General features: G+C 48.0%; 2 protein-coding genes across 2 annotated transcripts; one reads left to right on the top strand and one right to left on the bottom strand.

Moving 5' to 3' along the window:
• Positions 1–90,837: 90,837 nt before the first annotated feature.
• RTF1 (RTF1 homolog, Paf1/RNA polymerase II complex component) lies at positions 90,838–462,028 on the bottom strand. The gene is made up of 18 exons (XM_078659620.1): positions 461,849–462,028; positions 412,809–412,925; positions 406,741–406,897; positions 405,889–406,093; positions 404,944–405,058; positions 401,849–401,960; positions 399,554–399,692; positions 398,098–398,278; positions 397,595–397,677; positions 383,222–383,309; positions 307,916–308,023; positions 275,730–275,807; positions 263,619–263,740; positions 235,178–235,235; positions 186,625–186,702; positions 186,329–186,424; positions 134,532–134,643; positions 90,838–92,328 (listed from the first exon to the last, which is right to left on the bottom strand). Exons 1-18 carry the CDS (start codon positions 461,924–461,926, stop codon positions 92,222–92,224), a joined length of 2,034 nt encoding a protein of 677 aa, XP_078515746.1. The 5' UTR covers positions 461,927–462,028; the 3' UTR covers positions 90,838–92,221.
• A 37,076-nt stretch (positions 462,029–499,104) lies between these two features.
• NDUFAF1 (NADH:ubiquinone oxidoreductase complex assembly factor 1) lies at positions 499,105–575,036 on the top strand. Its single transcript, XM_078659619.1, has 5 exons — positions 499,105–499,232; positions 507,709–508,329; positions 559,076–559,261; positions 567,397–567,471; positions 574,826–575,036. The coding sequence occupies exons 2-5, from the start codon at positions 507,817–507,819 to the stop codon at positions 574,967–574,969; spliced, it is 918 nt and encodes a 305-aa protein (XP_078515745.1). The 5' UTR covers positions 499,105–499,232; positions 507,709–507,816; the 3' UTR covers positions 574,970–575,036.
• The last annotated feature ends 1,680 nt before the right edge of the window (positions 575,037–576,716 follow it).

Here is a 576,716-nt window from a genome sequence, read left to right as displayed (position 1 = left end):
GGCAGGACCGGCAGGGGTTGGAGACGTCATTTCTCATTTTGGGCCAAAAAAAGTGAGTCACCAGGCGGTGGTAGGTCTTGTCTTGCCCCAGGTGCCCAGCCTGGGGGACATCATGGGCCAGGTTCAACAGGAAGTCTCTGAAGTGGAGGGGCACCACCAGCACTCGCCCGGCCCCCAGTTCTGCGATTCTCTGCTCGCTGTACAAGAGATCATTGTCCCAATAAACCCAGTGGGCCCCGGTGGTGTCTCCTTGGCCCTGGGCGAGCGCTTGCTGTCGCAATCCCTCGAGGGAGGGGCAGGTCTTTTGCTCCCGCCGGAATTGTTCTTGGGTGGGCCCCCCTTCTTGACGCCACTGAGCCAGGTCGGGAAGCTCGGGGGGCTGTGTGGACCCCTCTGTGGTGGGGTCCGGGTGGTCGGTCTGGAGGAAGTCCTCTTCTGGAGCGATCGAGGGCGGAGGTGCTGCCCATTCGGGTTCTTCTGGTCCAGGGATGGTGCGGGTGGCCATGGACCGGGTGGTCACGCACGCCCAGTCCGGGAGACCCAACATCCCCAGATGCTCTCTTCTTTCAACAGCCGCCCACGGGGAGCTCTCAAGATCGTTCCCCAGGAGGCAGTCCACGGGGGCATCGTCGCGGACAGTTACTTTCAGCATGCCGGACACTCCTCCCCATTCGAAGGGGACGCAGGCCATCCGACACAGGCTCTCCGAGTTATCTGCCGATCGGACGGGGCAAAGCACGTTTGGCAGGATTTGTTCTGGGGTCACCAGGTGACAACGGACGGCCGTCACACTGGCCCCGGTGTCACGCAGGGCCTCGGCCTTGCGCCCATTTATGCTCACCCATTGGCTGTACTTCCGAGTGTTGGCGGGCAGGGGAGTCCGCGGGACCATGTCTCTTCCTCCTAGGCATGCCAGGGTCATGGCGGCGGGTTCCCACTCGAACTGCTCCGACTCGTAGGCCTCAGAGTCTTCGGAGACTTGTTCTTCTCCTAGGGCGGCGGCCGCCACCTGGCGGGGCCCGGGAACCTGGTTCTTCGGGCAGGTCGGGTCACTGGCATAGTGGCCGACTCGCTGGCATCGATGACACGTCACGTTGGCTCGGAACCCCGGGCGCATCGGGGGGTTTCCCCGGCCCGCTGGGGGCGGGGTGGCGTTAGCGGGAGCGGCTGGGACCGCGTCTCTGCCCCGGCCCTGTCCTCCACCTCCTCCCCGGGGGCGATGATGACCGTGGTTGGTTCTGTTCTGCTCGTTCGGCCCACTCCGGGCCACTCGGGTGCTCTCCCACCGGTCAGCCTCGGTGGCGAGCTGCCGTGGGTCAGTCAATTTACTGTCAAGGAGGTGCTGCCTGAGCTCGACGAAGCAGTTGTTGGAGAGGTGCTCCCACACAATGAGATTGAAGAGTTGTTCGTAAGTGGTTACGTTGTTACCCTTGATCCATCCCTCGAAGGCCCGGCTGAAATAGTTCACGTATTCCAACCACGTTGTACCTGGGATCCGGGTGCAGTTGCGGAACCTCTGGCGGTACATTTCGGGCGTAAGCCCATATCGACTGAGGAGGGCGGCCTTCATGTGGTCATAGGACGTCATTTGATGGTCCGGAAGCTGCAGCAGGGCATCACGGCCCTCATTGACGAATCTCCCCCATAGACCGGCTCCCCAGTCACTTCGAGCGACCCGGTGGGCAGTCATGGCGATCTCATAGGCCTTGAACCACTGCTGTATGTCGTCGTTCCGGTGATATTCTCGGACCACATCCTTGGGGATGTGGACCTTCTGCTCGGTAGTACCCGGGGAGCGCGGTGGCTCGGGCACCCCTAGGTTTTTGTTCAGTTTGCGTATTTCTATCTCCGCTAGTTTGCACTCGTGCTCGTATGCCAGTCTTTTTTTCTTCGAGATCCCTCTGTCTCTGTTTTTCCTCTCGCTCTTCTCTGAGCCGTAAGTGTTCTAGGTTTATTTTTTGTTCCGCCAGCTTCAATTCTCCGTCTAATTTGAGTCGTGCCAAGTCTAACTCGTGTAATCTATTTTTTTCCCGCTCCTGGATCTCTTCTCGGGAGGGGCCTGTTCTCCGTTCTTCCGTCAGGGTGGTGTTGACTTCCGGGGCTACGGGGTCCCGGGGGGTTGCGGTATTCGTCTCTGTCCAGGCCTCTAGGGCGTTTTTGAAGTCTTCTTTTGTGCTTAGCCCGGTGGTAGCAATGCCTAAGTCCATGCAAAATTGTTTGAGCTCTCGGTGGTTGTATTCTTCCAGCCTTTCCATCTGGAACTTCTCTGCCGATCCGTTCTCTTTGGTCGTCATTGTGGTTTTAGTCTAGGGTGAGTTCCTGTCTGTACGGTACGCGTTGGTTCGGATCGCGCCGCTGGCCACCAATGTTAGACGGGGACCTGGAGGGTCGGCCGAGCACAAGGGAGAGGCCTCCAGTGAGGACCGTCTCTAACGATCGCACAGACAGGTAACTTCCCCCCCACAGATGGACACCACACGAAGATCAGGTCAACACCTTTTATAGGCAATTCTTGGAGTAGGGTGGTACGATACAAGGCGATCAGGACACGATGATCCTCTCAATTCTAGTCTCTAGTAGGGGAAGGGGGTAGCGGGACAGTCTTGGTACCCACAGGTACTGAGGAGTAATGGTGGTAGCTCACAATCCTCGAGCTCGGTGTTCGGAGGGGTCAGACCGCGGCAGCGCCAGCAGGTCCCGAAGAGGTCGTAGGTGGCAACGGGCCGCGGCAGCGCCAGCAGGTCCCAACGAGGATGAAGGTTACGACGGGCCGCGGCAGCGCCAGCAGGTCCCGAAGAGGTCGTAGGTGGCAACGGGCCGCGGCAGCGCCAGCAGGTCCCAACGAGGATGAAGGTTACGACGGGCCGCGGCAGCGCCAGCAGGTCCCACGAGAATGAAGGTTGCAGAGGGCCGCGGCAGCGCCAGCAGGCAGGACAATAGTTCACAAGGCAGGGCTGTGGCAGCGCCAGCAGTCCGTCAAGGATGAGTTCGTCGCGGTGTCTCTCGACTCCAGGATACAACTGCCTTCCTGTCCTGGCGCTCTTTGATGTCCGGACCCTCGCTCTTGGAGGTCGGGAGGTCTGGGATGAGGGAGTCCAGACACCCAGCAGGGGGGTGGAGCCAGCGCCCGAGGAGGCTGGGGGTGATCGGCACCTGGCGGGGGAGAGCCATCGACACTTCTTACTCCCATTGACCTGCCAAGTGGTCCGTTCACCTCCTGGGTGGATGGTGGTGCCGGGATGTCGGGGCCTGGCCAGGCCCAGGGTCGGGGTCGGGGTCGGGCTGAGGCCGCACGGCCGCGTGGTGCCGTGTGCAAGATGGCAGCTGGGCCGGGCAATGGTGCTGACGGTGGCCCGGGCCCGTGACACAGGGACATCCGGGAGCAGGCGTCCCATGGGGGACGGGTTGCGGGTTTGTTCTGTGGGTAGTACCTGGAAGGCCGGGACCCGGGCCCTGTCCTGCGGGGAGGGAGCGAGCCCTTCATGGGGCCTGTCCAACAACTCCCTATGCACTTTCCACTCTCCACTCCCTATGCACTCTACACTCTCCACTCCCTATGCACTCTCCACTCTCCACTCCCTATGCACTCTCCACTCCCGCACTCTCCACTCTCCACTCTCCACTCTCCACTCCCTATGCACTCTCCACTCCCTATGCACTCTCCACTCTTCACTCCCTATGCACTCTCCACTCCCTATGCACTCTCCACTCTCCACTCCCTATGCACTCCCTATGCACTCTCCACTCTCTATGCACTCTCCACTCTCCACTCCCTATGCACTCTCCACTCCCTATGCACTCTCCACTCCCTATGCACTCTCCATTCTTCACTCCCTATGCACTCTCCACTCCCTATGCACTCTCCACTCCCTATGCACTCTCCACTCCCTATGCACTCCCTATGCACTCTCCACTCTCCACTCCCTATGCACTCTCCACTCTCCACTCCCTATGCACTCTCCACTCCCTATGCACTCTCCACTCCCTATGCACTCTCCACTCCCTATGCACTCACCACTCCCTATGCACTCCCCACTCCCTATGCACTCTCCACTCTGCACTCCCTATGCACTCTCCACTCTGCACTCTCTATGCACTCTCCACTCTGCACTCCCTATGCACTCTCCACTCCCTATGCACTCTCCACTCCCTATGCACTCTCCACTCTCCACTCCCTATGCACTCTCCACTCTCCACTCCCTATGCACTCTCCACTCTCCACTCCTTATGCACTCTCCACTCTGCACTCCCTATGCACTCTGCACTCCCTATGCACTCTCCACTCCCTATGCACTCTCCACTCCCTATGCACTCTCCACTCCCTATGCACTCTCCACTCCCTATGCACTCTCCACTCTCCACTCCCTATGCACTCTCCACTCTCCACTCCCTATGCACTCTGCACTGCCTATGCACTCTCCACTCTGCACTCCCTATGCACGCTGCACTCCCTATGCACTCCCTATGCACTTTCCACTCTCCACTCCCTATGCACTCTACACTCTCCACTCCCTATGCACTCTCCACTCCCTATGCACTCTCCACTCCCTATGCACTCTCCACTCCCTATGCACTCTCCACTCTCCACTCCCTATGCACTCTGCACTCCCTATGCACTCTCCACTTCCTCTGCACTCTCCACTCTCCATGCACTCTCCACTCTCCACTCCCTATGCACTCTCCACTCTCCACTCTGCACTCCCTATGCACTCTCCACTCTGCACTCCCTATGCACTATGCACTCTCCACTCCCTCTGCACTCTCCACTCCCTCTGCACTCTCCACTCTCCACTCCCTCTGTACTCTCCACTCTCCACTCCCTCTGCACTCTCCACTCCCTCTGCACTCTCCACTCTCTCTGCACTCTGCACTCTCCACTCTCCACTCCCTCTGCACTCAAAAGAGGACTAGGTACACGAGCCTACAATGGGTTAAGGTTACGTCTGTTAACAGTATTCACCCGAAACACAAATTAACTCCATGTAGAATTACAGATGAATGGTGGGCACAAATTCTTTAATAAAATGCAAATGAAACACGGGGAAAACATATACGAATCAATTCAAATGTAAACTCAAATAATCTTAACCAAGCCGACCCGATTTTATGCAGTGCATTACGTTACGGGAATGGAGGCTGAAAGCAACTCACCTGGACTTCGGTCGGCCGCGGAATGGCCAAAACAAACCTCGACGAGCAAAAAAAATAAACCCCGCCCACGGCCGCGATGATGACATCGCAGAGGCGGAGAGCGAAAAAATCTCGGGAACGCCCACGAATCTGGTCCGGCCATGACGGACAGATCTCTGTTCCAATGGCTAGCCTCCATTTATGGAGCTAGCCAATGGAACAGAGGGCGGGACTAAGCAGTACACTGTAGAGACATAAGATTTCTCCTGGGGGCGGAGCTAAAGCTCCATGCCCCTATGCACTCTGCACACCCTATGCACTCTGCACTCCATATGCACTCCCTATGCACTATGCACTTTCCACTCTCCACTCCCTATGCACTCTGCACTCCCTATGCACTCTACACTCTGCACTCCCTATGCACTCTACACTCCCTATGCACTCTACACTCCCTATGCACTCTCCACTCTCCACTCCCTATGCACTCTCCACTCTCTATGCACTCTGCACTCCCTATGCACTCTCCACTCTGCACTCCCTATGCACTCTCCACTCCCGATGCACTCTCCACTCTCCACTCCCTATGCACTCTCCACTCTGCACTCCCTATGCACTCTGCCCTCCCCACTCTGCACTCCCTATGCACTCTGCACTCCCCACTACGCACTCCCTATGCACTCTCCACTCTGCACTCCCTATGCACTCTGGACTCCCTATGCACTCTGCACTCCCTATGCACTCTCCACTCTCCACTCCCTATGCACTCGCCACTCCCTATGCACTCTCCACTCCCTATGCACTCTCCACTCTCCACTCCCTATGCACTCCCTATGCACTCTCCACTCTCCACTCCCTATGCACTCCCTATGCACTCTCCACTCTCCACTCCCTACTCTCCACTCCCTATGCACTCTCCACCCCCTATGCACTCTCCACTCCCTATGCACTCTCCACTCCCTATGCACTCCCTATGCACTCTCCACTCTGCACTCCCTATGCACTCTCCACTCTGCACTCCCAATGCACGCTCCACTCTGCACTCCCTATGCACTCTCCACTCTCCACTCCCTATGCACTCTCCACTCTGCACTCCCTATGCACTCTCCACTCTCTATGCACTCTCCACTCCCTATGCACTCTCCACTCCCTATGCACTCTCCACTCCCTATGCACTCTCCACTCCCTATGCACTCCCTATGCACTTTCCACTCTGCACTCCCTATGCACTCTCCACTCTGCACTCCCTATGCACTCTCCACTCTGCACTCCCTATGCACTCTCCACTCCCTATGCACTCTCCACTCCCTATGCACTTTCCACTCTCCACTCCCTATGCACTCTGCACTCCCTATGCACTCTCCACTCTGCACTCCCTATGCACTCTCCACTCCCTATGCACTCTCCACTCAATATGCACTCTCCACTCTCCACTCCCTATGCACTCTCCACTCTCTATGCACTCTCCACTCTCCACTCCCTATGCACTCTCCACTCTCCACTCCCTATGCACTCTCCACTCCCTCTGCACTCCCCACTCCCTATGCACTCTCCACTCCCTATGCACTCTCCACTCTCCACTCCCTATGCACTCTCCACTCCCTATGCACTCTCCACTCCCTATGCACTCTCCACTCCCTATGCACTCTCCACTCCCTATGCACTCTCCATGCACTCTGCACTCCCTATGCACTCTCCACTCTGCACTCTCTATGCACTCTGCACTCTCTATGCACTCTCCACTCCCTATGCACTCTCCACTCTCTATGCACTCTCCACTCCCTATGCACTCTCCACTCCCTATGCACTCTCCACTCCCTATGCACTCTCCACTCCCTATGCACTCTCCACTCCCTATGCACTCTCCACTCTCCACTCCCTATGCACTCTCCACTCTCCACTCCCTATGCACTCTCCACTTTCCACTCCCTATGCACTCTCCACTCCCTATGCACTCTCCACTCTCCACTCCCTATGCACTCTCCACTCCCTATGCACTCTCCACTCCCTATGCACTCCCTATGCACTCTCCACTCTCCACTCCCTATGCACTCTCCACTCTCCACTCCCTATGCACTCTCCACTCCCTATGCACTCTCCACTCCCTATGCACTCTCCACTCCCTATGCACTCTCCACTCCCTATGCACTCTCCACTCTGCACTCCCTATGCACTCTGCACTCCCTATGCACTCTCCACTCTGCACTCTCTATGCACTCTCCACTCCCTATGCACTCTCCACTCTCCACTCCCTATGCACTCGCCACTCCCTATGCACTCTCCGCACCCTATGCACTCTCCACTCTCCACTCCCTATGCACTCTCCACTCCCTATGCACTCTCCACTCCTTATGCACTCTCCACTCTGCACTCCCTATGCACTCTCCACTACCTATGCACTCTCCACTCCCTATGCACTCCCTATGCACTCTCCACTCTGCACTCCCTATGCACTCTCCACTCCCTATGCACTCTCCACTCTGCACTCCCTATGCACGCTGCACTCCCTATGCACTCCCTATGCACTCCCTATGCACTTTCCACTCTCCACTCCCTATGCACTCTACACTCTCCACTCCCTATGCACTCTCCACTCTCCACTCCCTATGCACTCTCCACTCTCCACTCCCGCACTCTCCACTCTCTACTCCCTATGCACTCTCCACTCTCCACTCCCTATGCACTCTCCACTCCCTATGCACTCTCCACTCTTCACTCCCTATGCACTCTCCACTCCCTATGCACTCCCTATGCACTCTCCACTCTCTATGCACTCTCCACTCCCTATGCACTCTCCATTCTCCACTCCCTATGCACTCTCCACTCTCCACTCCCTATGCACTCTCCACTCCCTATGCACTCCCTATGCACTCTCCACTCCCTATGCACTCTCCACTCTCCACTCCCTATGCACTCTCCACTCCCTATGCACTCTCCACTCCCTATGCACTCTCCACTCCCTATGCACTCTCCACTCCCTATGCACTCTGCACTCCCTATGCACTCTGCACTCTGCACTCCCTATGCACTCTCCACTCTGCACTCTCTATGCACTCTCCACTCTGCACTCCCTATGCACTCTCCACTCCCTATGCACTCTCCACTCCCTATGCACTCTCCACTCTCCACTCCCTATGCACTCTCCACTCTCCACTCCCTATGCACTCTCCACTCTCCACTCCCTATGCACTCTCCACTCTCCACTCCTTATGCACTCTCCACTCTGCACTCCCTATGCACTCTCCACTCCCTATGCACTCTCCACTCCCTATGCACTCTCCACTCCCTATGCACTCTCCACTCCCTATGCACTCTCCACTCCCTATGCACTCTCCACTCTCCACTCCCTATGCACTCTCCACTCTGCACTCCCTATGCACTCTGCACTGCCTATGCACTCTCCACTCTGCACTCCCTATGCACGCTGCACTCCCTATGCACTCTCTATGCACTCCCTATGCACTTTCCACTCTCCACTCCCTATGCACTCTACACTCTCCACTCCCTATGCACTCTCCACTCTCCACTCCCTATGCACTCTCCACTCCCTATGCACTCTCCACTCCCTATGCACTCTCCACTCTCCACTCCCTATGCACTCTGCACTCTCCACTCCCTATGCACTCTGCACTCCCTATGCACTCTCCACTTCCTCTGCACTCTCCACTCTCCACTCCCTATGCACTCTCCACTCTCCACTCCCTATGCACTCTCCACTCTCCACTCTGCACTCCCTATGCACTCTCCACTTGCACTCCCTATGCACTCTCCACTCTGCACTCCCTATGCACTCTCCACTCTCCACTCCCTCTGCACTCTCCACTCTCCACTCCCTCTGTACTCTCCACTCTCCACTCCCTCTGCACTCTCCACTCTCCACTCCCTCTGCACTCTCCACTCTCCACTCCCTCTGCACTCAAAAGAGGACTAGGTACACGAGCCTACAATGGGTTAAGGTTACGTCTGTTAACAGTATTCACCCGAAACACAAATTAACTCCATGTAGAATTACAGATGAATGGTGGGCACAAATTCTTTAATAAAATGCAAATGAAACACGGGGAAAACATATACGAATCAATTCAAATGTAAACTCAAATAATCTTAACCAAGCAGACCCGATTTTATGCAGTGCATTACGTTACGGGAATGGAGGCTGAAAGCAACTCACCTGGACTTCGGTCGGCCGCGGAATGGCCAAAACAAACCTCGACGAGCAAAAAAAATAAACCCCGCCCACGGCCGCGATGATGACATCGCAGAGGCGGAGAGCGAAAAAATCTCGGGAACGCCCACGAATCTGGTCCGGCCATGACGGACAGATCTCTGTTCCAATGGCTAGCCTCCATTTATGGAGCTAGCCAATGGAACAGAGGGCGGGACTAAGCAGTACACTGTACAGACATAAGATTTCTCCTGGGGGCGGAGCTAAAGCTCCAGATGCCGTCTGAGATTTCTGCAGTCTTACCACGATATTGTACAGCTTCAGCTTAAAAATACTTTCCCACAGAGAAATAGGTTCTTATGAGTGCTCAGAAAGGTCGACCTTGGCTAGTCTCTTCTCCAAGTAAAAAGGAATTGTGTGGGTTAGCCTAAGTCTTGCAAGCAGTCGAAATAGAGTACTAAAGTATTTCCCAGGAATACAATATCTTGCAGAATTCAATCCAGAAAGTAGAGATATTTTAAAAACTAAAATTCTGGATACATACTAGTCCTCATCTTAAAAACATGTGCTTCTATGAAGAACTTCAGCAGTACACATATAGAAGTAATGTAACCGAAAAAACAGAAGAAAGATATGGAGTACTTGGAAGTGATGGTTGTTTGGTCAGACAACAAAAGAAAAGTAGAGTTTAAAATATGGTCATGATACTCATGGTAAACAGAAAACTGCATTCAATGAAACAAGGTAGACAAATCTGAAATTTTGTTTTTCAAATGAAATATATTTAGCCTTCCTAATAAGAAGGGTGACATCAAAGAAAACAACCATCGAACAGTTATTCGTCATGCGGGTGCTATACCCGTGACTCTTCAGGGCTGGGTAAAAGATAAAAATATATGGTACAATGTGGAAAAATACACATGACAGTGAATCACTACAAGGTGATTTGCGCAGGAAAACACCTCTCATGAGTGAAAACCCTATATGGTGGAAGGTGAAATGAAAAAACATAGTAATGGTGACATCACACAAGTTAAAGGTAGAAACATAGTGAAGAAAACTAGACTCTGATTGAAAAACCGTGAACATATCAAAAGGGGGAGCTCATATTAAAAGGGGGAGCTCATATTGAGATATCATCAGCAGATGCAGTCATGTTAGATGTTCTTTTCTGAAATAAAAGTATATTGCGTAAGTTAAAGATAAAATCCAAAATGTGTGGTGACGCATGAGTGAAGTCAACTGGCAAGAAACGCAGTCAGACAAATTTAAACAATGATTGGGAAAATCAAGATGGGGTGTATACAAGCGTAAATGGTCAAAACGAAAACCCTTTTGATTCAACACTAGGACAGTTAAAAAAAAGAAAGGTATCATCAAGAAATAGTGCCAGATCTATAATCTCGTTGATTAAACAACTGCAGTCCCAGTTATGCTAAGCGGAATTTCACATGTGGTGTAAACATTAAGGGAAGTGCCAGAGAAGTTCAAATCATTAATATTTGTATATGCAGTTCGTACAATCACGCACCACTAAACCGACCAAAACAGTGGTAAACATAATAACGACATATCCCCCATTCCAAGAATAAACGTTAAACTCCATTTGTGGTAATCGAAACCCAGATTGGGGAAAGGAGAGTGAAATAGGATGGAAGAAAAAATGGAAAAGAGTGCCTGGTAATGCGGCGCTGTAGGGAAAATGGTACCTTTTAGTGGTCAAATAGTCATGGGTTCTGTGGGGGGGGAAGAAACACACAGGGTGGAGGGAGTTAATCAGGGAACTGGGGCAAGAGATTCTCCGAATGCTCAAAATGCCCTGACGTGTGGACTACTCACCGATATGCCGGTGATATTTCCGACCCGGCAGGCACGGGTTGTAGGAAATGGTATCCTGGTATGGTTATGACTCCAAGTGAAGGAGAATGTTAAGACGGTTGGGTACAGCCGTCTCTAAGCACATCTGAGGAAAAACACTGCAAGGGATTAAGTCCCTGGGAATGCGGGTAGTAAAATCAAGCAACTAGAAGCCGAGGGCCATGTCACAGGGGATGGGCTTACCTGTGAAGTGGTGCTTCAGCAACGACCGGTGGTTTCTTGTGTTTCTATCAGAGAACCCGTGTGAGTGTTACTCCCACTATTTAATGGCAGCGGGAGCGGGAAGTGTCTAGCGAGCTGTAATTGAAAACTAGACCGCTAACCTAGGGTTGTTGGATGGCGGAAGTGTGTCGATGGTGCGCGGGTATTGGAAACTGAAAAGGGAATGGTTGGTGCGTCTACAGCGTCAACCTAGTGTGGGTGCATGGAAGTGAGTCAGTAATGAGCTAAATGAGCGTAACTAGGATACTAGGGCGGGCATAGTGGCCACAGTAAAGAAGCCAATATCACGGCGTCCCTTAAGGCAAAAGAGAGAATGGGGTGACTGCTACGTACTGCGTCATCCCACAGGGAAAATTTAGTGAAAAAGAGTGTAAATAGGAAAAAGGAGTTGTTAGAGACCCATGTAAAACACAATGTGTATATACCAAATTAAATGTTAATACAAATATCACTAATCCATCTGTACATGCTTACCGCTACCAGCCCAGGCGGCAATCTTCCTGCACACTCAGAAACCCTACACAGAACCCTCAGTTTACTTCAACTATTCGATAAGTCTCTGACATACCAGTAATGGATAGAGACAAGGAGGCTTCTGAATAATTCGATAATCTGGCTAAAGGTATCCGCACAACAACTCCCTCTAAGAGTGCAATCCATCTAAAGAAAGAAAGCTTGAAAGAAAAGTTAATTAAACTTGAAAGACGGAAGAAAACCGAGAGCTCACATTGGTGGGACGGTGCCACGCTTAAGCAGTACATTCGTTTGAACAGGGTCCCAAGGGGACTCCGATCACAAATTTTCCCCACATTCGATGATCTCGATGATGATTTATTTGGCAGGTGGGAAGAAACACTTACCAACAACTCTACCACACTGATACACATATTAATAGAGAACGCGGAACGTAAAGTCAACACGCTACAAACAGAAATCATTACTCTGGAGAAAGAAATCCAAGCACTAGATCTCAAAGAGGCTACAGAAAAAAACTATGTAATACTGAACAAAATTCTCCCAAAACACCAAAACGACATAAAAGAACGCAAAACGAGACAACTTAAACGTGACGAAGCGGACTACAGAGAAGGCCGAGTATTCACCTTCGCACAGAAATATGACAAATTGGTACAGAATAACCAACGTATAGACAAAACTGCCAAAGCAGACAGTGCCTCTATCTCCTCGAGCTCAACATCATCAGTAGTATTTCTACTAGTCAATCAATCAATCAATCAATCAATCAATGCATTTATAAAGCGCACTACTCACCCGGAGGGTCTCAAGGCGCTTGGGGGGGGGGGGTCCGCTACTGCTCGAACAGCCAGGTCTCTTGAGTGAGAGTGACGTAGAGAAGAAGGGGGTGCTGTTCAAGAGTACTTTCCCCACCAGTCAAATTTTTTACAGGGAAATTCAGACTATACGACGGGAAAACCGTACACAACAGAGGGTGAACCCAACAGACGCAAAACCCGCCGAGGGAAGAGAGACGGCCAAGGAAGAATACAAAAAGAAGTTGAGATCGGGAGATGGGAAGAAACTTTATTCACAAGTAAAGAAGCCCAAGTGGTAAATCTCTCTTCGAAATCCTTAATGACTGACATGATTTCTCTCTTGAGTAAAGGTCTGAGCTTCCACCCACATGAACAGGCTGACTCATGCAGAGCTAGAATCGACCTCTTTAAATACATTAGGGGCCTCAATCTGAAGAAGTTTTTTTCTGGGGCAGCCAGAAATATCGATGCATTAATGACCATTCATGATGAGAATCCCTTAAACTCTACAAGCATTAATGATCTCAAGGTCACACACCTTCTTTTATCTTTAGCTGATTGTAACAATCCCACTAACACCTTGGAAGATTTCCGTAGACATCGACACACACCAGACTATAGCGAGTGGACTTAAAATGAAGTCAAAGTGGACACCCACCCTACCGGGCGGAAATTCTGTGGACACTTTTTATAACCTAGTCCTTGAGGACATAGATAGGCATGACAACAAATTGAGGAACACCAAGAGAAGAGGTAGAGATAACCTGTCTAGGAATGAACGTCTGGCTCTGAACACCCTATGTACTGACACTAATATCATTATAAGGGAGTCTGACAAGGGTGGGAATATGGCAGTCATGGACAGATCTGACTACCACAATGAGATCCACACGGAACTCCAAGACACCACCTGTTATGAGCTACTCAACCACAACCCTATGGGGCCCCTTACTACTCTTATCAATAAACATCTGACGGAATGGCAAGATCAAGGCATCCTTGACGAAGATGAGACCCTATACTTGAAAGTATCAAGACCCACATTCCATTGGCTATACACCCTCCCCAAAATCCATAAGCAAGCCGACTTCCTACCAGACAGACCCATAGTGTCCGGGATGGGTGGGCCAACGGAAAAAGTTTTACAATACGTGGACCTTTTTTTTAACCCAATGGTCCAAAATCTTCACTCCTTCATACAAGACACAAAACACATCTTGAGTGTCTTGGCTGACATACAGTGGCAACCAGGCATGGTCATGGCCGCCTTAGATGTGGTATCGTTATATACATCGATCAAACCTGACATGGGTCTACAAGCAGTCACCAAGTATTTACACAATAGACCCCCGACACTATGGCAACACACCAACATGTTACTTTCAATGATGAACATCATCCTAAATAACAATGTGTTCATGTATGACAAACAGTGGTACAGAAACAAAGGGGTGGGCCATGGGATCCAAATTCTCACCATCTTTAGCTAATCAGTATATGGGTTCTCTTGAATCAGAATGAATTTGGGGTACCAAGGGATCCGAATGGATGGATCATATCATCTACTGGGGAGGTACATCGATGACTGCCTCCTCCTTTGGTCTGGCACCCAAGACAGTCTCAAAAAATGTTGTGATCACCTTAACAGTAATGATATGGATATGAAGTTTACATGTGAATCCTGCACCACCAGTGTGAGCTTCCTTGACGTCGAATTGTACATCAAAGATAACTGCTTACATAGTCGCCTACACCGCAAAGAAAGCTTGTGTAATGCTGTCTTACATGCCACAAGCTCCCATCCACCTCACCAGACAAACAACATCCCTTATGGTGACTTTGTCCGAGCCAGGCGCAATTGCAGTGAAGATTCAGATTTCCATAAGTGTATTAGGGACATGGAGATGAGGTTCGCCAATAGAGGCTACGAACCACACACCATAAGAAAGGCCTCTTTGCGAGTCAACCGACTAGACAGAGGTACTACACTGAAGAAGAAACAGCCTAAAACACAGAAAACACAACCTGTCAGAATGATTATGGATTACAACGAAATAAGCTTCATAATGGAAAAAAGTCTCAAAAAACACTGGAACATACTTCTGGGTGACAGGACTCAAGGATGCGATAGGCCCGAAACCCCAAATCACATACAGGTAGGGTAGAAACCTGAAAAATTGACTGAGCCCAACAGCACCACGGACGACCAAGATCACTATGTGGCTAACGCCAATCTCCAAAGGTTTCTTCAAGTGTGGATGCTGTGGGGCCTGTAAATGGGCCCACCATGGTGCCAAGAACTTCTACGGCTACAAGAAGAAGAAATATGACATCCATTATAAGATTACGTGCAACACCAAATATGTCACCTATGTGATAGAATGTACCTGCAAGAGTCAGTATGTAGGCAGCACTATTCGACCACTCAAAGAGCGCATCACTGAATAAGCAAGAGCCATCCACCGGCAAGATGCACGCTACCTCATGGCCCTTCATGTTGCATCCTGCCCCACACAGGGTGCGCACAAAATATTCCAGTTCTTTGGAATAGATGTAACGGAGGCCAACATAAGAGGTGGTAATCGAGAACTCAGGCTCAGACGCCAAGAAGCAAGCTGGATTATGCGTCTACAATCTTTTCGATACGGCCAGAACTCTGATCACGAGCTGCAATACTTACTTGGAACCTGATAAACTCCGGTGTTTCTTCCAAAAACATGACTCAATGGGACTAACCCTGGTCAACCTTTCATCGTGATCTGAGATGTACATCGTGTCCCTTTCTGGCATTTCGCCCCCTCTACAAAGTAATCACCCTTGAGTAGAACTAGTTGTTTGTTGCTTGACTTTACCCTATCTTTGTATGTAGTTCTCCTCTGACCAGTTAAGACAGACTTATACTGCAATATGGTTACCAATATAACATTTGTTTGAGGATTTCACCTTATTGTAAGAATGTTTTTTTATACAATGATGACAAAGGACCTCATCTGTGGTTCCAATGCATGATGTGTAAATGCATACCAATAATTACCTGCCTAATAATGGTACTGATGATCTGCACAATATGAATAAGCATGTACAGATGGATTTGTAATATTTGTATTAACATTTCATTTTGTATATACATATTACATGGGTCTCTAACAACTCCTTTATCCTATGTACGCTCTTTTACACTAACTTTTCCCTATGGGATGACACAGTACGTATCAGTCACCCCATTTTCTCTTTTGCCTTAAGGGACACCCTGATATTGGCTCCTTTACTGTGGGCACTATGCCCACCCTAGTATCCTAGTTACGCTCATTTCGCTCATTACTGACTCACTTCCATGCACCCACACTAGGTTGACTCTGTAGATGCACCAACAATTCCCTTTTCAGTTTCCAGTACCCGCGCACCATCAACACGCTTCCGCCATCCAACAACCCTAGGTTAGCGGTCTAGTTTTCAATTACAGCTCGCTAGACACTTCCCGCTCCCACTGCAATTAAATAGTGGGAGCAACACTCACACAGGTTCTCCGATAGAAACACAAGAAACCACCGGTCCTTGCTGAAGCTCCATTTCACAGGTAAGCCCGTCCCCTGTGACATGGCCCATGGCTTCCAGTTACTTGATTTTACTGTCCGCATTCCCAGTGACTTAATCCCTTGCCGTGTTTTTCCTCAGATGTGCGTAGAGACGGCTGTACCCGACCGGCTTAACATTCTCCTTCACTTGGAGTCATAACCATATCAGGATACCATTTCCTACAACCCGTGCCGGCCCGGTCGGAAATATCACTGGCATTTCGGTGAGTAGTCCGCATGTCAGGGCATTTTGAGCATTCGGAGCATCTCTTGCCCAGTTCCCTGATTAACTCCCACCACCCTGCGTGTTTCTTTTTCCCCCCCCACAGAAATCATGACTATTTGACCACTCAAAGGTACCATTTTCCCCACAGCACCGCATTACCAGCTTCCATTTTTTCTTCCATCGTATTTCACTCTCCTTTCCCCAATCTGGGTTTCGATTACCACAAATGGAGTTTGTTAACATTTATTCTTAGAATGGGGGATATGTCGGTATTATGTTTACCACTGTTTTGGTCGGTTTAGTGGTGCGTGATTGTACGAACGGCATATACAAATATTAATGATTTGAACTTCTCTGGTACTTGCCCTAATGTTTACACCACATGTGAAATTTCGCTTAGCATAACTGGGACTGCAGTTGTTTCATCAACGAGATTATAGATCTGGCACTATTTCATGATGATACCTTTCTTTTTTTTAACTGTCCGAGTGTTGAATCAAAAGCGTTTTCGTTTTGTAAACAATTAAGTTCAAGAATTTCCTGCTTCAAACGTTCAATATTTTTCTAAAACAAATGTCCATTTCCTTACAGCATAGCATGACCATTTACGCTTGTATACATCCCATCTTGATTTTCCCAATCATTGTTTAAATTTGTCTGACTGCGTTTCTTGCCAGTTGACTTCAATCACGCGTCACCACACATTTTGGAATTTATCTTTAACTTAAGCAATATACTTTTATTTCAGAAAAGAACATCCAACATGACTGCATCTGCTGATGATATCTCAATATGAGCTCCCCCTTTTGATATGTTCTCGGTTTTTCAATCAGAGTCTAGTTTTCTTCACTATGTTTCTATCTTTAACTTGTGTGATGTCACCATCACTATGTTTTTTCATTTCGCCTTCCACCATATAGGATTTTCACTCACAAGAGGTGTTTTCCTGCACAAATCACCTTGTAGCCATTCAATGTCATGTGTATTTTTCCACACTGTACCATATCTTTTTATCTTTCACCCCCAGCCATGAAGAGTCACGGGTATAGCTCCCGCATGACAAAACACATGTAGGCTGGTTGTTTGCTTTAATGTCACCCTTCCTATTAGGAAGGCTAAATATATTTAATTTGAAAAACGTTTCAGATTTGTCTACCTTGTTTCATTGAATGCAGTTGTCTGTTTACCATAATTATCATAACCATATTTTAAACTTTACGTGTGTACGGGACTTTTGTTCTAATCATTGAGTGAGCCCTTGTCACTCCCTACAGAGGTTTTAGGGTCTCCTCTGCCCTGTAGCACGGTCATATTGTAAATACTTTCATCAATCACTTACCGCTACCAGCCCAGGCACCAATCTTCCTGCACACTCGGAAACCCTACACAGAACCCTCAACAAAAGAAATGTAATTAACCACTGAAAGCTTAGTTGCCAAACCCCAGAGAGATTTTCTACTTGCCAATTTTGCAGTTGCTCAAGCCATATGCGTGCAGAATCAGAATTACTTGGACACTATGACTGTTACAAAAACTCTTTCAACCTGTGAAAGAGACCATTGAGTGCTCAGTCTTTCCAACCTACCTGCAAATGTTGAAAGATGATATCATGCAGGAAGAAACCATTGCTACTGAGCTAGCCAAGGAGAGTTCACAAAGCAACAACGATTCTGCACCAGCGAGTTAGGAATCAATTATTTCAAAACGAAGCAGCTACAGCTATGAATAAGGTGAAGACTGCAATGCAACAAGCCAGAGAGGAAATTGTGGATTTCGAACACTAAGTAGAACAACTGAACAATGAGCAAACTACATTTACAATGATGTTAAAGGTAAAATAGAGCATGGATTTCTCCACGAGAGGACACAGTTTGATGTTTTTCGTACAAACCAATATTACTATACATTAGTGGTCAAGCTGGCAGTAGAAAGTCTCCTAATTAAAGTTCTGAATGGTTATCTACTGCAGAAACTAATCTGACATGGATTAGCTGCACAGAACATTAAGGGAATTACTTTACATCACCTACTAATCCTACCAGTTGAACATGTTAATAAATTGAAATATCAAAAACTATCTGGGGAAGCTTGCCATGAGGTATCAAGAGTATTGAAGAAACTGAAGCTTTTATTCATTGATAAGGGCAGCACGGACCAACTTAATGCCTGTTTTCATATACTTGAGAATGCAGCAGATTTTAAGAACAAACTATGATGTAATCTTAGGAGGAAAGCATTTCATTGTATTTGGTGACCTACTGCAACTCACTCCTGTAAAGGGACAACCTGCTTTCAAAACGTGTGCATAATGAAACAAGAAATTCTCTGGGCAGTATTAGCAATGTAATGTAATGCAATGTAAATATTTGGTTACACTTTGAATACAAGGAACTAGTGAAAAATATGCATCAAGCATCTGATGTAAATTATACTGATGGACATTAGAATAGGAGTTCTAACAAAAGTGGATAAACCTGCTTTAGAAAATCATCTTATCAAAAAGCTTTCCATCGAATAACACAGGCAACTTAACTAATGCACAATTTCTTTGAAGAAGGTGGTGAGTGGGCAGTGGCAGAGCCCTCTAACTGCTGGTGCATCGCGCTTTACAAACATAACCTGCTGGGATTTTTAATATTTCTTATGTGCACTGCTGCTACTTGTATTTTACTTTAAAACTTACTTTGGGGCTTTTTATCGTGCAGATCCTCCTGCTGATTTTATCAGTGCTGGGGCCTTTTTGTTTTTTCATGTGCCTGTGGCCTGGGCTCAATCTTTCCTCCTTCCCGCCCCGACGCGGTGATTAGCACCGTTGCGCGGAGGGCGAGGAAGGGAGAGCCAGGCACTGCTGGTGGGCCGGTGGGACGGTTAACGGTTTAGTGGTTAACTATAGCAGGGATAAAAGACGCATGCATAGGCGGCCGCACAGCGGACGTGCGAAGTGGACGCGCCGCCGGCGCGACGAAGGAGCGTCAAAGGCAAGCCGGTCTGTGCCCGTCCGTGGCCGTACGGGGAACGGGCCAGAATTCCTGGCCGTCCAGTGGTAAAATTTAATTTAACACGGTAGAATTACACGCTATGCGCCCCCTTATAGCCAGCTTGTGTAGACATAGCATGACGGTCAGCCAAGACGGAGGTTGCAGTCACTGTTCTTTTAAGTGTAATGCTGAGAGAGAGATGCAGGCAGGGAGTTCAGGACTGAACTGTGGTCTGCTGAATTGTAGATCTCTCAGCCAGCATAAACTTGAAATCTTTGACCTGCTCTCTGATGGGAAGTTCGATCTATTGTTTCTCACTGAGACGTGGTTGGACTCCGATTCTGAGCCACAAATCCTAGAGGCACTACCCTCTGGTTATATGTTAACTAGGATTGACAGGGTGACAGGTAGAGGTAGAGGAGGGATAGCTATTATTTTGAAACACCCTCTCCATAGTTTCCTTGAACCTATCACTATTGTTGAAAGTGAAGTGGGCTCTTTCACGATTAAGGTTAGTCCTAACCTTACGGTGAAGGGGCTCTAGGTTTATAGACCACCTGGCACACAAATACGGTTTTCACCCAGTTTGCTGAAGGGTATTACACATCTGGCCCTACGACATGATAAACTCTTACTGCTAGGCGATCTGAATCTCCATTTGGACGATCCCTTGAATAGGGGGGCTGCTGACTTATGTCAGGAACTATTGATGCTCCATTTAAGTTTGAAATCATACGCTCCTACCCATCAGCACAGCCATCTACTTGATCCCGTGTTCGCTAATTTGGAGGATATAGGAGTAGCTACCCCCCTCCCTGTCCCATGGTCAGTCCATTTCCTGGTTCCCTTTGTGGTGAAGGTCCCAGAGTCTAGAGTCCAGGAAAAACCTGTGTTGAACCACCCTTGTCGAAAATGGGCAGGTTTCTCATGGGATAAATTTAACAGAGCTCTGGCTCTGGGTGGGCTCCCGGGGTGCACAAATATTGAAAACACCTGCTATAATTTAGAGAGGCACATAACAGAAGCACTAGACAGTACGGCCCGCTGTTGCCTAATAAGATTCCGGGTAGGGCACATAAATCAGCACCTTGGTATAATATTGCTTTGCGTTTGGCTAAAGCAGAGTGTAAACGCCTTGAGAGGTGATGGAGAAAGGGATTTTTAAGTCGGGACAGATTGGAGTACCTTGAAAAATGGAAAAAATATCTTGGGCTTATCAGACGGGCCAAGACCACACACTACCAGGATAGAATTGGGGCAGCGGGAAATTTGTACGAAAGAACTATTTAAAATCTATAAGGAGATCTGCTCCCTTGCAGCTTCTGCCGCGCCAACGGCGGGCTCAGCTGAGTGATGCAACCGTATTGCGGACTTTTTCTCAGAGAAAGTGGAAAAAATCTATTCCTCTTTTCCTGAGACTGTAAAGACGGGCCCGGAGTTTGTGGAACAGGTAGGTGGAGCTGGGGAAGGAATGAGGCTGGATAGTATCACCATCCCCTCCCCCCCACCGAGTTGCTCAGCAGAATTTGTCTGAGCATCAAGTCTGGCTCGCCCAGAGATCCTGCCTCACCTAAAGTGTTGGGTGAGAGTATTGCCATTCTTGAGCCCTATAGCACAAGTTACTTACCTTCGGTAACGATATATCTGTAAGAAACAGTAGTTAGTATTAGATTCCTTACCTTAAAATATATCCCCAGGTGTCAGACTGGATCCGGTAAATTTTGCGTAGCAGTACCCCTGCGCGTCGGTAGGCGTCGTCTGGGGCTCCGCATCCGTCGTCGTTGGCGCCGGGATGTCTTCGCCGGAGTACTTAGACGCCGCCCTTGCGCGCTGACGTCAGTTCTTATACACAGCTTTTCCGCGCCAGAAACGCAGAGCCATGATAAAAACCAACACTGGTGCCATGAAAACTAGAGCCCTGGGGATGACCTTAACCCTAGATATCAGTTCGCAGAACAGGGAGGATGGGTTGGGCGGTAAGGAATCTAATACTAACTACTGTTTCTTACAGATATATCGTTACCGAAGGTAAGTAACTTGTGCATCTGAAAGAAACAGGTTAGTATTAGATTCCTTACCTTAGAATAGATACCCCAGCAATACCAACCCCGGTGGTGGGTCTGCGAACCAATGATCACACCAGAAAGTCCTGGAGAATGGAACGTCCGAAAAAGCCATCTCTCCAGACTTGGCTGTCCAGGCTGTAGTGTCTTGTGAACGTGTGCAGCAAGGCCCACGTAGCTGCCTGACAGATGTCCTGCAAGGGGACTCCCTGACCCAGGGCAGTAGTAGCCGCCGTGGCCCAAGTGGAATGGGCACGTAGCCCCACAGGAGGCTCCTTTTTAGCCAGAGAGTAACAAGCCTTGATGCACAAGACGACCCATCGAGAAAGGGTCCGTTTGTGCACCGCCCGTCCCTTCCTAGCGCCCACGTAACCAACAAAGAGTTGGTCACCCACACGGAACTGGCGTGTGTGATCCAGATAATATGAGAGTGCATGTTTTGGGTCCAGACGGTGGAGCCTCTCTTCCTATTGCAAGGGATGCGGAGGCGGAAAGAAGGTGGGCAAAGTGATGGACTGCCCGATGTGGAAGGCTGTGACTACCTTGGGCAGGAAAGAGGGTCCTGTCCGCAACACACACAAGAAAGGGAGGTTGAGAAGAAAGAGCCTGGAGCTCACTCACTCTCCTGGCAGAGGTGATGGCAACCAGGAATGCAGTCTTAAGAGTAAGGAGACGAAGAGGACAGTTATGAAGTGGCTCGAAGGGAGCGCACTTCAGATAAGTCAGAACAAGGTTCAAATCCCACTGAGGCATCACGAAAGGAACAGGAGGAAACATATGAGTGATGCCCTTCAGAAACCTATTTACAACCGGGTACTTGAACAAAGAAGGCTGATCAGGGACCCTTAAGAAGGTGAAAATGGCAGAGAGGTAGCCCTTTAGAGTGCCCAGAGCAGAGCCCTTCTGGGCAAGAGAAAGAAGAGGAGAACCTCTGAAAGAGGGGCAGAAAGAGGATCCACAGCCTTTGCTGTGCACCATGCCACAAATTTGTTCCACCTGCAGGCGTATACCGATTTTGTGGCGGGACACCTGGCTGCCAGAATCACATTACAGACTTCAGGAGGCAGGTCAAATGGCCTCAACTGCCGCCGCTCAATCTCCACGCATGTAAGTGGAGACTGGACAGGTTTGGTGGAGTATCGTCCCATGCTGCTGACAGAAGGTCCTCCTGAAGAGGCAGACGAATCGGGGGATCGACTGACATGCTGAGTAGCTCGGGATATCAGCATCTTCGTACCCAGTCCGGAGCCACAAGGATGACTTGGGCCCAGTCGCGCCTGATCTTCTTCAGCACTCTGGGCAGAAGTGGTATAGACAGAAAGGCGTACAACAGCCCGCAACTCCACTCGCGACGAAAAGCGTCTCCGAGTGAGTGCCGCCTTGGAAATTACAACGCGCAGAACCGATGACCATGCGCGTTGTCTTCCGTGGCAAATTGATCTAACCAAGGCTCTCCCCACTGCTGAAAGAGGCCTTGCGCCACGTCAGAGTTCAGATGCCATTTGTGATCCATCATGCACCGACGGCTGAGTTCGTCCGCCCTGGCGTTCAGGGAACCTGCCAGATGTTGAACCACCAGGGTTACACCCTGATGTTCCAGCCACTGCCAGAGGTGCAGAGCCTCCTGGTAAAAAGTCCACGACCCCACACCGCCCTGTTTGTTGCAGTACCACATGACAGTGGTGTTGTCCGTGAACACCTGCACTACACTCCCCCGGACAGAGGGGAGGAATGCCTTCAGTGCAAGCCGGATCGCCCGCAGCTCCAGACGGTTGATGTGGAGCCGGGACTCCGCCGGAGACCAGAGGCATCTGTTCTCCGCCTCTCCCATGTGGCCCCCCCAGCCCTGGAGGGACACGTCCGTCACAACTACGTGCTCCGGGTGGGGGAGGGAGAGGGATCTGCCGCTGACCCAATCGTGGTCCATGATCCACCACTGCAACTGTCTTGCAGTGCCCTCCGAGATCAAGATATGGTCGGACAAGTTGCCCTGATGCTGGGCCCACTGAAACTTCAGGTCCCACTGCAGAGCCCGCATCAGCCAAATGGCGTGATGCACCAGAAGGATGCAGGAGGCCATCAGCCCCAGAAGCCGCAGCGTCAACCTGACCAAGGCTCGGGATAAAGGCTGAAAGATCGGAATTAGAGCCTGAATATTCCAAACCGGCTGTTCGGGAGGATAAACCCGAAACTGCGCCGAGTCTAGAACCGTTCCGATGAAGAGGAGCTTCTGAGAGGGACACAGGTGCGACTTCGGCACATTGATGGAGAACCCTAGCAGGTGCAGGAGGTCGGCCATAGTCTGGAGGTGGCTGACGACTGTCTGGGGCGAGCCTGCCTTCAACAACCAGTCGTCGAGGTAAGGGAAGACTGAAACCCCTAACCTGCGCAGATGAGCTGCGACCACCACCATCACTTTCGTGAACACCCGTCGGGCACTGCTAAGGCCGAAGGGGAGCACGGTAAACTGAAAGTGCTCGTGGCCTACCGTGAACCGCAGGTAGCGCCGGTGGGCCGGCAGGACGGGGATGTGGAAATAGGCGTCCTGCAAGTCCAGCGCTACAATCCAGTCTCTCGGGTCTAGGGCAGCTAAGACCTGTGCCAAAGTTAGCATCTTGAACTTCTCCTTCCGGAGCAAGCCGTTGATGTTCCGGAGGTCCAAGATAGAGCGTAGGCCCCCTTTGCCCTTCTTGGGAACCAGAAAGTAGTGGGAGTAACAACCACACCATACTTCTGGCCCAAGAACACGCTCGATGGCCCCCTTGGCCAAGAGGGCCATAACTTCCTCTTGCAGAAGTTGCAAGTGATCCCTCGACACGCGGTGGTACTGTGGTGGCATGGCTGGAGGGGTCGCTTCGAAGGGGAGGGAGTAGCCCCTTCGGACGATTTGCAGCACCCACCTGTCCGATGTGATGGAGCGCCAGTGGAGGAGGTGATGGCGAACCCTGCCCCCCACTGGCGTCAAATGGGCCTGAAAGCTTGGACTAGGAAGGCTTTGAGGTGGATGCTGCGGGGAAGGATGTGGACTGGCCACGCCGTTGTACCCTGCTACCGCCACAACGGTAACCACGTCCGCCACCGCGCTGAATGTTAGTCTGCGGCCCATGGCTGGCAGGACGTGTAGGAGCACCTCTTCCGTGGCCACGAAAGGAGCGCTGGGCAGAAGATTGCTGGTGCGGGCCGACAGGCCAAAAGGATTTGGCCGTAGCCCTTAAAGCGTTCCAGCGCATGATCTGCCTTGCCACCGAAGAGGTGGCTGCCATCGAACGGCATGTCCATAAGGGTGTTTTGGACATCGGCCGAAAAGTTGTCGGCCCTCAGCCAGGCGTGGCGGCGAACCACCACAGACGTGGAAATCGCTCTTCCTAGTGAGTCTGTGGTATCCCGTCCACATCTGATAGTACCGCGCTGCGTCCCTTCCCTCGGCAAGGGCTTGAGCGAGCTTCGCCCGGGCTCCCTCCGGACACTCAGGCAGCACGGCCGCAACCGTATCCCACAGAGAGTGGGTGTAATGGCTCAAGAGGCACGCAGTGTTGACTGACCACAACCCCAAACTAAGGGAGGAGAACATCTTCTTTCCGAACTGTTCATACCTCTTGGATTCCCAATCTGGTGGTGCCGTCGGGAATGCGGATTGGGAGGTAGAGGCCTGGATAACCAGACTCTCAGGGGTAGGGTGGGTGGACAAGAAACTAGGGTCACCCGGGGCTGGGCAGCGGCGCCTAGCGACTTTCCTATCTACAGGAGGACCTGTAGTGGGCCTGGACCAAGTGCCCAACAGGACGTCTGTGAGAGCCTCATTAAACGGCAGTAGAGGCTCTGGGGAACTTACCTGCGGTTTAAGGACCTCTGTGAGGATGTTCGAACTCACTGTTGCGACGGGGAGCTCAAGAGCCAAGGCCTTGGCTGCCCTCATCAGCACCACACTATAAGCTGCCCCCTCCTCCGTAGCCACGGGATGAGGGGAGACAAAACCAGTGTCTGGGGAGGTATCTAGGCCACTGGCTTCTCCTAGTTCCTGTTTCCAGTCCTCATATGACTGGCACTCACGTGCCAGGGGGTACTCAGACCCCCCCCAGTCTCCCTCGTCGTCCATGTCCTGAAATTCAGGGATAAAGGATGGACCCAGATCCTCGAAGAATTCCTCTTTGGCTGGTGCCGAATGCGGCATCGAGCGACGCCGCTCCGACGCCGGTTCCAGACCGAGGGTTGGACCAGGGACTGCGTAGTCCGAGGACGGCGCCGGGGGTGACACCCTAGGGGTTCACGCCGGTAGGGTCGTAAGGTCGACCAGCGGCGACCCAGATCCGGAACCGGATCCAGTGGGCCGTGCGGCATCGGGACCGAAGTCGCCGACAGCGTTGGGGCCGAAACACCTGACGGCGCTGGAACTGAAGCACCCGGCCCGCTTGGGCACCCAGTCGGGTCCGCTGGGCCCGAAGGCGCCGCGAACCCCGACGGAGGAGAGACCAACCTCATGGCCATGAGGAAGGCGTCCATCACCTCCGGCGTCCCGTTCTGCCCAGGGACCGGCGGGTATGGAGCAGGCCGCGACGCCTGCGATTCCGGCGGAGCCGCGTGGGCAGTGTCACCCGAACCCCCGGCCGCGTTGCGCGAGCGTCAGGGGGGGTCAGAAGAGCGTTGTCGCCTCTGTGACGTCTTGTGCCTCTTACATGAGGACTTGGAGCCCGACGAGTGGTGTCGACTCGCCGAGCTGTGATGACTCCGGCGCCGCGACCGGTCCCTCGACCTCTTTTCGGACCGGGACCTCGAGCGACATGGGGCCGACTGCCGGAGCTCGAGGCGCTTACGGGACCGCTCCTGTCTAGCCTTTGACGTCAAGGCCCGGCAGTCGGGGCACGACTTGTCATTGTGGTCGGGCCCCAGGCAATGTAGGCACCGGCGGTGGGGGTCGGTAACCGACATCAGTCGGTTGCAGTCGGCACAGGGCTTGAACCCGGGCATACCCACCGGCACCGATGGAGTCGCACGACTCGAAACGGATCCAACAAGGATCGAAAAAGCTTAGTCAAAAAGTGACTAAAGGGTACCACTTTCTCCTGACCTGCGCTTGCTGGCGCGGGAAAAAAAAAAAAAGAACTGGCATCAGCGCACGAGGGCGGCGTCTAAGTACTCCGGCGACATCATCCCCGCGCCAACTACACAGACGACGCACGCGGAGCCGCAGACGACGCCTACCGAGGCGCAGGGGTACTGCTACGCAAAATTTTCCGGATCCAGTCTGACGTCTGGGGATATTCTAAGGTAACGAATCTAATACTAACCTGTTTCTTTCAGATTAAGGCATCTCCTGGAGGTATCTTTTAGAACGCATACGGTGCCTGGTAGTTGGAAAAATGCAATTGTTCTTCCACTACAGAAGAAACCGAATATCAGCCCTGTCAAACTTGAAAATTTACGACTCATCTCGCTGCTGCCTTACTTGGCTAAAGTGGCAGAGAAGATTGTAAACCAACAGCTCATGGCTCATGTTGAGAAATCCAGCCTTCTGCACCCCTCTCAATCAGGCTTCCGTGCTTTACATTCTACTGAGTCCGCTCTACTCCTAGCCACAGAAACCATTAGACAAGGAGCAGATGCTGGGCCCTGGTCCTTCTGGAACTGAGCGCCGCATTTGATACTGTAGCTCATTACACCTTGCTGCAGTGTCTGAATAAGAGCGGTGTCTCAGGCCCGGCTCTAAAATGGTTGCAATCGTTTCTGGCAGGGCGTAGTTTTCAAGTTAGACAAGGTGCCTACTATTCCAAAGCCATCAAATTGGAACAGGGTGTGCCACAGGGTTCGGCCCGAGTCCTACGCGGTTTAATCTATATGAAACCCCTTTGGCGGAGATAGCGGAGGGCTTTGGAATCAGGGTCGTATCATACGCCGATGACACCCAACTGGTGGTCTCCCTATCACAGGCACCGGATTCGGCAGCTTCCAATTTCAGGGCATGCATGCAGGAGCTTGCCTCCTGGATGGCTAATAACTGCCTGAAACTTAATGGAAATAAACCAGAGGTGCTTGTGGTAGGAGATGTTCCGCCAGTATGGTCGTCGGCATGGTGGCCTTCGAACCTGGGCCCCACTCCTATACCATGCACCCAGGTGAAGAACCTGGGTGTATGGCTGGACTCCAATCCCTCGTATGATCATACTAGATGTGTAGTGGGTACGTGCTTTGGAGTCCTTAAAAGCCTACGGAAAACTATGGATCTCCTCCCTACAGATGCCAGGAAGATTCTGGTGCATGCCCTCGTGACATCTCGCCTAGATTATGGCAACATACTCTATCTGGGTGCCACGGCTAAATGTTTAAACAGACTCCAGGTTTTGCAGAATGCAGCCGCACGGCTGGTCCTTATGCAACCTAGGAGGGCTACCTCCAAAACAGCCTTGAACACCCTGCACTGGCTTCCAGTAAGGAAGAGAGTGTTGTTTAAGGCACTCTGTATATGCCATCGCATCATCCAGGGCACTGGTCCTTCCTATCGGAGGAACCTTCTTATTTGCTATGTGCCCGCACGCCTCCTTAGATCGAGGGGGACTGGCTTATTGCTGGTCCCTAAGGTTAAGAAGGCCAGGATGGGAGGCAGGTCCTTCCGGCTTCTGGCTGCTCAGAGCTGGAATAAACTCCCGATAAGACTCCGGATGGAACCATCCGAGATGAAGTTTAGGAAGGATCTTAAAACTCATCTGTTTTCATGCTAATAACGTTGTATTGATGTAGGCCGGTGTTTCCCGGCTCTGCTTCCTCCTTTTACCTCTGCAAAAGACACAGTTGATGGACAGAATGTAGAACAATGTCATACATTCACCCCAGTACAAGGATCTGGGCCTAAATCCATCGTTTTTTTGCACTCCACACCACCCTGGGTTAGACACTGGCTATATGCAAATCAGCTCTGACCCTGTGCCTCATGGGAACAGTCCAGTCCGAACTACCAAGCCATGTCTTTCCCAGACCGGAATCAAGCATCCAAGGACCGGTTTCTGGCTATCAGCCTTCATTCAGCCTGGATAGCTTGACTCCAGTGGTGTGGCGAGCCTGGGACTCACGTCTGAGCATACCCAGCCCACTCGGGGTGAAAATTGCAAAAAACACAGTTGATGGACAGAATGTAGAACAATGTCATACATTCACCCCAGTACAAGGATCTGGGCCTAAATCCATCGTTTTTTTGCACTCCACACCACCCTGGGTTAGACACTGGCTATATGCAAATCAGCTCTGACCCTGTGCCTCATGGGAACAGTCCAGTCCGAACTACCAAGCCATGTCTTTCCCAGACCGGAATCAAGCATCCAAGGACCGGTTTCTGGCTATCAGCCTTCATTCAGCCTGGATAGCTTGACTCCAGTGGTGTGGAGAGCCTGGGACTCACGTCTGAGCACACCCAGCCCACTCGGGGTGAAAATTGCAAAAAACACAGTTGATGGACAGAATGTAGAACAATGTCATACATTCACCCCAGTACAAGGATCTGGGCCTAAATCCATCGTTTTTTTGCACTCCACACCACCCTGGGTTAGACACTGGCTATATGCAAATCAGCTCTGACCCTGTGCCTCATGGGAACAGTCCAGTCCGAACTACCAAGCCATGTCTTTCCCAGACCGGAATCAAGCATCCAAGGACCGGTTTCTGGCTATCAGCCTTCATTCAGCCTGGATAGCTTGACTCCAGTGGTGTGGAGAGCCTGGGACTCACGTCTGAGCATACCCATCCCACTCGGGGTGAAAATTGCAAAAAACACAGTTGATGGACAGAATGTAGAACAATGTCATACATTCACCCCAGTACAAGGATCTGGGCCTAAATCCATCGTTGTTTTGCACTCCACACCACCCTGGGTTAGACACTGGCTATATGCAAATCAGCTCTGACCCTGTGCCTCATGGGAACAGTCCAGTCCGAACTACCAAGCCATGTCTTTCACAGACCGAAATCAAGCATCCAAGGACCGGTTTCTGGCTATCAGCCTTCATTCAGCCTGGATAGCTTGACTCCAGTGGTGTGGAGAGCCTGGGACTCACGTCTGAGCATACCCAGCCCACTCGGGGTGAAAATTGCAAAAAACACAGTTGATGGACAGAATGTAGAACAATGTCATACATTCACCCCAGTACAAGGATCTGGGCCTAAATCCATCGTTTTTTTGCACTCCACACCACCCTGGGTTAGACACTGGTTATATGCAAATCAGCTCTGACCCTGTGCCTCATGGGAACAGTCCAGTCCGAACTACCAAGCCATGTCTTTCCCAGACCGGAATCAAGCATCCAAGGACCGGTTTCTGGCTATCAGCCTTCATTCAGCCTGGATAGCTTGACTCCAGTGGTGTGGAGAGCCTGGGACTCACGTCTAAGCATACCCAGCCCACTCGGGGTGAAAATTGCAAAAAACACAGTTGATGGACAGAATGTAGAACAATGTCATACATTCACCCCAGTACAAGGATCTGGGCCTAAATCCATCGTTTTTTTGCACTCCACACCACCTTGGGTTAGACACTGGCTATATGCAAATCAGCTCTGACCCTGTGCCTCATGGGAACAGTCCAGTCCGAACTACCAAGCCATGTCTTTCCCAGACCGGAATCAAGCATCCAAGGACCGGTTTCTGGCTATCAGCCTTCATTCAGCCTGGATAGCTGGACTCCAGTGGTGTGGAGAGCCTGGGACTCACGTCTGAGCATACCCAACCCACTCGGGGTGAAAATTGCAAAAAACACAGTTGATGGACAGAATGTAGAACAATGTCATACATTCACCCCAGTACAAGGATCTGGGCCTAAATCCATCGTTTTTTTGCACTCCACACCACCCTGGGTTAGACACTGGCTATATGCAAATCAACTCTGACCCTGTGCCTCATGGGAACAGTCCAGTCCGAACTACCAAGCCATGTCTTTCCCAGACCGGAATCAAGCATCCAAGGACCGGTTTCAGGCTATCAGCCTTCATTCAGCCTGGATAGCTTGACTCCAGTGGTGTGGAGAGCCTGGGACTCACGTCTGAGCATACCCAGCCCACTCGGGGTGAAAATTGCAAAAAACACAGTTGATTGACAGAATGTAGAACAATGTCATACATTCACCCCAGTACAAGGATCTGGGCCTAAATCCATCGTTTTTTTGCACTCCACACCACCCTGGGTTAGACACTGGCTATATGCAAATCAGCTCTGACCCTGTGCCTCATGGGAACAGTCCAGTCCGAACTACCAAGCCATGTCTTTCCCAGACCGGAATCAAGCATCCAAGGACCGGTTTTTGGCTATCAGCCTTCATTCAGCCTGGATAGCTTGACTCCAGTGGTGTGGAGAGCCTGGGACTCACGTCTGAGCATACCCAGCCCACTCGGGGTGAAAATTGCAAAAAACACAGTTGATGGACAGAATGTAGAACAATGTCATACATTCACCCCAGTACAAGGATCTGGGCCTAAATCCATCGTTTTTTGCACTCCACACCACCCTGGGTTAGACACTGGCTATATGCAAATCAGCTCTGACCCTGTGCCTCATGGGAACAGTCCAGTCCGAACTACCAAGCCATGTCTTTCCCAGACCGGAATCAAGCATCCAAGGACCGGTTTCAGGCTATCAGCCTTCATTCAGCCTGGATAGCTTGACTCCAGTGGTGTGGAGAGCCTGGGACTCACGTCTGAGCATACCCAGCCCACTCGGGGTGAAAATTGCAAAAAACACAGTTGATGGACAGAATGTAGAACAATGTCATACATTCACCCCAGTACAAGGATCTGGGCCTAAATCCATCGTTTTTTTGCACTCCACACCACCCTGGGTTAGACACTGGCTATATGCAAATCAGCTCTGACCCTGTGCCTCATGGGAACAGTCCAGTCCGAACTACCAAGCCATGTCTTTCCCAGACCGGAATCAAGCATCCAAGGACCGGTTTTTGGCTATCAGCCTTCATTCAGCCTGGATAGCTTGACTCCAGTGGTGTGGAGAGCCTGGGACTCACGTCTGAGCATACCCAGCCCACTCGGGGTGAAAATTGCAAAAAACACAGTTGATGGACAGAATGTAGAACAATGTCATACATTCACCCCAGTACAAGGATCTGGGCCTAAATCCATCGTTTTTTGCACTCCACACCACCCTGGGTTAGACACTGGCTATATGCAAATCAGCTCTGACCCTGTGCCTCATGGGAACAGTCCAGTCCGAACTACCAAGCCATGTCTTTCCCAGACCGGAATCAAGCATCCAAGGACCGGTTTCTGGCTATCAGCCTTCATTCAGCCTGGATAGCTTGACTCCAGTGGTGTGGAGAGCCTGGGACTCACGTCTGAGCATACCCAGCCCACTCGGGGTGAAAATTGCAAAAAACACAGTTGATGGACAGAATGTAGAACAATGTCATACATTCACCCCAGTACAAGGATCTGGGCCTAAATCCATCGTTTTTTTGCACTCCACACCACCCTGGGTTAGACACTGGCTATATGCAAATCAGCTCTGACCCTGTGCCTCATGGGAACAGTCCAGTCCGAACTACCAAGCCATGTCTTTCCCAGACCGGAATCAAGCATCTAAGGACCGGTTTCTGGCTATCAGCCTTCATTCAGCCTGGATAGCTTGACTCCAGTGGTGTGGAGAGCCTGGGACTCACGTCTGAGCATACCCAGCCCACTCGGGGTGAAAATTGCAAAAAACACAGTTGATGGACAGAATGTAGAACAATGTCATACATTCACCCCAGTACAAGGATCTGGGCCTAAATCCATCGTTTTTTTGCACTCCACACCACCCTGGGATAGACACTGGCTATATGCAAATCAGCTCCGACCCTGTGCCTCATGGGAACAGTCCAGTCCGAACTACCAAGCCATGTCTTTCCCAGACCGGAATCAAGCATCCAAGGACCGGTTTCTGGCTATCAGCCTTCATTCAGCCTGGATAGCTTGACTCCAGTGGTGTGGAGAGCCTGGGACTCACGTCTGAGCATACCCAGCCCACTCGGGGTGAAAATTGCAAAAAACACAGTTGATGGACAGAATGTAGAACAATGTCATACATTCACCCCAGTACAAGGATCTGGGCCTAAATCCATCGTTTTTTTGCACTCCACACCACCCTGGGTTAGACACTGACTATATGCAAATCAGCTCTGACCCTGTGCCTCATGGGAACAGTCCAGTCCGAACTACCAAGCCATGTCTTTCACAGACCGGAATCAAGCATCCAAGGACCCGTTTCTGGCTATCAGCCTTCATTCAGCCTGGATAGCTTGACTCCAGTGGTGTGAAGAGCCTGGGACTCACGTCTGAGCATACCCAGCCCACTCGGGGTGAAAATTGCAAAAAACACAGTTGATGGACAGAATGTAGAACAATGTCATACATTCACCCCAGTACAAGGATATGGGCCTAAATCCATCGTTTTTTTGCACTCCACACCACCCTGGGTTAGACACTGGCTATATGCAAATCAGCTCTGACCCTGTGCCTCATGGGAACAGTCCAGTCCGAACTACCAAGCCATGTCTTTCCCAGACCGGAATCAAGCATCCAAGGACCGGTTTCTGGCTATCAGCCTTCATTCAGCCTGGATAGCTTGACTCCAGTGGTGTGGAGAGCCTGGGACTCACGTCTGAGCATACCCAGCCCACTCTGGGTGAAAATTGCAAAAAACACAGTTGATGGACAGAATGTAGAACAATGTCATACATTCACCCCAGTACAAGGATCTGGGCCTAAATCCATCGTTTTTTTGCACTCCACACCACCCTGGGTTAGACACTGGCTATATGCAAATCAGCTCTCACCCTGTGCCTCATGGGAACAGTCCAGTCCGAACTACCAAGCCATGTCTTTCCCAGACCGGAATCAAGCATCCAAGGACCGGTTTCTGGCTATCAGCCTTCATTCAGCCTGGATAGCTTGACTCCAGTGGTGTGGAGAGCCTGGGACTCACGTCTGAGCATACCCAACCCACTCGGGGTGAAAATTGCAAAAAACACAGTTGATGGACAGAATGTAGAACAATGTCATACATTCACCCCAGTACAAGGATCTGGGCCTAAATCCATCGTTTTTTTGCACTCCACACCACCCTGGGTTAGACACTGGCTATATGCAAATCAGCTCTGACCCTGTGCCTCATGGGAACAGTCCAGTCCGAACTACCAAGCCATGTCTTTCCCAGACCGGAATCAAGCATCCAAGGACCGGTTTCTGGCTATCAGCCTTCATTCAGCCTGGATAGCTTGACTCCAGTGGTGTGGAGAGCCTGGGACTCACGTCTGAGCATACCCATCCCACTCGGGGTGAAAATTGCAAAAAACACAGTTGATGGACAGAATGTAGAACAATGTCATACATTCACCCCAGTACAAGGATCTGGGCCTAAATCCATCGTTGTTTTGCACTCCACACCACCCTGGGTTAGACACTGGCTATATGCAAATCAGCTCTGACCCTGTGCCTCATGGGAACAGTCCAGTCCGAACTACCAAGCCATGTCTTTCACAGACCGAAATCAAGCATCCAAGGACCGGTTTCTGGCTATCAGCCTTCATTCAGCCTGGATAGCTTGACTCCAGTGGTGTGGAGAGCCTGGGACTCACGTCTGAGCATACCCAGCCCACTCGGGGTGAAAATTGCAAAAAACACAGTTGATGGACAGAATGTAGAACAATGTCATACATTCACCCCAGTACAAGGATCTGGGCCTAAATCCATCGTTTTTTTGCACTCCACACCACCCTGGGTTAGACACTGGTTATATGCAAATCAGCTCTGACCCTGTGCCTCATGGGAACAGTCCAGTCCGAACTACCAAGCCATGTCTTTCCCAGACCGGAATCAAGCATCCAAGGACCGGTTTCTGGCTATCAGCCTTCATTCAGCCTGGATAGCTTGACTCCAGTGGTGTGGAGAGCCTGGGACTCACGTCTAAGCATACCCAGCCCACTCGGGGTGAAAATTGCAAAAAACACAGTTGATGGACAGAATGTAGAACAATGTCATACATTCACCCCAGTACAAGGATCTGGGCCTAAATCCATCGTTTTTTTGCACTCCACACCACCTTGGGTTAGACACTGGCTATATGCAAATCAGCTCTGACCCTGTGCCTCATGGGAACAGTCCAGTCCGAACTACCAAGCCATGTCTTTCCCAGACCGGAATCAAGCATCCAAGGACCGGTTTTTGGCTATCAGCCTTCATTCAGCCTGGATAGCTTGACTCCAGTGGTGTGGAGAGCCTGGGACTCACGTCTGAGCATACCCAGCCCACTCGGGGTGAAAATTGCAAAAAACACAGTTGATGGACAGAATGTAGAACAATGTCATACATTCACCCCAGTACAAGGATCTGGGCCTAAATCCATCGTTTTTTGCACTCCACACCACCCTGGGTTAGACACTGGCTATATGCAAATCAGCTCTGACCCTGTGCCTCATGGGAACAGTCCAGTCCGAACTACCAAGCCATGTCTTTCCCAGACCGGAATCAAGCATCCAAGGACCGGTTTCTGGCTATCAGCCTTCATTCAGCCTGGATAGCTTGACTCCAGTGGTGTGGAGAGCCTGGGACTCACGTCTGAGCATACCCAGCCCACTCGGGGTGAAAATTGCAAAAAACACAGTTGATGGACAGAATGTAGAACAATGTCATACATTCACCCCAGTACAAGGATCTGGGCCTAAATCCATCGTTTTTTTGCACTCCACACCACCCTGGGTTAGACACTGGCTATATGCAAATCAGCTCTGACCCTGTGCCTCATGGGAACAGTCCAGTCCGAACTACCAAGCCATGTCTTTCCCAGACCGGAATCAAGCATCTAAGGACCGGTTTCTGGCTATCAGCCTTCATTCAGCCTGGATAGCTTGACTCCAGTGGTGTGGAGAGCCTGGGACTCACGTCTGAGCATACCCAGCCCACTCGGGGTGAAAATTGCAAAAAACACAGTTGATGGACAGAATGTAGAACAATGTCATACATTCACCCCAGTACAAGGATCTGGGCCTAAATCCATCGTTTTTTTGCACTCCACACCACCCTGGGTTAGACACTGACTATATGCAAATCAGCTCTGACCCTGTGCCTCATGGGAACAGTCCAGTCCGAACTACCAAGCCATGTCTTTCACAGACCAGAATCAAGCATCCAAGGACCCGTTTCTGGCTATCAGCCTTCATTCAGCCTGGATAGCTTGACTCCAGTGGTGTGAAGAGCCTGGGACTCACGTCTGAGCATACCCAGCCCACTCGGGGTGAAAATTGCAAAAAACACAGTTGATGGACAGAATGTAGAACAATGTCATACATTCACCCCAGTACAAGGATATGGGCCTAAATCCATCGTTTTTTTGCACTCCACACCACCCTGGGTTAGACACTGGCTATATGCAAATCAGCTCTGACCCTGTGCCTCATGGGAACAGTCCAGTCCGAACTACCAAGCCATGTCTTTCCCAGACCGGAATCAAGCATCCAAGGACCGGTTTCTGGCTATCAGCCTTCATTCAGCCTGGATAGCTTGACTCCAGTGGTGTGGAGAGCCTGGGACTCACGTCTGAGCATACCCAGCCCACTCTGGGTGAAAATTGCAAAAAACACAGTTGATGGACAGAATGTAGAACAATGTCATACATTCACCCCAGTACAAGGATCTGGGCCTAAATCCATCGTTTTTTTGCACTCCACACCACCCTGGGTTAGACACTGGCTATATGCAAATCAGCTCTCACCCTGTGCCTCATGGGAACAGTCCAGTCCGAACTACCAAGCCATGTCTTTCCCAGACCGGAATCAAGCATCCAAGGACCGGTTTCTGGCTATCAGCCTTCATTCAGCCTGGATAGCTTGACTCCAGTGGTGTGGAGAGCCTGGGACTCACGTCTGAGCATACCCAACCCACTCGGGGTGAAAATTGCAAAAAACACAGTTGATGGACAGAATGTAGAACAATGTCATACATTCACCCCAGTACAAGGATCTGGGCCTAAATCCATCGTTTTTTTGCACTCCACACCACCCTGGGTTAGACACTGGCTATATGCAAATCAGCTCTGACCCTGTGCCTCATGGGAACAGTCCAGTCCGAACTACCAAGCCATGTCTTTCCCAGACCGGAATCAAGCATCCAAGGACCGGTTTCTGGCTATCAGCCTTCATTCAGCCTGGATAGCTTGACTCCAGTGGTGTGGAGAGCCTGGGACTCACGTCTGAGCATACCCATCCCACTCGGGGTGAAAATTGCAAAAAACACAGTTGATGGACAGAATGTAGAACAATGTCATACATTCACCCCAGTACAAGGATCTGGGCCTAAATCCATCGTTGTTTTGCACTCCACACCACCCTGGGTTAGACACTGGCTATATGCAAATCAGCTCTGACCCTGTGCCTCATGGGAACAGTCCAGTCCGAACTACCAAGCCATGTCTTTCACAGACCGAAATCAAGCATCCAAGGACCGGTTTCTGGCTATCAGCCTTCATTCAGCCTGGATAGCTTGACTCCAGTGGTGTGGAGAGCCTGGGACTCACGTATGAGCATACCCAGCCCACTCGGGGTGAAAATTGCAAAAAACACAGTTGATGGACAGAATGTAGAACAATGTCATACATTCACCCCAGTACAAGGATCTGGGCCTAAATCCATCGTTTTTTTGCACTCCACACCACCCTGGGTTAGACACTGGTTATATGCAAATCAGCTCTGACCCTGTGCCTCATGGGAACAGTCCAGTCCGAACTACCAAGCCATGTCTTTCCCAGACCGGAATCAAGCATCCAAGGACCGGTTTCTGTCTATCAGCCTTCATTCAGCCTGGATAGCTTGACTCCAGTGGTGTGGAGAGCCTGGGACTCACGTCTGAGCATACCCAGCCCACTCGGGGTGAAAATTGCAAAAAACACAGTTGATGGACAGAATGTAGAACAATGTCATACATTCACCCCAGTACAAGGATCTGGGCCTAAATCCATCGTTTTTTTGCACTCCACACCACCCTGGGTTAGACACTGGCTATATGCAAATCAGCTCTGACCCTGTGCCTCATGGGAACAGTCCAGTCCGAACTACCAAGCCATGTCTTTCCCAGACCGGAATCAAGCATCCAAGGACCGGTTTTTGGCTATCAGCCTTCATTCAGCCTGGATAGCTTGACTCCAGTGGTGTGGAGAGCCTGGGACTCACGTCTGAGCATACCCAGCCCACTCGGGGTGAAAATTGCAAAAAACACAGTTGATGGACAGAATGTAGAACAATGTCATACATTCACCCCAGTACAAGGATCTGGGCCTAAATCCATCGTTTTTTGCACTCCACACCACCCTGGGTTAGACACTGGCTATATGCAAATCAGCTCTGACCCTGTGCCTCATGGGAACAGTCCAGTCCGAACTACCAAGCCATGTCTTTCCCAGACCGGAATCAAGCATCCAAGGACCGGTTTCTGGCTATCAGCCTTCATTCAGCCTGGATAGCTTGACTCCAGTGGTGTGGAGAGCCTGGGACTCACGTCTGAGCATACCCAGCCCACTCGGGGTGAAAATTGCAAAAAACACAGTTGATGGACAGAATGTAGAACAATGTCATACATTCACCCCAGTACAAGGATCTGGGCCTAAATCCATCGTTTTTTTGCACTCCACACCACCCTGGGTTAGACACTGGCTATATGCAAATCAGCTCTGACCCTGTGCCTCATGGGAACAGTCCAGTCCGAACTACCAAGCCATGTCTTTCCCAGACCGGAATCAAGCATCCAAGGACCGGTTTCTGGCTATCAGCCTTCATTCAGCCTGGATAGCTTGACTCCAGTGGTGTGGAGAGCCTGGGACTCACGTCTGAGCATACCCAGCCCACTCGGGGTGAAAATTGCAAAAAACACAGTTGATGGACAGAATGTAGAACAATGTCATACATTCACCCCAGTACAAGGATCTGGGCCTAAATCCATCGTTTTTTTGCACTCCACACCACCCTGGGATAGACACTGGCTATATGCAAATCAGCTCTGACCCTGTGCCTCATGGGAACAGTCCAGTCCGAACTACCAAGCCATGTCTTTCCCAGACCGGAATCAAGCATCCAAGGACCGGTTTCTGGCTATCAGCCTTCATTCAGCCTGGATAGCTTGACTCCAGTGGTGTGGAGAGCCTGGGACTCACGTCTGAGCATACCCAGCCCACTCGGGGTGAAAATTGCAAAAAACACAGTTGATGGACAGAATGTAGAACAATGTCATACATTCACCCCAGTACAAGGATCTGGGCCTAAATCCATCGTTTTTTTGCACTCCACACCACCCTGGGTTAGACACTGACTATATGCAAATCAGCTCTGACCCTGTGCCTCATGGGAACAGTCCAGTCCGAACTACCAAGCCATGTCTTTCACAGACCGGAATCAAGCATCCAAGGACCCGTTTCTGGCTATCAGCCTTCATTCAGCCTGGATAGCTTGACTCCAGTGGTGTGAAGAGCCTGGGACTCACGTCTGAGCATACCCAGCCCACTCGGGGTGAAAATTGCAAAAAACACAGTTGATGGACAGAATGTAGAACAATGTCATACATTCACCCCAGTACAAGGATATGGGCCTAAATCCATCGTTTTTTTGCACTCCACACCACCCTGGGTTAGACACTGGCTATATGCAAATCAGCTCTGACCCTGTGCCTCATGGGAACAGTCCAGTCCGAACTACCAAGCCATGTCTTTCCCAGACCGGAATCAAGCATCCAAGGACCGGTTTCTGGCCATCAGCCTTCATTCAGCCTGGATAGCTTGACTCCAGTGGTGTGGAGAGCCTGGGACTCACGTCTGAGCATACCCAGCCCACTCGGGGTGAAAATTGCAAAAAACACAGTTGATGGACAGAATGTAGAACAATGTCATACATTCACCCCAGTACAAGGATCTGGGCCTAAATCCATCGTTTTTTTGCACTCCACACCACCCTGGGTTAGACACTGGCTATATGCAAATCAGCTCTCACCCTGTGCCTCATGGGAACAGTCCAGTCCGAACTACCAAGCCATGTCTTTCCCAGACCGGAATCAAGCATCCAAGGACCGGTTTCTGGCTATCAGCCTTCATTCAGCCTGGATAGCTTGACTCCAGTGGTGTGGAGAGCCTGGGACTCACGTCTGAGCATACCCAACCCACTCGGGGTGAAAATTGCAAAAAACACAGTTGATGGACAGAATGTAGAACAATGTCATACATTCACCCCAGTACAAGGATCTGGGCCTAAATCCATAGTTTTTTTGCACTCCACACCACCCTGGGTTAGACACTGGCTATATGCAAATCAGCTCTGACCCTGTGCCTCATGGGAACAGTCCAGTCCGAACTACCAAGCCATGTCTTTCCCAGACCGGAATCAAGCATCCAAGGACCGGTTTCTGGCTATCAGCCTTCATTCAGCCTGGATAGCTTGACTCCAGTGGTGTGGAGAGCCTGGGACTCACGTCTGAGCATACCCAGCCCACTCGGGGTGAAAATTGCAAAAAACACAGTTGATGGACAGAATGTAGAACAATGTCATACATTCACCCCAGTACAAGGATCTGGGCCTAAATCCATCGTTTTTTTGCACTCCACACCACCCTGGGTTAGACACTGGCTATATGCAAATCAGCTCTGACCCTGTGCCTCATGGGAACAGTCCATTCCGAACTACCAAGCCATGTCTTTCCCAGACCGGAATCAAGTATCCAAGGACCGGTTTCTGGCTATCAGCCTTCATTCAGCCTGGATAGCTTGACTCCAGTGGTGTGGAGAGCCTGGGACTCACATCTGAGCATACCCAGCCCACTCGGGGTGAAAATTGCAAAAAACACAGTTGATGGACAGAATGTAGAACAATGTCATACATTCACCCCAGTACAAGGATCTGGGCCTAAATCCATCGTTTTTTTGCACTCCACACCACCCTGGGTTAGACACTGGCTATATGCAAATCAGCTCTGACCATGTGCCTCATGGGAACAGTCCAGTCCGAACTACCAAGCCATGTCTTTCCCAGACCGGAATCAAGCATCCAAGGACCGGTTTCTGGCTATCAGCCTTCATTCAGCCTGGATAGCTTGACTCCAGTGGTGTGGAGAGCCTGGGACTCATTTATTTATTTATTTATTTAAGCTTTTACCGCGCACAGCTACCCACAGTGGGTTTCCCGGCGCCAGGGACAGACTGTAGAAGAAAGGACAAGGCAGCACCTGACTTGAGGCCGCGATCAACAATTAACTGTGCTTAAACAGAAGGGTCTTCAAAGCCTTACGGAAATGGAGTAGGTTGGTCTCTGACTTTAGTGCTAGTGGGAGGGAGTTCCAGTACTTCGGGCCTAAAACAGAAAAGGAGCGACCTCCCATTCTTGCCAACTTAAATCTTGGCACTGTGAAATTACCAGTGTCCGAGGACCTTAGTGGGCGCGAGGGTATGTAAGGTGTTACCAACCCTTGGATATAAGTTGGAGCGCTACCCTGCCTGGCCTTGAACATATAACAGAGTGCCTTGAATTTAACACGTTCGGGAACGCTCAGCCAATGGAGGTCATGCAACGCGCCAGCAGCTGAAGTGCGTCTAGGGACGTTCTTCAACAAGCGCGCAGCCGCATTTTGTACGACCTGAAGCACATGTATGATGGCTTTATCTGCGCCCAGGTAAAGAATATTGCCATAGTCCAGGCGTGATGTTACAAGTGCCTGGACTACGGTTCTGCGAGAGGAGAGGGGAAGCATCCACAGAATCTTATGAAGCCACCGCAGCGTTGAGAAGCAGATGGCTGCAACCTTAGTGGCCTGTTGCTTCATGGTTAGCCTGTCGTCAATGATGACGCCCAGGTTACGAACTGCAGTGGATGGCATGGGCGCATTGCCAAGTTCAGTGGGCCAATGATGGGGGCCCCAAAGATGTTTGTTCCGACCCAGAATGACCACCTCTGTCTTCTCCCCATTCAGCTTGAGACAATTTCTCCGCATCCAGTCGGCCACAAGAATGAGGCCAGACTTGAGTGCGGAGGTGTTATTCTCGTCTCTCCCTGATAGGGAGAAGACAATCTGGGTGTCATCTGCATAGGAGAACAGGGTTAGCCCAGCCTGTTCAACTATGGACGCCAAGGGTTTAACATAAATATTAAATAATAAAGGGCTAAGGATTGAGCCTTGGGGAACGCCTCGGGTAGATGGACAAATGGTGGAAGCTGCTTTCGGGGAGAACACTTGAAAAGTTCGGTCACTAAGGAACGACACTACCCAGGCCAAAGCCTGGCCTGTCACACCTAGGGATTTCAGAGAGTCAATAAGGATGGAATGCGACACGGTGTCGAAGGCTGCGCTCAAATCCAGCAGGATGAGCGCCATGGTGTTACCCTGGTCGACACCGTGCCTAAGACTCTCTGTTACCCCCAGGAGGGCTGTCTCAGTTGAGTGTCGTGGCCGAAAGCCCGACTGCGAGGGATGGAGAAAGGCAGTGTTTTCGACCAGTTTGGAAAGCTGAGAATTGATATGTCTCTCCAATATCTTTGAGAAGATAGGCAGCAATGATATAGGGCGAAAATTAGCAGAGTTGGAGGGATCTGCGCCCACTTTTTTCAATAAAGGTACAACCATGGCGTGTTTCCAAGGTTGGGGGACATGGGCCTCGCTCAAAGAAGCGTTTAGTAGTCCAATGATGATTGGGTGTGTGAGGGGGTCTAATTGTTTGAGTATTTTGGCTGGAAGAGCATCCCGTGGGGAGCCCGATCGCACACTATTTAAGCAGAAGACAAAGGAAATAGCATCTAAAGGCTGCCAGGTAGTGATTACTGCATCAATGGCGGTATCTACCGGTTCTAAGACCATATTAGTGGCATTAGAAGTAGTCTCTGGGAGTGAGGTGAAATGGTCATAGATGAGATCAACTTTCTTTATAAAATAATCTGCCAAGGATTGACACTGAGCGGCATCCAGTGCCGGGGGGGATGGAGAGGAGTTGGCACAGGTCAGTTTTTTAACAACGGAGAAAAGCACCTTAGGGATATTTCGTGCATCAGTCACAGTTTTTTTAGTATAGTCTGCTTTAGCAGTTTTACAGCTATTGTGGTACTTTTTCAAGGCTTCTTTATAGATGATTTTACGTGAAGGGGAATAGCCTTGTCTCCATTTGCGCTCCAATGTCTTACATTGTGAGCGGAGGCATTTAAGTTGTTCTGAGTACCACGGAGCCGGGGGATGATGTAAGGAAGCGGACTTCGATGTCATCGGTAACGCCGAGTTAACAGCGTTAGTTAGCCAGAGTTCAGTGGCACAATTGAGTGCAGCGACTGGTAGTTCATGTCTGAGCATACCCAGCCCACTCGGGGTGAAAATTGCAAAAAACACAGTTGATGGACAGAATGTAGAACAATGTCATACATTCACCCCAGTACAAGGATCTGGGCCTAAATCCATCGTATTTTTGCACTCCACACCACCCTGGGTTAGACACTGGCTATATGCAAATCAGCTCTGACCCTGTGCCTCATGGGAACAGTCCAGTCCGAACTACCAAGCCATGTCTTTCCCAGACCGGAATCAAGCATCCAAGGACCGGTTTCTGGCTATCAGCCTTCATTCAGCCTGGATAGCTTGACTCCAGTGGTGTGGAGAGCCCGGGACTCACGTCTGAGCATACCCAGCCCACTCGGGGTGAAAATTGCAAAAAAACACAGTTGATGGACAGAATGTAGAACAATGTCATACATTCACCCCAGTACAAGGATCTGGGCCTAAATCCATCGTTTTTTTGCACTCCACACCACCCTGGGTTAGACACTGGCTGTTCTCATGAGGCACAGGGTCAGAGCTGATTTGTATATAGCCAGTGTCTAACCCAGGGTGGTGTGGAGTGCAAAAAAACGATGGATTTAGGCCCAGATCTTTGTACTGGGGTGAATGTATGACATTGTTCTACATTCTGTCCATCAACTGTGTTTTTTGCAATTTTCACCCCGAGTGGGCAGGGTATGCTCAGACGTGAGTCCCAGGCTCTCCACACCACTGGAGTCAAGCTATCGAGGCTGATGAAGGCTGATAGCCAGAAAGCGGTCCTTGGATGCTTGATTCCGGTCTGGGAAAGACATGGCTTGGTAGTTCGGACTGGACTGTTCTCATGAGGCACAGGGTCAGAGCTGATTTGCATATAGCCAGTGTCTAACCCAGGGTGGTGTGGAGTGCAAAAAAACGATGGATTTAGGCCCAGATCTGTGTACTGGGGTGAATGTATGACATTGTTCTACATTCTGTCCATCAACTGTGTTTTTTGCAATTCACCCCGAGTGGGCTGGGTATGCTCAGACGTGAGTCCCAGGCTCTCCACACCACTGGAGTCAAGCTATCCAGGCTGATGAAGGCTGATAGCCAGAAACCGGTCCTTGGATGCTTGATTCCGGTCTGGGAAAGACATGGCTTGATAGTTCGGACTGGACTGTTCTCATGAGGCACAGGGTCAGAGCTGATTTGCATATAGCCAGTGTCTAACCCAGGGTGGTGTGGAGTGCAAAAAAATGATGGATTTAGGCCCAGATCTTTGTACTGGGGTGAATGTATGACATTGTTCTACATTCTGTCCATCAACTGTGTTTTTTGCAATTTTCACCCCGAGTGGGCTGGGTATGCTCAGACGTGAGTCCCAGGGTCTCCACACCACTGGAGTCAAGCTATCCAGGCTGATAGCCAGAAACCGGTCCTTGGATGCTTGATTCCGGTCTGGGAAAGACATGGCTTGGTAGTTCGGACTGGACTGTTCTCATGAGGCACAGGGTCAGAGCTGATTTGCATATAGCCAGTGTCTAACCCAGGGTGGTGTGGAGTGCAAAAAAACGATGGATTTAGGCCCAGATCTTTGTACTGGGGTGAATGTATGACATTGTTCTACATTCTGTCCATCAACTGTGTTTTTTGCAATTTTCACCCCGAGTGGGCTGGGTATGCTCAGACGTGAGTCCCAGGCTCTCCACACCACTGGAGTCAAGCTATCCAGGCTGATGAAGGCTGATAGCCAGAAACCGGTCCTTGGATGCTTGATTCCGGTCTGGGAAAGACATGGCTTGGTAGTTCGGACTGGACTGTTCTCATGAGGCACAGGGTCAGAGCTGATTTGCATATAGCCAGTGTCTAACCCAGGGTGGTGTGGAGTGCAAAAAAACGATGGATTTAGGCCCAGATCTGTGTACTGGGGTGAATGTATGACATTGTTCTACATTCTGTCCATCAACTGTGTTTTTTGCAATATTCACCCCGAGTGGGCTGGGTATGCTCAGACGTGAGTCCCAGGCTCTCCACACCACTGGAGTCAAGCTATCCAGGCTGATGAAGGCTGATAGCCAGAAAGCGGTCCTTGGATGCTTGATTCCGATCTGGGAAAGACATGGCTTGGTAGTTCGGACTGGACTGTTCTCATGAGGCACAGGGTCAGAGCTGATTTGCATATAGCCAGTGTCTAACCCAGGGTGGTGTGGAGTGCAAAAAAACGATGGATTTAGGCCCAGATCTTTGTACTGGGGTGAATGTATGACATTGTTCTACATTCTGTCCATCAACTGTGTTTTTTGCAATTTTCACCCCGAGTGGGCTGGGTATGCTCAGACGTGAGTCCCAGGCTCTCCACACCACTGGAGTCAAGCTAGCCAGGCTGATGAAGGCTGATAGCCAGAAACCGGTCTTTGGATGCTCTATTCCGGTCTGGGAAAGACATGGCATGGTAGTTCGGACTGGACTGTTCTCATGAGGCACAGGGTCAGAGCTGATTTGCATATAGCCAGTGTCTAACCCAGGGTGGTGTGGAGTGCAAAAAAACGATGGATTTAGGCCCAGATCTTTGTACTGGGGTGAATGTATGACATTGTTCTACATTCTGTCCATCAACTGTGTTTTTTGCAATTTTCACCCCGAGTGGGCTGGGTATGCTCAGACGTGAGTCCCAGGCTCTCCACACCACTGGAGTCAAGCTATCCAGGCTGATGAAGGCTGATAGCCAGAAACCGGTCCTTGGATGCTTGATTCCGGTCTGGGAAAGACATGGCTTGGTAGTTCGGACTGGACTGTTCTCATGAGGCACAGGGTCAGAGCTGATTTGCATATAGCCAGTGTCTAACCCAGGGTGGTGTGGAGTGCAAAAAAACGATGGATTTAGGCCCAGATCTTTGTACTGGGGTGAATGTATGACATTGTTCTACATTCTGTCCATCAACTGTGTTTTTTGCAATTCACCCGAGTGGGCTGGGTATGCTCAGACGTGAGTCCCAGGCTCTCCACACCACTGGAGTCAAGCTATCCAGGCTGATAGCCAGAAACCGGTCCTTGGATGCTTGATTCCGGTCTGGGAAAGACATGGCTTGGTAGTTCGGACTGGACTGTTCTCATGAGGCACAGGGTCAGAGCTGATTTGCATATAGCCAGTGTCTAACCCAGGGTGGTGTGGAGTGCAAAAAAACGATGGATTTAGGCCCAGATCTTTGTACTGGGGTGAATGTATGACATTGTTCTACATTCTGTCCATCAACTGTGTTTTTTGCAATTTTCACCCCGAGTGGGCTGGGTATGCTCAGACGTGAGTCCCAGGCTCTCCACACCACTGGAGTCAAGCTATCCAGGCTGATGAAGGCTGATAGCCAGAGACCGGTCCTTGGATGCTTGATTCCGGTCTGGGAAAGACATGGCTTGGTAGTTCGGACTGGACTGTTCTCATGAGGCACAGGGTCAGAGCTGATTTGCATATAGCCAGTGTCTAACCCAGGGTGGTGTGGAGTGCAAAAAAACGATGGATTTAGGCCCAGATCTTTGTACTGGGGTGAATGTATGACATTGTTCTACATTCTGTCCATCAACTGTGTTTTTTGCAATCCTCCTCTTACCTCAGCACTAGGAAACGCCGGTTGGCGGAACACCAGGCGCTTTATAAATTCTTTTATTATTATAAGGTCTATTGTTTGTTTAATGCCAACACTTCAAGAGTGCTCCAACTTTAATGAACAAGTATGACAACTGGAGAAAGAAGAATTTTGGAAATTACAGCTATTGATAAAATGGAACGTCAGGGAGCCACAAGCAGAATTTGAAGCTTTGGAAATGTTGGTCTCTAAAAAACTGCAGGATTAAAAAAAGATTTTGTGTGTCAGCAAAAGTTGCCCAAAAATTTAGATGTAGAGGAAGGGTTAGTAAATGGTGCAATAGGCAAAGTTATTGATTTATTAATTTTGTTTAATTTCCCAAACAGTGATGAGGTTGAATACTTCGCTATAAAATGTGATCAGATTGATGACGTGCAGCAGATAGGCCGTTGTGCTGTACGTTTTTTGCTAGTGAAAGACTTACATGTGCACCGTGAGAAGTTCCCACTGTCTCCGGCTTATGCTGTAATGGTCTATAAATCAAAAGGTTTAAAAGTAGATGCAGGTTTTGTTAATATTGGCAGTACTATATTTAAGTAAGGGCTGTCATATGTAGCATTGTCACGAGTTAGAACATTGTCTGGTTGTTTTTTTAATTGTTTTTGTTGAAAAGAAGGTTAGTGTTGATGCAAGCTGTGTAAGAGAATACAATCAGTTAAGAAGTGTATAAGCTCCTCATTTAGGACAACAAAAACCAGATAAGAGATTGTGTTCTGCACTGTATCACTTGCTCCAGCATTTTTTTGACTGACTGACTGACTGACTGACAGAATGCTGATGCATTCTGCTTCAGGTATTCAACATCTTTTAGATATATGTAACAGATCAGTACTCTCAACAGTCAACAAGATGCATAAGAATTTATAACGGTTGTTTGGGGTTTTAGAACAAGAAAATGTAAATATTGATGATTTATTTGTATTGACATACACATGGAACCACAACTGTGAAGATTGTGATTCCTCTACCACTCAAATTCTGAGTGTTTCCTCTATTTAACACTACCAGATTCCAAAACTTTGCATTTTGACAAATTGTTGAAGAATGCTAACCAAAATATGTCCTGCCCAAACTGCATATCAGATTTTACTTCTACATTTATCCTAAGAAGAACTGGGAAATACCTTACAGTAATGCTACAACGATGCAGAGCAGATGGTTCCAACATGGAAACTCCAATTACTAACTTCAGAACTGGACAAATGTCAATTTCGGGTAGAAGTTTAACTACTTCGGCTATCATCTTTCGTGAAGGAATTAATACAATCTCTGAGCACTACGCTATCTATTTAAAGAGTGAAACTGGATAGACGGAACATAATGACATCAACCTTAAATTCATACCAAAACTGCCTTTCAAATTAGCAAACTTTAATCTTTTTCCTCAACCAAAGTTCTAAGGAGGAATTGTGGATTTAAAAAAATGGTGTACAGTGTTTCTTCTACATTAGTCATCAGTCTTTTAGACATTATTTGGCCTACATGGGTAATGTCTTTATAATCTTCTACAAAATTCATCAGTTGTTTAATGTTCCACAAAGGATTTAATATCACATCTAAATACTACCGTGTAATTGAAGTCAGAAACTGAATAGACATAATACATTTACAGCAGCTTTAAATTCAAAGTAATAACTGTCTTTGTAACTATAAAATTACCCCTTTTGTTTCTTCAACCAAACTTCTATGTATTTGTGGAATTAAAACTACACTATGGGATGTTGTCTATATGGATAACTATTATTTAAAACTTTTTTGGCCTACCAGGGGAGACGTTTTCAGAAGGATCTCTAAAACTGATCAGTACTTTGTATTTATTTGTAATATTGTACCAGATATAATGCTTTAGGAAATATTTGTAACTTAGGTTTTTTTATATTACTGATTTAAGCGTAGAAAAATCAATTAATTAAAGCATTGTAGTGAGTGCAATGCATAGCTTCACTTAATTATAGTGTTGTACTATGCATGTATGGTTCGTTTTTTACAATCCATTCTTTTTTCCCAGCTGTTCGAAGATGATGCTTCATACAGACCACTGTTCATGGTCATGAAGTATTAAAGCTGAGAACAGCAAAAAAGGGAAAATTATATTTTCACTATGTTGTAATCAAATGTTACAGTACAAGTTATGTATGTTGATGTGATTCTACAATAATGTTAATCAAATACTAACATATCTTTATGTTCTTTTTCCATACCAGGTGCTGTTGAACCTCATTGGATGTCTCAAAACATTGATTGATTGTGGGTTTCTAAAGCGCATTGCTCCAACCATTGACATTTTGCTTACACATAACCATGGAAAGTTTTTTTAATAGCAAAGTGCTGAAGTGTAAAATTCCAGACATTTACACAGCCACACATTCACCCATTCAGATACTCACACACCTGTTCACTCTCCAATACAGCCACTCAGTCACTCATACAGCTACTCTCATACCCATTAACATCAGTACAGCCACTCACACCCACTCAATTACCCAGACACCTACTTACACACCCACTCAATAATCCATAGTGAAAGTCAGCCACCCTCTGTCATTCAGAGAAGCACTGACACCCATTCACTCATCCATGGAGCTAGACACCCACTCAGTCATCCATACAGCCAATCACTCATTTAGTCATCCATATAACTACTAACACTCACCTACACAACCACTCACACGCCCGCTCACCAACCCATACATCCACTCACACTAGGAGCCACTGACCCATAGTCACTCACAGTAATCCTGTCATTTATACGACCACACACACACATACTCACTGATCCAGTCACTGACACTAGCTCACTCACCCATACAGCCATTTATACACACACTCACTTACTCATACAAACACTCACACATCCATTTACTCACTTATACAACCATTACTACTAGCAGTCACTCACCCATACACCTACTCTCACACATGTATTCACCTATTCAGCCACTCTCAAACCCACCCACTCACTCAGATAGCCACTCTGACACCCTCTCTCACACACCCATTCACTCACCCATACAGCTGCTCATACAGGCACTAACTTACCCATACATCTACTACCACTACCACTCACTCTCCCATATAGCCACTCATACACCCATTCACATACTCATACAGTCATTGATAAAAACAAGTCACTGAGTCATACAGCTACTAACAGACACACACTCATACATACAGCCAATAACACAGCTACTCACTTGCCCATACAGCCACTTAACTCACCATTACAGGAAATCAAACAACCATCTCTTGCATAGAGCCACTCACACAGCTACTTACATACCCATTCACTCACACGCAACAACTAACATAACTACCTATACAGCAAGTCACAGTCACTTACAAAACCATTCACTCAACCACACATTCACTCCTAGAGCCACCCACTCCTATATGGCCACTCATTCAAGCAAACAGCCACTGACACAGACACTAACTGATCCATACAGCCACTCACAAAGGCACGGATTCCACATACAGCTACTGATACAGCCGCTCTCACATATAGCCACTCACACACCCATTCACTCACCCACACAACCACTAACATAACTAGTCATTCGCCTATACAGCAAGTCAGTCTCTCACTCACACACAGTCACTGACACACCAACGTACTCACCCATAAAGCCACACACACATCCAGTCACTGACACAGCAACTCACTCATTTATACAGCTAACTCACACTCTCACTCACACAGCAAATCATTCACTCAAAGCTACTTACACACCCATTCACACACAGGCACTTCTACAGGCACTCACTTACCTACAGAGCCACTCACATAACCATTCACTCACCCACATGGCCACTCACCTAATCAGTCACTCACCCGTACAGTTCCTACCATAACCATTCACTCACCAATACAACCACTCACTTTCCATAAAGCCAGACACAATGAGTCACTCCCCTCTATAGCCACTTACACAGGTAATCATTCACCCATACAGTCACTCATACAACCACTCACTCAACCATATGTCAACTCAGAAATGCTCATTCTCCTACATGGCTACTCACAAAGCCACTCACTCAGGCAAACAGCCACTCACATAGGCACTAACTGATCCATACAGCCACTCACACAGGCACTCGGTCACCCCTGCAGCCAAGAATACACTCAGCCGTACACTTATACAACCACTCCTGTTTATATATGGACAGACATATACTTTTTCATTTTAACAATGAAAGAAGGTTCTGACAAGAAAACGTTTCTATTTTCTAGAACTGGTTTGTACATTTTTGTTTTCTAACATTTTGCATTTTTTTGGAGTAATTTTAATAAACAAAATGTCAACAAGGGGCAGAAAAAGTGGAAGAAACAGCACAAAAATAGTACAAAAGTAGGAGAAATTAAAGAAATTAACGTGTGTTGATTTGCAGCTTCAATGATGGCGTTAATGAACAAGTTACTTACCTTCGGTAACGATATATCTGTAAGAAACAGTAGTTAGTATTAGATTCTTTACCTTAGAATATCCCCAGGCGTCAGTCTGGATCCGGAAACTTTTGCGTAGCAGTACCCCTGCGCGTCGGTAGGCGTCGTCTGCAGGCGTCCCCTGCGGCTCCGCGTCCGTCGTCGGCGTCGTGCGCCGTGATGACGTCGCTGGAGTATATAGACGCCACCTCCGCGCGCTGACGTCAGATCTTTGCACACAGCTTTTCCGCGCCAGAACACGCAGAGCCATGTGAGAACTAACACTGGTGCCATTTGAAACTAGGGCCCTGAAAGGGATGTCCTTAACCCTAGGTATCAGTTCGCAGAACGGGGAGGATGGGTGGGGCGGTAAGGAATCTAATACTAACTACTGTTTCTTACAGATATATCGTTACCGAAGGTAAGTAACTTGTTCATCTGAAAGAAACAGGTTAGTATTAGATTCCTTACCTTAGAATAGATACCCCAGCAATACCAACCCCGGTGGTGGGTCTGCGAACCAATACAAACCTACACCAGAAAGTCCTGGAGGACCGAACGGCCAAAGAAGCCATCCCTCCGGACTTGACTGTCCAGGCAGTAGTGCCTCGCAAAGGTGTGCAGCGAGTCCCACGTAGCCGCCTGGCAAATGTCCTGCAAAGGGACTCCCCGGCCCAGGGCAGTAGTAGCCGCCGTGGCCCGAGTGGAATGGGCCCTCAGCCCAACAGGAGGCTCCTTCCGAGCCAAAGAGTAGCATGCTTTGATGCACAGGACGACCCACCGAGAGATGGTTCGTTTCTGTACCGCCCTTCCCTTCTTCTCACCCACGTAGCCAACAAACAGTTGGTCATCCACCCGGAACTGGCGTGTGCGATCCATATAAAATGGAAGCGCACGTTTTGGGTCCAGACGATGGAGCCGCTCTTCATCCTTTGAAGGATGCGGAGGCGGGAAGAAGGAGGGTAAGGTGATGGACTGCCCGATGTGAAAAGCAGAAACTACTTTGGGCAGGAAAGAAGGCCTAGTCCTAAGAACCACCTTGTCAGGATGGACGGACAAGAAAGGAGGTTTAACAGAAAGAGCCTGGAGCTCACTCACTCTCCTGGCAGAGGTGATGGCAACCAGGAAGGCCGTCTTAAGAGTGAGAAGACGGAGAGGACAGGAATGAAGCGGCTCAAAGGGAGCACACATCAAGAATGTCAGAACCAGATTCAAGTCCCACTGAGGCATCACGAACGGAACAGGTGGATACATGTGCGTGATGCCTTTCAAGAATCTCATAACGATAGGGGACTTGAATAAAGATGGCTGATCAGGTAGCCTTAAGAAGGCGGAAAGGGCAGAAAGGTAGCCCTTGATAGTGCCCAGAGCAGAGCCCTGCTGGGCAAGAGAAAGAAGGAAGAGGAGAACCTCGGAAAGAGGGGCAGAAAGGGGATCCACAGCCTTTGCTGTGCACCATGCCACAAATCTGTTCCACCGGCAGGCGTATACCGACTTTGTGGAGGGACGCCTGGCTGCCAGAATCACATCACAGACTTCAGGAGGCAAGTCGAATGGCCTCAACTGTCGCCGCTCAATCTCCACGCATGGAGGTGGAGGCTGGACAGGTTCGGGTGGAGGACCGTCCCCTGCTGCTGCGACAGAAGGTCCTCCTGAAGGGGCAGGCGGATCGAGGGACCGACTGACATGCTGAGTAGCTCGGGATACCAGTATCTTCGAGCCCAGTCCAGAGCCACAAGGATAACTTGGGCCCGGTCGCGCCTGATCTTCTTCAGCACTCTGGGCAGAAGTGGTATAGGCGGAAAGGCGTACAACAGACCGCAACTCCACTCGCGCCGAAAGGCGTCGCCGAGCGAGTGCCGTCTTGGAAACTCCAACGCGCAGAACTGATGACATTGCGCGTTCTCTTCTGTGGCGAATAGATCTAACCAAGGCTCTCCCCATTGCTGAAAGAGGCCGTTCGCCACGTCCGAGTTCAGACGCCATTCGTGATCCACCGAGCACCGACGGCTGAGTTCGTCCGCCCTGGCGTTCAGAGAACCTGCCAGGTGTTGAACCGTCAGAGTCACGCCCTGACGTTCCAGCCATTGCCAGAGGCGCAGAGCCTCCTGGCAAAGGGTCCACGACCCCACCCCGCCTTGTTTGTTGCAGTACCACATGGCGGTGGTGTTGTCCGTGAACACCTGCACTACACTCCCGTTGACAAAGGGGAGGAACGCCTTCAGTGCTAGGCGAATCGCCCGCAGCTCCAACAGGTTGATATGGAGCCGGGACTCCGCCGGAGACCAGATGCCTCTGATCTCCGCCTCTCCCAAGTGGCCACCCCAGCCCTGGAGGGACGCGTCCGTCACAACTACGTGCTCCGGTTGGGGAAGGGAGAGGGATCTGCCTCTGACCCAATCGCGGTCCGTAAGCCACCACTGCAACTGTCTCGCAGTGCCCTCCGAGATCAGGACATGGTCGGATAGGTTGTCCTGATGCTGGGCCCACTGAAACTTCAGGTCCCACTGCAGAGCCCGCATCCGCCACCTGGCGTGATGCACCAGTAGGATGCAGGAGGCCATCAGCCCCAGAAGCCGTAGCGTCAACCTGACCGAAACCCGGGATAATGGCTGAAAGATGGGAATCAGAGCCTGAATATCCCGGACCCGCCGTTCCGGAGGATAAACCCGAAACTGCGCCGAGTCGAGAACCGCTCCGATGAAAAGGAGCTTTTGAGAGGGACACAGGTGTGATTTCGGCACATTGATGGAAAACCCCAGCTCGTGCAGGAGGTCTGCCGTCATCTGAAGGTGGTGGACGACTGTTTGGGGCGGACCCGCCTTCAACAACCAGTCATCGAGGTAGGGGAAGACTGAAACCCCTAACCGGCGCAGATGAGCTGCGACCACCGCCATCACTTTCGTGAACACCCGTGGGGCGCTGGTAAGGCCGAATGGGAGCACGATAAACTGAAAGTGCTCCTGGCCTACCGTGAACCGCAGGTAACGCCGGTGGGCCGGCAGGACGGGGATGTGAAAATACGTATCCTGCAAGTCCAACGCTACCATCCAGTCTTGTGGGTCTAGAGCAGCCAAGACCTGAGCCAAAGTCAACATCTTGAACTTCTCCTTCCGGAGGAAGCCGTTGACGTCCCTTAGGTCCAAGATAGGACGGAGGCCTCCTTTGTCCTTCTTGGGCACCAGAAAGTAGTGGGAGTAGCAACCACACCCTACTTCTGGCCCAGGAACGCGCTCGATGGCCCCCTTGGCCAAGAGGGCCGTAACTTCCTCCTGCAGAAGTGTCAAGTGGTCCCCCGACACACGGTGGTTCTGCGGTGGCATGGCTGGAGGAGTGGACTCGAAGGGGAGGGAGTAGCCCCTTCGGATGAGCTGCAGCACCCACCTGTCCAATGTAATCGCGCGCCAGCGGGAGTGGTGATGGCGAACCCTGCCACCCACTGGCGTCACGTGAGCCCGAAAGCTCGGACTAGGAAGATTTGGAGGCTGCTGCGGGGGGAGGTGTGGACTGACCTCGCCGCTGCCCTCTACCGCCACCACGGCGGAAACCACGGCCGCCACCGCGCTGGGGAGCGTTCTGCGGCGCGTGGCTGGCAGCACGTGTGGGACCGCCCCTCCCTTGGCCACGAAAGGGGCGAAACGAACCCGTTTGCTGGCGCTGGGTCGAAAGACCCAAGGACGTGGCCGTGACCCTGGAGTCCTTGAAGCGCTCAAGCGCGTTGTCCGCCTTGTCACCGAACAGGCGACTGCCATCAAATGGCATGTCCATGAGGGCAGTTTGGACGTCCGGCGAGAAGTTGGCGGATCTCAGCCAAGCATGGCGACGAATCGCCACCGTCGTGGACATAGCCCGTCCCAGCGAGTCGGTCGTGTCAAGACCACACCTGATCGAATACCTCGCCGCGTCCCGGCCTTCAACCAAGGCCTGGTTGAGCTTGTCCCGCACCTCCTGCGGGCATTGCGGCAAACACTCCGCGACCGTATCCCACAGGGAGTGGGTGTAGCGGCCCAAGAGGCACGCGGTATTGCAAGACCGCAGGCCAGCGCTCAAAGACGAAAAGACCTTTTTGCCAAATTGGTCATATCGCTTCGATTCCCGATCGGGCGGGGCCGACGGGAATGCGGACTGTGAAGTGGAGGCCTGGATCACCAGACTCTCCGGGGAGGGATGGGTGGAGAGGAAGGCAGGGTCGTCCGAACACGGACGGTGACGCCTGGCGACGTTCCGGTCAACCGGTGCACCGGAAGCGGGCCTGGACCAGGTGCCCAAAAGGACATCCGTCAGGGCCTCATTAAATGGCAGCAGAGGCTCCTGAGGGCATGACTGCGGTTTAAACACTTCGGTGAGAATGTTAGGTTTGACCTTAGCGACGGGGAGCTCAAGGCGCAAGGCCTTGGCAGCCCTCATCAGGACCACCGAATAGGCAGCCCCCGCCTCCGACGCCACAGGGGAAGGCGAGACAAACCCAGGGTTGGGCGACTCGTCCAGACCACTGGCATCACCTAAATCACCTACCCAGTCCACGTCATACTGGCAGGCTCGTGATAAAGGGTCCTCAGACCCCTCCCAACCCTCTCCATACTCGTCCTCATCGCCGTAATCCAGGTCGACGATATAGACCGGCTCCTCGGAGCCAATGGGGCCCAACGGCGCCGGACTCGGCGTCGGACGATGCCGGTCCGACTCCGCGTCAGGAGTCAGAGGGAATGGGGGTGGCGCCGCGCGGCGCCGGGGACCCGACGCCGGCCGGAACCGACAGCGGAGCCGCGGAGGCGGCACCACGGGTTGGCCCAATGGAATCGGCGCCGGAGAGGCCGGAGGACCAGCCGGCGACGACCCTGAGGGGCCCAGCGGCGCCGGGAACGGAGCCGCCGGCGGCGTCGGGGCAGGAGCACCCGAACCGCTCGGGCCCCCAGACGGGACCGACGGGCCCGAAGGCGCCGTAGGCCCCGCCGGAGGAGACATCGCCCTCATAGCCATGAGGAACTCCTCAATCTCCTCGCGCGACGCGCCTTCCCCAGGGACCGACGGGTATGGGGCAGACGGCGTCGGCGACCCACGCGGGGGTGGGGCCACCCGAACCCCCGGCCGCATCACGCGGGCGTCGGGGGGAGTCGGGGGTACGATGACGATGCCCCGACTTCTTGTGACGCTTACCTGACGAACCGGAGGAATGACGGCGACTCCCGGAGCGCTCATGGCGGCTCCGCGATCGCTCCCTCGACCTCTCCCTCGACCTCCGACCGGACCGGGACCGCTCTCGACGCGGGGCCGACACTCGGAGTTCGAGCAGCTTGCGGGACCGCTCCCGTCTAGCTTTACTAGTCAAGGCCCGGCAGTCGACGCAGGACTCCACGTCGTGGTCCGCGCCCAGACACCGGAGGCAGAGTCGATGGTGGTCGGTGACCGACATCAGGCGGTCGCACCCGTCGCAACTCTTGAAACCGGGCATCCTACCGGCACCGTAGAAAGATTTAGAATTATCAAAAAACTTGGTCAAAAGACCGGAGTACTGCTCTTCGGATCTGCGCTAACTGGCGCGGAAAAAAGAAGAACTGACGTCAGCGCGCGGAGGCGGCGTCTATATACTCCAGCGACGTCATCACGGCGCACGACGCCGACGGACGCGGAGCCGCAGGGGACGCCTACCGACGCGCAGGGGTACTGCTACGCAAAAGTTTCCGGATCCAGACTGACGCCTGGGGATATTCTACGGTAAGGAATCTAATACTAACCTGTTTCTTTCAGATGTTAAAGATATTTATAGAGCGCACTGTTGCCCAAGGGCGTCCTGGTGCTATAAAAGATGATCCCCTGTAGTCACATTAGGATGCCTGGACTTTATGTGTTGAACAGCCAGGTTTTTAAGGCCTTTCTAAAAGCGAGCAACTGCTCACTAGCTGTGAGAATACAATCAAGGCAATAAGTGCTAACACAGGTTAACTTGGGGGCAATTTGAGAACGATGTGTTTCAACCTCACTGGGCACTCTCTACTCAAAGACAGATGGTACAGTGAAAGATAAATATACAAGAAGGTAGCAGTGTTCCCAAGATTGGGACAAGACCGCACATCAACAAATAGAAAAACAAGTATCTTGAAATTAGGTAAATGGCGTACAATATAAGCAATTGCTGCAAGTACAGCGGGGTGCTAAATTAGCTGTGGGCACTTACTACCAAAAAGTGCCATAAGTAGATTGAAAACAATCCACTGGAAAATTAATAAAAAGATCAGCTAGTAAAGCACGCCCATAGATAGTATTATAGAGTCCCAATCACAAAAAATACAGTTATTTAAGGACAAATGTTAGATATGCAATTGTTATAGAAATCTTTATCTCAAAAACAAAATGTCCAGAAAAATTCCAGAAGATAAGATGAACAGTCCACGCCGCTTCAATGGATGTTGTTGTTTTTATTGTTCTTCCAATACTTGACAAATCATACACAGCCAACACGTGTTTCGTCTGTATCAAATAAGTACAATGACTTTCTAAAGGCTGTAAACAAAGACAATATATATGTATAAATACACTGATGTCATATAATGATGTTTCCATCTAATAAGGAAGTGTATTACACATCTTTTGTTAAAAACAACCAATATTCTATTATTTAGTGAAAAGGCTGCACAGAAGAAAAAAAGAAGTGCTAAGATCTAGTTCCTTGTGCAAAACAGTAAAACACCATCCCCAAGAAATTTAGTTTAGAACAAAACATTGGTAGAGATGACGTTGCCCGAAGAAGTCAAGTTAGAGAAGTGCAAATAAGTTACAAGAAGTGCGCAATTACAAAACTAGCAAAGAAAAATATATATAGTGATAGAGCCAAAGAAATGAAAGAGAAATAGAGCAAAAACGTGAACAAACAGATGGAGTATAAGTAATATTAACTCAACTCTTCAAGTGCACAATATGCCAATTGCTAGTCACATACACAATTGCAGAAGTGCAACCCAATACAAGAGAAATATGCAAAAGATGGTGAAAAATATTACCCATCTTGAACAATATTTTTATACGTGTTGTCAATAAACCGTTGGGTATAAGTAAGGAAACATCTCCGCAATAAAAATGATCCACAAAGTATAAGTGATCATCAGGGTAATCTATTGAAAAGAACAGGAAGTGAGCAAGGATTCTGAAAAATAACCTGATTAGGACTACAAATAAACAGGATGGTGGTTCTCATCCTCAAGTACAGTAACAAAATCCTTAACCAGAAAAATTAACTGGACCAAATCTGACCCTGGACCCTGATACAAAAAAACTTTATTATAAATTCACTCGATACAGATATGGATCCAGATACTAAGATGTCAACGGGGGCTTCAGTCTCGCATTCTCCATAAATGCATTGAGACTGATTAAAATTAATGACTTTAGTATCTTATCATTGTCCATAAATAGAATATTATATTCCATTAAAATCAAGATGTATTGTGAACTCGCAATGTTTATAGAATGCGAACACCATGTATATTGTCTATACTAAAGTACATGCTCCACAATTAGTGCGACTCTATAAAACATCCGTGACCTATGAAATTGGGAAAGAAAATTATATCACGAACTGTCAGATCCACATATAAGAGACCCTAGATCATTGTCCTCAAGTGTATATATAAAGACGATATAAGAAACAAAAAGAATGGCCAAAATCTCTCAATCTCCGGCCAATAACCACGTGGGTAGAAAACACTATGGCCACCCTAGATGCAAGGATATATATGTCCTTATCTAAAAATTGTAAATCAAAAATGGAAAGCGTCTACACATTAATATTAGCACGCCTCCGAGAGTATTAAGAATAATTAGCCTCCGGTGCTCAGAATTGCTTGCCCATTGATGAGTAAATAAGAGGTACTCACCATATCACAAAAAAAAACTGTGCCTGGCATCCAATACACCTCATTGGGGATTTCTGGTATTGAATTTAAGTAAAATGTAGGCAGCTAATAAGACACATAAACGTAGAAGTTCAGGTTTAAGTGCCAAAAAATAAGCTATTGATCATAATGTATTCGTATATGAAATTAGAAAAATATATTTTAATCACCAACCTTACAAAATTCTAATGTTTCAGATATCGATGATAGGTCACAATGTAGTAAACAATCCCCCCATTCTCGAGTGTCGTCCTATTAAAACAAACAAGGGGGGAACCTGAATAAAACATAGCCCTAATTACACCACAGTAAAAGCCACCATATCTCATATAATAAACCCTTCCCTCCTTACCGTATGGGTTAGTAAATTTGAAATAGAAGGTCCCCGCACATGATAACGCCAAAAGCCGACCATTGTAAACAACTCCAGTACGCCGTCAAAGAAATAGGCGGCGTGATTGCAAAACTCAACGAACGTCACGGTAACACGTGATCGCAAAGAAGTTGACTGAGCTAAAAAGTACTGCTGGCCCAGACGCCATCTTCGTGTATGTAAACAGTAACGATTTATATATACAGAAATCTAAATCTATTCCCAAGTCGGGAATATAAAGCCAGACTGACGATAATGTGAATCGTTATCCCTGACTAAAATGAATAAATAGTATTAAAAAGTGAAAAAGAAAACAAAAATGAGCGAACAGTTAATCAATATGTCGTTACAACAAAACCTAATACGAGACCAAGCCAACGCTTATCACGTTCAGTATATTATGAACCCACAAGAAGCAATAAGATAAAATAGACAGTAGATGTGCAAATGGCATGATAGAGTGGTTAAGTAATATACCACTGTAGCTACTCATAAATCAATTATGAAAATCTTAAACATTTTCGTATCCTGGTTTCTTGACACAAATGATCATGATGTGAAAGGCACGACATTCTTCATGCAATCATAATTTTTTAACATAGATGCAAACAGTATGGACAATAGAAAGATTCTCTAATAATCTTAACAGTACGAGACATATCTGGCAAAAATACTAGTCCTCATGATTCAAATCATTATCAATATTAAAATACCGATCCACTACACAATATGTACAGCAGTTCTCCCAATTTAAGATGCATGATGCTTCATTTTAACAGTTCCTACATATTGATATTTAGGACAATCCATCAAATAGTGTGTGATGTGATCAATCTTTTAGAAACACATGCATTTCTCTGTCTGTGTTCTGCCCCTGATCAACAGACCTGTTTGATGAGCCACTTCGACTCCAATTTTCTCAGAGCTAAGACTTTATTGCATCCCCGAGGGTCATCAAGAACTTTGTCTATACCATGAAATTTGATCTGCAACAATTCAGACAGATAATGTTGTAGTGTACTGCTAGCGGGTAGTTAACATTGTTATTACGAATTGCTCTAATATGTTCTTGAATGCGATCATTAAGGGGTCTTATTGTGCTACCCACATAGATACGATTACACTGGCATACAGTACAATATACAACATATTTGGTGTTACAGTTGATAAAATATTTAATAGTGTGTGATTGGCCAGTATTGTAACTAAAGCTTGTGATTTTATTATGTGCAAATTGGCACACATTACACATACAACATTTATAGAAACCTTTAGCCCTGTCTTTGCCTGAGGGGATTGCCGCTACTCTGCCACAAGTGCCCAGACGCCAGCGCCGCCGCTGCCCGGGACTCTGATTCCCAGCAGCCCCAGCGGCAGGTGGCGAGCGCGACGCGACGTGCACCCCAACCACGAGGGCAGTAAGCGCCAGGAGGCCATATAGCCAGCACAGGGCCCGGGTGGAGCGGGAGCCCTGTCTTTTCCTGAGGGGATTGCCGCTACTCTGCCACAAGTGCCCAGACGCCAGCACCAGCGCCACCGCTGCCCCGGGACTCAGATTCCCAGCAGCCCCAGCGGCGGGCGGCGAGCGTGACGCTCACACCAACCATGAGGGCAGTTAGCGCCAGGAGGCGTATATAGCCAGACAGGGTCCCCGCGTCGCGTGACGTGCCGGGAAAAGCCCAGGCTAAGGGCGGGCCCGTTTGAGCCCGTTCGAGGATGGTAGAGGACGGGACGGGGCCCCCACCTAACATTTACAGCTAAAGGTCAGTGCAAGTTTAATCACCTTGTGGGTCAATAGTAGGCACTTTGGACCACTTTCTTACAAGAGCATCTTCCATTCTAGCCCACGAAATTGAGCTGACAGAAAAGAGACTATCATTGGGCATTGCATTTGATAAACGATCATCCATGGGAAGTCTGGCCCAGGTACGGTCCCCTAACCCCCAACAAGTCATTGACTCTATCATGCCAGGTAGCATTGGTGAGGGCGAGGGGAATCAATTCTTGCATCCTGCTGGATGCTTGCCTTGTCCTCCCGCAAGCGAAGATGCTTCATTGGGCACCATAAATGCACCTAATCCTCATAACATGCATTCCGGATCGCTGTCATTAAGTGTCAAGACTCGATCCGCCTATAGTTCTCAATCAGGACTAGCTCAATCGGCGGTAGGCTCAACTTCAACTTCCACTTTAACTTCAAAAAGGAAGCGTGAGGGTGCCCACGCGAAAGGAAGAAAAGCAAAAATCCAGAAAGCAAATATAGCAGATGAGAGCGTGACACCAATAGCTTCCCATAGTCCTGCTATATGTCAGCCTACTAGTGAAGTGATTACATTGTCATCGAGTCCTGGCGATGTGCTACCTGCTGAGCTGGGATTGGACTTCTGGACCAAATTGGAATTCATTTTTAAAAAAACGTGTCTCCTCATTTATGACAGACTCCACATTATAGAAAACAGACTTGCGTGCCTCGAACTATCGTTCGCTTCGGCTCAGGCACGGGATGGAAATCAGGTCAAAGGGGCAACTGACAAACAAATGAGCTTGATAGGGCATACTAATAAAGTTGTTCACCCCACTGTCCCGCTGATCGCGAATAATATAGTTGATATCACCGCTCCTGCTGTGACATCGTACATTTCCCCTCCATTTTCTTCCAGTAATCTAGTAGTGTGTAACCAAACCGAGCTGAGTGGAAGGGCAGAGACAGGGGAGGGTAGCAGGATAGTAACACACCAATCCCAAGCGAATGCTAATATCCCTCGTGCCCCATTAACAAAAAGTTTACAGAGTATAGATCGCCCCCCTGAATCTATTCCATATGTGGTGGTCCTTGCGGGGGTTCCTTCTTTGTGCCAGGATAAAAGGGAGGTGTATATGGAGTTAAAGAATACATGTATCCACTGGCTTAACCTCAACCGGCCATTTTCCACCATGGTATCTGCTAAAATTTTGTTTGCTAGACGTGTAGATTGGGTGGGGCCACGTAAAAAGTCTATTAAGGGAGACTGTGTAATTATTAATTTTAGGGACAGAAGGGCTGCTGAATACATCTGTAAATGGGCCCCGGTAAGCTCGGTCACGCTAATACATTCCCTACCCCTAACTTATTTCTACCCATCAACATTTATTGCCCCCAGAAATATGCCATCAGATGGGGGGGTTACAGAACTGGAGTAATACAGGGGGAATAAGGATGTCCAATAGATATGACATGTTGTCTGGTTTGGAAAATTGCGATTGACGATCACCCGAATACAGACAGAGGGCAAATTCAGTAGTGCCTGAGGATGGCAAACTAGTAAGGAGAACGAATTCATCTGCTAGTGAGGTTTGCCTCCATGCTGGGGCACTAGTTACCCAGCCCAACGGTATCCAAACAAATGTAGAGAAAATAATTTTGGATCATTTGGGTTGTGTGTTATTATTAAACCAACCACCGGGAGAAATACATTTGTCCCTACCTCCTGGGCCAAGCAAAAATAGGCGATCTTATTAATCTGGATGGGCGGATAATGCTGGTGGATCGCCCAGTAAAACTGTCCTACGCCAATGGTATCTTGGAATATAGTGGGTTTGGGATCCAAATTAACCTCGCCCGACTGGTCTGATTTTATCGAAAAATTTGACATCTGCCTCTTCCAAGAGACATGGTCGGTGGACCCTGTTTTTCGGCTGGGTTATCTTAATTATCATGTCCCTGCGGTAAAGAAGGACAGGGGTCGCCGATAGGAGGGCTAGTGATCTGGGCTAGGCAGGCTTTAAGCTGCAATATACATCAACTTCCTGTATCGAATAATGATATTCTCGTAGTAAGACTTAGTTTTCCCTCAGGTAAAAGCATAGATATTTTTAATATCTATGCAAGAGGCCACCCAGGGGGAAAAAGTCAGAGGTAATATCAACATTAGAAGATTATTTAGAGGCCATGCCTAGCAACATTCTGTCACTTGTAGCGGGAGATTTTAATACAACGTTTGAACTGTTAGGGCACGAAGATCAGAGCCTTACAGAGGAGGAAGACTCTAGGTGTGGTATCCCCTATCTTGAATTGGCACCCATAAAAAAATGGACTGAGGTGGCTATTCAAATGAAGGGGTTATGTATGGGGAAACAATAAAGGGCTGCCAATGGCCGAACACCATCTGATAGGCACGGTGCTAGGACATACGATAATGGCCACAGGTCTACTTGTATATTTGCTTGTTCATATAAAATGGTGGCATGGTCTTATGGACATGGCAGTAATGGGTCGAATAGAAAGTGATCACAACCCCCTTAACTCTTCATTTAATTTGTTTACAGATGAAGTTGTCTATCACAAAGAGGAGCTCAGAGGGAAAAGAAAGAACAGGTTGCCCTCCACTCAAAAACCATCAACAATCAATAAACCCTGTCCTTTGGGCGTAAGTAATGTCAGTATATCTTGTTACAGACCAGTCACATGTTCATGATCTCTGTTGCACTCACTCCCCTATCCACTAACTTTTCTTCGGGGGTATTTACTGCAATACGTCCGATATTCTTTAGAAAGTTAAAAAGAAAACATATTGGCCAACAACTCTTGACAGTCGCCTAGAACAACAACACAAGATGTCTGAGACCTTAATCCATACAGAGCATCCACCACATAAGATTGAAAGCAGACAGATTTCTGCAAAAAAAATTTGTAGAGAACAGAGTGACACCTCACGAAAACACCACCCTCAGGGCAACTGGCAAGTACTCACCAGACTGGGCCCCTTTCTCATCACTGGTCGTCATTCAGTTCAAAAGAAAGGAAAAGTGTGTCCAAACAAAAACCAAGAAGTGAAAAAGAATGTGGTAGCAGAACCAATAAATCTGCTTGTGACAAACAGATGTGATTAAAATCAACAGGCACACCTCTTCGCAATTTTATTCCTAGATATTAGGCGTGGACTGTTGAATTAAAAAGGCTGGTAGCTACCATCGCATACCATTACCTATCGCCAACATGTTTCTCTGCCTCAATGTTTTCGGCAGATTCGTCAGGGCTACACACCTTGTTGCCACCCCACTGTTGGACACTCTGTTCTATGTCGACCTCTGGCAACCCGCTTCACTTATACCAGCTGCCTAGAGCATAGCATAGAATAATAGTCCGGGAGTGAGTTTCTCTTGCTATAGTCACAGCCAATGCGATTGTAATCATCAATCGTGTGCTTTCCACCGGAGCGCGTCGTCTCCTTCTCCTTCTATTGGAAGAACAATAAAAACAACAACATCCTTTGAAGCGGCGTGGACTGTTCATCTTATCTTCTGGAATTTTTCTGGACATTTTGTTTTTGAGATAAAGCATTCTATAACAATTGCATATCTAACATTTGTCCTTAACTAACAATATTTTTTGTGATTGGGACTCTATAATACTATCTATGGGTGTGCTGTACTAGCTGATGTTTTTATGAGGTACAGTGAAAGATGTTGACGGACCCTTTCTTTCTCCTTGTGCACCCACTTCAAACTGTTGGAATGATAAGTTTACAAACAGTACAACACAAGAACAGAGAAATGGAGGGGGACTTCCTTTGAAGATTAATGAAAAATCTCTCCAATGAAATCTTTGTTTCGTGGTCACATGTTCTATACAGATACCGACATCATTGCGACTACCGACAGTTGCAAAAATGGTAAATACATGTTAAAAGTGGCTTACTTTCAAAATTATTACAAATAAAGTTCAAACAGTGTATTAGTAAGCAGGGATTGTCAGATTGTTTAAAATGTGTGGATATGTGTTTTTAACTTTTTGAAAAACACGCGGTCTGTGCGGATTTTCTGCGAAACTGGGAAATTTGTATCGCTATATTTCGTGGCGATCCAAAAATATATATTTTTTTAAAACACAGTAAATAATGCATTAATCAAATGACAAGTAGTGACACAGAGAAATAATAATATAAGTCATCTAATATACTGGTGTATTATATGATATGTGGTACAGTTTTCCACAATGACAGAATAGTAACTATTTTCCCAGTACAAAGTAGAGTACACAAGTTCCCAAAAACTGTAGACTCTTAAAAATTATTTGACATAAGGTAACCCCACTCACAGCCCTACAGTCAACCACCCACTCACAAACCCACACGGGGATTCATACACCCACTCATAGTGGGTATATGAGTACCTGCGTCAAAAAACGATGCAATCACTCACAAACTCACTGAGAGATTCACACACTCACTCAGACTTATGCATCCACTCACTCCCACTGAGACATGCACCCCTCTCACAGACATGCACCCCTCTCACTGACATGCACCCCTCTCACAGACCCACTCAGAGTTATGCACCCACTCAAAGATCCAGAGACACTAATGCACCTATTCACAAATCCACTCATGAACCCACTTACTCACACACCCATACACTGACTGACTTAGACACTTACACACAGTCACTGATACACTCACTCTCCCGCACCCACTCACAGATGCACTCTCATGCACCCACTCACATATCCACTCAGAATACTGATGCACTCTGTAACAGACCCACTGAGTCACACACCCATTCACAAATCCACTCAGACATTTATGCACCTACTTGTACACCTACTCAATCACACAGTCATACACCCACTCACACACACACCCAGTCAAGCGCATACAGCCACTCACAGGCCCACTCAGACACACCCACTGAGAGCCTAATGTAGTCACTCACACACACTCAAACGTTACAGGTGAGAGTTGGAAATTAGAATATCTGAGAAATTCAGTGAAAAAAACAAAGGTTACTGAAACGTTATAGTTGGGAAATAGAATTTAAAAAACTGTAGAATTCACTGAATAACCCAAAGGTTATAGGTACATTATAGTTAGGCTCATATTTCATTTATACAAAGCTATAGAAATTCAGCAGTTCTAGTTACCTTGGCTAACTATACCGTACGCCCTCGCAATGCACTGCTTATGACCTCACATATTACATCACTTATGGCATGGTCAGTGACATCACTGGTGACATCAGCCACAGAACCACAAACCAACTCAGACACTCACTCAAACCCACTCACACACCCATAAACCCACTCACACACCCATACAACCACTTGTTCATCCATAGAGCCACTCACACACCCACTCACGCATACAGCTACTCATACAATCAGTCACTTACCCATAAAGCCACTCATACAGCCATCCACTCAGCCACCCACTCACCAATAACGCTACTGACCTCGTTATTCACCTATGCAGCCAGTCACACAACCACTCACTCACCCATAAAGCCTCAACAGACCCACTCACTCACTCATACAACCACTCACTCACACCCACCACCCATTTACATATGCATTCACACATCCATACAACCACTCACACAGACACTCAATCACCCATACAGTCAATCTCAAACACTCACTCTTCCACGGCTACTCACACACCAACTCACTTAACCAAATACTCACTGAAACAGCCACTCATTCACCGATATAGACACGTACCCACCCAATCGCTCACAGATAAGGCCATTCAGACACCCAGTCACTCACACACAGTCACTGGAACATCCACTCTCACCCATCCATCCATATAGCCACTCACTGACCAACACAGCCACTAAGTCACTGACACTGCAACCAACACACTCACAAATACACCCATACAGCCACTCACACACCTGTACAGTCACTCTCTCGCACACACACACGGATACACACAGCGACTCACAAACTATGTTAAAAAAAAAGGGATAACTCATTAGTAGGGCACAAAGTATACTATGTCAACTTTGTGGTACTTTAGTATATATGTTTAGCATACAAAAACTTTTAGAGTTTTAGTTAGCTCAGGTAACTATAACTGATGAATTTCTCTGGTTTTGTAAGAGTTAAATGGTTTTGCACGAGTGAAATGTGAGCCCAACTAGAATGTCCCTGTAACCATTGGTTATATATATATATATATATATATATATATATATATATATATATATATATATATATATATACACACACCCACATACGTGCACTTATTGACAAAAAAACTTTGTGGTACTGCATTTTTCCCAATATTGTATGAATGTAAAAGTTGAATAATATCTTATTAGGTTGGCCATTACCAAGTGGAATTTTTGTGAAGTGATTTAAATAACCCTGTCCTCTTGGGTTTAGGGGTACTCTAGTTTATTTGCTTAGATTGAAGCCACATTGTGCCTACAAGGACGTAAGAGTTCAGTCTATTAGCTGTTTGAAAAATGCCATTTATTTGCTGGGTAAGAGTGGCAAAGATTATTAAAGAATGTCTTAATAAGCCTTGTTTTAAGTCAAGTAATGGCTGGCTAGCATAAATTAAATGTTTCCATTTTGCAAATGTATACAGTATAAGTTATTTTGTTATTTGATAAGATTTTCTGATCAATTATCTATCTTAAACATGAAAAGCACCTGTAAACACCCCTTCTGCCTCCAATGGCCTACCTTATCACATGGTCCAAAGGACCAGATATCAGGCTTACAAGAGTCTGTAGCTTACGAGATACATCATTCACAATGATGGAGTGTGAAAGGTTTGTCAGTTTAGTAACACTATATGAGCTAGGTAAAACGTGACCTTTTTCTATTAACTTCTCACTTGTAGTTATGATAATTATATTTTAAGTTTTCACTGTTATCTTCTTTAATATAATTCTAGCTCTAGGTTTCACTTTTCTTAAAGCTCATCAGAGAAATACAGCAATATCACGTCCACCAATCGGTGTACAGCTCAGTTAAATAGCAAATGTAGGAATACTTTTACAAGAGTCCCCCACTCCCAGTGTCCCTTGAGCTTTTTTGTCATTTTTTTCATAGCATATTCTTCTGTTGCTATTATGAGCTACGAAGTGGCCCTGGCTCTCTTCTCGTTTCTCTATTACAAACATAAAAATATCTTTATAGCTCTTTGAAACCTATTAAAAAGACATCCATGACTAGGTCTACTTACAAGAAAACTTTGGGAAAAACAGGTGACTCAAGTGTTTAAAATAAACAAGCATTGGTAATGCATCTGTTTCGCCCATGTAATAAAAAAATAAAAAGTTGTTTTCATCAATCACCATCCGGGAGAAGGAAAGAGCTCCCGGACAGATAATACGGGAGTGGAGAGGATGGGGCACAGTGACCAGATCTGTTTACTCGAGAGCTGTGGATCCCAGTTCGAGTCTCCGTGGTGCTGCGCAACATCCTGTGATTCTATGCAAATCACTTAATCTCTTCGCGTGATACACTGTCATATAAATGTGCTGCAATAGTAAAAAGCGAAGCTTTATGAAAATATAGTTCCACCAAAGCGGATGTTAACAGTATTTCGTTGGCGGGAAATTGATAAGAGAAGCAGACGAGGAACAAGCATTGGTAAACGCAGGAAAATATGTTACAGCAAACTGAAATGGGCGAAGGTAAGTGGCACGCATAGGAACTACTGAGAAGCCAGGAAAAAAAGGAAGCAGGATGCAAGACCCTTTTAAGTTCATAAAAAAACCAATAGATTTCTCAAGCACAAAGCAAGTACTGTCCAGGCGAAACCTAAAACGGATGGATACATTCTACAAGCATTGGTTTAGAACACAGCAGCACCATTCTGCACCAGATGTCAAATGATTTAGGTCATCGCTGAACCAAGATACTACTCCTCACCCATAATCCCCAAAGAACATGGGAAAGCCATAGGATACATTTAACAAAACAACACAATGTAACACAAGTAATCTTGCTATCACCTTCAATAGTATCACTTTTTAAAATTCCCAGTTTTCGCTATATAAATGTATATCTATATATATATATATATATATATATATATATAGAGAGAGAGAGAGAGCGAGATCTATATATATATATGAACTATAGTTACTTACCTGTAAACTGTGGTTCTCCAGTATTGGTGTCTTTCATAGATTCACATGCTTGAATATCCCCCGTCGTCGAAGTGGGAGTCCCACGGTACATAAAATAGCAGTCATATATGCATGTATACATGAAAAATATAACTAATAAAAATATACATACATATAGTGCAGTAAATTGTAAATTCTAAAAGTACCATAGAACATAATAGGCCCATTGAAAAGCCTAAGGGAGAACTCACTTTAGTAGCATATCTGAGTCATTATGTGTTGGATCACATTCCAGCCAATCAGGCTGTAGCCTCCTCTAGAACCTTCTCCTCAGAAGCCCAAGTCCTCAGATTTTCGTAGCACAGAGTAAGTAAAAGTGCCTGAGGAGAAAGAGAGCCTCTGAGGGGAGGATGGGAGGGTCGCATGTGAATCTATGAAAGACACCAATACTGGAGAACCACAGTTTACAGGTAAGTAACTATAGTTCTTCTCCAGTATTAGGGGTGTCTTTCATAGATTCACATGCTTGAATAGAGTAGAAAGCAGTAAAAACATCACAGGAGTCATAAAGGTAATACATCAAGCAAAGAAGGTAAATATATATATATATATGGTAATATGCACTAAATACCAAAACAAAATTATGAAAAAACCTTTATGACTGGAGGCGGGTAGCAACAGAGGCTCACCTTTACTGGAAAAGATTCCGCAGCACCGCTTGACCCACTGCCGCATCCGCGGCGTCTGTTGATTGCAGGCAGTAGTGCTTAGTAAAAGTATGGCTGCTCGACCAAGTAGCAGCTCTGCAGATCTGGCGTAAGGGTACCCCCGCAAAAAGGGCAGCCGAAGTAGACACTGCTCTAGTTGAATGAGCTCGAACAGGAGCAGGAAGGGGCTTTCCAGCCCGTTGGTGGCAGAAGGATATGGTAGAGGAGATCCACCTGGTTATAGTCTGCTTGGTAACAGGTTGTCCTTTGCAAGTTGGACCATATGCCACAAACAATTGATCCGATTTTCTGATAGGTGCAGTTCGTTGAATGTAGAATTTGAGACAACGTTTCAAATCTAATGAATGCAATGACCGCTCAGCTGGAGTTTGCGGAGCAGGAAAGAAAGTCTTCAGAATTACAGGTTCGTTGAGATGAAAGTCACTGGGAACCTTCGGGATGAACTTAGGATTAGTTCGTAATGTCACGGCCTCGTTGGAGAATTTTAGGAAAGGAGGCTGTATGGTAAACGCCTGGATGTCACTGACACGTCTTGAGGACGTTAAGGCGAGTAAGAGAGCAACTTTCCACGTGAGAAATTTAAGAGTTGCCGAGTGAATAGGTTCAAATGGTGGTAGAAGTAGTTGAGATAAGACCAAATTCAAGCGCCAGGCAGGCGGAGGGCGACGGATAGGTGGAAACATCCTAAAAAGGCCCTTGTAAAATTGTTTAATGATCCTTGAAGAACATAAAGATGTGGAACCATCATGGCGGAAACGGGAAATCGCCGCCAGAAACACTTTAAGAGTTGAGTGGGACAGACCTGATTTTGCCAGGGATAAAAAGAAAGGTAAAATTTGTTCAGGTTTTGCAGTCATTGGGTCCAAATCCTTGGTGCGGCACCAGACACAGAAACGTTTCCACTTGAGTTGGTACGTTTTTATGGTGGAGGGTGCGCGAGCCCGCGCGAACACCTCCCTGCAGTCCTTGTCAATAGTTAAACGTGCAAATTCATTGTACTCAGGTTCCAGGCATGGAGTTGAAGGTATGCTGGATCCGGATGACAAATTAGTCCCTGCTGCATCGTGAGGAGGTGCGGCAGAGGATGGAGTGGCAACGGATCGGACTGCGAGAAGAGGAGCAGGTCCGTGAACCATGGACGTCTCGGCCACTTGGGTGCGATCAGGATGATGCGACAAGGTTGGAACCTCATCCTGTGTAACAATCGAGGGATCAGAGGAAGTGGAGGGAAAGCATAGATGAAATCGTTCGACCAATCGATCGAAAATGCATTCCCGCTCGACTCTCTGTGGGGATGCCGACTTGCAAAGCGTGGGCATTTCTTGTTGACAGCAGTCGCGAAAAGATCCATCCGTGGCTGGCCCCACCGCCGGAATATGTACTCGACCGTGGGCTGATTGAGTTCCCACTCGTGATTGTCTGATGATGCTCGGCTGAGAGAATCCGCCAGAACATTGGCCACACCTGGCACGTGAATGGCTGTGAGATGAATTTGACGTTGAATCGCCCAATCCCATATTTCTTGTGCTAGTTGAGAAAGTGGAAGAGACCTCGTGCCGCCCTGCTTGTTGAGGTAGTGCATGCTGGTGGTGTTGTCCGTCCTCACCAGCAAAGTGTGTCCCCGCACTAACCTCTGGAAAGATTTGAGGGCTAAGAAAACCGCCAAGAGTTCCAGACGATTGATGTGCCAAGTTCGTTGTATTGCCGTCCACTTCCCTTTCACAGACATGCCGTCGAGATGCGCTCCCCAGCCTTCGAGAGACGCGTCTGTCGTAAGCGTCAGAGTTGGGGGTTCGTCCTGGAATGAACGGCCCGCAGATATGTGTGGAGGGTGAGCCCACCATTCCAGCGCATTCTGTATGCGAGGTGTTAAAAGGACCTTGTCCTCGAAGGACCCCGACACCTGTTTCCACTGCCTGTCCAGTTCCTCCTGGAGAGTCCTCATGTGCAATCTGCAATTTGGAATGAGGTGGATGCACGAGGAGGCCATGCCAAGGAATGATTTGAACATTCGGACAGAAACGGACAGTTTTGATTGGAGGGAGCGCACCATCATTAACATGCGGTCCTGTCTTTCCTGGGAAACGAACACTTTTCCCTGCCGAGAATCTAGCAAGGCTCCGAGAAAATTTCTCCGTTGCGATGGTTGAAAGTGTGACTTCTGGCAATTGATTGACAGCCCCAAGGCGTGGAAAAGGGAGACGCAAACTTGAGTGTGCTGCTCCGTCTGGTGAAAAGTGCTTGCCTTGATGAGGCAGTCGTCCAGGTATGGGTAAAATTGAATACCTTGGAGACGTAGGAAGGCAGCTACGGGGGCCAAGATTTTGGTAAAAACCCTTGGTGCTGAGCGGAGGCCGAATGGCAGGACTTTGAAATGGAAGTGTAGCTGCCCGACCGTGAAGCGGAGATACTTCCTGTGTCTGGGGTGGATTGGCACATGGAAGTAAGCGTCCTGAAGGTCGATTGTGGAATAGAACTCGCTTGGATTGAGAAAATTCAGAATTTGGATCAGAGTCAACATCTGAAAAGTTTTTGAAATTAGAAATTTGTTTAGAGCTCGTAGATCCAATATTGGACGCCATTCCCCCGACTTCTTCTTGACTAAGAAAAAGCGGGAATAGAACCCCTTGCCGCGTTGACCTTGCGGCACTAGTTCGATGGCTCCTTTTTTGATCATTAAGTTCACCTGGGCCAGAAGGTCCTTGAAATGAGGGGGTGGTGGCCCCGAAGGTGGATGAGTGGGTGGAAATTTTGTGAATTCCAGGGTATGTCCTTTGGATATAACGTCCAGGACCCATTGGTCGGAGGTGATTGTGGACCATTTGTAAAAGTATTTCGAGATGCGACCTCCAAGATGTACGGTCGGCAAAAGGAAGGGTCTGAGGCAGTCACTGCTTTTTGGTGTTTGATCCACCTCTATAAGTGGATTTCCTTTGGTAAGGCCTGGAGGTGGATTGTCGAGTTTGAGATTGATAGGCACCCCGCTGTCTGTTATCGTTGTAGGTGTTGAATGAACGATATTGACTTGAGCCACGAAAAGTAGAGGAGCCTCCGCCTCTACCCAGTGCACCCCGAAAAGGCCGTTTCTTGTATTGTAGGCTCGCCAAGGATTTCGCAGTGTCAGTGTCCTTTTTTATCGCCTCAAGGGCATCATCCACATGTTTGCCAAACAATAATTCTCCGTCATACGGTAAATCTAGGACTCTTGCCTGAACTTCAGGACGGAAAGTGGTAGAGCGCAGCCAGCCTTGACGCCTCAAAACTGCAGCCCCCGCCAATTGTCGAAATCCCGTGGAGGAAATATCGAGTGCACAATCAATGATTTCGGAAGAAATCAACTCCCCCTCGTGAATAATCGCCTGTGCTTCTGTCCGGATTGCCTCAGGCAGCTGAGGAATCAATGCAGCAATCTCGGACCACATCTGGCGGTCATAACGGCCCAGTATAGCCAGAGTGTTTGCCGCCCTCACTGTAGTAGCCGCCATGGTCGTGAATTTCTTTCCTATGGAATCCAATTTGCGGCCTTCCTGATCAGGAGGAGACGTGAGTGGCGTTGCAGGATTGCGCGATCTTTTTTGTGCAGCCTGAGTAATTACCGAATCTGCCTTCGGTTGAGACACCAAGCAGGCCGGAGAAGACGCCGGTGCTTTGTATTTCCTGTCCAATCTGGGTAAGACCGCAGGAACAGAATTGGGACGTTCCATCAATTTAAGGCCTTCCTTCCAAATATATTCCACGATTGGTATAGTGTGGGATTGCCTTTGTGAGATGTCTTTAAAGTCATATAGAAAGCAGTCACTTTCATGCTGTTGTTGTTCGACTTTGAGATGAAACCGTTTTGTAGCCCGGATCATCAAATTGTGGAAATGTGCCATGTCCACTGGGGGCGAATGTAGAGGCGAGGTGGGCGGAGTGGAAGGTGTTTGAGCCCTATAATTGTCCCACTCAGCCATGTCGGCGTCATTGTCGTCGTCATCTGTGTTGTGAGGATCCGGATCCTCGTCGCCAGTGTCAGGGCGTGCACCATCCGGTGAAGCCGGTGAAACTGGTGTAGGTGCCTGAGGGAGTTGCGGTTGAGGCTGCGGAGGAGGCAGTGGTGCTGGAGAAGCAGGAGTAGAAGAAGGAAACCTGCGGTTATAATCATCCAGCATGTGCTGAAGGTTCATCACCAAGGACAGAGGTATCTGGGTAATAGGCTCTGAAGGCACCGGTTCGGACGTATCAACAGGAAACAAGTCAGTCCCATCTTCGACATTGTCCACCACATCACCCTCGTCACTATATTCCTGGCACTTAATGTTCAAATCCGAAGGACTTGTTGCCTGTGTAAATAATCCTTCCACTTCCGAATCGTTTCCGGATTCTTCCTCACCAGACTGGAATAATTTGTCTGGAAGACGAGCGCCACTCCTCACAGGACTCAGTTGGATGAGTGGTATGGTCCGCAAAGAAGAAGCAGTAACCACTGTGTAGATGGAGGCCGTTTTTGGTAGAGGTTGGTGCGACGCCAACGAGCCCATTGGCGTAAATGCGGCACCGTCAGCAACACCCTGAGGCGGGTGCATTGTCGAAAACGAGGCCATCGGCGTCGACTTGGACGGAATTTTCTTCGTCGAAGAGGATTCCTTGTCCGTCGACGGGCCCGTCGACGGAAGCGGGGCTTTATTCGTCGACGAGAGTGGAACTTTGGCCGTCGACGACGAAGGCGTCGACGGTGTGAGAGTCGTCGACGAGGCCGTCGACGAGGTAGTGCTGGTCGACGGAGGCGTCGTCAACGGGGTGCTGGGTGGAGGCTTGGTCTTCGTCGACGATGTATGCGCCGACGATGGATGCGTCGACGGCTTCGTCGTCGACGGGGCGCTGAGTGGAGGCTTGGTGTTCGTCGACGGTGTATGCGTCGACGATGGATGCGTCGACGGTTTCGTCGTCGACGGTCTATCCTTGACGGTCGTCGACGAGATCTTCACCACTGAAGAGATGGGTCTCACCTTCGAGGTCGCCGTCGACGAGGTGGTCGTCGTCGACGTAGCGCCGGTGGACATGGAACATGTCGTCGTCGACGTGGAGGTGGTAGAAATGGATTTCGTCGACGCTGAAGACGTCGACGGGCGCGTCGACGAGCCCGTCGACGAGCCAAAACCAGATTTCTTACTGGTAGGTAAGGCTTTGGGCGCAGACGTCAGAGAACCAGGTCCCGTAGACGTGCCCTGAAGCGAATCCTGTGGGGAGACAATCCTAGAGGGATCCAACAGTCTACTCTTCTTGAGAAAAGGAGAAGGAACCTCAGTCTCAGCCCCACGCTTCTGAGAGGACTTTGAAGTAAAAGATGACAGGCTCTCTACATCAGAAACCACAGACTCCGAAGTCTTCAACTTCTGTAGCCACAGAAGGAGACGGGCCTCTCTATCTCTCAGAGTCTTAGGAGGGAAAGTGCGACAGTACTTACAGTTTTTCACCTCATGGTCTGGGTAGAGACAGTAAATGCATTTACTGTGTGGATCCTCGTGGAAAAGGCGCAGTTTACCACATGAAGGGCAGGCTTTAAACAGGGATTTCTTGTTTGAAGACATTTTCTTGAAGAAAAAACAGGTAAAGTTGAAGAAAACTGAGCAGAGCTCAGGGAGACTCCCTTCACACGACGTGCGGTAGAAAATCTGAGGACTTGGGCTTCTGAGGAGAAGGTTCTAGAGGAGGCTACAGCCTGATTGGCTGGAATGTGATCCAACACATAATGACTCAGATATGCTACTAAAGTGAGTTCTCCCTTAGGCTTTTCAATGGGCCTATTATGTTCTATGGTACTTTTAGAATTTACAATTTACTGCACTATATGTATGTATATTTTTATTAGTTATATTTTTCATGTATACATGCATATATGACTGCTATTTTATGTACCGTGGGACTCCCACTTCGACGACGGGGGATATTCAAGCATGTGAATCTATGAAAGACACCCCTAATACTGGAGAAATATATATATACACATACATACATACATACATACATACACACACATTAGATGAGTATATATTCACTGAAAAAAACAATGGTTAAATAAACATAGTTCGGCTTGGTAATAGCTTAATTTACATTAAAACAATTCACTGACAACAAATGTTAGTGACTATATACTTATGTGAAAATGTCAGTTTAAATGTAAAATCGTAAACTAAAAAAACAAAAACACTGAAATTCACCATTACTGATGTAACTAACTCCTACCCTCGCCACATACTGTTCACAACTTCACATATTACATCGCTCATGACATGTTGTAGGACATCACTTATAATATCACTGATGACAACTGAAATTATAACTGTCCACGGTGGGGGCACACATTATAGTTTCTTCAGATAACTAACTTGTGAATTTTAATGGGGCGTTTTTTGTTTTAGTTTTTAGTTTAAAAGAATAAGTTACTTAGCTTTGGTAATGCTCTTCCTGGTAGAGACTATCTAGACACAGATTTCTCACCTTTTCAATATTCCCAAGGCTTTAGACTGGATCTAGAAACTTTTCAGCAGTACATCAGCGCACCGAAATGGGGTGACCTGCAGCTCTGTTCTGATGCCGTTTCACTCCAGAAATGAAGTGCATGGCCTATATAGACACATCTCCAGTGAGATGTCAGTTGCTTTCGGCGCCCCCAGACGTAGCTGCCCTAAAGCAAATTGGTAGGGAGTGTGCAGATACCTAGACTTGAGATCTGAGTAATGGATAGAGTTCAATCACAGAATGGGGAGGATGGGAGGGTTGGAGAGGAATCTGCGGCTCAACAGTCTCTACAAGAAAGATCATTAATGAATGTATGTAACTTGCTCTTCTGATAGAACTTCTAAACACTGATTCCTCACCTTTAGAAAAAATACCAAAGCAATACCTATTCAGAGTTGAGTAGGTGAATGGATTAAACCCAAAAACTCCTGCAGGACCAAATGGGCAAATGCTCTAGCCAGCGAACCAGACTGTCCAAGCAATATAGCTTTGTGAACGTGTGGACGCCCACATAGCCAATGTGTCTGATACGACCTTCCCGTTCCAATTCAGTGGTCGCAGTTTTTGCCCAAGTACAATTATCACACAGACCTTCCACAGGCTGTTTCTTTTGTAACTGCAGAGTCCGATCCAGCAGCACATAGTTCTCTTCTGTACTACCTTGCAGGTTTGCTCCAAAACAAAGAGCTGATCCTCCACTCAGTGGTTTTTCGTACGATCTGTGTAGCAGCTCAGCGATTTCTTAGGGTTCAAATGATGAAGTCACTCCTACTCAGAGTGGTGAGGAGTAGCACACAATGCCAGCAGGATGATGGGTTGCCCAACGTAGACCGGCGTCAAAACTTTCGCCAGGAAGCCTGCCCGTGTACGTAGAACCAGTTTGGGAAGAAGAAAGTGTAAAGTGGATTGACAAAAGGACAGCTGTGAAGCAGCTCAAACTGAGTGCAGGTAAGTCTGGACTAGATTAAGATCTCATTGGGGTATAACTAAAGGAGAAGGGGAGACAAATGTTGCAGCCTTTAAAAAAATAATCACAACATTGTTGACTTTAATAACGAGGACTGATCTGGAAATCATTGAAGGTCGAAATATAACTTAACTGTACACTAAGCAAAGTCTTGTCAGGCAAGAGACCGAACAAACACCAGAACATCAGATAACTTAGTCTAAAGACGTTTGGAAGATGTGGCGGTAAGCTGGATGGCACACAGTCCTTGGCCACAGGGGCGGGTGGGCTCCATGGCCAATACAGAAAAAAACTGTTGCGGTTAGCGAGGTGGGGTAGAAAGGCCCATAGAGCAAGTAGTCGTCCTGCTCTCCTTAAAACGCTTGACGGACAAATCAGCTTTACAGCGCACAGGAAAGTCCCATCTAAGGGCATGTCCATCAGGGAGAACTGGACACCACTGGAGAAGCCAGTTGAGTGTACCCATGCATGATGACGAATGTCAACGTTGGTGCCTATGACCCACCCGATAGAATCAGTAGTGTCCAAGTCAAAACGAATCGTGAACTTAGCAGCATCACAACCATCTTGAATTGTGAGGGAGTGCACTGGGCTACGGTGTTCAGGCACTCTAGGAGGGACTTGTGCCACAGAATCCCAAAGGGCGGCATGTGAGTAATGCCCAAACAGCTTGGGTTAACAGATCAAAGGGTCAAACTCGTGGAAGAAACTATATGTTCGCCAAATGTTTCCACTCACTTACATTCCCTATCAGAGAAGTGGTGGGAACTGTGCAGGAATTCAGTGGCATCTCCTCCGCTAAGGCAGAGAAGCATCACCCTGCTGCTTTATGCAGAGTAAAAAAAGAAAAAAGAAAATAACTTATTATTGCACTCCCTAAGTGTGCATGAGTGATTGGCCAACAGTCATGAACACATTGCATGATCTCCATGCAGGCAGCATCACAGCCTGCATGGAGAACATGCCCACCCCTCCAGCCCCTGGCTGGTCATGGCGCTCAGACCAATCACAACACTAGATTGGAGAGTTGTGATATGCTGCGGGTATACCGTGGGAGCCCTGGTGCTTACTGTTGCCCCCAAGAAGCCAGGAAAAGGATACAGGAGAAGTGGCAGCAGCAGGCCAGTCGGCCGTCCAGTAAGTGATTTTATTTTTCCGTAATCAATCAATCAGGAAATTTGTATAGCGCGCTACTCACCCGGAGGGTCTCAAGGCGCTTGGGGGAGAGGGGTCCGCTACTGCTCGAACAGCCAGGTCTTGAGTTGCTTCCTGAAGGAGAGGTGGTCCTGGGTGAGACGGCGGTGGATGGGGAGGAAGTTCCAGGTCTTGGCTGCTAGGTAGGAGAAGGATCTTCCTCCCATGGTGGCTCTTCGAATGCGTGGAACGACGGCGAGGGCGTGGCTAGTCGATCGTAGCTGGCGGGTGGGAGTGTAGAATGTCAGGCGTTTGTTGAGGTACCTGGGGCCTGAGTCGTGGAGGGCCTTGTGTGCGTGGATGAGAAGACGGAACGTGATTCTCTTGCTGACGGGGAGCCAGTGCAGGTCTCTCAGGTGTCCGGAGATGTGGCTGTGTCGGGGGATGTCCAGGATGAGTCGTGCGGAGGCGTTCGAGTCTTTTCTGCAGTTTGGTTGTGGTTCCAGTGTTGAGGGTGTTTCCGTAGTCCAGTCGGCTGGTGATGAGTGCCTGGGTGACCGTCTTCCTGGTTTCGGTGGGGATCCATCGGAAGATCTTTCGGAGCATGCGTAGGATGTTGAAACACGATGATGAGACGGCGTTGACCTGTCTGGTCATCGAGAGGGAGGAGTCCAGGATGAAGCCCAGGTTGCGTGCGTGGTCCGTTGGTTTGGGTGCGCTGCCCAGGGCAGGGGGCCACCAGGAGTCATCCCAGGCAGAGGGTGATGATCCAAGGATGAGGACTTCCGTCTTGTCCGAGTTCAGTTTCAGGCGGCTGTTCCTCATCCACTCGGCTACGTTTTTCATCCCTTCGTGTAGGTTGGTTCTGGCGGTGGCTGGGTTGTTTGTGAGGGAGAGGATCAGCTGGGTGGCGTAGGAGATGATGTTGAGGTTGTGTTGGCGTGCGATGGCTGCGAGGGGGCTCATGTAGACGTTAAAGAGGGTGGGGATGAGTGATGATCCTTGTCGTACGCCGCAGATGACTTCGGTGGCCTCGGATCTGAACGGGGGGAGGCGGACTCACTGGGTTCTTCCGGCGAGGAACAAGATGATCCACTCCAGTGCCTTCTCTTGGATTCCGATGTTGCTGAGGCGTTGTACTAGGGTGCGGTGGCAGACAGTATCGAACGCTGCGGTGAGGTCCAGGAGGATGAGGGCCGCTGTTTCCCCGTTGTCGAGCAGGGTTTGGATGTCGTCAGTGGCTGCGATGAGGGCGGTCTCGGTGCTGTGGTTGGCTCGGAAGCCGGACTGTGAGTGGTCGAGGGATCCGTTCGTCTCGAGGAAGGCGGCAAGCTGTTTGTTGACGGTCTTCTCGATGACTTTGGCAGGAAACGGTAGGAGCGAGATGGGGCGGTAGTTCTGGAGGTCGGTGGGGTCTGCTGATGGTTTCTTCAGGAGGGCACTGAGTTCGGCATGCTTCCAGCTCTCCAGGAAGGTGGCGGTGTTGAAGGAGCAGTTGATGATGTCCCGGAGTTGGGGTAATAACTATGTGCCAGAAGCTAGCTCTTGAGAGGCCACCATTTTACCTGAAGCATTGAGAAGCTTTGATTCATCCTCTGGGGTTGGAGCATCTCCAGTAGTTTGGGAGTTTGCCCTTTTATGTGCATTGGAAACTACCAACGAGTCTAATGGTAACTGTCCTCTTATGTACACTGGATCAGATGGTGCAGGATTATATTTTTTTGTCCACCCTAGGGGTAAGGAAACGCGCCCTGACTGGATCCTTAACTAGGTCATCTACATGCCTGATCAGTCCCTTTAGCATGGGTAACATATGTAGATTTCTGTGTACTGTTGGTCTCAAAGAGGAAATCGTCTTCAAGGGATTCCTTGAGGAGCTGCACCCCATGGTAAATGGCAGCCCTGCCTAGTAACTCGATATAACCTACACTGTCGTCTGGCGGAGAGGGTCTAGTAGGATATATGTTAGGGTCATTATCCATGGGCGAGTCAGTGTTGTAGTAGTCAGTCGTCTGTAGGTCCCGGTTGGCCATCATCATTATCATTTTCATCATCCCCATCCCCTTGGTTTTCAGGTATATGTGGTGGTGAGTGCTCAGGTGAAGTTGGCATAGGTAGAGACTGAGGAGAAGGGGGTGATGGAAGAGGAGGAAGAGAAGGGGAAGGGTTAGTTTCAACAGTTCTCTTCTTTAATGGAATGTGATATTCCTCTTCAGTATCAGCCCTCTCTAAGGTCACCTTAGTGGTAATATGTCCAGTTTTAGGATGTATGTAAAGCACCATCAGTTTTGGGTCCGGTTTGTCGAGCGGATCGTATAAACAGTGCTTTTTTTGTGATTTTGGGGTATCCGTCTGTTTCAGCGCCGAAGGTTTTGGTGCCGGCGCCTTAGGGGTTGATGTCTTCGTATCTGAAGTGTTTTTTGGTGCAGAGTGGTGAGGTGAGGTTCCGGACTTGGGCTTCGATCCCGAAGGCTTTGGCTCGGTGCCCGACTTGGAGTTGGGCTTCTCGGAGCTGAAAGGCTTTTTGGAGGGTTTTCGTGCCGAGCCTAAAGGTGGGGCGTCGGAAGCCTGATCTCGGTGCCGACCAGGGCCTAAGGGTGCGGGTTGGTCCGGAGCCTTCTTTTTAACTGGTTGACTTGCGAGTCGGACGAAGAAGGGACTGTACATACTGTACATACAGTACGTTGTCCATGCGGGATGTCCTGATCCTGGTCGGAGCCCTCCTCCAAAACGGTGATCGGATCCTGCTCTTCCTTGGGCCAGATAGCATTGCTGGCTTCTTCTGATTCAAGTCCGAAGAGGTCCGGAATGGAGCCTGTGTATTGGCTCTGCATGTCGAGCCAGATGGTCACGAAGCGTCTCCTTGGAGTGGAACGCCTTACACACGTCGCAGTCCTGTTCTTGGTGTTCTCGTGAGAAATACACACTTTGTGTGAGTCAGTGCGCAGATATTTCCCGTGGCACCAACAGCAGTATTTAAATGGAGTCTGTTCCATCGACTGCCAGTCGAATGGAGGTGGTTAGGCCCCGACGGCGTACCATGAGTTTTCTGATCGAAAGAGGGTTCTTTCGAAACAAACACAATAAGCGAAGAATGGAATACGCACGGAGAGAAACCGTAGGATCAGTGTCGAACCGGAGTGCAGCGAGTAACATCCGAACCCGATGGCGAAAAAAAATATCTGACGATGGGGTTGATGACCATGCGCACTATCACCGAAAGGAGGAGTCACCTACCTCGTGACTTGCAAAACTTCTTCAAAGAAAAACAAAGTGCAAACAGCCAGGCCCAACACTAGATGGCGATCTATGCATAAACATGTGATCTACAGCTCACATGCCTCGAACATAGATTTCTCTGTGGCTGGTCGAGGGAGAGAATCGGGGCCACTAGCCTCCTATAAGTCCTCGTACCAATTATTTTGGTAGGGCTGAGCAAAACAATCAACCGGTTCACAGTCATTTTCAGATTGAGTTCCAAAAAGGCAATGGAGAAAGTTGTCAAGCCTTCAGCAATCCAAGTGGGGAAAGTAGTGCCCTTAGGTACGACCTCGTACCAGCATCAGAGAGGACAATTGGAGCTGCTTCTTCAGGCGAAGTCAGCAACAGATTTTATGTACCGAGGGCTGGTGTGGATTGGCGTGCCAGCAGGGGAGTCTAAACAAAAGCCGGAGGCAAGAATAGTGTGGAGGGTCCAGGGAGAACATGCCTGTGGTATTCCAGGCAGAAGGCCTCTTGGTTCTTTGGGGCCCAAAACTGCGACAAAGCCACAGATCCGGAGCATGGCTGTATGGAACTCTCTAATCTGTACTGGGTGGCTAGATGCACAAGTTACTACTTGTGTAACAATATATCTGTAAGAGACATTAGTTAGTGATAGATTCCTTACCTTAGAATATCCCCTTGCGCGTCGGTAGGCGTAGTCTGCGGCTCCGCGTCCGTCGTCGGCGTCGTGATGACGTCGTCGGAGTACTTAGACGCCGCCTCCACGTGCTGACATCAGTTCTTAGACACAGCTTTTCCGCGCCAGAAGCGGCGAGCCATGTTAAAAACCAACACTGGTGCCATTGAAACTAGGGCCCTGAAAGGGGATGACCTTAACCCTAGATATCGGTTCGCAGAACGGGGAGGATGGGTGGGTCGGTAAGGAATCCATCACTAACTAATGTCTCTTACAGATATATCGTTACACAAGTAGTAACTTGTGCATCTGAAAGAGACACGTTAGTGATAGATTCCTTACCTTAGAATAGATACCCCAGCAATACCAACCCCGGTGGTGGGTCTGCGAACCAATAATCACACCAGAAAGTCCTGGAGGACGGAACGGCCAAAGAAGCCATCCCTCCGGACTGGACTGTCCAGGCAGTAGTGTCTTGCAAACGTGTGCAGCGAGGCCCACGTAGCTGCCTGGCAAATGTCCTGCAAGGGCACTCCCCGGCCCAGGGCAGTTGTAGTCGCCGTGGCCCGGGTGGAATGAGCCCGCAATCCAACTGGGAGCTCCTTTTTAGCCAAGGAGTAACATGCCTGGATACACAAGATGATCCACCGCGAGATGGTCAGCTTGTGTACCGCTTTTCCCTTCTTAGCGCCCACGTAACCAACAAAGAGTTGGTCATCCACCCGGAACTGGCGTGTGCGATCCAAATAGAATGAAAGCGCACGTTTTGGGTCCAGACGGTGGAGCCGCTCTTCCTCTTTAGAGGGATGCGGTGGCGGAAAGAAGGTGGGCAAGGTGATAGACTGCCCCATATGGAAGGCCGTGACAACCTTGGGCAGGAAAGATGGCTTAGTACGCAACACAACCTTGTCCGGATGGACAGAAAGGAAAGGGGGTGTAAAGGAAAGAGCCTGGAGCTCACTCACTCTCCTGGCAGAGGTGATGGCAACCAGGAAAGCAGTCTTCAAAGTAAGAAGACGGAGAGGACAGTTGTGAAGTGGCTCAAAGGGAGCGCACATCAGAAACGTAAGAACAAGGTTCAAGTCCCACAGAGGCATCCCAAACGGAACAGGAGGGAACGTGTGTGTGATGCCCTTCCGAAAGCGATTTACAATAGGGAACTTGAACAAAGAAGGCTGATCTGTCATGTATTCCTATAGGTTCTGAATCGATCCCCCTATTCCTGACCCTATTCTAGTTAAACAAACCAACAAGTTAACTAGCAGTCAGCCCATGAGGCAGAAAACCCCCATCATGCAGATACCGTTATCTGACGCAGTCACACTACGGCACAGGAACGTGTTATCTGATTAGGTCATAACGCTTGCGATCTAATTAGACAAGCGATATTCCTCCAGCCCCTGATAAGGCATACGGAGTTCTCATAACAAATCAAACCTATGACAACCTGGGCAAAACCCTGCGGCCATTGTTTTGATTTCACCGAGAACTTCAGTAAAAGAATGTGCTAACGAGCAAGTCGTATGACATCCTTATTGACGTATCTATGTCCATCCTTACGTCAATCTCGGCACCTTAAAGGTATAAATATTACCGATCTTGCCCTATGCAAACACACGCGTGGTGACGAGACGGAGCAGCCATACTTGCCGAAGCCAAGAGCAGAGCAGACCCCGCTGGCAGCAGCCCCGCCTTCCTGACGCGCTGAGAGACGCGCTGCTTTCTCCTGCCGAGAATCCAGCACCGGCGTTTCTGGGTAGCCCTCGCAGGCAGCCTGGAATATCGAGACCAGAGAAAGAGATACCATTCCTCATTCATCCTAACTTCCAGGTACAGAACTGAATAACCCCTCACAGAGAATTCTTTAGTTATTCACTTGGCAAAAACAAACTTAACTTAAACTGTAACTTTCTATTCCCGCCCACGTATTAGGCTTAGGTCAGGTACACGGGGTAGGCGTATTTAGAAACACCAGTTGAGTACGTTTAGTCAAATGTATATGTGTATGTAATATATTTTATTCATTTTAAAACATCTTATGGCTTAGAAACCATATCAATGTTTTTACAGTATTATTTTATACTATTGCTTTTAATGTATGCACTTTACTTAGCTATAAGTATTGCAATAATATCGATCCATTTCTCTTGTATGAGAAAAGAGACTGATCAATAAAAAACACCTTTTTATTGAACACGCCCGTCTCTTCCTTTTCTCTACATTCTGATGAGACTAAGAATGCACGTACTGACTGAGTAAAATAAATTGCCTTTTGTTCACACGACTCTCGAGATTTACTCTTGATTAGGGGAGAGCAAAGTTGTCATGTTCTATGGTTGTCAGAAACTAAATCCCTTCTTGTCTAATCAGGGAAGTTAGGTCCTCCTTGAACATTCGAGAAAGTTTCTAGTGAACTCTGAGCTAAGCTGGCAAACCAAAAACTTTAAGTCTAGTATCGACAGTAGTAGACCTAGTTAACGTCTGGCCTAGGCCTTTACTGCTGTAGGTATTATTCCAATGCGCAGAGCCTATTGGGATGATAGGAACTACACTACAGATCAGGCAGCCTTAGAAAGGCTGAAAGGGCAGAAAGGTAGCCCTTGATAGTGCCCAGAGCAGAGCTCTGCTGGGCAAGAGAAAGAAGGAAGAGAAGAACCTCAGAAAGAGGGGCAGCAAGAGGATCCACAGCCTTTGCTGAGCACCATGCCACAAATCTGTTCCACCTGCAGGCGTATACCTACTTTGTGGAGGGACGCCTGGCTGCCAGAATGACATTACAGACTTCAGGAGGCAAGTAAAATGGCCTCAACTGTCGCTGCCAATCTCCAAGCATGGAGGTGGAGACTGGACAGGTTCGGGTGGAGGACCGTCCCATGCGGCTGCGACAGAAGGTCCTCCTGAAGAGGCAGACGAACCGGGGGAACGACTGACATACTGAGTAGCTCTGGATACCAGTACCTTCGTGCCCAGTCCGGAGCCACAAGGATGACTTGTGCCCGGTCGCGCTTGATCTTCTTCAGCACTCTGGGCAGAAGTGGTATAGGCAGAAAGGCGTACAACAGACCGCAACTCCACACGCGACGAAAAGCGTCGCCGAGCGAGTGCCGCCTTGGAAATTCCAACGCGCAGAACTGATGACATTGCGCGTTCTCTTCGGTGGCGAATAGATCTAACCAAGGCTCTCCCCATCGCTGAAAGAGGCCTTGCGCCACGTCCGAGTTCAGACGCCATTCGTGATCCATCATGCACCGACGGCTGAGTTTGTCCGCCCTGGCGTTCAGAGAACCTGCCAGGTGTTGAACCACCAGGGTCACGCCCTGATGTTCCTGACACTGCCAGAGGCGCAGAGCCTCCTGGCAAAGGGTCCACGACCCCATCCCGCCCTGTTTGTTGCAGTACCACATGGCAGTGGTGTTGTCCGTGAACACCTGCACTACACTCCCCCGGACAGAGGGGAGGAATGCCTTCAGTGCTAGACGAATCGCCCGCAGCTCCAAAAGGTTGATATGGAGCTGGGACTCCGCCGGAGACCAGGGGCCTCTGATCTCCGCCTCTCCCATGTGGCCTCCCCAGCCCTGGAGGGACGCGTCCGTCACAACTACGTGCTCCGGTTGGGGAAGGGAGAGAGATCTGCCGCTGACCCAATCACGGTCCGTGAGCCACCACTGCAGCTGTCTCGCAGTGCCCTCCGAGATCCGGACATGGTCGGAAAGGTTGCCCTGATGCAGGGCCCACTGAAACTTCAGGTCCCACTGCAGAGCCCGCATCCGCCACCGGGCGTGATGCACCAGAAGGATGCAGGAGGCCATCAGCCCCAGAAGCCGCAGCGTCAACCTGACCGAGACCCGTGATAAAGGCAGAAATAGTGGAATCAGAGCCTGAATATCCCGGACCCGCTGTTCGGGAGGATAAACCCGAAACTGCGCCGAGTCGAGAACCGCTCCGATGAAGAGGAGCTTCTTAGAGGGGCATAGGTGTGACTTCGGCACATTGATGGAGAACCCCAGCTGATGCAAGAGGTCTGCCGTCGTCTGGAGGTGGCTGACGACTGTCTGGGGCGAGCCCGCCTTCAACAACCAGTCGTCGAGGTAGGGGAACACTGAAATCCCTAACCTGCGCAGATGAGCTGCGACCACCGCCATCACCTTTGTGAACACCCGTGCGGCGCTGGTAAGGCCGAAGGGGCGCACGGTAAACGGAAAGTGCTCGTGGCCAACCGTGAACCGCAGGTAGCGCCGGCAGGACGGGGATGTTGAAATAAGCGTCCTGCAAGTCCAACGCTACAATCCAGTCTTCTGGGTCCAGGGCAGCGAGGACCTGAGCCATTTTGAACTTCTCCTTCCGGAGGAAGCCGTTGACGTTCCGGAGGTCCAAGATAGGGCGTAGGCCCCCTTTGCCCTTCTTGGGTACCAGAAAGTAGTGGGAGTAACAACCACACCCTACTTCTGGCCCAGGAACGCGCTTGATGGCCCCCTTGGCCAAGAGGGCCGTAACTTCCTCCTGCAGAAGTCGCAAATGATCCCAGATACTCGGTGGTATTGCGGTGGCATGGCTAGAGGGGTCGTGTCGAAGGGGAGGGAGTAGCCCCTTCGGACGATTTGCAGCACCCACCAGTCCAAAGTGACAGTGCGCCAGTGGAGGATGTGATGGCGAACCCTGCCCCCCCACTGGCGACACAAGGGCCTGAAAGCACGGACTAGGAGGGCATTGAGGCGGATGCCATGGGGGAAGGTGTGGACTGACCTCGCCGTTGTCCCCGACCGCCACCACGGCTGTTTCCACGGCCGCCACCCCGTTGGGTATTACCTTGCGGCGCGTGGCTGGCAGCATGTGTGGGTACACCCCTTCCGTGGCCACGAAAGGAGTGAAAGGCAGCCGATTGCTGGCACGGGGCCGAGAGGCCCAAGGACTTGGCCGTAGCCCTGGAGTCCTTAAAGCGCTCAAGCGCATGGTCTGCCTTGTCGCCAAACAGGCGACGGTCATCAAACGGCATGTCCATGAGTGTATTCTGGACATCAGCTGAGAAGTTGGCGGATCTCAACCAGGGGTGGCGACGAATCGACACCGTCGTTGCCATCGCTCTACCCAGTGAATCAGTGGTATCCAGCCCACACCGAATAGAATAACGTGCCGCATCTCGGCCTTCCACAAGGGCTTGGCCGAGTTTAGCCCGTACCTCCAACGGGCATTCTGGCAGCACGTCCGCGACCGTATCCCACAGGGAGTGGGTGTAGTGGCCAAGGAGGCATGCGGTGTTGGAAGACCGCAGTCCCAAACTGAGGGAAGAGAATACCTTCTTGTCGTATTGCTCATACCTCTTGGATTCCCTGTCAGGCGGAGCCGACGGGAATGCAGTCTGGGAATTGGAGGCCTGGATCACCAGGCTCTCAGGGGTGGGGTGGGTGGACAGGAAACAAGGGTGGCCCAGGGCCGGGCGATGGCGTCTGGCCACGTTCTTATCTACAGGCGAACCTGTAGCGGACCTGGACCAAGTGCCCAAAAGAACGTCGGTCAAGGCCTCATTACATGGCAGCAGAGGCTCGGCCGAGCTTGACTGCAGTTTAAGGACCTCAGTGAGGAGGTTAGTCCTCACGGCCGCGACGGGGAGCTCAAGGCCCAAGGCTTTGGCCGCCCGCGTCAGCACCACACTATAGGTTGCCCCCTCCTCCGTAGCCACGGTAGGGGGGGGAGACAAAGCCAGTGTCTGGTGATGTGTCCAGACCACTGGCACCTGTCCAGTCCTCTTGTGACTGACACTCCCGTGTCAGAGGGTCCTCAGACCCCTCCCAATCCCCCTCATCACCCATCTCCTGGTATTCAGGGGTGTCAAATGATGGGGCCGGCTCATGAAAGATAAACGTCTGAAGCGGCGCCGGAGCCGGGTCGAGGGAGGCCTCAGGGACGGCGCCGCCCGAAGACGGCGCCGGGGGCGACACCTGAGGGGTCAGCGCCGGGGAGGTCGTTAGGTCCACCGGTGGCGACCCGGATCCGGAACCAGTGGGGACCTGCGGCGCCGGGCCCGAAGGCGCCGGCGGCGCCGAGGACGAGGCACTCGACGGCGTCGTGGCCGGAGCCCCCGACCCGCTAGGGCCCCCAGGCGGGTCCGCTGGGCCCAAAGGCGTCGCGGAGCCCGCCGGGGGAGTGAGGGACCTCATGGCCATGAAGAACCGCTCGATCTCCTCCCGCGTCGCGCGCGGCCCAGGGACGGGAGGGTATGGGGCCAGGCACGGCGCCTGCGACTCCGACGGAGCCGCGTGGGCGCTGTTACCTGAACTCCCGGCCGTGTCAAGCAAGCGTCGGAAGAGCGATGACGTCTCTTCGACTTCTTATGCTTACCTGACGACTTCGACCCAGAGGAGTGATGTCAACTCCCGGAGCTATGATGGCTCCGCTCCCGGTCCCTCGACCTCCGCCCGGACCGGGACCTCTCTCGGCGCGGGACCGACTGCCGGAGTTCGAGTCGCTTGCGGGAACGCTCTCGCCTAGCTTTCGAAGTCAGGGCCCGGCAGTCAGAACAGGTCTTGTCGTCGTGGTCGACGCCGAGACAGTGGAGACACCGACGGTGAGGATCGGTGACCGACATCAGCCGGTCGCAATCCTCACAAGGCTTAAAACCGGGCATCCCTACCGGCACCGTTTCGGAGTCGAAGACTCGAAAAAGAACGATCAAAAGAGATCAAAAAGTTTAGTAAAAAAAAGACTAAGGTACCACTTTTTCCGGATCTGCGCTGCTGGCGCGGAAAAAAGAAGAACTGACGTCAGCACGCGGAGGCGGCGTCTAAGTACTCCGACGACGTCATCACGGCCTACGATGCCGACGGACGCGGAGCCGCAGACGACGCCTACCGACGCGCAAGGCTACTGCTACGCAAAAATTTCCGGATCCAGTCTGACGCCTGGGGATATTCTAAGGTAAGGAATCTATCACTAACGTGTCTCTTTCAGATTCCCAGAATACTTGGGTTGTGCTTGAACCAGCTGTAAAGCCATCTTCTGGAGCAAAAACAAGATAGGTGGTGCCGCCCCTGCTTCTGTTTAGGCGAATGATAGTGGCACGAGAGAGCAGAACTCTTCTTTGACTTCTTGTGTTTCCTATGTTTAATTGAGAACTTGGAGCGCAACGAAGAGCGACCTCTGGAGCAGCTGTTGGTTCTGGGAACAGGACCTTGGATACAGAGCAGGTCTTGGAATGATCTAAACGTGGAGTCTTCTAATGCTTGGCAACGTAAACCTTTGCCTTGGGTTCCCTGAGTTGTGGCTCGACCTAGGCACAACAGGCAAACCTAATGGGGACCGGTCACATAGATTTGATTTCAATAGTCACTACAGGGTTTGAACCCTCTTGTTGTAAGTGAGACATTTGGTGAAAATATAGAAGAAAATATCTCAGAGATAAGCTTGGGATGGATGTCCGGTGGCTTGGAAAGAAAGGAACGGACGTCAGCATGAAGGAGTGACACCTATATAAGCCCCTGTATGTCATTTACGGAGAAGATCAGAGTCAGTGCCGAGCCGCAGGGCTCCACCTTCCAGGGGGCACAGAGGTACTGCTGAAAATTTTTCTGATCTCATCTGACGCCTGGGGAATATTCAAAAGGTGAGGAATCTGCAGCTGAAATCTCTACCAGAATGCTACGTAAAAACTCACATTTTCACCTAACTATAATATCACTAACCATTTTCTTTTCGATATAAGCATACATCCACACACAAATACATATGTATGCCTGGGTTTGTTAGCATGTGACAAACAAAATACTATGATTACGACAGTGGTTTACAACTGTCTGAATAAAATTCTATAGCTTGAAGATATATTATAATCGACAGACTGCCAGTGGTAGAGTTTTGGAGCAAATCCTAGGTTGGGAGCAGCAGAGTGATGCAAAACAAAGTCAGTGCTCAACATTCAAGTAAAACCTGAATTTGAGTTGGTCAACTTCGTGCCGCACTGGCAACACAGAAGAGACCGGCGATGCTCAGTCACTAGTGGTATTTGCAGTTTGTTGTAGCAAGAACCCTGTTGGTCGGGTCATAGCCTTTATTTTTCCACTTTTCTCTTGAGATTCCGAATAAACATTGGGGAATCCTAAAGCACAATCTAGGGAGAATGTCTTCTTTTGGTGGAACATCCCACTTGTTCACACCTGTTTTTAACTTTTGACACCATGATATCTCTTTAATAAACTTATTTCTAATATCCTGGTAGTCAATTTTAAACTACATTCCTTTTTCCTCACATTTGTTTTTTCACTGCAAACTCAGAAGCTCACCACAAAGCATATACTATATGGTATTATCTGTCACTGGTGGTTTATGACCAAGGCAACACACGATCACATGAGGTAGGTTGCCTGAGTGTAGATCAATCTCTACATAAATCCCAGATGATGAAGCTCTGCCATTGGGTGGGCTGATGGGATTCATTTTATGTTTTTCCTGACACATTCAGATTCACCACAGACGTTTTTTGCTCATATGGTATTGCACTGATAGACTAGTAGTATCCCTTTTGTTGTGATATATTGTAAGTGGGGGTTCGATACTACTTTGTCTTAAAAAACTTTCCCCTAAGACCCTTGTTTAAAAGTTGTTTTTTTGTTGGAACATCCTACGTGTCACAAAAAGCCTCTTTCTGAGAAATGGAGCAAATGCCTTCACACTTTCTACTGATTTATTAAGCCATATAAAGCATGAAATAGAACATTAAAGTGCCCTTATTATCAGACTAGTAAAGTTCAAGTGATGTAGAATGTGCACAATACTTAATTTTGGAGTGTCCAGGCACCTTAACAAGTTTGTAACTGATCTAATTTTACCAACAGTAGCAAGGCTAGACTTGCTTGAACTCGCAGGAGAATCAAACTTGACATTCAAAACCTCATATCTTGCCAAAGGTGTTCAAAATCGTTGTGCTAGCTTTTATAAAGTACGGTCCATATTTAGAATCCCACTACAGAAAAACTGTGCTCTGATCAGTGGGAACAGCACACTGTATATTTCTTGCTCTAACAATTTACAGTTAAGTGTTTCAAAGCTTACCAGTGCCTGATGTTAAATTCTAAGCACACATTAACCTAGAAGTGATAAAGAGGTAGATCCATCAGCACACCTTGTGAAAAGCAGCAGTAAGTTTGAGCGCTGGTGCTACGACTGAGAAGATGACCAAGGAAGTGTGGCTGGCTAAGACAAAACTAGTGGTACACATCACATCAGCTTTACAATCTGTCTGCATTATCTGTTCAAACTATAATGTTAAAAGCAAGGACTAGGTGTGCAATTGCACATAAGGAAATATAAAATCACAGCTAAATCCAGCAACTACCCATAAATTAAGAAGAATCCAATTTAATGAGTTTCTTCCTTGCAGCTTCGGATGCCCAAGTATACAGCTGATAATATGAAACGGCCAAAAGAACAATGACAGACTGATACAAATGGTACTGCAGTTAAAAAATAATTAAAACAAAAATAAATTGGAACAAAAACAACCTCCCCTCCCAAGCTCCAGAAGAAAATACTCTTCCTTGAAACAACAGTTTCTGGAAAATGTCCATCCACCAAAACGAGAAGGAAAAAGTGCAGATGACCTTGTATTGCCTCCATCGATAGGTCATTTTAGCTTCTCCATGTCATACCTTTAAAAGTATAAAATAATATGTCCACCACAAGGTGCTGGTGCCATGGCTCTGATCACTAGAGCAATCTGAACTCCAGGTTAACACTGAGCACTTAGAGCTGGAACCAACTACCTGTGTAACGCAGGAGAAAGAATGCAAAAAAAAACTGGGCTGTGATGAAAAATTAGCACATATCTATGTTCATGGGGGCGGTCATGGGTTGCATGGAGAAAAGGGTGGGGGGAGGATTTCTATACAGTAAATAGTCACATGGGGTTTATGTTACAAGTGACGGCGAGTTGTGAAGAGTCTCTTTCCAGCTCCACTGCTGCTCCAGCCCAGGGAGGGCAAAGGGAACGATGGGGCAAAGAGGAGGCAGGACACAATTGTGCATGCAGGGTCAGAAGCAGCACACTGGGTTCGCTCAAATCAGTCCTCGTCTTTTCTTGTAGTCTTCCAAGTTCAGTGACCTCCGAGGAGCGCCGTCCTTTGACTGTGGTGCTTTGGAGGATATGGACAGGGATTTGGATTCTAACGAGACAAAAAGAGACAACAAATTTACACATCTGCTAACAATCTATGCTTGAATACTTTCAATATGAAAATGTACCATGTTTTTGGTGACCCTACCAGCTTGCCCGCTAACACCACCATTAAGAACACAAATAATTTACCTGGAACTAGTTTTGTGCTACAAATACCTTCAATATTACTGGAAATGGGACAGCAGAGTGAAAGACAAGTACTAATGTGCCTGTTTCTTTTGGTTTGTCACGATAACTAGAAAAAAATGTTAACGGGCGAAGTCTGAAAACAGTGCTAAAAAGAGTTTTTTTTAATGAGAATAAGTCCAAGGCAGGGGGTTTATATGTTTTTTTTTTTTTTTAAACTGTGTTCTTTTAAAAACTTCTATAACAAGCATTTACAATGCAATGGTCTCGGCATTATTAAAGGTAGAGCTATTGGCATTGCTCATGACTTTTTCTTTTCTTTTTTAACATAAATAAATGGTATTGTCATTTACAATGGCAATAGGTGAGCATTAGAGAGTAGTAGAGAGTATTCGCGGACACAGAGCCACACACGCACACAGAGCACCACACACACACACGCAGAGCCCCACACACACACACAGAGCCCCACACACACACACAGAGCCCCACACACACACAGAGCCCCACACACACACAGAGCCCCACACACACACAGAGCCCCACACACACACAGAGCCCCACACACACACAGAGCCCCACACACACACACAGAGCCCCACACACACACACAGAGCCCCACACACACACAGAGCCCCACACACACACAGAGCCCCACACACACACAGAGCCCCACACACACACAGAGCCCCACACACACACAGAGCCCCACACACACACAGAGCCCCACACACACAGAGCCCCCCCCACACACACACACAGAGCCCCCCCCACACACACACACAGAGCCCCCCCCACACACACACACAGAGCCCCACACACACACACACACACAGAGCCCCACACACAGAGCCACACACACACACACAGAGCCACACACACACACACAGAGCCCCCCACACACACACACAGAGCCCCCCACACACACACACACAGCCCCACACACACACACACAGAGCCCCACACACACACACACAGAGCCCCCCCCACACACACACACAGAGCCCCACACACACACACACAGAGCCCCACACACACACACAGAGCCCCCCACACACACACAGAGCCCCCCACACACACACACAGAGCCCCCCACACACACACACAGAGCCCCACACACACACAGAGCCCCCCACACACACACACAGAGCCCCCCACACACACACAGAGCCCCCCACACACACACACACACAGAGCCCCACACACACACACACACACAGAGCCCCACACACACACACACACACAGAGCCCCACACACACACACACACACAGAGCCCCACACACACACACACAGGGGGCCACACACACACAGGGGGCCACACACACACAGGGGGCCACACACACACAGGGGGCCACACACACACAGGGGGCCACACACACACAGGGGGCCACACACACACAGGGGGCCACACACACACAGGGGGCCACACACACACAGGGGGCCACACACACACAGGGGGCCACACACACACACAGGGGGCCACACACACACACAGGGGGCCACACACACACACAGGGGGCCACACACACACACAGGGGGCCACACACACACACAGGGGGCCCCACACACACACAGGGGGCCCCACACACACACAGGGGGCCCCACACACACACAGGGGGCCCCACACACACACAGGGGGCCCCACACACACACAGGGGGCCCCACACACACACAGGGGGCCCCACACACACACAGGGGGCCACACACACACAGGGGGCTACACACACACACACACACAGGGGGCTACACACACACACACACAGGGGGCTACACACACACACACACACAGGGAGCCACACACACACACACACAGGGAGCCACACACACACACACACAGGGGGCCCCACACACACACAGGGGGCCCCACACACACACAGGGGGCCACACACACAGGGGGCCACACACACACACAGGGGGCTACACACACACACACACAGGGGGCTACACACACACACACACACAGGGAGCCACACACACACACACACACACAGGGAGCCACACACACACACACACACAGGGAGCCACACACACACACACACACAGGGAGCCACACACACACAGGGAGCCACACACACACACACACACACACAGAGCCACACACACACACACACACACAGAGCCACACACACACACACACACACAGAGCCACACACACACACAGCCACACACACACACACACAGAGCCACACACACAGAGCCACACACACACACAGAGCCACACACACACAGCCACACACACACACACACACACACACACACAGAGCCACACACATACAGAGCCACACACACACAGAGCCACACACACACAGAGCCACACACACACACACAGAGCCACACACACACACACAGAGCCACACACACACACACAGAGCCACACACACACACACAGAGCCACACACACACACACAGAGCCACATACACACACAGAGCCACATACACACACAGAGCCACATACACACACAGAGCCACATACACACACAGAGCCACATACACACAGAGCCACATACACACAGAGCCACATACACACAGAGCCACATACACACAGAGCCACATACATACAGAGCCACATACACACAGAGCCACACACACAGAGCCCCACACACACAGCCACACATACACACACAGAGCCCCCCACACACACACAGAGCCCCACACACACACACAGAGCCCCACACACACACACAGAGCCCCACACACACAGAGCCCCACACACACAGAGCCCCACACACACAGAGCCCCACACACACAGAGCCCCACACACACAGAGCCCCACACACACAGAGCCCCACACACACACACACAGAGCCCCACACACACACACACACACAGAGCCCCACACACACACACACACAGAGCCCCACACACACAGAGCCCCACACACACACAGAGCCAAACACACACACACACAGAGCCAAACACACACACAGAGCCAAACACACACACACACAGAGCCAAACACACACACAGAGCCACACACACACACACACATACAGAGCCACACACACACTCTTACTCAAAATAGATCAATCAGCGAAGAAGCACAGCACCTGCAAACATACACAAACCAAACCCGCAAAACAAAAACACATCATTTCCTCAACTCCAAGTAACACGCATTAACAATCGAACAATTAAACGAACACAATACCCACTAAACAGGAACGGCTACGAGTATTGTGTGGCAACACTGGAGGTCCGTCGGAGCCATAAGACTGACGACGCCTAAATAGTGTCACCCAAACACCTACTCAGACAACCTGCGCCGTGCAATAGAAGCCGAGGAAAGACTACCGACTCAGCAGCTCCGCTAATGTCAGGACAATGAAAGGGGAATGACACTGCTGCAAAGTACATTTCAACCGAACTAAGCAGGATGCTGAAGTGAACATTCCATCTTTCCACCTGCATTTTGAAGTACGTGCACCCCCACCCCCGGTTCAGCCCCCCGCCAATCTACAGTAATGTTCAGACGGGCACATTATTTTTAATCTGAACTCTCAAACGGTCAGCAGGGGATTACTGATTAAAATGGTCTCCCTCGCACTGCACGTAAATAATGGAGGTTTTATGTGTGCAGCCTGGCACACAGTCTCCCCGCGGCGACGCCGGGATTCTGTTTGTACATGTGGAAAAAAGTACTGAACAACGTTTCTCTAACCCTTACTGAAAAAAAAGAAAGAAACTGTATAACATCTGCCCCCTTTATATTATTATTATTATCATTATGTATAATATTATTATTAATAATAATAATAATAATAATAATAATAATGATCACAAGCAACGAGGGGGGTGAGGAGCTCACGCAAACAAGCTGGGAGGGGGGTGAGGAGCTCACACACACAAGCAACAAGGGGGGGAGGGGGGGGAGGAGCTCACGCATGCAGAAGCCATGAGGGAGAAGGGGGGTGAGGAGCTCACGCACACACAAGCAACGAGGGGGGAGAGGGGGGTGAGGAGCTCACGCACACACAAGCAACGAGGGGGGAGAGGGGGGTGAGGAGCTCACGCACACACAAGCAACGAGGGGGGTGAGGAGCTCACACACACAAGCAACGAGGGGGTGAGGAGCTCACACACACAAGCAACGAGGGGGTGAGGAGCTCACACACACAAGCAACGAGGGGGTGAGGAGCTCACACACACAAGCAACGAGGGGGTGAGGAGCTCACACACACACAAGCAACGAGGGGGTGAGGAGCTCACGCACACACAAGCAACGAGGGGGTGAGGAGCTCACGCACACAAGCAACGAGGGGGGTGAGGAGCTCACGCACACAAGCAACGAGGGGGTGAGGAGCTCACGCACACAAGCAACGAAGGGGGAGGGGGTGAGGAGCTCACGCACACAAGCAACGAGGGGGTGAGGAGCTCACGCACACACAAGCAACGAGGGGGGAGAGGAGCTCATGCACACACAAGCAACGAGGGGGGAGAGGGGGGTGAGGAGCTCACGCACACACAAGCAACGAGGGGGGTTAGGGGGGTGAGGAGCTCAGGCACACACAAGCAACGAGGTGGGAGAGGGGGGTGAGGAGCTCACGCACACACAAGCAACGAGGGGAGAGAGGGGGGTGAGGAGCTCACACACACAATCAACGAGGGGGTGAGGAGCTTACACACACAAGCAACGAGGGGGGTGAGGAGCTCACGCACACAAGCAACGAGGGGGGAGAGGAGCTCACGCACACACAAGCAACAAGGGGGGAGAGGAGCTCACGCACACACAAGCAACAAGGGGGTGAGGAGCTCACGCACACACAAGCAACGAGGGGGGTTAGGGGGGTGAGGAGCTCAGGCACACACAAGCAACGAGGGGGGAGAGGAGGTGAGGAGCTCACGCACACACAAGCAACGAGGGGGGTGAGGAGCTCACGCACGCAGAAGCCACGAGGGAGAAGGGGGGTGAGGAGCTCACGCACGCAGAAGCCACGAGGGAGAAGGGGGGTGAGGAGCTCACGCACACACAAGCAACGAGGGGGGTGAGGAGCTCACGCACACAAGCAACGAGGGGGGAGTGGGGGGTGAGGAGCTCACGCACACAAGCAACGAGGGGGGAGTGGGGGGTGAGGAGCTCACGCACACACAAGCAACGAGGGGGGTGAGAAGCTCACACACACAAGCAACGAGGGGGTGAGGAGCTCACACACACAAGCAACGAGGGGGTGAGGAGCTTACACACACAAGCAACGAGGGGAGAGGGGGGTGAGGAGCTCACGCACACAAGCAACGAGGGGGGAGGGGGGTGAGGAGCTCACGCACACAAGCAACGAGGGGGGAGGGGGGTGAGGAGCTCACGCACACAAGCAACGAGGGGGTGAGGAGCTCATGCACACAAGCAACGAGGGGAGGGGGTGAGGAGCTCACGCACACAAGCAACGAGGGTGAGGGGGTGAGGAGCTCACACACACAAGCAACGAGGGGGGAGGGGGCTGAGGAGCTCACGCACGCAGAAGCCACGAGGGAGAAGGGAAGTGAGGAGCTCACGCACACACAAGCAATGGGGGGGGTGAGGAGCTCACGCACACACAAGCAACGAGGGGAAGAGGGGGGTGAGGAGCTCATGCACACACAAGCAACGAGGGGGGAGAGGGGGGTGAGGAGCTCATGCACACAAGCAACGAGGGGGAGGGGGGTGAGGAGCTCACGCACACAAGCAACGACGGGGAGGGGGGTGAGGAGCTAATGCACACAAGCAACGAGGGGGAGGGGGGTGAGGAGCTCACGCACACAAGCAACGAGGGTGAGGGGGTGAGGAGCTCACACACAAGCAACGAGGGGGGAGGGGGCTGAGGAGCTCATGCACACACAAGCAACGAGGGGGGGAGCTCACACACAAGCAACGAGGGGGAGAGGGGGGTGAGGAGCTCACGCACACACAAGCAACGAGGGGGGAGAGGGGGGTGAGGAGCTCATGCACACAAGCAACGAGGGGGAGGGGGGTGAGGAGCTCACGCACACAAGCAACGACGGGGGAGGGGGGTGAGGAGCTCATGCACACAAGCAATGAGGGGGAGGGGGTGAGGAGCTCACGCACAAGCAACGAGGGTGAGGGGGTGAGGAGCTCACACACACAAGCAACGAGGGGGGAGGGGGCTGAGGAGCTCACGCACACACAAGCAACGAAGGGGGGGGAGCTCACACACACACAAGCAACGAGGGGGGTGAGGAGCTCACACACACACAAGCAACGAGGGGGGTGAGGAGCTCACGCACACAAGCAACGAGGGGGGTGAGGAGCTCACGCACACACAAGCAACGAGGGGGGGGGAGGGAGGTGAGGAGCTCACGCTTGAATGGATAGTAGCTCCCAGATTGTCCCTATAGGAAAAAACAATTTTATCCAAAATATGGCGAACTAAATGTGGTGGCAAAGGGGGAGCAGCATGCTTGCTAAGGGAAAGGAACCTGTGAGCACCGAGACGGATAACCCAGGAGAGCACAGCAGTGAAAGAAAGACGTGACCCACCTCTGACAAGAATCCTCCGACAGTAGTCCGGGTCGCCAGCTTTACTGTTCCTGCAGTCTTCCGAGGGGCCGGAGGCGGGGAAAGCCCCTTGCTGCTGCTGCTCCTTGGCGAACGGATGGCGGATCACCCCGCAAATGGACACCTGTGTCGCGGCTGGCCCCCCACCAATCAAGCGAGGAGCACTCAGAAGTGATTGGCCCTGGCTGTGGGGAAGGGCGCACAATCAGGACGGCGAGGGCCCGGGCGTAGGGTGGGACATTACACTTTCTTCCAGTGGTGCGGGGCCCAGTGGAAAGGAACCTGTGAGCACCGAGATGCCGAAATGCACCGGGGCGAAGCACACTTTTACCACACGGGTTGCATGACTCTGCGGGGCACTGTGCAAACAAAACTGTGAATAGTCAGTCCAGGATAACCGGACTTTGCAGGTCCCGGTGCACAACGTCAACCTGCCATTAACCCTCGGTAGCCGGATTCCACAGGTGTACACCTGTAACGTTACCGGACTCTGCAGGGACGTGTCCATCTCTCATCCTTAGGCTGTCGTACTCTATAGGATGTCGGTGCTGTGCTGCCTGTGCATGCATACCTTGACGCCGCGGACTCTGCAGGGACCGTCACTGGATTCCACCGTTCACCCTGGGGTTGTCGGACTGCCTAGGAGGCCGCTGCACTTCTTAACCCCTGTGCTGCCGGACTCTGCAGGTGCCATGAACAGCTTTAACCCACAGGCTGCCGGTACCTTCCTTTAACCCACAGGCTCTATATGCAACGCTTGTAGCAGACACTAATTATTTGGCTCTTGGAGTTAGAAAGGAGGCGTTAATAAAATAGCGTAGCGCTACCAGACGAGACCAAACCATTATTTGTGGTGGAATAACATTTTCAATATAATCTGGTGGACTCTGCATATTCGCTTTTAAACATGTCTGTACTTTCATTGAGTTTGAGAGCATTCTTGCATCAGTGTGTGTGAACATCATAAAACAACACGATCATTCAGTAACCGAATACGCTGCATAATTTCCCCCCACTTAGTTTAGTGAAACCTACGCACGTTTTGGTCCAAACGTAACTCTGCTGGCCAGTCCTCTATGGAAGACGCTTTAAGAGGCGCGTGACCGTTGGGAGCGTGTTGTCTAAAACATGACGCGTGGCCGTTATTCACACAAGCTTGAGGTGCTGGTAACACGCAGTTGCACACCAACCTACCTTTTCATTTGGACGTTATTTATAAATGTTTGAAAGGACATATTTTTTTCTTGTGCGTGTTAAGTGACAAATCACTCCCACATCAATTAATGGAATTTAATGAACCGGTGCTGATTACACGATTTAAGCTTAAAGGACCATCGACAGCTTGCTCCTCGAGCCTTCACAGGCCTCACTGGCGCATTCGCCTTATTATCATGCACCTACCTACACACACAGCCTCCGCTCCGTCCCTCCCTCCTCTGCACCTCGGTCGCCCCCCCTTTTCCATTTCAGCCGAGATGTACGACCGAATAATTCCTGCAAGAAAATTAGAAAGTGGATGTGCAGGAATATTATGCACGGCCGGGCATCATCGACATTAAGCGGTGGGAATGTGATTACCAGCAAACTGCTTGTGACAGGGGAATGAGATGGCTGTCAAACACAATGACATGGCGCGAGGCTCGGGAGGCGCGCGGGGTAATGAAGCAGCCGGCCGGCCGCGCGCGGAGACAGGCGGCCGCAGAACACAGCAGCCATGATAAAATTATTCATTTACTTAAGAAATACAAGCATTTGCAATGCAATAGGTCTCGCAGTTGTTAGAGTTTGAGCCATTGCCATTGTAAATGGCAATGCCTTTTATTTATGTGTTGGTTTATAAAACGTAAATAAAAGGCATTGCCAATGCCAATGGCTCAAACACTAACAACGGCGAGACCTATTGCATTGCAAATGCTTGTTGTCATAAATGCTATGACGGTAGTTTTTGCTAAAAAACGGACACAGACCCTCTTGTTTTATGAAACACTGCGAAGCTCATACAGGGACTGCCACTAGGAGTTCTTGCAGTGTCTGTGGACTTACATTACAAACAACCTGCCCCTTGAAATAAGAGATCCGACCAGAGTGTGATAACGTCAAATATAGAAGGATGAGTGTCGCACTTCATATCCATGCACGCGGGAAAGATGTTTTCTGTTCCACTTATTAACGAGGCTTATTTGCAGCTGAACTATGACTCGAACGGAATTCCTTTCAAAAGCCACACCGCCGCCATTTTTTTCAAAAGTACCTGACAGTGAAGCCATAGGAGCAGGAGCCAGTATGGTCGCGTGGAAGGGAGAGAACTGCGGAAACAGAAACAACAAGCCGTGAGCGTGCACGTCCCGAAACCGGAAGTTCGGGAGCGTCACGGCTGTCTCGCGGTGGCTGCAGAAGTCAGGAGGGGCGACTGAGGACGTCCATGCGGTGAGTGGGGCTTAGTTGTAGGGGGGGGCGGGTGTGTGTGTGTGTATGTATGTGTATGTGTGTGTATGTGCATGTGCGTGTCTGTGTCTGTGTGTGTGTGTGTTCAGGGGGCTGCGTGCGTGATTGAGAGAGGCGCTGTGTGAATGTGGAACAGACAGGAGATGTGCACGCGCCGGGAGGCTGGGCATGCGCGTCCACGATGTTAAATCTACGCGCGTCCCCAGAACTGTCTCCCTTGAGACCGAACTCAACTGCAATAGGTCTCGATGCCGAGACCTAAAAAGGGGAGCTATAAAGCCTTCGTTTTAGAAGCTCTGTGGGCGTGAAACATGAAATAGTCTCAAGAAAAGTAACTTTAAAAGTTGCGCATTTTGTTGTTATTTTGTGTAGGAATTCAAAGGAATGCTCTGCAAGAACACCAAAATAATCTTCACATACTCCATTTGCTCCCCAGATTACTCACTTTTTAAATCTAATTTGAACATCCCCAGGAGCCAGACTGGATTTGGAAATTTTGCATTAGCTCTGCACTAGTAGGTGGCCCTATGCTCCACGTCAGTATACGGTACAACCCCATATGTGATATCACCAAGGCCTTATAACACCATCTGGCCCTCTGATTTCAGTACTTCATCCATTTTTCTTAGCCTTGGAGGCAGAGTTGAGGTTAATATCAATTAAACAGTGGACATGAAGTGCTGCAATTTTATATGGAACCTTATTTAGGTGGCAATGTTGACCATCCCTCAGAATGGGGAGGTGTTTGGGATCGTGAGGAATCTGCCGATAGATAAGAGTATCCACCAGAAGGAAAAGGTTATCCTTTAAGAATCTGTTTGTGGCATGCAGTGCTGTGGATTCACAGGCTTTGCATACTCCTGCCTTCTAGTATTGGGCTTGCACATGAGCAGTTGTTTTCCTTCAAACATGTCTTCCAGTCACGAGGTATAGTGACTCCACCTATTGCTGGTAATGCACATGGGCATCAGCTCCTTTCTACAATGTTTATTTTCCCAAACGGAGGGTGAGGATGTAGTTAGAGTAAAGAGATGCAAAAGAAGATGACCATGCGAAGAAAGGAGGAAAGTTATCTGCAACATCAAAAGGCTTCTGGGACGAGGGTGGACACGTGAATCTATGATGCTACATGCCACGAACGAACAAGCTGCTCACCTTTGGCAACGCCTCATCTGGTAGAGACACAGCCACAGATGTCTTACCTTAGAACTAACTGGAAAATGTTCTGTGAGCAGTACCCCTGCGTGCCGGTAGAGGCAGTTGTTTGACTCCACATGGCGGCGTCGACAATATCCACGCCGTGACTATATAGGCCAAAAACGAGCTCACAGACACATTTTCTTTGCACGCCAGGAGCAAGAGCCACAAAGAATACGGACCACTGGTGTGGAAAACTAGGGCCCTGAAAAGGGTAAAGCCTGGTCCCAAGAACTCCATTTGTGGGGATCCATTTCACCTTCAATAAACCAACCACGCACCACCGCACCCAACAGCTACCTCGCCGCTGCTGGAGCAAAGTCACCGAAGACCAGCTGATCACCACACTCGCCCAAAACCCACCCACCAACCCAACCAACCAGACACCGCAGCCCACAACCTCAGACAGTGGATCGACAACTGCACCAACACCCTCGCCCCACTCAAGAAACCCTCCAACAACCACGCCATCAAGAGAGCCACCTGGTTCACCGACGAGCTGCAGACCTCCAAACGCGCATGCCGGAAACTGGAGAAGATATGGCTCCACGAACGCACTCCAGACAACCACACAGCCCACAAGGACGCCACCCGCAGACATAACCACCTCATCAGATTAGCCAAGAGATCCCCCTTCCAAGACCGCCTGGATAACAACGCACATGACAGCAAAGAGCTTTTCAGCAAACTGTAAAGGAATTCTCCAACCCCAGCGCCAACGACATACCGCCCTCACAAGAACTAGCCACTCACTGGCCATCTTCTTCCACCGCAAGATTGCTGACATCCATGACAGCTTCAACACCATGACCGCCCCGCCTACGCCAGACCCCACCTCCCCTTTGAACACCACCAGCGCCAACCGCCTGACCTCCTGGTCCAACGTAAACAACGACGAGACACGCAAGTTCATGAACTCCATCCACTCAGGATCTCTGTCAGACCCGTGCCCACACCACTTATTCAACAAAGCAGACGCTGCCATCGCACCCCAACTACGGAAGGTCATTAACATCTCCTTCGAAACAGCGACATTCCCGGAAAGCTAGAAACATGCCAAAATCAACGCCCTCCTCAAGAAGCCCAAGGCGGACCCCAAGGACCGCAAGAACTTCAGGCCCATCTCCCTGCTCCCGTTCCCAGCGAAGGTCATCGAGAAAATCGTCAAAATGCAACTGGCCCGCCACCTGGAAGACAACAACATCTTGGACCTGTCACAGTCCGGGTTCAGACGAAACCACAGCACCGAGTCAGCCCTCCTCGCCGCCACAGACGACATCAGGCGCCAACTAGACAACGGCGAAACATCAGTCCTCATCCTCCTGGACCTGTCAGCCGCCTTTGACACGGTTTGCCATCGCACTCTAAAGACACGCCTCCTAGAAGCCGGAATCCAAGAGAAGGCCCTTGACTGGACCACGTCCTTCTCCGGCAGAACCCAGAGCGTCCGCCTCCCGCCCTTCCGATCAGATTCCACCGACATCATCTGCGGCGTCCCCCAGGGCTCATCCCTCAGCCAGACGCTGTTCAACGTCTACATCGCCCCCCTCGCACAAGTGGCCCGCCAACACGACCTCAATATCATCTCCTACTCTGACGACACCCAGCTCATCCTCTCCCTCACCAAGGACCCGCACACTGCCAAATCCAACCTCCACGAGGGAATGAAGGCCGTCGCCGACTGGATGAGGAACAGCAGTCTGAAGCTGAACTCGGACAAGACGGAGGTCCTCATCCTCGGACCCACCCCCCTCAGCCTGGGATGACTCCTGGTGGCCGACCACACTGGGAACAGCGCCGACACCCACCGACCATGCACGCAACCTAGGATTCATCCTCGACTCCTCCCTCTCCATGTCCAAACAGGTCAATGCCATCTTCTCCTCCTGCTACAACACCCTCCGCATGCACCGCAGGATCTACAAGTGGATCCCGACCGAAACAAGAACGGTGACACAGGCCCTCATCAGCAGCAGACTGGACTACGGCAACGCACTCTACGCAGGAATCCCAGACAAACACCTACGATGACTACAACGCATCCAAAACGCCTCCCCCCGACTGATAGTCAACGTCCCCCGCCGTAGCCACATCACCCCCCACCTGAGAGACCTACACTGGCTCCCCGTTGACAAGAGGATCACATTCAAGCTCCTCACCCACGCACACAAAGCACTCCACAGCGCCGGACCAGCCTACCTGAACAGCAGACTCCACTTCTACACACCCACCCGCCAGCCACGCCCTCACCGCTGTTCCCCGCATTCAACGAACAACCTCCGGCGGCAGCTCCTTCTCCTACCTCGCCGCCAAGACCTGGAACACCCTTCCTACCCACCTACTGCAGACCCAAGACCTAGTCACCTTCAGAAGACTCCTCAAGACATGACTCTTCGAGCAGTAGCGGCACCCCCTCCCCTCAGCGCCTTCAGACCCTCACGGGTAAGTAGCGCGTTTTACAAGTACTCTGATTGATTGATTGGTGGGTTGATAAGGAATCTGCGGCTAGACAGAGCCTCTACCAGATAAGACATTAACAAAGGTAAGAAACTTGTAGATGTATTGTCTGTAGATTGATTTTTTGGGTTATCGCCCAATGTCAGATTTCCTGTGCACGTTTGCTTAGGGGAAAGAACCTTGTTCCACCCTGTTTCTTCAGGTAGAACGTAGTAGTTGTATTGTCTGTTTGCATTAAGATGGTTTTCCCGGGGGCGTGGCCAAGATGGCGGGGTAGACGGACGTGTTTGCCAGAGCTCCCGACCCCGACTAAGGCCCTGAGCCCTACCTGCAGCTGAATTCTCCCCCCCGGAGCGGCGCTGTGCGGTTGAGTGAGCGGGAGAGTCGGTGGCTGCTTGACCATCGCAGCCTGGCCCGGTACAGCGCGCACTCGCTGGGTTTGGAGTGTTGCGCGGCAGACCGGAGCGGACCTGAGCCGGAGAGGCGCCATCGTCCCAGCGGTGCTGTGGACTGCGAGACGCCGAGTAACGGAGACTTGCCTGGACGGGGTGAGGCGAGGCTGCTTTGTGCAGGCGGACCGTGGTCGGGGTCCCGATCATACCTGCCCGGCACTGTGAGGTGGAGCTTCCGCCCTTCCCCGGCGGCCCAAGATGGCGACGGGCTGAGGCCGGGACTTCTCTCCCCGAACCTGCGAGAGGACCAGCACCCAGGCGGCGTGAGCGGAGCGGGGACTGCTGATTCCGCCGTCAGGTTGGTGCATTCGGAGGAGACCCGGGCGGATTGACAGCAGCGAGGACCCCTTGGCTGGCGGCTGGTGCACTCCCTGCCCCGGGACGTTGGCTCAGCCGGGGTGGGAGCTACGCGACTGCCCGGCTTTGCGGCCTTCTCCGGGCAGCGCGGTGAGCCGGAGGTAGCGGTCTTTGGAGCTCCGCCCCATGTGAACGCTGGTGGTGGCGGGAAGGTTGCTTCATCTTTGCGGGCAGGCAGCCCCGCGACCCCCCAGCCCCGGTCTGCTTCAGTGAGACCCTGCCAGGGAGGCCCGTACCTGCCCGGGCCACATTGCAGATGTGGGTGCAGAGGCTCTCCCCGCCCCTGCCACCTTGAGAAACGGCAGGGATCCAGGTGGCGGCCCCTGCCTGCAGGAGCGAGGACTGGGGCTTAGCTTGTGGAGGAGCGGGAGCCGCCTCGAGGAGCTGAAATAGTGCGCTGACGGGAGTCGGGCTGTTGGGGAGCGGCCCTTGACCACGGATCCCGAGGCCCTTAACGCAGCTCTGGGGCCCGAGTGCCGCGGCCCGCCCCGGCGACACGGCGCCGTAAGAGCCTTTGGAGTAGTTAACATCCCATTTTGAACTGAGGAGCGTTACTGGACTACGGTGGACTACGGTCTTCGAGGGACTCGACGCCGGGCCCAGGCTGGAAGCGGACCCCTGGAGCGGTGAGGAACGGTGAGGAGCGGAGGGGTGACGGGCAAGCTAATCGGTGGGGGACCTGCACCATGACCACTCAGAGGGGTGGTAAGCGGAACGATCGCACGTTGCCAGAGATGCTCGGCAGACCCCAGACCAAAGGAGATAAGGCCGCCTCTCCCCCTGGAGCTGCTGGGACCTCACAGTCGGATATGGCGGCGGAACCCCCGGTCACTAGATCCTTTTTGGAATCCCTATTTGGCACGCTGCGGGAGGACTTCCAAGCATTGAAACAGGAAGTGGCGGGCGAGGTGAGAGAGCTCCGCAGGGAGGTGGACGGACTGGGCGAGAGGGTGGCTACAGTAGAGGGTTCCACCCACAGGCAGGATGAGGAGATTACCTTACTACAGCAGGAAGTGCTGACCCTCCGAGAACAACACTTGGACCTCCAACTGCATAACGAGGATTTGGAGAATAGGTCAAGAAGAAACAACATACGGGTCCGGGGTGTGCCGTCCTCAGAGGAGAACCCGAATATAGTCACATACCTGCAGGAACTCTTTCGGTCAGTCCTTGGTGAAGGGGATGATTTCCCCATCAGAATCGACAGAGCGCACAGGGTGGGGCCAGTTAGACGGGCTAATGGCCCTCCGCCGGACATTCTAGCGTTCCTCCCGGACTTCCCACTGAAAGAGAAGATAATGGTGGAGGCACGGAAAACACGGTCACTCACCTTTCGCGATCACCCTGTGGCGCTGTTTCAAGATCTGTCCACGCTCACGCTTCAGAGACGTAAGGCGTTTAAGATTGTAACGGACTTCCTCAGACAGCACGATACGCCCTACTCCTGGGGTCACCCCTTCCGTATAATTTTCACATGGCGTGGAGAGACTCACCAATTGCGATCCCTACAAGATACTTGCGAAATCCTGGGCATCACTGCGGAGGAGGAAAGGTCCCAAACGCCGAGGAGGCGCCGCACAGCTGACGATGGATGGCAACGAGTGTCACGCAGGAGGACGACGGGGGTGTCACGAAGGCCGGGTTCTCCGACTATCAGAGCGGCGAGAGAAGATGCTATCCAGACAGCCTCTGAAGAACTTGGAGGCACAGTGGTGGCGGCACTGACCGCTTGAATGTGCTCCGGGGGGAGTTCACCATGGCAACGCTTCAATTGCTGGCTCGGGGTGAGGGGTGGGGGCGACGGATTGAACACGTGTGGCTGAACGTCCACTAAGGTAACATTCCACGGACTGGTCCGTCTGGGACACTTTCAGGTAGTTATGGGACAGTTGGGGTGTGAATTGAAGGGTGGGGGAGGGAGACTGGGGTCATTGGGATGGCGGGGAGTTGAAGAAGTTTGGGTGTTGGGTGGGGGTGAGTTGGGGTGTTGGGGGCTTGGGGCCACTCTGTCCGGCGCTCTAGGGGCATACACACATACCTGTTCTGACTCATGTGCGCCATTACTTACACTCTCTCGGTTCCAAGCAGTCGATACATTGCGCAAAGGGGAGGGCTCGGACATCTCATGGCGACGCTGAAGGTGGTAACCCTTAATGTTAAGGGGTTGAATAATCCTACGAAGCGAAGAGCGATCCTATCGCTGCTTGAAGGCTCTCAAGCGGACATCTGTCTGCTTCAGGAGACCCACTTACTGGCTGCGGACTGTCACAGATTAAGGTCCCGACACTTCCCCACGCAATTCTTTTCTTCCAACACGACTAAAACAGCCGGGGTAGCTATCCTGTTCTCCAAGTCCTTCCGGGGGGAGGTGTTGCATAAACTCGTGGAACAGAAGGGTCGACTTCTGGCCTATCGCCTCAAATTGGGGTCCCACTTGTTCACGGTGGGGACGATTTACGGCCCGAACGAACGGCAAGACGGGTTCATGCGCACCGCCCTTGATGACATTACCGCTTCTCCAGACAGGAATGTCATTCTGGGAGGGGACATTAACATGGTCTTTGATTCCTCCGCGGACAGATCTGCGCAGCGGCGTCCCCAGGCTGGTGAGTTGTCTCCGGCGCTTAAGGCCCAGCTGGTAGATTTGGACATGCACGATCTCTGGCGGAGCCTACACCCGGCGACAGAGATTTTTCTTACTACTCGCATGCACACAAGACATACGCCAGATTGGACCACTTGCTAGTTACGGGGCCTGTCCGCGCCATGGCCACGGCCTCGGAAATAGGGGTTATCAGTCTCTCCGACCACGCGCCGGTCTCGGGGACTTTCCAGCTCCGGTTGGATACTGCGAAGCGCGGGGTTTGGCGGTTGCGGGACACACTCCTTCACAGGAAAACGGTGGTGCAGCGGATCGCAGGCTCGGTTCAAGACTTTCAGCTGCATAACTCTAACTCGGATACCTCACTCTCAACTCAGTGGGGAGCCCTTAAGGCGGTGCTGCGGGGAGAATTCATTGCAGTTTCGGCTGCGGACAATAAGGATAGAGCGCTAAAACGGGACGAGCTCACCCAGAAGGTACGGGAACTGGAACAGGTTCACCGCCGGACTGGGGCTCCGAGAATTTGGAGGCAGCTCAAAGCCGCCAGGAAACTCTTGTCCTCTTTGGATTTAGATAGAGCGGAGTACGCTGCGTTGAGAACGAAACACGCCTATTACACGGGGGGGGACCGGTGTGGCCGTTTACTGGCGGCTAAACTTAGAGCGGTACACCAATGCCGTAGGGTGAAGGAGCTACGGGATACGACCGGGGAGCTGCTCGCAGATGACGCTGCCGTGGCAGACGTCTTCCGTCGGTTTTACGCTGACCTATACGCTGCAGATGACACTCGGATTGCGGAGCCAGAGGCTTACTTGGATTCGGTGCCCCTTCCGTCCTTGACCCCGGACCAAGCTGTCTATTTGGAAAGGGAGATACGGATTGAAGAAGTGATTGCGGCAATTTCCAAGCTTAAACATGGAAAGGCCCCGGGCCCGGATGGGTACACGGCCCTTTTCTATAAAACGTTTTGCTCGCTGCTCGCCCCTATTTTAACTAAGCTGTATAACTCCTTCTCGGACCCAGGGGCTATTCCGCCAGATCTCTTGCAGGCAACAGTGTCGGTGATACCCAAGCCAGGGAAGGATAGGACCCAATGCGGCTCGTATAGGCCGATCTCTCTTTTGAATATAGATTTGAAACTTTATACGGGGATCTTAGCAGCGCGGCTTGCGCGATACCTCCCTGGCTTGATTGAACCGGACCAGGCTGGCTTCGTGCCAGGCAGGCAGACAGTTGACAACACGAAGAGACTGGTGCACGTTTTGGAAAAAGCTACGCGTATTCCGGGGGAGAGGATGTTGCTTTCGGTCGATGCCGAGAAAGCATTTGACCGTGTACACTGGCCCTACCTTGAGGCTGTGATGGCACGGTTAGGGATGGGGGAGAAGTTTCGTAACATGGTGTTTAATTGTTATAAGTTTCCGTCCGCGGTGGTGCGGGTGAATGGCTGCAGTTCGGGGCGCTTTGACATTGCGCGAGGTACGAGACAAGGGTGCCCTCTATCCCCTCTCCTCTTCGCGCTCTATATGGAGCCCTTCGCTCAGAGAGTGCGACAGAATCCGGATGTGACGGGCATTAGGATGGGGGGTTACTCCCACGCGATCAGCCTTTATGCCGACGATGTGATTTTCGCGCTAGAGAACCCAGGGCGGTCATTACCAGCTAGCATGACCGAACTCGAAGCTTTTGAGAGAGTGGCGGGCTTTAAGATGAATGTAGCGAAATCCACTGCATTAGATGTCTCCCTTCGACCCGCGACTAAGCGCAAGCTGCAGGGGCTTTTCCCCCTCCGTTGGTCGCGGGACCAGGTGCAATACTTGGGGATCGCGCTGGCCCCCACGTTGCAAGCGACGATCACCATCAACTACGAGGCGATGTATACGAAAGTCAAGGAAGAAATGGGGAGGTGGAACAAGGGGACCATTTCTTGGCTGGGGCGAGTGGCAGCTGTCAAGATGACGGTCTTACCACAAATTTTATACCTGTTTCGCGCTCTGCCCCTACAGCCCCCCAAGGGGTGGCTTCAACGGATGCAGACAGAAGTGTCCCGATTTGTGTGGCAGGGCCGCGCCCCCCGAATGCGCCGCGCACTTACTACTCTGGCTCCGGAATCGGGCGGATTGGGGGTCCCGGACTTGCGCAAATACTTCCAGGCGTCTCAATTGAGATACCTGGTGGAGTGGAGCAGGTTGGAATCCGACAAGCATTGGCTTTTTCAGGATCAGGCTGTAGCCGGGCGCCCGCTGCAAGACGTACCATTTCTCCGCCGATCGCACCGTCCCCCGAATCTCTATGCCTCTTTCATCACACGGGTCCCGTTAAGGGTGTGGGACGCCACCAATCGTCTCTTTGACTTCACCACTTTCCCCTCCCCTTTCACACCTATAGTGAACAATCCCGACTTCACGCCGGGGACAGAACCTGGGGGCTTTTCGCGCTGGAGGGAGAAGGGTTGTAAGGCACTATACCACATGTACACGACTGACGGGATTGTCCCCTTCCAAAGCTTGAAAGACGAATTCCAGTTGGACGAAACGGACCGCATGAGATACTGGCAGGTTCGGCACTGGGCCCTTCACCCGCAGGTTAGGGGATCGGCGGACAGGGAACTGTTGCCGTATGAAAAATGGTTAGTGACACGCACCTCAGACACGAAACTGATCTCCGATCTATATAAGATGCTGCAGCGTCCGCCTTCACATTTCCATTTCCCCGGGAGGGAAAGGTGGCACAGGGAATTGGGGAGGACTCTTAGTCATAAGGAATGGGAACACATATCATACCGAGCGCGGCACTCAGCTTACCATGTGGGCCTCACGGAAACGTTTACCAAGGTCTCTACTTATTGGTACCGCACTCCGGAGAGGTTACACGAGATGAACCGGCTGATTGATGATAGGTGCTGGCGCGACTGTGGGCAGAAAGGCACTCTAACTCATATCCTGTGGGACTGTCCAATTATACAGGCATACTGGTCAGAGATCCTTGATGAGATTGATGTGTGCTTTGGGATTGAACTGCCCAGATTTCCTGCTTATACCCTGCTAGGCCTCCCTAACAGATTAATGTATCCTTTAAAATCCCGACGGGGGAGGCAGATAGCGATAATGTTGGGTTCAGCAGTTCAGAACATTTTAATACACTGGCGCACACCCATTGTTCCTTCCTTGACAGGGTGGCTACATAGGCTGTGGCATGTTCTGGGGATGGAAAAGCTCTCTCACGTTAGCTGGGGAGGTGGATGGCTTTGAGGAGTTGTGGCAGCCTTTTCATGCACTACTGTCCACGGAATTCAAGGAAATAACATGCCCTAGATACCTGAGGCTCATGAGGCTTACACCACCGTTGTGAAGAACTGTTGGCGTGGGTTGAAGGGTAGTGCTAGCGGGTGGTGCTGAGGAGTGGGTGAGTGCTAGAGTCTACACCAAGGCTTTGGTTTTACATGACGCCGGACGGAGTGGGGGGAGGGACTGTGGGGGGTGGGTTTGTTGGTTAATGGGGGGGTGGATTGGTTTGGGTATGGCTTTTAGGCCTTTGTTTCCTGCATGTTGCATAATGTTGGGTCGGGTGCTGGACGGCCCCAGAGGCCGGGACATTTGAACTGCATTCCAGAGATGCCTCTGGCACGAGCACTGACCCTTTGTATGATTGTCTACCTCTACCACTGTACCTCTCTAATAAAAATACTTTAAACATAAGATGGTTTTCCCCTGAATAAGTTTCTGGAATGCTTTGAGTGCCAGAAAAACGGTTTTCATCTCCAAAAAATTGATATTTTTTGTGGAGTCCTGTTCACTCCACTGACCATGAACTTTCAGTTGGTTGAAACGTGCACCTCACCCGTTGAGGGAGGCATCCATGGTGACTGTCACAGATGGAGTTGGGTCTCTCCTGTGCTATGTTGTTGGATGCCCACCATTGTATCTCTGCTTGCACCCTTTGTGTAACAACCACTAGATCCTCCCAACTCCCTGTGGCTTGTGACCAGCTGTTGGTGAGCCCTTCTTGAAACTGGCGCATGTGTAGGCGAGCGTGAGGGATGAGTGGGAAGCATGATACCATCATGCCCATTAGTTTAATTACTTTCCTCACTGTCAGAGACTGACCCCTCTGGTAGACAGCTGTTTCATGATGGATAGCTTGTATTCTGGCTTGTGTGGGATAAACTTTGGTGTTTGCTGTGTTCAGTCTTGCTCCCAGGAAGGTTTTTCTTTTTTTGGTGTTGTAGAAGATTTCTTGTGGTTTATTGAGAAACCCAGGATTTGAAGTGTTTGAATTGTTTTTTTAACATGATCGTGACATGTTTGCTTTGTGCGTCCCCTTATTAGCCAGTTGTATAAGTAGGGGTAGACATGGATTTGCTGTCTTCTCGGGTGTGCTGCCACTGCGGCTAGACACTTTGTGAACATGCTGCAGATTTTATGCCGAACAGGAGTGCCTCGAATTGGTAGTGTGTCCGTTATGTAGGAATCTTAGGTACTTTCTGTGCCTTTTGTTCATAGAGATATGCAAGTAGGCATCCTTGAGATCTATTGTTGCCAAGTTTTATTTATTTAAGGAGTTTTATATAGCGCAGGACAGACCAGAGGGTATTGGAGCGCTTTACAACAGTAATAATGCAGGACTTCCAAAATAAGGCGTAGGTATAAATATTGGTTCATAAAGTCCCGTCGTGTGGTGCGACAAATGAGGCATGGCAAGTAATCTCCCTTTTGAATCTGTGGGATTATTTCTTGAAGGGTACACATTTTGAAGTGTTGTGTTAGTATGAACGTGTTTATGTATCTTAAGTCCATGATTGGTCTTAGGGTCTGGTCCTGATTGGGTACTAGGAAGTATGGAGAATAGTTTCCTTTGTACCACTCATGTTGGTACCTTTTCTATTGCCTGTTTTTGGTATAGTTCTTTGATTTCTGCGTTGAGCAGCGTCTGTTCTGATCTGGTTAATTTTCTTGTTTTGGGAGTATTTGCAGGTGGTGTCTTTGTGAGCTCTATGCAATATCTGTATTGTACCAAATATAATATCCAATTGACTGTTGTGATCCTTTTCCGTTGTCTGTGGAGAAAGGATATTCTCCCCCCCCACCCACTGGTGTTTTGGTCCTTCTCCGTGATAATGTCAGTTATACCGGTTTCCTCTTCCTCTAGAGGATTGGCCTCTTCCTCTGCCATTCCCTCTTCCTCGAAAGGACTGCTTCTGCTGTTGTTGCCAACCTTGGTAGCTAGATTGTTGACCCATCTGTTGGTTTGGGTGCTGTCCCTGAGATTGTAGAGGCATCTGCTGTCCTTGACTAAAGCTTCCTCTACCTGTGTTTTGTCTGTTAGAGAGCCCTCCTCTTTTAAAAGAACCTCTTTGCTGTAGGGCACCCATTGCCCTTGCTGTTTCATTGTCTTTTTTAAATTTGCTGAAGGGATTCATCCACTTCCTTGCCAAACAGAGCTTCTCTGTTGAATGGTATGTTGATAATTGATGTCTGAACTTGTTTTAAGCCAGCAATTCTGAGCCAGGCATGCCTTCTGAGGATGGTTCCTGTGCACATTTGCCTGTTTGCCTCCTTCCTATGGGGCCATGTGTGTAGGCTGCTACTTCAGCCAAGTGCACTTTTAACGAGGTGTGCGTCAGTTCGCTGTCTAGCAGATGGGTGAGATACCGGATCACTATAGTGTTCTTAGTTCTTCTGAGGAGCTGCACCTTGTCTTTGCACGACATGACGTATCTAAACCATTTTGCTGTGTAGCATGTCCTTGTGCTTGGCAGTCTCGCTTGCTTTAGAACGCCCATTGAACATTTTGAGAGATTTAAGTGTCCAAACTCTATGTCTGTAGTAGCCAGGCAACTAGAGTTAGGCTGTCTACTTCTGGCTGAAAGACCTTGCCTCCCTGGAAGGGGGGGTTGCCGTGTTTTCTGGCAAACTTTTTTACATTTCCCTGGTCCATCTCCATCAGGTCTTTATAGCTGTGGAGCAATGAGGATCATTGTCATCTGCGACTAGTTGCACTTGCTTATCACTAACGCTCTGAGGGGAATTGGTGGAAAAGTGTACGCAAATTTCCCTGACCATCAACTGTGTGTCTTTTGTAGTCTGTCAATACGGCATTCCCTTGGGAGAGGCTGTATGGGTGTCTGGGTGTGAAGTCTCAGCATTTTGGGTTTTCTTGGGTTACAAATAGGTCGTTCTCTGGTGTGCGCCACTGCTGGAAGATCTTTTGGAGCACTGTGCCATTTAGTTCCCATTAGAGTGATACAGATGCTGGTCTGCTTAGTCTGTCTGGCTCTCCTCTTCCTACACCCAGCAATTGTATTGTTATCAGGTCTATTCCTCTCTAAATGGCCCATCTCCAAATCTCTTTGGCTAGTTTTGACAGCACCAGATCTTTTCCCTACTTGTTTGTTCACATTCAACGCTGTGGTTGTGTTGTCCATCTAAATATCCACTGTTTACCAGTTATAAGTGTCTTAAAGGCTTTAAGGGCCAGTAAAATGGTCTTTAGTTCGGGAACACTGCTGTGCTGGATCTCTTCTTCCGCTCTCCATATTCCTCTGAATCTTAACTCTGCAATGCATGCTCCCTAGGCCATGTGGGATGTAATCGTGGTGATGGTCACTGTCGGGTTGGTTGTATGAAGGTCCTGCCCACAGTGATGTTGTCTTCGTTCCACCATGTCAACACCTCCTGTATTTTTTGTGTTACAGCTACTAAATCTTCTCAACTCTCAGCCACCATTGACCACTGGTGTTGGATCAACTCTTGCAGTGGATTCATGTGTAGCTTTGCATGGGGGATCAGCGGAATGCATGAGGCAGTCATGGCCATCATCTTTACCGCAGTTCACTGTCAGAGACTGACCCTTGTGGTATCTGCGAGTCGGTATGTTTTTGACTGAATACTCTGGAAGTTAGGAAAGGCTCTCGCCATCACTGTGTTGATTTTTGCTCACATGAAGATCTTTTCTCTCTGGCATTGTTGAGGATTTTTGAAGGTTGATTGTGAAACCTAGTCTGTGGATAGTGTCCATAACAGTCCTAGTGTCCTTTTTGCACTTTACAAAGGAGTTTGACTTGATTAGCCAATACTCTCGGTATAGGTCCAGATGTATTCCCTTTCATCTTAGGTAGGCTGCGACTGTCGCTAGACATTTTGTGAATACTATGGGTGTTGATTTGATTCCAAAAGGAGCACCCTCAATTGGTAGTGTGTGTCTTGTCAACTAAGAACCGGAGGTATTTTTTGTGTTTATGGTTCATGGGGATGTGCAAATAAGCATCTATTCGGTCTTGGTCTGTCAGTTCCTTTTCCCGCAGTTGCGGGATCCCCTCTTAGAGTGTAGTAATTTTGAACTTTTGTATCTTTATGAACTTATTTAAGATGATAGTCCAGTACTTGTCTTAGATACTTGTCCGGTTTTGGGACGAGAAAGTATGCAGAGTATTTTTGTTTACTGATTACTGCTGCAGGGATCCTCTCCATTACCCTCTGTAGTAGTTCCTGAACTTTGCTATGCAGGCAGTGCCTTTCTTCCTCTTGATGTAGACGTTTCTTTGGTTTTACTTCAGGTGACATCATTACCAGTTATATGCAGTAACCATGTTGATGATGTTTAGGATCCATGGTCGGTCGTGGTGAATTGAATCATTTGGTGGAGTAGCTTGCTCCTCTGGAAAGTTGCCCCCTTCCTCTGGCTCTGCCCTGAAAGGGCTGTCCTCATTGTGCTGGGAATTACCACTGCTGTTGAACACGTTGGTGTTAAGCTGGCCACTGGAAGGATGGCTGGGTGGGGCTCGCCTTGAAAGTTCCTCACCTTGGGTGCCCATGGAACTGCAATACCCCATGGTCTTTACAGTGTCATTATCCTTCTTAATTTGCTACAGTGTGTGGTCGACAGTGGATTCAAAAAGGGTGACTCTGGTCGACAGTGGATTAAAAAAGGGTGACTCTTCAGAAGGCTGTGTTTATTTTGTTTTCTATTTTTTTTCCTATTTATAATTTTAAAAAAAATCCATGTCAAACAGGATACGGACATCACATCACTAGGCATAATTGCTGCAATTCATATTTGAAATACACATAGCCCCTTGCATGAAAATGATTAACCTCACAGGGAAACTAGTACCGCTATAAGTTTTAGCACCCACATGTCTGTCGCTGTTAAAAGAACTAAAAACAAAAGCAGTCACGGAGAAAACCTCAACCTTACCCTCCCATCCACTAATACCCCCCACCCACTTTAGCATCCCCAACCTGCCAAAGCCTTCCCGAATCCCCTAAAACAATTCCCAAGTGTGATATCCACGGAGAAACCAGTTGCGGGGAACACCTATAAGGGGGCACTGGAGCACCGTAACCCTCCTAGTGAAAACAGGAGGTGGCTAAGCCAGTGTCATAGTATCCGTTCGCTTACTTGGGACCGCCCTTTGCAATTACCCAATCCTTAGCTCAAAGTAAACATTTCCAACACAATAGTAGAGATAACATTTTAATAGTGCATTTCAATTGCATTCCTAAGTGAGAACGCTGTGGTAGTGTGGTCTGCGAGCAGTAATCCAATACTGGTCTCCCCCTTTGGAGTCACTATCGTCAGCTATGCTGACGACACACAACTGGTGGTGACACTTTCCCACCCCAAGCTAGAGCCCTCTAATCTCCACGATTGCCTCTCCAACGTACATCAGTGGATGAGTAACTCCGCCTTGAAATTAAACGGCTCCAAAACGGAGATCCTGCTATTAGGACATGACACCACTAACCTCCCCTCCAACATCTGGCCCATCTGTATGGGTGATCCCCCCACCCCTAAGACGGAGGTCAAGAGTCTCGGAGTGTGGCTGGAGACTGATCTCACCTTCAGGACACAGGCAAGAAAGACGGCCGGCATATGCTACGGACTACTTAGATCTTGTAGGAAGGTAATCCCTCTACTGCCTTTCCAGTCGCGTCTCTTGCTGATCCAAGGCCTTATTTTATCTAGGCTGGACTACAGCAATGCTATATACCTAGGTTCTCCAGAATCCACTCTCCAGACTTTGCAAAAAGCACAAAATGCCGCCGCCCGACTTCTAACGAACACCCCGGCCAGAACATCTGCTAAGCCTGCACTAAGGAAGCTGCACTGGCTCCCTATCAGGGAAAGGGTCACTTTCAAGGCCCTATGTCTGGCCCACAAGGTACTCCATAACACCGGCCCCCCAATACTAAACAACTGGATTACCCCCTATAAACCCACAAGAGCGCTTCGCTCGGAGCATGGAAACTTCATCACGATCCCCAAGGTGAAGAAGGCACGTATAGGTGGCCGCCGCTTCTCGGTCAACACAGGAAAAAAATGGAACGCACTCCCCTTGAGCCTCAGAGCAGAACCAAATCTCCTGCGGTTCAGGAAAGCTCTAAAAACCCTACTTTTCCCCTGAGCCGTCATCTTTCCCGACTATTCCCCCCTGCGAGTTAGAGGTTCAGCGCTGGGATACCCTCGTGGTGACTACGCGCTCTATAAAATTATAAAATAAAAAAAATAAATACAGCAGGACCCCATCAAACAAGTTTAACACCTCACTTGCAGATGGTGCTTTCTATCCTTCATCTGTAAATTCGCTACTTCCTTCGGCACCAGTTCCCGCGGCAGCGGATGTAGGGCTGCTGCGTCTTGTCATTCTTTTAGCAAAGGTCATCGTTGCCTTCGAGCAAGTGAAAATCTTGTTTTTCCCTTTGTCCTCGATGCGCAGTCTTGCGGGGTACAGCATAGCATATGGAATTTTTGCTGCGATGAGGAGCTTCTTGACCGGTCGATACTCTTTCCAAGCCTCTTGAACCGCCAGGGTGAAATCAGGATAAAAGGCGAGATTGTTCCTCTGATGCGTGATGGTTCCCTTCTCCCGTGCTAGCCAGAGGTCTGTGTCCCGATCTCTATAATTCAATAGGCGGGCAATGATAGGGCACGGAGGGGCACCCGGAGGTGGGCGAGCTGCCAAAGAGCGATGTGCTCGTTCCACTATCAGGACCGGTGAAAGCTGTCCTGCTCCAAAAAGTTCTCGAAGCAGATTCTTAACAAACGTTTCCAATCTTCCAGTATTTGTGGATTCACGCAGGCCTGTAATGCGCACATTGTTGAGACGTGAGCTTGCTTCCAAATCTTCATTGCGGGCTTGGATGATTACCAGGACCTTCTCCACAGACGCCGCTTTATCCGTAACTCGCTGTAGACCATCCTCCGCATCGGATATGCGGGTCTCTGCCTCTCCCAGTCGCTGCGCATGCTTGTCCAACTTCGCTGACATGTGGTCCATACGTAAATTCAGATGGTCAATCTTACCATCTATGGTCTGAAGACTTGCCTGCACTGCCAGGAGCGTTTCGTCAATGTTAGAGAGTTGAGTGGCTGAAGCGTCCGCCTCAGAGTCAGAAGATGTATGCCGAGGAGCCCGGTTGGACTTTCGTGGCTCGAACGGGAGGAGCGGCTGACCGTGTTCAGATTTACCCATGATGATGACACAGCCAGTCGTGGTCGGAGCAAAGCCCAGACAGCAAAATAAAACGGAAAGTAAGACTCTCACTGTCAGCTGATAGGACACCGGGACCAAGCAATAAGGAGAAGGAAAAGCTGCGCAGATTGCTTAAAACCGCGCCCACCAGCGTGCCCCTAGATCTCCAACAGCGGCGCCACAGTAAAGATAGTGTAACAGGTGGTACAGCAGAAGTAGTGTTGGCCTGCACATAGCCAAAGGAATGACCCACGCTGCCCAATGGAGGGAGCACGTAGACACCGGAGTCCAACAGCTCAATGAGAGGGCTAATTTCACTTGGTCGGAAAGCCAGGGATGCAAAGTCACATCGACCGCTGACTTACTGATATTGGTCTCACTGCCGCACTAAATACCATTTTCAAAAGTCAAGGGGAGAGAGAGAAGCACTGCAAACCAGGAATATCACTGCTCAACCCAAGCTGCTTTACAGAGGCGCAAATTTTTCCTCAGGTCCATTTAAAGGCGTCACAACTCGACTCTCGGTCTTCACATCGGTTGGGAAGCAGTAAAAGCACCAGGGCATAAGGAACATGCTACTTACCAGTATGCATCTGGTCTTGGCATGTAGAGTTGCAGATTTCTACTCTTTGCATTAGATCGCCACCTGGTGTTGGGCTCGGATGACTGATGTTGTCGTCTTGGAAGAAGGCTTTGTAGTCACGAGATAGGTGATTCCTCCCTTGGCGATAGTGCGCATGGGCATCAGCTCCATCCTTAGATTGTTTTTCGCCATGATGGAGTTGGTAGAAAGAAAGAAAAGATGTCCATGCGTGTATATCTAAGATAAAACTGGAACAGATACAGATCCCGGGGAGGCGGGAGGATGTGTAGAAATCTGCAGCTCTACATGCCAAGAACAGATGCATACTGGTAAGTAGCATTTTCCGTTCGAGGCATATGAGCTGCAGAATCTACACTTTGCATCGATTGTGCAGCAGTGTCTCCCTTAACGGTGGTCACCTGTATCCGTTGCAGTAGTTTGAAAGAGTTTTGAGGACAGCTTGGCCTACTGTAGCTTGCTGCTTGGCTTGCACATCAACACAATAGTGTTCAGTGAAGGTGTGTGTTGTAGACCATGTTGCTGCCTTGCAGATGTCTTCTAGGGGAATGTTCCCTAAGAAAGCCATGGAGGCTCCTAGTTTGCGTGTGGAGTGTGCTCTAGGAGGAACTGTTAATGTGCGTTTTGCCTTGTGATAGCATATTTGTATACATTTAACAATCCACCTTGCAATTCCTGATTTAGAAATGGGGTTGCCTTAATGTGGTGGAGAGAAAGCTACAAATAGTTGCTTTGTTTTGCGAAAGGATTTGGTCCTATCGATGTAATAGAGAAGAGCTCTTTTGACATCTAGTGTGTGTAGAGCTCTCTCTGTTACAGAGTCTGGGTTTTGAAAAAACACTGGTAACTCTACAGATTGGTTTAGATGAAAAGGAGTAATTACTTTAGGAAGGAATTTAGGATTAGTCCTTAGAACCATTTTGTTACGGTGTAATTGTAAGAATGGTTCTTGTATAGTGAAAGCTTGAATCTCACTAACTCTCCTAAGAGAGGTAATAGCAATGAGGAAAGCTGTTTCCATGTGAGAAATTTCAGTTCACATTTGTGTAAAGGTTCAAAAGGGGGTCCCATAAGCCTGGTAAGAACGATATTTAGGGCGGTAACCTAGGATGAATAATTCTTTTTAATCCTTCCATAAAAGCTTTTATTGCTGGTACCCTAAAAAACGACATATGTTGTCTGTTTTGTAGATATGCCGCAATGGCTGCAAGATGTAAGCGTATAGAATGGAGAAGGTAACAGATAATATTTCGGATGGAAGCGTCTAAAGGATCAATTTTATTATTAGTGCAGTAAATGGCAAATCTTTTCTATTTAGCAGCATAGCAAGCTCTAGTAGTAGGTCTTCTGGCTTCTTTAATGATACTCATACAGTCTGGTGGCAGGTTAAGTTAACCAAACTCTAAGACTTCAGGAGCCAGATTGCCAGATTCAGTAGACTTGGATCTGGATGCCCGATGTTTCCATGGTTCTGCGTTGGCATGGATGTTGTCAGAGATAGTTTTTAGTGTGGAACTAGAGAGAGTTCTAGCAGTGTGGTGAACCACGGTTGGCGTGCCCATGTGGGAGCTACCAGGATCAGTTTTAGAGACTGTTGTCTGAGCTTGCGTGCCACTAGTGGTATTAATGGGATTGGCGGAAAAGCGCCCACAAATTTGCCTGACCAGTTTATCCATATCGCATTGCCCTTGGACAACGGGTGTGGAAACCTGGCGGCGAAGGTTGGGCAATTTGCGTTTTTGTGTGTGGCAAACAAGTCTATGTCTGGATGACCCCACTTGAGAAAGAATGGTTGAAGAACTTGCAGATGTAGTTCCCATTCGTGAATCTGTTGTGTCTGCCGACTTAACAAATCGGCTACCTGATTGTGAACTCCTGGAAGGTGTTCTGCAAGCAGATATATCTTTTGAGGAAAGGCCCATCTCCAAATGTTTTGTGCGAGCTGGGACAGCTGCAGGGAATGTGTGCCTCCTTGTTTTTGTATGTAGTACATGGCTGTCATGTTGTCGGTCCGGATTAAGACAGCTTTGTTTCGTATGTGCACTTGGAGGGACTTGAGTGCTAGGAAAATTGCCAGCAACTCTAGGTGATTGATGTGAAGCACCTTTTGTTGAGCGGTCCATCTTCCCTGAGTTGTGTGGTGGAGCAGATGTGCTCCCCATCCTGTCAGGGATGCGCCTGTTGTCAGTACTATCTGTGGAACTGGCTCGAGGAATGGCCGCCCTTTGGACAAGTTTTTGGTGTTCCACCACTGCAAAGAGCGATGTGTGCGGCTGTCCACCAACACCAGGTTTGTTAGTTGTCCTTGTGCCCGATTCCACTGATGTGCTAGACATTACTGCAATGGGGTAATTTGCAGTCTTGCATATGGTACAATAAAAATGCAATATGCCATCATGCCTATTAATTGCATGAACACTCTGGCTGGGAGAGAGTGTTGGTTTTGAAACCTTGTAACGAAGGCTTGAATGCTCTGTATCCTGGCTGGACTGGGATAAGCTAGAGCCGTATTGGTGTTTATGGTAGCCCCTAGGTATTGATGTACATGAGAGGGCTGGAGATGTGACTTGGTGAAGTTGATTGTAAACCCCAAGTTGTGCAGTGTTTGAAATGTGTGTTGGACACACTGATTGAATGACTTGGCTTTTATGAGCCAATCGTCTAAGTATGGGAAGACGTGGATAGGTTGTCTTCCGAGATGTGCTGCTGCTACTGCTAGGCATTTTGTAAACACTTGTGGCGCAGTTGTGACCACGAATGGAAGGACTTTGAACTGATAGTGTTGTCCTTCTAGTACAGATACTTCCTGTGAGAAGGATGTATGGGAATGTGGAAGAAGGCGTCCTTGAGGTCTAGTGTGGTTAGGAAATCGTTGTGTTGCAACAATGGGAACACTTGTTGTAAAGTGATCATGTGAACATGATCTGAGTGTATATACAGATTGAGATGTTTTAGGTCTAGAATTGGTCTTAGTGTTCCGTCCTTTTTGGGTATCAGGAAATAGAGTGAGTAAAACCCTGTTCCTCGATGTTCTAACGGAACTAGCTCTATTGCATCTTTATGCAGCAATGAGAGAACCTCTTGTTGGAGCAGCGTTAGATGTTCTGTGGACATTGTGAAGCTGTCTGGGTGGTATATGTGGAGGGGTAGCTGTAAGCTCTAGGCAGTAACCATACTGGATAACTTGTTCTACCCACTTGTCTGTTGAGATGTGTTAGACGGGGACCCTGAGGGTCGGCCGGATACTGAGGGAGAGATCCCCGAGTGGGACCGTCTCCTGCGATCGTACAGACAAGTTACCTCCCTCCCCACAAACAGGCACCACACCAAGTCGAGTTCAATGCTTTATATAAGGTTCTTAAGGCAAGGATATCAGCGATACAGGATATCTCGGACCCGGGGGTCCTCTCACTTCTAGTCTCTGTAGGGAAAAAGGGGGTAGCGGGACAGTCTTGGTACCGGATCGGTACAGGTAGTGGTAAGAGGCGAGCTCACAATCCTCGAGCTGGAGTGTCTGTGGATCGGGCCGCGGCAGCGCCAGCAGGCCAAGATGATAGTCTCCCTAGGTAGGGAGCCGCGGCAGCGCCAGCAGGCCAAGTCGATGGTTTCACGAGGCAGAGGGCCGCGGCAGCGCCAGCAGGCCAAGTCGATGGTTTCACGAGGCAGGGGGCCGCGGCAGCGCCAGCAGGCCAAGACGATGGTTTCACGAGGCAGAGGGCCGCGGCAGCGCCAGCAGGCCAAGACGATGGTTTCACGAGGCAGAGGGCCGCGGCAGCGCCAGCAGGCCAAGACGATGGTTTCACGAGGCAGAGGGCCGCGGCAGCGCCAGCAGGCCAGTCACAGAGGAGTTCTTCTCGGGTCTCTCGACTCCAGGATACAACTGGTTTCCTGGTCTGGTCCGGCCCCAGTTATAGGTCTGGTCCCCTTTGATGTCCGGACCCTCGCGCCTGGGGGGGCCGGGAGGTCCGGGATGAGGGAGTCCAGACACCCAGCAGGGGGGTGGAGCCAGCGCCCAGGCGGCCGGGGGTGATCGACACCTGGCGGAGGAGAGCCGTTGACGATTCCTTTCTCCCATTGACTCGCCAAGTGGTCACTCTGCCTCCCGGGGGGAGGTTGGTGCCTCGATGTCGGGCCCGGCCGGGCCCAGGGTGAGGGTCGAGTTGAGGCCACGCGGCCTCGTGCTGTAGTGGCCCAAGATGGCGGCTGGGCCGAGGCCGTGGTGTGGATGGTGACCCGGGCCAGCTGGGTTCGGAGCTGGTGTCTTGTGGGTGAGGAATTGCAGTGTACTTCGGGTGGTCGTCGGGGACTCTGGCTGGGGATGCCGGGGGAGCCAGGGTCCAGGTCCCATTGCGGGGAGGGGGCAGCCCGACCATGCGGCCTGTCCAACATGCGTCCCCCCCAGCTGAAGGCGGGGAGAGTCAGCCATCTTCCTGGGGACTCTCCTCGCTGAGGCGGAAAAAGCGTGACAGGCCGTCGGCGTTGGCGTGGTCCTGGCCTGGACGATGTTCCACCGTGAAGTCCATCCCCTGCAGGGAGATGGACCAGCGCAGCAGCTTCGGGTTCTCCCCCCGCATTTGCATCAGCCATTGCAGGGGTCGGTGGTCTGTTTGCACCCGGAAGTGGGTGCCGAAGAGGTATGGCCGGAGCTTCTTGAGTGCCCAGACTACGGCGAAGGCCTCCCTCTCAATGGTGCTCCAGCGCTGTTCTCGGGGCAATAGGCGTCTGCTGATGAAGACCACTGGCTGGTCGATCCCTTCGGCGTTGAGTTGGGAGAGGACGGCCCCCACACCATGATCGGAGGCGTCCGTCTGCACAATGAATTCCCGGCTGTAGTCGGGAGCCTGGAGAGCACGGGGGCCGTGCACATGGCGGTCTTTAGCTTTTCGAAGGCCGATTGGCAGTCCGGGGTCCAGTTGACGGTTTTGGGGCTCTTTTTGGAGGTGAGCTCCGTGAGGGGCCCCACGATGCTGCCATAGTCCTTCATGAACCGCCGGTAGTATCCGGTGAGCCCCAGGAAGGCCCGGACCTCTGTTTGGGTCGTAGGGGGTCGCCAGGCCTGGATGGCAGCAATCTTGAGTTGGAGAGGGGCCACCAGCCCGCTTCCCACTTGGTGTCCTAGGTAGGTCACGGACCCTTGGCCCACCTGGCACTTGCTGGCTTTGATGGTGAGCCCGGCTTGCTGGAGGGCGTGTAGAACCTCCCGCAGGTGGCGGAGGTGGTCGGTCCACTGGTGGCTGTACACAGCAATGTCGTCCAGGTAGGCGGCGCTGAAGCCTTCCAGGCCCGCCAGTACCTGGTTTACCAGCCGTTGGAACGTTGCCGGGGCGTTTTTCATGCCGAAGGGCATGACTTTAAAGTGGTAGTGCCCGTCTGGGGTAGAGAAGGCGGATCGTTCTTGGGCCCTAGGGGTGAGGCCGATCTGCCAGTAGCCCGCTGTTAGGTCGAAGATGCTCAGGTAGCGGGCGGCCCCCATCCGGTCAATTAGCTCGTCTGCCCGGGGGATGGGATGAGCGTCGGTCCGGGTAACTGCATTCAGCCCCCGATAGTCCACGCAGAACCGGAGCTCAGGGGCAACGCCCGGGGCAGCTGCCTTGGGAACTAGGACGACTGGGCTCGCCCAGGGACTGTCTGAGGGTTCGATCACTCCTAGGGTCAGCATTTTGGACACCTCGGTCTGGATGCAGGCTCGTACCCGGTCTGGTACGCGGTACGCTCGGTGTCGAATAGGAGGGCTGTCCCCGGTGTCCACATCGTGGAGGCACCAGGGGGTGACTCCGGGGGTGAGGGAGAACAGGGAGGCGAACTGCCTCAGGAGCGTTTGGCAGTCTTGGTGTTGCTCCGGGGACAGGGCCTCGGAGAGCTGGACCCCTTCCACTGAGCCATCCTGCTCGAGGGCCCTCAGTAAGTCCGGAAGGGGTTCAGAGTCTTCTTCTGTCCCATTATCGGTAGCCATCAGGAGGCTGAGTTCGGATCGCACAAAATGGGGTTTGAGCCTGTTGGCATGGAGGACCCGTAGGGGGTTCCGGGCAGTCTCCATGTCGATTAAATAGGTGACGGGCCCCTTGCGTTCGATTACCTTGAAGGGCCCGGACCATCTGTCTTGGAGTGCACAGGGCTCAACCGGGGACATCACCCAGACCTGTTGTCCAGGTTCGAACTCAATGGAGGACGTGTGCTGATCGTACCACCTCTTCATGTCCTCCTGACTGGCCTCGAGGTTGGCTTTGGCGGCGTCTCGGAACCGCCGGGTCTGGTTGCGGAGAGCCAGGAGATACCTGTAGATGTCCGGGGGAGTTTTCTGGGGAGGCTGCTCCCAACCTTCCTTGACTAGGCTGAGGGGGCCCCGGACGGGGTGCCCGTACAGGAGTTCAAAGGGGCTGAAGCCGAGGGACTTCTGCGGGACCTCCCGATAGGCAAACAGGAGGCAGGGAAGTAGCACGTCCCACTGGCGTCAAAGGGGTTCTTCTAGACCCATAATCATCCCCTTGAGGGTGCGGTTGAATCTCTCGACCAGTCCGTTTCCTTGCGGGTGATAGGGGGTCGTGAATTTGTAGGTGACCCCGCATTGTTGCCAGAGGGACTTCATATATCTGGAGATAAAGTTCGTGCCCCTGTCACTGACGACCTCCCGGGGGAACCCCACCCGGGAGAAGATCCCCATCAGGGCCCGGCCCACCACGGGGGCCGTCACGGTCCGAAGAGGGATGGCCTCGGGATAGCGGGTGGCGTGGTCTACAAGGACCAGGATGAACCGGTGTCCTTGGGCTGTTCGAGGGTCGAGGGGCCCCACAATGTCTATTCCCACTCGTTCAAACGGGGTGGTGACGACAGGAAAGGGTTGTAACGGTGCTTTGATTTTTCGGCCACTTTTTCCGCTGGCCTGGCAGGTGGGGCAGGCCTTGCAGTGGTTGGTGACATCCTTCCGCATGTGGGGCCAGAAAAAATGGGTCACCAGGCGGTCGTAGGTTTTATCCTGCCCCAGGTGTCCGGCAAGGGGGACATCGTGGGCTAAGTTCAGGAGGAAGTCTCGGAAGCGAAGGGGCACCACCAGCACCCGACTGGCCCCTAGTTCTGCAACTTTCTGCTCGCTGTAGAGCAGGTCTTGGTCCCAGTAGATCCAGTGGGCCCCCGAGGTATCCCCGGTGCTCTGGGCCAGGGCTTGCTGCCGGAGTCCTACGAGAGAGGGACAGGTTTTCTGTTCGGCCCGGAATTGTTCCTGCGTGGGGCCTCCCTCCTGCCGCCATTGTGCCAGGTCAGGGACGTCCCGAAGCTGGTCGGATCCTTCTTCGGTTTGGGTCAATGGACTGGCTTCTGGGGCGGCCTCCTCGGGGATGAGCGCGGGAGGAGGTTCTGGCCACTCGGGCTCTTCTGGGCTGGGGACCGCGCGGGCGGTCATGGACCTGGTCGTGACGCAGACCCATTCGGGGAGGCCGAGCATCCCCAGGTGCTCCCTCCGTTCGACAGCTGCCCAGGGAGAGCTTTCAAGGTCGTTTCCTAGGAGGCAGTCCACGGGGGCATCATCGCGGACAGTTACTTTTAACATCCCTGTTACTCCTCCCCACTCGAAGGGGACGCAGGCCATGTGGCATAGGCTTTCGGAATTGTCGGCTGATCGGACAGGGCAAAGAATGTTCGGCAAGATTTGGTCTGGAGTGACGAGGTGGCGTCGGACCGCCGTTACACTGGCCCCGGTGTCGCGGAGGGCTTCCGCCCGGCGGCCATTAATGTTGACCCATTGACCGTACTTCTGGGTGTTGGCGGGAAGGGGGGCCCGCGGAATCATGTCTCTCTCCCCTAAGCAGACCAGTGCCATGGCGGCGGGTGCCCATTCAGAGGGATCGGTCTCGTACTCTTCCTGGTCTTCCGGGATTAGTTCTTCCCCTAGGGCTGCCGCTGCAACTTGGCGGGGGGTAGTGTTCGGATTCTTTGGGCAATTGGGATCACTGGCGTAGTGGCCGGGTCGCTGGCACCTGTGGCACGTAATGTTGGCCCGGAAACCGGCCCGGACGGCAGGGCTTCCTCGGCCAACCGGGGTCGAGGGGTTTCTGGGGGGTGACGAGGGGCCGGGGTCTCTCCCCCGACCCTGACTTCCTCCTCCCCCTCGGGGGCGATACGGTCTGGATAATTCGCTGGGTGCGTTCCGGCCAACTCGGGTGCTTTCCCACCGGTCGGCTTCGACGGCGAGTTGTCGAGGGTCGGTTAGCTTACTGTCCAGGAGGTGTTGCCGGAGCTCCACGAAGCAGTTGTTCGACAGGTGCTCCCATACGATAAGGTCAAAGAGTTGTTCGTAGGTGGTTACTTTGTTGCCCTTGATCCACCCCTCGAAGGCTCGGCTAAAAAAGTTCACGTACTCCACCCAAGTTGTACCCGGAATCCGTTTGCAGTCGCGGAACCGTTGGCGGTACATCTCCGGTGTGAGCCCGTATCGAGTGAGGAGGGCGGCCTTCATGTGGTCGTAGGAGGTCATCAGCTGGTCCGGGAGTTGTAGCAGGGCGTCCCGCCCTTCGTTGACAAACCTCCCCCATAATCCGGCTCCCCAATCGCTTCGGGGAATCCGGTGGGAGGTCATTGCCACCTCATAGGCTTTAAACCACTGCTGTATATCATCGTTCTTGTGGTATTCCCGGATGACATCTTTGGGGATGTGAACCTTGGGTTCGGTCGAGGCAGACGGGGTCGGTCGTTCGGGGAGCCCGAGGTCTTTATTCTGTTTCTGGACCTCCAGTGTTTTGAGATTGCGCTCATGTTCGTACTCTAGTTTCTTTTCCTCTAGCTCTCTCTGTCTTTGCTTGTCTTCTCGCTCTTCCCTGAGCCGTAAGTGTTCCAGGGTTATTTTTTGTTCTGCCAGCTTGAGTTCTCCATCCAAGCGGAGTCGGGCTAGTTCTAATTCGTGGAGTCTGGTTTTTTCTCTTTCTCGGATCTCTTCCAGGGAGAGACCCGCTCTTTCTTTAGTTGGTGCGGGGCTCGTCTCGGTTGTTTGTGTTCGGGGTACGGCCGTACCCGTTTCCGCCCAGGCTTCTAGGGCTCGTTTGAAGTCTTCCTTCGTACTCAGACCCGTGGTTGGGAGACCAAGTTCCATGCAATATTGCTTCAGTTCTCGGTGGTTGTAATCTTCCAATTTTTCCATCTGGAATTTCTCCGTTGTTCCGCTCTCTGTTGTCATGGTGGTCGTGTGTCGTGGGTCGGGTGACTTTCTGTACGATTTTGCGTAGGTTCGGATCCCGTCGCTGGCCACCAATGTTAGACGGGGACCCTGAGGGTCGGCCGGATACTGAGGGAGAGATCCCCGAGTGGGACCGTCTCCTGCGATCGTACAGACAAGTTACCTCCCTCCCCACAAACAGGCACCACACCAAGTCGAGTTCAATGCTTTATATAAGGTTCTTAAGGCAAGGATATCAGCGATACAGGATATCTCGGACCCGGGGGTCCTCTCACTTCTAGTCTCTGTAGGGAAAAAGGGGGTAGCGGGACAGTCTTGGTACCGGATCGGTACAGGTAGTGGTAAGAGGCGAGCTCACAATCCTCGAGCTGGAGTGTCTGTGGATCGGGCCGCGGCAGCGCCAGCAGGCCAAGATGATAGTCTCCCTAGGTAGGGGGCCGCGGCAGCGCCAGCAGGCCAAGTCGATGGTTTCACGAGGCAGAGGGCCGCGGCAGCGCCAGCAGGCCAAGTCGATGGTTTCACGAGGCAGGGGGCCGCGGCAGCGCCAGCAGGCCAAGACGATGGTTTCACGAGGCAGAGGGCCGCGGCAGCGCCAGCAGGCCAAGACGATGGTTTCACGAGGCAGAGGGCCGCGGCAGCGCCAGCAGGCCAAGACGATGGTTTCACGAGGCAGAGGGCCGCGGCAGCGCCAGCAGGCCAGTCACAGAGGAGTTCTTCTCGGGTCTCTCGACTCCAGGATACAACTGGTTTCCTGGTCTGGTCCGGCCCCAGTTATAGGTCTGGTCCCCTTTGATGTCCGGACCCTCGCGCCTGGGGGGGCCGGGAGGTCCGGGATGAGGGAGTCCAGACACCCAGCAGGGGGGTGGAGCCAGCGCCCAGGCGGCCGGGGGTGATCGACACCTGGCGGAGGAGAGCCGTTGACGATTCCTTTCTCCCATTGACTCGCCAAGTGGTCACTCTGCCTCCCGGGGGGAGGTTGGTGCCTCGATGTCGGGCCCGGCCGGGCCCAGGGTGAGGGTCGAGTTGAGGCCACGCGGCCTCGTGCTGTAGTGGCCCAAGATGGCGGCTGGGCCGAGGCCGTGGTGTGGATGGTGACCCGGGCCAGCTGGGTTCGGAGCTGGTGTCTTGTGGGTGAGGAATTGCAGTGTACTTCGGGTGGTCGTCGGGGACTCTGGCTGGGGATGCCGGGGGAGCCAGGGTCCAGGTCCCATTGCGGGGAGGGGGCAGCCCGACCATGCGGCCTGTCCAACAAGATGGAATCCCAGACAGGTAGGAACTGTGTTAGTCTGCCCCCTACAGGAGTGGAATGTTGTTGGGGGAGCCGAAGGAAGTCACTGTTTTGTGTTGGGAGAGGTTTGATTATTGTTGTTTCCTCGACCTCTTCCTTTGTTGTTGTTGCCTCTGTAGCCCCCTCCAAAGTATCCTTTATTAGAGGACGTTTGTCTATTTGTTTTAAAGGAAGCTGAATGGTCTGCTCCAGCTTGTTTGGAGCCTCCTCTGTAGAAGGAGCGACGAAAGGAGCCTCTTGCTTGGGCGGACTGCAGAGCTCCCATAGACTTGTCTGTGCCAGTGTCTTTTTTCATTTTTTCCAGTGCTGTGTCTACTTCTGGACCAAACAATTGTTGTAGGTTGAATGGTTGATTTAAGATAGTAGTTTGCACCTCTTGCTTAAATCCTGAAATGCCTAGCCACGCGTGACATCTAAGGAGGACACTGGTGTTTATTGCTCTGCATACAGTGCCTGCTACATCTAGTGCACATTTAATGGAGGCATTTGATATAAGCTTACCCTCTTGTAGGAGGTCATCTGCTTGTGCATTATACTGGTCAGGTAGATGTTGTAAGAGCTTCTCTAGCTAATCATAGTGAGCCCTGTGGTATCTTGCGAGGAGGGCCTGTGTGTTAGCGATGCGCCATGTATTGCTAGCTTGGGCAGCTATTCTTTTTCCTGAAGCATCTATGATCTTTGATTCTTAATAAGGAGGTGGTGTTTCACCTGATGTTTGGAAATGTGCTCTTTTCCTAGCGTTTGAAACTACTAAGGAGTCTACAGGTAGCTGTCCTTTAAGGTAGGCAGGATCTCCAGAAGCTGCTCTGTACCGGCCCTCAGTTTCGTGGACTTGGAAGGCTCGGAAGCAGGCTTTGTTTGTTTCGGCATTAAGGGTATTGGCCTCGGAGTGGAAACTGTTTTCAGGGTATCGGAAACCGGCTTTGTTGTTTTCGGAGCCGCTTTGTCTCTCGGAGTCGACAGTTTCGGAGTGTCTTTGGGAACCGGGACCTTTATGTTTCGGTGCCGAGGGAGCAGGTGGTATCGGCACATCCGGTTTGCTCGGTATGGAGTTACCGGAAGGCTTCATTATTTTCTTCGGAGCCGGGCTCGATGGCGGGGCTTTCAAAGTGTTTTTTCGGTCTCGACTGGGCCCCGCAGTCGAAGTATTGACCTTTACCTTCGATTTTGGTGTTTGGGGTGGGGTAGGGGCAGTGGTACTCACGCGTTGACCTGAAGGTATGGAGTCATCTGCCTCGGATACGATCTAGAGATCATCGGTATCTTCCTCCGGGACACATGGACCTTTGTCGAAGATATCCACTGGTTACGGCGCTGATCTCTGCATGTCGCGCAGACGGTCCCTCCGATCCCGAATGGTCTTTTTCGATCGAAAGGATGCACAGGCTGTGCAACTGGATTCGTCAAGCTGTGGCGATAGGCACAGGTTACAGACCTCGTGATGGTCACTGTGTGGAAATTTTGCTCCACACTCGGGGTATCTTTTGAATGACATCCTTTCCATGAGGTGTAGGCCTCACGGCGTGGGTAGGCTCAAAGGCCCGCGTCGACGACCGGAATCGAGCTGACGAAGTCTAGTCGATGTTTATTGGTATCGAAAGTTGTTTGGTGAAGTTTGAAGAAATGTTTACGCGTCAAAGTACTTGAAGAGTAGATTTCGAACAGGAGGGGAAAAGTTTCATCCGAACCCAGTGGCGGAAAAAAACAATCTAAGGATGGAGCCGATGCCCATGCGCACTATCGTCCAAGGAAGGAGTCGCCTATCTTGTGACTACAAAAACTTCTTCCAAGACAACAACAACATGCAATCATCCGAGCCCAACACCAGGTGGCGATCTAATGCAAAGTGTAGAATCTACAGCTCATATGGTTCGAACATCGCTATTTTCTCCTGTCAGCCAGTGTCACCGCCGTTCACAATGGAATCACCCGCAGGCACATGCATGTAGCAGTCGCAGGCAGACAGCAAGAGGTCTCCTGTGCACGGGCGGCACACTTCTGCACTAGCGAGGTGAGGCCGCCACCCTCGCACCAGTGATGCACCGGGACCCCTGCAGATAGGGTCTAGTCAGTCCCCGGCGGCCCCAGACCGCAGCTGCGAACGCCGGAGGGTAGAATGGCACCCCACGCACCCGCAGGCTGCGAGGTTGGCAAGCCAAGGGCGACTCACTCCCACAATCCGACTCCTCACAGCGGCAGGAGCGTACCGTCCCTCAGCTCGCGTCCCGCAGCACCACCTGGCCAGGATCTAACAGCGCCGCGCCCCCCACAACAAGCGCAGCGCAGCTCCAGCGCCCACCGCGGCCCACACCAGTACCCACCACCAAGGCTGGTCACAGCTCACCATGTTGCCGCCGCAGGCCCGGGACCTCGCCAGCCGCCGATATGTTGTAAAGTCCACTCAGGCGTCCGCAGCTTCTTGTAATGTTGTGCCACACAGATTCCCATGCGTTTATTTCACCTGTTAGCTCATCCGCTCTCACAAGCGAGAGCGGATGTGCAGGATAATTAACAGATTATGGGCTTAGCCAGCGGAGCTGCTCTACAGAGCGGCCATCTTGCCTGTCCACCCTCTAGCGCCCCCCGAGAAGGCTGTATTTATGATGTGCACCTGAACTTAATTTCTAAATCCAGACACCAGCAGCGAGGTGTGTCGCCTCATAGATGTTCCAGTTACCTACTGGCTGTATTTGTCGCACTCAGTCGATTTCAGGCATGTGTTGGCTATTGCTTTGCCTTCTTGTATCAATGCAGCTCCCTTCTTTTGATACTGCTCAGGGAGATGTTTTAGGAGTTCTCCAACCTCCTAGCCATTTAGGTGCACGTCGGGCATCCTCCACTGTATCGCAGCCACCCTTTTCAGTTTATTGGCCAACGATCTCCACTCTCTTGCTTTATTTCTCTAGAGGGGGTCTGGTGGATGTTGGGACATTCACCCTCTTTCCTGCCATGGCCACAATGATGGAATCCTCCACTGCCTTGCTCTCGGTCCAGACAGGATATTATGAGGACTGTTTATATTTCTTCATAATCACTATTACCATCTTGCAAGATGCTGGCTCCCTAAAGGCTTTCCTCCCTTGGCAGCATGGGGAGGTATGGGTTTTTGCTCTGGGATGTTAGTGTTTCTAGGAGGAAACAAGCTTGTGTCCTCGCTTTCTCGAACTGTACCCCCGTACTTCTCTACCACCCTCTTCACTACAGCGTTATACATCCTGACGTTGTCAGGTGGCATAGGTCTCGAGGTGTATATGTGTCAAAAGCCTCTTCTACTGAGACTGTTTCGAGGTCCTGCCACTGTTACTTACCGCTCTCTGCGTCCTGAAAATTCCCGAGTTCCTACGTATTCTCCTCCTAGAGGAACATCTGCCTTCTCTTCTAGTGGTTCGGGAGTAGTTGGTGTCTTGAGCTCGCCCTGCTAGTCTTTCTGCCTGCTCTTTAGCCTTGGTGACCTCAAGGTGATTTTGAATTCCTTCACAGAAGCCTCAAAATTCTTCTACTGTGCTATTTTGGCTTAGAGCTTCCTCTTCTTTCTCTTGATTTTGAGGGCCAGCTCCTTAGCATCAAGAGGCTTCGACACCCTTTTCTTCAACTCGATGGCCCTCTCCTTCTCTCTCACGCCTTTCGATGTCAAAGGCTTCTCTGAGGGGCAACCTCCATAGGTGTCCATCTCTCTGGACCCATGGGGTGTTTCTTTGCATTTCGACTTTTCTTCAGTCACCAAATGCTTTGACACCAAGGCAGTGTTAGATGGCTTCGAATCCATAGTCCTCAGCTCGGCCCAAGAAGGTTTCATCTATGGCACCGGTTGTTTTCGATGTTCCCCATCCCTGGGTTTCTTTGTCGGCTGTTTTGCCTAGACTTTGCCAATCTCTTCCACCTCAAGGTCAGGTCATTCTGTCTGGGCCACTTCTGCCTCCTCAGCGTGGTCCTCGTCATCACTAGACAGGCAGAGGTCCCCAAGTAATTGGCTGCCTTCATCTCCCTGGTTCTCTGGTGTTCATGCCACTGCCTCTCTCTCTCGCTCTCTCTCAAGGTTTTAGGTCTAATCTTGCAGTACGCTTCACAACTCCTTGTGACGTGGTCCTCCGGTAGGCAGAGGTTACAGCCCTGTGACTTTTCAGTGGTACGTGGAGCAGAATCTAAATGGAGCGTCCTCCATTTCCATGTGTGGCTTTCTCACCCTTTCCATGCATTCTCCAACTGCGTGTTCGATGAATTAAGTGGTCTATAGCTTTCTGTTCATGCTTCAATGATCCGACGTACCAATGTCCCCACTCAAAAAGAATAATCATATTTCCAGATCACAGCTTTGTGTAGTCCCATAAACTTGAACAGGAAAGTGAAACATAACTGGTTAATCTTCTGAGACTAACAAACTAATTTTGAAAGAACATTTCTGGTCCTAAACACTAGAAGGCACAATAGTGCATAGCTCTACAATGGGTTCACAGTGCGAAATATGATAATAGTTATCTATGAAATCTGAGCTAACAGGTGCTCCCTCCCCATACCACTTGAATAGCAGTCATAACTCACCTGAGCTGGGAACTTGCAAGTCTATTTTTACATCAAAGTCGTGCACTTTAAAAAGGTCCTCTGAGAGGTCACTATTGGATTTAGAATTCAAATCTTTATCCTTGCCTGGACCCTGAAAATGAGAAAAATACTGTCAGTGGAGTTGTGAAAATGCCCGACATCAGTCTACCTAGGATAGAAACTAAGGTAAAGGTAACCTTCACTGTGACTCTTTAACTCCTACTCTATAGGACCTCCTTATTTAACATTTCAGTAGGCCATCACATATTAGCAGGGACAGAAATTACTCTTTAGAGGGGTAGTCGTGATAAATCTGGGAATAGGACAGTATATGGACTCAGATTAAGGAAGGCACTTTAAAGTTAACTATCCTACACTACAATCCCCTTTGTATCTATTCTTCAACAAGTTCTGGTAATAGCAATAGGTCTGGCTTTTAAATGTAGGTGCCTCCTAAGTCAGCGACAGGATTCAGAGTTCAATAAATCATCATACGAGCACACATTCACTAATTTGAGCACATATTCATCCACCCACTAATTTTTGCACTCAACCATTTGAGCAACCACAAGATGCTCTCACAAACTTAACGATTAATGCAAGATAAATTAAAAGACTAAAAGTGGAAAAAACAAACATGGGCCCACCTAAATAAGGCAAGCAGGATTTGCAATAATAAATAACATTAAACAAAGAGGCAAGTGGCCGTTTTACAATTGTATTGTATATGGTGTTTAATTGTTTTGCTGTCCCAGCATGGCAGTCACAATTAAAACCAATAGGTTAGTGATCTTGGAATAGTAAAGCAGTGAAACTATAAACAATACCATTCTATGATGGTGGCCAGAGCTAAAAGCTGTGGCCTTGAAGGATGCAGTGCACTGCATGTGGAAGTAAATGGCAAGCTGTAGGAAAGTGTCCTTTTTTGACATGGTCACCCCCACCTTTTGTCTGGTATGTGATGTGATTTTCACTAGAAGTGCGCTGGGCTCCTATTAATCAGGTCCACAGTGCCAGATCTCTTTGCCAAAACTGTGCAAGTGTACCCCAAATGGCAATGCCTTTAGCACCCTCTGTAAGTCTCAAGTAAATGGTACCTGTTACCTAGAGCCTTAGGTATGTGCTACCCTAAGGGACCCCCTCATCTCAGTCATGCAGACCGACATTGCAGGCAAAAGTGAAAACACGAGGTGAGACACAGCCCGTGTGGCATGCCTGCAGACAGTGCATGCAGTATAAGAAAGTCACAGTATAGGTAAGTCACCCCTACAGCAGGCCTTACAGCCCCAAGTCAGGGTGCACTATCCTACAATGTGTGGGTTAACCCATGAGCCCCTGTGCTGGTCAGTTCCATTTACTGCCAGTGTAAGTGATCAGGGAAGCCATTTTCAAATGTGCAGGACACTGGTAAAATGAGTTCCCCAGCTACATAATAACTTCACTGAGACCTACCAACTACTGGAGTGCTCACGGACTGGTCTTAGCCAGCCTGCTACCATAGACTAGTTTCTGACCCCAAGGTGTGAGAGCCTTTGGTCTCAGGAGGTCAGGAACAAAGCGTGGAGGGCGTGTACGACTCTGCAGCTCTACATGCCAAGAACAGATGCATACTGGTAAGTAGCATTTTCCGTTCGAGGCAAATGAGCTGCAGAGTGTACACTTAGCAACGATTGTGCAGCAGTGTCTCCCCTAGCGGTGGTCGCTTGTATCCGTTGCAGTATTTTGAAACAGTGTACTAAGGACAGCTTGGCCCACTGCAGCTTGCTGTTTGGCCTGCACATCAACACAATAGTGTTTAGTGAAGGTGTGTAGTGTAGACCATGTTGCTGCCTTGCATATGTCCTCTAGTGGTATATTTCCTAAGAAAGCCATAGAGGCTCCTAGTTTGCGAGTGGAGTGCGCTCTAGGAGGAACTGTTAGTGTACGTTTAGTTTTTTGATAGCATATTTGTATACACTTTACAATCCACCTGGTGATCCCCCCTTTAGAGATGGGGTTGCCTTTGTGTGGGGGAGAGAAAGATACAAATAATTGTTTTGTCTTTCTAAAGGATTTAGTCCCATCTGTGTAGTATAACAGGGCTCTTCTAACATCTAAGGTGTGTAAAGCCCTTTCTGCAACAGAGAATGAGTTTTGGAAAAACACATTTAGCTCTACAGATTGGTTAAGATGAAAAGGCGTGATAACCTTTGGCAGAAATTTTGGATTAGGCCTAAGAACCACCTTATTAGGATGTATTTGAAAAAATGGTTCTTGTATTGTGAATGCTTGTATTTCACTAACTCTTCTGAGAGAGGTGATGGCAACAAGGAAAGCAGTTTTCCATGTTAGGAATTGCAATTCACACTTGTGTAAAGGCTCGAAAGGGGGGTCCCATGAGTCTTGTAAGGACAATGTTCAGGTTCCATACCAGAGCAGGTGGTAACCTAGGTGGGATTATTCGTTTTAATCCTTCCATGAATGCTTTGTTTGCAGGTACTCTGAAGAGAGATAGATGTTGCCTATTCTGTAAATAGGCTGCAATTGCTGCCAGATGCAGGCGTATGGAAGAATAAGCTAAATTGGACCTTTGTAGTTGTAAAAGGTAACAAATGATATTTTGGATGGAAGCATCCAGTGGATCAATGTGATTATTGTTACAATATATTGCAAATCATTTCCACTTAGTGGCATAACACGCTCTGGTAGTGGGTTTTCTAGCTTCTTTAATGATGTTCATACAGTCTGGTGGTAGGTTTAAGTAACCAAACTCCAAGACTTCAGGAGCCAGATCGCCAAATTCAGTTGGCTTGGTTCTGGGTGTCTTATTTCTCCATGGTTCTGAGTTAACAGGGAGGGTGTGAGCTGTAACTTACTTATGTGGAACCAGTGAGAGATCTAGTAGTGTGGTGAACCACGGCTGTCGTGCCCATGTGGGAGTTACTAGTATTAGTTTGGGAGACTGTTGTCTGAGTTTGCGCACTACTAGTGGAATGAGTGGGAGAGGCGGAAAAGCGTACGCAAATCTGCCTGACCAGTTCATCCATATCGCATTCCCTTCCGACCGTGGGTGTGGAAACCTGGCGGCGAAGGTTGTGCATTTTGCATTTTCGTGGGTGGCAAACATCTATCTGTGGATGCCCCCACATTTGGAAGAATGGTTGAAGAACTTGTGGGTGTATTTCCCATTCATGAATCTGTTGTGACTGTCAACTCAACAGATCTGCTATCTGATTGTGAATTCCTGGAAGGTGTTCTGCTGTCAGGTGTTTGTTTTGAGGAATGGCGCTTCTCCAAATGTTCTGCGCGAGCTGGGACAGTTGCAGAGAGTGTGTCCCCCCCTGTTCTTGTATATAGTACATGGCGGTCATATTGTCCGTCCGGATTAAGACACCTTTGTTTTGTACTTGCAATTGAAACTTTTGAGTGCTAGGAAAATTGCTAGCAGCTCTAGATGGTTGATATGGAACAGTCTTTGTTGGTTGTTCCATTGGCCTTGTGTGGTATAGTGTAAGAGATGGGCTCCCCATCCTGTGAGGGATGAGTCTGTTGTGAGCACTATCTGTGGAACAGGCTCTAGGAACGGCCGTCCTCTTGTCAAGTTTTTGGTGTTCCACCATTGCAGAGAGCGATATGTACGGCTGTCTACCAACACCAGGTCTGTGAGCTGACCTTGGAGCCTGATTCCACTGTTGTGCTAGACATTCTTGTAATGGGCGCATTTGCAATTTTGCATGTGGAACTATGAAGATGCAAGATGCCATCATGCCTATTAGTCTCATGAACACTCTGGCTTGGAGAGACTGCTGGTGTTGAAAGATGGAGACTAAGGTCTGAATGCTCTGTATCCTGGCTGGACTGGGATACGCTAGAGCTGTAAATGTGTCTATGGTAGCTCCTAGATACTGAGGCACATGCGAAGGCTGCAGGTGCGACTTGGTGTAGTTTACTGTGAACCCCAAGTTGTGCAATGTTTGAATTGTTTGATTTGTGTGTTGGACACATTGACTGAATGATTTTGCTTTTATGAGCCAATCGTCGAGATAAGGGAAGACCTGCATCTGTTGTCTTCTGAGATGTGCCGCTACTACTGCTAAGCACTTTGTGAACACTCGTGGTGCTGTTGTGACCCCGAATGGAAGGACTTTGAACTGATAGTGCGGTCCTTGTCTGACAAACCTTTAATACTTCCTGTGAGCAGGATGTATAGGAATGTGAAAGTAGGCATCCTTTAGGTCTAGTGTTGAAAGAAAATCGCCTTGTTGTAGTTGTGGGAGTACTTGTTGCAGAGTGATCATGTGAAAATGATCTGATTGTATGTCATGGTTGAGGGGCCTGAGGCCGAGAATTGGCCGTAGTGTACAGTCCTTCTTGGGGATTAGAAAGTACAGGGAGTAAACTCCTGTTCCCTGTTCTTCTAAAGGAACTAATTGAATAGCATCCTTTTGTAGAAGCGCTAGAACTTCCTGTTGAAGCAGAGTCAAATGGTCTGTAGACATTGGACGCTGCCTGGGTGGTAGGTTTGGGGGGGTTGCTGTGAGTTCTAGGCAGTAGCCATGTTGGATAATCTGTCTCACCCACCTGTCTGTTGTGATGGAATTCCAGACAGGTAGGAACTGTGATAATCTGCCCCCCACAGGAGTGGAATGCTGTAGGGGAAGCAGAGGAAAGTCACTATTTGGGAGTGGAAGAGGAGCGGTTGTTGTTACCTCTACCTCTTCCCTTATTATTATTGCCCCTGTATCCTCCTCTAAAGTAGCCTTTGTTAGAGAAGGTAGGTGTGTGTTTTGAAAGATGATGTTGTATCTGCATTGGTTTGCTTAGAGACTCCTCTATAAAAGGAGCGGCGTAAAGAATTTCTAGTCTGTGTGGATTGTAATGCTCCCATAGACTTAGCTGTGTCTGTCTTTTTTCATTTTTTCTAGTGTAGTGTCTACTTCCGGCCCAAACAATTGGTTTTGATTGAAGGGCGGGTTCAAGATGGTAGTCTGCACCTCCGTCTTAAACCCTGAAATGCGTAACCACGCATGTCGTCTGAGTATAACACTAGTATTGACTGCTCTGGATGCTGTATCAGCTACATCTATTGCACATTTAATTGAGGCATTGGATATTAATTTGCCTTCTTGTATGAGCTCTGTTGCCTGATCTTTGTATTGATCTGGGAGGTGCTCTAACAGTTTTTCTAATTGATCGTAGTGAGCCCTGTCATAGCGTGAGAGCAGGGCTTGTGTATTTGCTATGCGCCATATATTTGTAGCTTGTGCAGCAATCCATTTACCGGACGCATAAATAACCTTGGATTCTTTGTCAGGAGGGGGCGTGTCACCAGAAGTCTGGGAATTAGCTCTTTTCCGTGCATTGGACACTACTAGGAGTCTAGTGGCAGATGTCCCTTAATATAGACTGGATCAGATGGTGCTGGTCTATATTCATTTTCTATTCTTGGATTTAACACTCTACAACGCACAGGGTCTTTAAATATTTCCGGAGCATGTTCTCCTTTGATCATGGGTAGTATTTGTGTAGACCTTTGTGACTGCTCAAATGTATCTAATAAAAAATCCTCCTCAATGGCATCAGAGTGCATTGTAACCCCGTGGTAAAGGGCAGCTCTATTTGAGAGGTGATTAAACCCAATGCTATCTTCTGGAGGGGAAGGTTTCGTTGGGTAGGACTGAGGATCAGGAATGTCAGGCACATTATTTGCTGGGTACTCATATATATCTTCATCTGTAGCATATGTATCTGGGTTGATACCTTCATCTACAGGGTATGTGTGTGGGTCTGGTGTGTCATCCCCCCCACCTATATCATACTCATCATCAGTGTGGTGTGATGATGCAGGAGATTGAACAGGAGAAACTCTTGGTGAAAAGTAAGGAGGGATAGATGAGGAAGAAGATAAAGGAGAGGAAGGGTGTATTGGCGAAGTTGCACAATCCTTCTTTTTGGCAGGAACCACAGGTAGAAGTTGTGTGTCTGCTGGTCTCTTTTTGTGAGGAATAGCTTCCACATGTCCAGTTTTGGGGTTGATATAGACCTTCTTTTGTTTAGGATCTGGTCTAAACAGTTCTTCTTCCTCTACAACCTTCTTCGGTGTCGATTTTTACGGTGCCGATAGGGGTTGTTTTGTCTTTTTTGCTGTAGGAGGCGTTACAAAGTCCCGTGGCAAATATTTCAGTGCCGCAGGTGGTTTTGGCTTGGCAGGCTTGTTAGAGTGTTTAGGTGCCTCTGAATCAGGCCTTGGAGTCTTTGGTACCGAGGTTGGAGTTTTTGGAGTGGAAGCAGGTCTCGTTGGCTTTGAGATGTCAGACGATGGCTTTCCATCCTTATTCTTGGTACTGGAAGGTTTCGGAGCCGGAGCTTTTTGCGGATCTGGTACAGTTTTTGGCTTCGGCACCGGTGCATCTTTAGGTTTGGGTGCCGAAGGATCTTTGTCTTTGGGCACCGAAGGGTGTTTTGGCTTCGGTGTCGAAGAATCCTTCGGTGTCAAAGGATGTGTGTGCTTCGGTGCCGATGGAAGAGGTGTAATTGGCACATGTGGCTTGGTCGGTGCCGAGGCACCGGAAGGCGTAGTCGTTTTCCTCGGAGCCGAGCCCGAAGGCGGGACGTCCGAGGGGATATTTCGGTCTCGACTGGGCCCCATGGGCGGAGTGCTGACCGTTGCCTTTGGCTTGGGCAGTGTCTGTCGTGCAGGGGCAAGACTACTCACGGGTTGACGGGATGGAATAGAGTCATCTGAGTCCTCTGCCTCTGATATGATCTGAGGATCAGGCGAGTCTCCCTCGGCGGCGAGTGGAGCCTCGTCCTCGGAGATGTTTTCTTCGAAGATCTCCTCCTCGAAGATGGCCTCCAGTGCTGGGGCCGTTCTCCTCATCTCGTGTCGACGTGCCCTCCGATCCCGAATGGTCTTCTTCGATCGGAAGGATGCACAAGCTGTGCAGGTCGACTCGTCGTGTTCCGGTGATAGACAGAGGTTGCAGACCTCGTGATGGTCGTTATGAGGGAATTTTGCTCGACATACCGGGCATCTCTTGAATGTAGTTCTGTCCATGAGGCGTAGGCCGTACGGCGCCGATAGGCCCAATGGCACGCATCGACGCACCGGAATGTAGCTGATGGTGTCGAAAGTAGTCTATTCGATGTCGATATTGTTTGTATAAAGTTTTTACGCTTCGAAGTTGCTGGAAAAGTTTTTCTAGCCGAAGCGGAGAACTTACATCCCAGTGGCGAAAAAAAACAATCTGAGGTTGGAGTAGATGACCATGCACAGTATTGTCCAAGGGAGGAGTCACCTATCTCGTGACTACAAAGACTTCTTCCAAGAAGACAACAACCTGCAATCATCCGAGCCCAACACCAGGTGGCGATCTAATGCTAAGTGTACACTCTGCAGCTCATATGCCTCGAACACAAAATGTCAGTCTGCCATCTTTGTGATGGCAAACTTAGGAACTCTGGGACAGGGTTATGTCAACTTCCCACAGGAAGTGGTCATAAAAGGGGTGTAGTGGTCCCAAGAGTACTGTGCCCATTGGCTACTACCCCCACACTACCCATAGACACCAAAATCTAGTATTACGGAGAGTCCCTGGCATCAGGAGAATCGGATCCGACAGACCAAAGCCATAAAGACCGAAGAGTTGCAAAAAGCAAGAACTGACTTGGCACCAACCCTGCCAGCCTGTCTGCTGTTTCCAACAATTGTACCAATGTCCATTCACCATGCAAGTTGCTGTGCCTCCAAAAGCATTGGAGGGCTACCAGCACTTCTGCCAAGACTCAGAAAATCCTGTGTAACAGCGGAGCCGCTCTGCCACACCTTGCAGGTAGATAGGAACGAACTGTGAGGGCACCAGACCACGTAAACGCCACTGTACACATCGCGTAAAGCCTTAGTTGAAGTGCGCCCACGGTGCCACCATGGTCCCCAAGCCCTCCAGAGAAGAAGCCAACCTTGGGTTTGCCAAAAGGGTACCCCTCAAAGCCACCTGCAGCCTCTTTATGACACCCGCCCGAGTCCTCCTGGTGACAAAAACCCAATGCCTAAGGACACGTTTGCACTCACCACCCATGGAACAGAGGACCAAGGGTGTCCCCAAGCATCGTGAGGCCTGAGGCCCCCCTTCCCCCAGTTGGTTCAGCCGGACTGATCCCCGTAGACTAATATTGGGCACCTGTTGCAGCATTGCACCTCTTAACCAGACCGCCCCAGTGCCGCCTGGTGTGACCTCTTGGTGCTACCTTGGACATTGCCCCATACATGCTTAAAATCCAGGAGACTGGTCTTGTAAGTTGCTGTACTCTACCTGTGAGAAAGTGTATTTTTGCATGGTTGGCCCACACTTTTTGCTTGGTTTTGATGTGGTTTCAAATGTAGTGCACAGGGTCCCTGTCAATCAGATCCCCGCTGCCAGTGCTGCTGCCCTAAAAACAAATCCCCAATTGGCACTTCTGCCGCATGTAAGTCCCTAGTAAATGAGATCCTGAGTACCTAAGGCCTGGGAGCTAAAGATGGTCCCCTGTGAACCCCCACACTGGGGACATGCCACTGTTATTGCATGCTTCTGTGAGGGGAAAAAACAAAGTCGACATGGCACCCTGCCTGGGTGCATGCCAGCTAGCATTGTCTGATGGTATCGATAAGTCACTCCTCTAGCAGGCCTCACAGCCCTAAAGCAGGGTGCACAAAACCACAGGTGAGGGCATATATGCCACTACAATTTGGGGTCCATTCCTTAATATTGTATGTGCCAGTGAAACCATAGAGAGTACATGGTCTGGAAACTCGACAGCTCAAATTCCACAGCGCCATGATGGCTCCACTGAACACAGAAGTGTTTGGTACCAAACTACTCCTCTCAATAAATATACACTGATGTCAATGTGTGATGTATTGCACTATGTACCCAGAGGGCACCTCAGAGGTGCCACCTGAAAACCTGCCAACCCTAGTGTGGTTTCTGACCAGCTGTAGGTAGCCAACCAGAACCAGACATGCTTCTGGACCCTTGGGTTGGGGGCCATGCTCTCTGGGACCAGAAACAATGTACATCCTGGGTAGGAGTGTCACACCTCCTACCCCCATGATGGGCCAGTGCTCAGAGAGGGAAGCTTCAAAGGTCTGCACCTTTGTAATGCTGCCGCCAGCCTCTGCTGCTAGCAACAAATGGCAGCCCCTGGTTTATACCCCCACTTTGGCCGGGAATACCGATGGGAAAACTTAGTAGAATAGATGTGCCCACATCTGCCACCCTTCCACTAAGGAGGGGGATGTGTGGTGAAGCACATCTTTCAGTCCCTTATTGCAGAGCGGAGGGGGGGGTCGGGGGAGGACGGAGGGCTTAAATCTGGGCTAGGTCTATCCCTCCCCACACAGGAGGGTGGCATAATAGAGGGTGTAGTCACCCGGTAATGTAATTGGTCACACCTGCTACTCCCCTAAATCACTCCTGAATCTAGTATTTACGTGGCTTCCCCAGACCTAGGAACTAGATCTGCAACAACCTAAGAAGCAAGAAGACAACACTGCAGAGAAGACTGAAGACGACGACTACCTTGGCCCGCAGCCCTACCAGTCGGTCTCCAGCTTCTGTGAGCCTGCAGCCGGTCTTGCAGCCAGCGACCTCTGAAAATCCTGGAGGACTTCTGCCTTCAAAAAAGACTCCAATATCCTGTGGACTGCGGACCTGTCAAAGTAGATACAAGCTCCAAGGACCCTTGATCAAGGCCTATCCAGGTCTCCTGCCCAATCTGCACCAGACACCAGAGGCCTGAGTGAGTGACTCACCAGTGCAGTGAAGTCTCCCCGGCAATCCTGACCACATGTCCAGCACTGGCTGACCTCTATGATGGCGCGTGCAGCGTGAATCCAGAGGCTTCAACCCTGGCCCCGACTAGCTCCAGTAAGAAGACTCCGATGTCGAAAGGCACCCCTGCACCCAAAGCCCCTGGGCCTTGGAGAGCTGAACAGACAGCGCCGCTACGACCCCCTACTTCTCTACTTACCTCTGCTTTTATTGGTCTACCTGCAACCTCCAGTGCCACGCCTGCATTCTCTTTGTCGAAAGAAGAATCTCCACTGAAAAGCATTAGGTGCCCGACGTCGAAATTGCACCCTGCCGCCCCCGTGCCACATGTGGTGTATGTTTGGTGCTGCTTTGTGCCTACCCATGCTGGTCCTATCACCCAAAGCTTGGCCCCTGCAACCGATCAACTTACCTGCAAGTAGCGTGACGCCAGGCACCTCCAGTCTCCATTGAAAAGCATGGGGCCAAACTCCATTTGTGACCTCTGCACCCAGCCACCCCTGTGCCGCTAGTGGTGCAGTTTTAGTACCCACCTGACCCTTGGCCCTTGCTGACTTTTGGTTTTGAAGACAGAGATTGTAAGTGCCTTACTTATCTGTTTAACTGCAAAATTATCTTCCCAAAGGATAACATTGAACTGTGCTGAAATGTTTCCAGGTGTCGATTTTTTAAAGTGAAAAGAATTTTTTTAATTAAAAATATACTTAGCTTATTGCAAAGTTCTTGGTCTTAAAGTACATACTATAATTTTCAAAAATTGGCTGGATCTCCTTCTTGAGTTGTGTGTCCATTACTGATCACTTTTTTGCACTAAATTTCTTACAGTCCTCTGTGTTAGGCCTAAGGCTGCTCGCCCAAACTACCACAGATAGAGCACTTTGGGTTTTACATGGAGCCCTGTACACTTTTGGGGAACTGTAGAAAGCTGGCACTGTATACACTATACCGAAGTGAGGTATAGTGTGGACAGAGTCCAGTTGAACCCCAAAGGTAGGCACAGGTCAAGTTAGATAGCACCTTACTCTCAATTTGTGGTAGTGTGGTCGAGCAGTAAGGCTTTATCAGAGGACAGTGTTAAGCATTTGTTGTACACACTCAATCAGCAAATTATTTCACACACTCCAAGACAGAACTTCAGACCAATGGTTTTTGTATAAAAATATTCTTTTAGTAATTTTATTTCCTAGAATCAAGCAAGCCTGGCACAGGTAAGTGATGAGTACTTTGCAGTAAATATACTGATTGTAACACAGTTTGATTGCAAATGTAAATGTACTTTGATTTGATTACAGTAGTGTTACTGATAACGCAATGCTTTTCAGAATATAGTACATACACTTGGTATAGGATTTTGAGTAAAATTGCAGGTAAGTTACTTTTGCGATTGCTTTTCTTACATAGTGTAGTATACCTGGATACTACACTGGGTCATTTCCTGTAAACAGGTAACTAAAAAGGTTTTTGTTTGCTAGTACAATTTTAAAGAATTTCTTTAGGTTTTCAAACTCCACACGTAAAAACTTTTCCAAGAAAAACAGCCAATGTTATCCTATGGAGGAAAGGATAATGTTACTTACCCGGTAAGCATCTGAACTTGGCATGTAGAGCTGTAGATTCACATGTTGTGCATACTCCTGCCATCTAGTGTTGGGTCCGGATATTTGCACTTTGTTTTTCTTCAAAGAAGTCTTTTCCAGTCACGAGGTAGGTGACTCCTCCTTTCGGTGGTAGTGCACATGGGCATCGACTCCATTGTTAAGATTGTTTTCCCGCAGAGGGTGAGAATGGAGTAATAGTAAAGAATAGAGATGTCCATGCGTATGTATGTAAACTAAAGAGAGAACTGCAGCAGCTACAGGTACCCGGGGAGGTGGGCGGGTACATGTGAATCGACAGCTCTAAATGCCAAGAACAGATGCTTACTGGGTAAGTAACATTATCCGTTCGAGGCATGTGAGCTGTAGATCACATGCTGTGCATAGACTATATATAGCAGTATCCTCCCAGAGCAGTGGCTATCCTGTAGCTGTTGCAGTTGCCTGAAATGCAGCAGTCAAGCATGCCGCTGATATTTCTGACCTCATCCTGAATAAAAACCTAGACCTAGCATTACTTACAGAATCTTGGCTCAATGAATACTCTTCCCCATGCCTGGCCTTATTAGTCCCTCCCAACTACAACATCGCCTGACTGGACAGACATTCCAACAGAAAAGGAGGAGGCATGGCCTGCATCTACCGATCCTCCCTTCTTGTCACAGAACTCTTGGCGGACTCCACTGACTCATGCGAATACCTCACACTCTCCATTTGTAACAACTCATTACACCTTTGCAACTTGCACATTTTTACCACCCTCCAGGTTCTAATAATTCTTTCACCGATCACCTCTTGGAAATAATCACAACTAAGATTTCCTCCAATGCCACAGACATTTTCCTGCTCTCTGACAACCCACTCAAAAGGGGCCATCGTTGACTATATCATTTCCAAGGAATCCTCTGTCAAACTTATCTCCATAGACCCATGTGACTGATCTGACCACTACTCCATCTCCTTCATTTTACCCGGGTCCCACAAGACAAAGACACCGCAACCAGTGATTCCAAAACTGAGCTGGCAGAGGCTGGCACACCCCCTTTCGTCACTTATGGTTTCCCGCCTGTCTACCCACCAGAGTGGGAGTCAGAACTGGTGGGGGCCAGATGCCAAGTACAGCAATTGGCCTGGGGAAGCTCTAAGTGAGGAAAGGGGGTGTGCCAGCCTCTGCCAACCCCACCCCTCAGGTGGGAGAGGCGAGGTGAAGCATAACTCCAGGCACCCTCCACCTTGCGAATGGGGAGCCCTGCCCAATCAGAGATAGGCTCCTGCCCCCCTCCCACAGAAGATCAAGATAGGGGGAGTATTCACCCCAGGACAGGGACCCATTGAGCCCTTCCCCTACCTGTAACGCCCCATATCTAGTATTTAGGGGCACCCTGAACATTCCTTCCTCAGATCCCGAATTGAAACAAGAAGAACAAGAAACAAGAAGACCTGCCGTGCAGCTGCTAACAAGAGGACAACACTAACGGACTTGGCTCCTGCTAAACTCCGGCGTCTCCTGCGGACAGCAACCTCGAAAACCCCTGCCTTGATCATCTAAAAGACTGAGACTCCCATGAGGGGTGGTTCTGCTCAAACAGCAACGCCCCTGGTGCCAGCCAGGAACCGCAAATCCAGCACATCTGCTCCCGCCAAGCCCGGCCTGTGCTTGAGTGGACAAAGACCACAAGGACGTCACCCTGGCGACTTTAACCTGGAATCCAGTGCCCAAAGACCCTCCTGGACTATCCCGACGACGCCTGCAGCCTCACAACCAGGGACCCGTCTAACCGCGACGAGCTGAGGGTAAGATTTCCCGACACCAAAAGACACCCCTGCCCTCAGCGCCACACAGCCCCCTGTGCCCAACAACTCCTGTGTGTCTACCTATCCTCCAAGATCCCAACTTACCTCTTGAAGTGGTGGTTGCACCTGAAGAATCTCCGTCCCCGAGCCTGCAGCCTGTGTTCAATTTCTAAGTCTCCCCTTGAATATCATTGAGCGCCCAACGGCTCAAAAGCACCCTGCACCCAGCCGCCCGAGTGCCGCTGGAAGTGCAGCAACTACTCTACTCTACTTCACCACTTGCCCTGTGTAAGTGACCAGGAGCTCAGCTCACACAGCCGTGTGGCCTGCCTGCTAGCAGCCACCAACCGAAGGCCCCCATCCTCCATAGGATAACATTGGGCCTACTCTCTCTGCACACGGCTGCCCCTGTACCGCTGAGGGTGTCACAACTGTACCTACCTGACCCTGGGAGACCCCGGAGTCTATGCCCAGAACCGTAACTCTGCCAATCGGGTACTTACCCAAAAGCCGATAACTCACTTTTCTTCCAGAGGGTAACTTTAACTGGTTTCACTCAGAATTTCTTCTAAGTGTGGAGTTTTGAAACTTTAAAATATTAATCTAAAATCAGACTAACAAATTCAGATTTACTCACCTGTTATCAAGAGAGAACCCAGTGCTGTATCTTTCAGCCCAGCACTGAACCTGAAAAGTAATTACAACCGTGCTTACTGTTAACTCAATTTTCCTTCATAGGAAACCATTGTCTGGTTTTCACCAGAAAATCTTCTAAGTGTCCAATTTCCAAACTTACAGATATTCCTTAAAAATCGCCTGTATGACATAATCGAATTCTTTCAATTGTTTACAGGGGATGCGCCAGTGCTGGATCCAGGATCAAACACTGAGTAAGAAAAAGTAACAATAACACTTCTTACCTGCTAATTAAATTTCCTCCCATAGGATAACATTGGTGATTCTATGTGAAAAAGTTTCGAAGTGTCAACTTTGAAAATACAATAATGTTCAATAAAAATCACTACTGTAACCAAAACGCTTTTACTCAATTGTTTACAGGAGATGTCCCAGGACTGAATCTAGGATCCAGTCCTGTGGTTAGAAAAGTAATCCATAAAGTAACTAATTGCATTTAACTAGAAATTCCCATTGAGCTCAATGTCACATTGTGTTTGAAATTGTGTTGCCTATTGCAACAACTGTAACTATTGTACTCAAAAGTCTATTGCCGATTTGAAAAGTATTTAACTAAAGTAACTCATTCTGAGAAAGTATATTTTGATACCTTGTTGGTTCTAAAAATAAAAGGAAACTGCTACTTACCAGTATGCATCTGTTCTTGGCATGTAGAGCTGCAGAGTTCTACACTTTGCATTAGATCGCCACCCGGTGTTGGGCTTGGATGATTGCATGTTGTCGTCGTCTTGGAAGAAGTTTTTTGTAGTCACGAGATAGGGGACTACTCCCTTGGACGATAGTGCACATGGGCATCGGCTCCATCCTTAGATTGTTTTTCGCCATGATGGGAAATGATGGAGTTAGTAGAAAGAAAGAAGGGATGTCCATGTGTATATCAAATTAAGATTAAACTGGAACAGACATAGGTCCCGGGGAGGTGGGAGGGCGTGTAGAACTCTGCAGCTCTACATGCCAAGAACAGATGCATACTGGTAAGTAGCATTTTCCGTTCGAGGCATATGAGCTGAAGATTCTACACTTTGCATTGATTGTGCAGCAGTGTCTCCCCTAGCGGTGGTCACCTGTATCAGTTGTAGTAGTTTGAAAGAGTTTTTAGGACAGCTTGGCCTACTGCAGCTTGCTGCTTGGCTTGACATCAACACAGTAGTGTTCAGTGAAGGTGTGTGTTGTAGACCATGTTGCTGCCTTGCATATGTCTTCTAGGGGAATGTTCCCTAAGAAAGCCATGGAGGCTCCTGGTTTGCGTGTGGAGTGCGCTCTAGGAGGAACTGTTAATGTACGTTATGCTTTTTGATAGCATATTTGTATACAATTTACAATCCACCTTGCAATTCCAGCTTTAGAGATGGGGTTGCCTTTATGTGGTGGAGAGAAAGCTACAAACAGTTGCTTTGTTTTGCGAAAGGATTTGGTCCTATCTATATAATAGAGAGGAGCTCCTTTAACGTCTAGGGTGTGTAGAGCTCTTTCTGCTACAGAGTCTGGGTTTTGGAAAAACACCGGTAACTCTACAGATTGGTTTAAATGACTTTTGGAAGGAATTTAGGATTTGTTCTGAGAACCACTTTATTACGGTGTAATTGTAAAAAAGGTTCTTGTATAGTCAAAGCTTGAATCTCACTTGGACTGCTATGGCAGATACTCCGGATATGCTATAAACTGGCACAAGTCCATCCTTTTTGCTCCCAAAGGAAACACGAGTGCGGAGCCTCTCCCAGACAGGTTGGTGGTGTCTGCGGAGGGCTTCCAGTATCTGGGAATATTCATTACGCTGGACAGGCAACTGTCGCGTCACAGAAATGTTGAAAGAATACTCGTGAACTCCGTCTCGGACATGGACCGCTGGCGCCAGCTCCCTTTAACACTACTGGGCAGAGCGGCAATGTATAAGATGGTAATCTTACCTAAATTTTTATACGCCCTGCAAAATGAATATTATTTAATCCCGGATGGCCTCCTCCGTAGAATACACACTGACCTTCGTTCTTTTGTGTGGCTGGGTAAGCAGCCGAGGATAGCGCTGACCACCCTCCAACGCCATCAATACAGTGGTGGGATCTCGCTCCCGAACCTTGAGGCCTACTATTGGGCGGAGCACCTGTCCCCCATTAATGACTGGCTACACGCCCCGGCGGACCACCCCACGTATGCGCTGGAACGTTCAAGACTTTCCCCGTACAATCTGCTCTCATATTTATACGGCAGACCTACGAAGAGGTCCCTGCTCCCGGCCACGAGCGTCACACTCCGAGCCTGGAGAGTGGCCACGAGACGCACGGGATGGGATAGGAAGCCCACCCGACAGACCCCACTGGCACTGCGCATGGCTCACCGAGCTGCATAAACTCACAGGCTTTAGGCAGTGGGATGATATTGGGATCTCCACAGTGGGAGACGTCGTCGCCAGGGGGGGAACTGAAATCCTTCGAGACCCTGAGGGCAGAATATGGGCTCCATCGCTCGCAGTTTTTTAAATACATTCGACTGCGGCATGCATGGAGGGCACAGGCATTGAATCTAGAGGGCCTCCCTGAATATGCGCCGCTGGAAGGCAGACTACTACAGGAGCAGATACCATGCAAGGCCGTGTCGCTCACATATAAAACACTCACAAACAACATGTTGGGAGATCTAGCGAAGCTCAGGGGCACTTGGGAGCAGGAAGTAGGTACGCTTGAAGATATTGATTGGGACCTCGTCCTAATGCACCCGAGGGAGGTGGCTATTAAATCCCGTCTCCGCCTTATCCAATACAACGTGCTCCACAGAACATACTTTGATAGAGTAAGATTATTTAGAATGGGAAAAACATCAGATGATAGATGCCTGCGGTGCCACCAGGAGGGAGGGGATTTCTTCCACGTACTATGGGCGTGTGCTCGAATACAATCCTACTGGACACTCATCTTTACTGAACTACGAGAAGTCCTGTCTGTACCGCTTACACAAGACCCCAAACTGGCCATCTTGGGCATGACTAATGATGTTGACCTTCCCCGCCCCCTACTGGTGTTCCTGACACTGGTCCTGGTGGTAGCGAAACGGGATGTTGCAAAATACTGGGGGGCTGAGACCGTCCCCACGATGGAAGAGTGGAGAAGAGGGTTAGACTTGTATATGGCGGCCGAGCGCGTGACTTATAACTCCAGAGGCTGCCCGAAAAAGTTTAAATGGGTCTGGTCACGGTGGAGACAATTCCATGGGTTGGATGGTGGGCTGGGGGTGGGAGGCCCGTGACTGAGCCCCAGGTCAGGGGAGGGGGCAAGGTGGAGGTACACGTTTGGAGTACAACTCGATGCAACAGACACGCAATGATGATTGAAATGTCCTTGTACCACCTGTTTACTAGATGCGGGAGAGAGGGATGGGGGTGGCGGGAATGTATAATGCCACTACCATGACTGTAATGTTAAGTTTTGACCTTGGGGATGTGTTGCCGAATTTTCAACCACAGAAGTGCTTATTGGGGGTGGGGGGGGAGTAACAACTGAAAAAAAAGCAGATACCTAGACGACTACCGTGGATACCCCCTATGATACGGTGAGGATACAACGAGAACGACTCAAGGATGTTGTCGTACTGACTTCTGGGTTACACACCGCAGAGACACTGGGGATCCCGCGAACTGCATTGTCATATGTAACACTGCCTTATTTGATTTAAAATGCTAATGTTATTCTTCTGTCTGAGTATCTGCAATAAAAAATATTTAATAAAAAAAAAAAAAAAAGCTTGAATCTCACTAACTACTAAAAGATGTAATAGCTACTTGAAAAGCTATTTTCCATGTGAGGAATTGTAGTTCACATGTGTGTAGAGGTTCCAAAGGTGGTCTCATGAGCCTTGTATGAACAATGTTTAGGTTCCACACTGGAGAGGGTGGTAACCTGGGAGGAAGGATTCTTTTTAATCCTTCCATAAATGCTTTAATAGCAGACACTTTAAATAAAGACAGATGTTGTCTATTTTGTAAATATGCTGCAATTGCTGCCAGATGTAGGCGTATAGATAAATATGCCAAGTTACATCATTGTAAATGTAGAAGGTAGCAAATGATATTTTGGATGGAAGCATCTAAGGGATCAATTTGGTTATTGTTGCAGTACATGGTAAATCTTTTCCATTTAGCAGCATAGCAAGCTCTAGTAGTAGGACTCCTGGCTTCTTTAATGATATTCATACAGTCTGGTGGTAGGTTAAGCTAACCAAACTCGAGGACCTCAGGAGCCAGATCGCCAGATTCAGTTGGCTTGGGTCTGGATGTCTGATGTCTCCATGGTTCTGCGTTAGCAGGGATGGTGTCAGATGTAGTTTTTGGTGTGGAACTAGGGATAGTTCTAGCAGTGTTGTATACCACGGTTGGCGTGCCCATGTGGGAGCTACTAAAAACAGTTTGAGCGACTGTTGTCGTAGCTTGCGCACTATTAGTGGTATTAGTGGTAGTGGCGGAAAAGCAGACGCAAATCTGCCTGACCAGTTCATCCATATCGCTTTGCCCTTGGACAGCGGGTGTGGAAACCTGGTGGCGAAGGTAGGGCATTTTGCGTTTTCGTGTGTGGCGAACAGATCTATGTCTGGATGACCCCACTTGTGAAAGAATGGTAGAAGAACTTGCGGATGTAGTTACCATTCGTGAATTTGTTGTGTCTGTCGACTTAACAGATTGCTATCTGATTGTGAACCCTTGGAAGGTGTTCTGCTAACAGATATATGTTTTGAGAATGGCCCATCTCCAAATGTTCTGTGCAAGTTGGGACAGCTGTAGAGAGTGTGTCCCCCCCTGTTTTTGTGTATAGTACATGGCTGTCATGTTGTCCGTCCGGATTAAGACAGCTTTGTTTTGTACTTGGAAAGTTTTGAGCGCTAAGAATATTGCTAGCAGCTCTTGGTTGTTGATATGGAATGATCTTTGTTGAATGGTCCATTGCCCTTGAGTTGTATGATGTAGGAGATGGGCTTCCCATCCTATGAGAGATGAGTCTGCTGTAAGTACTATTTGTGGAACAGGTTCGAGGAACGGCCGCACTTTTGTTAAGTTTTTGGTGTTCCACCACTGCAGAGAGCGATGTGTTGGGCTGCCCACCAACACCAGGTCTGTTAGTTGTCCTTGAGCCTGATTCCACTGTTGTGCTAGACATTCCTGTAACGGACGCATTTGCAGCCTTGCATATGGTACAATAAAGATGCAAGATGCCATCATGCCTATTAGCCTCATGAACACTCTGGCTGGGAGAGAGTTATTATTTATTTATTTTATTTTAAGGTTTTATAGAGCGCGAACTTGACCTGTGAGGGTATCAGAGCGCTTTACACAGTTACATGGTAAACAAAGCAACAAAGCAAGATAACAAAGCAACATAAACTCAAGTGCAGAAATATACAGAGTTTGGAGAGGGAAAGGGTAGCTGGGGAGCATAGTGTGAGAAGTTGGCCTGATATGCAGTGCTCACTATTCTAGTGATCACTATGTATCATTCCAAACGACCCTTATTGATGATTGGTTGTAAGTCAACCTGATAGACCAGCTATCCTAGTAGCATGGACAAGAGCAGTCTTTAGGCTAAACCCTAGAGGGCGTGTTAAGCCAGCTGTTTTACCATCACATTTACCCCTTGAACACCAAGTGAAAGGACACCACCCAAGTTGTTATGAAAAATAAAGTATATTTATTTATAACAAGACTACCCTGAACTCTTTATGAGTCAGGGAGCTCAGCACAATACAAAACTCTTAAGAAAATACTGAAAGTTGCACAATTTACACAAATGCCAGAGGGGCACGAAAAACCATATACTACAAAAGTGGAATGCGAATTACTAGCAGGTAAGTAACTATTCTCAGAGGCTTTGGGATCGCTAGGACTAGACTACTGAACCTTTAGATTACGAGCAGGAGGCCTAGGGAGATCGGGTGCAGAGTGTGCACTCTCACGCGGGATGCGGAACAAAGTCTATGGAGGCTAGTAAATGCAAAGTTAGTGTTATCGGACGAATCCGACTAGGTAGAGCTGAAACGAAAAAGGATCTGGACACTTAGATAGTTAAGCTATGCTGGAGCACCGAAATGCTTAGGTTACCTAGCCCAGGGGCTGCGGCTGCATAGGTCTGAAAAGACGTCGGGAATCCTCGTTGCAGTCTATGGAGCCTGAAAGAAGAAGTTGCTGGCAGGCGACCAGTGAAGATGTTCGATGTGATCCAAGCCTGGATCGATGAAGATGGAGACCTGTAAGCAGAGGGGACCAAGTCCTGAATCACTAGTCAGTGATTAGGTGGGCACCAGGATGGCACCGGGCGAAGTCACCTCGACCAGGTGAGTGGGCGACGCTGGGCTCTGCAGTCTCTCAGACCAGGAGGCGTTGTCGGCGACCAGGATGGAGGTGCGAGCTGTCCCACAGTGGTATCTGCTGTCGACGTCGCTGGACCCAGGATTGGGGCAACAACTCTTGGCAAATGCAAGCCCACGCTGTGGACTCAAAATGGCGTCTGGAGTGGACCAGGAGGGTCCGGGGTGCTATTCTGTTTGAGGGGAGCAAGGGCCAGTCTGGAGCAACCAGACCAGCGGTGTTGTCGTCGAGGTTCGTCGTCAGAAGGGCCACTAGCCAACGGGCAAGTGTCCTGGACAACGCGGTGAGCAGCAAAGAGCAGAAGGGCCCCACGCAGATCTCGTGGATGCTGGAGGGCTGGACTTCGGTGCTGGAGCTGCTCAGGGTTGGGGCTTCTCAAACCCCAAAGCACTCACTCAAGGATCCCTCGGAGGTCATGCTGGGCAAGCGTCGTGCAGTCTTGAAGATGGCCGGTCCCTCAAGGTCTCGTCACACCCACGAATCTCAGCTGGGCTGATGATGCAGGTAGAGGTCAGAGGTGCCAGGGAAGTCGGTTCTCGTCGAGCTGGGCAGTCTTGATCCGGAGGAGAGACTTACAGCAGACCGCGATGCTTGGTTGGTGCCTGCTGCTGCAGGGTGACTACTCCTTAGTCACAAGGGAGAAATCTTAGGAAGAGTCTTGAGTTCCTTTCGTGGAAAGTAGTTTCGGGATTCAAAGATGATCTAATTTGGAAGGGGGCCTGCTCCTACCTTTATCCTGAGAAAAGGGGCTGGCACGCGACTAAGTCCTGCCCTATGGGTGGGACTAGGAGGGGGGTGGTTACACCCCTCTCCTTTGTCCGGTCTCTCCCCAGCTCAGGGGCTGGTGTGCCCCAGGAACTGGTTTGAGCCGGCATATGCACAGTGAGCACCGGGGTGCCACTTGCAGTCACCTTCCTCTATATCCCTGCCTACCTGGGATACACAAAACCCTGTCTGGGATGGTGCTGGCACCGCCCCTGACAGGAAACCCTTTGTCCAAGCACTCCTCGCTGGAAGGACTCCCAGCAGCAGGAGGTCAGACTTGTGTCTCTGTGGCAGCATCCATTTTGTGGAGCTGAGGCTATGTCCAACTTTAATCGGGGTTACAGGCTACCAACATGTCTTCTCCCTCTAGAGGGGTGGAATGCTACCCCCGTCGCCAGAACTGGCGAGGGGGTAGTATTCCAAAGCGTATGACGCCTTACACGACATGTTTAGATATTGTCAGTCCAAAGTTACCATAACCGCGAGGATTATAAGGCACTTAAAAGTATATGGTCTGACGCTATCATGGAAACGGCTAGGGGGTAGATCCCGAAAGCCGCAGACAGGCTCAGCTCATGCCAGAGCACCATCTCACACGATTCCAAGCACTCTGCCTTCAGGATTGTTAAGGCCTGCCATAGGAGTGACTGATAGGAGATCTGTGTGCCCATTTTAGGTTTAGATATAGGTATACTATATCTATAGCAAAGGGTGATTACACCACCTTGCCCCAGCTGTCAAGCAGCCAGTTGTGTCTGTTAAGTTAGTCAGCCCAGGGGTGGCATAATACATGCTGCAGCCCCTGGGAGACTTCTGGGTGCACCTCTGCCCTGGGTACAGGGACTTGGAGAGGGCCCAGTGCCAATCCAGTACCTGGGTACAATATGGAATAGAGAGAACAGCTAGGCTGTGGGTCTGATTAGCAGGCCCACAGCCAGGGAAAGTCGTAAACCAATGAAGCAAAAAGCAAAAATCTGGGTGATCATAGGATTGCAGACCCTACTCTCCTACACATAGGATACAGTTATAGTTGTCCAAGTAAAAGCAGAAACAAAAGCCACACAATTACATATCCGGGCGAGTTGGTAGGCAGCGGAGGAGGCAATAGTTATGTATTCGATAGGCACACTGTGGTAGGTGCAAGCAGGTCATTGGCCTAAAAATGTGCCCAAGTAAGGTTTTGGTCTCCTTCTTGAAACGTGATAGAGAAGGAATTTATCGGATGTCAGGCGGGAGAGAGTTCCAGATTATTTGTGCTGCTCCGGAGAATGTCCTATTGTAGGTTCTTTTTTTCTAAAAGTGAGCAGGTTTGAGCAAGAAGTTTCGAGCGGACCAGGAGTTCCTAGTTCCTCCAGACATCACCAGTTTCTGTGCCAGATAGGCAGGGGAGTTTGTGTAGAGGGCCTTGTGAGTGATGCAAGCAATTTACAGTTATATTCTGGCATCCATAGGGAGCCAGTTTAGTGCTTTCAGATGTGGAGAAATGTGGTCAAATTTCCTGGTGCCTGTGAGTAATCTTGTGGCCGCATTGAGGCAGGCTTTTAGAGGAGCCAGAGAGATTTTGGGCAAACCAGTGAGGATGGAACACCCATATTCCAGTCTCGATATGACTAGTGCCTGGACTGCCATTTTTCAGTCTAGAGCATCTATGAAGGGTTTTAACTTCCACAAGTAGCTCAGGTGGAATCTGGCTGATTTAGCCATTGAGTTGATGTGGTCGCGCATGATCAAGTTACTGTCGAGGAGTATGCCCAGGGATTTGGCAGAGTTCACAATGATCGGCAGGCAATTTAAGGCTGTGATGGCTTTGATCCAAGTCTCGATCTCAGGGTTGGCTTTGGAGGGGGAGATCAGGAGGAATTCGGTTTTCTTTGCATTAAGTTTCAGTTGGTTAGCGGCAAGCCACTGGACAGTTAGTTTCAGGGTCTCGTTCAAGGTAATGATCTCCTCAAGTGATGAAATATTGATGTATATTCGGGTGTCGTCCGCATACATGTGGTAGGAGATGATGGCGGTACGGAGAACTTCAGTGAGTGGCTCTAAATAAAGGTTAAAGAGGGTGGGTGATAAGGTTGAGCCTTGGGGGACACCTACTGTGACTGGGGTGGGAGCTGAAAGTTTGCCATTTATGAGGAATCTTTGAGATCGGTTATGAAGGAAGGACCTAAACCATTCTAGGACAACACCATCGAGCCCCATCCTGAGATTAAGACGTTCGAGTAGGTTATCATGGTTGACCGTATTGAAGGCGGAGGATAGATCGGGGAGGATTAGAAGGCAGGTTTTGCCTTGGTCAAGGGCTTGGAGAGCATCATCCACGATGTGGAGCATAGTGGTTTCCGTGCTGTGCCCCAGTCTGAAGCCAGATTGAAGGTTGTCCAATAGGTGGAAGTTATTGATGTGCTGACTTAGTTGCTGTTGGACACATTTTTATAACTTTAGCTAACAGAGGGATATTGGAAATAGGTCTGAAGTAGTCAGGGGAAGCTGGGTCCAGCGATGGCTTTTTTAGGATAGGAAGGACTTGACCGGCTTTCAAGGGGTCCAGGATAGAGCCCTGTTGAAGTGAGGCGTTGATTATTGTGATCCAGCAGGGAATAATGGCTTGGGTGACCGCGGTGAGGCAGTTAGATGGTAGAGGGTCATTAAAGTGGTTATTGGGGTTCAAGGTAGATTTTGGAGATGGAGTCTTCGTCGTAGTATTCGAAGTCAGTCCAGTGAGCTTGGTTTTTAGGTGGGGCCAGTATGGGTAGTGCAGAGAAGGGGGGGAGGTCAGGGAGGGGATTAGAGTAATCAGCGGTATTGAGTTCAGTTTCAAGTGCCTTGGTTTTATCAGTAAAGAAAGAGGAGAATTCCTCCGAGGAAATTAGTGATTTAGGGGATTCTTTCTGAGATTTAGCCAGTTTATTAGATTGGTGTGCGATCAGCTCAAAGAGCTTGCGGGGTCTGTTTCTGGCAATCCCCAATTCGGATATGAAGTATTCTTTTTTTGAGTTCAGGATGTGTTTGTTGCAAGAGTTTCTTGCCTGGCCGAGAAGTTTGAGGTGCTCAGCAGAGGGGTGCTGTCTCCAGATTCTTTCAGCTTGTCTTAGGGTTCTCCTTTCCATGTTGAGGGAATCAGAGAACCAGGGGTTTGTCTTTGATTTGCGACCTTTTTAGTTTTAGAGGGGCCAGGATGTTCGATATGGATGCTGAGTAATGATCATTGGGGTCACTGACCGCAGTAGTATGCGAGAGGGGGGGGCGAGATCGGAATTGCAGCGTGCTTCCAATTTGATACGGTCAAGGTTTTTAGTATTTCTGATCCAGCGCTTGGGGATCACCGATTGCGGAGTCTTTGACTTGCGGGTCCCTGGAAGGACGACGGAGATAGTGTGGTGGTCGGACCAGTCGAATGGGTATATGGAGACTGCGGATTCTTTAGAGATGATCCAGTCCAGGGTGGCCCCTTTTGAGTGAGTAGGCAGCGATCCTTTCTTAGCGCCCACGTAACCAACAAAGAGTTGGTCATCCACCCGGAACTGGCGTGTGCGATCCAGATAGTAAGAGCGCACGTTTTGGGTCCAGACAGTGGAGCCTCTCTTCCTCTTTCGAGGGATGCGGAGGCGGAAAGAAGGTGGGCAAGGTGATGGACTGCCCAATGTGGAAGGCTGTGACTACCTTGGGCAGGAAAGAGGGCCTTATCCGCAACACAACCTTGTCCGGATGGACAGAAAGGAAAGGAGGTTTGGAAGAAAGAGCCTGGAGCTCACTCACTCTCCTGGCAGAGGTGATGGCAACCAGGAAAGCAGTCTTCAGAGTAAGGCGGAGAGGACAGTTATGAGGTGGCTCAAAGAGAATGCACATCAGATAAGTAAGTACAAGGTTCAAATACCACTGAGGCATCACGAAAGGAACAGGAGGGAACATGTGTGGGATGCCCTTCAAAAACCTATTTACAATAGGGGACTTGAACAAAGATGGCTGATCAGGTAGCCTTAAGAAGGCGGAAAGGGCAGAAAGGTAGCCCTTGATAGTGCCCAGAGCAGAGCCCTGCTGGGCCAGAGAAAGAAGGAAGAGGAGAACCTCAGAAAGGGGGGCAGAGAGTGGATCCACAGCCTTTGCTGTGCACCATACCACAAATCTGTTCCACCTCCAGGCGTATACAGACTTTGTGGAGGGACGCCTGGCTGCCAGAATGACATTACAGACTTCAGGAGGCAAGTCAAATGGCCTCAACTGTCGCCGCTCAATCTCCAAGGTTGGAGGTAGAGACTGGGCAGGTTCGGGTGGAGGACCGTCCCCTGCTGCTGCGACAGAAGGTCCTCCTGAAGAGGCAGACGAATCGGGGGATCGACAGACATGCTGAGTAGCTCTGGATACCAAAATCTTCGTGCCCAGTCCGGAGCCACAAGGATAACCTGGGCCCGGTCGCACCTGATCTTCTTCAGCACTCTGGGCAGAAGTGGTATAGGCGGAAAGGCGTACAATAGACCGCAACTCCACTCGCGAAGAAAAGCGTCTCTGAGCGAGTGCCGCCTTGAAAACTCCAACGCGCAGAACTGATGACATTGCGCGTTCTCTTCTGTGGCGAATAGATCTAACCAAGGCTCTCCCCACTGCTGAAAGAGGCCTTGCGCCACGTCCGAGTTCAGACGCCATTCGTGCTCCATCATGCACCGACGGCAGAGTTCGTCCGCCCTGGCGTTCAGATAACCTGCCAGGTGTTGAACCACCAGGGTCACGCCCTGATGTTCCAGCCACTGCCAGAGGCGCAGAGCCTCCTGGCAGAGGGTCCACGACCACACCCCGCCCTGTTTGTTACAGTACCACATGGCGTGGTGTTGTCCGTGAACACCTGCACTACACTCCCCCCGACAGAGGGGAGGAATGCCTTCAGTGCAAGTCGGATCGCCCGCAGCTCCAGAAGGTTGATGTAGAGCTGGGATTCCGCCGGAGACCAGAGGCCTCAGATCTCCGCCTCTCCCATGTGGCCCCCCCAGCCCTGGAGGGACCCGTCCCTCACAACTACGTGCTCCGGTTGGGGTAGGGAGAGGGATCTGCCACTGACCCAATCGCGGTCCGTGAGCCACCACTGCAACTGTCTTGCAGTGCCCCCCGAGATCAAGACATGGTAAGACAAGTTGCCCTGATGCTGGGCCCACTGAAACTTCAGGTCCCACTGCAGAGCCCGCATCCGCCACCGGGCGTGATGCACCAGAACGATGCAGGAGGCCATCAGCCCCAGAAGCCGCAGCGTCAACCTGACCGAGACTCGGGATAAAGGCTGAAAGATCGGAATCAGAGCCTGAATATCCCAAACCCGCTGTTCGGGAGGATAAACCCGAAACTGTGCCGAGTCTAGAACCGCTCCGATGAAGAGAAGCTTCTGAGAGGGACACAGGTGTGGCTTCGGCACATTGATGGAGAACCCCAGCAGGTGCAGGAGGTCGGCCGTAGTCCGGAGGTGGCCGACGACTGTCTGGGGCGAGCCCGCCTTCAACAACCAGTCGTCGAGGTAGGGGAAGACTTAAACCCTTAACCTGCGCAGATGAGCTGCGACCACCGCCATCACTTTCATGAACAGCCGTGGGGGGGCGCTTGTAAGGCCGAAGGGGAGCACGGTAAACTGAAAGTGCTCGTGGCATACCGTGAACCGCAGGTAACGCCGGTGGGCCGGCAGGACGGGGATGTGGAAATAGGCATCCTGCAAGTCCAACGCTACCATCCAGTCTCCTGGGTCTAGGGCAGCTAAGACCTGAGCCAAAGTCAGCATCCTGAACTTCTCCTTCCGGAGGAAGCCGTTGACGTTCCGTAGGTCCAAGATAGGGCGTAGGCCCCCTTTGCCCTTCTTGGGAACCAGAAAGTAGTGGGAGTAACAACCACACCCTACTTCTGGCCCAGGAACGCGCTCGATGGCCCCCTTGGCCAAGAGGGCAGTAACTTCCTCTTGCAGAAGTTGCAAGTGATCCCCCGACACGCGGTGGTATTGCGGTGGCATGGCTGGAGGGGTCGCCTTGAAGGGGAGGGAGTAGCCCCTTCGGACGATTTGCAGCACCCACATGTCTGACGTGACAGTGCGCCAGTGGAAGAGGTGATGGCGAACCCTGCCCCCCACTGGCGTCACATGGGCCTGAAAGCTAGGAGGGTTTTGAGGCAGGTGCTGCAGGGGACGGTGTGGACTGGCCTCGCCGTTGTCCCCCACCGCAGCCACGGCTGTTTCCACGGCCGCCACCGCGCTGTGTAGTAGCCGGCGGTGCGTGGTTGGCAGCACGTGTGGGAGCGCCCCTTCCGTGGCCCCGAAAGGAGCGAAAGGCACCCGTTTGCTGGCGTGGGGCCAAGAGGCGCAAGGACTTGGCGGTGGCCCTGGAGTCCTTAAAACGCTCAAAAGCATGGTCTGCCTTGTCGCCAAAGAGGCGACGGCCATCAAACAGCATGTCCAGAAGGGTGGCCTGGACATCAGCCGAAAAGTTGGCGGTCCTCAACCAGGCATGGCGCCGAACCGCCACCGTCGTTGCCATCGCTCTGCCCAGTGAGTCTGTGGTATCCAGCCCACACCGGATGGAATAGCGTGCTGCATCTCAACCCTCCGCAAGGGCTTGGGCAAGTTTAGTCTGGGCCTCCTCCGGACATTGTGGCAGCACGTCCGCGACCATGTCCCACAGAGTGTGGGTGTAGCGGCCCAAGAGGCATGCGGTATTGACTGACCGCAGTCCCAAACTCAGGGACGAGGAGACCTTCTTACCGAATTGCTCGTACCTCTTGGATTCCCCATCGGGCGGAGCCGTGGGGAATGCAGTCAGGGAAGTAGAGGCCTGGATGACCAGGCTCTCGGGGGTGGGGTGGGTGGACAAGAAGCAAGGGTCGCCCGGAGCAGGGCGGTAGCGTCTGGCCACGTTACTATCTACAGGCTGACCTGTAGCGGGCTTTGACCAAGTGCCCAAAAGAACGTCACACAAGGCCTCATTAAACGGCAGCAGAGGCTCAGCCGAGCTTGTCTGCGGTTTAAGGACCTCAGTGAGGAGGTTAGTCCTCACGGCCGCGACGGGGAGCTCTAGGCCCAATGCCTTGGCTGCCCGAGTCAACACTACACTGTAGGCAGCCCCCTCCTCCGTAGCCACGGTTGGAGGGGAGACAAAACCAGTGTATGGCGAAGTGTCCAGTCCACTGACATCCCCAAGCACATATGTCCAGTCCTGTTGAGACTGGCACTCGTGTGCCAGAGGATCCACAGACCCCTCCCAATCTCCCTCGTCACCCATCACCTGAAATTCAGGTTCAACGGATGGGGACGGTTCGTGGAAGTAAAAGTCTCCATACGATGTTGAGAGCGCCGGAACCGAATCAAGGGCAGGATCGGGGACGGCATCGCCCGTAGGTGGCTCCGGGGGCGACACCCTAGGGGCCGGCGTGGTGAGGTCGACCGGCGACGACCCGGAACCGGATCCAGTGAGGGCCTGCGGCGCCAGGACCGAAGTCGCCGGCGGCGCCTGGGCCGAAGCACCAGACTGTGCGGAGCCAAAGCACCCGACCCGCTAGGCCATCCAGCCGGGACCGCCGGGCCCGAAGGTGCCACGGAGCCCAGCGGAGGAGGGAGAGACCTCATGGCCATGAGGTACTGCTCAATCTCCTCTGGCGTCGCATCGTGCCCAGGGACCGGAAGGTATGGGGCAGGTTGCGATGCCCACGACTCCGTCGGAGCCGCGTGGGTGGTGTCACCCGAACCCCCGGCAGCGTCGGGGTGGGTCGGAAGAACGATGACGCCTTTCCGACCTCTCATGCCTCTTACCTGAGGACCTGGATCCTGAAGACCGATGCCGACTCTCGAAGCTATGAGGGCTTCGACCCTGCGACCGGTCCCTCGACCTCCTGCAGGACCCGGACCTTGAACGGCACGGGCCGACTGCCGGAGCTCAAGCCGCTTGCGGGACCGCTCCCACCGAGCCTTAGACATCAGGGCCCGGCAGTCGGAGCAGGTTCGATCGTCGTGGTCGAGGCCTAGACACTGAAGACACCGGCGATGGGGGTCGGTAACCGACATCAGTCGGCTGCACTTGGAGCAGGGTTTGATCCCGGGCATCCCTACCGGCACCGTAGGAGTCGAGCGACTCGAGAAAAACAGATCAAAAGATCAAAAAGGTTTAGTCAAAAAGTGACTAAGGGGTAGAGCTTCTCCGGATCTGCGCTAGAAGGCGCGGAAAAAAGAAGAACTGACATCAGCGCGCGAGGGCGGCGTCCAAGTACTCCGGCAACGTCATTCCGGCGCTAACGACGCCGACGACGGACGCGGAGCCGCGGACGACGCCTACCGACGCGCAGGGGTATTGCTACGCAAAAGTTTCCGGATCCAGTCTGACGACTAGGGATATTCTAAGGTAAGGAATCGATCACTAACGTGTCTCTTTCAGATTCTTGCGGGCAGGGGGTGTCTTGGGCAGGGTCATGGTCTTGGAGGATAGCTAGGATTTCTTCCCCCGTGAGGTCCGAGTGAGGAGGTGGCCGAGGTAGAGTTGTAAGTGATTGCAAGAGGTCTGGATTCTACCTCAGATAGGAGGCAGGGATGTTTGCTCGTGCGACGACGTCTCATAGGTAGCGGAAGAGGGTGCATGAGAAGGTCGGGGAACTTAGGTTGGGAGGATTGAGGTGACATCAGGTTGTAGAGGGCGATCTTAGGGGGGGGGATTGGGGTAATTTGAGGTTGGCGAGGGAGAGCTCGGCGAGGCTAAGCAGGATGGATCTATGGATGCTTTGGGTTAAATTTGTCGCTCTGGAGTGCAGAGTTTCGAGATCCGTAACGACTGGGGGTGATGGAGTGGTGGGGTGCGGGGGTTCGGGAGCAGTGTCTGTAGCACATGGAGGTGACAGAGGAGAAGGGTTTACTTGAGTCGATTGGGGTATCTTGGGAAGAGTTACCAGATCGCGGTAATGGAAGATGGTTGGCGGGGAGGTGAGCAGAGGTCTGGGGGCGACTCTGTTGGAGGGGTTAGAGTGCGAGCTGTCGAGGTTAGGTTGATCCGTACGAGGGTCAGGTTGGAGCTGAGGTCAGTGTTTTTGGGGGAGAGCCAGCTTCGCGGTTAGTGGGTGGCGTCAGATGGGGTGGGATCAGTGGTGTAGGGGAGGATCTCTGGCCAGGGTCTGTGGAAATGGTGGGGGGTAGGATGAACAGTGATGGAAGCCGTGGATGGTGGGGGTAGGCGGGTTGATAGGCAAAGTAGACTGGTAGGACGTAGGGCCTATGGTGCGGGAGTTGGATACCTTATCAGAGTTGTGTACATGATTTCTAAGCAGCGAGAAAAGATCGGCAAATTTATTGAGGTTATTGGGTGAGGCTTGGATCAAAATGATGCCATTTTTGTAGAGGGTAATGGTAATGTCAGCTCGGCGCGTGGAGGAGGGGGCAATTGAGATTTTGGTGCCATATAAAATGTTTCTCGATGAGCGAACGTTAAGGAGGTGAATTAGGGCTGTGCGCCAGGCTGCGATTCTTTTGGAGTAGAAGATGAGGTCATTTATGCAAGTACCACTGTCCGAGTTGTATCACAAGTCGGTTACCAGCATCTCCGGGTGGCTTTTTAAGGTGGCGTGCTTGAAAGATTTAGCCGCGGTTTTGGAGAGGTGGGGGGTGTAGACCAAGGTAATGTGGTTTTCCCCGGTCCAAGTCAAGGTGGGAAGTGTCATGTTGATTTGGGGAGGGGCAAAAGAGTAAGTTAAAGGGTAGAGGGATGGCAGTAGCGGTCGCTATTTTGGAGACAGACGAGGGGTTTACAAGTTGAGCCAGAAAAGGAATTCAGAGGGTCGAAATGCACTTTTATATTAGTGCAATTGTAACATAACCTCACTAGGGGATTCATCAGCAGGGGCGGAGGGGGGAAGCTAGAGAGAAGGTAGAATAGGTAGGTGCAAGTAATCCTAGGACCAGAGAGAATCTCGAGGGCAGAAATGCACTTTTAAATTAGTGCAATTGTAACGCAGCTTCACTGTGGGTGAGGAATCATCGGAGGAGGGGAGAAGCTAGGGGATAGGAAGGAGCAAGTATTCTTAGGGCAGAGAGAAGTCAAAAGGCAGAAATACACTTAAATTAGTTAAAATGCACTTTTAAATTAGTGCACTTGTAGCGCAGCCTCACTGGGGGTGAGGATACATAAGTGGGGGCAGAGGGGAGAAGCTAGAGAATAGATAGAGGCAGAGCGCTGCCATTTTAGGTTGGGAGCCCAGCTCCAGGGTTAGCAGTTTGGCCGGGAGGGGGGCGGAGGGGGAGGGTGGGGGAGGACAGGCTTAAGGATAGATAGGGGGCGCCGCCATTTTAGATTGGGGAAAACAGATTGGTAAAGGTGTGTCTCGAGGCATAATGTAGTTCTCGGGAGCCTCCTGAGTGGGATGTGAGCCTCAGTAGGTAAGCGGTGCGCTAAAGTCAAGTCTGGGGGCCGCAGTTTGGGGTGAGAGCCCGCCTTCGCCAGCGCTGGGAAATAAATGAGGACAAACTCGAGAGACTGCCCTCCTCTTCCCAGTACGGGAGGACGCCACTCACTGTGTGTGCAATCATCGGGGTCAATTATCGGTGGTAGAAGTCTGTGCTCCAGGCGTAGTGGCGACGCTGCAGCCGAGTCTGTAGGTGCCGGCGAGACCGGCGTTGCAAAATGGCGCTGGGGAAAGGGCAGTGTCGCCGGAGTCTGTCCTCCGGGTCGGTCGCAGCAGACTTTCTGCAAGAGCCGGGGGTCCTTCGAGGCAGGGAGGATCCGCCCTCTCGCCGATCGGTCGACAGTCCTCAGTCAGGACTCCCAGGACACGAAGCGACCAGGGCGTGAAGGGGCCCGCAGACCAGCTCACCCGGCTAGGGGTCGGCCCCACGAGAGCCCTCAACAAGGCTGGTCAACAAGGCTCCGGTCGGGCTCTGCCTCAGAAGAGCTGCGGCCTGGTCCGATGAGCGGCTGCTACGGGACACAGGCTTCAGGAGGCTCAGATGATGTAGGGGGGTAGGGGTAGAGCGGTCCGTGTGACATGATCAGGCACGAATCAAGGCTGCCAAGGCACTCCGCGTTCTCAGAAAATCAGGCTCCAGGAGGCTCGGAGGTCGGAGACCCGAATGTGCTCGTCCCACAGACCCCTAGACCGAAGTCTCAAGGCTACGTTTCAGTGCTCCAGTGTGGCGATCGTTTGCACATAAAACAGGCTCCAGAAGGCTCGGATCTCACAGACCGGAGTGTGCTCGTCCCACAGACCCCGAGACCGATGTCTCATGGATCCGTTCTGTCGATCGTTGGTACAGCCACAGATGGGGACTGTTTCGTCACCACAACCAGGACATGATGCCAGGCCCGGGATGGTCTAGCAAGCTCGGGCTCCGTGTCCACCTTAGCCAGTAGCCCGGGGTCCAAGGTAGTCTCGGGGAATAGTCGTAGTGTTGAGAGTTTTCAGGCAGGATATCTGCTAATAACTCTATTTTGCAATGCTTGTCTGGGATATTAATGTTGCCACCGTTATCCTTTTTTAATGGTGGTGGGTAGCAGGGTGGATGGGGGGCATAACCAGGGATTTTCACCAGAAAAGTGATCCCAAGCCCCGGAGCTTCTTCCGATTGCTCCTCCTAGGCGGCCATCTTTGCAGTCGTCCCCTTTGTAACTAAGGCTTGAATGCTCTGTATCCTTGCTGGACTGGGATATGCTAGAGCTGTAGACGTGTTTATTGTAGCCCCTAAATATTGATGTACATGAGAGGGCTGTAGGTGCGACTTGGTGTAGTCGATTGTGAACCCTAAGTCGTGCAATGTTTGAATTGTCTGAGATGTGTGTTGGACACACTGATTGAATGACTTGGCTTTTATGAGCCAATCGTCTAGATATGGGAAGACATGTATATGTGGTCTTCTGAGATGTGCTGCTACTACTGCTAGGCACTTTGTGAACACTCTTGGTGCAGTTGTTTCCCCGAATGGAAGGACTTTGAATTGATAATGCTGTCCTTCCAGTGCAAACCTCAGATACTTCCTGTGAGAAGGATGTATAGGAATGTGGAAGTAGGCGTCCTTTAGATCTAGTGTTGTAAGGAAGTCGCCTTGTTGCAGCAATAGGAGCACTTGTTGTAAAGTGATCATATGAAAATGATCTGAGTGTATATAGTGATTGAGGGGCCTGAGGTCGAGAATTGATCTTAGTGTCCCGTCCTTTTTGGGTATTAGAAAATACAGCGAGTAAACCCTTGTTCCTTGATGTTGTAAAGGAACTATTTCTATTGCGTCCTTTTAAAGAAGTGATAGGACTTCTTGTTTGAGCAGTGTAAGATGTTCTGCAGACACTGGATGCTGCCTGGGTGGTATGTGTGCAGTAGGTAGGAACTGTGTTAGTCTGCCCCCCACAGGAGTGGAGTGCTGTTGGGGGAACAGAGGGAAGTCACTGTTTTGTGGTGAAAGAGGTTCGATTATTGTTGTTACCTCGACCTCTTCCTTTATTGTTGCTGCCTCTATAGCCTCCTCTAAAATATCCTTTACTGTAGGATGTCTGTGTATTGGATTTGAAGGAAGCTGTATTGTCTGCTCCAGTCTGTTTGGAGCCTCCTCTATAAAAGGAGCGAAGAAAGGAGCCTCTAGCTTTTGTGGATTGCAAAGCTCACATAGATTTGGCTGTATCGGTGTCTTTCTTCATTTTCTCAAGTGCTGTGTCTACCTCTGGTCCAAACAATTGATGTTGGTTGAATAGCTCATTTAAGATGGTAGTTTGCACTTCCTGCTTAAATCCTGAAATGCGTAGCCACGCATGCCTTCTAAGTAGGACACTAGTGTTTACAGCACTATATGCAGTGTCTGCTACATCAAGTGCGCACTTGATTGAGGCATTTGAAATTAACTTGCCTTCTTGTATAAGAACTTTTGCCTGCGCCTTATATTGGTCAGGTAGATGTTGTAGTAGTGTCTCTAACTGATCATAGTGAGCCCGGTCATATCTTGCACGGAGGGCTTGTGTGTTGGCTATATGCCATGTATTGCTAGCTTGTGCAGCTATCCTTTTGCCTGAAGCATCTATCACCTTAGATTCTTTATCAGGGGGTGGTGCTTCACCTGCTCTTTTTCCAGCATTTGACACAACTAGGGAATCTAAGGTCAGCTGTCCTTTAATGTAGGCAGGATCCACAGGAGCACGCCTGTACTTTTTCTCAATTCTAGGGTTTAGAATCCTAGCACGTACAGGATCTTTAAATACTTCTGGAGCATGTTTGATGACCCCTTTAATCATAGGCAGAATTTGAACAGACCTTTGTCATTGTTCAAATGTATCTAATAAGAAGTCTTCTTCTGCCTCATCTGAATGCAAGGTGACCCCATGATAGATGGTAGCCCTATTCAGTAAGTGCCCGAAACTAATATTGTCTTCTGGGGGTGAAGGTTTTGATGGATATGAATGTGGGCCAGGAATATCTGGCGCATCTTGTGGGTTTGGGTACTCCCAATCTGGATCATCAATAGGGTAGGGAAAAGGCTCATCTGGGTCTACCCCTCCCCCATGCTATACTCATCATCATTTGGAGGCGTATGTGGTGAAGAATGAGGAGGAGAGTTTACTGGAGAATTTTGAGGTGAAATGTTAAGAGGAACAGGAGATGAATGAGAAGGAGGTATAGGAGAAGAAGGGTGCATAGGAGATGTGGCAGAGTCCTTCTTCTTGACAGGCACTGCAGGTGTAGGTGCAGTGTCTGACTTCCTCTTCCTGTGTGGTGTAGTGGATACATGACCGGTCTTTGGGTCAATGTGGGTCTTCTTTTGTAGAGGATCAGGTTGGAAAAGGTCTTCTCCTTGCGGAACCTTTGCCGGCGCGATTGTTTCGGTTTCGGGCGTGGTTGCTGCTTGTCTTTAGCCTTAGGAGTTGTTACTGTGTCATTTGGCTTAGATTTCGTCACCAAAAGGTATTGTTTTCGGAGTCGTAGGCTTATTCGCGGGCTGGAGCGCATCGGAATCAGGCCTTGTAGGTTTTGGTACCGAAGATATTGGCTTCGGAGTAGAAGCTGGTTTCGTCGGCCTCGAGGCGTCAGACGTTGGCATCAGTTTTGCCTTTAGAAGGCGACGGTTTCGGAGCCGAGACTTCTTTTGGTTTCGGTGCCGAGGGAGCTGGTGGGATCGGCACATGCGGCTTGCTCGGTAAGGAGCTACCAGAAGGCTTGACAGGGCTCAAAAAATGTACTCGCCCGCTCGCAAATGCGAGTCAATTTCTTTCAGGGCGAGAGTTTTCAGGCCTACTTGACCGGCGTGGCGAGTGAGCTTTGTCGCTGTGCTAAAGCGCAGTGCCGGTAGAAGGCTCTAGAGGGCAGCTGGGTGAAACGTTCAGGAGCTGCTGTGACAACCTGTGGAAAAAAGCAAAGGTGTTGATTGGCTGATTGCAACTAGGCCTCAGCAGACGATCCCGCGTTGCAATCAGCCAATCAGATGGTAGCTAATCTCCGCAGAGTAAAGTTTACACGCTTCTCATTGGCTGATTACAATGAGCCGCAGCAGGATATACTGCCTGAGAAGCGTGTAAACTGCCTTTGCCAACCCCTGTATCCAATTCACTTGACCGGAGGCAGGCCATGAACGACACTGGTGCCCTAGCGAAGCAGCAGTTTTCCTCCTGCACCTTGGGTGTTCAACCATGATCCTGGGAGCCCTGCGAGTGGAGCTCTGCCTGGGAGGACGGCTCGATCTCTCTGCGGGGGACCCTACGGTAGGTGCGCTTGGATGGGAACACCAGGGGCCCTTCCTCTGATTGTTGAGGAGAGTGGCTCTGAAGGGGATTGACACAAAGCGGGGGCTATTGTCATGCTTGTTATTGTTTCAGACTTCAAGTCTTCTATCCTGGAAAAGCACAAATGTACCGGCAACGTAAATAAACCTAGTTGACTAGAAATGAGGCATTAAACAATTATAATTAACGTGTGCGATCACATTAGCACTGCGAACTGCCTGTGATCAGAGGGTTGATAGTGCTCAGAGAACCACAGCTAGATGAGGCACATGAGAAAGGTTTGAGATTTCAAAACTGCAAAGCATTCATGACATCTAATAGAGGGCGGCACAGGCGGCCAGAGGGCACTCACTGCTCGTGCCTCGTCCAATGTTAGCTCGCGAGGTCCCAACGGTGCCCATCAAGGCGCCAGATGTCAGCGCAGGAAATGTTGTGTTTTCTCACAGCTTAGAAGTTGGATTACCCAGCTCTACAAGGGGGGTGCAGAGGGTAAACAGCGCCCCAGGTTTCCCTTTGTTATTTTATTTACAAAAATATTTAGCTGCATAATACGATCTATAGTAAGGAAGGAGTGAATGGGTGGGTTGGCAAAGATAAAAGTGGTATACATATAAGGAGGCTGGAGAAAAGTGGACATGAAGGAAAATATATGTCCACTCCAAATTGTACAACCAATCACGTTAAACGCATATCTTTTTATTTCCCTGGTGATTTGCAATTAACTGTATATGAAGCACGCACGGCCGTTCACAAGGAGGACCTGGCTGGCGCCGACTTCTTTAAGTTGAAAGGCCAGGCTGTGGAGCCTACCAGGAAGTGAAACAGATGTATGGACAGGTTATAATCATAATCTATGGTGTGAAATCGCACTGAAAGGCTTCACCGTCGCTTGACAGACAGGTCCCTACGTCAGCAACATGGAAAGGAGAGTGATGGAAAATGACTAGAGTAGGTCACAAGCAAGCAGGGCAGTATTGTTTATGTGGCCCTACTTGTGCTTACACAGCATGCCTGGTCTGATAGCTGGGACATAAAATACAATTGCAAGACCCCGTAAAAATGTTCCAGTCATACAGTTACTTCTGTCCCAAGCCATCTGTCCTTTCCTAGGCTGTGCTCTAGTATGTTTAAGGTACAGCAACGTACAGAGTACTGGGAAGAGTGTTTATCCGGGGCCGTACTCTAATATGTTTAAGGTACAGCGGTGTACCCAGTACTACTAAGAGTTTTTTTTTCAGATTTATATAGCGCCTACTCGACCTGAAGGTATTGCAGTGCTTTACATGAGCACCAGTTACGTTACACAAGGACACCAGAGCCGTACTCTAGTATGTTTAAGGTACAGCGGTGAACCTGAGTTCTGCTAAGAGTATTCATCCAGGGCCAAGCTCTAGTATGTGTAATGTACAGGAGTGTACCAGAGTACTGCGAAGAGTGTTTATCTGAGGCAGCGCTCTAGTATGTTTAAGGTTCAGTTGTGTACCCGAGTACTGCTGAGAGTGTTTATCGAAGGCCGTGCTCGTAACTTTCAAAACATTGCAGTGAGAATAGTAATGGGGCTAAAAAAATTGATCATGTCTTACTGGTCATAGATCAATTGCGCTGCAAATGTTTTGAATAAAATTTGTATTTATCCAATTTGAGGGTCGAGCAGAAAATTCTAGTCACTAGACCTGCAGGTCAAGTACGATTTTTAAGATTTGTTGAGCCCTGCTTGAGTATTTTCTTCGGAGCCGGGCTCGATGGCGGGGCTTTCGAAGTGTTGTTTTGGTCGCGACTAGGCCCTGGAGGCGGAGTGTTGACCTTTGCCTTCGATTTGGGTGCTGGGTATGGGGCAGGGACAGTAGTCCTCACGCGCTGACCTGATGGTATGGAGTCATTGGAGTCGTCTGCCCCGGATACGATTTGGAGATCGTCTGAATCTTCTTCGGGGGCGAGCGGAACTTCTTCGTTGGAGATATCCACCGGTTCCGGAGCCGATCTCTGCATGTCGTGTCGACGGGCCCTCCGATCTCGAATGGTCTTTTTGGATCGAAAGGATGCACAGGCTGTACAGCTGGATTAGTCGTGTTCTGGCGATAAGCACAGTTTACAGACCTTGTGAGGGCCACTGTGTGGAAACTTTGCTCCACACCCGGGGCATCTTTTGAATGGCGTCCTTTCCATGAGGTGTAGGCCTCACGGTGTGGATAGGCCCAATGGCCCGCGCCGACGACCGTAATCAAGCTTATGGAGCCGAGTTGACGTTTATCGATATCGAAAGTAGTTTGGTGAAGTTTGAATACGTTTTTACGCGTCAAAGTACTTGAAAAGTAGATTTCAAACCGGAGCGGAAAACTTTCATCCGAACCCAGTGGCGGGAAAAAAACAATCTAAGGATGGAGCCGCTGCTCATGCGCACTATCGTCCAAGGGAGGAATCACCTATCTCGTGACTACAAAAGACTTCTTACAAGATGACAACAAAATGCAATCATCCGAGCCCAACACCAGGTGGCGATCTAATGCAAAGTGTAGAATCTGCAGCTCATATGCCTCGAACCTATATTTTTATATACAAAACAATTGGCCTAGAGTTCAGTTCTTGAGTGTGTGAGACCATTTGCTGAATGAGTGTGTACAACAAATGCTTTAGACTGTCCTCTGATACTGCCTTACTGCTCGACCAAGCTACCATTTTAGAGAGTAAGGTTATATCTAACTTTAGCCTCTGCCAAACCTCTGTGGACTCTGTGCACTCTGTACCTTACTTTGGTCCAGTATATACAGAGCACTTTCTTACATTGTTGGCAGCGGTGGGATAGCCACGCAGGCAGGACACTGGGAGTTGGTTAGGTTACAGGGGGCATCTCGAAGATACCCTCTGTAGAGCATTTTACATTGAATCCCACACTGGCATCAGTGTGGGTTTAATGTGCAGAGAAGTTTGATACCAAACTTCTCTGTCTTCAGTGTAGCCATTATGGTGCTGTGGAGTTCGTAATGACAACCTCCCAGCACCATATACTCTTAATGGCATCACTGCACTTAGTGTCCAGGAATGGTCCTGGGTACTGTAGGGACACAGGGCTTATGCACCTGTGCCCACACCACTGGCATAATGCACCCAGCTAGAGGGTGACTGAGGTATGCCAGAGCAGTGTGGGCATTGGCACACAGGGATGTGTGTCATGTCGACTCTTTGTTTAGTTCTGTACCAAGACACTCAGCCTGCAAAGGCAGTGTGTGTGTGTGTCAGGGTCAAGGGCCCCTAAGGGCGGCACCATACGTGCTGCAGCCTTTAGGGGGTCTTGCCCTGGTCACAGTGCTACGGGTACCTGTGGTAGCATTTACCACGGGTTGTCCTATGGCCAAAGATGCCAATTTGGTTTTGGGGAAAGAGCACAGGCCCTGGGGGCCTGATTCGCAGGGACCCAGGGCACATCAAGTCAAAGTGCATCAGAAGAACAAGTTACTTACCTTCGGTAACACTTTTTCTGGTAGATACAATATCTGCCTGTGGATTCCTCACCTTGTGAATATCCCCTTGCGTCAGCAACATTCGGAAATTCTTTTCGTAGCCTCGCGCCGACGTGGATTCGGACGTCATAGAGACACGACATCGCTCGCGACTCCGCTGACGTCACCGACGCCTATAATAGGCCCACGCCGGCGTGATGACATCAGTTCCGCCCTTTTTTCCGTGCCTTCGAGGCACACGGACGGACCAATGACAGTAGACATATACACAGTATACACAGTACAATATCAAGGTAACACACACAGTGTGAAGCAAATGCAATAAAACATCTGAAATAAACAACTCCTTGACAATAAAATAAATACATTACAGAAACTCTGGAGTAGAAGAGTGGACAACGGGGAGGCGGGTGGGTCAGTGAGGAATCCACAGGCAGATATTGTATCTACCAGAAAAAGCGTTACCGAAGGTAAGTAACTTGTTCTTCTGATAGATACATCTGCCGTGTGGATTCCTCACCTTGTGAATAGAGTCCCACAGCAGTCCCGACTCCCAGAGGAGGGTGTCCACTCTTCTAAACCAGGAAATCCTGGAGGACAGAGCGCGCAAAGTGGCCGTCCCTCCTCACCTCGGAATCCAAGCAGTAATGCTTCGCGAAAGTGTGGAGGGAAGACCAAGTTGCCGCCCTACAAATATCCTCTACAGGAACACCTCTAGCCAAAGCTGAGGTTGAAGACTTAGCCCTTGTAGAATGAGCCCTTATACCCTCTGGAGGTTCCTTACCCGCCAAAGAGTAGCAGACCTTTATACAGAGAACGATCCATCTTGATAACGTTATTTTATGGACCGCTCTTCCTCTTTTGCAGCCAGCAAACCCAATGAAGAGCTGGTCATCCACACGACAGTCTTTAATTCTGTCCAAGTAAAAAGACACCGCCCTCTTGGGGTCCAGACGGTGTAACCTCTCCTCCTCCTTGGAAGGGTGTGGGGGAGGATAAAAGGTAGGGAGGGTAATGGATTGACCAAGGTGGAAAGGACTAACCACCTTTGGAAGAAAAGCAGGCCTGGTCCTAAGAACCATTCGATCAGCATGAATGGTCAAGAATGGGGACTTGGAACTAAGAGCTTGAAGCTCACTTACCCTCCTTGCAGAGGTTATTGCAACGAGGAAGACTGTCTTAAGAGTCAAAAGCCTCATAGGACATTTGTGAAGAGGCTCAAAAGGAGCACCCATCAAAAAGGTCAAAACAAGATTTAAGTCCCACTGAGGCACAATAAAAGGAACAGGAGGGAACTTATTTGTGAGACCCTTTAAAAACCTTAAAACTACAGGAGATTTGAAAAGAGATGGCTGATCAGGCAAACAGAGAAAAGCCGACAGCGCAGAGAGATAGCCCTTAACCGTGGCAACAGCAAGCCCTTGCTGCGCCAGAGAAAGGGCAAACTGGAGAACATCAGACAAATGGGCTCTCAAAGGGTCTATAGATTTTCCTCCACACCAAGCGACACATTTCGACCATCTATAAGAATAGATGGACTTAGTGGAGTCACGCCTGGCTGACAAGATGACATCCACCACGTCAGGCGGGAGAGAAAAGGAATTCAGGTTGCCCCGTTCAATCTCCAGGCATGAAGGTGTAATGTCTGGAGGTGGGGGTGTAGAACCTGCCCCTCCATCTGAGAGAGGAGATCTGCCCTGAGAGGGAGATGGAGCAGCGGGTGAGAGGAGAGGTGGAGAAGATCTGTATACCACACCCTTCTTGGCCAGTCCGGGCGACCAATATGATTTGGACCCGTTCTTGGCGAATCTTCCTCAGAACCCGAGGAATCAAAGGTATGGGAGGAAACGCGTAAAGGAGTTGATTTCTCCAACTCAACTGAAACGCGTCCCCCAAGGCTCCTTGCATCGGATACTGGAGACTGCAGAATGACAGGCAGTGAGCACTCTCGCGAGTGGCGAACAGGTCCACCCGAGGAGTCCCCCACGTCCGAAAGACGTGACGAACCACCTCCGGGTGAAGCCTCCACTCGTGGTCGGCCGAAAACTGCCGACTGAGATTGTCTGCACGCACGTTCAGAACTCCGGCCAGATGATTTGCCATCAGACAAATCTGATGGTCCTGAACCCAGGACCAGAGACGCAGAGCCTCTCTGCAGAGACACTGCGACCCCACTCCTCCCTGTTTGTTGATGTACCACATCGCGGTCGTGTTGTCCGTCAGGACCTGGACCGAACGACCGCGAAAGGAAGGGAGGAAAGCCTTGAGCGCCAAACGTATCGCCGCAATTCTAGAAGGTTGATGTGAAGTAACCTTTCCTCTGGAGACCAAAGACCCTTGACCGCCAGATCCCCCAGATGAGCACCCCACCCTAGAGTGGATGCACCCGTTATCACTGTGGCCACCGGAGGAGGCAACTGAAAAGGCTTCCCCTGAGACAGGTTGCCTTCCACGCCCCACCAAGACAGATCCGCCACAGCTTCTCTGGAGATCCTCACTGACTCCCTGAGATCCCAGTTGTGTTGATACCACTGCCTGCAGAGGCACCACTGGAGCGCCCTCACGGGCCAGCGTGCATGGTTGACCAACAGAATGCATGAAGCCATCAGACTGAGCAGGCGAAGGACCTTCAGGACTGGAACGACCGCTCCATTGTAAAATAAAGGAATCATTTCCTGCATGTCGCGAATCCTTTGAGGAGGAGGGAATGCGCGACACACAGTTGTGTCCAGTACAGCACCTATGAACAGGTTGCACTGGGAGGGCACCAGGTGAGACTTGGGTACATTTATCGAAAAACCCAATCTGTACAACAACTGGGTTGTCTCTCGCAGATGATGGAGCACTCTCTCCGACGACTCTGCTTTGATCAGCCAGTCGTCCAAATAAGGGAATACTGGAATCCCTGACCTTCTGAGATACGCCGCCACCACTGCCATCACCTTGGTGAAGACTCGAGGTGCAGTAGTAAGCCCAAAAGGAAGGACCGCAAACTGATAGTGCTGCGACCCCACCGTAAAACGGAGATACTTCCTGTGCGACTTCAGGATTGGGATGTGAAAGTACGCATCCTGCAAGTCGAGTGGCACCATCCAGTCTTCTTCTAGCAGCGCTTGAAGAACCTGAGCAAGGGTGAGCATCTTGAATTTCTCCTGTTTCAGATAGAGATTCAAGATCCTGAGATCCAGGATTGGACAAAGTCTGCCATCCTTCTTGGGTATCAGGAAATACCGGGAGTAGCATCCCTGACCCCTTTCCTGCTCTGGAACCACCTCTATTGCACCCTTTCTTAAAAGAGTCTGCACTTCCTCCTGCAGAAGTAACAGATGTTCCTCGGTGCAAAAACCTTGGCAAGGCAGGTGATTGGGAGGGAATTCCCAAAAGGGAAGGGCATACCCATTCTCTACAAGATTGAGAACCCAAAGATCTGATGTAACAGATTCCCAATCTTGTAGAAAATGGGTAAGCCGACCCCCCACCGGACCCACATGATCCTGAATGGTGGATCTAGGACTGCTTTTCTGAGGCAGGGGGGTTGGAGGAAGTGGAGGAGGAAGAGGCCTGACGTCCACGAGGACGTGCTCTTTGCTTTCCCCTGTATGACCTGTACATGGAATTTTGCTGCTGCTGCTGTTGTTGCTGCTGCTGCTGACCTTGTCGGTAATTCCGAAAGGAAGAGCGACCAAAACCCCTGAATCTCCTGTTGGTCGAAGAGCTCCTTATTTGAAGACCTAAAGATTTAGCAGTTGCTCTACTGTTTTTAAATCTCTCAAGGGCTGCATCAGCCTTCTTCCCAAAGAGGCCAGACCCATCAAAAGGAAGATCCAATAAAGTCGCTTGTACATCCGCTGAAAAGTCTGAGGATTTCAGCCAAGCTGATCTTCTAGTGGCGACAGCAGTGCCCATGATACGCGCCACAGAGTCTGCAGTGTCAAGACCACTTTGTATAACTTGGCGAGCCGCTGCTTGTGCATCTGAGATCACCTCCTCAAAATCCTTCCTGTTGGCATCAGGAACCTTAGGAGTTAGAACACGCAAAGAATCCATAAGGGCATGCACGTATCTCCCCATCAAACAAGTGGCATTAGTCGACTTCAATGCCATGCTTGCAGAGGAGAAGGTCTTTTTAGCAACCTGATCTTGTTTCTTTGCTTCCTTTTCACAAGGAACCTGGGGAAAGGCACTTACATTCTTCTTAGAGCAAGCTGCTTGAATGACTAGGCTCTCTGGTGAAGGATGAGAAGTCAAAAAAGCAGGGTCTTCAGGTGCAACCCTGTACCTTCTTGCCACGCTCTTGGAAACTGCAGGAGCTGACAGTGGTTTCTTCCACACTTCCAAAATGGGCTCTGTCAAGGCGTCATTAAATGGAAGCAATGGTTCTACTACAGAACTAGGAGAATGTAAAACCTCAGTCAGAAGATAGGATTTAAATTCCACTGTAGGTAAAGTTAACTGAAGAAGATCTGCCGCCTTCCTCATAACCATATGGTAAGGTTGGACATCTTTAGAAGGTGTATCAGAGCCTGAAGGCAATTCCCATTCCGGGGAGAAATCCAGGCTACTAGCATCAGCCAGTTCATCAAAACTATCTTCATCCAATTCACCTTCTTCCATATCAGGATGAGATTCTATATACCTTTGCTCTTCCAAAAGGCGTTGGGCCTCCCTTCTTGACCTCTCCTTCACACGCCTCGCAGCCGGATCCACCAACGGCTCCGACGGAGTCGGGATCGACGTCGGTATCGAATCCAAAGGTTTAGCCGGATGCTCTCGAGGTCGCTCTGGAGCGGGTGACGTCGGAACCGCCGTCGACGGCCTTGGTGGAGCCGGAAATTGCTAAGGCGGCGTCGGGGCTGGCATATAAGGCATAAATGGAGCAGGAGGATAGGAGTGAGGGACTCCTAGATTGAAAGCCAGTGGACCCATGGGACCCAAAGGTGCGCCAGAGGGGTACCATGCCCTTGAAAAGACACCATACATAGCATTAAGAAACGCTGATGGATCTTGGCCTGGGGTTGGAAATGGTGGTTGGAAACCCTCAGGCCGGTCTTGTGGAGGAATCGGATTCGGCTCTTCGGCAGGCGCGGAATCCACATCCACTTGAACCTCTTCCTCATCTCGGGTAGCGGACGGCGCCGGAGACGGATTCGAAGCCGGCGTCGGTGATTGAACACGCGACTCCGAAGGTGAGGCCTCACCTTCCGGTTCAGAGACATCCAGAGTAACCACCTTAGAACGTACCTTCTTAGGTGACCTCTATCTCGAGTCCGACTCCTTACCGGAACGACGTCGGGATTCATGTCTCCTCTTCTTATGTTTCTTCTTCGACTTCGAAGTATGATCCGAAGTGGACCTCGAAGATGACTCCTCTCGAGATCTAGACCTCGACTTCGACCTCGATCTTGCCTTTCGAGAACGAGACCTCGATGATTTTCCTTTACCAGCTTTCAATTTTGCCACCAGGAGTTTGGCCTCTCTTTCCCTCAGTGCTTTCGGGTTCATCTTTCGACAAGAGGAACAACTATCGACGTCGTGGTCGGAGCTTAAGCACCAGATGCAGTCATCGTGCGGGTCAGTAATAGACATCATTTTCCCACATTTCCTGCAGGGCTTGAAGCCGGTCTTCTTCGTCGACATCGTCGAAGAGACAGGATACAAAGAAGCAGAAAATAGAAACAAAAAGGTAACAAAGTACCAGTTGGCTACTGAGATTCCCGATAACCGTTAGCGTCGACGACGCGGAAAAAAGGGAACTGATGTCATCACGCCGGGGTGGGCCTATTATAGGCGTTGGTGACGTCAGCGGAGTCGCGAGCGATGTCGTGTCTCTATGACGTCCGAATCCACGTCGGCGCGAGGCTACGAAAAGAATTTCCGAATGTTGCTGACGCAAGGGGATATTCACAAGGTGAGGAATCCACACGGCAGATGTATCTATCAGAAATCTACCACAAAGGGGGGGGGGTGTTTACTGCAACAGAAACCCACTTCTTCACAGGACACAACCAGGGAGTCCAATGGTAATAGCCCCTTACATATACTGGGTCAGATGGTGCTAGCTTGTATTTCTTATCTACTCTAGGGGTAAGAATACGAGCCATGACGGTCATTGAAGATGTCATCTACATGCCTGATCATCCCTTTGAGCATAGGTAGTGTGTGTGATGACTTTTGTGTGCTGCTAAGGGTTTCAAAGATGAACTCCTCTTCTAATGATTCTTTGTGCAGCTTCACCCCATGGTAGTTGGCAGCTCTACCTAGTAATTCAATGTAGCCTACACTGTCGTCCCCTGGAGAGGGCTTGGTAGGGTACAAGTTGGGATCATTGCCTGTTGGGAAATTAGTGTTGTAGTTGTCCCATGGGTCTGTATGTACTTGCTGATAATCTTCATCCCCATCCCCAGGGTCATCCCATCATCCTGGTTGTCAGTTGTATGTGGTGGTGAATGCTCAGGTGAAATTGGTTAAAAATGAGGGGAAGGTGGTGATGGGAGAGGAGGAGGGGAAGGGTTAGTTCCAACATTTCCCTTCTTCAAAGGAATGTGATATTCCTCTTCTGTATCAGTCTATCTTTTTAAAGTCACTTTAGTGGTGATGTGTCTAGTCTTTGGATGAATGCACAACACCTTCTGTTTCGGGTCCAGTTTGACGATCGGAGCATCGAAAATGTGCTTTTCAGGTGATTTCGGTGCCAAATGTTTTGGTGCCGGAGTCTTAGACTTTGGTGTCTTCGGATCAGAAGTGTGTTTCGGTGCCAAATGGTGTGGGTCGGAGCCTGACTTATGTTTCCACCCCGAAGGTTTCGGCTCTGAGCTCAATTTGGAGTGAGGCTTTTCAAAGCCAAAAGGCTTTTTTGTAGGCTTCGGTACCACAGCCAGAAGGCGGGGCATCAGAAGCGTGGTCTCGGTGCCGACCGGTGCCCGAACGCTCAGGTTGGACCGGAGCCTTCTTTTTGTGTTGAGGTGGATCATGGGATGAGGGAGTGTTAGACCTGGTACCATTGGTGCGAGTCTCCCTTCCATTTTTCGCTGTTGTCTCCTCCGTTTTTGATATGTTTTTGCTGGTTTATATGCTTTGGGCACTGTGCCACTGCTATTCAGTGCCACAGTGGAAGTGCTCCCTATTGTAAACTGTTGTAATGGATGAGTGACTCCATGATGGGCTTATTTGATTTACTGGTCAGACACTAGTACAACAGTGCACCATGTGTGCCCAGGGCCTGTAGATCAAATGCTGCTAGTGGGCTTGCAGCACTGATTGTGCCACCCACAGAAGCAGCTTGTAACGTGTGTCTCAGGCCTGCCATTGCAGACCTTGTGTGCAGCCTAGTACTGCCACGTCGACTTGGTAAGTGCACCCACTTACCAGTCCCTAAACCTCCCCTTTTCTACATGTTAGCCACCCCTAAGGTAGGCCGAAGGGTAGGGTGCATTGTAAGTAAAAGGTAGGACATGCCCTGGTGTGTGTGTGGCATGTCCTGATGGTGAATTACAGCCTATTTCGTTTTTCACTATTACAAGGTTACCTGTCCCCATAGGCCAGAATGGGCTGTTTGAGTGTAACTGCCCAGGGAACATGGTTAAAAAAAAAAAAAATAGTATGCCTGAATGTTAAAATACATCTTTTAGTGAAGGTGGTTTTTACATTCTGTGTTTGAAAAGGATTTACTAGTATAAATATTGAGGCCTAGTCCCCAAGACTTTAGATCACTTCTGGGAATCAAGACGAACCTTTGCCAAGGAGAGAAACCAAAAGAAGCTGAATGATTTGACTGCTACTGTTCCAGTGTGCTATTTTCTGGCGTTGGCCTGCAGTGGTTGCTTATTTGCCAAGGAAAGGAAGAGGAACTTTTATTAAACTTTCATCATCTTGAAGAAGACTCCAAGGGCTTGAATTGTGCTTGCCTCCTGCTGAAGTCTCAGGGATACAAGACTTCACCACCAGCTCCCCCCTGAATTTCCTTGCTGGAAATTATGTCTGTAGAAGCCTGCGTATTGTTGGGAGCTGGAAGTGCGACACAACAAGAAATAGCGCGTCGCAGCTGTTGCAGTCGCAACACCGGAGAAGCGTGTCGCCTCCCCGAAGCAAGAAACCGAAACATCGTCCACCCTGCAAACCTTTTGTTTATCTTGCGTTATGCATCCAAAGGTACTTTGTGAGAAACGTGTCACATTTACCATCATCTTTGAACTAAGCTATTTTTACCATCTAAAAGTCATTCTTAGGTCTCGCCTAGCGACGCAGTGCGAAAGCGCCGTCGCTAGCGAGATCTATTGTTATCGACTTGCTTTAGAAGGGAGACAGGACACGTGCACACGCAGAAAGGACTGTAATTGTGAACGCCCCCGTGAACGTGTATCACGGAGTTAGCTCAACTTGCAGGACAGAAGATCTGCACGTGTACAGCTGGCGAGGCGTTAATGCGACCTGCTTTGTTGTTCAACAACACCCAGGAGAGGAAATAGGCGGGCGTCCCACTGGCACCATGTTAATAGATAAAAAGATTGAATCACCCCTGCGGCGTCCCGCCGGCAGGGCGTTTGATCAATCTCCCCCCCCCCCCCCCTTCGTGCAAACTCCGGTAACGGGTTGCAGCCGGTTACCTTAGGATGGGAAGGAGGCTCTGCGTTCAACGCGCTGATCTCCGGTGAAGCCGCTTTCGCTGATGGGACAAGCCTCGGCCTCAGGTTCAGCTCCTTTCCTCGATGGCGAGTTTCCTAGACGGCCGATGTGCACGCTCACGGCGTGTCTATCAGCTTGCCCCGGACAGCATTTGGAATGGCGCACAGCGTGTCTTTGAGCGGGCGCCCGGACAACCGAGGTGCACGCTCACGGCGTTATCCTTCGCTTGTTGGAACCGGGAGGGTGCAGGGCCTCTTCGATGCGGTCAGGTACTTGTTATAGGGGTGTGAACCTTCTGTGTTCGTTTAGTGCTTGGTTTCGGTCTGCTGTGTTCGTTCCTTCACACCCTACCTCCATTGTTAGGAAGCGTTGTACCACTGCTGTGGCCCTCCTGAAGCAGCACCAGCCACATAGTTCCATTCATCTCTGCTTCATAGTTGCATGTGGTAATACTCCATCCCCACATTTGTCTTCGGCTCTAATCTTGTAGCCCTCTTCGTGGTTCAGATAGACAAAGTGGGTGTTTCGAACCCAGCAGGTTTCCCTACTCTTGGTATAGCAGTTGCTGCTCCACATTCCTAATCCATGCTGGCTACCTATTCAGTGTGCGGCTCATTGTTCATTCTTCCTTCGACTGCCACTGCTTCACATTCTACCTCTGGGGCAAACACCCGGGTTACCCCAATGGCGGCCCACCACCTAATACAGGCTTCTATTGGTCTCGTGTCCTTTTGAATCCACTGCTGTATTGTCTTCGACGTGCAGTGTCATTGGGTTTTCCTTTTCTGCAACTAATATTGCTTCTTTGTTAGCAAAAATATATTCACGTTGATGACGCTTTGTCCCCACGGTGGGTGAATACACTACCGGGCATCAATGGTTTGTTTAAATGTCCGGATGCTTGTTGATGCAGCCAACTGTCCAGAAGCTCAGGAAAACGCATATTGCTCCATCGGCTGTTAGCTACACCCCCTCAGTGACCCCGTAATTCCAATTAACCTTCAAGGGAAGCTGGGGAGACTTGCTGATCCTAGGCGTATGTTATTTTTTGTTAATTTGTTTTGCAGTGTTACACAGTGCAAACCAGACCCAATGTGTGCCAAAGTACTTTACATTTGCACTGATTGTGTACAAATAAAATGTAGGTTTTGTTACATAGGATATTTTTGTGGGGTTTCACTAAGGGTAAGAACAATTACAAGTATCATGGAAGGAATTTAAAGAAGAGAAACCTGTGGGCCTGGGTGGTAAACATCTACCTGCATTGCCAAATGATTGTGGAAGAGTGAGGGCCTCTACACATATAGTAATGAAGGGGGATACTTTTCCAATCCCCTGGAGCCACAGTCAGATGTCAGTGTTGCATCAAATAAGTTATAAAAGTTCAAACAAGGTGATCATACTTCTCCTTCAGAAATGACTTTGTATAAGGTGCAAACTCAAAAAGTCCAGTAAACAATTCACACAAGACAAGCATTGGCAATGTAATAGGTCCCGCATTCGCGAGATTTTGAGCTATTGGCATTGTAAATGACAATGCCTTTTATTTATGGGTTTAAAAAAACAGCAATTATAAAAGGCATTTTCATTTACAATACCCATAGGTGAAAGTGAAATGCGACACCTAGTGCATTGCATATATGCATTTTAGATAGACATTGTTTAGAAAATACTTTTATGCAACACTTTAACAAAATCTTTTCATTCTTTTAAATAGTTACACAGGTAAACACACCAATAGTTATATTATCATATTTACAGTAAATACATTACTATTCACAAAGCAAAAAACTATCTTTTCCAAGGCGAGACCTACTGCATTGCAAATGCTTATTCTAATACTGTATTGTGGATTTTTGTCGTTTAGGTCTTGTGTTAAGTCTATATAAAGAATACTTATTTTTATAAAAACCGGTGTGGTGTCCATCTGTAGTGTTTTCACCGTGTTACTGTATGTGTTCACAACCTAATCTGTTTTAGGGTAAGTATTTGGTAGTGGGAGTTGAGGTTCTGGGGGTAGACTCGGGGGTCCCTCAGGGTCAGCAATGCACTCTTGTTACACCCTCAGCGGCACTAGGGAGGCTGGGTGCAGGGTGCTGTTTCGACGCTAGGTGCCCTGTTTGCAATGGGGAACCTCCAGTTTGCAAAGACACAGCATGCACGGAATGAAGGTCTTCTGGGTGCGACCACCACTTCGAGAGGTAAGTTGGGATCTTGGGGGTTGGTTAGGCACCGTCGGTTTAGCCACCCATGGACGTGGGGCGTCGAGTGCAAGGGTGCCTTTTAGGGTCAGATCTTCTTACCAGTTCCTTTAGGCTGCAGGTGCCGGCTAGAGGTTTGAGGCCGGTCAGGGGATCGCCGGATCTCAGGTCAGGATCACCGGTAAGACCTCCTCGTGGTGTTTGCCCACTCGAAAGTGGGCCATGGACGGCGGGTGCAGAGTGGCGCTGATTCGCAGTGTTCGACCGGAGCCAGAGGTTGGAAATTAACAAATCTGGTGTTCACAGGAGACACAGTCTTTGTGGTTGATGGCAGGCAGGTCCTCCGGGGTTTTTGAGGTTGCTGGCTGCAGGACACTGGGATTTCGCAGGTGCGAGGTGGAGACAGGCCGGAAGGGCTGGGCCAATCAGTGTGGATCTTCCTTGTTAGCTTCGGCACAGCTGTTCGGTCCTTTTCTTATAGTTTCTTCTGGTCTGAGGAAGCAAGGTTCAGGGGTAACCTAAATACTAGACTTAGGGGCGTTACAGGTAGGTTAAAGGTTGGGACCAATGGGTCCCTTCCCTGGGGTGGGTATACCCCCTATTATGCCACCCTCCAGTGAGAGGGGGGTCATAAGCCTTTCCCTGGTTGGTTGAGTCTCCCCATCTGCAAGATGGCGGGACAAAGTTGTGCTTCATCCTTGCCTCTCCCGCCTGAAGGGTGGAGTTGGTAGAGGTGGTCACACTCTCCCTCACTTGTTTTTCCCGACGGTTCTCCCACCCACAATGTGGGGTCACAACCAGTGGGGACCAGTTGCTGAAAGCAGCAAGTGGCCTGGGGAAGTTCACAAAGGCGGCAAGCCTTTGAAGTTTCCCCTTCATGGATCCTGCCAATCCTGGGGGAGGAGGCTTGGCACATCGGTCCAGGATGTGCATTGTTTCAGGCCCCAGAGAGCACCAGGCTCTCAACCCATGGGTCTAGTAACCTGTCTGGTGGTGGCAGCTGAAAGCAGCCACCCAGCCTGGACACTAGTGGTAGGTTAGCTTTCAGGGAGCACCTTAAGATGCCCTCTGTATGCATTTTTCATTAAATGCCACACTGGCATCAGTGTGGGTTTATTGTGCTGAGAAGTTTGATACCAAACATGTCAGTTTTCAGTGTAGCCATTATGGTGCTGTGGAGTTCGCAATGACAAACTCCCAGCACCATATACTCTTAATGGCAGCACTGCACTTACAATGTCTAAGAATGAACTTAGAAACTGTAGGGGAACATCACTCATGCACCTGTACCCTCACCACTGGTATAGTGCACCCAGCTAGAGGGGTGACTGCTATATGACAGGGCAGTGGGTTGTAGGCAAGGCACACAGGGATTGTGCCATGTCGACTCTTCACTTAGTTCTGCACCAAAACACGCAGCCTGCAAAGGCAGTGTGTGAGTGTGAAGGTACAGGACCTCTAAGGGTGACACAATAAGTACTGCAGCCCTTAGAGGCCTTCTCTGGTCACAGTGCTCTGGGTACCTCTGGTACCATTTACCGGGGGCTAACTTGTGGTCTGAGATGCCAATGGGTTTAGGCTTTAATGCAGTTTTAGGGGAAAAAACATAGGCCTTGGGTACCTGGTTAGCAGGTGCCCAAGTCACACTCAGTCAAAGCACGTCACAAATTCAGCAAAAAGTGAGGGCAACCATGCAGAAAGAGGCACTTTCCCACATAAACCATTTCATAGTGCCAGATATCGCTGGAAAAATGAGCCTTACAATGGGTAGTTCGCACTGAAAGTGAAATGTTATTAATTTACGGATCATATCACTGCATTACAATAAAAAAAAACTCGTACCAGGCCTTTGTCTTTTAAAGTTTCCGTCGCTCCAACAAACCCGTACTTGGCATTGATCGAAGCCCTGATGGCAGCCTGAACACCAGGATCCCTAGACTGCAGAGGAAAAAATAATCTTACTTATCTTGCACATCACTGGCCATGGGCATACTGAATATTTACAAGGAGTGACATTTTTACTTCTGTTTGCTTATTGCTCCAAGGCAAACCAAAATAAATCAACACTACACCAGCATCTACCCTCACCCCATGCCCCGTTTAGTCGTACATTTATAAAATGCTGATGCAAAACATACATTGGAGACCATGGTCGGTTTACACTGCCGTCGAGTAAAAGGATCCATTTGTTGGTGCTTCATGCTCTTACTCTCTTCCTGCAAAATAATAAGACAGTTCAGTAACCAATGAAAAAAAAGTACATTTGTTCTTGCAGCTTTCAAACAGTCTCTTTCAGCGCTCTTCTCTCCGTCTTATAATCCTGAACTAAAAGTTCAATCAAGGGCTTTCAGTTCAAGGTACCCAATTTTGTCTCTTCTATCCTACTACCCACAAACAAACAAGAGGGACAAGATTAATTAAAAGATGTCAATGCAACAAGCGTGCTTATTCTTAACATAACAGCAATACATATTTGCCCTTCCAATCTTTAATTACTTTGCAATAAACCAATTTGAAGGCATCACTATTCAAGATGTTCATTCAGATCTCTGGCAAGTGGTGAACTGCCCATGGAACTGTTGCCTGATCAAGAAACGGTATGCAGTCTTTTTCCCAATAGATGTAACCATGCAAGTAAATACTACAGAGGCCTTTTTTGGTACTTCACCACGTGGTACTTTACAACACAGCCATTTTTTTTAAATGTCACAATTCTATCATAAAAAGGCAATTTAATGGTTATGGAATGGGTAAGGGTACAGGGTGGCAACTGTTTTAAAGGGATTCCTAGTTTTTAGAGGAGGGTAAGTGTGCGGGATAGGCAGTGTTTTTTAGGCTTCAGTGATGATTAAAGGTACTAAGGATTTTTTAGGGTTCAGAGATGGGTCATTTGTAGTAATATTTTAAAGGTGGGTGACAGTACAGAGTAGTAAGGGTTTGTAGGGTTCAGAGTGGATAAGGCTATGGATAATAAGGGTTTTGAAAGAGCTCAGAGATGGGAAAGTGTATGAGGTAGAAAGGGGATTAAGGTGTTTTAGGGGCTAGGTAAGGTAACAGGTAGTAAAGGAAAATGTGTTTCAGTCGTTTTTCTTCAAAGAAAGTTCTAGCTACGAGATGTTGTATGACCCCTCCTCTGGACTTTAATTGCACAAGAGCACAGACTCCATGTTAGATTGCTTTCCGCAAAGCTGGTGAGAGGCTGAATGGAGTGTGAACAAAAGATGAGATACCTTATTGCAATGTATGGTGCAGGAAAGTGTATTATAGAAATCTGAATCATTAAATGCGCATCTCAGGAGGAGGGTGAGAGACCTATGCCCTAGACATGAACTTAATGGCTCCCCCCGATACAGATATATATTATTTGTGAAGAAATTTCTCTAATTTGTAGTAGTCTTGTCGACAGTGAAGTGGTAGACAGGTGTCCCATCGAGAGAGATATATGAGAGAGATCTATTTATGAGGTATCTCACTGATGGGGATGTCGTAGACTTCGGCTCCATCAACAGTGACTTTGTCAGTGATGTGTCATCAGCGGTGTTGCCTTCGGTCTTACAAATGCTTCAGTTTTTGCTTCTGTCTACATTTTCTTTGTCATTTCAGTTGTTGTGACTGAAGGCTTTCATGCTGATTTCTCCATTGAGGGTTACATAGATTTTTCCTTTGTCGACAGTTTTGATGAGGTGTAAACCCTCGTCAAAGATAAACGTTTTGCTGCAGGCGAGAGGAAGGGATATGGCCATGAGGCTTGTAGTGTAGTTCCTATATTCCCAATAGGCTCTGCGCATTGGAATAATATATCCTATAATTAGACGTAGGACTGAGGTCGACTAGGTCTCTATCGAATATACTAGACTTAATTGTGTGTGCCAGCTAGCTCAGAGGTCACTAGAAACTCTCGAATTCACAAGAAGGGATTAGTCTCAGACAACCGCATAAACATGACAACTTTGTTTACCCAAGATAAACAATATCTTCAGAGTTGTGGAAACAATAGATAGATATTTGCGTGACTTTCCGAGCTTCATTGTAAGCAGCGTATATACCGGCGAATATGAAACGTTTATGACGTGGATTACAAGGTCCCATTAAGAATTCTCGTAAATCAATGCCATCTTTAAACAAAGATAAGTGTTGTTTGATTTCTGTAAGTGTGGATTTTTGTAGCCATTCAAGGCAGTTTTCCTACACTGTAAGTTGTTATTATCCCTGGAGGTTATCTTTGGATATATCTTGGATCTGGCAGAGTTACTGTGAACCCTTGTGTCTTGTTCAGGAATCTATCTTGACAGTTATTCGTGTCTATGGGCCAGATTAACCATTTTTTCCATTCAGGATTTGTTCTGTTCTGTTGTAAAAAAGGCAGCAGATAGATATTGGATAGATATTTCACTCAGTCAATCGTGCATGCTTCGTTTCACTAGAGGTGCAGAGAAAGTAGAAAGACGGGCGTTTTCAATAAAAGGTTTTATTGAACAGTCTTCTTTCTCAAGCATAAGAAATGAATGAACTGCTACAATCGTAACAGTTTGTAAAATATAATGCATACAGTATAAAGAGTAGAATAAAATAATACTGTAAGAGCATTGTATGGTTCCTAAACTATAGAAAAATACATACATAAATATTTATACCTTGATGGTGCCAACTTTGACGTACAGTTGGACATAATAACGTCATCAAAGAGTCTCAGTTCTTTGAATACTCCATGAGTTCTTGGACAAATCCATACTCAAGCAAGGGGAAGTCCCTGACTGCTGAAGGCAGGTTTTTCCAAGAAATCGTTGTGGATTTTCGGAACTAGTGGAAGTAGCCCTGCCGTATTTGGACTGCATGAGCTATGCCTAAATATGGTTATGATTTCTATGCCTATATAAGGATATGGGGATTTATACCTATATAAGGGCATGAATCGGGAAACTTACAATAGGGTCCTAAAATAATACATAACAGGCTCAGGACACTGAGTTCTTGATCTTTTTAGAGATGATGGTTCTAGTTTTTTGGCTTAGAGATGATGGTTCTAGTTTTTTGGCTTTTTTAAAGGTATGAAGTACTTCAAGAAACCTACTTCAATGTTTACATTTTTTTTGTTTTGCTTTTTTTTATTAGATGGGTTTTCTTCACTTGTCTCTGAAACCGGTACAAGTGAAGAAAACCCATCTAATAAAACAAGCATTTGCAATGCAGTAGGTCTTGCATTAGGAAAGTTTGAGCTATTGGTATTGTAAATGACATATTTTATTTATGTTTTGGTTTTGAAAGTAGCGAAATTAATAGCTTTGTTATTTACAATGCCAATAGTTTTAACTTTCGCAAATGTGACACCTATAGCATTTGTAATGCAGTATGTGTTGTATTTACGTGACTTAGATGTATTTATATTACAAATAACAAAGGCTTTTAATTTTTTTAATTAGTACTTAAATAAAAGTTATTGTAATTTATAATGGCAATAGCTTTAACTTTTGTAAATAACTTTTGTGAAGATTATGTTCAGTGTATTTTATTGTCACGAAAATCCAAGAACAGAAGTGAAATATTAACATCTTTTTGTGACATTTGTAATAAAGCTTGAAACATTGAGAGAACGCATTTGAACCAGTTGTTGTTGAATGGTTGCACAGATTGATGCTGTGGTGGCGCTAAGTGATGTTCTGGTGGGGATGAGTGATGCTGTTGTGTTCAGTAATGCTGTAGTAGCGCATAGTGATGTTGTGGTGCCCCTGAGTGATGCTGTGGTGATGCGATAGATAGAGTGAGTTGCGATAGATAGAGTGAGGGCTATAGATAGATAGATAGTTGTGTGTTGTGTGTGTGGTTGTGTGTGTGTGTGGTTGTGTGTGTGTGTGGTTGTGTGTGTGTGTGTCGTGTGCGTGTCATGTGTGTGTGTGGTTGTGTGTGTGTGTGGAGTTGTGTGTGGTTGTGTGTGCTGTGTTCGGGTTGTGTGTGTTGTGTTTGGGGTTGTGTGTTGTTGTGTGGTTGAGTGTGGTTGTGTGTGTGTGTGTGTGTGTGTGTGTGGTTGTGTGTGTGTGGTTGTGTGTGGTTGTGTGTGTGTGGTTGTGTGTGTGTGGTTGTGTGTGTGCGTGTGGTGCGTGTGGTGCGTGTGGTGTGTGCGTGTGGGTGCGTGTGGTGTGTGCGCGTGTGGTTGTGTGTGTGGTGGGTGTGTGTGGGGTTTTATGTGTGTGGTTGTGTGTGTGGGGGTGTTGTGTGTGTGGGGTTGTGTGTGTGTTTGGTTGTGTGTGTGCGTTGGCTCAGCGAGACCTAAAAAAGTAGACACTACATGTAAATCGTTTTTTCCGTTTTTCAATCCGAGATAAAAAATCCAAACTCCAATTCGTGGGGTAATGTTTGCTGGGGGAAAACAGAGTACCCTTTCCTCCCTGAAAAAAATGACAAATGGTAGGATTCCATCGTTCGATACAGTTTCGAAGCACAGCACCAGAACAAGCAGCAATATCGAGAGGTGGTGGGGGCAGGGCGAAGGGTTAAGGGGTAGGGAGAGACGGTACAGGCTGGGCAGGCTGCGATGGGCTGGTGGGAGGAGAAATGCGAGTGAGTCACAGCCTGGCGGCCGTGAAAAGTGAAGTGAATAATTAGGGGAGGAGAAATGCCAGAGGCCGGCCGAGTGCACGCTGGGGGAGCCTTTGAAGTCATGCGAGGCTTAGACAACAAGGCAGGAGGCAGGCAGAAGGCTTGGGGATGTGCTCGTGCATGAGCAATACAAAATAGTAATACACCAAAAAGTAGCTGAACAAAACAAAATGCCCATGACAGAACACACAATGAGTACACTAACAACATAAAACATAACAATGGAGTGGAGTGAGATCTGTGCGTGGAATTCGGGGAAGCCCCCACTTGAGATTGTAACACAGCCCTGTGCGGTTTCCATGTTTGCAGTACATTTCCAGCAATGAAGGACTCTGTATAAACGCTGCGTGTTTGGCTGCTGCTGTTTAGCCACGCCCATGTCCCGCCAGCCTCTAAGGTGCCGACCGGGAGAGGATATGGCGCATGGGCCTGAGCTTCCGGCTTTGGAATTGGGAAGCTGCGTTTGGAAACTCCATTGAACGTCCTGTTATTCTGCGCAAGTCACTTGCTCTCCCCGTGCCTACAAAAATGAACGTGTCCTTGTGTGATGTAACTGTTGCTGTATAAACCAGAAGGAGAGGCGGGGAGGAGGTAGCAGGAAGACCGGAGGCCAGAGCGAGGCCTGGGTAGGCGCGTGACTCATGCATTAATTGGATGGCTGGGCTCGGTCTGCGTCCCCTGCAGCATGCACGAGGGAAGGAAGGCTGGCACTGGCAACCTGTTGGCTCATGTAAGCTCACAAAACACACGCATTACGAGCTCGTGGAAAGGGAAGTGACGCATTAATATAGCGAGTAACAATAGGGGGAAAGGAGAGTTAAAAGAGAGGCGAAGAGAATGTGGAAGAGGGGAAGTGAGTAAACCAGAAGGAGAGGCGGGGAGCAGGTAGCAGGAAGACCGGAGGCCAGAGCGAGGCCTGGGTAGGCGCGTGACTCATGCATTAATTGGATGGCTGGGCTCGGTCTGCGTCCGCTGCAGCGTGCACGAGGGAAGGAAGGCTGGCACTGGCAACCTGTCGGCTCATGTAAGCTCACAAAACACACGCATTACGAGCTCGTGAAAAGGGAAGTGACGCATTAATATAGTGAGTAACAATCGGGGAAAAGGAGAGAATAAACACAGAGCGTAAGTGAGCGAAAGGAGAGGAAGACGGGGTAAACACTGAAGTGTAAAGGCGAGGGGGGCATGAAAAGGAAGAGGATGACACGTGGCTCGGGTCTGATGCAATTATGCGAGGCAGCCTGGTTGGGGAGTGCAGGCGGGGGGGGGGGGGCAGCCTGTGGGAGGCTGATGCCTTTGATGTGAGACCAGGGGGGAGTAGAAATGCGAGTGAATAATTAGGGGAGGAGATTTGGCAGAGGCCGGCCGAGCACACGCTGGGGAAGCCTGTGGGAGGGAGGCTGATGCCTTTCATGTGGGGAAATGCGCGTGCTTGTGGTCACGTGATTCTTGTGAACTGTTAGAAATCCTGGGTGAGAAAGTGGGGCACACGGACAACTTGTATTATATTTAAATAATAGCACACAAGTAATGGAGTCAGTGTCATGAGTAATGTGTTTTGAGACCGAATAGCATGCATGAGAGGGAGTGGGGGTGGTGGAATGGAAGAACGTGCAGCTGAGTGCGAGAGGCTGTGCTCTGCGTGTTTGCGCGCACAAAAAGAAAAAGACATTTATCCAAAAGCATGCCAGAAGCATGAAACTTGTAGGATATATTTAGATGCAATGACGGAAACATCAATGACAACTTGTATTATATTAAAAGAATAGCATGCAAGTCGTGACTTATGATGTGACTGAAGATGCGCCTTTGTTTCGTCCCCCTTAAGGTCAGATTTGCATTTCACAGGGGATGTCTGCCAACAGATAAGAATCTTTATGGCTCAGCTTAAAGCACTCCAGTATCCTGGTGTGCTTTAAGCGGAGTGAAGCAATGGTGTCTACATGGGCTGGGGGGGAGTAGAAATGCGAGTCACGGCCTGCGGCCGTGAAAGGCGAGTTATGGCCTGCGGCCGTGAAATGGGAGTCACGGCCTGCGGCCGTGAAAAGTGAAGTGAATAATTAGGGGAAGAGAACTGGCAGAGGCTGGCCAAGTGCACGCTGGGGAAGCCTGTGGGAGGGAGGCTGATGCCTTTCATGTGGGGAAATGCGCGTGCTTGTGGTCACGTGATTCTCGTGAACTGTTGGAAATCCGCTTTTTGAGAGCCTTTTGAGAGCCTTGGTTTAGCGGTGGTTTAGCAGCATTAGACTCGCATATTCATTCCTGCGGAATGGAATAGGCGAGACCTAAAAAAGCAAAACAAAAAAATGTAAACATTGACCCACAAGTGGGCTCAATTTAAAGAAAAACTTCTTTGAAACCGGTACAAGTTTTTCTTTAAATTGAGCCCACTTGTGGGTCTTTTTAGATGAATCAGAATCTTGATCTGAGGCAGTTGCCCCTTTTGATGTTGCAGGCAAATTAACAGCTGGCCTGTCTCGTTTAAAAGTTTAGATGAGAGTTTTCTGCATATATTGTCGTCTTTTGGGAGGGTTGAAAACAGTAAATACAGCAGCTATGAAGGTCGATCAATCTAGGCTCTTTTTTGGTAGAATCAGAAGTTCTGAAATATCCTAGGATATGAAGTGTTCAGAAACCCTCAATAAATTGTGTCTCTTAAGTCTGAAAGTATTCTGAAAATTAACTTGACTTAGGAGATGTGAGAAGAGCTCAAGGGAACCTCCAACACATGACTGTGGTAAATATCTGAATGATGGTGGCCTCTCAGGGTGTGGTCGTCAATCTGGTTACCCCGGATTGGATGGAGTTTGGTTCTTTTAAAAAGTATGTGTATAGGTTAATAAGCAACAGTAGTGACAGCTTAGGGACTATGTTTAACATGGTACTGCTATTAAAATGATACAGTCAAACACCCAGCTCAACAGAGGGTGATGATTCAAGAATGTCAATCGATGAAAAGAGTAGCATTTTCCATTCATAGCATGTGTGGCTGTAGATACACATTTAGCAGACTGAATAGCAGTATTCTCCCAGGTGCTGTGGTTAGCGCATGGATGACGCAAATGTGTAAAAACATGTTTTTCGCACTACTGCCTGACCAACTAAATCTTGTTGGCAGGCTAATATGTCCACACAATAGTGCTTAGTGAATGGGGACGTTGCAGAGGAAGGTAACAGTAGACCTTTTTCACAAGTAGAATACGTCCTACAGAGAGCATCTTGTATTATTTTTGTTTTTTAGGTTTCGCCTATTATCATTCGCTTGCGAATGTAATAGGCGAAAATTCAAGTGCTCAATCGACTAGTGAAACCACTGCGGTTTCTTCACAGTGCATGTGAGTCACAGCGGGTCACGTGACCACACAAGCACGCGCATCTCCCTAATCCGCCTGCCGCCTGTTACACTTCTCCTCCCCTCGCTTGCATTCCCGCCCCCCCCCCCCCCAACCAGGCTCTCCCGCCCCCCCCCCACCAGGCTCTCCCGCCCCCATCCGGCTTCCCTCCGGCCATTTGGCAGTATTGCGAGGCCAGCTGACATCTCCCCAATCCGCCTGCCGCACTTCTCCTCCCCTCGCTTGCATTCCCGCCCCCCCCCCACCAGGCTCTGGACTTTCGCCTCTTGCCGCGTAATCTTCGGTCACAGGGTTGCATCGGTAAATGGTTGGAGGTAGATGTATCTGTTGTATATGGGTCACAGTTTTCTATTTTATGTAAGGTAGCTGGTTATTAATGCTTTTGTAGATCATCTCCGGGAAGTGAGACACTTGCATTGACTCGTGACGCAGATAAGTAGAATGGTCAAAACAAAACAGCAGTGCGTTTGAAAGAAAAAGTGGACTAGAGTAACCGAACCATTTCCTGTCTGTAAGAGCCATATCGGTATTTTACAGCGTGGCGGACAAAATATTCAGAGATTCGTGAACCGGGAAATCAAACCTAAAACCAACCTTTTACATATATAAATGGCGTGCAGTAAACATGCACCGTACCCAAATTTATAGTTAAAAACTGAACAAATAGCTGTATTAGTTTGTCAGCATTTTTTTTTGTCTGCATCAAAAATAATGAACTTGATTAAGGACTGTTTTAAAACAACAAACGTACTAGGTTTTGTTTTACATCTTTTAAAGCAAATGATGAATCCGCAGCATTGCGAGGCCAGCTGACATCTCCCTAATCCGCCAGCCACACTTCTCCTCCCCTCGCTTGCATTCCCGCCCCCCCCCAGGCTCTCCCGCCCCCTCCGGCTTCCCTCCGGCCATTTGGCAGCATTGCGAGGCCAGCTGAAGAAACAAGCACTGGCGTTGCCAATAGGTTTCGCATTTGGAAAGTTGGAGCTATTGGTTTTGTAAATGACATTTTATATTTATATATCGTTATTGGCATTGTCAATAACAATATATAAATATAAAATGTCATTTACAAAACCAATAGCTCCAACTTTCCAAATGCGAAACCTATTGGCAACGCCAGTGCTTGTTGCTATAAGGTAGAGAGTTTGGATGCACTTGATAATTCAATCTGGCTATGCCTGCTTTGGATATGGTCTGTCCTCTAGGAGATTTAGCAAATGAAACCAATAGTTGGTCTGATTTGCAGAAACGTTTGGTCCTACCAATTTAATACACAAGGAACCTTTTAACATCAAGAGTGTGTAAGGTCCTTTCTGACTGACTGAAGCTATGGAAAGAATACTGAAAGTTCAATAGTTTAAGAAAAGCGGATACCAACTTTGGAAGAAATGTGGGACTGGTCCAGAAAACGACCCTATCTTTTGTTGGGACGCTCCCGGGCAGCCATGCGCTTTATAAATCCTTTTACATTACATACATTTTGTACCCTTATGAAAGGCTCCCAGGTAGTAGGGGCTGGTAGCTGGCTAATACGCCTCAGGTAGGTAATGGCGATAAGCAAGGCTACCTTCTAAGACAGGAAATAAAGAGGGCATGAGTGTAAGGGTTAAAAAGGTAGGCCGTTAGTCTGGTAAGAATTATGTTGAGATTCCATACAGGAGGGGCTCAAGTGGATATTTTAGTCCCAACATAAATGCTTTAATCAATGGAACACTAAACAATGATGTATGCTGTAAGTTTTGCAAGTAGGTTGCAACAAAATGCAAATGGATGTGTATGCTATGCAAGACGCTATCATGCCCATCATTTTCCCTACCGTCCTCATTGTCAGAGCTTGCCCCTTGCGGTAATTCTGTGTCTCCTTCAGGATAGCAAAGGTCCTCTTTGTGCTTGGGAACACCTTGCCCTGTAAGGTGTTGATCTCTGCTCCAAAGAAGACTTTCACCTGCTCCGGTTCTGTGGAGGATTTTCCCCAGTGGATGGAGAACCCCAATCTTGACAGTTTGAATCGCTGTATGAGTGTTCTCTTTGCAGGCGTCGTATGAATTTGCCTTTACCAGCCAGTAGTCGAGATACGGGTATACGTGTATCCCCTGTCTCCTCAAGTGTGCCGCCACTGCTGCCAGGCATTTTGTGAACACCCTTGGTGCTGATTTTAGTCCGAAAGCTAGCACTGTGAACTGTTAGTGTATAGCCTTGAACACAAACGTTAGTGTTTGTGATTTCTGTTCAATGGTATGTGCAGGTATGCATCTTTTACATCTATTGTTGTCATGTAATCCCATTGTTGTATCTGGGGAATTACTTCTTGCAGAGCTCTCATTTTGAATTTTGCTTTCTTATGTACTTGTTCAGGTACCTTAAGTCCAGGATAGGACGCAGCGTCTCGTCCACCTTTGGCACGAGAAAGTAAGTGGAGTAGATCCCCCTTCCCTCTCTGCTGTTCTGGTACCCTTTCTATGGCTCGTTTGTCTAGAAGTTCCTTTGTTCCTGTGGTAATCCCCCTCCACTCATGGAGGAAGTCCTTCATTCTGCCTCCTACTGGTGTTGCATCTTAGATGAACTGAGAAACTTTTTGTTGTTTTGGTTTGTGACACACCTTGTTGATGTTTGCTGAGTGAGCGTTGAAGTTTTTGTGAAGTCACTTGGAGACGGGGCTGTTGGCCTCCTTTGGGCTTGTTACTACGTTCTCTTGTGCGTCCACGAAAGGACTAGGCACTAGGTTGGTATTGCCATGTCTGCTGCTGCTGACCCTGCTGTTGACCCTGGTTTCCCCCGTGGAAGCCTTGGTTGAAGGATTGTTACGATGTAGGTGGTTGGTTGTTACCCCTGCCTGCTGGTCTCCTTTGCGGTACTCCCAGTCTCATCTCCTGAATTGCAGGGCTCCCATGGACCTTGCAGTCTCGTTCGCCTTCTTCAGTTGGTTAAACTTTTCGTCGACTGTGCTGCCGAACAGTTGTTCCCAATTAAAGGGTGTCTTGAGGATGTTGCTTTGTACTTCGGCTTTGAAGCCTGGGATACGGAGCCAGGCATGCCTTCTCTCCGTCACCCCTATCATCATTTGTCTACTTGATGCTTCCACTGCGTCTAGAGCAGATTTCAAACATGTATTTGCCATGTTCTTCCCCTCCTCTACCAGGTGTCTGGCCCTCTTCTGGTATTGGTCTGGTAGGTGCTTGAGTAGTTCTCCAACCTCCTCCCAGTGCTGATGCGCATGACTATTGATGAGGGTATTGGAGTTGGCGATACACCACTGTATTGCTGCACTTCTTTCCATCTTTCTCCCTATGAGGTCCATCCTCTTGCTTTCCTGGTCAGGAGGTGGTCCTGTATTTGTGGGGATGTTGGCTCTCTTTCTGGCTGTGGCTGTGATGATGGAGTCTGGTGGCACTGATCGCCTGATGTACATGGGGTCCTGTGAGGAGTGTTTGTATTTTTTCTCACACCTTGGGGTGACAGACCTGCATATCGCCGGTTCCATGAACGCCTCCCTTCCCAGGTACAGCACACTAGGAAGCATTGGCAAGAATTGGCTCCTTGTTTGTGTTGGCAAAAGTGTTTCCAGCAGGAAACATTCCTGTGATTTTTCCTCCTCCAGCTTCACCTTGTATGTCTCCTACGCTCTCATTATGACTTGGTTGTACATTCCAATGTCGTCTGGCGGCGAAGGACTCGAAGGGTTGGACTCTACGCCCTCTTGTGGTGATACGGCATCGAGGTCCAGCCACTGTACCTCTTGAGACTCCGAAATCGTCGAGGCATGGTACGATTCTTCTTCTTCCTAGCTGTAGTAATACAGGTCCTCTGCCACCTGCTCCTCGGTGGGTTCTGGAGTGTTCGGCGGCTGGAGTTCCCCCTCGTCGCCCATGGCTTCGACCTCGAGCACGAGTATTGATGGGATCATGTACCGGCTCATTTTGTCGCCAAAATCCTTGTTTCTCTGGAAAATACTCGCCATTTCTGCCTCGAGACTTCTCCTTTTCCTGTCCATCTCGGACGCTTGTTCTGCGTCAAGATTCTCCATCCTCCGTTTCGTGGTCGTGTACGATGTCGCGCTTGTGGGCTTGGACGATGGGCCTTGTTTTAGTGCCTCCTGCCTCGATGTCGAGAGTTCTTTTTCTGGAACCGCTTTCGACGCCCTTGCCTTTTCTAGGCTTTTCGCCGGCTGGGAGTCCTTAGCCAAGGACCCACTGGGCTGTTCCTCTTTGGGTGCAGCTGCTAGCGGAGAGGACTTCAACAGCAGTGCCCCTTTGTGGGAGGATTTGGACTCACTCCTTCGAGTATCCGCCGAGGGTCTAGGGGTCGACGACTCTTCCTTCCTTCCTCTTTTCCATCTCGACGTCCGTCGAGTCTTGTGGCCCTTTGGCGATGTTGTCCTCTTCTCCACTGGAGAGGCCCAAGTTTCGGAGGGACGGAGGTGCTCCTTGCCCTGCATGGCGTGCTTTGCCATTCGCTGCCTCTCTCTCTCACCTTAAGTGTCTTAGGCGTGAAAAACGCGCAGGCGTTGCAGTCCTCGCTTCAATGGTCGAGCGGAAGGCAGAGGTTGCAGACTGGATGCTGGTCCTTCCGCGCGTACTTGTGTCTGCAGTTATCTCAAAATTTGAACGGAATCTTGTTCATTATGGTGCTCAGGGGGCCCCCTGTGTGAGCATCGCAAGTCGAAGGTATGGTTCTTATTCTTCGACGTCCCGGCTAGTTGAATGGTCCCCCGAGCACTGGAAGTCGATTTCCTGGTGATTTTTATAGATTTTCCAGTGATTCTGCCTAAGTTCTGGAGCTCCTTCGTTGACGATCCAGACCCAACGGCGGAAAAAAGAATCTGAAGATTGCGATCACAGGAGGGAGCTGCCGCCGGAAGCGCGCCAATGTCACAGAGGACACCAAATGGTGGTACGGACGCCCAACCTACCTGGGCCGAGAAAAAAAAAAAAGAAGAAATACGACAATTTCGGACCCAACCACAAGATGGTGGAATAATGCACAGCATAGTGAATCCAGAAAGATTTAAGCACAATTAAGGTGCTTGTGGGGCTATCTCAGCCCCCCGAGCACCGAAAAACATGGGAGGGGTATAGTTGGAAAGGGCAGAATCTCCCCTTTCCAATGGCACCCTTCCTTAGTGGATCCCTGCTTAGGGATCACCCAAGTAGGGTGATCGCCCAAGTAGGGTGATACCCAAGCAGGGATCCACCCACTAGCCACGAGGGAGGGGTGCAGCCCCTTGGGCAAGGGTCTTTACTCCCACATTCAATTTTGCCAGACAGCCTTACTGACCCCATTGGGGAGCAGTAAGCCCCCAATCTGCCCCCTCCGTCCCCAGGGCAGAAAGCACCCTAGATGCCAAGGATTTTTTTATAGGCCAGGGGTGTGTAAGAAACTGGCTCTATATATACTGCACCAAAGGGAGGTACAGTGTGTATAGAGTCCAAGGGGCTCCAGAAGTTTGGCAGAGGCTAAACTTAGATAGAACCTTACTCTCTAAAGTGGTAGCTTGGTCGAGCAGTAAGGCAGTATCAGAAGACAGTGTAAAGCATTTGATGTACACACTCAGTCAGCAAATGGTCTCACACACTCAGAAACTGAACTCTAGGCCAATTGTTTTGTATAAAAAAAATATACAGTTTTATTTCTAGAACCAAGCAAGCCTGGTGTAGATAAGCATAAAAATACTTTTCAGAAGTAAATTACTTGTATGAACACAGTTCAAAATAGCAGTGTAACTTGTACTGGTTTTGGTTTCAGTTTTAAGAAAGCAGTTTGCAACACATTGCAGGTATAGTATAGTACATTCAATTGAATGGGCTTTTTAAGAAGAAATGCAGTTAATTACTTTTCAGATTACTTTTGCTAACAGGGCTGGGTCCTAGATTCAGCCCTGGGACATTTCCTGAAAACAGGTGAGTAAATGCGTTTTGGTTAAAGGTACGATTTTTAAGGAATATTATTGTATTTCAAAAGTTGAAACTTTCGCAGGGAATCACCAATGTTATCCTATGGGAGGAAATTCACTTAGCAGGTGTAGGAGAGTGGGGTCTGCAATCCTATGGTCACCCCAGATTTTTGCTTTTTGCTTCACTGGTTTACGACTTTCCCTGGCTGTGGGTCTGCTAATCAGACCCACAGCCTAGCTGTTCTCTCTCTAAATTGACATCCATGTACTTTAGATGCATTTACCAATTGGTATTGGGACCCCCTTATCAGCCCCTGTACAGTGTACCTTAGGTACCCAGGGCATAGGTGAACCCAAGGCCTACCAGGGGCTGAAGCATGTATCATGCCACCCCTGGCTGGCCATCTAAACAGACACAACTGGCTGGTAAGACAGCTGGGGCAAGGTGGTGTAATCACCCTTTGCTGTAGATATAGTATACCTATATCTAACCCCAAAATGGACACATATATTCCCATCAGTCACTCCTATGGCAGGCATTATCAATCCTGAAGGCAGAGTGCTTGGAATTTTGTGAGATGGTGCTCTAGCATGAGCTGAGCCTGTCTGCAGCTTGCGGAACCAAGTCCTTATAGCTGTTCCATGATAATGCTATACCATATACTCTTAAGTGCATTATAATCCTCGCGGTTATTGCTAACTTTGGTATAGCATTATCAAAACATGTCGAGTAAGGTGTCATACGAATTGGAATACTACCCCCTCGCCAGTTCTGGCGAAGGGGGTAGCATTCCACCCTTTTAGAGGGACACGACATGTATGTAACTGTGAACCCCGGTTAAAGTTAACTCGAGCCACAGCATCACAAAATGGATGCTGCCACCACAGACACAAGTCTGACCTCCTGCTGCTGGGAGTCCTTCCAGCAAGGGAGGCCTGGACAAAGGTTTTCCTGCCTTGAGAGGTGCTAGCACCCCCCCAGACAGGATTTTGTGTATTGAGGTAGGGAGGCCTGAAAGGAATGAGACATGCCTGGGGCACACAAGTTGTCCCTGTGCATACACCGGTTCAAACCAGTTGCTGGGGCACTCCAGCCCCAGCTCTGGCGCGAAACCGGACAAAGGATAGGGGGTGTAACCACCCCACTTCCTGGTCCCACCCATAGGAGGGACCTAGTCATAGTACAGCCCCCTTTAGTAGGATAAAGGTAGGAGCTGGTCCCATTCCAAGTTAGATTATCCTGAACAACTTTACAAGAAAAAACTCTGGACTTCGACGTTCTGCTCCACAGAAGACTGAAGAATCTCCCTTGTGGGCAAGGAGTGTCCACCCTGCAACTGCAGGCACCATCAAGCGTCCTAGCGGTCCACTTTGTCGTCCTTCCTGCCGAATCCAGACTTCAGAGCCCGACGAGACCCGGACTCCCAGACCTCTCCGACCTCTCCCCACATCTGCAGCACAGCGGAGACCCGTGGGTGCGACGAGACACGTGGGACCGGCCATCTTGAAGAGACTGCACTTCGCTTCCAGCACGACTTCTGAGGCATCCTCGAGTAAGTGCTTTGGGGATTGAGAAGCCCCAGCCACGAGCAGCTCCTGCACCAAAGACCAGCCCTCCAGCATCCATGGGATCTGCGTGGGGCCCTTTTGCTTGATTGCTGCTCGACGCGTTGTCTGGTCACTTGCCAGCTGGCTAGTGACCTCCTAGACGATGATCCACGAAATCTACACTGCTGGTCTGGTTGCTCCAGACTGGCCCTTGCTCCCTTCCAAAAGAGGAGCAACCTGGACCCTCCTGGTCCACTCATGGGTTGCCTTTGCCAAGGCCTGTTTACTCCAAATCCGGATCCGACACCGCCGACAGCGTGAGCCTGCGTGGGACAGCTCGTGCCTCCATCCTGGTCGTCGAAGACACCTCCTGGACCACGTGGCTGCAGAGACAAGCGTCCACTCTTCACCTGATCGCGACGACAGCATCTGGTTCCACACCGGTCACTGGCTAGTGACTTTGAACAATGTCCCCTCTGCTTTCAGGTCCTCTTCTTCCTCGATCCACCCTTGGATCGCACCGGATATCTTCCTCCTGGTCGCCTGCAGCATCTTTCTTCAAGGCTCCATTGACTTCAACGCGGAAACCCGACACACTTTCACACCTATGCACCCGCAGCCCGTGGGTGAGGTAATAGGAGCATTTCGGTGCTCATAGGTAGATTGACTCTCCTAGTGTCCAGGTATCCAGTCGTAAATAGTAGGAACTGTCTGTTACTTACCTTTTCGTAATTTGTTCTGCCCATTGACTTTGTTCCGCATCTCGCGTGTGAGTTCACACTCTGCACACGCGTCCCGTGGGCCTCCTGATACTTACCTAAGGTTAGGGTAGGGTAGTCCCAGCAAACCTACAGCCTCTGGGCATCTTCATTTCTAAATCGTTCTACTTATACCATTTACTTAGTATATGGTTTGCCGTACCCCTAGGGCACCATTGTAATTTTGTGCAACTTATCGTATTTTTTGTTAGAGATTGTCATGTGCTTAGCCCTCTGATCTCATAAAGAGTTCAGAGGTGTTTGTTATTAATAAATATATTGTTTATTTTTATAACAACCTGTGTGTTGTCCTTTCATCTGGTATTCAAGGGGTTATATGTGGTAAAACAGCTGGCTTCACATGCCAAAAGAGTTTAGTCTAAGACTGCTTTGTCCATGCTACCATTAGGATAGCTGGTCTATAAGGTTGACTTACAACCAATACCCATTAGGGTTGTTTGGACTGATACAAGGTGATCACTAGAACTAGTGAGCATCATATATCAGGCCAACTTCTCACATTGGTGTGCAGCGGTTGGGTTTGAGCTTGCTGTTGTTTTTACCAAATATAATCTTGAAATATCATTTGAAAGATTACATAAGGTACCATAGGTACATATAACAAGCTTAGAAATACTCTGAGTTCTACTGAACCAGCTGTTGTAGTAGAAAGGGCCTAGCACACCCGGACTACAACTCTTAGCAAGGGATCAGTAGGAAAACCCATAGTGTAGGTAAGTGCACCACTTACACCTCACGAGAAAGCATGTCTACCACAGGAGAGATCTCAGTGGCTCCCCTTGTGGTTAGTGACCCTCCACAGGTCCTTTCCAGATATGCAGCCCTCAGTCTCCAGGAGATGAGACAATTGTGTACCTCCAGGAAACTGAAACAGGGTTCTAACCCTACCACTCCTTTTCTGTTAGGTCTCTTAGAGACATATGATGCTAGAACGGCTTCTAACACAGGCCCCTCTAATGCAGATGGGAGCATGCCCCCCTTAGAAGGTGATCCAGACTCTAACCTCCCTGAAACAGAATGTAGATAGTAGGGAAGAAGGGGATGTATCTGAGGATGAGGCAGAAAATGGCCAACCTTTAGTCAGCAGACTTACAAGGGCCAACTTAGACCTACATAGGGAAGGAACTGGGGGAGCCCCAGGGCCATCCACAAGCAGGCCTAACTTTGGGATTAGAAGAGATAGGTCTCACTCTAGGGACTCCAATAGATCGGTTCACTCCCATGCCTCTCATGCATCTGCTCAGAGGAGGATGACTTCCCCTCAGAGGAGAGAGCATGAAGCAAAGATGAAGGAAGTTAATCTGAGGATCCAAAGGGAAGAACTTGCCCTTGCCAAAGAGAAACTTGCTTTTGCCAGAGAGCAACAATTGAGTGGGGTAGCACCCACTGGTGGCAGCAATATCCCTAGGGATAAAGACAGGAGTTTTGATAATAGACACCTGAGTAAAATAGTGCCCTCCTATAAAACAGGAGATGATATCCACAAATGGATAACTGCTCTGGAGAGGGCCTGCAAAGTACAGCAGGTACCCCAGAGTCAGTGGGCAGCAATAGTGTGGCTCTCCTTTGAAGGTAAAGGTAGAGATAAGCTCCTCACTGTTAGAGATGAGGATGCTAATGCTTACGAAGTCCTGAAAACTGCACTGATTGATGGGTTTGGCTTAACAACTGAACAGTACAGGTTGATGTTCAGAGACACCCAGAAAACTCAGGCTCAGGATTGGACCGACTTTGTTGATTGTGCCACTAAGGCTTTAGAAGGCTGGATACTGGGTAGTAAAGTTACTGATTACACAGGATTGTACAATCTTATTATGAGAGAACAAATCTTAAATAATTGTCAGAACCAGTTGTTGCATCAGCACCTGATTGACTCAGATCTGAGCTCTCCCCAAGAATTGGGAAAGAAGGCAGACAGATGGGTCAGAACCAGGGTCAAGCAGCAGAACCAGAACCAGGGTGGTGGCCAAAAGAAAGCAGACCAAAAGGGTAGTAATCAGAATCCACAAAATGACCAGAAGTCTTCAACAGGGCCCCAACAATCCAAGGTGGGTGGGACCCAGAACTCCCAAAAGAAGAAGACTGATGTTCCAAAGAAACCATGGTGCCAATACTGTAAAAGTAAAACTCACTGGTTTAGTGAGTGCACCAAGAAAGGCCAAGCTCCTGCCACTACTGTCCCCAAGACACCTGCACCCCCTAGTACAGTTAGTAGTGGTAGTGAACCCCCCCCCCCCAAGGCTATAGTAGGATTAACCCTGGGAACTGAGGTGGGTTCTGACTTAGTCAGAATACCTACTCAGGCTATTCTTGTTTGTACTGGGGACATGGACATGACCCCTACTGTAAGTCCTAGTACTCTGCACAAATACAGGCAAACGCCTTTAATCAATGGAAAAATGGCTCAGGCCTACAGGGACACATGTGCCAGTGTCACTATGGTGACACCAGCCTTTGTGGACCCTGATCAGATCATGCTAGGTTCAGACTACCTAGGCTCCAATGCTAGCAACGTCACTACCAATCACAGTATGGCAGTTGTTAACTTCTCCTGGGGAGGGGTAACTGGCCTCAAAAGGGTTGTAGTTAGTTCAGACCTCCCAGTTGATTGTCTCTTGGGCAATGATTTGGAATCCTCACTGTGGTCAGATGTGGAGTACAGGACTCATGTAGAAATGTTAGGTCTATCCTCACATGACCTTGCTGTGACCAGGTCACAGGCCAATAAATGCCCAGCTGAACAAGTGCTGGATCCTGGAAGAATGGACCAGACACTACCCAAGAGGAAGAGCAGTAGGGTTAAGGCAGAGCCTTCCCCCTGCCTCAGGTTGAGGATTTATTTATTTATTTATTTTAGAGGTTTTATATAGCTCTGGCTGGACCCGGGGGTACCAGAGCGCTTTACATTTTAGAGACAAGAAAGGTCAATAAGACAGGGGACATACATAGCATCAATGTATATAGACAACATATAAGTCTCCGCCTGACAGATTTCAAAATGATAAATATGGGAAATAAGCACAACAAAATGTGTAAGATATGATAAATCAAAAATATCAAAAGGCACAAATTGAAAAAAAAAAGAGCCGGAAAATTGCAGTCAGGATAGGGAGGTTAGTGGTCCGTTAGGTTGGTAAGGAAGTGAAGCGGGAGGGGCAGAAGTGGGGGGGGGGGTTGGAGGGGATGCGGGCTGAGGGTGGACAAGGGAAGGGGGGGAGCAAGGAGGAGTGAAGGTGGTAAACAGGGAGGGGGAAGTGACGAGGAGCCTTCTCGTCGCTCTGAGCGCGCAGCGATCGCGCGCAGGGGTGCGCCTAAGGACGCGCCTAAGACAAGCCAAAGAGAAGCCCGTCTGCGCCCGTCCGCGACCGAACGGGGCCAGGGGCTATGGCACTACCATCTGCTGTCCATGGTTGTCATGCTACTTTTCCGGTAAGCTACACTGCACGAGAACTAATAGGCTTACGGATGCCCTCCCAGCCGGGATGTTCAGGGGAGGTGGGAACCCCTCCGGAGGGCCCTTTCTCTTGTAAAAAAAATGCCACTTTCAGGCATTATGTGATAGGAAATCGGATGATTTACAGCATGTGTCCACTAGAGAGCTGGGACCAAACACGCGACTAGGCTGCAAGAACCTATTATGTAACATTCGATCGTTATCTAAATACTACCCTGAAGTCTGGGAGTTAATCTCCTCACGCAAGCCAGACCTATGTTTTCTCACCGAAACTTGGTTAAAACCCCACTCAGTTCCAGCAATTACACTAGGGATCCCGGATGGCTACAAGATACAAAGACTAGACCGCCCAGTTAAAACTGGGGGAGGTATAGCCATTGTCTATAGAAGCGATCATTCCATCTCAATTCTAGAAGAATGTAGTATCTCCGAGTTAGAATTGATGATTTGAAGATCAATATGCCAAATAAAGCAGGTCGTAAAGGAGCTTTAGTCTATCGCCCCCCCCCCCCGGCCCCTGCGCACATTTCTCCATTTCTCTGTTGGAGGCATTGGCTGCACATAGATCCTGGTAGTGAATTCCTACTCCTTGGAGATTTTAACGTCCACAGTGAGTTGAAGGAGTGTGGTGATGCAGAGTCATTATTGACTGATCTTGCATTACTTGGCCTTACACAGAAAAATATAGGTCCAACACATCAGGCAGGGCATACCCTGGACCTTATCCTTTCGAATACTCCAAACATCAACTGCTTTCCTCCCACTCCGGTAAAATGGACAGATCATTTTATCATGGAATTCAATACACTAAATCTAGGTAAACCGCCCCCTCAACTTGTAGCATTGCCCAATAGACGGAGACAATGGCATAAGGTGACCCCTGAAGTTTTTCAGGAGAAGTTTGTTGAGCCCTCTCTCAATTCTACAGAGAGAGTTGAAACGGCGTTGGCCAAATATGATCAAGCTATTCGCACAGCGGTAGATATTATTGCCCCTATGAAAGTGTTTAATCCACGTCCTGCACACAAACAGGAAGTGTGATTTTCGGAACATCTACGCTCCCTAAAACAGGCTGCCAGAAAGCTGGAAAAGGTCTGGAGAACATCACACAGAGTGGATGGCAGGAATGACTATTGGTCAGCTCTTACTCTCTATCACAAGGCTATCCGGATCGCACGCAAGAATCACATTGCGTCCCTTCTTTCGGCCGCAGGTAATGCTCCCAGGGCACTATACCAAATTCTCCAATCCTTTGTGAAACCAGTGGCCTGTGAGAGTGTTGAACTTTCCTCACAACAGTTATGCGACGAAATATCGCAATTCTTCACAACTAAGATAGACAAGATCTATGATACCATCATTAATGCCAACCGGTCTTCTATAGGAGATTTACCATCTCCACTAGTCGAAGAAGAAACATGCTCAGCCACTCTCAGTGCATTCCCTCCTATTTCTCTGGAAGAGGTGCAATGCCTGGTGAGTCAAACCAAGAGTGGCAGTCCTTCGGACTCTATTCCAGCTAGAACGTGCCAGTGGTGGCTAAGACACTGGGCACAGGGATTCAATGCCTGGTGAATCTAACACTGACCGAAGGCCGAGTGCCCATGGCATGGAAAAAGGCATCGGTAACACCTATTAGGAAGAATACTACAATCCCTTGGACGGATTTGTCTAATCTCAGACCGATATCCCTACTTCCATTCAAGGGAAAGCTCACTGAAAGACATGTAAACAAGCACCTTTCGAGCTATATCGAACAGACCGGCAGTCTAGACCACTCGCAATTTGGCTTTAGGCCGAAGCATAGTACTGAGTCGGCACTACTGTCAGTAACGGATGATCTACACATGTACCAGGACAGGGGTCATTCGGTAGTCCTGGTACTGCTAGGTTTGTCGGCAGCGTTCAACACTATATCCCATAATATTCTGCTCGAACGGCTTACTAAGATCGGTCTTGTGAGTACAGCATTGGCCTGGTTAAGAAGTTTCCTATCTAACCGGACTCAATCGGTTAGTATGGGTACATTTCGTTCGGTGGAAACTGAGATTACCAAGGGGGTGCCACAGGGCTCCTGTTTGAGCCCAACTCTTTTCAACATCTATGTGGCCCCCCCTGGCTAAAATCTTGAGAGAGTTCGGTTTCATCCCAGTATCATAGGCGGATAATACCCAGCTCCTGTTTCCTTTTAAAACTCTCACCGACGAGGTGAAAACATCTTTTTTCAATGGCATGAAGGCGGTAGCAAATTAGATGACATCTAACTGCCTACAATGCAACGTAGGTAAAACGGAGGATGTGCTCTTTGGGGAAGCAAAGATCCTGTGGACACCAGACTGGTGGCCGCAAGACCATGGCCCGGTCCCAGACCCTAAATTGGTTGTGAAAAATGTAGGAGTGCGCTTGGATCGTGAACTCTCTTTTAAGCAGCATTGTAACATCACTGTGGGTTCCTGCTTCCATGTCATCGGCTTGTTGCGAAAGGTCTTTCCCCTGCTACCGAACTTCACCAGGAAAACCTTGGTGCAAGCTCTGATACTTAGTCGTTTCGACTATTGTAATGGCCTCCTGTTATCAGCCAATGATGGAGTACTAGACAAACTCCAGATGATTCAAAATACTGCTGCCAGGCTGGTATTAAATGCCCCCCCTAGGACACCGTCTAAACTTCTCTTGGAGAAATTGTATTGGCTCAGTCCGTAACAGGGTAAAATGTAAGACCTGCTGTTTAATTCACAAGAGCCTAAATGGACTAGGGCCATCGCACTGGAAAGATAAATTCATTCCATACAACCCGGTTCGGTCCCTAAGGTCCAGTAACCAGCTTCTCCTGAGAGTGCCAGCTGTGAGAAAGGCCAGACAGGGTGGCAAGGCCTTATCTGTAGTTGGTCCTACTTTATGGAACAAGCTTCCCCTTGATCTGAGGCAATGTTCTGAACATCTGAGCTTCAGAAAGAAGCTCAAAACATTCTTGTTTCAGAACTAATTTGCTATCCATTGACTGCTTGACCATGCTTCTGGTGTTTTTGGGCGCAGAGATACTCCGGAAGAAGTCAATTCAAGCGCGTTATAAACCCGCAAATAAATAAATAAAAAGGGCGAGTAAGGCTAAAAAAAAAATGGAGGGCGAATGCATCAAGGGTCGGACAGATGTAGCCAGTGGAGGAGAACAGATATGGATTAGGGTCCCCAGTATTTATTGAGGAGATGTAGTTTGAGTTCTTTTTTGAAACTAGAGTAGGAAGGGTTGCAGCGAAGGTCAGTTGGAAGGGCATTCCAAATGCAAGGAGCGTTGCCGGAAAAGGATCGAAACTGGGTGGTTTTCTTTTTTAGAAGGGGGGAATAAGAAGGAGGGTGTTAGTACTTCTCAAGGAACGGGAGCAACCGGCTTTAGTGAGTTTGCTAGGTAGGTCGGTGTATTCTGATGGAGAATTTTGTGTGTAATGCAGGCTGTTTTGTAAGTGCTTCTACCTTCAATGGGGAGCCATTTAAGGGTTTTTAGGGCAGGGGATATGTGGTTGAATCGCTTGCAGTCTGAGGTAAGCCTAGCTGCAAGGTTAAGCACAGATTTAAGAGGTGCTAGGTGGATCTTGGGAATTCCGGTGAGAATGGCATTGCCATAGTCGATGCGTGAAAGAACAAGGGATTAGACTGCTAGTTTGAAATCGATACGGATGAAGGGCTTGATTTTCTTAAGGTGGCGGAGAGTGAAGAGGGCTCCTTTGGCAGAATTATTGATGTGTACCTTGAGGGTTAGGAGGTTGTCAAGGGAGATCCCTAGTGATTTGACTGAGGAGGACAAAGATAAGGAGCAGTTGAGGGCGTTAAGGTCAGAGATCCAATTCTGAACGGGGAGCTGGTTATTTTTAGGGGAAAAAAGAATAATTTCAGTTTTTTTAGGGTTGAGTTTGAGGTGGTTACTGTGGAACCAGGATTGAATCTTGATGAGTGTTGTTGAGGTGAAGGATGTCAGCATGAGTTTTAATCTTATAATAGAGTTGGGTGTCGTCAGCATAGAGATGGTAGTTGATCCCGGCTTGTTTAAGAAGGAGTGTGAGGGGTTCCATGAAAAGGTTAAAGAGAGTGGGAGAGAGGATGGATCCATGCGGAACTCCTAAGGAGATGGAGGTAGGGTAAGATAGGCAATTTTGGATTTTGATTTGTTGAGAGCGGTGTTGTAGGTATGAGACGAACCATTTGTGTGTCGTACCATTCAGGCCAAACCGATCTCCAAGAACATTTAGTAGAGCAGAGTGGTTAACAGTATCAAACGCTGCAGAGAGATCAAGGAGGATCAGCAGGCTAGATCCACCATTGTCGAGTGAGTGGTGGATGTCATCAACAATGTTTAGCATGGCGGTTTCAGTGCTGCATCCTTTCCTAAAGCCAGATTGGAAGGGGTCTAGTAAGTTAAAGTGTTCAATGTGTCTATCTTGTTGGAGAAGGACACATTTTTCCAGGGCTTTAGAAAGAAGGGGAAGGTTGGAGATGGGACGAAGGTTATTGAGGTCGTTTGGGTCTGCCAAAGGGTTTTTGATAATGGGGGTGATTTGGCCTAGTTGCAATGAAGTGGGGACACAGCCGGTGGCAAGGGAGCTGTTGATAATAGAGGTCCAGGAAGGGGTGATGATGTGTTTGGGGTTTTGGGCAAGTTTGGAGGGGAGAGGGTCTGGGAGGAAGGCTTGAGTTTGGAAATGATGTTAAAGACGTCTCTTTCAGTGACTGGCTGGAAGTTAAGCCACGTGGCATTATTTTTTAGTAAGAGTTAGGATGATTGGAGTCCAGGAAATTGGAGGGCAAGGAGGGGTGAGGGAGATAAGAGTTTTGATGGGCAGTAGTGGGCGTAGGGGGTGTTATGTTGGAGGGTGGGATATTAAGAGAGATGTTCGGATTGGTGGGAGGGATCACAGTAGAGAGGAAGGATTGTTCAATTAGTTTGATTTTGTCTGAAAAAAGCGAGCTATTTCTTCACATCTAGTCGTTGAGGCCAGTGGGACGGGGGAGCGGAAGCAGTCCACTCCCCCTGTCCCACTGGCCTCGACGACTAGATGTGAAGAAATAGCTCTCTTTTTTTCAGACCAAATCAAACTAATTGAACAATCCTTCCTCTCTACTGTGATCCCTCCCACCAATCCGAACATCTCTCTTAATATCCCACCCTCCAACATAACTCCCCCTACCCAATGAGCCCAGGAGGAACGGTCCTAGAAGAGCTTGAACCTGAACAGGTTGAGTTTCTTGGGACAGGAGGACCTTCCAGGGCAGACTTGAGACAGGCACAGTTAGACTGTTCCTCCCTTGAACCCCTCAGACAGCAGGCTGCTGCTGAGGCTGCGGGGAATACTACAGGTGCCCACATGGTATACTGGGATGAAGGACTCCTATACTCTGGGGCAAGAGACCCCAAGCCTGGTGCTACCAGGAGGCTGGTCATCCCCTTGTCTCTTAGAGGTTTCCTTCTCACCTTAGCCCATGAAATCCCCCTTGCAGGACACTTAGGCCAAAACAAGACTTGGAACATGCTTGCCCCTCTTTTTCACTGGCCTCACATGTCTGAAGACATCAAAGAGTTTTGTCGCTCATGTGTCACCTGTCAAGCCAGTGGCAAATCAGGTGGCACAACAAAGGCCCCCCTTATACCACTACCTGTGGTGGGGGTGCCCTTTGAGAGAGTGGGGATAGACATTGTTGGACCAATGGACCCCCCAACAGCATCTGGGCACAGATTTATACTGGTGGTAGTGGATCATGCCACCAGGTATCCTGAAGCTATTCCCCTTAGGACCACTACAGCTCCTGTTGTGGCCAGGGCCCTGCTTGGAGTTTTCTCCAGAGTGGGGTTTCCTAAGGAGGTTGTCTCTGACAGAGGTGCAAACTTCATGTTAGGATACTTGACTGCAATGTGGAAGGAGTGTGGTGTAAATTACAAATTTACCACACCCTATCACCCACAGTGCAATGGGCTTGTGGAGAGATTCAACAAGACCCTTAAAGGGATGATAAAAGGGTTACCTGAAAAGCTTAGGCGAAGATGGGACATCCTTTTACCCTGCCTCCTGTTTGTTTACAGAGAGGTCCCGCAGAAGGGGGTTGGCTACAGCCCTTTTGAGCTTCTGTTTGGGCATCCTGTAAGAGGACCCCTATGTCTTGTAAAGGAAGGATGGGAGTTACCTCTCAAAAAGCCTAACCTTGACATAGTGGACTATGTACTTGGTCTCCGCTCCAGGATGGCAGAGTACATGGAGAAGGCATCCAAAAACCTTGAGGCCAGCCAAGAACTTCAAAAAGCTTGGCATGACCAAAAGGCTGTCCTGACTGTTTATCATGCAGGACAGAAGGTATGGGTGTTGGAGCCAGTGGCCCGGGCAGCTCTCCAAGACAAATGGTCTGGACCCCATACCATCATTGAGCAAAAGGGAGAGGTCACCTACCTGGTGGACCTTGGAACTCCCAGGATGCTTCATGTTAAAAGGCTCAAGGCATTTGTCGCCAGGGAGGACATGGGCTTGCTCATGGCCACAGTTGAGGGACAGGAGGAAGAGAGTGACCCTCTCTCAGACCTGCTCACTCAGAACCCTGATGATGGGTCAGTTGATGGTGTGGTCTTTTCTGACAGTCTCTCTGAGCATCAACAAAAGGATTGCAAACAGGTTCTTCAATCCTTTAGACAAATGTTCTCACTGACACCCAGTCAGACAAACTGGTGCACCCATGAGGTGGACACTGGTGACAGTCTGCCTGTCAAGAGTAAAATCTACAGGCAACCTGACCACGTCAGGGACTGCATGAAGAAAGAAGTACAAAAGATGTTGGAATTGGGAGTCATTGAACCCTCAGAGAGCCCTTGGGCTAGTCCTGTAGTTCTAGTGCCAAAACCTCACACCCAGGATGGTAAGAGAGAGATAAGGTTTTGTGTAGACTACAGGGTTCTCAATGCTGTCACTAAGACAGATGCCCTTCCAATCCAGGGCAGAGGAACTCATAGATAAGTTGGCTTCTGCCACCTTCTTGAGTACATTTGACTGAACAACTGGTTATTGGCAGATCAGGTTATCGGGGGATGCCAAGGCCAAAACAGCATTTTCTACCCCAGGAGGTCATTACCAATTTGTGGTGATGCCCTTTGGTTTGAAAAATGCACCTGCCACTTTTCAAAGGTTGGTGAACCAAGTTCTCACTGGGTTGGATGACTTTTGTGCAGCATATCTAGATGATATTGCTGTCTTTAGCTCCACCTGGGAGGATCACCCTATCCACCGGAGGACGTTTTTGGAGGCCCTGCAGAAAGCAGGCCTCACTATCAAGGCCACCAAGTGCCAGATAGGGCAGAGTCAGGTTGTGTACCTGGGCCACCTTGTAGGTGGAGGCCAGGTTCAATTCTTGGAGAGCAAGATACAGGCCATAAAGGACTGGGTTCCTCCAACCACCCAGACACAGGTCAGAGCTTTCTTGGGCCTGTCTGGTTACTATAGGAAGTTTGTCAAAAATTATGGGTCCATTGTGACACCACTTAATGATTTGACAAGCAGGAAAATGCCAAGAAAAGTTCAGTTGACAGCTAGCTGCCAGAAGGCATTCGATGACCTGAAGCAGGCCATGTGTACGGCAACTATTCTCAAGAGTCCTGACTACTCCAAAACCTTCATTGTCCAAACAGATGCATCTGAGTTGGGTGTGGGAGCTGTTCTATCTCAACTGAATATTGATGGTCATGACCAGCCCATTGCTTTTATAAGTAGAAGGCTGACCCCTAGAGAGAAACGTTGGTCAGCTATTGAGAGGGAGGCCTTTGCTGTGGTTTGGGCCCTGAAGAAGTTGAGGCCATACTTGTTTGGAACTCACTTCAAGATTCAGACCGACCATAAGCCCCTCTTGTGGATAAATCAAATGAATGGTGAAATCACCAAACTTCTTAGGTGGTCCATTTCCCTACAGGGGATGGACTTTAAAGTGGAGCACAGACCAGGGACTGACCATGGCAATGCAGATGGTCTCTCCAGGTATTTCCACTTAGAACAGGAATACTCATGTGGTCAAGGTTAGTTTAATATCCCTAAGTTTGGGGGGGTTATGCAGGAGAGTGGGGTCTGCAATCCTATGGTCACCCCAGATTTTTGCTTTTTGCTTCACTGGTTTACGACTTTCCCTGGCTGTGGGTCTGCTAATCAGACCCACAGCCTAGCAGTTCTCTCTCTAAATTGACATCCATGTACTTTAGGTGCATTTACCAATTGGTATTGGGACCCCTTATCAGCCCCTGTACAGCGTACCTTAGGTACCCAGGGCATAGGTGAACCCAAGGCCTACCAGGGGCTGAAGCATGTATTATGCCACCCCTGGCTGGCCATCTAAACAGACACAACTGGCTAGTAAGACAGCTGGGGCAAGGTGGTGTAATCACCCTTTGCTGTAGATCTAGTATACCTATATCTAACCCCAAAATGGACACATATATTCCCATCAGTCACTCCTATGGCAGGCCTTATCAATCCTGAAGGCAGAGTGCTTGGAATTATGTGAGATGGTGCTCTAGCATGAGCTGAGCCTGTCTGCAGCTTGCGGAACCAAGTCCTTATAGCTGTTCCATGATAATGCTATACCATATACTCTTAAGTGCATTATAATCCTCGCGGTTATTGCTAACTTTGGTATAGCATTATCAAAAAATGTCGAGTAAGGTGTCATACGAATTGGAATACTACCCCCTCGCCAGTTCTGGTGACGGGGGTAGCATTCCACCCTTTTAGAGGGACACAACATGTATGTAACTGTGAACCCCGGTTAAAGTTAACTCGAGCCTCCGCATCACAAAATGGATGCTGCCACCACAGACACAAGTCTGACCTCCTGCTGCTGGGAGTCCTTCCAGCGAGGGAGGCCTGGACAAAGTGTTTCCTGCCTTGGGAGGTGCTAGCACCCCCCCAGACAGGATTTTATGTATTGAGGTAGGGAGCCCTGAAAGGAATGAGACATGCCTGGGGCACACAAGGTGTTCCTGTGCATACACCTGTTCAAACCAGTTGCTGGGGCACTCCAGCCCCAGCTCTGGCGCGAAACAGGACAAAGGATAGGGGGTGTAACCACCCCCCTTCCTGGTCCCACCCATAGGAGGGACCTAGTCATAGTACAGCCCCCTTTAGTAGGATAAAGGTAGGAGCTGGTCCCATTCCAAGTTAGATTATCCTGAACAACTTTACAAGAAGAAACTCTGGACTTCGACGTTCTCCTCCACGGAAGACTGAAGAATCTCCCTTGTGGGCAAGGAGTGTCCACCCTGCAACTGCAGGCACCATCAAGCGTCCTAGCGGTCCACTTTGTCGTCCTTCCTGCTGGATCCAGACTTCAGAGCCCGACGAGACCCGGACTCCCAGACCTCCCCGGACTCCCAGACCTCTCCGACCTCTACCCACATCTGCAGCACAGCTGAGACCCGTGGGTGCGACTAGACACGTGGGACCGGCCATCTTGAAGAGACTGCACTTCGCTTCCAGCACGACTTCTGAGGCATCCTCGAGTAACTGCTTTGGGGATTGAGAAGCCCCAGCCCCGAGCAGCTCCTGCACCAAAGACCAGCCCTCCAGCATCCACGAGATCTGCGTGGGGCCCTTTTTCTGGATTGCTGCTCGACGCGTTGTCTGGTCACTTGCCAGCTGGCTAGTGACCTCCTAGACGACGATCCACGAAATCTACACTGCTGGTCTGGTTGCTCCAGACTGGCCCTTGCTCCCTTCCAAAAGAGGAGCACCCTGGAACCTCCTGGTCCACTCCAGACGCCGTTTCCACTCACTGCGTGGATTGCCTTTGCCAAGGCCTGTTGACTCCAAATCCGGATCCGACACCGCCGACAGCGAGAGCCTGCGTGGGACAGCTCGTGCCTCCATCCTGGTCGTCGAAGACACCTCCTGGACCACGTGGCTGCAGAGACAAGCGTCCACTCTTCACCTGATCGCGACGACAGCATCTGGTTCCCTCCTGGTTCCACACCGGTCACTGGCTAGTGACTTTGAACACTGTCCCCTCTGCTTTCAGGTCCTCTTCTTCCTCGATCCACCCTTGGATCGCACCGGATATCTTCCTCCTGGTCGCCTGCAGCATCTTTCTTCAAGGCTCCATTGACTTCAACGCGGAAACCCGACACACTTTCACACCTATGCACCCGCAGCCCGTGGGTGAGGTAACGAGAGCAGTTCGGTGCTCATAGGTAGATTGACTCTCCTAGTGTCCAGGTATCCAGTCGTTTTAGTCGTAAATAGTAGGAACTGTCTGTTACTTACCTTTTCGTAATTTGTTCTGCCCATTGACTTTGTTCCGCATCTCGCGTGTGAGTTCACACTCTGCACACGCGTCCCGTGGGCCTCCTGATACTTACCTAAGGTTAGGGTAGGGTAGTCCCAGCGAAACCTACAGTCTCTGGGCATCTTCATTTTCTAAATCGTTCTACTTACACCATTTACTTAGTATATGGTTTGCCGTGCCCCTAGGGCACCATTGTAATTTTGTGCAACTTATCGTATTTTTCCTAAGAGATTGTCATGTGCTTAGCCCTCTGATCTCATAAAGAGTTCAGAGGCGTTTGTTATTAATAAATATATTGTTTATTTTTATAACAACCTGTGTGGTGTCCTTTCATCTGGTATTCAAGGGGTTATATGTGGTAAAACAGCTGGCTTCACATGCCAAAAGAGTTTAGCCTAAGACTGCTTTGTCCATGCTACCATTAGGATAGCTGGTCTATAAGGTTGACTTACAACCAATCACCATAAGGGTTGTTTGGACTGATACAAGGTGATCACTAGAACTAGTGAGCATCATATATCAGGCCAACTTCTCACAGCAGGTAAGTTAGGTTATCGTTCTTTTTTCTTACTCCGTGCTGGATCCTGGATTCAGCACTGGGACATTTCCTGAAAACAGTTGAGAAAATGCGTTTTGGTTAATCGGCTGATTTTAAAGAAATATTTGCAGTATTCAAAAGTAGACACCTAGAAAAATTTTGGGAGAAAAAGTGTCAATGGTATCCTATGATGAAAAATGAGTTATCGGTTTCGAGGTAAGTAATCGGTCTTTTGAGTTAGGGTTCTGGGGTTAGACTCAGGGGTCTCCCAGGGTCAGTGATGCACTGTTGCACCCTCACCGCAACCAGGCGACCGGGTGCAGAGTGTTGAGGACCACTGTTCCCAATAAGCCGCGCGGCCACGCACTTCACAACCCCCGAGCGCGCAGTGCCATGTGTGGAGCGCGCACAGAGGGCACATTCCACAAGAGTATTCGCGCCGCCACCGCTTTTAAAAGGCGCGCGGCGCGAAAAACGGTCATTTCCAAATTGAGGAGGAAAGTGTTTTGATGTGCCCATTTGCATGTGCTTCTTCTATTGCCCTGAAGCGCACGCACCGTTTGATGTCATGTTTTATTAGTACCGCGAGGCTGCGGGGGAGATTGTCTGCCTCTATTTAGGTATCCATGTGAATTGCAGCCCCTTCACGAGCGGCGATTAACATGGACATTTAAACAAAAGCACTCAATCTCCCCCGCAGCCTCGCTTTACTATCAGAACAATACAGCAAGTTTCAAAACACAGCGTGTGTTTTTTAGGCTAATCTGCCTTGTTCGCAGACTTGCTGTATTGGTTTGGTAGTAAAGCGAGGCTGTGTGCAGATTGAGTGCTTGTATTTAAATATCCATGTTAAGCGCAGCTCGTGAAAGGGCTGCGATTAACATGGATATTTAAAAACAAGCATATATCTCCCTGCAGCCTCACTTTTTTTTTTTTGTGAAATATTAAGTAAAGAGCACATTTTTCAGTCTGCTGCATCTGTGGGTGGGGCACCTAATTTTTGGTGGTGAGGGCAGCCTTATTATTTGTTGGCAAAAAAATATTGATTGCCTGTCCATCAACATTTCTGGTACAGCGATATTTCTACAGAAAGCCACAAGCAGCCCCAGTATACTTTTATTATAGTGGGCCCCAACCTGGCCATGCCATGTCTAGTTCTCGGGGTAACAGATCCACTTGCTCAAGAGAGACCATCTGTCCCTGCAAGAGGTAATTTCTCCACCACTTTTATCACTCATCTTAAGCACTTCGTTCTCTTCCAGAACATATTTCATCTTTAACAATGGCGGCGGCTCCTTTCTTTTCTTATGCACAGCTCACCAAACGCTTTAAAAAAAAAGCAAAATCATGTCTTTTTAAGCAGCGTGGCGGTAACTGTAATAATGCCCTCTTGTCGTTGGTAGGAGGGCAGCTAAGGTTTGCATTTCCTAGAGATAAACCTATGATTTATGAGGCCTCTGTACTGGGCTGGAAGGCCATTTTATGGTGGTTTCTATCCCATGCAGGAAGCTTCCCCATGTGGAGGCCCCATGTGTGTGTGTGGAGATGATAAGGAGTTTTACAATCTTCACAACCCTTCGTGAGAGCCACTCCAATGTGGGGTACATATGGACTGCGTGGAATTTGCTTTGTGCCCACATGTTTAAGGGCCGTGCAACAACAAAAACTTGTGTTGCCTCCTGAGTGAATGTTTCTTATACCTACATGTTTGATGCCTAGGGAATAAAACACCTCCGCATGGCTGAACATTGTTAAAGCAATCCCTAAAACTCTATTTTAACCAATAACATCAAGGCAATATTTTATTGCAATTGATAAATGTTAAGGCCATTGTGTTCCCTGGCCTAAGCCTTTCGTGATGTTTGAAAAGTGAGGAACATTTGGGAAACAAGTAAACATCGCAAACAAACGGGTTTCAAATGCAGCTATAAAAAGCCTTTAAGTTTGTTCACAAAGAAATGAAGCAGAATACGAACTGTGTAACAGCACATTGCAGTAAGCTTAGGCATGCTGATATTTACAAAAGTTTAATACGCTGCTGATTTTTACCCCAAAACTAAAAGCTTAAATAAAAGATCATTCTCTTGCTAGTGTTAAGTGTTGTGAAGGCTAATGTGCGTCTGCAGCATAAACCTTTAGTAATGTTTGAAAAGTAAGGAAAGCTTAGGAACAAGTTAAATTCCCCAAGAAAATGCAGCAGTATTTCAAATGCAGCTACAGAAAACCTCTAAGTGCATTTCCAAAGCATTATAAAGGCTAATACGAAGTAACAGCACCTTGCAGTAAGCATAGACCTGCTAGACATGTTTTGTGCGCTCATGCAGGGAGCAGGTCACACGTGTTCCAGCTCCTATAATATAGACACATTTTGCAATTAAAAAAAATGCTCAAAAACACAAGCACCGCAAACAGCAGCTGCTGGTGTTCTGATAATTTGTGGTGCTTCCATGTGCTCACACTAACTTTTTGCCACGTATGCTTAGATGCTTAGTAATTACACAATGAACAAGTTACTTACCTTCGGTAACGATATATCTGTAAGAAACAGTAGTTAGTATTAGATTCCTTACCTTAGAATATCCCCAGGCGTCAGTCTGGATCCGGAAACTTTTGCGTAGCAGTACCCCTGCGCGTCGGTAGGCGTCGTCTGCAGGCGTCCCCTGCGGCTCCGCGTCGTCGGCGTCGTGCGCCGTGATGACGTCGCTGGAGTATATAGACGCCGCCTCCGCGCGCTGACGTCAGTTCTTTGCACACAGCTTTTCCGCGCCAGAACACGCAGAGCCATGTGAGAACTAACACTGGTGCCATTTGAAACTAGGGCCCTGAAAGGGATGTCCTTAACCCTAGGTATCAGTTCGCAGAACGGGGAGGATGGGTGGGGCGGTAAGGAATCTAATACTAACTACTGTTTCTTACAGATATATCGTTACCGAAGGTAAGTAACTTGTTCATCTGAAAGAAACAGGTTAGTATTAGATTCCTTACCTTAGAATAGATACCCCAGCAATACCAACCCCGGTGGTGGGTCTGCGAACCAATACAACCTACACCAGAAAGTCCTGGAGGACCGAACGGCCAAAGAAGCCATCCCTCCGGACTTGACTGTCCAGGCAGTAGTGCCTCGCAAAGGTGTGCAGCGAGGCCCACGTAGCCGCCTGGCAAATGTCCTGCAAAGGGACTCCCCGGCCCAGGGCAGTAGTAGCCGCCGTAGCCCGAGTGGAATGGGCCCTCAGCCCAACAGGAGGCTCCTTCCGAGCCAAAGAGTAGCATGCTTTGATGCACAGGACGACCCACCGAGAGATGGTTCGTTTCTGTACCGCCCTTCCCTTCTTCTCACCCACGTAGCCAACAAACAGTTGGTCATCCACCCGGAACTGGCGTGTGCGATCCATGTAGAATGAAAGCGCACGTTTTGGGTCCAGACGATGGAGCCGCTCTTCATCCTTTGAAGGATGCGGAGGCGGGAAGAAGGAGGGCAAGGTGATGGACTGCCCAATGTGAAAAGCAGAGACTACCTTGGGCAGGAAAGAAGGTCTAGTCCTAAGAACCACCTTGTCAGGATGAACAGACAAGAAAGGAGGTTTAACAGAAAGGGCCTGGAGCTCACTCACTCTCCTGGCAGAGGTGATGGCAACCAGGAAGGCCGTCTTTAAAGTGAGAAGACGGAGAGGACAGGAATGAAGAGGCTCAAAGGGAGCACACATCAGGAAAGTCAGAACCAGGTTCAAGTCCCACTGAGGCATCACGAACGGAGCAGGTGGATACATGTGCGTGATGCCTTTTAAGAATCGTAATACAATAGGGGACTTGAATAAAGATGGCTGATCAGGTAGCCTTAAGAAGGCGGAAAGGGCAGAAAGATAGCCCTTGATAGTGCCCAGAGCAGAGCCCTGCTGGGCAAGGGAAAGAAGGAAGAGGAGAACCTCAGACAGAGGGGCAGAAAGGGGGTCCACAGCCTTTGCTGTGCACCATGCCACAAATCTGTTCCACCGGCAGGCGTATACCGACTTTGTGGAGGGACGCCTGGCTGCCAGAATAACATCACAGACTTCAGGAGGCAAGTCAAATGGCCTCAACTGTCGCCGCTCAATCTCCAAGCATGGAGGTGGAGACTGGACAGGTTCGGGTGGAGGACCGTCCCCTGCTGCTGCGACAGAAGGTCCTCCTGAAGGGGCAGGCGGATCGAGGGACCGACTGTCATGCTGAGTAGCTCGGGATACCAGTACCTTCGAGCCCAGTCCGGAGCCACAAGGATAACTTGGGCCCGGTCGCGCCTGATCTTCTTCAGCACTCTGGGCAGAAGTGGTATAGGCGGAAAGACGTACAACAGACCGCAACTCCACTCGCGCCGAAAGGCGTCGCCGAGCGAGTGCCGTCTTGGAAACTCCAACGCGCAGAACTGATGACATTGCGCGTTCTCTTCTGTGGCGAATAGATCTAACCAAGGCTCTCCCCATTGCTGAAAGAGGCCTCTCGCCACGTCCGAGTTCAGACTCCATTCGTGATCCACCGAGCACCGACGGCTGAGTTCGTCCGCCCTGGCGTTCAGAGAACCTGCCAGGTGTTGAACCGTCAGAGTCACGCCCTGACGTTCCAGCCATTGCCAGAGACGCAGAGCCTCCTGGCAAAGGGTCCACGACCCCACACCGCCCTGTTTGTTGCAGTACCACATGGCGGTGGTGTTGTCCGTGAACACCTGCACTACACTCCCGTTGACAAAGGGGAGGAATGCCTTCAGTGCTAGGCGAATCGCCCGCAGCTCCAACATGTTGATATGGAGCCGGGACTCCGCCGGAGACCAGATGCCTCTGATCTCCGCCTCTCCCAAGTGGCCACCCCAGCCCTGGAGGGACGCGTCCGTCACAACCACGTGCTCCGGTTGGGGAAGGGAGAGGGATCTGCCTCTGACCCAATCGCGGTCCGTAAGCCACCACTGCAACTGTCTCGCAGTGCCCTCCGAGATCAGGACATGGTCGGATAGGTTGCCCTGATGCTGGGCCCACTGAAACTTCAGGTCCCACTGCAGAGCCCGCATCCGCCACCTGGCGTGATGCACCAGTAGGATGCAGGAGGCCATCAGCCCCAGAAGCCGCAGCGTCAACCTGACCGAAACCCGGGATAACGGCTGAAAGATGGGAATCAGAGCCTGAATATCCCGGACCCGCCGTTCCGGGGGATAAAACCGAAACTGCGCCGAGTCGAGAACCGCTCCGATGAAAAGGAGCTTTTGAGAGGGACACAGGTGTGATTTCGGCACATTGATGGAAAACCCCAGCTCGTGCAGGAGGTCTGCCGTCGTCTGAAGGTGGTGGACGACTGTCTGGGGCGAGCCCGCCTTCAACAACCAGTCGTCGAGGTAGGGGAAGACTGAAACCCCTAACCGGCGCAGATGAGCTGCGACCACCGCCATCACTTTCGTGAACACCCGTGGGGCGCTGGTAAGGCCGAATGGGAGCACGATAAACTGAAAGTGCTCGTGGCCTACCGTGAACCGCAGGTAACGCCGGTGGGCCGGCAGGACGGGGATGTGAAAATACGCATCCTGCAAGTCCAACGCTACCATCCAGTCTTGTGGGTCTAGAGCAGCCAAGACCTGAGCCAAAGTCAACATCTTGAACTTCTCCTTCCGGAGGAAGCCGTTGACGTTCCGCAGGTCCAAGATAGGACGCAGGCCTCCCTTGTCCTTCTTGGGTACCAGAAAGTAGTGGGAGTAGCAACCACACCCTACTTCTGGCCCAGGAACGCGCTCGATGGCCCCCTTGGCCAAGAGGGCCGTAACTTCCTCCTGCAGAAGTGTCAAGTGGTCCCCCGACACACGGTGGTTCTGCGGTGGCATGGCTGGAGGAGTGGACTCGAAGGGGAGGGCATAGCCCCTTCGAACGAGCTGCAGCACCCACCTGTCCGATGTTATCGCGCGCCAGCGGGAGTGGTGATGGCGAACCCTGCCACCCACTGGCGTCACGTGAGCCCGAAAGCTCGGACTAGGAAGGCTTGGATGCAGCAGCGGAGGGAGGCGTGGACTGACCACGCCGCTGGCCTCTACCGCCACCACGGCGGAAACCACGGCCGCCACCGCGCTGGGGAGCGTTCTGCGGCGCGTGGCTGGCAGCACGTGTGGGACCGCCCCTCCATTGGCCACTAAAGGGGCGAAACGAACCCGTCTGCTGGCGCTGGGTCGAAAGACCCAAGGACTTGGCCGTAACCCTGGAGTCCTTGAAGCGCTCCAGCGCGTGGTCCGCTTTGTCACCAAACAGGCAACTGCCATCAAATGGCATGTCCATGAGTGTATTTTGGACGTCTGGCGAAAAGTTGGCAGATCTCAGCCAAGCATGGCGACGAATCGCCACCGTCGTGGACATGGCCCGTCCCAGGGAGTCGGTCGTGTCCAGACCACAACGGATCGAGTACCGCGCCGCATCCCGGCCTTCAACCAAGGCCCGGGTGAGCTTGTCCCGCACTTCCTGGGGGCATTGCGGCAAACACTCTTCGACCGTATCCCACAGGGAGTGGGTGTAGCGGCCCAAGAGGCACGCGGTATTACAAGACCGCAGTCCAGCGCTCAAAGAGGAAAAGACCTTTTTACCAAACTGGTCATACCGCTTTGATTCCCGATCGGGCGGAGCCGACGGAAATGCGGACTGCGAAGTGGAGGCCTGGATCACCAGACTCTCCGGGGAGGGATGGGTGGATAAAAAGGCAGGGTCGTCCGAGCATGGACGGTGACGCCTGGCCACATTCCGGTCAACCGGTGCACCGGAAGCGGGCCTGGACCAGGTGCCCAAAAGGACATCCGTCAGGGCCTCATTAAACGGCAGCAGAGGCTCCTGGGGGCATGACTGCGGTTTAAATACTTCGGTCAAAATGTTCGGTTTGACCTTCGCGACGGGGAGCTCAAGGTGTAAGGCCTTGGCAGCCCTCATCAGGACCACTGAATAGGCAGCACCTGCCTCAGACGCCACAGGGGACGGGGAGACAAACCCAGGGTTGGGCGACTCGTCCAAGCCACTGGCATCACCCAGATCACCTACCCAGTCCACATCATACTGGCAGGCACGGGATAAAGGGTCCTCAGACCCCTCCCAACCCTCTCCATACTCATCCTCATCATACCCATATTCTGGGTCGACGATATAGACATCGGGGTCAACGGGCCCCATCGGCGTCGAATCCGGCGTCGGCCGACGCCGGTCCGACTCCGTGTCCGGAGTCGGGGAGGGAATGGGGGTGGCGCCGCGCGGCGTCGGTGCCCCGACGCCGGCCGGAGCCGACGGCGGAGTCGCTGCACCACGCGGAGGCGGTACCACGGGTTGGCCCAAAGGAACCGACGCCGGAGAGGCCGGGAGACCAGCCGGCGACGAACCTGAGGGACCCAGCGGCGCTGGGACCGGAGCCACCGGCGGCGTCGGGGCAGAAGCACCCGAACCGCTCGGGCCCCCAGACGGGACCGACGGCCCCGCAGGCGCCGTAGGCCCCGCCGGAGGAGACCTCGCCCTCATAGCAATGAGGAAGGCCTCGATCTCCTCACGCGACGCGCCTTCCCCAGGGACCGACGGGTATGGGGTAGACGGCGTCGGCAACCCACGCGGGGCCGCGGGGGTGGGGTCACCCGAGCCCCCGGCCGCATCACGCGGGCGTCGGGGGGAGTCGGGGGTGCGATGGCGACGCCCCGACGTCTTGTGCTTACCTGACGAACCGGAGGAATGGTGGCGACTCCCGGAGCGCCCATGGCGGCTCCGCGATCGTTCCCTCGACCGCTCCCTCGACCTCCGACCGGACCGGGACCGCTCTCGACGCGGGGCCGACACTCGGAGCTCGAGAAGCTTGCGGGACCGCTCCCGCCTAGCTTTTCCAGTCAAGGCACGACAGTCGACGCAGGACTCCACGTCGTGGTCCGCGCCCAGACACCGGAGGCAGAGTCGATGGTGGTCGGTGACCGACATCATGCGGTCGCACTCGTCGCAGCTCTTAAACCCAGGCATCCTACCGGCACCGTAGAAAGATTAAGTTTTACAAACACTTGGTCAAAAGACCGGAGTACTGCTCTTCGGATCTGCGCTAACTGGCGCGGAAAAAAGAAGAACTGACGTCAGCGCGCGGAGGCGGCGTCTATATACTCCAGCGACGTCATCACGGCGCACGACGCCGACGACGCGGAGCCGCAGGGGACGCCTGCAGACGACGCCTACCGACGCGCAGGGGTACTGCTACGAAAAAGTTTCAGGATCCAGACTGACGCCTGGGGATATTCTAAGGTAAGGAATCTAATACTAACCTGTTTCTTTCAGATGTGGCATGATGATGATTTGTATGGATCACCGACCATTAGTAACCTGTCATCTGTGATAGTGTAGTTTTGGTGTTGGACTTGGCCTTCTCTGCAGGGTCACTTCCAAACTTTTTGCCTTCACCCCTCCTGTTTTCTAAACCCATTTTTGTTGGCCTTTAGGACTCCGTGCACTTTAGCACTTCTTACCAGCGCTAAAGTGCTTATTCTCTCACCCAAGACATGGTACAATTGGCTTACACTGATTAGAATATTTAATTTACTTATAAGTCCCTCGTAAATTGGTATACTATATACCCAGGGCTGGTAAATTAAATGCTACTAGTGGGCCTGCAGCACGTATTGTGCCACCCACTTAAAGAGCCCCTTAAACTATGTCCCATAACAGCTACTGTAGCCTATATGCAGTGTGTAAGTGCCGATTGGACTTGGCAATATAAATCCCTTACCATAAATAAAGCCCATGGGTCTGAATGATACCATGGAATTCACACACACAAATAGTACACTATGTGTAAATTATAACCATAAGTGCATACAGTCAGCTATTCTTGCCTAATATCGAGACCCAAGCCCAATAGTGTTTCCAGCTTTAATAATGCTTGTGCATGAATGGAGACATAGCTATGATCTTTTTATGTTACCTGGGATTGTGTTGTGTCTTTGTTCTCCTAAGGATTTGAATTACAACCACTGCAGACCACCATAATGTAGACAATCATCTTCGTTCTGGTCAATGACAAAATGCTATGATTGCTAGACCTTCATCGTCATCTTTCCCAAGGGATACAATGCACAACTTTGCCAGATCATGATGTGATGTTCGGCTTGATTTCACATGCCCTAGTGGTAATGTGGCTGCACTCCTTATGAGTGAAAATACTATTAGTTCAGTCTCCGTCGGGCCCCAGTGCAATGTATGTTTTGAACTTTTATAGTGTAAACTTACCCATGGCACAACAAGAGCTTATTTAGTGTACACTATGTGTAGTCGCAAATGTTTTACTAGGGGCCAAAATGAATGGTCTGGTGTGACCGAGGGCAGCATTGAGGCCAGCAGGGTGGTGATAGGAAGGGTGAGTGTAAGGTGGGCATCCAGGAAACGAGGCATGTACATGGTATGGGCAGTGAGTTATGGAGTTATTTTGAGAGTTTCAATCTATGCTGCCCTCTAATCCAAGCTCCTGGTTTCTAGAGGAGTCACAAATTTGATAGTACTGTATTATGCTCTATCTGAATCGTGACCCCTCTCCTGCACCCTGGGGTAAGTCTTCTCTGCTTGATTTTGCTCCTTTTGGCGAGTCAAGTGTACAAAGGAAGTAACCTGATTCTTGAACTGAACTGAAATAGAATTATAGGCCTCACAATCTCCTTATGCCTTTAGCCACTTACCTGTAAGCCATAGGAGTGGTAGAAACAGGCTCGGTTAAGGTAGTGAGTGCAAAGACCCCCAAACAAGGTGTTCAATTCACTGAGGTTGGCTGACACAAACACCCAACCTCCTCCACAAAATTTGGGACAATGCCATTAGCCATGGTGCTAAGAGATTTGACGTTTAATTCTGGCTTTACCACTTTTCCAAAATTTGCTGAGTGTGAACTCTATTAAAAGTCTGGGAAGGTTCCACAGCACAGTGGCATTTGCTTGGTGAGAGTAGTCCCGGATCTCACCATGGAACCACTCACACCCCCGTTGTCTAATGAGTAAAATGGGAACTATGAAAACAAATGGCATGTTATTGTTAATTAATCGCAGCCTACCCTTGTGACAAATTTTGCGCTCTTAGGTAATCACTTTCTCAACATATTTTTCTACCCATTTCTTTTACAGAGATATGAAAACTAAATTACACTAAACATTGGTAGTAATTATTTGATGAGAAAACAAGACCATAACTCAACTAGAACACTGAGTCACATAGACCACTCACTAAAACGTGGGGTTGTGAAAACATTATGAATCTAGAAACAAGAAGTCATGCACTGTGGTGGTATTACGCCTGGTTCACCGAATTGTTTAATGCTAGTCAAACCATATCCTTCCTGTTACATCTGGCACCTTTGGTGTGGTTTTCCCCAAATGTTTTACCTTCATTCCTCCTGTTTCGCTGAATTCGTTTTTGTTGGCTCTAGAACTCTGTAAACTTTCCACTGCTAAAGTGCTTGTAAGGATGGTAAAACTGTCTTACACAAATAATGGCATTTTTAATTTAATTGTAAATCCCTAGTAAAGTTACCATATACCCATGGCTGGTCAGTTATATGCAAAGAGTGGGCCTGCAGCACTTATTGAGCCACCCAGTTATGTTGCCCTTTAAAATATGGCTCAGCTCCGCCATAGCTGCCTGTATGTGCAGTTTCAAACTGCCAATATAACCATTGTGCCAGGCCAAAACCACCCTCCTTTTTAATGCACATGTCACTCTAAGGTAGACCCTAAACATTCCAGAAGGCAGGAAGTGTTGTATTTAAAAAAGTTGATATATACTTTTATGTTTTACATGCCCAGGTAGTGAAAAACTTCCAAATCCAATATTCACTATTTCAAGGCCAACCTCTCCCTTAGGATAACATTGGATTACCTAAATATATTTAATAAGTAATTTATTTTGTTTTGGAACAGGTAGGAATGCCTTGTTTGGTGTCTGCATAATTGTAATTTGAAATCCTCTTCAATGGTAAATTCATATTTTAGGTCACAACTCTGAAAATGCCAGTTTTAGAAAGTTTTTATATCAAAGGGGGGATGGCCCTAAACGACAACTAGAAAGGGCCTACTAGTAGAAAAACAAAGAGCATCTAGTCATCACATTCATGTTATGCAATTATCACATGGCAAACCAAGAAAGAATCATATGGTTTGGAGTATTTATCTGCTCAATTATTCATTATTTTTTAATTGAGTATAGTTATTCACATATTTTCAGAACAGGGGAGACATCACAATTCAAACAGTGAATGTACATTAACACAATTGACAAAAAACAGTTGATGAGAAAACATTACAATGCACATGACCATACATAAACCTTAAAACCAGTCATGGTTTCAAAAAAGAAAGAAACAAAGCTTAAGACCCTTAACATGGCGCTGTATGTGTGAAAATGCACCATCTCACTTTAAGTAAACGTTCGGAGTGACATTTGGCACTGCAAACGCGCGTGGTCTGGTTCCTGGCGCACGTAGCCATGGTTGCAGCGCACAGAGACCCTCCACTGCCGCACACGGAGGAAAAAAATTAGAGGGAACATTGTTGAGGACCAATGTTATCCTATGGAGGATAGGGGGGCCCTCCGGTTAGTGGCGGCTGGCAAGCAGGCAACAGGGTTGTGGGAGCAAAGCTCATAGGGTTAAGTTGTCTGGAGGCTTGAGGCAGGTCAGGGGTCGCCAAATCACTGGTCAGAATCGCCGGGGGAACCTCCTCCTGGTGTGTGTTCACTCAGACACAGGCCGGGCTCGGCGGGTGCAGAGTGTGCTGGATTCGCGATTTCTGGCTGGCACCAGAAGCTGCAGTTCCAACATGTCTGTGGTTCACGGGAGAAACAGCTTGGAAAGTGAATGTAGGCAGGTCCCCTGGGGTTTTTGTGGTTGCTGGCCGCTGGACACGCCGGGGTTTAGCAGGAGCAGGCTCGTGGGGAGACATGCCTGTGGGGAGACAGGCCTGTAGAGCTGGGGCCAAGTCAGTGGGGTCCACCTCCTATTAGCTTTGCACGGCTTCTCGTCCTCCTTGTCGTTGCTGGATCTAAGGAAGGAAGGAAGGAAGGAAGATTCAGGGTGCCCCTAAATACTATATTTAGGGGCGTTACAGGTAAAGGGCAGGGACCAATAGGTCCCTTCCCTGGGGTGGGTACACCCCCTATTCTATTACTCTCCAGTGGGAGAGGGCAGGAGGCTATCCCTGGTTGGCTGGGTCCCCCCGGTCCTCAAGATGGCGGGTACTCGAGGTTGTGCTTCACCTCACCTCCCCCACCTTAGGGGTGGAGTTGGCAGAGGTGGGCACACCTCTCTACCTCACTTGTTTTTCCCGCTGGTTCTCGTGCATAAAGTGGGGGTAGAACCAGTGGGGACCAGTTGCTGAGTACAGCAAGTGGTCTGGAGAGGCTCACAAAGGCAGTATGCCTCTGAATCTTTTCCTTCGTGAACCCTGCCCATCCTGGGGGAGGAGGCTTGGCACCTCGTCCCAGGATGTGCATTGTTTCAGGCCCCCGAGAGCAGCACAAACATGTCTGGTGTGGCAGCATCAGCAGCCATTCAGTCAGGCCACTGGGAGTTGGTCGAGTTTCAGGAGGCATCTCTAAGATGCCCTCTGTCATGCATTTTACATTAACTTCCACACTGGCATCAGTGTGGGTTTAATGGGCTGAGAAGTTTGATACCCAACTTGTCAGTCTTCAGTGTAGCCATTATGGTGCTGTGGAGTTCATAATGACAACCCCCCAGCACCATATACTCTTAATGGCAGCACTGCACTTACAGTGCCCAGGAACAGACCTGGGTACTGTAGGGGTACAGGGCTCATGCACCTGAACCCTCACCACTGGCATAGGGCACCCAGCTAGAGGGGTGACTGATGTATGCCAGGGCAGTGTTTTGTGGACATAGCACACAGGGATGTGTGCCATGTCGACTCTCTACTTTGTTTTGCACTAAGACAGGCAGCATGCCAAGGCAGTGTGTGAGTGTCAGGGTCCAGGGCCTATAAGGGTGGCACAATAAATGCTGCAGCTCTTAGACGTCTTCCATGGTCACAGTGCCCTGGGTACTTGTGGTACCACTTACCAGTGGCTGACTTGTGGCCAGAGATGCCAATGGGGTTAGTTTTTGGGGGAGGAACATAAGCCATGGGAATCAGATTGGCAGGCACCCAGGTAAATGCAACATAATCCCACTTTCCTACAGGGTGGGGCTGCCCAGAATGGTCATGCCAATGCTCCCCCACCCACCCCCAAAAGACTAAGCCTTTCTGGCCCCGGCCCCCACGGGGTGGGAGATATTTTTACAGTCTAGGCACCAGGGATTTTTTTCCTCCAAGGTTCGGGGCGGGGACTGCCCAGAATAGGCTTGCCAATGCTCCCCCCACCCACCAAAATTGCAGTCTTTCTGCCCCCTCCCCAACCCCTCGAGGCGGCAGATGGGGACAGTAGCCCCCCTAGGGGGGTGCAGGAAGCCCACTATTTTTTTTATAGAAACAAGGGGGACCCAAAAGGTAGCTAAGGACCAAGGGTATAAGTCAATTGAAGGAAACAAAGGTCCTAAGCAAATTTAAAGATATAAACAATTGAAATATAGAACAAAATAAGTTGCTATATATTTTTCCATGTCCAGCCGGACCAGGAATTTATTTTTAAATGGAATCAAACGATAAGATTGAATACAAAGACAGCAATTCTTAAAGTAGGGCACAATCCTGTGCAGTACTAGTGAAGGAAAACACAGTGGAAGGAAAGGAAGTAATACAGAGAGAGAATTTTCACAGGCAAAGAAAGTGAACAATCTGGACACTTTTTAGATCAGTGTTGGGAGTGTTCTCCAGAGTAGAACATACACAATGATACACAGTGGTTAATTGTATGTCTACTTAAAAGAGTCGACGTTTCGATCCATTGCTCGGATTAGAAAGGATCATCATCAGGACTAAACAAGGTTATATTGCCTGGTATAAGTGATACGCCTCGGATCAGAGGGTTCGCAGCACTAGGAATAGCATGCGGAGCTACAAACAATTAGAAAAGCTCAAGTCACGAGGCTCAGTTCTCTGTGCGGAGGCTTGCGCGGATCGATAGGCAGTCATCAGCGTGTTGAGGTCGTGTGGCAGCTCGGTATGAGAATACTCGGTGCTGCAAGCGGTCTTGAATTAAGGGATATACGCGGGGATCTGAACGATGTCAGGATTTACAGGCATAGAGGGAGCGTAGGTACGCTGTTGTTCTCTTGCTGCCAGGTTAGCCACTAGGCACCAGGGATTTTTTTTATATATACATAGGGGTGGGGGCTGCCCAGAATGGGCATGCCTATGCCCCCACCCTTAAAAAATGACCACAGTCTTTCTGCCCCCCCTTCCCCCCCCCCACCCACCCCCACCTCCACCCCCAGAGGCAGATAGGGACAATAGCCACTAGACAGACTCCCACTAGGCAGCGGGTTAGGAAATACCTAAGCCACTTCCTTCCGGGTCCCCACCAGATGCTTCTCCAGACCCTCTGGAATCCACCAAAAGGACCGCCTCCAATGCAAGCTCCCTGGGGTCAGAGAACGCACAATCCATCAGGTGACTTAAAATATGCTCTCCAACAATTGAATCACACAGCCCCACACAGGTGTTAACCAAACTACCCTTCACCCAACCATCCAGTGCCTCAGAAAAGTACCCCACATCATTCTCACAAGACTGGTGAGACAGGATCTGACTGTAGCTGTCCCTCATCCCATACTCTTCTGGCTGGTCTCCATACTCACGTACTAGGGCTTCTATCCTGTGGGGGGGGGGGGGGGACTCCTCTTCCTGTACCTCTGATCTAGAGTCAGTAGAGTGTCCCTCCTACTACCAGGAAAATGATCCCCTGTGCCAGTTCCCCAATCCACCTCAGGGACATTGAGCACCACTGGAGTTACCTCACAATCCTGAACCCCCTGGTCTATGTCAACCACCTCCTTAAAGCAGGGCCCCAAATCTGTGTGTGTCTACCTCATCCTCAGTACTGGACCTGGCACTTTTGCTGCCACCATCTAGGCTGGGCCTAGCCCCACTGGCTTGCCAGTCAAGCTCTCACATTTTAAACTCATGGTCTATCATCATCTTCCTTTCCTCCATGGCTATTTTTTGTCTTCCCTCTCACTCTTTAAGATGCCTTCAGAGTGCATTTTTCATTACATTCCACAGTGGCATCAGTGTGGGTTTAATGTGCTGAGAAGTTTGATACCAATCTACCCAGTTTTCAGTAAAGCCATTATGGTGCTGTGGCGTTAGTAATGACAAACTCCCAGCACCACATACTCTTAATAGCATTACTGCTCTTACAATGGCTAAGAATTGGTCTAGACACTGTAGGAGTACAGGTATCATGCATCATGTTGTAAATGCAACAGGAGCCCAGTTCCCTAAACAGCGCACACCAAGCCTTCTCTGAGTCGGATAGTAAAATATATATTTTTTTTAAATCTAGCATGGAGTCAGTGTCCATGCGCAATGTACGTCAAGACAAGCCGTCACACTGCATCTCGTGACTCAAGAACTTTCTTCGAAGAAACCCAACTTGCAAACATCGATCCACCAACAGTAGGTGGCTGGAGTATGCTAAGCATTGTATCTACAGCCACACGTCTGTGTGTGCGTGTGTGTGCATGTATGTATGTAACTGAATTTTAGGTGTGTTAGTGTAATTAGGTCAGTGGAAGATTAACAAGACTACAATACCCATAATACATTAGGCTATCACACAAAATTCCGGTAGTGGAAATAGTGTCTCTGGAGGGAGGGAGGTGGTCACCCTACATTACACTCACTTTACCAGCTGCTCTTAGCAAGTGGGCATTAGAGTGTGCGGCTAAATCAGGGTTTGGGCTGGGCTCTGGGTACTTGAGAGTTTCAGGAGTGAGGACAGGCTTTCCTGTGGCTGATACGACTGGTTCCATGCTCCACTTACTCTTTAGTGGATGATCCAATGCCTGATTAACCTCACTCAATTATCGCATCCCGCCACTCAACTAGCGTGCCCACCGATTTAGAGCAAACAGCTGTGCAGCAAACAGATGTGCTCAATAATTAAGGTATAGTGTGCACAGCTTGCCAATTAAACCAGCACCATACTGTACCATCTTAATAATTTACAATGCATTGTCAAACAGAAAATGTAGAAGGATCTAAACTAGAGCCAATAAACGCAGCTGCCAAAGTATTAAGTGCTTATGTTTAATTTAGAAAATACGTCCTGATACAAAACGAATCTGGGAGAAGACAATGTTAAGTATCCCCTAAAATAGGTGCCTGTGGAATTATCAAAATGCAAACACCTATATCGCAAAAAACATGCCCACTAAGAGGTTCGAACTCACAACCTTCAGATTATTAGACCGAAGCTCTGCCTTTTAGGCTAAGAAGGTTCGATGAAGAATTGTTACACAAGTTTTTCAATCGGAGTGCCATGTGTTCAAGTATACAGCAAACAAAAACTTCACTTGATGTGCTGCAACAGTTGTGTGAATAAAAACGTTTGCACCGATTCATGGTGCTGTTGGTGCTAGCTGAGGCAGTGGAACACTTGATGAGCTCTTTGAAAAAGATTACAAGTCCTCCGCTGGGTCTGTTAATTCTGTCCGGTCTTATAACCTTGTGCCTAGGGAATAGGTGTGGTAATGTCGATAGAATCAGCCAAGTTTCTGTGAGGAAGAGCAGGTTCAATGTGTGGTCGCGCAGCAGGTCCCATATTTCAGTAGCGTGTTTATTGAGGGAGGTGTTGTAGAGGAGAAGGCAGAACAGGGAGGGGTGGGGAGAGGTGTGTAGGTGTGCGTGGCGGAGGGAGAGGTGAGTGTGGTGTGCTGTGCATGTGAGGGTGGTGTGAAGGTGTGGGAAGGTGCAGGAAAAGTGTCAGGTGGAACAGGGGAAGGCACCTTCGCAGTCGACTACCGAGGCGTGGCAGCAGCACTGGAAGAAGCATTCAAGGTTCAGGGTGAGGAGAGGGAAGCAGAGACATAGCAGTGGTGGGAGCAAAAGCAAGGGGTCTGGCACTGGGCACAGGCTCATATGGGCTGTGCATCCAAGCTGTGCCGGACATGAATTAGGAGCGGGGGTCTCTGGGGCAATGGGTTGGGCTAAGTAACTGGCGGAAACCGAGAAGGGAGTGCGGCATTGGAGAGGAAGCAGGGAAGGTCGCAAATTCAGGAAAAGGGCAGGAAGAAGAGCAAAAGAGTGAGTAAAATGAAGAAGAGGAGTTAAGTGAGCAATTGAGTTTGAAACTCGAAGAGAAGAGCCGAGACTAAAAGAAGCCAAAAGCAGCAAGAATTGAGTGAAAAGGGCAGAGAAAAATGTTAAAGAATGAAAGTCAAAAGCACAGAAGATCAGCAAAGAATGAATGAGAGAGTGGCAGATGCCCAGCAGATCGGCACAGAATCAGTGTAAAAGCTCAAAATGCAGCAAAAAAAGATTGCGGAATAATGAAAAAAAGCACATGAAAGTGGCATAAAGAGAATGAGAAACGCACAGAAAAGCAGCAAAGAAGGAATTAGAAGGAAGAAGTAATGCACAGTGAAGCAGTAAAGAAAGACTAAGAAATGCACATAAAAGTGACAAGTAATGAAAGAATGAGTGTTGCACAGAAAACAGCCAGGAAACGGCGGGAAGTGTTCAAGCACGCGCCCGCGCTCATGCACTCAAGCTCTAGGCCGGCCATGGCAGCATTTTTTTTTTACCCCTTACTAAAAGTCGCGCAAGCAGCGCATAAGCTGCTCTAGGCTCAACCTAAAAAGGAGAGAATGCTGACGCCCACCAATAAATAAATAAATGCATTTAAAAAATATAAATAAAATAAAAGTTTAGTTTTGTAGGTTGTGCGTGCGTGTGTGTGTGTGTGAGAGAGAGAGAGAGAGAATATCGGCCCATACCACTGCACGGTAAGGCATGAGTGCTTAAGCCCTGTGTGGGGTTACAATGCATCATAAAAATATTATTGCCAGCAGGTTAAAGGCATTCATGAAAAAGCCATGACTAACGTCTATTCAAAAGAAAATATTAATATTCACTCTGAAGTTGGATGAAGTGAGATGATTTGTCAATTATACATTTCCCATGGAAAACAATCACTGACCTGGACCAGATATCTTATCAATATGTTTTAAGTTTTTGAAAAGAGAGCTTAATAGCAGGTGAAAGTGGAGTGGATTCAGGCTCTCATACTGATAGTTTGCAGTTACTCATGCTGAAAAAATCATCAACATATAGCGATCTTCAAATGAGCACTTACCACCAACGCCTTTTCAGACTCCTTAATATTCCAGGACCGATTCCTCTGGTTTATGTAACTGTGAAGAAAGAAAAGCAGTGAAGAAGAGCAGACAAAAAACTATTGCGAGAAGGATGTTCTTTCGCCATGAAGAATGTAAACTTTTAGATTGGTTCTAATATCAGAACAAAACACGGTCTTTCACAAAGTGCAATAGATTAGCAGTTTCTGATGTATTCTAGTCAAACATGTAAATTCACCAATTCAAAATAAAACAAGAAAGCAACTCCTTATATGTACAAGTGTTTAAAGCTTTTACATTTTAATATTTCAAAACTGCTTTGATGTTGACTTATGTAAAAGAAGGTTATTTAATCCTCGGGACAGAACACTCGGAGTGCTTCAGGTTTCATGTGCTGCCCCCATGCTTCTAACTAATCCATAACTCATAACTCACAATCTACAATTAAGATGTCTGTATCCAGACTATATCCTGTGTAGCATAAACTGGAAAGTCCCTCTACAATCTCCGATCAAATCTGTTCTTCGTTGGGTCCTCACACAGTTGGCGAAATGCAGGCCAACCAGTGCAGAATAATCCTGGAGAAGACCCTTCCACATGTTCACCCCACAGTCAGGCAATTCACCTACTTGTTTAGTTATCTATAGGAGATTGATTTTATCGGACTACCAGGATTACAAGCTAGTAACTTCTTCTCCATCATAGGATCTTTTCCAATATCAATAAACAGTAGAAAAGAGGTAGCAAGCTGAAAATATACTAGGCTTTGAAGACAACTTAATAAGTGAGTGTTTGGGTAACTTGTAAAGATGTTACCAATAGAATGGATGAATGTCATTAGAGTACTTGCTTATGACATATGGAACTAGCAGTAAAGGGGCAAAAGTATAAGCAAATATCATTAACCAATCTATTTGCAGAGTGACTGATGCATATTCTACCTGGAGGGGTACATTAGCGCGTTCTGTTCTTGCTTGCTCCAAACACTGTTATGAATAGCATATACCAGATTGTAAAATAATTTGTAGAGAACACTTCTATGGGTCAGCCATTTGTGTGTCTCCTTTTGACTTTCACTCTTAGTGTCAGCCAAATCATTGCCCACCAGTGGTGGATGATTTGACAGAAAATGAATGGGATCCCTATAAACTGGATGACAGATCTGTTGTAATACCTTCAATAACTGACAGAAGAGTGTCCCAATGTTTCTGAATCCAAACCATGAATACTTTGTTCTACAATAACTTCTGGAAGGTTTAAACACTAATGACTCTGCCTTATACCATGTGTACCCCTATTCCATCAGGATTGCACCTGTTGTAACGGCCATAGTCAAGAGCGTGCGCAAGACCTAGCCAGTCTCCCAGTAGTGAAGACTGTTGCAAGTCAGGCAATATGCATACCTGATCCTGCCAAGGTCACTTGCCTGAGTACACTATATATCTACACAATCTTGCACATTTGTAAATATTAGCACATATGAACTCCACACTTGAGGGGGAGTCGGGAGAATAAGAGTAAGTAGTGGTCTACCTACTTTTGCATCCTCCCAAAAAAATACTAAGCCACACATGGCAAACATGACTGAATGAGACCAAGAGGTCCTCGGTGCGGGTAAATACTCTATCGTTGAGGACCCAAGTATGCCCTAATGTCATAACCAGGACCCTGACATCACAAAATAGTATAAAAAGAAAAGGAAGTAAAAACATTATATACTCATTCCTTACAATTTTTTGGCACAAGGGACACAGAGGACCTCTAAGTCTCATTCAGTCACATTTTTCATGTGTGGTAATGACATCCAAAGTATGCCATTACCTTTTTAATTGTCTGAGATCGTGATACGAGCATAAGGGGAATGGATTTCAGACCTATTTCCGATTGCAGATAAGATTTACCCACTACTGAATTGAATGTAAACCTAAAAAAAAAACAAATTTGGAGATAGTGCAATGCTTTTCACACCAATGTGAATGAAAAATGGCGCAAAAAAAATTATACATATTGTGAGGATTTTGTATTTCAGAATGGTCTTCTCCTTCAACCACCAACTGTACCGGTAAGGAGAGACCTGACGACAGACAAGATAAAATATGATGCCGAAAAGGCTAGAAATCTGATCAACATTCTTGGTGGTGACCTGACACAGAATGAACTGGTAAATTACCACAAAATAACATTTTTGGGTGATGCACCCAATGCATAGGAAAGTGGAAGAATGCGTCCTTCAAGTCTAGAGTGATCATGTAGTTTCTTTCCTGTAAATGTGGGATGACCTATTCTCAATAGTCTTTGGAAATGGGCAAAATAATACATAGCCTAGTTCCAACAGGAGACCCTGCCTAATTTCACGTTCTTCACCTCTTCTATGGTCTTTGTTAGTTCTGCCCTTTTTGCTGAATACGGATAGCTGTTATCAAGCTGGATTCATTACCTTGATCTTCACCCAACAGGTGCTTGATAATTGGAGGAAAGGAACTTCATGGCATTATGGAAGGGGTAGCAATAGAGTCACTATTTGGTTACATAGAAAACGCTAACTTACGTTCCTCTGCCTCTAGACTTCTGTCTGTTGCAGGAAGGTCAGATGCAAATTAAAGGGGAAACTTCAAAAAGTTTATTTTGTCCAGTCACTAGAAGCCCTGCCGGTGTTCTTCTCTACTACGGCCTATGTTGTTGGGAGAGGATATGAACTTGGCTCGCTATACCGTTTATTCCCAATTTTCTCTTATTAAGCACAAAACAATAAGAAAGGGGATTCCCCCGGTAGGAAGCTGGCTATTAATAGTATACCAAAAAGAGGTACGCTGTGTAAAGAGTCCATGTATCCCTTATTATTGGACAGGGGCTTGCTCTAGCAATCCCAAGGTGCTCTATCTAGGGTAGTGTGGTCAGACAGCCTTAGGCTGATCACAGAGGAATGTTAGACACTTCACACACACACACCTCTCTCACACACACTCACACACTCACACACTCACACACTCACACACTCACACACTCACACACTCACACACTCACACACTCACACACTCACACACACTCTCACACACTCTCACACACTCACACACACACTCACACACTCACACACTCTCACACACTCACACACACTCTCACACACTCACACACACTCACACTCACACTCACACACTCACACTCACACACTCACACTCACACTCACACACTCACACTCACACTCACACACTCACACACTCACACTCACACTCACACTCACACTACACACGATACACTTTCAAAAGGAGATATACACTAACTCAGAAAAATAACAGGCATTTTTATACATATTTTTAACACTAAGAACTTCGTAATCGGGTAAGAACTTTATTTTGAGATATCACTGTCTTGAAAGTATACAGGAATACACTTGCATTTGGTGAATTATCATGGTTTTTCAGTACACAGAAATATACTGGCATTTGTATCGATAAAGCTTTAATGTTATCCAATGGGAAAGAAACATATACCACATTTTGGGTACTCAGCGACTTACAGGACTGTCCTTCTGGATTTAAGGTAAGTATGGGCAAGGTACAAGGCAGCACCAAAAGGTCACCTCGGTAAGCACCGGGGCGTCCAGGTGCAGAGGTGAAATTTAATATTGTGTGCCCCGAACGGTTCAGTTCAAAACAGGCTGCAAGAAAGGACTAGGGAGGCAGTCTGAGCTAACCAACAGGCCCCATTGTGGCATGATAAAGGTGAAAACAAATGTGCAAGGTTTTTCAGTAATCTATTTACAATAGAAACCCTAAGTCTTCAAAAGGCATGTTGTCAGACTGAAGGACTATGGATGGAACACCTTTCCTTTTTGCATTGACAAGTCTTGTCTGATTGGTGATCTGTAAAACCTGCATTATGACAGGTCTATCATATCTGAGAGCCAAATCTGTCTTGCCCACTCTGGTGCAATCATAAGTGTAATACTGCTGCTCCTGCATTTGCTGATCACATTGTAGAACAGTGGTATTCAGGGGGTGGCTTGGGGGTGCGGATGAGAGGGGGGGTACTTACACAAATTTGTAGGTGTTGGAATTCTGCGTTCTGGGGAATTGAAAAGAGATCTATTTCTGGTGTTCCCCATCTGTGAAAAAGCTTTGAGTACAGTTCCAATTTGTGAGACCATGAAGCTTGTTTGCTCTGTTGGTCTGCTTCTACAATGTCCTTGCCTGGTAGGTGGATAGCTTCAATTTGTATTTCATTTTAGATGGCCCAGATCAACATTTCTTATGCTAGTCTTCACAGTGGTACTGTCTCGGTCCCTCCTTGTTTGTTTATATAAAACATGGTGGTTGTGTTGTCTGTTTGGATCAACATATTCCCCCCAGAGTGCTTTCTGAAAGGCGTTTCAGGCTAGGAATACTGTATTCAGTTCTAGGAAGTTGATGTGCGGTTCTGCATTGGGAGAAAGTGACACTTTTCATGTTTAGCCCCCACCTTCTGCCTCGCTTTGATATGGTTTCAAATGTAGGGCACAGGGTGCCTGCCAACCAGGTGCCCTGTGCCAGTGCCCCTTCCATAAAACAAGCTCCAAATTGGTACTTCTGCACCCTGTAAGTCCCTAGTAACCGGTACACTGGGTACTTAGGACCTGAGAGCTGAAGAGGGTCGCTTAGGTCCCTCTCTCTGGGACCATGCCACAGCCCTTGCAGCCTGCATGCCCCTTAGAGAGAGAAAACAACTAAGCCGACATGGCATCCGGTTCGGGTGCCCTGCCAGCCAACACTGCCTGGCAGCTTAGGTAAGGCATCCCTCTTGCAAGCCTCACAGCCCTAAGGCAAGGTGCACTATAATACAGGCGAGGGCATATCTGCATTAGCAGATATGCCCCCTACAATATTGAGAACCATTTCCTAATATTGTAAGTGCCAATGAAGTCATGCAGAGTACATGGGCTGAGAAATCGACATCTATAGTTCCACAGCATCCTGATGGCTTCACTGAATACAAGAGTGTTTGGTACCAAACTAACACACAACGATGCCAGTGAGGGATTTATTGTACCATGTACCCTGAGGGCAACTCAGAGGTGCCCCTGAATCCCGACCAACCATGGCGTGGTCTCTGACCAGCTGTAGGCATCCAGCCAACACCAGACAGGTTACTGGACTCCTGGGCAGAAAGCCCCTGCTCTCTGGAACCAGAAACAATGTACATTCTGGGCAGAGCTGTCATGCCTCCTCCCCCAGGATGACACAGTGCTCGAAGTGGTAGATTTCAAAGGCCTGCCGCTTTTGTAATGCAACCCCCAGCTTCTCCTGCTAGGAGCAGATGGCAGCCCGTGTTTTACAACCCCAGTTTGGGTGGGGAAACCGGCAGGAGGTGTGCCTACCTCTGCCATCTTGAGGATGGGGGGCCCTCTAATCATGGCTAGGTCTATGCCTCCTCATACAACATGGTGTTATGTTAGAGGGTGTAGTCAGGTGGGGTGCCCATCGACCCTACCGGCTACTCCTCAAAACGCCTCCTAAATTTACTATTTAGGTGGCACATCTAGACCTGGATCCCCAGACCTGCGACGAAGTAAGATGCCTGTCCCAAGCTGCGAAGAAACCTGCGAACTGTCTTGCAGCACAACCTCCAAAACCTCTGGGAGGCCTGCTGCCTTCAATAAAGACTCCAATCTCCATAGGACAGCATAACTGTCCAGAAGAAACAGACTCCAAAGACTCCGGATCCAAGCGGATCCAAGTCTCCAGCCCACTCCTGTCCAGGGTTGGCTGACCTCTTATGGCCTCCACGGTGAAGTGTGAATCCAGAGGCTCCCCACTGACTGGGACCAGCTCAGGTAAGATGATTCCGCCGTTCGCAGTCACCCCTGCACCAGAGGTCTCTGGGCCCTGGTGAGCTGAACCGACTGTGCCCCTACGACCCCCTACATCCCAACTTTACTCTGCTGTTGTCGGTCTTCTTCCTGCTACTGCCGGGGTGCCATGCCTGCATTACAAATAATAGGGTAACCCAAAAATCATCACCAAACCTGGGCACAATGCGGGAATGAAAGGGTATTGGTCCGAGACTTCTTTTGAAGAGAAATAAATTCAGGATTATCTAGTGTGTGTTGCATACATATTCAGCACTGGTATTTAATACCATGTGGGAAGACACTATGTTCCAAGAATATATTTAACAATATACAAGGAATGTAAAACAGGAGCACCAGAACAGTTATAATCAAATAAGGTCTGCTTATTCTATATATTTAGAATCCAAATACCAATTAAGTATTTGATAGAAGGTTGCAAAAAAGGGAAAGAAGCATAATTGGGCGTGCTTGTGATAGGTAAGTGCAAGTGAAGGTGACTGGTTAGAGGAATACATAATTCAAATATTTTCAAGAACAAACTAGTAAATAAGACCAGTACAAAGAGACCTGTCCAGTAAGAAAAAATGTGCTGCTGGTGGTTCATGTTTGGTGCTGCTTTGTGGCCCCGTGCATGTACTAACCCCCAAAACTTGGCCCCTGCAATAGATTTACTTACCTGCATGCAGTGTGGCTCCAAGCACCCAGTCTCCATTGGAAAGCACTGGGTCGAACTCAGATTTTAACTTCTGCACCCGGCCAAACGAGCCGCTGGTAGTGCAGTTTTGGTACCTGCCTGGCCTCTGGCTCTTGCTGACTTTTGGCTTCAAAGACTGAAATTGTAAGTTTGATACTCGCAATATTGTGGGCCCACAGGATAACAATGGACAGTGTGAAAAACTTTCGATTTTTGAAAGTGAAAGTATTTTTAATAAAACACGCACTTACCTTATTACGTAGGCCTGGGTCTTAAAATAAATTACAAACAAATTATAATTTTATAAAATTGTTCTGGATCGCCTTCTTGAGTTATATCTTGTACTGATCAAGTGTGTGCAATAAATGCCTTACACTTCTCTGTGTTAGGCCTAAGACTGCTCGCCCATACTACCACTAATAGAGTACTTTGGGTTGTGCATTGAGCTCTGTACACTTTTGGGGAACCCTTGGACTTTGTGCACGGTATTACAACCTAGTGATATTATATACAGAGCCAGCTTCCAACATGTATTCTGGTTCTTCCAGACCCCACTGACTTAAAGTTTGTTCATGTTCGCCCCCATCCCTTCTGGGAGGCATCAGTTATTATGGTCACTGTATGAGTTAGTGGTGAAAATGCCCTTTCTTGTATATGTGCTCTGTTCCACCACGCTGTTTCTTTTTCTATTTTCCGTATAACAACTGCTAGATCTTCCCAACTCCCTGTTGATTGTGACCATTGACTCTGCAACCATTCTTGAAGTGGCCTCACGTGAAGCCTTGTGTTCAGTATTAACAGAATTCAAGAAGCCATCATTCCCATCAGCTTCCCCACTGTCCTCACTGTTGGAGCTTGCCCCATCTGGTAGAGTTGTGTCTCCTTCAACACTATTGTTCTCTTCTCAATTAGAATGGCTTTACCCTGTATTGTATTTATTCTGGCACCCAAGAATATCTTTTTCTGTTCTGGTTCGGACTTTTCCATGTGAATTGAGAACCCTAGTTGAAGGAAAATGCTACTTACCAGTATGCATCTGTTCTTGGCATGTAGAGCTGCAGATTCACACACTTCGCATTAGATCCCCATCTGCTGTTGGGCTCGGATGCTTTCACATTGTTGTTGTCTTGGAAGAAGTCTTTGTAGTCACGAGATAGGTGACTCCTCCCTTGGACGATCAGTGTGCATGGGCATGGATTTCATCCTTAGATTGTTTTTCGCCATGATGGAAAATTATGGCGTTAGTAGAAACAGAAAAGATGTACATGTGTGTATATCTAAATAAGATAGAACTGGAACAGATACAGGTCCCGGGGAGGTGGGTGGGCGTGTGAGAATCTGCAGCTCTACATGTCAAGAACAGATGCATACGGGTAAGTAGCATTTTCCGTTCAAGGCATATGAGCTGCAGATCGCACACTTAGCATAGACTGTACAGCTGTATCTCTCCTAGCGGTGTTCGCCTGTATCCGTTGTAGTCGTTTGAAAGAGAGTTTTAAGAACAGCTTGGCCCACAGAAGCTTGCTGCTTGGCTTGCACGTCCACACAGTAGTGTTTAGTGGAGGTGTAAATTGTAGACCATGTTGCTGCCTTACAGATGTCTTCTAGGGGAATGTTATCTAAGAATGCCATAGAGGCCCCTAGTTTGCGTGTAGAGTGCGCTCTAGGGGGAATTGTCAAGATGCGTTTAGCTTTTTGGTAGCATATCTGGATACATTTTACTCTCCACCTTGCAATTCCAGCTTTGGAGATGGGATTACCCTTATGCGGTGGGGAGAAGGCTACGAACAATTGTTTTGTTTTGCAAAAAGGTTTTGTTATGTCAATGTAATAAAGCAGTGCTCTTTTGATATCTAGGGTGTATACAGCTCTTTCTGCTACAGAGTCTGGGTTTTGAAAAAACACTGGTAACTCCACTGATTGGTTAAGATGAAATGGATAGATGACTTTAGGAAGGAATTTTGGGTTTGTTCTGAGAACGACTTTGTTACAATGTAATTGTAAGAATGGCTCCTGTATGGTTAAAGCTTGGATCTCACTTACTCTTCTAAGAGGAGTAATGGTAACAAGGAAAGCTACTTTCCATGTGAGGAACTGCAGTTCGCATTTGTGTAAAGGTTCAAATGGGGGTCCCATGAGCCTGGTGAGAACAATATTTAGGTTTCATACTGGAGAGGGTGGTAACCTAGGAGAAATGATTCTTTTTAGGCCCTCCATAAAGGCTTTAATTGCAGGGACTCTAAATAGTGACAAATGTCTGTTTTGTAAGTAAGCAGCAAGTGCTGCTAGATATAAACGTATGGATGAATATGCTAGATTACATCTTTGCAAGTGCCATAGGTAGCAAATGATATTCTGGATCGAGGCATCCAGTGGATCAATATGGTTATTGGTGCAGTAAATGGCAAATCTTTTCCATTTTGCAGCATAACAAGCTCTAGTAGGAGGTCTGGCTTCTTTAATGATGTTCATAAAGTCCGGTGGTAGGTTAAGATACCCGAACTCTAGGACTTCAGATCGGCAGATTCAGCTGACCTGGGTGTTTGATCTCTCCATGGTTCTGCGTTAGCAGGGATGGGGACATGTGCAGGTTTTGATGTGTAACTAGTGAGAGTTCCAGCAGTGTTGTGAACCATGGTTGGCGTGCCCATGTGGGAGCTACTAAGATTAGTTTGAGAGACTGTTGTTGGAGCTTGGATAGTGGAATTAATGGGAGTGGCGGAAAAGCGTACGCAAATCTGCCTGACCAGTTTATCCATATAGCATTGCCCTTGGTCAACAGGTGTGGAAACCTGGCGGCGAAGTTTGGGCATTTTACGTTTTCTTGTGTGGCGAACAGATCTATGCCTGGTTGGCCCCACATTTGGAAAAATGGAAGAAGGACTTGGGGATGTAGTTCCCATTCGTGAATATGTTGTGTCTGTCGACTTAACAGATCCGCAATCTGATTGTGAACTCCTGTAAGATGTTCGGCAAGTAGATGTATATTTTGTGGGATGGCCCATCTCCAAATGTTTGGTGCAAGTTGGGACAGCTGCAGAGAATGTGTACCTCCTTGTTTTTGTATGTAGTACATGGCTGTCATGTTGTCCGTCCGGATCAAGACAGCTTTGTTTTATAAATGGAAAGATTTTAGTGCTAGGAACATTGCTAGTAGCTCCAGGTGATTGAAGTGGAGCACTCTGGTATTCCACCACTGCAGAGAGCGATGTGTGCGGCTGTCCACCAACACCAAATCTGTAAGTTGTCCTTGAGCCTCATTCCATTGATGTGCTAGACATTCTTGTAATGGACGCATTTGAAGTCTTGCATATGGTACAATAAAAATGCAAGATGCCATCATGCCTATGAGCTGCATGAACACTCTGGCTGGGAGAGAGTGTTGGACTTGATATTTTATCACGAGGGCTTGTATGCTTGCTATCCTGGCTGGACAGGGATACACTAGAGCTGTGGAGGTGTTTGTTGTGGCCCCCAGATATTGGTGTATATGAGAGGACTGGAGATGCGACTTGGTGTAGTTGATTGGGAACCCCAAGTTGTGTAATGTTTGAATGGTTTGAAGAGTGTGTTGAACACACTGATTGAGTGACTTGGCTTTTATTAGCCAGTCATCTAGATATGGGAAGACGTGGATCGGATGTCTTCTGAGATGTGCCACTACTACTGCAAGGCACTTTGTGAACACTCTGGGTGCAGTGGTGACTCCGAATGGAAGGACTTTGAATTGGTAGTGTTGTCCACCCAATACAAACCTTAGATACTTCCTGTGAGAAGGATGTATGGGAATGTGGAAGTAGGCGTCCTTGAGATCTAGCGTGGCAGGGAAGTCGCCTTGTTGCAGTAGCGGGAGCACTTGCTGGGCAGTGATCATATGAAAATGATCTGAGTGTATATATAGGTTATGGGGACTGAGAGCTAGTATTGGTCTTAGAGTCTAGTCTTTCTTGGTTATTAGGAAGTACAGCGAGTAAACCCCTGTCCCTTGATGTTGCAAAGGAACAATCTCTTATGTGCTTTTGAAGCAGTGAGAGAACTTGTTTTCAGAGCGTAAGATGTTCTGTGGACATGGGACACTGCTTGAGTGGTATGTGGGGGGGAAGGGGGAGGAGCTGTAAGTTGTAGGCAGTAACCAGACTGGATAATTGGTCTTACCCACCTGTCTGTTGTGATGTAATCCCAGACAGGTAGGAACCGTGATAATCTCCCCCGACTGGAGTGGGATGGCCTGGGGGGAGCGGAGGGAAGTCACTGTTTTGTGTTAGGGGAGGTACGAGTTATTCCCTCGACCTCTTCCGTTATTGTTGTTTCTTCTGTATCCGCCTCTAAAGTATCCTCTATTAGGGGATGTTTGTGTAGCGGCTTTAAATGAAGATGAGTTGTTTGCTCCAATGCTTTTGGAGCCTCCTCTATAGAAGGAGCAACAACAGGAGCCACGCGTTTGTGGAGACTGTAAAGCTCCCATGGACTTAGCAGTCTCTGTATCCTTCTTCATTTTTTCAAGTTCAGTGTCTACAGCCAGGCCAAAAAGTTGTTGTTGGTTGAACGGCTGGTTGAGGATACTAGTCTGGACTTCCTGCTTAAAGCCCGAGATGTGCAGCCAGGCATGTCGTCTAAGTAGTACACTGGTATTGATTGATCTAGAGGAGGTGTCTGCTGCGTCAAGTACACATTTTATAAACGCACTTGAAATGAGCTTGCCTTCTTGAATGAGAGAATTTGCTTGTGTCCTATGTTGGTCAGGCAAATGTTGTAGTAGGGTTTCTAACTGATAGTAGAGAGCCCTATCATATCTCGCGATCAGTGCTTTCGTGTTGGCTATGCACCAATGATTGACTGCTTGTGCAGCTACCCTTTTACCAGAAGCGTCTAGCAATTTGGATTCTTTATCAGGGGGTGGCGCTTCTCCAGAGGTTTGGGAGTTGGCGCGCTTTCTAGCATTGGAAACTACTAGAGAATCCAAAGGCAGCTGTCCTTTAACGTTAGCAGGGTCTGCAGGTTCCAAACAGGGTTGGTGTTGACTTTTATTGTCTTTGGCCTTAGGAGGCGTGGTAGAGTCCTTAGGCGTAGATTTTGGTTCCGAGGTTCTTGGTTTCGGAGCCGAAGCTGGATTTTTAGGTTGAGAAACGTTTGAAGCCGGTTTATCCACGGGCCTTGATGTTTTCGGGGCAGATTTACCTTTGGAGGTGGAAGGCGTCGGAACCGATTTTGGAGCCGGGAGTTCCTTTGTTTTCGAAGGTGCCAGTGGGATTGGGACATGCGGTTCGCTCGGTCCCGAGCTACCGGAAGGCTTATCTTTTTTCTTCGGAGGCGGGGCTTCTGAAGTGTATATTTGGTAGCAACTGGGGCCAGCAGGCGAAGTCTTGACCATTGCCTTTGGTTTTGTTGGCGGGGTTGGGGTAGGGATAGGGGCAGTAGTACTCACTCTTTGACCAGGAGTGAAGGGGTCGTCCGAGTCTTCTGCCTCTGACACGATTTGGAGATCTTCGCAATCTTCTTCTCGGACATCGTCGAAGATGTCCACTGGTTCCGGAGCGGATCTCTGCATGATGTGTCTACGAGCTCTTCGATCTCTATTTGTCTTCTTTGATCGAAAGGATGCACAGGCTGGACAGCTGGACTCGTGTTCAGGTGATAGGCACAGGTTGCAGACCATGTGATGGTCACTGTGCGGACATTTTGCTCCACACTGGGGGCATTTCTTGAATGGCATCCTTTCCATGAGCCGTAGGCCTCAATGGGTAGGCCCAACAGCCCGCCCGGGTCGACGACAGGAATCAAAGAAAGTTGGTTGAAGCTGAAGATGTTTGAAGTTAATTTGCAGAGTTTTATGGAAGTTTCTCATGTCGAAAAGGTTTTCGAACCTGAGCACAAAAGTTACATCCGAAGGATGGAGTCGATGCCCATGCGCACTATCGTCCAAGGACTTCTTCCAAGACAACAATAATGTGAAAGCACCCGAGCCCAACACCACATGGCGATCTAATGCTAAGTGTGAGATCTGCAGTTCATATGCCTCGAGCAAAGTGTTATCACCTGTTGCATATGCTGTTTGCATCTTTCACATGAATTTGCGCCCACCAGCCAGTGAACCAGGTAGGAATAGGTGTGTATTCCCTGCCTCTGTAGGTGTGCCGCTACAGTTGCTAGGCACTTTGTGCATACTCTTGGTGCTGACTTAATGCAAAAGGCCAACACATTGAACTGGTAGTGTTCCCTGTTTACAATGAATCTGAGGAACCTTTTGTGACTTGCATGCATGGGAATGTGTAGGTAATCTTCTTTGAAATCCATTGTGGCCATAAAATCCGCCATTTGAATGTGTGGCATTACCTCCTGTAGTGTGGTCATCTTGAACTTATGCGTTCTTGTGAATTTGTTTAGAAATCTAAGGTCTTGAATTGGTCTAAGCGGCCCATCTACTTTTGGATTAAGAAATATGTGGAGTAATTTGCTTGTTTCTTTCCAGTCCTGGGACTAATTCTGTAGCCCCTTTTGTCTGCAGCTCCTCTACTTCCTGGAGGAGGTGGGCTGTCTCTTGTTTTGAATGTACCTTTTTCTTTGGGTCCATGCTTGGAGGTACTTCTAGTTCTTTCCAAATTGTATTAGTTTTAACACCCATTTGTCTCTGGTGGCTTTCTTCCATTCTTTGAGAACAGTTTGTAGTCTGCCTCCTACTGGTGTCAAGTGTAGGAGGTTTTGTGTTTGCACTCTTCTTGTTGCCCTCTGGGGTGTTATCAGGGTGCCTCTTGTGAACTGTGCAAAGTCACTTGCTCTTTCGGGGTACCCTCTCCCTTCTGTGGTTGTCTTCTTACAAGTGGACATCCACAAAAGGACTGTTTGCCCTGTTGGTACTGCCAATTGTGAGATTGCTGCTGCTGCTGCTGTACTGACTGGTTACCTCCCTGAAATGACTTCTGGTACATTTGTGGATATGTTGCGGTTTGGAAAGATCCCCTTCCTGCAGTTCTTCATGATGGAATTGATCCTCTGCGCATGCTACCTCTGAACTGCAGAGCCCCCATCGATATTGCTATCTCGTTATCCTTCTTCAATTGAATCAGGGTGTCATCCACAGCACTCCCAAATATCTGTTTTCCATTGAAGGATGCATTCTGTATATTAGCTTGAAACCCGGATATTCTTAGCCAGGCGTAGCATCTCCGTGATCCCTATCATAATTTGCCTTCCTGATGCATCCTATACGGACTTCAAACCAGTATTGGCGATGTTTGTGCAGTCTTCCATCAAATGAGCTTACCTCCTTTGATACTGTTCCGGAAGGTGTTTCATCAGCTCCCCTATTCCTTCCAGATGCTGGTAGGCATGGTGATTTAGCAGTGTGATGAAGTTAGCTATTCGCCACTTGGGTCGCCGTAATTGTTTCTACTTTTTGTCCCATGATGTCCATTCTTTTGCTCTCCTTATCTGGAGAAAGTCCTGAAGTGCTTGGGATATTGGTTCTTTTCCTGGCCGTAGATGCTATAATAGAATCTGCCAGAATAGTTCCTTTCTTTGTGGCTTGGGTCTTTTGAAGAATGTTTGTACTTCTTCTGTCATAGGTGCCACCGCCTTACATGTAGCTGGCTCTTTGAAGACCACTTTCCCATGATGCAAAACACTTGGAAACATTGGCTCCTTGCTTGTGCTGGTAGAAGAGTTTAAAGTTGTGTAGCATATCTCTCAGCTGCTTTTTTAATTGCCTGGTTATAGATACTAATATCATCAGGTGGCGATGGTCTTGAAGGGTATGTGTCTACCCCTTACTCTGGTGAATCTGTTTCCAGATCTAGCACGTCCATTTCCTGGTACTTTAAAGTCTCAGAGCCCTGTTAACTTTTTCTACCCGTTCCACCTTGAAGATTTTTTTCTTCTTGGTCTTCTTAAGGCTAAGGAGCTAGAGGGGGCTCTAGTACCTTGAGGCCTTCATCCCTTTGCTCTTTTAAAGTCAAGGGCGTGTTTGAGATACGGTATATATATATTTTTTAAGACATTTGTCAAAGTCTTTCTTCTTTTGTAGGATATTGCCCACTTTGGCCTAGAGTCTTCTCTTCCTTTCAATCTCTGCCTCTTGCTGCTGGCTGTCGAGATCTTTGTGAGTTTGCTTTGCCGACGACTCCTTGGATGACAAAATGCTTGCTGAATCATGTCATTACGACTTCAACCTCTCAAGTTTCAACGCTGAAGCATCTTTTCCTTTACTTGGACGTCTCAGATTTTTCAGGAGTCTATACGTCTGCAGTGTCCTTCTCAAAGGATCCAAAGGTATTTTTATCTTTGAACATGCGTGTGGTTGCAGAGTGTTTCAACACCGACGCAGTTTTCAAGGTCTTAGCCTCCAATTTTCGATTTTCCAGAACCAATTTTAAGGGCGCGGAGTCCCTTACATCTCCTTTCAGCGTCTTCTTGGCCATTTGGTCTGTGTCCACGAACTAGATGTTTGCCGCAGCTTCCCCCTTTTGGGCCTTCGGCAATATTTTCCTCCTCATTGCTAGACAGGCCCAAATCTCAAAGAGATTGTGCCGCGTGGTGGCCCTGCATGGTATGGTGGGTTGTTCTCTGCCGCTGTCTTACCCTCAGTCCTCGGGGCAAATACTGGACAGGCGGTACAATCTTTACTGCGATGTATCATCATCAGGCATAGGTTGTGGATCGGGTGTTGGTTCTTCTTGGCAAACTTATGGTGCCAGTTCTTGCAAAACTGGAATGGGGTCTTCTCCATCACTAATTACAGGGAGTCCCCTGCACCTGCATTTTCGGCATTCGATGAAAATACCTTGCTCTGATCCCAGAACTTCTCCCGTATCTTCCTTCAATGACTCCTTCACTCTGGTGTAATTTTGGTGATTCCTCTCCGAATTTCAATAACTTTCTTCAAGTCATTGGAGATCCTCCTGCATACATCCAGACCCAATAGCTTGGAAAAAAGAAGCTGAAGATGCCAACCAAAGACAACATCACAAGGTGCACCAAATGGAAGTACGTAAACGCCCACCAAAAAACACAAAAATAGTATAAGGACAAAAAGGTTTTGGAGAAGATTCTGGACCCAACCACTAGATGCCAGAATAATGCACAGCATGCGAATCCAGAAAGATTTATGCTGCAAAATCATATAATGCTATCATCTCGCTCTCTAATCCACTTTCCCCAAGGTTTAGACAATGGTATCAGTCATCCATTCTGATATGAAGGATTAACCTCAAGGTGAAGTATTAAAAGATCTTCACTTCCACAGAAGTACTGAGAATTCAGGTAAGTGGACCTTGATGGGACAATAAGTGGATGACCTGATTGACATGGAATTTGTCACCACCTTTAGTATGAATCTTAAATTAGTTCTCATTATTACTTTGTCCTTGTGTATCCAAAGAAATAGTTCTTGTGTAGTAAGCACTTGGATCTCACTAACCCTTCTCTTGAGGGGATTGCAGTTAGAAAGGCAGTTGCTCTACTTGCATTTGTTCACAGTATGACGCCAATAGTTTTTACCATCACACTGAGATTCCTAGTGGGCATTGCTGTGCTTTTTGGGCGTGCTATTTTCTCTGCCCCCCCCCCCCCTTTAGAAAATGTTTAATTACTACGGTGGTAAAGAAACTTCTCTCTATTACTTCCCTTTTGTATGTCACAGTAGCCGCTAGGTAAGATTCTCTTCCAATTTCTGCTGTAACATCATTTTGTTGTTGGCTGCCTTACCTCTTGAAGTATTTCCATTGACCTTATCAGTAGGTTGGGGTGACCAAACCATGTCTCAGAAGCCATGCTGTCAGGCTGAGGGTGTCTGGTTCCGGATGCCACACATGACCCTTTTGGGATGTCAACAGATCTTGATGTGATGGGAGTCTTATAAACTAGCCCTGTGGTATCTCCATGAGACTTGACGACTATCTAGGTCTGGCCCATTGTGGGGCTATTAGGATTAGAGTGAAGTGTCCCTATCTGCAACTGTATATTATGTGTGGCATCATTGGTATTGGTGGAAAAGCATGGGCAAAGCTCCCTGACCATTTTATCGACAGAACATTCCATAGTACCACGGGGCTTTGGTATTTCAAGTTCATGTGTGTTGCAAATAGGTCTACGTGCATGGTCCCCCACCTGTGGAAGATCTTGTACAGTACTTTCTGTTTGAGATCCCCACTGTGCCTAGTGTTTGCTGGTCTACTTAGCTCATTTGCTTTTGTGTTTAGTTTTTATGGTAAATGTATTGCTACTAGTGATATCTTCCCTGTTTGTTCAGGTAAAACACTGTTGTTGTAGTGTCTGTATGGATTAGCATGTCTTCCCCGTTACTGGTTTCTGCAAGGCCTTCAGTGATAGACATGTTTTACTTAATCCACCAACTTAATAAAAAGTGCCAAGTATAGAGGGTGGGGAAGCCTATAGAAGTATACAACCAGTTAACTAATGCAGTATGCACAGGACCTCTCTCCCTCTGTTTAAAACCTTTCATATCCCACTAGCTGGGTCGCTGCATAACCATTTCTCTTAGGCATAAGCACATAGGATCAGAGCTGGGCCCCAGAGGTGGACATATGCCCAGACGCTAATACCTCAGATATCCTAGCTTCGAACTACTCCTTTTATCCTGTCCTATAATTAAGCCATGTTGTCAGGGGTGTCCAGATCTTTCAGGCCCTATCCCTAGCCCGTAGGCAGACCTTTGCATTTATTCAATGATGTTTCTTGTGCATAAATGCTCAGAAGGCGGTTAAACTAAGCCTGATACGAAGGGGGATCAGCATCTTTCCATGCAGTAGCAATTAATAAGCAGGCCATGGCAACGGATATAAATATACAATTCCTTTGTGTCATATCTAACTTAACCTGGCCATCATATCCCAATAGCATCAAGAGTGGGCTAATACAAATGGTCTTGTTAATTGCTGGTTGCCAGAAGACCAAATTTGCTTTATCTATCCGAACAGGCTCCCAGGAGGCTGCCATGCAGACCAGGTCTCCTCAAAGGCTTGATAGCTACATTCGGAACCTCAGCCTCCCATTGTTGAACTTGGCAGCTTAGTTCTTCAACTCATACCTTTTGAAAACATGCTAATCTCCCTCAGAAGTTAGTAAAAAAAAAGAAAAGCATTTATCCGCCGAGGAATCCTATGCCTTCAAGTTGGAAGAGATCTTTCATCAAAGTCCATCGTATGCCAATATTTTAAATCAGTTACTGGTAGCAGTGAATCCAACAAAATTGCAATTACAAAAAAATGTCCTTCACTAAAACCCCTTTTTCCGGAGTTTCTGTGATCAAGGACCTTTAGAGAATTAAAAAGGTGTTCTGGCCAGTAAAGACGGTCTCCTCCATTGAATGTTAATGAGGTCCTCCTTTGTTGGGTCCATTGTCATGTTTCACTTTGAAGGGTAAGTGAAATCAGAGTTATATGCTCCCAAACCATACATAGTATTACTTATGAGAAAGATAGTGAAAAGGAAGAATTTTACCTCAATTCCATGTTAAACAGTAAATGTAAATGTAAATGTATTTCGATTTATATAGCGCACGAATCACCCAGGGGTCTCAAGGCGCTTGCTTAGGGAACCCGTCCTGGTATTCCCCTGTGAGATACCCCGGCAGGGTATCCACAAGGTGAAAGCCAGGCATCCCGCCGCGAGGGGCCGTAGTGGAGATTAAGCAAGCTATTGCCCAGAGTCGCAGAGTGTGACCCCGTGAGTCGAGTAGGCACCGGAGCGAGAATTGTCGAGTCCGTGGAATTTTGAGCCCGAGACCCGCCGAGGCGGGGAATCGAACCCTGGTCCACGGCCGATCTCAGCTTCTGGGTCTGCCGCCTCTAACCACTGAGCCACGCTTCTCTTACAGTACAGACCATACAAAAGGTTTGATGAACCCTTCCTTTGTAGCAGTAAGAATCCGCCATACACTGGATCTTAGGAGTGTGCTAAGATTGTAAGTGAATAAAAGCTAACAGCCCATTCAAATAGGTCTGGTAAATTATAGAAAATGTATTTATTTATTTTAGTGTTTTATAGAGCGCAAACTTGACCCTTGAGGGTATCAGAGCGCTTTACAGGATATACAGAGGAGTACAAACAAATTTAAGGTGCAACGAGATACATACTTAACTGTACAGGGGGATGGCGATGTGCCGGGGTGTAGGGAACATGGGAAAGCTAGTGAAACACAGTACAAATGCAATCATATTTAAAGTCGGCAAAAAATAGGAATAAAGTAGTAAACAGTAAAATTAAAAATAAGGAGCCCGAAAGTTCTCTGCGAAAAGAGTTGGTGGGTGCATAGTCTCTTGCATCACTTTATGTTACCAGAAAGCTTACAAGAGTGACTGGTAGCTCTAAGGTTCACTACACTATCAGTAAAGCTGTTACTACTTTTATAAGGAATGCCCGTATAGCAGAAGTCCGCCCACATTTTAAAGAAACTGCTATTTTGACACAAGGACAGATCAAACGTGTGAGGCTTCTTTGCAAAACCTCTTCGGATAGTGCATTCGTTTTCTTTTCTTTCGGATTCCTGGTTAAGGGTTGGGCTTGCAAGTCTATACAGTGCTTAGCACTAAAAAAGTGATCCCCCGAAGGAGAAAGAAAAGTTACTTACCAGTAATCGTAGTTCTCTTTCAGGGGTGAAGTAGCCAGTCTGAGGGAGATGAGGCTCGTGGGATTGTAATACAGGATCACAGAGCTACAGCAGTATTTCCCAATACGGACATCAGACCTCAGCCACAACTAGTTTATGGAAGAAGACTGAAGTGGTGATCTGGAGAACTCCGAGGTAAAAACTTGTGGCTTGTTTCACCCTGGCAAAAGGTCATACCTACATTTCACTTAATTTATACTCTTTTGTCTTATTGTTATAAGTGATTTGAAGGGATCAGAAAAAGCCCCAAGTCCTGACAAATGCCCCCAAACCAATTAGCGATTTGCGATAGGCCCCTATAGTGGAATCATTCGGTGTTGAAATCATCACTTACGCCGATGATACGCAACTGATGATCACACTTACCCAGGGACAGAGTGAGGCAGCTACCAACTTTTCCACCTGTCTTTCAGCAGTAGCAAGCTGGATGAATAAACAACTGTCTACGTCTTAATGGGGACAAGACTGAGGTGTTACTGATTGGAAGAACTCCCTCGGCGTGGTCATCAGGTTGGTGGCCGGTAGAACTAGGTCAAACTCCTGTCCCCACAGAATCAGCCAAGAACTTAGGAAACCTACTGGATGCAGAACTCTCGTTTGGAAATCACATTGCAAAAGTTACCGGTAAATGTTACGCAATTCTTAAAACCATGCGTAAGGTACTTGACCTTTTACCTATTAGCTCTAGGAAATCCCTTATTCACGCCTTAGTTACTCCCCTCCTGGACTACGGCAATGCTCTTTTCATTGGCCTCACTCAGAAAGGCCTAAAGCAACTTCAAAGAGTTCAAAGCGCGGCTGCCCGCTTAGTCCTACATCTTCCTCGGAGAGCATCTGGGAAGCACGCTCTTGCAAAGTTACACTGGCTGCCCATCAAAGAGCGCATCCTTTTCAAAGCTATGTGCTTCGCCCATCGAATTGCCCAAGGGAAAGGACCACCTTACCTAAAAAAGCTTCTTGCTATCCATCGGACCAAACGTAATCTGAGGTCCTTGGGGAGCATGCTGTTCTCAGTGCCCCGCATCTTTAAAGCAAGAATGGGAGGCCGTTCATTTTGCTATCTGGCGGCCACTCACTGGAACAAACTCCCCTTAGACTTGGGTATGTAACCCTCCGAAAGGAGGTTTCGCCAGAGGCTAAAAACACATCTCTTTCCCAGAAGCTAGGAGACAGCACTTAGCTGTCCAGTTTAATTGTTCTTGTGGTGGGCTTGTTTTTAGAATGGAATGTATCCACAGCACGGGGACACACTGTCTTGAGTGTAACCATGCGCTTTATAAATGGTTTTAATATTATTAGAAACAGTGTCCCTATCTCCTAAGTTCCACCGACAACCACCTTATCATCATGTCATTACGACTTCAACCTCTCAAGTTTCAACGCTGAAGCATCTTTTCCTTTACTTGGACGTCTCAGATTTTTCAGGAGTCTATACGTCTGCAGTGTCCTTCTCAAAGGATCCAAAGGTATTTTTATCTTTGAACATGCGTGTGGTTGCAGAGTGTTTCAACACCGACGCAGTTTTCAAGGTCTTAGCCTCCAATTTTCGAGTTTCCAGAACCAATTTTAAGGGCGCGGAGTCCCTTACATCTCCTTTCAGCGTCTTCTTGGCCATTTGGTCTGTGTCCATGAACTAGATGTTTGCCGCAGCTTCCCCCTTTTGGGCCTTAGGCAATATTTTCCTCCTCATTGCTAGACAGGCCCAAATCTCAAAGAGATTGTGCCGCGTGGTGGCCCTGCATGGTATGGTGGGTTGTTCTCTGCCGCTGTCTTACCCTCAGTCCTCGGGGCAAATACTGGACAGGCGGTACAATCTTTACTGCGATGTATCATCATCAGGCATAGGTTGTGGATCGGGTGTTGGTTCTTCTTGGCAAACTTATGGTGCCAGTTCTTGCAAAACTGGAATGGTGTCTTCTCCATCACTAATTACAGGGAGTCCCCTGCACCTGCATTTTCGGCATTCGATGAAAATACCTTGCTCTGATCCCAGAACTTCTCCCGTATCTTCCTTCAATGACTCCTTCACTCTGGTGTAATTTTGGTGATTCCTCTCCGAATTTCAATAACTTTCTTCAAGTCATTGGAGATCCTCCTGCATACATCCAGACCCAATAGCTTGGAAAAAAGAAGCTGAAGATGCCAACCAAAGACAACATCACAAGGTGCACCAAATGGAAGTACGTAAACGCCCACCAAAAAACACAAAAATAGTATAAGGACAAAAAGGTTTTGGAGAAGATTCTGGACCCAACCACTAGATGCCAGAATAATGCACAGCATGCGAATCCAGAAAGATTTATGCTGCAAAATCATATAATGCTATCATCTCGCTCTCTAATCCACTTTCCCCAAGGTTTAGACAATGGTATCAGTCATCCATTCTGATATGAAGGATTAACCTCAAGGTGAAGTATTAAAAGATCTTCACTTCCACAGAAGTTCTGAGAATTCAGGTAAGTGGACCTTGATGGGACAATAAGTGGATGACCTGATTGACATGGAATTTGTCACCACCTTTAGTATGAATCTTAAATTAGTTCTCATTATTACTTTGTCCTTGTGTATCCAAAGAAATAGTTCTTGTGTAGCAAGCACTTGGATCTCACTAACCCTTCTCTTGAGGGGATTGCAGTTAGAAAGGCAGTTGCTCTACTTGCATTTGTTCACAGTATGACGCCAATAGTTGTTACCATCACACTGAGATTCCTAGTGGGCATTGCTGTGCTTTTTGGGCGTGCTATTTTCTCTGCCCCCCCCCCCCCTTTAGAAAATGTTTAATTACTACGGTGGTAAAGAAACTTCTCTCTATTACTTCCCTTTTGTATGTCACAGTAGCCGCTAGGTAAGATTCTCTTCCAATTTCTGCTGTAACATCATTTTGTTGTTGGCTGCCTTACCTCTTGAAGTATTTCCATTGACCTTATCAGTAGGTTGGGGTGACCAAACCATGTCTCAGAAGCCATGCTGTCAGGCTGAGGGTGTCTGGTTCCGGATGCCACACATGACCCTTTTGGGATGTCAACAGATCTTGATGTGATGGGAGTCTTATAAACTAGCCCTGTGGTATCTCCATGAGACTTGACGACTATCTAGGTCTGGCCCATTGTGGGGCTATTAGGATTAGAGTGAAGTGTCCCTATCTGCAACTGTATATTATGTGTGGCATCATTGGTATTGGTGGAAAAGCATGGGCAAAGCTCCCTGACCATTTTATCGACAGGACATTCCATAGTACCACGGGGCTTTGGTATTTCAAGTTCATGTGTGTTGCAAATAGGTCTACACGTGCATTGTCCCCCACCTGTGGAAGATCTTGTACAGTACTTTCTGTTTGAGATCCCCAATGTGCCTAGTGTTTGCTGGTCTACTTAGCTCATTTGCTTTTGTGTTTAGTTTTTATGGTAAATGTATTGCTACTAGTGATATCTTCCCTGTTTGTTCAGGTAAAACACTGTTGTTGTAGTGTCTGTATGGATTAGCATGTCTTCCCCGTTACTGGTTTCTGCAAGGCCTTCAGTGATAGACATGTTTTACTTAATCCACCAACTTAATAAAAAGTGCCAAGTATAGAGGGTGGGGAAGCCTATAGAAGTATACAACCAGTTAACTAATGCAGTATGCCCAGGACCTCTCTCCCTCTTTTTAAAACCTTTCATATCCCACTAGCTGGGTCGCTGCATAACCATTTCTCTTAGGCATAAGCACATAGGATCAGAGCTGGGCCCCAGAGGTGGACATGTGCCCAGACGCTAATACCTCAGATATCCTAGCTTCGAACTACTCCTTTTATCCTGTCCTATAATTAAGCCATGTTGTCAGGGGTGTCCAGATCTTTCAGGCCCTATCCCTAGCTCGTAGGCAGACCTTTGCATTTATTCAATGATGTTTCTTGTGCATAAATGCTCAGAAGGCGGTTAAACTAAGCCTGATACGAAGGGGGATCAGCATCTTTCCATGCAGTAGCAATTAATAAGCAGGCCATGGCAACGGATATAAATATACAATTCATTTGTGTCATATCTAACTTAACCTGGCCATCATATCCCAATAGCATCAAGAGTGGGCTAATACAAATTGTCTTGTTAATTGCTGGTTGCCAGAAGACCAAATTTGCTTTATCTATCCGAACAGGCTCCCAGGAGGCTGCCATGCAGACCAGGTCTCCTCAAAGGCTTGATAGCTACATCCGGAACCTCAGCCTCCCATTGTTGAACTTGGCAGCTTAGTTCTTCAACTCATACCTTTTGAAAACATGCTAATCTCCCTCAGAACTTAGTAAAAAAAAAAAGAAAAGCATTTATCCGCCGAGGAATCCTATGCCTTCAAGTTGGAAGAGATCTTTCATCAAAGTCCATCTTATGCCAATATTTTAAATCAGTTACTGGTAGCAGTGAATCCAACAAAATTGCAATTACAAAAAAATGTCCTTCACTAAAACCCCTTTTTCCGGAGTTTCTGTGATCAAGGACCTTTAGAGAATTAAAAAGGTGTTCTGGCCAGTAAAGACTGTCTCCTCCATTGAATGTTAATGAGGTCCTCCTTTGTTGGGTCCATTGTCATGTTTCACTTTGAAGGGTAAGTGAAATCAGAGTTATATGCTCCCAAACCATACATAGTATTACTTATGAGAAAGATAGTGAAAAGGAAGAATTTTACCTCAATTCCATGTTAAACAGTACAGACCATACAAAAGGTTTGATGAACCCTTCCTTTGTAGCAGTAAGAATCCGCCATACACTGGATCTTAGGAGTGTGCTAAGATTGTAAGTGAATAAAAGCTAACAGCCCATTCAAATAGGTCTGGTAAATTATAGAAAATGTATTTATTTATTTTAGTGTTTTATAGAGTGCAAACTTGACCCGTGAGGGTATCAAAGCGCTTTACAGAATATACAGAGGAGTACAAACAAATTTAAGGTGCAATGAGATACATACTTAACTGTACAGGGGGATGGCGATGTGCCGGGGTGTAGGGAACATGGGAAAGCTAGTGAAACACAGTACAAATGCAATCATATTTAAAGTCGGCAAAAAATAGGAATAAAGTAGTAAACAGTCAAATTAAAAATAAGGAGCCCGAAAGTTCTCTGCGAAAAGAGTTGGTGGGTGCATAGTCTCTTGCATCACTTTATGTTACCAGAAAGCTTACAAGAGTGACTGGTAGCTCTAAGGTTCACTACACTATCAGTAAAGCTGTTCCTACTTTTATAAGGAATGCCCGTATAGCAGAAGTCCGCCCACATTTTAAAGAAACTGCTATTTTGACACAAGTACAGATCAAAGTGTGAGGCTTCTTTGCAAAACCTCTTCGGATAGTGCATTCGTTTTCTTTTCTTTCGGATTCCTGGTTAAGGGTTGGGCTTGCAAGTCTATACAGTGCTTAGCACTAAAAAAGTGATCCCCCGAAGGAGAAAGAAAAGTTACTTACCAGTAATCGTAGTTCTCTTTCAGGGGTGAAGTAGCCAGTCTGAGGGAGATGAGGCTCGTGGGATTGTAATACAGGATCACAGAGCTACAGCAGTATTTCCCAATACGGACATCAGACCTCAGCCACAACTAGTTTATGGAAGAAGACTGAAGTGGTGATCTGGAGAACTCCGAGGTAAAAACTTGTGGCTTGTTTCACCCTGGCAAAAGGTCATACGTACATTTCACTTAATTTATACTCTTTTGTCTTATTGTTATTAGTGATTTGAAGGGATCAGAAAAAGCCCCAAGTCCTGACAAATGCCCCCAAAACAATTAGCGATTTGCGATAGGCCCCTATAGTGGAATCATTCGGTGTTGAAATCATCACTTACGCCGATGATACGCAACTGATGATCACACTTACCCAGGGACAGAGTGAGGCAGCTACCAACTTTTCCACCTGTCTTTCAGCAGTAGCAAGCTGGATGAATAACAACTGTCTACGTCTTAATGGGGACAAGACTGAGGTGTTACTGATTGGAAGAACTCCCTCGGCGTGGTCATCAGGTTGGTGGCCGGTAGAACTAGGTCAAACTCCTGTCCCCACAGAATCAGCCAAGAACTTAGGAAACCTACTGGATGCAGAACTCTCGTTTGGAAATCACATTGCAAAAGTTACCGGTAAATGTTACGCAATTCTTAAAACCATGCGTAAGGTACTTGACCTTTTACCTATTAGCTCTAGGAAATCCCTTATTCACGCCCTAGTTACTCCCCTCCTGGACTACGGCAATGCTCTTTTCATTGGCCTCACTCAGAAAGGCCTAAAGCAACTTCAAAGAGTTCAAAGCGCGGCTGCCCGCTTAGTCCTACATCTTCCTCGGAGAGCATCTGGGAAGCACGCTCTTGCAAAGTTACACTGGCTGCCCATCAAAGAGCGCATCCTTTTCAAAGCTATGTGCTTCGCCCATCGAATTGCCCAAGGGAAAGGACCACCTTACCTAAAAAAGCTTCTTGCTATCCATCGCCCCAAACGTAATCTGAGGTCCTTGGGGAGCATGCTGTTCTCAGTGCCCCGCATCTTTAAAGCAAGAATGGGAGGCCGTTCATTTTGCTATCTGGCGGCCACTCACTGGAACAAACTCCCCTTAGACTTGGGTATGTAACCCTCCGAAAGGAGGTTTCGCCGGAGGCTAAAAACACATCTCTTTCCCAGAAGTTAGGAGACAGCGCTTAGCTGTCCAGTTTAATTGTTCTTGTGGTGGGCTTGTTTTTAGAATGGAATGTATCCACAGCGCGGGGACACACTGTCTTGAGTGTAACCATGCGCTTTATAAATGGTTTTAATATTATTAGAAACAGTGTCCCTATCTCCTAAGTTCCACCGACAACCACCTTATCAGAAAACTACTCAAGATTTGGCTTTTCCCCACATAAGCACCATAGGCAAACAGAAATTTACAGCATATCCCTCAGTATACAAGCATTTTGTTAACTATAGATATGTACCTATCATTGTGTATTACTTTGTATAAATATGTAAAATAATTATGTTGTTGAGAGAAAAAAAAAAAAAAATACATATCATCTTTGGTCTACATGTACATACTTCAACTGTGCATCTATGTACCTTTCATGTACTTGGTTCTGTGTGTCTGTTACTTTTATCCTGAAAAAGCATATCCAATGCACTACCCTATTTCTCTTCCTGTGCCTCTGTCAATATCTTTAATCTACATGTACTTACCTCCTTTATGTATCTATCACTTTCTTCTAATTTAGCATTTCCAATGCACTACCCTATTTCTCAGCCTATACTTCGCTCAATATATCTTCTAGCCCAACCTTCTGACTCATCTCAAACTTCTTCTACTACTCCTTCCAATGCACTAACCTATCTCTCATCCTATACATCTATCAATATATCCTCCACACCCACTCTCATTCATCCCAGACCCCATACCACTACTATTATTGCCAAAATAACCCTTTCTAGAGACTATCCTACTCTACCCCTCCTTGCATCATCTGACACCTCTTTTACTAGTATGAGTATGAAAAAGGCTTTATTCGATAAAAACATATCTTAAAAGCATGAACATGAAAGAAAAATACATTAGCAATATAAAAAGACAAATTTTACAACCATATTAAGGCTTAAATACAAAACTTCTTAAAGTATCATTAAAACAGTACAAATATTGCATCCAAAGAGGAACACAGAAAAGATAAAATCACAAATTAAACATTTTCTCTTAGCCTTTTTGATCTGATGGTCCAAGCCCATCTCAGGAACTTTGATAATGCACACACATATAATGGTCTTTTACTATACCGATCCCCTAAAACAAACCTTTCTATACTGTTCCCTCTGAGTCCCCCCCCTCCAAAACTCCTTTTTACTCATCCAAAAGCCTCCTCCTACTGCTAAGACCTTAACAAAAAAATACTTCACTCTTTTATCCTTCTACTATCCTTTTCAATCGAAATTAACAGACTTACATGTTCACTTCTCAAATTCCATATTAAACTATACTAATATACTACCCAAATAACTGAATAACATATCCACTACTCAAATTACTTCATATTTTTTACTATACTAATTTTAAACAGTAATCCTTTATGGGTTCCGGAGTGGCGTGCTACTCGCCAGAAACGCGCTTCAACACCCATCAGGGGTAACAAGTGCTATATGAATGCAAATCTTTCTACCCCTTTATCCCTCCGCTATCCTTCTCACTCCAAGTAACTGACTAATATCCACCACTGAAATTACTTCATATTTCACCATATTAATTCACCACTAATCCTTTGTAGGCTTCCTGAATAGCGTGCGTCAACAAGCGCTATATAAATACAAACCTTCGTCCTCCTCTATCCTTCTGCTATAATTCCAAATCCAATTAACTGACTAACCTATCCACCAATTAAAATGTACTTGCATGTTTCATTATACTAATTCAACACTAATCATCTATGGGTCCCGGAGTAGCGTGCTACTCGCCAAAAAAGCGATTCGACGCCTCGTCAGGGGTAGTAAGCGCTATATAAATGCAATAACAATACAATACATTGTATAGAGATAGAGGACACTCGCACGTTATCCTACAAAAAATAACTTGAGGTCAACCCTCTAGTAACATCTGTTGAAAGCGAGAAGTAATGTAATCACTATGCTTATCAACTTGTGTGGAGGAGGTCTTTTTAATTAGTGCATGGCCATTAATTCAATTGGAAGTACAAGAATCACAAAAATTGAGAACCAATTTTTCAAACTTGTCAGTATGGACACCGGTAACTTATGTATACTAAACATTCTAAACCTGTGAATATCATTCCAGCTGCCTGTGAAGGCTGTTTTGATCAGGCTATACTATCAATTCATAGTAGATGAGCTACTGTAGTTATGCAATAAACTGGTTTTCACATTAGTATGCAACTGGGAATTAACAAGGTGGCTAAAAAATTAATTTCACATTGTTCCTTCAAAACTCACATTCGATACAATAGGAGGATGAAAACTACTGCTTTGGGGAAGTGTACCACAAAAGGTCCTAAAAAAAATCTGTACTTTTGTGAATGGTAGCATCAGGCTTGTTTACTGAGATTTGAAGAATCAACAACAACAACTGAATAATAGTGACCAAATGTTGTTTGAAGATTACTGCTGTCGCTCTTGCTTCATACATAAATTGTGATATATAACAGAAGGAATATGCAGTTTAACATCTTGCAACCTTGTTTTTACAATCTAAATTGTGCATTGCCAGTACTGCTTACTTCAATCTCAATTCTGTGATTAGCTAGATTTATAGGTTTTTGAATCCTGCGGAGCACTATATTCGATGAAAATTATTAAAACGTCACCTGTTAATGGTTACTAACCTAATGGCAGATATGTTCTTCGTTCGTTGTCTGTCTAGGGCTTCAGCTCTCTCTTCAAGCTCATTTAGCTGGTCTTGAATCCTTTTGGCCTTGTCAGGGTCCCCTGCCTCCTCTGCCATGGCCTGCAAACAAGGTGCAATGAATTTCAAATTAACCATTTAACGCACTAGAGGGAACCGGTTTAGTCTTGTATCGGTCTTATTAACCTTACTATGGCAAGGATGGGTAGAACTTGAATGCTTGGAACTCTAATTTAATTTTTCGACAGGAAAAGAGCTGAGGAAAACATACTACTTTCCATGTTGATCAACCTGCTTGGAAGTGAGCACCAGATTCAACCCCTTAACAGCCTTAAAAACAAAGCTGACCACAAGTGTTATCATAATTTTTGCTTCCCTATTTACAAACGTTGTTATTGTGAACTGTAGGACACTGCGCTTAAGAAAATATGTTTTGGCTACTATTCCAAAAGGGCATATTTTCATATTACAAATGGTGAAGCCACCAGTCTTATTTTCAATGATAGCTGCAGCAGTTATGCCTTCTGTAACAATTTTAGATTCCTTTTATGCTTATTTGATCTGATAAGCTCCACGAGCACAGATCCTGCACATTCTAATTAAAGCAGTTCCTTTCTAACAGAATTTTTAATTCTGTTATCTACGGGAATTCAGTTTCAGAAAACAATATCCAGGAGGGAAGACAAACATTTCCAATCAAAATGCAACATTTGCTAAAGCAATAGAAAAAACAGTGGGTAGAGGAGTATCGTGACAGCTGACGTGTTCCCACAGTCCAACTAGAAGACAAAAATGGTATGAGAGGTGCCTATTCTGCAGGTTCTGGGGGTAAAGGGCATGGTGCAGGGAGTGACTACAAACCAAGCACTGTATGGTCTTAGGCTGCACACACTGCGTCTGGAGTGTGGGGACTGGCTGTAGACCATATTTCAAGGCCCAACTGTAAGAAAGTGGCTCTGTACATACTGGACCAAAGTAAGGTACAGAGTCCACAGTCCCCAGAGGTATGGCAGAGCTAAAGTTAGATATAACCTTACTCTCTAAAGTGGTCGCTTGGTCGAGCAGTACGGCAGTATCAGAGGACAGTGTAAAGCATTTGTTGTACACACTCAGTCAGCAAATGGTCTCACACACTCAAGAACTGAACTTACAAAAATATATAGTTGTTTATTTTAGAACCACAAGTAGGTATCAAATACTTTCTCAGAATGAGATGCTGCAATTGAATACTTTCAAATAGCAATAGACTTTAGAATGCAATAGATACAGTTGTTGCAACATGCAAAACAAGTTGAACACAATTAGAACATGAAGCTCAATGTGAGTTTCAAGTAAAATGCAATATCAATTACTTTACGTATGTTCTTCTTACTCAGAGCTGGATCCTGGATTCAGCCCTGGTGTATCTCCTGTAAACAGTTGAAAGAAATCGTTTTTCTTACACAGGCGATTTTTAAGGAATATTTCTATTTTTTGAAAATCTACATTTGGAAGAAATTTTGGGCAAAACCAAGCAATGTTATGCTATGGGAGGAAATCAGGTTATCGGAAAATCACAGTTGTAATTACTTTTGAAGGACAGTGCTGGGAGCAAACATTCAGCACTGGGATCTCTCCTGGTAACAGGCGAGTAATTTCGTTTATCGGGCGATTTTTAAGGAATATTTCAAAGTTGCAAAACTTGACACTTAGAAGAATTTCCAAGTGAAACCCAGGCAATGCTACCCAATGGAGAAAATCAAGGTATCGGTCTTTGGGTAAGTACTCGGCTGGCAGAGTTATGGTTCTGGGGGTAGACTCAGTGGTCTCCCAGGGTCAGGTAAGTACAGTCGTTACACCCTCAGCGGCACAGGGGCAGCCGGGTGCAGAGTGAGTAGGCCCAATGATATCCTATGGAGGATAGGGGGCCCTTGGTTGGTGGCTGCTAGCAGGCAGACAATGCGGTTGTGTGAGCTGAGCTCCTGGTCACTTACACAGGGTAGGATAGGATAGTTGCTGCACTTCCAGTGGCACTCGGGCATCTGGGTGCAGGGTGCTTCTGGCTTCGGGCACCCAATGTATTTCAATGGGAAAGATGCAAGTTGAACAAAGGCTGCAAGCTCGGGACGGAGATTCTTGAGGTGTGACCACCACTTCGAGAGGTAAGTTGTAGGATAGGTAGACACCCAGGAGTTGGGCACAGGGGGCCGAGGGGCGCCGGGTGCAGGGGTGTCTTTTGGTGTCAGGAAATCTTACCCTCAGTTGGTCGCGGTTGGAGGGGTCCATTGTTGTGAGGCTGCAGGCAGCGTCAGGAGCGTCGGGGAGGGTCCTTGGGTGCCGAATTCGTGGTCACGGTCGCCGTGGGGACTTCCTCGTGGTCTTTGTCCACTCAGACAGGGGCCAGGCTCGGCGGGTGCAGAGTGCGCTGGATTCACGGTTCCTGGCTGGCACCAGGGGTTTTGCTGTTTGAGCAGAACCACAGCTCGTGGGAGTCCCAGTCTTTAGTTGAGCAAGGCAGTCAGTTCCTCCAGGGTTTTTGAGGTTGCTGACCACAGGAGACGCCGGGATTTAGCAGGAGCAGGTTCAAGGATCAACAGGCCGGTAGGGCTGGGGCCAAGTCAGTTGGTGTTGTCCTCTTGTTAGAAGCTGCACAGCAGGTCTTCTTTCTTCTTGTTGTTCCTCTTGTTTCAAAATCAGGATCTGAGGAAGGAAGGTTCAGGGTGCCTCTAAATACTACATTTAGGGGCGTTTCAGGTAGGGTAAGGGCAGGGACCAATGGGTCCCCGTCCTGGGGTGAGTACACCCCTATCCTGCTACTCTCCAGTGGGAGGGGGGCAGGAGCCTAGCTCTAATTGGGTAGGGCTCCCCATGCTCAAAATGGAGAGAGCCCAGAGTTGTGCTTTACCTCGCCTCCCCCACCTGAGCGGTGGGGTTGGCAGAGGCTGGCACACCCCCTTTCCTTCCTTTGTATTTCCCGCCTGTCTTCCCGCCAGAGTGGGGGTCAGAATCGGTGGAGGCCAGTTGCTGAGTACAGCAAGTGGCCTGGAGAAGCTCACAAAGGCGACATGCCTTTGAAGCTTCCCCTGCCCATCCTGGGGGAGGAGACCTAGCACCTCGTCCAAGGATGTGCATTGCTGCAGGCCCAAGAGAGCGGAGGGCTCTCTACCCAGGGGTCCAGCAACATGTCTGCTGGGGGGCAGCCTAGGCAGCCGCTCAGTCAGGACGCTGGTTGTGGGTTAGTTTCAGGGGGCTCTAAGTTGCCCTCTGTCATGCACTTTACATTAAATACCACACTGGCATCAGTGTGGATTTAATGTGCTGAGAAGTTTGATATCAAACTTCAGTGTAGCCATTATGGTGCTCTGGAGTTCGTAATGACGACCTCCCGGCATCATATACTCTTAATGGCATCACTGCACTAACAGTGCCCAGGAATGGCCCTGGGTACTGTAGGGGCACAGGGCTCATGCACCTGTGTCCACAACACTGGCATAGTGCACCCAGCTAGAGGGGTGACTGAGGTATGCCAGGGCAGTGCGTTTGTGGACATGACACACAGGGATGTGGGCCATGTCGAATCTGTTTAGTTCTGCACCAAGAGACTCAGCCTGCAAAGGCAGTGTGTGTGTGTGTCAGATTACAAGGCCTCTAAGGGTGGCACAATAAGTGCAGCAGCCCTTAGGGGCCTTCCCTGGTCACGGTGCCCTGGGTACCTAGGGTACCATTTACCAGGGGCTGACATGTGGCCAGAGATGCCAATTGGGTTTAGGCTTCAATGCCGTTTTTTGGTAAGGAACACAGGCCCTGCATACCTGATTGGCAGGAACCCAGTGCACACTCAAAGTACATCAGCAATAAGTGGGGGCATACCATGCAAGAAAGATGGCACTTTCTCACACCTACCATGAGACTAAATCCCAGTGTACAAGTCCAGTGCCATGTGCAGTAGGTCCAGGATGTACACAGACTGGCTGCCAAGCATGATCCAAATGATGAGACTCCACAAAGATCAAAAGGTATAGCATATATTTATTACTCAACAAGCGCAGTGGCTGGGGGAGAGATTGGAGTGGGGGGGATATATATTGGAGTGGGGGGATATATATTGGAGTGGGGGGATATTGGAGTGGGGGGGATATTGGAGTGGGGGGATATTGGAGTGGGGGGGGATATTGGAGTGGGGGGATATTGGAGTGGGGGGGATATTGGAGTGGGGGGGGATATTGGAGTGGGGGGGATATTGGAGTGGGGGGATATTGGAGTGGGGGGATATTGGAGTGGGGGGATATTGGAGTGGGGGATATTGGAGTGGGGGATATTGGAGTGGGGGATATTGGAGTGGGGGGAGATTGGAATAGGATGGAGTGGGGTGGAGTAGACTGGGAGAGTGGGGTATATGGGGCAGGGTAATGAGGTGGATTGGAGTGGGGTGGAGCAGAACGGGGTAGAATAGGCTGGGGCAGAGTGGGGTGGAGCGGATTGGCATAAGTTGGGGCAGAGGGGGGTGGAGCGGATTGGGATAGGCTGGGGCAGAGTAGGGTGTAGCGCGACTGGGATAGGCTGGAGCAGAGTGGGGTGAGCGGACTGGGATAGGCTGGAGCAGAGTGGGGTGGAGCAGACTGGGATAGGCTGGAGCGGGGTGGAGCGGACTGGGATAGGCTGAAGCAGAGGGGAGGAGCGCACTGGAATAGGCTGGAGCAGGGTGGGGTGGGGAGGAGTGGACTGGGATAGGCTGGAGCAGAGTGGGGTGGAGCGGACTAGGATAGGCTGGAGCAGAGTGGGGTGGAGTGGACTGGGATAGGCTGAAGCAGAGTGGGGTAGAAAAGACTGGGATAGGCTAGAGTAGAGTGAGGTGGAGCACACTGGGATAGGCTGGAGCAGAGTGGAGCGGACTATGATAGGCTGGAGCAGAGTGGGGTGGAGTGGACTGGGATAGGCTGGAGCAGAGTGGGGTGGAGCGGACTGGGATAGGCTGGGGCAGAGTGTGGTGGAGCGGACTGGGATAGGCTGGAGCAGAGAGGGGTGGGGTGGAGCAGAGCGGACTAGGACAGGCTGGAGCACAGTGGGGTGGAGCGGACTGGAATAGGCTGGAGCAGAGTGGGGTAGAGCGGACTGGGATAGGCTGGAGCAGGGTGGAGCGGACTGGGATAGGCTAAGGTAGAGTGGGGTGGAGCGGACTGGGATCGGCTGACGCAGAGTGGGGTGTAGCGGACTGGGATAGGCTGGGGCAGAGTGGGGTGGAGCGGACTGGGATAGGCTGGGGCAGAGTGGGGTGGAGCGGACTGGGATAGGCTGGGGCAAAGTGGGGTGGAGCGGACTGGGATAGGCTGGGGCAGAGTGGGGTGGAGCGGACTGGGATAGGCTGGGGCAGAGTGGGGTGGAGCGGACTGGGATAGGCTGGGGCAGAGTGGGGTGGAGCGGACTGGGATAGGCTGGGGCAGAGTGGGGTGGAGCGGACTAGGACAGGCTGGAGCAGTGGACTGGGATATGCTGGAGCAGAGTTGGGTAGAGCGGACTAGGATAGGCTGGAGCAGGGTGGGGTGGAGCTGACTGGGATAGGCTGGAGCGAGTGGGGTGGAGTGGGGTGGAGCCGACCGGAATAGGCTCGAGCTGAGTGGGATGGAGTGAACTGGGATAGGCTGGAGCAGAGTGGGGTGGAGTAGACTGGGATAGGCTGGAGCAGAGTGGGGTGGAGCAGAGTGGGATAGGCTGGGGCAGAGTGGGGTGGAGCGGACTGGGATATTCTGGAGCAGAGTGGGGTGGAGCGGACTGGGATGGGCTGGAGCAGAGTGGGGTGGAGCGGACTGGAATAGGCTTGAGCAGAGTGGGATGGAGTGGACTGGGATAGGCTGGAGCAGAGTGGGGTGGAGCGGAATGGGATAGGCTGGAGCAGAGTGGGGTGGAGCGGAATGGGATAGGCTGGAGCAGAGAGGGGTGGAGCGGACTGGGATAGGCTGGAGCAGAGGGGAGGAGCGCACTGGAATAGGCTGGAGCAGAGTGGGGGTGGGGAGGAGTGGACTGGGATAGGCTGGAGCAGAGTGGGGTGGAGCGGACTGGGATAGGCTGGAGCAGAGTGGGGTGGAGTGGACTGGGATAGGCTGAAGCAGAGTGGGGTAGAGAAGACTGGGATAGGCTAGAGTAGAGTGAGGTGGAGCAGACTGGGATAGGCTGGAGCAGAGTGGAGCGGACTATGATAGGCTGGAGCAGAGTGGGGTGGAGTGGACTGGGATAGGCTGGAGCAGAGTGGGGTGGAGCGGACTGGGATAGGCTGGGGCAGAGTGGGGTGGAGCGGACTGGGATAGGCTGGAGCAGAGAGGGGTGGGGTGGAGCAGAGCGGACTAGGACAGGCTGGAGCACAGTGGGGTAGAGTGGGGTGGAGCGGACTGGAATAGGCTGGAGCAGAGTGGGGTAGAGCGGACTGGGATAGGCTGGAGCAGGGTGGAGCGGACTGGGATAGGCTAAGGTAGAGTGGGGTGGAGCGGAATGGGATCGGCTGACGCAGAGTGGGGTGGAGCGGACTGGGATAGGCTGGGGCCGAGTGGGGTGGAGCGGACTGGGATAGGCTGGGGCAGAGTGGGGTGGAGCGGACTGGGATAGGCTGGGGCAGAGTGGGGTGGAGCGGACTGGGATAGGCTGGGGCAGAGTGGGGTGGAGCGGACTGGGATAGGCTGGGGCAGAGTGGGGTGGAGCGGACTGGGATAGGCTGGGGCAGAGTGGGGTGGAGCGGACTGGGATAGGCTGGGGCAGAGTGGGGTGGAGCGGACTGGGATAGGCTGGGGCAGAGTGGGGTGGAGCGGACTGGGATAGGCTGGGGCAGAGTGGGGTGGAGCGGACTAGGACAGGCTGGAGCAGTGGACTGGGATATGCTGGAGCAGAGTTGGGTAGAGCGGACTAGGATAGGCTGGAGCAGGGTGGGGTGGAGCTGACTGGGATAGGCTGGAGCGAGTGGGGTGGAGTGGGGTGGAGCCGACCGGAATAGGCTCGAGCAGAGTGGGATGGAGTGAACTGGGATAGGCTGGAGCAGAGTGGGGTGGAGCAGACTGGGATAGGCTGGAGCAGAGTGGGGTGGAGCAGAGTGGGATAGGCTGGGGCAGAGTGGGGTGGAGCGGACTGGGATATTCTGGAGCAGAGTGGGGTGGAGCAGACTGGGATGGGCTGGAGCAGAGTGGGGTGGAGCAGACTGGAATAGGCTTGAGCAGAGTGGGATGGAGTGGACTGGGATAGGCTGGAGCAGAGTGGGGTGGAGCGGAATGGGATAGGCTGGAGCAGAGAGGGGTGGAGCGGACTGGGATAGGCTGGAGTGGGGTGGAGCGGACTGGGATAGGCTGGAGCAGAGTGGGGTGGAGCGGACTGGGACAGGCTGGAGCAGAGTGGGGTGGGGTGGAGCGGACTGGAATAGGGTCGAGCAGAGTGGGGTGGAGCGGACTGGTATAGGCTGGAGCGGGGTGGAGTGGACTGGGATAGGCTGGAGCAGAGTGGGGTGGAGCGGACTAGGATAGGCTGGGGCAGAGTGGGGTGGAGCGGACTGGGATAGGCTGGAGCAGAGTGGGGTGGAGCGGACTGGGATAGGCTGGGGCAGAGTGGGGTGGAGCGGACTGGGATAGGCTGGGGCAGAGTGGGGTGGAGCGGACTAGGACAGGCTGGAGCAGTGGACTGGGCTATGCTGGAGCAGAGTTGGGTAGAGCGGACTGGGATACGCTGGAGCAGGGTGGGGTGGAGCGGACTGGAATACGCTGGGGCACAGTGGGGTGGAGCGGACTGGGATAGGCTGGAACAGAGTGGGGTAGAGCGGACTGGGATAGGCTGGAGCAGAGTGGGGTGGAGCGGACTGGGATAGGCTGGGGCAGAGTGGGGTGGAGCAGACTGGGATAGGCTGGGGCAGAGTGGGGTGGAGCGGACTGGGACAGGCTGGAGCAGTGGACTGGGATATGCTGGAGCAGAGTTGGGTAGAGCGGACTAGGATAGGCTGGAGCAGGGTGGGGTGGAGCGGACTGGGATACGCTGGGGCACAGTGGGGTGGAGCGGACTGGGATAGGCTGGGGCACAGTGGGGTAGAGCGGACTGGGATAGGCTGGAACCGAGTGGGGTAGAGCGGACTGGGATAGGCTGGAACAGAGTGGGGTGGAGCGGACTGGGATAGGCTGGAACAGAGTGGGGAAGAGTTGGGTGGAGTGGACTGGGATAGGTTGGGGCAGAGTGGGGTGGAGGGGATAGGGTGGCGCAGAGTGGGGTGTAGCAGACTGGGGACTGGAGCAGAGTGGCGCTAAGTGGGGTGGAGCGGACTGGGGACTATAGCAGAGTTGCGCAGACTGCAGCAGAGTCGCGTAGACTGAGCGCAGTGGGGTAGATGGAACTGGGCGTAAAGTGGAGTGGGGTGAGTGAAGAGGCCTAGTGTGGGGGTGAGTGAAGAGGCCTAGTGTGGGGGTGAGTGAAGGGGCCTAGAGTGGGGGTGAGTGAAGGGGCCTAGAGTGGGGTGAGTGAAAGGGCCTAGAGTGGGGTGAGTGAAGGGGCCTAGAGTGGGGTGAGTGAAGGGGCCTAGAGTGGGGTGAGTGAAGGGGCCTAGAGTAGAGTGGCACGGTGGGGCGGGGCCTCGAGTAGAGTGGTGGGGCCTTGAGTAGACTAACTCGGCCATAGGCGACAGGTGCAGTGGTGGTACCAGGCGTCGTGTTCCTTTTTCCTCAGCAGGCTTGGACTCTTTCTTTGGTGTTTCTTCTGAACAGAGATGCTGTTAACAGAAGATCCGGTCTTTGTTGAAGGCAGTCAGTCCTCCCAGGGGTTCTGGAGCTCGCCGACTGCAGGGCAAGACTATTTTTGGCGCAGGATCTCTGGAACTGCAGACAGGCCGGTAGGGCTGGGGCAGAGTCAGTTTGTTTTCTGCAGTTTCCTCTGCTGGGCCTCTTCTTTCTTCCTTTTTCTTCTTAGGTTGCGGGAATCTGCTTATTAGTTCAGGGCTGCCCCCTAAATACTGTATTTAGGGAGCGTTTTAGGGGTCTCGAGGTTAATAGCCAATGGGCTACTGACCTTAGGGTGACTACACCCTTGGTGTGCTCACCCCATGTGGGGGAGTGAGCAGAATCCCTAATCCTTATCGGGGAGTGCCTGTCATCTGCAAAATGGCGGGAACTGAAGAATGGGCTTCACCTCGCCTCCCCCACCTGAGGGGTGACGTTGGCAGAGGTGGGCATACCACCTGGGCCAGCTAGTTTTTCCCGCCCGTCTTCCCGCTGAAAAGAGAGGCTGGGGGGGATGCATTACAAAGGTTGCCAGGCCTTTGAAGCTCCCCTGCCACAGATGGCTCTTCCTGACCTGGGGGAGGTGTGACCTCCTCCGCCCAGGAAAGGCTTTGTTTCTGGGCTCGGGGAGTGAGGGCTTCCACCCTAGGGTCCAAAACATGTCTTGTGGTGGCAGGCTGGTGTGTACCAGTCAGGGAACCCACCAGAGGCTGGTTGTTTTTCAGGGGCATCTCTAAGATACCCTCTGTGGCATCAGTGTGGTTATAATGTGCTGAGAAGTGATAGTAAACTTCCCAGTTTTCAGTGTATCCATTATGGTGCTGTGGAGTTCGTAATGACAAGCTCCCAGCACCATATACTCTTAATGGCAGCACTGCACTTACAATGTCTAATAATGGACTTAGACACTGCAGGGGTACAGAGCTCATGCACCTGTACCCTCACCACTGGCATAGGGCACCCAGCTAGAGGGGTGACTGATCTACGCCAGGGCTGTCGTCATGCTCCATTAAAGTGCATGTTCTAAAAGGGCATTTTCCGTCCTCCCTATCCTTACTTGAACCCGCGTCCCACACCACTTCCACATCAAGGCTGCTTCCATCCGCTAATCCCCCCCGTCAGAGCACTTCAAATGCTTGCATTTTTCAATGGTTTGAAAAAGATTTCATTGAAGCCACCTCATAGGGGTGAGACGAGACACAAGAGTGTGTGCGTGTATATGTGCACGCCTGCATGTCTGAGTGCTCTTGGTAGTGCTGTATACGTACGTGCATACTTGCTATATGCATTTCTATGTGCATGTGTGTCTGTGTTTGTATGTGCTCCTGCTTGCATGCGTATGTGTGCATGAGTATGTATATGTATGCTTTTGTGGTTGCATCTATTAGTGTATGCGGCTGCAGGTGACTGTTTCCAAATGTGTGCATGTCTATTTGTGCATGCATGTTTCTATATTTCTGTGATTGCACGTTTGTGTTTGTCTATCTGTGCATCTATGTTTATATTTAGGAGGTTTTCTAAATGTACATAAAAGACCCAGGGGGTAAGTGCAAGTGCTTTACTAAGAACAATATCTGCGACAATAACTACTGGCTGGGAAAAGATTAACCTCATTAGCACTTAAAAGGGGCCATCCAAGGAAGGGAAAAACAGTTCTCTTTACCCAATATTGGCACTACATAGCCAGCAATCACCAACAATGTTTGATTATGTCTGCCAAGGGTCCAGACCTATTGACATCATTACCAGGATGGCCATATAAGGTAACAAAAATGCTTCTTACTTTATTATAACTTTTCAACATGCTGCACAGCAGGTACACTGCTCTACAACATAGCCTAAACACATTGGCAAAGCCAATAGGTCTGGCAAAACACTTATAAGGTCCCAAAGGCGAGACCTTTTGGCTATGCCAATGCTTGTTTTTGGTTTGAAGTGGACATATAAAAAAACATTTGCAATACAATCGGTCTCACACTTATGAGTGTTAGAGCTCTTGGAGTTGAAAATGACAATGTTTTTACTTTGGTTTGTTTGCATGCAGTAGAGTGATGATATTTGCATAGCGCTATTGCCATCTGTATGAACTTGCAGTGCTTGAGAAGCAGAAATTGGGAATAGGTTATGAGGGAGCAGAAACAAGAGGAATATGCATGCTGAAAATAAAAAGTAACAACATCCTGGAAATAGCAAACACTCGTAGGGAATGCAAGATTAAGTAAAGCATGTGCACGTAAGCAGGAACATAGTTACCTTAACGCTTTAACACTTATTCAGAAATCATGGAGTGCTTTTGCTTGAAAAGTTAAGAAAATAACAACAAGGGCAGAAGGGACCGGTTTGAATGTCCATTGCTTATATCCTTACAGAACGTAAGCGATATGGTTTAAAAAGACCACATCTCTGAACACAAAGCAGTGGTACACATTTTAGAATCTAAAATAAGAAAATCAGCTGCTAAGGATAGAAATAATTGTTTTCCACACTACGCATCAACCAGGTATTGCAGTACCTCCAGGAATTGTGCACTTCCCCACCCATCAAAAACAATGTGGTTAAAAGAAAGAGAAGTAGCGCTTCCCTGGCAAACTCTGTACAGTGGAGCTAATGTGTGAGGTTGTGAATAAAACCAATCTGCCCATTTTTCGAACACTCGGTATTGCTTTATTTGGTTGGTTTCTTTGGTTCGTATTTTGAACCTGTTTTTGTTAATGCAGCGAGCTGCCACTTTGGAACTAGAGAACTGACGCTTACGTAAAGCGCTCCAATACCTACCGCCTAGCTCCAGTCTGCTCATTTGGCCGACCTCCAGGAGGAAGGCCTTGTCTTCAGGCATCTGTGTCAGCACCCAGACAAGCGCCGCCTCTCAGTTCATAGATGGTGCGGGCCGCCAGCCCCAACGGGTGTCTCTGCTTCCACTTCAGTGAAACGCCACCAGCTCGGTTCTGCGTATGCGTCACTTGGTGATTTCCAGCCTGCTCACCATGCGGTCCCGGGTCTCAGGCTTGTTTGGTCGGCAGCCGGATGTCTTCCGCCAAATGGCTGGCACCACCACACTTCCCAACTGCCAGCTCTATATTCAGCCCCTGCAGGGGATCGGATGGCACCGTGGGCTAGAGCATTTTTCCAGATAATGGGGCTGATCTGTGAAGCCTCTATAGAGTGCATCCACCATCTCGGCCCAAAAAACGTTAATTTTTTTTTAACTTGACATTACATGGTCAAAAACTAAAAAAACTCTTCCAGAAACATTAATTATGATAGCTTCAGATTTGTCTGACTTCAAAAGGCATCAAATGACTATTTGACTGGACGTTGGTGGTTTCTAAACTATTATCCTCCTCACAACTGCCAAGAGGCACAAAAAAGCAACACATTACCTTGTCCTTTATAAGCTGTGTTTTCTTCATAGCATAATTTGAAGGCGCCTTTCGGAAGCGATCTTTCTCTTTCACAATCTAGGTTCACAGAGAGGAGGGAAAAAATACATGTAAGAGATAATAAAGTATAAGTTATATATAATTTTAATATTCAGAAACATGCAGAATGTTATGCTGATCCCGGGAAGTTACAGTATTCAAACTGCAAACAAAATGGACAGCAGATCGCCCACTAGTACCCCCCTCTGTACTGCAACAACGAAGAGGACACTCTTCTTTACAAGGGGCCCCATGGCATAATTGCTACAAGAAATTGGACTGTTTTGGGGTGGGTGACTGCCCAATTCAAGGAACAATCACAACACTTGTCAGGATGAACCCTCCAAGTCACTAAATTAACCTGGGCTCATCCATCTGGTAGCTATGGCACAGTGTAGACAGGATTAACATAGGGCATGTAAAATATGTATGCAGTAGCACAACAGTAATAACATTGGAAAACAATAAAAATCCGAAACAGAATTAGACAAATAGAGACACAGAAAGTGATCCTAAGAGAGTGCCTTGGGATTCCACATGTATACCTAGAACTAGCTAATGGCGTTGGTGACTCCTGATCCCTCCCTAACCAATGGGACTAAAGTTCTCTGACTTAACTACACTTGCAGCAGTTCCTGTAGCCTCTGCAACAAGCCAAAAATGCCATGCATCAGACTGAGGGCTTGAGGTGTGTGTGGGGAATTGTACTATAGTAATCCTAGTGTCCTCTCACACCAAATAATAAAATTCAGTTTAACTCCGTGAGTGCTCATGACGAGGTCAGCTCGTCATGAGCTATGGCGCTCCGGTGCTCATAACGAGCTGAGCTCATCATGACCGCGCCCGATTCCCCTGCTGTGCTGAGCGTTCCATTGGAACGGGCATGGTCATGACAAGCTCAGCTCGTCATGAGCACCGGAGCTCATGACAAGCTCAGCTCGTCATGAGCACCGGAGCTCATGACGAGCTGACCTCGTCATGAGCACCGGGGCACTGTACGCACCCCCCGTCCCCCAGCACAGCGGGGGAAACAGCTCCGCACGGAAGGGGTTAAAGCAGGCACTGTGCTCACAGCAAACCCAGATTCAGAGATCTGGTAAGTCAAAAGCAAGGCCTTTCAGCAATCAGACAGGTGCTACTCAAGAAATGTCATGGCATCCCTTTCAAGTGCACCTCAACTGTTACACGTGGATCAACATACCTATAAAGCAGGATTTGACTGTGTGGTGTCAAAGGGTGCCCACAGCCCACACTCTGAATATTCTGTGGAGTTCAGAGGAGTCATCTCTGCCCATTCAGGCCCGCCTATTGTTAGCTCCAGGGAGGTATGCTACACATCATTTACACTTATTCAAGGCTGAGCACAGGTTTGGAGAAACTAGAGAGCTAATGCACATTATGCTCCAGGAGTTTCAGGTAGGGAAAATAACTTTTTAAAGTAGAATTTCATTAATATTTATTAAAAATCTGTCTTTGCTATTGAATTTGTAGAAATTTTTAAGAAGCTGTTTATATCTATTTCTAACTGGTCCATTTCCTGAGATATAGTATTAAAATGTTAATCTTTAACTCTGGTTAGCTCCACAGGAAAGCTATGCTTGGCACAATAAAAAAAGCTTTTTGGGCCTCGTCACTGTAGGCACATGGTAATTTTTATTTTCTACATGTCCACTTTTAAATACCATGCACCCTACTGTAAGGAAGTGCCTCTATTGTATGGTCACTACATGTTTTTTGACTTTTTAAATCTGAGAGTGCACGGAGGTCTGCTAATCGGAACTCAGTGGCAGTGCCCTGATATTAAAGTATATGTTGAATTGGCTGTACCCATTCGGAAATGGCTAACTTACCTGTAAGTCTCTAGTACATGGTACTCTGGTACCCAGTGTATGTAAGTTAGAGGGGTATCCTAGGGCTTGCAGCACTGGTTCTGCCAACCTGGACTACAGGATTATACACTGATCCCCTTAGATGTGCTAACTCCTGAACTGTGAGAACAAACTGGGCACTCCGAGGTAACAAACAACTCGTTACAGTTGTAATTAATGCAAGTTGTTGCAGTGTGCACTTTTTTTTACAAGGCTGACACTTTGTGGCCTTTAAAAATCATGTGCCCTCCCGGGCACACATAGAGCCTTTCCCACCAGACAGCTTTCTGCTCTCCTGGAGAGACGTGCCATTTCCACAGGCAGGAGAAAAATGAGGGATTGCAGGCAAGGGAGGTGTTACCTATCTCCTGCAGGAAGTAACTCCGGTACTAGCACGAACAGGCAAGCTTCAAAGGGGAAGCCAAATATGGAGGGCAGATGTGCAACACTAGGCAGTAGGCCTGAACCACTGTTTAGGCAGACAGGTTACCACGCAGAGCAGAGATGAGGGAACTTGGCCTCCAAATACAAGGTGGCCCAAATATACAACTGAGCCCTGCTCTATCTGGCACATGCTTGCCTGGAGCAATCGCATGGGGGATGACGAAAACAGACAATACCCATTCTGCAGCTTACCTAACACCAAATGATCTTTTGTGATGTTGCACCATTCTTCCAGGTGGTTGGCTATGCTTTACCCCACTGGAGCGGGGAACAGCGATGGGGGAAGTGACTGATAATTGTTTTGATGGAGTTTTTGCCGAGGTGGTAGACTGGCATGGGAACCCTCTCCCTCTGGGGGTGCGACGTCCCCGATAGTAGGTTCCGGATTGTTGCTGATGTTGGTGCCTCTGCCACAGAGGGGTTTGAACCCTCTGATAGAATGGCCAGTGGTCATATGACCTGTATCTGCGGCGGAACACCTTTTTCTTCTCAAAGCCTACCGCCTTCAGTGTGCCTAGTTCCGTCTTCATTCTGGCCATTTCGTCATTCGTGTGTGTACCAAATAAGGAAGTTCCTGAGAAAGGAAGGTTCAGGATTGGCTTTAGCGCAGTAAGCTGAAGCCAGGATGAACATCTGGCACAGATCCCATGTGCATAGGAATGGGCAGACAGGGTTGCTCCATCAGCTGCAGCGCTTATGATCTGATTAGCCACCAAACGTCCTTCTTGCAACACCTCAAAATCCCAGCGATCCTCCTTGGGCACCTTGCCCTTAAATTTCTCTAAAGAGTCCCACAGGGCCCTAATGGAATGTCCCAAGAGAGCAGAGGCGCTAGAAACCTTCAATATGGAAGCTGAAGTACCGCATGCTTTTCTGCCCCAAGAGTCTTGTGCCCTGCTTTCCTTATCCGAGGGTAATGTTGAAGAGGAGGCCACTGCTCGAGTCTTTTTAGCTGCCGCAATGATGACGTAATCTGGTGTAGGATCGGCTCTTAGGAAAAGCGGATCTTCTTCTGGAGGCCTGTACTTTTTCAGTATTCTTGCTGGTGCGGTCTTGAGTGTTGCTGGTGTGTGAAACACATCTATGACAGGCTGCAAAACCCCCGGTACCAAAGAGAATAAAGCTCTAGCCACTAATCTTTGGTGCAACGTTTCAAAAATCAGGATGAGGTTTGTGGGGTAGGCGTATCAATTCTCAATTTTGTAGCCCCTCTGGAAAGCTGCCCAACGTCGATACAACAACCTCCAGCGACCTTGAAGTAGACAACGCCGTGAGTCTGGACCTCGATAGGTTAGAGTGATGTGTAGACGTAGACTGGGGAGAACACCTTGACGTCGAGCGCATACTCATTGCTTCTTGAACCACCGATGGTGATTTAACTCTTGACCTCGGGAGAGATACCACCGACAAAGTGTGGTTATCCCTCAACGTCTATCTCGCGCATGAAAGCCTTGACGTTGGTCATGATCACCAGAGACTGATGCCTCGACATTGTGCGGTGAGTCGACGACGGTGAATGTCTTCTGGATACTGACCGAAGTCTAGAGGGGCTCAGCTCAGTTCAGGGCTCGACGTCGATCGTCGCCTGGTTGATGCAGACGGAGGGGTTTGTCTTGACGTCGAGCGTCTGAGCCGACGCCGACAGACTTGTGCCTCAACATTGACACTCCTCGACATCAAACGTCTATGAGCTGACACCGACTGAGACCTGTGATTCGACTTTGAAAGTGGAGTCAAAGCCAATGAAGACCGACTCCTTGATATTGAACACAACCGAGTTGACGTCAACGGGGAGGCTGATCTTCCAAATGATGACGATGAATCGAAGTTGAATTAGCCGTTTTAGGTGTAATCATCAACGTCGTGTGGTGCTACGATGCCGTCGACGGTGGACACTCGTTTCTTCGTCGTTGGAGGCATTTTCGGGTAGAGCCGGGCGCCAAAGGAGAACAGATCTGGACCTTACTTCTCGAAGTCTATCTGGACCTCCTCTACTTCTGCCTCACTGGAGATCTTCTTCTTGAAGTAGATTTTTGTTTCTGACAGTCCATAGAGACAAATTCTCTCCCTCTCCTTGAGAATACGCGTAGAGAGCTTTTTACAATGTTGGCAAGCCTTCAAGGAGTGAGACTCAGGAAGGCGTATACACACAGTGTGTGTGTCAATTCTGGCCTTCTTGCTACAGGAGGGACGAGGGTCAAAAAGAGAAAGCATGTTGTGACAGACAAATTACCAGTTTCTGTCAGAGAAAGGTAGTACCTTACTCTACAAGATGAAAAACGTCGAGGGAAGGGTACACCAGTCAGATAAAGATGAAACTTTTAACAAAAAAGTCAAAAAATAGTCAGAGCTGAAACTCCAGGGTCCTGACTGAAGGAGCCAGAAAGAACAACTTACCTGTCACCCCTGAGACATGATTGGAAGTGGGAGGTCATGGCTGCCTTAAAGGCACAGTGCCAGTTTTCTTATTCTAACAGTTACTTTCATTTTCTACGCTATTGGTTTTCAATGCAGCCTATCAGCTAACAATGTCTCTTTTGCTCATTAAAAAGAAATAAAAGTGATTCTTGTTCTCCTATTTTCTACAATCTAGGGTTGCAAAAGCAGATTTCCAGTACATTGATTAGATTTTGATAATGAGGCTGCATTGTTTGGTAAAAAAGATATAGATAGATATAGATAGACATAGATATAGATAGATATATATATAGATAAATATAGATAGGTATATATATATATAGATAGAGATATATAGATATAGATATATAGATAGAGATATATAGATAGAGCTATAGAGATAGAGCTATAGAGATAGAGCTATAGAGATAGAGCTATAGAGATAGAGCTATAGAGATAGAGCTATAGAGATAGAGCGGTAGATAGAGATAGCGGTAGATAGAGATAGCGGTAGACAGAGATAGCGGTAGACAGAGATAGCGGTAGACAGAGATAGCGGTAGACAGAGATAGCGGTAGACAGAGATAGCGGTAGACAGAGATAGCGGTAGACAGAGATAGCGGTAGACAGAGATAGCGGTAGACAGAGATAGCGGTAGATAGAGATAGCGGTAGATAGAGATAGCGGTAGATAGAGATAGCGGTAGATAGAGATAGCGGTAGATAGAGAGAGCGATATATAGAGATAGAGCTATAGAGATATATAGAGCGATAGAGAGATAGATAGATATAAAAAAAGAGGCGCTGAGGCCAGATTCTGGAAACAAACGGTGCGTTTTTATTTCTTAAGGCACACTTTCGTCCTCCTAGCACATGATGCTACTACATTATACGATGCCCAGCACACAAAGACTGAATTAATATGAAAATTGCATTGGGTTCAATTTTAAAACACGTGATGTTGGCTTTTATTTTTAGGCAACTGAGCACTGTAACACTATTGTAATTGTGGAGCAATTACGCTATTCCAGCATTACTTACACTACGCTCTACAGTTTTGGAAATATGTGATCTCATTCCAGGTGCATGCTGGGCATCGTAGGATGTAGTAGCATCACGTGTGGTTGAACTTAAAAGCACAGGATCACTACACACGTCATTTGCTCACCTGTGATCAAGGCTTAATTGACAAGTTTAAATGCGCTAGGACGACGAAAGTGTGCCTTCTTAAGAAATAAAAACGCACCGTTAGTTTCCAGAATCTGGCTTCAGCGCTATATATATTTATTTATTTTTACAGATTGGCGGGTCCCCCCGGGACTATTCAGTGCTCATGACTATTGATGAGGATCCTCTGGAAGAGAATTGCAGAGGACACAACCACCTTCTTTTAGCCAGTAACTTTTCCCCATTCTAAAGTCACCATTGCCATCAGATGGGCCCCACAGTATGATTAACAGCAAGTTTGTCCAGTCAAGAACTGTTCTGGGGATATCAGTTTTGCAGTCGGCATGGTGACACTTGCATCTGTATCCCTCAGTACTTCTACTTCAACCCTATTGATATGTGGTATTTGTCGGTATTTCTCCTGGTTACTGGGCAGACCGGCAGGCTAGCTGTATCCACCCCACCCTCAGAGACTAAAGAAGTTTCAGTGTGCTCTCTGACCTGGTTAGGGTACACCAAAGATCCCATCTGGAGACTCAACGCCCCGGTAGAGAATGGAGGCGCACTAGAGGGGGCCTTTTTGGGACAGGAAGAGTCTCCAGTCTGGTGTCCATTGGCCTCACAACTGAAATATCAAGCCATTTTCAGATCCCAGTGCTTACCTTGGTACCCACCCTTTGATTGGGAAGAATCTCTGGGGCCCACCCTCCTGAACAGGTTTTTGTGCGCCTTTGGTAGACTCTTTGGGGTTCCCGCCCCCGCCCACCAGGTTTCCCTTGGGGAAGGGAAACGGGGGGGGGGGGGTGATTAGCAACCGCTTTCTTTTGGTCATCCCCACCCCTGTTGGGTCTTTCTGGACACAGTTATAATGGTGTACAATTACTTAACATGCACACCTTCATAAACAGTTTGTACAGCCCTTCATAGTCTTGCACCTTACTTCCTTTTAACCAGCCACCTAGAGTTTTGAATGAGAAGTCAATCAAATCTATCCAGAACTGACTTTTGAGAGTGTTCCTGAACCTAAACAAAGAGGCTGCAGGTGACATTGAGGAGTCCAGGCGAGGTCAGCTCCCGGTAGACTCTGGAAAGCTGGGGAGCCTTGTTGGAACAGGTGAGCCTGAGTAGTTTGCTGCAGAGGTGGAGCCGGCACAGGCTTTGCAGTTCTTCAGGTAACAGAGTCTTTACTTTGAAGATGGCTACTTGGTGAAGAGGTCTGCTGTTTTGGGAAGTCTTGATCTTTGTTGAAGGCAGTCAGTCCTTCCAGGGTTCTGGAAGTCGCTAGGCTGCAGGACGAGTCATCTTTTGGTGCAGGATCGTCAAGTTCTGTAGACAGGCCGGTAGGGCTGAGGCTAGGTCAGATGGTCTCTATATACCTTCTCTACTGATGTGACTCTGTAGTTTCCCGCTCTTCTTCAGTTGCCAGAAACTGACGCTCAGGGTCTAGGGATGCCACCTAAATACTAGATTTAGGGTTGGTACAAGGGAGTGACAAGTAGTAGCAAATGAGACTCTTACTTGGGACGTCTACACCCTCTATTATGCCAACCTCCTGTGGGGGGAGGGGTGGGGGACATAAAACTAGCCCTGATTGCATAATTCCCACCATCTTCAAGATGGTGGGCAGTGAAAAGTGTATTTCTCCTCGAGAAACTGAGGGGTGCAGTTGGCAAAGAGGGCAAACCTCCTATTTTTTATATGTTTCCCACCTGCCCTCCTGCCAAAAAGGGGGTGAGGACAGGAAGGGGGCCTGCTTCCTCTAACCGTGGATGCTGGGGTCAGATTACAAAGGCAGCAAGGCCTTTGAAGCTCCCCGCCAGATGCTCTTCCTGACAAGGGGGAGGTGTGAACACCTCCACTAAGGAAAAGCACAGTTCTATACTACTGTCTAATGTGTGCTGGCTGACCGCTATCGACCAGCTTGCCACAACACACTGTTTCTGACCCCCTGCAGGTGAAAGCCCACGCTCTGAGGCTAGAAACAATGCCTGCTCCAGAGGAAGGTGGTGTTCACACCTTCTTCAGCAGGATGGCTAGTTGTAGGAAAGTGCCACTTTTTGCATGGTTACCCCCCACTTTTTGCCTGATCTAATGCAACCTGACTTGCCGTGCCCTGGGTTCCTGCCAATCAGGTTCCATGGGCATATGCTCCTTCACAAAACTGTACCTTTATACCCACAATTGGCACATCCCTGGCCACAGGTAAGCCCCTTGTAAAAGGTATCATGAGTACCAAGGGCACTATGACCAGGGAAGGCCTATGCGGGCTGCAGCACCTATTGTGCCACCCCTAAGTCCCTGTACCTTAACGCCCACACACTGCCATTGCATGCTACTTGTTTTGGTGCAGAGAAAAGCGAAGAGTCGACATGGCACACCTCACTGTGTGCCATGCCTGTAACCCACTGCCTGAGGCCTAGATAAGTCAACCAATCTAGTAGGGTGCACTAGCCCTAAGATGAGGGTATAGTAGCATGAGCCCTATACCCTTACAGTGAGAGTCCATTCTTAGACATTGTAAGTGTAGTAAAGCCATGAAGAGTACATGGTCTGGGAGTTTATCATTGTGAACTCCACAGCTATATCATGGCTTTACTAACAACTGGTAAGTTTAGTAGCCAACTTCTCACATTAAACCCAAACTTTTGTTAATTTGTGATTTAATGTAAAATGCACTCCGAGGGCATCTTAGAGATGCCCCCTGAAAATCAACCAGCCCTGGTGTGGTTCCTGAATGGCTGTCTGCAATTTGCCTCCACCAGACAGTTTCAGAAACCCCCGGTAGAGAGCCTCCACTCTCTGGGTACTGACTCAAAGCCCATCCTAGGCAGTGGTGTCATGCCCCCTCCCCCAGGATGGGCTGGGACCACAGAGGGGAAGCCTGCTGCCTTTGTAAGCTGTCCCTCCCACCGGTTCTGGCCCCCACTTTGGGCAGGATAATCAGTGGGAAAATCAACCTAGGAAGAGACGTGTGCCCACATTTGCCAAGCCCACCCCTCAGACGGGGGAGGCGAGGTGAAGCACACATCTCAGTCCCCGCCACCTTGAAGATGGGGAGACTCAGCCAATTAGGGAGAGGGTCATGTCCCTTCCCACTGGAGGGTGGCATAATAGGGGGTGTACCCACCCAAAGAAAGGGACCCATTCGTCCCAACATGCACACCCCTTTAACAATCCAGAAGCCACACTTTTGCACAGGCCGTGGAGCGGAGCAGGAGGACGCCGAAAAACTGCCACGGCTCTGATCGGCTCCGATCCCAGCTCCCCGCACCTCTTTCCAACGCTGACTCTCCCGCCGGTGCCAGCGAACCGGCGGTCACACGGCGGAGCAGCTGGTCAAACGGCCTTGTCGAAGTACAGACAGAGTGCAGAGTGCTGGCCACAAGTCGGACGAGTCAGCCGAGGGGCAGCTGTCGAGCGCTGCCTCTCCTTAATTAATTAGACCAGCCGGCTAGACCGGCCAAACCACCCATTTGCCCTGCCTCGTAGGAGCCTGCCCGCCTGTTAGAAGCAGCAACGGGAGGCGGGCAGCGGAAGCGCAGTGTGGCCCCAGAGCTCCTAAGGCACCATCCAACTTGACTCCAACTGCAGCAGACCCTCCACACGTACAACAGCCCACAGCAGGGCACACAGCGAGCGGAGCCATTCTGACCACGAGCAGAGCAGCGAGCAGAGCAGCGGTGAGCTTCAGGAGAGAGCTCTACTACGTGATCAACAGCCCTCGGCTTGATCCCCCCCCCCCCACCCGGGCCTGCAGGGGGCCCCGGCCATCCCTTCAGTTCACCTCAGTGCAGCCTGTATAGCCCGATATCGAGGAGAGGGAGTGAATCCTGTAACACCCGCAACTCCCGTAAACCCTCTGCAGCTCTCCTGAAAGTTCGGCACTCGGCACGGTGCCCCTATAGACTATGCACTGCCGCCACGCACCACTGTACCGATGCCTCACAGCGCCCTGCTTCACCCTGCTCCACTCTGGGTGTTGAAGCTCTGAGTGCCCAACTGCTGAATCCCAGACTTGTCTGAATCTAACCGCTCAGTGAATAGCCGTGCAGGAGGAGCACGTGCACGGATACCGGACAGGCCAGCACTGTTCTTCTCCCATTTACTGGTTTCGCTCTGACCACGACAGCCGCGACCGCTTAGCAGAGCACGAGGACGTGAGTTGAGCAGAGGACAAGGGGGGGGGGGCGGGGGGGGGGGGGGGATATCGGTTTGTGGCTTCAGGGTCACCGATCTTCTCCAGCATCTGGCGCTGAAGGGCTCAGGACCATCTCAGCTTCCTAACTGCCTAACCGCTGCAACCCCCTATAGAGCTCACCTGTGCCTACCTATCCTCTCGCATCTTGCAGTTATCTGTCAACGGGGGGACGTCCGCGCCAAGCAATAGACCCGAGCAACAGACCAGATAGGACGTCAAGACCCTGCAACGGTCTTAGCCTGTTTAGCAATCTTCTGTAATTGACTCAGCACAGACAGAAGGATGATAAGAGTACTCGCCCTTTACTGCCAGCGGGGCGCTGCCCGGCAAGTGGGGCTGGGGAGTTATTTGGAGCAAATTACAAGAGGAGCCACCCCCAGTGCTTCAACCAGCAATGGGACCCAAACGAAAAGGGCCAGTGCACACGACCCCAGAGGAAACTCCCAAAGCCCACTCCTGAAAAAAATGGGACCACAAGGGTTACAAGGAGTAAATCTCTTACAGACAACAGAAAGGAATTACTGCTGGACGCAGTACAAAAGGGCTCGATAATGTATTTCCTCAGGAAAAAGGACACTTTGAACCCGGACTACGAAACAACCCAGGAGACATCCATTGGTGGTTCACCTCACGGCCTGAGAGTGCCGCCAGCCAACAGTCCCAGTCCCAAGGGGACGGGTAGAGCAACTCCGGAGTACAACCGAAAATGCAGGGAGGGCCAACCCCGAGTAAGAAATTTACGGCCATTATTCGCTCTCTTAGAAAGATCTTCCCTCTATTACCCCATCAGGCGCGCTCCCTGATAGCACGAAGCACGATACTCAGTCGGGCTGATTACTGTAATGCCTTGCTCCTTGAGTCTCCTAAATTTTTACTGGATAGGCTGCAGAGGATGCAATCTACTGCAGCTAAATTGGTATTAGGCTGGCCGAGACGGTCCTCCGCCTCCAGGGCCCTGGCGGAGCTGCACTGGCTCCCTGTGACACAAAGAATTAAGTTGAAATCCTTGTGCCTAGTTTTTAAAGCTTTGCATGGAAAGGGACCTAGTTCCCTTCAACGCAAATTTGAATGGTTTGTCCCTGGCACAACTTTGTGCTCCTCCTGGGCAAAATTAATAAAAGTCCCCCGCTTTAAAAAAGTTAGAGCAGGAGGCAGATCATTTGGGGTTGCTGCTGCAAGGCTGTGGAACACACTACCTTTTGAACTGAGACAACTCAGTGAACTCCTTCCGTTCAGAAAGAACCTAAAAACATGGTTATTTCCTAAGAATTAAGGTTGAGTTATAGGGAGCTTTCGCCGCAAAGGCCAATTTGGGTCAATTTGAGTTACGAGCACCAAGATGCCCGTTAGGTGATAGTGCGCTATACAAATTAAATAAATAAATGATAAATAAGGAACAGAAGGGAGCCTGCACCCTCCTAGACTCAACACAGTCTAAAGACACAATGTCAAGTCAGATTCTTCAGCAAAGCCCACTCATGAGGCAAGATGCCACCCCCACCAAGTTAAAAGAACAGGCTCTAACCAAGGACGCACCCAAGTTTGTGATAAAAGCACAAATCCATGAAGTCAGTGATCATGGTCCCTATTGCCAGAGTATGGACCCCGAACTAAACTGCACAACCACGTGGCCATACTCAGTGGCCGAGGGGCCAAATTACCCGGTGGGAGGAGACTTGACAGCATAATTCCTCCACAATCTGGGGCAGAAGATTGAAAGAACCCTCGATTTAACACCTAATCTGCTGCTGCCACCAACATCCTCACTGGGCACTAATTCAAAAGCTGATCACAACCTTAGGAACGCCAGCATAGACGCGGATTTGGAGAGATCTCCCTCAATCTGGATAAATTCTTCCACCAACAAAGCCCTTCTGTGGCAGTCATCCAAAATGGAGGTCCTAACAGACCTCCTACAAGCCATCGCAGCCCGTCTAGTCAATATAGGCACCAGGGTGGACGATTTGAACAACAGGGTTTACCAGTATTCAACTGCCAACCGGGGGGACTGTACCTGCTGCTGCTCAACCCTTATGGAGAAATGGGCCTCGCTCCCCGAGATCCTAATGGACATAGTTGAGATAGCCAAAGGACGTTGGGAGACATCAATTACATCCAGCACTGATGACTCGGAGCTGACCAACCGGAAACACCCGGAGGCAAAAAAGCCAGTGGGATCCCAAGTGGACCCAAATTCCGTGTCGCACGGCATAATGGGCAGCCCAGGAAAGGCCAAAGAGACATTAAGTACAATAAAGGAACAGTGCGGGGGGTGCGATATCATGGCTGTTGACCCGCAGGAACACACCCTCTGTACAACCAAAGCACAAGACTCGACTTTATCAAGGCGATCAAAAAAGAAGCTAAGGAAACAACGGAACAAAATAAAGACAAGAGGGAGGCAATCGCAGTTGAGGGAGAGCATCCCCCAGTCGCTGGAAGGGATTACCAACTCTCCCCAGCTTTATCCAATTTTCATAGCTGAAAACTGGGGTAAAAATGCAGCCACTCTTCCCCAGGCAGAAGAGCAAAGCCAATCAAGGCCTCCGAGCACCACAGCAGTGATGAACCATAAACCAGCAGCAAGGACAGAATCCTTTGTAAATTTAGACCACCTCAACAGACACGTGGCTTGAGTCACAATAAGTAAGCCACCACATGAAGCAAGTCCCCAGACAGTGATAGCCATAACAGCAATGCAACCGCTGGTCCCGTCCTCACATGAAGCAGAACTCGGACAAGAGGTCGAAGCTGGGGCCAATCAAGGCTACATCAACTGGTCCCAAGCAGGACACAACACGTAAACGTGTAAGCCACAACTCAGTACTGGGCCAGGTAGAGCCCTCCCCATATAGGGGAATAGTGGCTCCTATCCTAGGCTCACCAACATTAGTCCAAGAGATAATTCTCACTCCCAGGTATCAAAGCACAGGACAGCACGACATCTTGAACAGGAGCAACATACTCCGCCTCTTTAAACATCTGGATTCCCTAGATCAAATACAAACGGGTGACATAGAATGGGTGAAATTCCTGAGTACAAAGGGGAACACACACGGCGAACCAACAGTGGTGAGATTAAAGCAAACAAAAATACAACAAGCCATCGTAAACAACGCTATTCAACTCGCTGAATGGGGAATTGACGTTCAGGCGATGTTGAATCCAAAATATCCTCATGTCCTGGTACCAGTCAACAGAGCAAAGGCCCCGTGGTCAATTCTCCACGGGACAAATGGCTCAGGCGCCTCGGGCAAAACTCAGATAGCCCACAAGGTCCCAACGGGGATCAGGATTTCCTGTAAAAACAACCCCCGGGTCAGCAGTGAAGGCCCTCCTGCCCTTAATCAACTAGGAAGGATAAACGGGGGGAACCAGCATTCCTGACATTAGAGAAACTAGGCCGGCAGGGTCAGGAACAAGGCAAAGACCAGTTCACAAAGAGAAATTAAATGTAATCTCTTGGAATATAGCAGGAATAAGCAAAATCAGTGGCAATGAAAACTTGAGGCAATTTCTGGAAACTACCGACATACTTTGCATCCAAGAGACCTGGGCCCTGGCCAGCACCTCATTGGAAGGGCACTACGAACACTTTATTCCAGCCATAAAAAAGAATTTATTCGGCCGACCAGCTGGCGGCCTATCAGCTTTTATAAAGCATGATAGTGCTCTTGAAGCTGAAACTATCAACGTAAACACAACAGGACTGCAAGCTCTATAAATCAAAGGCCTGAATATGAATTCACATCCTATGCCTCTTCTAATAATTAACTGTTATATAAACCCAGCCCTGTTTACCACAAAAGAGAAGTTGGAGGGGCTGCTGGGGAAATTAGAAGATCTCCTGTGCAAATATAAATCCCACCAGGTTATCCTAGCGGGGGATTTCAATCTGAAGGATCTGGACACTAACAAATTCCCTCTCCTGAGTTCTGGCAGGGCAGCGCCCTTGATCAACTTCGTCAGCCACTGCAACCTGACCTCAACCTACACACTGAAGAAAGCTTACTCGAACACATGGGATCCCCCTCCTACCTTCAGGGACATCTCAAGAATTGATTACTTTATGATCAGCGAAGCACTGGCGGCTAGCTTGGACAACTTTGAAGTAGAAGAAAGGTCAGAAAGTGATCACCGGCCATTGAGAGCGGTCTTCCTGACGACAGTTCCGACAGCTCCACACTATCAAACCATTGGCACATCGAGAGGGGATGAAAATCACAGTGTTTTGAAGAGAATCCAATGGTCGGTCAAGATAAGTAACTCGTTACAAACATGGCTGGACGAAAAACAGGAAGGCAATCTATCTACGCCGACATCACCCATAAAAGCCTGGGAAGATATTGTGGAGGACTTACAAGAAAAGTTTTGGAATTCCCTGACAAAATAAATGAGGCATACAGGACAACCAAGACAGGGCAGGGGAGGCCTAAACAAAGACATACAGGTCTGTAAACGCCTCCTGCGCAAGGCCCTAGCAAAAATTAAAAGAGGGGCCGGTGCTTTGGAGGGACCGACGGTTGCATCTCTGAGGGCAGCACTAAGAAAAAAAATTGGGGAACACAAAACCGCCATCACAGAATGGAATGGCTAAAAGTCTTTGCCCTGATAAAACGAAAGAACCCAGTCCACCTGTGGAGACATATAAATCAAGTGAGCAGCAGAGGAATACCAAGAGAGAATGGAGTAGCAGAAAAGGACTGGCTGACGTAGGTCAACCAGCTTTATACAAGTACCGCTGCCCACAAAGACAGTCCAGAAGTGGCTAGTGGCATAGAGGGCCCAGACCGGCAAACAAACATCGCTCCAGGTGACACGAAAGCCAGCCAAGACAACTGGCCTGAGGGTAATAGAATGCCAGCAGAATCATATGATGAAATACCAGCCAAGCTAAATCCCCATATGGTCAGTAAGATCATTAAGAACATGAAGAACGATGGGGGCCCCTGGACCAAATGGAATTCCAGCACCAGTCTTTAAAAAGGCCCCGACTTCTGGGCAGGTTTGCTAGCTCCTTTATTCATCCATACATTCCAATCATCAACAACCCCCGATTCCTGGAGGGGCTCCATTTTGGATCCTATACATAACAAGCATTTGCAATGCATAAGGTCTCGCATTAGGAAAGTTTGAGCTATTGGTATTTTAAATGACACATTTTTTATATGTGTTGGTTTTGAAAATAGCAAAAATAATAGCTTTGTCATTTACAATGCCAATAGTTATAACTTGTGACACCTATAGCATTTGTAATGCAATATGTGTTGTATTCACGTGACTTAGATGTATTGATATTACAAATAACAATGGCTTTGAATTTTTTTAATAATTAATACTTAAATAAAAGTTGTTGTAATTTATAATGGCAATAGCTTAAACTTTTGTAAATAACTTTTGTGAAGAATATGTTCAGTGTATTTTATTGTGACGAAAATCCAAGAACAGAAGTGAAATACTAACCTCTTTTTGTGACATTTGTAATAAAGCTTGAAACATTGAGAGATCATATTTGACCCAGTTGTTGGTAAATGGTTGCACAGATTGATGCTGTGGTGGCGCTGAGAGATGTTGTGGTGGCGACTAGTGATGCTGTGGCATTCAATGATCCTGTGGTAGCGCATAGTGATGTTGTTGTGCCCCTTAGTGATGCTGTGGTGATGCAATAGAGTGAGTGGGATAGATAGATAGAGTGAGGGCGATAGATAGATAGAGGGAGGGCGATAGATAGAGGGCGATAGAGAGATTGAGTGAGCGAGATAGATAGATAGATAGATAGATAGGAGTGAGGGCGATAGATAGCTAGACAGATAGATAGAGTGCTGGCGATAGATAGATAGAGTGAGGGCGATAAATAGATAGATAGAGTGAGGGCGATAGATAGATTGATAGATAGATAGAGTGAGGGCGATAGATAAATTGATAGATAGAGTGAGGGCGATAGATAGATTGATAGATAGAGTGAGGGCGATTAGATAGAGTGAGGGCGATTAGATAGATAGAGTGAGGGCGATTAGATAGATAGAGTGAGGGCGATAGATAGAGTGAGGGCGATAGATAGAGTGAGGGCGATAGATAGAGTGAGGGCGATAGATAGAGTGAGGGCGATAGATAGAGTGAGGGCGATAGATAGAGTGAGGGCGATAGATAGAGTGAGGGCGATAGAGTGAGGGCGATAGATAGAGTGAGGGCGATTAGATAGATAGACAGATAGAGTGAGGGCGATAGATCGATAGACAGATAGAGTGAGGGCGATAGATAGATAGATAGTTGTGTGTGTGGTTGTGTGTGGTTGTGTGTGTGGTTGTGGTTATGTGTGCGTGGTTGTGTGCGCGTGGTTGTGTGTGTGTGGTTGTGTGTGTGTGGTTGTGTGTTATGCTTTGTTTTTCTATGTTTTGTTATGCTATGTTTTGTTGTGTTTGGTATGCTATGTTTTGCTAGGCTATGATATGTTTTGTTTTGTTATGCTATGCTAATTTTTGTTATGTTATGCTATGTTTTGTTATGCTATGCAATGTTTTGTTTTGCTATTCTATGCTTTGTTTTGTTATGCTATGTTTTTTTGCTATCCTATGCTTTGTTTTGTTATGCTATGCAATGCTTTGTTGTGTTTGTTATGCTATGCTTTGTTATGCTATGCTATGCTGTGTTGTGTTGTGTTGTGTTGTGTTTTGCTATGCTATGCTTTGTTTTGCTATGCTATGTTTTGTTATGCTATGCTATGTTTTGTTATGCTATGCTTTGTTATGCTATGCTATGTTTTGCTATGCTTTGTTTTGTTGTGTTTGATATGCTATGTTTTGCTATGCTATTATATGTTTTGTTATGCCATGTTTTGTTATGCTATGCTCTGTTTTGCTATCCTATGCTTTGTTTTGTTATGCTATGCTCTGTTTAGTTTTGCTATCCTATGCTATGTTGTGTTTTGTTATGCTATGCTATGCTATGCTATGCTGTGTTTTGTTATGCTATGCTATGCTATGCTATGCTGTGTTTTGTTATGCTATGCTATGTTTTGTTGTGTTTTGTTATGCTATTTTTTGTTATGCTATTTTTTGTTATGCTATGTTTTGTTGTGCTTTATTACGCTATGCTTGGTTATGCTGTGCTTGGTTATGCTGTGCTTGGTTACGCTATGCTTGGTTATGCTGTGCTTGGTTATGCTGTGCTTGGTTATGCTGTGCTTGGTTGTGCTGTGCTTGGTTATGCTGTGCTTGGTTGTGCTGTGTTTTGCTGTGCTGTGTTGTGCTGTGTTTTGCTGTGCTGTGTTTTGCTGTGCTTTGCTGTGCTGTGTTTTGCTGTGCTGTGTTTTGCTGTGCTGTGCTGTGCTTTGCTGTGCTGTGTTTTGCTGTGCTGTGCTGTGTTTTGCTGTGCTGTGCTGTGTTTTGCTGTGCTGTGTTTTGCTGTGCTGTGCTGTGTTTTGCTGTGCTGTGCTGTGTTTTGCTGTGCTGTGCTTTGCTGTGCTGTGTTTTGCTGTGCTGTGTTTTGCTGTGCTGTGCTGTGTTTTGCTGTGCTGTGCTGTGTTTTGCTGTGCTGTGTTTTGCTGTGTTTTGCTGTGCTGTGTTTTGCTGTGCTGTGTTTTGCTGTGCTGTGTTTTGCTGTGCTGTGCTGTGCTTTGCTGTGCTGTGCTGTGCTTTGCTGTGCTGTGCTGTGTTTTGCTGTGCTGTGCTTTGCTGTGCTGTGCTGTGCTTTGCTTTGCTGTGCTGTGCTGTGCTGTGTTTTGCTGTGTTTTGCTGTGCTGTGCTTTGCTGTGTTTTGCTGTGCTGTGTTTTGCTGTGCTGTGCTGTGTTTTGCTGTGCTGTGTTTTGCTGTGCTGTGCTGTGTTTTGCTGTGCTGTGCTGTGTTTTGCTGTGCTGTGTTTTGCTGTGCTGTGCTGTGTTTTGCTCTGCTGTGTTTTGCTGTGCTGTGTTTTGCTGTGCTGTGTTTTGCTGTGCTGTGTTTTGCTGTGCTGTGTTGTGCTGTGTTTTGCTGTGCTGTGTTTTGCTGTGCTGTGCTTTGCTGTGTTGCTGTGCTGTGCTGTGTTTTGCTGTGCTGTGTTTTGCTGTGCTGTGTTTTGCTGTGCTTTGCTGTGCTGTGCTGTGCTTTGCTGTGCTGTGCTTTGCTGTGCTTTGCTGTGCTGTGTTTTGCTGTGCTGTGTTTTGCTGTGCTGTGCTGTGTTTTGCTGTGCTGTGCTGTGTTTTGCTGTGCTGTGCTGTGTTTTGCTGTGCTGTGCTGTGTTTTGCTGTGCTGTGCTGTGTTGTGCTGTGCTGTGTTTTGCTGTGCTGTGTTTTGCTGTGCTGTGTTTTGCTGTGCTGTGTTTTGCTGTGCTGTGTTTTGCTGTGCTGTGCTGTGTTTTGCTGTGTTTTGCTGTGCTGTGCTGTGCTGTGTTTTGCTGTGCTGTGCTGTGTTTTGATATGCTGTGCTGTGTTTTGCTGTGCTGTGCTTTGCTGTGCTGTGTTTTGCTGTGTTGTGCTGTGCTGTGTTTTGCTGTGCTGTGTTGTGTTGTGCTGTGCTGTGCTGTGTTTTGCTGTGCTGTGTTTTGCTGTGCTGTGCTGTGTTTTGCTGTGTTTTGCTGTGCTGTCCTGTGCTGTGTTTTGCTGTGCTGTGTTGTGCTGTGCTGTGTTGTGTTTTGCTGTGCTGTGCTGTGTTTTGCTGTGCTGTGCTGTGCTGTGCTTTGCTGTGTTTTGCTGTGCTGTGCTGTCCTGTGCTGTGCTGTGCTGTCCTGTGCTGTGTTTTGCTGTGCTGTGTTGTGTTGTGTTTTGCTGTGCTGTGTTGGGTTGTGCTGTGCTGTGTTTTGCTGTGCTATGCTGTGTTGTGCTGTGTTGTGTTTTGCTGTGCTGTGTTGTGTTGTGTTTTGCTGTGCTGTGCTGTGTTGTGTTTTGCTTTGCTGTGCTGTGTTTTGCTGTGCTGTGTTGTGTTTTGCTGTGCTGTGTTTTGCTGTGCTGTGTTTTGCTGTGCTATGCTGTGTTGTGCTGTGCTGTGTTGTGCTGTGCTTTGCTGTGCTGTGCTGTGTTGTGCTGTGCTGTGTTGTGTTTTGCTGTGCTGTGTTGTGTTTTGCTGTGCTGTGCTGTGTTTTGCTGTGCTGTGCTTTGCTGTGCTGTGTTGTGTTTTGCTGTGCTGTGCTGTGTTGTGTTGTGTTTTGCTGTGCTGTGCTGTGTTGTGTTTTGCTGTGCTGTGTTGTGTTGTGTTTTGCGGTGCTGGTAAGGGTATGTGAGGGTGTGTGTGAGGGGGTGTGAGGGTGAGGAGGTGTGTGAGGGTGAGGAGGTGTGTGAGGGGTGAGGGGGTGAGGGCGTGAGGGTGAGTGTCTCCAATGAATGTCACTGCTTCGCCTTCTTTGAAAATGTTCAGTGCTGCAAATAGACCATGCCGCCCTAATTATCACAGCATGAGGCCCCAAAGTGATCATTATCACAGCATGCAGAGAGCCTCCCCAGGCTGCTGGAGCACTCAACTGCACATTAATTATAGTTGAGTGCTCCAGCAGCCTGGGGCGCCTGTTGACATGCTGTGATAAGTGGGTCTCATGCTGTGATAATTGTTGCAGTGCCTGAGGAAGTGGAGACTCCTGCTGGGATAATTGTTCTTGTGGCGCCTCAGGAAGTAGAGTTTCATGCTGGGATAATTGGTCTGGCGGGCTTGCAGCGCCTGACGTCCAACAAACGTGCACAAGCTGCTCAACCTTGAAGCGCGTTCACAGACCTGGGTCGGCTCGTACCCAGGTCTGTATCGGGCTCGTTCACAGCTGTTACTCCCTTGACAGGGAGGAAGGTGACTATAGTCTCGCTGGCAGGAGCGCTTCGCGCTCCAACGCCAGCTCGACCTAAAAAAGGAGACCGCCTAAAACCTTCGAACTATAGGCTTATTGCCCTCCTTGACCTTGAAGCCAAGGCTTACGCTCGCCTCCTATTAAAGGACTTGGAGGGGTGGGCAGAAGAGAACAGCATTATACCATCTTATCCAACGGGCTTCAAGTCAAGGGCATCGACCATGGATAACGTACTGGCACTGGCCTATTTATCCATCCAGGCCACCACGAAGAACCATCCCGCACTTTTCTGCTGCTTCATGGATTACAGCACAGCCTTCGATAAAGTGGTGCGAAGAAGATTGTGGAGGAAGCTAGAAAACTGGGGCATTCCACAGAACCTATTGAAGGCAATAAGATTGCTTTATGAAGATACCTGGGTAAGAGTCAAAACCAGCGCCAGCACTGTGTCCTCGACACTCAAAACGGAGAATGGGCTGAAACAAGGCTGCGTGTTGGCTCCCATTCTTTTTAATTTTTACACGGCGGACTTGGGCGACACCCTAAAAGGAGCCAGCCTAGTAACGCCAAGACTAGGAAATATGAAGCTGCCGGTGCTCCAATACGCTGACGACACTGCCATAATGGATCACACAAAAGTGGGTCTCCAAAGATCCCTGACCGCTTTAAATCAATTTAATAACATCAATAATCTGACAGTAAACCAAGGAAAGACCAAGGTTGTCATCTTTGGGTCCTACCATCAGAAAAAGAAAGCACAATGGCATTTGGGCAACCTGCAAATCAAGACGGCGGTGTCATACAATTACCTAGGGGTCCGGCTGACGGATCGGGCTAAGGCGACTGCCCATTTGAAACATCAGAGCATTAAGGCCAACAGGGTCATATATTTACTCAAACAACTAAATAATCAGCTGATTAGTCCAACCGCCGGTCCAATATTGAAAGCTATGAAAGCAAAACTACTACCTGCAATCAGCTATGGCCACCAGGCTTTCCCCGGGTCACTGCAGGCCTACTTAAATACAGCACAATCTAAAGCTTATAAAACAATGTTTCAAATCCCAAGGGCAGCAAGGCAAGCAGGCTAAGATTGGAGCTGTTTTTATGAGAACAACAGTGGTCCCATGCACACGAAAAATAAGAGCTCAGAATAAATATAGACACAATGGAAGCTATATTAAGTATTGACTTGTCCAGCCGGACAGAGGTCCAATTTTTTACTTTAAACAACCTATGTTTTGAAAGGATACCTTCAACAATTCCATAGAGAGGGGCACAAGCCTGTACCCAAACATATACAAATCGGCATAGTGAGGAAAGTAGTCAGAGAATAGAATAGAGTTTTTAGGCAAAAGCTGTAGTTTTCTGTAAATATTACAATAACAGAAATTCCTTTTAACACCATTACTAGCCTAACATAGCAGTTTGCACATTTCACAGTATATGGTGTTTTAAAAAGTTGACGGCGTTTCGATCCCATTTAAAGAATCACAGGATCATCATCAGGACAGAATAATGCCTAAACATTGCAAGCCATGATAGCCTAAAGGGAAAAGAGAAATAAATCAAGAAATCATACCAAATACAGTATAGAAAAAGACGCATAATAAGGATACCATATAATGTACAATTTAAAGAGGCTCACAACGATAAGGTAATCATTTAAGAGCTGTGATAGTGACTTGGTTACACCATCAGTTCAAAGTAAAATCTTGTCCATGAGACTAATCACCCTAGGTATTGTGGATTTTAATCCTGAGTGGGCTCGCAGACGGGAAGCCATTAAATGCACACTCTGCCCATACAAGAGGGAATCGTGGCTCCACCTGCTATGTTGTTGCTCCAGTCTTATCATGGAAAGAAGGCGATTACTGCGTCCGATTTGCTACACTAACGGAACAAAATCCTGCAATGAAGCATCAGCCTTGTGTTTTCTCACAGACAGCACGATGATTCTAGCCAGACTGGGGAAAATGTGTCCACCATATTAGGAATGACTTAAAACAGGCAAATGAATGCAATAAAACTCTGGAGAAGATCACTGCAAATCCAGCGCAAGTATGCTGAGGTGGCCTGATCTGTGCATCGATGCTTGTCTGCACTTTCGGCATCCCAGTCAGGAAAACCTCTCTCATGGTGAATGGTCTAGAGGCCAAGGGGAAGGAATCATCACCTGACATTCCCACCCATAGAACAATATGGGAGCCCGGGCCACCTTTAAAGCCACACCTCCATAAACACTAACTCTGGGGAAGACCGACTTTGGTGGAACTTAGGGAGGGGGGGGGTTCAAACTTTTTGTTTTTCTTTTCCTTCCTCTTTTTATCAAAACGTTTTTAAACCTCTGTTACAAATAATAGTTTTTAAATTATTGTACGAGCTGTTATATGATGAGCACTTTTTACTGTAATGATTTTAATTAATTGTACAGTTAATAAATAATATCAATACCCCTTTAACACCCCTAAATGTAGTTTAATGGGGCAACCCTGAACCTGGCCTCCTCAGATTCAAGCAAGAATGAAGAAGGACCGAAGAGCCGTGCTGAACAAGGACAAAGAGGACACCTACTGCTTTGGCCCCTGCCCTACCGGCCTGTCCCTCTCCTGACCTGCCTGCAATGAAGAAACCGTTGTGTCCAGCAGCCCCCAAGAATCCGGAAAACCTGCCCTGCACTCACCTTCCAGATTCTGTCTCCTTAGAGCACTGGATTAACTAAAGAAAATCTCAAAGAGCAGAATCCGGATTTAGGTGACTCCGCAATTCTGAACTACTCCGCACCAAATAACCACGCTCCGAGTTCGAGTGGCCCAACACCACAAGGAGGTCTCCCCAGCGATCCAGTGTGGAATAGGGGGGCCGGTGGGGGAAGGGCAGTGATATACGTAAAAATAGGCACAAACTGCCAAAAGAGAAAGCACAACTATACCCAATAATGTTTGCAATAAGTTACTCAGGTGATGTACTATTCTTTATAATGCAAGGTGTTTACTGCCTAGACAATTTATTTAGCATGCATTTTAAATTAACCTACACTTCAGGGTTCCCTTCGAGGTTACGTGACAGTGGCCAGACCCCGGTGGCCGTTTTGCGGTCGTTTCTGGTACCCTGGCGGGTGAGCAGGTAACGCTAGGTAGCATATACGCCCCACCCCCCCTTAGTCAGACGTTTGTGGACAGACTGAAACAGCTCTGGGGAGAACTTCCCGACGGCCTGATTATACTTGGGAGAGACAGGAATGACACTATGGCCCCTCTGGACAGATGGAGGGCGCGGCCCCCGACCACCCCCCCAGAACTAAACTCAATATCCTTGCGCACACCCTGGGCTGTACGGACACATGGCGGGCCCTTCACCCTTTCGAGGCGGGATACACATGTGTCGTCGGTACACCCTGCGCTTTCCCGCTTAGACTACCTGTTCCTTCCACATAGCTATACACATAGGGTAGTGACCGCTTCTATCCTCCCGCATGGCCTGTCGGACCACTCGTCCACCCAGCTCACGCTCAGTCTGCAAACCATGTCACCGTGGCTGCATAGGGATCCCAAGCATCGGGAGGCACTTCACCACGCTACGGAGGATTACTTTGCTGCCAACGTCGGGTCTGTTTCCTCCAAGATATCACCGAGGGAAGCTTTTAAACCCACAATACGTGGGGTAGATATCAGTTACCGCACGGGAGAAAAGAAACATCGCCTTGCGCAGGTACTGGATCTGGAGGAGCGACAACGTGCTCTCCAGGATGCTGTGGTGGAGGGTTCTGACGCAATCTGCTTCATGTTCAACAGCAGCTGCAGCAGTTGCTTACGAACACGACCAAGGATGCCTGGCTGGCGACTCAATTTCTGGTATATCAATGGGGCGACAAGTCCAGTCAGATGCTTCATAGACTCTGCCAAGCAAGGTCCTCCCTGACTCAAGTCCTGGTACTCCGTTCCTCTACGGGCGCCTTGTGCTCCTCCCCGGGGGCAGTAGTACAGACTTTCGCTGAGTTCTACGCCGGGCTGTACAGTGCCCACAAGGAACTCGCCGATTCACTCACAGATGCCTTTCGCGTAGATATTCCTCCGAAGCGCCTTTCCGATGAGCAGCGAGACGCCATAAACAAACCTATATCGCTAGATGAACTACAGGCCGCCCTTATTCACCCATGGCGCGCACCTGGTCCTAACGGGTTCCCCAGTGACTTCCTACACCCCCACATGGGGACCGCTGGGCCCCATCTTCTCGGCGCATTACGTCAGGCGCTCGAGCAAGAGATCTTGCCTCCGGACTGGCGTAATGCCAAAATAGTTATTTTTCTCAAGCCGGGCCTACCGCCGGAAGACCCGGGCTCTTATCGTCCCATATCTTTGTTGAATTTCGAGCTGTTGGGGAAGGTGTTAGCTGATCGCCTCCGTACATGTATCCTTGACCTTCTCCACCCGGACCAGTCAGGCTTCATGCCGCACCGCTCCACTAGGCATAACATACGACGCGCACATAACGCCATCGCCGGGGCCCACCGTCTGGGACACCCAGCAGCGGTACTACTGGCCGACATCGACAAGGCCTTTGATTCTCTAGGTTGGCCGTACCTTTTCAAATTATTGGAGGCGGTCAATTTGGGGCCTCGCTTTCGAGCATATGTCAAACTTTTATACACGGACCGAATGGCTTCTGTTCGGGTGGCCGGGTTTCGCTCGGACCCCTTTCGTATCCAGAGGGGTACTAGACAGGGATGTCCTCTTTTCCTGCTTCTCTTCGCCTTGGCAATTGAACCTTTGGCAGCTTGGGTGCGCCTGGACGCGGTATACAGGGGTCTGGTTTAGTCCCCCGAATACTCGGATAAAATAGCACTTAGTGCAGATGACGCATTGTTCTCTTTCCCAGACCCCTGGGTCACCGGACCAAGGGTGCTGCAAATTCTGCGGGTGTTCGGAGAAACTACAGGGCTCCACACCAACCTGTCCAAGTTGACGCTTTTCCGGATTTGTGGTGATCCGGGGAGTCAGGGCTGGGCCTCGCAGCTGGTCAGGGCACAAGACAAATTTAAATATCTTGGGGTCCACGTCACCAGATACCCCACCATGGCGTGGTCGCTCAACATTGCCCCTCTGCCTCAAATGGTCCTGGAGGAGACAAGGGTATGGTCTCATCTCCCCCCGTCTTATATGGCCGGTCTGCAATTTTTAAAATCGTGTCCTTGCCCCGCTTGCTTTACAGACTACAGAACTACCCATACCCCATCACGCCGTCCTGGTTTTGCCAGGTGAATGCTCTTCTGAACGGTTTTCTGTGGGATGGCAGGGCGGTTCGGGTGGCCTTGGCGACCTGTGTCCAATCTACCTACTGCGGGGGCATCAGGGCGGCGGACGTGCGGTCCTATTACTGGGTCATCAATGATTGGTGGTACAGCCAGTAAGACAATCCGGCTTACGCGGTGGAACGACTCTTCTTGGAGGTGTATCCGCTATTAGATCTCCTGTATAGTAACTCAGCTCTGGAGGCCCTCCCGCCTGCCAGTCTTATGGTGATCCAGATATGGAGACGCGTTTTGAGGTCCATGGGGTGGTGGGGCATGCTAACATGCGAGACGCCCCTCTGGCGGGGCACATACCTCCGACCGGTCTCGGCTCTGCCCGGTTTCCATCGTTGGGACACTATAGGGATCTCGACACTGGGGGATGTGAGGCGCAGAGCCACACTTAAAACTTTTCAAACGCTACAGGAGGAAGTTTGATCTACATAAGTCCCAATTCCATAAATATCTCCAGCTTCGCCCCGCCTTGTCTCCCCTGATTAAAAACCTTACGACGCTGCCAGAATTTCACCCATTAGAGGGTAGACCATTGATGGGGGATCTAAGGGGACATAAAATCCGTCAGCTCTATCAGACACTGAACACACATGCCAAGACGAACCTGGACTGGGCGTGGGAGGCAGATGTACTGACCCTCTCTGACGACGACTGGACTGAGGCCCTGGCCAGCCGCTTCCACTAGATACCGACTGATCCAGTTTAAATATCTCCACCATGTGTACTACACCCGCCTCCATCTTAGGAAGATGGGGGCTATTTCATCCCCCACCTGCCTCAGATGCCAGTCGGACGATAGCTCCTTCGTACACACAGTCTGGGGCTGCACAGCGATGTGCCATTTTTGGTCGGGTGTGTTGTCCTGCTTAGGGCGTGTACTGGGTTGGGATCTCCCAGCAGATCCCCGTCTAATTCTTCTCCACAGCACTGTTGATATAGGGGGGGAACATATACAAAAGACACCTGCTCTTCTTAGGACTCACATTGGCCAAGCGCGACATAGCGCCACAGTGGAAGTCCTCTTCTCCCCCTGGGGTAGCGGCTTGGAAGTCCGCATTAGACAAATGTATGTCTGCTGAGGTGGCGGTGTTTCAGGTTCGAGGTTGCCCGCAAAAACATGTCACGATATGGGCTTTGTGTGCTAAATACCGTGGCATTGACCTTTCTATCTTTCCCACGTCCACAAATCAGGATCTCATAGACAGGCTTACCATATAATGACTTCTAATCTCAATTGAGGTCTAGCTGGTGCGGAAATATGCCTATATGTCTTTAGGTCTGTATAATGTTTCAAGCGGGAAGTGCGGTGCAGGGGAGGGGGGAGTTGGGTGGTGGGGGTTGTTGGTTTGAATGTTTTATCTATCCTCAAGGGATACCCTCTTCAGCGACTCATGTATCATTGACCCGTGCCCTGTATAAATACTGCCTGTTGAGGGCTCACCCCGTTGGATGTAAAGTTTCAATAAAATCTAATGTCAAAAAAAAAAAAAAATTAACCTACACCCCATCTAGAAAAAAAGTATGGGCGAATTTAGCGGATCACGAAATGGCAAAATAATCAGCGAGTTCGCAGGAAAATCTGCAAACTCGCGGATTTGCACAAATATATCTAGAGTTCTGTTTCTACTGGCTAATCAGTAAGTGCTAGCTCGCTGGGTAAATGTATAGTGCTTTTTCTACACTGCAGCTGTGTAAAGGGCCAGAAGAGTTGTCTCCAGTGACCACGTGTGTCTGTAACTTTGCCACCGCACCGAAAGGCGCCGAGGTCCCTCGAGTGAGCTGTCCATCATAGTGAGGAAAGGGCGCAAAGACGTTGCAAACCCTAGTGTGTGTGGGGCGGGGCCAAACGGGCAGGGCTTCCATGCAAATTCACATACCTCTTGTTTATAAAGGGTCAGAGACCGATCAGAGCAGCAGATGAGAAGGAAGCAGCCTCCTGGTCACAGGAAGTACACGGGGATTGCGCTCGAGAAACTTGTGGATGCAAAGACTTCCATCAAGGATTACATCTAATTGGTGGCGGTAGATATGGGGAGGAAGCACACCTGCCTAGTCTCGACCATGTCTGTATCAAAAGGAGGGAGATTAGAGAAGGAGATCAATCGATCAACGGACACGGTTAACCACCCACGGGGTGGGTGGAAGGTCCAGTTGCAGCTTGTGTCCGTGTTTTGCACTAAGGAAACAAAAGTGGTCGCTGTACTGTTCCTATGGGAAATGGGGGAAGTGTCTAGCTGGCATGACCACGGATGTTAGAGTAACATCCTGGGGCATCCATTTTGTTGGATATAATGGCCTCACACACCCCGAAGGATGTCATGCTTCATCATCGGCAGTTGCTCCTCGTCGGGGAGGCGGTGCAATCCCCGACGGGCTCACCTCAAAGAGGGGCTCTTTGGCGGAGATCTTTTTCCAACTGCCTTATGGTGAGGTGGGGGTGTGTGGACCGGGCTAGGTGTGGTGGTGTGTGGGGTATTAAAATGTAGCAAGGGGTACCGGAATTCAATTTATTCTGGGGGTCCCCTGGCTGCAGTTAAAAAGAGGGGTTAGGCTCACTCCGAGTCAACAAGTTAGGTCAGGTGACCCTAGATGAGGCTAAAGGTGATGAAGGTCGACATGTTTCACGCTATGGGTATAGTCACCCGCGATTCATCAGGACCGTGTAAATGTGCAGTGTCAAAACATGCTAGTGTCATGTATGTCTTATGTTTACCTCTGTGGGTACTCCTATGCCTAAAGGTTGAGGACTACATGCCACATGAGGCGTCGGCGGGGTTAGACATCAGGGAGAGCCCAAGGTTAAAGCTCGTTCCTCCTGTGTCCGCGCAGTTCGACCTACCCTTCACCGCCGAGCTCGAGTATGCTCACTAGTTGTTTGGGCTGATTATAATGAGTTACTAAATTTGAGCTTCAACTCGGGCACCAGCTTTGTTTATATCTGTAAGTACTTCCTGTTGAGGTTTAATTTTTGTGACAGGAGCATCGTGCCAGAATGAATCCTGCCTGCATATTTATCCACGAACATGCCACCGTGTTGTGCCATACCTATACTCAACTGGAGTACTTTCTACTGGCTAATCAGTAAGTGCTACCTCGTTGAGTAAATGTATAGTGCTTTTGCTACACTACAGCTGCGTAATGGGCCAGAAGAGTTGTCTCCAGTGACCACATGTTTCTGTAACTTTGCCACCGCACCCATAGGCACCGAGGTCCCTCGAGTGAGCTGTCCATCACAGTGGGGGAAAGGGCGGGAAGACGTTGTATACCCTAGTGTGTGTGGGGCGGGGCCAACTGGGCGGGGCTTCTATGCGAGTTCACTTGCCTCTTGTTTATAAAGGGTCAGAGACCGATCAGAGCAGCAGAAGGAAGCAGCCTCCTGGTCACAGGAAGTACACTGGGATTGCGCTCGAGAAACTCGTGGATGCAAAGACCTCCATCAAGGATTACATCTAATTGTAGGCGGTAGATATAGGGAGGAAGCACACCTGCCTAGCCTAGACCGTGCTCACTAGTTGTTTGGGCTGATAAACGTTACTGAATTTGAGCTTCAACTCGGGCATGTGCAAAAAAACAAATCCGCCCGCGAGCAGATTTGCGTTTCTTTCGGCAATTTCGCAAGATTCGCGGATCGCGAAATTGCTGAAAATCCGCAAATTCCGCGAGCGGAATGGATTTTGCGCACATACTTAAAAAAAACAATTAACAAGCATTTACAATGCAACGGTTTCGCCTTTGACAAAGTTAGAGCTATTGGCATTGTAAATGACATTGTTTATTTATGTGTTGGTTTTGAAAACAGATAAATAAATGGCTTTGTCATTTACAATGTCAATAGCTGAATGTGCTCCCGTGCCAGTTGGTCACCCTAGGCTTACCTGTTCTGAGCAGTGGTGCTGTAACAAATTTTTTTTTATTAAGAGTTCGGGTGCTGCCATTAATGTTATATCACTGAAGTCATGGGGGTTGTGTAAGATTCAAGCATCATACAGAAAACACAAGTGCAGCAAATGTGTCATGCCCATTCACCAGGAGAGTGGTGAGGCTGTGCTATTTATTTATTAAGTTTTATATAGCGCGAACAAGATCCTGAAGGATATCAGAGCGCTTTACAAAAGGATAGCGGCCGGTAAGAAAGGTAATATCGGCAATAGATAATTTGTAGCTCGTAGTGCTTTCTGAGCACTGATGAGATAGCACACTGTCATTTGCAGACAGCACATTTTCTGTTGAAATGGCCACTACATTTTCATGGGCATGCAGTTTTACTGGTAAAAATATATAACACAGAAAAACTAATGTGCATGGAAATCAGCCTTTGGTGAATATTTATAATGTTTGCATCACCAGGTAAAGTATCTCGGTTTCTTTTGATCCTACTAAAATCCCGGTTTCCATCACACTTCAGAATTACAAAAAAAATGCTTTACTTTTGTTTTCTTAATCACTGATTTAATTAGAAATATGTGTATAGTTCCTTTCCAGATGTTTAAATTTTGTGTGTTAACAAAAAACGGCGTGCTCCAGCCTTTCCTTTCGTTTTTTTGTACCCCAGCAGGATTGTCACCTAGATCACTTTTATCAAACCGTGCAGCAAATTTGACGAGAGAAAAACAAAGTTTACATCCGCTCATTCTCCTCCTGAACTTCGGCCTGATTATTTCTAGTGCTGCAGGACCCCTACTTCCAGCGCCCAAATGAATACATACAACAGACTTCACGCCCTCACGTGCAGGGCACGTGGCCCCCTCACCTGTGATGTCCATCTCCTTCCGGCACCACTGGATGAAGTTGGAGACATTGTCGCGCGCCTGGAAGGTTCCCGGCTGGGCCACTCTGTTGACCCTCACGCGGGCTCGCGGCAGGTGCACCTTGCCTGCCAGGGTCAGGTACTCGGCACGGAACTCGCCCGCCACGCGTGTGATGTTGTTGGCATGCTGGCAGAGCACGGCGCCCGTCTCCAGCACCTCCAGGAAGGTGCCCACGCTAATGTCCAGCTCGTAGAGGTCCTTCAGCCACTCCGCCATGTCCTCTTTCATGGCGAAGAGGTACTGCTCGCTGGACTGAAAGGGCCGAATACTACGCACCCCGGCGCCCTGCACCCCAGACATGGTGCCAGTCAATGGACAGCTCGCCTCTTACGTACTTACTCAGCAGCAGAACTTTCTGAAATGCCCAGTGCACCCAGACTTGTGTTGAACAGCCTCAGTGCGCTACTGGTTTAAATGAGTGAACACACAGGCAATACATTCAAATGTAAGTTTGGGGGGGGGGGGGGGGGGCGCGTTGGGGCTACAGTGTGGCTTTAGCAAGGGACGCGCCGTGGCCCATGGGCTGCACAAAGTCTCCATTTAGAGCCACAAAACATCCGAGAGATGCCGTGGTTGCCATTCACAATGTCGGGGAGTCAGTTATTTCGTCAGCAGAAGCAGCTTCCCATAAAGAAGCACAGGGCGCAGAAATACTCATTCAACGCTAACATCCCCCGAAAGTCCGGGCGCTCATCGGCAGATGATGGTCGATACTTCGATTGCTGCACGGGGCTGTCTCGTGGCTGCGCTGCAAACCTCATATTCCATCCTCAGTGACTAACAAACACCTGCTAATAATTCCCAAGCAGTCTTCCCATGCAGTCTTCCCATGCAGCGACCCCCAGCGCCAGATACATTCCAGCACCCGAACCTGCCGCTCTCCTGCACTTTGAAAACTTTCTCCTCGCCTTTTGTTCGCCGGTTCCTCCCCGGGTCTTCGGCGCATTCATGGCCCGGGAAGCATCGCCCCTCGCACGTTTCTCTGAGAAGGGTGGTCTTCCGCCGTGCCGACCCCAGCCTGCAGAGCGCAGCAGGTCGTGCGCCCTTGCTCACGCACACTGGGGGTTGGTTTGTTTCCCTGGAACGAGCGTCCTTCCCTGTTCTCCTTGGCGACGCGGGCTTGTTTGAAACACGCCCTGTTAACCCTGGCTGGTGGCGACCGTCGGCTGCCCTTAGCACACCTCGTTGTGCTGCTCGGCTCAGAACTGCCCCAAGCCCCGCCGCAGAAGGAATGTCGCTGCTTCCCTGTGACGCGGTGTCTGTGGGTTGTCACCAAAGTTACACCTTGTAACTTCAGGCTCGATGTACCTACCGCCATGGAGCAATATCGGAAAAATACAGAGGGAACGATTTTCGAGACAGATTGTATACCTAATCCGTAGCGCTTGGCATCTGATTTTTTTAATTTTGCAATGTGGAGTCACAAAATATTGGGGGTGGAATTGCAGTTCGCATGTTGTAGACCTCTGTAGCGCTTTATCACAGGAAAAACAAGCATTGAATAGATCAGGTGTTTGGTTTTGTCAATACTTGTTTTGCAATGCAGTCCTGTCAACTAAAAACAAGTCCGGTCCCGGGCCGGCAGCCAATCACAGCGCGGCCCGGGGAATGACGTCACGGTGGTGTCCCGGCCGGCAGATTCGGGGGCATGTTTTTCGCGCCAATGGGAAGAGGAGAGGGCGGGACTTACAAAAAGACACAGAAACGCCCCTGAATCGCGTTTTCACGGGGAAAGCGTGATTGACAGCCAATCTCTTCCAATGGCTAGCCTCCATTTATGGAGCTAGCCAATGGAAGACAGAGGCGGGACGAAGCCCCATAGTGTAGGATCATAAGATTTCGCCCTGGGCTGAGCCCCTGCTTTGCAGGTGCTACGGCCAGGTTGAAACCTAAAAAGCTGCATCCCTGTAGCAGGAAAAAAAAGAGCCCGGAAAGGAAAAAATGCGTAGACCTAGATTTAAAAGACAAAAACAAAATGTCAATGACGAGATCTTTTTGCCACAGTCTGCAAATTATCAGGGCATTCATTTTATCAGAAGCCCAACTTAATGACACTGATATACAAACAAGGAAACTTCCCTAAAAAAATTTTTTTTTTAAAGTTCACAGGAACTTATTCCCTTACCACTGCTATTAATCCTTACTGTGCTATACTTCTTTTGCAAATCATAGAGAAAATAAGGTTCCATTTACAACTGGTTCCTGCTTTAACTCACATCTTCAATATCCTGATCATTGAATTTGTAGTTCATGGCTTCTTTGATGACCACTTCTTTCTTGTTGATCTCATCCAGTGTAGGCAGCTGCATTCCTGCAGAGAACATCTGAAAATCAAATGTCAAAATTATTCGAATATCCTTGGCGATCACAAAACTATGTACTGTACTGGGGCAGCTAAGAAACTGCCATTTTATTTTTCTTAGCGATGTTGCGCCTCACACTTAAACTTGCATGTAGTTTTAAAGTACTGCAAACACTTACACATGAACCTACAAAGGCATGTTTTTAGCACTGCAACCATAAATCCTGCCTTTATTCACTCTGATCATGAATATAAACTTTTGCTCTTCGAAAGTTGCAAACCTGTTCTCTATTGCTAGCAGTGAAAGAAAAAATAAATGTCACATGCCTATAATAATCAGCTTGTAATGCTGTGGATTTAAATGTTGTGCATACTCCAGCCATCTAGTGTTCAGCACAGACATTTCAAGTCCCCCCCCCCCAAAAAAAGAGGTTGCCGTTTCAAGGTGGCTCACTATACCTCCCGCGAAACCCAAAATGCACTAGACCAGGGATTTCTCCTGCAGGCAATAGGTAGGTGTCGAAATGTGAAGTTACTAAGTCTGTGTGTACTGCTAGATTAATATCTGTGGATGCTGAAGGGTGACTTGAATCTAAAGCACTACAAACCAAAACAAACTATTGCTGTTTGGATCATGTAAGGTTGCAGATTAAATGCAACGTATAAAGTGATAAGGACTAGCCATCTTCCTAAAACTGTGGCTTGTGAGTAGCTTAGAATAGGTATGTTAAACAAATTTTGAGTATGGTTTATTCAAATTCTCTTCCGGAATGAAGGTCTGCACTGTAATGTATAGAGAATGTCTGGATATTAGACCCTGTAGAGCCTTTACAGCGGTCAGCGAGTGGCCATTGAGAAAGGCCACTTACAAGAAAGAAACTGCAGTGGGCAAGAGTGCAATGGTTCAAAGGGAGGTCCCGTAGGTCATGTAAAGACAATGTTTAAAGTTCCATGAAGGGACTGCTGGGGTTCAAGGTAGGATAACCCTTTTAAAGCCTCCCATAAATGCTTTAACAAAAGGGATGATAAAGACTGAATCGTGTACTCCAATTTGTAACCTTTTTCTGTCACGAATCAGTAGGTCTGTTCTGGAAACACAGGACAAACTGGCCTGAAAAAAAGGCTCAACTCATTGTTCTCCACCTACATAACCATCCAACCAATCCACCATTAAACCGATTTCACCCCTGCATTGATAGAGGATAATTTTTTTTTTCAAGAGATCAGAATGGGTGAATGCAGACTCTTGCTGAACATGTATGAAGGAGAACAAGTCAAGTCCTTTGAAAAAGACAGGCGCGATCTTAAAATAAATGAATGCAAAAGTAACAATACCTACAAATAAAGCCCGGATACAAAGTCCTTCACCTGGATAACAAAAAGAGTAGTGATTCATTCTCTCACACCCTTATAGCAGTGTATGAAGCCTTTCTAAGGCTCGAAAGGCCTGATCATCCCACTATATTCCATATTAGTAGTCTACGAAGCCACACCTTTTGGGTTTAAGAAAGATAGTCTAGACAACTGAGCAGGGAAATTTCAGGAGTATACCAAACCGTACCATACCATACCATACCGTACCGTACCGTACCATGCCATACCATACCATACTAGCAGGAAATGTCAAAATGCTTTACGAACAGCCTACATAGGTAAGCATCCTATGAATGAATGAATGATTCACTAGTACTACACACCTTCCCATCTTGGTACGTATACCAGGATGTGAACAAGAAGAGCTTTTGCTGTAGAAATATGGAGGAAACAATTGGTTAAATTGCGATCTTATATCCCTATGGGAAATAACTATGAAGCATAGGCAAAATTGTTAGATAGACAAGTCATAAGTAACCCAGGGTTATACCGCAAATTTATGACCAACAAAGCTTTGGCTCATAGAAAAACAGCAGACTGCTGATATTTCATATTCTGGTTGCTAGACAGACGCTAATTGTGGATCATAAGAAGTGAAGTAAACGAGCATCAATATTAAAATGGGTGTGCAGCCATTAAAAGACGGAGGCACATGAGAAGACATGACAAGATCTACAGTACCCAAGGTCAACAATTTAACGAGATTAGGCACCCTCTACTTAGTTGCCCAACTGAGCTTGGACAGTTAAAATCTTTTAAATCATGCCGTAGTGCATAACTACTCAAACTGCAAGAGACGAAATGCAACAGACTATACGTGATGTTAGTTAATGGGGATGGCAGATGGGTTTCCTCACAAAAACAAAGTGTCTACATGCAGAATCGTATCCAAGAGGCAAAGAGGCAAATTCATTTATGTTTGGGTTGGTCTTTGTTGCACCCAGATTGAGTGCCTTTTCTAGTTTTTAGTGTACATGTGATTGGGATAGCCCAGTCAGTGATAGTCTTGGATGAAATGTAGAACTGTTTTTCCTAGTGGGGCGACCCCTTCCACTGCATGCTCTTTTCTGTAGGATGTACAAAAACAAATAATAAAACACTGAACTGTTGTGAGGAAGTGCCATCTTTCTTGCATTGGTATGCCCCCACTTTTTTCTGAACTGCTGATGTACTTTGACTGAGTGTGCCCTGGGTCCCTGCCAATCAGGTACCCAGGGCCTGTGTTCCTTCCCTACAAAGAAAAGCTATGCTGAAACAAAATACCCAATTGGCATCTCTGGCCCCTGTCAGCCCCTAGTAAATGGTACCCTAGGTACCCAGGGCATGGGCAAAGACCCCTGAGGGCTGCAGCACTTATTGTGCCACCCTCAAGGGGCCCTGAACCCTGGCACCCACACACTGCCTTTGCAGGCGGAGTGCCTAAGTACAGAACTAAAACAAGAGTCGACATGGCACACACCACTGTGTGCCATGCCCACAGAACCCAGTGCCCTGGCATACTTCAGTCACCCCTCTAGCTGGGTGCCCTATGCCAGAGGTGAGGGCACAGGTGCATGAGCCCTGTGCCCCTACCGTATCCAGGGCCATTCCTGGGCACTGTAAGTGCAGTGAAGCCATTAAGAGTATATGGTGCTGGGAGGTTGTCATTAAGAACTCCCCAGCACCATAATGGCTACACTGAAGACTGACAAGTTTGGTACCAAACTTGTCAGCACATTAAACCCGCACTGATGCCAGTGTGAGATTTAATGTAAAATGCACCAGAGGGCATCTTAGAGATGCCCTCCAAAACCCAAACCTACAATCCACGTCTGGGTTGAGTGGCTGCAGAGGCTGCCACACAGCAGGCATGTTGCTGGACCCCTGGGTGGAGAGCCCCCCGCTCTCTTGGGCCTGCAACAATGCACATCCTGGGCGAGGTGCTAGGTCTCCACCCCCAGGATGGGCAGAGGGAACCTTCAAAGGCATGCCGCTTCTGAGAGCTTCTCCAGACGATTTTCTGTACCCAGCAACTGGCCCCCACCAGTTCTAACCCCCACTCTGGCGGAAAGACTGGCGGAAAAACTACGTCAGGAAGGGGGGGTGCCAACCTTTGCCAACGCCACCCCTCAGGTGGAAGAGGAGAGGTTAAGCACGACCCCGGGCTCCGGCCATCTGGTCGATGGGGAGCTATGCCCAATCCCACAGGAGAGGAGCAGGCTAGGGGGTGTACTCACCCCAGGACAGGGAACCATCGGTCCTTGTCCTTGCCCTACCTGTAACGCCCCTAAATTTAGTATTTAGGGGCTCCCTGAACCTTCATTCCTCAGATTCAGATACCAAAAAGAATAAAGAAGATCAAGAAGAAGAAGACCCGCCGTGCAGCTGCTAACAACAGGACAACAACAACTGGTGGGCCCCAGCCCTACCGGCCTGTTGATCCTGGAACCTGCTCCTGCCTAAAACCCGGCGACTCCTGCGGACAGCAACCTTGGGACACCCAGAGGACCTGCCTGCCTTGACCCTCTTGAAGATTGGGACTCCCATCAGCAGAGGCTCTGCTGCAACAACCCCCCTGGTGCCAGCCAGGAAGCTCCGGACCAGCCCACTCTGCTCCCGCCGAGCCCGGGCTGGCCCGACCGAACCAAGACCACGCGGACGTCCCCCCGGCGACTGGGACCCGAAGTCCAGTGCCCAAAGACCCTCCTCGACGAACCAGCAGACGCCTGCAGACTCAGAACCAGGGGCCACCCCAACCACGACCAGCTGAGGGTAAGCTTTTCCGACACCCAAAAGACACCCCTGCACCCAGTGCCCTACAGCCCCCTGTGCCTCCCTTTGGGGTACCTACCTGTGCCCCAAGATCCCAACTTACCTCTCCAAGTGCTGGTCGCCCATGGAGAGTCTCTGTCCCAGAGCCTGCAGCCTTTGTTCCTTTTTGACCTTTCCCATTGGATAACAGAGCGCCCTATGGCTCAAAAGCACCCTGCACCCAGCCGCCCGAGTGCCGCTGGCTGTGACCCCTGTGTCCTATCCTACTTCCCCCCTTGCCCTGAGCAAGTGACCAGCAGCCCAGCTCCCACGGCCGTGTGGCCTGCTAGCCAGCAGCCACCAACCGAAGGCCGACCTTCCCTCATTGGATATCATTGGGCCTACCTACCGCTGCACCTGGCGGCCCCTGTGCTGCTGGGATTGAAATAACTGTACTTACCTGACCCCCGGGGACCCCTGAGCCTTAACTTCACCAACCAAGTACTCACCTGGAAACTGGTAATTTACTTACCTGCCATTGTAGAACATTGACCCATTTTGCCTCGAAATTTTTCTAAGTGTGAAGTTTTGAAAAATGAAAATATTCACATAAAATCAGCCAAAGTCCGAATTCCGAAGTACTGACCGGTGAACAGAGGAGAAGCCAGTACTGTACCTTTCAGCCCAGTACTGAACCGCAAAAGTAATCCCTAGCGGGGTTAATAGTAATCTGTATTTTCTCCATAGGAACCCATTGTCTGCTTTTCTATGAAATTTCTTCTGTCTACTTTTGAAAACTTGAAATATTCTTTAAAAATCACACGAGAGGGGAGGAGCTACGCTACGAATCAAGATGGCCGCATAAGCTCCCGGCTCCGTCGACCTCCGCCAACAGCTCGTTTATCCTGTCTTTCATCATGTCTGCACACCTGATTTTCTTGTCTGTGAAGGTCTGCTGCTTCCAGAGGTGCAATCCCGAGATTTCTACCTTATCGGCTGACGAAGATACGCCGTGTTTCTATTCTCGGCCTAACATCATGTTGAAGCCGGGGCCTCGATTTCTAGACTACCCGAGTCGGAGTTGAACAACATCGGCCGTGAGACCTGGACTGAGCCCGGTCTCCCGAAGAGTGCCTGAATTGTTGATTTTTCTGACGATCCTTTGAACGATCCACACCCGGGACACGCCAGCGTGCCACGCCGGCTGCTGTGGTGGAGGCCCGGCGCCCGGAGCCCTTTCTGCCCCGTGGGGGTCGACGGGCTGGGTCCTCCCTGACGGCGAAGGTGTGTTCTATAAGACGAGGAGCGCCCATTATTTGTGATCAGATTTACGTGGCCTGTGACTCCGGAGCAGCCGGCCTCCGGGGTCCGAACCCGGCTCTGTCACCTACAGAGAGGAGATGGAGCGGACGGAGGGCACGCCATCACTACGGGCCGTTGTGGCCGCCATTGGGGCGCTCCATTCGCACACAGTCGCTGTGTTCCGGACACTGATGGTGAAAGTGGACGGTATCCTGGCACCGGAGGACGACACCTCGTTTGGTCTCCAGCTGGAGATGGTACCAGCGATGCATGGCATCTCAGAGGTCGGGGTCCCTGTGCATCGCCCGGACTTTATGATTCTCGACGGTCCCCTATTGCCGGCTAGCCAGCCCGTGTTTCTCACTAGTGTCTTTTGCCTGACCCTGCTGCCACCCATCACTTCTATGGACAAACTTCCATGTGGCCACGAGTTACTTGCTGATGGTTTCGGATGCTCGCTGTTCTTGGACATCTTTCCTAGTTCGAGCCATGTACTTTTATCCTGTTTTCGATCCTCTTATGCTGCAAAGAACTTTTATGGACGCTCTGCCTTTTCCATCAAGATGGCGGCTCGAGTGGCAAGGACTCTTAGGACGGACCGTACTGGCCAGGGCTGAACTTTATTGCTGGGTTCCGATATAATAGCTTTTCTTAATGCCGGGGTTGTGCCTATATTGTGATGGGAATTGGGTGGCTGTTATTTATCCTACCGTGACTGGTTTGTATAATTGCTGAATATTGGTTTTATTGTGTCTCCGGGTGGTTGCTGTTGGCGGTGGGCACGGGAGTTCGGGAGTGTGTTTGCTTTCTCCTCCTCCGCTTTCTCTTTTCTTTCCCTCTCCTTTGGGGCAGTTCCTGGGCGACAGGCACGCTGTTAGTGGGGTAGGCCGTAGCCATTACAGTGGTGTAGGGTGGCGGGTGTGGGGGGGGTTTGTTATTTTAGTTTGTTTTATTCTATGGTCCCTTTCTTCTTTTTCCGTCTGTCTCTGGGAGGGTTCTTTACCTCTTTAGTAGGGTTGGCTGTCTTTCTTTCCCTTTTTCCTTTCTTATAAGGCTTCTACACTCAACTATGCCTTTAGGTTACTGGGGGGCGAGTTTTCAGAATGGTGCTCTGCTTTATTGTTTGCTGTCGTATTGTTTTTGCTCTAGGTCCGCCTCGGCAACTGTATTGTTTTGACAACTGTGTGGTTCATCAACTGATTCCGTTTGCTCTGCGGGGTACGTCCCCCCCTTACCTCTTCTTATTTTATTATGTGGTGTGACGCCATTGCTCCTGCAGCCGTTCCTACTTTACATAACTTTAAAAAAACGAAAACCTCATATATCCTTCTGCTTTGCAGTGCGCACTCACACATGACGTATCTATGATATTGCTTTTTTCGGTCGTGTTCTTGTTTCTACATCCGGATTCATTTGATACGCTTGCGGCCGGCCCCTGTGGTTGTGGGCCTGCGCATGTAATACTTTGCAAGTTTCAATAAAGGTTTTTGAAAAAAAAAAAAAAAAAAAAAAAAAATCACACGAAATACTGAAAAGCAATTACCTACCTGTTTTGAGTTAAGACCCCAGTGCCGGCCCTAGGAGACCAGTGCTGGGTTACAAAAGTAACGCTGTGAGAAAGTGGCTCTATATATGCTGGACTAGAAGGACGTACAGTGTGTATAGAGTACACCAACCCCAGAGGTATAACAGAGGCTAAAGCCAGAACGGACCTTACTCTCCAAAGTGGTAGCTTGGTCGAGCAGTAAGGCAGTACCAGAGGACAGTGTAAAGCATTTGATGTACACACTGTCAGCAAAAGGTTTCACACACTCAAGGACTGAACTCCAGGCCAATTGTTTGTATATCCAGAGATATGGTTGTTTTATTTTTAGATCCAGCAGTTATAAAAAATATACTTTTCACATTACGAGTACTCTCATGTAAATACTTTGCAGAGGAGCAATACGTTTGTAAACACAATAATCACAGGTTAGCTAATAAGCATTACAGTTCTGAAACACACTCTAGCATTGAGCTCAATGGGTTTTCATAGGAAAGTACAGTTGATTACTTTATGGATTACTTTGGTAGTTCCAGGACTAGATCTTGTATTCAGTCCTAGGGTCTAAGCTGAAACCAGATTAGCAAAAACGTTTAAGTTACAGTGATGATTTTTCCTGAATATGAAGCGGTTTTAAAAGTTCAGACTTCGGAACTTTTCAAGGTGATTCTCACAATGTTATTCAATGGGAGGAAATTCAGGTTACAGGTACAGTACGATCGCGTTACTTTTGTAACCCAGCACTAGTCTCCTAGGGCCAGCACTGGGGGCTTAACTCAAAACAGGTAGGTAATTGCATTTCAGTATTTCGTACGATTTTTAAAGAATATTTGCCGTTTTCAAAAGTAAACAGAAGAAATTTCATAGAAAAGCAGACAATGGGTTCATATGGAGAAAATACAGATTACTAGTAAACCCGCTAGGGATTACTTTTGCGGTTCAGTACTGGGCTGAAAGGTACAGTACTGGCTTCTCTCCTGATCACAGGTGAGTATTTTCGAATTTGGACTTTGGCTGTTTTTATGGGAATATTTTCAGTTTTCAAAACTTCCCACTTAGAAAATTTGAGTCAAAAATGGGTCAATATTATCCAATGGCAGGTAAGTGAATTACCGGTTTCCAGGTGAGTACTTGGTTGGTGAAGTTAGGGTTCTGGGCATAGACTCAGGGGTCCCCCAGGGTCAGGTGAGTACAGTTAGTTCAGTCCCAGCGGCACAGGGGCGGCCGGGTGCAGAGGTAGGTAGGCCCAATGTTATCCTATGAGGGAAAGAGGGCCTTCGGTTGGTGGCTGCTGGCTAGCAGGCCACACAATCAATCAAAGCATTTTTATAGCGCGCTACTCACCCGGAGGGTCTCAAGGCGCTTGGGGGATGGGGGTCCGCTACTGCTCGAACAGCCAGGTCTTGAGTTGCTTCCTGAAGGAGAGGTGGTCTTGGGTCAGGCGGAGGTGGATGGGGAGGGAGTTCCACGTCTTGGCAGCCAGGCAGGAGAAGGATCTTCCTCCCGTTGTGGCTCTTCGGATGCAGGGAACGGCGGCGAGGGCGTGGCTGGTCAATCGTAGCTGGCGGGTGGGAGTGTAGAAGGTCAGGCGGTCGTTGAGGTAGCTGGGGCCTTGGTTGTGGAGAGCTTTGTGTGCGTGAGTGAGCAGTCGGAACATGATTCTCTTGCTGACGGGGAGCCAGTGCAGGTCTCAGGTGTCCGGAGATGTGGCTGTGTCGGGGGATGTCCAGGATGAGTCGTGCTGAGGCGTTCTGAATGCGCTGGAGTCTTTTCTGAAGTTTGGCTGTGGTTCCGGCGTAGAGGGAGTTACCGTAGTCCAGTCGGCTGGTGACGAGGGCCTGGGTGACCGTCTTCCTGGTTTCGGTGGGGATCCACCGGAAGATCTTACGTAGCATGCGTAGGATGTTGAAGCATGACGAGGAGACGCCATTGACTTGTCTGGTGATCGAGAGGGAGGAGTCCAGGATGAAGCCTAGGTTGCATGTGTGGTCCGTTGGTTTGGGTGCGCTGTCCAGGGCGGGGTCCACCAGGAGTCGTCCCAGGCGGAGGGTGATGATCCCAGGATGAGGACTTCCATCTTATCTGAGTTCAGTTTAAGGCGGCTGTTTATCATCCACTCGGCTACGTCTTTCACCCCTTCGTGTAGGTTGGTCGTGGCGGGGTCGTTGGTGAGGGAGAGGATCAGCTGGGTGTCGTCGGCGTAGGAGATGATGTTGAGGTTGTGCTGGCTGCGAGGGGGCTCATGTAGATGTTGAACAGTGTGGGGCTGAGCAATGATCCTTGTGGTACGCCGCAGATGACTTCGGTGGCCTCGGATCTGAACGGGAGGAGGTGGACTCTCTGTGTTCTTCCGGCGAGGGAAGAGATGATCCACTCCAGTGCCTTCTCCTGGATTCCGATGTTGTTGAGGCACTGCACTAGGGTGCGGTGGCAGACCGTGTTGAACGCTGCGGAGAGGTCCAGGAGGATGAGGGCCGCTGTTTCCCCGTTGTCGAGCAGGGCTCGGATGTCGTCGGTGGCTGCGATGAGGGCGGTCTCGGTGCTGTGGTTGGCCCGGAAGCCGGACTGTGAGTGGTCGAGGGATCCATACGTCTCGAGGAAGGCGGCCAGCTGATTGTTGACGGTCTTCTCGATGACTTTGGCAGGAAAAGGAAGGAGCGAGGTGGGGCGGTAGTTTTTGAGGTCGGTGGGGTCCGCTGATGGTTTCTTCAGTAGGGCGCTGAGTTCGGCGTGCTTCCAGCTCTCTGGGAAGGTGGCGGTGTCGAAGGAGGCTTTGATGATGTCCCGGAGATGGGGTGCGATGACGGAGTCGGCCTAGTTGAAGACGTGGTGAGGGCAGGGGTCGGTTGGAGATCCGGAGTGGATGGAGTTCATCGTGCGGATGGTGTCTTCGGTGTTGACCGGGGTCCAGGCGCGGAGGGTGGTGGTGGGGGGCGTTGGTACGGTCGGAGGGTGCGTTGGCAGTGTGCTGAAGCTGTTGTGTATAACTGCGATCTTGCTGTGGAAGAACGAGGCGAGCGAGTTGCAGAGGTCTTGTGAGGGGGTGAAGTCGTTGTTTCCGGCGCTAGGGTTTGAGAGCTCTTTGACTATGTTGAAGAGTTCCTTGCTGTTGTGGGCGTTGTTGTCTAGTCGTTCCTTGAATGCGGTTTTCTTGGTGGTGTGGATCAGCTGGTGGTGTTTTCGGGTGGCGTGCTTGAGGGTGGTCATGTTGTCTGTAGTCGGGTCTCTGCGCCAGGCTTTCTCGAGGGCCCGGCAGTTCTTCTTGGAGCTCTTGAGTTAGTCAGTGAACCAGGATGCTTTCCTGCTGCAGGGTCTGATTGGGGGGGGGGGGGGGTCTTCAGTGGGGCGAGGTCGTCTGCGCAGTTGGTGATCCACCTTGTGAGGTTGTTGGCGGCTTGGTTGGGGTTCGCTGAGCTGGCGGGAGGGTTCTGGCTCAGGGATGTGGTGAGCTGGTCGGTGGTGATCTTGTTCCAGCTTCTGCGGGGGACCTGTTGCGGGTGGTGGTGAGTGGTGGTCCTTCTGAAGCTGAAGTGGACGCAGCTGTGGCCTGTCCAGTGGAGTCCGGTGGTGTGGCTCAAGGAGATGTCCTTGCTGGAGGAGAAGATGGGGTCAAGCGTGTGGCCGGCGTAGTGGGTGGGTGTGGTCACCAGTTGCTTGAGTCCGAGGTTGGCCAGCAGGGTGGTGGTGTTGCTGTCGTTGTTCTCTAGGTGGAAGTTGAGGTCCCCTAGGAGGGTGTAGTCAGCGGAGGGTAGGGCGTGCGAGCTGATGAAGTCGGCGATGTCTTCACTGAATTGTGTTCGTGGTCCCGGGGGTCTGTAGATGAGGGTGCCTCGGAGGGTGGTCTTGGGGTCGGTGTGTATCTGGAAGTGCAGGTGTTCGGCAGTTGTGAGGGTGTCGTCGTAGTTGGTCGTGATGCGGATGGTGTTCTTGTGGACGATGGCGATGCCACCTTCGGTCTGGTTGACGCGGTCCCTCCTGTGATCTTGTATCCGTCTGGGATGGCGATGTCGGGCGCTGAGGAGGCGTTCATCCATGTTTCCGTGAGGAAGGCGACGTCTGGGGATGTGGAGTCGAGGAGATTCCAGAGTTCCACGGCATGTCTGTGGACGGAGCGGGTATTGAGCAGGATGCACTTCAGGTGGTTGCTGCTGGTGCTTGGCTTGGCAGTGCAGGTCCGGTTGCAGGAGAACTTGCAGGATTGGCAGGTGAAGGGTCCGTGGGTGCATCCAGGGGTGGCTCTGTGGCAGCTCGGGATCCGGCCGGTGTTGAATGCGTTGAGGGTAGCTGCGTCGTAGGTCCTGCGGGTGGGCTGGCATCTGCGGGGGCCAGGGGTTCTGGCGCTGGGCGCGGTCCAGGCGCAGACGGGCTTACCTTTGGCGCACCTTTGGCGCGCCTTCGGCGCACAGTCGGCGCTCCCGCTGCGCGTGGCCGCTGCGCGCGGTCTCCATTTAAGGACAAGTGGGAGGGAGGGGCAGCTGGGAGGCGGGAGCGCACAGAAGAAAAGGGGGCGGGCCGCGATGTACGGCGGCAGGAAGCGGGGGAGCGGGGGTCACAGGGAACAGGGGCTAGAATACAAACACAAAGATACACTGATCAAAACAGGGGCAAAACAGGCAACAAGTGGAGGGAAAAACACTGGCACAGCACTTAGCGGAAAAAACGGCAACGATCAGCAGCAAGCGAGGGAGGGGGCGCACAGACACAGCTGGAGGGCCGTGCGGCGCGGGGGTGTCCTCTGGTAGCTGGGCTCCTGGTCACTTGCTCTGGGCAAGGGGGGGAAGTAGGATAGGGCAAAGAGGTCACAGCTAGCGGCACTTGGGCGGCTGGGTGCAGAGTGCTTTTGAGCCGTCAGGCGCTCAATGTTATCCAATGAGGATCTTGAAAAAGGAACAAAGGCTGCAGGCTCGGGGACGGTGGCTCTCCAGGGGCGACCAGCACTTCGAGAGGTAAGTTGGGATGCTGGAGCACAGGTAGGTACCCCAAAGGGAGGCACAGGGGGCTGTAGGGCGCCGGGTGCAGGGGTGTCTTTGGGTGTCGGGAAAGCTTACCCTCGGCTGGTCGCGGTTGGGGTGGCCACTGGTTCTGAGTCTGCAGGCGTCGGCTGGTTTGTCGAGGAGGGTCTTTGGGCACTGGACTTCGGGTCCCAGTCGCCGGGGGGACGTCCTCGTGGTCTTGGTTCGGTTGGCCTGGCCCGGGCTCGGATGGTGCAGAGTGGGCTGGTCCGGAGCTTCCAGGTGGGCACAAGGTGGGTTGTTACAGCAGAGCCTCTGCTGATGGGAGTCCCAATCGTTGAGAGGGTCAAGGCAGGCAGGTCCCTCTGGGTGTCCCAAGGTTGCTGTCCGCGGAGGTCGCTGGGTTTAAGCAGGGGCAGGTTCAAGGATCAACAGGCCGGTGGGGCTGGGGTCAAGTCAGCTGCACGGCGGGTCTTCTTCTTGATCTTCTTTCTTCTTTTTGATATCGGGATCTGAGGAAGGAAGGTACAGGGAGCCCCTAAATACTAAATTTAGGGGCATTACAGGTAGGGCAAGGGCAGGGACCAATGGGTCCCTGTCCTGGGGTGAGTACACCCCCTAGCCTGCTCCTCTCCTGTGGGAGGGGGGCAGGAGCCTAGCTGGGATTGGGCAGGACTCCCCATCTACAAGATGGCCGGAGCCCGGGATCGTGCTTCACCTCGCCTCCTCCACCTGAGGGGTGGAGTTGGCACAGGTTGGCACACTCCCTTCCTGACGTAGTTTTTCCCGCCAGTCTTCCCGCCAGAGTGGGGGTAGGACTGGTGGGGGTACAACAAATGGTCTGGAGAAGCTCTCAGAGGCGGTATGCCTTTGAAGCTTCCCCCTGTCCATCCTGGGGTAGGAGACAGAGCACCTCGCCCAGGATGTGCTTTGTTGCAGACCCAGGAGAGCGGGGGGCTCTCCACCCAGGGGCCCAGCAACATATCTGCTGTGTGGAAGCCTCTGCAGCCACTCAGGCCAGACGTGGATTGTAGGTTCGGGTTTTTGGAGGGCATCTCTAAGATGCCCTCTCGTGCATTTTACATTAAATCCCACACTGGCATCAGTGCGGATTTAATGTGCTTAGAAGTTTGGTACCAAACTTGTCAGTCTTCAGTGAAGCCATTATGGTGCTGTGGAGTTCGTGAATGACAACCTCCCTGCACCATATACTCTTAAATGGCAACACTGCACTTACAGTGCCCAGAAATGGCCCTGGGTACTGTAGGGGCACAGGGCTCATGCACCTGGGCCCTCACCTCTGGCATATGGCACCCAGCTAGAGGGGTGACTGAAGTATGCCAGGGCAGTGGGTTCGGTGGACATGGCACACAGGGATGTCTGCCATGTCGACTCTTGCTTTAGTTTTGTACTTAGGCACTCAGCCTCCAAAGGCAGTGTGTGGGAGCCAGGGTACAGGGCCCCTGAGGGTGGCACAATACGTGCTGCAGCCCTCAGGGGTCTTCTCTGGTCCCCATTGCCCTGGGTATCTAGGGTACCATTTACTAGGGGCTGACAGGGGCCAGAGATGCCAATTGGGTATTTTGTTTCAGCATAGCTTTTCTTTGTAGGGAAGGAACACAGGCACTGGGTACCTGATTGGCAGGGACCCAGGGCACACTCAGTCAAAGTACATCAGCAGTTCAGAAAAAAAGTGGGGGCATACCAAGGCAAGAAAGATGGCACTTTCTCACAAACGCGATCGTACTTTACCTGCAACCTGAATTTTCTCCCATTGAATAACTGTCAGATTTCCATTGAAAAGTTTCTAAGTGTGAACTTTTAAAACGGCTTTATATTCATGAAAATTCACTACAGTAACTAAAACGTGTTTGCTAATCTGGTTTCAGCTTAGACCCTCGGACTGAATCTAGGATCTAGCCCTGGAACTACTAAAGTAATCTATATAGTAATCAACTGTACTTACATGTGAAAAACTCATTGTGCTCAAAGCTATAGTGTTTTAGGATTGTGTTGCTTACTGTTAATTTTTGTATTAATTTTGTGCACAAACTTTATTGCTCATTTGCAAAGAAAAGTATATTTTTATAACTGTTGGTTCGAAAAATAAAACACCTATATCTGTGGATATAAAAACAATTGGCCTGGAGTGTGTGAAACCTTTTGCTGACAGTGTGTACAACAAATGCTTTACACTGTCCTCTGGTACTGCCTTACTGCTCGACCAAGCTACCACTTTGGAGAGTAAGGTCAGTTCTGACTTTAACTTCTGTTACACCTCTGGGGTTGGTGGACTCTATACACACTGTACTTCATTCTAGTCCAGTATATACAGAGTCACTTTCTCACAACTGTTAAGGGGGAATCTAGATGATCGTTCTCCAAGTAGCAGCTCCTGAGGTACAGTGAACTTCACAGCAGCCAGTAAATAACTAAAAAATACATGCACAGTATGTCTTTCAGAGGTATTGCAACCAAATCACAATGCTCTTTGCACATTGAACAAGACAGTGCAGCTCAGCTACAGACACCAAAAAAATAGCAATTAGGTCAAACAAACTACTACAGACCACTAAATCCAGGAGCTGCTGGGAAAGTGCACTGTTTTCATGACGGATGTGATCACTACTGCAACAGTGTTAATATTTATTAGCAGCCAAAAAGGAATACTCTGTGGGATCTCTCCCCGGTTTCTGTAATACTAAAATGTGGGCGTCCCTCAGCGAAGCCGGAAGGATTCTAAAGTCGAAAGCTTCCTTCTACATGGCCAGCTTAGGCGTCTTCCCAGAGTTCATATTCTTAATTGCCAGTCTAATGTCTATCTTATCTACCGGGAAATCAGCTTCCGCGTCAATTCTAGGTAATTGCGCCTCATCCAGTACCGCTTCAATAAGACTCATCACTCTGCCCTTGTTTAGCATTAAGTGCAGAGTAAAATTATGCTAATCTGCGACATGCGAACCTCCCCGTTCATGGGGGTAAGTGACACGACTGCACAGATGACCAGCTTTATCTCACTGTTCATGTAGCTTTTCAGTGTATGTTCCATAGTCATGTTTCCCTAGCGTATTCCTTCCTACATCAAGTTAGTCCTGGAGGTCCGGTCATTACTTCCACAGCTCAATAGTATGCGAGGGTCTGTGTATCTATCTACACAATTCTTTTCAGTGTTGTAACCGTGACCCCCATATGTTGCACCCATGCATTTAAATTAAATGGTCACTTTAAAAGCTACCCATATTATATCAGGCGAGGCAACCGAGACAGAATTGATAGGAAAATATATTACTTCCTCCCTGAAATCCTCTCTAAACACCTGATCATGTGGCGCATGGGGTTGGATGCATCACTCCAGAAGTCGTAAGCCTGACCACTGCGAACGGGTCATGATTCGACACCTGTTCTGGACCTACAAAGGCAAAGTCAGTTATAGAAAATGCCGCATGTGGGTGTTAAAAGAAAAAGTACCCCCCACACTGTGTCAGGTCCTCGAGAGTTCCATCAAGTGTAGAGTCACCATGCCCTTATCAGCGACCTCAAGGACCTACCCAATGGCCTTGTGGTGGCCCTAGAGCTGTCAAGTGCACTGTCCAGAATGCAGTTGCAGTCGCCCATCCATATGATGTCATAGTGCGTTTATGGCATTTGTCAAAACTTTCTTTATTGACTTTTGCAGTGCACACAGCAGTACAGTACATCACAATTCCTATATTGCAAAGCGTACATTCTATAGATCAGATCAGTTACCTCTCACTTAGGAAATGGTCTTAACAGAAGCCACAAATAAACAAGAGTACCGCTAATGAACGCCATTATAGAATTTCCCCCCCAGACCCCTCCACCCGACTAACACCCTAACAAACACACACAGGGAAACACCTATCATTCCTTAGAGAGTAAGATGTGAGACCAATCACCAGAGGAACGGAGGAGCACCTGGAGACAAGCTCTCGCCTCCAGTAACATTCCTAAGATTGTTAGGCATGCACATAAGAGGAAGACCTCCAGAGAGGTACTCCACCAGGTGACCATATTTATTCAAAATTTGTAAAGGAATCAGAAAAAACATCCACCATGTACTACATCATAAGGGCCTGCCATTGGCGGGAGTGCCATTGCTTCATAGATGGCATTTCTTTTCATTTCCAGTCCGCAGCTACTGCCATTTTTGCTACACCCAAGTATAACCATAAGATAGATAAACCTATAGTCTGGCGTTTGAGGACATCTGCACACAAGCTCAGGAGCGCAAAGCCCAGATCCTCTGGTATGGGATAGCCCAGAATGTCTAATTTGTGCCTATATTTCTGACCAAAATGGGTGGATTGTTGGGCAATTCCACCAAATTAGTTTAAAACCCCCAGTTGCGCGCACCCCCGCCAACATAAATCGGAAGTAGTGGGAAAGATTTGTTTTAGTTTCATGGGGTAGAAGTACAAATCATATAGTACTTTATAATGAACCTCCTCCCATTGAGTGATTGAATTTAGGTATCTCTCTCTATAGTCTGTCCCACTACTCGCCTAAGATTGTATCTCTCAGGATTCGCTCCCAAAGCCCTGTGTTTTGGGTGGGGGTGGGGGGTAGAGGGTGATAGGTTTAGACAATAGTAGCGAGTATAGGAAAGGTAATACTGCTTTTTGTGCCACTTCCACTCTTCAAAAACCGCTCTACAGGTGCAAGTTCCCTGGTTGCTGCTTTCTTCAATTCAGAGCAAAATACTCAGTGTCAGAGTTTGATATAGTGGTAGTATTCAGTGACTGGTAGGTGGAATTCCCTCTGACAGTGCTCGATGGTGTAAATATCCCAATTATAGAATAGATTGTATAGTTTCTTACCTGTTGGTGTAGTTTTGCAGCTTGAAGTCTTTCTGGATTCACTATGCTGTGCATTTTTCTGCCATTTAGTGGTTGGGGCCGGAATTGTAGTCCTTTTTTTTCCTCTCTCTTTTTTTCGTGGCACAGGTGGGCGTTGACATACCACCATTTGGTGTCCTTCATGACGTTGATGCGCTTCCTCCGGAAGCTCTCACCTCTGGTCGCCATCTAACGGATTCTTTTTTCTTGTCTTGTGGTACTTTTCCTCTTTTTTGTCTTTTTATGGTATTTCTCCAGTTTTTATCCCTTACCTCCTGTATCATCTTTCTGACGGAGGAGGGTGGGATCGCTAGTGACTCCAGAAAATCTTCAAGCTGCAAAACTACACCCACAGGTAAGAAACTATACATTTTGCAGCATTCCTTATTGTGGTGGCTGTATATGTGTTGTAAGACCTTCTGTCCCACTTGTGCTTTCTTGTTCATTTCAATATCTACGCAGTTGTGCTTAGTGAACGTGTGCACTGAAGACCATTTTGCAGCTTGGCAAATGTCTTGAATAGGTGTGTTCGCTAGAAACACAATTGTTGCTCCTTTCTTCCCTGTTGCGTGAGCATGAGCTGCTCCTTGTAACAGTTGCCCTGCCTGTTTGTGTCAGAGTTGTACAGTTTGTGCAATCCACTGTGCAATGGTTTTTTTGGTAACTGGTCATCCCAAAAAACTGCCGGCAAAGGAAACAAAGAACTGCTTTTTCTTTCTGCACTCCTTTCTCCTTTCTATATAGTGCAGTACAGCCTTCCTGGCATCCAGTGTGTGTAGTGCCCTTTCTGTGCTTGTGGCTGTTTTTTGGAAAAAATGAGGTATATGAATTTTTGATTGATGTGGAACCATGACACCATGAAGTGTGGGTCTGTTCTCATTACAATACTATTCTTGTGTATTTGGTAGGGCTCTTGAAGTGTTAGTGCTTGCAATTCACTTACTCTTCTTAGCGAAGTGATATCTACCAAAAAGGCTGTCTTTAGCGTGAACATGTGTAGTGTAGCCTTGTGAATAGGCTCAAGTGGTGCCTTCATCAATTGAGTTAAGACTACGTTGAGGTTCCATGCTGGTTTATTCTGTTTGGAGGTGCGATTCTCTTTGCTCCTTCTAGAAATCTTTTTACTACTAAAGAGGTGAAGAAACTTTTCCCTTTATCTCCCCTTGTGTAAGCCACTATCACAGCTAAGAGCACCTTTAGGGATGTGTAGCTTAGTTTACTTTGTAGTAGGTGCGTTAAGTTTTTAGTACTGTGGATTCCTTTGTGATCTTTCTTTGTAATTTCTCCCTAATACACCATTCGGAGGGGGGGGCGCTAGAGGGCGCCGGGCAAGATGGCCGCACTTCTGTGAGGCTCCGCCGGACTGAAATAAAATCCTTCAGTTATCCTATACATCCTGCCTTTGCTGCACACAAAAACTGGATACGGTGTGTGGCTGATACCACGCAAAAACGTTGGAGGCTGATCAGGGTGCTGTGTTCCCCTCCTGCTACACGTGCTGCGTCTGGGGCCTCTGCCGGGACTCGGCCTCGGAAGCCGGGGGCTGGCCTGCGGCGATTAGCGGCTGTCTGCCGCTCCTGTATGCTGGTGGATGCGGAGAGCCACTACGACGTGGGGAGCGGCACTTGGGAGTGACAACGGCGAGAGGGTGCGGCGGCGGCGCCTTGCCCTGCAGTAGCGAGCGGTAGCGGACTCCGGCGCCTGTGACCGCCTTTGCCGGTAGCGGTGAGTGGGGCGGCGGCCTGGGAAAGTCTGGTGCTGCGGAGGCGGTACTAGGCCGTACTGGGCCGCGCTGTGCGACCTGGGGGCGGGGAGCGGACCGGGAGGGCTGCTCAGCTCAGGCTCCGTAGAGGCGGCCGTGAATGCCCTGATGTTTATGTGTGCACAGGCTGAGAAGCAGCTTTGAAGTTCGGGCCTGCAGACGGGAGCTGGTACAGATCTGGGGCCCATTTTTGGATTGCATCAGCTACTGGTGGGGAGGCCCGCGTGGCGCAGTGGCCCGTGTTACTGTACACTGACTCTGTCTGGGCCATTGTTTTTGATATTTGCTTGGGCCTGGACTGCGACGCTTGTGTGAGTGCCAGCTGGTGGCGGTTTGCTCATTTGCGCCCTGTCTGTCGGTGGGTGGACCTCGACGATAGCAGCTTGGTGACACCATGGGCAGGCCGGAGAGGAATCAGCCCAAGCTTAACTTTGAGGCTAAAAAAACGACACGGTCTTCTTCGCAAACGCCCACGGACACTGAAACATCAGGGGCATCAGGAGGAACGCCGACTTTGGAGGCCACACTCGTAGCAATGCAACGGACATTGCAATCTATTGAAGGCACTATGGAAGCAGTCAACCATAGACTGGATCACATGGCCACGCAATTTGAGCGACAAAATGAGCGGATGGGGGAGGTCGAGCAGAGGGTGTCTGCCACTGAGGACGGTCTCACCACGGTGACCGCCAAGGTTTTCAATATGGAGAAGGTGTTGGCGGTTATCCAGGCCAAGAATGAGGAGTTGGAGGGGAGGTCCCGACGCAACAACATTCGCGTCACGGGCCTGCCGGAGACCACCAATGTGGGCAAAATGGAGGACTACATGGAGAAGTTGCTGATTGAAATATTTGGGGCTGAGCATCTGTCACGGGTGTTTATAGTAGAACGTGCACATCGCTCCTTAGCGAAACGACCGCCGCGCCCCATAATTGCCCGCATACTCAATTATAAGGATAGGGATGTAATTTTGCGCCTTGCACGGGAAAAAGGTACCATAGAGCACCAAGGCAACAAACTTGAATTCTTTCCCGATTTCACGGTGGCAGTGCAAACGGCGCGGAAGGAATTTACTGCGGTGAAGCAACTTCTTCGAGCGGAAGACATATCATACGCCATGCTTTATCCAGCTCGTCTGCGGATTTTGACAACAAAATCTTCACTTCTCCGAAGGCGGCCATGGACTATGCCAAAAAACAAAAGAAACGTAAGCGTGAAGCCGCCAGGCCGCAGGATGGGGAAGAAGAGCTGCACGACGAGATAGCATGAGTAATTGTTCCTCGCACACATCACAGAACGCCTCGCTCATCTTGACTGGGGTGATACTCCTTATTGCGGTGTCACTGCTGTCCTTGGACGCTCTGCCTTACATGACTTTTGGATGGCTGGGTGATGGATATGTATAGTTTTCAGATCGTCAGTGGTGATTATGCATAAGCTGGCTGCTGCTACGTGACAACGGCACTGGTTGAGTTCAAGTTCTGAGCGCGTATAGCTGATTTTCTAATTTTGCTCTCACGGACGCGGGTTGTGCACTGTGGAAAGGTATGAACTATTGATAGGATATTTGCTGGACCGCACCACCAGTCACCATGTTTATCTGTCACACTAGAAGTGAAATGGCCGCATATGAGAAACTGTTGAAGATGCGACCTATTGGTTTGAACTGGTACAGACGGAGCTGGTCAGGGACGTGCTGCTTGTGGGGCAGGGGTGGGCTGTTCATCTAACGACTCAGTCCCCTCCCGTTAACTTCATTAACGGGAACTGAGCGTCTCTACGCCCCCACATATGGGAGAACCCCACTATTTGTTTGATGTTGGGTTGAGGGTAGGGAGTCTGGGGAGGTGGGGATGGCTTTGGCAGGTTGGGGGAGGTGAAGTGGGTGGGGGGAGGACAGGGGATGTTCAGAGATATCAGGTCTGGGTCATTTGTTCAACTAGCGGCGGCCAGGGGTCGGGAGGTCTGAGGGATGTACGTGAACTTGGTTGTATGGGGTACGACTGTCACTCTCAGCTTTTGCCTGCAAGCAGGTGTTTGGTCTGCTGTCATATACTTCACAGTCGCTATGTATGGGTGCGCTTACTTTATACGCTGCGAGGTTGCGCGAAGGGTGAGCGCTATGGCTGAGGGGGGCAAGATTAATTGGATAACGTGGAATGTGAGGGGACTGAATCGCCCACAGACGACGAGGTAGGTGCTGGCCTTTTTGAACAGGCATGGAGTGCAGGTGGCCTTCCTTCAGGAGACGCATCTTAAGGGGCGGGCAGCTGAGACAGTGGCTCGGCACTGGGCGGGTACTAGATTGGCGTCAACCTATTCCTCATATGCTCGTGGGTTGATGATTCTAATTTTAAAAAATGTACCGTTTGTTTCATTGCACGAGGACATTGACAGAGAAGGTCGATATGCTATTTTACATGGGAAATTGTGTGGCACGTTGGTCACGATGATTAATGTATACGGTCCGAATATTGATGACCCTGAATTCTATGTCAACTTATGGAACAAGGTGTATGCTTTGCCACCCTCGGCAATAGTATGTGGTGGGGATCTGAATGTGACGTTGGATGCGGCATTGGACAGGAAGGATGATCGACCCTACACGCATAGGAAGGCTGCTGATGCGGTGCGAGATGGAATGACTGGGCTGGGATAGGTGGATGTGTGGAGATTAGGGAATCCGGGAGTGAGAGAAGGTACTTGTTATACATCTGCACATGACACGTAGTCGCGGCTGGACTATTGGATGGTAACCAGGGATGTTAGCGGTTGGGTGATGAAAATTGGGCATTTGCCTCGAACGTTATCAGATCACGCTCCGGTGTATATGGAAGTATGGATGCCGATGCATGCGCCCGCTCCATTCGCGTGGCGACTCCCGGTGGGGGTCTTACAGGACCAAGTGATGCGTGAGGAGCTGCGTACGGTTGTTGAAGACTACTTTGACAGAAATGTTGGCTCTGTGGACGATATGGGAACGGTATGGGAAGCCTTTAAAGTGACAATACGGGGTGCGTGTATAGGAATGCAGGCAAGGGTGCTCAAGTCGCTGAGGGGTTCTATGGACAGATTAGAGCGAGAGCTGTCCCATGAGCGCCAACAAGAGCAAAAGCCGGCTGACACCCTACTGGCCAACATACGTCCGAAAGTTACTGAATATAATGATTTAGCAGAGCAGGAGGTTAAGTTTTTGTCCAAACGCACTAAAGCACGATATTATGGTGAGGGAGGGCGACCGGGCCGAAGATTGGCAGACAGAATTAAGGAGCCTTGGGCTAAGCATTGTACTGTACAGGAGATTAGGGATGGAGAGACCACTGTGACGAGTGCGAAAGGCGTGCTGAGATGCTTTGTGAATTACTATGAGCAGATGTACGATTACAGAGAAACAGCAGGGGAAGAAGACATAGCGAACTATCTTGAAGATATTGCCTTGGTGTGGCTTTCGAGGGGGCGACAAGAATTTTTATCGCAACCCATTATGGAGGGGGAATTTCGGGATGCCATTGCTGCTCTGCCGAATGGTAAGGCCGCTGGGACTGATGGCTTGCCATCTGAATTTTATAAGGAATATGTCGATTTACTGCTCCCTCGTTTAGCACACGTACTGGAGGAAGCAGTAGAACAGGGTCAATTACCAGCAACGATGAGAGAGGCAGGGGGCGTGGCTTGGTAGCCGATGGAGGAAGACGTGTGAGCGCTGAGCTCCGCAGCGGCCTTCCCCCATTAATCCTGTAATTGCTGATCCTGGCGGCCCTGACGCCCTGACTTCACCCGCGTCTCCTCCTGCACTCCTGGGGACCTGACCGGAGACGGCGGGAGCGGGCCCCCGGCTGTGAGGAGCCCGCGCTGCACCGGCGGATCGGTGGGCGGCGCCGGCCATATTGCGGCCTTGACGCTCGGCCGCATCCCCGGCCTCAGGTGCTCCGGTAGCCGGCTCGCAGCGGTACCTGGCCGGCCACCGGCTACCACGTGACCCGGGGCCCTGGGTTTGGAGTTTGCGGCGGCGGCGGAGCTTGAGCCGCTTTCCTGAGGTGTGTCTGCGGGACCCGACGGGGGCGCCTGCGGGTGTGAGGACCGGGTGCGGCCCCTGGCCCGGGGGGGCCCTGCTGCTGGCCGGACGTGGAGCTCGTGCTCGTGCTCGGACCTCTCCCCACTCGGCCTGCCAAGGACACGACTGCCCGGTGCTGCCCCCTGCCAGCTTGAACTTGGGGGGCCCCGCTGAGCGCCGCTTGTGGAGCGCGGGCTCGGAGTGCGGACCGGCCCTGTGCTGCCCAGAAGAGTGAAGGGTCGCAGGCCTCAGACCCCGTGATTGGGACGAGTCCAGGTTCTGGGGCTGCCGACCTGTAGGGGGGCGCTCCTGTGCTGACCCCTGGCCATTTCCCGTCGAGGGACACTGCTGCCACCAAGAGCCTAGTGACCTGGAGCTGGGGACGCCCAGCGGGACCTGTTTCTTGGAGCCCGGGCACGCTACTCCCTGACCCCCGCGTACTTGGATCCCTGCACGGCCGCCCCTGCCGCCATTTTGGGCTGGTGGCTTTGCACGTTACATTCGGACTTGGGGGAGAGTTGCGACCAGGGGGCCTCCTGGTGGTCGGTGGACTGCACGGCGACGAGTGGGGCCCAGGAACCATTGGAGAGTGGCTGGTTTTGGGGGCCGGCAGACCCGGAGGAAGTGCCGTGCGGCGAGTGACCCCGAGAATCGCGGCCTGGCGAGTTGGACACGGGGTAAGACGCTGACCCTGTTGCTGCGGGGGAGAGACGTGACCACCCCCATGGGGAAACGCCCCTTAAACCCCCCCCCCCTGAGGCTGCTGGGGGGCCAGAGGTTGATGGGGGCCCCATTCCGGACACTGTCCCGGCGGCGGGTCTGCCGCAAAGCCAGCTGGAGCAGATTCTGAAGGCAATCGCAGATACCAGGGAGGCCCTGCATCATGATATCGGGCAGGTGTCCACGAGCCTGGGCCTATTGCGTGCAGACCACGGCAAGCTGGCGGATCGGGTCAAGGAGACTGAAACCCGGATTGATGCGCTGGAACCTTCATCGAAGGCGGCAGACGCCTTGCTGGGGGAGCTGCAGCGGAGGGTGCACCTGCTGGAGCAGAGGGCGGAGGATGCTGAGGGGCGCAACCGCCGCAACAACATTCGCGTGGTGGGCCTGCCGGAGAAAATTGAGGGGGCCGACATGTTGGGCTATCTGGAGGCCTGGCTGCGAGATGTGGTTGTCCCGGAAGGGCTATCGCCGTTCTACACTCTAGAGCGTGCTCACCGCGTGCCGGCTCGTCCTCCAGCCGAGGGCCGGCCTCCCCGCCCGGTGGTGGCGCGATTGCTGCACTACAGGGATCGGGACCTCATCCTGCAAAGGGCGCGAGCTCTGGGGCCCTATAAGGTGGACAACGCCCAGGTCTCCATATATCCTGATTACTCCTTGGAAGTCCAGCGGCAGCGGTCGACTTTTCTGGCGGTCAAGAAGGCGCTTCGGGAGGAGGGCGTCCGCTACTCTCTCCGGTTCCCGGCCCGCCTACGGATCATGCTTGATGGCAAATCCTCCTTCTACGACACTCCCGACGACGTCTGGAACTGGCTGGAGCTCTACAGGACCGGCGCGGATGCGCTTCATGCGCCTGGGGAACAGCGGAGGGCGCCGCCGAGACCTAGACGGGATAGGAGACGCAGGAAACGACCACCGAATGTTCGGACACCCACGGTCTCGCAGACTGAGCAGGAGCGCAGGGATGCCCTCCGGGCGGTCTCCGACATCTCCCAGACATTGGACTCCGCGACGGCTGTGGAATCGGGATCTCGAGGTGGCACTGACGGGGGGTCCTCGGAGGAGTCGGTGACTGGGGACCCCGCACCACATGTCACGCCTGGGACTGCAGATGGTTTGCTGGACGAGTGAGGCTGATGCTCCCCTGCACTGGTATTGTATGCCCTGCTGTGTTCCTGCCCTGGGATGGTGGCATTGACCTGTTGGGCCTGGGACTGGGGTTGGGCGGCCACCTTCTGTGGTGCTGGTTGCTTTCCTTGTGGAGGGGATGCGGAGCGTATGGGGCAAGTAGGGGAGGCCTAACTGACTCGGAGGAGTGAGCTACTTGCGGTCTGGTGAGAGAGGCGACAGGCCACCCCCTCATCTCCCGCGCCTACTGTGGGACTCTGGTAGTTACCAGGGATTGTTACTGTTGGAAACTACTTATTTGGATGGGTTTCTGCTGTTGGGGACCTATTCTGGGGAGGGGTGGGACGTGGGGATGTTGGGGAATATCGGGGTTCATTTCTTGGGGTGTAGCCAGTGTGCGTGCGAAAGTTGCTTTCATGGGGGTTGCGCTTGTCATGAGGAATGGGGACCCTCCTTGATCTGAAGTGTGTGACCTGGAATGTGAGGGGTCTGAATTCCATGCTGAAACGCCACAGGGTCCATGCCCATCTTGTCCGCGGGGGGGTGCAGGTTGCCTTCCTGCAGGAGACCCACATTGATCATACTGAGGGGCGGGCCCTGCAGCGCAGGTGGCGGGGGCATATGTTTTACACCACTTACTCGGCCTTTGCCCGGGGGGCTTTGATATGGGTCCGGGCGGGGGTTCCCTTTCAGCCTTTGGTGACGATAGTTGACCCTGAGGGAAGGTTTGTTGCTGTACAGGGCCGCCTGGATGGGAGGGACGTGACGCTCTGCAGCGTCTACGCCCCGAACGTGGACCAGCCTGCCTTCTTTGCGCGACTGTCTGGGAAGCTGGCGACTGTCCTGGCTGGCACGGTCCTGCTTGGGGGGGATTTCAACTCTGTGCTGGACGTGGGGCTAGATCGCTCTGACCCACCGCTAGCGCAGGCAGCAACTCACAGGTTGGCGCAGAGTAGGAGAGAGTGGCAGAGTAGTTGGGGCCTAGTTGATGCGTGGCGGACCCACCACCCAACGGAAAGGGATTTCTCCTTTTACTCCCCCCCGCACGATCTGCATGTTCGCCTAGACAGCATTCTGTGTTCACTGGACATCCAGAGCCTGGTCCTCCACAGTGAGTACTTGACCAGGACGGTATCTGACTATAACCCTTGCCTAGTGACGGTACAGTGGATGAGGCGACGCCAAGCTATTCCAACGTGGCGGTTGAACCCGCTGACGCTGGAGGACCCAGCCTTTAAGGCCAGTGTACGTAGTGGGGTGGAGGGGTATTTCGACACCAATGTGGGCACGGCTTCCGGCAGGGCTATGGAGTGGGACGCCTTTAAGGCGGTGGTTCGGGGTGTCTGCATCTCGGCTACCGCAGGTGTCCGTAAAACCCTACTGCAGGATGTAGAGCGCTGTGAGGAACGATTGCGCGCGGAGGAACGGCGCAGCCACGCGGACCCCGAGGCTCATGGTGCGGTATCAGAGGCACGAGAGGTGGTGGCGACAGCATTGGAAAAACTGCGCTGCTTTGATTATAAGGAGTTCCTGGTCCGAGCTCACGCCGAGCGGGACAAAGTAGGTTCGCTACTGGCGTGGTTGGCCAGCCCTGGGGCCCGTGGCACCCCTATAGTGGCGCTCGCCACGCCGGAGGGGCGCGTGGTCTACACGCAATTGGACATTAACGACCAATTCCTTCAGTATTACAAACACCTTTATAGGAGCAGGATGCCGGACCCCCCAGCGGAGCTGGAGGAGTTCCTGGTGACAGCGCGGTTGCCCAGGCTCGACCCGGAGCACGCGAAACAGCTGGGCGGAGATGTCTCCGAGAGCGAAATCAGGGTGGCCATCAAACACATGGCCCGCCGCAAGACTCCGGGTACGGATGGGCTCCCGATTGAATTTTATGTGGCCTATGCGGATGTGCTGGTTCCGCGACTGCAGGCGGTTTACCAAGAGGCCTGGAACTCGGGGTGCTTGCCGGCGTCTACACGCGAGGCCTTAGTGATACCTTTACTGAAGCGAGGGGGTGATGCGAGCTGCCGTTCGGCGTACCGCCCGCTCTCCATGCTCACCACGGATTATAAGATCCTGAGCCGGGTTCTCGCGACGCGACTCCTGACCCACATGCGCTCCTTGGTGCATTGCGACCAGGCGGGCTTTATTCCTCAGCGCACCACTGCCACCTGTGTGCGCCGGTTGCTCAGGATCATGGGGGGGGAGGCCGCTGGCTTTCCGACTGCCGCAGTCCTCTTGATTGACATTGAGAAAGCGTTTGATAGCGTCGAGTGGCCATACCTGCTCCGTGTCCTGGAGGCTTTTGGGCTGGGTGAACGCTTTGTGAAATGGACAGCCCTGCTCTATGCCTCGGCCACGGCCCGGGTCAAAACGGGGACCACCATTTCAGCCTCTTACGCGGTGGGTAGAGGAACCCGACAGGGGTGTTCTCTGTCACCCCTGTTATTCGCACTGGCCATAGAACCACTGGCTGCGCATGCCCGGCTGGGCCGGGCGTATGCAGGGCTTCCGCTGAGAAACGACACCCACTACATCTCCCTCTATGCGGACGATTGTCTGTTGTTTCTGGCGGACGCGGACGACTCCCTGCGTGGGGCCGAACAGCTCCTATCGGACTTTGGTCAGTTTTCGGGGCTGAGAGTCAACTGGGGGAAGTCTTGCCTCTTCCCGCTGACACAGAGGGCCGATGACACCCAGCTGGAGGGTGCCTTGCAGTGGGAGCACCATTGCCTCCCCTATCTGGGCACCCTCATCTATCACTCGCCTGCGGCCCTCCTAGACGGTAACATCAACAGGGCGATTCGGAGTCTACAGGGTTGCATGGGTTTCTGGCAGACGCTGCCGCTCTCGGTCGCGGGACGAGTCGCACTGTTAAAGATGGTGGCACTTCCCCGATTGTTGTACCTGTTCCGCACTCTGCCGGTCTGGATACCCGTGTCAGTTTTCAACAGACTCCGCTCTCTGACGACGGGGTTCATCTGGGGATCGGGCAGGAGACGGGTTGCGCTGACCACGCGGATGCGCCCCAGGGCGGACGGGGGCCTTGCGGCCCCGGACTTTGAGTGGTATTACCTGGCAGCGCAGCTGCAATGGCTAACCCAGGCGGTGGCTTTGGAGTTCCGTGGCCCGGAGGATGCGCCAGGCAAATTGTTCCCGAGACACATCATCTCCTTTATAGTTTTGGGACAGAGACTGGACCTGGCTCAGCTCACCGTGGAGGAACGGACGATTCGCAGCTGTTGGCTTCGGGCGCACAGGCGCTCCGGTGTCGTTCGCCCTTACGCCCCAGAAATTCCGCTCGGGATGTGCACGGCCTTCCCACATGGCGGCGACTGGTCCGCACTAGCAATCTGGGAGGAACTTGGCCTGCAGATGATCGGCGATCTCTACAAGGACGGCTCGCTGCTCCCGTTTCAGGAGCTGCGGGACTCCTACGATCTACCGAGGGGTGGTTATCTGCTACATGCTGCATTGGTGGCTGGTATTCGCCGATACTGGAAGTGTGGGTTCACTGAACCGCCGGCCTCGGAGTACTGTCAATATGTGGTGACGGCCGCTGGCACTTATAAGGCTATCACATGCCTTTACCGACAGCTGTCGTCTACTGCCTTGCAACCCTTGGACGGGCTGCGAGCCAAGGGGGAAGGGGACATCAGGCGATCTATCCCTGACAGTGTAGCCACAGCTACTGCGCAGAGCGTGGAAGGGCACGAGGAAAGCCAGGTTCCAACTGGTCCAGTTTTTTACCCTACACCGAGCGTACCTAACACCGACGAAAATCTCGCAATATTTCGAGGGGGCTTCCTCGCTTTGTCCCCGATGCGGAACCGCGGATGCGGATTTCGCCCACATGTTTTGGACATGCGTCAAGCTAGCGGGTTACTGGGAGGCGGTGATGTCCTGCCTGAATGCTGTCACGGACCGGCAGATCGCTCTTGACATGGGTACATGCCTATTATTGTGGTTCCCTCACACCCCTCGTACTCGAGTTACCAGCAAATTCTGTGACCTGGGTTTGATATTAGCCAAGCGTGAAATCTCCATGAACTGGAAATCTACTCAAGGCCCCAGCTACCTGCGCTGGAAGACCACTCTAGAGCGCTGGGCGAAAGCGGAGAGTACATTGCGGCTGCGACAGGCTAGGAGCCTAGATAATGACAAAGCGCTGGAGGTGGCCAGGGCGTGGGAGGCCCTGGTAGTAGCGCTCCAACAGCCGGATGGCGACCAGAGCGAGGATGAGGGAGGGACTCCAGGGTGAGAGCACTGAGCCTGGGATTCCCCACACTCACCAGGATGCACGCACTACTTACACCTACTGATGGCAGACCCGGGGGTCTGGACACTCTGTTGAGGGGCACCTCTTACCCCTTACTGAGGTCCCTGTCTTGAACAAGTACTGTTAACATGTCAACGACTGGAAAGGAGGAGTGCAGCACACTGGCTACGGGGGGGGGGGAATGCGGGGTGGGGTGGGTCAGTTGGGGATTGTTCTATATAAAAGGTGTCTTGTTGGAGCTGTGCTGCTTTACCGCATCGGTGGCTGATGCCTGAATTGCTTTTATCCTGTAATGTACCCTCTACACTTGATTACCAATAAAAACCGTTTTTACAAAAAAAAAACGATGAGAGAGGCATTACTGGTGGCCCTGCCTAAACCGGGCAAGCCCCTGAATTGCTGCGAGTCATATAGGCCATTGTCCTTGATGAACACGGACGTTAAGATCATTGCCAAGGTATTGGCGACATGCCTACGCCTTTTATTGCCGAATATGGTACTACCGGACCAGTCCGGTTTTGTACCTATGCGCTCCACGACACACAATTTAAGAGCGCTGTTTGCAGTTTTACATCTTCTTAAGCCGGAACTTGCTGCCGTGACAGTGCTTCTGGACGCTGCGAAAGCGTTTGATTCTGTTGCCTGGCGGTATATGATTGCAATATTGCTTCGCATGGGGGTCCCGTTTTTCTTCACGACCTTGATAACTTTGCTGCCGATGGCGAGGGTGCGGGTTAACGGGCATGTGTCGGCACCATTTGCTGTGAAGAGGGAAACTAGGCAGGGCTGCCCCCTATCGCCCTTACTGTTCGCTATCCTGATGGAACCACTGGCATGCATTTTGAGGCAAAGGTATGCCGACACGGCTTTACGCTTCCCTCTCAGATCCCTGGCTGTATCGATGTACGCCGACGATATGGTATTATACGTGAGGGAGCCGACTCAAAATTTGGAGGGCATACTTAGGGAATTTATTAGATTTGGGCGATTATCAGGCCTGTCCATAAATTGGGATAAATCAATATTGTTGCCTCTTACGGACATCACGCAACCCTTCCAATTGGAATTCCCCCTGGCGTGGGCATCGGAGCCTGTTCGTTACCTGGGCATTTGGATGCCCAGGGACTCCCAAGAGATGATTAGAGCTAACTATGGCGTGGCTATTTCGAAACTGGAGGATCAGGTGACCCGCTGGATTCGGTTGCCACTTACCTTTGCTGATAGGGTTTCACTAATCAAAATGGTGATTCTTCCTAAGTTTTTATATTATTTTGTTAATGTGCCCCTTGCTCTAACGTCTCATTTTTTTACGCAGCTACAATCATTTTTAATTACATTGGCCTGGGCAGGGAAAAAGCCGCGTGTGAAATGGGACGTACTGACTAAGCCTTATGAACTGGGTGGCTTTGCTGTTCCGGACATGCGACTATATTATCTATGAGCTCAGGCTCATTTTGCTATCTACTGGCTTTTGGCACCACCGTTCACACCGCACGTAGCACTGGAGGCGAGCGCAGTTACCCCGATACCCCTGAAGGCGAGGATAGTTAATCCGCATTCAGTGTTTGACAGGGGGGAAGTGGAAACGGTACAATGTACAGCTAAGGCCTGGGGGAACTTAGGTAAGCGTTCGGACAGGCTGCCGTTATATGCTCCGGGTATGCCATTGCTGTATCATGCGGATATCTCGGTTTCCAGTGAACTGGGAGCTTTACAATTGTTGCAGGAGGCTGGGATGCACACTATGGGAGATGTATTCCCGGGTGCCCAGTTTATACCATTGCAGAAAGTATTGGAGAAGGTGTCTAATGCTACGATGGCCACTTTCATTTATGTCAGGCTGCGGGCTGCGATTCGCGCTTTATATCCCACTTTCCCGGCTGAACCACCTGTTCTGGGGGCTTTACAGTTACTGTATACAGCGACTGGCCGGGTGAAATTGATCTCGCGCTTGTACCGGGCATCACAAGAGGATGAGGGAGGAGGCGGTGTGGCTGCTAAAGAAAGGTGGGATGCATGTTTACCTGAACCGTTGACAGATGATGAATGGTCTGCATGCTGTTCGGCGACTGGTGACTTTGCAGCCAATGAGAATTTTCGTCTCATTCACTATAAGTTCATACACCAATGGTATTACACGCCTGTTCAATTGGTTAGGTACGGTCTCCGAGACTCGTCTGGCTGTATGAGGTGCGGATTGGAAGGTGCTGACTTTATCCATCTGACCTGGGGATGTGTGCGTGTGCAGGCGATCTGGGTGGATGTCACAACGGCACTATCTGAAATGACATCAATTGCGATTACTACTGACCCGCGATTATGTTTGCTGGGGATAGCCTCTGGAATACCGGCCGGACTGAGACGCTTGGTCGTGTTGGCGTTGCAGATTGCTAAGCGCAGAGTGGATGTTTGCTGGGGAGGCAGACGAGCGCCAGTTGTCAGAGAATGGTTGCAGGACATGGCGTATTGTCGAGATCAGCTGAATTGTTATTACGAAGAACTGCCTGCCGCTTCACGCCCGCGTGATGTATGGGATCCTTACACTACGTACATGTTATCTAAGCTGGAAGATACTTGAAGTGAACCACACTATATTGGTTGGAGGGCTGAGAGACTTACGGTGCGGTTTGAGTGTCCGGATGACTGCTGTAGTGTTGTGAATCTGATATAGGGATCATTTCCTCTGCATCCAGGGGTCCTTTATAGGGTTAATGTGTGAGCTCCCTTGTACCACCTTCGGATGTCTCTGATGCGTCTTTACACATGAGGGACCGCTTCCTCAGTATGTATAGTTTATCCACTGCCTTGAGTAACGCTGTGATGACACCTTTGGGCCTTGTACGACTTCTGTCTTTGTGTATTGTTTCTTGCTGCATTGCGGACTGATAACCTGATAGATCTCTGGGTTTTTTGGGAGGGGGGTTGTTGGAGTACTAAGTTGTTCTGGTTATATAACTAAAATGAGACCTATTGTAACACACATGAATGAAATACCAGACGTCGGTTCCAATTGCTGACTTGTTATAGCGCTGCACAGTTGGTATTTGCTGTTAACTCTGACAAGTGGATTGATGTCTGCATTTGCATTGCTTCGCGGCCGGCCCTTGTAGTGGGTTGTAGGCCTACTGCTGTGTTCTGATAATAAGGTACAATAAAGGTCTTTTATAAATAAAATAAAAAATACACCATTCGGAGAATCTTTTCTACTTTGCTACATAGCACTTTCTTGTGGTTAGGTCTCCTTGCCTCCCTGAACACTGCCATTGTGCTTGCTGGTAGTTTGAGGTGTGCAAATTCTAGGTCTTCTAGGTCTTCAAGAGCCATGCTGCTAGGCGGAGGCTCTCCGGCTCTGTGTGTAGCACCATTCTGTTCTGCATTGTTAACAGGCCCCTTCTTGGGAATCTGTGTGCTGGTGCTTGCGCCATTTCCACTATTTGTGAGAATCAGTAATGTCTGGCCCACTGAGGTGCTCTTAGTATTAGCGACATGTTGCTGATCCTGCATTTGTTGAGTACCCTGTGTATCAATGGTATCTGGGGAAAAGAGTAAGGAAATGTCTTTGACCAACTTCTCCATAGCGCATTCCCTTGGAACCGATAGTCTGGTTGTCTGGATGCGAACTGTTGCCATTTTGCATTTTGGGGTGTTGCAAATAGTTCTATTTGCAGTGTACCCCAATTCCGGAATAGTTTTTCTATTTCCTGTTGGTTGATCTCCCATTTTCAGGATGCTGACGTCTGCCTGCTGAGTCGGTCTTCTTCCACATTGTCCTTCCCTGGGATATGTATCGCTAGTAGGTCTATTGCTAGTGGGATGGCCCATGTCCATATTTCCTGTGCTAGCCCGGATAGTGCTACTCATTTTGGTCCTCCTTGTTTGTTGATATAGAACATGGTGGTTGTGTTGCCGTTTGGATCAACACCTTGTTTCCGTACAGCTCCTTTTGAAAGGATTTTAAGGCTAGGAACACAGTTTTTAGTTCTAGGTAGTTGATGTGTTTGACCGCATCTTGCTGCGACCATAACCCCCTCACCTTGAGTTTGTTCATGTGAGCGCCCCACCCCAGCTGGGAGGCGTCTGTTGTGATGGTCACTGTCGGAGTTGGCTGTGTGAATGGTTTCCCCTGTGATAGGTTTTCCTTGTTCCATCACGCTATTTCCTGATGCACTGCGTGTGTGACAACCACTAGATCTTCCTAAGTCCCTGTTGCCTGTGACCATTGCTGCTGTATCCATTCCTGGAATGGTCTCATGTGGAGTCAAATATTTGGGACCAGGTGTAATGGGCATGACGCCATCATTCCCATTAGTTTGCTCACCGTCCTCACTGACAGAACTTGCCCCTTGCGGTAAAGACGCGTTTTCCTTCAGTATTGCCAAAGTTCTTTTTGTGCTGGGGAATACCTTGCCTTGTATGGTGTCGATCTGTGCCCTTAAGAATATCTTCACCTGTTCTGGCTCTATTGCAGACTTTCCCCAATGGATTGAGAAACCCAGTTGGATTAGCGTTTGTACGACCTGCTGGATGTGTTTGCATTGCCTGTAAGAGTTTGCCTTTACGAGCCAGTCGTCGAGGTAGGGGTATATGTGTATCCCTTACCTTCTTAGGTTCACTGCTACTGCTGCTAGGCATTTTATAAACACCCTTGGTGCGGATTTCAGTCCGAATGCCAGTACTGTGAACTGGTAGCGAGTTTGGTTGATCACAAACCTTAGTAGGCGTTTGTGTTTTTTGTTGTTGGGGATGTGTAAGTACGCATCCTTTAAGTCTATAGTTGCCATGTAATCCCTTTCTTGTATTTGTGGTATTACCTCTTGTAGAGATGTCATTTTGAATCTTTGTGTCCTCATGAACTTGTTTAAGAACCTTCGATCTAGAATAGGTCTTAGCGTTTCGTCCACTTTTGGTCAGAGGAAGTAGGTGGAGTAAACCCCCTTGAGCCTCTCCTTGTACAGCACTACCTCTATTGCCTCATTGCCGAGCAGTTCCTGCGCTTCTAGTAGCAAGCGCAAAAGTTACTGCGCTGAGTGCATATTGTTCTTTGGTCTCTTGTTTGGAGGTTGTTTTTCTAGCTCTACACAGTGACCTTCTTCCACTCCGGAAGGAAGTCCCTTATTCTGCCTCCTACTGGCGTTATGTGTTCGAGGAACTATTTGTTGTGTAAAAACATGTTTTGTTTTTTCTTTATGTCTTGATGCCCCCTTAGAGGTCACTTGGAGGTGGGTTTTTGCCTGCCTCTCCGTGCCTGTACTAGTCCGTTTGAGCGCCCTCGAAAGGACTGTTGGCTGGTACTGCCAGTTCTGCTGCTGCTCTCCCTGGCCGTTTCCTTGATAACCTTGTTGGAAGGTTCGGTGCGAGGTACTAGGCAGGTTACCTCCCCTGCCATTTGGCCTTCTTGAGGGTGTACTCTTTCTCATCCCTCTGAACTGCAGTGCTCCCATGGACCTTGCTGTCTTGTTGTCCTTTTTGAGCTGAGTTAACTTGTCGTCAACTGGCGTTCCAAAAAGTTGCTCTCCGTTAAAGGGTGTGTTCAGGATGTTGTTCTGTACCTTCGGCTTGAAGCCTGAAATCCTAAGCCATACGTGTCTTCTCTCCGTCACCTCAATCATCATTTGACTGCTGGACGTCTCCGCAGCATCCAAGGCCGACTTTTAAACTTGTTAGCCACGTTTTTCCCTTTCTCTACCAGGTGGACTGCTCTTTGCTGGTACTGTTCGGGTAGATGTTTCAGGAGTTGCCCCACTTCCTCCCAGTGCTGGTATGCGTGCCTGTTGATTCCGGGCGTTTGAGTAAACGATGCGCCATTGAATCACTGTACTCTGTTCTACTTTCCTCCCCATGAGGTCCATCCTTCTACTCCTTGTCTGGAGGTGGTCCGGCATTTGGGGGTACAGTGGCCCTTTTCCTAGCCGTTGCTGTAGTTATTGAATCAGCTGGCACTGATCCCTGAATGTATGCAGGGTCCTCTGAGGAGTGCTTGTACTTCTTTTCTGTCCTTGGGGTCACTGATTTACATACCGCTGGCTCCCTGAAAGCCTCCATGCCCTGGTCCAGCACACTAGGGAGCATGGGCAGGAACTGACTCCTTGTTTGTTGAGGTAACACAGTTTTCAGGAGAAAACATGCCTTGGGCTTCTCCTCCAATTTCACTCCATATGTCTCTGCAGCCTTTTTAACGACCATAATATAGACCCCTATGTCGTCTGGCGGTGAAGGCCTCGAAGGGTATGTGTCTACTCCTTCCGGTAATTCGGCGTCAAGGTCATGCCACTCCAAGTCTTGTGCCTCCGAGGATGTTGAGTCCTGGTAGGTTTGCTGATCATCCTCGCCCTAGAAGTAATACAGGGCCTCTTCCTCCTATTCCACGACCGCACGACCGGCTCTGGCGTTTTCGGCGGTTCAGGGTCCTAGTGGCCCTTTTGACTTAGACCGCGAGCTTTGGCGGGATAGTGTACTGGCTCATCCTTTCGTTCAACTCCTTTTTTCGCTGCAGGATGCTCGCCATTTCGGCTTCGAGCCTCCTTTTCTTCCTCTCCATTTCAGCAGCCTGTTCGGCGTCAAGAGTTTGAGCGCTTCGCTTCGAGGTCGTTGATGAAGTCGTTGACCCTTCTTTTCTCGGGGTTGAGGTGTCCTTTTCAAGGGCATCCTTCAACGACCTAGATTTTTCATGGGTTTTCGCCGTCTGGGAGTCCTTTTCGAAGGATGAGATGGGCTGCGTGTCCTTGAGTACTGTTGCTTTCGCCAAGTGTTTCGACTGCAATGTTCCCTTGGAGGACTTTTCTTCACTCTGACAAGTGTCGCTCAAGTGTCTGGGGGTCGACAACTCTTACATCCTTGGAAGTTTTCTTTTGTACCTCAACGATAGTACAGTCCTCCGGCCCTTCGGCCATGTGGTCCTTCTCTCCACTGGAGAGGCCCAAGTCTCAGAGCGATGGAGCTGGTCCTTGCACTTGCTTGGTGTAATTCGCCCTTCTCTTCCTCTCCCTTACTCGGAGGGTCTTGGGTGTGAACGCAGAGCAAGCGTTGCAGTCCTCGCTGTTGTGGTCGAGCGGCAGGCAGAGGTTGCAGACTGGATTCTGGTCCTTCTGTGCGTACTTGTGTTAACAATTGGTGCAAAACTTGAAAGGTGTTTGTCCATCCCTGCGCTCAGGGACCCCCCTGTGTGCGCATTTTCCGTTGAACGTCGAGATCTAGGTTGAAAACCTTCTCTTTTGTCGTCTCGGTTACCTGACCTGTAGTTGGGTGTGTTGAAATCTGTAATTTTCGTCAATTATTTGCTGTTTTCATCGACTCTCTCTCCAAATCTCTGGAACTCTTTGGTAACGATCCGGACCCAGCGACGGAAAAAAGAATCTGAAGATGGCGACCACAGGTGGGAGCTTCCAGAGGAAGTGCGTCGACGTCACGAAGGACACCAAATGGTGGTACGTCGACACCCACCTCGGCCATACAAAAAAAAGAGAAAAAAAAGACTACAATTCCAGACCCAACCACTAGATGGTGGAATAATGCACAGAATCCCCAAAGAGTTACGCTGCAAAACTGAGAATTAGACATCTTCCCCGCCCTCAAAGCTTCAAAGGGTCCCAGATGCTGTGCTAGGAAAATGGGGGGCTATAGAGTATTGGTGAAAATGGGGATGGGAAAGTGGTCCAAGCAGATGTCCTGTTGAACTGTTGAGGAGAGGAGTTGGCCTAACGGCTAGGGCGCTCGACCTCGGACCTGGAGGAACTGGGTTCGAGTCTCGGTAACGACGCCAAAACCTCCTGTGATTCTGGGCAAATCACTTAATCTCCCCGTGCCTAAAATGAAAGTAACTGGAAAACATAAAAATGTAACTTAACTGGAAAAATATGTAAAGCGCTCTGATACCCGATTCGGTTCGGGTCTAGTTCGCGCTATTTAAAACTCTGCAAAAAAAAAAAAACTCATCTCATTCCTTCAGTATAGTCTTCGTAAGGGGTATTCAGATACACATTCAATGGACGGTCTGCCTTAGGTTTCCCCAGGAAACCTAAGGCCAAACCAATGTGTATCGGCCTCCCGGGCTGACAACTCTTATCACGCTTAGTTGTGAAGCCTTGTAATAAAGGTATACATCTGGCAAAGTCAGACCCCCAGAACACTTCGGGCCGAAGATATTTGTATGGGAGACGTGCCCTGCCATTTGAAATTAATGACTATCGATTTAAGCGTAGTCAAGAACCCCCAGTCCAGCTCGATCGTTAGGCCCTAGGTAAAACCATCAATTTAACTGCATGGATGCAGCCCAGACATGAGATGTACAGGGTTGTCCAACTTCGGAAGTCAGCATTCATTTGTTGAAGAAGAGGGGGATAATTAGCCTTATAGAGATCCGAGATTTTTTGGAGTGATCTTTATATCTAGATAAGTTATGTCTTTTTTGGCCCATTGGAAGGGGGTGGAAGTCAGTAGAGACTCCATCTCCCAATGTGGCAGGGTGATATTAAGCAAATCGTATTTGGTCAAATTGATACGGAGTCCTGATGCTTGCTTAAAGTGTTGTAGCTCTGTCTGAACAGTCTTTAAAGAGGACCTAGGTGTGGCTACGGACATTAGTATATCGTCAGCGAAGAGGGAGATTGTGTGCTCCTCCGCGCCAAATGGAATGCTAAGGATGGAGGGTGTTATTCTTATCTAAGCCAACAAGGGTTCAATGCCTAGGGCAAATAGTAACAGTGAGAGGGGACACCCGTGCCGTTGTAGTGTAGTTCCTATTATCCCAATAGGCTCTGCGCAGTGGAATAATATCTTCAATAGTATAGACCTAGGGCAGAGGTTAACTAGGTCTTCTACCGACGATATTAGACTTAAAGTTTTGTGTTTGCCAGCTAGCTCAGAGTTCACTAGAAACTTTCTCGAATAGGCAGGGAGGATTTTAACCTCGCTGGATAGACAAGAAGGGATTTAGTTTCTGACAACCATAGAACATGACAACTTTGCTCTCCCCTAATCAAGAGTGTATCTCTAGAGTCGTGTGAAAACAAAAGACAACTTATTTTACTCAGTCAGTTCAGTGCATTCTTAGTTTCACCAGATTGTAGAGAAAAGGAAGAGACGGGCGTGTTCAATAAAAAGATGTTATTTATTGATCAGTCTCCTTTCTCATACAAGAGAAATGAATAGTTATTATTGTAATACTTATAGTTAAGTAAAGTGCATACAGTAGAGACAGAATTATAAAATAATACTGTAAAAGCATTGATATGGTTTCTGAGCCATATGATACTTTAAAATGGATAAAATAGATACATACATATATACATTTGACTAATCATACTCAACTGGTGCTTCTAACCACGCCTACCCCAGTGTACCTGACCTAAGCCTAATACGTGGGCGGGAGTAGATAAGTAGCAGTTTAAGTTAAGTTTGTTTTGCCAAGGGACTGACTCGAGAATTCTCTGCAAGGGGTTATTCAGTTCTGTACCTGAGCTCTAGAATGATGGAGGGCTGGTATCTCTTATCCCAGGTCTTGATATTCCAGCTGCCTGCGAGGGCTGCTTGGAAGCGCCGGAGCTCGATTTCTCAGCAGGAGAAAGACAGCGTCTCGTTCTCAGCGCGTCAGGAAGGCGGGGCAGCGCCTGTGGGCTTCGCTCTCTGCTGGGCTCCTCAGCACGTCTCGCTGCTCCAATCTCGTCACCACCGCATGTGTTTGCTTAAGGCAATGTCGGTAATATTTATACCTGAAAGGTGCCGAGATTGACGTAAGGATGGACATATATACGTCAATAAGGATGTCATATGAACGGGCTCGTTCGCACATTCTTTTCCTGAAGTTCTCGGTGAAATCAAAACAATGGCTATGGGAATTTCCCAGGTCGCTGTAGGTTTGATTTGTTTTGAGAACTCCGTATGCCTTATCAGGGGCTGGAGGAATATCGCTTGTCTAATTAGATGGCATGCGTTATGACCTAATCAGATAACGCGCTTCTGTGCCGTGGTGTGGCTTAATCAGATAACGGTTTTTGCACCGTTGGATGGCTGCTAGTTAATTATTAACCAAACCAGGGTCAGGAATAGGGGAATCGATACAGTACCTATAGGAATACATCACACCGTGTTCACTATTCCAGGTATAAAAAAATCTAAGCCCAACCTATTAACCAAGAAACGGGCCCAAGGACGCGTGTAGTTGGTGCTCATCCATACTAATATAATAAAGAGAGAGCCCAAACCTTTGAGGCGGGTAACCTCAGGAACCACAGCACCAATCACAACACCCAATACAGCGTTGGAAAGGGCAGTTGCAGCAGAAGGACATAGGCTATGCAGACGGCCACCATATATATATATATATTTATTTTTGCAGAGTTTTATATAGCGCGAACTTGACCCGAACTGAATCAGGTATCAGAGCGCTTTACATAGCACCAGTTACGTTACATGAGGACACACATTCATTTTTGTTAGGCACGGGGAGATTAAGTGATTTGCCCAGAATCACAGGATGGTTGGCGTCGTTAACAAGATTCGAACCCAGATCCGAGGTCGAGCGCCTTAGCCGTTAGGCCAACTCCTCTATACATTTAAACGGTAAAAGAACCGTGCCAGCAAAGTAGTCCCTTGTGGGCGTGTCTGCGTTGAGCTGTGGGCGTGGGCTGGGGGCGTGACTAACGCTCGGGGCCTGTGGTACGGCCATCACATCGTGGGCTGGGGGCGTGACAAACGCTGGGGGTGTGACAAACGCTGGGGGCATGTGTCCTCCCTTAATGCCATGTGAGTCGTACATACAAGCGCCAATTACGTTGCTGCGCAGCATCGAGGGGCACACTGGGGGCGTGACAAGCTGGGGGTGTGAGAAACGCTGGGGGCATGTGTCCGGCCTTCATGCCATGTGAACGCAATTGCGCTGCATCAAGGGGCACGCTGGGGGCGTGAGAAACGCTGGGGGCGTGTGCTACGTACCGCCCTTCATGCCATGTGGGTCGTACATTAATCAGAAGATCGTCTGCTGTGGCCGTGTCCTGGGGGCGTGAAAAACACGTTCACCTGGAGGCATGGTAAGTAACGTTACTGCAGCCTCTCCTGCGCGCGGTTACTGAACTCTCTCATTCAACGACATTACACGCGCCTGCTAACATCAACCAGGGCTGTAGCTGGGCTCAGGCCGGGGATCACTACACCAATTACACGCGCCTGCTAACATCAACCAGGGCTGCAGCTGGGCCTTCTCCGTCCCAATTCTAATGAAACAAAAAATGTTGTCTACCGCGAGATTTTAAAATAAATTGCCCTAGCCAAATATACACATTATACACATTCTATTTCATACCCAAACAATGTCGGGACGGGCTGCTAGTCCTAGCGATAAATCATTCGCAGATTCCAAACCTTTCCAGAGTGTGGAATTAAAACACCAAATCGACCCAGTCGAAAACTTTCTCTGCGTCAAACGCCAGTAGAAATTATTTGGTTGCTTTCTCGACTAGGTGGAAGACCCTCCGCAAGTTATCATATGTTTGTCAGCCTTTGATAAAGGACTGGTAAGAATGTATCAAGGCCGGAATGAGATACGCAAGTCTGGTAGTTATAATTTTCCCGGCTTGGGCAGCACAGAGATGAGAGCCTGACCCATGGAAGTGGGCACCGCCCCAAAGACTGCTATGGAGTTGTAAAGTTTTAAAGGCTCACCATGCGTGGAATAAGTTCCACCACAAACGTCTTGTAGAATTGTGTTGTGAGCCCATAAGGCCTGATGACTTATGAGGCTTGAGACTCAAAATGGCCTTGCGGAACTTCTCCTCCACCAGCTCTCCCAGTACATCATTTTGTGCTGCGGTCACCCTTGAGAGCTCCACCTCCTCGTGGCTATCAGCAGGACAGGGGTCCTTGTAAAAGCAACAAAAGGCCTGAGCTTTCCCCTGGTTCTGTGGTTGCCCCCCCCCCCCACCTTAATGTCCAATGTCTCCAATGAACGCCCTTTCCCTCTTAATCGGCAATTATCTTGCCAGGTGTTTAACCAACTTAATTTTCCTGTTCATATGCTGTGCATTAAAGTCGTAAGGTAAGTTCAGCCCTATTATTGTGAATGCATTGATCTTGCCTCGGAGGTCGGTCACTCTGTACAGTGAGAATAGGGCTTTTCTTGTGAGCCTGCTCTGCCGCTTGGAGATCTGCCTCGAAAGTCAACCACTCGTGTCTTTTTCTTATTGAGTGATGATTGAAGTGAGATGCATTTGCTGCAAAGTACTTGTGAGAAAGTGCCCTCTTTCTGCATGGTATGCCCCCCCTTTTTGCTGAATCGCTGATGTTCTTTGACTGAGTGTGCCCTGGGCTCCTGCTAATCCGGTACCCTGGGCCTATGTTCCTTCCCTAAAATTGCATTGAAGCCTAAACCCAATTGGCATCTCTGGCCACGGGTCAGCCCCTGGTAAATGGTACCACAGGTACCCAGGGCACTGTGACCAGAGAAGGCCTCTAGGGCTGCAGCACTTATTGTGGCATCCTTAGAGGTCCTGTACCCTGACACTCGCACACTGTCTTTGCAGCCTGTGTGTCTTGGTGCAGAACAAAGTGAAGAGTCAACAAACCACTGCCCTGGCATAGATCAGTCACCCCTCTAGCTGGGTGCACTATACCAGTGGTGAGGGTACATGTGCATGAGCCCTAGACCCCTACACTAAGTCCATTCTTAGACATTGTAAGGGCAGTGCTGCCATTAAGAGTCTATGGGGCTGGGAGTTTGTCATTACAAACTCCACAGCACCATAATGGCTACACTGAAAACTGAGAGTTTGCTATCAAACGTCTCAGCACATTAAGCCCCTACTGATGCCAGTGTGGGATTTTATGTAAAATGCACGACAGAGGGCATTTAGAGATGCCCCCTGAAACTCAACCAACTTCTAGTGTCCCAACTGAGTGGCTGCTTAGGCTGCCATCAACAGGCGTGTTTCTGGACCCCTGGGTCGAGAGCCTGCTGCTCTCAGGGGCCTGAAACAATGCACTTCCTGGGATGAGGTGCCCAGCCTCCTTCCCCAGGATGGGCAGGGTTCACGAAGGGGAAGCTTCAAAGCATGCCGCCTTTGTGAGCTTCCCCAGACCTCTAGCTGCTTTCAGCAACTGGTCCCCACTGGTTCTACCCCCCACTTTAGGAGGAGAACTGGCAGGAAAAACAAGTGAGGGAGAGCGGTGTGCCCACCTCTGCCAACTCCACCCCTCAGGTGGGGGAGGCAAGGTCAAGCAAAACTCTGAGTCCCCGCCAATTTGAGGGTGGGGGGACCCAACCAATTACGGACATGCTCCTGAACCCTCCCACTGGAGAGTGGCACAATAGGGGGTGTACCCACCCCAGGGAAGGGCCCCATTGGTCACTGCCCGCTACCTACCTGTAACACCCCTAAAACTAGTATTTAGGGGGCACCCTGAACCATGCTTCCTCAGATCCAGAAACGACAAGAAAGAAGATAAGAAGAAGGACCGAAGAGCCATGCAGAGTTAAGAGAACAATGCCTACTGACTTGGCCCCAGCCCGGTCTCCCCTCGAACCTGCTCCTGCAAAACCCCGGTGTGTCCTGCAGTCGACAACCTCAAAAACCCCGGAGGACTTGCCTGCCTTCACTTCCAAAGAATGCTTCTTCCACAAACACCGGATTTGTGAAACTGCAACCTCTGGCAGCAGCCGGAAACCGCAAATCCAGCCCACTCTGCACCCGCTGAACCTTGCCCGAGCTCAAGTGGAAAAATACCACAAGGAGGTCACCCCGGCGACCCTGAACCGAGATCTGGTGACCCCTGACCTGCCTCTAGCCTCAAACCGACACCTGCAATCTAAATCCAGAAGGCCCCCCTAACCGCGACCTGGAGCTGGTAAGAAGATCAGACCCCAAAAAGCACCCACCAGTGCCTAACTTGCCTCTCGAAGTGGTGGTCGCACCCAGAAGTCCTTCGTCTCCCTGCCTGCAGTGCTTTTGCAAACCGGAGGTTCTCCTTAGAAAACAGGGCGCCAGACGTCGAATCAGCACTCTGCATCCGGCCGCCTCAGTGCCTCTGAGGGGGTTCCTTTTGTGCTACTTTGTTTCCCCATTTGCCCTGACCTTAACCCTAGGAGCTTTGCTCCCCCATACAGTGGGATGCTTGCCAGAAGCCACCTACCAGAGGCCCCCTATCCCCCATTGGATAACATTGGGCCTCAACACTCTGCACCCGGCCGCCCTAGTGCCGCTGAGGGTGCAACAACAGTGCATCTCTGACCCTGGGGGACCCCCGAGTCTAACCCCAGAACCTTAACTCCCACAGTCGATTACTAACCTGTGAACCGATAACCTGTTTTTTCTCCATAGGATAACATTGACAATTTTCTTCCAAAAAGTTTGTGTGGCGTTTTGAAATCTAAAAATATTCTTTAAAAATCGCACAAATAACCAAAACGTATTTACTTACCTGTTTGCAGGAAATGTCCCAGTGCTGAATCTAGGTATCTAGCACAGAGTTAGAAAAGTAACGTAAAAGGAAAATGCTACTTACCAGTATGCATCTGTTCTTGGCATGTAGGGCTGCAGATCACACACTAGTGCATAGATCGCCTTCTGGTGGTGGGCCCAGATGATTACACTTTGTTGTTGTCTTGGAAGAGTCTTTGTTTGGTAGAGGACTCCTCCTGTAGAGCATAGTGTGCATGGGCATCGACCATCTTCATATTGTTTTTCGCCATTGGGAAAATGGAGTTGTGTGAACAGAAAAAGATGTCCATGTATAGTGTATCTAATTAAGATATTACTGGAACAGATATAGGTAGCCAGGGAGGCGGGTGGGCGTGTGTGGATCTGCAGCCTTACATGCCAAGAACAGATGCATACTGGTAAGTAGCATTTTTCGTTCGAAGCATATGGGCTGCAGATCACACACTAGTGCATTGATTGCATAGCAATTCTCTCCCTTAGCGGCGACCACCAGTATCTGTTGCAGTAGTTTGAAATAGTGTTTTGAGTACAGCCTGGACCACACTAGCTTGTTGTTTTGCTTGCACATCTACACAGTAATGCTTTGTGAATGTGTGTGGTGTAGACAATGTAGCTGCTTTGCAGATATCATCTAAGGGAATATTTCCTAAAAATGCCATAGATGCCCCTATTTTACGGGTGGAAAGAGCCCTAGGGGGAACGGATAACGTGCGTTTTGCCTTTTGGTAACGCATTTGAATGCATTTGACATGCCACCTTGCAATCCCAGTTTTTGAAATGGGATTACCTATATGTGGAGGAGAAAAGGACACAACGGTTTTGTTTTATGAAATGGCTTTGTCCTATCAATATAGTAGAGTAGAGCTCTTTGACATCTAATGTATGGAGAGCTCTTTCAGCAACTGTGTGGGGTTGAAAGAAGAATACTGGCAACTCAATAGACTGATTGAGATGGAACGGTGAAATGACTTTTGGAAGGAATTTGGAGTTTGTCTTTAGAACCACTTTGTTGTGATGGAGTTGTAAGAATGGTTCCTGAATTGTTAATGCCTGGATCTCACCCACTCTTCTGAGTGAGGTGATAGCAATTAAAAAGGCAGCTTTCCAAGAAAGGAACTGTGATTCACACTAATGCAAGGGTTCAAATGGAGGACCCATAAGTCTAGTGAGAACAATGTTTAGATTCCATATCGGGGCTGGTGGTACCCTGGGAGGAATTATTCTTTTGAGTCCTTCCATGAATGCTTTGATGGCAGGTACTCTGAATAATGACAGATGTCTGTTTTGAAGGTAAGCTGCTATTGCAGCAAGATGTAACCTGATTGACAAGTATGCTAAACCACATCTTTGTAGATGGAGCAGGTAACATATGTTTTGAATGGAAACATCTAGTGGGTTAATGTTATTTGTGCAATACACAACAAACCTTTTTTGCAGTAGAGAGGCAACTTCTTGTTTTAGGAGTGTGAGATGCTCCTGTGACATGCGACGCGGTCTGTGTTGTATTGTTGGAGGAGTGGAAGTGAGTTCCAGGCAATAACATGACTGAACTATTTGTCTCACCCACCTGTCTGTGGTGATAGAGTTCCAGACAGGTAGGAACTGTTGTAATCTCCCCCCGACAGGAGTGGAATGGTCTGGGGGGAGGGGAGGGAAGTCACTGCTTGGGAGTTGAGGCTTTGCAATTGTTGTTACCTCTGCCTCTACCTTTAGTGTTGTTTCCTCTATAGCCTCCTCTGTAATAACCTCTATTGGTTGAGGATAGGGCGGGTGCCTTGTAAGAAGAGGCGGCGTTGTCCGCTTGAAATTTTTTGGAGGCGGCCCTGTAAGAGGAGCGACGAAAGGACGCTCTGGGAGTTTGAGTTTGCAAAGCTCCCAAGGATTTTGCTGTGTCCATATCTTTTTTCATTTTTTCGAGTGCATTATCAACTGTAGGACCAAAAAGATGTTGCTGGTCCAAAGGTTGATTAAGGTTGCTGGTTTGTACCTCTGGTTTGAAACCAGAGATGCGCAACCAGGCATGCCTACGTAACAGTATGCCTGTATTTACTGCTCTTGAGGCTGTGTCAGCAGTATCTAAAGCACAACCGATTGAGGTATTAGTAATGACCTTACCTTCCTGTATTAAGTCAGAAGCCCTAGAGGCTTTTTGGTGTTCTTCGTTGCAGAGCCGGAAGGCGGGGCGTCAGAGGTTTTTGGTCGGTGTGCACCTGGACCCGGAGGTGGAACCGAAGCCTGGCCCGGTATGGGGGTGTGCACAGGGTCGACGCTTGTACTCACGACCTGTTGACCAGCTGGAAGTAGATAGTCATCGTCTGATTATCCTTCGGCTCCTGAAGCTGAATCCTCAGCTTCGGAAGCGGCGTCGTCCTGCTGTTGTTCTTCGGACTCTAGATCGATTGGAGCTTCTTCTATGATGAGATTTGGTGTTGATGAAGAGGACTGCGGCATGACTCTTCGAGCTCGACTGTCTGATAGTTTTCTTGGACCGGAACGAAGCGCAGGCCGGGCAATCTCGCCTCTCGTGCTTTGGGGACAAGCACAGATTGCACACCTCATGTAGACCAGTGTGGGAAAATTTGTGTCCACACTGAGGGCACTTCTTGAAGGATGTTCTTTCCATGAGCCAAAGGCCCAATGGCGCAGTTGGGCCCAACAGCCCGACGAACGCTGGAATCGAGAAGAAAAAAGTTTTTCGGCGTGAGTAACTCGGAAATTGCGATCGAAGATGATACCGACGGTATGATGGAGGAATGGAAGTCGAAAGGAGATCGGTAACGGGACCGAACGATAAACCTATCCAAGCCCGATAGCGGAAAAAAACTATCTGAAGATGGAGTCGATGCCCATGCACACTGTGCTCTACAGGAGGAGTCATCTACAAAACAAAGACTCTTCCAAGACAACAACAAAGTGTAATCATCCTGGCCCACCAACAGATGGCGATCTATGCACTAGTGTGTGATCTGCAGCCCATATGCCTCTAACAGTAACTTACCTGTCATTTACTGAAAAAGTCTATTAATTTCAATGTACTGTATTTTATTTTATTTTAAACCTTTATTGGTGACGAAAAGATATGAATCACAGCATACTACCTACATCCACAGCTGGGCCGGCATTGTGATGCATCAAATATGTAGAGAATATAACAAGTGGGTAGCGAAGTACACAGCAAGCCGCCTACAACCCTTCCGGGCCGGCCGCGTTAGTTGGAAAGTTGAGCTGTAAGGGCAGTGGTATCATTGTGGTCATATGGTAACTAACAATAACCATAACATATTATGAAAGTGGACATGTCCACTAATGCACTGCGATTAAGTGGTGTAGATCTACGGTAATGGTGCATTCCAGGGAATAAAATCTGGAGTAGCGTGACGTCGTGTCCCATGTCCTCCAGTGGGCGAAACGTGCGGGTAAGGGGGGTAAGACTTTGTCAGGTATAGGTAACCCACTATGGTATCACAGTGTCTGTATCAGTAGTGTGTTCCAACAAATAGGTTTGTAAGGGACCCCAGACGTCTTTCGGCCGCGATAAGGGGCGTTGAAGGTCTGCGTATGTATGTAGTTGTTCTTGACAATAAACAAGATCGTGAAGCCAGTCCTTAAATTTCAGCGCTCTTCCTCTACACCATCTACAGGCGATTCTCCTTTTAGCGAGAAGGAGTGCAAGGGAAGTGTATTTATATTTTGGCAGCGATGGGTTCAGTGTACCCCAGCAGTATAGTGAGGGAATCTACAGGAATGTGCAGGCCGGTCATGAGATCCAGTGCCATGAGAACCTCCGCCCAATAGCGTTGTATGGGGAGGCAGTCCCAGGCTACATGATTAAAGTTGGCCCCTTCACTTCCGCAGCATTCACAGTGGTCATCGAATCTTCAGTCGGAACATCCGCGCTGGCTTGTAATAGACGCGGTGGACATATTTATAATGTATTATTCTAAACCTGCTGCTGGCGGATATATCTCCCGTTTGCTTGCAGCAGTATGTCCACTGTTACTCGGTGATAGAGTGTCCCAATTCCTCTTCCCATTTGTGTCGGGCCAAAGGGGCGGGGGGGGGGGGGGGGGGGGTCATATTCTCTGTTGGCTTGACCGTCCAGTATAGCAGTGAGAGCACGTGTGCAGGAGCGTCTTGCTGCAATAGTGTGTGCAGCGGGGCCATAACTGGAGGTTCAAGAGGGAAGGTGGGTGTGATGACCTTCACATCCTGGCGGAGTCTAATGTAAAAAAATCGCTCTAAGGGGAGGGGTTTTGGTCTTTAAAAAATTCCTCACTAGTGCTGAATTTCCCCCCTGTGTATAGATGTCCCCAGGTGTGAATGGAGAATTTGCAGAAAAGTCGGCGGCAGCCACCTTCCTACATGACCGGGATGTCCTGCCGTCCAGAGGGGCAGAAGCGGAGAGCACATAAGTGTGCATTAGGTGGACTTGGCGAGGTCGTGCCATGCACTGACAGTGCATTGGACGGTAGTGGCTGCAAAATGCAGTTTAACTTATGGGATGCTATGGTATGCAGTACTTGGGGTGGGGGCCATATAACCGTCTTCAATCGCCAAGTGGGGCATAAAGGGGGGGGGGGGTTCATCCAGTATGCAGTGTTGTGTGCCTGTGCACAGCTGAAGTAGAATTCCACATCTAGTATGGCGAATCCGCCTGCACAGAACGGGCGCGTGAGTATATCCCATCGCAGCCTGGCCTGCTTCCCTTTCCATGAGAGTTGTATAAGCTGGGTTTTAATGGCAAAAAAAGTGACGGCTAGGGGCGTAGGGGAGATTTACAAATAAATATAACAGCTTGAGCAGGATAACCATTTTTATAATGGCTGCCCTGCCGGCCATTGACGGGGGCATCGCAATCCATCTCATGATTTTCTCAGGTATGGAATCCAGCGCTCGCCCATAGTTGGCCCTCATGAGTTCCTCGCGGTTGCGAGAGACTATTATGCCAAGATTGATGAGTGTCGTTGCACCATTTAAGGGGAAAGTCTGGCTTGAATTTTATGGTGAATTCAGTGAGGGGGTATATCTGGGATTTGCTCTAGTTAATATTGACTCCTGATAGTTGTCCAAAAAGTATGAATAGTCATAGTATGGGATTTAGACTCACTTCCGGATGGCGTAGATATAGGGTGAGGTTGCCAGCATATAGGGAGATAAGTATTTGTCTTTCTGGGTAAATTATGTCATGGTTTCGGTAGTGTTGTCGAATTTTTGCGGCCAGGGGTTCGATAGCCAGGGCAAAGAGGAGAGGGGACAGTGGGCCCCCCCGCCTGGTGCCTCTGACCAGCGGGAATGAGGAAGAGTGCAAGCCATTAACCATCACGGTGGCACGAAGCCCTGTGTATAATAAATTAATCCAGGCCAGGAATGGGGAAAGGAATCCCATGCGCACCAAGACAAAGGAAAGATAATCCCATTCCAAGGCGTCGAATGCCTTAGTGGCATCAAGGAAAATAGCAGCGGCATCTTCTTCAGGGTCAATATCATTGAGCAGTGCAAACAGAGTGCGTAGGTTATGGGCTGTGCTTCTCGTCGGGACAAAACCAGATTGATCCGGGAGGACCAACACCGGCATGAGAGGACTAATGCGGTTTGCAATCAGTTTGGCAAGGATCTTAGCATCTACATTTATAAGGGATAGGGGTCTATAAGAGTCTAGTTGTGTGGGCGGTTTCCGTGGAGAAAAGGACAGCTAATTCAGTGGAATGACTAGCTCTAAACCCCGATTGTGTGGGGTGTAAGAGGTGCCCCTCTTCAAGATATTCCATAAGCTGCGCATTAACTATTTTCTCCACCACTTTCATACAAAATGGGAGAAGAGAGATGGGACGTAGGTTCTGTAACTGGGAGATATGCAGGTTGGGCTTCTTTTTCAAAGGAATCACCTGAGCCCTTTTCCATACATCTAGCACATGGCACTCCTGAAAGGCTAGGGTTGCCATGTGACTGATGTGATCTATTATCCCATCATGGAAACCCATAAAACACTTGGGCGGAGCTGCGTCGCCAGGAGATCCTGACTGAATACTGTTGGCAATGCTCAACATAACCTGCCTATCCGGTACTTTAAAACACTTCAGTTGAGTGTTAATGGCCAGACTCTTTCCCTTTTCAGCCTGGTTTTGCAACACATCCGTCTCACCCATGAAAGAGGCGAAGATTTTTTCCACTTTGTCAACAAAGTGGTCCGCTATTGACTCGCACAGTTCATTAGAGCAGGTGTCTTGCGCCATTAATCTTGTGGGGACTGTAAGTTCTTTATATATGGCAAATAGTTCTTTAGTAGGATTATCTGCCATTTCTATTCTTTCTTTAAGGAACGCTCTCTTTGCTGCTCTAACCAGTTTGTGATATTTTCTCAATTCGTTCTTGTAGTGCAGTTTGCACCCTGAGTTGTAATTTTTTCGCCAGTTGCGCTCTAAATTTTTACATTTAGCTTTGTTCTCCATAAGCTCTTTGCTAAACCACGGGCCGTTTTAGTCCTCCTAACAGGGGGCTTATTTGTCCAAGGTGCCACTGTATCTAAGGCATTCGACATCCATTCTTCATACCCTTTCCACGCCTCCTGCAAGGTGTCGCTCCGAGGGGGCGGCTCGTTCAGCAGGGCAAGCCTATATGCTTCCTGACTGAACTTTTTCCAATCCCTTCGCTTTAGTGGCATTGGCTTTCCTCCCTCCAATTTCCGAAGGCCACCTTCCACCTCAAATGGAATCAAACAATGATCCGACCACGGGATTCTAATCGGGGAAGAGACCTTCATTCCATCCCAATTTGCAAAAATAGGATCAAGGAGGTGACCCAGTTGATGTGTGGGTGCAAGTGACTGCAGTTTCAGCATCAGGGATTTCAGTGTTTCCACGACTGCCTGCGCCTCCCTACAATCGGCATCCTCAAAATGAAGATTTAAGTCCCCCAAGATGAGGAGCTTCTTGTAGCGCAGCGCCGGCTGGGTGGCCAATTCTGCCAAGTTGTCACAAAACTGCGCAGTTCCGCCGGCGGGGACGATAGATCAGAAAGCCATTAATAATATTTGTAGGGGAAATTTTTATCGTGAAAAATCCTGCCTCACTATTCAACAGTTTGACTTGATCTAGAGTGCATATCAACTCACTTATGAATCAGCGCCAGCCCTCCTCCTCTCTGGCGCCCCCTGTCAACTCTCAGTAGACAGTATCCTAAAGGAATAGCCTCAAGGATTTCAGGCGATGACTCTTCGTCCAGCCATGTCTCCGTTAAACAGAGTACATCAAGCTTGTAGTCCACTAAAAGCTCGTGGATTTCTAGCTTGTGTTTCTTCATTGAGCGGCAGTTAAGCAGTATCATCCTTACTTATCTTCTTCCAGTCCCATGCCTATTAGGGTTCGGGAGTCGAAGGTACAATCCACACAGCGTAAAGGTAGTGTATCTGCCTGCAAATTATGCCAGCATCTCCCTTTGATCTTCGGGCGAAGGAGGAGTAGTAGTTGTTCTCTAGTGTATTGAAGTCTACCTACCCCACCATTCTCGCAATGAACAGGGGTTCTGGCCCCAGGCCCCGTCCGGCCGCGGACAGGCTTGCCTTCGGCACGCCGCCGGCGCGCCCACTGCGCGCGTCCGCTGCGCGGTCAGGAGGGTGCTTCACTCATATGCAGGCTGGGGGTGGGAGTGGCCGAACTGCTGGAGCGGCGATCCCGGGCTACCCCCAAGATGGCGACCAAAGCTGGCTCTAACTGAGACAGCACCTAACTCGGCTGTAGGGAGAGCGAGCAGGATAGGGGGGGAGCGCGGTGAGAAGAGCGTTCTTCACCCAAGTAGATATTAAAAATAAGCGTCCTTTGCAACAAGTAAATTAATAAAAACAGCGAATACAATTTTAAAATTTGCGAGTCTACCGGCTTTTTGCCTCAGGAGGTATTCCGCGCAGCAAACAATAGTTCCAATTGTTTTCAGTAGTTTCGTTTTACCAAAAAATGAAGGCCGAATTCAGAGTTCAGGGAACGCTGTGTGCTCGTTGTTTTAAAAGTTATTCTCGTTGTTTGGTGAGAACATTAAATCAGACAGGCTTGCAAAAAATTGGTCTACAACATCAGGTGAAAGTTCGACCAAGTTCGAAAAAGCTGCAATAGTGCATATGTGAGAATTATTGCCATCATCGATGTCGGGATCAGCAATGCTCACAGAAGGTTGTACCTGTGTGGTGCTGCTTTCATCTCGTTCTTCACCGCCACCTAATCGTAATGGTGAGGTCTCAACGAATGCCGTCATCAGAATAGGTAGCCGCTGGGGACAACACAATGCATGAGCCGTTACCGAACCAAGCAAAGTATCGATATTCATAGGTACTGCTGATGGTAGTGTAAGACAGACGTCCAACACGCATTGTTCTCCGCATAGCAGACATCAAAGCACAGGTAAGATGCAATCTTGCCAGATTGGTCTGAATGAATGAAACCAAGTTGTATTCAGATCTCTTAGCCGGGCTAATCCGAGGACTCTAGTGATTCGGTCGCGGTAGCGAATTGCTAGGATCGTTTCTTCCATCGTAGCTGGAGTTTTGTCTGTGTGATGTGATGTGAAAGGTATTTGTAAAGCGCAGCATACACTATACAGTTTCTTGGCGCTGTGGCAGAGAATGACGGTGGGCACCGCCTGGGTAGGACAAGGGAGTGCACAGCAGCAACAGGAAAAAAAAAAAAAAAAAAAGAGAGAAAGAAAAAGAACGGAGAAGAAAAAAAACATTTTAGTTGTATGCAATGCGAAACAGATAAGTCTTAAGAAGGGATCTAAAACGGGTATAGGGAGAAGCAAGCCTTATGTCCAAAGGGAGGGCATTCCAGAAAGATGGAGCAAGGAATGAGAATCTTAAAACTCCCCATTTCTTACGCTTGACTCTCGGGATTTTGAGTAAAGCCGAGTGAAGATTGCGAGAGGGGACATAAGGATGAATGAGGGAAGAGATAAAGGTAGGACCTAAGCCACGCAGAGATTTAAAAACAAGGCAGCCCAGCTTGAATTTGCAGTGTTCAGAAACAGGGAGCCAGTGCAAAGATCTTAGCAGGGGGCGGACGTGATGGTGCCTCGGTTGATGGAAGATGAGGCGTGCAACGCCAAAAGGGCTAAGGTAAGAGCCTCGGTGGTAAGAAACCGCGTGATTTTCCGAATTTTGCGCAATTGGAAAAAACAAGAAGAGACAGTGGCATTTATCTGGGGCTTCATCGAAAGATCTTTACTGATGATAACCCCCAGACTTTTGGCTGTGTCAACTGGACGAGGGGGAAGACCCAAGCTAGCAGGCCAGAAATTGGAATTCCAAGGATTGGAGGGCCCCCCCCCCCCCCCCCCCCGACAAGAACCAGTTCGGTCTTGTCGGGGTTAAGCTTAAGGTGATTTGCCCCCATCCAGTTGTTGATGTGACAGAGGGTGGCTTGAAAATCTGAGACCGACTGGTCCGAGGGGTCGATGTTAAAGACCAACTGAATGTCATCCGCATAATTAAACGCGGTGACATTCCTATCTCGGAGAGACCGGATCAGGGGGGTAAGGTATAAATTAAAAAGGAGGGGGGATAAAGAAGAGCCCTGCGGCACGCCTCAGGTCAACCCCACCCTGTCAGCGGAAAACTGGGAAAGCCGGACCGCTTGTTGGCGGCTGGTGAGAAACGAGCGAACCCAGTCCAGGGCAGTGCCCCGGATGCCAGCCTGCCTGACACGGTCGACCAAGATGACATGGTCGACCGTGTCAAAGGCGGCCGACAAATCAAGGAGCACTAGGGCCTGACTGATGTTAGAGTCGGCCCCCCTACGCAGTTCTTCCATGACATCTCTGTAGAGTGGGCGGGTCTAAACCCGGCCTGTTGAGAGTCAAGAAAATGAGACTGCTCAACAAACGAGCTCAAGATGTTTGTGACGTGAGACTCGAGCACCTTGCTGAGGTAGGGAAGGAGGGAGATAGGGCGGAAATTGCTCATGATCGTGGGATCGGCTGTAGGTTTCTTTAAGATAGGCACTACCTCGGCTGCCTTAAAAGAGCTAGGGACTAGGCCAAGAGTGAGGGAATTATTCAGGAGTGCCAAAGGGGGGGCTGGGCAAGCAATGAAGGCCTCACGTAGGATCTTGGGAGGGCAGCAATCAGTGGGAGACCCTGAGGTGACTTTGTGGCTTGGCATATCGGAGCAGAAGGATCAAAAATAAAATTCCTGCTACGAGTCCCAAAAGAAGAGGCAGGCCGCCGAATAACGAATGCACAAAATTCGGGAAAATGCCCAGAACTGTTTCAAAGGGTGCTAACAGTCCCGAAGAAATTGTCTTAAATACATGCGCGATGCCACTGGTATCAGACATGTTTTAAGATTTGACCTAACATTTCTACGAAATGCACTGGGCAATTTGTTGATAATAGGGTATGTATCCCGCTGTCCCTGCAACTTGTAGATCATACGTCTCTTTGGACGAGGTTAAAGGCACAGTTGTCTGTAAAAGAATAGACTTCATTCTGCTTAAAGTATCAATTCGAATAGAAGAGCTATTCAAAGAAGGCCATATTGCCGCCTCCATGTCTGGATTGCTGCTTGGATACAATACTTGCATACAGCAAGTGACCATGGAAGTAACGCTCACGAGATCGGCTTTTCCTGGCACCATGCCACAACAGCTGTGGTCACTTATTAGAACGTAGCTGCCGTTGGAAAGCTGTCTGTGTTGCAGGAGTGCCATGCAGGTGACATGAAAGGTTATTTGATGAACCTTCGCAGGCTTCATGCAAGTTAATACCTTGACACAGAAGTATACCGTTTAGTGATTTTTTACAAATGTTACCACTAAGGAATACCTCCTTTTTCCCTTCACTATAACATTTGTGTGTATAAGGTAAATTCCAGGTTGATTTTATGTATCCTTTACCCAACCTTTCATACAGGCCTGCTGGTATATATTTTTGGCAATACTTAAACTGGAAAGTGGTTATCGGCATTGTAATTGTTCCGTGTATTATCCATTCAATGACAGGTCTCTCGGACATTGTCAATGGTAATCTCTCAAGTGTTTCAATGCTCAGAATCGTATAGTCTGCTCCTTTTTGTGCCAAACTGATCTGTTTATCAGTAAGGTTAAATATAGAGAATAATGACGTTGTGTTGATTAAACGCCATGGCACGTAGCCTGAACGCAGATTTTGTAACGTCCAGCCTAGCTGTACAATAGAACGTAATTGGGACTGACCATGTTGTAACATTAGCAAGTCCTGCTCTATTATATCAATAGCAGATGATACAATGCTGTCTAGTGAATATATTCTGGAGGACAGAGTCGTTAACCCATTGTACACTACAGAAAGTGATTTTTCCAAATTAATACGATCAATTTCTCGTATTTTTTCAGCAGTTTCAATTTGTGTTACTTTTCAAGCCTCGTTGTAAGCAGCGTATATACCGGCGTATGTGAAACGTTTTTGATGCTGTTTGCGAGGTCCCAGTATGAAATCTCGCAAGTCAGCACCGTCTTTAAGTAAAGTCAAGTGTTGCTTAATTTCAGCCAGTGTGGATTTTGTAGCCACTCAAGGCATAGTTTCCCTACACTATATGTTGTAACTATCCCTGGATGTTGTCTCTGGGAATATCTTGGGTCTGGCCTGTTCTGTTTTAACCCCTGTATTTTGTTCAGGAATCTATCTTGACAGTTATTTGTGTCTGTGGGCCAGATCAACCATTTTTTCCAATCAGGATTTGTTCTGTTTTGGTGTAAAATATGGCATACGTCTATCTCCACATCTGTAGTGCTATTACTATCAGGTATGGGCTTTGGAATAGACTGTTTGTTTAAGTCTTTTATCTTGACTAAACCACGACAGGTTGTTTGTTGAATGGTGTCATTCAGGAATATTATCTGTTCTGGGATCATGCAGGCTCTAAATAATGCTTCTAGACCTTGTACCTGCCTTTCTTTTGTACCCCAGATGGTTTTTGTTTCAATGTTATTTTTCCAAAATTCAAAACCAAATGTAGTCATTTTATCATAAAAAAATTCAGAATAAATCAATTTAGTATTTGTCAACATTGTTTTCATTCCTGTCTTATTTAACATTTTAAAATAAAACGTTTCTGCATCACTTGTGTTGAACCCCAAGAAGTATGTGAATTTCTCATAAAATGTTTTCGAGCTGCCTTTTGGCGGTGTGGGACAATGTTCCCATTGGTTATAATTAAAAACATTTCTAGGTTGAGCAGATTTATGCAAATAGTGATGACCATAATGATTATAACAGTACATTTCTTCATAGTATGATGAACCCTGCAAATAATCATGTTCTGTGAATTTAGCTGATTGAAAATATTAATAATATGATGTCAGATTTAGTAAAGTCCCAATCATCAGAGAAAGTACTTGGTGTCACAAAGTCACTTAAGGAAACCTTGAATTGGTGTAGATATTTCAAGAGCTCAATCGGGCCATAAATTTCATAATCCGTTTTGTCCCATGCTACCCCACCGGGTATTGGATTGGCTGTGATGTTCACGGATGACAGTTCTCTTTTCTAGATGTGAGATGATCGGTGTGGCTTTAGGACCAAGTTGATGTTCTGACTTGCTGTGTCCATTGTACTATATTTTCCATCAATAAATCTACCCAAACATAAAACCATGATGAGCCAAAGCAGGAGGAAAAGTACACCTAACACAATCCATAATTCAATCCATGGAGAAATCAGATATGTTTCTTTGAGTTGATGAAAGAGTTCAGTTACTTTGTCTTTGAAAGTTTTTGTTGCTGGCGTTTCTTCATGTTCACTTGGATCATCAGAAAAGTCATCGAAATTGATGTAGTAGCCAGATGCAGTTCTGTCAATTGTTGGAATTGCTTCCGGATTTTCATTTTTCTTTGCATTTTTCTTTGGTACATTAGTTTAGTACGATGCTACATCGTTGTAGACAGGTGTTTCTTGACGAACTGTTGCAATTTGGGTTTCAAGAGGCACAAGTTCCATGGCTTTGTTGCATAGTCCTTTTTTGTTCACTGCAGGTTTATCAAAAGTGATTAGTCTCTCAGTTTGAACCTCTTGGGTTGTAACAAGGTTTGGTCTTCTGCTACTTCTTGGGAGTCCACTGGGCCTACTACTTATTATTGGCCACATGATTGTGGTTTTACCAGGTCGATGGATACAACTCTGTTCTCCTTTTAACCAGCAAGGGGCGGTAGTACTACTGATCTTGGTCCGCTGACAGCTAAGACAGGTACTGCTTTTCTGTAAGAAGGCCCAAATTCCTTCTTCACCGCGATCTTCTCTCTGACTAGATCCCCAATCTTTGGAATCCAGACAGGTCTTGCTGGGACAGGTGGTTTCTCTTCAGTGGCTGTTGGCTTTAACTTTATGTTACTTAGACTTCTTCTTGTTTCATTTAAGTCCTGTAAAACAGCCAAACGATCTTGGATATCAAAGGCTTTTTCTTTCACCACTGAAGTCTGACAATCTAAGTCCTGGATTTTCATTCTAGTGCCGAACAATAGTTCGTATGGAGTGATACCCTTTAGAGAATTTCTTGGCAGATTGTTAAGACTACGTTGGACACTTGTTAGATGTTTGACCCACCCATCACCCGACCGAATACCCTCGCCGTTATAGATTGCTTTATGTCACGTTTTTTTCTTTCCACTACCGCATTACCCTCAGGATGGAAGGGGAAAGAGTACCGCATAGCAATGCCCATGCTGGTCATGGCCTCCTTGTAAGCTCGAGAGCTAAACGCAGGACCCTGGTCAGAATGTAGCATGCCAATTGCGTAGGTGCCGATAAAGACTTGCAAATCTTTTATAACAGTTCTGGCGTCAGCCGAGCGCTGGGGCCTACATCTTAAATGAATCTAGTCTTAATAATTATGGGACCGCCTTTTTCCTTCTGGATTTTTGCGTATAGATAGCCTGATGCTTTCTAATAAGGGTATCTGGGCTGGTGTCTCGTCTGGTTCACCACTGCAATCTCTATTGCAGTTCTGACAATTAGTTGCAAAGTTGTAAATTTGCAGGCACATCCCCGGCCACCAGTATTGTGATTGTAATTCTATTACAGATTTCAAGATCTCTTGGTGCCTCAGACCCTGTCCCATGTGTGCTTCTTGAATCAAGTAAGCCCTCCTGTTCGTGTTTGGAATTACTCTATCCCCCACTCCAGGGATTTGAGCAAAAGGAACGGAGTTTGCATCAATTATGTATTTATTTCCGAGTTTATAATTTAGAGGTAACGCCGCATAGTTGCCTTTCATTGAGGCTTTTACCGCTAGTAGCGTTCCACCGTCTATTTGTTTTTAGTACGCTTTTTTGTAGCTACGGAAGCCGGTTGAACCGCTGCCGCTGTGGCTCTGTTAGCCAATGAATTCCCTGCAACGTGAATGCCATCACGTTGATGCTCAGTGTATGTATCACGTGAGTCATTCGTAGTTTTTTTCTGCAAAATAACTAATTGTTCCCATAGCTTTTTATGCTTTATTGTGGCACCTGTGTCATCTTTGTAACCGTTTTTGATCCATGTCGGCATGTCATTATTGTAAGACCTGACGCAGTAATGCGAATCGCACACTATTAGTGTGGGGAATTCGCGATCAGCATTTTCAAGCGGCATCATTAAAGATCTTATTTCAGCTCGCTGAGCTGTACAGTTTCTGAGTGATTCAGTTTTGGTGGTTATCGGTCTGAGTTTACCTAAGCGCCAGCGACCTTTAACAATCGCGCACGCTGCATTGTAGGATTTTTTATCCACATCGTAGTGTTGTGCAAATCTGTCCATGTAGATTACACAGGTGTACTGTTCTAGAGGCAGAATTTCGATTGGCAGAGGATATTCATGTTCGTATTCTAGATTTTCTAGTTTTAACATTTTCGGATCAAAAGCGTGTTTCACGTCTTCTGCAGCAAGAGAATTTTCCCATTGTATCCATTTTGGATCTAATGCCACAGCATTCGGAATGCGTGGTCTTGTTACTGCCTCAAGGGCTGATACTGCTGTTAAAACAGATATGCTCTTGCCTTGGGCTCTTTCTTTTGCTACAGCAGTTTGAACCGCAGTTGGAATTTATTCAGTATCACTGAATTTCATTTCATCTTGTGTGTACAAGTGTGATTTGTAAGCTATTGGTACAGTTTCTCCCTTATTAGAGGTCAGGTACGTGAAACCGCATCTTCCTGGGATGACTCGGATTACAAGGTTGCGTTCATTTGCGCGTGTTTGCAGTTTTGTTGTAGTTAACATGACTGTTTGTAATGATCTTACAATTTCTGTGTGTTTCGGAGTCCAATTAATTGGTTTGAAATCAGGTTTTATTAATTCAGAGAGAGGTTTAACCCTCTCTGCATAATTTAGAATGTATGTTCTTCCGAAATTCAGGAAGCCTAGTATTGATTGTAAGTTCTTCAGCGTTTTTGGAGCTTGGAGTACAGCACACTTCTCTAAGAAGTTGTCTGCTAGGCTTTTGCCTTCACTTGATAATTCATATCCTAAAAACAGGACAGTGAGATGAGCAATCCGTGACTTTTTAAAGTTGAATTTATACCCTTCAGCTGCGAACCCAAGTATTATGGTGTTCACTCTTTTCAAGTGTGTCTCCAGGTCGTCGTCTGTGAGATAGATGTCATCGACATAAGATAATGCATCATCATCATATATTTGTAGTAACTCTGTTACCCTTGCTGAGAATAATCCTGGGCTGTTCTTGAATCCCTGTGGGAGTGGACAGAATTGTTTTTGCGACCCCATTGTTGAGAAAGCCGTCAAATACCTGCTTTCAGGTGCAATGTTTTGACAAAAGAAGTCATTTGAGATATCTAATGTTGTTTTATATTTTTTGCGCACAATGTTATTCATTAGTGCTGCACTGTGTTAGTTTTGTACTGCAAATGTTTTGCAACAGGAGTTTAAGTGTCTGTAGTCCAAAACTAGACGATATGAATTGACTGGCTTGGAGACAGGAAACAAAGGATTGTTCATTTGTGAGGTGCATTTTTCAATCACCCCCTGATATTCAAGTTGATCTAAGATCTCCCTGACTTTTTTATTTTTAGCTTCTTGCTTAACAGGATACTGCCTTTGGGCAGTAGGTTGATTTTTTTAACTGGATTTTATGGTGAGGAGAATCCTCATCCCATCATACATGATTTTTATATAATGCAGGAGCTTGGGCTACTGCCCATTGTCTTGCAAATGTGTATTTTTTATAAATTGGAATATGATTTGAGAAGGCAGGCATAATCATTTCTTCGCCATGTGGGCACTCCCTGACAAACTCTGGTGGCCAGTCTTTCTCAGCTAACAGGATGTCGTAGCCTTTCGAAAGGTTATGCCAAAAGAGACCGTTTATTTTCCTAGTTTTATCCCCCTCTATACGCAATGTTATTTCATATAATTTATGGGGTTTGCTAACTCTGGTGTCTGCAGTTTCCACTTGAATGTATTCATTCGTATCCACTGTCTCAGAAGATTCATCAGGATCTTGCGAGCTATGGTCACTTCTGCTGCGCTGTCTAGCATTGTCTGGGCCCACTCTCCGTTTTTCAGTTGTGTCCTCCGAATCCTCGGCATGTTTTATTTTAATACTAGCCACCTTCTTTTTTGTAAATTGTAATTTTTTACTTTGATGAGCAGGTTCCTTGTCTTTGGACTTGACGTGCTCTTCTTTGTGTTCTGACCGTCCTCTTCTTTCCGATTTATGTGAGGAATTCTGAAAAGATCGAGAGGGACGTGTATCAATATCTTGATATCTGTCAGGTTTTCTCAATTTATCCCTATCTCTAAGGTTGTATCTTTTCTCAGAGGGCTCTCTCTGGGGAGACTTGCTTCCTCGTTCTGGAGATCTATCTCTCCGTTGAGGAGACCTTCTTCTGGACTGAAACCGTTTTTCTCTGGGAGTGGATTGTTTATTACCCTCCCAACTCTTTTTTGGAGTGTTCAGATTATTTTTAATAAATGTTTTTTCAGGATTTTCAGTTAGTTGCGGTTTTAGTGGTTTCCCACCCAAACTATCTCTTCCTAGTTCTTCATAGGATTTTTCTATGATTCTGGAAAGTTCAAAAGGTTGTTCTGCTATATCTGTTTCTTTCAATTTCTGCAGGTATGTTATATCGTCCATTGCCAATTGAACTAATTCTCTATATGCCTTTGTTAATTCTTTTAGTTTAACTAAAGGTTCTTCACTTGACATCTTTTCAATGTCGGGATGTGGTGTGTAGCTGGCTAGAACCGGCCACGTGGCTCCTAGTCTACCTAGTGGACCGAGCCTGGTGATGTGATTTTGATGTTTTAGGGCGCCATTAAACCAGAGCAGGTGCTCTTGGTAAGATGGTGGGATTTCAACATCCTCGAAAGGGGCGTATTCCTCTGGAGGTTCCTCTATTTTGTAATGGTGGAAATCTTGTGTCACAGCGTTTGCTGCTGGAAATTGTATCTATGAATAGAATACCTCTGTCTGCCGATATTCATGGGCCTCAACCACAAATAGGACTGTACCGCCTCTCGATGATAGTCCATTTTCTATAAGTTTAAGAGTTATAGTTCTTCTTACATTGACCGGAATGATTATAGCATTCGGGTCATTCTGTTGGAGAGTTGTGTCATCTAACAACAGTTGAGATGCTAAAACATCTCTTTCTTTATCACCTTCCGGCATATTACTGACAGAAAGTTTTTTTTTTTTGTTACAGAGCAAGTTTCAAGGAAACAAAGATTAGGTGCACAATATTTTGGAACACTGTATCCTTCAACGTTGACTAAACCAAAAAACTAATACATAGGAATCTCTTCCTACTAAGTTCCGGCGGATATTAACCTTTTACCCACTCCATACGTCTATTGGAGTTTTTACGGGAAAAGGGGTCTGTGTGAAAAAGCACGACTGAGTTACTCTAAAGTCTTGCGTTAGATTATCGCCTTACCAAACGTTGGGCACCATGTAGTGTAGTTCCTATATTCCCAATAGGCTCTGCGCATTGGAATAACATACAGCAGTTTAGACATAGGACTGAGGTCATCTAGGTCTCTACTGACTATGTTAGACTTAATTAGGTTCGCCAGCTAGCTCAGAGGTCACTAGAAACTTTCTCGAATGAACAGGAAGGAGTTAACTTTCCTGATTAGACAAGAAGGGATTAGTTTCTGACAACCGCATAAACATGACAACTTTGCTCCCTCAGAATAAAGAGTATATCTCTAGAGTTGTGTGAAAACAATAGACAGTTATTTCACTCAGTCAATCGTGCATACTTAGTTTCACCAGAGTGCAGAGAAATAGAGAGACGGCGTTTTCAATAAAAGGTGTTATTTATTGAGCAGTCCTTTCTCATGCGAGAGAAGTGAGTTGCCACAATTGCAATACTTATCATGAAGTAAAGTGCGTACAGTAAAAGTAGTATTATGAAATAATACTGTAAAAGCATTGCTATGGTTTCTTAGCCATACGATACTTTAAAACGGATAAAATATATACATACATGAAAACATTGACTAACTTACTCAACTGGTGCTTCTAAGATACGCCTACCCCGGTGTACCTGACCTAAGCCTAATACGTGGCAAGGAGTAAGTAAGTTTAAGTTAAGTTGGTTTTTGCCAAGAATCTGAATCAAGAATTCTCTTAGGGTTTTATTCAGCTCCGTACCTTGGTTCTAGAATTAAGGAGGTCTTGTATCTCTCTCTCAGGACTCGATCTCCCAGCAACCAGCAAGTGTGACTGGAAACACCGGAGCTGGAATTTCTCGGCAGGAGAAAAGACAGCGTCTCTCTCAGTGCGTCAAATGGGAGGGTCGGCTGCCTTCGGCACTCGCATCAGCTGGGCTCTCGGGCAAGTAGATAGCCGCTCTGCTCCAAACCACCGTGTGTTTGCTTAAGGCAACGTTGGTATATTTATACCTGGAAGGTGCCGGGTTTGACGTAAGGTTGGACATAAGACGTCTCTAAGAACATACAGTTCTTTCTGGACTCCATGAGTTCTTGTGCAAATCAAAACAAAAGCAGGGGGAATTCCCCGGCTGCTGGAGGCTTGGTTTGTTTAAAGAACGCGTTGTACTTTCTAGGAGTCTATGGGAGTAGCCTTGCCGTATTTGGACTGCATTGGCTATGACTAAATATGGACATGATTCTTATGCCTTTATAAGGATATGTTTCGTTATAACCGCATAAGGGCATGAATCGGGGATATTTAATTAGGGTCCTAGAGACATTCTCAACAGTCTAGCTGGCCAGGGATCACTAGGTGACCCTGATTTGCATTTCAGCCAGAGGCAACAACCAAAATAGTGGCGAACTCAGAGAATACTGGCACGGTCTGGCTTCGGTCCTCAACAGCGTTCTCCTCCCTAGGAGGAAGGTCTACAGGGAAGGAGGCATAGATCAGCAATATTTTCTCCTCAAAGAAATTAGGAAGATTGCTACACGTATCCACCGAAGGAGCAATAGGATGCTGAAGTGCCGTTGGGTTGGTGAAAGATTTCAACACCGTGAAAACTTCCCTAGAGGAAATCCTAGCCCTGGCAATCTGGTTGCCCAAAAAGTCTCTTCTCTTAATAATTAGAAGTTTGCAGCATTCTTTTAGAGCTGCTCTATAGTCAATCTTATCCTCCGTGGCGTAGGCTTTCCTTCACTTGTGCTCCCGTCTTTTACAGTCACTTTGTATTGCCCTAATATCCTCAGTAAAATCACAGAGCAGAGGGGGTTGCCCTCGATGATTATACAAGCTTCAGTTGGCAACTTTATCCAGGGCCTGTGAAAACCAGGCATTCAAGCTAGAAATGCTGTCCTCAAGATTATTAGTGAGGAGGGGCTCAGAGACCTTAAGAAAAGGGGTTCGGGACTCCTTAGAGACCTTACTCCAGTTCCTCTGCAATCCCATTGAGCGAGAGGTAACCCTGTGCTTGGTTTTCATATGTAATTGGAAAGGGATCAAAAAATTATCTGACCAATCACCGGGGCAGACGTATCCACCGTAAACTCCGGTAAACTGGAGCAAATAAGGTCAAGTATATGGCCTGCTTTGTGCATGGGAGATGAGACCAGTTGGGTCAGGTTAAAACCCGCCATTGACGATACAAAGTTAGCGCTATGAGAGCAGGAAGGATCGTCAACATGAAGGTTTAGATCACCTAAAACTGTGAAATTGGAGTAGCGAGTGCAAGCAAGGGCGATATGGTATGACAGGATGGGGGTGAAACTACGGCCACAACCGGGGGCCTGTAGAGAAGAAGCCCCGTAAAAGATTCAGAGGAGGACAGATTTATGCAAAAAGAGAGACCTTCAATACTGCCCATCTGACTGAAGTGGGTAGTAGACGTAACCCAGATGTCTTTGTGAATGATTGCCAGGCCACCCCCGGTTTGTTAGCTAGCCTATTCACACAAACTATACGATAGGCTAGATAAACCAGGGGGTGGCCTGTCGATCATTCACGAAGACATCTGGGTTACTTTTACTACCCACTTTGGTCAGATAGGATGCAGGCGCCCATAAGGCCCAGCAGCCTCAGGGTCATTCTCACCAAAATCCGGAATAGAGGCTGGAACATCGGTATCATAGCCCGAATATCCTGGACTCGCCGGTCGGGAGGATAGGCCCGAACCTTTGCTGTGTCCAGAAAAGCTCTGATGAAAAGGAGCTTCTGAGAAGGGTTCAGGTGCGACTTCGGCATGTGGACTGTGAACCCCCAGCGAATGCAGGAGATCCGCCGTAGTCTGGAGGATTGTGACGACAGCCTCTTGAGAGCTCCCATTCAACAACCAGTTGTCGAGATAGGGGAAGACTGAAACCCCTGATCGGCGCAGATGAGCTGCGACCCCCGCCATCACTTTTGTGAACACCTGAGGGGGCTGGAAAGACCAAAGGGGAGCACGGTAAACTGCTCATGGTCGTAGGTAATGCCTATGGGCCGGCAGGACGGGGATGTGAACATAAGCGTCCTGCAAGTCCTACCATCCAGTCTCCAGGGTCGAGGGAGAATAGGACCTGAGCAAATGTCAACGTTTTGGACTTCTCCTTCCGGAGGAAGCGGTTGACATCCCCGAGGTCTAAGATAGGGCGCATGGTTTTGTACTTGGGCACCAGAAAGTAGTGGGAGTAGTAGCCACGACCTACTTCTGGCACAGGGACTCGGTCGAAGGCTCCCTTGGCCAAGAGAGCCGCAACTTCCTGACGGTGAAGGGCCAAGTGATCCTCCGGCATGCGATATAGTGTTGGTGGCATGAAGGGAGAGGTAGACTCGAAGGGTAGGGTCTATCTGCAAACCCCACCTGTCCAACGTGATGTTGTGCCAGTGGGAAAGGTGATGGTGGATCCTGCCACCCACTGCCAACTGGAGGCCCAGAAAGGTCAGACTAGGAACGTTTGGAGGCTGCTGCAGAAGGGGGACCTGGTGGAATGGCCCGCTAGCTGGCCCCCAGACCCAGGGCAGTGGGTCCCACATCCCTGCAGAGGCTGGATAGCTTGCGCGGGCCTGTGGCTCTGCGCAGAACGTGGTGGGGTACCCCTTCTGTAGCCACGAAAGGGGCCAGAAGCAGACTGCACGGGGCGAGAGGTGGTAGCAAGGCCCAAGGATCTGCCGTAGCCCTAGAATTCTTGAAGCGCACTAGCACATTGTCCATCTTGTCACTAAGCAAGTGACGGCCATCAAGGGCATGCCCAAGAAGCCAGTGGACCTCAACTAGGCGTCGAATCTCAGGGCTCCCAACGTTGAAATCCTCCTGCCTAGCGAGTCAGCAGCAGTGTCCAGCCCACAGCGAATGGCAAACTGTGCTGCATCCCTTCCTTCAGCAACTGCACGGGAGGGTATGGCCCGGGCACTGTTGCAGCACCTGCGCAACCATTTCCCACACAGAGTGGATGTAGCTGCCCAAGAGACATGCAGTGTTCACCAACCGCAGTCCTAAGCTGGCAGAAGAAAACATTTTCTTCCCAAAATGATCCAGCTTCTTGGATTACCTATCTGTGGGAGGAGTAGGAAACGCGCATTTGAACGTTGAGGCTTGGACCACCAAGCTCTCAGGGGAAGGGTGTTGGGAGAGGAAAGTGGGGTTGCCCGGAGACGGGCGGTGGCGTCACACTATCCTCCTATCCACAGAAGCTCCTGTGCTGGGCCTGGACCAGGTGCCCAGTAGGATGTCTGTGAGGGCCTCATTGAACTGCAGCAGGGGCTCCGAAGAGGATGCTGCTGGCTGAAGCACCTCAGTCAGGTTAGTCCTGACTGCCACCATTAATAGCTCAAGACCCAAGACCTCAGCTGCCCTACGCAACACCACAGCTTAGGAGGCTCCCTCCTCCGTAGCCACGGTAGGGGGGAAAAAGCATACCAAGGTCTGGGGAAGTGTTCACACCACTGGCCTCACCCAGTTCCCCTCTCCAGTCCGGTTCTCCCAACTAGTCTGCTAGAGGGTCAATAGACCCCTCCTAGTCCTCCTCACCCTCCTCTGGATGCCACTCAGGGCGATAAGGAACGCCAGTATAGAACAGGGATACAAAAACCTGGCCGGTGCCCATACCGGCGTCGGTCGACGTCAGTCCAGCTACATATCCATGTCGAGTAGGAGGCTGGTGTCGACGCCATATGGAGACACCAGTGGCGTCGGAGGAGGCAAAGGTGTCAAAAAGGGTTTCAGCGCCCGAGGTGGTATGGTAAGGTGACCAGTGCCGATCCGGATCCAGGCCTGGATCACTGGGGGCCCTACGGCGCGGAGCCGAATCCAACGGCATCAAAGACCTGGAACCCCCAGCTGAGTCCGCGGGGCTCGAGGTTGACCCGGCTACCCAAAGATGGAGTGGAGGGCTTCGTAAAAGCTACGAAGTTGGGCAGGAGTCGCCCCGGCTACTGGGAAGGGAAGCGTGGAGCCGACCCAACAGATTCCGCGGGCAGAGCTGGAAGACTACCTTCCACATACTGCGCAACATCGTCGATGGACGGGGAGAAGGCGAAGAGCAACGGCACTTCTTCACCTTCTTCTTGTGCTTAGACTTTCCAGAAGACGAACACTTCGAAGAGGAGTGATGGTGGTGACTCCGGGACCTCAAGAGGCGCGGAGCTGACGGCCAGGCCTCAAGAAGCTTTCAGGACCACTCCCACAAAGACTTTGGGTTCATGGCCCGGCAGTCGGAGCACTACTTTGGGTTGTTGTCGTGCTCCAGGCACCAGAGGCACACGAGATGTGGGTCCGTAAGGATTAGTTACTTACCTGTAATACTAGTTCTCATCCAGGGGTATACTCAAAGTCATAAGCTATGAATAATCCCCGCCCATGTGCGGGATCCCGGAGCATATAGAAAATACAAATAAATATATATGTGTATATATATATATATATATATATATATATATATATATATATATATATATATATATATATATATATATATATATATATATATATATATATATATATATATATATATATATATATATATATATATATATATATATATATATATATATATATATATATATATATATAAAAACATATTTGCAGCCTAAAACATTTCCTAACTGGCAAAATTGCCGCAAAATTACATAAATTAGCATACATACAGTAGTACTCTTCCAAACCCTAAGGAAGAAAGAGAGCAGAAAACATTTGTATACAACAATGCTTTATTGCCATAGGAAAAACCTGTAATTGCAGGCATTTGCCAGTAGGCTGCAGTAGAGTATAAAGCAAACAAAGAAAACTGACACCTTGTCTTTAAGGCATTAGAGTAGGGGTACCGTGCCTTTAAGACCTGAAGGCAACCCCCTGCTCCCATGGTGCACCACAGGTGACAGTTGGGTCAGTTCTTTTTGGAGGTGCATAACACCTGAGGAGATCCACAATAAAACATCTCATAACTGTGTAACTCTGCTCGTCCGGGGAGGTGGGCGGGAGCTTATGACTTTGATGAGTATACCCCTGGATGAGAACTAGGATTACAGGTAAGTAACTAATCCTTCTCATCCAGGGGATACTCATCAATAGTCATAATCTATGAATAGATTAGCAAGCTCATACCCAAAGTCTCGCGGACGAGCAAGAAGTATAAAAACTTCACAGAATGACTAAGACATATATTGCAAATACATCTTATGCAAATAAGTTCCTTAACAAGGCCTGCCCTACTCTGGCATCGGCCTGAGTATCTGAGTCCAGGCAATAATGGCGGGTAAAGGTATGGACAAATTTCAGAAATAGGAACATTACGAAGGAGAGCTGTAGTGGAAGCTTTCCCTCTAGTAGAATGTGCATGGGGTTTACCCTGCAAGGTCTTGTTAGCTAGTTGATAAGCTAAAGCTATACAGGAGACAATCCAGCGAGAAATGGACCTTTTGGAAGCTGACAGGCCAGTATTAGTACTGCCATAATTAACAAAAAGCCGGTCAGACTTCCTAAGAGGCAGGGTTTTTGACAAGTAGAACTTCAGGACCCTCCGGAGATCTAGGGAGTGTAATGACCTCTCCGGGGGAGTGGAAGGATTAGGAAAAAAGGTAGGTAAGGTAATAGACTGGTTGATATGAAAGTCTGAAACTACCTTAGGCAGGAAACTTGGGTGCGTTCTTAAGACCACCCTGTTGGATGAAAAACTGTGTAAGGCTCCTTACAACACAAGGCCTGGATTTCGCTGACCCTACGGGCAGAGGTAATCGCCACTAAAAAAGCAGCTTTCCAGGTCAAGTGCCTGCAAAGAAGCCTTATGTATAGGCTCAAAAGGAGCACTCATCAGCTTAGTCAGGACGATATTAAGCTCCCAGGGAGGGGAGAGGGACCTCACCGGTGGGAAGACTTTAAGACCTTCTAGGAAATCTTTAACTACAGGCATAAGGAAGAAAGATGTCTGATTAGGAGACTTCCTATATGCTGTGATTGCAGCTAAATGAACCCTGATGGAGGGGTATTTCAGGCCTGATCTCGCTAAATGCAATAGATATGGAAGAATCACCTGCTCTTAGCCATGTACCGGGTCAAGAGAGTGCTCATGACACCATAAGAAGAACCTCTTCCACTTGAAAGCATAGGACTTCCTAAAAGAGGGTCGTTTTGATTCCTTAAGAATAGTCATGCAGTCTGCTGGGAGGTCTAAATGTCCATACTGGATGACCTCAGGAGCCATGCCGTCAAGCGAAGTGAAGGAAGGTTGGGGTGAAACACCTTCCCCTGGTCTTTGGTCAACAAGTCTGGACGGCATGGTAGGCGCCGGTGCGGAACCTGCGACATCTGTAGAAGATCGGGGTAGCACCACTGGCGTGGCCACTCTGATGCTATCAGGATCATTCTGGTGTTGGTCCTGTAGAACTTCTGGATCACCGCCGGGATCAGAGGCAGGGGAGGAAAGGCATAGAGTAATGTATGCGACCAGCTGATCAAAAGACCGTTCCCCAGTGATCCCTGTTGGGGAAACCTGGACGCGAAGACGGGGCATTGTGCATTGTGCATTGGCCGCGTCTGCGAACAGATCTATGTCCGGTACGCCCCAGCACCGAAAAACCTCTTGCGCCACTTCCTCGTTGAGCACCCAATCGTGCGCTTCTACGAAGATTCTGCTTAGGCAGTCTGCTTGGACGTTTTGAATTCCTGGTAGATGAACTGCCACGATGGACAGACCTCTTGCTAGGAGCCAGTGCCAGATGGCTTGTGCTTCCAGAGACGACTCTTGACCTCGTGCCTCCCTGTTTGTTCAAATAGAACATAGTTGTTGTGTTGTCCGTTTGAACCTGGAGGTAGTTGGTGCGCAGAGAAGGATAAAGAGACTTGAGAGCCAGATGAACTGCTCGAAGCTCCAGGAAGTTGATATGGTAGCCTTGCTCTACCTCGGACCAGAGGCCTTGAACTTGGAGTCGGTCCATGTGAGCGCCCCAGCCTTGAAGGGAGGCATCCGTGACAATTGACTGGGACGGAGGAGGCGATGGAATGGCACTCCCCGGAGGAGATTGGATCATTTTAACCACCATCTGATCGAGTCCCTGGCTTCTTGAGGAAGCAAGACCCGGTCTTCCCACTGATCTGATCTCTGAGACCACTGATCTTCGAGGGCTTGTTGCAGAGGCCTCATGTGAAGGCGAGCATTGGGCACGATGTAAATGCACGAGGCCATCGATCCCAGAAGAGAGGACACTTGTCTGGCTGTGGGGGCCTGATTGTCCAGAAGAAGGCGACCCTTCAGGAGCATAGATGACAACCTCACCTCCGAAGTACACACGCTTGCCTGTAGTGAGTCCAGAGAAGCACCCAGGTAGTGGATCCGCTGGGAAGGGTTGAGAACTGACTTTTTCAGATTGACTTGAAGACCCAACGAGTCCATCAGTTTGAGGCAGAACGAGAAATGGTTTTGAAGCAGCGACGGAGTGGAGCTTTTCAACAGCCAATCGTCTAGATATGGATAGACGAAGATCTTTTTTTTGCGAAGAAAAGCAGCCACCAACGCCATGCACTTGGAGAATGTCCGAGGTGCAGATTTCAGGCCAAACGGCAGCACTCGATACTGGTAGTGACGGCGTCCGATCTGAAACCTTAGGAACTTCCGATGCTTGACTGACACTGGTATGTGGAAGTAGGCGTCCTGCAAGTCGATGGCACACATCCAGTCTCCCTGATGAAGATGCGGGAAGATCTGGTGCAGGGCGAGCATGCAGAACTTTTCTTTTCGTATGAATTTGTTTAGCATTCAAAGATCTAGAATGGGCCTGTATTCCTTGGCAGTTCCTCGTTTTTGAACCAAGAAATACCGGGAGTACACTCCTTGATTTCTGTGAATGGAGGGAACCTCCTCTATGGCCATCTTCTTCAGGAGGACGGAGACTTCGTCTTGTAGCAATTGACTCTGGAAACGTGGGAGGTGTCGCGCCTGAAGGAGGACTTGCGGAGGAGGAGATTTGAACCTCAGCAAGTAACCATGCTGCACAATATTCAGCACCCATCTGTCTTTTGTAATGGATTTCCACTCTTTCAGATGATGAGAAACACTCCCTCCCACCGGAGTGGCGAACAGACGTGGAGGAAGCAATGGCTCAGGGCTTAGGAGGTTGCTTGGAGGAAGACTGCTGCTTGTTATTGCCACCTCTTCCTCTGCCAGGACGACGCTGCTGGAACTGCGTCTTCTGCTGAGACTGGGATTGCCACTGAGGGGTTTGAACCCTCTGCTGGAAAGACCTGTCTCCCTGGAGAAAGCGTTTCTTGAATTCCTTGCGCTTTTCTAATCCCACAGCTTTGACGGCGTCCATTTCCGCTTTAATTTTGGACATTTTGTCGTCTGTGTGTGGACCAAACAGAGATTTCCCATTGAATGGCAAATTCAAAATCTTCTTCTGGACGTCTGGTTTGAACGACGGGAACAAATACCATTTGAATAGCCATGGGCCGCAAGGTCAGAGGCATCCACTGCGGCGCTAATAACTTGATTGGCTACCGGGCCTCCCTCCTGTATAATCTCCAGAAAGTCTTGGCGATCTTCCTTGGGGAGCTTGTCTGTAAAGCGAGTCAGGGAGTCCCAAAGGGACCTGTCGTACCTTCCAAGCAAGGCAGAGGTGCTAGCCACCTTCATAAATGAAGAGGAGGTGTTGCATACCTTCCTACCACACGAGTCCATAAGTTTACTATCTTTTTCAGGTGGTACCGAGGAAGAAGTAGAGCCTGCATGGGACTTCATGGCAGCCGCCACAATAATGGAGTCCGCAGGAGGATCAGATCTGAGGAACAAGGGATCCTCTGCAGGGGCCTTGTACTTTTTGGCTACCAGAGATGGAACAGATCCCACCACTGCTGGTGTGAGGAAAGTAGCCATAGCCGGTTCTAGGAGGCAGGGGACCAGGGGCAGAAGAGGCCTGGGCACTGTGCGATGATGAAGAGTATCAAAAATCACGATAGTGGGAACCACTGGAGTATGCAGCGTAATGTTCAGCTTTTTTGCTCCCCTGCTCAGAACATCGGAGAAAGTCGGAGGTCATCAATTGGAGAGACTCGGGAAGGAGGCGTAGATGAGAAGGTCGGAGAGTAATCTCGGTAAGACGACCTAGATGAGGACGACCTTGTGGAAGATCTTGTACGCCGCCTGTTATGGGACCTGTCACGATTCCTGCTGTGACGGTCTCTGGACCTAGAGCGATGTCTTGATGGAGACCTTGGTCTTGGCCGTACTGGAGAACGTGATCTGATCCGAGATCTTGGCCTGGTTGAAATCCTGGGACTCCGAGGAGATCTAGACGGTCTGACCGGCGTTCTTGCCGTAGACGGAGAATATGTATGGGAGTAACCCGAGCCCGGGCTACTCTGACCTCCAGATAGAGCCCCTTGAGGATGCTGAGACACCAAGTTGCGTGGTCTGTCCGCAGATCTGGGCGAAGGTTCCGGGGAGATTTCCACGATATTGAAACGAGGAGATGATGACTTGCCTCCTGAAGATCCGGAACCAGGGGATTCCACCACTGCCGTCACTTGATCCCTCGACGGCGAAAGCCTCGACGTCGAAGATGTCTGGGTGACTAGTGGCGTCGAGTGATATGCTCTCGACGGCGATCGATCACGTCAAGAAGGGCTCGACTGAGAACCTCGACGTCGATCTGGAGACTTCGACGTCGATCTCCCTCGATGTCGACCAGATGGAGATGCTCCACGACGTCGTATCGACGACGACTCTCGACGTCGTGTCGACGATGACCTTCTTCGACGTCGCGTCGACGGCAACCTTTCCTGGCGTCGCCTCGGCATCAACCTCCTGGACGTCGAAGGATGGGATCTGACAGTCCCTCTCGACAGCGGCCCGCCAGCCAGCGGCGACCTGGATGCCGTCCTAGCTCTCGACGCCGATCCCCTCCGGGGCGGCGGAGAGTGTCTCGACGTCGACGGAAGCCTCGACGTCGACGGAGACTTAGATGTGGTAGCAGGCATGGACTTCGAGCCCTAAGTATGGCGCCTCGACGCCGACTTACTTGACTGCGGCGGAGATCTTCGACGTCGTGAAGATGATCTTGGCCTCTTCGATGGCGACCTCGACGGAGTTCTTCGACCTTCCTTCCTCTTCCTGGGGACAGGAGAAGCGGAATGATGCCGTTTTTGGCCGTGCTTGCTTGTAGGAGAAGATCTGGGGGCTGTAGAAGCACCCACCTGGTGACTTTTGTCCATCTCCTGCATGGCATGAAGTCGAATCTTCTCCCTGTCGCGAAGAGTTCGACTTTTAAACTTTTGACTGTGATGGCACTGAACAGGATTGTGTGTAGATGGAAGGCACACAATACACACAGAATGTGGGTCATTCAGAGCCATCTTTTTGTCACAAGAAGGACATTTCCGGAACAGAGCAGGCATTCTGACAGGACATTTTTGTGGGTTACCACAGAAAAATAAATCAGAAGCATTATTTATCCCAAAAAGTCGAATAATAAGAGAAAATTCTCTCAAAAACACAATTTCAGTTGAAAACTGAAGAGCTCAAGCTCCAGGATCCTCACAGAAGGAGCCGGAAAAAAGAACTGACCCAACTGTCATCTGTGGTGCACCATGGGAGCAGGGGGTTGCCTTCAGGTCTTAAAGGCACGGTACCCCTACTCTAATGCCTTAAAGGCAAGGTGTCAGTTTTCTTTGTTTGCTTTATACTCTACTGCAGCCTACTGGCAAATGCCTGCAATTACAGGTTTTTCCTATGGCAATAAAGCATTGCTGTATACAAATGTTTTCTGCTCTCTTTCTTCCTTAGGGTTTGGAAGAGTACTACTGTATGTATGCTAATTTATGTAATTTTGCGGCAATTTTGCCAGTTAGGAAATGTTTTAGGCTGCAAATATATGTTTTCACATATATATATATATATATACATATATATTTATATGTATTTTCTATATGCTCTGGGATCCCGCACATGGGCGGGGATTATTCATAGATTATGACTATTGATGAGTATCCCCTGGATGAGAACTGACAACTTGTGACAGGAGTCAAAAGGTTTGAAGCCAGTCTGCAAATGTGACATCCCTTGCACCAGGAGTCGAACGACGTGAAACAAGAAGTTGACAAAAAGTCAAAAAAAGACTAAGTGTACCGCTCACTACGGATCTGCGCTGGTTGGCACAGAAAAAGAAAGAACCGACGTCTTCATGCAGGGGCGGCGTCCCAGTAAATACCTTCGACGTCATTCTGGCGATCACGACGGGCACAGAGTCAACCAACGCTACCTATCGACGCACAGGGGTACTGCTAAAAAAAAAACTACAGATCCAGTCTGACGCCTGGGGGTAATTCTAAGGTAAGGAATCCATAACTAATAGTCTCTTTCAGATATAAAGTACAAAGTATATTTTTCTAAAATTGATCAGGATCTCCTTACTGAGTCAAGTGTCCATTATTCATCACTGTTGTGCAATAAATGTCTTACACTCCTCTGTGATAGGCGTAAGGATGCTCGCCCACACTACCACTAATAGAGCACTCTGGGGTTTACATTGAGCCATGTACACTTTTGGGGAACCCCTGGACTCTGTGCATGGTATTACAACCTAGTGCACTATCATATACAGAGCAGAGTTCCTACAGAATCTACTTTTCTCTTGTACACAAAATAAAACATATTAAAAACTTCATGTTATGTAGCTGATGCATGGGCATGCCTGCTCGCGGGAGCCTTCCGACCACTGCAAAGTTCCCAAGCAGCACACACCAAAATGATTGCATTTATTCTCATTTCCTTGTTTCACATAACCAACAGTTGCTGGAATACATGAAAGGCCCTAATAGTGCTTTTTCTAAATGCTATAGAGCACAGAGATGCTAATCTGCAAAACAAATGCAGAAGTGGCCACACTTTTGCTGCCGGCAAATTTTTTTAATAGCTTTTTTCTGAAAGACACTATGCAAAACTACTACAAGCATGCAGTATTCTAACATATAAATGAAATTAGAGTATAGAAAATGCATCCAATAGAAAGAACTACAAAGTTTTGCTGGAAATGTAAACTTCTCCAAGATGCTACTTTTTAACGAGAAGCAAGGTAAACCTCGAGAAATCTACTTGCCCACTTGCTATGGTGAATCAAATTTCATCTAGGCAAGATATTATTAGAGACCAGTCTGGAGAGAGAGCTTGACCTGGCAAACAGGTGTTTTGTTAATTCAGAAAGAGCAATAAAGATGCCCGTACATCTTGTTTTTATCTTGACACGTTCGCTATGCATTCAAAGACAGAGGTCAAATATAAAGCTTAAGTTTTAAAACAAATTACTGCTTATTCTATTAAGGAAATTAGTGTTTATATTTCTTTCTCTGACTGCAAAGTTAGAAGATCTTGTAAGGTGAACTGTCTGACAATCGAGCTGGGCATGCAACATTTAAAAAGCTAGTAAATTAACTGCACAAATATTTCAGTAGTTAGGAAAGCATTTTTTTGTAATTCTAAAGTAAGATGGAAACAAAGATTTAATAGGATCAAACCAACTCTGAATACTTTACTGAATGATTAATATTTTCTGAAACCAGATTTCCACACATTATTATTTGGACGCAGTATAGTTTTATAAGCAAATCGTCTTGCAACTAGTAAAGGGTGAAGCCATTTCAAAGGAAAATGCTTGTCTGTAAATTAAAGTGTGCTACCACATCACGCTTTATTAATAGATTTATTGAAAGTGACCATTTTAAAATATGACATAAGAAACATTTCTGCCTTTGCCAGAATGACAATGCTATTAGTGAACTAAGACGAAAGGTCAGGGGTCACGTGTACCCTGAATGCGGGCTATAGCTTTATTATACATAGAGCAAAATGTGAATTAAGTCAAACGAAAAGCTTTTTCATACAGCTGAAATTACATTTGAAAGTGTGCCGGTATGCGATATTGAAGAAAAAGGCGCCTTAGTGAAATAAAATATTTGTCTTGGACCACACAGTTTGAGATTAGATTATGGGTCAAGCGTATTACAATTAGGTCAAGTAGATTATTCAAGTTACTAGACATGCAGGTCTGGTAACATTTTTCAAGGTTTGCAAGGTTAAGGTTGGTTCATATGTCAGAGCTATGAACCGGTCGTTACTGGTTCGAGTTAGCATTTCTTACAAATTATTACCATTAATCATTCTGGAATTCAAATCAAAAGCATAGCAAGTTAAGAGGGATGAAATTTAAGCATATGAGGGCAAACACTCACTAATTTGGCCACTTACTGCTTCCTTCCACTTCATGAACTCATTTTCTGTGAATTCCTGATTTGAAACAAACTCAAGGCGAAATACCCGTGTGTCATTGCCATGCCTGCATTAAGAGAAAGTAAATCAGTTGGAGAAACATGCTACTGTGAATTGATATGTGCACTGCTAAAAAAGCCCAGTATATACATCAAACTGAGTTGTACTTTGAGTCCAGCAAGTTAAGTGTCTAGAACAACATTTCTCTACTATATTAAGTAAATCGATAAACAGCAATCTTCTCACAGAGAAAGAATAGCAGCAGATACAGTGGACAAAAACATGCAGCCAGAGTTGAGAACAAATGGAGAACTTCTACTACACAACCCTTGTCAAATGTCTGCTATGACACAAAACAGAAGCACCCGATTCCACAATGACACTCATTGTTCGCGTTAACTGATAAAAGAAACTACTTCTTCATTTATGTCTACTGTGGAAGAAGACTAGTTTCAAACAAGTGCTCTACTTAAAGGACCATGAAATATGAGCAACTAATATTTGTCAATAAGACAGAAGCCAGGATAGTCGAGAATGAAATAATCAACTACAATTTAGTAATCTTTTATACAAATTACCTTTCTTTGCCTATCCAGAAAAGCTGCCACGGTCTCAGCTATCGTTATACAATACGCTGACCACATAACATCATAGTCTGTGCAATCATTTTTAAAAACAGGGGTCCAGCAGAAGCATAGCTCTCTCAACTCATGCTGGTGCCCACTGTAATCAAGAGATCAATAGCAAGGCCTGCATATTTTCACAAATGCTACTGATAATATACTCTGCTTCTCCATTAAGAAAGCAGCAAAGAACAAGTTACTTACCTTCGGTAACGCTTTTTCTGGTAGATACAATATCTGCCTGTGGATTCCTCACTTTGTGAATATCCCCTTGCGTCAGCAACATTCGAAAATTATTTTCGTAGCTTCGCGCCAACGTGGACTTGGACATCATAGAGGCACGGCATCGCTCGCGACTCCGCTGACGTCACCGACGCCTATAATAGGCCCACGCCGGCGTGATGACATCAGTTCCGCCCTTTTTTCCGTGCCTTCGAGGCACACGGACGGACCAATGACAGTAGACATATACACAGTATACGCAGTACAGATATCAAGGTAACACACACAGTGTGAAGCAAATGCAATAAAACATTTGAAATAAATAACTCCTTGACAATAAAATAAACACATTATAGAAACTCTGGAGTAGAAGAGTGGACAACGGGGAGGCGGGTGGGTCAGTGAGGAATCCACAGGCACATATTGTATCTACCAGAAAAAGCGTTACCGAAGGTAAGTAACTTGTTCTTCTGATAGATACATCTGCCGTGTGGATTCCTCACCTTGTGAATAGAGTCCCACAGCAGTCCCCACTCCCGGAGGAGGGTGTCCACTCTTCTAGACCAGTAAATCCTGGAGAACAGAGCGAGCAAAGTGACCGTCCCTCCTCACCTCGGAATCCAAGCAGTAATGCTTCGCGAAAGTGTGGAGGGAAGACCAAGTTGCCGCCCTACAAATATCCTCTACAGGAACACCTCTAGCCAATGCAGAGGTTGACGACTTAGCTCTAGTAGAATGAGCCCTTATACCCTCTGGAGGTTCCTTGCCGGCCAAAGAGTAGCAGATCTTTATACAGAGGACAATCCATCTTGATAAAGTTCTTTTATGGACCGCTCTTCCTCTCTTGCAGCCAGCAAAGCCAATGAAAAGCTGGTCATCCAACCGACAGTCTTTAGTTCTGTCCAAGTAAAAAGACACCGCCCTCTTGGGGTCCAGATGGTGTAATCTCTCCTCCTCCTTGGAAGGGTGTGGGGGAGGATAAAGGGTAGGAAGGGTAACAGATTGACCAAGGTGGAAAGGAGTTACCACCTTAGGCAGAAAAGCAGCCCTGGTCCTAAGAACCATTCGATCAGCATGAATGGACAAGAAAGGGGGCTTGGAACTAAGAGCTTGAAGCTCACTAACCCTCCTTGCCGAGGTTATCGCAACGAGGAAAACTGTCTTAAGAGTCAAAAGCCTCATAGGACATTTGTGAAGAGGCTCAAAGGGAGCACCCATCAGAAAGGTCAAAACAAGATTTAAGTCCCACTGAGGCACAACAAAAGGAGTAGGAGGGAACTTATTCGTGAGGCCCTTCAAAAACCTTAAAACCACAGGAGATTTAAAAAGAGAAGGCTGGTCAGGCAAGCAGAGAAATGCCGACAGCGCTGAAAGATAGCCCTTCACTGTGGTAACAGCAAGCCCCTGTTGCGCCAGAGAAAGGGCAAACTGGAGAACATCAGACATATGGGCTCTCAAAGGGTCTATAGATTTCTCTCCACACCAAGTGACAAATTTAGACCACCTATAAGAATAGATGGACTTAGTGGAGTCACGCCTGGCTGACAAGATGGCATCCACCACATCAGGCGGGAGAGAAAAAGAACTCAGGTTGCCCCGTTCAATCTCCAGGCATGAAGGTGTAAGGTCTGGAGGTGGGGGTGTAGAACCTCTCCATCTATCTGGGAGAGGAGATCCACCCTGTGAGGGAGACGGAGCTGTGGGTGAGAGGAGAGGTGGAGACGGTCTGAGTGCCACACCCTTCTTGGCCAATCTGGGGCAATCAATATAACTTGGGCCCGGTCTTGGCGAATTTTCCTCAGAATCAGAGGAATCAAAGGTATGGGAGGAAACGCGTAAAGAAGTTGCGAGCTCCAACTCAACTGAAACGCGTCCCCCAAGGCTCCTTGCATCGGATACTGGAGACTGCAGAATAACGGGCATGGAGCATGCTCTTGAGTGGCAAAAAGATCCACCTGAGGAGTTCCCCACGTCCAAAAGACGTGACGAACTACCTCCGGATGAAGCCTCCACTCGTGGTCGGCAGAGAACTGCCGACTGAGACTGTCTGCACGAACATTCTGAACTCCGGCCGAATGATTTGCCATCAGACAAATCTGATGGTCCTGAACCCAGGACCAGAGACGCTGAGCCCCCACTCCTCCCTGCTTGTTGATGTACCACATCGCGGTCGTGTTGTCCGTCAGGACCTGAACCGACTGACCGCGAAGGGAAGGGAGGAAGGCCTTGAGCGCCAGACGTATCGCCCGCAACTCTAGAAGGTTGATATGAAGCAACCTTTCCGCTGGAGACTAAAGACCATTGACCTCCAGATCCCCCAGATGAACACCCCACCCTAGAGTGGATGCATCCGTTATTACCGTGGCCACCAATGGAGGAAGTTGAAAAGGCTTTCCTTGCGACAGATTGCCTTCCACGCTCCACCAAGACAGATCCGCCGCAGCCTCTCTGGAGATCCTCACTGACTCCCTGAGATCTCCGTTGTGCTGATACCACTGCCTGCGGAGGCACCACTGGAGTGCCCTCATGTGCCAGCGTGCATGGTTGACCAATAGAATCCAAGAAGCCATCAGACCGAGCAGGCGAAGGACCTTCAGGTCTGGAACAACCGCTCCATTGAAGAATAAAGGAATCATTTCCTGTATGTCGCGAATCCTTTGAGGAGGAGGGAATGCACGACATACAGTAGTGTCCAGTACCGCACCTATGAACAGGTTGCGCTGGGAGGGCACCAGGTGAGACTTGGGTACATTTATCGAAAAACCCAACCTGTGCAACAAATGAGTTGTCTCTTGCAGATGATGGAGCACCTTCTCTGGCGACTCCGCCTTGATCAGCCAGTCGTCCAGATACGGGAATATACGAATCCCCGACCTCCTGAGATGTGCTGCCACCACTGCCATCACCTTGGTGAAGACTCGAGGCGCAGTAGTAAGACCAAACGGAAGAACCGCAAACTGGTAGTGTTGCGACCCAACCGTAAAACGGAGATACTTTCTGTGCGACTTTAAGATGGGAATATGAAAATACGCATCCTGCAAGTCGATCGACACCATCCAGTCCTCTTCCAGCAGCGCTTGAAGAACCTGTGCAAGAGTGAGCATCTTTAACTTTTCCTGTTTCAGGTAAAGGTTCAAGATCCTGAGATCCAGGATTGGCCGTAACCTGCCATCCTTCTTGGGGATCAGGAAATACCGGGAGTAGCACCCCTGACCCCTTTCCTGCTCTGGAACCACCTCTATCGCACCTTTTCTGAACAGTGCCAGGACTTCTTCCTGCAGGAGAAGCAGGTGGTCCTCGGAACAATAACCCTGGCAAGGAGGGTACTTTGGGGGAAACTCCCGAAAGAGAAGAGCATACCCATTCTCTACGAGATTGAGAACCCAAAGATCCGATGTTATCAATTCCCAATCTCGTAGGAAATGGGTAAGCCGGCCCCCCACTGGGCCCACATGATCCGGAATGGCGGATCTAGGGCTGCTTTGCTGCGTTGGCAGGGGGCTGGGAAGGGGAAGAGGAGGAGGAGGAGGAGGCTTGACGGCCTCGAGAACGGCCTCTTAGCTTGCCCCTATAAGACCTGTACAGCGTGTTTTGCTGCTGCTGTGGCTGCTGCTGCGTAGATTTGTAGGATCGAAAGGAAGATCTGCTAAATCCTCTAGTACGCCTTCCATAAGTGCCCCTGGTTTGAAGGCCCAATGATTTGGCTGTCGCTCTGCTGTCCTTAAAACGTTCTAAAGCAGCGTCTGCTTTCTTGCCAAACAAGCCAGATCCATCGAAAGGGAGATCAAACAATGTAGATTGGACATCTGAAGAAAACTCACTAGACTTCAGCCATGCAGCTCTCCTCGTAGCTACAGAAGAGCCCATGATCCTTGCCACAGAGTCCGCCGTGTCTAACCCACTCTGAATCACCTGCCTTGCTGCAGCCTGAGTATCAGAGATAACTTCTTGGAAGTCTTTTCTATCCTCCTCAGGTAATTTGGGTACCAACTGTTTAACAGTGTCCAAAAGGGCGTGAACATAACGACCCATCAGGCAGGTCGCATTTGTGGACTTCAGCGCCATACTAGCAGAGGAGACAATCTTTTTAGCAGCCTGATCCTGCTTACTCGACTCCTTTTCAGCTGGAACTTGAGGAAAAGCTCCTGTTGATCGTTTGGAACAGGCAGCCTGTACCACCAAACTCTCAGGTAGAGGGTGAGTGGATACAAATTCTGGGTCTTCTGGAGCAGTCCTGTACCTTCTGGCAACAGATCTAGACACAGCTGGAGATAAGGGTTTCTTCCAAACCTCTAAAATAGGATCTCTAAGGGCATCATTAAAGGGCAGCAATGGTTCAGTCACCGATGAGTGAGAGTGAAGAACCTCCGCGAGTAGATTTGACTTGAACTCAGCAGTAGGTAAAGCAATGTTTAACAAATTTGCTGCTTTTTTAATTACAACGTGGTAAGGAGCCACATCTTTTGAGGGATCGTCTGTTACTGAAACCAAATCCCACTCAGGGGACAACTCAATACCACTGGCCACCGAAAGATCCTCATAAGGGTCATCAGGAGCCTGTAGCTCACCCTCCTCCAAATACTCTTCACAGTAGCTCTCTTCTTCCATCAGCCTCTGGGCTTCACGCCTCGACCTGTGCTTCACTTTCGAAGCCGTCGGATCTACTGTCGACTCCGCCGGAGCCGGCGCCGAGCCTGACGCCGGACGAGGAAGACTTCCACGACGTCGCTCGGGATTCAGCATTAAAGATGATGGAACCGGCGTCGAAGGATTCGGTATCGTCGACTTCGGCGTCGATGGCTTCGGAGTCGAAGGCCTCGCCGGTGTCGGAAGATGCCAATGCGGCGCCGGAGCCGGCATAAGGGGCATAACGGGCATAGGTTTGGGGGACACCCAAACCAAATGCCATCGGACCCGTGAGACCAACAGGCATCCCAGAGGGGTACATAGCCCTGGAGTAGATACCATATATCGCATTAAGAAAATGCGTCGGATCCTGACCCGGAGTCGGGAAGGTTGTATACGAACCCCCAGGTGGATCTCGAGGGTGCGGAGTCGATACGACGTCGACCTCCTCTTCAGGCTGATGCACCGGAGTCGATAGACCTTCGGGCAACGGAGCCTCTCCCTCTCCAACTATCTCCTCCTCACCTTCATCCTCCCGATCCGGAGAATGGGATGGATCCGGAGATGGATTTGCGGTCTGCTTCGGCGAACCAGGCGAATTCGCATGCGACGCCACACCTCCGGCGTCATGTTCTTCCGAAGCTGAAGACACCACTTCTTTTTCTACCAGCTTCACCTGCGACTTCGGCTTAGAACCCGAGTCTTTCTTTGAACGATGTCAGGATTCATGAGATCTTTTTCGATGCTTCTTTTTTGAAGACCTCGAAGCATGGGCCGAGGACGAATCCGAACGCGACCTCGAGTGAGATCTTGACCTCGAGCGTCGAGTCCGCGATCTCGATTTCTTCTTCTCCTTACTTTCTTTAACCTTTGCAACAATAAGCTTAGCTTCTCTCTCCCGGAGGGCCTTAGGAGTGATCTTCTTGCAGGATCGGCAGTCTTCGACGTCGTGGTCGGAGCTAAGACACCATAAACAGCATTCATGCGGACCTGTAATGGACATAGTCTTGCCGCATTCCCCACAGGCCTTAAAACCAGTCTTCTTCGAAGACATGTTGAAAGAGGAGATAAAGGAATACTAACAATGTAAAGTAACAAAGTTACAGTTAAAGCTACGGACGACCCCTAGAAAACCGCTAGCGTCGACGACGCGGAAAAAAGGGAACTGATGTCATCACGCCGGCGTGGGCCTATTATAGGCGTCGGTGACGTCAGCGGAGTCGCGAGCGATGCCGTGCCTCTATGACGTCCAAGTCCACGTCGGCGCGAAGCTACGAAAAGAATTTCCGAATGTTGCTGACGCAAGGGGATATTCACAAGGTGAGGAATCCACACGGCAGATGTATCTATCAGAAACATATTTCTCCAAGGAGCACATCATTGCACCTTATCAGCCATACAAACTCCATTAGTCGCTGGCAACCGGACCCTTCACCCCACTCACTCACTTACTGCCATATCATAAAAGCAAAACCACACAATTCCCTTCCCTTTACATAGTTCTTATGTCCTGCTATTTCTGCGTACAAGTTTTCTGCTACTGTCATAGTAATGAAGTTACTGAACTATAGCAATGATCTTTCTGGTGGATATTCGATCTACTTGCAAATTCTTCACCTTTTGAGTATCCCATTGTACAAGACTGGCATTCAAAATGTTGCAATAATTCTCCTGCACAAGTAGATGGAGTCAGCTCAATTTCAATGTTGGTTATTGAACACATGAAGTCACTGGAGCCCCATCACACAACCTGGCACCATGACATTTCTCCATCCATTTTTTCCAAGATATTTGAGGCAGAGGTGAGGGGAGCTCAATTCAACAGTGAGTATGCAGAGTAACAGTACAAATTTGGAACCTTATTGCTCAAATGCCTATGACCATCTTTCGGAACAGGGAGGCGCACAAGATCAGTTAGGAAGATCAACCATAAAGATTTTGCCAAAGGCACATCAATTTTTCTTCTGATGATACGCCTACCTGCAGATTCCTCATCCATCTGAATAGATACCCCAGCTGTAATGACTGAGGGTCTGAAGGAATGATAAGACCAAAAAATAGCATACATGGAATAAATGAATTGGTCATCACTTCTCATTTACAAGTCCAAGTAATATTGCTTGCAAATGTATCATTGGAAGCCTGTGTTTAAGCGCAACATACCTTTTCTCCGGGCCCTCCCTTGGCCATTACCTAAGAGGGTGTCTTTGCTCTGGAAAAAGGAGAAGGAATTCCTTCTGGTGGTTCCTTCTTAACAATGGCGTAACAGATATTAATGCAGAAACGAGACTGAGTCCTCTAGTGGACTGCCTTCCACTTTTTACTGCCCACATATCCAACAAATAGTTGTCCAAATATCCAAGAGTTGATCTTCAGATCAGAATTCCTTTGTCCTGTCAATGTAGAAGCTTATCACATGAGGAAAGCTCGACCCACTGTAGCTTTGCCTCCTCTTTGGTGTGATGTTGTGGGGAAGAAATCGGACAGGCGTAACAGGCTGCTCAACGGAATGGGGTAACCACATATGGTAAGAAAGCGGCTTTTGTCCTGAGAACCAGCTTGTCTGAGTAAAAAGAGGCAATGGCCGGTTGGACACAAAATGTGTGCAACTTACAGACGCTCTGAGGCAAAGTGATAGCCACCAAAATAGTAAAGAAGATCAAAATGTACTACTGGCAATTATGCAAAGGTTTGAGTTGCGCCCATATCAAAACACTTTGACCAGATTAAGACATAATCAAAGGGGAAGGAAGAAAAATGTATTACAGCCACTTCAAAACTCTCAGACCTATCAGGGGTTATGAAAAAAAAATGGTTGAGCTTGTAAACAAGGGAATGCTGACAAGCCTGTAAAGTATCCTTTATGTGTTACCGTTGCACATGCTTGTTGAGCGAAAGAAAGAGCAAAATGTAAAACACTCTGAAAGGAATGCCTTAAGAAGAGCCATGTTCTCAGAGAAAACAAAACTGTGCCACCATCTGGCATAAACAGACTTCGTGGAAGGGCAGCATGATGGAAAAAATTATATCAACCACCTTTTGCGGCAGGAGAAAAGAGCTTAAGTGTCCAGGTCAATCACTAGGCATGAGGGTAGAGGTTCTAGAGGTTTTGGGAGCAGAAACAATGCCTCAGACTAAGAGAGGTCTGCTCTGAGCAGGACATACAGTCTCAGAATGTCTGTCTTCTAAACCCTTCTTGACGCATTATGGGCGATCAGACTGGCAACCAGTGTTGGCACAGTTTCCTCAACACCCAATGCTATGGCGCAACTGCATAGAGAAGCAGAAATTACCACATCAACTGAAAAGCATCCTTCAAGACTACTTGCAACAAAATCTAGAACCCACAAAACTGTGGGCAATATGCATTCTCGCAAGTGGCGAAAAGGTTTATCTGAGAACACTCCACATGGTGACTATGTCTTGATCAACCAGTGGGAGGAGAAGCCATTCATGGTCAGTAAACTGGCACCGATATTGTCAGCTCTCGCATTCACGGAGTGTGCCAGACAGTTGGCAACCAGCCAGATCACACTTGGGCCAGAGACCTGGGACTTCCTAGCAGACAAGAGGAGACCTCACACATTCTTGTTGGTTCACATACCACATTGCTGTGTTGCTCTCGGTCATCTAAACTGACCAACCACTATGGGAAGGCCTTTTAAGCCCAGACTAATCGTCCGCTGATGTACATTGATATTAGATCTTTGCTCGTCAAGAGACCGGAGGTCTTTGATCGGCAGCTCTTCCAACAAGCACTGGCATTGCCAATAGGTCTCGTAGTAGGAAAGTTGGAGCTATTGGTTTTGTAAATGACAAAGCCCTTTATGTTTTTAAAATGAAAACAAAAATAAAAGGCATTGTTATTTGCAATTGTAATAGCTCCAACTTTCCTACTGCGAGACCTATTGTGAGGGGGGGTGAGAGGGTGAGGGGGTGAGAGGGTGAGGGGGTGAGGGGGTGAGAGGGTGTGAGAGTGAGGGGGTGTGAGTGAGGGGGTGGGTGAGGGGGTATGTGGCGGTGTGAGGGTGAGGGGTGTGATGGTGAGGGGTGTGATGGTGAGGGGTGTGAGAGTGAGGGGTGTGAGAGTGAGGGGTGTGAGAGTGAGGGGTGTGAGAGTGAGGGGTGTGAGAGTGAGGGGTGTGAGAGTGAGGGGTGTGAGAGTGAGGGGTGTGAGAGTGAGGGGTGTGAGAGTGAGGGGTGTGAGAGTGAGGGGTGTGAGAGTGAGGGGTGTGAGAGTGAGGGGTGTGAGAGTGAGGGGGTGTGGGTTCTGAGGGGGTGTGGGTTCTGAGGGGGTGTGGGTTCTGAGGGGGTGTGGGTTCTGAGGGGGTGTGAGGGAGGGTGAGGTGTTGTGAGGGTGGGTGAGAGTGTATGTGAGGGTGAAAGGGTGTGTGAGGGTGAGAGGGTGGGTGAGAGGGCAGGTGAGGGGTTGTGTGAGGGTGTGTGAGGGTGAGGGGGTGTGAGGGTGTGAGCGAGGGGGTGTGAGGGGGTGAGCGAGGGGGTGAGTGAGGAATTCAGGTACAAAGACAGAAATATATGAGAAGTGCGGCTGGTCTATCAAAAGTAGGACAGAGACTCAGAGGAAGAACGAACGAGGTACATACATGCATACAAGACAACACACAAATATGTGGGAGAGAGAGACCAATGGATGAGGTGAAGGAAGGCACCGTAACTGAAGAAAGACAGCAACAGCCAGACTGGAAATCGGTAAAAGACCGTCAGAGGGGGAAGAAAACGACAGAGAAAAAAACACATACATGAAACAGAGAGAGAGGGATAGTTTGACTTGTGAAGACAGGGAAAGAATGAAGAGCTGCAGCAGTAACCAGGCAGAGAGATGTGCTGAAGTGAAGCAAAGACACAGGGGGAGAAGAAGAGCAGAGAGAGGAGGTGCAGAGATAGTGAGACACAGACAAACAGGAGGAGAGAGGGGGTGGGACAGAAGTGCACAAATAGATGGCATATAGGAGAGAGAGATGGCAAGAATGAGTACAAGGCCTAGGCAGATGAACAGATAGAATGGGGGGGGGGGATAAAGGCCGAGGGAGACACGCGATGAAAAGGAGGAGAGAGACAATAACTAAAATGGAGAAGCGGCTACAGCTACAAGAAAGAGGAAAAGAAGGAGGAGTGTGATCGGATAGAGTGCGAGGGGGAGGGAAAAAGAGGAGACAGTACAGCGGGGTAGAGAGAGAATGGAGGGGACAGAAAAAGAAAGGGGAAGCGCGAGGTGTGGAGGAAGAAAGATCAGGGGCTAGAGACAGTGAGATGGTGTGACTGTGAGAAGGGTGACAAGCAGATAGAAAGACACAGGATAAGGACACAGGGTGAGAGCGACAGCAAGAGGCAGAGAATGACGTCACAGGTGGAGGGTGCGATAGAAAGTGAACGTTTGTGTATGGGAATGAGAAAGAGAGAGAGTGACAGAGAGAGAGAACCATCGAGTGCTGTAGTGAAAAGATAGGTGCCTGGACGCTTTGTATGTACATCAGTCTTATTACTAGTGCAAACACAAAAGTTTCACCTTTTTAAAGCACATGGATGGATGACAGCCAGCAACACATGATTGGGGGTAGGAGGAGTAGAGTGTGCGTGTGTGGGGGGGGGCGGGGGGGGGGGGGTTGGGGGGGCAACACGACGTGAAGGGTGGAAGCAACAGGGTTGACCAGAAGCTACACGGATGGCATGTGTGGAAAGGGAAGAAGCAGAGGGCCTCATGCCCAGTAGTCCGAACAAGAAGTGTGTGTGTCAGTCGAACAAGTTTAAACAAGAAGGACTGGGCGAGAAGGGAAGGGGGGAATGGCAGCAGCAGATGAGCCTGATTAAAGCTGATGAAAAGGGATGGGGAGGAGGGAGTGCGATGTGAGCAGCAGCAGGGAAGGGGCGGAGAGGAGGCTCTGATGGAGAGCGACGCAACCACGACCATACACAACATTGGTGGGCCACTTGCGAGATCAAAAGATGCTTTAAAGACGAGCAGCGAAATTGATTTATGCCCGGTTTCAGTAACATTCAGCTATTGCACCACTTAGGTGACAGGATAAAACAAGCAACACACCAAGCAGATGAGCACAAAGTAAAAGCGGCGCTGTTATTTAATAAAGGCCTAAGGGCATGTTGTGTCAGAGGTGGGAGGTGTCTGGAAGCGGCACTGTTACTAAATAAATCAAGGAGCACAGGCATGGTGTGACGGAGGTGTGAGAGGTCTGGCAGGGAACAGATGGCCTGGCCGTGAAGCAGGGGGCGGGGCAGCGCTGGGGAAGCCTGTGGGAGGGTGATTGATGTCTTTGATGTGGGGAGGGAGGAGAGCCTTTTGCGAGCCTTGTGCAGGAGAAATGAACAGATGTCCGTGAGGTGTGGGAGGAGTGCCTGATGCGCGTGCTTGTTTGTTCACGTGATTCACGTGAACTGAAAGAAAACCGCGGCTGAAAGCCCATGGTGGTTTGACGAGGATTTTGCCAACTTGAATTCTCGCTCCCTCAATGCGCTTGCGCGCATTGTAGGTCACGAGACCTAAAAAGGGGGGGGTTTGCCACTGCTGGTGGCAGGTAAAGGAACTTCTCACATAATAGGTTCTACTCTACCAATCACCAAAGAAGATCTTTCACAGTGCTCACGGGGATCCTGATAATGTCAGTCAGATCAGTCTGCAGTGGTCATGCTGCAACCACCGCAGGAAGAGATACCACTCATGTGGCAGCGAAAAATCAGTGACAAGAAGGAGTAAGGAAGCTAGCATACATAGAAGGTGGAAAATCTACAGGACTGGGACTAGAGCTCCTTCCCCAAAAACTGGAACTATATCCTGCATGTCTTGGACCCTCCGGGGAGAGGAAAAGAACTGACAGATGTTGTGTCCGGTATTGCTTCTATGAACAGCAAGCAATGTGAGGGTTCCTTGTGCGACTTAGGGAAATGGATTGATAGGCCAAAGTCGAACAGCAGGGATGTGCTTTTCATTAAAGTTGAATGACACCAGCTGTGGCGAGCCAGCTTTGAGCAGACAATCGTCCAGGATCAGGAGTCCAGTGATTCCTGACTTGCGCAGAAGACCTGGGTGCTGATGCTAATCTGAAATGGGAGGACAGCAAACTGGTAGTAGTTGGAGATTACCACAACTGAAGGATTGGTATGTGGAAATACGCATTTTGCGTTCAAGGATACCAACCAGTCTTCAAATCTCAGCACAAGAGGCACATGAGCCAGGAAGAACCTTGAGTTTCTCTTTGCACATTAAGATGTTCAAGACACAGAGTTTCACGATTAGATACAAACAGCTGTACTTCATGGGAACCATTCAGTACCATAACAGGCCTGCCCAATTTTCTGATCTGGGACCAGTTTCACCGCCTCTTTCTGAAGAAATGTCACACCTCCTGCTGGAAAATGCGAGTGTGGTCTTCCGACGGGAGGGACTGAGGCAGGGGCTTCTCTTTAAAGGTAAGGGCATAGCCCATTTTAATAACCTGCAAGACCCACTGGTCCACTGCAAAGTCCTCCAGACCTGTAGAATGGACAGCACTTGCCACCAACTGTCTGTACGTTTCCTTAAAGGAAAACTGAAGTGATTTCATAGGTAGCGCAGGGGAGGAAATGGAGGAGTAGGACTGCTGGGCCTGCCTGCCTTTGAACTTGCACTCTGGTCTTTGTACTTCCTGAGGAACTGGTTGGGCTGTTGGAGAAGCTGGCAGAAAGTGAGCCCTTTTGAGTAGCGACAGAACTTCCTATACTGCCTGTAGAAGTCCAAATCTGGAGATGCCCGGACGCAAGGAATGAGCTGTAGCTCTATTTTGAACCCTTCCTGGGCAGTGTCTGCCTTATCGCCAAGCCAGCAAGAGAAACTGAAGGACATGCCCATTAAACTGGATTGAACATCACTCGAAAAGGCTGTGGAGCGCAATCCAATATGCATCTTCAAGTCAAAGATTCCTGGGGAGGAACTGCAGCTAATGGCGGCATTACTATTGACGTCTGTGATGGGACCACTGGTAAGGTCCTGCGCATCAGTGTGGCTCCGACTGGCACCATGGGAGTGCTCTGTGGTAGAAATACCCACTGGAGGTGTCCCAGTAGCGGACCCTGTTGGATACTTGAGGCCTGGAGTCACTCAAGGCCCCAACAGTTGTGTTTCTGAAAAGTGCTATCACTGCCTCAAGAAACTGTGCAGGGTTGACGCCAGACTGCGTAAACTCCTGAGGGAGGGTCTTCATAGAAAACCAGGCTGGCAGCAGGCATGGAGTCGGTAACAGAGTTGGAGCCGGTATGAGCACTAAATCTTTGAACAGTGCGAGAACACTAGTTCATGGAAGACCACTTGTGTATTGGAATGTTGGGGGACTCATCTCTTGAACAGCTTCTACGCCTAGGCAAAGAGTTGTCCAGTCTGACTGCCTTTGTGTGCAACCAGCCACACTTCTTACATAACAATCGTGCTTTGGCCCAAGCATCATAAACACACCTCAAAAGGGTCTGAAACGGACCTCTAACTATTACAGAAGCAGCAGACTCAACCTCTGAATTCTCAGGGGGGAGACTGAGATCTGGGGCAAAGAATGCTGAAAAGGGGAAAGGCTGTCAGGGCACCAGGGTGGCACTTTACGGCTCCAGGGAAGTCACATAAGTGCAGTTACAGAATTAAGATGGAGCCATCGCCAAATATCAGTGCCCCTGTAAACTTACTGGATGCAGTCTGGAGGCGGGGACATCAAAAAGGAGAGGAATCTAAAGCTAGAAATATTCATCAAACATACAATGGTTCTTAGTGTTGGACTACCCAGGATTCGGCACTCGCATGTGCTTCCTGTAGCTTGATTCCCACCACTTCTTTCAAGCGTAACTCAATATAAAAAGTACAGGCCAATGGGGATTCAATCCTTACCTTAACTGCAGGCCTTTGTTCGTCCTGGCACCTCCAAGTTGGTATATTTTGCCTGTTTCCACAACACCCGTGATTTCGGCGACCTGAAAATGATAGATTTTGAATTTTTATCAGTGACTCCATCACTGCAAGTCACTGTTTGTTTTCAAGTGTAAACAGTTGGAAAATGTTTGTGCTTATTTAATTATGGTTGAAGATTTGAAGGTACTGAGTGCTAACAATGTACAGGATGGTTAATAACCAAGTAATTCATCTGCTTCTCATCAGGATTCATGTTCATAAATGTATAGACTATAAACAGAACCAAACATACTAGATTTAAATTACATTTTAATGCAATTGTAAAAACAAAACATTTTATACTACAAATACTGGTAAACAAATGCAAGACACAATCAGATAGAACAACACTGGAGAAGGGTAGAAAGACTTAATGCAAGCAAAGTACATCTGCAACAATAGCATGAAAGGGAGTGTTAATGGTCTGTGAAGTCATTACTTACTCTATATACTGGTTTACTGTTGTGGTTTCCAATGCCTATCCTAACAAAACAGCCTGAAACGGTTTTGGCAAAGAAGGGCATATGACACCAACGCTCCAATTTGTGCCGAGATAATCGTACTCTGTTCAGTTCTTCTGGTAACGTAACTGGTTGGGATTTGGGTGGGACTTCATCTTCTTTCCTTGGTAGAGTGAGATAAAGATGTAAGAAAAAAGACTAAAAGAAAACGCACACAAAAACAATCCCAACACTCAGTTTGAAGCTGTGATATAGGAGGATCAAACCACTTTTAACCAATAATATCCTTCAAACCTCAAACTATGGCTACAAATTATTTTCTTAGATTTGTATGTTGTACAAGATAAACAGTTTCTGCCAATAGTTAATATCCTACCATCCTGTACTCACTCCCAAAAAACATCCAGTGAGTGTGGAGTAGTGTATAACATGCAAGGAAAAGGACAAAAAACCCACAACCATAGCAAGTCTATGTCCCCTCAAAATTGACTTGTTCAAGGTTTACGTCAATATATCCCATCAAACATGTGGGGTACCATTTCATGAAAAGAAGTTTTGGAATGTCATTGGTGGGACATTAGTAGCAGAGTACTGCCTTGAAATTCATTAATTATTAAAATAATATTTTATTAGCCATTGATATTTTGACGGAGGTAGTTGTCTTGGAATGCAGGATCATAGAGCAAAAACAAACGGCTGCTATATACATGAACGTGCTTTAGCAAAGATCTCACATGTGAAGGTCATTCTATGTAAGAAAACCTAGCGCAATCCAACAAAGTTCCAGTAGGGTGTCTACTTTCCAGGAATGTCTGGAAATTGTAGGATGCCCTGGATACAAAGTGAACCCAAGACCAAGACAGCAAACTCAGCACTCAATGACAAACAACGACACCACAGTGGTTGACATCTCCCAGTGATCCGTGTACATCTGCACAAATGTTCACCTAGTTTCACAGCAAAGTATGGAGTAGGTGGTTGGGATTAATAATGTGCCAAGACACTGGTTCAAATGGCAAGTGCCTGAAAATTACCCGGTTGTACACAAATAAAATAACCTTTGTGTGCATGGAGAGTCCACTTTCCCTATGGAGCAGGAAATATAGCTGGGTGTAGCTCAGATGAGCAGCTAAGCTTGCCACTGTTATTTTGTCCATCTGCAAACAATTACCTCTGCAGTTATGGGAGACAACGCCAGATCTCCTCCCCAATATCATTCAACCCCGCCCAAAGGAAAGGGCAAAGGATGTTGCTGGCTGGAGAGTGTGAGGCCCATTAAAAAAAAGGAGCAGAGAAGGGAGTTTACTTTCAACCACAATCCAAGGAACAGTGCGCCAAGCCCCAGCCCCTTACCACAGGAGCTGTAAATGTACAATACTTGTACATTCAACCAACAAGGTCTAATTAGTATACATCCACACAAAAAAGCAAGACTTACTCTTCCTCCTCATCAGACGAGGATGAAGATCTAGATGACCGGTCACTCTTTTCACTAGGATTGTCATCCTCTTCTTCCTCTTCGTCATCAGAGTAAACTTCGCTGGTTTTCAGTGGCTGTTTCTTTTGAAGCAACTCCGCTATAAAAAATTGTAATAAAAAAGTAAGTACCTAATGCACACAACACCGATACACCCTTCCCTACACCCCGCCCCTATCGACTTCAACTACTACTAAATAACTAGAGGTCAAGAACTTAACAGAATGTGACTGATCATGTAGCAATGGTAAATAGGATACTCAAAGACCGCTCCGTTATTGTATGGCATTTATCTAACAAAAGGCGGCAAAAAAATAAATAATCATAGAAGCTAGGTACCCAAGTCTCTCTATAAAGTCTCTCCAAGAAAGTATGAATAAAGTCTCTTTCCTTTAATTTAAAAAGGTCCTCCAATCAAGTAGTGGATCCTTATTAGAGGATATTATGTTAAATTGTTCTCGAGTGGAGTGCTCATATGCAAACGCTGGGGTACTTTGGTATTCGCCCAGATATAAATCTCTCATTACAAAATATTCTATCATCACTCACTGGCTGGAAAGTCTGATCAATGCCTCCCACCTTTTCTGTGTTATTATAACAAGATCTGTGGGAGTGTACAGGACCAATCTCCTCCTCTTCCTCTCACGGACTAGGAGTCTCACCCTGGTTGTGCAAGCATTCTTCTGGATCTATTCAATTTGGCTGGAATCACCTGTCAGTACCTACTGTACCCATCTATTTCAATCCCTGTACTGCCTCACCTCCTCTCTCCAGTATGGCAATATCATGTTTGCCTGGGTGTCTCGCCTCCTGAGGTTTCCGTCGAGAGCAACCTCTGATTCAGGAGTGGTCGGGCACATTACCCTTCATACACATCAACCCACAGGGCTCAAACCAGGACTCAACCGTGGATTTGGATGGACACATTTCTCAGTTTTGCCGACTGCATTAGTCTGCCTGACTGTGCCCCTTGGCACCATCCAGATAAGATTGACCTTGCGCATGCCAAGCGTTCATTTTGCAGCAGACTTCCCCTTGCATTACAAACAGTGGAAGTCCCCTTTACACGGACACTCCAAGTACATGATATAGTAACTCAAAACACAGGGGATCATCCCATAACAGAATCTAACTCTGATATGTACTGTGGAAAAACTATCAAAACAGGTTTCTCTGTAAACATTCAAAAACATTCTCTCTCACCCTGTGCATCTCAGCAGTTTGACTTTTCAACATATCACTTCCAACAAACTTGGTTAACAAAACAAAATGATACTAATGAAGCTATTACTCTAGAAAAACTTGCCCCCATCCTTAAAACCACTCAATCCTCATAATGCAAACTCATCTAAAAAAATACAACATGCATATAGCCACAAGTGGACCGTGAACCTGGTAGATTTCAGTCGGCCACAGGAAGCTTTATCTAAAACAAGAGAACTGCTAATCATACCTCCAGCACCAATTATATACACTAATTTAAGAGGTGGGAACAGAACAGTGTGTATGTGCAGGCTGGAAAATAAATGCTATTGATTGCCTGAAGGGATGTTACTACTGTTAATTGACACATTACTGGGGACATCAAGTCCGACAAGAGTATGCTACCAGGGTGTGACGCCTTCTGAAAAGAATGCCCTCCTTCACAGTGAAAAATGTGCAGGAGTGCTTACTGTAACAGCAAAGAGACTGGCAGTATTGTGCGCTTAACATTCCTAGCTTGTACTACTGTACGGTGCACCTACAGGCGTTCCATCAGACTTGGAGACTGTAGGAATCCTTAACCTTCCTACATTACCACTTCCTTTTTGGAGCACTGCACTTCCAAGCTTCAACCTACTAGCGAAATATTGCCAGTTTACAATTTTTTAAAATAAATATTATTTTAAAAATCTTTTGTACCTGTAAGCAACCAGTAAAACCCATAGGATCTATTTTATCACCAAACTTTCGAGGTTAGTGAACAATGCTGGATCAATGATTGATTTAGTATTCTATGCGCTTTATCCATGACCAATAAATCTGAAACAAATAATTCAGCATTCATTTTGTAATGGGGTTGCACGTGGGCAGGAAGAATCAATAAATAGTGAAGAAAATAACTCTACTGGAGCTACGAATCATAGGGGACAGGTATGTTAGGAAAATGTAAGGTACTTGGTTAGAAGGGAAAAGGAAACAAGACATGACTCAGAGTAAAAGGTGGCAGTCCATAGAATAAGAGACCTAGACAAGAGAAAATATCCTTTGGCATACCAGTTTTGTTCTTCCTCTTCTCGCGCTCAGCTCGCAACTCTTCCATGGCTTTTGATTTAATGTCAAGTTTCTCATCACGCTTCGAGCGACGCTCTGTACTGTGCGACATTACCTTAGAAGAGGAAACATCATGATAATGTTCTCAGCAAGTAACAGAAGACCAGTAGCAATCACAGTGTCTCTGAGGACTGAAGGTGCTTAAACCATACTTATTAGAAGTTCTACAACTACAAACATGAGTCTCAGTCAAGAATGTAAATTAAGGTGTCAAATGAAGCTACGTTTAGTAATGTTGACTCAACCTGTTTTCTACCAAGGGCTGCTCTGTCACTTTCGGTTCTTCTACAATCTGCCTCTCCTTAAGTCCACCTCGAGTGCCTCCCACCCCAGGTTTCCTGCACAGCACTCCTCCCTTGCACTTCTATGTCCAACCGAGCAGTAAGAGCATCTGATCACCTGCTCTATTCAGCGGTCACGTACAGAGGAAAAAAAAATTATGAGCCCCCAAATATACTAGGATAAAACTCTTACAGCGTGGGTGACATTAGTTTCAGAAACAAAACACTTGCTTTGGACATTTGCTTCTGAATTACACACAAAAAAAGGTGTGCAGCTATCACACACCAACATTTCGGTCCTTTCACAGGAGGTCCCATTGCGGTGGCTCCCCAGACGGGTCAACAGTGAACTCAATGTGTGAGTCCTCTGACTATTTGGGTGGTGGACGTAATATCCCCCACACCCTGACTTGACAGTTTAAAGACTGCCAAAGGGCTAAATCGCCTTTAGTTTTGACTTGGTGCAGAAGGATACTATACATGTTTTCTTCAGCTTGCAATCAGTATGGGTCCTGTTGCAGGGTTTCTCATGCAGAAAAGGTATTCTTACCATATGTTGTCCAGGACTGTAACGGTTATGATTGACCTCTTGTTTTTCTTTTTAAAGTCAAACAGAAAAGATCTTCTTTCGACAGCGGCTACAGGCAGAATACATTTTTGATGAACTGTTTACACAAGCATGTTGGAAGCTGTACACATCCTCTGGTATATAGTGTCTTGAGATTTGTTCTGGGCTTGGGTGTTTTGCAGAAGTATAGTCCTCCCACTCAGGGTCTTGAATAGCTTCCTGTGAATTATCACTGACATGTCGGAATGCCTCTCGTCTTCACTTTAATCACCTGTATCTGATGGGGTGTCATGGAAGATATCCCTAACTAGGAGTAGAACCTGGATCACAGGTTAATCTGTGGGACTGCCCGTGTGATTAGCAGAACTTCAGACTGAACCCACCATTGGTTGAAAACGGAAATCTTTTTTTTTTTTTTAACTATACAGCAGCATGAAATGGGCAAGACCAAAGATGATGTAGTATTGTGTACCCGCAATGGAATTGGATTGTAATTTTGTTGTGTTCATGTTCCTGCTTTGCCCCTTCCTGTGAGGTCTTTTCTTCTGCTTTAGAATGTTTATGAATTCACATACTGACTTATTTTAACTTTTGTGCATGCAAATGCCTTTGGCCAAATGTGAATAAACATTGAGGTTAGAATTTGAAACAGGACATGAAGACTGGAACAATAAAGGTCAGGAAGAAGCTATAAATAAGCCTGAATTCAAGGATTGTGCTGTTTTGGAACACTGACATAGTAGATTTGGTGGTGCAGTGTCCCTCTGATTGGATCTCATACAGAATGGAACGGTTTACCATGGCATGATCCGATAAGGACAGAAGAAGGTAGTTGAAAACCTCAATTTCCAGGATTTGGGTAAATGACGATTTAGGAAAAGTTATAAATACCCATCTAGTCAATCACACACTAGCATAATCAAGTCTTCAGATGCTCAAAATATTAAAACGAGGTGGCTCATCTCACCCAGAGTGCACCCCTCAATGTTCTGCAATCAGTGCAGATTTAAATGTGCTTAGCCATGCAATCACATTAACAAGCTACTTTCCATAAACCCTCCTGCATCTATAATGGATTTGACATCACATACCCCCCCTGTCAAGAACTATTTGCCCACTATTCATTTTCAACTGAAATCAAGATGTTGAAGAGGAAGGGGAGGTGTGTGTTACTTCTGCTTTGCCACACGCATGAACGAGGGTAGAACGAGTTGAATGCCCACAAGCTTAAGTGACTATGTACTGCCATTAAAAATAATAAACCCCAAAAGAAAGAGACTGCCTCACAACAGGGCAGAGAGAAAATGTACTTTACACAAACCAAACCACATTGGGCTCCAACTAGAACTCCATTGTTAACAACGGGCAATCTTAAGATTCTGGCCCACCCCTTTGCAGAATACATGCAAGAACCATACTTTTTTGCTCTGGTCCTTAAATCTATACCTCAAACAATTATGTGAGAAAAAGTGGGGTTGTTTTTTTAGTGGGTGTGGGGGGAGGGGTGGCAGGACACAGAGCTCAGGACATCCCACGACACTGAAACCTCAAAACAAGCCTCGAGATAAACAGCCACACGATAGCACACAGTCACACTTAGCCCAACACAGAGATCCCCTATCCCCAATCAATTCTATGAAAGAATGGAGCTCCTCAGTGCTTATGACAGTCAGGTAGACCAGGGACAAGTTCATTTTCAGTGGCGAGCAATTTTGTCTGCAGTTAGGAAGAAGAAACGTTTTGTCACCTTATTAAGTAGACACCTAACTTAAACAGTAGTAACATTTTGTATACAATATTACTAGAACAGATATGTATTTTTCAACAAATAAAAAGGAACAAATAAGTAAATAAAACCATATTTACAAAGGGCACATATAGAAAAAAATACAAATGAAAGCAATAGAACATACAGAAAGGCTAAAATCAAATGCACTTCGGGGAACCAGACAAGCAGGCCCACTGTGAAAGCCAGCTTGAATACCTGCCTTGGGGATAACGGCTTGATCTTGCTAGCAAAGTCACACTAACTTATGGTTTTGTGCTTCTTGCTCACTGAAGTTCACCCCTGAAAAGGTCATGCTGAGTGTATTATATCCATCGGAAAAGTTGGCGAGTTCAACTGGGTGCTAAATAATTCAGAAAAACAAGGTCTTTTATTGGTTGACTGAGCTCAGCATAAATCCTACCTGTGATTCTGGAACTTGTGCAGTTTTCTTCTTCTCTTGTTCTTCATCATGTTTCTTCTTTTTTTCTTTCTTTTCTTTCTTTTTTGCTGTTTTTAGCTTCTTTTTTATTTCAAACCTGACAGCAAAAAACAGCGGAAAACACATTAAAACAAACACAGTAAAGCTGGCAATCAAACCGATCCAAACCAGAGTACTAAATCTGTTGATCTTTTTCAGAATCAATATGTATATACTAGTTAAGCTAGAAACCATTTACCCACGGATAATCATCTGCCCTCAAGTATGGGAAACGTAGATCACATTAGCAAACATATTTCAAACGTGACTGTTAAAGAGACAGACACCCTAGAGGAGTAGATGTTAACTGAATCAGACTTCAGAGTCTACCAAAAGGAAAACTATTGAAGTCCTGCTTCAGAGACTACACCCAATACATTTTGCCCACTGACGCTTAAAATCCAGCAGTGTACTTCACTTAAAACTAGCCATTCATGTAAATAACCAGACAATGGGCCAGCTAAAAACGTTTGCCTGATGCCCATTATCAAAAAGTGTGACTAGTAAACAAGTTGAAGCCACATTGTCAAGAACATTGCGTGTTCTCAGTAAATAGGATGGTGCTACAACCAGGTAATGTATTCACTGAAACTTTAGATTTTGTCATCTTCAGTCTCAAATCACTGCATTGACTGCTTACATCTGGCTATTTCAGTCAGATCAAATCAGCTGCCAAGTGGGAGCTACAGTAATAATTAAAAGGCAAATGCAACTATTTACATACCTGTTCAGACTACTAATGCCTTAATGCAGGCAATCTTAGCATTCAGGTTTCATTCATTTATGATAAACCAGCCCATGTTCACCAGGCAGACTAATGTTTCAAAAAATACTCAAAACATGAGACATGCATCTTACATGAAGAGTAAGTACTTTATGTAAGCTCACCTTCTCTTCAGCACCTCCCTCTTCTCTATCCGGTTAAAGAGTTCTTGCTCCCGCTCTTTCTCAGTCATTTGTTCTAACCTTGCCCGATCTTCTTCGTCACCCATAAGATCGTCCCCATACCCGTCATGGAACTCTTCATCCTCCGACGAGGATTCAGACTCTGAGGTAGTAGACGAGCTGTTGCTGTCAGAGTCGGAAACTTCACCTAAAACAAGGTTTTCTCACTTTTTAAAAAGTTTCAGAAAGTATGCAGCAGTAAACTTTAGCATTCAATTAATACTTCACCGAACAAAACAAGACCAGTGGAAATCTCAAGTTATTGCAGGGGACTGAAACCTAAAATTGCCCCAAAAGAGACAACTTAATGCAATACATTCAAAGTAACAACAAAAAAAGAACAAATGCAAGACAAAATGAAAAGATGATGTAATCAAAACATAGGCCATGGGCATTGTGGTTGTGAGAAAGCAGCTACATCACAATATTGGCATTGTGATGTGTAAGTGATGACGTACACAACCTTTATCAACTGTTTAAGGTTTCTCGAAATTCAACAATGTTGAATTTCGAGAAACTCAACATTCATCCATGTTCTGAGCTGCAGCAGTACATTTTCTTCAATTAGCACTGGTATAAGTCACAAAATTGAATTGTGTGACCATGTGCACAAGTTTGTCCAGAACACCGACCCACTCTGATCAGTGTGAAACTGCTTCATACAGGCCAACTGTTCTGTTATCTCTACAAATTCCAACAGAAGAACAGCCTTCAGGCATCCTTGTGTGTTTGGTCCCACTTTTGAAAAAACACCTGCTCTCACATTGGTGATCTGCTAATGACCAAGTTTCATACCTTCTTCGGGAGCTGAACTTTCAGCAGAACTGTCTTTGTCAGAGCTGTCGGAAGAGGCTGCTTTGCTGGTTTGTTTCTTCGTGGTTCCTTTCTTCTCACTTCCTTTCCCAGTTTTGGCCTTCTTTTTGCTTTTTGTACCCCCTCCACCGACTGTCCACTACAAAGGAAGAGAAAATATGCAGAGATCTATAAAGCAATATATATTCAGAGAGGCTTTCAGCAGTTTAAAAATAGGAGTCAATCCTAGACTATTGATAAAAAAGGGCAAATGGGGCAACAAAAGAAATGAAAGTAGAGTAAAAAACCAAAGAGACAGCGAAACAAAGAGAGAAACAGCAAAAACACACATATTATGTGACTAAAAGAAATAACGAGTACATCACAAGATAAAGGTATGGAATGGAGCATAAAGAAAGTTAGGAGCTAACGAGTGATGGTATACAAAAAAAACATTTTGAGACAGAGAGGGACACACTATTCTAGTGAACACAAATAATGCACAGGAAAGCATGTGATTCAGGACTACAGATTTAATGTGAAGATCGGCAGATGTTCTAACTGTGCAGTATATCACACCATAGGATGGGGGAATCACACAACCCTACTCAAATAAACAAGATAAACACTGCAACTACACAGATACTTACAAGATAAGATGTATTACAATTTATAATTGGTTTGAACACTTAAAACATACTAAAAACCTATAGCTGAAAACAAACATAAAAAGCGCACTGACAAAAGATCCAACATGCCTGCAATTCCCAACAAATAGCCTTGGCCCCACTTTATATCCTGGTCTTGCTAACTCAAGCATGAGTTTGTAATTTCACATTAGTACATGTTATATATTTTTGTCCTAGGAGTATCAACTCAATAATTTGTGTTTCAACCAACTCAATACATTCAAGATTAAATCGAAGTTTTAAAGATTTTTAAATACGTTTATTTAATAGTGAGCCTCAGTGAGAAAGTGAATCTCTTTGGAGTATTTGCTTTAGTTAAGTCTCTATCATACTATTATGCTGTTTCTTTGTGACATGAGAAGGACATTTTTCTGGGACCTAGGTGATGATGATTTGGGGGAAGGTGGGTGGGCTTGAAGAACAGTGAAAAACTAGACGAAACAAATAATGGGAGCTCTGTAGAATCTACCCTACTTGGGATTTTGAAAAGAAGTGCAATACTACAAAATGTACTTCATGATGGATAATTAACCCATATTTAAGCAGATTATAAAATAAAAGGTTGTCGGACAGAGGAGACTAAATCATTTAGGCCTAAGAAAGCATATATGAATTCTATATATGGAAGAGCCTTCTATACATCAACAGCCTTCCTGGAGCTGTGGTAGCAATAGCGGTCAACATGAGGACTCGCGGATTGAATGAGTTCCTGGTTGTTGTACTCGTCTGCCCTGTAACAGAAATTGTTGTTGAACATTTACCAAACAATTGCAGGAGTGGATCAATCTTGAAACTTTCAATACTAAGGATGATGAGGTCATGTACTCAGTACTATGTGAACCAGCACCAAAGCTGAAGAAAACTTTGATGCCTGCAAAAGAGGTGACTCCAGCTACCTCCATCCCACCCTTGCCAGTAGCAACATTATACCAGGCAGCACTCCAAGGACTCCCCTCTTCCAGATAGGGACCCTGGTGAGCCAAATGTATAGTAGAGAGCTGCTGACCACAAACACTGTCAGTTCCTGGCCGAAAACACTGATAACAGCAACCTCAAGGTCTCTATTCAGAACCCGAGGAATCAAGGGTATGGGAGGGAACACGTAAAGAAGCTGAGAGCCCCAAGCTAACTGAAACGTATCCCCTAACGCTCCCCGCATTGGATACTGGAGACAGCAGACTGACGGGCAGTGCGCGTTCATGTGAGTGGCAAATCGATACAACCAAGGAAACACCCCCACATCCTAAAATGTGATGGACCACCTCCGTATGAAGACGCCACTCATGATCGGCTGAGTATTGCAGAATGAGACTGTCCGCACGCACATTCAGCACTCCGGCCAGATGATTTGCAATTACACAATGAGCCCAGGACCAGAGTCGCAGAGCCTCTCTGCAGAGACAATGGAACCCTGCTGCTCTCTGTGTGTTGATGTCCCACATTGCTGTAGAGTTGTCCGTCAGGACCTGAACGAACTGACTGACCACGAAGGGAGGGAAGAAAGGACTTAAAACCCAAACAAATCGCCCGCAATTCTAGAAGACTGATATGAAACAATCTTTCCTCTGGAGACTAAAGACCCTTGACCTCCAGATGAGCTCCCCACCCCAGAGTGGAGGCATCAGTTATCACTGTGCCCACCGGAGAAGGAGGTTGAAAAGCCTTCCCTTCAGACAGGTTGCCTGGAACACTCCACCATGACAACTCCACTGCAGCATCTCTGGAGATTCTGACCACCTCCCCGAGATCTCGGTTGTGTTGAAACCACTGCCTGCGGAGGCACCACTGGAGTGCCCTCATGTGCCAGCGTGCATGATTGACCAACAGTACGCAGGAAGCAACAGAACGAGCAGGCGCTGAACCTTCTCCCTGAAACATTGGAATCATAGCCTGGATGTCTAGAATCCTCTGAGGAGGTGGGAAAGGATAGCTCGCAGTAGTGCCCAGTATTGCCCATATGAACAGGTTGCACTGAGAGGGGACGAGGTGAGATTTGGGTACATATATATAAAAAAAACAAGTCGAACATCAGTCGTGTTGTTACTTGCAGATGATGCAGCACCATCTCTGGCGACCTTGCTTTGAGCAGCCAGTCGTCCAAATAGGGGAAAACAGGAATCCCCAACATCCGGAGATGTGCCGCTACCACCGCCATCACCTTTGTGAAAATTCATGGTGCTGATGCAAGACCGAACTAAAGGACAACAAATTGGTAATGTTGGGATCCCATCGTAAAACGGAGGTACTTCCAATGCAACTTTAGGATGGGAATGTTAAAATTGGCATTCTGTAAAGCGATCAACACCATCCAGTCTTCCTGCTGCAACGCCAGACGAACCGGAGCTAGGGTCAACATCTTGATTGTTTCCTGTTTGGAGTAAAATGTCAAGATCCTGAGGTCTAGGATCAGTCTCAATCGCCCGTCCTTTTTGGGGATCAGGAAATGCTGGGAGTAGCATCCCTGACCCCTTTCCTGCTCCGTGACCACCTCTATCGCACCTTTCTGTAGCAAAGATAGAACCTCCTGCTGCAAAAGCAACAGATGGTCCTCCGAACACCAACCCTGACATGGGGGAAAGGAGGGGAAATCTCCCGGAAAGGAAGGGTGTATCTATTTTCTACGACATCCAAACCCCAGAGATCTAATGTAACAGTTTCTCAGTTCATCGAAAATACGACACAGACCTCCCACAGGTCCAACATGCACACAAATGGGGGATCTAGAGCTGCTTCCCTGCAGGACTAGTTGGGGGAACAGGAGAGGGGTAGGAGGAGGAGACTTGTTGGCCAGCTGAGCCTCGCAAGCGACCTCTACCTTTCCCTCTGCATGTTCTATACTGCTGGTTCGCCTGCTGTTGCTGCTGGGCCCGAAATGGAGTAGCTTCTCCAAAGCCAGAAATATATTTGATAACCAAATCCCCTTGGTTGACACTGCAGGCCTAGTGATCCAGCAGCGGCTCTACAGTCTTTAAAGAGCTGTAGTGTTGAGTCCGCTTTGGATCCGAAATGTCTAGGGCCATCAAAAGGTAAATCCAAAAGGGTGGACCGAAAGTCAGGAGAGAAACCAGACCTCAGCCAGGCATGCCTTCTAGTTGCCACTGAGGAACCCATCACTCTAGTCTAATCAGCGTGTCAAGCCCTGATTGAATAACCTGACAGGGCGCAGCTCGAGTGTCCGACAGCATCTCCGCAAAATGCCCTGGACATCCTCTGAGAGTTTAGGAATCACCTCTTTAGCTGAATACATCAATGCATGGGTGTTGCGACCCAGTAGGCACGTAGCGTTTGTCGACTTTATAGCCATACTGGCTGATGAAAATATCTTCTTCTCTGATTGCTCCATCTTTTTTGATTCCCTATCTCTAGAAGTGGGCAAAGAAGAGCCAGAAGATTGCTCTAAAGAGCATGAGGGGTGGCACAATATGTGCTGCAGCCCTTGGCGGCCTTCCCTTGTCACAGTGCCCTTGGTATCCATGGTACCTTTTACAAGGGACTTGTATGTTGCCAGAGGTGCCAATTGGGGGGTACAGCTTTGGGAAAGAACACAGGCCCTTGGAACTTGATTAGCAGGGACCCAGGGCACATCAAGTCAAAGTGTATCAGAAATCTGGCAAAAAGTGGGGTGTTTCTGCAACAGAAACCAACTTTCCTACACATTAACTTCTCACTCCTGACGGTGCAATTAAGTCAAAATTTGTGGCCAAGAAAGATGCATGTCTTCGATGGAAGAAATAATGGTTGCCTGCGAGGCACAGCATCAGTTTTAAGACCCTCTGCCTCATGCATTAAGCTTACTATAGGCTTGACTGCTCTTCTACCAGGAAATATCTTACTTTGCACAGGGCTCAATGGCCTCTTAGTTAAAAGCAACACCGATTTGAATGGAACCCCTTTCGACCAAGAAGAATGATGGCAGTGGTGGCCCTTCGGTAAGTTATAAAGGCCCTAAACTCTATATAAAAAAAAAAAAAAAAAAAAAAGAAAAGGTTCATTTTCATCTCTCCTGTCTCCAGAATCATGTTTTTGGGAAATCTCTTAAAACAGGTTAGTTCTAGTTAATCCCTACACAGTACATTTCAGTGAGATCGGTCCTCACAATTTCCGTCAACGTGGGTGCATTTTTTAACCCTTCGTCTACCATTCATGTGGCCTAGAATTTGTACTGAAAGAAGTATAGGAAGCAGGATGGTGTGATTTTACAAGAATTATGTTATTTAAAATTGTTAAAAGTTACAAATATGAACGTCAAAAACTATTTTTGCAAAACTCAGTCTCAAAGTATTACGGGCATTACAAAATTCGGGAAATGAAAATGGCATCCATCCCTCAACTGAGACTAAAAATACATACCTTTCTACTTCATTCCCAATTTTCGTTCAGATTATTTTTCAATGTGCAGTGATGCATGGCCTAACTTGTTTGATGGACAATAGTTTGGAGGATTCATTTCTCTGTGTGATCAGATCCGTGGAATGACTTTCCAAATTTATAACCTCACCTTGTAAAGATTTTAATTAATCAAACAATAAAAGATCTATCTAACCCGAGTGATGCATGGCGGGCACTCAATTAAAACCCACTGCAAACCACAACTCTATGTAGTAAAAGGTTTTGAGCTAACAATGGAAGTTGACTATTTCTGCAACTAGAGGTTGGGATTCTTGGGAATGTAGTAATCAGTCACTTTTGTAGGTTGGTATTGAGTACAAACATTTATAGATGTAAATATCATGGACCATTTCACTTTACTTCTCTATTGATATTCACTATTTTGTCAATTCAATGAGAATTTTGGGGAGTGAACCTAGACTAATCTATACAAATAAACTATTGAGAGATGTCAAAACTCGGTCTAGTTTTCGGAAATGTGTGGTTTTCTGGGCTAGTCCATAATATTCTAAATTATTTATACAAACTGCAAGCAAGTACAAACAGTAAAATAGGAAATACTGGCATTCACTTAAAACAGAGGTTAAATAAGGGTGAACACATTTTATTGCTTGTTTCCTGTTCCATAAAGCAAAGAAGAAGCCTTCAGGTAATGTTTTTGCTTGTTTTAGGATACAAAAAAAAGGGGAGGGGGCTCACTCAATAGATGTTTTCTCTCTAAAAATGTATTTTGCCAGAAATTGGACTATGCTCACACAGCTCCATAATAGTTCTATGAATTAAAAAAAGAGAATTGTATTTGCAATCTCATGTGCGGGTCTGACATAGAGTTTGGGAAGGACACACATTTCTCCTGGATCTAAACTGGGAGGAAAATGTTATAAAGAATGTGACCTTTCTCAACTGACCACAATTTCTGTATCCCTTAAAATACAGTGATCAAAATCAATATTTTTTTGACCAAACCCAGATATAGGTGGCAAAGGAACCTACCTCATCATCACTATCTGATGTTTCAGAGTCTGAAGAAACAGATGGTTTCGTAACAGTAACTGGTGACTCTTTCTCTTCAGAATCGCTGCGTTTCCTCTTTGCCAGAGATAGGAGTTCCTGCCAACATACAAAACAGGTTTAAAAATAGATGTCAACAAACAATAAAGTAGACTTTAAAACATACAACCATGGGATTTCCTTAAATTAGGAGTTTTAAATGGTATACAAAGTTGTCACATTCAGCTCTTTGTTTTGCTGTACCAACGAGCGATATAGGCTAACTCTTGAGTGCTCCAGGAGGACAATATGAAATCCAGGGGAAAGCTTTTCAACAACGAGATCAAAGGTTTCGTAAGATTTTTTTTTTTTTTTAAGGGAGGACCATAAGGCACCAATGTTCTTGCGAGAACCAAAGACAGACCCCTTGGAGGCTGGTTGACATTTGACCTAAGTATGCATCAACAGTCAGGATGGGAGTTATTACACGGAACCTGAAAAGAACATCTTACACAACTCACTGGTAAAACATTTTAAATTACACCATTTCCAACAGTATGGATTCAGGAGGGAAATACATCAATTAAGGCAGTGTTGATGACAGATTAAGTTGAGGTAATATCTTAACTTGGGAATTTAGGTCTATAGGTGTTGTGTCATAACCACCGATGACAGTGTTAACTTTAAATTCCATGTAAATATTCCGATTAGGTAAGTTTAAATTATTTGTAACATAAAAAATGTTGCATACAAGTTACAGCCAACCTTGTGTAGAAACAACCAGTGTTTGGAAAAGGGTGAAATATGACAAGAATACTAGAGATACAATTGAATTATATGCTGGAGTCCAAGAAGCAATGATTAGGCATTATGAGCAGGTTGTTGCGATGTGTGAGAGAGGCAGAAGATGCTAATAGTAAGGTAATAAGTTCAATTCAATCAGTGAATACTTTATTTCGCATTTTAAAAACAAATGCATAAAAAGTTCTGATTAAAATATACAGCCATGTCAATACCTTATCATAAATTATCTTTAAATGGTTGTATCTAAAAAGAAACCATATATATATATATATATATATATATATATATATATATATATATATATATATATATATATATATATATATATATATATATATATATATATATATATATATATATATATATATATATATAGCTCCACTTGCACCTGCCTGTCGCACTCCTTGGCTGGTGCCTGCTAGTCGGGGGTGCACCCGACAACAATATCGGCTCAAAACAACCCTACCCCGTAATGCAGCGGGAATCAGCACTCCATTACTCTATTACTGACGAAGGGCGAGTGCCGAAAGCGCGTTTTAATAAAACTGAATCGTGAATTTACCCTGGAGTGCTGCTTCCTGATTCCCGCTGCATTACGGGGTAGGGTTGTTTTGAGCCGATATATCGGCTCAAAACAACCCTACCCCGTAATGCAGCGGGAATCAGGAAGCAGCACTCCAGGGTAAATTCACGATTCAGTTTTATTAAAACGCGCTTTCGGCACTCGCCCTTCGTCAGTAATAGAGTAATGGAGTGCTGCTTCCTGATTCCCGCTGCATTACGGGGTAGGGTTGTTTTGAGCCGATATTGTTGTCGGGTGCACCCCCGACTAGCAGGCACCAGCCAAGGAGTGCGACAGGCAGGTGCAAGTGGAGCATATATATATATATATATATATATATATATATATATATATATATATATATATATATATATATATATATATATATATATATATATATATATATATATATATATATATAATTTATCTATCTCTTGGTACATAAAAATTGTTCATGCTCAGCATATTGTGAGCAAATTAAGCATTTTGTCAGATGTTTGCTAGACTGCATGTTTTAAATGCTGCACAGAGAAGCGAAGCCACCGCCAAGCAAACATACAGGATCTCTAGTTGAAGCAAAACACACATTGCCGAGATAGGATTACGCAGGCAACATTTCTTCAGAAGTGGCACAATTAATCTTTTCCTCTCAGTTTCATAAAAATGGCAAAAAAACATTAAGTGTTTGATTGACTGGATTGGAAGTCACATGGACATTGTCCTAGTTGGGTCTCAGAAAACACGTTCACTGGGTATCCCAGCATTACGTTACATATCCCAACCTAAACCTTGTTAAGTGAAAACAATGAGGATTATAAGTCACGCGACCCAGATACGAAGATGGGCCATGCACTAGAGAAGCTCTCTTGTTATAGGCAGTTACAGTGGCTTTACGTTTATTTCTGTGCTCTTTCTTTTGTGCATTTCTCTATGAAAAGATTTATTAATTTTGCTTTTGAAAAAGATTTGCATTGCATTGAATGGTCAACACACATTTAAAATGCGTGGATTCATCAGTACCCTCTCCTGTTTCCAGATAGACAGCCAAAGTAACAGGGGAGCCATTTTAATCGTATCAGAAATATACGGTAAGCCTAGTTCTTTGTGTGTGATTACATTATTGCATGCCTTAGAAACTGACAGTAACCTTTTAGTGAACCCGTCCTCAATTTTTGGGAAGAAAATCCACATTAGATATACCCTATACTGCTGCCCCATATGTGGCCACCTATACAGTTTTTGCAAAATACATTTTGACCATCTCTGGTATTGGTTTATTGCCCAGCATTGACGCAAACCTAAAGATTACGGCTATCCTTTTATTCATCTGTATCACCCTCGAGGACACCATCTTTCTCCAGCCTAAGTTATTATTAAAGTTGATGCCTAAGTATGAGAAATTAGCTACTATGTAAACTTCTCTGTGTGATATTATATATTCCTTTCTTTTTGTTTTTATTCGATTTTGTATGTTAGCACAGTACAACCGGTTCAAGCCAAAACATATAGCCAAGCATTGCATCATTACGTCAGAGACACATTCCATCACGAGAAAATCACAAGTGTACAGTAAGAAAGCATTTGGGAGTGAACATTGTACAATAATTTCCGAGCCTTTAGTCATCCTCTGAATCCTCACTAGTGTCATCTTGATCTGGTGGCGGCTTGCAAATATTCCCCCTATATCTGTTCCATGCCCCCCAAAGACTGGACCATTTTCTTGGGCAACCCCTACTACTGAACACCGCCCTCTCCACTATCATGGCCGCGTCCATGTCCTTACACCAGGCTGTTAGTGGAGGCCTTTCTGCTCTGCCCCACCTCTGCGCTATATTCCACTCGGCCACCATCATGCCCATTATGACCCAACTCTGGCCTGAACGCGCGAGATCATTTGGTTCCCATATATTTAACAGGCAACGTCTGGGCTCAGGCAGCTTCGTGACCCCCTCAGAGTGTGACATTGACCTTACCACTTGTGCCCAGTAGTCGGCTATTTTTGGACAATCCCATATGGTGTGGTAGAAGGTTCCTACCTCCCCGCACCCTCTCAAACAGTAGGGGTGAGCTATTCGTCCCATTTTATGTAAGGTGTGTCTTGTGTAGTAGGAGCGGTGTAGAATGCGCAATTGTACTAGTCTAAGGCGTGAGGGAATGCCTATTTCTTTCGGAGACGACAGTGCTTCCTGCCATTCCGTGTCATCACTCTCCCCAATATCGTTAGTCCATTTTTCCCTTAGTGTCCCCATCAGATCGGGCATATCATTCACCAGTTTTCGGTTGGTTAAGGAGGTCGCCTTCTTCGGCATGTAATCTGTTAACAGCCTATCTTTCAGAGGGGACGCTTCTGGAACTTCAGAGTCAGGTGGGAGCGCTGTTACCAGGGCATGTCGAATTTGGTTATAACGGAACATTTCAGAGGGGGCCAAGTCATATTGCTGTCTTAACTTATTGAAGGGAATCGCACCACCTTTTTGCCACAAATCTCCAATCGTGGAGATCTCAATGTCATCCCAGCGATCGAAACCTTTGCTGTGTCTGAGTTTTCCTAGTCGTTTTGTATCCCACAGTGGAGTAAGCTGCGTTAGCACCCATTGCCATCCTAGCTTTACCTGAGCCATGTGCCATGTCCCAATTTTGTCAATGACAGTTAGTAGGACATGAAATAGTACTCCTAGAAAATATTTGTGAACTGTATTTTAGCATGAGCAAATATGCATGTGTAGATTTGCTCATGCGAAAATGTGAGTGTTTGAAAGTTCACTTTCCCTCAAATCACTTTTTTTCCCAACTCTGGAAGAAGGTTTACATTTGCCATTGTCAGGAGTACCTTTCCAACATTTCTCAGTATGGGAAAAGATTAGAGAAGAGCTGTTAAAAACCCTTAAAACATTCAAGCTAATAAGTTTGCACAGACTCAAAAGGGCACTATAATCCACTATCCTGCTCTGAAAAATGGCTCCTTACAACAGGATTTTTTATTGACCATGGGGGCAGGTGACCTGCTGTAACTTGCTGTGACCCACGAACAGGAACCTTGCTATTGGTTTGCCTGGTGGTTTGTTCACAGCTTGTCCAAACCCCGCCTTTGAGGCCTGCCCCGAACATTTGTGACAGACGGCCTCAACGCCCCGCTCACCACTCTCCATAGCCACCATCAATTGCGCCTTTTACCCACCGGCCACCTCCCACAGTGTTGAGATGCTAGGGGCTGCTGGGATCCCAAATCTGCAATAAAAGGGCAGGGGCCCAGCATTCTTGTCCTCTTTCAAAAGGCCCGGTGATTACCACCTGCGCATCGAGCGGAGCGAGAATTCAAGTGGCGAAAACATCATGAAACCACCAGCTTTTTGCTGGCGTTTTCATGAAGTTCATGTGAACCACGTGTTCAAACATGAACGCGCATCAGCCTCCCTCCATTTGCCGCACAGCACATCAAAGGGCTTCGCCCAGCGTGCGCTCTGCGGATTCTCCTCCCCTAATTGAATCATGGCCGGCCGCACTTTCAGTTTCCCGCACAGCCTTCCTTGGATTTCTCCTCCCCCTCCCCAGCCAGATTTACTGCAACACTCCAGTCTCTTGATCGTCTGTTATTGCCTCGTTTTCTTATATTTCCTTTCTAATCTGGCTCTCAGACACTTGCTTTTTCCTGTGCCTAGTTGCAGTCTCGCCGTTTCCACATTCTCCACACTGACTCCTCTCTAAATATTTTCTTCCCTTCCTCTCCCTTGTCGCTTAAAACATGTAAATTGATTGCCCTTGTCTCACTTTCTATCACCTTGCCACTCCAGGCTTCCCCCTTCTCTCGCCTTCCCCTGCCCTAACATCCATGTACTCATAACCTCTTCTCGTTTCTATATTTAACCCTTTCTCTCTACTTCTCGTTTCTATATTTCACCTTTTCTCTCCACTCCTCCTTTTTCCTGTCCTCTCTGCGAATCCACTCCTTTTCTCTTTTCCCCGAATAGCAGTGTGTTTCCGGACGGCTCCGTCTCTAGGCTTAACGCAACGAATGCCGAGTCATTGCTTAATTACAGCTTTACTAGAATAGATAACCAGCGCTGTGCGTCTTTCCTAACCGAACTTGTCAGTCTAGTGACTGACAGCGTTTCTTCGACTATTGCGGCAAGGCGCGAAGGCTACACACATTTGCACTTCACTTCCTCACAGAACTACCACAATTGTTCCTTAAGGGAGGAGGCGGCAATGAGTACTGGGTCCAAGTGCAACAAGCATTGGCATTGCCAATAGGTCTCGCTTGTGGGACCTTATAAGTATTTAGTTTTGCAGCACAATATCCTTGTTGCATAATCGGATATTGTGCTGCAAAACTAAATACTTATAAGGTCCCACAAGCGAGACCTACTGGCAATGCCAATGCTTGTTTCTTTTGTGCCGCATAAACTTGGAACAACCTGCCAGTGCATCTCAGGAATTCTACTGAGCGCCTTTCTTTTAGGAACGGAGCTCCTTTCTTTTAGGCAGGGGTTGAAGACATGGCTGTTCTCCGAATAAGACGCCACACCAATGGAAATCGGTTACAGTGCTCAGCGCCAGGACACCTTCGGGTATAAGCGCGCTGTAAAAGCTCTAATAACATAACATAAGGACATCCTCATTCTTATTCTACCCATGCTTTTACGCAGGCTGCAATTTGAGGAAAGCTGTGATGCAGCGGGCGGCAGCACTATAATAGAAGTGAGAGAAGAGACAGCACGAGACTCACAGTTCTTGGTCGGCGGTGGGGGCAGGACCACGGGCCCCTGTGTCCTTTTCGGCATGAAAGCTGCCAGCACACTTGCCAGCACCCGGAGGTGCCTTATCAGCCTGTGGGCGTCAAGAGTGGGCCTGTCAGCACCCGGAAGAGGCCAGGCCAGGCTGGCCTTCTTGGTTTTTGTTACTGGATTATTTCATCTGAAGGAGACTCACCAATTCTACGGTTCAAGAAGTGCCAAGATAGGTAAGAGGAAATTGTAAGGGGAATGAACATGGTACAAACACCCTCTACGCCCATTTCACTGGATAGAATGATACAGCGCGCTATGATGGCCATTAATAATGAGATTAATCATACCGAGAGAAGGCTGTCCTAACTGCTGACGGGTCTGGTGTCCCTAATAGCTCTACAGTCTCGCCCTGTTCTATAGTCTCCTTGTTAAATATTCAAGAGCAATTAACTTTGGACACAGTGGCACCAGTACCAAGTGCTATATCGTTGCAGTTGAGTGAAAGTTCTCCTGACAGTCCACCCCATTATAGGCAGGCTAAGCGACCGAAGCAAATAATGAAATCTAAGGCCAATAGAAAAGTCACTCGAACTTCCCTACCTTCAAAGTGGCCAGCTGTTGCCTCAGTTTCTCCCATGTTATGTATGGAGCAAGTCCGGGATGATTGGCCACTGGAGAGGGAGCTCTTGGCTAAAGTTACATGTCTTTTACAGGCAGAACTGCTACCAATTATTTGCCAAATTAGAAGACCTAAACAGCACCATGCTGAATAGTAAGAAGTCGGTGGGCATTGTAGAGCGAGCATGTTCTTTTTGGGATAAGGGTGTTAACAGAACAGCAGGTCCCGAAGCTTCGTTAAGGCATGCATGAGGACTATTCTCTTGAGCATTTTCCCCCTTGCCTGGTGCCTCTAAAGTAGGAGGGAACCACTCGAATACTCTTCCAAATTCATATACTCAGAGGGCCCCACCCTGATATTAAGAACAAAGCCGGACATTACGGACCGCCCCACTGCAATACAGGGTCACGGGTGCAAAGAAAATGGAGAAAGGGAAGATGCCCAAGTGGAAGTACAACCAGGTTTGCCTCCAGTCTCTTGTCCAAATGTAATTATTCTAGCTGATGTCCCTGATTTAAGGAGGGGTTAAAAGGAGTCATATGAACAGTTATACAACAAGCCCGAACTGGCTGGGCCATTATATAAGTTTCCCACCTAGATTGGCCAATAATATTTTGATGTTAAGGTGGGTGAGGTGGATTGGCACTGGGAGGGCAGATAGACAAGGAGACTGTATTGTTAACTTAAATACTCAAAATCTGGCTAAAAGCATATTATTTAGAAATCGTAGTACCCAGCTGGAATACAGCAACATTGTATTATTGTCATTAGCTTATTTTTTTTAACCAAATGTTCAAGCCATTTGGGCTCCTATTTGAGCCTGTAAAGTACTTAGGGGGAGCGTACATGCAGTCCCAATGGCAACTGAAGGGGACCCGGTGAGCCAGTTGAGTCCTTTTGGTATATCTACATACAAGCGGTTTGATACCATTGCAGTTGTAGATTGACTTCTCAGAGAAGATAATGGATTTCCTCAGTATGATATTAGAGAGGAGGTGAATGTGTGTGTTACTGATGCAATAGGGACTGGGGCAGGAGTGCCTTTGTACACCTCAAAAACTAACCGGACCCTAATTAACTGGAACATTGCAGGATTAAGCTCATTACTAGCAGACGACAGGGGCTGAAACTATACAAAACATATGGGTTAGTGTGTTTCCAAGAGACCTGGGATGTAGAGGGGATTTCGTTTATGGATGGGTTTGTCATCTTTCGGACTTTTGCAGTGGCAACCCCTGCATGGCAGAGCGAAAGGGGACTTGGCGACGTTCTTAAATCTAAGATTAGATTGCGCAGCAGAACAAATAGCATTTGACTCTGGAAATATTTTCAGTGTGTAATTATCTTTTCCACACAAAATTAGGGTTTTGATAATTCATTTCTATATTTCCAGACGTAGCACTGGATGTAGAGCTAAGAAGATTCTGTGAAAATACATTGTTAGAGTGGTCCTTTGCACCAATAGTTCTGTCGGTTGGGGATTTTAACTTACATCCTTGCAAGGCACGTGTTGAGAAAGGAGGGATCAAGTGAGGCCGCACAGTAGATTCATTTTAAGCACTCAGGTCAGGGAGATAATTGTAATCTTATATTTTCAGAATTTCATCTTATTAATCTTTGAAATAAAGTAGAGTATGACTCCCCTAGGTTAGTCCCCACTTATAAGGGTACAGGTAATAATACAACTATTGAGTATATTTTCGCATCTACACACTTGATTCTGTTTCTGGTGGTATTTAGAACAGTATGGAGTAGCTTCAGTGTCCATAAACCAATCATGGCAGAAGTTGGTTGGTATGAGTTTATGGATAAGACCTCCACCACTTATAAAGACCCACTTATACTTAAAACGCATGGTAGACATATTAGCTAGGTCATTCCGGAGCTTTTTTTTTTTTTTAGGAAATTAGTATTGGTGTGTAGCCGGGAATTTGAGGTGTATTTGAATACGGACTCATGACCGAGCAATTGTGGATTCATTCTCTACCATTTGAACGGAGGGACAATCAGCTTCAGACCTTAAACAAAAGCCACGGCTGACATGCGCCGTTAAAGCAGCTAGGAGGGTGTATGTGTTGTCTCGCAGGAATAGAATAAGCGACTTGGAGAGAAGCCTGGGAAAAGCTCAAGGAGGCTTGCATATCTGGAGACCGCGCAACCTTCTGGAATGTCGGAAACCAGCCATTATTTACTGCAGGAGCAGTAACAAATTTGAGCTCAGCTATACTCAAGCAAAAGTTGGTGCTCACCTTGGTCATATATACACGAGTGACAGTGATTCTCATTTTATTACATCTCCAGCCAGAGAAACTAAGGTCTAGTTTGAATTGGAAGAGGCGAGGGGTGGTATAATGTACACCTGTGAAGGCTCCGGGCCCGGATGGGACACCAGGAGACCTTTCTAAATAATATGTAGACCTTTGGGCCCCATTAATCACACAACACCTTAATGCGGTAGCATGAGGCCATATTCCTTCATCATGGAAGCAATCAGTTATAGTCCCAGTTTTATAAAAAGTGAACTGAGCCAATCCATTGTGCTGCCATCCAATCTCTCTGATTGACACAGAAGTAAAAGTTCTGGGTAGGGTCTTGTTGAAGCGATTAACGTATTGGAAAATAACAAGAACATCTTGGCAGAAATTCAATACGGGTTCAGACCGGGCCGAGATGACATAGAACAAAATGTTATTTGATATCCCTTAGTCAATAAATATACAGTTGATAAAAGGGAAAGTATACATCTAGCCTTCATGGACCAAGGCATTGCATTTGACACAGTGGTGAGATGTAATCTGTGCTGAGTGGAAGGGGGATGGATGAGGCCCTAGTGGCGTTTTTACATGATTTGCACACAGTGCTTGAAGCCTCAGTAAGATGTATGTATGTATGGCATATTTATATAGCGCAGAGACGCAAGATACGGCTCATCAGGAGAATGCACTATGCACTTTCAGTTAGAGAAGGGGGTTTATTTTATACATTAACCCCTTCGACGCTCATGACGAGCTCAGCTCGTCATGAGTTACGCCTCTCGTACACTCATGACGAGCTGAGCTCGTCATGTAACGCGGGTTTTTAAAAAACCCAGCGCACAGCGGGAAAACCGCTAGCGTTTATGCGGTTAATCATTTAGATACATTTTTACGGGAACATTGTAAAGATGTACGGAAGGTAGGAAATGCAATGGTCCCTGCCCTGTTGTACGCAGATTATTCTGTTCTTCTTGCGCATGCAGCCAACGGTTTACAATTATTACTATGTTGATTTTATGGAAAATCTGGGCCTAAAAATTAATTAAACCAAATCATACCATGATAATGGGACCCAGAAATACCAAAAGTAAAACTCATGTAATAAAGGATCATGATATGGGTATGGTGGACAAGTTTTGTTACTTAGGCATCTTGTTGGATGACAAATTGACCTGGGTTCCCTTACTGTGATCACACATTCAATCTTTTAATAGGGTCGTCTATACTATTGATGCCTTCTCTAGGTGATTAGGCTATAGCATATAAAGTGTATATTACAACTCTATAATGCAAAGCGTGTCCCAACTGTATCCTTTGGAGCGTAGATCTGGGGTTATAAGTCTTCCCCTTTCTATACAAGTGGCCAAAAAACATGGTTTAGAAAATTGTTATGGATTCCGCAGAGTGTACCTGCAGAAATAGTGCATGATGAGATGGAAGCAGGCTTTATTGCTGATTATATACAGTTGCACCACGTACGGTTATGGTTCTAGATATGGGTTGAAAGCGAGTTAGAATTCAATAGATTCATTTTGAGAGATTGTTTAAATACGGAATATAGCATGCACATACCCTGGTTGAGTTATATAAAAATGACACTGAAAGATTTGGGCAAATCCCATCTCTATAATTCACCAGAGCTCACCTCCAAGCTTGATATCACGTGGGTTAAGGAAGATTTATGGCATATACAAGTAGTCAGAGCCTTGTGTATATGCCCCAGCACAAACACTGCTATACACATTATGTGATGGTGAAATCTATGAATAAAATTGAACCATACCCAACACTGGATACACCGTCCATGCACAGGAGGTTTTTAACATATTTACGTTTGAATATGTTACCTCAGTTACGAGTGGGAAGGCATAAGCCATCAGGCACCTCCCCCAACCCCATCTACACGTTACATGCCCTCTGCATTATATATACACATTTTATATTGTTTTAATTTGTCCTAAATGGGCCAAGCTGCGACAAATATATCTGCCCATTCCTCATGCCTCTGTAAGATTCAGAAAAAACAGCTCTATTATACCTGCAATTTTTAGACAACATCCATATAGGTTGCCATTTAGCTAGGTTTTTAGCAGAGGTGTATTATGCTCATGTATGATAGTGTATTTTATGGTATATCTATGAAATTGAATTTTATGTTATGTTCATGAATTTACTGATGTTGTGATTTTACTTCTATGATTAATTTTGCTAATCGAATAAAGACATTCTGACTGACCATGTTATTCTGTGTGGTATTTGCATATCTTGCTGTAATATTGCTCAAATGTAATTTTCACTTATTACATTCCATTGATTCTTAAAATATGTTTCAGTTGTACTGGATTACTTTGAATATTTTACAATCAATCGGATCTTTTCAGGTTGTCAATGTGTCATTCATATTTTGCTTCCAACCACCAAAGACAACAGAACAGGGCATTTAGCCATACCACTTCGCTTTCTAGCTTTCTTAATAGTAAGCAGCAACATTTTGCTTATGCACTTCTGCCTAAAAAGAAAAGCCCTTCAGTCCCAGAGCTGGTTGGCTGATCTCTACTTTCATTTCATTTTTTTCAATTTATTTTACTGATGGGTCATCTCTTACTTTTTTGGAAGCATAAATACACCACATTTAGAACGCTGTTTTTGTTTATTACTTTGTGCTATTAATATCTATTGTATATGTTTTCAAAAAGAACTATAAAATACTTCAGTCTTGCCAGTAGCAAACATTTTGGCTTTGCCAATGCTTGTGGTTCTTTCTTTCAGTAGACAGCTATGCTGGTTTGAATATATATGCTGACTTTTGCCACTAGTGCAAAGTGTGCGCTATGAATGAAAATAGAAGTGTTAAATAACTACTAAGACCATAACATGTTAAATGTCTACAAATTATATTTCCGTGGTAACTTTTTGAAATAAAATATTGCACCCAACACTGCATAAACAAATGAAGAAAAAAAATAAAGAATTCCACCTGTTAATATTGATGTCAACCTACGCAACAATACTGTATATTCAAAAACAAGATCAAGTCACTGTTGTCGAACTTCAGAAAATTGTTTTTGTATAAAAAAAATATTTTTAGTTATTTTATTTCCTAGAACCAAGCAAACCTTGCACAGGTAAGTGATAAGTACTTTGCAGTAAATATACAGATTGTAACAGTTTGGATTGCAATTGCAAGTGTGCTTTGATTTGATTAAAGTAGTGTTACTGATACTGTAATGCTTTTCAGAATACAGTACATATACTTTGAATGGGACTTTCAGTAAGATTACAGGCAAGTTACTTTTGGATTACTTTTCTTACTAAGAGTAGTACACCTGGATACTACTCTGGTAAACAGGTAATAAAATCGTTTTTGTTAAACAGTACAATTTTAAAGATTTCTTTAGGTTTTCAAACTCTACACTTAGACACTTTTCACAGAAAAAGAGTCAGTGTTATCCTATGGAGGAAAATAGTGGTATCGGTTTTGAGGTAAGTATTTGGTAGTGGGAGTTGTGGTTCTGGGGGTAGACTCAGGGGTCCCCCAGGTCTAGGATGCACTCTAGTTACACCCTCAGCGGCACTAGGGCAGCTGGGTGCAGGGTGCTGAGGCCCAATGTTATCCAATAGGGGATAAGGGGCCTCCGGTTGGTGGCTGCTGGCAAGCAGGCCACTTGGTTGTGGGACCAAAGCTCCTGGACTTTAGCTCAGGCAAATGGGGAAACAAAGTAGCACCAAAGGTAGACCCGCAGCGGCACTAGGGCGGCCGGGTGCCGGGTGCAGGGTGCTGTTTCGACGCCGGGCCCCCAGTTGTTTTCAATGGGGAACCTCAGTTTTGCAAAGGCACTGCAGGCCTGGGGACGAAGGTCTTCTGGGTGCGACCACCACTTTGAGAGGTAAGTTGGGAAGTTAGGGGTTGGTTAGGCACCGTCGGTTTGGGCACCCAAGGCGGTGGGGCGTCAGGTGCAGGGGTGCCTTTTGGGGTCGCATCTTCTTACCAGCTTGCGGTTTGGTGGGGCGGGGGAAGGGGAAGGGGGGGACCTTCTGGATTTAGGCTGCAGGCCTCGGTTAGAGGCTTGAGGCAGGCCAGGGGTCACCGTATCTTTGGTCAGGGTCGCCGGGGTGACCTCCTCGTGGTGTTTGCCCACTCAAGCTTGGGCCGTGGATGGCGGGTGCAGAGTGGGGCGGATTCACGGTGTCCGGCCGGAGCCAGAGGTTGCAGGTGAACCAATCCAGTGTTCAATGGAGACAAAGTCTTTGTGCTTGAAGGCAGGCAGCTCCTCTGGGTTTTTCGACATTGCTGGCTGCAGGACACACCAGGATTTTGCCAGAGCAGGTACAAGGGGGAGACAGGCCGGTAGGGCTGGAGCCAAGTCAGTGGGTATCTTCCTCGTTAGCTGTTGCATGGCTGTTCGGTCCTTCTTGTAGTTTCTTCTTGCCTGTGGAAGCAAGGTTCAGGGGTGCTCCTAAATAATAAATTTAGGGGCGTTACAGGAAGGTAAAAGGTAAGGACCAATGGGTTCCTTCCCTGGGGTGGGTACGCCCCCTATTATGCCACCCTCCAGTGGCATGAGCCTGTCTCAGGTTGGCTGAGTCCCCCCAATCTGCAAGATGGCGTGGACTGAGAGTTGTGCTTCACCTCGCCTCCCAGACCTGAGGGGTGGAGTTGGCAGAGGTGGGAACACCTCTCTTCTTCACTTGTTTTTCCCGTGGGGTCTCCCGCCCAAAGTGGGGGGTCAGAACCAGTGAGGACCGGTTGCTGAGAGCCGCAAGTGGTCTGGGGAAGTTCACAAAAAAGCGGCACGCCTTTGAAGCTTCCCCTTCGTGAACCCTGCCCATCCAGGGGGAGGAGGCTTTGCACCTCGTCCCAGGATGTACATTGTTTCAGGCCCCAGAGAGCAGCAGGCGCTCGACCCAGGGGTCCAGAAACATGTCTGATGGTGGCAGCTGAAAGCAAAAACTCTTGGGACACTAGTGGTGGGTTAGTTTTCTGGGGGCATCTCTAAGATGTCCAATGTGTGCATGTTTCATTGAATCCAACACTGGCATCAGTGTGGGTTTAATGGACTGATAAGTTTGATGCCAAACTTCTCAGTTTTCAGTGTAGCCATTATGGTGCTGTGGAATTCGTAATGACAAACTCCCAGCATCATATACTCTTAATGGCAGCACTGCACTTAAAAGGTGTAGGAATGGACTTAGACACTGTAGGGGTACAGGGCTCATGCACCTGTACCCTCACCACTGGTATAGTTCACCCAGCTAGAGGGGTGACTCTCCTCTGCCAGGGCAGTGGGTTGTAGGCATGGCACACAGAGATGTGTGCCATGTCGACTCTTCACTTTTTTCTGCACCAAAAAAAGCAGCCTGCAAAGGCAGTGTGTGTGTGTATGTGTAAAGGTACAGGGCCTCTAAGGATGGGACAATAAGTGCTGCAGCCCTTAGAGGTTTTTGCTGGTCACAGTGCCCTGGGTCCCTGTGGTACCATTTTCCAGGGGCTGACCAGTGGCCAGAGAGGCCAATTGGGTTAGGTTTGGGGAAAGAACATGTACTGTGAACCGGATTGGCAGGGACCCAGGGCACATCAAGTCAAAATGCATCAGTAGTCTGGCAAAACGTGTTTGGGAGGGGGGGGGGGCTTACTGCAACAGAAACCCACTTTCCTACATCTATCAAATGCCAAAAGTAATTCACAGCAGTGGTGCATCTGGCACGCCGATCTGCTAACTTTTTGCACACTAGACAGCAATACCGGCCACTCCAACTCCCATCCACTGATAAGTTGTAACTTTATTTACAATGGGTCTGCCCGGCAATGTGACCAACCCCCGCCACATAAATAACTACTAGTTTCATGACCTTATTTCAGACAGCTCCTCTCCATGCATGTTCAGCCTGAGGCTGATGCCCCTCTCCTACACTTTCAGGCTGCCCACCTCCCACTGGCTTCATTCCATTCACATTTTTGCACCCACTCAATATCGCTACAGACCATCACAAGACTTGACATCTTAACTGTGCAGCTGTTAATGCTCTATCAAACATACATGAAACCTATGATCCCATTATTGAGAGCTAACTTGGTAATTTGTTCAAATAGGACTAAAAGACCACTCTTCCTCCCTCCCTCCCCCAACATTGTCACCGACATCCCACAAGTTAAAAAGTGCAAGCATAAACTGCCAGGCACGACAGGGTGGAGGAATTGCAATAATTTGCAAAGAGTATATCAAAATTATCCTTTTCTCCTTCAGTATACTTCCCATTTGAACTCCTTTTGTTCAATATTTCCATTTTGCCCAGTTCTAAAACATTGAGACCATTTTGATCTTTGATCCCTGTTCCCCATGCACAGAAATGCACCATTGCTTGTTCAATCAGTCATTGAGTCAGTCTCAGCAGATGCTATGAAATCGGATTCAATTCTTGTATTAATGTTAACCTATTGTCTGACAATGCTTCCTGCTAAATATTAATTATTTGTATGACACTTGGAGTGCCCTGAACCTTCATATTTCAATCTCGTATTCACACTGGCTGAAGCACTTAACTTGATTTTCTCTAATCCTGGCTTAACCCAACTTTGACATCATCGACCAAGAGTAGTCGGATTTATTTATTTGAGTTTTATATAGCACTGGCTAGACCCAGAGTTATCAGAGCGCTTTACATAAGGATCCACAAAATTACAGAATTACATCAGTTACAAGTTACATCAATTACAAGAAAACATTTCAAGAGCATGGGAAGACTAAATAAATGGAGCTTAGAAGGGTAAGGGAGGGGTAAATGTGTAGGAGGGAGAAAGGATGGAGATAGGTTGGATGGAAACACGAAGGAGAGTCTGCTTAAAGTCCAGCTGGGTAGATGACGGCCGAGGGGGAAGTCCACAGCCCATCTCCTCTATAGCTATCAGGAATCTCCACTGGGCTTCAGTCAAGCGGCTAGGTCTCAATGAGAAAACAATTAGAAAGCAAAAAGGAGGGGTAAAGGAGAAAGTGGGAGGAGTAAAGAGTTAGGAGGGAGAGTACGACTGAGGGACGAATTAAGGTCTGCCCAATGTCCAGCTGGGTAGGAGAAGGTCGAAGGGGTAGTCCACAGCCCATCTCCTCTATAGCTATCAAGTAGCTCCACCAGGCATCGGCCAAAAAGCTAGGTCTCAACGGTCAGAGGTAGGTTCTCAGATTCAGTATCCTGTAGGGTAGGACAGATGGGGGATGTGTTTGAGGTCTGTTCTAAGTTCGGTTTTTTCTCAGATGAGTAGCACGGTGTGGTAGGGAACACTGTGGCAGCCATCTTGGGGTCAGGCAAGGGATTAACAGGTCGTAACAGGGAGGGCTTAAAAAACTGCTTGCTTAAAAATCATGGTGTCCTTCGTGCCCCTCATTACAGACCTGACCTTGGGGAGCATTCGTAGAAAACCAAAAGTATTTATGTATGAGCAGCTCAGAGAGTGAAACACGGACATGCTCGAAATACGTAAATTAGATGGTAGCCATTGCCATTTCAAGATCAGCAATTATGGTGAGGCAACCTCCACACTGGCGTACACAGACACAAGCAACCTCAGCTATTTATCAAAAATCGGCATTGGGCTGGAGATCAGGCAACAATGGGCACTTTTAAGGCATATTCGGTGCGCCACGCATAGATTGCAGGTAGGTGCGGATTTACTTTCTCCACCGTCAGGTGACCATCAGGGACTCTACAGTGCTCCTGGTGCCATCAGGTCTGCCGGCCTCAACTCTGTCGCCTGAGGCACCGGCGGTGGCCCGGAGGTCCAATGCTCATCACCAGTGCAGCGGGGGAAAGCACAAAGGCCGGCCGGTCATCACTATTGCAGGCAGGGACAGGCTTGTGATCTCCTGCCTAGGTACGCATCCAGTATCCCTATAAATGGCAGCAGAGGCAGGGTTGCTGCTCCTACTCCCAGGGCCGTCCGGAGGGCTTCTCCTTAGTTCCTGGTTCTCCCGGATTCCCCGACTTCGCCTCCCGGGGTGCCGGAGGTGCGCACTGGTACGGTGAGGGAAGGCCCAGGGGCCGAAGGAGCTCAGCTATTGCAGGCAGCGGCGAGCCTACTATCTCCAACCTTCGTAGAGTGTTCAGAGCTGCTTACGGGCACCCGATGTCCTCCTGGTCCGGTCTCTGCTCACTGGGGCGAGCTCCAAAGGTCGTTGCGCGCATGAATGTACTTCAGCCGGTGATCAGTCTGATAGAGTGAGGGCGATAGATAGATAGATAGAGTGAGGGCGATAGATAGATAGAGTGAGGGCGATAGATAGATAGAGTGAGGGCGATAGATAGATAGAGTGAGGGCGATAGATAGATAGAGTGAGGGCGATAGATAGAGTGAGGGCGATAGATAGATAGAGTGAGGGCGATAGATAGATAGAGTGAGGGCGATAGATAGATAGAGTGAGGGCGATAGATAGATAGAGTGAGGGCGATAGATAGAGTGAGGGCGATAGATAGAGTGAGGGCGATAGATAGAGTGAGGGCGATAGATAGAGTGAGGGCGATAGATAGAGTGAGGGCGATAGATAGAGTGAGGGCGATAGATAGAGTGAGGGCGATAGATAGAGTGAGGGCGATAGATAGAGTGAGGGCGATAGATAGAGTGAGGGCGATAGATAGAGTGAGGGCGATAGATAGAGTGAGGGCGATAGAGTGAGGGCGATAGATAGAGTGAGGGCAATAGATAGATAGAGTGAGGGCAATAGATAGATAGAGTGAGGGCAATAGATAGATAGAGTGAGGGCAATAGATAGATCGAGTGAGGGCAATTGATCGAGTGAGGGTGTGTTCGAGGAAGTGTAATGTGTAATTACACAAAGTGTAATAGGTGTGTGTGCACAGGGGTGGAATGTATAGTAACAAAGTGTAATAAGTGTGTGTATGTGTATAAGGGCGGGGATGGAAGGGGGCATGGGGTGATCTAGTAAATAGCAGCCAGCCTACCAAGGCCTTCTACTGAAGCCCAAGCCCCACTCTCTATTAAAGAGTGGTAAAACAAAAGACAACAGAAAGAGAAGAAAGACTGCACTGTGCAAATCCAGACAGAAATTGTACATACACTGCTCTATGTGTGCCCCTTGGAATCTTGGCAGTTACTGCAGAGGCGACCCACAGCTCTGAACAGTGGCGGATGGTAGGTGCAAGATCAGGCCATCTTCCGGATCTTCACTGCTCACGGCTCATGAAAGCGATTATGACAAACGCTTTGCACGCCATCCCTCCAAGTACGGGCCTCTTCCAAAGTTGGATCGAAAGCGTTGGCATGTGAGAGTCATCAATGTTGGGGATAGAGAAGTGCACAACAGCAGAAGAGGCTACCTTGCTATTAGAATGTATGACACGAGCACTGATTGTAATCACAAGATCATTCTCTGGACTCAGTCCACACTAAGGGAGCTTTTTGACATTTGTGCTATCAACACTCGGGGGTCAAAGTCATAGTTTGGGAATGAATATGTCATTGATCATTTATATGACTTTAACATGCTGTAATACGTGAGGTTATGCCAATCTGTGCTATTTTTCTGTGTGGCCATCTCGGAGTTCCTCCGAGCCCACCCAGCGCAGTTTATATATTACTCTAAAAACATCTCATAAAGACCCATTCAATTTTCTTGTCACATAGGGATGAGCTGTATTATCGTTTTACAGCCCCCCTCAAGTTCACAGGTATGGAGGCCCATATATTCCAATTTAAGTGGAATAAAAGTAGCTTGAGCTAAGTGGAGGAAACGCGCAGAGGGAGTAATTTAGTACAAACTGGGATGAAACAGACGAGATGAATATATATGTTTCTTCGTTTGTAGTGCTAAAAAGTAAAGGTTTGCTTTGCGAAAGGCGAGTGGCGCTGTGCATTTCCGCTATGTTGGTGTCGCGGAGGCATCCGTGGTTAGTTGCGATGCCTCTGTTCCAGGAACAGTTTACGTTTAATTAAACCCCTCTTAAGCGGTCTCTGCTTTGTGGAAGTGTACATATAAAACCCTGTCCAGTCTGGAGGGAAGGGTGCACACTGCTGCCCGGCGGCTCTTTAGCTGAAGAAAAACACGCCAATTCATCCAATCAAACATAAGGTTTTATGCAAGTAGGCATCATTTCTATTGATTATTTTAAAAAGAGAGACGCGAGGGGGCAGCGAAACGGTGAGAGGAAGTGTGCAGGAAGGGAGAAAAGTTTGACGTAAACGGGGGTGGGAGTAACTGGAAGTGGGTGTAAGGGATGGAAGGTAGTAGGTGGGATCCCTAAAAGGTTGCTGTGGTTGGGGCAGTGGGGCAGAGCCTGTCGGGGAAAGCACTGGTGAAAGGGTGGTCGTGGGGGGTAGAAGCATGCTAGTGGTGCATGTATGTGCCTAAGCGAGGCGCTTGGGAGAAAGAGGCTGACCAGGAGGTAGGGGGAAAAGGGAGGGGTTACGGCAAGCAGAGGACCCGGATTACAGCCACAGCTTGCAGTGAAACTGTGAGAGGAAGTGTGCAGGAGGGGAGAAAAGTGCAACGTAAACGGGGGCAGAAGTAACTGGTTGCTGTGGTTGGGGCAGTGTGGCAGAGCATGTCGGGGAAAGGACTCGTGAAAGCAAAAGTGATTGCGCAGGGGGCGAAGCAAGCCAGTGGTGCATGTATGTAAACAAGCAGGAAGTGGGGTAAGGAGGGGGGGTGGCAAATGTTGAGCACTTTCGCTGACGCTTTGAAGTTCTCAGTGGCCGCGCGGCTCACTGAGAACATCAAAGCGGCCGCGAAAGTAATCAGCAGGAGGATAAATGGTGCGTGCCCCCGGCGCACATGCACTGTACCCGATCCGCACTTTTGAAAGCCCCTACTTAATATCTCGCCAAAGTATCGCTAACGCGATGGCTTAGGCGAGACCTAAAATGGGTTTGCTATATCTTCAAGAGCCTAGCTTAAATGGTAGCTGTGAAATCCTTAATAGAACCGTCCTAAGATATTCCCTCTAATTTGTCTATTTTTATGACAAAACAATATTTGTCATCTCTTTTCAGAAAACTTCATCTACAGAAGCTATAAACCCTCTACCCGTTAACAAGCCAGTGTCAATTCAGACGTGACACAGCATACATTTCTTGTAGGATCTAAGGCACTAATTTAATCCAAACTCAACTCTATCTCCTCCAGATCACCCTTGATCCCTGTCCTTCAGTGATCGCCTCTACTCTTGGATATGCTATAACCCCCTGTTCTCCCTTCCCTTTGCAATATTTCACTCTAAACAGGTACAGCAGCTTCAGACTGGAAGAGAGCCCTGGTTGTCCCAGTTTTGAAAAAGTATACTGTACTGCATACCTTAAAATTGTGGTCAATCACTGGCTTTTTTCGCAGTTGCCCTTCTCGGCTAAAATTACAGAAAGAGTGGCCAACCAGTAACTCAGTGCCTTTATTAAAAAATAACCATCTCCTTGATGCACAGCAATCAGGTTTCAGGAGTCCTCTCAGCACAAAGATAGTCCTTCCTGCTGCCACTAATGACATACGAGTGTCAATGTATAGTAGCCGGGATCTGTACCCAATCCTATTCACCCTATCTGACACGTTTGATCCCCCTCCATGCTTCCCTCATCGGCCACACAGCAGCCAATAGACTTCATGACCAGGAACATAACTAGCTATCCTCTTTCGGTAATGTCGCCTTCTGGAAGTCTTTCTTCCTTCACGCCCCCTTTTAAAGAGACCGATTGAGGGGTTCCTCAAGTTTTTGCCCTTAGAGTCACTCTTTAATATTAATGCATCACCCATGGAAGCTCCAATTTGCTCATATCACATTCACTTTTTGCCTATGCTGATGATATGCAGCTCATCTTCAGATTAAAATTAGATCTTCCTTTGTTTTAGTGTCTATAGGAGGGCCATCTGCCTGTATAAATCAGAAATAAAGAAAGCGCAGGCTGCCTACTTCGAGGAAAAGATAACCTCCAATGGGAATTCCTAGCGAGAAACTTTCCTCATAGCCAAAAAGTTACTTAAAGTCCCCAACACCCAGGCAGCACCCGAGCCCTCGGGAAATCGATGTAATGAGTTTGTGGAATACTTCTCCTCTAAAGTACAGAACATCCTCAAGCAACTCCCACAAGCCCATAGTGACACTACTACACCTCCAGCAGACTTGAGCCAGGGTCAAAATGAACATATCATGGAATCCTTTGCCCTGCTTGCCAATGAGTACCTCTCATCCATTCTCTCCTCCGTCAAATCAGGATCACCAATCGACCCCGCGCCACCCAATATATTAAAACAGGTGTGGCCCACAATTGCCCCTGTCCTAATGGGGCTGATTAATGCATCCTTTGCGTCAGGAGTAGTTCTGCCGGAATAGAAGAAGGCAATGATAAAGGCCCTGCTACAAAAAAAAAAAAAAAACACCTAGATGCGGCGGACTTGGGCAATTACCGCCCCATTTAGTTGCTCCCAGGCATCAGCAAGATCGCTGAGAAACATGTTAATCATCAACTCTCCACATTCCTGGAGTCCCACAACCTGATCCACCCTTCACAAATGGGCTTCCACCCTTACCAGGGCACAGAGACTGCCCTACTTATGGTTGTGAAGGAATCAAGGAAGATTCTAGATGCAGGAGGTTCCGCTGCCATAATTCTTCTCGACCTAAGCGCAGCCTTTGACACGGTGAACCATCAAATCCTGATGCACCGTCTCAGGAGTATTGGTGTGTCCGGGCCGCTCTACTCTGGCTCCGGTCCTTTCTAGATGACAGACATTTCCAGGTCTTTGAAAGTGACACCTGCTCCAAACCCGTCCCCCTCCAGTGTGGAGTAAAGCAGGGCTCCTCTCGGAGTCCAACTCTCTTTAATGTTTATATGTCCACACTGGTGGATATCACTTCCCCCTTTGGGATACACAGGGTGACATACGCCGACGACACTCAGCTTGTCGTCGCGCTCAGAGTGACAAGACGGCCACTGATATCTGCTTCTGCCTCGGAGTGGCAAAATGGATGAGTTCTTCTCAACTAAAAGCTCAACTGCGGAAAAACTGAACTGCTGCTGCTGGGCAACCACTAACATTTTAAATCCAACAGCATGTGGCCATCATGTATAGGCCCAGCACCATTACCTAAAACTGAGATCAAAAGTCTTGGCATCTGGTTAGACCAAGAACTTTAATTTAAAACCCAAGCCAGGAAGACCGCAGAATTGTGCTGTGGGCTATAAAAAAATGATACGCAAGGCCAAGCCAAAAAATTACTTGTCCAAGCCCCGATTCTATCTCAAATAGACTAAGGCAACGCCCTCTACTTAGGTGCCCCCAGTTCAGCAGTCATGAAACTACAGATTGTGCAGAACTTGGCCTCAAGGCTGCTTACGGGGACTTCCAATCGCTGCTCGGCAAGACCTTCCTTGCGTGCCCTCCATTGGCTCCCGGTACAGGAAAGGATCCACTTCAAGTCCTTGGCTTACGGGGACTTCCAATCGCTGCTCGGCAAGACCTTCCTTGCGTGCCCTCCATTGGCTCCCGGTACAGGAAAGGATCCACTTCAAGTCCTTGTGTGTAGCCCATAAGTCTCTGAGAGGAACCGGACCACCTATCATTAAAAATTTGATCCGCCCTCTACAGAGCCAACAGAAGACTTCGCTCAGATGAGCTTCATCTAGCAGTGACACCCATGATCAAGAAAGCTAGAAGTGGGGGGCGGCTCTTCTCCTTTAACGCTGCTAAACTCTGGAAAACCCGCCCTCGGAGCATCCGTAAAGGACCTAACCACATCACGTTCCCAAAACATCTAAAGACCTGGCTTTTCCCGTAGAGACTGGCTCCCTCTCTGGTCACCGCCATAGCGCTGGGAGGACTCCGGGTAGCCATGCGCTTTATAAAAACACTTTTCTTTTCATTTCATTTCTATTTAACAACTTCATGTGCTAGGTAGCTGCCTGGATGAACAACTCGTTTTGATTCAACTAAGATAAGACAGAGGTTCTAGTTTTCAGCCAAGCATCTGCCTGTTCTTTGTCATGATGGCCTTAAGACTTGGCTCCTCTTCCTCCTTATGCCTGAAACCTTGGGGTTTTTTTGTTACTCAGCTCTTTCACCACTCAAACTGCCAAACTTTCATATATCTCTTGCTTTGTGACATTGAAAATATTATTCCAATTCTCTCTGCAATACTACCAGAAATGTCAGACATTTATAATCTCACCTCAATTACTGTGAGTATTTATACTTCACCTATGCCACCTACCAATCAGCTGAGATTTAATGTATTCCAAACACAGCAGTTTGGCATGTCTTAGGTTTCACCGTCCTAGGAACTACTGTTCCAGTATCTTAGTGTGAGAAAGTGCCATCTTTCTTGCATGGTATGCCCCCACCTTTTGCTGAATTGCTGATGTGCTTTGACAGAGTGTGCCCTGGGCTCCTGCCAATCAGGTGCCCAGGGCCTATGTTCCTTCCCTAAAACTGTATTGAAGCTAAAGCCCACTTGGCATCTCTGGCCACATGTCAGCCCCTGGTAAATGGTACCATGGGTACCCGGGGCATTGTGAACAGAGAAGACTCCTAAGGGCTGGAGCACTTATTGTGCCGCCCTAAGGGGCCCTGCACCCTGACACACACACACTGCCTTTGCAGACTGAGTGTCCTGGTGAAGAACTAAACAAAGAGTCGACATGGCACACATCCCTGTGTGCCATGTCCACAACCCCACTGCCCTGGCATACATCAGTCACCCCTCTAGCTGGGTGTCCAATGCCAGTGGTGTGGGCACAGGTGCATGAGCCCTGTGCCCCTACAGTACCCAGGGCCATTCCTGGGCACTGTAAATGCAGTGATGCCGTTAAGAGTATATGGTGCTCGGAGGTTGTCATTATGAACTCCACAGCACCATAATGGCTACACTGAAGACTGACAAGTTTGAAATCAAACTTCTCAGCACATTAATCCCACACTGGGATGTAATGTAAAATGCACTACATAGGGCATCTTAGAGAGGCCCCCTGAAACCTAACCTACAATCCACGTCTGGTCTGAGAGGCTGCCAAGGCTGCCACACAGCAGACATGTTGCTGGACCCCTGGGTGGAGAGCCCCCGTTCTCCTGGGCCTATAACAATGCACATCTTGGGCAAGGTGCTAGGTCTCCTCCCCCAGGATGGGCAGGGGGAAGCTTCAAAAGGCATGCTGCCTTTGTGAGCTTCACCAGGCCACTTGCTGTACTCAGCAACTGGCCCACACCAGTTCTGCCCCCCCCCCCACTCTGGCGGGAAACCCTACGTCAGGAAACGGGGTGTGCCAGCTTGTGCCAACACCACCCCTCAGGTTGAAGAGGAGAGGCGAAGCACGACTCTGGGCTACCCCCATCTTGAGGATGGGGAGCCCTACCCACTCACAGCTAGTCCCCCTGCCCCCCTCCCACATGAGAGGAGTTGGTTAGGGGTGTACCTACCCCAGGACAGGGACCTATTGTTCCCTGACCTCGCCTACCTGAAACTCCCCTAAATTTAGTATTAAGGGGCACCTTGAACCTTCCTTCCTCGGATCCCGATACGAAAACAAGAAAGAAGATCAAGAAGAAGACCCACCGTGCAGCTGCTAACAAAAGGACAACACCAACTGACTTTGCCCCAGCCCTACAGGCCTGTCGATCCTTGAACCTGCTCCTGCTAAATCCCGGCGACTCCTGCAAGCAGCAACCTTGAAAACCACAGAGGACCTGCCTGCCTTGACCTTCAGAAAGACTGGGAGGACTCCCATGAGCAGTGGTTCTGCTCCAACAGCAATAACCCTGGTGCGAGCCAGGAACCTTGACTCCCTCACACTCTGCACCCGCCAAGCCTGGCCCGTGCCTGAGTGACCACAAGGACGTCCCTCCGGCGACTAGAAACCGAAGTCCAGTGCCCAAAGACCCTCCTCGACGAACCAGATGACGCCTGCTGCCTCACAACCAGGGACCCCTCCAACCGCGACCAACTATGGGTAAGATTTCCCGACTTAAAAAGACACCCCAGCACCCCACGGCCCCCTGTGCCCAACTCCTGGGTGTCTACCTATCCTCCAAGACCCCAACTTACTTCTCGAAGTGTTGGTCAGCCCTGAAGAATCTCCGTCCCCGAGCCTGCAGCCTTTTTACACTTTCCAAGATCTCCATTGATTAACATTGAGTACCCGACGGCTCAAAAGCACCAAGCCGCCCGAGTGCCCCTGGCAGTGCAACCGTTGCCCTATTCAAATTCCCCATTTGCCCTGAGCAAGTGACAAGGAGCCCAGCTCCCACAGCTGCATGGCCTGCTAGCCAGCAGCCACCAACCGAAGGCCCGCTGCCTCTCATTGGATAACATTGGGCCTAACTACCTCTGCACCCGGCTGCCCCTGTGCCGCTGAGGATGTACCAACTGTACCTATCTGACCCTGGGAGACCCATGAGTCTATGCCCCGAACCTTAACTCTACCAGTCGAGTACTTACTTAAAAGCCGATAACTCACTTTTCTTCCATAGGCTAACATTGACACGGGCTGGTTTCACTCAGAATTTCTACTAAGTGTAGAGTTTTGGAACTTTAAAATATCCACCTAAATTCAGCCGAACAACGAATTCAGACGTACTCGCCTGTTATCAGGAGAGAGCTCGGGGCTGCGTCTTTTAGTCCAGCACAAACCCTGAAAAGTAATTTTAACCATCCTTTTTGTTTTCTTCCATAGAAGAAATTTCACAGAAAAATGGTTTCCTAAGTGTCGATTTTTGCAAACTACAAATATTCTTTAAAAATCGTACCAACTACCAAAACGTAATTTCATACCTCTTTTAGATAGATGTCCCAGTGCTGAACCTAGGAGTCCAGTACTGGATTACATAAGTAACGTGAACCTACTTTACCTACAACTTGATTTTCCTTCCATAGGATCCAGTCCTGTGGTTAGAAAAGTAATCTACTAAGTAAATTGCATTTCACTGACAATTCCCATTGAGCTCATTGTGTTTGAAATTGTGTTGCCTACTGCAACAAACTGTAACTATTGTATTCAGAGAGATTATTGCCTATTTGAAAAGTATTTGACGAAAGTAATCTGTGCTGAGAAAGTATATTTTGATACCTTGTTGGTTCTAAAAATAAAATACCTATATCTTTGGATACAAAACAATTGGCCTAGAGTTCAGTTCTTGAGTGTGTGAAACCTTTTGCTGACTGAGTGTGTACAACAAATGCTTTGCACTGTCCTCTGGAACAGCCTTACTGCTCGACCAATTTACCACTTTGGAGAGTAAGGCTATATCTAGTTTTAGCCTCTGCCATACCTCTGGAGACTGTGGACTCTGTGCACACTGTACCTTACTTTGGTTCAGTATATACAGAGCCACTTTCTTACACTTGGGCACCTCTACTTAATGCCCCCCACCCTTTGTGCCCACTACACTTCACATTAGTGTGTTCTGTACAGAGCCCTCTTCTTCACCGAATTGCAGAATATTTTCTTCTGGGTATCAACCCTCCATTCTAGTGTCATAAATATTCAATAACGAAATATTGCAGGACACACATACGTTGAAGAACTGCAGCCATGGTACGGAATGCCCTCCCACCACATTTTCGCTCAAACCCTTCTCAGAGCTTTCGCAAAGACCTCAAAGCCTTCCGATTTAGTCAGTGAAACACATCCAGACTTTCACTTTATGTTAATTGATTGCTTTCTCTGCCAATGCAATCTTTTCCATGGTATTTGCATGTACCGCATGGTTATTTGTCCACCTGACAAGGGGTGTTGTTTTTCAGACTAAGCAACTGTGGTATAGGTGTTGCACATCACCACACTTGAAGCATTGTTCTATTTGATTGAATGCTGGTGCTCACACAATATTAGACATTCGTTGTCACGATGTCCCAAAGCAGGGTGCCATAGAAAAACTATGGCAACCCTGCTAAAACCATCAAACCTACAAATATTGGAGCACTCTTGCACCAAATTAATACTGTTTCTCACTGATAAATGTTATTCAAGCAGTCAACATAAGATACTCCTTGTTTTCTCCTTTTCAAATCAATAGTCCAAAACTCATAGTTAATGTTAAGTAGTTTTGTTACTTTGCCTCACGCTATGATACAGAATACTGTATGGTTTGGCCATATAGGATACAGCCAACACGTTTCATTCAACACTGGACTTTCTCAAGGCTGAGAAAATTGATGCATCATTATAATGATATTGCTATGCAAAAGATTCTATTGGGGCACCCTTTCACCAAAACAGAAATGTGGACATAATATCTCCACATATATCAAAAGATTTTTATTTAATAAAAGAAGGTTCTTTAATTAAAACTGTGGATTAAGCGTGCTACCACCACAGAGTGATACAACGCCCATAATCATAATAAATAAGAAAGCATATCATACATGGCCAAACCATCTGTATTCTGTATGATGGCGTGAGACTAAGTAAAGAAACTGCTCATCACTTCCTATGAGTTTTGGACTATTGATTTGAAGAAGAGAAAACAAGGACTACCTTATGGTTACTACCAGCATAAAATGTATCAGTGAGACACAATATTAATTTATTTACAGGAGCAAGAGTGCTCCAATATTTGTAGCCCTTACTGTTTTGCCTAGTTTCCTTGCTAAACATTTTTTTTTGAAAAAAGGTAACTAATATTCCATGTTCCTGGTAAAAACATCACACATGAAAGAAGTAGACTAAAATGCTAACAAAATGCTCTTTTTCATAAGTTCTCCCTTTTTTCACTTCAATTTTACATAAAGCAGGGTTTGTTTTGTGATGTTTTATTTACTATTCTTATTAAGTATATATTGCTATTATACAATATTAACTAAAAAACTATGAACTGCAGAGAACAGTATTGAATTTCAGGAAGTAACCTAATAAAAGATGCAAATGGTTTTCAATAGAAGTCCGCATAGCTGAGAACTGGGAATGCCCTTATCTAATTGATGTTCTCTCTCTGTATCCAAAGCAGATCTCAAGCACATCTCCATACCAACATGGACTAATCCCACCAACTCACCCATATCATACTACAGTACAACTCTACATTGGCATCTAGTAACAGCTGGTCCACCTCCATAGCCAACAGATGGCACTGCAATTTAGCATTGTAAAGTGTGGAAGGCCATGCAAATGTTCATATAGTTCATCCTAACCACTGCATGTTTGCTGCCTGCAAGTATAGATTAAAAGCATGCTCCACTGTCACTGAATTTCACAGAACAGGACCAAAATATAATGTATGTCCTCCACCCTACACAGTAGAAGATGTAACATCCAATTCCCATGAACTTGATCGTGGCAATAAAACTGCATGAAAAAAATGAAACGTTGAAAAGATTAACTATTTGGTTAAACGGAATGAGTGCTTTGTGTCAAGACTATGTATGGTCCCCCTATCTGTAACAACATTGCTCACTGCAACCAAGAGAGAAAAAAAACCAGCTACACTATAAATCAATATTGACCAAATCAATTGGCAAGAAAGACATGTGAGTACTTTGTTAAGCTCATATCAACCTCTGCTATAGAAAATGGTGTGGAAAAAAGGATGCAGTAACAAAGGACCAAATTATAGAGAACAGATAACTTATTCAACGAAAAGGAGCAAATTAAGCAGCACCATCTATCCATAAACGGACATATTTCGATATCTCAGCAAACAAATACAAAACACAATATCTGGGGTATAGAAAATATGCACGTTTCTAAAAACAAAAACTATATAAAATTTAGCAGGCCCTACTTAAAATATTAACGACCAAACAATAAATGATTTTGTTTGCCATAAAATCTTAATACTAACATTTTAGTAACATTGTCTTTTGTACCTTCTGGGGCAGTGCTGCAAAACAGCAGGATACATGCCATGCACTATGTACACTTACTGGTAAAATGCAGAATTGAAGATACCAGATTAAAAATAGAGCTCCACCATTTTTTTGGGATAATTCTCAAATTAGACGGAGCTCCTGAAACAACCGCTGCTCTGAGAAGGTGTTTTTGGGTGCCTAACAAAGGGAGGGGCTTAGAGCGCATCAAGGTCCAGTATACATGCTCCAAATAAACTAATAAATGTATGTGGGGTATGCAGCTCCTGAAGGAGTGTCTATGAGGGTCAGAGACTATTCTGTAGGGTACACAGTGGCATGACCTTTCAGGAATCAAATGCCCTTACACACCTGGATAGGTGTGTAAGGGCATTTGATAGGAAATCTGCTCCTCGTCGGTCCGGCGCTGCAATGCCCGACCAGCACCCTCAATGGGGGTCTTTGCCAGAAATCTTCTTGTCCGCCGTTTGGTGAAGTGCGGGTGTAGGGGCTTAAGGAGTAGACTGATGTTGAGCTGTGATGGTGTGAGGTAAAAAATAGGGACGAGGTACTTCTCATGAAAAAAACGTATTTGACTTGTTTTTTTATTAGACTTTAGTTATCTTGGATAGCTATAGTCCAATATGTTTCTAGCTTCCGTGTTGTCATAACAATGATCTCATAACTATTCATCAGGACCAATATCAACCTTAAGCCCCCACACCCGCACTTCATCAAACGGCTGACAAGAAGATCTCCGACAAAGAGCCCTCATTGAGGGTGTCCGTTGGGCATTGCAGCGCCGGCCCGACAAAAAGCAGTCGCCCTATGATGAAGCATGACACCTATCACATGGGTGTGTGGGGGCATTTGATCCTTGCAGGGTCACGCCCACTGTGTACCCTACAGAATAGTTGTTGACCCACATAGACACTCCTTCATGAACTGAATACCCCTCATACATTTATACAGTGTTTTGAGGAACACACATTAGCTCCTCATAACGCGGCAAAATGATATGTCTGGCAACTTCTTTGTTCTATCTCCCAAGAAAACAAGTATTTCTTGACCCATGATAAACTCGAGGCTGTAGTCTACACTCCGATTAATGCACCTCACTAAACAGAAAACTGAACCCATTGCTTTCTGAACCTACCTTAACACTTCCCTTACTAAAAAACGCAAGTTTAAGGCCCACTGTGTACAAAGTAAATGTTCTCATGTTTAAAGTGTAAGAATATCAATGGGCACAGCAGTGCTATTCAAAAATGTGAAATAAATATTAGATTATTTGTGATATAAAAGTGATGACCTTAAAATATTTTCAAGACACATAAACATTACTTCTACCTGCATTAAAGTATTTGAGTTGTTGATGTGGTAATTTAGATGAAAGTAATTTCAAAATCCCCCTGCACAAACGTATCCATTCAAAACATTGAATACAGTAATAACGGAAAACAGACTAATGTTTGCATAGCGTCCGGGACAGCATGTGTGGTTTTATTAAATTACATTCAATCCAGTTTGCCAAACATCAAATTAAGAATCAGAATGTGGATTTTGTGAAATATGTGGCTAATCTAGGTTTATGCAGGAAAGTCAGTGAAGTGGTTTAGAATGCCACAAGTTGGTCTCATCTAGATTATTAAGTAGAAAGTTATTTCTTCCCTATACGACATATCAAGCCACGCCTACCCAGTTTGGAATTTCCTAGGTTTAGAACCTATGGTCATCAGTTTTACAAGGTGCGAACTCAAATTAAGCAGTAAGAATCTCTGTGTGAAGAGTAACAGTGGCACTATTCCATTATATTTCACCAGCGTCATGTTATTATGAAGTAATCTGATCAACAACAAAACAATCATTTGCGGTGAAAATGGGTCTCACATTTCTGAATGTTAGAGGTACTGGCGCTGTAAATGAGAATGTCTTTTACTCGTGTTTTGGATTGTAGTGGATGCATGTGCTGTGAAATGGAATTATGTGGCTTGGAATGGTTAGCTGTGGAATTGTGTGTGGTGGAATTATGTGGAGGTGTTTTGATTGATGGCATTATGTGTAATGGAAATATGTTGATAGTAATTGTTAGATCTGGGGGTCTCTAGTGGGCAATGGTATTCACCTTTGTCCAAATAGGGACCCTCAAGTTTAAGTGAGGATAAGGGGATTACACTCCTTAATAACCCCTGCTCACCCCCTTGGTAGCTTGGCACGAGCAGGCAGGCTTATCTCTGAGGCATGGGTGTTAAGCATTTGTGAATATACACAGTGAAACCTGACACAGGTTTTATAAAAATAAGTATTCTTTATAGACTTAAACACAAGACCACAAACGACAAAAATCCACAATACTACACTTAAGATTACTAAAAGATTATTAAAGTTGCTTAGTTCAAGTTGTTGGTAAATGCGACAAAGTTCTCAACAAAGTACCTGGATGCGTAATGCAAAGTAAACAAAAGGCTTGCAAAAAGGGAGATGCTTCGGTTCCGTGATCCGGGGGAGATTAGGAGTAGTGCCTCAATTCTTGCGTAGAGTAGGGGATGCGTCATGATCCTTACCGGTGCAGAGGTGATGCGTAGATTCTCGGCTTGGGGTCCATTGCAGTGCGCAAGATGGCACCTTGATGCGATGCGATGACCCGGTTGTAGTGCGAGAAGATGGCGCCCTTGATGCGGCGGTGCGATGGCGCACTGGCCGCCTTGCGACGACTCTGTACTTTGGAGCTGCGACAGGCCCTGCGACCCGCTTCTCCGGTGATGCGATGGCGACTCGCACGATGACGTCACGCTTCTCCGGTGATGCGACGACAGGTGGCTTCGATGAACACACGCTTCCAGGGAGATGCGCCGAAGGCTTGCTTCTCCGGTGATGCGACGATTTCAGCTGCGGCGTCGGCACACTTCTTCTCGATGTGTCGCGCTTCCAGCTCCCAGCGGCACGCAAGTGTCTAGAGTCAGAATTCCCAGCAAGGATATTAGGTTGGGAGCTGGAGGTTAAGTCTTTTGTCCCTAAGACTTCAGCAGGAGGCAAGCACAGTTCAAGCCCTTGTAGAATATTCTGTAGATGAAAGTCCTTACAAAGTTACTTCTCCTTTCCCTTGGCAATGAAGCAACCACTGCAGGACAACCCAGCAAACAGCACACTGGCAGGGGGGGCAGTACTACTCCTGCAGCTTCCTTGGTTCTTCTCCATGGCAGAAAGGTTTCTTGTCCAGAAGTGATCTAATTTCTTGGGATCATGGTCCCAATATTCATACCCCAAAATCCGTTGTTCTCTGAAGGCAGAGAGGCCTCTGCCTAGTCCAAACCTGTTCCTGAGCACTCTGTTTACATGACTCTTCTTCCTTTCACTGTGCAGGGCAGAGACATCAGCCGCCTCACAGGAGGTGGAGCCAGCACAGGGGAGGGAAGATATAGCTCTGGAGCACTTTGTTGACATGATTCCTCCTCTCCTGTCGCAGTGCAGGACAGAGACATCAGACAAACCACAGGAGGTGGAGCCAGCATTGTAGAGGGAAGGCCTAGCCCTATTCAGGTCCGAGGTGCAACTCCTCCCTCCAATCTAGATGCACATCTCTCTATTCACCACTGGGCTGCCCCAGCCTGTCTCCTGGAATCCCCCAGCCCAGTCACTCACAAACCCAGATAAGGAATACACAACCCAGCAGAGGCAGGCCTGGAAAGTTAGGCAAGAAAATACCTACTTTCTAAAAAGTGGTATTTGCAAACACAGAATATTAAAACAAACTTTACTAAGCGATGTATTTTATTATTCTGAGTTCAGACATACTAAATTCGAATTTCTACCATGTTCCCGGAGTCAGTTAGGATTATAAAAATGTTAGGATTATAAGAATGTAATAATCTAACTGGCCATTCTGGCCTATGAGAACAGGTAGCCTTCAATAATGAAAAAAACGAAAAAGGCTGTAATTCACTATTAGGACATGCTACCCACATCAGAGCATGTCCTACCTCATACTTACAATGCAACCTGCCCTTGGGCCTACCATAGGGGTTTCTAACATGAAGCAACGGGAAGGTTTAGGGACTGGCAAGTGGGTGCACTTGGCCAAGTCGACATGGCAGTGCTAGACTGCACACAGGCCTTGCAATGGTAGGCCTGAGACACACGTTACAAGCTGCTTCTGTGGGTGGCACAACCAGTGCTGCAAGCCCACTAGCAGCATTTGATTTACAAGCCCTGGGCACACATGGTGCACTGTACTAGGGTCTGATAAGTAAATCAAATAACCCAATCATGGAATAACCAATTAGTACATTAATTTAACATAGGGAGCACTTGCACTGATTAGCAGTGGCACAGTGCCCAAAGCATAAAACCAGCAAAAACATATCAAAACAGAGGAAGCAATCCGTCAAAATGGAAGGGAGACTCGTGCCAATGATGCCAGGTATAACAGTAATTATGTGGTATAGAGTGTACTGGAATTATGTGGAGTGGGAACGTGTGAGTGCAATTATTTAGAATGGCATTTTGTGTGGTGGAGTGGTATGTTGTGGAGTTTAATTAAGTGGTGTGCTGTTGAACTACGATCATGATGTGGAATTATGTGTTGAGTTGAAATAGGAGGAAGAGGACAGGAATGAACAAAAAGACGCGGGGAGGAAGGAGCTAGTTAGAAATTACCTTACAGCTCTAGTTCTAATGCCATCCTACTGGGGTAAGAAGGGGAAGTGAAGGGAAAAGGACTATTCTTGTCCTAAATTTGCAAACCTCAGACCCTGTGCTTTTTGCCTTAGCTGTGTTTTTAAATCCTTGTGAGAAGTACAAATATGCTCTTTCCCTGCTTTCTCAACAGCTGTGGGTGCAACGACGGGCAGATGACCGTTTAAACCTAGGCTGCCTAGCATACAAAAAGTAAATACGCTCCATGGGGTTGTCCAAGTAGCGGGTAGCACCCGAGCCTGCGTGCGCCTTCCCCAAAGCGTTAGTTGGTATGGGCAGTTGCGTGTTTGAAATAGGCCCGACGCGTTTCGGAAATTTATTTTCCTCATCAGGGGCCAGCAGTAAAGTGCACGACGTCTACCATCTCCCTATATGAAAACACACATTGTGCTTGTGGGAGATGTAGTCCATATATCCTGGATGGATGCACTTTCAAATTACTGCTCGTTCCAAAGGAAATACCATGAGCCCCAAACATCACTCCTGTCCTCATCCATCGCGCAGCTCCACATACGAGACTCCTTGGATAGCGAGTCTCGTGGCCCCCGTTTCTTTGGGGTGGTGCAACCCAGCGGCAGGACCGCCGCTAATGTATTACGCTCCATACCAACTAACGCTTTGGGGAAGGCGCACGCAGGCTCGGGTGCTACCCGCTACTTGGACAACCCCATGGAGCGTAATACATTAGCGGCGGTCCGCCGCTGGGTTGCACCACCCCGAAGAAACGGGGGCCACGAGACTCGCTATCCAAGGAGTCTCGTATGTGGAGCTGCGTGATGGATGAGGACAGGAGTGATGTTTGGGGCTCATGGTAGAGCCTTTGGAACGAGCAGTAATTTGAAAGTGCATCCATCCAGGATATATGGACTACATCTCCCACAAGCACAATGTGTGTTTTCATATAGGGAGATGGTAGACGTCGTGCACTTTACTGCTGGCCCCTGATGAGGGAAATTAATTTCCGAAACGCGTCGGGCCTATTTCAAACACGCAACTGCCCATACCAACTAATGCTTTGGAGAAGGCGCTCGCAGGCTCGGGTGCTACCCGCTACTTGGACAACCCCATGGAGCGTGTGTGTATATATATATATATATATATATATATATATATATATATATATATATATATATATATATATATACATACATATACATACACACACACTTTATCTTGAGGAAACTCCGTCAAAAAAGGGAAGGCTCATGTTATCTTAGATGGAAGTTTAAATCCATCTGACATGCCAAATTTAACAAATATATTTGTTTTGCTCCTATCCTCAAATTTTACAGTATGCAGGCCTTCCCTGTCAATTCTAAATTCATTTTCGCTTTAACTTTATTGACCTTTTTGAATGCCTCCGAGGTGAGCAGACACTGCACTCAGCTCTGTAATGGCTTGCTAGCCCCATCTCTGGGCTAAGTAGATACTTAGTTCTTGTGATTAGGGACCTTGTACATTGAAGCAGATCCACGTCATTCATGCACTCCTCGATATAGGTGTATACCTAGGGGTCAATCTTATGCTTCTACTGTTTGACTCATTATGTAATATGATTTTTCTCACAAGCATACTCAAAAAACACATTGTTGCTAACTATTATCTGAGCAGCCCCTACAGTCAAACTTCTGGTATACAATATGTACAGGCTATGTAAACAAGGATTGGCAAAGCCAGTAAGTCTAGCTTTAATATGGTAACACATGAATGCTCATATATAATTTGCACGTTTTAAAGTCAGATCTAACGACTTTGCCAGTGCATGTATTAAAAATGAGGCGTCACAGTTCTGTCTGATCAAAACTTTTTTGTGTTAAGTTCTTAGTCACTAAATACCATAACTCAAGAGGCAAAGACCAATATTTAGATAGCAACCCCGTCTTTTCCTCCCTGAAGTTCACACTTTGTGCACAAAGTAAAGTGGAAATAGTTGCAAACATATGTCAACCACAGATTCATAGATCATGCACTTGCAAATGAATGATGACATTTATAAAGTGCATGCTTTCACTCTAATAGAGCCCCTTGGAGCTAGGAACGGGTAGACTGAGTGTCAGGGAGTGTAGTCTATGAAGTCGCTGTGGGTAGATCAAGGATAGGGCCCAACTATCTGGAACTATGTTCAAGCTTTCAAATTAAAAGCTAACAACCAAGTATAAATCAGAAAGGATGTTATATAGAAGACAACTTGTTAATACTTTATTAAAGAATGCTTAGTTTGTTCGATTCACCGAGTCTGTCAATTTAGGAGAAACTTCAGTGTCCTGCCCGTGTTTATTTGGCCCTTCCATTTGCAGTATTAGAATTCCCCATTTTGCACTGGATGCAACCGGAATTTACATAGCGATGTGTGTGCTGCAGAGGCTGAGATTCAGAGGGCTGCGCCAATATGGAAAAGAAAATTAACACGCAAACACTTTAAAGTGGACACTGTGACCCGTGGGAAAAAAACAAGGCACACAAAGGGCATTGATGGAGGAGGGATGGTGAAGGGAGGGAGAAAAATGTCACCTGCAGATGTATTTAATCAACACTGTGCCTACTTCGAGTCATCAATAAAAACGAGCCTACTAACGAATCCGAAGGCAGCATTTACAAAAGAAAATGACACAAGCCAATTATAAATATGGGCGGACGGTGGGAGCAGCTTCTCTCCCATACTCTACTACAGCAGTGTTGCAGAGCAAGCAGCGCTTGCGCGCTGCCGCTAGGTGTAGGAAGCTGGCTCTGTATTTACTATACCAAAATGAGGTAGTGTGCACAGAGTCCAGAGGATCCCCAAAGGTAGGCAGAGGTAAAAGTAGAGAGCACCCTACTCTCTATTTGTGGTAGAGTGGGCGAGCAGTAAGGCTTTATCAGAGGGTAGAGTTAAGCATTTGTTGTACACACTCAATCAGCAAATGATGTCACACACTCAAACTGAACTCAGACCAATTTGAGTAGTATACAAATATTATTTAGTTGTATTTATTTACTGTTGGAAACCGGCTATTTCTGGTAGGCTAAGGCTTATGCCAAAGCCAGGCAGAAACCACCCTTCCAGTCAGGGCAAGGAAGTCACACGCCAAGATAACCCCTGCTCGCCCTCTAGGTAGCATGGCGCGGGCAGTCTAGGCTAAACTCAGAGGCGATGTGTAAAGCATTTGCGTCAGCGCACGACAGCAACAACATATTAGGTACACCACAAAAGAGACTCCACACAAGGTTATATTAAAATAACTTTTGTATTGTAAAAACATATCAGATAGAAATTACACATGTACATTGTGCCAACCGGCACGGCAATATTCACAAGGGATTATGTACACAGGACAGGGCCACATAGGCCACTGTCATAATCAGCACTTCTAAAATAGAAATAGTACTTATAGAACTTAGAATAAAAGTGTATAAAATCACTGTACCACAAAGGAACAGTTATAGATCACCCCCAGTAACTACTGGGGACAGGTAAGTACCACCTACGCAACCCTACACTCCTTGGGAGACTGTCACGCAGGGGACCAGGACCTCACTAGGTCCACCTGTACTAAGAAAGAACAACCACCTAAGGATGAAATCCACTTAGGGGTATAGCTCAAAACACACTACCCATGATGCATGAATATACATTCAGAGGAGTAGTAAAGAAAGAAAACACATGATGTATAGACCTACACATTCAGCGGTGTTAAGGACAGAGCACATGATGTAATCACAATACATTCAGGGGTGCAGCGCAAGAAGACACATGATGACTAAACATTCAGAGGTGTAGCGCAAGAAGAGAAAGACACATAATGCATGAAACATTCAGGGGTGTCAAAGTAAAGCAATAGCGCAAGAATCACATGATGTCTAAAAACATTCAGAGGTGTAAGATCAAGGTGCGTAATCATACTAAAAGCATTACATTTCCTAGCACCACATCACAATGCGCAAAACTCACATTAGGCAGATACTATCACATGAGCCACTACCTGTGGCAGTCCCTAGGCCAACGGCCTTGTTGGGGCTCAGACGCCCTGAGTCTCAGTGTCAGGGTGCGCTGCCATGCAGCGCCAGTCTCAAAGTACCAAAAAGCCTAAACGTAGCAGGTGCCCACTAAGTGCTGGGCACCTGGAGAACAACAGAACTGAGCCAGGGCCCTCACTGGCCCTTCGGCGCCAACTGCGCCACTGCTGGAGCCACACAGGCTCTGGGCATAGCACATGCCCCAGACGTTGGAGCCACAGAGGCCCTAAAGCAATGATGCCAACCGTTGGAGCCACACAGGCTCTTAAAACACAGATGCCCCCATGAGCCTCACCGGACTCTAGCCCTAACACTCAGGGGCAGGAGGGGACGAGCACCGAAAATATGCCCCGAAGCCCCCCTCTCGAATATGGCCCTCTCGGGAGCCAAACGGGCTCGTAAACATAATGCGGCCCCTCTGAGCCTCTCTAGGCTCATGCGCGTTGGGGCGACCCACTGCCAACTGGGGCCGCCCTTGAAGCCCTCGTCGCGGTGGAGTCCCCCACGGGGAACTCTAACTTCTAAAAATGCCCCCAGAGCCCCTCCGGGCTCTGTGCACGTTGGGGCGACCCACTGCCAACCGGGGCCGCCCAGGAAGCCTTCACGGCGTCCTACTGGCACTAGGCACGAGCTCGCGCCACTGCGGGGGGGGGGGGGCGGACACCGACAACGTGTCCCGGCGCCCCTCCTCTCTTCTGCCCCCCGCGTTGGAGCCTTGCAGAGCTCCACACCAAGACTGGCCCCTCGAGCCTTCCCAGGCTCTACACACCGTTGGAGCGGCCCGCTGCCATACGGGGCCGCTCTGACGAAGGGGGACCTCCCACTCGGCCCGCCCTCAGCCCAGACTCACCGGGGCTCACGGGGCGGCTCCTCCGTCTTCCTGGGGCAGGCGCCGACAATGCGCCTCGGGCCCCCAGGCTCTTCCCTCTCCTCGGCATCGGCCGCCATCTCCCTCGCGCCTTCCTCCTCCTCCTCCCGCCTCACAGGCTGCGGGGCGGGACTTCCGGCCGGCCGCGCAGGGATTGGCCGGCCGGCCAGGTACTTCCGGGTCGCCGCGGGCAGCGCGGCGGCCCTCGCTAGGCAGGCAGGCGGGCAGCAATCGCGAGGTGGGCACTCGTAACTTACATAAACCTGGGCAAATCCAAGTCGGACAAATAAGCGGAGTGGGCTCCCGCGCCGATCCGCCGCCGGCCTCCAGCAGCAACGCGCTTCCAAGCGCTATAGAGGCACACAAAGCGCTCCAGCACTAGAAGTGCAACCAAAGCGCCATGGGCAGGAAATAAAGCGCTCTCAGCGCTATGCAGGACAAGTCCAGCGCTTCCAGCGCTGGAAGGCAATAAAGCGCTCTCTCAGCGCTAGATGCGGATGAAGCGCTCCCTCAGCGCTACCGGGACAAGTCCAGCCAAGTCCTTCAGCAATGCAGCTCCACCATGCTGCACGAAGGTCCCAGAGAGTCCCAGGGGGCTAAGCAAAGTCCCCCCTTCAGCCCAGGCAGGGCAGAAGGGTCCCCCAGGAGTCCAGGAATCCAGGCACCCAGGGGCTGGGCAGCGCCCACCCCTGGTAGATCCACCTCAGCCACACGAGCTAGCACAAGAACATTTTGGAAGGGGCAGAGCCCTTTCTTATACACAGAAAAAGCTTTGAAGCCTTTGAAGCTTTCGTGCAAGGCGAGCCCTAAGCTCTGGGAGTATCTGGTTTCCCTCCCCTGTCAGCCTCAGGTCAGAGGTGACAGGGGGCCATCGGGAGGGAGAGTCATCCAGGGTGGGCCGACAGACACAGCCTGGCACCACCAGAGCTCTTTCCACTCCTCCCTAACAGCAGATGGGGGGCCTTTCATCTACGCCCTCCTCCGGGGCCTTGCGGACCCTGCAGACCCTGTTCTACTCAAACCAGACAGTCCATCTACCAACAGGCCCAGGCATGCCTGGGCAGACTCACCAGCCAATCACACGCTAGCACCAACTTACACAATTATGCCAACTTCCAAAAGTGGTACTTCTGGACTAGACACAGTCATGCTGCATACATCATTTTGCAGCATTCATTCTCACGAGTTCATACATATCAAACTCGACCCTGCACTCCCCATGCATCAGGAATCTACCAGGGGCATACATATTCCCCATTCATTCCTATGGGAGGGCAGGTCACTCACCATCCATACACAGAAAGCACACGCACTTTACACTGTACCACAGTGAAAAAGTGCGCAGAGGCCTACAATCACCAACCCAGGTTCCAAAAACAGGCTAGGAAAAAGCAAAAAGTCACGGGGTAGACCTGCCCAAAGGACCGGGTCCAACACATCCCCCTTCCAGCCAAAACGCAGGGTAGACCAATCAATACACTGATGGTCTTCAATGCTTTGGGCGACAAAACCACGGAGACGGGCCTGCAGGGCAGGGCCACCTTACAGTTTTTCGCCACTCGGAACCCACAGGGATTTCCCTCAACAAAAGCTCTCTGACACAACTAGGATACCCCACTGGTACACACTAGTCATCCACAGCCAGGACCAGGCCCTAGGCCATCCAAAGATCACAGGTCCTAACCAATCCACAGAGTGGGGGCAGAAGCCCCTGGCACACAATAGCCAATCTCCACTCTCTCTCTCAGGGTAGCTACACTACCACTGATCCTACAACCTAGGGACCACACCCTCAGGCTGACTAGAGGTCACGGGCAAGCATGCCCCACCCTACCTCTACTCCATCAATGTTAGAACTGGGGGTCTCATGTTGGCAGAGGTAAGTACCTTAGACCAAGTAGGGACCCTTGCTTCCAGTCATGGTGAAGGAATAACCCTCACAGCGAAGCACTCACCAGAACACAACTCTCCTACCAGATCAGGACCTCACCCCGTCACTGGTCTATCACCTGGAAACGATTCCACTTCTGAGGTCCAAAGCACACAGCACAGTCCCTCTTCAAGCAGGTGGGGGGACACAGCACACAGCAAAGCCCCCTTTCGTCTACCTTAGTGGAAACAACAAACTGCAGGTGGGCCCCCGAACACACAGCAAGGGCCGCCTCCTCAGTCTCTTCAGTTGATCCACTTTAGTAGAGACTCCTCTTGACCTAGAAGTTTCCTAATCTCCCAACCTAGGATTTACACCCTTAAGTTGCACCGGGGTCAGAAGTACACCGTCCTTCTGCACCCCCTTCCAGTTCCACTATCACAGGCACAGTATGTCTCAGGCTAGACAGAGCACACGCCAGCGGCGTAGCAGCGACACACTCTCCTCCAGTACTCCCTATCACAGGGTGATTCTCAGTATGTTCCAGGCTAGACAGAGCACACGCCAGCAGCGTATCAGCAACACACTTTCCTCCAGTACTCCCTATCACAGAGGGATTCTCAGTATGTTCCAGGCTAGACAGAGCACACGCCAGCGGCGTATCAGCAACACACTTTCCTCCCACCGGGGTCAGAAGTAAGGACACCGTCCCTCTGCACCCCCCTCCAGAGTTCTGCACCCTCCCACCTGGGAGCGGTACCCCTGGAAGCCAACAACCGGTCAGGACACTGACTACAGATGCCCTTCCCTCCAGGTCAGGCTAAACCTGAACCTGGCCTCCCCCTCCTCGGGGAATAACCTCCAGAGGCCCCACAAATGGTCAAGCACTCTAGACGGTCAAATGCCCAGCGAACCAGGACTTCTGCACCCTCCACTTAGGAGCGGTACAGCCCAACACTAGGACCGCCGGAGTTCTGGTTACAGAAACTCCCCGTCCTCTAGACACAGGAAGATCCTCTTCAAATGACTTAGAAGTACAGCCTAGGCCCCTGACCTGGCGCTCCCTTAGGGAACCCTCCAGGCCCCGAGACAGGGTTTCGGGCCAACGTGGGACACACCGTCCCACACTCACTCCGCCTCCACTGAGACAGGACGTGAGCCCCTACACCCCTATCATCCTAATGGGACATAGCTGGGCTACACATGAACCTCTTCACCTACACAGGATCATCAGATACACAAGCCACTACTTTTAGAATCACTTTCTAATGTCTCTGCACGACATCCAGCACACCGCCAGACATCCACCTTCTTGTCCAATGCCTCGGCAGGATCTCCTGCACACCACCAGAGGTACACCTCACGTGCAAGTTCCTTAAAAAAAACTCACACGAACTCCTCCAGTTCAAGACACCACTCATCCACACACTCCCCCTCCAGACTGGTGAGACAGTTCCTCACTGCCTCTGACTCTCAACCTGTCACCCTCTTACTGAGCACCAGGCACCATACTCTGGGAACTGGGAATGGGACTCCACGCACTGGACACATTTAAGCTGCCACCACTGGATCCTACCATACTGGGGAATCCAGACACACACACACTACACTCAGGGAATAACCACCCTCCTGAGCAAGCAATTTCTCCTCCACCCTCCCTCTCTTCCATCTACCCACACAGGGACAGGAACGGGAATTGGACACTGGACCCAGCAAGGGATTCCTAACCTATGGGAACCTCCCCTATCTACTGGCGTCCCGCCCTGTCATTTTCTCTCATCTGCCACTAAACATAAAGCGCAGGAACACCATCTGAAAATGACACTTTTGAGGAAAAATAAAATCAAAAACAATAATCCCAAATATGTGACTATCTGAAAAACGCAGAGTTTTTGTAATGTAGCCAGTTGTCGCTATGGCACTGGGCAAATGCAAGTCCAAATCCGCACCGCTGAAACACCAATGTTGGAAACCGGCTATTTCTGGTAGGCTAAGGCTTATGCCAAAGCCAGGCAGAAACCACCCTTCCAGTCAGGGCAAGGAAGTCACACGCCAAGATAACCCCTGCTCGCCCTCTAGGTAGCATGGCGCGGGCAGTCTAGGCTAAACTCAGAGGCGATGTGTAAAGCATTTGCGTCAGCGCACGACAGCAACAACATATTAGGTACACCACAAAAGAGACTCCACACAAGGTTATATTAAAATAACTTTTGTATTGTAAAAACATATCAGATAGAAATTACACATGTACATTGTGCCAACCGGCACGGCAATATTCACAAGGGATTATGTACACAGGACAGGGCCACATAGGCCACTGTCATAATCAGCACTTCTAAAATAGAAATAGTACTTATAGAACTTAGAATAAAAGTGTATAAAATCACTGTACCACAAAGGAACAGTTATAGATCACCCCCAGTAACTACTGGGGACAGGTAAGTACCACCTACGCAACCCTACACTCCTTGGGAGACTGTCACGCAGGGGACCAGGACCTCACTAGGTCCACCTGTACTAAGAAAGAACAACCACCTAAGGATGAAATCCACTTAGGGGTATAGCTCAAAACACACTACCCATGATGCATGAATATACATTCAGAGGAGTAGTAAAGAAAGAAAACACATGATGTATAGACCTACACATTCAGCGGTGTTAAGGACAGAGCACATGATGTAATCACAATACATTCAGGGGTGCAGCGCAAGAAGACACATGATGACTAAACATTCAGAGGTGTAGCGCAAGAAGAGAAAGACACATAATGCATGAAACATTCAGGGGTGTCAAAGTAAAGCAATAGCGCAAGAATCACATGATGTCTAAAAACATTCAGAGGTGTAAGATCAAGGTGCGTAATCATACTAAAAGCATTACATTTCCTAGCACCACATCACAATGCGCAAAACTCACATTAGGCAGATACTATCACATGAGCCACTACCTGTGGCAGTCCCTAGGCCAACGGCCTTGTTGGGGCTCAGACGCCCTGAGTCTCAGTGTCAGGGTGCGCTGCCATGCAGCGCCAGTCTCAAAGTACCAAAAAGCCTAAACGTAGCAGGTGCCCACTAAGTGCTGGGCACCTGGAGAACAACAGAACTGAGCCAGGGCCCTCACTGGCCCTTCGGCGCCAACTGCGCCACTGCTGGAGCCACACAGGCTCTGGGCATAGCACATGCCCCAGACGTTGGAGCCACAGAGGCCCTAAAGCAATGATGCCAACCGTTGGAGCCACACAGGCTCTTAAAACACAGATGCCCCCATGAGCCTCACCGGACTCTAGCCCTAACACTCAGGGGCAGGAGGGGACGAGCACCGAAAATATGCCCCGAAGCCCCCCTCTCGAATATGGCCCTCTCGGGAGCCAAACGGGCTCGTAAACATAATGCGGCCCCTCTGAGCCTCTCTAGGCTCATGCGCGTTGGGGCGACCCACTGCCAACTGGGGCCGCCCTTGAAGCCCTCGTCGCGGTGGAGTCCCCCACGGGGAACTCTAACTTCTAAAAATGCCCCCAGAGCCCCTCCGGGCTCTGTGCACGTTGGGGCGACCCACTGCCAACCGGGGCCGCCCAGGAAGCCTTCACGGCGTCCTACTGGCACTAGGCACGAGCTCGCGCCACTGCGGGGGGGGGGGGGGGGGGCGGACACCGACAACGTGTCCCGGCGCCCCTCCTCTCTTCTGCCCCCCGCGTTGGAGCCTTGCAGAGCTCCACACCAAGACTGGCCCCTCGAGCCTTCCCAGGCTCTACACACCGTTGGAGCGGCCCGCTGCCATACGGGGCCGCTCTGACGAAGGGGGACCTCCCACTCGGCCCGCCCTCAGCCCAGACTCACCGGGGCTCACGGGGCGGCTCCTCCGTCTTCCTGGGGCAGGCGCCGACAATGCGCCTCGGGCCCCCAGGCTCTTCCCTCTCCTCGGCATCGGCCGCCATCTCCCTCGCGCCTTCCTCCTCCTCCTCCCGCCTCACAGGCTGCGGGGCGGGACTTCCGGCCGGCCGCGCAGGGATTGGCCGGCCGGCCAGGTACTTCCGGGTCGCCGCGGGCAGCGCGGCGGCCCTCGCTAGGCAGGCAGGCGGGCAGCAATCGCGAGGTGGGCACTCGTAACTTACATAAACCTGGGCAAATCCAAGTCGGACAAATAAGCGGAGTGGGCTCCCGCACCGATCCGCCGCCGGCCTCCAGCAGCAACGCGCTTCCAAGCGCTATAGAGGCACACAAAGCGCTCCAGCACTAGAAGTGCAACCAAAGCGCCATGGGCAGGAAATAAAGCGCTCTCAGCGCTATGCAGGACAAGTCCAGCGCTTCCAGCGCTGGAAGGCAATAAAGCGCTCTCTCAGCGCTAGATGCGGATGAAGCGCTCCCTCAGCGCTACCGGGACAAGTCCAGCCAAGTCCTTCAGCAATGCAGCTCCACCATGCTGCACGAAGGTCCCAGAGAGTCCCAGGGGGCTAAGCAAAGTCCCCCCTTCAGCCCAGGCAGGGCAGAAGGGTCCCCCAGGAGTCCAGGAATCCAGGCACCCAGGGGCTGGGCAGCGCCCACCCCTGGTAGATCCACCTCAGCCACACGAGCTAGCACAAGAACATTTTGGAAGGGGCAGAGCCCTTTCTTATACACAGAAAAAGCTTTGAAGCCTTTGAAGCTTTCGTGCAAGGCGAGCCCTAAGCTCTGGGAGTATCTGGTTTCCCTCCCCTGTCAGCCTCAGGTCAGAGGTGACAGGGGGCCATCGGGAGGGAGAGTCATCCAGGGTGGGCCGACAGACACAGCCTGGCACCACCAGAGCTCTTTCCACTCCTCCCTAACAGCAGATGGGGGGCCTTTCATCTACGCCCTCCTCCGGGGCCTTGCGGACCCTGCAGACCCTGTTCTACTCAAACCAGACAGTCCATCTACCAACAGGCCCAGGCATGCCTGGGCAGACTCACCAGCCAATCACACGCTAGCACCAACTTACACAATTATGCCAACTTCCAAAAGTGGTACTTCTGGACTAGACACAGTCATGCTGCATACATCATTTTGCAGCATTCATTCTCACGAGTTCATACATATCAAACTCGACCCTGCACTCCCCATGCATCAGGAATCTACCAGGGGCATACATATTCCCCATTCATTCCTATGGGAGGGCAGGTCACTCACCATCCATACACAGAAAGCACACGCACTTTACACTGTACCACAGTGAAAAAGTGCGCAGAGGCCTACAATCACCAATCCAGGTTCCAAAAACAGGCTAGGAAAAAGCAAAAAGTCACGGGGTAGACCTGCCCAAAGGACCGGGTCCAACATTTACTAGAACTAAGCATGCCTGGCACAGGTAAGTGCATATAGTACTTTTCAAGGCAGGTTGAACAATACAAGCAAGCTGAATGAAAATGACTGTTACAGGTTGGTAAATGCTTTCAATACAGTGGAAATTACTGTTAGATTACTTTGAATTACTTAGCAGATTACTTTTTCTACTCAGTGTGATACGCCTAGATATCAAACTGGGACATTTCCTAGAGAAAAGGTAAGTAAGCAATGTTTAGTTCTTTGCAGTTTTTTCGAAGTTCAATACAAAACTAACTATACACGTAAAACATTTTTCAAGGAATAACAGTCAATGTATTCCAATGGAGAGAAATGAATTTATCGGTTTACAGGTAAGTACTTTGTTGTGGGAGTTGGCATTCTGCGGTTAGAACCAGGGCTCCCCCAGGGTCAAGGATGAACTCTCAAAGCACCCTCAGTGGCACTAGGGCAGCAGGGTGCTGAGACCCCATGTTATCCAATAGGGGAAAGGGGGTCTCCGGTTGGTGGCTGTTCACGAGCAGGCCACAAGGTTGAGGGAGCAAAGCTCCTGGTGTTAGGCTCAAGGCAAAGAGGGATCCGGTTTAGCACACAAAGTGCACCAGCAGCGGCGGCTAGGTGCAGGGTGCTGTTTTGGCATTGGGTGTCCTGTTGCTTTCAATGGGGGTTCTCATTTTTGGTTTTTAGCTGCAGGCGCAGTCCAAGACACTTCTGGGAGGTTCCAAAAGCTGGGCAGGTAAGTTGGAGGGCTCTGAGACGTAGGTGCACCTCGCGTTCTTTTCTCCAGGGTGCAGGTCGAATTTCACCTTGCAGGGCCACTCGTGGTTGGAGGTGGGTCTCCGCGCAGAGGCTGCAAGCAACGTTGGAGAGTCCTGGAGTGGACTCAAAATCTGGAGCACTGGGGGACCTCGCTGGAACCGATGGGCCACTCGAACTCAGACTGTAGGCGACAGGTGCAGTGGTGGTTCCAGGCGTCGGGTTTCTTTGGCCTCAGCAGGCTGTCTGTCTTAGGAGATTCTTTTGAACAGTGCTGCTGTTCACAGGAGATCCGATCTTGGTTGAAGGCAGTCAGTCCTCCCAGGGGTTGTGGAGGTCACTGGTTACAGGGCAAGATGACTTTTGGCGCAGGAACTCTTGATACTGCAGACAGGCCGGTGGGACAGGGACCAACGCAGTTCTTCTCTGCAGTCTCCTCTGCTGCACGTCTGCTTTCGTCCTTCATAGGTTGGGGGAATCTGCCTTCTTGGTTCAGGGCTGCCCCCTAAATACTGTATTTAGGGGGTGTTTTAGGGGTCTCAAGGTCAGTAGCCAATGGGATGCTCACCCCACGTGGGGGGAGTAGGGTGAATCCCTAATCCTGATTGGAGAGTGCCGGCCATCTGCAAGATGGCGGGAACTGAAGAGTGGGCTTCACCTCGCCTCCCCCACCCGAGGGGTGAGGTTGGCAGAGGTGGGCACACCACCTGGGCTGTGCTAATTTTTGCTGCTGGTCTTCCCACTGAAAAGGAGGGGAGAGAGGAAGGGAGACTGCTCCTGATAACAGGAGAGGCTGGGGGGGGGGGGGGGGGTCGCATTACAAAGGTGGCAAGACTTTGAAGCTCCCCTGCCACAGATGGCTCTTCCTGGCCTGGGGGAGGTGTGACCACCTCTGCCCAGGAAAGGCTTTGTTTCTGGGCTCAGGGAGCAAAAGCTCCCACCCCAGGAGTCCAAAAACATGTCTTGTAGTGGCAGGCTGGTGTGTACCAGTGAAGGAACCCACCAGAGTCGGGTCGTTTTTCGGGGCATCTCTAAGATGGCGTCTGAGTGCATTTTTCATTCAATTCCACACTGGCATCAGGGTGGGTGTAATGTGCTGATAAGGTTGATACCAACATTCCCAGTTTTCAGTAAAGCCTTTATGATGCTGTGGAATTCGTAATGACAAACTCCTATTACAGTAGGTTGAAAGTCGTTACAACGCACTCCGTTGCAACGCATGCCTTTACCACGCATGCGTTACAACGGAATGCTTTTTTACGCATAACCTGTACCACGAATATTCCTTTAATGCGCATAGATTTACAACGATTTTCGTTGTAAATTTATGCATGGTAAGGGCATACTCTTGGTAAAGGTTATACCCCTCCCCTGTACCTTTACATGACCCCTCAGCCCCCACTCCTTATAATTTCCCCTGCCCTTAATTTTTTTGGGTTTTTTTTTAAACTAAAATTCCCTCTTACCTTTTCATGTCTTCTCCACTCCATCTTCCTTGGTAACGTCACTGACGTCGTAAAGAGGAAGCGGAGGTTTCTTTCCGTTTCCTCTTAAACGACGTTGATTGCCTCAGTTTCGGAACAACCCCCCTTTTTAATCCCACACTTTTTTTCTTTGGGGGAGGCTCCCCAAGCCCCCTTTTTCTTTTTTTTAGTATTTACCACACATGCCTTTACTACGTATCTCGTAGTAAAGGTATGTGTGGTAAAGGCTGTCGTAACCACGCATGCGTTGTAATGCATGCGTGGTAATGGTTTTCGTGGTAACGGCCGCGTTGAAGTGTCGGTTTCCAATTACAGTATATCTGCATGCTGTAACAGAGTCACCACCATTCTTCTTCACATGATCGTTTAGACAAGTTTGGCGTTCCAAATAGCACACTACGGTTTGCCGTTACTGGACAAGTAAACATTGGCTTTTGGAAAACCTGTTACAGCCACAAAATCACTGGCAAGAGTAGTTTCATAAGTATTGCCAAGGGTACAAACGTCATTTAAAAGCAAACACATTGTTTTTAATTACGCTGACTTTAGTCATAGACGACGGGTAGACAGATTACCACTTTAACTTTGAATGGTTTCATTTCTGAATTCAACATTGTATACTTGGGTGACAGACAGTTACCCACAAGCATCACTTCACCATAACACAGAGGAGAAACAGCTGCAGACCAGTCCCAAGAAACACAGACAAAAGCGATGGTACCCATTATTATAACGAGAAGGGGTGACAATCGTTTATTAGCAACTAATCGCATAAAAATAGTTTGTTTTTTTAAACAAAAAACACAAGAACGCGCAACAACAACAAAATCCGAAGCCGACAAACGTCCTCTTTAATGTCTAGGCTTATGTTAAGCGAGACATGCAAAACTCCATGTCCATTGTACATCAATATCCACGTGCATTCTGAGATTGAGGATGAGAGCTGGAGGGAGCAATTAAAAACAAGACTCCATACACTCAGTGTATTTAGGCATATGGCTGTTGTAAAGGCAGGGGTTGGGTACATATGGTAAGGTGATAGTGCACGTTGCACATCTGAGCCTAAGACCAAGAATGCTGTTGACAATCTCCCGCCACCAGTCTGCCAGTTGAGTAAAGATGCACATCTGTCTTATGGTGAGAAGTCCTCATCCCTTCAAAGAATTCTCAGTGCCGATACCAGGAGTTTTCGGACTCGTCTGTCCAGTATAACCGGGAGGTCAACACTAAGGGCAAATAACTTCCCGGCAGAGAAGCCCCAGTATCCCGCACCCAGGAAAACACACAACCGAGGCAGGGCCCGCGCTCCCTTTCCTAACAAATCCAGAAGCTTAGCTCCAAAGCCTCACCTGGTCCAGGTTCTCATCGCTGCCGCTGTCCTCCGTATCCGAGTCGATGACATTTCGGCCTTTCCGTTTCTTCACCATAGCTACAGCTTCCTCTCACGCTACTCGAGGCCGTGAACGGTGCGAAGGAACCCGGCCCCCCTTCTGGGGTTGAGCGTACACAGCACAAAGGTAACTACGCATGCGCACTTCCGCCTCTGTGGATGCAACTTACACTGGGCACGCGCACTGCCAATTTCCTAACTCCAGGTGAAAGAAAAGAAAGACTGGAAAACTAACTGTGTAGAAAGCCTTAACCTGCGAGACGGTGACAACGTGGCGGCCATTTTAAACTTCCTGTATTTGGTACTGAAAGTCACACTCTTGGGATATCATCCATAATACGAATGTCATATTGCTTAAATTATTATTATAATCACTGTAAGGTATGTACAAATTAAAAAGAGTTGTTCTATTTTCAGCTTTTTTGCCAATAATCAGTGTTTGTTAAAATGTTTAATAAGTGAAATACTTTTACCCTTAAGAAAAAATTTCACTTTGAGCTTCTGATAAAAAGAAGTTCGATTGCTGATGTAATTATCTAACTCTTGGATCTTAGATTTTCCTGTCCTGTTTATAGCCACCTATGAACTGCCTCAAAAGCCCCCACCTTCCCACTGTTGATGCGTAAAGACTAGTCCGCGTAGAGCCTTGCGTCTGCACGCACCCCTTACTCTGAGGACGGAGTGAGTACCATATATCTTCAAACTGTGGGGTTTGCAGTGTCTGCATTCACAGGGGCGCAAATGCCTAAGCGAAGAAATGTAAATGAAGATGCCTGTCAGTGTGACCTTCTGTATGTGGCGCATTTCCAGGCTGTCTTAATTTACAAATCTTGAAGTGCTTTAAAAAAACGTATGGGAACTGTGATCTGGAGTGCCACGGTGCCTGAGGTTATTGAGTGTGGTGGCTGTGTCAAAGACACATGGCTAAATAACAAAATAATCTGTATTTTGTCATCTATTTTTTATTGCGTCAATCGACAAATATCATGCAGAGCTCTGTAACCCAGAAGCCAATTGCTACATTGTACAATAAAAAAAATTGTGTTGACCTTTAATATATATAATTTGCAAAAGAACTTAACAATATGCAACAAGACCCCCCCTCATGCTATGTCATTGCACCATATCTTATGCATCACCTCCACTCCCACTACATCAATGACAAATACCTCTTCACCAGGCGGGCAACTAGAGCCAAATTTCGGGGGGGGGGCTGAAAAATATTTCGGGGGGGCTAATCCTTCCAACAATAGACAAAGTGACTGAAAGAAGAGGTGAAAACACACAAAACGCTTAATTTACACGTACATGATCTTTTAAAGACCTGTTAAGTACTCGGGTGCGGCTGCAATTAGATAGCCGCCAGCCTGCAAAGCTGTGTCAGCCCGGGCTGACACACACGAGGGGGGGGCTGAAGCACCGTGAGCCCAATGGGTGTTGCGCGCCTGCTCTTCACCATTGTTTTCCTGCACCGCAGACCGTGTCCCTTAGCCCCGAATTGCTGTGTCGCCAGTAGAGACAGGCTCGAGGGGAAGGCCTCTATAATCCACCCACCTCTTCCAGATCTTTACATGTTTTTGCAAGCACCCCGTGCCTTAAAGATAGGGAGCTTCAGTCCCAAGTCCAGCCCATTCTCCCATGCTGCTAATGAAGGCGGCGCCTCCGTCTTCCACTTCCGTGCAATGTCTCATTTGGCTAATTTAAATACCAATAACTGTTGTGTTCCCTGACTCCAGGAACACACAGGAAACGGTAGGGTCTTTCAATATCTTCTTTATTCAGCTCTCGATTACATTACTGCAGCGCTTCTTCCCCCGACCTCTCACTCCGAAGTCCTGCTCGTTACTGAACCCTGGTCCCCTCCCCTGACCGGATGTGGTGTCCGGTGTCCCCTGTCCTCACCCTGTGCTCCAGGGTCCTAGTGCCATTTCCACGGCACGACATCTCCCCCTTTGTTGCGAACAAAAGAAAGAGAGAGAGAGAGAAAGAGAGAGAGAGAGAGAGAAAAAGAGAGAGCGAGAGAGAGAGAGAGAGAAAGAGAGAGAGAGAGAGAGAGAGAAAAAGATCTCTATCCCTCGGACCTCGGACATGTACTTCCACCTCTTGTGTCCCTTTACATCTCCTCAATCAGTCTTTTTGTCTTCTTGCACTCTCTTCTTGGTCGTTGTTCTCTGACGTCACTTGGTGATTCCGTTTGTGCTGTGTCTTCATTCTGTTCTTGCTTTGGTGTCTCCTCTTCCTTTGTTTTTAGTTCTCTGAAGTGGGAGCTGTTCCGCGTGATGTGATATCTGCCGACTGATGCCGTGATCATAGGCCCCTTGACTTCAGTCACCTTCAAAGGTTCCTTTGCGAAGGCGCTGTCCGACTTTTTTACTGACTTTTTTACTCGTCTCTGTTTCACTAGCACGGTGTCTCCTTCTTTAATTGTTGTGCTTGTCGCGTGTCTTCTCTGGTCAGCATACGCCTTCATTTTCGCTTTCTGTTCCTTGTCTCTTGTTGCAATGTCCCTTTGTTCTGTCTGCTCCACCTCTTTTATTTGTGGCAGTCTCGTTCTGCTTGAGCACCCTAGTACCAGTTCTGCAGGGCATTTCCTTGTGGAGCTGTGGGGGGTGTTGCGATAGTCTCTTAGCACCTGACATAGGGCCTGCCCCGTCGATATTTGTGTCAGTTTTGCTCTCTGTATCGCCGTCTTGATTGTTCCCATGAACCGTTCTGCCATGCCGTTTGCCTGTGGCCACAGCGGCGTTATTCTTCTGTGATTTATTCCCAGGTACGCCATGAATCTCTTGAATTCCTCGCCGGAGAACGGCAGGCCATTGTCTGTTTTTAGTGTCTGGGGCGAGCCCCATGCTGAGAATACAACATCTAGCACAGGCAGTGTCGCATTTGCTGACGTTGATGCTACTGGTCTCACTATTCGGAATCTTGAATATTCATCTATGATCACCAACAGGTAACTTCCTGTTTCCAAGCGCCCATAGAAGTCTGCTGCCAGTTCTGTCCACACCGCCTTCGGTAGTGGGGACATTTGCAGGGGTTCTGGCTTTGATGACGGCCCTGTTATTTGACAAATGTAGCAGCTCATCACCATTTCTTCCACCATATTGTCTAGTCCTGGAAACTACACTTTTTCCGGCAACATTTTTTTTGTTGCTACCATTCCTCTGTGTGACTCATGTGCCAGCTCCACAGTCCTTTTTCTCAGTGTCTTGGGCATCACTATCCGTGTGCTTCTCATTATTATTCCATTCCCGCACTCCGATAGTTCTTCACTTATCCTTTTGAAAGCTAACAGTTCTTCTTTGTCTACCCCTTTTTCCACACAGCTGTTGCTGTTCACGTGTCTCCATCTTTGCTGTTTGGTGATCTTCATTGATTCCTGCATGGTGCGATCTCTTTTTGTCTCGTCCTCCAGTTCTTCCAATGTAATTGTTGTTGGTGTACTGAGTTTCAGTGCAAAGTTGAGGTATTCTTCTGCCATCGTTGCTGCTTGTGATGCTTGTGGCAGAGGGTGCCGCGACACATACTCAGCCGGGTTGTGCTTTTTTCCTGGCTTGTGAATAATCTTGAAGTTGTAGTCCATTAGCCTGATCCCCCATCTCTCTATCCTGGGCGGTATTTTTGCGTTCGGGTTTCCATAAATTGTTGTGAGTGCCTGGTGGTCTGTTATGATTGTAAATGGCTTCCCGTAGATGAACATATGGTAGTGTTCGCAGGCCCACACCACTGCCAAACTCTCTTTTTCTGGTTGCGAGTATCCTTTTTCAACTTCCGACAAGCTCTTGCTTCCGTATGCCACTATTTGTCTTGGGGAGTCCCTCCCTTGTTGATGCTGAGCCGGTATGGCTCCTAGTCCCACTGGGCTGGTATCTACCGTTAACTCGGTGCATAGTCTTGGGTCGAAATAGGCCAGATGATCCACCGCTGTTACGGCCTGTCTTATGTCTTCAAATGCTTTGCTGCATTCGTCGGTCCACAGGAAGCTTTGTCCTTGTTTTGTTAGCTCTCTTAGTGGTGCGCTTACAGTGGCAAAGTCTTTGATATACCTTGCGCAGTAGCTTGCTAGACTAAGAAATGACCTTACTTCCGCTACATCCGTTGTTTTTTTTGCTTTTTCCAATGTTTCCACCTTGCTATGATCCGGCCGCATTCCTTTCCTGGAGAAGTTGTGGCCGAAGAAAACCAGTTAATTTCGCCCTAGCTCGCATTTATCTTCCTTCAGTGTTAAACCAGACTGCTCCAGGTGTGAGCACACTTCTCTTAGAGCTTTGTCATGCTCTTCGTCTGACTTGCCAAATACTAGAATGCCATCGCTATAATTTAAGCTGTTCTTTATTGGCCTTATTATCTGTCTTATTGTAGGAGAGTAGGGTCTGCAATCCTATGATCACCCAGATTTTTGCTTTTTTGCTGCACTGGTTTACGACTTTCCCTGGCTGTGGGCCTGCTAATCAGACCCACAGCCTAGCTGTTCTCTCTATCCAAATTGTACTCAGGTACTGAATTGGCACTGGGCCCTCTCCAAGTCCCTGTACCCAGGGCTGAGGTGTACCCAGAAGTCTCCCAGGGGCTGAAGCATGTATTATGCCACCCCTGGGCTGACTAACTAAACTGACACAACTGGCTGCACGACAGCTGGGGCAAGGTGGTGTACTCACCCTTTGCTTTAGATATAGTATACCTATATCTAACCCTAAAATGGACACACAGATATCCTATCAGTCACTCCTATGGCAGGCCTTAACAATCCTGAAGGCAGAGTGCTTGGAATCGTGTGAGATGGTGCTCTGGCATGAGCTGAGCCTGTCTGCGGCTTTCGGGATCCATCCCTTAGCCGTTTCCATGATATCGCATACCATATACTCTTAAGTGCATTATAACCCTCGCGGTTATATGCCAACTCTGGTATCGCTTTATCAAAACATGTCGAGTAAGGTGTCATACGAATTGGAATACTAACCCCTCGCCAATTCTGGCGACGGGATTAGCATTCCACCCTTCTAGAGGGACACGACATGTATGTAACCCCTAACCCCGGTTAAAGTCAGACATAGCCTCAGCTCCACAAAATGGATGCTGCCACCGAGACACAAGTCTGCCCTCCTGCTGCTGGGAGTCCTCCCAGAGCAGGAGGCAAGGACAAAGGGTTTCCTGCCAGGGGCGGTGCCAGCACCGTCCCAGACAGGGTTTTGTGTATTCCAGGTAGGCAGGGCTACAGAGGAAGGTGACTGCAAGTGGCACCCCGGTGCTCACTGTGCATAGGCCGGCTGAAACCAGTTCCAGGGGCACTCCAGCCCCTGGCCTGGGGAAAGCCCGCCAAGGAAGTGGGTGTAACCACCCCCCTTCTGGTCCCACCCCTAGGGCAGGACTTAGTCGCGTGCCAGCCCCCTTTTCCCAGATAAAGGTAGGGACTGGCCCCCTTCCAAATCAGATCATCTTTGAATCCTGAAACTACTTTCCACGAAAGGAACTCAAGACTTCTTCCTAAGATTTCTCCCTTGTGACTAAGGAGTAGTCACCCTGCATCCGCAGGCACCATCTTAAGAACACTGCGGTCTGCTGCAAGTCTCTCCTCCGGATCAAGACTGCCCAGCTCGACGAGAACCGGCTTCCCTGGCACCTCCGACCTCTACCTACATCATCAGTCACGCTGAGATTCGTGGGTGTGACGAGACCTCGAGGGACCGGCCATCTTCAAGACTGCACGACTTCTGCACAGCAAGCCCGCCGAGTAATTTCCTGGTGAGTGCTTTGGGGTCCGAGAAGCCCCGACCCTGAGCAGCTCCAGCACCGAAGTGCAGCCTCCCAGCATCTCCACGATCTGCGTGGGGCCCTTCTGCTTTTTGCTGCTCACCGCGTTGTCTGGCTACTAGCCCGCTGGCTTGTGGCCTTCTGAACGACGCCCGACGACATCACTGCTGCTAGTCTGGTTGCTCCAGACTGGCCCTTGCTTCCCTCCATCGGAGAAGTACCCTGGACCCTCTTGGTCCGGCTAAGACGCCATTTTAGGTCCACCGCGTGGGCCTTGCATTTGCCAAGACTTGTTGCCCAATCCTGGGTCCAGCGACGTCGACAGCAAGAACCTTCGTGGGACAGCTCGCACCTCCATCCTGGTCGCCGACAACGCCTCCTGGTCCGAGAGACTGCAGAGCCCAGCAGCGCCCACTCACCTGACTGCGGTGACTTCGCCCGGTGCCATCCTGGTGCCCACTTAATCACTGGCTAGTGATTCAAGAACTTGGTCCCCTCTGCTTTCAGGTTTTCTTCTTCCTTGATCCAGGCTTGGATCCATCGAACTTTCCTTCACTGGTCGCCTGCCAGCAACTTCCTTCTTCCAGGCTCCTGGTCCGGCAACGAGATTCCCGACGTCTTTTCAGACCTATGCAGCTGCAGGCCCTGGGCTAGGTAACTTCGGCACTTCGGTGTCCCAGCATAGCCTCACTATCCTAGGGTCAGGATCCACTGTCGTTTTCTCCCTACCAGGTCGGGTTCGCCCGTGAACACTAACTTTGCCTTTACTAGCTTCCATAGACTTTGTCCCGCATCCCGCGTGAGAGTGCACACTCTGCACCCGAGTCCCCTAGGTCTCCTAGAAGTAATCTAACGATTCCCTAGTCAAGTCCTAGCGATTCCAAAGCCTATTAGTACTGTACTTACCTGCTAGTAATTTTGCATTCCACTTTTAGAGTATATGGTTTTTCGTGCCCCTCGGGCATTTGTGTATAACGTGCTAACTTAAGTATTTTCGTAAGAGTTTTGTTGTGTGCCTAGCACCCTGTCCTCATAAAGAGTACAGGGTTGTTGTGATTCTAATAAATACACTGTTTATTTTCATAACACTTGTGTGGTGTCCTTTCACTGGGTGTTCAAGGGGTAATGTGATGGTAAAACAGCTGGCTTAACACGCCCTCTAGAGTCTTAGCCTTAGACTGCTCGTATCCATGCTACTAGGATAGCTGGTCTATAAGGTTGACTTACAACCAATCATCAATAAGGGTTGTTTGGACTGATATATAGTGATCACTAGAATAGTGAACACTGCACATCAGGCCAACTTCTCACATTGGTGGCAGCGGTGGGATTTGAGCTTGCTGTTGTTTTACCACACATGCCCTAAGAATATCTTGTGAAAGATCACATAAGTACTAAAGGTACATATAACTTAGCTTAGAATACTCTGAGTTCTACTGAACCAGCTGTTGTAGCTCCTAGGGCCTAGCACACCCTAAACTACAACTCTAGCAAGGGATCAGTAGGCAAACATATAGTGTAGGTAAGTGCACCACTTACACCTCACTAGAAAAGCATGTCTACCCAGGGAGATTCTACTGAGACTCCCCTGGTCAGTGTTGACCCTCCACAGGTCACTTCAAGATATGCAGCTCTCAGTTTCCAGGAGATGAGACAGATCTGTGTCTCCAGAAAACTGAAGCAGGGGTCTAACCCCACCATTCCCTTTCTGATAGGTCTCTTAGAGACATATGATGCCAGAAAGCTTTCTCAGTTACATGAGAACATGCCAGCCTTAGAGGGAACCTCTGAGGATCCAGATCTCCCCAACATTGCTACTGCAGTTGAGGAGGAGGATCAAGAGGAACTCTCTGGGGATGAGGTAGACAAAGGTCTTGAGGTGGTCAGAAGGCTAACCAGGGCCAACTTAGACTTACTTGGGCTAGGATCTGGGGGACCCCCAGTACTAACCCGAAGTGGGCCTAACCTTGGAGTTAGGAGAGATAGATCTCTTTCTAGGGACTCCAATAGATCTCTGCACTCTAACGCCTCTTCTCAGGGGAGAAGGAATCCTCCACAGAGGAGATTTACTTCCCCTCAGAGAAGGGAGCATGAAGCTAGGATGAGACAAGCTGAACTGAGGATTGAAAGGGAAGAAATTGCCCTGGCCAAAGAGAAGCTTGCCCTGGCAAGAGAGCAGCAGATGAGTGGGTTAGCTCCCACTGGTGGCAGCAATCTCCCAAGAGATAGAGAGAAGGGTTTAGATACTAAACACCTGACTAAGATAGTGCCCCCCTTTAAGCAAGGGGATGATATCCAGAAATGGATGGCTGCTCTGGAGAGGGCCTGCACTGTGCAGTGCATTCCCCAGAGTCAGTGGGCAGCTATACTGTGGCTCTCCTTTGATGGTAAAGGTAGAGATAAGCTCCTCACTACAAGAGTAGAGGATGCTAACAATTACCAGGTCCTGAAGAATACACTGGTTGATGGGTTTGGTTTAACCACTGAGCAGTACAGGTTGCTGTTCAGAGACACCCAGAAAACTCAGTCTCAGGACTGGTCTGACTTTGTGGATTGTGCCACTAAGGCTTTGGAGGGCTGGTTGCTGGGTAGCAAGGTTACAGATTACACAGGATTGTATAATCTTATGATGAGAGAACAAATTTTAAACAATTGTCAGAACCAGTTGTTGCACCAGCACCTTGTTGATTCAGATCTGACCTCTCCCCAAGAATTGGGAAAGAAGGCAGACAAATGGGTCAGGACAAGGATCAAGCAGAACCAGAACCAGAACCAGGGTGGTCAGAAGAAAGCAGACCAGAAGGGTAATGCAAAGAGTGAACAAAATGACCAGAAGTCTTCACCAGGTCCCCAACAAACCAAAGAGGGTGGGGGTCAGGCTTCCCAGAAGAAGAAGACTCAAGAAGGCCAGTCAAAAAGGTGGTGCCAGTACTGCAAAAGTAAATCTCACTGGTTTAGTGAGTGCACCAAAAGAGGAGGACAAACTCCTGCCACTACAGCCCCTAAGGCAACTGCACCCCCTAGTACAGTCAGTAGTGGTAGTGTACCTCCCAAGGCATTAGTTGGGTTAACCTTGGGAACTGAGGGGTCTGACAACTTAGTTGGCACACTCACTCAGGCTGTCCTTGTCTGTACAGGGGATATGGATATAACCCCTGAGATAAGTCCCAATACTTTGGGCAAATACAGGCAGACGCCTTTGATAAATGGCAAAATGGCTCAGGCCTATAGGGACACTTGTGCCAGTGTCACCATGGTGACACCTAACTTTGTGGATCCTGGACAGATCATGCCAGGTACTGATTTCCTGGTGACCAATGCCAGCAATGTCACTACTAGTCATAGTGTGGCAATTGTGGCTTTCTCCTGGGGTGGAGTGAAGGGACAAAAGAAAGTTGTAGTCAGTTCAGACCTCCCAGTTGATTGTTTGTTGGGCAATGATTTGGAGTCATCACAATGGTCAGAAGTGGAGCAGAGGACTCACATGGAAATGTTAGGCTTGCCAGCACATGTGCTTGCTGTGACTAGGTCACAGGCCAGAAAATGCCCCACTGAACAGGTGCTGGATCCTGAAATGAGGGACCAGACACCTTCCAAGAAGAAGAGCAGTAAGGGTAAGGCTGTGCCTTCCCCCTTGCCCCAGGTTGAAGATCAAGTCTCTGAGGAGGCTGATCTGGAAGAGCTGAGGGAAACTGAGCCTAAAGAGCTTGAACTTGATCAAGTTGAGTTTCTGGGCTCAGGGGGACCCTCCAGAGCAGACCTGGGGAAGGAACAGTTGAGCTGCCCTTCCCTTGAACCCCTCAGACAGCAGGCTGCTGCTGAGGCTGCAGGGAATGCCACAGGTGCCCACAGGGTATACTGGGAAGATGGACTCCTGTACTCTGAGTCAAGAGACCCCAAGCCTGGTGCAACCAGGAGGCTGGTCATCCCCTTGTCTCTGAGAGGTTTCCTTCTCACCTTGGCCCATGAGATTCCCCTTGCAGGTCACTTAGGTCAGACAAAGACTTGGGACAGGCTTGTCTCACACTTTCACTGGCCCCATATGAATGAGAATACCAAGGAGTTTTGTCGCTCCTGTGTCACTTGCCAAGCCAGTGGTAAGTCAGGTGGCACAACAAAGGCCCCCCTCATACCACTACCTGTGGTGGGGGTTCCCTTTGAAAGGGTGGGGATTGACATTGTTGGTCCAATGGAACCCCAGACAGCATCAGGACACAAGTTTATACTGGTGGTAGTGGATCATGCCACCAGGTATCCTGAAGCTATTCCACTTAGGACCACTACAGCACCTGTAGTGGCAAGAGCCCTAGTTGGAGTGTTCTCCAGAGTGGGCTTCCCTAAGGAGGTTGTTTCTGACAGAGGTACAAACTTCATGTCAGGATATCTGACTGCAATGTGGAAGGAGTGTGGTGTGAACTACAAGTTCACCACACCCTACCACCCACAATGCAATGGGCTTGTTGAGAGATTCAACAGGACCCTCAAAGGGATGATTCATGGGCTACCTGAAACTCTTAGGAGAAGATGGGATGTCCTGATCCCCTGCCTCTTGTTTGCTTACAGAGAGGTCCCACAGAAGGGGGTTGGCTACAGCCCTTTTGAGCTTCTGTATGGGCATCCTGTAAGAGGACCCCTGTGTTTGGTGAAGGAAGGATGGGAGAGACCTCTCAAAAAGCCTGCAACCAACATAGTGGACTATGTACTTGGTCTCCGCTCCAGGATGGCTGAGTATATGGAAAAGGCATCTAAAAACCTTGAGGCCAGCCAATAACTTCAAAAAGCTTGGCATGACCAAAAGGCTGTTCTGACTGTGTACCAGCCAGGACAGAAGGTGTGGGTGCTGGAGCCAGTGGCCCCAGCAGCTCTGAAAGACAAATGGTCTGGGCCCCACACCATCATTGAGCAAAAGGGAGAGGTTACCTACTTGGTGGACCTTGGAACTCCCAGGAGCCCTCTCAGAGTGCTCCATGTTAACAGGCTCAAAGCATATGTTGACAGGAAGGACATGAGCTTGCTCATGGCCACAGATGAGGGACAGGAGGAAGAGAGTGACCCTCTCCCAGACCTGCTCACTCAGAATCCTGATGATGGATCAGTTGATGGTGTTGTCTTTTGTGGCAGCCTCACTGAACATCAGCAACAGGATTGCAGGCAAGTCCTGCAATCCTACAGACATATGTTCTCTCTAACACCCAGCCAAACTGATTGGTGTACCCATGATGTTGACACTGGGGACAGTCTGCCTGTCAAGAGTAAAATCTACAGACAGCCTGATCATGTTAGAGACTGCATCAAAACTGAAGTGCAGAAAATGTTGGAGCTGGGAGTCATTGAGCCCTCAGATAGCCCTTGGGCTAGCCCAGTAGTTCTAGTGCCAAAGCCTCACACCCAGGGTGGTAAGAAAGAGATGAGGTTTTGCGTAGACTACGGAGGCCTCAATGCAGTCACTAAGACTGATGCCCACCCAATACCAAGAGCAGATGAACTTATAGATAAATTGGCTTCTGCCAACTTCTTAAGTACATTTGATTTGACAGCTGGGTATTGGCAAATCAGGTTAGCTGAGGAGGCCAAACCCAAGACAGCATTTTCTACCCCTGGAGGGCATTATCAATTTGTGGTAATGCCCTTTGGACTGAAAAATGCACCTGCCACCTTCCAAAGGTTGGTGAATCAAGTCCTCACTGGGCTGGATGACTTCTGTGCAGCATATCTAGACGATATTGCTGTCTTTAGCTCCACCTGGGAGGATCACCTGGTCCACCTGAGGAAAGTGTTAGAGGCCCTGCAAAAGGCAGGCCTCACTATCAAGGCCACAAAGTGCCAGATAGGGCAGACACAGGTTGTATACCTGGGCCACCTTGTAGGTGGAGGCCAGGTTCAGCCACTGGAGAGTAAGATACAGGCCATCAAGGACTGGACTCCTCCAATCACCCAGACTCAGGTTCGAGCTTTCTTGGGCCTGACTGGGTACTATAGGAAGTTTGTCAGAAATTATGGGTCCATAGTGACCCCCCTTAATGACCTGACAAGCAAAAAGATGCCAAAGAAAGTTCAGTGGACAGCAAGCTGTCAGAAAGCATTCAATGACCTAAAGCAGGCCATGTGCACAGCACCTATCCTAAAGAGTCCAGATTACTCCAAGCCATTCATTGTCCAAACAGATGCTTCTGAGTTGGGTGTGGGGGCTGTTCTGTCTCAACTGAATTTTGATGGTAATGATCAGCCTATTGCTTTCATTAGTAGGAGGTTGACACCCAGAGAGAAAAATTGGTCAGCTATTGAGAGGGAGGCCTTTGCTGTGGTCTGGGCCCTGAAGAAGCTGAGGGCCTACTTGTTTGGCACTCACTTCACCATTCAGACAGACCATAAGCCCCTCTTGTGGCTAAATCAGATGAAGGGTGAAAACCCCAAACTGCTTAGGTGGTCCATTTCCCTACAGGGGATGGATTTTACAGTGGAGCATAGACCTGGTACTGATCACAGCAATGCTGATGGGCTCTCCAGGTATTTCCACTTAGAGCAAGAAGACTCACCTGGTCAAGGTTAGTTTATTGTCCCAAAGTTTGGGGGGGGGTCATGTAGGAGAGTAGGGTCTGCAATCCTATGATCACCCAGATTTTTGCTTTTTTGCTGCACTGGTTTACGACTTTCCCTGGCTGTGGGCCTGCTAATCAGACCCACAGCCTAGCTGTTCTCTCTATCCAAATTGTACTCAGGTACTGAATTGGCACTGGGCCCTCTCCAAGTCCCTGTACCCAGGGCTGAGGTGTACCCAGAAGTCTCCCAGGGGCTGAAGCATGTATTATGCCACCCCTGGGCTGACTAACTAAACTGACACAACTGGCTGCACGACAGCTGGGGCAAGGTGGTGTACTCACCCTTTGCTTTAGATATAGTATACCTATATCTAACCCTAAAATGGACACACAGATATCCTATCAGTCACTCCTATGGCAGGCCTTAACAATCCTGAAGGCAGAGTGCTTGGAATCGTGTGAGATGGTGCTCTGGCATGAGCTGAGCCTGTCTGCGGCTTTCGGGATCCATCCCTTAGCCGTTTCCATGATATCGCATACCATATACTCTTAAGTGCATTATAACCCTCGCGGTTATATGCCAACTCTGGTATCGCTTTATCAAAACATGTCGAGTAAGGTGTCATACGAATTGGAATACTAACCCCTCGCCAATTCTGGCGACGGGGTTAGCATTCCACCCTTCTAGAGGGACACGACATGTATGTAACCCCTAACCCCGGTTAAAGTCAGACATAGCCTCAGCTCCACAAAATGGATGCTGCCACCGAGACACAAGTCTGCCCTCCTGCTGCTGGGAGTCCTCCCAGAGCAGGAGGCAAGGACAAAGGGTTTCCTGCCAGGGGCGGTGCCAGCACCGTCCCAGACAGGGTTTTGTGTATTCCAGGTAGGCAGGGCTACAGAGGAAGGTGACTGCAAGTGGCACCCCGGTGCTCACTGTGCATAGGCCGGCTGAAACCAGTTCCAGGGGCACTCCAGCCCCTGGCCTGGGGAAAGCCCGCCAAGGAAGTGGGTGTAACCACCCCCCTCCTGGTCCCACCCCTAGGGCAGGACTTAGTCGCGTGCCAGCCCCCTTTTCCCAGATAAAGGTAGGGACTGGCCCCCTTCCAAATCAGATCATCTTTGAATCCTGAAACTACTTTCCACGAAAGGAACTCAAGACTTCTTCCTAAGATTTCTCCCTTGTGACTAAGGAGTAGTCACCCTGCATCCGCAGGCACCATCTTAAGAACACTGCGGTCTGCTGCAAGTCTCTCCTCCGGATCAAGACTGCCCAGCTCGACGAGAACCGGCTTCCCTGGCACCTCCGACCTCTACCTACATCATCAGTCACGCTGAGATTCGTGGGTGTGACGAGACCTCGAGGGACCGGCCATCTTCAAGACTGCACGACTTCTGCACAGCAAGCCCGCCGAGTAATTTCCTGGTGAGTGCTTTGGGGTCCGAGAAGCCCCGACCCTGAGCAGCTCCAGCACCGAAGTGCAGCCTCCCAGCATCTCCACGATCTGCGTGGGGCCCTTCTGCTTTTTGCTGCTCACCGCGTTGTCTGGCTACTAGCCCGCTGGCTTGTGGCCTTCTGAACGACGCCCGACGACATCACTGCTGCTAGTCTGGTTGCTCCAGACTGGCCCTTGCTTCCCTCCATCGGAGAAGTACCCTGGACCCTCTTGGTCCGGCTAAGACGCCATTTTAGGTCCACCGCGTGGGCCTTGCATTTGCCAAGACTTGTTGCCCAATCCTGGGTCCAGCGACGTCGACAGCAAGAACCTTCGTGGGACAGCTCGCACCTCCATCCTGGTCGCCGACAACGCCTCCTGGTCCGAGAGACTGCAGAGCCCAGCAGCGCCCACTCACCTGACTGCGGTGACTTCGCCCGGTGCCATCCTGGTGCCCACTTAATCACTGGCTAGTGATTCAAGAACTTGGTCCCCTCTGCTTTCAGGTTTTCTTCTTCCTTGATCCAGGCTTGGATCCATCGAACTTTCCTTCACTGGTCGCCTGCCAGCAACTTCCTTCTTCCAGGCTCCTGGTCCGGCAACGAGATTCCCGACGTCTTTTCAGACCTATGCAGCTGCAGCCCCTGGGCTAGGTAACTTCGGCACTTCGGTGTCCCAGCATAGCCTCACTATCCTAGGGTCAGGATCCACTGTCGTTTTCTCCCTACCAGGTCGGGTTCGCCCGTGAACACTAACTTTGCCTTTACTAGCTTCCATAGACTTTGTCCCGCATCCCGCGTGAGAGTGCACACTCTGCACCCGAGTCCCCTAGGTCTCCTAGAAGTAATCTAACGATTCCCTAGTCAAGTCCTAGCGATTCCAAAGCCTATTAGTACTGTACTTACCTGCTAGTAATTTCGCATTCCACTTTTAGAGTATATGGTTTTTCGTGCCCCTCGGGCATTTGTGTATAACGTGCTAACTTAAGTATTTTCGTAAGAGTTTTGTTGTGTGCCTAGCACCCTGTCCTCATAAAGAGTACAGGGTTGTTGTGATTCTAATAAATACACTGTTTATTTTCATAACACTTGTGTGGTGTCCTTTCACTGGGTGTTCAAGGGGTAATGTGATGGTAAAACAGCTGGCTTAACACGCCCTCTAGAGTCTTAGCCTTAGACTGCTCGTATCCATGCTACTAGGATAGCTGGTCTATAAGGTTGACTTACAACCAATCATCAATAAGGGTTGTTTGGACTGATATATAGTGATCACTAGAATAGTGAACACTGCACATCAGGCCAACTTCTCACACTTATGGTTTCTTGAAATATTTCTGCAGCCGATGAAATTCCAAAGCTCAGACGTTTGTACCTGAACAGACCCAGGTGAGTGGAGAATGTTGTGATATATTGAGACTGAGGATCCAGTTCTAGTTGGTGGTATCCTTTACATAGGTCCAGTTTGGAAAAACGCCCTGTGCCTGTAAGACAACTGATCATGTCGTCCAAGTGTGGTCCAGGATGTCGTTCACGTTCAATGGCCTTGTTCGGTATCCTCATGTCTACACATATTCTTATCTTTGATGTGTCTTTCTTTGGGACAGCCACAATGGGCGACACCCAGGGTGTCGGTCCTTCCGCTGGTTCTATTATGTCTTGCTTTAGTAGTGCTTCCAGCTCTTCTTCTACCTGTGGCTGCAGATGTATTGGCACTCTTCTGTGGTGCTGTGCGACTGGCCTTACTGTCTCGTCAATGTGCAGCGTGATTTGTCAGTCCTTCAGCTTTCCTAATCCTTGTAGTAACTTGGGGTATTCTCTCAGAATATTTTTCTTTTCTGACATGTTGTATGTCATTGTCATGAGACCCATTACTTGAGCCGTGACATTGCTCAGAAGGCATGGTGCCGGGATGTCTCCTTTCAGTACATGTATCTCTTCAGTTGTCCTTTGATCTTTGTACGTCAGTTCTTCTTTGAATTTACCCATGTTTGTCACTGGTCTTTTGGGTCCCCACGTGAACACTCTGACTCGAGATGGTCTTTGAATCGGCTTTATTTCCATTTTCTCATATTCAGAGACGCACATGATGTTGCATGTTGCACCGCTGTCCAGGACAAATTCTTCTTCATGTGACCCCACCTTTATGTTCACCGACTCTGTTTCCTGTATTTTCTTTTTGTCTATCAGGCATATTCTTTCTTCATCCTCCTCTTCTATTTCTGACTCTGCGGTCATGAGTTACAGTCGTTCCGTGTTTTCTTCTACTTCCTCCTCTTCCGACTCTACTGATGAGCTTCTTGCCTCTGCCTCGACATGTCTGATGTGTCTGTTTGTTGGCATTCGTGCTCTTCCTGGCCTTCCTCGGTCATTTCTGGGTTGCCTCCCTTGGCACACACTGGCATAGTGGTCTCTTCCATTACACTTTCTGCAGGACTGTCCAAAAGCCGGGCACGGGCCTCTGTGTGGGAACTCCAGTCTGCACCTATAGCAGGTTCCTTCTGGCTGTTTCCTTGCCGTCTGTTCACTCTTTTCTTTTCTCCAGCCTCCTGAGCGGTTGTTGTTCGTCATTCGCTGAATATGTTCTGTGCCTCTTCCTTTGCCTCGTTCCATTTCTTTTGCGTGTGCTGTCGCTCTAGCTTCAGCCCTTCCCAGCACCAGAATGTTTTCTAATGAGATCAGTTCCTTTAGGATCCTTGTGCGGAATTCGATGTCACGACAACCTTCGATGATGCGCAATCTTATTGCCTGTTCGTTGTCGAATTTGTCAAATTCGCAATGAGCTACCAGTTTCCGCTACCTTGTTGCGAAGTCATCCAGAGACTCTTCTGCTTGTTGGAATGCGATCATGAAGTTATATCGTTCGAAGTCTACATTTCTCTGGGGGTCGAATTTATTCGTTAGGCATTTCTTTAGCTGGTCATAGGTGGCAATCTCTTCTTTCGGCAGAGTCACCAGTAGGTCCTCCACTTCATCTCCTACTAGGTTCACAAATAGACCTCTCCTCTTTGCTTCTGCTACATCAGTGGTTTCCGCAAAATTTTCAAATCGTCTGACCCACTTTTCCTATCTGATTCCTGTTTGTGGTTCAGAAAGGCTGAATGGTAGTGGCCTTCTGTATTGCGCACTCGGTTTCGGGTCTGCCTTTTCTACGTTCCTCCTTCTCTTATGTCTTCTTTGTTCCTTCTTTTTTTTTTTCTTTGTTTGCCCAGTAATGTCTTTTATTTTCCTTTTTATTCCTTTGTTTCCACTTTGTTTCCTTTTAATTTCTTCCCCTTGTCTTTGCCTGTGCTTTTTTTCCGTTTTTCCTTTGTAAATCGGCACTTTTTACTATTTTCGATCTATGCCTGACCTTAAAATGGCTGCCCGGGGTTCCTGCTCACTGATTGGCCCTCTCGCCTGACTCCAAGATGGCCGCCGAGGGTCTCGAGAGACTTCGCAGCCAATTCTGGTGTTGCCTTATGTAGGAAGGTAGATCCCTGACTATGGTTGCCCCCAACTTTTTGCCTGGTGTTTTGCTGGTTTTCTGACTTACTTGACCTGGGACCCTGCTATTCAGGGCCCCAGGCCTACTGCTCTCTCTGTAAAATGGATTCCATGTACCTTAGGTACATATCTAAATTGGATACTGAGTCACCTTATCAGTCCCTGTACAGTGTACCTTAGGTACCCAGGGCATAGGTGTACCCAGGGCCTACCAGGGGCTGCAGCATGTATTATGCCACCCCTGGCTGGCCATCCAAATCTGACACAACTGGCTGCTTGACAGCTGGGGCAAGGTGGTGTAATCACCCTTTGCTTTAGATATAGTATACCTATATCTAACCCTAAAAATGGACACACAGATCTCCTATCAGTCACTCCTATGGCAGGCCTTAACAATCCTGAAGGCAGAGTGCTTGGAATCGTGTGAGATGGTGCTCTGGCATGAGCTGAGCCTGTCTGCGGCTTTCGGGATCCATCCCTTAGCCGTTTCCATGATATCGCATACCATATACTCTTAAGTGTATTATAATCCTCGCGGTTATATGCCAACTCTGGTATCGCTTTATCAAAACATGTCGAGTAAGGTGTCATACGAATTGGAATACTAACCCCTCGCCAATTCTGGCGACGGGGTTAGCATTCCACCCTTCTAGAGGGACACGACATGTATGTAACCCCTAACCCCGGTTAAAGTCAAACAGAGCCTCAGCTCCACAAAATGGATGCTGCCACCGAGACACAAGTCTGCCCTCCTGCTGCTGGGAGTCCTCCCAGAGCAGGAGATAAGGACAAAGGGTTTCCTGCCAGGGGCGGTGCCAGCACCGTCCCAGACAGGGTTTTGTGTATTGTAGGTAGGCAGGGCTTTAGAGGAAGGTGACTGCACGTGGCACCCCGGTGCTCACTGTGCATAGGCTGGCTGGAACCAGTTCCAGGGTCACTCCAGACCCTGTGCTGGGGAAAAGCCCGCCAAGGAAGTGGGTGTAACCACCCCCCTCCTAGTCCCACCCCTAGGGCAGGACTTAGTCGCGTGCCAGCCCCTTTTTACAGGATAAAGGTAGGAACTGGCCCCCTTCCAAATCAGATCATCTTTGAATCCTGAAACTACTTTCTGCGAAAGGAACTCAAGACTTCTTCCTAAGATTTCTCCCTTGTGACTAAGGAGTAGTCACCCTGCATCCGCAGGCACCATCTAAGAACACTGCGGTCTGCTGCAAGTCCTTCCTCCGGAATCCGACTGCCCAGCTCGACGAGAACCGGCTTCCCTGGCACCTCTGACCTCTACCCGCCTCTACAGCCCAGCTGAGAACCGTGGGTGCGACGAGACCTCAAGGGACCGGCCATCTGCAAGACTGCACGACTTCTTTCCAGCAAGCCCGCCGAGTGAATTCCTGGTGAGTGCTTTGGGGTCCGAGAAGCCCCCACCCTGAGCAGCTCCAGCACCGAAGAGCAGCCCCCCAGCATCTCCACGATCTGCGTGGGGCCCTTCTGCTTTTTGCTGCTCACCGCGTTGTTTGGCTACTAGCCCGCTGGCTTGTGGCCTTCCTGACGACGCCCGACGACATTTCTGCTGCTGGTCTGGTTGCTCCAGACTGGCCCTTGCTTCCCTCCATCGGAGAAGTACCCTGGACCCTCCTGGTCCACCCAAGACGCCATTTTAGGTCCACCGCGTGGGCCTTGCATTTGCCAAGACTTGCTGCCCAATCCTGGGTCCAGCGACGTCGACAGCAAGAACCTTCGTGGGACAGCTCGCACCTCCATCCTGGTCGCCGACAACGCCTCCTGGTCCGAGAGACTGCAGAGCCCAGCAGCGCCCACTCACCTGACTGCGGTGACTTCGCCCGGTGCCATCCTGGTGCCCACTTAATCACTGGCTAGTGATTCAAGAACTTGGTCCCCTCTGCTTTCAGGTTTTCTTCTTCCTTGATCCAGGCTTGGATCCATCGAACTTTTCTTCACTGGTCGCCTGCCAGCAACTTCTTCCTTCCAGGCTCCTGGTCCGGCAACGAGATCCCCGACGTCTTTTCAGACCTATGCAGCTGCAGCCCCTGGGCTAGGTAACTTCGGCACTCCGGTGTCCCAGCATAGCCTCACTATCCAAGGGTCAGGATCCACTGTCGTTTTCTCCCTACCAGGTCGGGTTCGCCCGTGAACACTAACTTTGTGAATTCTAGCTTCCATAGACTTTGTCCCGCATCCCGCGTGAGAGTGCACACTCTGCACCCGAGTCCCCTGGGCCTCCTAGTAGTAATCTAACGATTCCCTAGTCCAGTCCTAGCGATTCCAAAGCCTATTAGAACTGTTACTTACCTGCTAGTAATTCGCATTCCACTTTTAGAGTATATGGTTTTTCGTGCCCCTCGGGCATTTGTGTATAACGTGCTAACTTAAGTATTTTCGTAAGAGTTTTGTTGTGTGCTTAGCTCCCTGTCTCATAAAGAGCCAGGGTAGTCTTGTTATAAATAAATACACTGTTTATTTTCATAACAACTTGTGTGGTGTCCTTTCACTGGGTGTTCAAGGGGTAATGTGATGGTAAAACAGCTGGCTTAACACGCCCTCTAGAGTCTTAGCCTTAGACTGCTCGTATCCATGCTACTAGGATAGCTGGTCTATAAGGTTGACTTACAACCAATCATCAATAAGGGTTGTTTGGACTGATATATAGTGATCACTAGAATAGTGAACACTGCACATCAGGCCAACTTCTCACACCTATCTTTAAAATGGCCGCCCGCGTGTGGCTGCTCGCTGATTGGCCCTCGCGCCTGACTCCAAGATGGCCGCCAAGACTCTCGCGAGAGCTCGTGCCAAATCTTTAAACTTCGCGCTTTGATACACGGCGCTTATCGGCACAATCAGTCTTCTCTCGCAGCGGTCGGGGTGGGCTCCCGCGTCGCTGCGCTTCGTTGTTGGGCACGATGTGATCCTTCTTCTGGGCACGATGCGATCCAGGGTGGGCTCCTGGTGTAAAATCGCGCTTTCTGTCGATGGGCACGCAGATGGATGCCGTCGCCTTCGTCGCCAGATGTCGTGTTCCCTGACCCCAGGAACACACAGGAAACGGTAGGGTCTTTCAATATCTTCTTTATTCAGCTCTCGATTACATTACTGCAGCGCTTCTTCCCCCGACCTCTCACTCTGAGGTCCTGCTCGTTACTGACCCCTGGTCCCCTCCCCTGACCGGATGTGGTGTCCGGTGTCCCCTGTCCCCACCCTGTGCTCCAGGGTCCTAGTGCCATTTCCACGGCACAACATCTAACATCAGGTGGCGCTTATAGATGTTTCCCCCGACACCCTCCATTATATGCAACAGCCCTTATTTAGGTGAAATGGGGAGCTCCCAACCCAAGACCTCCGCCAAGCAAGCCACTACCCCCCGCCAGACCTTCGCAATCACACTACACTGCCACACCGTGTGAAAGAAGGTATTATCCTCCTGACCACATCGCAGGCAAAGTGGGGATGCCACCAGACCAGCACGCCACAATCTGACTAGTATAATATACCCGGTGTAAATAGTTGAATTGGATTAACCGAAGGTGCATTGCAATTACGGCCTCCCGGTGGGAGGCCTGTGCCTCCGTCCAGTCTCCTCCCTCCAATGGGCCAAGGTCCTCCTCCCATGCTTCCCCAAGTCTATCCAGGGTAGTGGGGGTATTCATTACTAGAGATTGGTAAATCTGGGAAATTTTACGATCTTGTAGGTCACCCATAAACAATTTGGCTTCGATGGAGCTAAAGTCTGGAAGGGACTACAGGCCGGAGGATGGCATGCCTAAACTGAAGAAATGTATAGAATTGAGTCCTAGGCATCTGGAAATCTTGATGGAGCTGTTGGAAGGACTTAAGGACCATACCTCGCATCACATCCCCAAGGGTAGAGATCCCTATATATTATCCCATTTACAGAAGCCCGCCAGACCAGACAACTGAGGCAATCTTCCATTAGACATTTTGTCATGTTTTGTGAAATGAAAATTAAGTGCAAGTTAAAAATCCTATGATTCTTTGCGAATCACTTAATCGCCCTGTCCCTACAAAAATGAATGTGACCTTATGTAATGTAACTTGTGTTCATGTGAAGCTCTCCAATATCTTTATGTCAAGTTTGCGCCACATAAAACTACAAAAAAACGAATCTAGGGGAAATGTGAAACCTCAGGCGGTTAATGTGGTCACTGCAGATGCATAGCTGCCAAGTTTTCTTATGTGTGACATTTCCATAGTTTCGATGTACTCATTCTACAGCCAAATGTGTGACACTTTGAGTTGTTTATCGTGACACAGACAGACACATGGTATAACGCTCAGGCTCGGCATCTGGATAATTAATACGAATCATTCGCCATGTTGCGCCAGAGTTCATTTGATCTTGTTATGTGACTGTGAAGAGCACTGCACATTTATCCTACACAAATTCCCAGCAAAAACAGTGAATAAAATACCTAGCAGCCATGAACAACCAAATTGCATCTCACATTATTAAACTATGGTCTCTTTCGTTCTTCACAGATACAAATAGTGCTATGGTGCCATGACAATAGCTGAAAGTGCTTTACAAATAAATACCAGTAATATAAAGTGATTTCCTACAATGTGAAACACAATCGTCATAGCTTCTAAATTTCCCAGTTCCATCAGTGATGTGCTATTCCAATCCAGGTATTTATCTTTGTTTTATAATGGAGAACTCAAAGAAGAACCCAGACTTGGGCACCACATCAAACATGGACCAGAAAATAAAAACTTGACTGGACTGAATCTTTGTTGCTCACTCGCCCTCTGCTGATTTAGATTTGTTGATTTAACGGTCTTGGTGCCTGAAACTGTGGGGTTTTTTAAAACATGTTTTTCTTTTATTTAGCGCAAACTCAGTATCAATCAATCAAATTGTCTTTATTCGATCTTCCGAGGACAGATCATAAAAGATACACACAATAAAAACAAACTACATTATAGACACATATGGTAAAAAATTACAACCACATATTAAAAAAGAGGAGCAGGTCCTAGTACAGGTATAAGGCAAAATAGTCCAAAGAGATGTAGTTCCAAGTGCGTCATGACTTTTAAGTTACAAACTACCACATTTTTAGATAGACTTGTTTTACATTGAATAAAGTGGCAGTGCAAGAATTCTTGGTTCAAGGGCATCACCAAGGTGCCAAATAATAAAAAATGAACATCAACAATGGACATTTCAAAAATAATGCAAGGTCAAATTTTATAAAAAAAAAAAAAGGAATACAATGCAATTTTTACCAAAACAGCAAACTCCTGCTCTTAGCTAGAATACACTTCAGAAGACTAGCAACAGCATAACAAACATTACGATCATTAAGTTGCAGTAAGTAGAAGAGAGCAGATGTATATTGGAGAGTTCGTGCCTGTGCAGAACTCAGAGCGTCCGCCTCCTGCCCTTCCGATACGAGGCCACCAACATCATCTGCAGCGTCCCCCAGGGCTCATCCCTCAGCTCGACGCTGTTCAAGGTCCACATGGCCCACCTCGCACAAGTTGCCCGCCAACACGACCTCAATATCATCTCCTACGCTGACGACACCCAGCTCATCCTCTCCCTCACTAAGGACCTGCACACCGCCAAAACCAACCTCCACAGGGAATGAAGGCCGTTGCCGACTGGATGAGGAGCAGCCGTGTGAAGCTGAACTCGGACAAGGCGGAGGTACTCATCCTCGGACCCACCCCCTCAGCCTGGGATGACTCCTGGTGGCCGACCACACTGGGAACAGCACCGACACCCACTGACCAGGCACGCAACCTAGGATTCATCCTCGACTCTTCCCTCTCCATGTCTGAACAGGTCAACGCCTCCTCCTCCTCCTGCTACAACACCCTCCACATGCTCTGCAGGATCTACAAGTGGATCCAGACCGAAACAAGAAGAACAGTGACACAGGCCCTCGTCAGCAGCAGACTGGACTACGACATTGCACTCTACGCAGGAATCTCAACCAAACACCTACGACGACTAAAACGCATCCAAAACGCCTCCGCCCGACTGATCGCCAACGTCCCCCGCCGCAGCCACATCACCCCCCACTTGAGAAACCTACACTGGCTCCCCGTCGACAAGACGATCACCTTCAAGCTCCTCACCCACGCACACAAAGCACTCCACAACGCCGGACCAGCCTACCTGAACAGCAGACTGAGCTTCTACACCCCCACCCACCAGCTCCACTCCGCCAGCCTCGCCGCTGTTCCCTGCATCCAACTAACAACCTCCGGCGGCAGATCCTTCTCCTACCTCGCCGCCAAGACCTGGAACACCCTCCCTACCCACCTACGGCAGACCCAAGACCTACTCGCCTTCAGAAGACTCCTCAGGACCTGGCTCTTCGAGCAGTAGCAGCACCCCCTCCCCTCATCGCCTTGAGACCCTCACGGGTAAGTAGCGCGCTTTACAAGTACTCTGATTGATTGATTGATTGATTGATTACAATAGCGGTATTACAAACTTCCCAGTAAATGGCAGATAAAATTGACTAAAAAGACAAAGTGTAAAATAGTTTGACTAGATTGCTCATCACATGGACAAATGGCAACAGTGTCAGAGGAGTACTGTCCTAAAGGAAAACATTTCATCCAGCGAAAAGAACTCAGCCTAAATCTTGCCAACAGATTTCTTTCATAAACGTTAGTCACGTATAACAAATACGGATCAATTGTTGGAGTCGCTTGAATAAGGTAATAATCTCTAACTGAGGGTTTGTCCACTTCCGTTAATTCGCTAGAGATTTGTTTATGCTTGCGAAAACTATCCGGACCCAATTTCTATCCTTTTTTCGATTGACTCTAGGTGCTCAAACAATGAGGTACAGTCAAGTGCCGAAAAGCAGTTTTTAATATATTGAAGCCATGGGATGGTCGGACCACGGGCGCAAGTTAAACAATCTCTAATAACAGCCTGTTTAAAATCGACTTCTTGGTTGGACCAGATTGAGCCCCAAAGACCAAAGGGGCAGCATTAATGGTGTCTTGGGATTCCATGTCTAACTCCAGGTGAAGGGAGAATGCGGAGAGGAGGGCGGGACCCCTAATAACCGGCGGCAGAATCTATTCTCTTCTATCAGCATTGCATGAACATCCCTGCAACCCCAGATACCCATACCGTATGTTAAGTTCAGCAGGCATTTCCGGTTGTATATCTCTAGTATAGGAACAATGTGCTTTTTACCGATAGACATGGCAAGCAAGAAAGTAGTGCCTACAGCTTGAGTATATCTGGTTATTCTGTTTTTAGTGCATGTGAGCCACGAACATCCTTCATCAAACCCGAAGTCTAAATAGGAGAAGGAACTAACCCTCTCTACGGGTTTGCCCTCAAAATGTAGGGGACGGGCTTTGGTATTTTTTGGGCCACATATCATTGTGAATGTTTTCATAAAATTTGGCTCCAGGTCTTTCATGAAGCTACAAAACTGACAATACGTTTTTCAGTCCATTGGCAGTCCTTGCCAGAAGAACTGCATCGTCATTATATGGCAGTGCGGGCAAAGCCTTTTTCTCCACAAAAGCAACGTCTGCCCCAACAGAAACCAATGTTTTCTTCAGATTGTTCGTATAGAGAAGAAAAAGGATTGGGGATAGGACGCATCCTTGGCGCACCCCACGCTAAATGCTGAACGGCTCTTTGCATTCGCCAGCACCCCCAAACCTGACTGAGGCTGTAAGGTCATGGTGGAGGTGCCTTAAGAATGTAACCTGCCCCACATCAACACCCATGCTCTCTAAGATGACCCACAGCTTTGAGTGGGAGACGTAGTCATAGGTGCTTGACAGGTCCATAAACACCAAATGAGTGGAAACACCTTGGTGTATTTATATTTTGCCCCAATAACGTGGAGATTAAGGCACTGTTTATTTGTCCCGAGCCCCTTTCTGAACCCATACTGTCTTGGAGCAAGTATACTGTTGGCATTAGTCCAGTCCAGTAGGCGGTCCAGTACAACTCTCCCATTGATTTTTACAGAAGAACCCAGAATGGATATTGGGTGGTAGCATTTAACATCATACATGTTTCCTTTTTTAAAAACAGGGACAATTATAGATGAACGCCACAACCATGGCACCCACTAGCTGCACACAGAGTTTAAAACTGAAGTGAGAACCGGGGCCCAGAACACTGGGTCTTCCCTGAGAATGTGAAGCAGAATGCCATCCGGACCCGGAGCCATCTTACATCTACTGTCTACAATTGTTTTAAAAACCTCCTCCTCATTAAAACAAGTTTAGAGCACGTTTGGGTTGTCGGCGCTGGGGCATTGTCAGCCTTGCAGTCGGTAGAATACAACCCAGCAAAGTGCGCTAACCATGCCTCAGCCGAGATATGGGCTGTTACTATATCTCATGGTAATACGGGGGATAAAACAGATCGCGCCGCTTTTTAAAAAAAGCTTGTGGATCTTTAAATTGGCAGGCACCCACAATGGACTCCCATTGCTCCTCCTTCATTTCCAACTTCCTTCTTTTAATAGCTTGCTGATATGTCTTTCTATTTTCCAGGACCGCACTCTGCTGTCAGGGGATTTGCTTTAAGGCCCTGCATAAAGAATCATTAGCTGCTCTACATGACTCGTCAAACCATGATTTGGCATAGCGATGTGGCTGGGCAATGGGTCTAGAAAGCATCACTTTTATCCTTAATAGAAGATTTGAGAAATCAGTTAAAATGATAGCCGGATCGCGAGGTATGCGATTGCAACTATTCACAAGGGTAGTACTATTGCATACAACCTGAGACATAATGCTCTTCAAGTACGCAGATCACCATACCACTCCGTGGCCTGCGTCCTTTGTGGATAGGAAGTGGGAAGGCAAATACTGAAACTTATATTGCATATGTGGCAGCTGTATCTTTGCAGAAATGGGATATGGCCGCTATAGATCTGGGTGAGGACCTCACAATTAAGAATAGCTGGGGACATACTCCAAGAGGTAAAGATGTAATCAATAGTGCTCCCAGTGCCTCGCCGTATGAAAGTTGGAATATGTTGGTCAGTAAAGTTAGGGACCTTGTTGACCAGGCCATGTTCTGCCAGGAGGAAATATAGAACCCGCCCCCTGGTATCCATTACATTACAATCAGTGTCTTGAGCAATTAGGTCAAAGGTGGTTGGAGATAGAGACTGTGGGTGCCCCAGTTTAGAATTGAAGTCCTCTGCCACCATCAGCCTAAGGGGGCATTCCGCCCGTGCCTTTTTCTCCACAAGCATATAGATCACTGCAAAGAGACATTGGAAAATACAATCGCCCTTACATGAAAAATTGTTTTTATAAAAATTTACCAGATAGATCTTTAGGTGACATTTAGGTGTAAGAATGGTTGTCAGATGGACAGCAGTGATAGGACTATCAGGTGCCCTGCCTTTGTCCAGAGCACCAGGCCCTTTACAAGGATGGTTCAGTACAGGATTAATCTTCAATTGGGCAACAGAGATTAAACTGACAGGTACCCCAACCTTCTCATGTACACCGGAGCAACCATGCTCCTTGATGTCCTCCAACCCAGCCAAGGCTGAGAATCTGTTGTTCAGGGGGATTATCGCTTGAGGGGGGAGGCCAGGCAGCATACACGTTTGTGAAGTCAATCCGTCAGGAATACATGGTGGGTTAACAGGATGCTGATAAAAAAATCCAAGTGGCAATATCTTGACCGGGCTAGATTTAACCATTCATATGCTTGCTTTACGCAGTATTTCCTGAACATTCATAGGATTACGGAAATTAACCACAATTACATCACCATTGTACGCTCTTCCCTCCCCCAATCCTCCCCACAAGTCTTGCCAGAAAGATCTCTTTTGATATGTCACAATTGCCAGCAACATTGCTGTTCAACCAGTGTATAGATTTGTTCATTAAATCCCTGGTGGTTTCCGTACTGTCAGCTGCGAGCCTGGGGACATTAGTCAGGGTAACAACGTAAGGAGCAGACGCCGACGGAGGTCAGTCACGTATAAGGGAGCCTGGCTTGAGCCACATGTTACAGATTGCTTTTCAGGAGATTTAACCTTTGAGTAATGCACATCCATGCTCTTAGCACATTTGGTAAGTGACCACTGTACCCCAATTATGTCTGACTTACTGCAAAAAAGCAGAGTGAGACCCATTGTCCTTGCAAGCATTAGAGACCAGGTCACCTTTGCTGTTTATTTAACAGATTATCCCTAGGTACACGTCCCAGTCATTACATTTGAGGAATACCAAAGGTCTGCTGGCCAAAAGTGATTACTCGTACAAGACATGTCACGATCATGCTTATAGGAGACTGCAGTGAACTCAGCCCTTGAGCACACAATATCCCTGATTGATCTCCTAAGATCGTTTAGAGGTACCTATCAAAATTTAACAGAGCACAACCACTTAAATGTCTTATGTCTGACTTAGTAGTCAGTATGATTTTAATAAACCCCAATTCATTACCAATGCACAAAGAAAATGAATAGAAAACGTGTCAATGGTGATTTCAACAAAAGATTAAACAGTCTTTAGAAGTCTTGGGAGCTTTGATGGAGTTGACTCAAAGTGCAAGTTGTATAAGCACACAGCCTACACGTGTTTCGTCGTGTGAATATGACTTTTTCAAGGCTCAAAAGATGTATTCCTAAAGCAATGGCTCTAGACGTTCTATGGAGAGACCCCGGCTTTGATGACTGCCATGACCATGGCGCCGCTCACCTTTCCTACATCCTGGGCTTTCTCGCTTTCTGGGGCGCTCAGCATATGCTGCGGACTCACACTTTCCAAACCATCACACTAAGCGCCTGGAGCTATGCTGAAGCAGAATGGAGCTATTCATTATGCTTGGCAATGCATTTTAGTGTGGTGGCAGCACTAAAATGTGTTATTCTAACATGCAGTTTGTGGCACTTGGCAGAGATGCTACTCTTCCAAGGTCCAGTTGTTTCACACCACCCACTCTCACAATATTTGGCTTTGACAGTGCTTCGTAGTGACAGAGGGATCCTAGGACTTTAAGCCCTTTTATGGGGCCTAGTCTAGGGTGTGTGGGGCGAGCATTTTTAGCATTTAACTGATGTTTCCTATTTCTGGAGATGGTACTAACCTGACAATCGTTACCGGGATGACAACGATGGAAGATCCTGCCAACAAAGAGAAGAGGTGGGCTCTGGAATCGCGAATCCAACCCCTACTGAATCAGATGGCAAAAAAAATTTGTGCTGAATATGGACAGGGCAGAGGCACCTACTCAAGAATTTTCCTGGTCCAAAAAGCGAGGGAAAGGGCTCATCTAGTGATAGACTTGAGGAATGTAAACAAATAGATAAAAACATACATTTCAAAATGAAGAGTTTACAGAGGACTATAACTTTTATCCTTACTGGGTCATATATGCTAACCCTAAATCTAACGGTTGCATACTTCAATATTCCAATTGCAGAAGAGCATGAAAGATTCCGAAGGTTGTGCATTTTTGGCATCCAATACCAGTTCCAGGTGTTGCTATTTGGAGTCAAGCCTGCCCCCAAGAGTCTTTACTAAGATTATGGCACCCTTGATTTCCTTTCTTCATTTTCAAGGTCTAAATGTGTTTGCATACTCGGATGACGGATCCTGGTAGCCCCTTCCGAAGAAGAGACATTAAAGCGATTTAAGATAATTGAGGATAGTTTGAGTGGTCTGATCTTGAATAATGCAAAGTGCCATGTTATCCCATGGCAAGGCAGAATTTTTATAGGGGCACATTTCATGACGAGTGAGGGATGGTGTATCTCCACTCTTTCCAACACAGAGGGTTCTCAGGATTTTTATGTTTGGATGGCCAATTTCTTTTACACCAAAGTTCTCAATGTCTATAGAGAACCGGACTGCCTCAACTCCGAGTCTCCTATTCCCTCTCGATTGGATTTTCAGGCTGAGCCTGTTCTATTAGAGACAACACCACTAGAGAGAGCCCTACTGCCCTCCTATCTTGCTTTACTCCTCTTACACAAGAACTGACAGAGCTCTATCTCCTCAGCATTAAATCAGGCTCCCCAATTGAATCCTGTTCACCCTGTGTCTTGCAACTGAGAGATAATAATACTGTTCCACATCTCACTGGAACTTTAAGTGAAGCCATTACTTCTGGATGTTTCGCAAAAATTTGGAAAACGGCTGTTGTCAAGCTTCTTCTCAAAAAGCCTCATTTGGGCCCTTCTGACTTAAAAAAACTGTCAGCCTATTTCCTTGCTGCCTGTATCTGCCAAAATTCTAGATAAACACCTACATGCCCAGCTGATTACCTATTTGGAGCAACATAAACTGCTGGATGACTCTCAGTTTGGATTCAGGAGTAATCATGGGACCAAGACTACGTTAGTATCAGCAGAGAACAATATCCATTCCATGGTGGATGCAGGGCAGGCTGTGGCTTTGATCCTTTTGGACTTATCTGGAAGCCTTTGACACCATCTCCCCGACCCTGCTTGTTGATCGGCTGCAGGAACTGGGGGTCATAGACTCAGAGTTGAAGTTCTTGGAATCTTTTCTGAGTGATAGGTCTCAGACAGTTATGGTGGATCCATTTTGTCCGGAGTCCATAACTCTGCCATTTGGTATCCCTCAGAGCTCCTCTATGAGTCCTACATTATTTAACTTGTATGTATCCCCACCTGGCAAAACCTATAGGGTCCTTCGGGCTCCAAGCTTTGTCCTATGCTGATGACACACACATTATTGTGTCTATCACCAAGGACAAAGAGGCAATTGCTTCTAATTTCAAAAACTGTATGCAGGCTTTGGCCACATGGATGGAAAAAAACTACCTAAGACTTAATGGAGACAAGATAGAGATCTTCATCTTTGGCAGTCAACCATCCGTGTGGACCTACTTGTGGTGGCCAGATAGTCTGGGGGCTTTACCCACTCCAACTGAATCCGCAAAGAACCTTGGAGTATTGGTCGACAAAAATGTATCTTTCAGCCTCCAAGTCAACCGGGATGGTTTCGACATGTTTTTGGATTATTAAGACTCTTAGGAAAGTGCTTCCTTATATGCCCTTCACAGCACGTAAGCAAGTGGCCTTGGGACTTATTATATCCTGGTTGGATTACTGCATTGCTCTGTACCTGGATGTCAAAAAGAATGTACTAGCTAAACTGCAGCTAGTGCAGAATGCTGCAGCTAGACTGATTGCTGATGTTCCCAAATTCCAATCAGTCTTGGCCGGAATTCGGAAACTTCATTAGCTGCCTGTGAACCAGCGGATTAATTTTAAGGCCCTTTGTATCGTTCACAAGGTTCTCTATAAGATCAGGCCTGGAGGACTTTAAAATGTGTTCCAACGATACTCCGCCAGACAGCTGTGATCCTCAGGCAGAAGTCTTTTAACCGTTACTAAGTATCGAAAATCTAGATGGGAAGGCAGAGCCTTTTCGGTGGTGGCATCCAAGCTTTGGAATTCTCTTCCTTATTCCATCTCCAGTCTTCAAGCTCACTTTCTATTTCATAAAGCCCTAAATAGTTGACTTTTTACTCTCTAATGGATGTGTCGGGCCTCACATGTTCTTCTCCCTCTCCTCCTTCCTAAGACTAACTACTATCAGCGCCTTGACACCTTTGGACAGTTGTTTTTGCTCTATATGTTTATTTCATTTCATTTAATCGCAGTACTTTTATACCTCAGTTTAAGAAGCCGGCCTACTAGCCCATGTTTTGAAAAGATGGGAATGAAAAGTAAACCCCAGCTGAAAGCTTCACCTGTTAATTTAAGGAGCATTTAAATGGGGCCCTGGTTTTTGCAAATTCCTCGGGAGTCAGAACTGGTACACTCCCAGAGTTCAAAGGTAAGGGGTTTGAACAGACTTAAGTGCACACACTCCATGAAAGAGAAGTATTAAGGCCTAAGAATGTGATGGGGAGCATGGGCTTAGACTCCCTCATCTACACACTGCACTGGAAGCTTAATTTATACACTCAACGTATATGCAATGACGACCTACTAATAATGTTTGTTTTTACGTAGCTGTTAAAAATGGCCATTTTGTCATTTGTAATGGCATGTGCTAGAAATATTCAATTTAATGGTACAAAGTTCAGAGGTCATCTAAAGATGGCATTGGAACTTGCAATCTGTAAATCACAGTACATTTTAAAGGTGAGGTTTCCACTCATTGAGCCATCCTGCTGGAAAAGCTCACTCTTTGGGTTGGCGCCATTTCAACTATATGTGCTAAGGAAGGAGCTAAGATGTGGGCATGAATGCTTTTTGACCCAATAAAAATATTCAAACAAAATAATAAGTACTTTGGTCGTGTGATAAAAATCCACTTTATACAGTTTGGCGAGTGACAGTCGTAGGGTTGTGCTCAAGGGGTGTTTTGGCCATTTTTGTTTCTCTATATCATTGGGTGGATTATTTGTGTACACACACGCATGCACGCACGCATAAAAACACCCACCCACAAACCCCCCACCCACAACCACCACACACACACACCACACCACCGCCAGCCCCAGTCAATGCCGGGGTGTAGGAAACTGGCTCTGTATATGCTATACTAAAGTATGGTATGGTGTGCACAGAGTCCAGTGGAACCCCAAGGGTAGGCAGAGGTAAAAGTAGATAAGACCTTACTCTCTATTTGTGGTAGTGTGGGCGAGCAGTAAGGCTTTATCAGAGGGTAGTGTTAAACATTTATTGTACACACTCAGGCAAGAAATGATGTCACACACTGAAAGACTGAACACAGATCAGTTTATTTGTATTAAAATATTATTTAGTTGTATTTTATTTTCTAGAACCAAGCCAGGTCTGATACAGTTTAGTGCAGTAATTATTTGCAAGAATAATGCAGTTAAGTACATTTTGAATGCAGCTGAATGCAATTGGATTGGTTACAGGTAAGTCACTTGTTCATAAAACAATTGGAATTAATTTTTAGATTACTTTGTACATTACTTTTCAGATTACTTTTTAAGTTACCTTTTCTACTCAGTGTGATATGCCTAGATATCACACTGGGACATTTCTTAGAGAAAAGGTAAGTAAACCAGTTTTTGCGCATTTGCAGTTTCTTAGGGTTTCATACAAACCAACCCCACAATTATAACAATTTTCACAAGAAAGCAGTCAATGCAGTCCTATGGGAGATAACAATGTTATTGACCTAACGTTAAGTACGTAGGTTAGGGAGTTGGTTTTCTGGGGTTAAAACCAGGGATCTCCCATGGTCGGGGATGCACTCTCAAAGCACCCTCAGCGACACTAGGGCGACCAGGTGCAGAGTGCCCAGGCACAATGTTATCCAATGAGGTTGATAAGGGGCTCAAATTGATGGCTGCTCATGTGTAGGCCACTAAGATTTAGATGTGGGAGCAAAGCTCCTAGGGTTTAGCTCAGGGCAAAGGGGGATCTGGTTTAGCACACAAGGTGCACTCACAGCAGCACACGGGCGGCCGGATGTATGGTGCTGATTCGGCGTTGGATGCCCTTTTTTTTTAATGGGAGTTGCTGGTTTTGGGTTTTGGTTGCAGGCTCGGTCCAGGAAGTCTTCCCGGAGGAACCAACAGCTGGGCAGGTAAGTTGTAGGGCTTGGGGACGTAGGTGCACCTCAGGTCCTCTTCTCCACAGCTCAGGGCAGAGTATTCAGGGATGCCTTTTGAGGTCGGATTTCACCTTACCGGGTCACTCGCGGTTGGGGTGGTTTCTCTGTGCAGAGGCTGCAGACGACATAGGGGAGTCCTGGAGGGGTCAACCCACGGTGTACTCAGACTCTGGAGCGCTGGGAAACCTCGCTGGGACTTGTGGCCCCTCAGACTTGGGCCGTAAGCGTCGGGTGCATTGGTGGTTCCAGGCGTCGAGTTTCTTTGTCCTCAGCAGGCTCGTAGTCTTTCTTTGGTGGTTCTTTTGAACAGAGCAGCCGTTCACAGAAGAGCCGGTCTTTGTTGAAGGCAGTCATTCCTCCCAGGGGTTCTGGAGGTCGTTGGCTGCAGGACAAGGTGACTTTTGGACTTTTGGCACAGGATCTCTGGAAACTGCAGACAGGCCGGTAGGGCTGGGGCCAAGTCAGTTCTTCTCTGCAGTCTTCTTTCGCCCTTCTTCTTCATAGGTTGTGAGAATCTGTCTTCTTGGTGCAGGGCTGTCCCCTTAATACTGTATTTCGGGGGAGTTTTAGGGGGTCGCGAGGTCAGTAGCCAATGGGCTACTGACCTTAGGGTGACTACACCGTTGGTGTACTCACCCAACATAGGGGAGTGGGCACAATCCCTAATCCTGATTGGAGAGTGCCTGCCATCTGCAAGATGGCGGCACTGAAGGGTGGGTTTCACTTCGACTCCCCCACCTGAGGGGTGGGGTGGGCAGAGGTGGGCACACCTTCTGGGCTGTGCTAATTGTTCCCGCCTGTCTTCCCACCGAAAAGGAGGGGAGACAGGAAGGGGGCCTGCTCCTGATAGCAGGAGAGGCTGAGGGTCGCATTACAAAGGCGGCAAGGCCTTTGCAGCTCCCCTGCCACAGTTGGCTCTTCCTGACCTGGGGGAGGTGTGAACACCTCCGCCCAGGAAAGGCTTTGTTTCTGGGCTCAGGGAGCGAAAGCTACCACTCCAAGGGTCCAGAAACATGCCTTGTGGTGGCAGGCTGCTGTATACCAGTGAGGTAATCCACCAGGGGCTGGTCGTTTTTCAGGGGACAACTCCAAGATGCCCTCTGAATGCATTGTATAATAAATCCCACACTGACATCAGTGTGGGTTTATTATGTTGAGAAGTTTGCTACCAAACTTTCTAGAATTCAGTAAAGCCCTTATCGTGATGTGGAGTTCGTAATGACAAACTCCCAGACCATATACTGTTTATGGCTTTACTGCACTTACAATGTCTAAGAATAGACTTAGACACTGTAGGGGTACAGTGTTCATGCAACTGTACCCTCACCAGTGGTGTAGCGCACCCAGATAGAGGGGTGTTTTACCTATACCATAGGTTGTGGGTTGCATGCATGGCACACAGGAATGTATGCCATGTCTACTTTTCCCTTTTCTATGCACCATAACACACAGCCTGCAATGGCAGTATGTGGGTGTTGAGGTACAAGACCTCTAAGGGTGGCACAATGTGTGCTGCACCCCTTAGAGGTCTTCCCTGGTCACAGTGCCCTTGGTACCCATGGTACCTTTTACAAGGGACTTACGTGTGGCCAGAGAGGTGCCAACTAGGGGTACAAAGGTACAGTTTTGGGCAAGAACACAGGCCTTGTGAACCTGATTGGCAGGGACCCAGAGCACATCAAGCCAAAGTGCATCAGTAATCTGGCAAAAAGTGTGGGTGAGGATTACTGCAACAGAAACCCAGCTTCCTACACGGCGTGCCGAATACCAAGGCTGCCTACGCTTAATTTTACATCAGGCCTCCTTCTGCCACCACCCTACATTTCCTGTATCTTTATCCTTAACTGGTAGGTTCTTTTTATGTCGAGCCTAGGCAGCGCTTGCGTTGTCTGGAAGACCTGTTGTAATGACTATAGTAGTGTAATCCCGCCTGCTGCTTGCCCTTGGTTCACTCCTGCCTCACTCTTTTTTGCTGGCTCCCCATTGGTTGGTGCTCCCAATACATCACTTCCATTTCTCCCTCGGCAGCACTGACCAACTACTGTGTCCTTGCCCTGTAAGTGTGTATGTGTGCATTTATGGACTTCTTGTTCTGTTTTCCTTGGTTTCTGTTTGATTTGAGCAGCTTGTTACCGATGGGAGGTGGTCTGTCTACTGTGTGCTTGTTATATCGCAATAGGTCTTGCCTTTGTGATAGTTTAAGCTATTGGCATTGTAAATGACAATGCCTTTTATTTATCTGTTTTGATAATTAACACATAAATAAAAGGCATTGTTATTTAAAATGCCAATAGCTCAAACTTGCGTTAATACGAGACTTATTGCATTGCAAAGGCTTGTCTAATCTCTGCTTTTTCCCCTGTTAGGTTTCACCTCAACGAAAGTCCCTAGTAAGTTTTGTGATTTGGGCTTAATTCTGGCCAAACGAGAACTCACCTTGCATTGGAAGTCGCGCCGTGGCCCTAGTTATGCGCGGTGGAAGGCGGGCCTCCTGCGCTGGGCGCATGCTGAGAGCTCTCTCCGGCTGCAACAAGCCAGGCGACTAGATAACGACAAGGCAATGGAAGTGGCTAGGGCATGGGAGGCATTGGTGACAGATTTGCAGCGACCGGCGGATGGTTCGAGTGAAGAGGAGGAGGATGTGCCATAGAGATGGGGGCTGGATGGGTAGCCCGCTCTTGCAGCGGACTGGTTCTTAGCGCAGGACTGGTGGGCGCACGCGGACGTTGTCCCACTAGAATTATTGGATAAGATGGAGCACGTTGTTCGAAGGGGGGTACTCATGGTTGTTGCATTTGTATGAATTGAGCGGGGCGCACTGACAGGGGTGGGGAGGGTCGTTGGGGGAGGGCAAAAGGGGTTTAATGCATAAAATGCATGAATATAACTGATTGTGTTGTATTTCGGAACAGACAAATATATCTGTACTGCAGTACAGGACGTTCCCTTTGATTAAAATGCCAATAAAAAATATATTTACAAAAAAAATAGGTTTCACCTCAAGGCAGTGCAAGCACTCGCTATTGCAAGATCTGTTGTTAGCCTACAGTGGGCTTAGAGCCCAACTACTGTATACCATTGGTTGGCTTCATTGTTACTCTCATATGCTTGTTTCGTATTTGTTAGTTTGTGTAGTATTTCCAATTTCATCTAGTGCTTGTCCTTCCCTGGATCATAGACTCATTACTTCTGTCCTTACACTGCTCTCTTTTCAAGCACTACTTTTTTATTTTTATTTAAGCATTCCGCAAGATTGCGTTTTGCAGCTGTCACCCTCATTACTTCCCTCCACGCCATCTGCTTCTATGTTCCTCTCTTTCTTTCGCCTGTGTGCTTCTCCCACATCCACCCACGTTGCTTTATAACTTTTGTGCTTCTCCTCGATAATTTCATGGTTAGCCCCCTGCTCACCACTTTACTTTCCCTCATTTCCTTTCCCCACCCTTCCCCTCCATGTTGCATCCCCCCTCCCCCATGGTGCTTCTGCCACCTTGTCCCCCATGTATCTTCCTCTCCCTCATCACCTGTGCTAAATGCACCCGTTGCCTCTCTCCGTGTTGCTTCCCCAACCTGCTTTAAAATAAGTCTAATTCACACATTTGTTTCTTTATAGTTACTTATCCAACTCAGCTGAGTAACAGAAAAAATTGCAGCTGTGTCATTTTGTGGGTGAGCGCACACATGGTGCATGCCTGGTGTGTGCACCTACAAAACCACGAGGGCGGCTCATCAAAGTTTTAAAAGAAAATCTTAACCCATGCTGCACAGCATGGGGATACTGTACAGCATTCATAAAAACGTTCTTCTTCCAACTGTAGCATACAGTTTGGTGCAGTGGATCAACCCCCTTCAACCATTGGCTAACTTCTGTGTGAGGGACAGCAGTAAGGAGGACATCCGCACACAAAGTAGTTCTCTTGAGCACCAGGGACCACTATGGAAATTATTTCTCATAAGAACTAAAAATATTTAGCATTTAGGCAATTTTATTTTAGATTTAACAAGAGCCTAGCAGCTTCCCCAACCAATAATGTTTTGCAAGAACTATGACAAAACAAGCATTGATAAAGCCAAAAGACAAGCAGCTAATACCAAAACTACTGACTTTGCCAAAACTTGTTATGTGTGAATTTCTTTCATTACATGATTTCATTACAAAGCTATGACGGAGTCAGACCTAGAAAGAATATTGTTTCGCCAAATGCCTTGCTTGCTTTGTGCAGGAAAGTCTATTTAATATGCTATTCATTTGTATTTGTAGAGAAAAGGCAACACTATCTCTCCTGCAATGCTCAAATAAGTTGCAGTGCTGACAAAGCTCAATTGATGTAAACTAGCTTCCTGTCCCTTCCAAGATGGATACCAAGGTTTACCAAACACAAGTTATAGTCCCTTTTCTATTATCATGATATTGGCAGTAGTCAAGCGCCACCTTGAGTCCCGTTTCTATCACCGTTAAAGTACTGTCAGGTTTGAGGCTGACGTTGAAGTGCTTTTATTCAGCTGATACCGGCTTCTGTGCTGCAAGTAATGCTTAAGGATGAAACTGCGCGCTGCAGGTAATACTTTACATTGAAAAGGATTTGTGAGTGTTCCATCAAGTTCTCCAAATAACACTTCTTCATTTCTTTTAGAGACTTATTTTTCTTTCACGTTATGAACCTCGGCACGTAAATCTCGCTTGACTAAAATTCAGGTGTAGTGAAAAATACCCCTCATGAAATGGGGCGGCTTAGTTGCAAGGGCATAGGAAGCCACTAAACCTCGAAAGGAGGGGCGAGGGTTGAAATTGACAGAAAAGGGCATACTCTGCATTGGCTCTTACGAGCCGTGCCATCAAAAGATGTAAATGGGAGAACACATGTTACGAACAAGTATGATAAAGACTTCAAGATGAAAAAAAGAGTGTCGTCATTCATCCATGCCTTTATAAAGAACGCGCAGTTACATTACTGAACCGTGGGACAGTTATAGAAAGCAATATTTAAAAAAAAAAATGAAATATTCAAGAATACCCACATGCCCTGATGAAGTTGCAATGAGGAACCCAAGATGTGTCAATTTTCTTTATATTGTTATTAAATGTAAAGCAGGGCTATTTTATTTTAGCCATATATGTGACATTTAGATGATAGGACATAGATTTTATTTTTGCTGAATTACTGTAGTGTAGCTTGGAACTGAATCGTTAAGTGTTGGACTTGGCCCTCTCTGCAGGGTCATCGCCAAATCTTTAGCCTTCACCCTCAGGTTTTCCGAACCAGTTTTTGGAGGCTTTTAGGACTCTGCGCACTTTACCAATGCTAAAAAGGGCACTTCAAAATCTGGTGGGGAATAATGTCCCCGGCATCATCCTCCTCCATTCCAAAATCTAGAAGGGGGGGCAGACAGTGTGCAACCCCCTGCTGATGAGCTTAACTCGGTCAAGGGAAGCTGGATAAACTATTTCCTGCAAAGTAGATGTGTGACCATATCTCCATTAGAATAAGGTAGGGTGGGTGTGCTTGCAAGCACCCCCAGACTGTATTGAAGGGCACATTTGGTACCCTCCTTGCATAAACCAGTTTTGCCCAGTTTAGGAGCCCTTGGCTCCTGCGCCAAACCACTCAAAGGACCGGGGGTGTCCAGCTGGACAGCTGCTTCCTAGGGAGATGCAGAGAGCTCCTCCAGGGGGCCACTTGATTCTGCCATCTTGAATCTTGGCCCCTGAGAGCATCTGACTGGCTAAGCCAGGTCAGTAGCATCCCTGACCCCACCCTCCATTGACAGGTGGGTCACCACAAAGAGGTCCTTCCCCTTTCTATGGTTACTTAAAGGCTCTCCTGAGCGTAGGTCCTTAGATTCGTCCCGGTAACAACTTCAAGATCCGACTGCTTGTTGTCTGAAAACTTTTAAAGACTCTTCTGCTGGTGGACAACAAAACTCTGTTCTTCAAGCCAGGGCAAGATTGCTCTTGGTGGGAAGATTCCTACTGCATCTTCGTCCCTGTGCTTCTTCAAGTTCTACAACTCTGTGGCTGTGCATCGTCCAAGTCACCAAAGACTGTGCCTTCATCCAAGCCAGATGGAATCTCACTTGAAGTGAAGGAGCCACTTCCCTAGGCACCTCTATGCGAGGACCGGTTTGCTTATCCTGTTGTGCCACGTACATCGCCCAGCTCTGTAACACAGGTTGTTGTTTGTTGGTTCTCCAGAGGCCAGACCAGTCTTCCTTGCAACTTGGCCGACTGTAATCACTCTTCAGCTGATGTGAACTGCCTCCCTGTGCACTGCATCTGTTTGCTGTTGCCAAGGCTTACTGGCTCTGTTCCTGGAAGATCTTCAAGCAGCCCCAGCCTATAGCATCCAGCATCGCACATCTCCAAGAACAACGTCCTGCCTGCATCCTCTGCATTGTGGGCCTTCATCTCCTGTGTGCTGCTGAGGCTTCCCTTCAACTCCCTGTGCCTGCTGCCAGAATGTGCATGAGGGGGCCCCGTCGATTCCTGCTGGCTCTCCTGAGTGCTATGGGCCGGCTCTGACTTACCCTTGCTGGGTTAGTCCCACAGACCTTGCTGGTCTGCAACACAGCATCTTCTCCAGCAAACCGTTGTTTAAGTTTGGCAACGCTTGTTGGTGATCCTGCTGGCCACTGACCTTCCTGCATTCGTCAACGGGCGTGGGACAGCTTGTGAATGGCTCCTGCACTCCACAGCTGCTGCGTCAAACTCACTGTGCTACAGCAATATCCTCCAACAAGGGATGGTATTGTGCTACTATGCCTCCTGGTTACCTTTTGGGTGGTTTGGACTCTGTCCCATGTGCTTTCAGGCTCTTCACGTCTGGATTCCACACCTGGGTTCCACTGGCCTGGTCCACGAGACGCTGTAGGTGCTGATTCTCCACGATCTTCCATTGGCCTCTACTTCAATAAGAGGATCACTTTCCGGCTCCTAACCCACGCACACAAAGCACTCTACGAAATCGGACCAGAATGCCTCAACACACGACTGTCCTTCTACACCCCCTCCCGCCAGCTTCGATCTTCCAACCAAGCCCTTGCCACTGTACCTCGCATCAACAAAACCACCATGGGAGGTAGATCCTTCTCCTACCTGGCAGCTAAAACCTGGAACTCACTTCCCACTTACCTTCGCCTTACCCAGAACCACCTAGCATTCAGAAAGCAACTTAAAACGTGGATATTTGACAAGTAATTCCCCACCCCTCCTTAAGCGCCTTGAGACCCTCTGGGTATGTAGTGCGCTATATAAATTATCTGACTTGACTTGACTTGCGGTTCCAACACCACTTCACCCCTATGCACCTGGGCTCCCTGGTGTTGGTATCCATAGGTGAGGTGACTCTCCAATCTTTCTTGATCCAAGTGGTTCCTTTGGGGTCCTCTGTGAAGGGTCCTAGAACTGTAAGAATCCATCCTTGACTAACCCTGTGTTATCCTACGGACGTTTGACTCTGTAGCCACTCTGCACCTGGACCCTTGGGGGCCTTGGCTACTCACCTTCTGTGGTTCTGCGCTTCCCCTGGGGTCCTACATCCTTGGGTATTAGTCCTATTTTGGTACTTACCTCACATACCAGTATTTTAGTATACGGGTTGGCCCCTTGGTACGCTCTATGTGTTTTTCTATGCTACTTACCTATTTCTGACGTATTTCTTGTGTGTATTTGAAATGTCTAGGTAGTAGATATACCTAGTTAATGTCTAGTGTGTGTCTAATAAATACAAAGTAATTTTATACTCACCTGGTGTGGTTCTGTTTTTTTATGTGTAAGCTTGCTGACTGACTATAGTGGTAAACACACCTGCCTTACATCCTACTAAATAAGCCTTAGCTGCTCTCCACAACTACCCCTTGAGAGCTTTGGTTTTCACTGACCTAAACACTATAATTAAGGGTTGTTTTGACTCAGTGCATAGTGCCTCGCCATAGGTGTTCATTATATACTGAGTCAGCCTCCTACCAACCTCTCCCATCCACCCATCTGTATCCTCATCCGTTAACCTCCTATCTAACCGTGTCAGTCCCTGGCAACCGATGGCTTCTGGACTCAGCCACAATGGTAGCTAGAGGACTGTAGGCCATGCAGCCCTATGATTGCAGACTGCCATACTTTCTTGAAACCACCTTCCACCCCCTGCTCCAGCACTGGCTTGTCTGTTGAATCCGTCCTCATTTAACCTCCCCCACCTTTAAATGTACCCCTGGGGAAAATATCACCCACCCTCTCCTGACATCCATCTTGTCTATGTTCCCCATCATATTATTACCAACCCCAGCGGTGCACTTAGACTGAGACCAGAATACCTTTCTATCAATGCAGCGTTCTTTAAGAGACCAATGGCTCATTATTGCTTCACCACTCCCTGTCGAAACCAACTGTGCACTAATCTGCCTGAAACATTTCTCTTATTGATCTGCTTAAAGTTTTTACATTATTCCGCTCCCCCTCATTTTGTGTAATATTCTTGTAATTATATTTGCTTGCTCTCTGGAAATATAACTATCAAAATCGACTTCAGAAATATTTTTCCAGCCTGAATCATAACATAGGGTAAAGGAACCGATGTAACCCTCCGATTATATTGTATGCCATGTTATTGTCACATTTCGAAAACCAAATTTTGTTTATAGAAATATATATATGCAGATGAAGTGAGCAAGGCGGAGGCTTCCGCCGAAACGCGTCTTTTGCAGCATGATGGAATAAATCATCTTTCTTGAGTAGAAATTCACGGTGTCAGTGCCTTCCTTGATCGGTTTGGATGTGGACTGGTAATCAATCTATATATATACATATATATATATATATATATATATATATATATATATATATATATATATATATATATATATATTTTTTTTTTTTTTTTTTTTCGAAGTGTTTAAAACCATTCGGCAAGGATGAGACCAGCTCACAGAAATGACAGTTACTCGACCTGTAGCCAAATTTGCGTCTTCAAACCTTTATTCCTTCATGTACTCCTCAATGGTTTGGGTGCATATGGTAAACTGTTATAGCAGATGATCCTAATTATAAATGAACGGCCATACAAGTAGAATTATCGCTCTGGGCTCATGGAAGAAAAACACAACTCACTTTTATTGCAACAATGTACTGTTAAATAATGTTTCTGTCTCAGAATAGAATACTTCTGCTACTGGCAGGTGGTCTCCTCAATCATAAAAATCAAACCAAGTTTTGATATAGAATCTTCTTTTAATAAAATGAAAATGTGGCTGTATTACTTCTTCGCTGTTAAATTCTGTCTGGTTAACACTTTCTGTCACGCTTAATTGGGGTAGAATGCTGGGATGTATTCAGTCTTCCTTGACTTATAGAAACCCTCCGCTATTTTGTCATTATGATGTAGTAGATAAAATGTGTTGTGTACAATATGAAGATTGGCCCGATTGGTGTTATTTACTGTGTGTTACAGATTTAGGTTTTTTGGTCAATTTTTTTTAAATGAGTTTGAACAGTTGTGCCGGAGTACTAGTGTTATAAATGCTTGGTACATCTATACCTTGTAGTTTAATTACTTATGATAAATATTATATTTTCACTATAAATGTGATTTTTCTATATAAAACTATGTTGTCTGTGTTTATAATGGCAAATGTTGTTCATCTGTTGCTACAAATAGATTGTAAAGTTCTGTTATTGTCTGCACCCTTGATGTCAGGTACAAAACAATCTACAACCGAGTCAAGTTAAAAAAAAGAAAGAGGTATTTTATGGGAAAACATCAGTATTAATTGACACTGGGTACTACTCGGAAACTTACTAAAAGTTTATTCTCTTTTGTTTTTAATACAGTTGTTTTATAAATAATGAGCTGGTACGTCAGTCAGTCAAGTAATTTTTAATCGGTTAATAACCATAAAGATACAAATACACGGTAAAAACATTTCATGACAGACATTTACATACAAAAATAGCCGCAAGAAGTAAACAACCTCAGAGGCAGAATTGATCTTGGCATAATAAAAACACAAAAATGGTTAAAAATACAAAATTTAAATAAAGCCAATAAAATCTGTAAGAAGAAAATGGAATAAAAATACTGATGGCACAAAACCCTTCTTTTTCGGCTTTGCTTTTCAGGGATAGAGCAAAGTTGAACCATCAATGTTTCCTCTTGAATGGTCTGTGGATAGACTCAGATGCACCTACCACAAAAATAACCGAATAGTAGTCCAGTTGTTTTTATAGCTCTGTAAATAAGATACCATAGTTAATCCTGTTAAGTTCTGTTGCTTAGTAATAATGTTGATATAGCTAACTTCAGGAAACCCTTCTAAACAAAGAGCTATATGCAGGCTACAATCAAATTACTCTGGACACGATTAAAGACTACAAAAGCGGAGTTTCAAAGGTGCAGTGTATGGTGGTAGGATGGATTGGTGAACAGCTTAGCAGTAATTATTTTAGGTGCTTTATGGTATTTATGAGGGGCCTGATCTTGGCGGACGGGTTACTCTGTCACAACAGTGATGTGTATCTCGTCCACCAAAATATAAATCCCATTATATCCAATAGGATTTATGTGACTAAGTAACCCGTTCACCAAGATCTAAATCAAGCCCATAGTTTGAATTGATGGAGACCCAGGCTTCTAGCCTCTCAGTGTAAAGGTGGCTGCTTTCCCAGAAAGGTGTGCCGTGTTTGCCTGTTAAGGACCTATTTACACTTGTGAACCTTCCCGCTCATTTTGAGATGTTTAATATTTTATTGTAAATGCTTTTATATAACATATCTTATTTAAACAGAGACAAATCGGATACATTAACGCCACTAAAGATGAAAGGGGAAACAATATTTTTAAATACAGTTTTCAGGGCGCACACTTACAGCAGACAACAATCCGCATACAATTGGAGAGTGTCTGTATGTGGGGAGATGAGACCCTCTGCGTTGATGGTGTTATAGTTAAATCAATAGGAATATATAAAACCAGAGACTCCGTGTCCTAAATTATAAATGGAGGGGCGTAATAATGATACAGCTTTGTTACCCATACGATCGCAGGGTATATAGTAATCCTCACGCCTCTCAGAGATCATCCATGGTGGGTGCCTCCCAGAGTCTGGTTATAAGTTCCTCCCATTGCTGGGTAAGTTCATGTTTAATTATGGGATGTTTAATGATGACCGATTGTGTAGGGATCTTGATTCCCAGACCTATAAGACTTTGTGGTAAATGTCAGGCTGTGTTTTCACTACACTGTTCATAAGTTCAGCTTTGCATTTTCAGACTTCAAAATGACTTTGGCAACTTTGGGGCAACTATTTTGTTACCAGTTCTGCATACAAATCCGAATGCTAGTTTTTACATTATCCTGGCAACAGAACTATAGGAAAAGGCTCAATATGACTAGTCTAATCTATTCATGAACACCTGTCTTGCACAATGTTTCATTTGTAAGCAATCTACTGAAATTCTGGCCCTGGATAGAGTGTCTTCCATTGTGGGTTTTTGCAGGCCAATGCACAGTAGAATTTTTAAAGTTATTTTTATTGATTTTTCACAACAAATATCCCGACATCAAATTGCGAGGCATTGACATTCTCGTGCCGAGCACTGGTTACATAGAATTACAGCAAGCATAGAATTTGCTTCTTATACAAATGTTTTGGCGATAGACCCTGTCCTAGAAGTTCAAGTCTCTACTAAATTGGTTGCAGACTGGGAAATCTGCGTCATTCTCGTTGCACTATTTTTGCCAATTCCCCGAATTCTGCTTTAAAGAGATGGTTTTAGAGGGTGTGGAGCGTAGTCGGTTCAGTCTCCATGTCTGAGGCAAAATCTTCCCCTATCAACATCTTCTCTATTCTGAGAGCACCACCGATTCTACAAGTGATAGGAGCTCAACACCTTGAGACCCTTACGGGTGAGCAGTCGCGCTTTACAACCCACTTGATTGATTGATAGATTGATGAATACGACTTGCTATATGCTCCATTCAGTCCACAATCTCTGAAATCAATGGTTCTTAATTAGCAAAAATTTGTGAAAAACATTCAGAATAGTAGAGATCCTGTATTTCACCAGAGCATCCTCTGTTAATTTATAATTCACACCAAAACCCACTCTTTCAAAATCAATCAAGGTATTTGCCCGAATACGCTTGGGACCAGATGCCCCCACTGGCCTATTTTAGGTTTACGAGTTTGTATTCCCAGTTTTCTAAATTATTTCTCACAGTATCATCTTTCAGCTATGTAGGAAAACTTCTGTTTCAAACTCAGTTTGTGGCCAAACTCTGTCACACAATAGCACACATCAGTGGCTTGATAACAATTTTAGAACTGTGGTCCTAATTAACTCCTCTGTCAGATTACCGCACATTCTGTCCTTGACTATCTACTGCCACGATACAAGCTACCTATTCACCCATGCAGTTGATCCATAATGATTTCTCTTTGACTCTTGATGCAGTTGTACAAAGCAGTGCCTTTGTTCCCATTTTTTAAAAATGTTCTTATTTTCCCTAATGGCGGCCCCCTCCAAATTATATCGCTTGACTTCCTTAAATATGTTACCCTCTGTTGTGTTGGTTCCGCCTCAGCCTCTCTTTGCCTAATGGCAATAGCAAAGCCATCTCTTTAAATCCAAAACTGACTGCTTCCTCTCTTTACTGTGTTTGTTTTGTGTTGTTTGCTCTCTATTATTAATTTGTTGTGATATTGTTCATTACTTGTTAATCCATCACCTGCTTTTTTTGCAATATCTTTATATTGCTGATAATGGGCATCGATTGCTTCAGGTTTTCTGTCTCTTTCCCAAATATGTTACTTCACACTTTATTAATGTGTAGTTTACACCTTTTCTTTGTGGTTGTTGTGATGCCATTTCCTACCTCTGGTCCTTTATTCGTACCAATTACTATCTTGTGCTTTCCGTGGAGTCATGATTATAAAAGTTCATGACTTTTATGTGGCCAAAAACTTCAGTCAGGAAATGTATGTACTAAAGCATGCATGTTGTTCGTATTTTTTTAATATTTCTCCTAATTTTTTTTTAAATTTTAGAACTATGCACGAAAAGGAAACTAGAAGCTAATTGCGGTGTTGCTTCACTGTCTCTGACCCCAGAACGTTTCTCCTACTGCTGACTATTAAAGCATATCGCCACTCAACATGGCCTTGGTGCACACATTTCTAAACAGGCCCTGTATGTTCTTCAGAATCCAGAGGTGGAAACCCCTTTGTCCTTTACTCGGAAATACATCAACCAACTGTACAGTAAGATTGTATCGTGACAACTACCGGAGGCCTGGGGTACCCCCTGATAACACGCCACCTTGGAAAAAGATCAACTTTGACTTCAAAAAGGGTGTAGAAGGGGTGAAGAAACATTTTGGGCTTTTAAAGCAAGAGATTATAGATCATGTGACTGGACCAGATGGCAGGCCCTTGGAAGAATACTTGCTAGAGCAGACTAAAGTCTTATGGGAGTTTCGCAGCCAGCAGGATCTGGAGGAATGGATTGTCTCCTCTGACCAGGAAGTTGGAGGGAAAAGTGAGGCATACTTGAAATTAGGTAGAAATAACCAGACTGCTCTGCTGTATGGTACGCTCAACACAGAAGTCCCCCGGGATGGAGAAACCAGATACAGTGGCTATTGTTCCATGCGTTCCAAACTACCACAGGTAGGCAAAATTACAACTCTTATAAATTTGAACCTAGGCACCTGAGGTTAATCATGGCAGATTTTGAGATCAAAATCGAGTTTTAATATTTTAGTTAATAATTTCAGATGTCATCCCTAATCTATGCCACTGCACCAACTTGTAACTTCCAAAAGGAAGTGGACATATATGTCCATAGTGGTTTCCATCATCTGTTCTCCTTTTCTGTCGACATTTTATATTCATTCTTGCGCAAACCTTTAGCATGTGAAAGTTTACTCATTGTATAATATTGCTATTTGTCAAACACAAAATCACACTGAGCTTAATTAAGTTAGCAGACACCGCATCTCTTTATGTATGTAGACTGTATTTCTATAGCACAAACCTAGTCAAACGGCAGCAGAGCACTGTAAGGTTAGAGTCCATGAATTTGTAGACAGGAAGCTGAGTTGTGGAGAGTTAATGCATTATGATGTAATGTTCTTTCAAGAGATGATATTTTCTTTCCTAACTGGGAGTAGCATTGGTGCAGTCCAGGGAATGCAGAACAATGTCATGCATTCACCCCAGTACAGAGATCTGGGCCTAAATCCATTGTTGGTTTGCACTCCACACCGTCCAGTTCAGACATGGCCATATGCAAATCAGCCTTGACCCTGTGCCTCATGGGAACAGTCCAGCCCGAACTGCCAAGCCATGTCTTCCCTGGACCGGAATCAAGCATCCTAGGACTGGTTTCTGGCTGTCAGCCGTCATCAGCCAGTATAGCTTGACTCCAGTGATCCAGGGAACACATGGCTTGGCAGTTTGGGCTGGACTATTCCCATGAGGCACAGGGTCAAGGCTGATTTGCTTATGGCCATGTCTGAACTGGGGTGGCTTGGTGAGCAAAAAACGATGGATTTAGGCCCAGATCTCTGTACTGGGGTGAATGTATGACATTGTTCTGCATTCTGTCCATCAACTGTTGTTTTTGCACTGGTTTTGGAAGTGACAAGAACCACCAGAGATGGTGAGCTTGTGTGCAAATTGAGCGAGGCTGCTTATTGTGATAGCTGTGTAAAAATGCAGCTGGTTATGAAAGAGGTGCTGGCCGGCAAGTGGACCTACTGGACCCCCTAAGTGGAAAGAGTTGATGTGATCATATTTTCTCAGGCACTGGCTGAGACTTGCTGCAACGTATAGGATACCCCTAAAGGGTGCCATTGTGGAGTCCAGGAGGCCATGGAGTAGGGTATTGCCTCAATTCTAATACAAGAGTACAAGTGCTTAAATAGCAGTTCTGAAATCTATTTCTAAAGGATTGCCTCTGAAATCTAAGTAAGCTGCATTAGAGGCATGAATGTACAGAGACTAAGGGTGAAAGTAATATGGTAAGATTGCTCCCGTTAGTTGTGGCAGATGTAGTTCATATAACTTAATCGTGTCTTGCGTATGGTCCTGCCTGCACAGCTGTGTTCTGAGATCCCTCTTTCATTCCTCATGATATGGGACATTAGGGCAACTGCCCTTTGTTTCTGGAGAAAAGTGGGTAGTGCAATGTTTACATATTTGGGCCCTCTGCCTGATACTCTGCCTCCAGAAAACTAGTATAACACTTAAGAGCTTAAACATTTGTTCAGATTTCCAGGTTGATAATATGGCCTTTTGTGTTCTTAAGAAACACTATACTTAGGGTAGGGTCAGAGGCCACAGTTTAAAGACAAATCGGTATGGATAGCCCCATCTTAAACTTGTAAATACACAGAATATACTGACGTCTCCTGTAGAAGAACACATAAATACTAAACTCTAGAAACACATCAATACTTCATGTGGATTCCCATCAAACACCATACCAGGTGACAAGCTTCATAATCTGGGTATCCTTTATCAGAGCTGATACTCCATTATGGTATTGAAGGAGCTCAAGAATGTAATCAAAGGTATAGATACACATATGAGCAAATGTAATATGGTCAAGTGTATGGGAAAAAGTGCAGTGCAAACAAAAGTGAGTGACTATTAAAATTGAAGCGTAACCAGACCACCAGCTTTATTCATGTCTGATACGATCAAAAATGAAAAACAGTGCAGTGAGACAGTCTTGATAGATGACCGCCCTCTATTAATCAAATGGTCAACATGTTTCAGCACTTGACGGCAAAAATACACCTAGTGCTTTCGTCAGGACCCAGTATGAAACAATGCTACTGCTGAAATGTGAAGAAAAAACACCAATATAAAAGGATACACTGTGGATCAGTATTCTCACAGATCACAATCCTCATCCCTCTTGGAAAATCTAAAGGGAATACAGAAAATAGAAAACCAGAGTCTAGAAGAATAGTACTAATTGTCTTCAGTAACATCTATGTGGCGTAACTCGCCATCAGACTAGCCTTCACAATCAGCTATACATCCCATCAAGCCTTACCTCAAGAGTATGGGAAAAGAACCTCACCCCACCTGGCAACAGCTCAGGACAAAGGAGGCACTGAAGACAATTAGTACTATTCTTCTAGACTCTGTTTTTCTATTTTCTGTATTCCCTTTAGATTTTCCAAGAGGGATGAGGATTGTGATCTGTGAGAATACTGATCCAGTGTATCCTTTTATATTGGTGTTTTTTCTTCACATTTCAGCAGTAGCATTGTTTCATACTGGGTCCTGACGAAAGCACTAGGTGTATTTTTGCCGTCAAGTGCTGAAACATGTTGACCATTTGATTAATAGAGGGCGGTCATCTATCGAGACTGTCTCACTGCACTGTTTTTAATTTTTGATCGTATCAGACATGAATAAAGCTGGTGGTCTGGTTACGCTTCAATTTTAATATTCACTCACTTTTGTTTGCACTGCACTTTTTCCCATACACATGACCATATTACATTTGCTCATATCTGTACCTATAACTTTGTTTACATTCTTGAGCTCCTTCAATACCATAATGGAGTATCACCTCTGCTAAATGATACCCAGATGATGAAGCTTGTCACCTGGTATGGTGTTTGATGGGAATCCACATGAAGTATTGATGTGTTTCTAGAGTTTAGTATTTCTGTGTTCTTCTTTTGTGTTCTTAGTCAGCTGGGTAGCGGAGCACATGTGTTCCTTTGAAGCTTAAGTGCAGCTTAAGTCCCTGAGGCCCCAGAGAAATATATACTGACGAATTAATCCAAGACCCTCAGGTAGCGGCCTATTGGGCTAAGGTCACGAGAACGATATCACAGGTGGTAAAGGAATCTGTAGTACTGGAGCCAAGGCTCTGTCTGTTGAACATCTTACCCATCCGGCCCAGGATTGGGCGACATTGAGTGTAATGTACGGCAAGCGAAATATTGCCAAATATTGGAGGTTCCGGGGGGGGTGCCCACACTTGGAGGCTGGTGCAGAGATCTAGATGCAGCAATGCTTGCGGAGAGAATGGTATATCTGCACAGAGGATCCCCTCGGAAATGGGAAAAAATGTGGGGTGCCTGGAATGAATACAGGGGGTATCTGTGTGATCCGCCAATGGCTGACGGGGAGAGCGACTCTGATCCATAGACGGGAGGCAGTAGGGGCCTATAGAAATGTACCAAAAAAGATGAAAGTATGGCAACTTAATATCTTGCATAATGTACTGATACTGTTTCTTACAATGAACTGTAATAACCAATGTATGCACCGTTTACCTAACAGATGCCCTGTTAATGTTATCAATAAAAACAATTAAAAAAAAAAAAGCACTGAAATCTCTGAGACACCTAGTTCTCTAAAGCCTGCACCTCATTTCAGCTCTTACAAAAAGTGGCAGGAAAGAGAAACAAACAAAACCAAGGTGGCAACTATAATAATAATAATAATCCACATTTGTAAAGCGCACCACCACCCGTAAGGGTCTCTAGGCGCTGGGGGCCGTCGGGAAGATTAAGCAAGATATTGCCCAGAGTCACATGGTGCTGGGCTAATCTGCCGCCGGTGCCGGGGATCGAACCGTGATCCCCAGATTCCGGAGTCAGTCGCCCTAGCCGTGGCGCCACACCTCTTCCACTATATATCATCAGAACTGATTCCCTCGTTGACACTTGTGCCACTGTATGTTTGATGTTGTGGATGGACTGTAGGACTCCAATCCAAACCAACACTCACCAAAGTGTAAGCATATGGCAGCAAGAAGTGGCTTCACATTGCTGACATCTTCAACACTACAAGACTGTCAGAGCTCCCGAGAATGGAAACTGCTTCCTCTTTCAAAGCAGGCGGTAAAAAGACATTTTAAAAATGTGTTTTTTGGAGAGAACGTAGGTGACTGTGAGTATATTGCCTCTGCTCCTAAATCTAAATGTATGAAACTGCTTCAAACCCTGAGAGCACACGGGCACTCTTCCAGAAATCTCTTCCTCAAGAAGCAGTAACACATTTTTGTTTTTTAATCCTCCAAAGGGAGGAATTAGTGTTTACCTCGATCTCTGCTTGAACACTGGTTGCGGTGGGCAGTGCAGGAAACACAGGATGGCACCAGAAGTCTTTAAGCCCAGCTTGGGACACTGCTATCACGTGTGACTTGCCCCCGACACCAAAGAGGCAGGTGAGCTTCTCCAATGGCTCGCCACATTCCTCATTTTCTTTCTCCATGGTGGTATGTTTGGAGACCACAATACTCTAAAAATATCTGTCTAATTCAAGGACTCTGTTTTCGGTTTGTGAGGTATAGTTAAGCGCATTATTTGGACTGTACAACCAAACACTTTAGCTTGCAACCTCAATTGGTCAACATGCCCTGCCTTCAAAAATTGATTCTAATCCCAGCACTATGAGTGAGATGTGAGGCGCACTACAAGAAATGTTCCATTTTAATAGTTAACTTTGAGCAGTTTTGTTAAACGCTTATTCCAAAAGAAATTCAATCACTGTAAGTGAAGATCTTGTTTTCTACATTAAATAACATTTTAATTGTCATTAAATAATATTGAAGTTCATAAATCACACTGAACACTTACCAAAATCAATATCCTCAAAATTTAAATGTCATGCTCTTTTAAATACTACATTATCCTTTATGCATTTTGGGATAATTGTTCCTCTTCATCACTGGATAGTAGACTAATATTGAATGTACTCTTTCCTCATACACTTGTAGAACCTGTAATCCGATTACAACTATCCTAATGCTGCACATCTTTATAACCAGGCAAAACCAGTCATGATTCTAAATCTGTACAAACCTCATGATCCCATCGTGGTTCTCATGTTACATTTCTGAACATGTGCTCCTTGTTTGTGTTCTATCCAGGGAAGGGGAGTGTCTTGATCTGATCGCTGTAGCCAGTCGCATCATTTTATATATGTGTGCAAGCATTACCATGCATGCACGCTCCTACAGCCTGACTTGGATGCCATCTTTTTTTTACGTACTAATTCAAGAAAGTGGATGCCACTTGGATAGGTGGAAAAAAAATAGTTATTAGCGCAACATTAAAATAAAAAAGGACTGTGGGTGTTACGGATATTCGACTGGGGGAAGAGTGAAACATGAGGGGCTGGGAGTGCAGTACTTGGGGATAGAACAAGCAGCACGTAAGGGTGAGAGCTAAATGGTTCCACAGGAGAACCACATGAGTAAGAGAGCAACCCTTAGCAATGGGAGTTTAGAGACAAGAAGCAGAGCATGGGCAACACACATTTGAGAGAGCAACACTGGAGGTGGGGTGGGCTGATATTTTGCTGGAGGAGCAGCAATGGAGTGAGAGGTGAAAAACGTATACACTATCATTGAGTGCTTAATCAGAAATAAAAAAGTTCTCTAAGACTGAGCAGTCAAAGGATACAAGTCAGCAAAGTGACAATGCTCCAGAGGAGGTAGAAAAACAAGAAGAGGGCAAGCCATTGAATAAGAACTAGGCAAATGAGTGACCAAGCCAACCATTAATAAGCAGGATTTAATCCCACAATAATTCAAAATGGGCATTTCACAATCAGACAGCCTGTGCTGTCTGGGAGGTAAGACCTCAAAATCTGTACCACTCCCTGCCATTGTATGCACTTAGATGAAGGTTGAAATGTAATGCTTTCAACCTTTGTAATGTCTAGCAAATACAAGCACAGCAGGGGACCTTCACCGATCGACAAGGAGTCTCCAGCTGAAGGACTACTGGTAATTTCGAACCAATGTGTCGACAAAAATATACTTTATTCCTTGTTCCTGGATTTCAGGCCAGTTTTTAGGGGTTCTAGAAGTGCAGTGGCATAAAGGTAATTTTTTTGTCACTGAAAAAGCAAATGCTCTATAACACTGTAAGCTCACTGACATGCCAAGTAGCTCTCGAAGGATGGGGTGGCACAAAACCCATAATTTAGCAGCACACTAATCATACACAATAATAAAATGACCAAGCAGTGTTAATCTGGAAGTAAAGATAGATGTCTTTTATTACATTACCCCATAAACTGGGAGACTTTCCCTTCCGTGCTTAGCATTTATTTTTATATTTGGGGCAGTTTGTGCTTAAAATGTAGAACAAAAGAGTAATTAAGTATAAGGAGAGGAAGGCAGGGTACAATATATAAAAAAAAATCAGAGAACCTCTCCCTAACATATAATTCTAGAGCGGGTATTACCTCAACTTTCAACAATACATTGTTCCACAAGACATTAATTTATATAAAAAGCGCTTTTTCTTCTTATGTTATACCATTGTACCAATGTAATATATTTTTTGGTATATGTCATTTTGGTCTGTTATGTTTGACAGTATGAAAGTGTATGGTATGAGTGTAGCAGTATGTTTGATGTTGATTGAGTGCATGGTTTGAGTTCCATTGAGAACCCCGGTTTTGAGCTCATACATGAAATTATGTTGACGTTATTTGCTTAACCCCTTCCATGCTCATGGCGAGCTCAGCTCGTCATGTAACGCGGTATTTCGAAAAAAGCCGCACGGCGCAAAAATTACCGCCGCATGCATGCGGTTAAACAAATGAACATTTAAAACATTTTTTTGATAAATAAAACTTTTTATATAAATTAATGTCTTGTGGAACAATGTATTGTTGAAAGTTGAGGTAGTAACCGCTCTACAATTATATGTTCAGGAGAGGTTCTCTGCTTTTTGGCAGTTTGTGCTTAAACCTTCATAACTTTAGTTCCAGAAATGTTGTGCAACCCAAATCTGTGTCCTTTCTTTCCCACATGTTGGGCATTCTAAAAGAACCTAGCGCTTGTAGCTTCCCCTGAATGTAACAACGAAAATGTAGCAAAAGTTTGGTTTCTTTGCAAAATCAGGAAAATGCGCTCTGCAAAAAGTAGTTGTGTTTTTATCTTTCTTCGAGTAGCAACAAAAGTTTTACTGTTATATGATCGTCCTCTTCCCAGCTTTCAGTCACAGACACTGTTGTAAATCAAAAAGAAAAATCATTTGTTGGCAGAGTTTTTGCAGCTTTCCAAGTTATCGTAAATATTTCAAACTTTTGCAGTTTCTACCTACTTGCTGTTTGTGGGAAAAGGAGGTGTGAAACCTATGGGTGAAATCAGAAAGCTGTTTTTGAAAATTAGACAACATTCTGAATTTAGCAAGGGTTCATTAGCGTAATTCGCTCCCGGTTTTCCTTAAGAAACTAATAGTTGACCGTAAAAAAGTAATGAACGTAAGTAAGTAAGTAAGTAAAAACAGAAATAAGTGACTATGTTCATCTGTATTATTTTGCCCCTGTTGCTGATCTACAAACAAAATACACCATTACGTTTGTCAGACACGTTTGGTCACAGGGATACCAACTATGCAGCAATTGGTAAGGTAACATCTTATGAAGGAAAGCATGAAGTAAATTTATACTTTTGAAATGTGCCCAAGATTCTAAGTTAATGAACAGTGTATTTAGGTCTCGCCTACGCCGCGCGCATGCGCAGCATAGGAAAAAGACCTTTTGGAATCGCTTCACTTTTCGGGCTTAAAAACGTGCACGCGTTGCATTGCTTTCAGTGGTGACGCATGCACGTTTGGCGATTCTCTTGCAGGAGCGAGGTTTGGTGCCATGTGTTGGCAATTATCGCTCCGGGTGCTGCTCGCTCCCACAAGGGAAACGCTTTCACTTTTGCCAACAGTACATTTCGGCGCTCGCCCTTCTTCTCTCTCTCTGTCTTCTTTCTCCTTTCGTCCTGACACTTCCCTCATTCCACCCCTTTCCTTTGCTCCTTAATTCCCTGTTCTTCTTCCTTCTATATTTACGGCTCTCCCTGCTATTTACCTGTCCGTCTCCCGGAAGTACTCTTTTGCGCCCAGATATGCCTAAAACGTGGTAGCATTGGCTTACACCCAACTGGCACATTTAGTTTACTTGTAAATCCCTAGTAAAGTGATAATACTTGGACCCAGGGCCTGTAAAATAAATGCTACCAGTGGGCCTGCAGCACTTCTTTTCAGTGGCGTAGCTAAGGGGGGCAGGGGCGGCGGGAGTGGCGTTAGTCGACTACTACCATCCCCACGGCCTTGAGAAGAAGTACGACCCACTTGAGTAGCATTGTAAACATGTCAGGCCTGCCATTTCTGCCTGTATGTGCAGTTTTCAACTGCCATATAGCCCTGGCTAAATAAACCTTTTGCCATGGCTAAACCTTCCTTTTTAATGCATATGTCGCCTCTACAGTAGGCTTTAAATAGCCCAAAGAGCAGTGTGCAATGTATTTAAAAAGGTAAAGGTGGACATGTACTTTTTAACTTTTACTTGTCCAGGAAGTGAAAAACTCTTAAATTCGTTTTTCACTGCTGTTAGGCCTACCTTTCCAATATGATAACTTTGGGTTACTTTATTATATTAAATAAGTAGTAACTTCCAATTGGGAGCAGATAGAAATTTGTCCAAAAAATGTATTTTAAATCCTCCTTAATGGTAAAGTTAGATTTTTAAATCACAGTTCTGAAAATGCCGCTTTATAGAAAGTTGCCATTTTCTTGTCCCAACCATTTTGTAACTGTATCCCGGGTCATATGACTAGGAGTAGCTAGCAGTTGTGTCTTACTCCCAGACAATGAAACAAAGGGGTAGTAGGTATTGCTAGGTTGGCCATTCTGGCTTGATGTGGCGGGGGGGGGGGGGCTCGAGCTATCACCTATCACATTTACACATGAAAAAAGACTCTGCCCCTGCTTACTTTCAAAGGGTTTCACACTAGTCTTTTGTGCCCCCAGACAAACTGGGGCTAGAGCAGGGACGGAGGAAGTGCCAGACACCTACGGGGGTGGGAGCCTCTACAAACGTCTCCTACTTCAAAGCTGGTACCTATTCTAAATATTGGACACACAGACTCAACTCTTCACTTCTGAACCTGTGGACCATGTCAGGAAGAAGGACTGCCCAGCAGTGAAATATGCCCAAGGAGACAATTTATATTGTCCAGATGTGTGGAAGTTCTACCCTGTACAGCGTTGTCCATTGCAAGTCTGACTGCAGTATTCTGTTTGTGTCCGTAATGAGGGGAGCCCAACAGATAAGGTATGCAGTACTACTGCTTCTAATCAATTCCTAGATGAGAAGTTGCCTAGAAGAGCAGCGGATGAATGGTATGCTTTTTCATATAAGGTCATCATAAAGAAACAAATAGAGGTGAGCTTGTTGGTATTGGCCTCAAAAGAAAGCTTATTGTCATAACTGACACCCGGGTTGCATGCACTAGTGACCCGAGGCAGGCAAGAGACAAAATCCTCAGGCCACCATCCTGGGGCGGTCCAAATAGGTCAAACACCAGTACTTTCGTTTTATCTAAAGTCAATCTAAGGGAATTTGTATTCATCCAGTTGGTGACTGCAACCAGGCAGCTTTTAAACTGTTCCTGAATGATGTTATAGATATATATATATTTTTTTAAATATATTTTTATTGCAGAATCAGGAAGAAAAACATCCAACAAACCAACCCGTACACCAACAGTCCCCATCACACAGTGCAATAATAATACAGTACACAGCCGATCGGCCCACATCCCGGAGGCTGGGCGGCGCATCAATAAGTCAGTACACTGGAGGTACCTCGGTGCATGCCCTATTCGGGACACAGGTCAAGTATAACACTTCGTATCCGCTTTTATCCCACAACAACCAACCCACATTCTCCATCAGAGCCCAGGCCACTCTAATGTCATGTCACTAAAGCATCATAAGTACTATCCTGGGCCAGTCCTTTCTAGGAGGTTGCCGCTAGTCGGCAAACCACTCCTCCACACAACTCCCTCCCAGTGCCCTCCCCCCCCAACTGCTGCTAATGCGGGATTCACCATCCCCTTACTGCTCCCGGGTGACAACTATCAGAAAGCTTCGATAAGCAAGCAGCCACACGGAACCCTTGGTTATAACTAAGCAGTGTCCTCGCTTTCGGTGAGATAGTCCCTCAATGCCTGCACCACCAGCTCCCAGGACCGCGCCAGTTCCAAGCATTTCTCGTTGCCAGCCCTAGTCGCCTGGCGCATTCGTAACACACTCTCACAGCTCGACCACCTCACTAAGTCATTCCTCCACCTCCGTACAGACGGCCCCTCCTTAGACTTCCAATGCCACGTGATCTCACGCTGTGCCAGTATCAGTCCCAACCCAATGAATTTGCTCGTAACCTTGGTCTTTTTAGTATGCGGGAACCAAAGAAGTAGGCATGCGGCCATGTCAAAATCTACCTCCCGATCTGTGACTGCATTCAAGAGGTCCCCTATCTCAGACCAGTAGTCCCCCAATTTCAGGCAACCCCACAGCATATGGTCAAGATCCACCTCAGGTTCTAGACATCGCGGGCACATGGCATCAAGCACCTGGAAATGTCGCCGCAACCTCTCCGGGGTCAAATACGCCCTATGGAGCACAAAATAATGCACCTGTTGGAATCTCGCATTCCTCGTCCCTTTCCAGGTCCTGTGGAGCACCTGACCCCATACCGAGTCCGGGATTTGCCTGCCGACGCTGGTCTCCCAACGCGACTTCAGTTCAGCCAACGGGGCCAGGCCTACATTTAACATCCTATTGTGGAGGCAGGTCACCGCCTTAACGGTGCCCGCGGCCATCACTACATATTGGCACACCGTCGTCACCTCCGGCTCCGTCAATCCGCCCCCCCAATGCCTCTGCAGGGCCGCAATAACCGCCGCGTGCAACAGGAAGGTACCACTCGGCAGGCCGAATTGCTCCTGCAAGGTTTGGAACGGGGCCAGCTCCCCGTCCACATAAAGGTCACCTACCATCTGCAATCCCAGGTCCTCCCACTCTAACAATTGGGACCAATCACCCCCATGCGGTAAGGCAGTGAGCATTCCCAGCGGGATCTCCGGCGCGTACGGTCGGCGCTTCCCAACCCTCTTCAGGTGCCTGTTCCAACATAACCTGAGCGTCCATTCCTCCATCGTGAGGTCCCTACTGGCCAGTCTCTGTTGCATCACGATAGATGACAAGACGTACCTCCGAATGCCGACCTCCCGGCCATCCTCAGGCCCCCTGAACTCTCTGGCCACGTTCTGCGTCAGGACCTGGAGCTGCGCTGCCAGATAGTATAGCTCATAGTCGGGGACTGCCACCCCTCCCTCACACTTGGGTCTCATCAGGGTGGTCAGTGCCACCCATCTGCGGCCGTGGCCCCATAGAAAGCCGGTCACCAACGTCCTCAACTCCCGAAAGACACCCTGCGGGATCCACACCGGCAGTGTTCTAAAATAATAGAGGAGCCTCGGGAGTGCCACCATTTTCAACAGCGCCACACGGCCCAGTACAGATAGCGGGAGAGAGGCCCAAAAGTCCATACTGCCTCGTAGCGCCCTAATGCAGCGCCCCACATTCCCCTCAAGGAGGTCCGCCGTGTCATGGTATATACGCACTCCTAAATAAACAAAACAAGAGGGCTCCCACACTACCGGCCTCGTGAGCTGTGGGCAGAGCGTGGTCTTCCGCAGCGGAAACACACAAGTCTTAGTCCAGTTCACCCTGAGGCCTGAGAGCCTCCCGAACCTGTCCAGCATGTCCACCGCACCCTCAACAGCCCTCCCAGAGTCTGCCAGATACAATAACAAGTCGTCGGCATACAACGAAATATAATGCGAGTCGAGCCCCAGCGCAATCCCTTCAAAAACAATTCCCTGCCTCGCCTGCGCCGCCAGCGGTTCCATCGCTAGAGCAAAGAGCAATGGAGACAGCGAGCAGCCCTGCCTCGTGCCCCTGCAGACCGGATAAACCGAGGACACCAAGGTCCCTAACCGCACCCTCGCCTTAGCCGAAGAATAGAGCACTTTCGTCCAGCCCCGGAACCCCTCCCCAACTCCGAACTTCAACAGCACACCATCCAAAAAATCCCATTCCAAACTATCAAACGCCTTTTCAATATCAACCGTCAGCACTACCGGGCCTGGATCTGCCAGGGCAGCACTATCAATAACCCCAATCAGCCGGCGGATGTTCATCGAGGTGCTCCTCGAGGGAATGAATCCCGCCTGATCCCTATGCACCAAAGAGGTCATCAGTGGGAGGAGCCGGGTGGCCAGGATGCGGCTCAAGATCTTATAATCTACAGTCAGCATAGACAACGGACGAAAGGAAGAAACATCCAATGCATCCCTGCCCGGCTTCAGCAGGGGCACAACCAGCGCCTCCGTCATAGAGTCAGGCAACCGCCCCAATTGTTCCGCCTCCGCATACACAACCTGCAGTCTGGGAGCCAACACTTCCATAAATGTGGCGTAGAACTCGATCGGCAACCCATCCACCCCAGGAGTTTTGTTCCGCGCCATATGACTAATCGCCCCTCTGATTTCCGCTAGAGTTACAGGGCCCCCCAGATCCCGCGCGTCCTCCCCATCTAGTACCGGTAGAGGGATCTGAGCCAAATAATCGCCTATGTCCGCGGCATCCACTTCGAGGTGGCTGGTGTATAGGCTCGCGTAGTAGGACTGAAAGCGCCCCAGGACCACCGATTGCGAATAAACCACCTCCCCATCCTCCTGGCGCACACTCATAACCGGACAACCTCTAGGGTTCGGATCAGCCAACTTCGCAAGGAGCGTGCCCACTTTATCTCGCTCGTCATGCACTTTCACCGCATACAACTTATAATCATAGCACCGCAGTCTCTCTGTCTCTGTCGCCACCGCCTCCTTAGCACGCAACAGGCTATCCTGCAGCTCCGGTCGCTCGGGCCGCCGCCGCTCCACCCCTCTCAGCACTGCCTCCGCTTTCGTGAGGTCATTCAGCACTGTACCTCTCACAGTCAGAAACCGACCCATACACACCCCCCTCACCACCACTTTCATCGCGTCCCATTCATTCGCTCTAGTCTCTGTCGACCCAGCATTAACCGTGAAGTATTCGTCTATACCCTGTCGGACCGTGTCACAGAACGCCGGATCCTCCAGCGTCTCCGGGCGAAGTCTCCATGAAGGGACCGCCGATCTCGCCAGCTGCCATTGTACAGAAATCAGCAGTGGATTATGGTCCGAGATGGTTCTAGCCAAATATTCAGAGTGAGTCACCATCAGCGCCAGAGACTCACAACACAGCACTGAATCCAGTCGAACATGCAGATCATGCAGGGCAGAGTGATAGGAGTAATCTCGAGTTTCGGGGTGCTGCGCCCGCCATACATCCACCAAGCCCCACCTCTCCTGCCAGTCCCGCCTATGAGTTGCAAGTCTGCGCACTGGTGAGTCAGCTAAGGGCGGGTGCGACCTGTCCAACAGCACATCCGAAATAGAGTTAAAATCCCCCGCCAGCAATATCGGGCCCGCCAAATAATACGCCAGTGAGCGCGACAATCCCTCAAAGAAATGGGCTTGATCAGCATTGGGGGCATAGATGTTACACAGCACCACTTCCCTACCACACAGCCTCCCCTCCACCACCACATAACGACCCTCCGGATCAATCTTCTGACTTGTGACCTGGAATGGCGTGCCCGCTCTGATCCATATTAACACCCCTCTGGCGAACGCCGAGTAAGTCGTGCCGAACACCTGACCCCGCCACCTCCTCTGCAACGCCCCACACTCCTGCTGCGTCAGGTGAGTCTCTTGAAGCATCGCTATCTGAACTCCCCGCCTCACCAAGTAGGTATGTACCTTATGGCGCTTAACCATAGTTCGAATTCCCCGGACATTCCATGTGACACATTTCAAATTAGGTAACGTCCCCATAGAGCAACAATCCCAACAGTGGCGCTCTCCAAGAACTGTGACCCGCATTGCAGCAATTGAACAACCCCTTTGAAACACACCCCATAACTCCCACTCCCCCCCTCCCCAGGACAGGGCCTAGTAACCCAGCTTCAGCCCCGTTCCAAACCTCAAACACCCAACACATCACACTAATCTGTGGTCGACACCACAGAAGACCTTAAGGGTCTAAAGAGGGCTATGGAGCCCCGAGCCAGGACGACAGAGCAACCACCCCGCGCCTACAGCCCCATGCTGCTAATGCAGCCCCATACCTGGCAGTCCAAAAGAAGTCAGGAGCGTCCAGACCCGATAAAAGTTCAGCAACCACGAACTTCACCCATTAAAGATACCATCCGATGTCTGCGGGGTAACCTCTGGCCCCTGCGCTCCCCCCCCCTCCAAATCTTCCTCGCTGGTCTTCTCACCCTCACCGTCGTCCTCCGAAGCCGAGCCCCTGGAGGCGTCATCTCGTTGTGAGCCCGTGATGGTCGCCGTGGCCTCCAACGCACTCTTTCGATCTGCAAGTATTTGCGCCTCGCGCTCGGCCCGTTGGCGCCTATTCCTGGAGCGGATGCGTTGCGACTTCCTGACCCTGACCGGCTGCTCTCGTTCCCTGGCGGGCCTATGAGCCCGATCCGTTCCTGCACGATATAGTTCCAGCCAGGACCACGCTTCGTCAGGTGTTTGAAAAAAGTGCGTCCTCTCATCAACGATGATCCGCAGCTTGGCCGGGAAAAGCAAGGAGTATTGAACCCCTTCCTCTCTCAGTTCTTTTTTCACCGGCAGAAAAGAGGCCCTGCTCCTCTGTACCTCCTGCGTATAGTCCGGAAAGATCGGCACCTTACTGTTGTCCACCTGGAAGGGCCCACGATCTCTCGCCCTTTGGATCAGCAGATCTCGGTCTTTATAGTGCAGCAGTCTGGCCACCATCGGCCGAGGTGGTCGGCCCTCCAGAGGAGGCCTCGCGGGCACCCTGTGCGCTCTTTCCAGGGAGAAGAAGGGGGAGAGGCCCTCCGGCGCCACCACTGTGCGGAACCAGTCCTCCAAGTAGACTATCGCATCACCTTTCTCAATTTTCTCTGGTAGCCCCACCACCCGCACGTTGTTCCGGCGGTTGCGGCCTTCCGCGTCCTCCGTGCGGCGCTCCAGATTCGTTAGTCGACGGATAACGTCATCGATTTTATGCTCCGCCGTAACCACCGCCGGTTTCAGCTCCTGGAGCAGTAGTTCATTGGATTTCACACGGTCAGATAGCTTGGAGTGGTCTGCCCTCAGCAGGCCGAGGCCAGACGCCACCTGCGCAATGTCTTGGCGCAGCTCATCCTTCGTAGCAGTGATCGCGGCCAGGATAGTATCAAGGCGGAGGTTTAGCCTCTGTTCCTGTGTTGAGGCCTCCATGGGGAAGTCGCCACTCGCATCCTCCGACCCTCGGCTTCCCTTTCCAGGCGATTCGGCGGCGCCATTCCCCTTCGCGGCCATCTTGCGTGCAGGGATTCAGCCTCTCAAGCCGCCCCCTCGGAGAATGGCTAGGCGCACCAGAAACGCTCAGCGGAGTTTCCCAGCCAGCGCGGTCCACCAATCCCCAGGCAAGCGGGGAATGCGCGGCGCCAACTGCCCCCACACCCGGTCAGTCGACAGTATCCAATTCAAAGGAGCATCCCATGCCGCCTCAGCCTCCCATAGAGCGTCTGCCAAGCTCACCAGGGCCAGGGGGAGCAGATTCCACCGAAGAGGCCGCCAGTCAATGAAGTGGGCCCCAGGGCACACCGAGCACACTGCCCCCGGCAACACTGGTCACCGCAACACACCATGCACAGCCCAGCATCTCGTTAAGTCGGCGCCTCTGTGCCCTCCACCGGGCAGGACCCCCAGCAAGGTCCAGACCCACGGCCGTGTCCCTCTTGATCCGGGATGCGCGGGCGCCCTGGGCGGTCCCTCTCACAGTGACCCAGCCGCCTGCTGCACGTCTCTATGCGCTGTCGGTCCCCACTGCGGGCCGGCCGGCTGGCGAGCGGCCACACAGCTCAGCAGTGCCTCCGCCGGCACAGCGCACTCCCAGGCGCCGCTCTCGCTTCGATCGAGGGCCCGGGTGGGGGGAGGGGGGGCCCTTCCTACCGGCAACTCCTCTGATCTTCTCCGCAATCCGGGGCCCGCTCCGACGGGTCACCGCACCATCCACCGCTGCTCGGGGGTGCCGCAGGCGCCCGCCGCTGCTCCTGTGTCCCTCACCGCTCCGCCTTCGGAGCTATCTCGCAGTTTGTGCCGCCATCTTGCCTTTGTCCGCTCGCCGGAGGGAGCCGAGCACTACGTCCTCCCGCACACAGCAGCCAGGGCTCCGCTCGGGTTCAAACGTTCTCCAGTAGGGCAGCGGCCCCTCCGGTCCTCATTCCCAGCCACCAGGGGACCCGGGGCAAAGTTTGGCAGGATAAAGGACGGGACGCAGCGCGGAGCAACTCGCTCACGCAGCCATCCCGGTCGGCGCCGAAACCACGCCCCGAATGATGTTATAGATATCACCTAACTTCAGGATAATTTGTATATAAATTACATAAGCATAAAATTGAAAGTCAAGAGTGGTAATCGAGGCAACCAAGGTGTGGTAAATAAATAAATAATACCCTATTTTTGACTAGACATATATCATAACAGATAGCTCAATAAATAAGAGTCAAGATTCGAGGTAGTAGGAGTTTTGCAGGTTTAATACAGCACAAGGACAGGAACAGGACAACCTGCATAGGAATAGGATGACAGGGCCCAGCAGCTGCTGGGGCTGGGTCTGGGATGAGCGCGCTAACTTTTAATAACAATACACGAGCATATATACATAGCGCAAACACATAGCATTACATTGCAGTAGGCGTAACAGTGGGTGGAGCAGAAGGCGTGACGCGTAGCAGTCGCGAAAGATAAGGGATAAAGAAGGCGTAACTCAGACATGTGATACAAACGTAACAGAATATGTCATGAATGGGCGGAAACATAGGAGGGGGCTACCTAAGGAGCCGGGACCTCTAACCTGGTGGTGCGCGCAAACTGGTAATGACGTGTTACGAGGAGAAGCTGGGGGCTATGAACTCTGTGCTAGGAGCAGAGACTAAAGTCTGGAGGGTCGGAGCGACATGTACCTAAACCCTATCTAGTATCTGATGTTTAGGGAACATGTTGATATAAACTAGAAGTCATGAGGGGAAAAGCTAACTGACTCTAAGACTGGAGCATGCATTATTCTTCATGTAGTGCGTGATGAAGAATATTAAATGACCATTAAATACAGTATTTCTCTTAACATGGAGCCGCATAGGCTAGACAATGACGGAAACTATTGATGTAGTTCAGTAGCTTAGGAATGCAGAGAAGGAGGACTAAACTGATAGCTGGAATCATAACATAGTCTTGGCAGACTCAGAGGCAGAGCCAAGCTGCACCGGGCACTGCGAGGCAGGAAGTAAGTGAAAGGTCGAGGATACAGGTGGGGGCTGTATCACTCCTCAGCGAGGCTTCAGGAGACAGGAGCTGAATCTGATGTCCAGGCCCTTTTGAGGCCTAGAAACGGGGACTTTATAATGAAATAACGTGCACACTGAGAAACGTGGCAACGTAGCTTTACATAGGCCTGGTATTCGTAGTATTCACGAGGACTGGAAAACAACATACCAGAGGTGGACACAACTGTATTTGCGTCTTGAATCGGACATGGGGAATAACATATGCATATTGGTCATGCACACATAACATATGATGGATGACACGTAGTGACACAGAACATGGCAAAATTTACTTTTCCACATTCCCTCCTTGTCACTACGTTTCCATCAGGAAACATCAATATTCATGATAGTCATGTCAAGTCAAGTCAAGTCAAGTCAAGTCAAGTCAAGTCAAGTCAAGTCATAAAAATTTGTATAGCGCACTACATACCCAGAGGGTTTCAAGGCGCTTAGGAGGGGAGGAGGATTATTTGTCAAATATCCACGTTTTAAGCTGCTTTCTGAACGCTAGGTGGTTCTGGGTGAGGCGAAGGTAAGCGGGGAGTGAGTTCCATGTCTTAGCAGCTAGGTATGAAAAGGATCTGCCTCCCATGGTGGTCTTGTTAATGCGAGGTACCGTGGCGAGGGCTTGGCCGGAAGAACGTAGTTGGCGGGAGGGGGTGTAGAAGGACAGTCGAGAGTTGAGGCAATCTGGTCCGATGTCGTAGAGTGATTTGTGTGCGTGGGTAAGCAGACGGAAAGTGATCCTCTTATTGACGGGTAGCCAGTGGAGGTCTTTAAGGTGACCAGAGATGTGTTCGTTGCGTGGGATGTCTAATATGAGCCTGGCTGAGGCGTTTTGGATCCGTTGGAGTTTCTTCTGGAGTTTAGCGGTGGTGCCTGCGTAGAGGGTGTTTCCGTAGTCCAGTCGGCTCGTGACCAGAGCGTGGGTGACTGTTTTCCTTGTTTCGGAGGGGATCCAGCGAAATGTTTTTCTGAGCATGCGAAGAATGTTGAAGCAGGAAGAGGATACGGCGCTGACTTGTCTGTTCATTGAGAGTGAGGAGTCCAGGATGACGCCAAGGTTCCGTGCGTGGTCTGTCGGGATGGGTGCTTTTCCAAGGGCTTCCGGCCACCAAGAGTCGTCCCATGCAGAGGGGGATGTACCTAAGATGAGGACTTCTGTTTTGTCTGAGTTCAGTTTCAGACGGCTTTGTTTCATCCATTCAGCAACTTCTTTCATTCCTTCGTGTAGGTTAGTTTTGGCGGTGCTGGGGTCCTTGGTGAGAGAAAGGATCAGTTGGGTGTCGTCCGCGTAAGAGATGATGTTGAGGTTGTGTTGGCGTGCGATGGCCGCGAGGGGGCTCATGTATACGTTGAAGAGGGTGGGACTGAGTGAGGATCCTTGGGGTACGCCGCAAATGACTTCAGAGGCCTCGGACTTGAATGGAGGAAGGCGGACTCTCTGGGTTCTTCCGGTGAGGAACGAGGTGATCCATTCAAGTGCTTTTCCTTGAATTCCGATGTTATTGAGGCGTTGTAGAAGGGTGCTGTGGCAGACTGTATCGAATGCTGCCGAGAGGTCGAGGAGGATGAGGGCGACTGTGTCTCCATTGTCCAGTAGAGTTCGAATGTCGTCTGTTGCTGCGATGAGGGCGGTCTCAGTGCTGTGTTTTGCTCGGAAGCCAGATTGTGAGGGGTCGAGGGATTTGTTGGTTTCGAGGAAGGCGGCGAGCTGGTTGTTGACGGCTTTCTCGATGACTTTGGCCGGGAATGGAAGAAGCGAGATGGGGCGGTAATTTTTGAGTTCGGTGGGGTCCGCTGTTGGTTTTTTCAGAAGGGCGGTGAGTTCAGCGTGTTTCCAGTCTTCAGGGAAGGTAGCGGAGTTGAAGGAGCAGTTGATGACGTCTCGGAGGTGCGGTGCTATGACGGAGTCTGCTTTGTTGAAGATGTGGTGAGGGCATGGGTCTGTGGGGGATCCTGAGTGGATGGAGTTCATCAGGCGGATGGTGTCCTCAGTGGAGATTGGGTTCCAAGCGTTAAGGGTGTTCGCGGGGGGAAGAGGGTCGGCAGATGGTAGGGTGGGTTGGTTTCCGGGTAGGTTGTCAAAGCTGTTGTGGATGTCTGCAATCTTGTTGTGGAAAAAAGAGGCTAGGGAGTCGCAGAGGGTTTGAGAGGGGGTGATGTCGTTGGAGTTGGCTGAGGGATTGGAAAATTCCTTGACGATGTTGAAAAGTTCCTTGCTGTTGTGGGCGTTGTTGTCAAGTCGATCCTTGAATGCTGTTTTCTTGGCTTTTCGGATTAGTTGGTGGTGAGTGCGGGTGGCGCTTTTGAAGGCGTCCTTGGTGCTGGTGGTTGGGTCTTTTTTCCAGGCCTTTTCGAGGGAGCGGCAGAGTTTCTTGGACTTCTTGAGATCGTCGTTGAACCATGAGGCCTTCTTGCTGCCAGGTTTGCTTTGACGTTTTTTCAGTGGAGCTAAGGTGTTGGCGGTGTTGGATAACCATAGGGTGAGGTTGGCGGCGGCTTCGTTGGCGTTAGAAGAGAGGGCTGGGGAGTTTCGAAGGAGCGATGCGGAGATTTGGTCCGTGGTTATTTTCTTCCAGTTTCTTTGCAGGATAGGTTGAGAGTGGTTGATGGGTTTCGGCTTGTTGTAGGTGAAGTGAACGCAGCTGTGGTCGGTCCATAGGAGATCCGTAGTGTGGCTGAAGGAGACATGATTGCTGGATGTGAAGATGGGGTCTAGTGTGTGACCTGCGATGTGGGTGGGGGAAGTGACTAGTTGTTTAAGTCCTAGGTTGGCGAGGTTGTCCAAGAGGGTGGTGGTGTTGCGGTCGTTGATCTTTTCAAGGTGAAAGTTGAGGTCTCCCAGAAGGATGTAGTCTTTAGAGGGGAGCGCGTGTGGAGTGACGAAGTCCGCGATGTCTTCACTGAATTTTGCGCGGGGTCCTGGTGGTCTGTAGAGGAGGGTGCCTCTGAGTGTGGTCTTGGGGTCGATGTGGATCTGGAAGTGAAGGTGTTCGGAGTTGGCGAGGTTGGCGTCAGAGCTGGTTGAGATGCGGATTGATTTCTTATGGACGATAGCGATTCCTCCTCCTGTGTGGCTGGTACGGTCTTTGCGGGTGATTTTGTAGTCTTCAGGGATGGCAATGGTGATGTCTGGTGCGGAGGAGGCATTCATCCATGTTTCCGTAAGGAAGGCGACGTCTGGAGAGAAGGTGTCTAGTAGGTTCCATAGGTCAATGGCGTGCCTGTGCGCCGATCGAGTGTTGAGAAGGATGCATTGTAGGTGGTTGGGATCGGGATTCTGTGGTGTGGTCGTGGCGGAGATGTTGTCGGTGCCGCTGAATCTGCAGGAGTAGCAGGAGAAAGGTCCATGGGTGTGTCCAGGAGCGGCTTGGACGCAGGTGGGGGCGCGACCGGGGTCAAGGGCTAGGAGGGAGGCGGCATCATAGGTAATGCGGGGGGGCTGGGGAGCGCGAGGCGCAGGGGGTCTGGCGCTGGGCGCGGTCCAGGCGCGGACGGGCGTAGACGGGCTTACCTTTGGCGCACCTTCGGCGTGTCCGAAGCGCGTGGACGCTGCGCGTGGAGGCATTGGCCATAAATGGAGGGTGGAGGGGGCGGAGCGTGGGAGGGTCAGCAGCTGGGAGGCGGTAGCGGGGAGGAGGGGCGGGTCAGGGAGCTGCTACAGACAAAATGGAGGGTCAAAGGGAAGGTGAGGTAGGGGCAGCAAATGGACCAGCGCTCCTACTGTTCTGTTAAAGCGCCACAAAGTCCCTCGCACAGCGCTATTCTGTAACAATTATAGTGCCACTTGCAAACAAGCTAGTTAATTGCCAAGTCCCTCGCACAGCGCTATTAAGATACAGAGGCTCTTGGAAGGCAATCAACCATCTATCATTTCATACAGTACCATTTGTTCATCTCGAATTGTCTTGGAACGAGATTTAGAACGGGGCTTGGGACTAGGAATACAAGAGGTAGCACACATGCCGCAAATCGCAGGGCCACATTGTATACAGAGGCAGCAGCTGAATATGATCGCTGCTGCAATACCTAGAAAGGACAGGACTTTCCATCCCCAGGCGGAAATTATATTCCAGAACCAACCGGACCATGTCCAGGTGCCTGGATCTTGGTGTAATAGATGGGCTATTTTATGGAGTCTGGTTATAGCTGAATAAACAGACGGCGCGTTATTTGGAATAAAAATGCAACAACTGGATCCGATGAGTCTACAGGCCCCGCCCCTATCGGCCAGTATGACGTCAAGGACGAGACGATTCTGGAGCACAACAATTCTCATAAAGGATTGCTCTTCGGTTAAGTTACCTAGAGCGGAGGCAGTCTCATCTACTACAGCTTCAAGGGTTCTTGTTAACCTACGGATTAGCTTACTGTTTACGACTGTACCTAAATAAGGGAACACACCTTTATCAATATCAATGAATTGCTCTGCAGCAGTTTCAGTATAATCGACAATCGGGAGGTTTCTCTTGTGTCTAGTATGTACTAGGAAGGAATTCCTATGGTAGTCAGGTGGGGCTAGGAAAACAGGTGGCAGTAGGAAGGCAATGTAACAGGTTCCCTCCCAATCGAGGGGCAGATGAACATATGCGGTTTGACCACAAACAAAATAAGAATGACGTGAAGCTTTAAAAATAGATTTCCCACTGTCACTATACTTGATAATAGTAATACAATCACTATGTCCTACGTGTACAGAACCATTATTTCGGACACATAATTCGCCTTTGACTGGTAATACTGAAATAGCAGGTGAGTCTGGAGTAGTATCAGACTGAACATTCAGGACCATGAAATTCGAAGAATAGTTACCTAAATTGTACACTTCATTTTCTAGATCTAAACCTGTTCTGTGGGGGAAACCTTGCTTGTCTGGGAAACATGTGCTGTTAAGAAAAGACATGTCTGTTGAGGATGACGTTAACGTGGACCATGCTCCACATGAACCATTATGTGAAAAAGGATAAGGAAAGAGTGGCAGAACTCCCTTTGACGTCTGAAAAGGGGGGAGTCGACCACACACCCAACAATTAGTGGCATTGCTGGTCTGGTGTGAATAATGTAACATGCGGATAAATGAGTTATTGCGCATAGCGAGGCGGTATGAATATTCGTGAGGAGGCAGATCACTAAACGTGTGTTCTACTGTAACATTAGAAGGCTTATTTACATGAGGAACTGGAAAACACAGGAAAAATGCGTAACTAGTGCAGGAAATCATTATGCTGATGAATAATATGAAACTTAGAAAAACGATACATCGGTTTGAGTTTTGACTAACTCTCTCACTATGGGGGTCTATTTTATACATGTCAGAAACAGTCTAACCGTTTCACCTAGGGGAGGACTTATACAATCAAACTGACTGACTTATTTTACTAGACCGGAGTTTTTGTTTATACTCCTGCTGCGGAGTTTTCTCTAACAGGGGGGGTTTTGAATCAATGTCATTTGCGGGACAGTCCTTGAGAACAATATTTTGACAAGTCTTGATATCCTGGGAAATGTTTTTGGAGACCGGCTTTAATCCGTAGAATTTCTTGACGTGCGAAAGGTGCACCCAGCCGCGGCGTCCTTCCAATTTCACAGCTGTACGGGTGGTGAGGAGGACCTGACGGGGCTCCTTCCAACGTGGCTCCAGCGGACTTGATCTGTCAAAGTTCCGGACGAGCACCATCGAACCTGGAACGATCTCATGCGGTGCCACCTCGGTATTGTCTGGAAATGCGGCGGCAACCTGTGAACGACATGAGTTGAGGGCAGACATCAAGGAAGCTAGGTAATCTGTCAGCATATTACATGAAACATCAGTAATACTTCGGGGTCTAGGAGTACCCCACATGTTAGGGGGGCGGCCGAAAACGACCTCATACGGGGATAGACCTGATCTGGAATGTGCGACCATGCGCATATAAAACAAAGCAACTGGCAGAGCTACTAGCCAGTCCACACCCTTATCTTTACATATTTTGGCAATTCGGATTTTCAGAGTCTGATTATGTCTCTCGACTAGACCGGCTGCTTCAGGATGGCGTACACAATGAAACTTCCACTGGTACCCCAACAACAGGGAAACGTGCTTCATCAGTTCAGATGAGAATGGCTGACCGTTATCAGAATATACGACTCTAGGGAGTCCATATCGAGGGAAAAACTCACGAACCAACTGCTTGGCAGTGGTCGCGGCTGTGTAATCTGGGACTGGATATGCTTCTGTCCATCTGGACAAAGCGCATACAACTACAAGGACATACTTGAAACCTCGACATCGCTCCATCTGAATATAATCCATCTGGAGGACCTCAAAAGGGTGGTCAGGGGGCTGGAAACCACCTTGTTCCACCGGGACACTTTTACCTGTATTAAACTGACAACATATCATACAGGTACGGACTTTCTGCTTGGCTGCAGCTCGTAAATGCTTGTTAAACCAAATGTTCTGGATACTGTCTAACATTGCTTTTTCTCCTAAATGTGCTGGACTATGTGCGGTATTAATAATGACTTGAACCATAGAGTCGGGGAGAAACCATGTGGCTCTACCCTTTGTTAACCATCCTTGATCTGTCTGGACCCCTCCTTGTTCAGACCATTTCTTGATTTCATCGGGAGTAGCATGTAACTGGATATCTATGACATCTTGAGTAGGGTCCTTAACTGTCATACATGTAGTCAGATCTGGAGTGTGTGTCATGTTAACTTGAATGTCTGGAGTCTGTGCTGTAAGCTTGGCTGTGCGATCTGCTAGATCATTACCTTGAGAAATAATGTCAGTAACTTTCGTATGTGCTTTGCATTTCATGATAGCAATAGATGTCGGTAAGTGTATGGCATCTAACAGAGCTTGAATAAGGAGACCATGCTGAATCTTGGTTCCATGAGAAGTCATGAAACCTCTCTCCTGCCAGAGCACTCCAAAGTCGTGTACAACTCCGAATGCGTAGCGTGAATCCGTGTAAACATTAACTTTCAGGTTCTTGGCGTGTATACAGGCTTGTGTCAGAGCAACTAGCTCTGCTGCTTGAGCGGACAGGGTATCAATACGGTGTGTTTCAATAACTTCAGTATCAGTAGTCACTGCATACGCGGCGACTAGTTCTCCTGTACTAGTTCTCATACATGAACCATCCACATAAAGTGTCAGGTCAGGGTCTGGTAACGGAATATCTGTCAGGTCTTGTCTTGGCTTTGTCGTAATGTTGACTACTTCCACACAATCATGTGTGGCTGGATTTGAATTAACTGATGGTAACAGTGTAGCAGGATTCAGGATGTTGCAGCGTCTAATATCTATGTGTGGCTGAAACAGTGTCAATTCATAACCTGTTAAACGTGCAATTGTCAAGTGCTGAGTTTGTGTTCGGTTTAAAAGAACTTCCACGGAGTGTGGGACTTGTACTGTCAAGGTATGTCCTAAGACTATGGAATCACTTTGTCTGATAGCTAGTGCTGTGGCTGCAACTGACTTGAGGCACGCAGGCAGAGCCTGGGCTACAGGATCTAGTGTGCTCGAAAAATAAGCACAGGGCTTGTATTGTCCTGCTTGATCTTGTGTAAGAACAGATAATGCTGTACCTTCACGTTCAGTAACGAAAAGTGTAAAAGGCTTACTGTAGTTCGGTGTAGCTAGAACTGGAGCTTGGCATAAAGCTTTCTTTAACTCGTTGAAACTAAGTGTATGTTCAGATGTCCAAGGGAGAACAGTCGATGCGGCTGCCTCCTGTGTCGTTAACTGTATCAGTGGCTTGGCTAGAAATGCATACTGTGGAATCCATTGTCTACAATAAGAAGTAAGGCCAATAAAAGCACGCACCTCCTTCTGGGTTCTGGGCTGAGGAAGACTCGCTATCAACTGGATACGGTCTGGTGTCAACTGCCTACCCCTCTTGGACAGTAAGTGTCCTAAGTAGACCACTTGCTGGACACAGAATTGAAGCTTCGAAGGGGACACCTTGTGCCCCATCTCGGCTAGGAAATACAGAACCGTCAGTGACGCTCGCTCGCAGTCACGTTCAGAACGGGCTGTGATCAGTAGATCATCGACATACTGGAGCAGGGCAGTGTCAGTTGGCATATGAATGTTGTCTAGTTGTCTCTTAAGTGCTTGACTGTAAATACTAGGACTTTCTGTGAAACCTTGAGGAGCGCGTGTGAACATATAGCTCCTTCCATTTAAACAGAATCCGAAAAGAAACTGGCTGTCTGGATGAATAGGAACACTAAAAAATGCGTTCTTGAGGTCTATGACAGTGAAGAACGTGGCTTCGGAATCAATGGCTGTCAATAGGGAAGAGATATCTGGGACAACTGGGTACTGAGGAATAATACATTTGTTAAGTTCTCGTAAATCAATCACTAATCGATATACTGGGGGTGCATTTGGATCAGTACGTTTCATGACTGGAATGATCGGAGAGTTACATACATTGGAGTCAGTTTCTACAACTACTCCTTGAGCCATGAGCTCGTCAATAATTTTGGATAAGGCTGCTACAGCCTCAGGTGGCAATCTATACTGCCTGATTCGTGGTAACACTACACCTGGTTTCAGGGTCACACGATGGGGTGTGATTTGCATGTAACCTACATCAGTTGGACCTTGCGCCCATAAATGCTGCGGAACATTAGACAGTCTGGAATCAAAATCTCGTAAGACATAGTGACCCTTAAAGTCACGTAGGAACAGACGTATTCCCTCTGGGGAACAACATATAACTGCACCTAACTCTTTCAGTGTCTTAATGCCTAATAGGTTTTCTGGACATGACTTAGTAAGTAACAGATCAGTAGTGCGGGACAATGGACCTACTTCTAGAGTGACTGGTTTTGAAATCTCATTAACGATAGGCTTTCCTGAAAATCCAAGGGAAACATTTCTTGAGCCTGAGAGCGGAGCCCCTGGAACTTCGGCATGACTAATTGTGGTCCTACTTGCCCCTGTATCAATCAAAAACTTTCTGTCTTTCCCTAATACTTGACTGTGAACATAGGGACCTTCTTGATCTACAGGTATCTCGATGAGAGGCAAGCCTACCTCCCTCTCTAGGCTGTTTCATGAATATGGCTGGTACTCTGGATACTCAGACTGTGCATACTGGTACATCTGCGATGTAACATGCTGTGTTGCAGCGATAGGCTGCGGTGCTGTAACTGTCTGTTGTGCATTCTGTGGCTGAGGAATCTGTGAAACTTGTTCTTGTCTAGGCGGACGTGGTCTTTCTTTAGTCTTACCAGTAGCTATGTTATGTTTCAGAACTGCACACTCATTTATAAAATGACCTGGCTGTTTACAATAATTGCAGTTCCCTTTAACGGGAGCTGCAGGATGACTGGCTTGATTCGGACCCCTCTTCTGACTGTCTTGAGGAACAGATTGTGCAACTAGTACTTTCATTTTCGTGTCTTTCATACGTTTTCTCTCGTGTTCTTGCTCTTCCCTGATTCTATTCTGGTGGTACTGGAGCATCTGGAGCATCTGGGACGGAGTATTTGCTTGCCAGGTGCTTTCGACTTTCAAAACTCGGTTTTTAATTGGTGGACTTGAATTCTCGACTAATTTAGTAACGAAAAGGTGAGGGTATGACTCACTACTTGTCCTGAGACCACTGTTGATACTAAAGCACTTTTCAAACCTAGAATAAAAATCACTAATATCTTCATCTTGTTTCTGTTTACAGGCTGAGATTGCATCCCAGTCTTCTTTTCTCGTTGTTAATAATCTGGGTAAAACTTGAATTAATAATTCTGGTAATTCTTTACATTTCTCTCCAAGACCAGTACCTGGTACACGTATCTTATCTTCTGCTTCTAGGACTGCCCAATCTATCTTTTTCTCTCCCACCTCCCATTCTTTTTCCTTTAGCTTTTCATACACCCCTGCGGGTAGCAGGACCTTTAACATTTTAATGATATCTGGGTAAGTGTATTCTCCCATACGGAGCATGTCTTTTAATTCTCTATGGAACCCTGCTGGATCTTTGTCATGACAGGGAATTAATTTCTTCATTTCGAGAAGTTCCATCTTTGTGATTGGAGTGTATACAAACACTCGCTGCATTTCGCCACCCGTTCCTCTGACTGGGTGGACTTCTCGTAACGGGTTCTGTCTGTCTATGTAGAATGATTTACTTTCTGGGGGTGAGACATGAACAAAATGCGGGTTCAAGAATGTTCTATATTTGTGACGTTGTTCTAGAATGACACTAATTAAATCGGTACCTAGACCTCTCCATCTATACTGGAGTAACTCGTTCAAGATATCATGTAACGGGCCTGGATCAGAATGTTGACCCTCATACAGTGTAATGAGGTGCTGGATCATATACATACCCACCAGTCGTTGCTCGGCTGGGGGCATTTTCAGAAACATTTGTGCCACTATTTCGTCTGGAAAAGTGGTAGAATCAGTAATCCATCTGACTGCTGATCGGACTAGTTCCTGTTCATGCATAGTACTTACCTCACTATAACCGATTCGTGATTTCAGAATGTGATCGGTAGCTTGAAATACTTGTTCTAGGGAACCTTGTTCTGGTGCTGGATGATGGAAAATAGACTTGTGTTCTAGACGTAAATGGCGATCTGGAAATCTAGGTTTTCCTACATACGCTATTCTGGCAGTATTCTCATCGTCTTCCTCTTCAGGGTCAGAGGTACTTTCTTTCTCGCTTACTTGTGCTGCTTTACGCTGTTCGTGTATCTTTATTATTTCTCTACGGATTTTCTTGTACATACTTTCCATGGCACCAATGGTATTGTGCTTTCCTTCGGCTATATTATCACTCCACTTTGTTAGAGTTTTCATTTCTTCCGGGTCTTTAGACGGATAATCTTGTTCTCTTATTAGACAGTTAATTAAGAACTTTAATATCATGCGCTGGATCTCAGCTTTCCTTTGAGACATGGCATCACTAATACTTTGTGGGTCATCCCCTGTACGGATGAAACGATATATCCTGTCTAGATCTTCTTTCATATTCGGCAAGGTGACTAGATACTCGGTCACTCTCCTTACGCGTACGGAATATAAAACCATATTAAACTCGCCTGGAACTGGGTCATAGACACATTCGCCAAGGGTTTGCCTGATCTCTGCAACAGATTTATTACTTTTAGGAGTACGCTGTGATGCTTGAGCATGTAATTCGAGTGCTGATAAACGTTTGTATGGCGGCGGGGTTTGAGGAAGACCTCCTCCTGCGGCCCCTAAACTAGAATCATCAACTGATGCTTTTCGTCCTGGCAGGGTCGGTAATTGTAACGTGGGCTGGACTTGTATGGCGGGCTGACCCGGGGGGGCTGTTAAGGGCACCCCGGTGTCTGGAGGAGCAGGAATTACCTGATTTACAGGGACTGGCGGAGTGCGAGCAGGATTTGCATATTCGGGGACTGTGTCGTCCAGATAGGACGAAATAAAAATATCAGCTGCGGTCGGTTTGTGACGTAGCTTGGTCGGAACTAATGGTGGCGGGAAATTACTGGATGCCTCCGGGGTCGCTTTTGGCAAGCCCTCAGCGAGAAGAGGATACATACCCTTAATGAGGGCATTCCTCTGTCTGTCTGATTGCTCAGTTCTAACTCGTTCACCTATCTCGATTAATTCTCTTTCTTGGGCTCGTTCTTGGGATTCTCTACTTAGTTCTGACTTTCTGATTTCTTTTTCGGTTCTCTTGTGGAAAAGTAAATTTTGCCATGTTCTGTGTCCCTACTCATCCATCATATGTTATGTGTGCATGACCAATATGCATATGTTATTCCCCATGTCCGATTAATGACGCAATTCCAGTTGTGTCCACCTCTAGTATGCTAGTTTCCAGTCCTCGTGAATACTACGAATATCAGGCCTATGTAAAGCTATGTTGCCACGTTTCTCAGTATGCACGTTATTCCATTATAAAGCCCCCGTTTCCAGGCCTCAAAAGGGCCCGGACATCAGATTCAGCTCCTGTCTCCTGAAAGTCTCGCTGAGGAGCGATACAGCCCCCACCTGTATCCTCGACCCTTCACTTACTCCCTGCCTCGCAGTGCTCGGTGCAGCTTGGTTCTGCCTCTGAGTCTGCCAAAAGTATGTTATAGTTCCAGCTATCAGTTCAGTCCTCCTTCTCTGCATTCCTAAGCTACTGAACTGCATCAATAGTTTCCGTCATTGTCTAGCCTATTCGGCTCCACGTTAGAGAAATACTGTTTTAATGGTCATTTAATATTCTTCATCACGCACTACATATAGAATAATGCATGGTCCAGTCTTAGAGTCAAGTTAGCTTTTCCCCTCATGACTTCTAGTTTATATCCACATGTTCTCTAAACACCAGATACCAGATAGGGTTTAGGTACATGTCGCTCCGACCCTCCAGACTTTAGTCTCTGCTCCTAGCACAGAGTTCGTAGCCCCCAGCTTCTCCTAGTAATACGTCATTGCCAGTTTTCGCGCACCATTAGGTTAGAGGTCCCGGCTCCTTAGGTAGCCCCCTCCTATGTTTCCGCCCATTCATGACATATTCTGTTACGTTTGCACCACATGTCTATGTACACGCCCAGTTACACCTACCTTTACTGTTATCTCTCGCGACTGCTACGCGTCACGCCTTCTGCTCCACCCACTGTTACGCCTACTGCAATGTAATGCTATGTGTTTGCGCTATGTATATAAGTCAATGTATTGTTATTAAAAGTTAGCGCGCTCATCCCAGATCAAGCCCCGGCAGCTGCTGGGCCCCAGTTGTCCTGCTGGGCCCTATCACCTCTGTTCCTATGCAGGTTGTCCTGATCCTGTCCTTATGCTGTAATAAACCTGCAGAAACTCCTACTACCTCGAATCTTGGCTCTTATTTTATTGAGCTATCTGTTATTCATTCATTCATTCAAAAATAGATCCGGTATTATTTATTTATATACCACATAATGGCGCCCGAACAGGGACTTGCCCTTTCCCCACGCGTCGGTGAAGCCACGCCGACCCCCTGACCCTCTGCAGTCGTGACGGAACTCTTCTGCGCAGTGGCAGATATTTCTGCTCAAGTATCCCTCAGGCCCACGGAGGAGACGGAGGAGGCGGTCCAGCATCCAAACGAGACGGTGGAGGAACGCGGCGAGTCCCGACCAGAGCCCAAGCCGAGAGTCCAAGGTCCGAGGTATCCGGAGGCCCACCCGTAACTGAAGTCCGAAGTCCGAAGTTCGTCGTCGTAGCAGTCCAGTCCCGTCCGAGGCCTTCCGTTCCGTGCTGCCCGGTGAGTACCATTGCTGGGGTAGTATCTAGACAGGGTCAGTCTAAATTGACTCCTGGTCCGTGGGTTGGTGGTGCCCAGACTCACAAACGAAGTGTTCACCTAGGTGGATACAGGTCTTGATGCGTCCCTTTATGGGACCGGTATGTTCCGTACTGTTACAGCAGTGCATCCAGTAACTCTAGTCTGTTCCGTTCTCGAGAAAATCTGTTCTGTTTCTGTTCTCAGTATTTTCAGGTAGTATTCTGTCCGAACTGTTATGTTATGATGTTGTTCAATGTATTTCCAATATCGTGGTATGCCTGAATTGTTTTCCCAATTGTTGTTCTTTGTGTATTGTATTGTGTTTCGATTCAAGTTTACAATGCCGCTCCTTTCCAAGTTACGACAGTTAAAAACTAGAAAGGGTTTATTAGAAGAAGCAGTTCCTGTCCCGCCTAGGGACAGTCCAGGTCATTTTATGTATCAGAAACATGGCATAAGCGCCATATTGTATCTAGATTTATGGGTAGAGTATACCAAACAGTTAGAAGAAAAGTATAGATGGCCCGTATCGGGTACATGGGATGCCGAATGTATCATGCGAGTAGAAGAAGCATTATGGAAAAAGAAAGCCAGACAGTCACAGAAAGATGCCATCGAGTTATGGCGTAAAGAAGCGCATAGAAGAACCGAAAAGGAAGTCAGAAAGTCGGAGTTAAGTAGAGAATCCCAGGAACGAGCCCAAGAAAGAGAATTAATCGAGATAGGTGAACAAGTCAAAGCCGAACAGTCAGACAGACAGAGGCATGCCCTTATTAAGGGTATGTATCCTCTTCTTGCCGAGGGCTTGCCAAAAGCGACCCCAGAGGCATCCAGTAATTTCCCGCCGCCATTAGTTCCGACCAAGCTACGTCACAAACAGACCGCAGCTGATATTTTTATTTCGTCCTATTTGGACGACACAGTCCCAGAATATGCAAATCCTGTTCGCGCTCCGCCAGTCCCTGTAAATCAGGCACTTCCCGCTCTTCCAGACACCGGAGTACCTGCTACGGTACCCCCGGTCCAGCCAGCGTTTCAACTTCCCGCTCCGCCACGAAGAATGTCGGTCGACGATTCTAGTCTAGGGGCCGCAGGAGGAGGTCCTCCTCAAACCCCGCCGCCACACAAGCGTTTAACGTTAGCCGAATTACATGCACAAGCATCACAGCGTACGCCTAGATATCAGTCTGTTGCAGAAATAAGAAAATCCCTTGCCGAATGTTGCTATGATCCAGTCCCAGGCGAGGATAATATGGTTTTATATTCATTCCGCGTAAGAAAAGTGACCGAGTATCTAGTCACCTTACCGAATATGAAAGAAGATCTAGACAGAATATATCGTTTTATCCGTACAGGGGATGATCCAGAAAGTATTGGCGAGATTATGTCTCAAAGAAAAGCCGAGATTCAGCTCATGATATTAAAGTTCCTGATCAATTGTCTAATAAGAGAACAAGATTACCCGTCTAAAGATTCCGCCGAGATGAAAATCCTGACAAGGTGGAGTGATAATATAGCCGAGGGTAAGCACAAGACCGTCGGTGCTATGGAGAGTATGTACAAGAAAATTCGTAAAGAAATAATAAGGTTACACGACCAGCGTAAAGCAGCACAAGTAAGCGAGAAAGAAAGTATCTCTGATCCCGAAGAAGAGGAAGACGAGAATCCCGCCAGAATAGCGTATGTAGGAAAATCTAGATTTCCAGATCGCCATTTACGCCTAGAACACAAGTCTATTTGTCATCATTCAGCACCAGAACAAGGTTCTCTAGAACAAGTATTTCAAGCTACCGATCACATTCTGAAATCACGAATCGGTTATAGTGAATTAAGTACCATGCATGAACAAGAACTAGCCCGATCAGCAGTCCGATGGATTACTGATTCTACCACTTTTCCAGACGAAATAGTGGCACAAATGTTTCTGAAATTGCCCCCAGCCGAGCAACGACTGGTGGGTATGTATATGGTCCAGTACCTCATTACTCTGTATGAGGGTCAACACTCTGATCCAGGCCCGTTACACGATATCCTGAACGAGTTACTCCAGTATAGATGGAGAGGTCTAGGTACCGATTTAATTAGTGTCATTCTAGAACAGCGCCACAAATATAGAACGTTCCTGAACCCGCATTTTGTTCATGTCTCACCCCCAGAAAGTAAATCATTCTACATAGACAGACAGAATCCGTTACGAGAAGTCCACCCAGTCCAAGGGGCGGGTGGCGTAATGCAACGAGTGTTTGTATACACTCCAATATCAAAGATGGAACTTCTTGAAATGAAGAAATTAATTCCCTGTCATGACAAAGATCCAGCAGGGTTCCATAGAGAATTAAAAGACATGCTCCGTATGGGAGAATACACTTACCCAGATATCATTAAAATGTTAAAAGTCCTGCTGCCCGCAGGGGTATATGAAAAGTTAAAAGAAAAAGAATGGGAGGTGGGAGAGAAAAAGATCGATTGGGCAGCTCTAGAAGCTGAAGACAAGGCACGAGTACCAGGTACCGGTCTTGGAGATAAATGTAAAGAATTACCAGAATTACTGATTCAAGTTTTACCCAGATTATTGACAACTAGGAAGGAAGACTGGGATGCAATCTCAGCCTGTAAACAGAAACAAGATGAAGATATTAGTGATTTTTATTCTAGATTTGAGAAATGTTTCAGTATCAATAGTGGTCTCAAGACAAGTAGTGAGTCATACCCTCATCTTTTTGTTACCAAATTAGTCGAGAATTCAAGTCCACAAATTAAAAATCGAGTTTTGAAAGTCGAAAGCACCTGGCAAGCAAATACTCCGTCCCAGATGCTCCAGATGCTTCAGTATCATCAGAATAGAATTAGGGAAGAGCAAGAACACGAGAGAAAACGTATGAAAGATACGAAAATGAAAGTGCTAGTTGCACAATCTGTTCCTCAAGACAGTCAGAAGAGGGGTCCGAATCAAGCCAGTCATCCTGCAGCTCCCGTTAAAGGGAACTGCAATTATTGTAAACAGCCAGGTCATTTTATAAACGAGTGTGCAGTTCTGAAACATAACATAGCTACTGGTAAGACTAAAGAAAGACCACGTCCGCCTAGACAAGAACAAGTTTCACAGATTCCTCAGTCACAGAATGCACAACAGACAGTTCCCGCACCGCAGCCTATTGCTGCAACACAGCACGTTACATCGCAGATGTATCAGTATGCACAGTCTGAGTATCCAGAGTACCAGCCATATTCATGAAACAGCCTAGAGAGGGAGGTAGGCTTGCCTCTCATCGAGATACCTGTAGATCAAGAAGGTCCCTATGTTCACAGTCAAGTATTAGGGAAAGACAGAAAGTTTTTGATCGATACAGGGGCAAGTAGGACCACAATTAGTCACGCCGAAGTTCCAGGGGCTCCGCTCTCAGGCTCAAGAAATGTTTCCCTTGGATTTTCAGGAAAGCCAATAGTTAATGAGATATCAAAGCCAGTCACTCTAGAAGTAGGTCCATTGTCCCGCACTACTGATCTGTTACTTACTAAGTCATGTCCAGAAAATCTGTTAGGCATTAAGACACTGAAAGAGTTAGGTGCAGTTATTTGCTGTTCCCCAGAGGGAATACGTCTGTTCCTACGTGACTTTAAGGGTCACTATGTATTACGAGATTTTGATTCCAGATTGTCTAATGTTCCGCAGCATTTATGGGCGCAAGGTCCAACTGATGTAGGTTACATGCAAATCACACCCCATCGTGTGACTCTCAAACCAGGTGTAGTGTTACCACGAATCAGACAGTACAGATTGCCACCTGAGGCTGTAGCAGCCTTATCCAAAATTATTGACGAGCTCATGGCTCAAGGAGTAGTTGTAGAAACTGACTCCAATGTATGTAATTCTCCGATCATTCCAGTCATGAAACGTACTGATCCAAAAGCACCCCCAGTATATCGATTAGTGATTGATTTACGAGAGCTTAACAAATGTATTATTCCTCAGTACCCAGTTGTCCCAGATATTTCTTCCCTGTTAACTGCTATTGATTACGAAGCCATGTTTTTCACTGTCATAGACCTTAAGAATGCATTTTTTAGTGTTCCAATTCATCCAGACAGCCAGTTTCTTTTCGGATTTTGTTTAAATGGAAGGAGCTATATGTTTACACGCGCTCCTCAAGGTTTCACAGAAAGCCCTAGTATTTACAGTCAAGCACTCAAGCGACAACTAGACAACATTCACATGCCAACTGACACTGCCCTGCTCCAGTATGTCGATGATCTACTGATCACAGCCCGTTCTGAACGTGACTGCGAGCGAGCGTCACTGACAGTTTTGTATTTCCTTGCCGAGATGGGGCACAAGGTGTCACCTTCGAAGCTTCAATTCTGTGTCCAGCAAGTGGTATACTTAGGACACTTGCTGTCCAAGAGGGGTAGGCAGTTGACACCCGACCGTATCCAGTTAATAGCGAGTCTTCCCCAGCCCAGAACCCAGAAGGAGGTACGTGCCTTTATCGGCCTTACTTCTTATTGTAGACAATGGATTCCTCAGTATGCATTTCTAGCCAAGCCACTGATACAGTTAACGACACAGGAGGCAGCCGTATCGACTGTCCTCCCTTGGACATCTGACCATACACTTAGTTTCAACGAGTTAAAGAAAGCCCTATGTCAAGCTCCAGTTCTAGCTACACCGAACTACAGTAAGCCTTTTACACTTTTCGTTACTGAACGCGAAGGTACAGCATTATCTGTTCTCACACAAGATCAAGCAGGACAATACAAGCCCTGTGCTTATTTTTCGAGCACATTAGATCCAGTCGCCCAGGCGTTGCCTGCGTGCCTCAAGTCAGTTGCAGCCACAGCACTAGCTATCAGACAAAGTGATTCCATAGTTTTAGGACACTCCCTGACAGTACAAGTTCCACACTCCGTAGAAGTTCTTTTAAACAGAACACAAACACAGCACTTGACAATTGCACGTTTAACAGGTTATGAATTGACACTGTTCCAGCCACACATAGAAATTAGACGCTGCAACGTCCTGAATCCTGCTACACTGTTACCATCAGTTAATTCAAATCCAGACACACATGACTGTGTGGAAGTAGTTAACATTACGACAAAGCCAAGACAAGACCTGACAGACATTCCGTTACCAGATCCTGACCTGACACTTTATGTGGATGGTTCATGTATGAGAACTAGTACAGGAGAACTAGTCGCCGCGTATGCAGTGACTACTGACACTGAAGTTATTGAAACACACCGTATTGATACCCTGTCCGCTCAAGCAGCAGAGCTAGTCGCTCTGACACAAGCCTGTATACACGCCAAGAACCTGAAAGTTAATGTTTACACAGATTCACGTTACGCATTCGGAGTTGTACACGACTTCGGAGTGCTCTGGCAGGAGAGAGGTTTCATGACTTCTCATGGAACCAAGATTCAGCATGGTCTCCTTATTCAAGCCCTGTTAGATGCCATACATTTACCGACATCTATTGCTATCATGAAGTGCAAAGCACATACGAAAGTTACTGACATTATTTCTCAAGGTAATGATCTAGCAGATCGCACAGCCAAGCTTACAGCACAGACTCCAGACATTCCAGTTAACATGACACATACTCCAGATCCGACTACATGCATGACAGTTAAGGACCCTACACAAGACGTCATAGATATACAGTTACACGCTACTCCCGATGAAATCAAGAAATGGTCTGAACAAGGAGGGGTCCAGACAGATCAAGGATGGTTAACGAAGGGTAGAGCCACATGGTTTCTCCCCGATTCTATGGTTCAAGTCATTATCAATACCGCACATAGTCCAGCACATTTAGGAGAAAAAGCTATGTTAGACAGTATCCAGAACATTTGGTTCAACAAGCATTTACGAGCTGCAGCCAAGCAGAAAGTCCGTACCTGTATGATATGTTGTCAGTTTAATCCAGGTAAAAGTGTCCCGGTGGAACAAGGTGGTTTCCAGCCCCCTGACCACCCTTTTGAGGTCCTCCAGATGGATTATATTCAGATGGAGCGATGTCGAGGTTTCAAGTATGTCCTTGTAGTTGTATGCGCTTTGTCCAGATGGACAGAAGCATATCCAGTCCCAGATTACACAGCCGCGACCACTGCCAAGCAGTTGGTTCGTGAATTCTTCCCTAGATACGGACTCCCTAGAGTCGTATATTCTGATAACGGTCAGCCATTCTCCTCAGAGTTGATGAAGCACGTTTCCCTTTTGTTAGGGTACCAGTGGAAGTTCCATTGTGTACGCCATCCTGAAGCCGCCGGTCTAGTCGAGAGACATAATCAGACCCTGAAAATCCGTATTGCCAAAGTTTGTAAAGAAAAAGGTGTGGACTGGCTAGTAGCTCTGCCAGTCGCTTTGTTTTATATGCGCATGGTCGCACATTCCAGATCAGGTCTGTCCCCGTATGAGGTCGTATTCGGCCGCCCCCCTAACATGTGGGGTACTCCTAGACCCCGAAGTATTACCGATGTTTCATGTAATATGCTGACAGATTACCTAGCTTCCTTGATGTCTGCCCTCAACTCATGTCGTTCACAGGTTGCCGCCGCATTTCCAGACAATACCGAGGTGGCACCGCACGAGATCGTTCCAGGCTCCTTGGTGATGATCAGAAATTTTGACAGATCAAGTCCGCTGGAACCACGTTGGAAGGAGCCACGTCAGGTCCTCTTGACCACCCGTACTGCCGTCAAGTTGGAAGGCAGGAAGGGGTGGGTCCATCTTTCTCATGTAAAACTTTTCAATGGATTGAAACCCGTCTCCAAGAACATTTCCCAGGATTCCCAGGATTTTAAAAACTGTCAAGACATTGTTTTAAAGGACTGTCCCGCAAAAGACATTACTACAACCCCTCCCTGGTTAGAGAAAACTCCGCAGCAGGAGTATAAGTTAAAGCTCAGGTCTAGTAGAATAAGTCAGTCAGTTTGATTGTATAAGTCCTCCCCTAGGTGAAACGGTTAGATTGTTTCTGACATGAATAAAATAGACCCCCATAGTGAGAGAGTCAGTAATAACTCAATTCAATGTATCGTTTTTCTGAGTTTCATATTATTCATCAGCATTTTGATTTCCTGCACCAGCTATGCGTTCTATCTGTATTTTCCAGTTCCTCATGTAAATATGTCTGCTAATGCTACAGTAGAGCACACGTTTAGTGATCTGCCTCCTCACGAATATTCTTACCGCCTCGCTATGCGTAACAACACATTTATCCGTATGTTACATTATTCACACCAGACCAGCAATGCCACTAATTGTTGGGTGTGTGGTCGACTCCCCCCTTTCCAGACACCGAAGGGAGTTCTGCCACTCTTTCCTTATCCATTCTCACATAATGGTTCGTGTGGAGCATGGTCCACGTTAACGTCATCCTCAACAGATATGTCTTTTCTTAACAGTACATGTTTCCCAGACAAGCAAGGTTTCCCCCACAGAACAGGTTTAGATCTAGAAAATGAAGTGTACAATTTAGGTAACTATTCTTCGAATTTCATGGTCCTGAATGTTCAGTCTGATACTACTCCAGACTTACCTGCTATTTCAGTACTACCTGTCAAAGGCGAATTATGTGTCCGTAGTTATGGTTCCATACATGTAGGTCATAGTGAATGTACTACTGTTATCCAGTATAGTGACAGTGGGAAATCTGTTTTCAAAGCTTCACGTCATTCTTATTTTATTTGTGGTCAAACTGCATATGTTCGTCTGCCCCTCGATTGGGAGGGAACCTGTTACATTGCCTTCCTACTGCCACCTGTTTTCCTAGCCCCATCTGATTATCACCGAAACACACATCTAGTACACATTAGACATAGAAGGGAGTCCCCAATTGTCGATTATACTGAAACTACTCTAGAACAGTATACAGATTTCAATAAAGGTTTCTTCTTCTTTGTAGGACCTGTCCAGAATAGTAAACTGATCCGTAGGTTAACAAGAACCCTTGAAGCTGTAGTAAATGAGACTGCCTCTGCTCTAGGTAACTTAACCGAAGAACAATCTGCTATGAGATTTGTCGTTTTGCAAAATCGTCTCGTCCTTGACGTCATACTGGCCGATAGGGGCGGGGCCTGTAGAGTCATCGGATCTAGTTGCTGTATTTTCATTCCAAATAACGCGCCGTCTGTTTATTCAGCTATAACCAGACTCCATAAAATTGCCCATCTGTTACACCAAGATCCAGGCACCTGGACATGGTCCGGTTGGTTCTGGAATATAATTTCCGCATGGGGATGGAAAGTCCTGTCCTTTCTAGGTATTGCAGTAGCGATCATATTTAGCTGCTGCCTCTGTATACAATGTGGCCCTGCGATTTGCAGCATGTGTGCTACCTCTTGTATTCCTAGTCCCAAGCCCCGTTCTAAATCCCGTTCCAAGACAATTCGAGACGAGCAAATGGTACTGTATGAAATGATAGATGGTATCATGAAAATTGATGTTTCCTGATGGAAACGTAGTGACAAGGAGGGAATGTGGAAAAGTAAATTTTGCCATGTTCTGTGTCCCTACTCATCCATCATATGTTATGTGTGCATGACCAATATGCATATGTTATTCCCCATGTCCGATTAATGACGCAATTCCAGGCGTGTCCACCTCTAGTATGCTAGTTTCCAGTCCTCGTGAATACTACGAATATCAGGCCTATGTAAAGCTATGTTGCCACGTTTCTCAGTATGCACGTTATTCCATTATAAAGCCCCCGTTTCCAGGCCTCAAAAGGGCCCGGACATCAGATTCAGCTCCTGTCTCCTGAAAGTCTCGCTGAGGAGCGATACAGCCCCCACCTGTATCCTCGACCCTTCACTTACTCCCTGCCTCGCAGTGCTCGGTGCAGCTTGGTTCTGCCTCTGAGTCTGCCAAAAGTATGTTATAGTTCCAGCTATCAGTTCAGTCCTCCTTCTCTGCATTCCTAAGCTACTGAACTGCATCAATAGTTTCCGTCATTGTCTAGCCTATTCGGCTCCACGTTAGAGAAATACTGTTTTAATGGTCATTTAATATTCTTCATCACGCACTACATATAGAATAATGCATGGTCCAGTCTTAGAGTCAAGTTAGCTTTTCCCCTCATGACTTCTAGTTTATATCCACATGTTCTCTAAACACCAGATACCAGATAGGGTTTAGGTACATGTCGCTCCGACCCTCCAGACTTTAGTCTCTGCTCCTAGCACAGAGTTCGTAGCCCCCAGCTTCTCCTAGTAATACGTCATTGCCAGTTTTCGCGCACCATTAGGTTAGAGGTCCCGGCTCCTTAGGTAGCCCCCTCCTATGTTTCCGCCCATTCATGACATATTCTGTTACGTTTGCACCACATGTCTATGTACACGCCCAGTTACACCTACCTTTACTGTTATCTCTCGCGACTGCTACGCGTCACGCCTTCTGCTCCACCCACTGTTACGCCTACTGCAATGTAATGCTATGTGTTTGCGCTATGTATATAAGTCAATGTATTGTTATTAAAAGTTAGCGCGCTCATCCCAGATCAAGCCCCGGCAGCTGCTGGGCCCCAGTTGTCCTGCTGGGCCCTATCACCTCTGTTCCTATGCAGGTTGTCCTGATCCTGTCCTTATGCTGTAATAAACCTGCAGAAACTCCTACTACCTCGAATCTTGGCTCTTATTTTATTGAGCTATCTGTTATTCATTCATTCATTCAAAAATAGATCCGGTATTATTTATTTATATACCACACTCTTATGAGCTTCTTTACGCCATAACTCGATGGCGTCTTTCTGTGATTGTCTGGCCTTCTTTTTCCATAATGCCTCTTCTACTCGCATGATGCATTCGGCATCCCATGTACCCGATACGGGCCATCTATACTTTTCTTCTAACTGTTTGGTATATTCTACCCATAAAGCTAGATACAATATGGCGCTTATGCCATGTTTCTGATACATAAAGTGACCTGGACTGTCCCTGGGCGGGACGGGAACTGCTGCTTCCAGCAGACCCTTTCTAGTTTTTAACTGACGTAATTTTGAGAAGAGCGGCATGACTGGACTATAATCTGGACATAATACAATACACAATGAAAACACGAAATCACGTCGCACTCATACCACAACATTAAAATACATGAAGAACATTATGAATAACAGTTCGAACAGAATACCACCTGAAAATACTTGAAATTTCTCGAGAACAGAACTGACTAGAACAGAAACTAGATGCACTGCTGAAACAGTACGAAACTTACCGGTCTCTTAAAGAGACACGTCAGGACCCGCATCCACCGAAGTGGACACTTCGTTTGTGGGACTGTGTACCACCAACCCACAGACCAGAGTCAATTAAATTGACCCTGTCTAGATACCACCCCAGTAACGGTACTCACCGGGCAGCAAGAACGGAAGGCCTCGGACTGGACTGGACTGCTACGACGACGAACTTCGGACTTCAGTTACGGGTGGACCTCCGGATACCTCGGACCTTGGACTCTTGGCTTGGGCTCTGGTCGGGACTCGCCGCGTTCCTCCACCGTCTCGTCTGGATGCTGGACCGCCTCCTCCGTCTCCTCCGTGGGCCTGAGGGATACTTGAGCAGAAATATCTGCCACTGCGCAGAAGAGTTCCGTCACGACTGCAGAGGGTCAGGGGGTCGGCGTGGCTTCACCGACGCGTGGGGAAAGGGCAAGTCCCTATTCGGGCGCCATTATGTGGTAAATAAATAAATAATACCCTATTTTTGACTAGACATATATCATAACAGATAGCTCAATAAATAAGAGTCAAGATTCGAGGTAGTAGGAGTTTTGCAGGTTTAATACAGCACAAGGACAGGAACAGGACAACCTGCATAGGAATAGGATGACAGGGCCCAGCAGCTGCTGGGGCTGGGTCTGGGATGAGCGCGCTAACTTTTAATAACAATACACGAGCATATATACATAGCGCAAACACATAGCATTACATTGCAGTAGGCGTAACAGTGGGTGGAGCAGAAGGCGTGACGCGTAGCAGTCGCGAAAGATAAGGGATAAAGAAGGCGTAACTCAGACATGTGATACAAACGTAACAGAATATGTCATGAATGGGCGGAAACATAGGAGGGGGCTACCTAAGGAGCCGGGACCTCTAACCTGGTGGTGCGCGCAAACTGGTAATGACGTGTTACGAGGAGAAGCTGGGGGCTATGAACTCTGTGCTAGGAGCAGAGACTAAAGTCTGGAGGGTCGGAGCGACATGTACCTAAACCCTATCTAGTATCTGATGTTTAGGGAACATGTTGATATAAACTAGAAGTCATGAGGGGAAAAGCTAACTGACTCTAAGACTGGAGCATGCATTATTCTTCATGTAGTGCGTGATGAAGAATATTAAATGACCATTAAATACAGTATTTCTCTTAACATGGAGCCGCATAGGCTAGACAATGACGGAAACTATTGATGTAGTTCAGTAGCTTAGGAATGCAGAGAAGGAGGACTAAACTGATAGCTGGAATCATAACATAGTCTTGGCAGACTCAGAGGCAGAGCCAAGCTGCACCGGGCACTGCGAGGCAGGAAGTAAGTGAAAGGTCGAGGATACAGGTGGGGGCTGTATCACTCCTCAGCGAGGCTTCAGGAGACAGGAGCTGAATCTGATGTCCAGGCCCTTTTGAGGCCTAGAAACGGGGACTTTATAATGAAATAACGTGCACACTGAGAAACGTGGCAACGTAGCTTTACATAGGCCTGGTATTCGTAGTATTCACGAGGACTGGAAAACAACATACCAGAGGTGGACACAACTGTATTTGCGTCTTGAATCGGACATGGGGAATAACATATGCATATTGGTCATGCACACATAACATATGATGGATGACACGTAGTGACACAGAACATGGCAAAATTTACTTTTCCACAAAGGGAGCGACATAGAAGTTAAAAAGTGTGGGGTTTAAAGCACAGCCCTGTGGCATGTCACTTGATCAACCTATGAAGGTGGACTGAAAAGAGAGTAGCTGGACTGCTTGAGATCTAGAGATTAAAAAATAGGAGAACTAGGCCAAGACATTCCTCCTCTAATGCCTGCGATGGAAAGTCTGTATAGTAAACGCTTGTGAGACCGTGTCAAAGGCTGCCAACAAATCGAGGAGAATCCGAGTTGAAGAGCCTTCTGCATCCAGTGTCATTTGTATATCATTGGCGGAGGAAATAAACACTATCTCCATAGTCTAACTAGGATCAAAGCCAGACTGAAAAACTTTCAGGAAAGAATGTAGTGGGAACGTTTAGAGTTAACACAACTAACACTTTAGGCATAAATGGAAGAAGAGAGATGGGCCGATAATTGTACATAATCCCTGGATTCAAAGAGTGTTTCCTTAGAAGCAGGTTTACGAAGGCGGTTTTGCAGCAAGCTGGAACTAAGCCCTTAGATAAGGACTTATTGCATATACATTTGCCACTGCTGGAGCCATGGTTTGAAAAATTGTAACCAGGCAGGGATCCAGTGGAAAGCCTGATTTAATAGTTTGCAGTGTAACTGTTTTAGAGTCATGCAGTACTTGTTAATAATCTGGTTCCTCGCACGACAATGCCTTATTATTCTCCTATGAAAAGGTAGGCAAAGAGGAGCCTGATATAAAGGAAGATATCAAGCTAACAATGTTATCATGAAAGAACTCTGCCAAAATCAACCAGAGTATTTCAGTGGGGACAGAAGCTGAAATGGTAGCCTCACAAGTGGCCAGGGGAAACAGTGGGAACACAGCCGTCTGAACCACTTGTGTTCCGACTACGCAAGCTCTACCTCGCTTGCCTCCACCACGCATATGTGTTGTTAAGGCTGTGTACGGTCTAACTGCTGGAAAACGGAAGGAGGAAGACGCCGCAGTGAGGTAAGTAGGGTTTTTTTAGGGCTTGAAGTGGTCAGAATGGGTTTTAGGGTAGTAGAAAGGGACAGCGCAGGGGTAGTGTAAGTTAAGGTGCAGAGGTTTAGGCTTTTAGAGTGGGGGTCTTTGTATGTTTTAGGGCAGTGGAAAGGGTTGGGGTAGTTTAAGGGACTGCGTGGGTGCAGGGTAGTGTAGGGTTTTAAGCCGTAGGGCAGAGGGAGGGGAATGGGCAGTTGGGGTAGTTTTTAGGGCTGGGGGGTTGGGTAGATTTTAGGGAAGTAGAAGGGGTTGGGATAGTTTAAGGGGCAGCGCAGAGGTGGCCGGGGGTCTGGGTAGTGTAATTTAGGGTGCATGGTTTTAGGTGTTAGGGCAGTGGGATGGGAATGGACATTTGGAGTAGTTTTTAGTGTTGGGGGGGTCCGGGCAGTGGAAGAGGTTGGAGTAGTTTAAGGGACCACGCAGGGGGCGGGGTTTGTCGGGGGGGGGAGGCGGAGTAATGGCAACGTTAGCCACACATACCCCTTTACCATTCATACCTATAACCTGAAATTTCGTGGTAAAGGCATGCGTGGTAAATGCCCATTCGTGGTAAAATCATTCATGCTTCTATCATACAATCACAGCACGATTCCTTTTTCAGATACTCTTCCTCTGAATGGGAGTGAAGCTCTCCAAGATTGAACAAGTGCAACACTGGATATACTGTAGTGGACTTCTTACGTTGATGTATGGGGGCAGTTGGTCCAATTAATCTAACCAATCGAAGATAGCACCAAACCTATGGGGGAGGGAGAAGGGCGACAAATTAAGTTAAAGTGCATTTTTTATTCACAGTGACACATATCCGTGACAATCAGTTTCAAGTTAAACTGGCCTCCTGGTTTGCTGTATTCCAACACAAATAGTCCTTGCCAGCAGCACAGAGGATGCAGGGTTAGGGGAGTCTGGTCATCTTGGCTGCCTAAGGTGTTTATGCTGTCCTATCCTTTTGCTAATTTCTTATGAAGGTGTACCTCAAGCCAGGTCGCTGGCTAGACGGTTGGAGCTGATGTAGCCATGTCCAGTGGACAGCAGAATGTCTTTCTCCTTCCTCCAAGATTATATTGGACACTTGGCAGTTGCTTCTGGCTTTAAAAAACATTCTAGATGATAGGGGCATGCACGAGGAGCAGACATGGCAAGCTCTCATAAACAGTGCCCATGCCTTCCTGGAATTGCCATTTAAACAATGACCTTACATTTATGCTTTCTAATTTAAGGCTATACAGGCAAACCCTGGAACCGCCTTGGAAGTGCATAGGGAAAGCTGCTGTCACTATTTTATTTGCTGCATACTTGTACTATTTTTTGCCTGTACTGGTTTTTGACAGGAGCAGGGTCCGTAGGTGCATGCGTCTGTTTCCTCTCTTCACTCAGCTGAGAGGCAGTACATGAAACATTGCACTCTGAGGTTCTTTTCTGAGGAAAGGTGTTTTCTTTAAAGTGGTCATTCTTGCTACTGGAATCCTTATTTATTTGTTTTTGTTCTCTGCCTTAAGAGATGTTATTACTCACCCGAGATCATCCATCCTCCTTAGTTTCAGTTTTTGTTGTTTATTAGATCAGGAGGCCAATGGACAAGGCAACCAGAAATAAATTAGGGGCAGATTGCCACAGATCCCTTCACCCTCATAGCAAAACCAAAGGGGATGATGGACCGAGTGTTGAATATTGCAAGCACTCACCCCCAGTCAACTGATCTGGGTTTAATTCATCATCATTCTTTAGCTCACTCCGCCACCCCAGTTCAGACATGGCCATATGCAAATCAGTCTGACCCTGTGCCTCATGGGAACAGTCCAGCCCGATCTGTCAAGCCATGTCTTCCCTGGACCGGAAACAAACATCCTGGGACCGGTTTCTGGCTATCAGCTATCATCAGCCAGGATAGCTTGAATACAGTGGCAAAGTGAGCAAGGGACCCACGTCTGGGCATACCCTGCCTACTTAGGGCAAACAAAGCACAACCAAAGGGTATGATAGACAGAGTGTTGAACATTGCACTCACTCACCCCGTGCTCTCCATGCCACTGGAATCAAGCTATCCTGGCTGATGAGGGCTTAAAGCCCGAAACCGGTCCTAGGATGCTTGTTTCCAATCCAGGGAGGACCTGGCTTGGCAGTTCGGGCTGGACTGTTCCCATGGGGCACAGGGTCAAGACTGATTTGCATATGGCTCGGTTCAAACTGGAATGGCAGGGTGAGCCAAAAAACGATGGATTTAGGCCCAGATCTCTGTACTGGGGTGAATATATGACATTGTTCTGCATTCTGTCTATCAACAGTTTTTTGGTGTTTTTTTCACCCTTCTCCCTCATAAGCTTGCATCCACTCCTGATGTGTACCCGGCTGTGGTAGCTTTTCTATAAAAAAAAAAGGTAAAGATCCTGAGAAGGGAATAGATAAAGCTTTGTGTGTTTGCCAATATAAACGCAACAGAGGATTCCGCTCTCACAGGGACCCCAGTGAATTTAGCTATTGTTAGAGGATGCAGTCCACATGTTATATATTTATTAAACCATGCCAACTCTGCTATTTCTGTGAGAAGAAAGACTCTGCTTATGAGAATAGACCAGAAACTAGCAGAGATGGCAGGGAAGGAGTTGGTGGCAGAAGCTGAAGGGCATCCGTTTGGTTATCTCCAAACTTTTACATCTCTCGAAGAGGGTCGGCAAAAACTAAAGAAGGTTTTTGCACCAAGTGTTTATGCAAGAGTCGGTTCAGGTCCAGCTCAGTCTTCTGCCGTCTCTCAACAGAACTCTTTCAAGCCTTTCTTTTACGACCCTAAAGGGGATTCTCACACCTAGCTTCAGTCACAACCCTGGACAGGATCCATTCTTCCCTCAACAAACAAAAAAGTTCGAGGAAGATTTCAGTGTGGCAGACGACATTCCTGGGCAATAATGGTTGGTCAAATAATTTTTAATCTTTTTTTTTCCCCCAAGAAGGTTAGGTGACAGGCTCTTTTGTCGCAATTGGAGGTCAATCATGTCAGATCAATGGATTCTGCAAGCTATCCAGGGTTACAAGATAGAATTTTATTCTCAACCTCTTCAGTTACCTCTTACCCGACCAATGGTACTCTGTCTTAGACAGGCAATCAATAAAACAAGAAATTCAAGACTTGTGGCTCAAAGGAGCCATAGAGAAAATGTCTTTACATTTTCAAGGATTTCTTGGCAATCTCTTTCTAGTCAAAAAAGCAGATGAAGGCTGTCGACCAGTTATATATTTAAAACTACTGAACAGTTTTGTTCTATACAGACCCTTTCAGATGGAAGGAGTACATTGTCTTTGAGATTCCTTAAAGGCTGGGAACTAGTTTGCCAAAATAGATGTCAGAGATTCTTATCTTTCAGTAGCAATTAATCATTCACACTGACAATGTCTGAATTTCCTGTGGCACAAACGAAAGGTTCCAATTCAAAACTCTACCCTTCAGCCTTTCCTCTGCCCCACAGTGCTTCACAAAGATCCTGAAACCAGTGGTGTTACTTCTGAGATCGCATGGGGTCGGACTAATAGTTTATTTAGACAGGATGTTGCTGATGGCACATTCACAGCGGTTGTTACATACTCATGTCCAATGGGCAATTTCTCTACTTCAGAGATTTGGTTTTGTGATAAACCAAAAGAAATCTGTACTGTTTTCCTCTCAAACGATTCAGTTTCTCGAGTTCATGATCGACTGAGTGAAAGCTGCTCTTTTTGTTCCACAGGAGAAAATAAAGTTGATCAAGGAGGAGATTCAATCAGTTGTCAAACTAAACATGATTTCTCTCAGAAGGTTAGCAAGGATAGTGGGGTTGTTGTCTTCATCCATACAGGCAATCTTCTCAGCTCATCTTCATTACTCTTCAACCACTCAAGACACATCATAAACACAAAGGCCTGCCATACTCCGCATTAGTCTCCATTTCCACAGATTCAAAGGCGTAGTTGGAGTGGTTGCTCTCCCAGATGGATACCTGAAGTGGAAAATTCATTTTTGGCTATGCTCCAGATATCATGTTAGAATCCGATGCAAGAATATCTGGTTGGGGAGAAAAGTGTGGAGAGACTAGCACAAGAGGAAAGTGGTGGCTATGAAGAAACTCAGTTGCTCATAAATTGCTTAGAATCATTCTCGGGTACTATTGCTGTAAAAAGTCTAACCAAGTTGCAAATAAACTCTTGTGTTCTTCTCAGAATGGACAGCATTTCTGCTGTCGAATGTATAAACCAACAAGTGGGTGTCAGATCCACAGGGTTGGCAGATTTGTCGAAAGAAATTTTGCATTGTGTTGACAAGGGAATTTTCCTTTAAGCAGAATACCTTCCAGGTTTTTCAAACTCAGTAGGGTATTAGGGTTCAATGTATGTTTTGGACAGGAGTTATTAGTCTCTGAATCCCAGTGTTTTCAGCAAAATTCTTCTTCTCTGGAGCCCAATACAAGTGGATCTTTTTGCTTCTCACCTCAATCGGAAGGTTCCCTGCTTTTACAGCTGGATTCCATCCCAAGTATGGCTCCCTCAACTTCTGGACCTGTCTGTAGATTTTCCACAACTCTTCCCCGTCTTTCCTCTTCTGATTATGGATCCTCAGGGATGCCAACACAATCTGATTCTTCAAGGGCCCCTTCAAATAATGGTGTGGAAGATTGTAGGTCAGCCTGGCATGTCTCTGACCTTTCAAAGAAGATAGTGTCCATTATCAACGACTCCTGGGCACCTTCCACTCAATCCGTTTATAAATATGCCTGGGGTAGCTGGTGAGTGGAACAAGCAAATGATCCTACATCGGCTCCTCTGGGAGAGGTTGTCATCTTTTTGGTTTCCCTCTTCACAGCAGGCAAAGCTTACAGAACTGAATTCTTAATGATCAGCATTTTCTGCTGGTCACATCCTAGTCAAAGCAGAGCCAGTAGGTAAACATTTCCAATTTTGCAGAGCTATGAAATCAGTTTGTCTAAAGATCACCCCATGACCAAAATATTCAGTTCTGTGGGATGTAAAGGTGGCATTAGACTTTCTCTTTTCTTGGCCAAGTTTCTTTCTCAAAAACAGTTGTCTGCCCAGCAGACCGTGCTGTTATGTTTGATTTTATTTAAAAGAGTTTCGGATGTCAGGGGTTTGGATAGTGATAACAAATCTTTTTCCCCTCAGGGAGTTACCTTCTATGTAACCATAAGTACCAAAACGGTATCCTCATATATATTTTATCCAGCGTTTCATGATTGCATAAACGTATCTGTGGCTGCATGTCTCCATTGTTCTGTATCCTAAATTTCTGCTTTTCGTCCCTCTTCAACATTTCAATTGCTAATTTCCTTCTAACCCCCCTGTCAAACCAGTATCTCCAGTTACTCTAACCAGATGGATGAGATGGATTATAGATGAAGCCGATATTGACCTATTTATGTTTGGTTCTCATTCCTTTAGAGGAACTATGGCATCAAGGCATTTGTTTCTGCGGGACTCCTTGAACATTTTAAAAACAGTAGATTGGTCCAATTAATCTAACTTAAAACATTTTATTATAAGCCTATTGCACATGTATCTTGTGATGTTATCTCCAAGCTTCAAACGTGTCATAATCAGGCCTCTGGTTTTGTAATAGAAATTACATCTAGCCCACTAAAGTGACGGGAGGTTTGTATTCTATTGAAGACACAGAGACGAAAATTATCCCTGCTGTCCTCTCCCATTTTACAATCTCTAATTTCTGTTTCAGTTTAATCGAAATGGATGATTTCTTTACATGGAGAGATGGGTTGAACCTTCATGGGGATGATCAGGGGCGTAACAAAGGCCCCCACAGCCCACGCGGTGCGGGGGTCCCCTAGCTCCAAGGGGCCCCCTCAGCACTGAACTCTGGCCGGTCCTGATTGAGCCCGGAGGGGGCCCTCCTAAGTACTGTGCAGGGAGGCCCCCTCACTTTTCGTTACGCCAGTGAGGATGATCATCATCTTCAGGATTGCCCTGTTGGATGCCATTGTTTAAATGTTTTATGCATTATTCTTATTTTATCATACGTTCAGGTTGAAGTATATTTTTCTGACTGAGCAAAGAAGAGGACGGTTTCTGCTCTGCAGATACTATTATACACTGCACTGCACTGGACTGTAATTGGTGCACTCACTATGACAACATAGGCACACTAGACTGCTGACCTCTGTTTATCTGTTAAGAGAGGAGTTGGCCTAACGACTAGGGCGGTTGACCTCGAGTCTGGGTAACCGGGTTAAAGTCTCTGCAATGACGCTGTGATTCTGGGCAAATCAGTTAATATCCCTGTGCCTAACAAAAATGAAGGTGTCCTCATATAATTCAACTGTCGCTATGTGAAGCGCTCGGATACCTGATTTGGGTCAAGTTCGCGCTATATAAAACTCCCTAATTTGTTTTTTTAAAGTTGGCCTTTATTCTCATCCATGTTATATGTATTTATTTATTTGCTGCTAGAGAAATACAGTAAAGATGATTCTGTCATAATCTTGCCCGTGTCTTTACTAGAATCCAAACCTCCTGTCACTAGGGGGAGATTCCCATCCTAGGATAAACCATGTTAACAGGGTTTAGCACGCTGATTTTACAACCGCAACATGAATTAACATTCATATGGGTGACTAAAAGGTGTCCATTGAAATCATTTTGTCAAAGTTCAGAGGTTAATTGGCATGCGAAGCAAATATTTGCCAGGCAAATGTATTTCCTACTTGAAAAGCATTTTACCAATTGAATCAGTTTGAAATTGTGTTATCTGCCTACCTTTACAGCTCCACTCCAACTCAGTCCAGGCCCCTGGGTCTCATACTCTTTCAAATTCGAGTTAAATAAAGTAGGGTTTTTTATACTGCTGTGGTGTCTCGTTATTTCGTTTTTTTAGGAATATTTTCTCAAATTGTCAAGTTTAGTGGTTATGCAAAATTTGTATGCTCAATTGAGTACTAAGAGTAATTTTTCTAAAGAAAATAAATGATCTTGCGAAAGACTCTAACAGAAATGAATATTTTATTTCCTGCTAGGGGGCTTTTGATCGTAAGAAGCACCACGATTGGTCTAACTTCAACACTCTCGTGCTGCGTGTACGTGGGGATGGCCGGCCATGGATGATCAACCTTGCAACAGAGATGTATTTCTCACATCAGAAGAGTGATCTGTACAACTACTTTCTGTTCACCCGAGGGGGACCCTATTGGGAAGATGTCAGGGTACAGTAATTCTTGTGATACAGAAATCTAATGACCTTATAGTTCCATTTATTTCATTTGACTTGCCTTCTATAATGCCAACAGATCCTGCTTATGTGTTTACAAAACAATACAAGCTAAGTTATTGGTATGAAAAGTGAGACAAATGTTTCCAAGGTAAATCAAGGTATGCAGAAAATATCTTGGTCTCGAGGTGTGGCGGCCCACCTGTAATGCTTTTAGGTAGAGTCTGATTAGAAGTGTTTGCTGTCACTCTGAGGGCAATAGCGGTGAGGCACCATCTTCTGCAGCAGTTTGCCACTGTTACAGACTTCAAGAGTGACAACAAAAGTCAAGTTGAACTGTCTGGTTATTGACCAAGAAGCCACCAACTCTTACTCATTTCATGAGTGTTTGAACAGGCGGACATAATGGGGTACTAGTAGAGAGCTGGTAGTTGAAATCTCATCCTCTTCTCAATCAATCAGATTTGTAGAGTTTTTCTTGTCACCTGTGAGTAGCTAAGCGCTGGCAGAGTGTCCAATTGAGTAGCCAGGTCTTCAGGGTCTTTTGGAAATCTGAAAGAGCTGTAGAGGTCTGTAGATGAAAGGGTTGCTCGTTCCAGGCCTCCGTTGCTAGGTAGGAGAAGGAGCAACATTTTCATCTGCCATGTCTGTGGGGGTTGGGAGGGTGAGGGTTAGAGAAAGAGAAGCTGAGCGAAGGTTTGGTGGTCTGATGGAAGTACACGCTGTGGTTCAAGAAGGCGGGTCTGCAGTTGTGTAGGGCCTTGTATGTGTGGGTCAGGCACTTGAACTGGTATCTTTTCTTTCAAGGAGCCAATGGCTCTCTGAGGAGGGGGTGATGTGCGTTTGTCTCGGAGGGATCCAGGACGAGTCTGGTTGCGGCATTCTGTATGGCCTGTAGTTGTCTGAGGAAGTGAGCTGAGGTCCCTGCGTAGAGAGCGCAGCCGTAGTCCAGACGGCTGGAGATGAGGGCTTGGGTGACGTACGTCTTGAACTTTGGGTTAGCCATTTGAATATCTTTCGAAGCATGCAGATGATTAGGCAGGAGGAGGAGACAGAGTTGACCTGACTTGTCATTGTTACCTTGATGTCCTGAATAATTCCTAGGTTCGTAGTATGATCAGTGGGGATAGGAGTAGGGCCAAGTTCTGAGGGCCACCAGGATGCGTCCAATGGGGAGCTTTTGTTTCTGACAAACAATACCTCCGTCTTGTCCGTATTGGGCTTCAGGCAGTTGTCCTTCATCCAGTTGGCGACATCTGTCATGCAGTTATGTAAGTTGGTCTTTGTATTGGTGCTGACTTTGAAGAGGGAGAGGATGTGTGTCGTCAGCATAGGATATGGCGTTGAGTCCATAGGTTTTGGCGATGTTGGCCAGAGGTGTCATATAAGCAGGGCCACAGGATTTATATGGCAGAAGAGGGCCAGATTATGCGGCACGATTGAGTAAATTATGCTGAAAGAAAAGGCAAATTATGAGGCATAATACGGCACATTTTGTAATGGTATTAATTCGTCATTCTTAATCTTAGTAACACTGTCTGGGCAATGGTTGCACCTCATTAGTACTAGTTTAACATCCAAATATAGCAATAGACAACAGAAAGGTGACCAGTCCCACTTTGTAAAGGGCCTTCCACTGCGCAGCAACACATTTCGCTGCATTTTTACTAACTTTTAAACCTTTTGAGCTATATATATATATATTTTTTAATCTGCAGATCATGTGGCAGATGATGGATTATGTAGCAAATGCAACAAATCTATAATTAGGCTAAATTCGCTACAGCCGCAGACTCGCATAATTCCTCTGGCCCTGCATATAAGTGTTGAAGAGGGTGAGGCTGAGCGAGGATTCTTTGGGTACTCCACAGCTAATTTCCTTGGATTCGGAGGTGAAAGGGGGAAGACAAACTTTTTGCGGTCTTCCGGTAAGGAAAGACACGGTCCATCTGAGAGCGGCTCCTCGGTTGCCTAGGCTGTGCAGCCTTGTGATGAGTGTGTGGTGGGAGAACATATTGAAGGCTGCCGAGAGGTCGAGGAGGATCAGAGCTACAGTCTCTCCACGGTTGAGTAGGGCTCGGATGTTGTCGGTGGCGGCACTGAGGGCTACGGCGGGTGATTTTGCATCATTTGGGTATTGCAGTGACCATGTCTGGCACGGAAGCGGGATTGAGCCAGGTCTCAGTGAGGAAGAAGACATCGGTTGTGAGGGTGGAGATGGGGGTCCCAAATCTTGGTGGTGTGTTTATATAGTGAACTTGTGTTGAGAAGGGCATATGTGAGTTGATGTTTTTGTTTAGGTGGTGTCAGTGGTGTGTTCGGGGCAGGTGAAGTGGCAGTAAGTGCCGGTGAAAGGTCCTACTGTGGGTCGGTGCGGTGGCAGTGTTTGTTGCGCCATCTACGGCGCAGAGATCGATGATGGTGTATATGCGAGGGGCAGGAGGGGCAGGGGTCATGGTGCTGGGCACGGTCCAGGCGCAGCTGAGCTTGCCTATGGCATGCCTTTCTAGTGCTAAAGGTGTGCCCGCTGCATTCCCGATCTATGGCCTGCATTAAATCCCAGGCAGCGGCGGTGTCACTGGATCAGGCTGGAACAAGCAGGAACTGGAGGCAAGTGGCAGACTAGGTACCTACTAGTGCGGTCGTGCTGTGGCCTACATTGAATAGGTCCTGGGGTGGGCGGGGCTTCTGTTGGTGGGAAGAACCATGAGCGGGAAAACCCAGACCGTGGCGGTGTCACAGGATCAGGCTGGAACATGCAGGAACTGGAGGACATAGGCAGGTGGGCAGACTAGGTGCCTGGCTGCCAAGTGCAGAGCATCATAACACCTGGCACCTAAGGCATCTGGTCACTGACAGGTTCCATGTCACACTCTGTATGACATTGTGCTGTTGCTCAACCTGGCTATTGACACTCTGTGTGTGTTCGAGCACAGGGCCAGCCGTTTAGGAGTTGAGAGGTGCAATGCAAGTTCTAAAGTAGGAAATAGATTTAGTAGCTGCAGACGTGGAGGTAACTGATCAATATAGGGCGCAGCATTCATATGTCTATGTTTGTGTTTTTGCATGCATTCCTGCATGTGCATCTTTGTGTATGCTTGTGATTCGAGACAGATTGTGAGTGTTTGGTTGTATGCCACAAGCTCAAGAGTCACAATATTGGAAGTCACTTCATCACAGGACTCAGTAGATCCCTGGGGTCAATCACCAAATCGTCTTTACAAAAACAAAATTGTGGTACAATTAGTATTTATTCGTTTCGCACGCTTTCCCACATCTCACAATCTACTTGATCCATTTCAATTTAATGTCTTCACAATGCTGTGTAAATGGCTATTTGGTGCATTAACAATTTCATACACTCTCTCTATCACAACCACCTCTCGTCATTCAGTTATGTTGGTCACTACACCTTTCTATATACTGTAATCAGTGTTGGTATTACTCAAATGGTTTACATCCTATCTCTCTGACTGAAAATGTTGTCTCCTGCTCCTGACTGTCCTCTTCTACTCCTCGCCAGTATACGTCTCAGAAGGCTCGCTTTTCATATCCTCACATGGCAGCAACAGCTCCTTTCTTTCCCCACATTACTGATTTCAAGGAAAAACTCTCATTATGCCTCACGGCCATATGCCACCCGATGGCCGTTCACCCATGTTTTCCTGCCAACTCCTGCATATGTTGGTCCTTTCCGGTTCACTCGCCCACACTCATCACCCTGACCCTAAATTCCTCTACCAGAAGTGGCACACACTTAGATTCTAAAATGAACATCTTGAAGTTAATAACCACTATAGCCTCTGCCCCAGGATTTCATGTTCTTAACATAAGTCCATTGTTTCAAGCTCTTCTTTCCACACTGTCAAGACACTTATTTTGTCATTGGTCCTCAGCAAGCTGGATTGTTGTAAATGCCTGCTGGTTAGACCGCCTCTCTATTTTTTTACATCACTTAACAAAAGACCATCTACAATGTTCCATTCACACCACCACATCACATTACAGCAATCAGCAAAATATAGAGCTGTTTACAAATCTATAAAGTCTGATTCCCAAAACAATTTGAACACTTACAACTGTAAACCTATTCCTATGTACTGGTGCAAATGTAAAACTTTTGGGAATTCAAAAATCTTTATTGTTGTAGATATCAAATCCTGTTAATTTCGCAGCTTCCCCAGTGCAAAATTATTTGTAGGCAGGGGTGTGGAATTTAATAAAATATCCACTTGTCCATGAGGCAGGTTGCTTCATAAATCTACTTGTCCTGTAACAAAATCCACTTGTCCCTTTTATGCAATGTAATGCGGCGACAAATTTTGGCAGCAATCTCATGATATAAGAGCTCTGAAATAAGTAGGGTTTGAATACTAGCAATTCTCTTATGTTACCATGTTTCTGCAGATCTACATACTGGGGCTGAAGGTAATATTAAGCAACATTTCCAGGGTTACAATGCCCTTTTGAGTCTGTGCAAACCTACTAACTTGCATGTTTTAAGGGTTTTCACCAACTCTTCTTTAAACTTAGAGTACCATACTGAGAGAGGATGGAAATGTACTCCTGGCAATGGCAGATGTAAAACTTCTTCCAGGGTTGGGGAAAAAAGTGGTTGGAGGGACAGCAAACTTGCAAACACTCAAATGTTCGCATGAGCAAATCTATACCTGCATATTTGCTCATGCTAAAATGCAGTTTACAAATATTTTCTAGGAGTACTATTTCTTGGCCTACTCCTGTAAAGTATAGTGAACTCACAAAAGCTGTATATCTGCACCTAATGCAAGAACATGAGTGCACTTTTGAGACTTTATTCAATAATTGGGCTCCTAATTAGGTCTGGCGTTAACCATGACCTTTTGTGTTTATTAAAATTCTGTCTCTCTCTCTCTCGGCTAACTTCACTGTGTGCGACAGCATTCTGTTCTTTCACAAGAATCATATTAACACACAGGTATTTTGTTCAGTTCCAGCAGCTACTGTAGCAATGTGTGCTTTTTGAGACCAAAGCAATTTTTGCTTTTGCCAATGTTTGTTATAATGGTGAGGGCCTGGCAGCTCCCACACCTATAAGGTTTTACAAAAACTACAGGCAATGCCTTTCCCTGATCCATAATGTGGTACTGTGAACTGGCAGCCAAAAGGTTTGTGCTGTAGGGGGTTGGGCCTACTTGTTCCAAGGACAAGATACACAAGAAAACTTGTTCCCCTTGACCCCAAACAATATGTCCCGGACATCGGGCTATAGGAATTTCACATCCCTGATGTAGGGTAAAACTGCACTGAGGGAAATGAAGACCATTTACCAATGCAGACTTCTTTTTTCTCTTCCTGTTGATAATTCCATATTCCACAGTCCACATGAAGTTCAGGGGTTCCATTCCCCTTCCTTCTCTAGCTGGGTAGTTGTTCCAGCCCTTTTCTGAGTAAATTTCCAAGCATTTCCAGGGAGGAACAGGTCAGGGTGAATGTGAATGGTGCAAGTGTACATGTTTGTAGGCATTCACAAATTTTCCAGGTAAGCTGATTTTGATCATTCTACTCCCAGAATCTTTCTTGGGGTATACTACAACATAATTGTATGAAAGCATAACATTAAATTAAGCAGCAGTAAAACTGTTTACACCTTCCAGGCATCTTCTATGGATATTCCTGATGGACCTATTGTAAGACTTCAAAGACGACCAGAATCACCTGTAGTGAGAACTATCATCACTTGCAACACTCCAGCTCACAGCCTGGATGCTCTTTTGATTGGGACCACCGCACTGCAGCTCTATTTCCAGTGACTTGCACTGAGTGTTGGGGCTGTGGTGCACTATAAAAAGGAGTACTGGTAGGTGTATTCAATAGGTCTATTGAAGCATACCAGGAACAGTGCAACCACACCTCCATCAATACAGGCACCAGCTCAAATCTCTCTAAGGCATAGATTCAATGTGCTGATGTAATAAAATTTTGGATCCCATACTGCAGTGGCAAGGCACAAGGCTGACCAGCACTAACGAAAAACCTAAACCATAACACATCTCCTGCCCCCAAAAAACAACAATAAGAAAAGAGAAAAAACACACAATGAAAATAAAAAATTGGAACTCAAAAGCATGCAAAATTATTCAGAAATAAAAACAGACTACCTAAAGGAAATATTAAATCATTGCTTACTGACAGAAGCATGAGTTGACATGCACGAAATATGCAGAGTTGGGTTTGCTCATGCACTCCCACATAGTCTTCCCACCATACTGGTCTCATGATACTCCTCACCCTTCACTACTGGAGGTGTGGCCAAGTTGAGATTAGCCGTTCTCATATGTCCCCCCATCGCTCACGTTAGCTGCTGTCCTAACCAGACTGGACATACACCACACATCTCCAGGTTCCACCAACACAACATTCTTCCTCACTTCCTTTATTTTGAAAGGCCCAACAAGCTTAGACCCTCCTTTCTTAACAAACCCTGGCTTCTCACCAAAACGTTGTCACCAACCCTCCACTTCATACCCTTCACACAGTTTCTCTCATCATAACTAGTCTTGCACTCGCCCTGATACCTTTCCCTCGTCTTGCAACAACTTAGTTTCCCCCCGTCTCCTGCTCATGGATGCTTCCCCTTCCTGCACACTCAACCATGGACACAAGACTTGATCTTCCTGTTATTCCTCTCGGTAAGACCATTTGCCTGGGGCGTAAAAAGGACTGTTCTGTGATGCTGAGTGGACAGTGCACACAATAAGTCTTACATTTCAGAAAAAGTAAACTGAACCCCATTATCTGTAATATTCACCCCAGGGGTACCCACACATGCAAACCTATCCTTAAGGAACTCCATCACCACACCAGCATTCACCACACTCTCACAAAGAGTCACCACCCTAGCATTCCTTGGATGACAAAAAGGACCAGTTTTGTCCAAACCACACTCTATCAGAGATTAGGAGAACTATGGATTACAACTTTCTGTTGTACAAATCCACTGAAAAAAATTATAAATAGCCCTCAGCTCTGTCACCTACGGTCCTTCCTCAAGGAAGTTATACAGGTTAGGCACACCGCCTGCCATTTAAGTCAAATAAAATGACATTTAGCCAAAATGAAATAAACCCTTACATGTATGCCTTGTTTGACAAGTCATGTCGCTTGCTGTCAAGAAAGGGCCCAGTAGCTGTGACCAGAATCATCCTCATTCTTGGCCTACATGATGCATAACTGTGCCGACTGACAATAAATCCGATATCTCTCACGCATCTGGACATCACTTAATTTTTACTGGTGTTTGCAGGGGGTGAGTGCTAGCACTCGTTTTTGGGGGTTTGGGTTTATTTGTCATCATTAGGCTTTGACCAATAGCAAGAGAAAAGAAGATTACGATTGGAAGCTGCAACTAAGGCGAGAAAACAGGGAGAAAAAGACCCTGCATGAGTGAAATAAAGACACAGCTAGGGTAGGGTGCTAGAAGAATGCATTATGTATAATTAGGCCTGACATCCTTTGTGTATGTTATTTTTGCATTACCAGCAACAAGTGCCTAAAAAAACTCTGCACTTAAAAAAAAACAATTTTAGCACTGTATGTGAGCAAAACAATAAGGAAAATTGAACCATTGAAATGGTAGCAATACTGTGTAACTTGTGAGCCCCAATACATCATCCAATAGTGAGTACAATGTATTCCTTGAAAAACACTTGTACCGGGAGTCTATAACCTGCTGCCTTCCTTTGGATAAACCAAACCACCAACCCCATCTTGAACTGTGCTTTAAGTACAAGCGGAGTGAGAAGGATTGCCATTTGTGGGGAGGCAGCGGACACTGAATGGGAGGAGCCTGTGGTTCTTAAGGACCCGTCGCCTAAACATTATCTCTTGATGTGCAAATTATCCTTTGATGCTTCATCTTTATGACCCATCCAGTACCATTCAGAGTTTAATTGTGAATATCGTTTGCTCTTTCTTCACTTATCTACATTTGCGCAGATAGCAACCTGCCCTGCTAGCTAATTGTGCCATGTGGTCTGAAATCTGATCCTTCAAGTCCACATATTTTGAAGTTTGTTGTCTAAACTTCCCTCTGATGTTTGCATTCCTCCTGCTAATGAAAAATAATTTGAATATGCTTTTTCTTTTCAGATTCCATTCTCCAAGTTTTTTTTGTCCAGCAAGGGAAGAATCCAGGATGGTCAGCATCCAGTCTGGCTAGATAAGGTGTGCTATTGAGAAATTACTATTAAACCTTACTAAGCCTTAGAATTGGACCCACTCAAACCTTTAGTGTTCTTTAAGAATCACATTTAGCATCCATGAAGATCTTTTGTCATACAAACATCTCCCTATGAGATCATGCTACAGAAAAAAAAGTAATATGAAATTTACTAAGGTCATGATGCATAGCATCCCTGAATAATCAATAGCATTGTGAAACGCATATTGGCTTGTCTTTTATCACGCACAGGATTATGACTTTTAAATTGTGACTAATACATACAAAATGGAGATGGTTTACAGTTCTATGATGAAGGCGAGGTAGAGAATGGAGGTAATGAGAATGCCGGCAATAATCCAACTGCTGGTGCGCATCTTCAACATCTGTGTCTTGGTATGGTAATACTTTATTTCGAGTTGATATGAGCTTGCTCCCCTTTTATCCCGGTGATTGTCAGAACTGAAGAAAGTCTGTATATTTGTTGTTCTAAAAAGTGGGTAATGGGTCAGAAATTTTAGGAACCACTGCTTTAAGGTAGTAGTAGAGATTAAAGGCACAACAGGAGAGAACTGTTCAGCCCCACATGGTTGTTTTTTTCCGATAGCAAGGAATTTGGTTAATGATCTATATTAAATTAAGAAAATATCCATTTAACCAAAGCAATGAGCATGAAGCTATGACATAAACAACTGTAAATTGAAAAGGGGATACTTTATCTCCTATAATATAACCAAAGGGAAAATGGAAAAGAAGTGAGGAAAAAAAGTAGAGGGAAAATGAAAGGAGTAAAAAGAATTGGAAATACTATTGCAGATGTACTGATTATGCATAGCTAATAAGGGTAAATATTCAACTGCAGAAACAAAACGTGGTCTAAGAGGTAAAATAATAAACTATAAAAATGTGCAGACGACGAGTTTGAGACCAACACCTTCAACTGACCTGTAAGTAACATTACGACATGTATTACATAAACCCATAATGAACCAGGGACGACATAAGTTCAGTTTTTAGTTTTGCCTAAAGTTGGACCTACTGGCTTTGCCAATGCTTGTCTCAGTTGGATCCCTATTATCCAACTTATTTATATCTATTTTATGAATGAAACAAATACAGTTCCACCAGGCAGCAAAATAATTTTTTCTATTATCTTTCCTCCAGGTACAAACAATTTGTTAAATAGAAATTACGATAAGTAGGTCAACAATTTTCTCTCTAACTGGAAGGCTTTTTCATTCTTTTATAATGCCCCGCAGAGCATTCCTACAACGAAATGGAACATTAGTATTGCCAATGTAATTCCTTTTGTTCTAGAACTGCCACAAGAAGAGAATTACATCTTTAAACTTAGAGTAGGTAAAAGAATGCACCAACATTATTTTTCTATAGCACCAACGTAACATATCCTAAGAAAGTTTCCTCTGGAAATTTTCAGTTTCCACAATAAGGAAGGCATAATGAATACTCTCTTCTGGAAAAATGCTAAGTTTATGTTCTACTAGCAGATAATGATCATGAAGCCTATTGAGGTTTTGTTTTTCTTCAAATATAAATCCAAATATCAGTTAACCAGACAATGTTCAAACCCCTGTCAATCACATTCACATTTGCACTTACCTCCGTATGTGAAGATATTTATGAGATTGCTCTGTCTCATTTTGTCCATAAACAGATTTGGTAACAACATAAAAAGCAATATGAACAAGGGATATCATGGCAATTACCAATTGGGTACCATTTGTAAGCAAGACAGCTTTCAGGTTAGAGTAAAGTAGTGATGTCATATTTAAACATTTGAACTAAATCTGTACTAAACATTGTAGGTCTGAAATATAACCTTGCAACCTAAATCATCAAATTCTTTTTCAGCATATAGAGTAATTGCAGGAAAAGGAGATTTACAATTAGGCAGTCTACCTTTGATTAAAACCCAGCCTATTCAAAATGAGTTTAGGTATAATTGATTTGACCATTATTCCACAAGTGTAATGCTTATAATCACTGTTCATAAGAGACACAGGCCTACGTATTTTATATTGTGTAGTATATTTATCAGACTTGGGGATCAGGCATATAATCTCTTCTGAAAAAGATCCAGAAGAGCTTTTTAAAGAAATAACATTTGTAAATAATTCCAATAAATAAGGCAATAGAATGTGTGAAAAGGAATAATTAAAATCAGTTGGAAATTCATTTGCACCTCAAGCTTTATGTTCCTTTATAAAGACCTGAAGCTTTAAGTCTGTCATCCAAAGTAATCCTATCTTGGTAAGAGAGATCACTTTCGGAATAGTGCAGATTGAAGCTAAATGCTGCATTATCATGAAGGTTGGACTATTTTGCAAATACAGATTTTGTTTTATGAGCAATACATAATGGATTCAACAGTGAACCTTTCTGGATCTACCATCTTGTCAGTTATGGAAGAAATAAATGAGTTATCCTTGTTTTATTTTTGTATGTGTGCCTGTGGTATTTCTATTGTGCAAACCTAGCCAAAAGGCAGTGGAGTGCTGTACATGGTCAAAAGCAAGCATAAAGTCAGCGACTGATAGGAGCGGTGGCTAGTTATTTCATTTTTATGGCATTATGATGTTGTGTTCTTGAAAGAAATATGTCTTCAGCTCTTTCCTTGAGAAGAGTTGGGGCAATCCTTATGGCTAATGTTTCCACATACAGGGCGCTGAGATGGAAAAGGGCTACTGCCTTTATTTATTTATTTATGTGTTTATTTTGCTTCTTAGTCTGCAGTCTGAAGGTGTTACTGGCTGCAGCAGTTGTACAGAGAACCACTAGAGATGATGTATTTGTCTGCAGGATAAGCAAGGGTGCTAGCCGTAATGGCTTTGTAAATGATGCAGCTGGGTTGGAATATGTGCTACGTAGCAAGGGGGCAGTGTGTTCCTAGGGTGTGGGGTTGGTGCCCAGAGTGAATCCAAGTGACAAGATTTTTAGTGAAAATTGGAGTTTAAGGTTCATGTCATTGAGCCAGATATGCATGGTTTCTTTTTTATTGTTCTTGCCAAATATCACAAATTCTGTCTTGGTTGTTTGGTTGAGGTAGACACTGAACATCCGGATTTGGAATATATACAGACTGTGTATGAGGTGTTGGATATCTGAAACTGAGGTGACTTTCTGGTAGGATTGTGTATCATCAACATGTTGGTGAATGTTGATGCTATTTTTACAGCGTGGAAATTGGGGGGACTCCAAAGGTGATATGAATATTTGGGTACCTGGAAATGCACACATTTTAACACATTTGTGTTGATTGTAAAAGCAGGAGGAATCAAGTAATTGGGCAACAATAGACCTTATTCGGACTGTATGAAATTTGGCTTTCATTTATTTTGAAAATAGTACAGGAAGCCCTTTCAGATGTTATATAATAAAACCAAATTTAGCTTTAATTAAACTTGCTGGAAATCTTGCGATTTGGATGTAAAATATTTGTCTTAAAAAATGTTTACTTTTTCTGAAGGATTTCCTTGGATTTGTTTCCAGAGGCCTTCTGTTTCTTTAAAGAAAAATGAATTCAAAAGACCTTAAATGACGCTTTTAAAGCATCACAATCATTATGAATGGATGTGTCTACTTTGAACTCTGTCCCAACTCTTGGGGTAGTTTGGCAAATATACATTACATCTTCATCAGTTATCTCCTACTTTATTTACAGGGGAGAATGACTGAATTAGACCAAATATAAGTATGATTCAATATCAATATAGGTCTTATTTCTGTGTGTATGAGATTATTAGCGCAGGCCTTTTTAAAAAAAATACTTTCAACCCTAGGCAATGTGGAATAAACTGAAGAAAAAAGGAAAATTCTCCCTTAACAGTATTATGCATTCTTCACGAAACAACCAATTCCTATGCCTGATCATTCTCATCACAGTTTTCTGCATATTAAGGATATACTTGCATTAGGTAGTCCTATCTACAAATATAAACAATAAAATATTTGTTTAGAATCTCCTCAAATTATAACATCATTGAAGAATTATATTAATGTAGCATTAAACCAAATTATTATTTGGGAAATACATATTCAGAATTCTCCATGAAATGTCACTAAGTAGTAAATAAAAAAAATAGCATCTACCCTAAGGGGTTTGCTAGATAAAATAGAACACCAGTTGTTTTTTTGTTTGTTTTATGCCAGTGAAATAACTATTCCCCACCCAATACCTGTTTAGTTTGTCAACCTCCATATCTGTTAAGTGAGTTTTCTACAGTGGAACAATCTGAGTGTGAAAATGACCTAAATCTGCTAGGACTGCATTTTTAATAGGGTTACTAAGATTCTTAACATTCCATGGAGCAATTTGAGCCATGCAACAAATTAATAAAAGATGTAAAATAGGTTGAAGGCAAAGTAAAAAAAAAAAACTCAAACGAAATTAAAAACTTCTCTTTGAACGCAGTGACACCGAATAGTGAACCGAAGGAAGGAACTTTTCCAAATAAAACAAGAGGATGGTGAATGATGAACACCACAAAAAATTGCTTTAATGAGACTGCCTCCATTCAGGAAGTGAAAAGAGACTCAAAATGTGTGAACATGGAGACATATAATCCTAGAAGAAGGGAGAACAGTGACCAAATAAACACAAAGAAAACTGCTGAATATAAACAGGAATCATATAAACCTAATACAACCTGCAAAAAATAAACATACCAATCATTTCACGATTTCAGCTCCAATTGGTCCTTGTAAAAGATAGTGTTGCCTTTATGAGTGTCTTTAAATAAACAAGGATGCACAATCCCATATCTCACACCCAGTTATTTTAAGGCTGTTGGTAAATCTGAAAAATGTTGTCTCCTTTTTCCTGTTGATTTGGCTACAACTTGTATAAAGGAGACCTGGCTTCTATTAATGCTTCTGAGTTCGGATACATTTCGAGCATTTACTACTTTTCTGCCAAGTCTCTGGGCTTTTTGAGTATTGAAGTGAAGGTTTGAGAAATAAGATTTAAGAAAGGTAATCATGTTGTCACCATCTACATTTTCAGTGAGGTCATAAATGTGTAAACTATTCTGTTGATTCTATTTTCAAGATCTTCTGCATGCTTTTTGAGGGTTCTTACCTATATTTCTTTTTTAAAATATATTTTTATTGGTATTTTTCCCATTTACAGCATAAGACATATAACATGTAAATTTCGTCGCGTTTGCCCATGCAAGGCCCCCTGCCTATGAGTTTTAGCAGTTTTCTTTTTGTGTTTTTATTCGAGGTGCTCATAAGCCTGGGCGTCCCTGCCTTTCTGGCGTGCAAACACAAAACATAAATGTATTGGCGCTTGTTCTAGTATTACGAGGTGCAACACTTAACAAAAAACATATAGGTAGTGGCGTTTGATCTGGGGGTGACCATCAGCCTGGTAGGAGTGATCGGGTCTGATGTCTGTCTAGCACACCTGACTAGTCTACTACTCCGATGTGGACATGTATATATGGGAGCGTGAGGGTTTAGGTAGTGGGCAGGGGGAGGCGTCCTGCTCTCTTAGTTCTTTCGTGGGTGGACCTTTTGGTTACTACCGGCTCGTTCCTTTCATGGGGGTTCGTAACTCGGAAACCTTATGAACAACATCTTCTGCATCAATCGAAAATCTTTTTTCAAGCACTTATCCTCAGTTTCCATCAAACTTTTTATGGTCTCCAGAAAAAGGCTTTAACGTTCTAATCCTTTCAATAATAATATCAATAGTCTGGGTAGGATAAGGCTTAATAGGCAATGAAGGAGTCTTTCTCCCTCTCTTTGCAGACAACAAAGCAGTGGTATCTCTTTTTGAGGAACTAATATTTGAAGAGTGGGGCCCAGGTTTTTAAATGCCAGACACAGGAACATCGAATTGAATAGAGGCTGAATCTGACAGATCCATATCTCCTGAATGTTGAAGAGGCAGTCCACTGACAAAATGTTGTAACTGACTGTCGGACAAGCCAGGCCTATGAAAAGTGGTAAATCTCATTGTTCTAGCCAAGTACATTGTAATACTTTCGGGACTTATAGCCAGGATCTAATTCTATAGAAGGTCTGATGCCCCTAAGAGGGCCATACAAATGAAATTGACATCGATTAAACCTGAAGCAGCATAATTTTTTTATAAAGATGCCATTAGCAGAATTTCCAGGAAACTATGCAGCAGGTAACTAATTCCATCGCAAAAAGAGAAAGCACACATGTGCGGCTAACAAGGTCTCACAGACTGCAAAACTAAATGGCTGCCAGCATGAAGAATAAAAATGTGGAGATGTGAAATGTAGGAAATGAGGTCAAGAACTGCCTCTCAGGCACAATGAAAACGCTCTCAGACAGTGGCTGCACACTTCAAAAGAAAATGCCCGAAACCCAGCTCTGTCACTACACCATCTTGTATAACACGAAGCCACACCCTCTAAATAAGAAATTATATGCTTCCTTTCTTTTTAAAGTGGGCTAGTCTTAGGAAAAAAATCTCCATATAAATATGTATTCATCCTTTATTAAAGTCAAATTTTCCACGTGGAGGATCCGGGTCTAACATATCGTTTAGTAGAGGTTACTGGTAGCTAATGAGAATTTTCAAACCTAGCCTAAAAGGTACCTTGAAATCATTCATTCATGCCAATCAGAATTCCTTTTACATTTATATTAAATTTTGAAATCCCAATTTCAAGATAATCACCTAAAACCAGCAGATTCAGGACATTTCAGTATTTACTCAATATGTAGTTTATGTACTAAATAATGAACTGCACCAAAGTGATTAGCAAAGGACTCCCTTTGGTGTAAAATTCTAATTTTCTAGTTCCTTCTTCTTTGTGGACTATCATTGCATGTATTCACATTGCAGGTGTAACAAATTAGCAAACTCATCATGTTAGCAGAGCTAGGCAACTCAGATAGAATATAAAACAAACTCCCCATGACAGAGATGCACGGGCACCCTGGTGCATTTTTCCAGATACTACCTCTTCATTTATCTCCTAACCATGCAGAAAATATTAAGATTCTTGTTGAACTGTTAAACAGTCTCTCATCAGTGAGATACTGGCAAGAGATATTTTCTTATCACTGCAGATAATTTAGAACACAAATGTTTTCATTTTCTGTGGTTGTGTTAGGTACAAAATCGCATGTGGTGCTTGACAAGTACAATAAATGAGCAGTGAGTTGAGCAGAATACCCTAACCTACAAAAAACATATATGCACACACACACACACACACATTTGAGTAAACCTTGCTCGGATCGCAGATCGCTATGTGCCTCATTGTATTCTATATACAACTTTGATAAATACAAGGATTTTTTTTTTAAGATATCGTAACTTGTAACTTTATGGTGGTTTCTTTTATATCTCAGGTGAACACAGTTGGATTCACTCTCGGGGACCAGGTGAATGGTCCATTTCAGCTCGAAATCGACTACGTTGGATTGTGCAATGACCGGGCACATACAGAAGAATTTGCCTACGAGGTCTACAAGAGAAGCCCTAGTTCAAAATGATTGTTAAAGTACAGTTGTTCTTTGACACAAGGGACTTTTGAAATTAAATGGAGATTATTTTTCATCATTTGTGTTTGCTCTGATAATACATGACATGGAATAATTTACTTCATCATTGACTTTTCAAAACTTTTGGAAGCATAGAATCTCATAAATTAAGACCAGTTTGTTACATCCATCTTCCTTGCACATTCCTTACACAAGTTACCTTCTGACTTGACAGGCATTGTTTACCTAGCCCAACCTAAAAATGTATGACAAACATGGTGCCCATTACCAATAGGTCTGTGAAGGAGGCATTCACATTGACCACTACATGTTGTTTTCTTTTGTAGTGATCGGATATTTGTCGTCCTAACCTAAGGTACGATTGTTTTATTTTATTTTTCCTTAGTAGTTTAACCTTTTTTGTTAACGGTTCTATATTCTGTTCAGAGGTCTGCTTTAATGGCCTAGTTTTAAATAGGTTACAGTCATTACCGTCATGCTACGGAAAGCTCTTGTTTCCGTGCCTTGCTTAGTGTTCAAGTTCAAGTTCAGTAATTTGTATAGCGCACTACTCACCCAGAGGGTCTCAAGGCGCTTGAGGGAGGGGGGGTACTTTACTTATCGAATATCCAAGTTTTTAGTTGTTTTCTGAAGGAGAGGTGGTTCTGTGTAAGGCGGAGGTGGGTGGGGAGAGAGTTCCAGGTTTTGGCCGCTAAGTAGGAGAAGGATCTTCCCCCCATGGTGGATCTATGGAAGCGCGGAATTGCGGCGACGGCTTGATTGGACGATCGTAGTTGGCGGGTGGGGGTGTAAAAGGACAGGCGCGTGTTGAGGCATTCGGGTCCTAGATCGTACAGGGCTTTGTGTACGTGGGTGAGGAGACGGAACGTTATTCTCTTGTTGATGGGGAGCCAGTGGAGGGGTCTTTCAGGTGACCGGAAATGTGAGCTTGGCGGGGGATGTCTAGTATGAGTCTGGCTGAGGCGTTTTGGATGCGTTGGAGTTTTTTCTGTAGTTTGGCTGTGGTTCCGGCGTACAGGGTGTTTCCGTAATCCAGTCGGCTTGTGACCAGTGCGTGGGTGACCGTCTTCCTTGTTTCGGTGGGGATCCAACGGAAGATTTTTTTGAGCATGCGTAGGATGTTGAAGCATGATGATGAGACGGCGTTGATTTGTCTGGTCATCGAGAGGGAGGAGTCCATGATGAAGCCCAGGTTACGTGCGTGGTCCGTAGGTATGGGTGCGGTTCCCAGGGCCGGTGGCCACCATGAGTTGTCCCAGGCAGAGGGGGATGATCCTAAGATGAGGACTTCCGTTTTGTCCGAGTTCAGTTTTAAACGGCTGTTCTTCATCCACTCGGCTACTTCTTTGATCCCTTTGTGTAGGTTGGTTTTGGCGGTGTTTGGGTCTTTGGTGAGGGAGAGGATCAGCTGGGTGTCGTCTGCGTAGGAGATGATATTGAGGTTGTGTTGGCGAGCGATGGATGCGAGGGGACTCATGTATACGTTGAAGAGGGTGGGACTGAGTGATGATCCTTGTGGTACGCCGCAGATGACTTTGGTGGCCTCTGATCTAAAAGGAGGAAGGCGGACTCTCTGAGTTCTTCAGGGGAGGAACGAGATGATCCAGTTTAATGCTTTTCCTTGTATTCCGACGTTGCTGAGGCGTTGTATGAGGGTGCTATGACAGACTGTGTTGAAGGCTGCGGAGAGGTCAAGTAGGATGAGGGCAACTGTTTCTCCGTTGTCCAGTAGTGTTCG

This window comes from Lissotriton helveticus, chromosome 9, assembly GCF_964261635.1.
Source record: "Lissotriton helveticus chromosome 9, aLisHel1.1, whole genome shotgun sequence".
NCBI lineage: Eukaryota > Metazoa > Chordata > Amphibia > Caudata > Salamandridae > Lissotriton > Lissotriton helveticus.
This window is presented reverse-complemented; position numbering and strand designations above follow the sequence as displayed.

Coding starts and splice junctions, on each gene's coding strand:
- RTF1 (XM_078659620.1), bottom strand. CDS start 461,926: ATGGTGAAGAAACGGAAAGGCCGAAATGTCATCGACTCGGATACGGAG. Junction 406,094..406,740: donor AAGTTCAGCTCCCGAAGAAG/GTATGAAACTTG, acceptor ACCTTGTTTTAG/GTGAAGTTTCCGACTCTGAC. Junction 383,310..397,594: donor AACAAAGGCCTGCAGTTAAG/GTAAGGATTGAA, acceptor CTCTTAATGCAG/GCATGGCAATGACACACGGG.
- NDUFAF1 (XM_078659619.1), top strand. CDS start 507,817: ATGGCCTTGGTGCACACATTTCTAAACAGGCCCTGTATGTTCTTCAGA. Junction 559,262..567,396: donor CCTATTGGGAAGATGTCAGG/GTACAGTAATTC, acceptor TTTTCTTTTCAG/ATTCCATTCTCCAAGTTTTT. Junction 567,472..574,825: donor ATCCAGTCTGGCTAGATAAG/GTGTGCTATTGA, acceptor TTTATATCTCAG/GTGAACACAGTTGGATTCAC.